The sequence below is a fragment of the Protopterus annectens genome, chromosome 8.part0 (assembly GCF_019279795.1).
Source record: "Protopterus annectens isolate FY-2018-M chromosome 8.part0, PAN1.0, whole genome shotgun sequence".
Taxonomy (NCBI): Eukaryota; Metazoa; Chordata; order Ceratodontiformes; family Protopteridae; genus Protopterus; species Protopterus annectens.
Genome location: NC_056741.1, coordinates 1,211,443,057 through 1,212,019,772, shown reverse-complemented (window position 1 = coordinate 1,212,019,772; position 576,716 = coordinate 1,211,443,057).

Genomic DNA, 576,716 nt, shown 5'->3' with positions numbered 1-576,716 from the left:
CATTGACAAAGGATTTCCATAATGTCCCCAAAAACGACATCCTCTGGGGGGTGACTGGGGGGAGCTATCCCCTTCCTCCAAGTTGGTATCGTCAGTGAGGGACTCCAGCAGGGGGTCTATGTGCCTCCTCTTGCATGTATGCTTCCAAGGGAGCTCCTCAGGGGGAACTCCGGGTAGGACTCAGAAGCTTCGGGGAGTTCCTGGATCGGAACCTCCGAGGGCAAACTGGCAGTAGGCTGTCCCTGAGGGGGCAGAAAGGAAAACTCTGGCCCAGAAAGAGAGGAAACCAGGGCAGAATCTGAGGATGAAAGTGTCAAGGCTCTCGAAGGAGCTGAGAGGACCCTTACCACCACTTCGAACACCGAAGGTGAGCAGACCCCCCGAAGGTGGAACAGCCGGGGCTGAGGCCAGATCCACCACCCACGGCTCCAAGGGGAAAGTTATAGCCGAGCCTCCTGGTGCCGAAGCCCCAAGGGCAAGGGATGACCCCGAAAGTCGCAAAGTCAATGCCATCGCCTCGAATCAGACACCGAGCCTGTAGCTCCGAGAGTCGGTCTGCTCCACAAATGTTGGAGCCAAACTGCTCAAGGCAATGGTCGGGGTCAAGGTACCAGAGACCATCGGTGCCAACCCTTCAACACCCCGGAACCTCGGACCCAAGGACTCTAAAATCGAAGGTCAGATCAGAGAAGGAGAGATAGGGAGGAAGGCGGACTGCATGCTCCCTGCCCCAGCAGGATATGGAGCAAGCAAGACTCCAAGCTGAATCTGGGCCCAAAGGAATTTCAACATCATCCCATCCACCTCGGCTTTGGATAGACTCTGAGTGGACTAGACTGAAAAGTCTACCGACCCTGGCCAGGAATGATGCCGAGGACAGGTAGAGACTGGGGACAGAGCCCGATAGGTCTCCAGCTCCAGGGAGAAGCATGGAGACCGAAGCCAAGGAAAAAAACAGCTCGGATCCGGTCAGGACTTAGATGGATGCTCAGCCGAGGTAGAGTGCTCAGGAGACCTCTTCCTCGGCCAATCCTGCTCTTTGTACGTGCCTTCTCTCCTTCCTTGGTTGAGTCTCAGGAGCCAGGGTGGAGAAAAAAGATGCCTCTGCAGGAGGTGGGAAAAGACCCTTTAGAATAAGCTTGTTCCTCCTCTCGATCAAAGCATGGGGGTTGAATCCAGCGCAGATTGAACAGGAGGAAACCAAATGGTGGACCCCCAAACAAAATGCACAGAGTGTGGTCACTGGAGGGTGGAAGCTTATGCCCACACTCTGCACACTTCTTAAACCCTGCCTTAGGAGTGTCAGCCATGGTAAGGAAGGCCCAAAACATACACACACACTAGGATAGGAAAGAAAAAAAGAAGTTATGTACTCACCATAACATTCTATATACATACTATAGCTCTAGAGCTTTTTACTGGCTCGAGGCTAGCCCCTATCCCAACTTGCCTAGCAGTAGTTACCCAGATCTTGTTTATGATCTCCTTGTTTTCCCGCCTTACTGAACTAGAATAGTCCAGTCTTCAGATTTTGCTGATCTCTGGGCTTTGTCTTAGTTCCTGTGCTATCCATATACTTATTTGGATAAGAGGAAGCTTCTTTGTTCACCAGTGGGAGTGGGGAGCACTGAGCAACCTACTTGTCCCTAGGGGAGTAGTTCCAGCCCAGCAACTTGTAGTTTATTGGCCATTTTGGGTCAATTCCTGGCTCTTTTCAACCCCCTGCTATAAAGCCCGTTTTTGTGTGCTTTTTCGCTTGTATACGACTCAGCACAGTTCCTCGTGGTGTCCTGCAGAGTTCTACAAGCAGCAGAGAGTGAAAGAGTGACTTTCCTTGATTTTTAAGTATTTTGACTGGCTTTCGCTTTAATTACTGTATCTCAACTGCATTTCGCCTAAAAAAAAACAGCTCTGCATATTGTTTATACTGTACCTGTGTTGATTCTAAACTGCTTGCACTTTAAAAAGTTATTTTTGTTTAATTTAACTGTTAGGCTAACACACTCAAGTGCGCTAGCTGTTTTATAGCATTTACTGTTTGCTACTGTATCTTTTTCTTCTGTCTCTGTAAAAAAAAAAAAATCCTTGTTTTCCCGCCTTACTGAACTAGAATAGTCCAGTCTTCAGATTTTGCTGATCTCTGGGCTTTGTCTTAGTTCCTGTGCTATCCATATCCTTATTTGGATAAGAGGAAGCTTCTTTGTTCACCAGTGGGAGTGGGGAGCACTGAGCAACCTACTTGTCCCTAGGGGAGTGGTTCCAGCCCAGCAACTTGTAGTTTATTGGCCATTTTGGGTCAATTCCTGGCTCTTTTCAACCCCCTGCTATAAAGCCCGTTTTGCGCACTTTTGCGCGAATTTGCATGAAGTTGCTCAGAGCAGCATCGGGCAGCACCGGTTAATCAAGTTTAAACTATTTCTGGCTCCGTAAAGTCTGCTCTTCAATTTTTCCCTTAGAACTGCTCTACTTGCAATCTAAACAGCCTATTCTCTGAAAAGCTCAGCACTTGCTCCTAAAGCATTTTTTATACAGGTAAAGCACTCTTAAACAAAAGAAAGTACTTAATTCACCTAAATTCCCTTGAGTACCCATTTCCCTATAGGTCCTTTCTGGCTCAGTTACACAGCAATCTTTCTTCACTATTCTAGCATGTCGAAAGGTCAGTTGCTGGCGTCCTCTCCTGTTCAGCTGGTGAATCTGGGAATCTTGAGGCAATGTTACAATTGCCTCATGTACACAGACAACCCTCTCCTCCTCCCAACAAATACAAATATATGCGAGAGATGCAACCATATAGCCAAACTGGAGGCTGAGCTCTCTCAACTCAGTACTGGCAAGACCAGTCAGGAGGAGAAGGTAACCACGCACACCACAAACCCAGTCTCACATAGAACTATCACAACTGCAAACCAAACACATAAACACACAAAAACATACTCAGAGGCACTGATTAAAAATCTACCAAAACAACAGAGGCCTCCAAATCAGACACCCAAGCAACCGCCACCTCAAGACATAGCACATGCAACACATAGTTCACAAAGTCAGTGTGCTAAACAGTCACAGCCCTTAAGGCCAAACAACATGCCAGACACACTTGTAATAGGTGACTCCATAGTCAGACACACTGATGTCCCGCTCACCAGACTGAACAAGGAAAAGGTCACAGTAAGCTGCCTGTCGGGCGCTAGAATCTGCCACATAACACATGCACTCAGGTCACTCCACAGCAAGTACAAATATGACTCAGTCATTGTCCATGCCGGTGTGAACGACCTGAGACGTACCTCCCTGGACTACATGAAAAGAGATATAGAGGAGCTCTCTGATTATGTAGCCCAGGCCGGCATGACCCTGACCCTGAGCAGCATCTTACCCTCACCAAGAATGATACCACAGTAGAAAGACAAAATGATCAGTTTTAACAATTGGCTTAATTACTGGTGTCATTCTGAGGGGATCCAATGTCTGTCTGCTTGGGATAACATGCTTCGCAAGGGATGGCTTGCACCTGTCACCCCTGGGCTTCCGGATATTGGCCAAGGCTCTTGCCACCCCCATAGTGCCTTTTTTAGGCAAGGCTCAAATGACAAACCTACCTCAAGATGCACGCTCTCGAAGCCCTCCTCAGTATGGAGAACATCAATGTCTGTGCAGTGACTGAAACCTGGTTCAATGCTCCTGAGAGCACCCCAGCACTATCAGGTTTTACCTCATATCATGCTTTCCGGCCCCAAAACTTGGACCGAACCACAAAAGGAGGGGGAGTATCCATATTCATCAAAGATACCCAAACCTCCAGGTTAGTGGCAATGCACGCAGCATTGGAGACCATCCAGGTGCAACTAACCATAGGCAAAACTCCCCTACAGTTTGTAGCATGCTACAGACCACCCTCTCAAACTCAGGAACCCCACACAGCCTTCCTGAAGACACTGGAGAGTATGAATGTCTCTCCAAATACCATCATATTGGGAGACTTCAACTACCCAAACATAGACTGGGAACATTACTCAAGCCCCAACACCCTAGCCCAAAGGTTCCTAGAATTCATAAACTCAAATGCGATGGAACAACTAGTCACCATTCCCACAAGAGGAGATAATATACTAGACCTGATCATCATAAACATGGGGACAAAATGCTCCACACCGGAAGTATATCCCTCATTGGTGAGATCAGACCATAAATTAATCTCACTGGATATCCACATCCCGCCCCCACCCCCTGCACAAAAGACCACAGTGAAGAACTTCTCAAAAGCCAACATCACACTTCTTAAGACTGAAGTGGTATCCTTCAAGGCCCCTGGGCCAGTGGAAACCACAAACCACACTGCTGAATCCTTTACAAATACCTTCTATGGGCACCTTCAAGAATGCATGGATCATGCAATCCCAAATAAAACCAAGACCAATTCCCCCAAAGGCAGGCGCCCGGTCTGGTGGACCCCAGCCATAAACAAACTTTACAACAGGAGGAGGAAGCTACTACATGACAGAGCAAAATCCCTAAAAGGGAAGGCATCTCTGATCAGTACTAGCAAAAAACTACGATCACTCATAAAATCATCCAAGGCCAACTTTGAGAGAAAAATCGCAAAAGACACAAAAGACAATCACAAGGCCTTCTTTAGCTATGTTAGAAACCTGGGTGGAAACTCCCAGATATGCTCAGAGTTAGTCCAAAATGACACAAAATACACTGAAGCCACAGACATTGCCAACATTCTGGCAGACAGGTTCAGTGCAAATTTCTCCTCCCCCTCCCCCCAAAAAAGAGAACTATCTATCCCAGCAGAGTGTAGCCTCCTTAACATCTCAGATGCCCAGGTGAGAGCCGCCCTCTCTAAAGCTAAAAACACAGCATCAATGGGACCGGACGGTGTCCCGGGCTGTGTGCTACATGAACTCCAAGAGGAACTAAACCCACACATAAGGCTGCTGTTTAATCTTAGCCTTACTACAGGATACGTACCCAAAGAGTGGCGTACGGCAACAGTGGTCCCACTCCACAAAGGCGGTGCTTCTATGGACCCTGGAAATTACCGCCCCATAAGCTTGACGAGCCTGGTCCGCAAAGCTATGGAGAGGATCATTATGGAACTCATAAACAAAGACATTGGGGACCTACAGACATTGGATCCTACCCAATTTGCTTTTGTCAAGGGCAGATCCTGCCTTTTGAACTTGGTCGACTTTTTTGAAACAGTCACTAAGGCCATTGATGAGGGTAAGGCAGTTCACACAGCCTACCTTGACCTTGCAAAAGCCTTCAACACAATACCCCACTCAGGCATCATAGACAAACTCACCAGCTTAAATGTAAACCCATATGTCACAAGATGGGTTGCAAACTGGCTCAAGGACAGAACCCACAGGGTCAGAGTTGCTGGAGCCATGTCAGACTCTAAGCCGGTCACAAGCGATGTCCCACAGGGCTCAGTCCTGGGACCCCTCTTGTTCGGCATTTATTTTTCCGAGGTGCAGGCAAACATAGGAGGATTGTGGCTGACAAAGTTCGCAGATGACTACAAACTGGGTGCCATAATCGATACTCCAGCGGACACAAGCATCCTTCAGAGAGGCCTCATAGAAACGGATAATTGGTGCCAGAGCCATGGCCTTAAGCTGAACGCCAAAAAATGTATAGTCATACCCTTTGGGAAAAACAAGGTACCCACAAATTACCACATAGGTGGTAATCCATTAAGTACGGAAGAGGTAATCAGGGACCTGGGGACCCAAGTTGACAGTAACCTCTCATTTGACACTCACATTGCCAAAGTGGTAAGGAAGACCTTCTATATTGCCCACTTTATCATGAAGGGATTCACATCTAGATCAAGAGAGGTCATTGTGCCCCTGTACTCTTCTCTTATCAGGCCAATGATTAAGTACAATGCCCCATTTGGGATGTATCTTACCCGACACCTGCAGCAGTTGGAAAGACCCCAAAAGTTCCTCACCAAGAGGATAAATGGTCTCAAACATATGTCATATGCTGCCCGGCTGAAGAAACTCCAGCTCTATTCAGTCGCATACCGCCTACTCAGAGGTGATCTGTGCCTGACGTACAAGGCCATGTCCAATCCAGAATTAATGGACATGCTCCACCTCAGAAAATCCAAATCCATCACAGCCACAAGAGCAAGAGACTTGAACCTCAACACAGAGATAAATAGGACGTGCTGGAGGGACAGATTCATAACCCACAGGCTCCCTACACTCTGGAACAGAATCCCAGTCCATGTTAGGCAGAGCCCCTCACTAACTCTATTCAAGAGAAATCTTGACGAGTGGATGGGAGATCGTAGGTTTACCCCGGGGGTCATCTCTGTGTCACTACTAGACAGAGGCACAGTAAACTAAACCCTAAATGGGCGTAGTATTCTCATCCTAAGGGGTGGTGAAAGCCACACACACTCTGGCTAGGCTTATAAATGCCCTAGGGCAGATAGCCTAGTACGAACCTATGAACCTATAACCGACCAGACTAAATAGTCAAAATTTTACTAAACTTACTTATGAGAAAAACACCTGCATATGAGTGTGTGATCATCAGCAAAAAAAAAAGGAAGGAAAGACTAGGTCTAACCAACTGTAAGCAAAAGGGAACTCAGCCAGTGTAGCCAAAAAAAGAGTAGAATAACTTCTCTCGATCCTCCAGGAGAGGGAAGGAGGGTGGGACGCAAGAAGGAAGGCGAGATGAAGTACATAACTTCTTTATGTTATGTTGCCCCATCTCACCTCCGTTCTTTCTAGTTGGGCAGCATCCCCAGCATCTGTATCATGGGTGGCTCAGTGGAAAAGACTCTTCAGAACCGTGGAACCAAAGGATGCCCTGTTCTGGGAGGCCACATCTACTTTGTAATGAGAGATACAGGTATAAGGAGTACATTATGTAGCTGCCGCACATATTGAATCTAGTTTGGCTTGAAAAGCAATAGAAGTAGCCAAGGCCCTAGTTGAGGGTCCTTTAATTTTTCCTGGAAGTGCTTTGTTCCACAAAGCGTACACGTGGATGATAGTGTCTGAAAGCCACTTTGATAAGGCCACTTTAGAGACTGGACAACCTTTATTGTTGTCTGCAAAGGATATAAACAATCGGTCAGATTTTCTGACATCCTTAGTCCTGTGTAAATAAAAACGTAACTCTCTATGAATGTCCAACTGATGCAGCTTATACTCTGCCTTGTTGCCATAATTGGGGAAGAATACAGGAAGCTCTATGGATTGATTTAAATTGTGCTCTGAACACACCTTGGGTAAGAAGGAGGGACTGGTTCTGAGAGAAACTCTATCTTTGTAATAAATCAAATATAGGGGTCAAATAGATAAGGCCTGTAACTCTGAAACCCTCCTAGCTGAAGTAATGGCAGTTAAGACAAAGGTCTTCCATGTCAAAAATTTAAATGGACAAGAAGCAGCTGGCTCAAAGGGGGGGGGTGAGAGTTTCTAAAACTAGACTTAAATTCTGTGGGACAGGTTCTCTTATTGGAGGTCTTAAGAGGGTAGTACCTCTTAGGAATGCTCTACATAGCCTGTGGGACATGATGTTAGATTCCATATCTCCTACATGAAAATTAGAAATGGCAACTAGTTGAACCCGGATAGTAGCTGCCGCTGCCCCTCGTTCAAATGTTTCAGCAAGGAATTCCAGAATCTTAAAAATGGGGGCAGTAAAAGGATCAATGTCACTCTTTTTTGCCCAGCAAGAGAACCTCTTCCATTTACTAGCGTAAAGTTTTCTTGTAGTGGGTTTATGGGATGAAATCAAAATGCATTAAACTGCTGGAGAAACATCTGTCAGCCAGGCTAAGACCAGAAGTGGAGAAACTAAGCCGTCAGCTTGAGCGTATGGATGGAAGAGTGGACAGCACCCGACTGATGCGTCAGAAGATCTGTAACTGGGTCCAGTATCCAAGGATCCCCTGGCAGATGAAGCCAAAGGAATGGGAACCAAATCTGTCGAGGTCAGTAAGGAGCAATGAGGATTAACTTGCAACCCAATGACTGTGCTTTCTGAAGAACCTTGGGGATCAGGGGGAATGGTGGGAAGGCATAAAGCAGTCCCGAGGGCCAGTCGTGAACCAGTGCATCCAGGGGTGACTCTCCCGGTGGTGGGACTAGGGCAAAGTTGCTGCTGCATTTGTTGTTGAGTGGAGTGGCAAAAAGATCGCAGCATGGCTAGCCCCATTTGCGAAATATTACCTCTGCAACTTTCTGTTTCAGGGACCACTCATGAGGCATCAGAATAGCCCTGCTGAGCTTGTCCGCTATCACATTAGATTTCCCCGGAATGTGCGTTGCGACCTGAAACCTGGTTCAAGGCTCCTGAGAGCACCCCGGCACTATTAGGTTTTACCTCATATCATGCGTTCCGGCCCCAAAACCCGGACCACTCCACAAAAGGAGGGGGTGTATCCATATTCATAAAGGATACTCACACCTCCAGGTTGGTGGCAACACATGAAGCTTCGGAAACCATCCAGGTGCAACTAACCATAGGCAAAACTGCTCTACAAATTGTAGCATGCTACAGGCCACCCTCTCAAACTCAGGAACCCCACACAGCCTTCCTGAAGACACTGGAGGGTATAAATGTATCTCCAAACACCATCATATTGGGTGACTTCAACTACCCGAATATAGACTGGGAACATTACTCAAGCCCTAACATTCTAGCCCAACGGTTCCTGGAGTTCATAAATTCAAATGCCATGGAACAGCTAGTTACTGTTCCCACGAGAGGACAAAATATACTAGATCTCATTGTCACAAACATGGGGACAAAATGCTCCACACCGGAAGTATATCCCTCATTGGTGAGATCTGATCATAAACTAATCTCACTGGAAATCCACATCCCGCCCCCACCCCAAACAAAAAAGACCATAGTGAAGAACTTCTCTAAAGCAAACTTCACACTACTCAAGACTGGTGTGGTATCCTTCAAGGCCCCTGAGTCAGAGGAAACCACAACCCAAGCTGCGGAAGCCCTTACAAATGCCTTCTATGAACACCTCCAGGACTGCATGGATCAGGCAATCCCAAATAAAACCAAGACTCTTTCCACAAAGGGCAAATGTCCAGTCTGGTGGACCTCAGCCATTAACAAACTTTACAATAAGAGGAGAAAGCTATTACATGATAGAACAAAATCCATAAAAGGGAAGTCACCCGTGATCATTATTAGTAAAAATATACGAGCACTCATAAAATCAACTAAGGCCAATTTTGAGAGAAAAATTGCCATGGATTCAAAGGACAATCATAAGGCCTTTTTCAGCTATGTTAGGAACCTGGGTGGAAACTCACAGATATGCTCAGAATTAGTCCAAAATGATACAAAAATCACTGAACCCACAGACATTGCCAACATACTGGCAGACAGGTTCAGTGCAAACTTCAGCCCCCTCCCCCGGTAAAGGAGAGATAACTATCCCAGCCGAGTGTAGCCTCCCGGACATCTCAAATGCGCAGGTGAAAGCTGCTCTCTCTAAAGCTAAAAACACAGCATCAATGGGACCGGATGGTGTGCACGGCTGTGTGCTACACGAGCTAAATGAGGAATTAAACCCGCACATAAGGCAGCTGTTTAATCTCAGCCTTACCACAGGATACGTGCCCAAGGAGTGGCGTGACGGCAACTGTGGTCCCACTCCACAAAGGTGGCGCCTCACGGACCCTGGTAATTACCGCCCATAAGCTTAACAAGTCTAGTCTGCAAAGCTATGGAGAGGATCATAATGGAGCTCATAAACAAAGATATAGGGGACTTGCAGACATTGGACCCGACCCAGTTTGGCTTTGTCAAGGGAAGATCATGCCTTTTGAACTTGGTCGACTTCTTCAAAATAGTCACCAAGGCCATTGATGAGGAAAGGCAGTCCATACAGCCTACCTTGACCTTGCAAAGGCTTTGACACAATACCCCACTCGGGTATTGTAGAAAAACTTACCAGCTTAAATGTAAACCCATATGTCACAAGATGGGTTGCAAACTGGCTTAAGGACAGAACCCACAGGGTTAGAGTTGCTGGCGCTGTGTCAGACTCCAAGCCGGTCACAAGTGGTGTCCCACAGGGCTCGGTCCTTGGCCCCCTATTGTTTGGCATCTACTTCTCAGAAGTACAGGCCAACATGGGAGGACTTTGGCTGACAAAGTTTGCAGATGACTGCAAACTGGGCCATAGTGGAAAGTGCATCGGACACGGATATCCTTCAGAAGGGACTCACGGAAACAGATAGCTGGTGCCAGAGCCATGGCCTGAAGTTAAACGCCAAAAAATGTATAGTCATACCCTTCGGGAAAAACAAGGTAACCCCAAGCTACCATATAGGTGGAAATCCACTAAGCACAGAAGAGGTCATCAGGGACCTGGGGACCCAGGTTGACAGTGGCCTTTCTTTTGACACTCACATTGCTCAAGTGGTTAGAAAGACCTTCTACATTGCCCACCTGATCATGAAGGGATTCACATCCAGATCTAGTGAGGTCATTGTTCCCCTGTACTCTTCACTTATCAGACCAATGATCGAGTACAATGCCCCATTCGGGATGTATCTCACCCGACATCTGCAGCAATTGGAGAGACCCCAAAAGTTCCTCACCAAAAGGATAAAGGGACTCCAAAATCTGTCATATGCTGCCAGATTGAAGAAACTCCAGCTCTATTCAGTCGCATACCGTCTGCTCAGAGGTGACATGTGCCTGACATACAAGGCCATGTCCAACCCGGAATTAATGGACATGCTCCACCTCAAAAATCCAAATCCACCAAAACCACTAGAGCAAGCGACTTAAACCTTAGCACGGATATAAATAGGACGTGCTGGAGGGATAGATTTATCACTCAGAGACTCCCTATGCTGTGGAATAAAATCCCGGTCCATGTGAGGCAGAGCACCTCGCTGACTCTGTTCAAGAGAAATCTAGACCTGTGGATGGGAGATCGTAGGTTTACCCCGGGAATCATCTCTGGGTCACTGCTGGACAGAGGCACAACAAACTAATGGGCACAGTATTTTTTCATATAAGGGGTGGCGTAAGCCACAATAATTTGGGCTAGGCTTATAAATGCCTTAGGGCAGATAGCCTAGTATAAACCTATGAACCTATGACCAGAAAGCGTTGGGAAGACATTGCCCATTGCCATACTCATAGAGCCTCTCGGTACAAGGGATAAGACCTGGTTCCGCGCTGTTTGTTGATGTACCATACTACTGACATATTGTCTGTCTGAATTGCTATAGTCCCTGTAGGTAGAAAGTCTTGAAGTGCTTACAAAGCCAGAAGCACCACTCTCATCTATAGGACATTGATGTGCAAGTGGTACTCGTGTTCTTGCCAAGTCCCTTGAACAGTCTGTCCCAAATAATGCCCCCCACTCTATCAGGGAAGCATCCGTGGTCACTGTGGCTATGGGTTGTGAGGGTAGAAACGGTCTGCCCATTAATACCGGAGGGGAGTGAAGCCACCATGCTAAATTCTTCTTGCATGACTCCGTGATCCAAATCTGATGTGACAGTGGTAAATCCTGGAATGACCATTGAGCCAACAGGAGCCACTGCAGAATTCTCATGTGGAAGCATGCCATAGGGACCAAGGTAATCGCTGCAGCAATCAAACCCAAAACCTTGAGGATGAATCTTGCCTGGATTCTTTTTCTTTTCATGAGGAATAAAACTTGACGAATGGTTAACACTCTTTCGTGAGGCAGTTTTGCTATCATGGCCCTTGTTTCTAAATCTGCCCCTATAAATGTAATATACTGACAAGACGACAAGGCAGACTTTTCGTAGTTTATGGTGATGCCTAGTTGTGTACCGGTGTGAATAGTGGAGTCCAGTCCCTGGATCAATTGATGCTTGGTGGTGGCAGTGAGGAGCCAGTCGTTTAGATATGGAAACACCCAGAATCCTAGACGCCTCAGATGAGCCATGACTACTGCCATGCATTTGGTCAACATCCTTGGGGCTGTGGTGAGACCAAAGGGCAGAGCTCTGAACTGGTAATAACTGGCTCCCAGCCAGAACCGTAGGTTCCTCCTGGACCGCCTGTCCATTTTTATATGGTAGAACACATCCTGGAGATCGATGGAGCACATCCAATTGTTTTGACCCAAAAAGGGAAGCACGGACTGCAATATTACCATCTGGAACTTTGTTTTCTTGACTGATTTGTTGAGTTTGCTGAGGTCCAAAATGGGCCTCCAGTCCCCTGTCTTTTTCAGAACTAAAGAGAACATTGAGTAAGTGCCGGATTCGATTTGGTCTATGGGGACTTCTTGGATGGCTCTTTTTTCTAGCAGCCTTTTAACTTCTAGATTTCCTTGATCCCATAGACTGGGTGGAACATCTGGGATTAAGTGCTAATTTGTTGTACGGGGTGGTTGGGAGAAATGAATTTTGTAACCCCTGGATACTATCGACAGTACCCATGTATCTTCCCTGATTGTTTGCCAGGTTTTTGGGTACTGGAATAATCTGCCCCCGACTGCTTCCAGAGGCGGACAATCGGGCCTCCTTTCAGGAGCGCTGGAAAGGCCTACCAGAGAAGGTATCTCTGTCAGCCTGATTCTGCGAATCCCCTCTGCCGCAGGATCGGCGTCTCCTGTTATTATTTCCCCCTCTGCCCCTGGGAGAAAAAATCTCCACATATGTCAGGCAAAATTCCCTGGGATTTTCTGAACCACATTTTCCCGCTCTTCTGACCCTTAGGGTAAGGTCTAGAGGGAGCGGAAAAACGTACTCCCATGGCAGAGAGAGTTTTGCCATCCAGTTCATACCTGGTAAGTCTCTTTTATTTGTAGACCGAACAGAGACGAGCCGTCAAAGGGGGTGTTGATAAAGGAGGACTTGAAGGGCTCCACAAATTGACAAAGGAGTACCCAGGATTGTCGATGTAAAATGACTCCTGTTCCTGCTGCCCTCCTCGCTCCATCTGCTGAGTAAGAGATCAGCTGCTTGGAGGAGTTAACTACAGATGTCAAGGTCACAAGCTGTGAAGCTGCCTTGCTCACAGCTCCTTCAGCTGTAAGATCCTGTAGGGTATCTCCAAGTTCCTTTAGAAGACTTCTAAAGTGGGAGAAATAATTCAGCGACCTGACAGTAAAGGCCACTGAAGCAAACATATGCTTCACATACTTGTCTATCGTACGAGACTCTCTGGTTTGGTGGATGGACAGGAGAAGAAGTCTCCGCTAATGCTTTCTTGGTGGCTGCCGCCACCACCATAGTATCAACAGGCACACCCTTAGATAGAAAATACCTATCCTTTGGAGCAGTTATGAATTTATTAGGCGTCCACAGAACAGGTTCCATAGTCTCTGGGGAGCTCTACGCCTTCCGACTCACTAAGGCTAGCAGAGGGTCAAAAGGTGGAGACACCCAAGAGGTGGAGGGGCGGGAATCAAATACATCCAAGTACACAGACTCATCCTCAGAAGGGGCAAGGGATTTCCAGCCACCCCTCTGTCTAAGGATTTCCAGGATGTCTGAAAAAGAGACATCCTCAGAGGGGTCCATGGGGACCCTTCTGAGTCCTCCAAGACTGTGTCTGAAGTGAGAGACTCAGGGGAGTCCAAATGCTTCTTCTTGCATTTTCTCTTCCAAGGGACCTCCTCCGAGGGGTGCTCAGGAGAGGTTTTGGAAGAGGAGGGGTCATGCAATGGGGAGTCCTGGAGCATGGATTCCATATGTTTGGGGGGGGGGGATCTGAGGCAGACTCAGGCACCGAAAGTGTAGCAGCCAGTGGAGCCGAGGGCGGAGCAGTCTCAGAGGACAGCATGCTCCTCATCACCTCGAAGGCACCGCGGTCCTGGTCCGAAAGAGTCCCCAGCTCGGAAGAGCCCGGAGATCTCCTCCGAGCTGAGGGCGATGGCTCCGAAGCCGATGTAGGAGCCAAGCTTACCTGCGCCGAAGCCCCAAGAGGGGTCGGACAAGGGTCCAATGCCACTCCCCCCTCGGAGCTGACGAGAGACCATCGGCTCCCAGATCCCTTGACAGACTGAGACAACGAAGAGATTGGAGCGGTAGTCAGAACTGATAGACCAGTGATAATCGGAGCCGATGGTTCCATCACAATAACTTCCATGCACTTCAGCTCCGAACTCAAAGGAGTCGGAGAAGGAATCAATAACGGTGCAGGTTGGGCTTGCGGGCTGGGCTCGATACTAATTTAGCTAATGTCTGTGTCTTGACAAGCCTCTTCACCACCCTCTCCACATCATGATCCGAAAGACTCCTGGACGATCGAGAGGAATGAGAGGAAGACCGATGACTGCCTGCCACAGACTGCAACAGCGGGGACTGTGGAACAGACCACACCAGCTCCAGAGAGGGAGACCTGGTTCTCTTGAGAGTCCTGACTGGCTCCAAAACCACTGATGGAGCTGCCAAAGAAAGAGCTTAGTTGGAACCGACATTCGGATCTGACAAACTCGCAGGTTTGTTCTTAGATTTAGATGGCTCAGAAGTCGGAGTCGATGAAGATGATGGCTTAGGGGACTTTTCCTGTTTTTTTACTGGCTGAAAACCCTCAGTAGAAAAATTAAAGGGGCTCTCTAATAAGCCTCACAAAATCAACATATTTCTTTCTCTCCTGCAGGACCCGAGAACTAAAAGCATGACATATAGAACACGAGTCCTGCAGGTGTACAGCCCCTAAGCAATAGACACAGCTTGTGTGCCTGTCCGTAAGGGACATCTTCTGGCAGCACGAGTCACACTTTTTAAAACCTGAAGGTTTTGACTGTTTAGGATCCTTGGACATGCTAGCAATAACCACAACAGTAACAAAGAGAAAAACCAACAGCAACAACACTAAAATAGACTTTTAACTTTTTTTTTTCTAAACAGGAAAATAGAAAGGAGGGAAGTTGAAGAGCCTCTAAGTTAAATGGCAATTCCCCCAACCCAGGAGAGCCTCTAACTTAAACAGCTGCTCCTATAAGGAAAACGAGAAAGAGAAATGAAGGAAAAAAAGCCCTTAAACTAAGATGGGGCTGAAAGAAAGGGAACAGGGAATCCTCTAAGTCAAACTGGTTCAAGGGAACAAGGTAGGTCTAAATGAAAACGACGGCCACAACAACAACAAAAGGCAGAAGTGGAAAGGTCAAAAAAGTGCTAGCCTAAGATGAAACACACTCTAAAACTAAACAGAATTTAGCTATCTGAATCAAAAAAATTATTGGAAATATATCAAGAAGAAGAAAATACTTAGTCTGAGCCAGTATGAGCAATCTTGACACTGCAAGCAGCAAATGAGATCTGGGTAACTACCACTAGGCATGTTGGGACAGGGGCTAGCCTCGAGCCAGTAAAAAGCTCTCGAGCTATAGTATACGGCCAAGTCGGAGCCAAGGATCATCTCCAAACCCAACCAGCAAGAACGGAGGTGAGATGGGGACAACACAACATCATTTGTTTTTTTTTGTTTTTTTTTAACAAAGACCGACACTGACATTTGGGTAAAAGAAGGTAGGGGTAGAAAGATAGATAACTAGAAAAAAGAGAAGGTCAAAGACCAACTTGCGCACTAAGGAGCTTGGAGCAGTAAAAAACCCATTCTGTTCAAACTGAGCGGCAAATGAGATCTGAGGGGTGGAGGGATAGTGGGGCATTATGGGTAGGGGAGGAGCTTGGACTTTGGATCCAATGCTGGAGTATACGGCCAAGCCAGATCTGTGCCGGATCTGAGTCCCTCAAGTTGAAGATCAAATGAAAACAACTTCAAATCAAATTTTTCCAGGTAGGGGGACAAATGGGAGGGAAGATAAATCAGAACAAGAATGGATAATACAGATGCCAAGTTATGGGAAGTACATAACTTAAAAATCTGATGTTGTCATTTTTCTGATTCACTTATGAGTCAGAGTCCCCAGCTACATTCACTCTTGGGTGGCCTCAAGGAAGGATATGCCGGAGCACTGTCAAGCAAAAAGAAGCTCTGTTTCTACTGACCATCCCAATTTGTAATGACTCACAAATGTATGGGATTTAGACCAAGTGGTTGCTCCACAGATATTGAGATTCTGGATGAAAAGGCAAAGGATGCAGCTACAGATCTAGTTGAACGGGTTTTACGGGGAGTAGATAGCTTCAAATTTTTATCATGATATGTTAAAGAAATGCAATTAGTAATCCACTTTGCAAAAGTTACTTTCATTACTTTATGCCCCAGGCAATAAGGTGAAAAGAACATAAATTGATTGGATTTCCTAAACTTTTTAGTCCTGTGAAGACAGAAATGTAGTTGCCTATGAACGTCCAGTAAATGCAACATGACCGTTCCTTTATTAACTGGGGAAGAAAACTGGTACTTGTATGGTCTGATTAATGTTTGACTCATTAGCCACTTTAGGCATAAAGACAGATTAGTATGGAGGGAAACTGTCTTTGTGGAAAATAATGCAATGTGGTTTAGAAGAAACGGTCTGTAATTCAGAAATTCTTAATGCGGAAATGGCAACTACAAAAATACTTTTCCCAGACAAAAATTTTATGTCACAATCACTGGTTGGTTCGAAAGTTTTTTGAGTCAGCCCTTGGAGAATCAAGGGGAGATCCCAAGGGGGAGTGGGGTCCTTGAAAGGGGGTCTGAGAAGGAAAGCCCCCTTCATAAAATCCCTACATAACCTCTAAGAAGCTACAGATCCTGAAGACAGGCCAGAGCGGAAATTCGATATGTCCGTCAGTTGAAGCTTTATCACAGCAAAGCTGGATCATTTTTTGAACAGGGAAGCAAGAAAAGAGAGGATGGTAAAAATAGAAGCTGAATAAGGATCAATGTTCTCTTTAGCGGCCCAAATAGAAAATCTGATCCACTTGTTTCTGTATACTTTTTGGTGGAAGTCTTCTGAGAAGCTAATATACTCCTGACTGGAGATGAAACCCGGACCTTTTAACAATCATTGTAACTGAAGAAACTATGCGGTTAGCTTGAAAGTGGTCAGAACTTGATGGAGTCCTAGCCATGGATGGGTTAGGAGATCCTGGTTGGGCTCCAGTATCCAAGGAGGATACTTCCGATGAGACCAGAGGAAGGGAAACCAAATATGATGAGGCCAACAAGAGGCAATGAGGATTACAGTGCTCTTCAACCATTGGGCTTTCCGAAGGAATTTTGGGATCAACGACAGGGGAGGATGAGCATAAAAGAGACCAGAAGACCAATTGTGGACTAGAGCATCCCTCAGGGTCTTCCCTGTGTGGGGGCATCACTGCGAACTACTTGCTACACTTGTAGTTGCATGATGGCCCAACAGCAGAAAGTCTCACGGCTATTACATCACTGTGGATAAATTTTCAAATATTTTGTTCACTGTTATTTGAACTGTAATTCTGTATTAGAGATTCCTCTCATTGTTATCTGCAGGTTTACTACTGCGGCTATATTTGAAGTTGCTTTTCTGTATTCTGATATTTCCCATGCTGCTTTTATCCTACTTAGTATTGTGTCTGTATTAGAACTTATTATTTCTAATCCTGTATCTTCAGAAATGTGTCTTACATTGTTACTTGTGGAGCTTTTCTCCCCGGGTCTCCGCTGAAAACGGGCTCCTAGACCAGTCGGACATCATCCTGTTAACAAATGCAATAAATAAATAAAATAAATATATCTGATTGACTACTGCTTGGTCCAGGGCCACTCATGGGGCATCAGGATGGACCTACTGAGTCTGCCCATCAGCATGTTGGGATTTCCCCATTATGTGAGTTACAATGAGAAAGCTGTATGAAGAGATCACCCATTTCCAAACTCTCATGGTGTCCCTGCAAAGGGGGTAAGAACAGGTTATTCCTTGTTTGTTGATGTACTAGACTAATGACATATTGTCTGTGTGAACTGCAATAGTCTCCAGAGGGAGAACATCCTGAAAGCCTTGCCATGAGAGAAGGACTGCTCTTATATCTAGGACACTGATATGCAATCTGGTCTTTACAGTCGCCCACGTGCTTTGGACCATCTTCCCCTTGAAGTAATCCCCCACCCCCACTCCAGTTGGGAAATGTCTGTAGTCACTCCACCTGTGGGTGAGGGAAGAAGGAATGGTCTGCCAACTGACAGGTCAGAATGAATCCTCCATTCTAGGTGGGGTCTGCAAATTTTTATCAACTAGATAAGAACAGATAGAGACTGGTGAAGTGTAGACCACTACACATCCAAGGTCCACTAGAGAACACACATATAGAACCTTGCCAGAGGTACTAATGTTATGGCAGCTTCAATACATTCAGGAGCTCAAAGAACATGTCTGGCAGAAGTAGAAGGAAGAACTAGTAAAGTCTGGACTTCGTTCCTCAAGGTGACTATCCAATGTAAGGGCAACAATACTATTTGGGTAACTGTGTTCAGCTGTGTCCCAATAAACTCCAAGGATTGAAATGGTATTGGTTGTGACTTGTCCTGATTTACTGTGATGCCTAAGAGATCTGGTATCTGACCCAGGTAATCTCGGGCAAGAGATAGTTGACACCTGGTTGGGGCAATCAAGAACCAATCGTCTAGATAGAGGAACACCCGAAAACCTCGCAGTCTGAAATGAGCTGCAACCACTGCCATGCATTTAGCAAACACACTGGGGGCTGTGGCAAGTCCAAAGGGCAGGGTTCTGAACTGGTAGTGACTGGCTCCTACACTGAAGTGCAAATGACTCCTGGAGTACCTGTCTATTTTTATTTGACAGTATGCCTTCCTTAAGTCCTTCCTTAACAACGGAAGAATAGACTCTCCAGTAACCATCCAAAAAAGAAGTTACGTACTCACCATAACATTCCATCTGAGTTGTTGTTCTTCATTTGTCTTCAACCTGTGGGAACTTGGATCCAACTTGGCCACTTTTCCAGCATCTGATCAGAGCTCCAAGCTCCACCCCTACCCATATGTCTCCCTCCTCCTTTCAGATCAAGTGTGCTGCCCATCCCAGCATCCTAAGCTTATCTAAATTCTCATCTCATGAGAAGGACCTCTCTAATCAAGCAAAAAAGACCAAAGGCATACTGATATGGTGACCATTCCTCATCTGACCAGACCATCACACAGCCTATACAAGGCAGGGGGAAAGAGGGACGGATGGTTGAAGACAAATGAAGAGCAACAACTCAGATGGAACATTATGATGAGCACACAACTTCTTTATCTGAAGTTGTCTTCATTTGCTCTTCAACCTGTAGGACAGAGTCCCCAGCTCAAATACATGGGAGGCCCTCATGCAAGGATATTCTGGAGCACAGCGTAGCCAAAGGATGCCCTAATCCTGGATAAAATGTCCAACTTGTAATGCAAGATGAAAGTGTGTGAAGAAGCCCAAGTAGCCGCCGAATGAATACCATCTAGAGAAACTCTAGTCCAAAAGGCAGCTGAAGTAGCCATAGATCTGCTGGAATGCGCCTTAACCTGACCTGGCAGAGTTAAACCTCTAGCTGAGTACACCAGGGAAATGCACTGGGAAATCTAGCGGGCAATGGTAACCTTCGATACTGGTTTCCTTAAAAAGTGCTTAGAATAGGAGATAAAACGTTGTTAAGACTTACGAAATGACTTTGTCCTATGCAGGTAAAAACGTAGTTGTCTGTGCACATCTAACAAGTGGAGTTGATACACTCCCCTATTTTGAACATTTGGAAGAAAAACTGGAAGATTAATCACTTGATTAATGTTGCTTTCTAAAGCTACTTTAGGAAGAAAGGATGAATTAGTACACAGTGACACCCTGTCTTTATGAAATACCAAATGGGGGGGGGGCTTCACTGATAATGCTTGAAGTTCCGAGACCTTTTTGGCAGATGTAATAGCAACCAAGAAAGTCGTCTTCCAGGACAACAACTGTAAGTCCACTGTGGCTGCAGGATCAAAGGGAGGAAAAGACCAAGGCTTGCAGACCTACCGTGAAATACCAAGGGGGCGTTGGGTCCTTAACTGGTGGCCAAAGTAAAAAGGTGCCATTCCAAAAGGCTTTACAAAGTTTAGAAGAAGCTAGGGAAGCCATGTTGTCGCCAACACGAAAAGTAGATATAGCTGCCACTTGGATCTTGATTGTAGAAGAACTGGCACCTTGCTGCAAATACTTGGCAAAAAATTTTAAACTAGCTGAACCGGAAGAGTGAATGGGTCCAGGTCATGTTCAGAGGCTCAGAGAGAAAAACATTTCCACTTACTGGAACAAACCTTCCTAGTAGATTTGTGAGCCCCCACCAAAATTCTTTGACTGGTGAGGATAACCCAGGAGTCCTGCCTATCATGAGAAGTGGAGCAGCCAAGCAGTGAGCTTCAGAACTGGATGGGGAATCCCTGAGGGATGGGAGATGAGATCTGGAATGGGATCTAACGTCCAGGGTGGACACACAACCTGAGGCCACAGAGAGGGGAACCATACTTGCCAAGGCCAGAATGGGGAAATGAGGATGACAAAGCTCTCCAGTCTGTGAGCTTTCTGAAGAAATTTCAGAATGAGGGGCAGAAGAGGATATGCATACAGAAGACTGGAGGGCCAAACATAAACCAGAGCATCTCTGGAGGCTTCTCCAGGTGGGAGGTTCAGAGTGAAAAACTCGCTGCACTTCTCATTGGAACGAGAGGCGAAGAGATTGCAGCAAGGCTGGCCCCACTTGAGAAAGATCTGTTTCACTACCGGAGGATTCAGAGACCACTCATAAGGCATCAGCATAGACCTGCTGAGCCTATCGGCTAGAATGTTGAACCTCCTTGGAATGTGTGTTGCCACAAGAAAACAGCCGGTGGAGATCGCCCACTCCCACACTCTCATGGCCTATCGAGGAAGGGGATAAGATCTGGTTCCCCCCTGCTTGTAGATGTATCAGACTACAGACATGTTGTCTGTCTGGAAAACAATCATCCCCAGCAGAAGATGGACATGGAGAGCTTGCAATGTTAGGAGCACCGCCCTCATCTGCAGTATGTTGATATGCAACTGGATCTCGTAGGGGGACCATGTACCTTAGACTATCCTTCCCAAGCTGTGCCCTCCCACCCCAGCAGGGAGGCGTCTGTGTTAACCGTGACCAAGGGAGGAGGAGGAAGAAAGGGATGACCCTGGCGGAGATCGGGGGAATGGATCCACCACAAGAGAATCCCTGCACACCCGAGATATTCAAATGGGGTGAGATAATCGAAGTTCTAGGCTGGACCACTGAACCGCCATGGCTCATTGAAGAACCTGCATTCATAGTTTAGCCCACGGTAAAAGAATGATCGTGACCGCCATGGATCCCAATGCCTGTAATACCAATTTTGCTGTCGGCAATTGAGCTTGAAGGATACAGTGGACATTTAGTTTTAGAGACTGGATTCTCCCTGAGGTTAGGAAGACCTTGGTTTGAATCATGTCTAACCGGGCTCCGATGAAATCTAGCACTTGAACCAGAATGAGTAGGGATTTGTTGAGAGTGATGGTTATGCCCAACTGACAGGCTGAGTGTAGTAGGGCATCCCTCGCTTGGCAGACTTGATGCCTGGTTGGGGCAGCAAGAAACCAGTCATCCAGGTAGGGGAAGACCTGAAATCCCTGTAGTCTCAGATGAGGTGCTACCACTGCCATCACTTTGGTAAACAACCTGGGGGCTGTGGTGAGACCAAAGGGGAGTGGTCTGAACTGATAATGACTGCCCCCTAGCTGGAAGCAGAGAAACCTTCAATTGCACCTGTCCATCTTGATGTGGTAGTATGCATCCTAAAGGTTGATCAAGCACATCCAATAGTTCTCCTGTAGAAAGGCCAGGATCGATTGAAGAGTGACCACCTGGAATTTTGTCTTGGCAACTGACAGTTTAAGAGTGGAAAGATCCAGAATGGGTCTTAAGTCCCCCATCTTCTTTGGCACCAAAAAGAATATGGAATAAATGCCTAATCTGGTCTTGTGGGATGGGTTGGATGACTCGCTTTTCACAGGTTCATAGGTTGGTACTAAATTACCTGGATATTTTTTCAAAGAATATTTACTTCCCTGAACCCCTGTCTAGCAGGGCAACTGACGTGATCCCTGGGGTAAGCATCCTATCTCCCATCCAATCGTCAAGGTTCCTTTTGAAGAGGGCCAAAGAGGCACTCTGCTTGACATGTATGGGCAGTCCATTCCAGAGTATGGGGAGTCTCTGGGTCAGGAACCTATCCCTCCAGCATGTTTTGTTCATTGTGATGACAAGGTCTAGATCCCTGGAGCATGTGGCTCTGAGGGATTGGGATTTTTTTAAATGGAGCATGCCAACAGCTCAGGGTTTGACATGGCCTTGTATGTTAAGCAGAGATTGCCTCTGAGTAGACGATATGCCACAGAGTATAGCTGGAGTTTTTTTAGACAGTCAGCATAGAGTATCTAATTTAGGCATGTGATTCTTTTACTGAGGTATTTCTGCGGCCTTTCCAGCTGTTGCAGATGTCTTGTGAGGTACATACCAAATGGGACGTTGTACTCTATAATGGGTCTAATGAGGGATATGTACAATGGGACAATGACCTCCTTTTTTCTGGATGAAAAGCCCTTAGTGATGAGGTGTGCCACATAGATGGATTTCCTGACTGTTGTGGCGATGTGGTTATCGAAGGTGAGACCACTGTCCACCTGTGTCCATAAGTCTCTCATCACACTTTCGGTGTTTAGTGTACTGCCACCTATGTGGTAATTCACGGGTACATGCTTTTTCCCAAAGGGGATAACTATACATTTCTTGGCATTAAGCTTGAGCTCATGGCTCTGGCACCAAGCATCTGTTTCTGTAAGGCCCTTTTGTAGAATATCCACATCATCTGGGGATTCAATAATGGCTCCCAGTTTGCAGTCATCTACAAACTTTGTTAACCAAAGTCCATTTGTGTTGACATGTACTTCAGAGAAGTAGATGCCAAACAAGAGCAGTCCCAGGACTGAACCCTGAGGTACTCCACTTGTCACTTGTCTGGAGCTGGATTTGGAGTCTGCTACTTTTACAATCTGGGTTCTGTCAGTAAGCCAGTTGGCAACCAATTGAGTGATGTAGGGATTTATGCCCAGCTTAGTAAGTTTATCTATGATTCCAGGGTGGGGGAAGGTGTCAAAGGTCTTGACGAGGTCCAGATAGGCTGTGTGGACTGCCTTTCCCTCGTCCACAGCTCTGGAGACTGATTTGAAGAAGTCAATCAGGTTCAGGAGACAAGATCAACCCTTCACGAACCCAAACTGGGTGGGCTCCAGTGTTTGAAGGTCACCAATGTCTTTGTTTATAAGTTGCATGATAATGCATTACATGCCCTTGCAGATCAGACTTGTCAGACTGATGGGACGGACGGTAGTACCCAGGGTCAAAGGTGGATCCTCCCTTGTGGAGTAGGATAACTGTAGTTGTGCACCACTCAGTGAGCACGAAGCCTGAGGTGAGGCTATGGTTAAATATGACACTTAGGTGAGGTGCCAGTTCATTTTGTAGTTCATATAGTACACAGTCTGGGATGTCATCTGGTCCCATGGATGCTGTATTCTTAGCTTGGAGTGTGCGGTTTCTACCTGTGTGGCCGTGATTACCAGAATTTGGCAATCTTTTGGTATTGAGATGGGCCCTTTAGGGGGTGAGAGGGGGGGGGTGAAGTTGGCACTAAATCGATCTGCCAGGATATTGGCAATATCCTCGGGATCAGTGTATTTAATACCATTATGTTGTAGCTCAGACCATATCTGAGCATTGCCATTTAGATTCTTGACATAACAATAGAATGCCTTGTGGTTGTCTTTGGAATCTTTGGCAATTTTATTTTCATAACTAGCTTTGGAGGATTTTATGAGGGGATTTCAGCTTCTTACTGAGGCTGGTAAGGGAGTTTTTTGCATCCCGGGATTTTCCTCTTTTCTGCAACAGTTTTTTCCTTCTGTTGTATAGTTTGTTTATGGCAGGGGACCACCAGATGGGCTTTCTTTTTTTGGAGGAGAGCGTCTTGGTTCTGTTGGGGATGGCATGATTCATGCACAGATGGATGTGCTCGTACAGTGCCTTAGTGTAGGATTCAGCAGACGAACTTTCAGCTCCCATCTGCATGGGTGTCATGAAGTTTGTCACTTCAGACTTGAGTAGCATGAAGTTGGCTTTGGAAAAGTTTTTTACGGAGGATTCCTTACTGGGGGGTGGGGGGTGGGATGTGGATGTCAAGGGTAATTTGCTTATGGTCAGACCTGACCAATGAGGGGGTGACCACTGGTGTGGAGCATCTATCTCCCATGTTGGTAGTGACCAGGTCAAGGATACTGGAGCCTCTGGTGGGGCAATGGATTAGTTGATCCAGGGTGTTGGAATTTATGAATTCCAAGAACCGTTGGGAAAGGGTTTTGGTACACGAGTAGTTTTCCCAGTTAATGGCAGAGTAGTTGAAAGCATCCAGTATTAGGTTGTTTGGTTGTATCTTAATATTTTCCAGTATGTTTAGAAAAGTGTAGTGAGAATCTTGGGGCATGGCGGGGGATCTGTAGTAAGTTATAATTTTGATTGCAGTCTTACAGTAGTTAGTTGCACCTGGAGAATGTCAGATGCATTGTGTTGGGCAACTAGCCTGGAGGTGTGAATATCCTTGGTGAATATGGAGAGTCCTCCACCTTTAGTGTTTCGGTCTTGGTTTGGTGGCCGAAAAGTGTGGTAAGAGTTGTAGCCTGGTATTGCCAGGGTGCTCTCTGGAGCCTTGAACCAGGTCTCAGTTACTGCACAGATATCGATGTTCTCTATTTTTAGGAGTGCCTCAAGAGAGTGCATTTTGAGGTTTAGACTTCTAGCATTGAGTAGCATTACCGTCAGTTTTTGCTCTGACTGGAGTAGACTGCCCAAGCAAGTAGTGCTCCTCTTTAACCACTGCAGGCTTCACGATAGTTAGTTCAAAGGCTGTGTCTCTCTTAGCAGTGTACTGTTTCCCATCTACTAAGATAGGATATAAGATAAGATATAACCTCTTGTGGTAGTTTGGTACCCTTGTTGTCTCCAGACAACTTACCACTGGCATTCTGTCATTCCCACTTGCTGGCTCCCCCACCTTTTTTCCCCACCTTGCCTCCATGGACATTTATATGTACATGGCCCCACTGGATACATTTAAAACATTTAACCCTTGATCCCGGCCATGTGCCTGAACTAGTGGCTTCACCTGTTACTAGCAGACTCTGTTGGGGTAGTGTAGGCTGCCCACCATGGGTTCCTTTAGACCCATGTGCAGCACTGGGTATCCCCTCTTTGTGCAGTGATGCTTTGCTTGCTAGGTATAGGTCTCCTTTTTTCACCAATTCATCTGAGGTGTTGCATTCTCTATCTGCCAACCAAATTTTCATGTCCTCGGGCAGAGAGCTAAGGGCTTGTTACCTCATCAAAAGGTCTGCCAGCACTTCAAAAGCGGTGACTTGACACCCACTCATCCACCTATGATAAAAAGTGCTTAACTCAGCAATCTCAAAATGCACTCACTCGAGGCACTCCTTAAAATGGAGAACATCGATATCTGTGCAGTGACTGAGACCTGGTTCAAGGCTCCAGACAGCACCCCTGCACTACCAGGCTATAACTCATACCACAATTTTTGGGCATGTAACCTGGACCGAAACACCAAAGGCGGAGATGTGTCCATATTCATTAAGGATATCCACACCTCCAGGCTAGTTGCTCAGCATAATGCATCCGAGGTTATCCAAGTGCAAATAACTCAGGGCAAAACTGCAATCCAAATCGTAGCTTGCTACAGATCCCCCACAATACCCCAGGATTCCCACTCCTCTTTTCTTGATGTACTGGAAAACATTAGGGTTCAACCAAACACCCTAATAATGGGCAACTTCAACTACTCCACCATTAACTGGGAAAACTACTCGTGTACCAACTCCTTAGCCCAACGCTTTCTGGAATTCATAAACTCCAATGCCCTGGATCAACTTATCCACACATCCACCAGGGGCAACAATACCCTAGACTTAGTCATTACCAACATGAGTGACAGGTGTTCCACAACTTAAGTCAACTCCTCGTTGGTCCGATCTGACCACAAGCTAATCACCCTTGATATCCACATCCCGCCCCCACCGCCCATTAAGGAAACCAGGGTAAAAAATTTCTCCAAATACAACTTCATGCTTCGTAAGACAGAAGTGGTGAACTTCATGACACCCATGCAGATGGACAATACAGTTACAACTGCTGAATCCAACACAAATGCACTCTATAAGCACTTACACGAGTGCATGGATCGTGCTATCCCAAACAGAACCAAGACGCTATCCTACAAAAAAAGGAAGCCAATCTGGTGGTCCCCTGCCATAAACAAACTGTACAACAGAAGGAAGAAACTGTTGCAAAAGAGAGTAAAATCCCATGAGTGGAGGAGCTCCCTGGTCAGCCTCAGTAAGAAGCTGAGATCCCTTATAAGATCCTTCAAAGCTAGCTATGACAACAAAATTGCCACTAATTCTAAGGACAACCACAAAGCATTCTATAGCTATGTCAATAATTTCAATGGCAACACCCAGATCTGCTCTGAGTTACAGCACAACGGCATGAAAATTACAGAACCAACTGATATTGCCAACATCCTGGCAGACAGGTTCAGTGCTAACTTTACCCCCCTCACCCCCTGAGGTGCCCATATCTATACAGGAAGAATACAGAGTCCTTGTAATCACAACTACGCAGGTAAAAGCTGCACTCTCTAAAGCCAAAAACACAGCATCCATGGGACCAGACAACATCCCAGGCTGCGTTTTAAACAAACTTCAGAACGAACTGTCTCCCCACTTAAGCACCATGTTCAATAATAGCCTTGCATCAGGCTTTGTGCCCACTGAATGGCGCACAGCAACAGTTATCCCACTCCACAAAGGGGGAGCCACCACTGATCTCGGGAACTATCGCCCTATTAGCCTGATGAGCCTGGTCTGCAAGGCCATGGAACGTATCATCATGGAACTCATAAACAAAGACATTGGTAACCTCCAAACTCTGGATCCCACCCAGTTCGGGTTTGTGAAAGGCAGATCATGCCTCCTGAAACTAATCAACTTCTTTGAGGCAGTCACCAAAGCTGTAGATGAGGGTAAGGTGGTTCACATAACCTATCTTGACCTCACCAAGGCTTTCAACACCATCCCCCATTCTGGAATTATAGCTAAACTCACTAAACTAGGTATAAATCCCTATGTCACAAGATGGGTTGCCAACTGGCTCACTGACAGAACCCACACTGTAAAAGTTGCAGACTCCAAATCTGACCTCAAAGCAGTGACAAGTGGAGTACCACAGGGTTCTGTCCTGGGACCTCTCCTGTTTGGTATCTACTTCTCTGAAGTACAGACTAACACAGAAGGCCTCTGGCTAATGAAGTTCGCAGATGACTGCAAACTAAGAGCCATAGTCAAGTCCCCAAATGATGTGGACATCCTACAGAAGGGCCTCATTGAGACAAGATTGTATATGAGAAAACTAATAGCTATGGATGTGAATACATTATATGAATGAAGCAACATTCAAGTAAACTTGCTAATCATATTCCTTCTATTCTTAACTGCAGGTTTTAATGGCACAATAGTATTCAAGCATGGTGATCTGTTCGCTCTTAAATTAATTATCCAGCATGTTTCCCTTAACTCTGTGCGATTATGAACATCGCCTCCTCTTGTGGTCTGACAGACTGCCTCTATGGCCTTAAATACAAAATAATGAGAAGGATACTTTGCTACATGGGCTGCTAAGGCATTATTAGGAGCTTTCTGTTTCATGTCCCTTAAATGTCTAAGGATACGTTCCTTAAGACGGTGATTCATTTTGCCAATATAGAAAGCACTACATTGGCAGCAAGTTGCTAAGTTTATAATGTGGGAACTAGTACAATCAGCATAGACATTAAAATTGTACTGTTGCCAGAAGTATGGATGTACAAAAGTATTGGAGCTGTCAATGGAGTTGCAGGCTTTGCATCTTAAGAATTTGAAAGTGCCCTTTCTGTTAGAATTGGGCCTATTTCTTTCAAATCCATCTTTGTTACAAATCAGGCATTTCAAATTTGTCTTATTCTTATATAGGAATCTGGGCTGTTCACCTACAATGTCTCTTATTTTGTAATCAGTTGTCAATATAGGCCAAAACTTCCTAATAACTTTACATACTTGCTTATTGTCAGCAGTGTATGTTAACAGACATTTAAGTTGCTGTGATTGAGTTTTAGAATCCAGACTCTCATGATGACTCGATGTAGGTTCAGAGAAGTAGGGACGTCCCTTTCCTCTCCTTAATTCCTGTGGATCATGCCTCAATCTTAAATTCTTTCTTTTGTAAGATCTTTTGCTTAAATGTGTCTCAATATTTCTCTGTTCTGCTACAAAGTCTTCATCTTGTAGTAAAGAGAAGCACTGCACCTTTAATTACAATGAAGGAAATTATACCTCTCTGCTAGCTGGCCTCCTTTTGGTTTGCAACAAGGGTGTGTCACAGAATTAAGTGATGAATGGCTGTGATGCCTTATAAATACAAAAGCTGAACAGACCTTTTTATACGATTTGAGGAAGGCTTATTTGCCGAAAGCGCTTATCGGAAGATTGAGGACCGCTTGTTTTATGTTAGATTCTTTTTCTTTTTATTAAAGTTTTGATTTTACTATTAAGTTTTACTGCCGTGGTGGACATCAGGAATTTTTAGTAGTGTTTGCATTTTCTTTTCCTCGTTGGTGTCCTTTACAGTGTAAGAAAGTTTCTAACTCATTCTCTGGAAGATTGACCTGAAGTTGTGACTGTTTTTTCAGTAGGTCTTATACAAGTGGTATTTTCAGTTAAGGCTTGTTAAAAAAACTGTATAGCCAGTGATCAGTGGATGGGGGCAGTTTACTTCATTGTTATTCAGTTTCTGTCTTATACAAGTGGTACAGTGAATTATTTTCTGTTTAAACTGTGAGCTTTGGCCAGCTAAGACCTGCATACAATCAACTGAACGCATAAGTGGAGTTAAGTAAATTTTTATCTGCACTTTTATCAAATAATACACGATTTAAAGTAATTTGTTTGTGTTGCATTGAGCACTATCTAGCTGGAAGTTGTGACTGTTTTTTCAGTAGGTTCCCCCCTACCCTTCCTGTTTTTGTCTTGGTGTTAATCTTGGTGGCTTTGAAACTGCCCGCCCCGCTTGTAAATTTGCACTTCGATACTCCTCCTGGGCCCATCTCATTTGCTCACTCAAAAAAAAAATGTATCTGCTTTTACCGTATTTGTGTTTCTTCCTACTTTATTTTGCTTTTGCGTCATCTTAAAAGTACTCAATTGTATTTATTACTGCCTGGTGTAACTCATTCTAATCCTTTAAGTTTAAGCACTTGGGCTTCAGACCACTCGTTTTACATTAGGAAGGTTTATGGCCTGCACGGTGGTGGCAGGACAGGTAGCTTACATCCTTCTAAGTTGGGAACTGCTGATTGGGGGCTCAATGTCTATTATTCTAAAAGTGTATTAATCCTGGTTTAAGCACTTGGGCTTCAGGCCAGTTATTTTACATTAAGAGGGTTCGTGGTCTGCACTCTTGTGGGAGGAGAGGCTGGACTCTGCCCTTCTGAGCTGGGAATTTCTGGTTAAAGGCTTATAGTGCCTGCATATTTGAAGTGCTTCCTACTGAAATTGGTACACCTTGTTTGCTGTAGCATAGACTAGATCCAGGCCTGCTGAATCAAGCTTTGTTTGTTTAACTTGAGCACTAATCCAGGCATTCTTTAAAGTATTCAATTGTATTTATTACTGCTTGGTAGTAACTTGATTAAAGTGTAGCTATCATTCTAAGTCTTTTGAATTAAGCACTTGGGCTTCAGACTAGTTGTTTTACATTAGGAAGGTTTGTGGCCTGCACTGTGGTGGCAGGACAGGTAGCTTACATCCTTCTAAGTTGGGAAATGCTGATTGAGGGCCTAGTGTCTGTTATTCCAAATGTGTATTAGTTCGGGTTTAAGCACTTGGGCTTCAGGCCAGTTATTTTACATTAAGAAGGTTAGTGGTCTTCACTCTTGTGGGAGGAGAGGCTGGATTCTGACCTTCTGAGCTGGGAATTTTTGGTTAAAGGCTTATAGTGCCTGCATATTTGAACTGTTTCTTACTGAAATTGGTACACCTTGTTTCCTGTAGCATAGACTAGATCCAGGCCTGCTGAATCTAATTTTGTTTGTATGCTTGTTTGCTTGTTATTTCCCTGAAACTCTAATTCCACCTAAAACGCAGCTTTTCAGCGCTTCTGTGGATCACTAATGATATCTGCATTGCTTACTGTACTTATTTTCTTGTTTCACTTGAAAGTTACTGTTTGTCATTTTTGCATTTAAGTTACCTGTAACACATTGTATTTAAGTTACCTGGCACTTGCTCACTAAAGCAATTATATAAGTCAGCACTAAAAAAATTAAAAGCACTACACCCTCACAAACTCCTCTTGAGTACCTTGTTCCCCATTGGCCCTTTTTTTACAATTATAAAGGAATTCCCAATACTATTCTAGCATGTCCAAAGGTCAGTTGTCAATCTCCTCTCCGGTCCAGCTGGTGAATCTGGGAATCTTGAGGCAATGTTACAACTGCCTCATGTACACAGACAACCCTCTCCTCATCCCAACAAATTTCAACACATGTGAGAGATGCAACCATATAGCCAAACTGGAGGCTAAGCTCTCTCAACTCAGTACTGGCGTAACCAGTCAGGAGGAGAAGGAAACCACACTCACAACAATTCCAGTCTCACATAGACCTACCACGACAGCAAACCAAACACATAAACACACAAAAACATACCTGGAGGCTCTAAATAAAAATCTGCCTAAGCAGCAGAGACCTCTGAAGCAGACACCCAAGCAACCGCTACCCCAAAACAAAACACGTGCAACACATAGCTCAGAAAGCCAGTGTGCCGAACAGTCACAGCCCTTAAGGCTAAACAAAACACCTGATACACTTGTAATAGGTGACTCTATCGTCAGGCACACTGACGTCCCTCTCACCAGGCTGAACAAGGAGAAAGTCACGGTGAGCTGCCTGTCGGGTGCTAGGATCCGCCACATAACACATGCACTCAGGTCACTCCAAGGCAAGTACAAATATGACTCAGTCATTGTCCATGCTGGTGTGAATGACCTGAGATGTACCTCCCTGGACTACATGAAAAGAGCCATAGAGGAGCTCCCTGAGCATGTAGCCCAGGCTGGTATGACCCTGACCTTGAGTAGCATCTTACCCTCACCAAGAATGGTGTCACAATATGAAGACAAGATGATCAATTTCAACAATTGGCTTAAGTATTGGTGTCATTCAAAGGGGATCCAATGCCTGTCAGCCTGGGATGACATCCTCGACAAGCCACGATGCTTCGCTAGGGACGGCTTGCACCTATCACCCCTGGGCTTTCGGATATTGGCAAAGGCTCTTGCTACCCCCATAGTGCCCTTTTTAGGCAAGGCTCAAAAGACAACCCCACCTCCATAGGTCTCACAAGGGATAAAAAACTAAGAGTAGTGCTACTCAATGCCGACAACTGAAACCAGCGTTTTGTACCACTAATAAGACAAAATTGCAAGCAAAACGCTAGCAAACACTCGTATGAATCTGGAACCAATAAAGCTGATAGGCACTTCAAAGCTTCAAGAAATAAGTATCCCAATTGTGGTCATGTGAATCTGCTACCACAATAAATCGCCACTCACGAGACTGTAATAAAATCTGTAATTCACATAAACGTTAAGCGCTTTCACTCGTATACACGAGCTTCATCAGAACACTCTCAATGCCAGAAGTCTAAACCTCAAGATGCACGCACTCGAAACTCTCCTTAGCATGGAGAACATCGATATCTGTGCAGTAACAGAAACCTGGTTCAAGGCTCCCGAGAGCACCCCAGCTCTACCACGTTATAACTCATACCATGCTTTTCGGCCCCAAAACTTGGACCGAACCACAAAAGGAGGGGGAGTATCAATATTCGTCAAAGATACCCACACCTCCAGGTTGGTGGCACAGCACGAAGCATCAGAGACTATCCATGTGCAACTAACAGTGGGTAAAACTGCCTTCCAGTTTATAGCCTGCTACAGACCACCCTTCCAAACCCAGGAACCCCACTCGGCCTTCCTGAGAACACTGGAAAATATGAAGGTCTCTCCAAACACCATTATATTGGGCGACTTCAACTACCCAAACATAGACTGGGAGCATTACTCTAGCTCCAATACCCTAGCCCAAAGGTTCCTAGAATTTATAAACTCAAATGCTATGGAACAACTTGTTACCACTCCCACAAGAGGGGAAAACATACTGGACCTGATCATCACCAACATGGGGACTCTATGCTCCAGACCAGAAGTGTATCCCTCACTGGTAAGATCAGACCATAAACTAATCTCACTGGATATTCACATCCCGACCCCACCCCATGCCTAGAAAACCACAGTGAAAAACTTCTCTAAAGTATATTTCACACTCCTCAAAACCGAGGTGGAATCCTTCAAAGCCCCCGGGCCTGTGAAAAATACAGCCCAGACCGCAGAGTCCTTTATAAGCGCATTCTATGAACACCTTTAGGAATGCATGGATCATGCAATCCCAAATAAAACCAAGACCCAATCCTCCAAAGGCAGACATCCTGTCTGGTGGACCCCAGCCATAAACAAACTATACAAAAGAAGGAGCATGATAGAGCAAAATCCCAAAAAGGGAAGGCATCTCTGATCAGTATTAGCAAAAAACTACGGGCACTCATAAAATCGTCTAAGGCCAGCTTCGAGAGAAAAATTGCAAAGGACACTAAGGATAATCACAAGGCTTTCTTTAGTTATGTTAGGAACCTGGATGGGAATTCCCAGAATTAGTCCAAAATGACAAAAAATACACCGAACCCACAGACATTGCCAACATCCTAGCTGACAGGTTCAGCACAAACTCCCCACCAAAGGGCAAATATCTATCCCAGCAGAGTGCTGCCCCCCTGACATCTCAGATGCTCAGGTAAGAGCCGCCCTCTCCAAAGCAAAAACCACAGCATCAATGGGACCAGACTGTGTCCCGGGCTGCGTCCTACATGAACTCCAAGAAGAGCTAAACCCAAATATAAAACTACTGTTCAATCTCAGCCTTACTACAGGTTATGTACCAAAAGAGTGGCGTACAGCAACAGGGGTCCCTCTCCACAAAGGTGGTGCCTCAACAGATCCTGGAAACTATCGCCCCATAAGCCTGACTAGCTTTGTCTGCAAAGCTATGGAAAGGATCATCATGGACCTCATAAATAAAGATATTGGGGACCTACAGACACTGGATCCTACCCAGTTCGGCTTTGTTAAGGGCAGATCCTGCCTCTTAAACCTGGTTGATTTCTTTGAAACAGTCACCAAGGCCATTGACGAGGGGAAGGTGGTCCACACAACCTACCTGGACCTCGCAAAAGCCTTCGATACAATACCCCACTCGGGCATTATAGATAAGATCACCAGCTTAAATATAAACCCCTATGTCACTAGATGGGTTGCAAACTGGCTCAAGGACAGAACCCACATGGTTAGAATTGCTGGAGCCATGTCAGACTCCAAACCAGTTACAAGTGGCATCCCACAGGGCTCAGTCCTGGGACCTCTCTTGTTCGGTATATATTTCTTGGAGGTACAGGCCAACACGGAAGGACTGTGGCTGACCAAGTTCGCAGATGACTGCAAACTAAGCGCCATAATCAACTCTCCAGCCGACACAAGCATCCTCCAAAAGGGCCTCATAGAAACAAACAACTGGTGCCAGATCCATGGCCTTAAGCTAAATGCCAAAAAGTGTATAGTCATCCCCTTTGGCAAAAACAAAGTGCCCACAAATTACCACATAGGTGGTAATCCATTAAGTACGGAAGAAGTAATTAGGGACCTGGGGACCCAAGTTGATAGCAATCTCTCATTTGACAACCATGTGGCCAAAGTGGTTAGAAAAACATTTTATATAGCCCACCTAATCATGAAGGGATTCACATCTAGATCAGGGGAGGTCATCGTGCCTCTTTACTCATCCCTTATCAGGCCCATAATTGAGTACAATGCCCCTTTTGGGATGTACCTTACCAGACACCTGCAGCAACTGGAAAGACCCCAAAAGTACCTCACCAAGAGGATCAAAGGGCTCAAACAGATGCCATATGCTGCCCGGTTAAAGAAACTCCAGCGCTACTCAGTGGCATACCGCCTGCTCATTGGCGTTCTGTGCCTGACGTATAAAGCCATGTCCAACCCGGAATTAATGGACATGCTGCACCTCAGAAAATCCAAATCCCATCGAGCTACGTGCTCGAGAGACTTGAACCTCAGCACTGAAATAAATAGGACATGCTGGAGGGACGGATTCATAACCCAGAGGCTCCCTTCACTCTGGAATAAAATCCCAATCCAGGTTAGGCAGAGTCCCTCATTGACTCTCTTCAAGAGGAATCTTGATGAGTGGATGGGGGATCGTAGGTTTACCCCGGGTATCACTTCTGTGTCACTGTTAGACAGAGGCACAGTATACTAACCTCGAAAAAGGGCATAGCAAAATGAATTTAAAATGGGTGGCGAAAGCCAAACACACTCTGGCTAGGCTTATAAATGCCCTAGGGCAGATAGCCTAGTATGAACCTATGAACCCGAAAAGGGATATTTAGAGCTAAAGGGGGTAAAGAGGTTGCATTGTGCTGATTAGCCTGCATCGCTGTTGAATTCATTGACGCTGGTGCCTGGTCAACATGATCGGCATTTAGTTCACTATCCTCACTGAGAGCGTGATTATGTAACTCAGTGAAATAGGAGGTGTGTTCATCCAATCATTTCAATGACTTAATACATCCGCCTTGTTGCAGAGCTAAGATAGGAGCATTTCCTTTACTTTTTTGCTGCTGTACAGAACTCGAGGTTTGAGTGGCCGTAGCAGCTGCCAGTTGTGTAGCTGTGTTTACTTCATTCACAGTAAACATATCTAATTGATACAGTGATCCTCCGCTGACTGAGAGAATTTATTCTGTCTCTCAGTCTTGGGCCAAGAAAATATGTGGCCCTTTTTATAGTCATCAATGTCCCTTAATAGTTTATGTTTTTTACTTCCTTCCAGCAATTGCAACCTATCTAACATAGACTGGTAGATGCTTGCAATACTCCCAAATGAAGGTACAATAGTGATCTCAGTTTCAGTGTTACTTACATCTTCCATCATGCTGGACTCAATGTGCACAAAAAAGTCATTCATCAATAACATATAATCTGCACTAAATTTCAGGTTTAATTGTTGCAACTTTTGTAGTAGTTCCAGATACGTATTTGCATAAGAGGGCATCTTTAGAATTCTTAGCCCCCGGGGTGCAATGCCAAGCTCCAGATAAGCATTAAATGGGTTGGATGACTCACTTTTCACAGGTTCATAGGTTGGTACTAAATTACCTGGATATTTTTTCCCAGAATATTTACTTCCCTGAACCCCTGTCTAGCAGGGCAACTGACGTGATCCCTGGGGTAAGCATCCTATCTCCCATCCAATCGTCAAGGTTCCTTTTGAAGAGGGCCAAAGAGGCACTCTGCTTGACATGTTTGGGCAGTCCATTCCAGAGTATGGGGAGTCTCTGGGTCAGGAACCTATCCCTCCAGCATGTTTTGTTCATTGTGATGACAAGGTCTAGATCCCTGGAGCATGTGGCTCTGAGGGATTGGGATTTTTTAAATGGCAAAATGAATAGTGGAAGAATGCAGATGCTTGAAATCAAAAAGGCAGAGCACGGATTGTTTATTTAGTAAGCGCTTTCGGTAGGGAAGTTTTCCCCACCTTCCTCAGACTAAAATACATTAAACGAACACTTCCCCTTCATTTAAGTATTGAGCAATTAGCTACCATCAATTATTCAATAAAATCAATGCTAAATATTTAAATATTTAAACACACAGTTAAATGATACATTTCCTTATATTTCCTATGTTATTTATGTTAAAATACAACCACTAGATAAGCCTAAAAATTCTTAAATCTATGACATTCATATGCAGAACTCTTAAAGTATTTTTGTATATATATACTATAACTATGCTTTATATATAACTAAAACAAAACATCAAAATGCATACACCCTGCATTTTATCACAATTCCCAACCCAACTAAAAAATGTTTTTACACATACATATAGATCCACAGTACATTAACTGCCCAAACTTTTGAGACCAATGTTCTACTATGTTCTACTATATTGATAGATGTTACCTCCTAAGGGCTTTAAGTTTTAATATGCATTTAATAGATACAATTTAGTTTGGGATGCGAGCTAGTGAAAAACAAATAAGTATTGGAAAACGTTGGCTTTCTAAAAATAGTTGAGTTAAACTTATTCAATTCATTATCTTTGCTAATTTTAACATCCAAGAAAGTGATTTCATTAAGTCCTGTGGAGTACGTGAACTCCAAGAATTGGGTCATCTTGGATATGCTCTCAATAAAGGACGGTATAACATCAAATGAGCCATTCCATAAGAAGAACATGTCATCCTGGTACCTAGTGTACCAGGTGACGTGTTCCTGATAGAGGGCATTTTTGAACAAAAATTCAAATTCCCAATGGGCTAATACGCTGCTAGCAAAAGTACACCCACATGGCGAACCCATAGCTATGCCAGTTGTTTGGAGAAAAAATTGATTCTTAAACACCAGGAAATTATTTTTTAAGATAACTTCCAATAAAGTTTCCACCAACCGTATTTGGTCATTTGGTGCCCCCTTGCGGAGCTTGAAATCAACTGTCCACATTACCCCTGTTTCATGTGGGATAACTGCATACAGATCTTTTATATCAACCACTAAAAAAACTAAGGTTGGCTCGTACGAAATTTTACTAATGTTCTGGAGAAAGCTCCATGAATCCCTGCATATCTGGATCTCTTGTTCTAACAATGGTTTTAATATACTATCCACCACCTTGGCACAGGCATAAGTTATAGACCCCCTCCCATCCACTATTGGTCTGAAAGGGGGATTCACAAGATCTTTATGGATTTTAGGTGTGCCAAATAAGGTGGGGATTTTTGGAGCTGGCATACATAAATAAAGGAATAAATCATAATCAATACTTCCTTCCACAAGTAGATCTTCCAAAATATTCTTAATTCCATTATAAGCCAAATTAATCTCATTGATGCTGGAAGGTATATAAGTATCTGAATCTAAATATTCTAGCATTTTGCTTTCATAAAGTTACTCATCCATAAAAATTAGCCCCCAACCCTTGTCAGGCGCCATGACCCTGACTTTGCATTCATTTAACAATTTAATGAAGGCCAATTCATCGTTCCTGACATTTCGAGCCATGTGATTTGACCCCCTAATAGGAAGGTTGTTGTTAGAGACCATTGCCCTCAAGTCCAATTCACATAATTTTTCGAAAATGTGTAAATTTGGATTTAAAGGGGGATTAAACACACTAGAAACCCTATGTGTGTTCACTAAGGAGGGCATGTTACCCAACATGCATGCTAAATTTAACTTGCGGACAAATAGTTTCAAATCTATGATAGTTTTCACAAGATTACATTTTCTATCTGGAAAAAGAAGTTATGTCCTTACCATAACGTTCCATGTGGAGTGTTCATCTCGCCTTGGTTATTACACATGGGGTTCGGAGCCGAACCTCGGCTCCGTGCCGGCCGCATGCAAACTCTGCATCGAGAAGAAGCTCGAGATCACCTAATACCCACAATCCCCCTCTGCCTTTACCTCAGATCTAGTTTGCAAGCAAACCAGTCATAGAGAGCACACACACATACCAAAATTATCTAATGATAGAAATATCTATATACATATATATATATATATATGGTTCTACCTGACATAATCGAAACCACACAACACCGACAACCACATCACCGACACCACATATTCGACAGTCCATAAACACGAAACCACACATAACGAAATAACCGACGGTACACAAACACGAAACCCCATACACTGCACACACCACAATAACAATTAAAAACAAAACACATCCCCATTCCACAAAACACACACACAACACAAGCACACCAAAATCCTTACAAGCCCACACTAAAGCTTACCTAACCCTAAGGTCCGTCACTATCGCACACTTACCTACCTCCCTAACCCTAACTCGCCCCCCTTATCGCCTCCCTAACCCTAACTCACTTAACCCCCTAACCCTAACTCACTTAACCCACCCCTAACCCTAACTCACTTCCCTAACCCTAACTCACTTAACCCACCCCTATCCCCACAGACCGTCAATCTCCACACTTACCTGCCTCGCACCCTAACGTCCGTCACTACCGCATACTCACACAGCCTTTCCCCATGTCGGCATCCTCGGCGTTGGTGTTGTCATCCGTCGTGTCGGTCTTCTGCATTGTCGATGTTCTGCCACTCGCGTCGGTCTTCTTAGTTTTCGATCTTCTGGAGCTCGGTCTTCTGCGCTGTCGACGAAGTCAGGTAGAACCATATATATATATATATATATACATACATGCACAAGTGTATCATAAATACAACTAATGCAACTGCAGAAGGAGAATACTCCAGACCAGGCACCAAATCGAACGTTCTTCCTAAGGGTGGGAAGGGTGGGAGTGTAATAACCAAGGCGAGATGAACACTCCACATGGAACGTTATGGTAAGGACATAACTTCTTTATGTGAGAGTGTTCAATCTCGCCTTTGTTCTTACACATGGGTAGCGTCCCTAGCTCCATGATCCTGAGGAACTCAAGGGAGAACGTTCTTGAGCACAGTGGAACCAAAGATTGCCCTATCCCTAGAAACCCTGTCCACTTTGTAATGAGAGATAAATGTATGTGGTTTAGCCCAAGTAGCAGCCGCACAGATCGTATCTAATGGTAAGCGAGCTGCATGAGCTAAGGATGTAGACACTGATCTGGTAGAATGTCCTTTGGGTTTGACTGACAATGTTTGATTAGAAGTCTCATAAACGTATGTGATACAATCAGTTAGCCATTTGGAAAGAGTTCGTTTCGTGACTGCTGTACCTTTCGTGCTGTCAGCAAAAGCTACAAATAGTTGATCAGATTTCCTGTGATCTTTTGTTCTATCCAAATAAAATCTGAGTTGTCTATGGACATCCAGTTTGTGCAACATATACTCCAATTTATTAGAGTGGTTTTTGAAGAAAGTGGGTAATTCAATGGACTGATTAATATTATCAGTAGAGAAAACTTTAGGGAGAAAGGATGGATTAGTGCGAAGGGATACTCTGTCAGAGTGAAAAATTAAATAAGGGTGTTTAATAGAAAGGGCTTGAAGCTCAGACACTCGCCTAGCGGATGTAATGGCCACTAGGAAAAGAGTTTTCCATGACAAAAATTTCAATGAGCAACTTGAGGCTGGTTCAAAGGGGGGCAACATTAATTTAGAAAGCAAAAGATTCAAATTCCACGGTGATGCAGGACTTCTGACTGGTGGTCTGATATGAAAGGATCCTTTTAAAAAGGCTTTACACAGTCTGTGAGCCATAATAGGCGCACCACATTCTTCAACATGATAGTTAGAAATGGCAGCTAACTGTACTTTTAAAGTAGCAGGAGAAGCTCCTTCATGAAACAATTCTGTCAAGAACTCTAATATCTTGTTCAACGGAGCTACAACAGGATCCAAATGATGTGAATCAGCCCAGAAAACGAAGCGTTTCCATTTACTGGTGTAGGTCTTTGTAGTGGAAACTTTATGAGAAGCCACTAAAATATTTTGAACCGCCGGAGTAAGGGATACAGACCTGGCTAAAAAGGGAAGCGGAGCAGCCAAGCTGCTAGATGGAGCGATTCGAGAGATGGGTGAGGGACTCCTGACGAGTGGGTCAGTAGATCTGGCTCTGGGTCCAGCATCCAAGGTCCCCGAATGCGGTGATGTAATAGAAAGGGAAACCAAATTTGACGAGGCCAGAATGGGGCAATGAGGATTATAGTCCTCTGAAGGTTGCTGGCTTTCTGTAGAAACTTTGCAATTAGGGGAAATGGAGGAAAAGCATAAAGGAGACCCGGGGGCCAATCGTGTACCAGCGAGTCCCTGGGGACTTCCCCTGGAGGGGGTAATAGGGCAAAGTAGCTCCTGCATTTGGCGTTCATTGGAGACGCAAACAGGTCGCAGGAAGGCTGGCCCCACTTGCGAAAAATCATGCTCGCAATTGACTGTTTCAGAGACCACTCGTGAGGCAACAATATTGCTCTGCTCAGCCTGTCGGCTATGACGTTGGATGACCCCGGGATGTGCGTTGCGATCAGAAAGCGACCCGTGGACTCCGCCCATTGCCAAATTCTCATGGCCTCTCTGCATAGTTGATAAGACCTGGTTCCCCCTTGCTTGTTTATGTACCAGACTACAGACATATTGTCTGTCTGAACTGCAATAGTCCCTAGAGGAAGAAGGGGAGCAAAGTGTTGCAACGCTAAAAACACTGCCCTCAACTCCAGAACATTGATGTGCAGATTGTACTCCAGATTGGTCCATTCGCCTTGGACTGTCTGTCCCTGAAAGATGCCCCCCCACCCTATCAGGGAAGCGTCCGTGGTTATCGTCGCTGACGGTGCGGGTAGCACAAATGGTCTTCCGCTGGACAGGTTGCAAGTCTGTAACCACCACGTTAGGTGTGATTTGCATGTTTTCGTTATCAAAATTTCGTGAGTCAGAGGAAGTTGTTGGAATGACCATTGTGCAAACAGGAGCCATTGTAGAACTCTCATGTGCAGTCTTCCCAATGGTATCGCAATGAGAGAAGCTGCCATGAGACCCAAGACCTTCAGAACAAGCTTTGCCGGGGACTTTTTGGACGACAGCAGGAGAGAAATGTTGTTTTGAAGTGCTACTATCCTTTCTGTAGGAAGCCTTAGAACCAAATGATGCGTATCTAATTCCGCTCCTATGAATAAGATATGCTGTGATGGCTGTAGCAAAGATTTTTCGAAATTTACTGAAATTCCGAGGTGTGTACAAAGTTGTAGGGTGTAATCCCTGGCCTGTATCAGTTGACGCCTGGTGGTGGCAGACAGGAGCCAGTCGTCCAGATATGGAAACACCTGGAATCCTAGGCGTCTCAGATGAGACGCTACCACTGCCATGCATTTGGTGAAAACCCTGGGGGCTGTGGTCAGACCAAAGGGCAGGGCTCGAAACTGATAGTGACTGGCTCCCAGCCGGAAGCGCAAATGATCCCTGGATGCCCTGGCCATTTTGATGTGGTAGTATGCGTCCTTCAGATCTATTGAGCACATCCAGTCGTCCTTCTGTAAGAATGGAAGGATCGATTGAAGCGTGACCATTCGGAACTTTTCCTTCTTGACAAAGGTGTTGAGGTTGCTTAGGTCCAGAATCGGCCTCCAGTCCCCTGTCTTCTTTGGAACTAAAAAGAACCTTGAGTAAGTTCCGAATCCTATTTGGTCCGCTGGGACTGGTTGGATGACTCTTTTTTCTAGCAGCTTTGAAATTTCCGTAGCTGCTGGCTCTCGCAGATGGGGTGGTACATCTGGGAGTTTTCTCTTTGGAATGGGGGCGGATAGAAATGGAATTTTGTAACCTCTGGTAACAACGCTTTTTACCCAGTTGTCTGTAGTAATGTTTTGCCAGGCCTGAGGGTATAAAGCTAAGCGACCCCCGACTGCCTCCAGAGCAGGACAGTCGGGCCTCCTCTCAGGAGTGCTGAAAAGGTTTCCCAGGGGGGGTATCCCTGTCACCTTGGTTTTGCGGACCCCCTCTGCCGCCCGGGCGGCGTCTTCCACCTCTGCCCCCTCCTCTGCCTCTAGAGGGGGCATCACCCTGTGTGTTTGGGAAAGATCCTTGGGGTTTTCGAAACCACATTTTCCCACCACGTTGCCCTTTGGGGTACGGTCTGGAAGGGGTGGAAAAACGGACTCCGACAGCAGACAGAGTCTTTCCCTCCTGTTCACACCGGGTAAGGGTCTCCTTTACTTTAGGGCCAAAAAGTGTGGCTCCATCAAATGGGGCGTTAGTAAAGGAAGACTTGAAGGCTTCCGCAAACGAACATAAGCGCATCCAGGATTGTCTACGAAGAGCAATCGCTGAAGCCGCTGCCCTACTCGATCCCTCGGCTGCGTATGATATCAGCCTCATGGACGAGTTTACAATGGACGTAAGGGTATTGAGATGTGCTGTAACTTTCTCTGAAACAGCAGCATCTGTAGTACCCTGGAGGGTATCTCCCAACTCTTTGACTAGATCCCTCTGTAAGCGTGTAAAATGAGTCAAATAGTTCAGGGAACGCATAGAGAAAGCCGCTGAACTAAAAATGCGCTTCCCGTATCTGTCCGTAGTCCTAGAATCTCTGTTAGGCGGATGGACAGATGAGGAAGACTCCGACATCTCCTTTTTCGTGGCCGCTGCCACCACCATGGCGTCTACTGGAACTCCTTTAGTGAGGTAAGCCTTGTCCTGGGGTGCCGTGATATACTTATTAGGCTTCCTAGGGACTGGTTCCACCGTGTCAGGTGTCTCCCATGCCCTTCGAGCAATTAGCTCCATTAACTCATTGAAGGGCGGAGTGACCCAGGAGGAGGAAGGGCGAGCACCAAATGCCTTCAGCAAGACTGACTCATCCTCAGAAGGGGGGAGGGATTGCCAGTCACCTCTCTGTTTTAGGATCTCCAAGATGTCAGAAAAGGAGACATCTTCTGAAGGTGACTTAGGGGACCCTTCTGACTCATCCAAGTCAGTATCGGATGTCAAAGATTCTTGTGGAGAATCTAAGTGTCTCCTCTTACACAATCTTTTCCTAGGAACTTCTTCGTGGGGAGCATCCGAAGAAGCCTCCGAGGAAGAGGGGGCACCCTCCAGGGGTGGCTGAGACACCGGTGCTCGACGCTTGGATGTAGCCGTGGGTGCAGAGGAGGATAACGGTCCTTTATGGGGAGGAGAAGCTGTCCCTGCTGATGTGGTTGTCTGGGTAGACAACACCTTCCTCATGAGGTCGAAGGCCCCCGGGTCCCGAGTCGAGGTATCTCCCGGTTCCGAAGAAATGGGAAGAATCCCCGAAACAGGAACCGAAGGCACCGACCCCGAGGACGGAACCGAGTCGGTCCACGCCGAGGCCCCGAGAGGGAGTGTCGGAACCGAAAAATCGGTCCGACTCTCGGTCCCGGAACCAAGGATGGATCTGCGGCTCCGAGTCTCCGGTACCGGATCGGACGAAGTCGAGGTGAACGGCGCCGACCGAGAAAAGGACGGTTCTGGCACCGAGGGCTCCACAATCAGCAGTTCAGCTTCTTCCGGCTCCGAAGACTGGACAGGTCTCGGAGGAGGAACAGATGGAGATAGTGGAAGGCCTTCAAGTCTCGACACCAATTGAGAGGAGACCGAGATGAGCTTGGATAAGGCCGTATTCTCCATCAATTTCTGCACCACACGGTCCACATCGGTGTCGGAGAGGGGCCTGGAAGAACGAGTCGAAGGGATCGAAGACGGAGCCGACCTCAACAGAGTCGGTGGAGGGAGCTCCGTCACCGGTTCCAAGACTTGGGGCTCAGAAACTGCCAACAGTTGAACACTCGGCCCCGAAGTCTGTGGAACCGGTGATACAACTTTACTTGAAGAGCTCGGAGCCGATGACTTGGGCTCCGACGTCTTCGACTCCTTCGATGACTTGGATGCCTGGTCAGAAGCATCCAAAGCCTCCTGAAAGGAAGGTTTTAACAAACCCCTGTCCATTAATTTCCTGCGTCTATCTGTCATGACCCTCCCACTGAAAGAATGACAAATAGAACAGTCTTCTTGCAAGTGGAGAGGGCCAAGACAGTAGACACAGGAAACATGGTTGTCAGTTACTGACATTTTTTGCCCACACTGGCAACGCTTAAAACCTGATTTGGTCTTTTCAGACATGTCAAGGCAATTAGTACTACAGTCAAATCCAGTAAAAAAGACAGTCAAGTCTAAATAGTCAATCCAACAGTCGAATCCAAGAGTGGAGTAGGCCCGAAAGAGAAACCTGACTAAGTTTTAAAACTTAATGGAACCGAGATTTCCCTATACTTAACCACACTCACACAAAAACAGTAATAAACAGTTTTTAACACTAAAGAACCTGAGAAAAGTAAGAATAAAATTCTAATTCTTATCTGAGGTGCTCGAGCTCGACCCAGTGATGCGAACGCTGCAGCGGCAAACTAGATCTGAGGTAAAGGCAGAGGGGGATTGTGGGTATTAGGTGATCTCGAGCTTCTTCTCGATGCAGAGCTTGCATGCAGCCGGCACGGAGCCGAGGTTCGGCTCCGAACCCCATGTTTAAGAACAAAGGTGAGATTGAACACTCTCACATTAAAGGATAAGCCCTTGGCAAAAAAATCAACAAGATCAGACTCTATAGTCAATATTGTGTAATTATAGAATTTAAAATCCCCTGTGTCATTGTACAAAATGCTGGGCCCCTTCTCGGAAGATGAAGCATCCAAACTGACATTAGTTAGATGATGATCTAACGTCTCCGTTGGTTGCCCCTCTTCCTCCTCTGATTGCGCCCCCGGTTGTTTTACCCGTTGTTCGACGTGGTGTTCCTCACTGTCGAGGGCCTGTGAAAACCCTGCGCATTCTCTACATTATTTCCATTATTAGTGCGCTCATCTGAGCGAAAAAAGTTGTCATTTGTGTTAATATTGCTTCCCCCATTAGGGTTGTTGTTAACGTTAGTGTAATTTCTTATGCGTTCACTTCTCCGGACAGTTGGAGTTTCACCCTCACTCTCATTGAGCTGAAAATCCTGAACAGTCAAAGGATTATCATTCGTTTGGGGACTCTCCAAGCAGCAATCTGTCCCGAAGGGGGAGGGGGGTATACTTTAGAATTCTTGTAGTCCGAAACGTTTCTCTCAATTTTGCGTTTCTTATTTAATAAGATTTTAGCAATAGAAGCTTCAATGCTAGAAAAAATTCTAAGATAATCGTACCGGTATCTTAGAAAATCAGCATGTTGTTGAAGTGAAGCTTCCAACTTAATGAGTTCATCTTGTAGCATGTTGATTTCAATTACATAAAAATTAATTAGGGACTCCATGAATTCAATTCCCTGCCTATCAAACAGGGCTAAAAGTTCTTTATGAAACACAGAATTAATAATCAGCCCTGCGGGGTAACGCCACTGACGTAACCCCTTGGGTACTAGTCCCTTTGAAATACATTCACGGAGGTATGACACCTCCAGTTGCAGTTTCCTGCATCGGAAAAGTTTAGTATCAAAAGCATTCAAACTATCCGGAAAAGCACTCACCCGCTCTTCCTGTGTATCCACTGTTGAGACACTAGCATTGATGAAAAAATCCTTTTTCGCAAACACCGCCGACAAGCTAGGAATAGTTGAGGGAGTTGATGTTGTATCACCAGGAGAGTTATTAGTTCCAATACCCCCGCTAGCTCCACTTCCGACATGCTGTTGTCTTTGCTCAGATAGTGAGGCATTATGTTCAACAGGCGCAGGCACGTTGCAACTTCCTGCGCTGGTGTTCCTCAGTCCCGTATTAAGCCCTGACATAGGAGGAATACGCAAATGTGTATCGTTTGGCAGAGAGTCTTGAAACCTTTGTGATAAATTGTCCACTTTAGCCATGAGTAAATTAACTAATACTGTTAAATCACTCGGTGAGTTGGAAACTGTTTGACCTGCTTGCTGCTGATTCCCCTCCAATATCTCCAGGGAATCATTTTGTGTGAACAACACTTGAGAAGCATTCCGATTATGCTCACTGCCTTGTTCCTTGCCTCCGCTCCCACTCGACATTACCAACTTGCGAAATATGAAAAACCACAACGACCAAACACCATAATGAATAGTGGAAGAATGCAGATGCTTGAAATCAAAAAGGCAGAGCACAGATTGTTTATTTAGTAAGCGCTTTCGGTAGGGAAGTTTTCCCCACCTTCCTCAGACTAAAATACATTAAACAAACACTTCCCCTTCATTTAAGTATTGAGCAATTAGCTACCATCAATTATTCAATAAAATCAATGCTAAATATTTAAATATTTAAACACACAGTTAAATGATACATTTCCTTATATTTCCTATGTTATTTATGTTAAAATACAACCACTAGATAAGCCTAAAAATTCTTAAATCTATGACATTCATATGCAGAACTCTTAAAGTATTTTTGTATATATATACTATAACTATGCTTTATATATAACTAAAACAAAACATCAAAATGCATACACCCTGCATTTTATCACAATTCCCAACCCAACTAAAACATTTTTTTACACATACATATAGATCCACAGTACATTAACTGCCCAAACTTTTGAGACCAATGTTCTACTACGTTCTACTATATTGATATATGTTACCTCCTAAGGGCTTTAAGTTTTAATATGCATTTAATAGATACAATTTTGTTTAATCCTGGAGGTATATAAGACGATGTACGAATCTGCCAAACAACTTCTTGTTCCTCTAGTTGTAATTGCCATGGGCCCCATCTAATATGTGGTTGTACCTGATGTAAAATTGAAAACCCAAAGGTATGATCGGGGTTATGGCAGATGTGTTTTGCCAATGCATTATTTAAATCTCCATTATTTATAGCATATACATGTTCATACACCCTCTTCTTGAGTGGTCTATCGGTCTTGCCAATGTAAAAAGCAGGGCACTGCTTGCACAGAGCCACATAGACCACTCCTTTAGAGTTACAATTATATTTTCCTTTAATCAAATAATCGATCCCTGTTATTTTGATAGATGTTCCAATTAGAATATATCTACAATAGGAACACATCCCACACTTGGACATTCCTAGAGGGCATCTTTAGAATTCTTAGCCCCCGGGGTGCAATGCCAAGCTCCAGATAAGCATTAAATGGGTTGGATGACTCGCTTTTCACAGGTTCATAGGTTGGTACTAAATTACCTGGATATTTTTTCCCAGAATATTTACTTCCCTGAACCCCTGTCTAGCAGGGCAACTGACGTGATCCCTGGGGTAAGCATCCTATCTCCCATCCAATCGTCAAGGTTCCTTTTGAAGAGGGCCAAAGAGGCACTCTGCTTGACATGTATGGGCAGTCCATTCCAGAGTATGGGGAGTCTCTCGGTCAGGAACCTATCCCTCCAGCATGTTTTGTTCATTGTGATGACAAGGTCTAGATCCCTGGAGCATGTGGCTCTGAGGGATTGGGATTTTTTTAAATGGAGCATGCCAACAGCTCAGGGTTTGACATGGCCTTGTATGTTAAGCAGAGATTGCCTCTGAGTAGACGATATGCCACAGAGTATAGCTGGAGTTTTTTTAGACAGTCAGCATAGAATATCTAATTTAGGCCTGTGATTCTTTTACTGAGGTATTTCTGCGGCCTTTCCAGCTGTTGCAGATGTCTTGTGAGGTACATACCAAATGGGGCGTTGTACTCTATAATGGGTCTAATGAGGGATATGTACAATGGGACAATGACCTCCGTTTTTCTGGATGAAAAGCCCTTAGTGATGAGGTGTGCCACATAGAAGGATTTCCTGACTATTGTGGCGATGTGGTTATCGAAGGTGAGACCACTGTCCACCTGTGTCCATAAGTCTCTCATCACACTTTCGGTGTTTAGTGTACTGCCACCTATGTGGTAATTCACGGGTACATGTTTTTTCCCAAAGGGGATAACTATACATTTCTTGGCATTAAGCTTGAGCCCATGGCTCTGGCACCAAGCATCTGTTTCTGTAAGGCCCTTCTGTAGAATATCCACATCATTTGGGGATTCAATAATGGCTCCCAGTTTGCAGTCATCTACAAACTTTGTTAACCAAAGTCCCTTTGTGTTGACCTGTACTTCAGAGAAGTAGATGCCAAACAAGAGTGGTCCCAGGACTGAACCCTGAGGTACTCCACTTGTCACTTGTCTGGAGCTGGATTTGGAGTCTGCTACTTTTACAATCTGGGTTCTGTCAGTAAGCCAGTTGGCAACCAATTGAGTGATGTAGGGATTTATGCCCAGCTTAGTAAGTTTATCTATGATTCCAGGGTGGGGGAAGGTGTCAAAGGCCTTGACGAGGTCCAGATAGGCTGTGTGGACTGCCTTTCCCTCGTCCACAGCTCTGGAGACTGATTTGAAGAAGTCAGTCAGGTTCAGGAGACAAGATCAACCCTTCACGAACCCAAACTGGGTGGGCGCAAGTGTTTGAAGGTCACCAATGTCTTTGTTTATAAGTTGCATGATAATGCATTACATGCCCTTGCAGATCAGACTTGTCAGACTGATGGGACGGACGGTAGTACCCAGGATCAAAGGTGGAGCCTCCCTTGTGGAGTAGGATAACTGTAGCTGTGCACCACTCAGTGAACATGAAGCCTGAGGTGAGGCTATGATTAAATATGACACTTAGGTGAGGTGCCAGTTCATTTTGTAGTTCATATAGTACACAGTCTGGGATGTCATCTGGTCCCATGGATGCTGTATTCTTAGCTTGGAGAGTGCGGTTTCTACCTGTGTGGCCGTGATTACCAGAATTTGGCAATCCTTTGGTATTGAGATGGGCCCCTTAGGGGGTGAGAGGGGGGTGAAGTTGGCACTAAATCGATCTGCCAGGATATTGGCAATATCCTCGGGATCAGTGTATTTAATGCCATTATGTTGTAGCTCAGACCATATCTGAGCATTGCCATTTAGATTCTTGACATAACAATAGAATGCCTTGTGGTTGTCTTTGGAATCTTTGGCAATTTTATTTTCATAACTAGCTTTGGAGGATTTTATGAGGGGATTTCAGCTTCTTACTGAGGCTGGTAAGGGAGTTTTTTGTATCCCGGGATTTTCCTCTTTTCTGCAACAGTTTTTTCCTTCTGTTGTATAGTTTGTTTATGGCAGGGGACCAACAGATTGGCTTTCTTTTTTTGGAGGAGAGCATCTTGGTTCTGTTGGGGATGGCATGATTCATGCACAGATGGATGTGCTCGTACAGTGCCTTAGTGTAGGATTCAGCAGTTGAACTTTCAGCTCCCATCTGCATGGGTGTCATGAAGTTTGTCACTTCAGACTTGAGTAGCATGAAGATGGCTTTGGAAAAGTTTTTTACGGAGGTTTCCTTACTAGGGGGTGGGGGGTGGGATGTGGATGTCAAGGGTAATTTGCTTATGGTCAGACCTAACCAATGAGGGGGTGACCACTGGTGTGGAGCATCTATCTCCCATGTTGGTAGTGACCAGGTCAAGGATACTGGAGCCCCTGGTGGGGCAATGGATTAGTTGATCCAGGGTGTTGGAATTTATGAATTCCAAGAACCGTTGGGAAAGGGTTTTGGTACACAAGTAGTTTTCCCAGTTAATGGCAGGGTAGTTGAAATCATCCAGTATTAGGTTGTTTGGTTGTATCTTAATATTTTCCAGTATGTTTAGAAAAGTGTAGTGAGAATCTTGGGGCATGGCGGGGGATCTGTAGTAAGTTACAATTTTGATTGCAGTCTTACCTAGTGTTAGTTGCACCTGGAGAATGTCAGATGCATTGTGTTGGGCAACTAGCCTGGAGGTGTGAATATCCTTGGTGAATATGGAGAGTCCTCCACCTTTAGTGTTTCGGTCTTGGTTTGGTGGCCGAAAAGTGTGGTAAGAGTTGTAGCCTGGTATTGCCAGGGTGCTCTCTGGAGCCTTGAACCAGGTCTCAGTTACTGCACAGATATCGATGTTCTCTATTTTTAGGAGTGCCTCGAGAGAGTGCATTTTGAGGTTTAGACTTCTAGCATTGAGTAGCATTACCCTCAGTTTTTGCTCTGACTGGAGTAGACTGCCCAAGCAAGTAGTGCTCCTCTTTAACCACTGCAGGCTTCACGATGGTTAGTTCAAAGGCTGTGTCTCTCTTAGCAGTGTACTGTTTCCCATCTACTAAGATAGGATATAAGATAAGATATAACCTCTTGTGGTAGTTTGGTACCCTTGTTGTCTCCAGACAACTTACCACTGGCATTCTGTCATTCCCACTTGCTGGCTCCCCCACCATTTTTCCCCACCTTGCCTCCATGGACATTTATATGTACATGGCCCCACTGGATACATTTAAAACATTTAACCCTTGATCCCGGCCATGTGCCTGAACTAGTGGCTTCACCTGTTACTAGCAGACTCTGTTGGGGTAGTGTAGGCTGCCCACCATGGGTTCCTTTAGACCCATGTGCAGCACTGGGTATCCCCTCTTTGTGCAGTGATGCTTTGCTTGCTAGGTATAGGTCTCCTTTTTTCAACAACTCATCTGAGGTGTTGCATTCTCTATCTGCCAACCAAATTTTCATGTCCTCGGGCAGAGAGCTAAGGGCTTGTTACCTCACCAAAAGGTCTGCCAGCACTTCAAAAGCGGTGACTTGACACCCACTCACCCACCTATGATAAAAAGTGCTTAACTCAGCAATCTCAAAATGCACTCACTCGAGGCACTCCTTAAAATGGAGAACATTGATATCTGTGCAGTGACTGAGACCTGGTTCAAGGCTCCAGACAGCACCCCTGCACTACCAGGCTATAACTCATACCACAATTTTCGGGCATGTAACCTGGACCGAAACACCAAAGGCGGAGATGTGTCCATATTCATTAAGGATATCCACACCTCCAGGCTAGTTGCTCAGCATAATGCATCCGAGGTTATCCAAGTGCAAATAACTCAGGGCAAAACTGCAATCCAAATTGTAGCTTGCTACAGATCCCCCACAATACCCCAGGATTCCCACTCCTCTTTTCTTGATGTACTGGAAAACATTAGGGTTCAACCAAACACCCTAATAATGGGCAACTTCAACTACTCCACCATTAACTGGGAAAACTACTCGTGTACCAACTCCTTAGCCCAACGCTTTCTGGAATTCATAAACTCCAATGCCCTGGATCAACTTATCCACACCTCCACCAGGGGCAACAATACCCTAGACTTAGTCATTACCAACATGAGTGACAGGTGTTCCACAACTTAAGTCAACTCCTCGTTGGTCCGATCTGACCACAAGCTAATCACCCTTGATATCCACATCCCGCCCCCACCGCCCATTAAGGAAACCAGGGTAAAAAATTTCTCCAAAGCCAACTTCATGCTTCGTAAGACAGAAGTGGTGAACTTCATGACACCCATGCAGATGGACAATACAGTTACAACTGCTGAATCCAACACAAATGCACTCTATAAGCACTTACACGAGTGCATGGATCGTGCTATCCCAAACAGAACCAAGACGCTATCCTACAAAAAAAGGAAGCCAATCTGGTGGTCCCCTGCCATAAACAAACTGTACAACAGAAGGAAGAAACTGTTGCAAAAGAGAGTAAAATCCCATGAGTGGAGGAGCTCCCTGGTCAGCCTCAGTAAGAAGCTGAGATCCCTTATAAGATCCTTCAAAGCTAGCTATGACAACAAAATTGCCACTAATTCTAAGGACAACCACAAAGCATTCTATAGCTATGTCAATAATTTCAATGGCAACACCCAGATCTGCTCTGAGTTACAGCACAACGGCATGAAAATTACAGAACCAACTGATATTGCCAACATCCTGGCAGATAGGTTCAGTGCTAACTTTACCCCCCTCACCCCCTGAGGTGCCCATATCTATACAGGAAGAATACAGAGTCCTTGTAATCACAACTACGCAGGTAAAAGCTGCACTCTCTAAAGCCAAAAACACAGCATCCATGGGACCAGACAACATCCCAGGCTGCGTTTTAAACAAACTTCAGAACGAACTGTCTCCCCACTTAAGCACCATGTTCAATAATAGCCTTGCATCAGGCTTTGTGCCCACTGAATGGCGCACAGCAACAGTTATCCCACTCCACAAAGGGGGAGCTACCACTGATCTCGGGAACTATCGCCCTATTAGCCTGATGAGCCTGGTCTGCAAGGCCATGGAACGTATCATCATGGAACTCATAAACAAAGACATTGGTAACCTCCAAACTCTGGATCCCACCCAGTTCGGGTTTGTGAAAGGCAGATCATGCCTCCTGAAACTAATCGACTTCTTTGAGGCAGTCACCAAAGCTGTAGATGAGGGTAAGGTGGTTCACATAGCCTATCTTGACCTCACCAAGGCTTTCAACACCATCCCCCATTCTGGAATTATAGCTAAACTCACTAAACTAGGTATAAATCCCTATGTCACAAGATGGGTTGCCAACTGGCTCACTGACAGAGCCCACACTGTAAAAGTTGCAGACTCCAAATCTGACCTCAAAGCAGTGACAAGTGGAGTACCACAGGGTTCTGTCCTGGGACCTCTCCTGTTTGGTATCTACTTCTCTGAAGTACAGACTAACACAGAAGGCCTCTGGCTAATGAAGTTCGCAGATGACTGCAAACTAGGAGCCATAGTCAAGTCCCCAAATGATGTGGACATCCTACAGAAGGGCCTCATTGAGACAAGATTGTATATGAGAAAACTAATAGCTATGGATGTGAATACATTATATGAATGAAGCAACATTCAAGTAAACTTGCTAATCATATTCCTTATATTCTTAACTGCAGGTTTTAATGGCACAATAGTATTCAAGCATGGTGATCTGTTCGCTCTTAAATTAATTATCCAGCATGTTTCCCTTAACTCTGTGCGATTATGAACATCGCCTCCTCTTGTGGTCTGACAGACTGCCTCTATGGCCTTAAATACAAAACAATGAGAAGGATACTGGGCTACATGGGCTGCTAAGGCATTATTAGGAGCTTTCTGTTTCATGTCCCTTAAATGTCTAAGGATACGTTCCTTAAGACGTTGATTCATTTTGCCAATATAGAAAGCACTACATTGGCAGCAAGTCGCTAAGTTTATAATGTGGGAACTAGTACAATCAGCATAGACATTAAAATTGTACTGTTGCCTGGAGTATGGATGTACAAAAGTATTGGAGCTGTCAATGGAGTTGCAGGCTTTGCATCTTAAGAATTTGAAAGTGCCCGTTCTGTTAGAATTGGGCCTATTTCTTTCAAATCCATCTTTGTTACAAATGAGGCATTTCAAATTTGTCTTATTCTTATATAGGAATCTGGGCTGTTCACCTACAACGTCTCTTATTTTGTAATCAGTTGTCAATACAGGCCAAAACTTCCTAATAACTTTACATACTTGCTTATTGTCAGCAGTGTATGTTAACAGACATTTAAGTTGCTGTGATTGAGTTTTAGAATCCAGACTCTCATGATGACTCGATGTAGGTTCAGAGAAGTAGGGACGTCCCTTTCCTCTCCTTAATTCCTGTGGATCATGCCTCAATCTTAAATTCTTTCTTTTGTAAGATCGTTTGCTTAAATGCGTCTCAATATTTCTCTGTTCTGCTACAAAGTCTTCATCTTGTAGTAAAGAGAAGCACTGCACCTTTAATTACAATGAAGGAAATTATACCTCTCTGCTAGCTGGCCTCCTTTTGGTTTGCAACAAGGGCGTGTCACAGAATTAAGTGATGAATGGCTGTGATGCCTTATAAATGCAAAAGCTGAACAGTCCTTTTTATACGATTTGAGGAAGGCTTATTTGCCGAAAGCGCTTATCGGAATGATTGAGGACTGCTTGTTTTATGTTAGATTCTTTTTCTTTTTATTAAAGTTTTGATTTTACTATTAAGTTTTACTGCCGTGGTGGACATCAGGAATTTTTAGTAGTGTTTGCCTTTTCTTTTCCTCGTTGGTGTCCTTTACAGTGTAAGAAAGTTTCTAACTTATTCTCTGGAAGATTGACCTCAAGTTGTGACTGTTTTTTCAGTAGGTCTTATACAAGTGGTATTTTCAGTTAAGGCTTGTTAAAAAACCTGTATAGCCAGTGATCAGTGGGTGGGGGCAGTTTACTTCATTGTTATTCAGTTTCTGTCTTCTACAAGTGGTACAGTGAATTATTTTCTGTTTAAACTGTGAGCTTTGGCCAGCTAAGACCTGCATACAATCAATTGAATGCAAAAGTGGAGTTAAGTAAATTTTTATCTGCACTTTTATCAAATAATACACGATTTAAAGTAATTTGTTTGTGTTGCACTGAGCTGAGCAATATCTAGCTGGAAGTTGTGACTGTTTTTTCAGTAGGTTCCCACCTACCCTTCCTGTTTTTGTCTTGGTGTTAATCTTGGTGGCTTTGAAACTGCCCGCCCCGCTTGTAAATTTGCACTTCGATACTCCTCCTGGGCCCATCTCATTTGCTCACTCAAAAAAAAAAAAAATTTTATCTGCTTTTACTGTATTTGTGTTTCTTCCTACTTTATTTTGCTTTTGCGTCATCTTAAAAGTACTCAATTGTATTTATTACTGCCTGGTGTAACTCATTCTAAGCCTTTAAGTTTAAGCACTTGGGCTTCAGACCACTCGTTTTACATTAGGAAGGTTTATGGCCTGCACTGTGGTGGCAGGACAGGTAGCTTACATCCTTCTAAGTTGGGAACTGCTGATTGGGGGCTCAGTGTCTGTTATTCTAAAAGTGTATTAATCCTGGTTTAAGCACTTGGGCTTCAGAACAGTTATTTTACATTAAGAGGGTTCGTGGTCTGCACTCTTGTGGGAGGAGAGGCTGGACTCTGCCCTTCTGAGCTGGGAATTTCTGGTTAAAGGCTTATAGTGCCTGCATATTTGAACTGTTTCTTACTGAAATTGGTACACCTTGTTTCCTGTAGCATAGACTAGATCCAGGCCTGCTGAATCTAGTTTTGTTTGTATGATTGTTTGCTTGTTATTTCCCTGAAACTCTAATTCCACCTAAAACACAGCTTTTCAGCGCTTCTGTGGATCCCTAGTGATATCTGCATTGCTTACTGTACTTATTTCCTTGTTTCACTTGAAAGTTACTGTTTGTTATTTTTGCATTTAAGTTACCTGTAACACATTGTATTTAAGTTACCTGGCACTTGCTCACTAAAGCAATTATTTAAGTCAGCACTAAAAAATTAAAAGCACTACACCCTCACAAACTCCTCTTGAGTACCTTGTTCCCCATTGGCCCTTTTTTACAATTATAAAGGAATTCACAATACTATTCTAGCATGTCCAAAGGTCAGTTGTCAATCTCCTCTCCGGTCCAGCTGGTGAATCTGGGAATCTTGAGGCAATGTTACAACTGCCTCATGTACACAGACAACCCTCTCCTCCTCCCAACAAATTCCAATACATGTGAGAGATGCAACCATATAGCCAAACTGGAGGCTAAGCTCTCTCAACTCAGTACTGGCGTAACCAGTCAGGAGGAGAAGGAAACCACACTCACTACAATTCCAGTCTCACATAGACCTACCACAACAGCAAACCAAACACATAAACACACAAAAACATACTTGGAGGCTCTAAATAAAAATCTGCCTAAGCAGCAGAGACCTCTGAAGCAGACACCCAAGCAACCGCTACCCCAAAACAAAACACGTGCAACACATAGCTCAGAAAGCCAGTGTGCCGAACAGTCACAGCCCTTAAGGCTAAACAACACACCTGATACACTTGTAATAGGTGACTCTATCGTCAGGCACACTGACGTCCCTCTCACCAGGCTGAACAAGGAGAAAGTCACGGTGAGCTGCCTGTCGGGTGCTAGGATCCGCCACATAACACATGCACTCAGGTCACTCCAAGGTAAGTACAAATATGACTCAGTCATTGTCCATGCTGGTGTGAATGACCTGAGATGTACCTCCCTGGACTACATGAAAAGAGACATAGAGGAGCTCCCTGAGCATGTAGCCCAGGCTGGTATGACCCTGACCTTGAGTAGCATCTTACCCTCACCAAGAATGGTGTCACAATATGAAGACAAGATGATCAATTTCAACAATTGGCTAAGTATTGGTGTCATTCAAAGGGGATCCAATGCCTGTCAGCCTGGGATGACATCCTTGACAAGCCACGATGCTTCGCTAGGGACGGCTTGCACCTATCACCCCTGGGCTTTCGGATATTGGCAAAGGCTCTTGCTACCCCCATAGTGCCCTTTTTAGGCAAGGCTCAAAAGACAAACCCACCTCCATAGGTCTCACAAGGGATAAAAAACTAAGAGTAGTGCTACTCAATGCCGACAATTAGAAGTTCTGTACCTACCATAACGTTCTATGTTAGTTGTCTTCTCTCGCCTTCTTTCTTGCTGGATGGGTTCGCAGCCGATCCTCGGCTCCGAATCAGCACTTGCTAAGCTTGAGAACTCCTTTTACCAGCTCGAGGCAACCCTATATCCCATGATGCAAGGCGTGACTACCTCAGATCTCGTTTGGTAGCTATAATACCCTGCTAAATAATACTATTCCCAAAGGAAGAGCAAAGACTAACCTAGTAGAACTAGGCAAAAAAAGTTCTTAAAATAGACTCTTTCTACTGAAGACTCAGGAGAGTGAAACCTGAGAAAGAGAAGCCCTTCAAGATCTGTCCAGGCCAGGGGGAAGGAGGGAGGGACGCAAGAAAGAAGGCGAGAGAAGACAACTAACATGGAACGTTATGGTAGGTACATAACTTCTAAATGTTAAGTTGTCAATCTCGCCTTCATTCTTGCTGGATGGGACCACGTCCCTAGCACCTGTATCCCAGGTGGCTCAATGGAACAGACTCTTGAGTACTGTGGAACCAAAACTGGCTCTGTCCCTGGAGGCCAAATCTAATTTATAATGAGAGACAAAGGTATGAGGAGTGGCCCAAGTAGCTGCTGCACAAATGGTATCAATGGGAAGCCTATCCTGAAAAGCTGTAGATGTGGACAGGCTCCTGGTTGAATGTGCTTTCGGTTTTGAGGGTAGTTGCTTGCCTCTGAGCGAATACACATAAGAAATGGTAGAAGACAACCATCTGGATAAGGTCACTTTTGAAACTGGGAGACCTTTCCTGTTTTCTGCATAGGAAACAAATAATTGATCAGATTTTCTGAATTGTTTAGTTCTATGCAGATAATATCTGAGTTGACGATGGACATCCAAAAAATGAAGTTTTTGTTCAGCTCTGTCGGAATAATTTGGGAAAAAAACTGGTAGATCGATGGATTGATTAATATTAGTCTGAGAAACAACTTTGGGCAGAAAAGAAGGATTAGTTCTCAAGGATACCCTGTCCTTGTGAAAAACTAAGTATGGGGAACGGATGCAGAGAGCTTGAAGTTCAGATACCATCCTTGCTGAAGTGACAGCCACTAAGAATATTGTTTTCCAGGTCAGCAACTTTAAGGAGCATGAAGCAGACGGTTCGAATGGGGGTAAAATCAAGGATGATAACATCAAATTCAGATCACATTGTGGAGGAGGATGTTTTACTGGAGGCTTTAGGAGAAAAACACCTCTCAGAAAAGCTTTGCATAGTCTATGCGACATTATGTTATGATCTTGCAAGCCAACATGATATTTAGAAATTGCTGCCAGTTGAACTTTAACTGTCGATGAAGAAGATCCTGACTGAAAAACTTCAGCCAGAAAATCTAAAATTGAATGCACCGGTGCAGTAAAGGGATCAATGCGCCTGGAGTTTGCCCATAGGGAAAAACGTTGCCACTTGCTAGCATAAATCGTTCTGGTGGACGACTTTAAGGAAGCTATTAAGATATCTCTGACAGGATCAGAGATCATAGGAAGCCTGGCTAGGGAAGGAAGTGGAGCAACCAAGCAGTGAGGTCGAGAGAACGAATGGCCCGGTGCTGTTGACCCGTTTGGTGGATCAGAAGATCCGGAACTGGGTCCAGATGCCAAGGCTGCACCAGGAGATGACGATGTAGGGATGGAAACCAAATTTGTCGAGGCCAGTAAGTGGCAATGAGAATCAACTTGGCTCTCAAAACGGTAGCTTTCTGAATGACCTGTGGAATTAAGGGGAATGGGAGAAAAGCGTACAGAAGTCCCCAGGGCCAATCCTGGGTTAGAGAGTCTCTCAGGGGATGGCCTGGTAGGGGAAAGAGGGTGAAGAAGTCCGGGCATTTGCTGTTTTGGGGTGTAGCAAAAAGGTCGCAACAAGGGGTGCCCCACTTCTGAAAAATCTCGTCCAATACCGATTGTTTGAGAGACCACTCGTGAGGCATGAGAATAGCTCTGCTCAGTCTGTCCGCTAAGAGGTTGGACCTGCCGGGGATGTGCGTTGCTATCAGAAACCGATGAGAGGAGATTGCCCATTGCCAAAGTCTGACAGCTTATCGACATAAAGGATATGACCTGGTCCCGCCCTGTTTGTTGATGTACCAGACTACAGACATGTTGTCCGTTTGAACTGCAATAGTCCCCGAGGGAAGAAAGTCGTTGAGGGCTTGCAACGTTAAAAGCACCGCTCTCATCTCCAGGACATTTATGTGCAGATGGTATTCTGTGGGTTGCCAAGTCCCGTGGACCATCCTGCCCTGATAATGCCCCCCCCCACCCGATCAGAGAGGCATCCGAAGTGACTGTGGCAACCGCAGTTGGGGGAACAAATGGTCGGCCCTGATGGAGCAGAGAGGAAGATATCCACCAGGTTAGATGAGTCCTGCACGATTGTGTAACCAAAATTTCATGCCTCATGGGTAGGTTCTGGAACGACCACTGAGTGAATAACATCCACTGCAGAAGACGCATGTGGAAGCGAGCTAATGGTAGAAGTACAATGGCCGCAGCCATAAGACCTAGAACCTTCAGAACCAATCTGGCTCTGACTTTGTTGCTAAGTAATATGATCCGAACGTATTTTTGGATGTCCAGAATTCTCTGATCTGTTAGTCTGGCTAACATACTGACAGTGTTTAGTTCTGCGCCTATAAAGGTGATAGACTGGCAAGGCAGCAGAGAAGATTTTTCGAAATTCACTGAGATTCCCAACTTTTTGCAAATCTGCAGAGTGTAGTCTCTGCTTTGAAGAAGCTGATGCTTGGTGGTGGCGGAGAGGAGCCAGTCGTCCAAATAAGGAAACACATGGAATCCTTGACGCCTCAGATGAGCCGTAACCACTGCCATGCATTTGGTAAACACTCTGGGGGCTGAAGTGAGGCCAAAGGGCAGGGCTCTGAATTGATAATGACTGGTCCCTAGCCGAAAGCGGAGAAACCTCCTGGAGCGTCTGTGTATCTTTATGTGATAGTACGCGTCCTGAAGGTCTATCGAGCACATCCAGTTGTCCTTGCCCAAAAAGGGCAGAATGGACTGAAGCGTGACCATCCGGAATCTTGCCTTTTTGACAAATCTGTTTAGATTGCTGAGGTCTAAAATTGGTCTCCAATCTCCCGTCCTTTTGGGGACCAAAAAGAATCTTGAGTAGATGCCGGATCCTACTTGGTCTGCTGGAACAGTTTGGACAGCTCTTTTTTCTAGGAGCTTTGAGACCTCCTGTTTTGCCAAATCCCTTTGACCGGGTGAGATGTCTGGAAGGGATTGGTGAGGTACGAGATACCTTTCGAAGGGGATTTTGTAACCCTCAGATATGATTGACTGTACCCAAATGTCTTGTGAGAGGGAACGCCAGGCTACTGGGTACAGCGATATCCTTCCCCCGACTACCTCCAAGGGTGGACAGTCGGGCAACACCTCAGGGATGCTGAAAGGGTTTGTCAGGAAGAGGCTCCCTGCTACCCTGATTCTGGGGACCCCCCCTGCCTCTAGGGCGGCGTCTATTATTGTTACCCCCTCTGCCTCTGGGGGTAAACTGACCACGTGTGTCCGGCGTAACTCCTTGGGCTTTACGGAACCACATCTTTCCTCCTTTCTGACCTTTGGGATAGGGTCTTGAAGGAGTGGAAAACTGGACTCCTACGGCAGAAAGGGTTTTGCCATCTTGTTCACACCTGGTTAAGGTTTCCTTCACCTGAGGTCCGAACAAAGCCGAACCATCAAAGGGGGTATTGGTGAAGGACGCCTTAAAGGGGTCTGCGAAATTACAAAGCCGCATCCAGGCCTGACGCCTAAGTGCCACTCCTGTGCCTGCGGCTCTGCTCGCTCCATCGGCCGCATAGGATATGAGCCGCATGGAGGAGTTGGTTAAAGAATTTAAGATTGCTAGCTGTGAGGCAATCTTGTCTTGAGCCCCAGCAGCTGAAGGATCCTGAACCACTTCACCTAATTCCTTGAGAATATCTCTCTGAAGTCTGGTGAAATGACAAAGGTAGTTCAGCGAACGCACAGCAAAGTTCGCTGAAGAAAACATCCGCTTGCCATACCTATCCATGGTCCTAGAGTCTTTGTTAGGAGGATGGACAGGCATGGAAGGATCCGCAAGTTCCTTCTTGGTGGCCGCCGCCACCACCATAGCATCCACAGAGACGCCCTTAGAAAGAAACTGCTTGTCTGAAGGGGCCGTAATAAATTTGGATGGCCTCCTGGGGACAGGTTCCACAGAATCCGGAGCTGTCCACGCCTTCCGAGCCACTACCTGCATGAGTGGGTCGAAGGGTGGAGACACCCAGGAGGTGAAGGGTCGGGATCCAAAAGTCTCCAGGTATACCGACTCATCCTCGGAGGGGTCAATGGAAGGCCAGTTCCCCCTCTGTTTGAGGAGTTCCAGGATGTCTGAAAAGGAGACATCCTCAGAGGGGGACCGGGGGGAAGCCTCCGACTCATCTAAGTCGGTATCTGATGTTGTAGACTCAGGGGAGTCTGTGTGTTTCCTCTTACACGTCCTCTTGCACGGGGGTTCTCCTGCGGGATCAGGAGAAACCTCGGAAGAGGAAGTTATTCCCAATGGGGAATCCTGGGGCGATGGATCCCTGGGCCTGGGAGCAAGAGGCTGGCAAGAGAAATCAACAGGCATCGAAGAGGGAGGAGCTAAAGGAATGAACCGTTGACCGGGCTCAGGTGCCAGGACACTCCTAATCACCTCAAAGGCTCCTCTCCCAGGGAGACCAGAAAACTCCTGTTCCGAAGAGACAGGAATTCCCGGCCCCACCGAGACAGAAGGCTCCGAGGCCGATGTCGGTGCCGAGCTCACCAAAGCCGAAGCCCCGAGAGGGAGAGCGGGGTCGGACAAGGGTCTGATGCCACTAGCCCCCTCGGAGCCGACAAGGGAAACTCGACGACCGGATCCCTCCAAGGAAGGTCTCATGGAGGAGATCGGAGCCGAAGACCACAGAGCCGAAAGGGGATGTATCGGCTCCGGCGCCGACACGGTCACTGTCCCGAAAAGCTCCGGCTCCGAACTCTGGAGGAGAGTCGGAGGAGGAAGTTCAAGGGGAAGAGCAATAGCCGAAGTCTGTTGAGACGGGCTATGGAGCATTTGGGCTAGTGCCTGTGACTTCAACAGCCTGCTTACCACCCTCTCTAAATCGTGGTCTGACAGCCTGGAAGATCTCGAAGATCGGCTCCGATGACTCCGTTCCGATAAAAGAGGAGACCTTGGAGCCGAGTGAATCGACTCCAGAGAAGGGGACCGAGATCTCTTCTTGGACGAAGCCATCGGAGCCGACGTCCTCTCGGTTCCAGATGGAGCCGAAGACTTTTCGGCTCCGATACTGGATAACACCTCGGCACCAGCCGGTGCCGACAAAGCAATTGGAGACTGTGTGTCGGAGCCGGAAGGAACCGACACTACCATCTAAGTGGAAGAAAGATCGGCCCCAGCCGGAGCCGATCTCGACTCCGAAGGAGTCGGAGCCACCGGGGAAGGATTAACAACTGTAGCCTGAACCTTAGGTGGCTTGGAAGGCTTACCCGACCCAGTCTTTGTCGGTGAACCTTCTGGCTTTAATAAGCCACGGAGGATCAATTTGTTCCTCCTCTCCTGCAGGACTCTCTGGCTAAAAGAGTGGCACATAGCACAGGAGTCCTGCAGGTGTAAAGGCCCCAGGCAATACACACAAGAAGTGTGACTGTCTGTCAGAGACATCTTCTGACAGCACGAGTCACACTTCTTGAAGCCTGAGACCTTTCCTTCCCTAGACATAGTCTAAGAAAAAACAATAAAACACACACTTAACAATTCACACAATTAACCCCAAAACACACACAAACTGACATGGATTAAAGAACTGGAAGGCTTAGGCCTAACTGAGAAATCTAACTTTTACCCAAAAGGAGGAATATAGGGTGGGCACTAGTATAGTTATAGACACTATGAAATAAACTAACAAAAAATAAGAAAAAAGGGGGGGAAAACCCTTGAAAACTCTGTTGAATTAGAAAACTCACCTGAGCTGGCAAAAAAAAGAGACCTCTTCGCGAAGTGGCAAACGAGATCTGGGGTAGTCTCGCCTTGCATCATGGGATATAGGGTTGCCTTGAGCTGGTAAAAGGAGTTCTCAAGCTTAGCAAGTGCCGAGTCGGAGCCGAGGATCGGCTCCGAACCCATCCAGCAAGAATGAAGGCAAGATTGACAACTTAACATCTGAAACCAGCGTTATGTACCACTAATAAGACAAAATCGCAAGCAAAACGCTAGCAAACACTCGTATGAATCTGGAACCAATAAAGCTGATAGGCACTTCAAAGCTTCAAGAAATAAGTATCCCAATTGTGGTCATGTGAATCTGCTACCACAATAAATCACCACTCACGAGACTGTAATAAAATCTTTAATTCACATAAACGTTAAGCGCTTTCACTCGTATACACGAGCTTCATCAGAACACTCTCAATGCCAGAAGTCTAAACCTCAAGATGCACGCACAAGAAACTCTCCTTAGAATGAAGAACATCGATATCTGTGCAGTAACAGAAACCTGGTTCAAGGCTCCCGAGAGCACCCCAGCTCTACCAGGGTATATCTCATACCATGCTTTTCGGCCCCAAAACTTGGACCGAACCACAAAAAAAGGGGGAGTATCAATATTCGTCAAAGATACCCACACCTCCAGGTTGGTGGCACAGCACGAAGCATCAGAGACTATGCATGTGTAACTAACAGTGGGTAAAACTGCCTTCCAGTTTATAGCCTGCTACAGACCACCCTTCCAAACCCAGGAACCCCACTCGGCCTTCCTGAGAACACTGGAAAATATGAAGGTCTCTCCAAACACCATTATATTGGGCGACTTCAACTACCCAAACATAGACTGGGAGCATTACTCTAGCTCCAATACCCTAGCCCAAAGGTTCCTAGAATTTATAAACTCAAATGCTATGGAACAACTTGTTACCACTCCCACAAGAGGGGAAAACATACTGGACCTGATCATCACCAACATGGGGACTCTATGCCCCAGACCAGAAGTGTATCCCTCACTGGTAAGATCAGACCATAAACTAATCTCACTGGATATTCACATCCCGACCCCACCCCCTGCCCAGAAAACCACAGTGAAAAACTTCTCTAAAGTATATTTCACACTCCTCAAAACCGAGGTGGAATCCTTCAAAGCCCCGGGCCTGTGAAAAATACAGCCCAGACCGCAGAGTCCTTTATAAGCATATTCTATGAACACTTTCAGGAATGCATGGATCATGCAATCCCAAATAAAACCAAGACCCAATCCTCCAAAGGCAGACGTCCTGTCTGGTGGACCCCAGCCATAAACAAACTATACAATAGAAGGAGCATGATAGAGCAAAATCCCAAAAAGGGAAGGCATCTCTGATCAGTATTAGCAAAAAACTATGGGCACTCATAAAATCGTCTAAGGCCAGCTTCGAGAGAAAAATTGCACAGGACACTAAGGATAATCTCAAGGCTTTCTTTAGTTATGTTAGGAACCTGGATGGGAATTCCCAGAATTAGTCCAAAATGACAAAAAATACACCAAACCCACAGACATTGCCAACATCTTAGCTGACAGGTTCAGCACAAACTCCCCCCCACCCCACCAAAAGGGCAAATATCTATCCCAGCAGAGTGCTGCCCCCCTGACATCTCAGATGCTCAGGTAAGAGCCGCCCTCTCCAAAGCAAAAACCACAGCATCAATGGGACCAGACTGTGTCCCGGGCTGCGTCCTACATGAACTCCAAGAAGAGCTAAACCCAAACATAAAACTACTGTTCAATCTCAGCCTTACTACAGGTTATGTACCCAAAGAGTGGCGTACAGCAACAGTGGTCCCTCTCCACAAAGGTGGTGCCTCAACAGATCCTGGAAACTATCACCCCATAAGCCTGACTAGCTTTGTCTGCAAAGCTATGGAAAGGATCATCATGGACCTCATAAATAAAGATATTGGGGACCTACAGACACTGGATCCTACCCAGTTCGGCTTTGTTAAGGGCAGATCCTGCCTCTTAAACCTGGTTGATTTCTTTGAAACAGTCACCAAAGCCATTGACGAGGGGAAGGTGGTCCACACAACCTACCTGGACCTCGCAAAAGCCTTCCATACAATACCCCACTCGGGCATTATAGATAAGCTCACCAGCTTAAATATAAACCCCTATGTCACTAGATGGGTTGCAAACTGGCTCAAGGACAGAACCCACATGGTTAGAATTGCTGGAGCCATGTCAGACTCCAAACCAGTTACAAGTGGCATCCCACAAGGCTCAGTCCTGGGACCTCTCTTGTTCGGTATATATTTCTCGGAGGTACAGGCCAACACGGAAGAACTGTGGCTGACCAAGTTCGCAGATGACTGCAAACTAAGCGCCATAATCAACTCTCCAGCCGACACAAGCATCCTCCAAAAGGGCCTCATAGAAACAAACAACTGGTGCCAGAGCCATGGCCTTAAGCTAAATGCCAAAAAGTGTATAGTCATCCCCTTTGGCAAAAACAAAGTGCCCACAAATTACCACATAGGTGGTAATCCATTAATCTGGAAGAAGTAATTAGGGACCTGGGGACCCAAGTTGATAGCAATCTCTCATTTGACAACCATGTGGCCAAAGTGGTTAGAAAAACATTTTATATAGCCCACTTAATCATGAAGGGATTCACATCTAGATCAGGGGAGGTCATCGTGCCTCTTTACTCATCCCTCATCAGGCCCATAATTGAGTACAATGCCCCTTTTGGGATGTACCTTACCAGACACCTGCAGCAACTTGAAAGACCCCAAAAGTACCTCACCAAGAGGATCAAAGGGCTCAAACAGATGCCATATGCTGCCCGGTTAAAGAAACTCCAGCGCTACTCAGTGGCATACCGCCTGCTCATTGGCGTTCTGTGCCTGACGTATAAAGCCATGTACAACCCGGAATTAATGGACATGCTGCACCTCAGAAAATCCAAATCCCATCGAGCTACGTGCTCGAGAGACTTGAACCTCAGCACTGAAATAAATAGGACATGCTGGAGGGACAGATTCATAACCCAGAGGCTCCCTTCACTCTGGAATAAAATCCCAATCCAGGTTAGGCAGAGTCCCCCATTGACTCTCTTCAAGAGGAATCTTGATGAGTGGATGGGAGATCATAGCTTTACCCCGGGTATCACTTCTGTGTCACTGTTAGACAGAGGCACAGTATACTAACCTCGAAAAAGGGCATAGCAAAATGAATTTAAAATGGGTGGCGAAAGCCAAACACACTCTGGCTAGGCTTATAAATGCCCTAGAGCAGATAGCCTAGTATGAACCTATGAACCCGAAAAGGGATATTTAGAGCTAAAGGGGGTAAAGAGGTTGCATTGTGCTGATTAGCCTGCATCGCTGTTGAATTCATTGACGCTGGTGCCTGGTCAACATGATCAGCATTTAGTTCACTATCCTTACTGAGAGCGTGATTATGTAACTCAGTGAAATAGGAGGTGTGTTCATCCAATCATTTCAGTGACTTAATACATCCGCCTTGTTGCAGAGCTAAGATAGGAGCATTTCCTTTACTTTTTTGCTGCTGTACAAAATTAGAAGTTATGTACTCACCATAACGTTCCATCTGAGTAGGTGTATTCATTTGTCTGCAACCTGTGGGTTATGGATCCGATATCGGATCCGAACCGGCATGGTTTACCAGCTATGGATCCAAGCTCTCAGCTCCTCCCCTCACCCATAATGCCCTGCTCTACCCTCATGACCTCAGATCGAGTTTGCCAACAGCAAAAACACCCTGAAAAGGGTAACAGATAATATGCAGGAAAATGAAAGGCCAGGGGGATAGGAGGGCGGGATGGTTGCAGACAAATGAATACACCTACTCAGATGGAACGTTATGGTGAGTACATAACTTCTAAATCTGAAGTAGGAGATTCATTTGTCTGCAACCTGTGGGACAGAGTCCCCAGCTACCTGAATCTTGGGCGGCCATCATGGAAGGATATTCCGGAGCACCGCGGAGCCAAATGATGCTCTACCCCTAGATGCAAGATCCAACTTATAGTGGGAAATAAAAGTATGAGATGAAGCCCACGTGGCTGCTGCACAAATATCATCTAGAGGAATCCTAGCCTTGAAGGCTGCCGAGGTAGATACTGACCGGGTTGAATGGGCATGTACACCCTCCGGTGCGGGCTTTCCTGAAGCTTGATAAGCCAATAAGATGCACTGTGAAATCCAGCGAGACAGAGAAACTTTAGAAATTGGCTTGCCCAAATTAAATTTAGCAAAGGAAATAAACAACTGGTCGGATTGCCTATGACCAGCCGTTCTGTTTAGATAAAATCTAAGTTGCCTGTGAACATCTAATGAGTGAAGCTTGTATTCACCTTTGTTTTCATATTTAGGGAAGAAAACAGGGAGGTTAATGGACTGATTAATGTTTGCTTCAGAAGCAACTTTAGGAAGAAAGGACGGGTTGGTCCTGAGGTAAACACGGTCCGGATGAAATACCAAGTAAGGAGGTTTAGCTGATAATGCTTGAAGCTCTGAAACTCTCTTGGCCGATGTAATGGCTACCAAAAGGCTGTCTTGTAAGACAAGAATTTGAGATCCACCGTAGCCGCTGGTTCGAAGGGGCGGTCAAGGCCTGGAGAACCAAAGAGAGGTCCCAAGGAGGAACCGCTTGTTTTACAGGGGCCTGAGAAGAAAAGTACCTTTAAGGAAAATTTTACACAACTTGGCTGACATAAGAGGATTAGAGTCATGGCCAATGTGATAATGAGAAATTGCCAGTTGTACTTTGACTGTGGAACTGCTGGCACCATCGTTAAAAGAGTGGTTAGAAAGTCAAGCACTAAGGGGAGAGGAACCGTGAAGGGATTCAGGCCTTGCCGCTCCGCCCACAAAGAAAACCGTTTCCACTTGCTGCGGTAGACTTTCCTAGTGGACGGTTTATGAGCTGCCACCAGTATTGCCTTAACAGGTGACGAAATACCGGGAGTCCTGATCAAGAGTGGAACTGGAGCAGCCAAGCGGTCAGCTTCAGGTTGTCCAGGTTCGGAGGAGGTATGCAGGATGGATGGGATATCAGATCCGGAATGGGATCTAGAATCCAAGGAGGATTCACCGAGTGAGACCTTAGAAAGGGGAACCAGATCTGTCGAGGCCAAAACGGAGCAATGAGAATCATTCTGCAACCCACCCGAGAGGCTTTCTAAAGAACTTGGAGCATCAGAGGCAAGGGTGGATAAGCGTAAAGAAGACCGGGTGACCAAGCATGCACCAGAGCGTCTCTTGGAGAACCTCCTGGAGGGGGTATCAGAGCGAAAAAACTGTCGCACTTGGTGTTTGAGGGAGAGGCAAAAAGATCGCATGAAGGAGTTCCCCACCGTGCGAATATGCGTTCCGCTACTTGAAAATTGAGAGACCACTCGTAAGGGGTCAGAATGGTGCGACTGAGCTTGTCCGCCAGGATGTTGGACCGACCCAGAATGTGCGTTGCTATTAGAAAGCGGTTGGTGGAGATTGCCCATTCCCAAACTCTCATGGCTTCTCGACAAAGGGGGTAAGACCTTGTTCTCCCTTGCTTGTTGATGTACCAGACCACAGACATGTTGTCCGATTGAATCGCAATTGTTCCCAAGGGAAGAAAGTCCTGAAGTGCTAGCAACGCTAAGAGCACTGCTCTCATCTCTAGAACGTTGATATGCAGTAAGGTCTCTGTATCGTTCCACGTGCCTTGGACGGTCCGGCCCGCAAAATGCCCCCACCCGAGGCGGGAGGCGTCCGTGGTCACCGTGGCGAGGGGGGGAGAAGCACAAAATGGGCTGCCTCCGTGGAGATCTGGAGAGTGAAGCCACCACAGGAGGGACCGCTTGCAAGCCTTGCTGATCGCAATGGGATGATGCATAGGGAGCAAGGTATGACCACTGTACTAAGAGAGTCCACTGGAGGATGCGCATATTGAGCCTGGCAAGAGGGAGAAGTGCTATAGCAGACGCCATGGACCCTAGAGCCCTCAGGACCAACTCCGCCGGAACAGAACTTGAGTGGAGAATGGCCCGCACCTGGAGCTGCAGATTTTGAACTCTGTCCGCAGTGAGGAAGGCTCGTAAACTCCTTGTGTCTAGCCTGGCCCCTATAAAATCTAAGAGCTGTGTGGGCGCCAGGTTGTATTTCTTTGTATTTATTGTAATGCCCAGAAAGGGAGCAAGATGGAGAAAGGAGTCTCGCCAATAATAGTAGATGCCTTGTTGGGGCGTAAGAAGCCAGTCGTCCAGGTAAGGAAAGACCTGCACCCCCTGAAGCCTCAGGTGGGCCGCTACCACTGCTAATACTTTGGTGAACACCCTGGGGGCTGTGGTGAGACCAAAGGGAAGGACCCGGAACTGGTAGTGACTGGCTCCCAGCCGAAGCGGAGGAACCTCCTGGAGCCTGTCCATCAGGATGTGGTAGTACGCATCTTTGAGGTCTATAGAGCACATCCAGTGATTTTCTCCCAGAAGGGGAGAATAGATTGCAGAGTGACCATTCGAATTTTTCCTTGGGGACTGCCAGATTCAAGAGAGAAAGGTCTAGAATTGGTCTTAGTTCCCCGTCTTCTTTGGCACTAAAAGAATCTGGAGTAGAACCCTGATCCGATCTGGTCTGGGGGGACGGGCTGGATGGCTCTTTTCTTTAGCAGATGGCCAATTTCTGCCAAAGCGGCCTCCCATTGACCGGGTGGAACGTCTGGGAGGGACTTCAACTTTGGAAAGTGAAGAAAAGGGATGCGGTATCCTCTGGATATGATTTGGAGAACCCAGCGGTCTGATGTTATGGACTCCCATGCCGCTAGGTGCCCCGAAAAACGTCCCCGACTGCCTCCAGAGTGGAGCAGCCGGGCAACCCCTCAGGGTTGCTGCGCGGGCCGTTCAGAGAAAGGTTCTCTGGACCCAAAATTTCTGGGAGCCCCTCTGCCTCTAGGGCGGCGTCCTCCCTGTCCTCCTCTGCCACGGAAGGACTGGTTGTCCGGAGCAGGCTGGGACTGCTGCGACTTCCGGAACCACATCTTCTTCTGACCCTTTTGGTTCCTAGAGTAGGGCCTCTGGGGTGCAGAGAAGCGGATTCCGACGGCAGACAGCGTCTTCCCGTCCTTCTCGCTCTGGGTCAAGGTTTCGCGAACGGTTTTGCCAAAGAGGGCAGAACCATCAAAGGGGGCGTTTGCAAACGACGCTTTTAAGGGCTCAGAAAAATCGCAGTGACGGAGCCAGGCCTGATGTCTAGTGACTAGGCCTGCCCCTGCGGCTCTAGCGGCGCCTTCCGTAGCGTGGGAGAGTAGCCGCATAGAGGTATTAGTAACTGATCTAAGAGTGGCCATGCGGGTGGAGTGCAGCACCCTGTCCTCCTCCGACATGGACTCTGGGGGAGATGCAGCGTATTCTTTAATGAGATCTCGCTGCATCCTAATGACGTGTGCCAGGTAGTTCAGCGCCCTTACCGAGAAGGTCGCTGAACTAAACATCCGCTTCCCAAGCGGTCCATCATCCGAGACTCCTTGCTCGGGGGATGGACTGAGGGACTCTCCTGAGCAAGTTCCCTCTTGGTGGCTGCCGCCGTCAACATGGCATCTACCGGAGGCCCCTTACTCCAATGGGCACGGTCGGACGGTGGGCTGAGGATCCTATCGGGCCTCTTAGGAATTGGCTCCACGGTGTCCGGTTCCTTCCACGCCCTGGTGGTAATGAGGTCCACCAGGGGGTCGGCAGGAGGGGACACCCAAGAGGTAGACAGGCCCGCTTCAAATGCCTCCAAGAACACGGACTCGTCCGAGGAAGACTTGGGGGCAGACCACCCCCCCTTATACGGAGCATTTCCATGATGTCCCCAAATGAGACATCCTCGGGGGTGACCGTGGGGAGCCTTCCCCTTCCTCCAAGTCCGTGTCTTCCGTGAGAGACTCGGGGGAGTCAATGTGCCTCCTTTTGCACGTATGCTTGCGAGGAACATCCTCTGGGGGGCTGTCAGAGGACTCCTCGCAAGCAGCAACCTGTTCCATTGGAGCAGCTTGGGGCACAGAAGCGGGCTGTCCCAAGGGCCGGATGATGGAAGCCTGGCCCAGTGCAGAGGGAGCGCGGGACGGAGCCGAAACAAGTGCCGAGGGTCCGGAGACCCTCAAAAGGGCCCTCTCCACTACATCAAACGCCGAAGGGGAGCCGACCTCGACCAAAGGATCCGACAATTGGCTCCCCCTCGGATCCGAAGAGTGGATCGGAGCCGGCGCGGCGCCGGATCCGGCGGGACAGTGCGCTCCGACACAGACGGGCGCCGGGAGCACTGATCCCCCCGGATCCGAGGCTCGGATCCAGGCTCCGAGGTCGGATCCGATGCACTCGAGGGCAGGGTCGGATCCGAAGTACAAAGTACTATCGGCGCTGACCCACCCCCGGCTCCGAAGCTGCTCGACTCCAGCTGCTCCGAACCCGGATAGCGGGTCGGAGAAGGAGCAATCGGTTTGAAAAAGGGTGTTGAGCTCCCCCCCAGAGGGGGGGGAGGCAAGAGCACTCCCATCTGCATCTGGGCCTGGATGAACCTTCTCATCACCCGGTCCAGATCAGCATCGAGCTATCGTGGATCTCGACGAGGCTACCGAGGTAGGCCTGGAGTGCCTCCTCGATAGCCTCGACGGAGATCGGGTCTCCTCCTCCTCAGGTCCCGGTGAAAAACACACTGGAGACCGGAGCCGAGAAGGAGGAGACCGAGCCGACAATGGAGCCGACAACGGAGCCGGGGGAGAAGCCCGCTTGGTAGGCGGGGCCGAAACAGAGGTCTCGGCCCGCCGCTTATGGTGCTTCTCCCTCCGGTCCCTTTTCTTAGCATCCCTCTCCTCCGAACCAGAAACGGGAGGTTGAGTCCCAGGAGGAGGAGGGGGTGCCGCAGAAGGAATGACTGTAGGTATGGTTACTCCCGAAGGAGCGGAGGTCGGAGCCGAGTCCGGCGGTAAAAGGCCCGCCAAAACAAGCTTGGACCTCCGCTCCTTCAATGCCCTGGGGTTGAACCCTGCACAAATGGAACATCCAGATGTGAGGTGTTCAACCCCCAGGCATCTAACACACCGAGTGTGGCCATCAGCTGGGGAAAGCTTATGGCCACACTCGGAGCATTTAGAAAAGATAGATTTGGGTTGCTCTGCCATCCCAATCTAACACAGTAGTTACTAAAACTAAAAGTAACTAAACAACAAAAAATACACTCACAGGCCCAACACACACACACTACACTAACAGCGAGGGGAGGGATATAACTTTTAGATTAACTCTAAAAAAGTAAATATATCAAAGGGGAAACCTACACTTTCACACAAAAAATCAATAAAAACTTTTAAATTTTGAAATTTAACACTTAAAACTAGCACTTAGCTTGAGAAACAAATCCAGTCACCATGCGCGGCAAACGAGATCTGAGGTCATGAGGGTAGAGCAGGGCATTATGGGTGAGGGGAGGAGCTGAGAGCTTGGATCCATAGCTGGTAAACCATGCCGGTTCGGATCCGATATCGGATCCATAACCCACAGGTTGCAGACAAATGAATCTCCTACTTCAGATCTCGAGGTTTGAGTGGTCGTAGCAGCTGCCAGTTGTGTAGCTGTGTTCACTTCATTCACAGTAAACATATCTAATTGATACAGTGATCCCTCCGCTGACTGGGAGAATTTATTCTGTCTCTCAGTCTTGGGCCAAGAAAATATGTGGCCCTTTTTATAGTCATCAATGTCCCTTAATAGTTTATGTTTTTTACTTCCTTCCAGCAATTGCAACCTATCTAACATAGACTGGTAGATGCTTGCAATACTCCCAAATGAAGGTACAATAGTGATCTCAGTTTCAGTGTTACTTACATCTTCCATCATGTTGGACTCAATGTGCACAAAAAAGTCATTCATCAATAACATATAATCTGCACTAAGTTTCAGGTTTAATTGTTGCAACTTTTGTAGTAGTTCCAGATACGTATTTGCGTAAGAGGGCATCTTTAGAATTCTTAGCCCCCGGGGTGCAATGCCAAGCTCCAGATAAGCATTAAAGATTAGCTCCTGCCACTAGAACCTTTTAAACGCTTGCACTTTCCTTTCCAAAATATTTATTTTATAGGTTCATAGGTAGATACTAGGCTATCCACCCGAGGGCATTTATAAGCCTAGCCAGAGTGTGTCGGCTTTCACCACCCCATTGATTAATTAACTGATCCTCTGTCAAGCAGAGTCAATGAAGTGATCCCAGGGGTGTATTTTCTGTTACTCATCCACTCGTCAAGGTTTCTCTTGAAGAGTGTAAGTGACGGGCTCTGCCTGATGTAATTTGGAATTTTGTTCCAAAGCATGGGGAGTCTCTGTGACAGGAATCTATCCCTCCAGCATGTTCTATTTATTGTTGTGGCGAGGTTTAGCTCACTAGACCACGTGGCTCGCAGTGACTTGGATTTCTTTAGGTGGAGTATGTCCATTAATTCTGAGTTGGACATGGCTTTGTAAGTCAGAAAGAGATCACCTCTGAGTAAGCGATATGCCACTGAGTACAGCCGGAGTTTTTTCAGTTGGGCTGCATAGGAACTATGTTTGAGGCCAGTAATCCTCTTAGTGAGGTACTTTTGTGGTCTTTCCAGTTGCTGGAAGTGTCTTGTGAGGTACATCCCAAATGGGGCATTGTACTCTATGATGGGTCTAATGAGTGACGAGTAGACAGGCACTATAACCTCTTTATTTCTAGATGCGAACCCTTTAGTAATTAGATGGGCCACATAGAAGGATTTCTAACTACTTTGGCAATATGATGTCGGATATGATTGTACCTGGGCCCCCAGATCTCTTATTACCTCTTCTGTATTAAGGGGGCTGCCACCTATGTGGTAATTCATGAGTGTTTTGTTTTTCCCAAACGGGATGACTATGCATTTTTTGGAATTTAGCTTGAGGCCATGACTGTGACACCAGGTGTCCGTCTCAGTAAGGCCCTTTTGGAGGATGTTCATGTCAGCCAGAGAGTCAATTCTGGCTCCCAGTTTGCAGTCATTAGTGAACTTGGTTAGCCATAGTCCTCCTGTGTTTGCCTGTACTTCTGAGAAGTAAATGCCAAACAGTAGGGGTCCCAGGACCGAGCCTTGCGGGACACCACTTGTGAGTGGTTTAGAGTTGGAACTGGAGTCCGCTATTCTTACTGTGTGAGTTCTGTCTGTAAGCCAGTTGGCAACCCATCTCGTGACGTAGGGGTTTATGTTCAGGCTGGTAAGTTTTTCCTGTAATACATGAGTGGGGAATGGTGTCGAAAGCCTTGGCGAGATCAAGCTAGGCTGTGTGAACCACCTTTCCCTCGTCTATGGCCTTGGTGACTGTCTCAAAGAAGTCAACCAGGTTTAGTAGGCATGATCTGGGTCGGGTCAAGTGTTTAGAGGTTCCCAATGTCTTTGTTAATGAGTTCCATGATGATGCGCTCCATAGCCTTGCAGACCAGGCTAGTCAGGCTTATGGGGCAATAGTTAGCAGGGTCAGTTGTGGCCCCTCCTTTGTGAAGAGGAATAACCATTGTTGTGCTCCATTCTATGGGCACGTAGCCTGTGGAAAGGCTGAGGTTGAACAGCATGTTTAAAAGGGGGGGGGGTTAGTTCATTCTGTAGTTCGTGCAAGACGCAGCCTGGGACACCATCATTGTTTCTGACTTTTGAAAGGGCTGTTTTCACCTGTGCGTCTGTGATTTTTGGGACACTACACTTTTCCGGTATTGTTTTGGAGGTGAGAGGGGGGTGGAGTTTGCACTGAATCTATCTGCCAGGATGTTGGCAATATCAGTAGGTTCAGTATATTTTGTGCTATTTTGCACTAGTTCAGTGCATATCTGCGAGATGCCACTTAGATTCTTAACATAGCTAAAGAAGGCTTTATGGTTATCTTTTGAATCCTTGGCTATTTTTCTTTCGAAGTTAGCCTTGGATGATTTCATGAGGGACCTTAGTTTCTTATTGATACTGATCAGGGATGTCTTTCCTTCTTGGGATTTGCTTTTTTTCTGAACTAGTTTCCTCCTTCTATTGTATAGCCTGTTTATTGCAGGGGTCCACCAAACTGGTCTTCTCTTAGAGGAGTGAGTCTTGGCTTTCCTAGGAATGGCATGATCCATGCATCCTTGTAGGTGCTAATAGAGTGCATTTGTAAAGGTTTCTGCATCTTGGGCAGCATTATCCTTTACCGTGGGGGCTGTGAAACTTACCACCTCTGTCTTAAGTAAGGTGACGTTTGCTTTAGAAAAGTTTTTTACTGTGGTTTCCTTAGTTGGGGGTGGTGGTGGGGTGTGGACATCCAGAGTGATTAGTTTATGGTCTGATCTAACCAGTGACGGGTTGACCTCCGGTGTGGAACACCTGTCGCGCATGTTGGTGATGACCAGGTCCAATATGTTTTCACCTCTGGTAGGGGAGTTTACCAGCTGATCCAGGGCATTTGAGTTGATGAATTCCAGGAAGCGATGGGCCTGGGAATTTGTATTTGAGTAGTGTCACCCATGTTGGTGATGACCAGGTCCACCATGTTTTCACCTCTGGTAGGGCAGTTTACCAGCTGATCTAGGACGTTTGAGTTTATGAATTCCAGGAAGCCGTGGGCCTGGGAATTTGTACTCATGTAGCTTTCCCAGTGAATGATAGGGTAATTGAAATCACCCAATATCAGGGTGTTCGGTAGGACCTTCATGTTTTCCAGTGTCTCCAGAAAGGTGGAGTGGTGGTCCGGGGTCATGGAGGGTGATCTGTAGCAGGCCACAATTTGCATTGCAGATTTGCCCAATGTTAGATGCACATGCATGATCTCAGAGGTATCATGCTGTGCCACTAACCTGGAGGTGTAGGTATCCTTGAATATGGATACACCCCCTCCTTTTGTGTTTCGGTCTGTGTTCTGTGGCCAAAACGTGTGGTATGAGTTGTAGCCCGGTAGTGCTGGGTTGCTCGCTGGAGCCTTGAACCAGGTTTCAGTTACTGCACAGATGCAGATGTCGACGTTCTCCATACTGAGGAGTGCTTCGAGCGCATACATTCTGAGATTTAAACTCCTGTCGCTGAGTAGCATAACCCTCAGTTTTTTAATTGTGCTGTTTACAGAGGTGGGTTTGACTTTTGAGCCTTGCCTAAAAAAGGCACTATGGGGGCAGGAAGAGCCTTGGCCAGTATTCGAAAGCCTAGGAGTGACAGGTGCAAGCCGTCTCTTGCGAAGCAATGCAGCTTGTCGAGCATGTTGTCCCAGGCTGACAGACACTGGATCCCCTTTGAATGACACCAGAAGCTTAGCCATTTGCTGAAATTGATCATTTTTTCTTTATACTGAGGTATCATTCTTTGTGAGGGCAGGATGCTATTCAGGGTCAGGGTCATACCAGCCTGGGCTACATGATCAGAGAGCTCTTCCATGTCTCTTTTCATGTAGTCCAGGGAGGTATGTCTCAGGTCATTCACACCAACATGAACAACAACAAAGTCATATTTGTACTTTTTCTGGAGTGACCTGAGTGCTTGTGTTATGTGGCGGATTCTGGCTCCCGACAGGCAGCTAACAGTAACCTTCTGCTTGTCCAGTCTAGTAAGTGGGACGTTAGTGTGCCTGACTATAGAGTCACCTATTACTAGTGTGTTAGGTATGTTATTTCGCCTAAGGGCTGTGATTGTGTGGCACACTGATTTTGTGTTTTATGTGTTGTCTGGTTTGTGACAGGAAGTGCAGGTTGTTTGGGTGTCTGCTCTGGAGGTCTCTGATGCTTTTGCAGGTTTTTATTTAGAGCCGCCGAGTATGATTTTGTGTATTTATGTGTATTTTTTGCCAGTGCTGTTTTAGTAGGTCTGTGTGTGACTGGAGTTGTGGTTCAAGTGTTTACCTTCTCCTCTTGACTGTCCGTTCCAGTCTTGGGTGGAGACAGCTTAGCTTCCAGTTTGGCTGTATAATTGCATCTCTCGCATATGTTAGTGTTTTCTGGTAGGAGGAGAGGGTTGTCTGTGTATATGAGGCAGTTGTAACATTGCCTCAGGATACCCAGATTCACCAGCTGGACTGGAGAGTGCACCTGAAGTTGCCCTTTGGTCATGCCTGAATAGCAGGGTAAGCTGCTTAGTCGCTTGGTTGGTGAGAGGTGAATAAAGAGACTTGCCCTGCTGGGCAATCAGTGTCAGGGTATATTAGTGCTTGCTATTAGGTCTGAGCAAGTGCTGGGCTGTAATATGCTTTTTGAATGCTTAGGTTGAGAGTTAGACTAGTTTCAAGAGAAAAACTGAAGAGGAGACTTAGTGGAGTCGGGAATAATTTAATTGTAGCAAACCGACACTGCCCGGTGCGCAAAACCGTAAAAGCGCGGTTTTTACAGTAGGGAAATGAAAGAGATAGAAATTAGCCCAAAATGGCCAATAAACTACTAACTACTGAGCTGAAACCACTCCTCCAGGGACAGATATGTTGCTGAAAGCTCCCCTCTTTCACAAGTGAACAGAGAAACTTCCTTCTATCCAAGTAAGTTATGGGCAACTCAGAAACTAGTATCACAGCCCTGAATTCAGCACTCGCCTGAAAACTGGACAATACTAGCTTAGAAAGGTGGGAAACAAGGATTTTTTTGTTTGTTTTTTTTTTGTTTTTTTGAAAAGATAAGGAAAAACAGTAAAAAAAAAATACACTTAAAACAGCTTTAAACGACTACAAACAATCAGAAACAGCTATAGCACTTTAGTGTGTAGCCTACAACAGTTAAACAAATTATTTAAACAAAAAATAACTTTTTAAAAGTGCAAGCAGTCAAATAAGTACAATATGTGAAAAAAACAAGCTTTTAAATCACAATAAATGCTGGAAAATCTGCGTTTAAGCGGAAAACAGTTAAGTACAGCAAGAAAGTACAGTAAATTGGTACTTAAATCACTCCAAAGTCTCTCTTCTAAGCTAGAAGGCTTGTATCAATTTAAGGTTTTCTAATGCTACCCAGTAGGTTAGTTACAGGAAAGAAGGGAAACAAGCGTAGATGTGGTCTTTTAAACCAGAAAGTTGAAAGAGACGGATAAACTGTCCAAATGATCAATAAACTGCAATTTCTGGGCCAAGAAACTCTCCTCACGTGGTACCACTCCCTTTGATAAGCTAGAAGGCTTTCCTCCAACACAGAAAGGCTTGCGGGGCTCAGAAGCTTACCAACAGTCCTGGATACAGCAACTCTGTATCTGGACTAGGCTAGTTACAGGAAAGGTGGGAAACAAGCGCAAGTGTGGCCTTTAAACCAGAACGTTCAAAGAGATTAAAAAAAACTGCCCAAACGGCCAATAGCTACAATTTCTGGGCCATGAATCATTCCTCTTGTGGTAGATAGGCTACCTAATGCTTACCACTCCCACTGATAAGCTAGAAGGCTTCCCTCCAATACAGAAAGGCTTGGGGGGCTCAGAAGCTTACAAAAAGTCCTGGATACAGCAAATCTGTACCTGGACTAGACTAGTGACAGGAAAGCGGGGAACAAGTACAAACAGGCTTTTAAGCCAGCAAACTGAAAAAGATGGAAAACTGCCCAAATGGCCAAATAAACTACAATTTCTGGGCCAAAACTCACACTCCCCATGGAGGATGGGCTACCTAGTGCTTACCTCTCCCATTGATAAGCTAGAAGGCTTCCCTCCAACACAGAATGGCTGGGGGGCTCAGAAGCTTACTAACAATTCTGGATTCAGCAACTCTGTAACCGGACTAGGCTAGTTATAGGAAAGGCAGGAAACAGGCACAAGTGCGGCTTTCAAACCAGAAAGTTGAAAGAGATGGGAAAAAACTACTCAAACAGCCAATAGCTACAAATTCTGGGCCAGGGACCACTCCTCTTGTGGTAGATAGGCTACTTAGAAGTTATGTACTTACCATAACGTTCCATCTGAGTAGGTGGATTCATTTGTCTGCAACCTGTGGGTATGGATCCGATATCGGATCCGAACCGGCATGGTTTATCCAGCTATGGATCCGAGCTCCTAGCTCCTCCCCTCACCCATAATGCCCTGCTCTCCCTACATGACCTCAGATCGAGTTTGCCCTGCACCAACTACCCTAACCAAAGGGTAACACATCCTATGCAGGAAACTGACAAGGCCAGGGGGATAGGAGGGCGGGATGGTTGCAGACAAATGAATCCACCTACTCAGATGGAACGTTATGGTAAGTACATAACTTCTAAATCTGAAGTAGGAGAATTCATTTGTCAGCAACCTGTGGGACAGAGTCCCCAGCTACCTGAATCTTGGGCGGCCATCATGGAAGGATATTCCGGAGCACCGCGGAGCCAAAGGATGCTCTACCTCTAGACGTGATGTCCAGCTTGTAATGAGAAATAAAGGTATGAGATGAAGCCCAAGTGGATGCTGAACAAATGTCATCCAGAAGAACCCTAGACTTAAAGGCCGCTGAGGTAGAAACAGACCGGGTCGAATAAGCATGGACTCCCTCCGGTGTGGACCTCCCAGAAGCTTGGTAAGCTAACAGAATACACTGGGAAATCCAGCGTGACAAGGAAACTTTGGAAATTGGCTTACCCAGATTGAATTTGGCAAAGGAAATGAACAATTGGTCGGATTGCCTATGACCAGCTGTCCTGTTAAGATAAAAACAAAGCTGCCTGTGAACATCCAAGGAATGCAGCTTGTATTCACCTTTGTTCTGATACTTAGGAAAAAAAACAGGGAGGTTGATGGACTGATTAATGTTCGCTTCCGAAGCTACCTTAGGAAGAAAGGAGGGATTGATCCTGAGGCACACCCGGTCCGGATGGAAGACCAAATAAGGCGGTTTCATGGACAGGGCTTGAAGTTCAGAAACTCTCTTAGCTGATGTAATGGCTACTAAAAATGCAGTCTTAAGAGACAAGAATTTTAGATCTACTGTGGCCGCAGGCTCGAAGGGGGGAGCGGTCAAGGCCTGAAGAACCAAAGAAAGATCCCACGGGGGAACCGCCTCTTTGACAGGGGGTCTAAGCAGAAAGGTACCTTTTAGGAAGATTTTACATAACTTGGCAGACATAAGAGGCCCAGAGTCATGACCAACATGGTAATGAGAAATGGCCGCTAGCTGAACTTTGACCGTAGAACTACTGGCGCCATCATTAAAGAGAGTAGTAAGGAAGTCAAGAACCAAAGGAAGGGAAACCGTGAAGGGATCTAGACCTTGCCGCTCCGCCCAAATGGAGAAACGCTTCCATTTACTGCGGTAAATTTTTCTGGTAGAGGGTTTATGTGCCGCTACCAGAATGGCCTTAACTGGGGATGAGATACCGGGAGTCCTGATTAGGAGTGGAACTGGAGCAGCCAAGCAGTCAGCTTCAGGTTGTCCAGGTTCGGAGTTGGTAGGTTCGATGGGTGTGATATCAGATCCAGAATGGGATCTAGAATCCAAGGTGCATTCACTGAGTGAGACCTTAGGTAAGGGAACCAGATCTGTCGAGGCCAGAATGGGGCTGTGAGGATCATTCTGCACCCCAACCGAGAGACTTTCTGAAGCACCTGGAGCATCAGAGGCAGAGGGGGGTATGCGTAAAGAAGACCGGGAGGCCAAGCATGCACCAGAGCGTCTCTCGGGGAATCCCCTGGAGGTGGGATTAGAGTGAAAAAACTGTCGCACTTGGTGTTTAAGGGAGAAGCAAAGAGATCGCAACAGGGAGTCCCCCACTGTGCGAAGATACGTTCCGCTACTTGAGCACTGAGAGACCACTTGTACGGGGAGACAATGGTGTGACTCAGCTTGTCCGCAAGGATGTTGGACCGACCCGGAATATGCATTGCGATGAGAAAGCGGTTGGTGGAGATCGCCCATTCCCACACTCTCATGGCTTCTCGACATAAACGGTAAGACCTGGTTCCCCCCTGTTTGTTGATGTACCAGACCACCGACATGTTGTCTGACTGAATCGCAATTGTTCCCAGGGGAAGGAAGGCTTGAAGTGCTTGCAACGCCAAGAGCACCGCCCTCATCTCCAGAACATTGATATGCAGGGAGGTCTCTGAGTCTTTCCACGTGCCTTGGGCCGTCCGGCCCGCAAAATGCCCCCCCCCCACCCGAGGCGGGAAGCGTCCGTGGTCACTGTGGCGAGAGGGGGAGATGCACAAAAAGGGCGGCCTCTGTGGAGATCCGGGGAATGGAGCCACCACAAGAGAGACCGCTTGCAAGCCTTGCTGATTGCAATGGGGTGATGCATGGGGAGAGAGAGAAATGACCATTGCACCTGAAGTGTCCACTGAAGTACCCGCATGTTCAAGCGGGCGAGTGGAAGAAGAGAAATCGCTGCCGCCATAGACCCTACTGCCCTCAGGACCAATTCCGCAGGAACCGAGCTGGAGTGGAGGATGGCCCGCACCTGGAGTCGCAGATTCCGAACTCTGTCGGTTGTGAGAAAGGCCCTTAACTTCCTCGTGTCTAACCTGGCTCCTATGAATTCTATTAACTGAGTAGGGACCAGGTTGGACTTTCCTACGTTTACCGTGATGCCTATCCAGGGAGCTAGGCGAAGAAAGGAGTCTCTTGCCAAGGATAGTAGATGCCTTGTTGGGGCGGTGAGAAGCCAGTTGTCCAGGTACGGAAAGACCTGCACCCCCTGAAGCCTCAGGTGGGCCGCAACCACTGCTAATACTTTGGTGAACATGATGGGGGCTGTGGTGAGATCAAAGGGAAGGACCCTGAACTGGTAGTGACTGGCTCCCAGCCGGAAGCGAAGAAACCTCCTGGACCGTCTGTCCATTAGTATGTGGTAGTACGCATCCTTGAGGTCTATAGAGCACATCCAGTGATTTTCTCCTACAAGGGGGAGGATGGATTGTAGAGTGACCATCCGGAACTTCTCCTTGGGAACTGCCAGGTTTAATAGGGACAGGTCCAGAATGGGTCTTAGGTCCCCCGTCTTCTTGGGCACTAAAAAGAACCTGGAGTAGAACCCTGATCCGATCTGGTCTGGGGGGACGGGCTGGATGGCTCTTTTTCTCAGCAGATGGCCAATTTCTGCTGAAGCGGCCTCCCTCTGATCGGGTGGAATGTCGGGGAGGGATTTTAATTTTGGGACGTGAAGAAATGGGATTTTGTAGCCTCTAGATATAATCTGGAGAACCCAGCGGTCTGATGTTATGGACTCCCATGCCGCTAGGTGCTCCGAAAAACGTCCCCCGACTGCCTCCAGAGTGGAGCAGTCGGGCAACCCCTCAGGGATGCTGCGTGGGCCGTTCAGAGAAAGGTTCTCTGGACCCAAAATTCCTGGGAGCCCCTCTGCCCCTGGGGCGGCGTCCTCCCTGTCCTCCTCTGCCGCGGAAGGACTGGTTGTCCGGAGCGGGTTGGGATTGCTGCGACTTCCAGAACCACATCTTCTTCTGGCCCTTTTGGTTCCTAGAGTAGGACCTCTGGGGCACAGAGAAGCGGACTCCGACGGCAGACAGCGTCTTCCCGTCCTTCTCGCTCTGGACCAAGGTGTTGCGAACCGTCTTGCCAAAAAGGGCAGAACCGTCAAAGGGGGCGTTCGCGAATGACGCCTTGAAGGGCTCCGTGAAATCGCAATGGCGGAGTCAGGCCTGGCGTCTTGTGACTAGGCCCACTCCTGCAGCTCTAGCGGCTCCCTCGGTAGCATGGGAAAGTAACCGCATAGAGGTATTGGTCACGGAACGAAGAGTGGCCATACAGGTGGAGTGCAAAAGTTTGTCCTCCTCCGACATGGACTCTGGGGGGATGCAGCGTATTCTTTGATAAGATCGCGCTGCATCCTAATGACATGTGCCAGATAGTTGAGCGCCCTCACTGAGAAGGTCGCTGAACTAAACATTCGCTTCCCCAAGCGGTCCATCATCCGAGACTCCTTGCTCAGGGGATGGACTGAGGGACTCTCCTGAGCGAGTTCCCTCTTAGTGGCTGCTGTCGACAACATGGCATCTACCGGGGGTCCCTTGCTCCAGTGGGCACGGTCAGCAGGGGGGCTAAGAATCCTGTCCAGCCACTTGGGGATTGGCTCCACGGTGTCCGGTTCCTTCCACGCCCTGGTGGTAATAAGGTCCACCAGGGGGTCGGCAGGAGGGGACACCCAAGAGGTAGACGGGCCCGCTTCAAATGCCTCCAAGAACACGGACTCGTCCGAGGAAGACTTTGGGGCAGACCACCCACCTCTTATACGTAACATCTCCATGATGTCTCCAAAGGAGACATCCTCAGGGGGTGATCTTGGGGAGCCTTCCCCTTCCTCCAAGTCTGTGTCTTCAGTTAAAGACTCAGGGGAGTCTATGTGCCTCCTCTTACACGTGTGCTTGCGAGGTGCTTCCTCGGGGGGGCTGTCCGAGGAGCCCTCGCCAGCGGTGTCTAGTTCCAAAGGAACTGCTTGGGGCAATGAAACGGGCTGTCCCAGTGGCCGGGTGACGGAAGCCTGACCCAGAGCAGATGGAGTGCGGGAAGGAGCCGAAGCAAGGGCCAGGGGTCCGGATGCCCTCAACAGAGCCCTCTCCACTACATCGAAAGCTGAGGGGGAGCCAGCCTCGACCAAAGGATCCGAAAGTCGGCTCCCACTCGGATCCGAGGAGTGGATCGGAGCCGGTGCCGAGCCCCTCGGATCCGAGGGACCAGTGCGCTCCGACACGGACGGCGCCGAAGGCACACTGAGTCCCTCGGATCCGAAGCTCGGGCCAAGGCTCCGAGAGGTCGGATCCGACACACTTGAGGGCAGGGTCGGATCCGAAGTACCTAGTACTGTCGGTGCCGACCCACCCCCGGCTCCGAAGCTGCCCGGCTCCGAGCCCAGGTAGCGGGTCGGAGAAGGAGCTGTGGGCTTGAAAAATGGGGTGGGAGGCAGGAGCACTCCCATCTGCATCTGGGCCTGGATGAACCTTCGCATCATCTGGTCCAGATCAGCGTCGGAGAGGCTGTAGGTAGACCTCGATGAGGCTACCGAGGTAGGTCTTGAGTGCCGCCTCGACAGCCTCGAAGGAGGTCGGGTCTCCTCCTCCTCAGGCCCCAGTGAAAAACATGGGGACCGGAGCCGAGGAGGAGGAGAGCCAGCAGCCAGAGAGTCCGGAGGAGAAGCCCGCTTAGCCGGCGGGGCCGAGACGGAGGTCTCGGCCCGCCGCTTGTGGTGCTTCTCTCTCCGGTCCTTCTTCCTGGCTTCCCTCTCCTCCGAACCCGTAGAGGGAGTTTGAATCCCGGGAGGAGGAGGGGGAGCAGGCAAGGTAGTAACCGCCGAAGCAGTCACTACCAACAGGGTGGGGGCCAAAGCCGAGTCCGGGGGTAAGAGACCCGCCAAGACCAGCTTCGACCTCCGCTCCTTCAATGCCCTAGGGTTGAACCCTGCACAGATTGAACACCCAGAAGTGAGGTGTTCAACCCCAAGGCATCGAATGCACTGAGTGTGGCCATCAGCAGGAGCTAGCTTATGGCCACACTCGGAGCATTTTGAGAATATTGCCTTTCGGGCCTCAGACATACTAACTTTTTTTTTTTTTTTTTTTTTTTTAAAGAAAAAAGTTAAACGAACACACACACCAAAGGCCCCAAAGAAAAACACACACTCACACTAGCTACGCGCCAGAGAGGGGAGGGTACACAAAATAAAGTTAACTTAACCCAAAAATAGTATAAATAGGAAGGGAACCTAACACTTTCATGCAGTTAAAGTATTTTTAAGAAGAAATAACCCTTATAAAATACCAAAAAACCACTTAGCTTATGGAGCTCGAAATCTAGGCTGTCACCATAAACGCGGCAAACTAGATCTGAGGTCATGTAGGGAGAGCAGGGCATTATGGGTGAGGGGAGGAGCTAGGAGCTCGGATCCATAGCTGGATAAACCAACTATAATTTCTGGGCCAGAAACCACTCCTCCTGTGGTAAATAGGTTACCTGCTGCTTACCACTCCCATTGATAAGCTAGAAGGCTTCTCTCCAACACTGAAGGGCTTGGGGGGGCTCAGAAGCTTACCAACAGTCCTGGATACAGCAAGTCTGTATCTGGACTTGACTAGTTACAGGAAAGGCAGTAAACAAGCTTAGAATCTTTTTTTTGTTACAGAAAAGCAGCTAAAACAGCATTAAATAAAATTCAAATTGTATGCAGGCCAGCACACCCGAGTGTGTAGCAACACTACGGCAAATACAGTTCAAATAAATGCAATTAAATTAACAAATGACTAAAAACAAGTGCAGAAGGCAGTAAATTAAAAGGCTACGAACAAGCAGTAATAAGTGCAGCGTAAGAGCGACTGAACAGATAGCACGCAGAAGAGCAACTAAGACAGTTACAGTAAGGGCAGCTGAATAAAAAATATATATATATATATATATATATATATATATATATATATATATATACACACACACACACAAATTTTATTTTTTATTTAGTTATTTATTTATTGAGGGAGGGAACAGAGTAGGATTAAGAGGCTACAGGGGTTATCCTTCCCAAATGCTCTATTTGTACACAGCAGAAGTGCCTGAAATCAAAATATGATCTCACTGCACTTAGTTGAGTGAGCAAATAAGATGGGCCCAGAAGGAGTATCCAAATACAAATCTACAAGAGGGGTAGGCAATTTCAAAGCCACCAACATTAACACCAAAACAAGAACAGGGAGGGTGGATAGGGAACTAACTGTAGAGAGACAGCCACAACTTCAGTTGAGTTAATATTCAGTGAAAAACACAAATAAATAAATTAAATACAGTACTACATGCAAAAGAGCAGATAAAAGTGTATTTAAATTCACTTATACGTCCAGTTGATTTCAGGTAGATGTTAGCCGGCCAAAGCTCTGATATTAAGCAGAGATAACTCAAAATGTACCACTTATATAAGGCAAGACAGAATGTCAGTGATGAGCTGAAACTAACCCCCACTGCTATCAATGGCTACACAGAAATTCTAAAAAGTACTCTGTAGAGAGACAGCCACAACTTCAGTTGAGTTAACATTCAGTGAAAACACAAATAAATTAAATACAGTACTATATGCAAAAGAGCAGATAAAAGTGTACTTAAATTCACTTATATGTCCAGCTGATTTCAGGTAGATGTTAGCTGGCCAAAGCTCTGATATTAAGCAGAGATAACTCAAAATGTACGACTTGAATAAGGCAAGACAGAATGTCAGTGATGAGCTGAAACTGCCCCCGACTGCTATCAATGGCTACACAGATATTCTAAAAAGTACTCTGTAGAGAGACAGCCACTTCAATTGAGTTAATGTTTGTCTTTTCGGCTTTTCCCAGTTAGGGGTCGCCACAGCGGAACTCCGGTCCGCTAATGATTGGCAGTCGATTTTTATGGTGCCGACTTGCCAGCCCAGCACCTAACCTTCAGCAAAGGCATGCCCATTCACGCATGTCTTTCAGAGGCCACTCAACCGCGGGGAGGACATGCAGACTCCACACAGAAGGCACTCCAGCCGAGAATCGAACAGGAGAACCTCTTGCTGTGAAGCAACAACGTTACCGCTGTACCATCGCGGCTTTAACTTCAGTGAAAAACACAAATAAATAAATTAAATACAGTACTATATGCAAAAGAGCAGATAAAAGTGTACTTAAATTCACTTGCACGTCCAGCTGATTTCAGGTAGATGTTAGCCAGCCAAAGCTCTGATATTAAGCAGAGATTTTCTTCTCTAGTTCATCTGAATGCAGAGCAGTGACTCCCTCAGACAAAGCATTAGTTGACAGACAAAAGTGAATTACCTTCATAATTCAATAATAGTGACAAAGAGTTATTTTTCAGAACATATGCAGAATCATTACTTGTTTCTTCCATATTGCTGACTGTGAAAATAGTAATGCAAATAACGTTGTTCAAAGCTTTCACAGCACAACCAGATAAGTCAAGACCAATAAAAAGCTGATGCAGTGACAAACAAGAAGACAGGAAGATCCAAAACTAGAAAAAGAACAAACTCCAAGACTGCTCAAAACATACAAAAGACTTCTTTCATTACAAGCAAAGCTTTCGGGTATCACCCTTCCACAGTGCTACTCCAATGTAAAACAATTAACTCCATATAAAAAGTTTAAAAAAGACACAAGATAACAGTTAGCCTATAAACAACATGGACGGAGACTTAATGCACAGAACCTAAAGTTTCGGGACACTCTTGGCAGAAGTAATGGCTACTAAAATGGTCATCTTTCAGGAAAGAAATTTAAGATCTCATGAACTAACTGTCTCAAAATATTTGCATTAGGGACTGCAGCACTAAAGTCAAATCCCATGGTGGGGACGGATCCTTAGTAGGAGGTCTAAAAAAAACTCCTTTCCGAAAGGCTTTCCACAATCTGGAAGAAAAGGGAAGCTCATTATTGCATTGAAAATTAGAGATGGCAGCCAACTGGACTTTAATGGTAGAAAACCCATCCCATCCTGAAAAAGGGAAGAGAAGAAAAGCACAATATCAGTAATAGGGGCTGAAAAGTGATCTAGACTGCACTGTCTAGCCCAAATGGAAACCTTTTTCCACTTACTAGAATACACCTTGTTTATAGATGGCTTTGGAGAAGCCAAAATAATGTCCCTCACAGGAGAAGGAAGCCTGGACTGTGAAAGGATTACTGGAACTGGAAAAATCATGCAGTTAGATGAAGGGTCCGTATCTTGGGAAGTGGAAGCCCCGAGGATGGGAAATGAGATCCGGAATGGGATCTAGTATCCAAGATGGACAGTGCAGATGAGACCTTAGGAAGAAGAACCACGCCTGACGAGGCCAGAAAGGGAAAATGAGGATGAGAAAGGTCTTCAGGCTATGAGCTTTCTGTTTAGTTATTAGGAGAATAGGAGAATAATCATAGAGGAGACTCAGAGTCGCTGGGTGACTCCCCTGATTGGGGGATCAGGGCAAAATATTTCTGCATTTGTGGTTGATTGGGTAAGCAAAGAGGTCACAGCATGTTTGACCCCAATGGTCGAAGACTTGCCTTCCACCTGACAGATTCAGGGACCACTCATGAGGACTCAAGATGGGCCTGCTGAGTTTGTTGGCCAACACAGTGGAACTCCCGAAATATAAGTTGCAAGGAGAAAGCGCCTGGAAGACATTGCCCATTCTCACACTCTCATGGCCTCTCTGCACATAGGATAAGACCGTGTTCCCCCCTCCCTGTTGATATACCAGACATTCACCATGTTGTCCATCTGAATTGTAGTCCCCAGAGGGAGGCATTCCTGAAAGGCTTCCAACATCAGAAGGACTGCTCTCATCTTCAGGGCGTTTATGTGCAATTTGGTCTCCATGAAAGACCATGTGCCTTGAACTGTCCTGCCCTGAAAATCCCCCCACCCCCACCCCAGCAGTGAGATGTCCGTGGTCACTGTGGTCTTCAGGGGCGGAAGACAAAAATGGCCTGCCTAGAAATAGAACCTGAGACTGAAGCCACCAAGCAAGATGATTCCTGCATACTTGAGTCAACATCAACGTGGGCTGTGACAGAATGGACCACTGGACTGTTGAGGTCCATTGCAGAACTCACATGTGATACCTGGTGAGAAAAAACAGCTGAATGGCAGCCGAAATAGAACCTACAGTTTTGAGAATCAAATGAACAGGCAGGTGTGCTAGATCTAACAAAAGAAAGACTTGATTCTGAATGAGCTGGACCCAGTAGGGATACCATGTCCAGTAGGACTCTGATGAACTCCAGATTTTGGTTTGGAACTAGATATGACTTGGGTAGATTCACTGTGATACCCAGATGCTGGAACAGGCTGAGGACATATCTGGTCACCAGAGATAGTTGATGCCTCGTGGAAGCTATAAGAAGCCAATTGTCCAGGTACGGAAAAATCTGGAAACCTTCCAGCAGGAAATGAGCTGCCACCACCACCATCATACATTTGGTAAACGCCTGGGGGGGGTTTGTGGTGAGTCAAAAGGGCAGGGCTCCGAACAGATGATGACTGGCACCTAACAGAAAGTGTGTCTCCTGGAACGTCTATCAATTGTTATATGATAGTATGCATCCTTGAGATCCACTGAGCATATCCAGTCGTCCTTGCGCAAGAGAGGCAGAATGGACTGTACACTGCCATCTGGAACTTGGACTTCTTGACAGAAAGGTTACCTCACTGAGCTCCAGAATTGGATGCAGGTCTGCCAGTCTTTTTTGGCACCATGATGAAGTGAAAGTAAGTTCTGGACGCTCGTCATGTCAGGACCTCTTGAATGGCTTTTTTTATGAAGGAGGTCTTGCACCTCAAGATAAGCCAACTCCCTCTGGCGGGGTTGTACTTATGGTAGAAGGTTTCGAATTGGAGGGAGCTGAGAGAAGGCAATGGAGCAACCCCTGCAAATAATGTTTAGCACCCACTGATAATAGCTGAGACTTGCCCAGGCTGGTGGGTGAAGGGAGAGATGGCACCTGACTGCCTCCAGGGCAGGACTTTCAGGCAGCACCTCAGGAGCACAGGAAGGGCTTCCCCAAGAAGGCTTCTTGGGATGCCTGGTTTTGCAGACCCCCCCCTGCTTCTAGGGTGGCATTTACCATTGAATCCCATGCCCCGACCTGCAGAAGAGGATTCTTGAGGAGTGTCCTGAAAGGAAGACTGAGTCTTCTGGAACCAAAGTTTCTTACTGCCCCTCTAGATCTTCGAAAAGGACCTCTGGGGAATAGAAAACTTGATCCCTACCATGGAAGGAGTCTTGCCTTCCTGCTCACTATGGGTTAAGGTTTCCTTAACAAAAGATCCAAACAAAGTGGAACCATCAAAGGGGGCATTAGTGAAAGATGCCACAAAAAGGTTCCAGAAACCCGCAAAGCCATGCAAGCTGTCGGATAGCAATGTCAGTACCTGCCACCCAAAAGGTGGCCTCCACAGTACTGGAGATCGGCCTCATCAAAGCATTAGCTAAAAGATGTAAGAGTAGACAGCCTAAGAGAGAGTAACTTTAGGCTCTCTGGAGGCAATAACTCTGACAGGGAAGTGCTAAGCTCCGAAACCAAATCCCTTTGAAGCTGGTAAAGTGGGCCAAGTAATTAGTCACTCTCAGACCAAAAGTAGCTGAGGCAAACACACACTTTCTAAAATGGTCAGTCACCCAGGACTCCCTGTTTGGGGGATGGACCGAGGAAGTTTGCTCAGTTAGATACTTCTTAGTAGCAACAGCCATCATGATGGCATAGACAGGGACCCCTTTGGTCAAAAAAGACCTAGCAGTCTGGCTCCTTCCAAGCCCTGCTGGCAATAAGGTCCACAAGCTCGTCAGCAGGGGGAGGGGGGAGCCAGGTAGAAGATGAGCCCATCTTGAACGCATTCAGAAATATGGACGCCTGTGAAAACAGGGTTGGGAAAGACCATCCATCTCTCTGTTTAAGAACCTCCATGATGTCCCTGAAGGACACTTCCTCAGGAAGAAGTCTGGGGGACTGTCGCCCTCCTCCAAATCTGTGTCCTTCGTGAGGGACTCTCTAGGGAAGTCCAAATGCCTCCTCTTACAAGTTCTCTTCCAAGGGGGCTCCTCCGTGGTGGGCTCAGGGGAGGATGCAGAAGAGATGGGTACCCCAAGCGGGGCAGTACATGTCTGAAGCCACTCGCAGGAGGGCTGACTCTGAATGGATGATGGGGTCTCAGCACCCAAACCTGAGAAAAGCTGGAGAGGACTTTGAGAGGGAGAAATAACTGCCAAGTTGGAGAAGGTCCTCTCTACCACCCGGAAGGCTGATGGACTGGACGAGGCCCTTCTCCCATCCTCAGTGGCGGGGGCCACTTGGAAAGGGAGAAAGAACCTTAATGCAGCACCGACTCCCCCAGATGATATCAGCCCAAGCTGCCCAGCACCAAAGCCCCCAAGGGAAGGGAGCAGTCCAAAAAATCCAGACCCAAACCTAACACAAGGGAACTCGCACCAACCCCTCGGAGAAGAGGCCCACTCTGGTCCGAGGGCTGTGGAACAGAACCGGCCAGGGATCCTGACAGTGTCGAGAAGGGGGGATACCAAACACCATCGGCCTCTCACAGGAATCTCCCGGTCCTGATATTCCAAATCCTGCTGTACTGGAAGAGGAGAGTGGAGTCCTGTAGATGAAGAGGGTCTCCTAGCCACTTGGGCAGGGGACAGCAGCAAGCTCAACTCGATTTGGGCCTTGAGAAAGCTCCTCATCATCCTATCCACATCTGAGGGAAGGAGATTTCTGGAGGACCTGAACAAGGCTGAAGAGTGGCCCGATACTGCTAAAGATTAGAGCTTGGATCCCCAAGTCCTATGCCCTCATGAAGGAAATTGGCTCTGATGACTCGGATCCGACCTCCTGGAAGTCTCAGAAGGGGAACCCTCAATAAAAGGATCAGTCATAGCTGTTGGGTACGACAAGCTGATAGGATCCGAAGGCTTGGAAGCCATTCTAGATAGATCCGACAAACTGGTTCAGTCTGGGCACAGCTTGCTTCTACGTGGATCTGAAGGCCTACGATCAGCCAAAGCCTTGGATCCGAGACTCTGATCTGAAGTTCTCAGAGCAACAGATGGCGGATCCGAAGCCGAAGAGGCTGGGCTCGGATCCAGGGATCTGTGATCTGAGAGCCTTGGCTTTTTCAAATGAGAGGAAGAAGAGAAGAGGGCCCCCCAAAAAGAGAATGAGATCTATTCTTAGGTCCTGTGAGGGTTTGCACAGGGAGTCCGAAGGCAAAGGACCACCCTGCGCCAAACCCTTGAGCAAAAGTTTGTTCCGGTGCTCTACTAGGACCCTGGGGTTGAATGCAGCACAAATGTCGCATTCAACCTCCAGGTGCATCGATCCCAAACAGTAGAGACACTACTCGTGCGAAGTGGAGCACAGGATCTTCCAACCGCACGAGGATCACCTTTTGAAAACTGGAAAGGAAAAGAGATTTTCATCTAAACACAGAAAAAAAAACAAGCTGAAAGAAAAAAGCACGAGTGCCACACACTAGGAGGGGGGCAAGGAGAACCTATTTATACCCAAAAAATAGAAGTTATGTCCTTACCATAATGTTCCATGTGGAGTGTTCATCTCACCTTTGTTCTTACACATGGGTTCGGAGCCGATCCTCGGCTCCCAGTCGTCCGCTTGGCAAAGCTCTGCATCGAGAAGAAGCTCGAGACCAACCTGTCTCCCACAATTCCCTCTGCCTTTACCTCAGATCTAGTTTGCAAACTATACCAGATCCCAACGGGGGTGAAACATACAAACATACATAGTAAGGCGTAGCTGAAACAGCAGTAACAGCTGAGAGAATCAGAAGCGGTAGAACCAAACCAGACATCTAAACTGGACATTCTTCCTGACCTGAGGGTGGGAGGGTGGGAATGTAAGAACAAAGGCGAGATGAACACTCCACATGGAACGTTATGGTAAGGACGTAACTTCTATATGTGAGAGTGTTCAATCTCGCCGTTTGTTCTTACACATGGGTAGCGTTCCTAGCTCCGTGACCCTGAGAGACTCACGGAAGAACGTTCCTGAGCACAGTGGACCCAAAGGTTGCCCTGTCCCTGGAAACCCTATCCACTTTGTAATGAGTGATGAACGTATGTGGTTTAGACCAAGTGGCGGCCGCACAAATAGTGTCCAAAAGTAGGTGGGCCGCATGAGCCAGGGATGTAGATATTGATCTAGTAGAATGTCCTTTCGGCTTGACGGGTAAACTCTGCTCAGTAGCAGTATAAACAAAAGTAATACAATCAGATAGCCATTTGGAAAGGGTACGCTTCGTCACTGCCATGCCCTTTCTGCTGTCCGCAAAGGCTATAAAGATTTGATCTGCTTTTCTGTGATCCTTTGTTCTATCCAAGTAGAATCTGAGTTGTCTACGAACATCCAACTTGTGTAACATATATTCCAGCTTATTGGAATGGTTCTTGAAAAATGTGGGGAGCTCAGTGGACTGATTAATGCTATTGACTGAACAAACCTTGGGAAGAAAGGACTGGTTGGTGCGAAGGGATACCCTATCAGGGTGAAAGATCAAATATGGGTGTTTAATGGAAAGAGCTTGAAGTTCTGATACTCGTCTGGCTGAAGTGATAGCTACTAGAAAGAGAGTTTTCCATGACAAGAACTTCAAAGAACAGGAAGAGGCTGGTTCAAAGGGAGGTAGCATTAGTTGTGATAACAGGAGGTTCAGATTCCATGGTGCTGTAGGAAACCTGACTGGTGGCCTAATATGAAAAGACCCTTTTAGAAAAGCCTTACAAAGCCTATGAGCCATAATAGGGACTCCATTTTCTCCTACATGAAAGTTTGAAATAGCAGCCAATTGAACCCTCAAGGTGGCAGGAGAAGCTCCTTGGTGAAATAGCACAGATAGAAACTCTAAGACTCTGTTTAGTGGGGCTATTAAGGGATCCAAATGTTGCGTAGTTGCCCAGTATACAAAACGCTTCCACTTACTAGTGTAAATCTTTGTGGTGGAAGCTTTATGAGAAGCTACTAGAATATTTTGAACCGCAGGAGAAAGAAGATCAGACCTGGCTAAGAAGGGAAGCGGAGCAGCCAAGCTGCTAGTCTGAGGGACAGGACCGACGGGTGGGGAGCCCCTGACGAGTGGGTCAGTAGATCCGGCTCCAGGTCCAGGATCCAGGGTTCCCATATTTGGTGTGCTGGAAGAAAGGGAAACCAAATTTGACGAGGCCAGAATGGGGCAATGAGAATTAAAGTCCTCTCCAGGTTCTTGGCTTTCTGCAGAAATCTTGGAATCAGAGGTATAGGAGGGAAGGCGTACAGGAGACCCGGGGGCCAATTGTGAATCACAGCGTCCCTGGGGACTTCCCCTGGCGGGGGCAATAGGGCGAAGTAGCTTCTGCATTTGGCGTTCATTGGAGACGCAAACAGATCGCAGCAAGGCTGGCCCCACTTGCGGAATATCATGTCCGCTATTGTTTGTTAGAGGGACCACTCGTGAGGTAACAGGATGGCTCTGCTCAACCTGTCCGCTATGACGTTGGATAACCCCGGGATGTGCGTTGCTATCAGAAAGTGACCCGTGGACTCTGCCCATTGCCAAATTCTCATGGCCTCTCTGCACAACTGGTAAGATTTGGTTCCTCCTTGCTTGTTTATGTACTAGACTATGGACATGTTGTCTGTTTGAACTGCAATGGTCCCTAGAGGTAGAAGGGGAGAAAAGTGTTGCAATGCCAGAAACACTGCCCTCATCTCCAGAACATTGATGTGCAGATTGTACTCTAGATTGGTCCATTCGCCTTGGACTGTCTGTCCCTGAAAGATGCCCCCCCACCCTATCAGGGAAGCGTCCGTGGTCACCGTAGCTGTCGGAGTGGGTAGCACAAACGGTCGGCCGCCGGAGAGATTGCAATTCTGTAGCCACCAAGAATGGTGCGATTTGCAGATGTTTGTGATGTGAATTTCGTGTGTCAGCGGTAACTGTTGGAACGACCATTGTGCGAATAGCAGTCATTGAAGAACTCTCATGTGCAGTCTTCCCAAAGGTATCGCAATGAGGGAAGCCGCCATGAGACCCAAAACTTTCAGAACCAGTTTGGCCGGGGATTTCTTGGACAACAGGAGAAGAGATATGTGATTTTGTAGAGAGGCTATTCTTTCTGAGGGAAGCCTTAGAATCAAGCAACAGGTATCCAAATCTGCTCCTATGAATGAGATATGCCGTGATGGCTGTAATGCAGATTTTTCGAAATTTATGGAAATTCCAAGATGAACACAAAGTTCGAGTGTGTAATCCCTGGCCTGAATCAGTCGACGCTCGGTGGTGGCAGTAAGGAGCCAGTCGTCCAGATATGCCGTGATGGCTGTAATGCAGATTTTTCGAAATTTATGGAAATTCCGAGATGAACACAAAGTTCGAGTGTGTAATCCCTGGCCTGAATCAGTCGACGCTCGGTGGTGGCAGTAAGGAGCCAGTCGTCCAGATATGGAAACACCTGGAATCCTAGGCGTCTCAAGTGAGACGCTACCACTGCCATGCATTTGGTGAAAACCCTGGAGGCTGAGGTTAGACCAAAGGGCAGGGCCCGAAACTGAAAGTGACTGGCTCCCAGCCGGAAGCGCAAGTGATCCCTGGATGCTCTGGCCATTTTGATGTGGTAGTACGCGTCCTTGAGATCTATTGAGCACATCCAGTCGTCCTTCTGTAAGAATGGAAGGATCGATTGAAGCGTGACCATCCGGAACTTTTCTTTCTTGACGAAGGTATTGAGCTTGCTTAGGTCCAGAATTGGCCTCCAGTCCCCTGTCTTTTTTGGAACTAAAAAGAACCTTGAGTAAGTTCTGAATCCTCTTTGGTCCGCCGGGACTGGTTGGATGACTCTTTTTTTCTAGCAGCTTTGAAATTTCTATAGCTGCAGGATCTCGCAGATGGGGCGGTACATCTGGGAGTCTTTTTTGCGGTAATGGGGGAAATAGAAATGGAATTCTGTAACCTCTGGTAATAATGCTTTTTAGCCATTTGTCTGAGGTAAGACTTTGCCAGGCCTGAGGGTATAAAGCAAAGCGACCCCCGACTGCCTCCAGAGCAGGACAGTCGGGCCTCCTCTCAGGAGTGCTGGAAAGGCTTCGCAGGGAGCGTATCCCTGTCACCTTGGTTTTGCGGACCCCCTCTGCCGCCAGAGTGACGTCTTCCACTTCTGCCCCCCCCCCTCTGCCTCTGGAGGGGGCATCACCCTGTGTGCCTGGGAAAGAGCCTTGGGGTTTTCAAAACCACATTTTTCCACCTCGTTGCCCTTTGGGGTACGGTCTGGATGGGGTGGAAAAACGGACTCCGACAGCAAGACAGAGTCTTTGCCTCTTGCTCACACCGGGTAAGGGTCTCCTTTACTTTGGGGCCAAAGAGAGTGGCACCATCAAATGGGGCATTAGTAAAGGAAGACTTGAAGGCTTCCGCAAAGGAACATAAGCGCATCCAGGATTGTCTACGAAGAGCAATCGCTGAAGCCGCAGCCCTACTCGATCCTTCAGCTGCATACGAGATGAGCCTCATGGACGAGTTCACCATTGATGTAAGGGTATTGAGCTGTGCTGTAACTTTTTCCGCGACAGCAGCATCTGTAGTACCCTGGAGGGTATCTCCCAACTCTTTGACTAGATTCCTCTGTAAACGTGTAAAATGTGTCAAATAGTTCAGCGATCGCATGGAAAAAGCCACTGAACTAAAAATGCGCTTCCCATACCTGTCCATAGTCCTGGAATCTCTGTTAGGCGGATGGACAGATGAGGAAGAATCAGACATCTCCTTTTTAGTGGCAGCTGCCACCACCATAGCGTCCACTGGAACTCCCTTTGTGAGATATGCCTTGTCTTGTGGGGCCGTAATATATTTATTAGGCTTTCTAGGGACTGGCTCCACTGTGTCAGGTGTCTCCCACGCCCTTCGAGCAATCAAATCCATCAACTCATCGAAGGGCGGAGTGACCCAGGAGGAAGAAGGGTGAGCACCGAATGCCTTCAGCAAGACTGACTCATCCTCAGAAGGGGGTAGGGCTTGCCAATCACCTCTCTGTTTCAGGATCTCCAGGATGTCAGAAAAGGAGACATCCTCCGAGGGTGATTTTGGGGACCCTTCTGACTCATCCAAGTCAGTGTCCGATGTTAAGGATTCTTGTGGAGAATCCAAGTGTCTCCTCTTACACAATCTTTTCCTCAGAACTTCCTCGGGGGGGCATCTGATGAAGCCTCCGAGGAAGAAGGGGCTCCCTCTGGGAGCGGCTGAGACACTGGTGCTCAACGCTTTGGAGTAGCCGTGGGTGCAGAGGAGGATAACGGGCCTTTATGGGAAGGAGAGGCTGTCTCTGCTGAAGTGGTTGTCTGAGTCGACATCACCTTCCTCATAAGGTCGAAGGCCCCCGGGTCCCGAGTCGAGGAATCCCCCGGTTCCGAAGAAGGCGGAGGGATCCCCGAGACGGGGACCGAGGGCATCGACCCCGAGGACGGAGCCGAATCGATCCGTGCCGAGGCACCGAGAGGGAGAGTCGGAATCGAAACATCGGTTCAACTCTCGGTGCCGGAACCAAGGATAGATCGTCGGCTCCGCGATTCCGGTAATGGATCCGTCTGAGTCGAGGTGAACTGTGCCGACCGAGAGAAAGACGGCTCCAGCACCGAGGGCTCCACGATCATCAGATCAGCCTCTCCCGGCTCCGAAGGCTGAATAAGCCTCGGAGGAGGAACAGAAGGAGATAAGGGAAGGCCTTCGAGTCTCGACACCAACTGGGAGGAGACTGAGATGAGTTTGGACAAGGCCATATTTTCCATTAACTTCTGCACCACATAATCTACGTCGGAGTCAGAGAGGGGTCTGGAAGAATGGGTCGAAGGAATCGAAGACGGAGCCGACCTCAAAAGCACAGGAGGTGGAAGCTCCGTCACCGGTTCCAAGACTCGAGGCTCGGTGACAGACAGAAGTTCGACACTCGGCCCCGAAGTCTGTGGAACCGGTGAACGAACTTTAAACGAAGAGCTCAGAGCCGATGACATGGGCTCCGACGTCTTCGACTCCTTCGAGGATTTAGATGCCTGGTCTGATTTATCAAGAGCCTCTTGAAAGGCAGGCTTCAAAAGGCCTCTGTCCATGAGCTTCCTGCGCCTATCTGTCATGACCCTTCCACTGAAAGAATGACAAATGGAACAGTCTTCTTGCAGATGGAGAGGGCCAAGACAGTAGACGCAGGAGCTATGGTTATCTGTGACAGACATTTTCTGTCCACATTGACACCTTTTGAACCCTGACTTTGCTTTTTCAGACATTATCAAGGATAAAACAGTCAAATCTAGTCATGTTATATATATATATATATATATATATATATATATATATATATATATATATATATATATATATATATAAATAAATATATATATCTACACAGTCCTGTTAAAAGACAGTCACAGCCAAAAACACTAAGGATGGTACCACAAGTATAATAGTGTTTTAGTCAAATCCAGTAGCAAAATCACGAAGTTAGTGGGTGGGGTAGGCCCCGAGGGAAATTAACTAACTCTATATACTAATATATATATATATATATATATATATATATATATATATATATATATATATATATATATATTTAAGGTTAAGAAACCCTCGACTCACACACACACACACACACACACACACACACACACACACTAAAAAGGTCTCAAATTGAAAATAGAAAGAATTTTCTAAGTAATCCTAGAAAAAAAAGGATATCTTATCTGCCAGTTGGTTTGAGCTCATCGAAAATGATGCGAATGTTGCAGCGGCAAACTAGATCTGAGGTAAAGGCAAAGGGAATTGTGGGAGAGAGGTTGGTCTCGAGCTTCTTCTCGATGCAGAGCTTTGCCAAGCGGGCCGACTCGGAGCCGAGGATTGGCTCCGAACCCATGTGTAAGAACAAACGGCGAGATTGAACACTCTCACATCTAAGTTTTAACAGGGAGGGGAGGTATTAAGCTTAACTAAGACTTGCAAGAGGCAGAAACACTTAAAAGGTAAAGGAGTAGAAAAGAAGCCATGAAAAAAGTCACTGATCTCTCTCTGTCCTACGCTTGAGTCTGGGACCATGCCTGAGCGATACAGCGGCAAATGATATCTGAGGGTTAGAAGGTAGCATAGGATTATGCGAAGGGGAGGAGCTTGATCACTGGATCTGTCTGAGAAGTTGTCATCTAGGATCCGAAGTGGGATCCTACACCCATGTGAGATGAATAATCAGACGGATAGCATCAGATCCAATATTTTTATTAAAAAAAATAAAAACAAGGAAAATAACTCCAGAATTGTGCTGTGCTTCTCAGTCATTTATAGCTGTGATGTCAGTATGGGTCCTGCCTCAGTCTGGGTAGGACTTTGCTTAGCAGGCAGAAGAACAAAGGCATTCCACAAATTTCTAGCTAGGTTAGTGCTGCTACTGCTGCTGCTATCAAGAGCTAATTAATGGGCAGTCAGTGTTAGGGTTTATACAGAGAAAATAATTTATAAATAAGGTAATGTAGTACTTTATTTTTAGTTTGCATTGCAGTGCAGACAATGGACAAATGTTGTGAATCTCACTGTGTGATCAAAGCACATGAATCTGTATGCACTTATGTGATTAAAGAGATAATGCTTGTCTTCAACTATTCCTGCATTCATTATTGCTTTTCTCTTATATTAGGTGTAGGGTATATTATGAAATGTAACATGTAAATGAATGTATGGATGCATATTTATACAGCACTGGGAAAAAAAAGCGTGTTTCATATGACAGTGGTGGGAAAGCAGTGCTTTACTATGTGTAGCACAGCATGCTTTTCATTTGATACGTTGGAGCTTTTTAGAATTTCTGTTACATGATGAGAATGCATTCCTTTTTCCATCACATTATCCTTTGCTCTTCTGTTTGTTGTTTTGGTAGTGGTTTAATTTTTCATTTTGCTATATCTGTCACTGAAGTGAATTTAATACCAAGGTATTCATTAGTAACTTATTATACTGTTATAAATAAGAAGTTATGTACTCACCATAACGTTCCATCTGAGTAAGTGGCTTCATTTGTCTGCAACCTGTGGGTCTTGGATCCGATATCGGATCCGAGCCAGCAACTTGTAGCATAGCTATGGATCCGAGCTCCTAGCTCCTCCCCTCACCCATAATCCCCTGCCAACCACCTATGACCTCAGATCAAGTTTGCCCCTCTATGGATACCTGAAAAAGTGTTCCAATAAGCAAAAAGCTAGAAAAATATAACAGGACCAAGTTCTGAAGGCCAGGGGGAAGGGGGGGGGGATGGTTGCAGACAAATTAAGCCACCTACTCAGATGGAACGTTATGGAGAGTACATAACTTCTTAATCTGGAGTAGGGACTTCATTTGTCAGCAACCTGTGGGACAGAGTCCCCAGCTACCTGAATCTTGGGCGGCCATCATGGAAGGATGTTCCGGAGCACTGCGGAGCCAAAGGATGCTCTCCCTCTAGAAATTATGTCCAGTTTGTAGTGGTTAATAAAGGTATGAGATGAGTCCCAAGTAGCTGCTGAACAAATATCGTCCAATGGCACTCTAGATTTAAAAGCAGCAGAAGTAGAGATGGAGCGAGTGGAATGTGCACGTACTCCCTCAGGTACGGGCCTCCCGGAAGCTTGGTAGGCCAGAAGAATACATTGAGAAATCCAACGTGACAAAATGAGAAGTTATGTACCTACCATAACGTTCCATGTTAGTTGTCTTCTCTCGCCTTCTTTCTTGCTTGATGGGTTCGGCTCCGACTCGGCACTTGCTAAGCTCGAGAGTCACTTTTACCAGCTCGAGGCAGCCCCATATCCCATGATGCAAGGCGGTAAGTACCCAGATCTCGTTTGATAACAAAGGGCAATAGCACCTAGCATAAACACTTCCCAAAGGAAGAAAGAAAAACTTGCAGGATGGAAGAAGGACCAGCTCTGTATGGTCTTCAGCATCATAACTCCTTGTAGAGAAAGGTCTGTCCAGGCCTGGGGGAAGGAGGGAGGGTCGCAAGAAAGAAGGCGAGAGAAGACAACTAACATGGAACGTTATGGTAGGTACATAACTTCTCAATGTTAAGTTGTCAATCTCGCCTTCATTCTTGCTTGATGGGACCGGCCCTAGCACCTCTATCCTGGGTGGCTCAATGGAACAGACTCTTGAGGACTGTAGAGCCAAAACTGGCTCTGTCCCTGGAGGCCAAGTCCAATTTGTAATGGGAAACAAAAGTATTAGGAGTGGCCCAAGTGGCCGCTGCACAAATAGTGTCTAAAGGAAGTCTAGCTTGAAAGGCTGTAGAAGTAGCTAAGCTTCTGGTTGAATGTGCTTTAGGTTTTGAGCACAGCTGTTTTCCCCTGAGCCGATAAATTTCAGAGATGACAGAAGAAAGCCATCTAGATAAGGTCACTTTTGAGACAGGAAGGCCTTTCTTGTTATCAGCATAGGAAACAAAGAGTTGATCGGATTTCCTAAATTGTTTAGTTATGTCCAAATAATATCTGAGTTGTCGATGGACATCAAGATAATGTAGTTTTTGTTCCGATCTGTTAGAATAATTTGGAAAAAATACAGGAAGATCAATGGATTGATTTAAATTAGTCTTTGAGGCGACCTTAGGCAAAAAGGTCGGATTAGTTCTCAATGACACTCTGTCTTTGTGAAAGACCAAATAGGGGGGGCGAACAGAAAGAGCATGAAGTTCAGACACCCTCCTGGCCGATGTAATAGCTACCAGGAATAAGGTTTTCCATGAAAGAAATTTCAGGGAGCAAGAAACAGCTGGCTCGAAGGGGGGAAGAATCAAGGATGTCAGCACTAAATTTAGATCCCATTGAGGAGGAGGACTCCTGACTGGAGGCTTCAGGAGGAAAATTCCTTTCAAGAAGGCTCTACAAAGCCTGTGGGACATAATGTTGTGATCTGCGAACCCGACATGAAAGTTCGAGATAGCAGCCAATTGAACTCTAACTGTAGAAGAAGAGGAGCCTGCATGAAAAACCTCCGCTAAGAAATCCAAAACTGCCTGAACTGGAGCAGTGAAGGGATCAATATTCTTGGCTTTAGCCCAATAAGAGAAACGCTTCCATTTGCTTGTATAAATCCTTCTGGTAGAGGATTTTAAGGAAGCTACTAGAATGTCTCTAACGGGTTTAGAGATCAAAGGAAGCCTGGCTAAGGAAGGAAGTGGAGCAACCATGCTGTGAGGTTGAGAGAAGGGATAGACCGGTGCAGCTGACCGGATTGGTGAATCAGAAGATCTGGCACTGGGTCCAGATGCCACGGCTGCACCAAAAGATGACGATGGAGGAACGGAAACCAAATTTGTCGAGGATAAAAAGGAGCAATGAGAATCATTTTGGCTCTCAAAACGGTTGCTTTCTGGATAACTTGAGGGATCAGAGGAAAAGGAGGAAAGGCATAAAGAAGTCCCTGGGGCCAATCCTGGGTCAGAGCGTCTCTGGGGGGATGGCCTGGCAGAGGGAAGAGAGAGAAGAAGTCTGGGCATTTGCTGTTTTGGGGAGTAGCAAAAAGATCGCAACATGGGCGACCCCATTCCAGAAAAATCTCTTTCACTATAGATTGCTTGAGAGACCACTCGTGAGGCATGAGAATAGCTCTGCTCAATCTGTCCGCTAAAATGTTGGTTTTCCCAGGGATATGCGTTGCTACCAGAAACCGATGAGAGGAGATCGCCCATTGCCAGAGTCTGAGCACTTCTCGACACAAGGGGTAGGACTTGGTTCTGCCCTGTTTGTTGATATACCAAACTACAGACATGTTGTCTGTGTGGACTGCAATTGTCCCTACGGGAAGAAAGTCGTTGAGGGCATGCAACGTTAAAAGCACTGCTCTCATCTCTAGGACATTTATGTGCAGGTGGTATTCGAACGGTTGCCACGTCCCATGAACCATCCTGCCCTGATAATGACCCCCCCCACCCGATCAGGGAGGCATCCGTGGTGACAGTGGCTACCGGGGATGGGGGTACAAAGTGTCTGCCTTGGTGAATCTGGGGAGAAGTGATCCACCAAGCAAGATGATTCTTGCAAATCTGTGTCACCAGTATTTGGTGACGCATTGGAAGTTGTTGGTAAGACCACTGAGTGAACAACATCCACTGAAGAAGGCGCATGTAGAAGTGAGCCAGGGGAAGAAGAGTAATGGCTGCAGCCATGAGGCCTAATACCTTTAGAACCATTCTGGCCTGTACTTTCTTGTTGGCCAGAATGATCCTGACATGACTTTGAATGTCTAAAACTCTTTGATCTGTAAGGGTAGCTGACATCCGAACAGTGTTTAAGTTTGCGCCTATGAAAGTAATAGATTGGCAGGGCAACAAGGATGACTTTTCGAAGTTGATCGAGATGCCCAAATGAGAACAAAGATTTATTGTGTAATCCCTGGCTTGAACAAGCTGATGCCTGGTGGTGGCTGAAAGGAGCCAGTCGTCGAGATACGGAAACACCTGGAATCCTTGACGTCTCAGGTGAGCCGTGACCACTGCCATGCATTTGGTGAACACTCTGGGGGCTGTAGTGAGACCAAAGGGCAGGGCTCTGAACTGGAAATGACTGGACCCCAGCCGAAAGCGGAGAAATCTCCTGGAGCGTCTGTGAATTTTTATGTGATAGTACGCATCCTGAAGATCTATTGAGCACATCTAGTTGTCCTTCTGTAAGAAGGGCAGTATTGACTGAAGAGTGACCATTCGGAATCTTGTCTTCCTCACAGACTTGTTGAGTCTGCTGAGATCAATATTGGTCTCCAGTCTCCCGTCTTTTGGGGACCAAAAGAACCTTGAGTAGATTCCGGGCTCTGAATGATCTGTTGTAACTGGCTGAATGGCTCTTTTTTGCAGTAGTTTTAAGACTTCTAACTCTGCAATTTCCCTTAGACCGGGTGGTACATCTGGAAGGGAATTTGAGGGATAGAAAGGACTTTCCTCGAAAGGAATTTTGTAACCCTCGGATATGATCAACTGTACCCATCTGTCTTGAGTGAGGGAACGCCAGGCTTCTGGGTACAGCGATAGTCTTCCCCCGACTGCCTCCAAGGAGGGACAGCCGGGCAACATCTCAGGGATGCTGAAGGGGCTTATCAGAGAGAGACTCTCTGTTTCCCTGGTTTTGAGGACGCCCTCTGCCTCTAGAGCGGCGCCTGTTGTTGTTACCCCCTCTGCCTCTAGGGGTAAACTGACCACGTGAATCCGGCGTGACTCCTTGGGATTTGCGGAACCACATTTTGCCACCCTTCTGTCCTTTGGGGTAAGGTCTAGAAGGGGTGGAAAAACGGACTCCTACGGCAGAAAGAGTTTTGCCGTCCTGCTCACACCTGGTCAATGTTTCCTTCACTTGAGGGCCAAACAAAGCTGACCCATCAAAGGGAGAGTTTGTGAAGGACGCCTTAAAGGGATCTGCAAAATTACATAGCCGCATCCAGGCTTGGCGTCTAAGAGCCACACCTGTACCTGCGGCCCTACTCGCTCCATCAGCAGCATATGATATCAGCCGCATGGAGGAGTTTGCAATGGAGTTAAGGGTTCCTAGCTGCGAAGCAATTTTTTCTTGAGCCCCTGCAGCTGTAGGATCCTGTACTACTTCACCTAGCTCCTTAAGGATATCCCTCTGGAGTCTGGTGAAGTGACATAGGTAGTTCAGCGACGCATAGCAAAGGTCGCTGAAGAAAACATCCGCTTACCATATCTATCCATGGTCCTAGAGTCCTTATTAGGAGGATGGACAGGTACGGAAGGATCTGCAAGTTCCTTCTTAGTGGCGGCCGCCACCACCATGGCATCAGCGGGGACACCTTTTGTGAGGAATTGCTTGTCCGACGGGGCAGTAATAAATTTAGAAGGCCTCCTAGGGACTGGCTCTACAGAGTCAGGAGCAGTCCACGCCTTTCGAGCAATAACCTGCATAAGGGGGACGAAAGGCGGAGACACCCAGGAGGTGGAGGGCCGAGATCCAAACGCCTCCAGGTATACTGACTCATCCTCAGAGGGATTATTTGTGGGCCAGTTTCCCCTCTGTCTAAGGAGTTCTAGGATGTCCGAGAAGGAGACATCCTCAGAGGGGGATCTTGGGGATCCCTCTGACTCATCTAAGTCAGTATCCGAAGTGATAGACTCGGGGGAGTCTACGTGTTTCCTCTTACAGGTCCTCTTCCGCGGAGGATCTCCCGACAAATCAGGAGAATCCTCGGAAGAGGGGGATATTCCCAGTGGGGAAACCTGAGGCGGAGGATCTCTGGGTCCGGGAGCAAGAGAAGTGGCAGAGATGTCAACAGGCACTATAGAGGGAGGAGCTAAGGGAACAGACTGCTGGCTGAGTCCAGTGGCCAGCACACTCTTCATCACCTCGAAGGCTCCCTCACAGGAGGTCCGAGAGAACCCGCTCAAGAGCTAGGAACTCCAGGACCCACCGAAAAGGAAGGCTCGAGGCAGATGTCGGAGCCGAGCTCACCAAGGCCGAGGCTCCAAGGGGAAGAGCGGGTCGGACAAGGGTCCGATCCCAGCCACCCCCTCGGAGGAGACTAGGGAAGCCCGCGCACCGAATCCCTCTAAGGAAGGTCTCGAAGAGGAGATAAGAGTAGAGGCTGAAGGAGCAGAAGGGGGTATCTGTCCCTCAGCCGTAGTAGAAACCATTCCCGAAGACTCCAACTCCAAACTCTGGGGTAGAGTCGAAGGAGGAACTGCAATGGGGTGTGGACTAATAGTCGTCTGCTGAGACGGACTATGTAGCATTTGGGCCAGTGCCTGTGATTTTAGTAATCTACTGACCACTCTCTCTAAATCATGATCAGAAAGCCTGGATGACCTTGAAGATCGGCTCCGATGGCTCCGCTCCGAGAGGAGAGGCGAAGCCGGAGCCGAGAGTATTGGCTCCAAGGAAGGGGACCTAGACCTCTTCCTCGAAGGAACCATTGGAGCCGATGAAACCACAGAAAGTGTCGGAGCCGACAACTTATCGGCACCGACAGGTAGCTTCGATGCATCGGCTCCAGCCGGAGCCGATACAGCCATAAAAGTAAGGGTGTCGGAGCCGATCGGAGCCGACACCGATGCCTGAGCCACATGGTGGTTGGAACCGATTGGAGCCGACACCGAAGTGGTCGAACCAGAATCGGCACCGATAGCCATCGGTGCCGAAGGTTTTAGTAAACCAGAATCGGCTCCAGCCGATCTCGACTCTGAACGAGTCGGAGCCGAGGCCACAGGCTTGGACACAGAAGCCTGGGCCTTGGAAGACTTTGAAGTCTTAGATGGAGCCGACTTAGCCGGAGAGCCCTCCGGCTTAAGAAGGCCCCTCAAAATCAATTTATTTCTTCTTTCCTGCAGGACTCTCTGGCTAAAGGAGTGACATATAGCACAGGAGTCCTGCAGGTGAAGAGGCCCCAGGCAGTAAAGGCAAGAAGTGTGACCGTCTGTCAGAGACATCTTCTGACAGCACGAGTCACACTTCTTAAAGCCTGAGACCCTTTCCTTAGACATGGTGAATAATACACACACACAACACCAGTCCAAGAAATTAAATTGTATATATCCCAAAAAACTATCAATAACACACACACACACCCTAACAAGGGGGGGGGGGATGGAATGGGAGAAGTCTGACTAAAAGTTTTAAAGAGACAAGGAATTTCTAGTCAGAAAGGGACTATAACTGTGTTAAAACTATAAATTTTAAAGTTTTAGAAGAAAAGGGGCAAAAAATAGTAATGTAAAAATCACTTACCAGGAGCTGGTAAAAGGAGGACCTCATCAGCGAAGCGGCAAACGAGATCTGGGTACTTACCGCCTTGCATCATGGGATATGGGGCTGCCTCGAGCTGGTAAAAGTGACTCTCGAGCTTAGCAAGTGCCGAGTCGGAGCCGAGGATCGGCTCCGAACCATCATACAAGAAAGAAGGCGAGATTGACAACTTAACATTGACCTTTGAAACGGTTTTACCTAAATTGAATTTAGCAAAGGAGACAAACAGCTGATCAGATTGTCTGTGACCAGCTGTCCTATGAATATAAAAACGCAGCTGTCTGTGTACATCTAATGAATGCAGCTTGTACTATCTTTTATTTTGATACTTAGGGAAGAAAACCGGTAAGTTGATGGACTGATTGATATTTATTTCCGATGCCACCTTGGGCAGGAAGGAGGGATTGGTCCTGAGGTACACTCTGTCTGGATGGAAGACCAAGTAAGGAGGCTTTACGGAGAGGGCTTGGAGTTCCGAAACTCTCTTGGCTGAAGTGATGGCTACCAGGAATGCTGTTTTCCAGGACAAATATTTGAGATCGACCGATGCGGCTGGTTCAAAGGGAGAAGCGGTCAAGGCTTGAAGGACTAAAGAAAGATCCCAAGGGGGTACGGCTTCTTTGACAGGGGGCCTGAGTAGAAATGTGCCCTTGAGAAAAGTTTTGCACAATTTAGCTGACATCAAAGGACCTGTCTCATGACCCACATGGCAATGGGAGATGGCTGCCAACTGTACCTTGACTGTCGAACAACTAGCTCCTTGCTGAAAGAGTCCGGTTAAAAAATCCAGTACGGACGGTAGTGGGGCAGTGAAGGGATCCAGATTATGATGATCCGCCCAGACAGAAAAGCGTCTCCATTTACTGCGGTATATTTTCCTGGTGGAAGGCTTATGTGCTGCCACCAGGATGGCTTTGACTGGTGAAGAGATACCGGGAGTCCAGACTAAGAGTGGAACTGGAGCAACCAAGCTGTGAGCTTCAGGTTGACCAAATTCGGGGTCTTTAATTCCGATGGATGGGAGATTAGATCCGGAGTGGGATCCAGAATTCAAGGAGGATTCACTAGATGAGACCACAGGTAAGGGGACCAAGTTTGCCGAGGCCAGAATGGGGCAATGAGGATCATTCTGCTCCCCAACTGCGAGGCTTTCTGTAAGAGCTTCAGCATCAGGGGTAGAGGAGGGTATGCATAAAGTAGACCGGGCGGCCAAGCATGCACCAGAGCGTCTCTGGGGACTTCCCCTAGTGGGGGAATCAGAGCGAAGAAGCTGTCGCATTTCGTATTTAAGGGAGAGGCAAAGAGATCGCAGCAGGGTTGTCCTAATTTTGCAAATATCTGTTTCGCTACTAGTGAGTTGAGAGACCACTCGTAGGGGGAAAGAATGGTGCGGTTGAGTTTGTCCGCCAGAATGTTGGCCCGCCCCAGAATGTGCGTTGCGATCAGAAAGCGGTTGGTGGAAATCGCCCATTCCCACACTCTCATAGCTTCTCGGCATAAGGGGTAGGATCTGGTTCCCCCGTTTGTTGATGTACCAAACAACAGACATGTTGTCTGACTGAACTGCAATCGTTTCTACGGGGAGGAGATTCTGAAGTGCCTGCAACGCCAACAGCACTGCTCTCATCTCCAGAACGTTGATATGCAAGGAGGTCTCTGTATCATTCCACGTGCCTTGGACTGTCCTGCCCTTGTAATGACCCTCCACCCGAGGTGAGAGGCATCCGTGGTCACCGTGGCGAGAGGGGTGCAGAAGGGTCGGCCTATATGGAGGTCCGGTGATTGAAGCCACCATAACAGGGCCCTCCTGCAAACCTTGCTGATAGAGATAGGGTGGCAGAGAGGAAGAGATTGGAAGGACCATTGCACTTGGAGGGTCCACTGCAGTACCCTCATATTTAGGCGAGCACATGTAAAAAGCGTTATTGCAGCCGCCATGGAGCCCAGCGCCCTCAGGGCCAATTCCGCCGGTGGAGCTTCCGATTGTAGGATGGCCCGCACATGCAATCTCAGATTCTGTAGTCGCTCCGAAGTCAGGAAGACTCGTACATCCCTGGTATCTAATCTGGCCCCTATAAACTCTAATACTTGTGTCGGAGCAAGGGAAGATTTGTCCGCATTGATTGTGATGCCTAACCGGGGGGCTAGGCGGAGAAAGTAATCTCTGGCTGAGCAGAATAGATGCCTTGTTGGGGCGGTTAGAAGCCAGTCATCCAGGTACGGAAAGACCTGCATTCCCTGGAGTCTCAGGTGGGCCGCTATCACTGCTAAAACTTTGGTGAACACCCTGGGGGCTGTGGTGAGGCCAAAGGGAAGGACTCTGAACTGATAATGACTGGCTCCCAGCCGGAAGCGGAGAAACCTCCTGGATCATCTGTCCATTAGGATATGGTAGTATGCATCCTTGAGGTTTATAGAGCACATCCAATCGCTCTCCTGTAAGAGGGGGGAGAATGGATTGAAGAGTGACCATTCGGAATTTTTCCTTGGTTACCGACAGGTTCAAGAGGGAAAGATCTAGAATTGGTCTCAAGTCCCCCGTCTTTTTTGGCACCAGAAAGAACCTGGAGTAAAACCCTAATCCGAGCTGGTCTTGGGGGATGGGTTGCATGGCTCTTTTTTCTAACAGCCGCTGGATTTCTGCGGCTGCAGTCTCCCTCTGATCGGGTGGAACATCGGGGAGGCTCCTGAGTTTGGTGGCATGATACATTGGAATTTTGTAGCCTCTGGATATGATACGAAGCACCCAGCGGTCTGATGTGATGGACTCCCATGCCGCCAGATGCCTCGAGAAACGCCCCGCGACTGCTTCCAGAGCAGAGCAGTCAGGCAACCCATCAAGGCTGCTGCGTGGGCCGGTCAGAGAATGATTCTCTGGACCCAAAGTTCTGCGGGGCCCCTCTGCCCCTAGGGTGGCGTCCTCCCTGTCCTCCTCTGCCACGGAAGGACTGGTTGTCCAAAGCAGGTTGGGAATGTTGAGATTTCCGGAAATACATCTTCTTCTGTCCCTTTTGGTTCTTCGAGAAGGACCTCTGGGGAGCAGAGAAGCGGACTCCGACGGCAGACAGCGTCTTCCCGTCCTTCTCGCTCTGGACTAGTGTTTCGCGAACGGTCTTGCCAAACAAGGCAGAACCATCAAAAGGGGCGTTCGCAAAGGACGCTTTAAAGGGTTCTGTGAAGTCACAATGCCAGAGCCAGGCCTGACGTCTCATGACTAGGCCCACTTCGCTAGCTCTAGTGGCTCCCTCAGTAGCATGGGACAAAAGCCGCATAGAGGTATTGGAGATAGACCTTAGAGTGGCCATTTGAGTGGAGTACAACTGCTTGTCTTCCGCCGACATGGACTCGGGGGGGGGGGGGGCAGCGTATTCTTTGATAAGATCCCACTGCATCCTGATGACGTGCCATGTACTTCAGAGACCTTATCGAGAAGGTCGCTGAACTAAAAACCCGCTTCCCAAGGCGATCCATCGAGCGGGACTCCTTGCTCGGTGGATGGACCGAGGGGATCTCCTGAGCTAACTCCCTCTTCATGGCTGCCACCGTCAACATGGCATCTACGGGGGGACCCTTGCTCCAGTGGGACCCGTCTGCGGGGGGGGCTCAGTATCCTATCCGGGCATTTAGGGACTGGCTCCACAGTGTCCGGCTCCTTCCACGCCCTGGTGGTAATAAGGTCCACCAGGGGGTCAGCCGGAGGGGGCACCCAAGAGGTAGACGGGCCCGCTTCGAATGCCTCCAGAAACACGGACTCGTCAGAGGAAGCCTTGGGGGCAGACCACCCACCTCTGATCCTAAGCATTTCCATGATGTCTCCAAAGGAGACATCCTCCGGGGGTGACCTTGGGGAGCCTTCCCCTTCATCCAAGTCCGTGTCTTCTGTTAAGGACTTGGGGGAGTCCACGTGCCTCCTCTTACACTTGTGCTTGCGAGGCACTTCCTTGGGGGGGGGCTGTCAGAGGAAGTCTCGCCAGCAATATCTTGTTCCAATGGAGCAACCTGGGACATCGAAGCAGGCTGTCCCTGTGGCCGGGTGATGGAAGTCTGACCCAGCAGAGAGGGAGTGCAGGGTGGAGCCGAGGCAAGGGCCTGGGGGCCTGGACGCTCTCGACAGAGCCCTCTCCACTGCATCGAAGGCCGAGGGGGAACCACTCTCCCTGGGCTCCGAAAGTCGACTCCCACTCGGATCCGATGAAGGGATCGGAGCCGGCGCCGAGACCATCGGATCCGAGGGACCAGTGTGCTCCGACCTGGATGGAGCCGAAGGCACACTGAAACCCTCGGATCCGAAGCTCAGCCCACAGCTCCGAGAGGTCAGATCTGACGATGGAACCGATAAACTTGAGGGCAGGGTCAGATCCGAAGTACCCAGTACTGTCGGCGCTGACCCACCCCCGGCTCCGATGCTGCCCAGCTCCGAACACTCCGAACCCGGAAAGCGGGTCAGAGAAGGAGCAATCGGAGCAAAGAAAGGGGTCGAGCTCCCCCCCGAAGGGGGGGGGGGAGGCAAGAGCACTCCCATCTGCAGCTGGGCCTGGATGAACCTTCGCATCATCCGGTCCAAGTCTGCATCTGACAGGCTGTATGTAGATCTCGAAAAGGCCACCGAGGCAGGCCTGGAGTGCCGCCTCGATGACCTCGATGGAGATCGGGTCTCCTCCTCCTCGGGTCCCAGGGAGAAGCAAGGAGATCGGAGCCGAGGAGGTAGAGACCTGGAAGCCGTGGAGGGAGAAGCCCGCTTAGCCAGGGGGGGGGGGGGGGGGGAGGTGTGAAGCGGAGGCCTCGGCCCGCCGCTTGTGGTGCTTCTCCCACTGTTTCTCCCTCCTGGCCTCCCTGTCCTCCAGGGCTTTAGTGGGAGTTTGAATCCCGGCCAGGGGAAGGGGGGCAGGAGTGGCTACCACCACAGGCTGAGGAGGTGCCACGGAAGGAGCGGAGGCCGAAGCCGAATCCGGAGGCAAAAGACCCGCCAGGACAAGCTTCGACCTCCGCTCTTTCAGTGCCCTGGGGTTAAACGCTGCACAAATTGTACATCCTGACGAGAGGTGTTCAACCCCAAGGCACCGAACACACCGAGTGTGGCCATCAGCCGGAGATAGATTATGGCCACACTCGGTGCATTTAGAAAAAATGGGTTTCGGGGCCTCTGCCATACCCAAAACTAAAGTACGCTACACAAGCACACAGGCCCCAAACACAAACACACAGACACACTCTAACGACCAGCGAGGGGAGGGTGGAAACCAAAAAAAAATTAAAGTAGAGAGGAACCTACACACTCACACAAATTACAAATACAACTTTAACAAGAAAAATTGAAAAAATTCACTTATCTGTCGATAAGACGCTAGGAGCTCTAAAATCTAGCTACACACTCAAGCGCGGCAATCTAGATCTGGGGTTATAGGTGGTTGGCAGGGGATTATGGGTGAGGGGAGGAGCTAGGAGCTCAGATCCATAGCTATGCTACAAGTTGCCGGCTCAGATCCGATATCGGATCCAAGACCCACAGGTTGCTGACAAATGAAGTCCCTACTCCAGATCGTGCATTTCATACCTGCATTGCTCTTAGTTAATATATTTTTGAGAGTTGGTTTGGAGGGAATTTATGAAGGTATGTAATTTTTATTATCGTGTTCTATAAATAAGAATGTCTTGCTGTTATATATCAGTGATGATATTTATTTCCCAGTTTTAAACTGTATTTTACTTTTGGACTTAATACCATGCTGGTAACACGAAACTTGAGGAAAAGCAGTGGAGTGTTAGTTATGACATTTTATTATTTGCATTGCTTTATATAGTTTTCAAAGATCTGGCTACTTTAAGTAATGTATATTTTTTGTGGGGTGTGGCTTTGGAGGGAAAATGATGTTGCGTGTTAATGTGATGCAGTCCATGAGCGATTTTTGTATTATTTTAAGTTGTAATTCATGCTGGCTTTGTAAGTGATGTCTTTTTAATAGGTAATGTTCTACGGTGTATTAGTTAACTTCCCATTAAGAATAATAACACTTTAATAATGTTCTTCGTATTTTTCCTTTTCCGTGGCAGTGTTTGGAGGAAAAAATGAAAATTGCTTCATGTATGAAATAATTCATGGCACAGGTTCAGAGGGAAAGTAGGGATGTGTAGAGTTAAGTGTGTGTGTCTGTGCATTACAGAGTGCTTCAACTGCTAATGTCCCTTTTTATTGTGAATCTCATTTTGTAAGGAAAGCAACTACTTAAAAGATTTTAACACAGTTTGTTGAGAAGTAGGGTTTTGGAGGGAAAATTAGGAGTTATGTACCTAGCATAACTTAGTATCTGTGTTGTCCATTTTCTTCTTTCCTCACTGATGGGTTACAGAGCTGATCCTCGGATTCGACTCGGCCACATTTTCCGAACTTCAGATCCTAGTCTCGAGCTCCTCCCTCTTCCCACAATACACTATGCTATCTCTAACTTCTCAAATCGAGTTTGCTGCCCATTTCTATAGACTTATAGAGACAGGACATATAGAAAACAAACTACAACTCAAAATATTGGAAGAATTCATGTAACCTTCAACATCCTTCTAGAAGGATAAGCACAGGGGGTATGGCTGGGAGGGAAGGTGAGAAAGAAAGAAAACAGATAACACAGATACCAAGTTATGCTAAGTACATAATTCCTAAATCTGTTGTTATCCTTTTCTTTCTTCCTCACTCATGGGTTAGATTCCACAGCTATGTAATTCGTGGGAGGCCCTTAAAGAAGAATATGCCCTTGCACTTTCAGACCAAAGGAAGGTCTATTTATGAAAGCAATGCAGATAATGCAATGCGTCAAAAGGGTATGACTTGTAAAAGAAGTGATCAAATTAAAGAGATCATCAAGAGAATCTCTAGGAGAAAGGCTGAAGAGGCAGTCATAAACTTGGTAGCATGGCTGTAGGATGACAAGGCCATTCTAAACCACGTTGGCAATAAATTAGTGACAGAAAAAGGGAAACAGTCAGTAATTTATTGGGCCAGGATATAATAGGGGACTGCCTAACTTACGTGGTTAGAGGAGATATAATGCTGGTTAGATTTTCTGTACAGTTTGGTTCCACAAATTTACCTATGAACAGCAAGAAGGTGAAACATGCACTGGCCATAATCAGAAAAATTATGAACCATAATTGGCAATATAGAAAGAATAGTCAATTTTGGTTTCTCTGTCTACTTGGTTATAAAAAGGGGATTGGTCCAGAGGAACACCCTATCTTAAGGATAAAAAATAAGGATGTCTAGCAACAAGGCCTGAAGCTCTGAAAAAAAAGTTATGTACTTACTATAACATTCCATTTGAGTTGTTCCCTTTCATTTGTCTTCATCTTGTGGGACCTGGAGCTGACTCGGCCGCTTATTTCAGCATCAGATCCAAGCTCCAAGCTCCTCCCCTACCCATAATGCCCCTGTCTCCCTCCTTCCCTCAGACTGAGTTTGTTATACAACACCAGCACCCCAACCTAAACCATATGCCTATAAACCTGGCATTACCCACAAAGCTTATCAAGCAAAAGACTAGCCAGAATAAAGAGGCTATGACTCTGAAATCCGGTCACTACACAACTCACATGAGGCAGGGGGAAAAAGGGAGGGATGCTTGAAGACAAATGAAAAGCAACAACTCAGATGGAACGTTATGGTAAGTACATAACTTTTATCTGAAGTTGTTGTTTTCATTTGATCTTCAACCTGTGGGAAAGAGTCCCCAGCTACTGAAAACCCTCAAGGAAGGATGGTCCGGAGCACGGCTGAGCCAAAGGATGCCCTGGCCCCTGGAAAGAAGGTCCAATTTATAATAAAAAATAAATGTGTCTCATGATGCCCAGGTAGCTGCACAGCCGATATCATCTAAAGAAACCCTGGAACAAAAGGAAGCAGAAGTAACTACAGATCTGGTGGAATGTGCACGGATATGCCCTGTTGGAGATAACCCTTTGGTTTGATAGGCCAACAAAATGCATTCAGAAATCCATTGAGCAATAGTTACTTTAGAGACAGGCTTTCCCAAGAAGGGTTTAAAAAAAGGAAACAAAAAGTTGATCAGTTACAAAAGGATTTTGTTGTAAGCAAATAGAAACACAGTTGTCTGTGAACATCAAGCAAGTGCAATTTGTACTCTCCTTTATTCTGGAAATCTGGAAAGAAAACTGGCAGACTGATGACCTGGTTAGTATTAGACTCTGATGTCACTTTTGGAAGAATGGATGGATTAGTCCGTAGGGATACCCTATCTTTATGAAACACCATGTAAGGAAGCTTGACAGATAAGGCTTAGATCTCGGAAACTCTCTTGGCTGACGTAGTTACAACCAAAAAGGTCGTCTTCCAAGACAGAAACTGCAACTCACCCATGGTCGTTGTTTCAAAGGGGGGACAAACCAAAGCCTGCAGCACCAAGGTGAGGTCCCAAGGGGGGCGCTGGATCCTTAACTCAAGGCCTTACAAAACTTAGACAAAGCCAAAGAAGCTAAAATCTCGCTTATGTGAAAATTAGAGATCGCTGAGAATTGTACCTTTAACATAGAGAAGCTAGCGCCATGATTAAAAATACCCACCAAAAACTCCAAAATGGCCAGAACTGGTGCAGTGAAAGGATCCAGATTACGCTGAGAAGCCCAGATCGAGAAACACTTCTATTTACTCAAATAAACTTTCCTGGCAGAAGATTTGTCAGCCCCTACCAAAATCTTCTTAATGGAAGAAGTCAGCCCAGGTGTCCTAACTATCAAGGGAACTGGAGCAGTCAAGCCATGAGCTTCAGGCTAACTAGGTCTGGGTGAGGGATCCCTGAGAGATGCGTAATCAGATCCGGAACTGGATCTAGCATCCAAGGTGGACACACTGCATGAGATCACAGAGATGGAAAACAAACTTTGTGAGGCTAGAAAGGGGCAATGAGGATCACTAAGCTCCCCAGCCGCCAAGCTTTCTGAATGAACTTGGATATCAGAGGCAGCGGAGGGTAAGCATATAGTAGACAGGAGGGCCAAGCATGAACTAGAGCGTCTCTGGGGGCTCCACCAGATGGGGGTTCAGAGTGAAATACTCACTGCACTTTGCGTTGGAAGGAGACGCTAAGAGAATGCAGCAAGGCTGACCCCACTTTAGAAAGATCTGCTCCGCTATTGACGGATTCAGAGATCACTCGTAAGGCATCAGAACAGATCTGCTAAACCTGTCCGCCAGTATATTGGACCTCCCCTGAATGTGCACTGCCACCAGAAAACAGCTGGGGGTGATCGCCCACTCCCACAACCTCATGATTTTGCGACAAAGGGGATAAGATCTGGTCCCCCCGTGTTTGTTAATGTACCAGACTACTGACATATTTTCCATCTGAATGGCAATAGTCCCCTGAGTAAGACAGGCATGTACAGCTTGCAATGCCAAAACCACTGACCTCATCTCTAGCCTTGAACTGTCCTTCCCATGCAGTGCATCCCCCACCCGAGCAGGAAGGGGCCATGGTCACGGTGATCCCAGGGGAGGGAAGAACAAATGGCTGACCCAGAAGAAGGACTGGGGATTGAAGCCACCAAATAAGAGAATCCTTGCAAACCCGAGGCAATCACACCGGGTATGATAAGGGAAGGTCTAGCAAGGACCACTGATCTACCAGAGTCCATTGAAGGACTCTCCTATGAAGGCATGCCATTGATAATAGAATGATCATGGCCACCATGGACCCCTGCCCACAAAGAACTAAATCCACTGGGGGACGTTTGGCTCGAAAGATGTAAGAGACATGATGTCGAAGGGACAGCAGTCTGTCCGGAGGCAGAAACACCTTGCCTTGGATAGTATCTTTACGAGCCCCAATGAAATCGAGAACCTGCACTGGTGCCAGATGGGATTTGTTGAGATTTATGGTTATGCCCAGATAATGAGTGCTTTTGAGAAGAAGGTCCCTGGTATGACACAGTCAATGCCTGGAGAGAGCAGAAAGGAGCCAATCATCCAGGTAAGGGAAGGCCTAAAACCTCTGAAGCTGCAGGTGAGCCGCCACTACTGCCATCACTTTGGTGAACACCCGGAGACGGTGGTGAGCCAAAGTGGAGTGCTCTGAACTGAAAATGACTGGCTCCCAGCCAGAAGGGGAGAAACCTTTGATAGCGCCTGTTCATCTTGATGTGATAGTACATGTCTTGGAGGTCCACTGAGCACATCCAGTCATTTATCTGCAGGAAGGGTAGAATGGACTGAAGGGTGACCAGCTGGAATTTTGTCTTGGCAACTGACAGGTTCAGAGTTGAAAAATCCAGGATGGGTCTTAAATCCCCCATTGTCTTTGGCACTAAAAAGAACCTGGAATACATGCCTGATCTGGATTGGTCTGGGGGGACAGGCTGGATGACTCACTTTTCGAGCAGCCTGGAAAGTTTTACAGCTGCCTGCTCCTGTTGTGCGGGTGGGACATCGAGTAGGTCTTTGGGAGGTACTGGGGTTGAAGAAAGGGGATCAAGTATCCTCCGGATATTATTTGCAAAACCTAACAATCGTCGGTGATGGACTCCCAGGCTTTCGGGGGCAGAGATAGACATCCCCAGAATGCCTGCAGAGATGAGCAGTCAGGCAACACTTCAAGGCTGCAACGAGGATCTGTCCAGGAATGGATCCAGAGACCCTTGGCTTCTCAGGCCCCTTCTGCCACGAGGGTGGCATCTATCATATCCCCCTCTGCCTCCGGGGGAAGGCAAATCCTGAGCGTCGTGGGAAGAACGTTGAGATTTCCGGAACCTCATCTTCTTTACCCCAGACTGATTCCTAAAAAGGATTGTTGCTGGTTGGAGAAGCAGATCCCAACGGCAAACAAGGTCTTCCCATCCTTCTCACTCTGGACTAAGGTGTCTCGAACAGTCTTACCAAAGCGAATGGAACCGTCATTGGGGGCATTCATAAATGACACCTTGAAGGGCTCCGAGAAAGCACAAACCAAGAGCCAGGCATGATGCCTGATGGCTACACCTGTCCTGGCAATGTGATAGGAGCCTCATGGAAGTATTCGATATTGAGGTAATAGTGGCCATACGGGAGAAGAATACATTTTTTGTCCTCTGCCAACATGGACTCTGGGGCAGATTCAGTGACCTCTTTAACCAGGTCCCGCTGCAGTCAGATCCGTGTCAGATCCAGGTCCCACAAGTTAAAGACAAATGAAAAGGAGCAACTCAGATGGAATGTTATAGTACATAATAAGAAGTTATGTACTCACCATAACGGTCCATCTGAGTAGGTAAACTTCATTTGTCTGCAACCTGTGGGATACGGATCCGATCTCGGATCCGAGCCAACAACTTTACAAAGCTTAGATCCGAGCTCCTAGCTCCTCCCCTTACCCATAATCCCCTGCCAACCCTGAATGACCTCAGATCAAGTTTGCCCGTAACTACTATAGCAGGCAGTTAATTACCCTCTCAAAAGGGTAATAATAACATGTCCTAAACATCTGTGAAGGTCAGGGGGACAGAGGGGGGGAATGGTTGCCGACAAATGAAGTTTACCTACTCAGATGGAACGTTATGGTGAGTACATAACTTCTTAATCTGAAGTAGTTAACTTCATTTGGTCTGCAACCTGTGGGACAGAGTCCCCAGCTACCTAAACCTTGGGCAGCCTTCATGGAAGGATATTCCGGAGCCCTGCGGAGCCAAAAGAAGTTCTCCCTCTGGAGATAATGTCCAGCTTATAATGATTTATGAAGGTATGAGGTGAAGCCCAAGTGGCTGCTGAACAGATATCATCCAAGGAAACTCTGGATTTGAAGGCGGCAGATCTAGCCATAGACCGAGTTGAGTGGGCACGAACTCCTTGAGGTGCGGGTCTGCCGGAATTCTGATAAGACGTGATGATGCACTGCGAAATCCATTTCGACAAAGTAACTTTTGAGACTGGATTACCTAGATTAAATTTAGCAAAGGAGACGAACAACTGGTCGGATCATCTGTGACCAGATGTCCTATGAATGTAAAACCTGAGTTGTCTATGCACGTCCAAGGAATGTAATTTGTACTCTCCTTTATTCTGGTAGTTAGGAAAGAAGACCGGCAAGTTGATAGACTGATTGATATTCGTCACAGAAACTACCTTCGGAAGGAAGGAGGGATTGGTCCTGAGATAAACCCTATCCTTGTGAAAGGCTAAGTATGGAGGTTTGACAGAAAGAGCCTGTAATTCAGATACTCTCCTAGCTGAAGTAATAGCCACCAGAAAGGCTGTTTTCCACGACAGATATTTGAGGTCTACTGACGCCACAGGTTCGAAGGGAGGGGCCGTCAAGGCCTGCAAAACCAAAGTCAAATCCCATGGAGGTACACCTTCCTTTATGGGAGGTCTAAGTAGGAAAGTGCCCTTTAGGAATGTCTTGCACAATTTTGAAGTAATCAAAGGACCCATATCGCTGCCTACGTGATAATGAGAGATAGCTGCTAATTGCACCTTCAGCGTGGAACAGCTAGCTCCCTCATTAAAGAGGCCTGAAAGAAAATCCAGCACCGTCGGTAAGGGGGCTGTGAAGGGATCCAAATTATGGCGTTCTGCCCAGATAGAAAAACGCTTCCATTTACTACTACAGACCTTCCTAGTAGAGGGCTTGTGCGCTGCTACTAGGATAGCTTTAACCGGGGATGAGATACCAGGAGTCCTCTCTAGGAGTGGAACTGGAGCAGCCAAGCCATAAGCTTGAGGTTGACCAGATCGGGGACTGGGAGTCCCTGTGGGTGGGAAATCAGATCCGTGAGGGGATCTAGAATCCAGGGCGGATTCACTTGATGAGACCAGAGGTACGGAAACCAAGTTTGGCGAGGCCAGAATGGGGTAATGAGGATCATTCTGCTCTCCAACTGACTGGCTTTGTGAAGAAGTTTCAGCATCAGGGGAAGAGGAGGGTAGGCATAGAGAAGACCGGGTGGCCAAGCATGCACCTAAGCGTCCCTCGGGGCTTCCCCGGGAGGGGGAATGAGAGCGAAGTAATTGTTGCATTTCGTAAATAGTAAATGTCGACCACAGCGTTCAAATGAAATGGCAATAAGGCAGCAACCAAGAACCCATAACAGTGCAGGTACAAACCCACAACACACTGTGAGTAAAATAATAGAAATAGATTTATTCACACCAGCAACAAGGAAAGCAGTTCAACCGCTTTCAGAGTCCTAGGACTCTGAAGAAGCCGGTTGAACTGGTGAAAGCGCTTAGTCCAAGTGTTTTTTACTGCTTTCCTTGTCGCTGTTTTGTGGTGGAATAAATCTATTTCTATTATTTTACTCACAGTGTGTTGTGGGGTTTGTACCTGCACTGTTATGGGTTCTTGGTTGCTGCCTTATTGCCATTTCATTTGAACGCTGTGGTCGACATTTACTATTTATCCTGTGGATTCCTGTGTTGGAGTCGGAATTTTCTTGTGACTGTAATTGTTGCATTTCGTGTTTGAGGGAGATGCGAAGAGATCGCAACAGGGCTGCCCCCAGGCAGCAAAAATATGACTCGCTACTTGGGGATTGAGGGTCCACTTGTAAGGCGAAAGGATGGTTCGACTCAGTCTGTCTGCCAGGATGTTGGTCCATCCCGGAATGTGCGTTGCAATGAGAAAGCGGTTGGTGGAGATCGCCCATTCCCACACTCTCATGGCTTCTCGACAGAGTGGGTAAGACTTGGTTCCCCCCTGCTTGTTGATATACCAAACCACAGACATACTGTCTGACTGGACTGCAATCGTTCCTACAGGCAGAAGGCTCTGAAGTGCTTGCAACGACAACAGCACTGCCCTCATCTCTAGAACGTTTATGTGCAATAAGGTCTCTGAATTGTTCCACATGCCTTGGACAGTCCTGCCCGAATAATGCCCCCCCACCCAAGACGAGAGGCGTCCGTGGTCACTGTGGCGAGAGGGGAGGTCGTGGCAAAGGGGCGCCCCGTCTGGAGGTACGGTGATTGAAGCCACCAAACGAGAGCTCCCTTGCAGACCCTACTGAGGGAAATGGGGTGATCCAAGGGGCACTGGAGAAGGGACCATTGAACCTGTAGAGTCCACTGCAATATCCGCATGTTGAGATGCGCCATGGGAAGGAGGTTGATTGCGGCTGCCATAGACCCTAGAGCCCTCAGAACCAATCCCGCCGGAGGTTTCGAAGATTGAAAAATGGCCCGCACGTGTGCTTTCGAGTGTGCAACCGGTCGGGAGTTAGGAAGGGGAGCTGCTTGTTGGTGTCCAGTCTGGCCCCGATAAAATCTATCACCTGAGTCGGGGTGAGAGATGACTTGCCTGCATTTATAGTGATCCCTAGTTGTGGAGCAAGGCTGAGAAAATAATCCCTGGCTAAGAATAGTAGATGCCTTGTCAGGGCGGTGAGGAGCCAGTCGTCCAGGTACGGAAAAACCTGTATTCCCTGGAGTCTCAGGTGGGCCGCTATCACTGCTAATACCTTGGTGAACACCCTGGGGGCTGAGGTGAGACCAAAGGGAAGGACCCTGAATTGATAATGACTGGCTCCCAGCCAGAAGCGGAGAAACCTCCTGGAGCGTTCGTCCATCAAAATGTGGTAGTATGAGTCCTTGAGGTCTATGGAGCACATCCAGCCGTTCTCCCGCAAGAGGGGGAGAATAGATTGAAGAGTGACCATCCGGAACTTTTCTTTGGTTACTGACAGATTCAGTAGGGAAAGATCGAGGAAGGGCCTTAGTTCCCCCATCTTTTTTAGCACTAAAAAGAACCTGGAGTAGTAACCCGATCCGGATTGGCCTGGGGGGACGTGCTGGATGGCCCCTTTTCCTAAGAGCAGCCGGATTTCCGCGGCTGCCGCCTCCCACTGATTGGGTGGAACATCGAGGAGGTGACTGGGGGTGTCTGGAACGTGGGAAAATGGAATTTTGTATCCTCTGGATATGATACGAAGCACCCAGCGGTCTGTTGTAATGGATTCCCAAGCTGCCAGGTGCTTCGAGAAACGCCCCCAGACTGCCTCCAGAGTGGAGCAGTCAGGCAAGCCCTCAGGACTGCTGTGTGGGTCGATCAGAGAAGGCTTCTCTGGACCCAAAGTTCTTCGGGGCCCCTTTGCCTCTAGGGAGGCGTCCACCCTGTCCTCCTCTGCCGTGGAAGGACTGGGAGTCAGGAGCGGACTGGGATTGTTGCGACTTTCGTAACCACATCTTCTTCTGACCCTTTTGGTTCTTGGAGAAGGACCTCTGGGGAGCAGAGAAGCGGACTCCGACAGCAGACAACGTCTTCCCGTCCTTTTTGCTCTGGACCAAAGTTTTGCGAACTGTCTTGCCAAAGACGGCAGAACCATCGAAGGAGGCATTCGCAAAGGAGGCCTTGAGGGGTTCTGCGAAGTCACAATGTCGGAGCCAGGCCTGGCGCCTCATAACTAGGCCTGCTCTGCTGGCTCTAGCAGCTCACTCTGTCGCATGGGATAAGAGCCGCATAGAGGTGTTAGAGATAGACCTAAGAGTGGCCATGCCAGTGGAGTACAACTGTTTGTCCTCTCCTGACATGGACTCCGGGGGCGATGCAGCGTACTCTTTAATAAGGTCCCGCTGCAGCCGAATCACGTGTGCCATGTAGTTCAGGGACCTTACAGAGAAGGTTGCTGAACTAAAGACCCGCTTCCCGAGACGGTCCATCGAGCGAGACTCCTTGCTCGGGGGATGGACCGAGGGACTCTCCTGGGCTAACTCCCTCTTGGTGGCTGCCGCCACCAACATGGCATCTACGGGGGGTCCCTTGCTCCAATGGGACCTCTCAGTCAGGAGGCTCAAGATCCTGTCGGGATGTTTGGGAACTGGCTCCACAGTGTCCGGCTCCTTCCACGCCCTAGTGGTAATAAGATCCACTAAGGGGTCGGCCGGAGGGGACACCCAAGAGGTAGATGGGCCTGCTTCGAACGCCTCAAGGAACACGGATTCATCAGAGGAAGCCTTGGGGGCAGACCACCCCCTGATCCTAAGCATTTCCATGATGTCTCCGAAGGAGACATCCTCGGGGGGTGACCTTGGGGAGCCTTCCCCCCTCATCCAAATCCGTGTCTTCTGTCAAGGACTAGGGGGAGTCCACGTGCCTCCTCTTACACTTCCGCTTGTGAGGAACATCCTCGGGGGACTGTCCAAGGATGACTCACCAGCAACGTCCTGTTCCAGTGGAACGACCTGAGACGTCAAAGCAGGCTGTCCCTCTGGCCGGGCGACGGAAGCCTGACCCAAACGAGAGGGAGTGCGGGATGGAGCCGTAGCAGGGAGCGGGGACCTGGATGCACTCAACAGAGCCCTCTCCTCCACATCGAAAGCCAAGGGAGAGCCACTCTCTCTGGGATCCGAGAGCCGACCCTCGCTCGAATCCAATGGATGGATCGGAGCCGGCGCCGAGACCATCGGATCCGAAGGGCCAGTGGCTCCAACCTGAACGGAGCCGAAGGCACACTAAACTCCTCGGATCCGAAGCTCAGAGCACGGCTCCGAGAGCTAGGATCTGACAAGGATGGATCCGGCAAGCTGGAGGGAAGAGTCGGAGCCGAAGTACCTGATATTGTTGGTGCCGACCCACCCCCGGCTCCAATGCTACCCGGCTCCAAGCACTCCGAACCCGGGAAGCGGGTCGGAGAAGGAGCTATCGGGGCAAAAAAAGGTGTTGAGCTCCCCCCCGGAGGGGGGGAGAGGCAGGAGCACTCCCATCTGCATTTGGGCCTGGATGAACCTTCGCATCACCCAGTCAAAATCAGCTTCAGACAGGCTACATGTCGATCTCGAAGAGGCCACCGAGGCTGGCCGGGAGTGCCGCCTCGATGACCTCGATGGAGATTGGGTCTCCTCCTCCTTGGGTCCCGGTGAGAAGCATGGAGACCGGAGCCGAGAAGGAGGAGACCTAGACCTGGAAGACCTGGAGGAAGAAGCCCGCTTAGCCGGGGGGGGCTGAAGCGGAGGCCTCGGCCCGCCGCTTGTGGTGCTTCTCCCTCTTCTTTTCCTTCCTGGCCTCCCCCTCCTCTGGCGCAGAAACGGGAGTTTGAGTCCCGGCCGGGGGGAGAGAGGCAGGAGTGGCCGCCACCGAAGCCTTGGAGGAGGCCACAGAAGTACCGGAGGCCGAAGCCAAATCCAGGGGCAAGAGTCCCGCTAGGATCAGCTTCGACCTCTGGTCCTTCAGTGCCCTGGGGTTGAACGCTGCACAAATCGCGCACCCAGAGGAGAGGTGTTCAACCCCAAGGCACCAGACACACCGAGTGTGGCCATCCACCGGGGAGAACTTATGGCCACACTCGGTGCACTTCGAAAATACTAACTTTGGGGCCTCAGACATGATTACACTAAAAAAGAGAAACTCACTCACACAGTAGGCCCCAAACTCTCAAACAACACACACACACAGCTACAATACCCACAAAGGGTGGGGAGGAGAAAATTTTTTTTTTTTTTTTTTAACTCAAAAACACTAATAAAAGGGTTAAGGAACCTAACCAAACACACACTCACAAGTTTTAGAAGATTAGCAAAAAGAGATAAACTTATCTGACTAGGAGCTCGTAACCTAGCTGCTGTACCTAAGCGCGGCAAACTAGATCTGGGGTCAATCAAGGTTGACAGGGGATTATGGGTAAGGGGAGGAGCTAGGAGCTCGGATCTAAGCTTTGTAAAGTTGCTGGCTCGGATCTGAGATCGGATCCGTATCCCACAGGTTGCAGACCAAATGAAGTTAACTACTTCAGATCTTTTTTTTTTTTTCAGAGCTTTAGGCTTTGCTGCTAGACATCCTTATTTTTTATCCTTAAGATAGGGTGTTCCTCTGGACCAATCCACGTAAGGCAAACGTAGCTGAAGCATAAGCCGGCTTCTCAAAATGGCCCACAGTCTGAGACTCCCAGTCTGGAGGATGGACCATAGTGCGCTCCTAAGTGAGCTTTTTCTTAGTGGCCGCCGCAACCCCTATGGCATCGACCGGGGATCCCTTCGACCAATGCTGCTTACTCCATGCAGCGCTGAGTATTTTGTCTGTGAGCTTGGGAATAGGCTCAACCGTATCCGGTTCCTTCCAAGCTCTGGAAGAAATTAAATCCACAAGGGTATCCATGGGAGGGGACACCAAGAAGGTAGAGGGTCCTGTGCCAAATGCCTCGAGGAACACTCACTCATCTGGATTGGGCTTTTGGGTAGACCACCCTCCACACTGGCGCAGGATTTCCATGATGCCTCCAAAAGAGACATCCTCCAGGGGTGATTGGGGAGAACCCTCCCCTTCCTCCAAGTTGGTACGTTCTGAGAGGGATTCTGGTGGGAAGTCCAAGTGCCATCTCTTGCACTTGTGTTTCCAACGGAGCTCCACAAGGGGGATTTATAGGGAGGGCTTGCAAGTTCCCAGGGGGGAACCTCCTGGGTCGCAGTGGCAACAGGCTGTCCTTGAGGGGACATGATGGCAGACTCTGGCTCAGAAAAAGAGGAAGGTAAAACGGACTCAGAGGATGACAGTGTCAAGGGTCTAATAGCAGCCGAGAGGACCATCTCCACCACAGCGAAAGCAGAGGGCAAACGAACCCCAGAAGCAGGGATGACTAAGACCGGATCCGCCACCCTCTGCGCTGAGGGGGGAGCCAGAGCCGAACCTCTGGGTGCTGAATCCGATAGGAAGGGCCGACTCAGAAAACCTCAAAGTTGATGCCATCCCATTGGACCCGACACCGAGGCTAAGACTTCTAGAGTTGGTTGACTCCAAAAATGTCAGAGCTAAACCACTCAAGGCAATGGTCAGCGACATTGAAATCGAGAAACCTTGGACCCAATGACTCCAAAACCAGAGGTCGGATCAGAGAAAGAGCAATGGGAAGGAAAATGGACTGCATGCTCCCAGCCTCAGAGGGGGAAGGAGCAGGCAAGACTCTCAAATGAATTTCGGCCCGAATAAACTTCTGCATCATCCTGTCCACCTCATTCTTCAGAAAGGCTCCAAGAGGACCAGATGGAAGAATCTACTGACCCGGGCCTGAAATGGTGACAGGGGGAGGCAGAGGGGGGGACCAAGTCCAGGTAGTCTCCGGCTCAGGTGAGAAGCAAGGAGACTGGAGTTGAGGAGAACCCCAGGTCGGATCTGGCCATGATTTGGCCAGGGCCTTGACCGAGGAAGAGAGGTCAGGGGGCCGCTTTCTAAGCTGGTCCCTTCCTTTGAACGGGTCTTTTTCTCATCCCCTGACTTCTTGGTGGGAGAGTGAGCCCTAAAAGTCAGGGTGGAGGAAAAAGAAGCCTCCGAAAGGAAGAGGCCCTTAAGAATCAGCTTATTCATCCTGTCAATCAAGGTGCAGGGGATGAAGTCCACACAGATTGAGCAGGAGGAATCTAGGTGCTCAACAGCCAGGCAAACAATGCACAGAGTGTGGCCATTAGAAGGGGGAAGCTTATGGCCACACTCTGTACATTTACTGAAACCTGGCATGGGTGGTTCGGCCATGGCCGCAGGAATTCAAGCATACTACACTCACTCGCACAAGACAGAGAGAGATTTTTTTTTTTGAAAACTGATGTGAAGTGCAAAGGGATAGGGTAGGGTAAAGTGAATAAGAGAGGCAAGACACCCTAAAAGAGATAGAAAAGCATTGAAAAGTTTATTCCTTACTTTAAAAATGAGCCAGGAGCTTTGAACCATGCTGCTTTCTCTAACAAGCGGCAAACGAGATCTGGGGGGAGGAGGGAGAAAGGGACATCATGAGTAGGGAGGGAGCTTGGAGCTTGGATCCGATGCTGGAGTATGCAGCCGAGTTGGATCTGTGCCAGAGCTGGGTCCCACAGGTTGAAGACCAAATGAAAACAACAACTTCAGATTTGAGGTTAAGGAGCATCTGCAAAGTGAAGGATTCAGTGTAGAAAATCTAATGCAGAAAGTACCACAACAGGATAGAGCAATGGATATCCAAATTAAGGTGAAACTAGTGCAACAGGAAGCAATTGGTCAGGTGCCATATCAAGATATTTTGGAGCCTTCCACAAGAAGCCAGTATAAACGTTCACTTGAAGCTACACAGCAAAGGAAGGAACAGGAAACTGTGGAAACTCTGATGCAGTCAATACTGAGGGGTGACAGGCCAGTGAGTTCCCATATGACAGAGCACCGGATGGCACAGGACGAAATTGAAGAGAAGGTGCCACAGGAAGATGCTATAGAACTTTCTATAGAGTGCCAAGGAAAATGGAAAACAAGGCATGTGCCCTCAGTTTGGAAGAAAATGAGCTAAGAGAAGAGTTGCTTGATTTAATAGACATTGATAGATATATTAAGATCAACGAAAGAAATAGACTGCAGAAGTTCAATAAAACTCCAAAAATCAGAAGTCTGATAAAACAAATGAACACACTAATTAGGACTGTCCAAACAGATCCATGTGATATAACAGAAGTAAATAGGATATATTACTGAGCAGCTAAATTAATAACTGATTAAGTTCTACCACAAGAACACAGGGTAGTGAGGGAAAGAAAGGGGAGAAATCAAACACCATCATCGAAGTATTGAATAGAGAATATAAAGCAATTAAGACAATAAGTCACTGTTAGAATACTATAGAAGAGGGAAAAGAATAACAAAAAATACTAAGAAAGATAGATGTGATAAAACCAATGTGCAGTATTAGAACAGACCAGAATCTATCATGCACAATCGCAAAAAAACTAAAAATTTCAACACAGGTAGAAAAACGTAGAAGATACACAGATAAATATACAGGAAAAATACAAAATAAGCAATTTATTGATGACCTAAAAAAGTTTTATACAAAACTGGGAAACAAGGTAAAAGGAATTCAAAGGCCACCAAAAAAAAAAAAGAAGAAGAAATAGATACATTTTGGAGAAATATCTACGAAGATCCTGTGGAACATAACAAAGATGCTAAATGGATAGAAGAAGTAAAAGAAAGAATAAGAAGTCTAAATGTACAGGATATGAAATGGGATGAAGTAACACCCAGGGTGATTAAAACAAGGTTAAGAAAAGCCTCTAATTGGAAAACTCCAGGCCCAGATGCAGTCCCTAACTTTTGGTTAAAAGTATTAACATCTTTGCACCCCAAACAGACACCAATCTGGCTAACAGGAAAAACAATGCTCCTACTTAAGAGTGAACCTGCAAGCTATCCTCAAAATTATAGACTAACAACTTCCCTTCCGATGACTTATAAATTATATACAGGAATTGACGCTGACAGACTTTATAGTCATTTAGAAAAAAACTCAATTATGGCAGTAGAACAAAAGGACAGTAAAAGAAAGTCGTATGGAACAAAGGATCATTGTTGTTAAATAAAGTCATAGTAGAAAACTGTAAAAAGGGGAAGAATCTCAGTATGGCATGGATTGACTACAAAAAAGCACTTGACAGTATCCCACATTCATAGATAAAAATGTATAAAATACACCCTACACTGATAAAATACATTGTGGCAACCAGCTAAACCTCATCACAACAATAAATAGAACATGCTGGAGGGATAGATTCCTGTCACAGAGCCTCTCCATGCTTTGGAACAAAATTCCAAACTACATTAGGCAGAGCCCCTCATTAACACTCTGCAAGAGAAACCTTGACGAGTGGATGGGTAACATTGGCTCTTCTTGACAGAGGATCAGTTAATTTATCAATGGGGTGGCGAAAGCCGACACACTCTGGCTAGGCTTATAAATGCCCTCGGGCAGATAGTCTAGTACCTACCTATGAACCTATGAAACAGTGGCAAACAGCGTTGGAGTTAAGCCATGATAAAGGACAAATTATTATTCCAGGGATAAAAATTCAAAGCGGGATATTCCAGGGTGACTCTCTGTCACCACTGCTCTTTTGCCTTGCTCTTAAATCATTAAGCTGTCTGGTTAACAGATTAGGTCATGGCTATAATCTGGCTCCCAGAAGGCAACAAAGTGTAAAGACTTCTCATCTTCTCTTTATCGATTTAAAACTGTATAACTCATCGGATGAGGAACTGAAAGCACAACTACAAGTAGTCAAAACGTTTTCAGATGACATAAAAATGTCATTTGGTCTTGATAAATGTGCAAAAGCAACTTTTAAAGAAGGAAAGCTGCAGCACCAAGAAAAAAAGAAGTTGTGTACTCACCATAATGTTCCATCTGAGTAGTTGTACTTCATTTGTCTTCAACCTGTGTGGTTATGGATCCGTATCGGATCTGAGCCGGCAACTTGCACTAGCATCAGCTCTGAGCTCCAAACTCCTCCCCTTACCTATAATACACCTTCACTGTCTTCCATCCCCAGATCAAGTTTGCTGAACCTTATACTGATAACCCGACCTGAACAAAATCTACTTGTGACCTATACTGCAGCCCGAAGGCTGATCATATGCCAAGGTCTGGGGGAAGGAGGGAGGGACTGTTGAAGACAAATGAAGTACAACTACTCAGATGGAACGTTATGGTGAGTACATAACTTCTTTATCTGAAGTAGTTTACTTCATTTGGTCTTCAAGCTGTGGGACACAGTCCCCAGCTACTAAACTCCTGGCAGGCCCTCATGGAAGGATATTCCGGAGCACCGCAGAACCAAAGGATGCTCTCCTTCGGGAAGTCAAATCCAATTTGTAATGAGAAATAAACGTATCAGATGAGGACCAAGTAGCTGCAGAACAAATATCATCCAAAGACACTATAGACCAAAAGGCCGCAGACGTACCCATGGACCTAGTGGAATGAGTTTTCACCTGACCTGGAGGAGACATGACTCTCTGTCCTTATAGACCTGCAGGATGCATAAAGAAATCCATCTAGCTATAGTGCCCTTAGAGATAGGTTTCCCCAAAAAGGATTTATAGAAGGATACAAACAATTGATCAGATTTACGGAAATTTTTTGTCTTGTGTAAACAGAATTGTAACTGTCTATAAACATCCAACATGTGGAGTTTTATTCCATCTTGTTAGTAAAATTAGGAAAAAAACACAGGCAAATTACTGGTCTGATTGATATTGACTGGTAATGCCACCTTAGGAAGAAATGATGGATTGGTTCGAAGGGAAACCCTATCTTTGTGAAAAATCAAGTAAGGAATCTTGATGGACAAGGCCTGTAATTCTGAAACCTTTTTTGCAGAGGTAATAGCCACCAGAAAAGCTGTTTTCCAAGATAAAAATTTTAGATCTGCAGTTGCAGCAGGCTTGAAAGGCGGAGCGACCAACGCTTGAGGAACCATAGAAAGGTCCCAAGGGGGAACAAGATCTTTGACTGGGGGGGGGGGGAGTGTAACAAAAAGATACCTTTGATAAAGGCTTTACACAGTGTGGAAGAGGCTAAAAGAGGCAGAATTCCCACCCACATGAAAAGGAGAGATGGCAGCCAACTGAACTTTGACAGTAAAAGAACTAGTTGAAAAATATCAGCTAGAAAATCAAGAATGACGGAAATAGGAGCAGTGAAATGGTATAATCTCCTTTGAGAGGCCCAAAAGGAAAAATGTTTCCACTTGCTGTGATAAACCTTCCTGGTCGAAGACTTATGAGCAGCCACCAGAATAGATCTAACTGAGGAGGATAGTCCAGAAGTCCCAGCAATCATGGGAACTGCAGCAGCCAAGCTGTGAGCTTCAGGCTGTCCAGATTCGAATGAGGCACCTCTGAAGGATGTGAAATTAGATCCTGAATGGGATCTAGGATCCATGGCAGAGACGGAAGATGAGACCAAAGGAAGGGAAACCATACCTGGCGAGGCCAGAATGGGGCAATTGCTCCCCAAGCCGACGAGCTTTCTGTAGAAACCTCGGAATGAGAGGTACTGGCGGGTATGCATACAAAAGACCAGGAGGCCAAGCATGAACTAGAGCATCTCTGGGGGACTCCACAGGCAGGGGGTTCAGAGCGAAAAACTTGCTGCACTTTGCATTGGAAGGAGATGCAAAGAGATCGCAGTAAGGTTGACCCCACTCGCTGAAGATCTGTTCCGCTACTGACAGATTCAGAGATGACCTATAAGGCATCAGAATGGTCCGTCTTAGCCTGTCCGCTAGAATGTTGGACCATCCTGAAATGTGCGGTGGGATGAGAAATAACCGGTGGAGATTGCCCATTCTCACACTCTCATGGCCTCTCAACAAAGGGAGTAAGATCTGGTCCCTCCCTGTTTGTTGATATACCAGACCACTGATATGTTGTCTGACTGAGTAGCAATCGTTCTCAGAGGAAGAAAGGCACGAAGGGCCTGCAATGCCAGAAGGACCGCCCTCATCTGTAGGACATTTATGTGCAAGTTGGTCTCTATGGGGGACCACAGGCCTTGGACTGTCCTGCCCAAACAATGCCCCCCCACCCGAGTTGGGAGGCATCCATGGTCACTGTGGTTTGGGCCGGGGGTGGAACAAAAGGTCGTCTCTCCAAAATGTCCAGAGAGCACATCCACCATATGAGGGACGACCGACAGACTCAACTGAGCTGAATTGGATAGGTCAATGGCAGTTCAAACAGGGACCATTGTACAGCTTGAGTCCACTGTAGAATTCTCATGTGTAACCGGGCACACGGGAGAAGAGTTATGGTCACTACCATCAAGCCTAAGGTCCTCAACACCGATTCCGCCATTGGGAGATGAGAGTGGTAGATCAGGGAAACATGCATCCTCAGGTTTTGAACTCTCTCCGAGGTCAGAAATATTTTGCATTGAAGAGTATCTATCCTGGCACCAATGTAGTCTATCAGCTGTACAGGATCTAGAAGGGATTTGGATGCATTGATTGTGATCCCCAAACGCAGGGCAAGTGTCAAGAAATAATCCCCTGTTTGGGACAGTAGATGCCTGGTGAGAGCAGTGAGGAGCCAATCATCCGGGTACGGATAGACCTGAATCCCCTGAAGCCTCAGGTAAGCGGCTACCACCGCCATCACTTTGATAAACACCCTTGGGGCTGTGGTGAGGGCAAAGGGCAGGGCTCGAAATTGGTGATGTGACTCCTAGCCAGACACAGAGCAACCTCCTGGGGCTTCTGTGCATTTGTATGTGATAGTAAGCATCCTGAAGGTCTAACGAGTAATCCAGTCACTCTCCTGCAGGTACAGCATGATGGACAGTAATGTGACCATCTGAAACTTCTCTTTGGCAACTGACAAGTTCAGGGTAGGGAGGTCCAGAATGGGCCTTAAGTCCCTCGTTTTCTTTGGCATAAAAAAAAAAACCTGGAGTAGAAGCCTGATCTGGACTAATCTGGGGGGACGGTTTTGATGGCTCGTTTCTCTAGCAGCTTGGAAATTTCATGTGTTGCTGCCTCCCTTTGCGTGGGTGGTACATCCGGGAGGTGTCTGGGAGATTTAGGGGAACCCACGAGGGGGATAGAGTATCCTCTGGATATGATTTGAAGCACCAAGCAGTCCATTGTTATGGACTCCCATGCCTCTAGGTGCAAGGACAATCGTCCCCTGACTGCCTCCAGAGTAGAGCAGTCGGGAAACCCCTCAGGGTTGCTGCCTGGGTCTGTCTGAGAAAGGTTCTCGAGACCCAGAGTTCCTCGGACCCCCTCTGCCTCTGGGCCGGTGTCCATTCTGTCTCCCTCTGCCTCTGGGGGAAGAAGAGCCCCGAGTGTCCAGGGAATGCTGTGACTTCCGGAACAACATCTTCTTTTGCACTCTCTGGTTCCGGGAAAAGGACATTTGAGGGTTAGAGAAGTGGATCCTGATGGCAGACAGTGTCTTCCCGTCTTTTTCACTCTGGACTAATGTCTCTTTGACGGTCTTACCAGAGAGTGTAGTGCCAACATATGGGGCATTGGCAAAAGACGCTTTAAAGGGTTCAGAAAATTGACAACCTGAGCCAGGCATTGCGCCTCATGGACATGCCGGACCCAGATGCCCTAGCTGCTCCTTCCGTAGCATGTGAGAGGAGTCGCATGGACATGTTAGATACTGCTTTTAAAGTGGCCATCCTCGTTGAGAACAAAGCCTTGTCCTCCTGTGACATGGACTTGGGGGGAGACTCCTCCAGCTCCTCCCTAATCGAAAAGGTAGCTGAAGGTAGCTGAAGCATACACCCACTTCCTTAGGTGGTCCATCATCCACGACTCTCGGTCAGGAGGGTGGACCGAGGAACTCTCCCGAGCAAGTTCCTTCTTAGTGGCTGCTGCTACCACCATGGCGTCTACTGGGGAGCCCTTATTCCAAGCTGGTCTGTCTATGGGGGGGGGGGGGGCTTAGGAACTTATCAGGTCTTTTTGGGATAGGTTCCATGGTGTCCGGTTCCTTCCATGCCCACAAGGTGACTAGATCCACCAAAGGATCCGTGGGAGGGGACACCCAGGAAGGAGATGGGCCCGTGCCGAAAGCCTCCAGAACACAGACTCATCAGAAGGTTTGGGGGGCAGGCCAACCTCCCTGTTGGTGCAGGATCTCCATGATGTCGCTAAAGGAGACCATCCTTGGGAGGTGACCTAGGGGAACCTCCTCCATCATCTAAGTCTGTGTCCTCGGTAAGGGACTCGGGGGGAGTCCAAGTGCCTCCTCTGGTACGTATGCTTGTGAGGTACCTCTCCAGTGGTGCTCTCCAGGGGGAGCTTGCAAGCTACTTGTTCCCGGGGGAAACCGTCTAGGTCTCTTCGAGCATAGGTTGTCCCTCTGGTAAAATGATGGGGAACGTAAACGGAGCCGTGGGGGTCTTGGAGGAGTCCAAGGGGGCGGTCAGAGTGTCTCAATCCGGCGGAGAGAACACTTTCTACCATGAACGCCGAAGGATAGCAAACCTCCTGAGAAACCAATAAGGAGGCCAGTCTCCCTGGGTCTGACAAGAGAATTGGAGCCGGGCCCGAGGTTGACGGAGCTCCAAGAGAAGGAACCTGGACCAACAAAGTCGTAGCCGATGAAAAAGGTTCCACTCCCTCGGATCTGACACCCAAGCTCTGGCTCCAAGAGCGGCTGGGATCCGAGCTGGTCAGATCCAAAGCGCTTCAGGCAGCTGTCGGCATCAAGGAAGCAGGTACCATCTGCGCTGACCCCCTGACCAAAGCCAACCTCAGATCCGAGTACTCTGAACCCTTAGGTCAGATTGGAGAAGGAGATATAGGTTAGAAAAAGGGAAGCGAGCTCCCCCCTCCTGGGGGGGGGGGGGGGGCTGGCAAGACCCGCATCTGGATCTGTGTACGGATAAATCGCCTCATCGTTTTATCCAGATCCATGTCAGACAAGGACCGGGTGGACCACGACGAGGCCACGGACTCTGACCCAGCAGGTCGGGGCACAGAGGCCCGAGAAGCTGGACGTGTCTCCTCCAGCTCCAGGGAGAACCTCAGAGATCAGAGCCAAGGGGAGTCAAGGATCCGTGGTGTCTTAGTAGGAGACATGAGGTTCAGAGACCTCTTTCTCTTTTCCCTCGCATTCAATTCTCTCTCCCTCTCTCTACCTCTTTTCTGCTCCGCTACCACAGGATTTGGTACAGGAGGTTGAGTCCCAGCCTGGAAGGAAGGAGAAGCCAGAGGAAGACCGGAGGGAGAGGCAGCCACAGCAACCGCTGTGACCGAAGCCAGAGACGAGCAAACAGAGTCTGAAGGCAGAAGAAGGCCTTTGAAGGCCAACTTGGCCTTTCTATGTTTTATGGCGTGGGGGTTAAAGCCGGCACATATGTTGCAGTCCACACTCAGATGGGCCACGCTCAAGCAAAAAACACAGAGTGTGACCATCCACAGGGGATAACTTATGGCCCGACTCTGTGCAATGCTTGAAAACAAGATTTCAGCCATACTGATACAGTAGAAAGATACCTTAAAAACAGGCAGTTTCTTTCTAATTGACACACACAAATCCACTCAGCACACTCGTACACAGAGGAAACACTGGGGGGGGGGGGGCTATAATCTACACAACTATACAAACTACTCTAACCATCTGAAAACACTAAAACTCGACGCACCAAGTGAGGGGAGGAGAAAGGGGACCTACACTAACACTAACTGACAAAATTCTTTTTAGAAAAAGGCTACTCACAAAGGTTTTACCCACTTGACTAGCTGGAGCTCAAGAGACACGATGCTAAAGCAATTTGTGGCAAACGAGATCTGGGGGTGTAATGCAGTGGAGGTGCATTATGGGTAAGGGGAGGAGTCTGCAGCTTGGGCTGATGCTAGTAGAAGTTGTCAGCTACATCCGTAACCCCACAGGTTGAAGACCAAATGAAGTAAACTACTTCAGATCATCAGTTTGGGACAAGAATGTGTTATAAAAGAACTTGAGCAAGAGGGAGTCCATAAATACTTTGGAACTGATGAAGGATCAACAATAAAACAAGAAGACGTGAATAAAACATAGTAAGGAATATTTTGGAAGACTTAAATTAACCCAGAAAATGGCGTTGACATCTAGGAACAAAATTCAAGTTATAGACCAATTTGCTCTTCCTGTCCTTATAGTTTTGGAGTGACTGATTTGCCCAAAAACGTGTTGGACAGATTAAAGTGGAAAACAAGAAGGATGCTTCATGATCATCAAAGGATTTATAAAAATCAGTGCATACCGAGATTATATACTCCCTTTTCCGACGGAGGAATGGGCCTCCTTGAAATTGATTACATGTATAGATCTGCAGTCGTGGGACTGCATACAAATCTGCTGACCTCACAAGACACAAATATAGTGAAAGTTTTGAAACATGAGAAGACTAAATCTAAGATGACTTCCCATCTTAGTCTAGCAGAAGCATATCGGCATCAAGTGGGAAATCAAAAAATAAGTAGAAAAAAATTAGGCAGCGACTGAATGTGCAAAAAAAAAAAAAAAAAAAAAAATATAAGGTGAAGGATCAGATAAGAAGGCAAGAAATGTGGAAAATACATAAATATAGCTGCAAGTATAGAATACTCCTGGAAGAACTCATGTTGATCATGATCAAACACAGGAATGATAAAGAGATACAAATTCAAACCAAAAGATGAAAGGTTAATATTGGCGGCCCAAGATAGTGGGCTACGTACATGTAAACATGTGGGAGAAACAGACAAATGTAGGTTTTGTAAAACAAAATTGGTAACAGTCGCACACCTTGTTGCTGGTTGTGATATAATAATGGTAGAAGGACTGTATACTGAAAGGCATAATGTGGCAAGACTGTTGCATTGGGGCTTATGCAAGCATCATAATATTGAAGTAGCTGAAAAACACTAGAAACATGAGCCACAAAGCATCATAGAAAATGATGAAGTCTACATCACATGGGATCAACCATTACTAACAGTTCAAAAGATAGGTGCAAGAAAACCAAATATAGTGGTCCATAAAAAAATGACAAAAGTAGCACTGATCATTGAAATCACTACACCCAGTGACTACCTTGTGTACAGATAGACATAGTTATATATCGGTATCTGAAGAAAGATCCGGCGGTTCCAATAGTAGTAGGAGCAATGGGTCTTATAAAAAAGAATCTACAATCATATTTAGATATGTTACCAATACATGTAGCTCAGAGCTCTTCTGGCTGACAAAGATTGAAACAATACTAATTTCATGAACTTTAATTGTACTTTGACTAAGGAATGGGGTTCATTCCCGTCATGGTATTATAAACCCGAAAGATTTGGAGAAATTAAAAAAGATTCTATAGGAATGGGAAGTACACTAATTGGTTCTCTGAGAGACCAGCTAATGCATGGAATAGACTACCAAATTACATTAAAGCAAGCATTAGTATAGATATTTTTAAAAATAGCTACGACACTTATTATGGAAATAAGAAGTTATGTACTCACCATAACGTTCCATCTGAGTAGGTGACTTCATTTGGATGCAACCTGTGGGTTCGGATCCGACATCGGATCCGAGCCGGCAATTCATAAGCTTTAGGATCCGAGCTCCTAGCTCCTCCCTTTACCCATAATCCCCCGCTAAGCCCTGACTGACCTCAGATTGAGTTTGCCCTTTGAATACCAGTATAACAGAATCCTGGGAAACAGGACTAATAACGTCATGAAAGGTCAGGGGGGTGGAGGGGGGGATGGTTGCATCCAAATGAAGTCACCTACTCAGATGGAACGTTATGGTGAGTACATAACTTCTTAATCTGAAGTAGGAAGACTTCATTTGTCTGCAACCTGTGGGACAGAGTCCCCAGCTACCTGGATCTTGGGCGGCCGTCATGGAAAGATGTTCCGGAGCACCGCAGAGCCAAAGGATGCTCTCCCTCTGGAAACAACGTCCACTTTGTAATGTGAAATGAAAGTATGAGATGAGGACCAAGTGGCTGCTGCGCAGATATCATCTAATGGTACTCTAGATTTAAAGGCAGCAGAAGTAGATACTGCTCCTGTAGAATGTGCTGTAATTCTCTGAGGAGCTGGCCTTCCTGAGGTGTCATAAGCCTGCAAGATACAATTAGAAATCCACTTTGACAAAGTGACCTTAGAGACTGCCTTACCCAGTGCGAATTTTGCAAAGGAGACGAACAGTTGATCGGATTGCCTATGACCAGCTGTTCTGTGAATGTAGAAACGCAGTTGTCTATGAACATCTAAGGAATGCAGTTTATATTCTCCTTTGTTTTTATATTTGGGAAAGAAAACTGGCAAATTAATAGATTGGTTAATATTGGATTCAGAAGCAATTTTTGGAAGAAAGGAAGGATTGGTCCTGAGGGAAACCCTATCAGGAAAAAAGGAGAGATAAGGTGGTTTGACGCATAGAGCTTGGAGTTCTGAAACTCTTCTAGCTGACATAATGGCCACTAAGAAAGCAGTTTTCCAGGAAAGATACTTCAAGTCTACAGAGGCTGCAGGTTCAAAAGGAGGAGCGGTTAGGGCCTGCAGCACCAGAGACAAGTCCCAAGGTGGTACGGCTTCCTTAACAGGAGGTCTTAAGAGGAAAGCACCCTTAAGAAAGGTTTTACAAATTTTTGCAGCCATGAGAGGTGTCGAGTCATGACCCACATGGTAGTGAGAAATGGCTGCCATCTGTACCTTTACCGTCGAAGAGCTTGCTCCTTGTTGGAAAAGGTCTGTCAAAAAGTCTAGTACCGCAGAGAGTGGCGCGGAAAAGGGATCAAGATTTTTATGTTCCGCCCAAATAGAGAACCGCTTCCATTTGCTTCGATAGACCTTCCTAGTAGAAGGTTTATGGGCAGCCACTATGATGGCTTTCACTGGTGAAGAGATACCAGGAGTCCTTATTAGGGATGGAACTGGAGCAGCCAAGCTGTCAATTTCAGCGTGTGAAGGTTCGGGATTGGAAGCCCCTGAGGGTGGGAAATGAGATCCGGAATTGGATCTAGAATCCAGGGCGGATTCACTCTGTGAGACCATACTAAAGGGAACCATGGTTGACGAGGCCAGAATGGGGCAATGAGAATCATTTTGCTCCCCAAACTGCTAGCTTTCTGTAATAGTTTTTGCATTAGAGGAAGAGGAGGATAAGCGTATAGGAGACCGGGAGGCCAAGCATGCACCAGGGCGTCTCTCGGGGATTCCCCGAATGGGGGAAGTAGAGCGAAGAAGTTGTCGCATTTGGCATTTGAGGGAGAAGCAAAAAGATTGCAACAGGGTTGCCCCCAGGCGGCAAAAATCTGCTTTGCTACTAGAGAATTGAGAGACCATTGGTGAGGGGAAAGAATGGTGCGACTGAGCTTGTCCGCTAGAATGTTGGACCTTCCCAGAATGTGCATTGCCACAAGAAAGCGATTGGTGGAGATTGCCCATTCCCATACTCTCATGGCCTCTCGACAAAGGGGGTAGGACCTGGTTCCCCCCTGTTTGTTGATGTACCAGACTACCGACATGTTGTCTGTCTGGATAGCAATAGTTCCTACAGGAAGAAGGCTGTGTAGTGCTTGCAACGCTAATAGCACTGCCCTCATCTCCAGAACATTTATATGCAGGGAGGTCTCTGAACTGTTCCACGTGCCTTGGAAAATCCTGCCCGCTGAATGCCCCCCCTCACCCGAGGCGAGAAGCGTCCGTGGTCACCGTGGCTAGGGGGAATGCAGTACAGAAGGGTCTCCCTGTTAGGAGGTCCATCGACTGGAGCCACCAGAACAGGGAGCTCTTGCATGCTCTGCTGATGGCTATCGGGCTGTTGAGAGGAAGGTAAAGCGGGGACCATTGGATCTGGAGGGTCCATTGAAGAATTCGCATGTGTAGCCGAGCGTGAAGGAGGAGTGGAATGGCTGCCGCCATTGAACCTAGGGCCCTCAGGACCATAGCTGCAGTCGGAGCCGGTTCTAAGATGGCCGTGATATGACATCTCAGGTTGGACAGTCGATCTGGAGTGAGGAATGCCCGCATGTTTCTTGTGTCCAATCTTCCTCCTATAAAATCTATAAGCTGTGTGGGGGCCAAGGACGATTTTTCTCGGTTTATGGTGATGCCCAGCCGAGGGGCTATGTGAAGGAAATAGTCCCTGGCCGAGCACAGTAGATGCCTTGATGACGCTGTAAGGAGCCAGTCGTCCAGGTATGGAAACACCTGAATTCCCTGGAGTCTCAGGTGGGCCGCTACCACTGCAAGTACCTTGGTAAACACCCTGGGGGCAGAGGCGAGACCAAAGGGAAGGACCCTGAACTGGTAGTGATTGGCTCCCAGCCGGAAGCGAAGGAACCTCCTGGACCGTCTGTCCATCAGAATGTGGTAGTACGCGTCCTTGAGGTCTATAGAGCACATCCAATCGTTCTCCCGCAAAAGGGGGAGGATAGATTGTAAGGTGACCATCCGGAATTTTTGCTTGGTTACAGACAGGTTCAGTTGTGACAGGTCTAGGATCGGTCTTAAGTCCCCCGTCTTTTTTGGAACCAAGAAGAACCAGGAGTAAAACCCTGATCCGGTCTGATCTCGGGGGACGCGTTGGATGGCTCTTTTTGTTAGCAGCTGTGCGATTTCCACAGTTGCTACCTCCCATTGATCGGGTGGTACATCGGGGAGGTTTTTGGATCTGGGAATACTGTGAAGGGGGATTGAATAGCCTCTGGATATCACTCGAAGCACCCAGTGGTCTGACGTGATTGACTCCCATGATGTCAGGTGCCTCGAAAAACGCCCCCCGACTGCCTCTAGAGAGGAGCAGCCGGGTAACCCATCAGGGTTGCTGCGTGGATCTGTCAGAGAAGGGTTCTCTGGACCCAAAATTCCTAGGAGCCCCTCTGCCTCTAGGACGGCGACCTCCCTGTCCTCCTCTGCCACGGAAGGACTGGTTGTCCGGAGCAGGTTGGAATTTCTGCGATTTCCGGAACCACATCTTCTTCTGTCCCTTTTGGTTCTTCGAGAAGGACCTCTGGGGAGCTGAGAAGCGGACTCCGACAGCAGACAGCGTCTTCCCATCCTTTTCGCTCTGGACAAGCGTTTCGCGAACCGTTTTGCCAAAAAGGGCAGAACCATCGAAGGGGGCATTCACAAAGGTCGCTTTGAAGGGCTCCGCAAAGTCGCAGTGGCGGAGCCAGGCCTGGCGTCTCATAACAAGGCCCGATCCGCTAGCTCTAGCGGCTCCCTCTGTTGCATGAGATAAAAGCCGCATAGAAGTATTAGACACCGCTCTGAGAGTGGCCATACGGGTGGAGTACACTTGTTTGACCTCCGCCGAAATGGACTCTGGGGGAGATGCAGCGTATTCCTTAATTAGGTCTCGCTGCATCCTGATCACGTGTGCCATATAGTTCAGCGCCCTCAGGGAGAAGGTTGTTGAACTAAAGACTCGCTTCCCAGTGCGATCCATCGAGCGGGATTCCTTGCTCGGGGGATGCATAGAGGGACTCTCCTGAGCTAATTCCCTCTTCGTGGCTGCAGCCATCAGCATGGCATCTACTGGGGGTCCCTTACTCCAATGTGTGCGGTCCGATGGAGGACTAAGAATGCGGTCCGGATGTTTGGGAATAGGCTCTACGGTGTCCGGTTCCTTCCACGCCCTGGTGGCAATAAGGTCCACCAGAGGGTCGGCAGGAGGGGACACCCAAGAGGTAGACGGGCCCGCTTCAAATGCCTCCAAGAACACAGACTCGTCCGAGGAGGCCTTGGGGGCAGACCACCACCCCCGATCCTTAACATTTCCATAACGTCTCCAAAGGAGATATCTTCTGGGGGTGATCTTGGGGAGCCCTCCCCTTCCTCCAAGTCCGTGTCTTCAGTAATAGACTCGGGGGAGTCCACGTGCCTCCTCTTACACTTATGCTTGCGAGGCACTTCCTCGGGGGGACTGTCCGAGGAGTCCTCGCCAGCAACCAGTTGTTCCAAAGGAACCACTTGGGACATTGAGGCGGGCTGTCCTTGAGACCGGCTAATGGGAGCCTGGCCCAGCTGCGAGGGAGTGCGGGATGGAGCCGAGACAGGGACCGGGGGTCCGGATGTCCTCGACAGAACCCTCTCCACAACGTCGAAGGCCGAGGGGGAGCCGACTTCTCTAAGCCCCGAGAGCCGACCCCCACTCGGATCCGATGAATGGATCAGAACCGGAGCCGAGACCGTCGGATCCGAGAGACCGGTGCGCTCCGACCTAGACGGGGTCGAAGAGACACCGGCTCCCTCGGATCCGAGGCTAGGCCCCCGGCTCCAAGAGGTCGGGTCCAAAGTACCCGAAGCACTCAAGGGAGGGATCGGATCCGAGGTGCGCCGACCAGTCGGATCCGACCCACCCCCGGGTCCAATGCTGCCCTGCTCCGAAAGCTCCGAACCCGGGAGTCGGGTCGGAGAAGGAGCTATGGGGGTGAAAAAACGGGTCGAGGCCCCGCCCGGGTGGGGGGTGGGGCAGGAGCACTCCCATCTGCATCTGGGCCTGGATGAATCGCCTCATCATCTGGTCCATATCAGCGTCCGACATAGAAAAGGTCGACCTCGACGAGGCCACCGAGGCGGACCTAGAGTGTCGCCTCGATGACCTCGACGAAGGTCTAGTCTCCACCTCCTCGGGTCCGGGAGAGAACCGAGGGGATCGGAGCCGGTGAGGAGGAGATTTAGAAGCCAGCGGAGAGGCACGCTTAGGCGGGGGGGCCGAGACAGAGTCCTCGGCCTGCCGCTTATGGTGCCCCTCCCTGTGCCTCTCCTTTTCCCTCCTGGTCTCTCTATCCTCCGGTTTCTTGGCGGGAGATTGAGTCCCTGCCGGAGGAAGGGAGACCGAAGTAGCCACTGGTGTAGCAGGGGCCGAGGCCGAAGCCGATTTAGGAGGGAGAAGTCCCGCCAGAACCAACTTCGACCTCCGCTCCCTTAAAGCCCGGGGGTTGAACCCCGCACAAATGGTACAACCAGATGAAAGGTGTTCAACCCCCAGGCATTTAACGCACCGAGTGTGGCCATCAGCCGGGGAAAGCTTATGGCCACACTCGGTACACTTAGAAAATATAGCCTTGGGGGCTTCCGACATGGCTACACCCTAACAGGCCCTAAACAAAAAATACACACACAACTAACACACACTAACGAACACCCGAGAAAGGTTATCTAAAAGAAGGGAGGTAAGCCTAAACACACACACACTAATTTCTGTTAAAGAATAAAAGGAAATTTAGTCAAAAATATTTCACCAAAATCTCTAGCTATGGAGCTCGAAAAATCCCGTCAGCTACAGAACGCGGCAAACAAAATCTGAGGTCAGTCAGGGCTTAGCAGGGGATTATGGGTAAAGGGAGGAGCTAGGAGCTCGGATCCTAAAGCTTATGAATTGCCGGCTCGGATCCGATGTCGGATCCGAACCCACAGGTTGCAGACAAATGAAGTCTTCCTACTTCAGATACAATGTTTGCTATATTAACAGGCAAGAAGGGCATTAATACCTGTGATTAAAATATTTGTATGCATGTAGGTATACAGTTGTTGGAGGACAGCAGAGATTTGTATAGTTGCCTTGTTGTAAGCGAAGAAATACCTTGAAACAGGACTGGCCTTAGGTAAACTGACACCCTAACTAAAAAGGCTTTCCCCTCCAGCCATCTTGGCCTACTCACTATCCAAATTATTTTTTTTTCTTTTTTTTTCTCAAAGTTTGCCTTACTCTCTCTCTTTTTTTGTGTGTGCGGTTATTCACTCATTCAGCATGATCTAAGCAAGACCGCAGTCTGACAATTGTAGAGGAAGAAACTGCACTAAGTCAGGGGTTTGAGGACAGCAAGGCCCACCAAAGTCATTGGAGTTCTAGATGCTCTGAGATGCTTTTTGGAATTTTTTAAAGTAATCTTTTCATCCAGTGATTGCCTGAACAAGAGCAATGTACTTACCATAATGTTTCATCTGTGTTGTCCATTTTCATTCTTTCTCAACTAATGGGTTACTATAGCTCATGGTAACGTGAAAGCTCTCGAGCTCCTTCTCGCCCATAATGCACCAACTCCTAACATACGTCAGGATCTTGTTTGCTATATGACATGAAATAAGAAATATTAACGTGATATCCCTGACAGAAAAAGCTATTAACTGGAGCTCAAATTAAAGCACACTGGTGCCCTTAAGAAGTCTCATTCTACCAGGAATCTATTATGATAAAGGATGGGAGTTGATGGATGGGGAGTGAAGAATGAAAATGGACAACACAGATGGAACGTTATGGTAAGTATAACTTTATCTGTTATTGTCAATTTTCATTCCACAGCCAATGGGACAGAGTCCTCAGCTACCTAAAATCCCAGGTGGACTATAAAGAAGGATATTCCTGAGCACTGTTGAGCCAAATGATTCTCTTCTCCACAAAACCAGATCTAGTTTGTAAGGAGTAACAAAGGTGCAAGGACTAGCCAAAGCTGCAGCTGCACACATATTGTCCATGTAATGCCTAGATAAAAATACTGATAAAGTTGCCACGGATGTACTTGAGTGGGCTATTACAGGTTTTGGTAATGAGATACCCAATTTATTGCAGACAAAGGATACAGTTGGTAAGCCATCGTACCAAGGTTACTTTTGTTAAGTCATTCACCAGTTTTGGATTCCACAAAGGAAATAAACAGTTGATTAGATTTTTCTAACTTCTTTTGTTCTATTTAAGTAGAAAAGCAATTGTCGATGAAAATCTAACAAATGCAACATGTACTCCTTTGTCTTCAGATTTTGGAAAGAAGACAGGCAAATGAATGTACTAGTTGATGCTGGAGTCTGACACCACCTAAGGAAGGAAGGAAGCAAGGGTTGGTTCAGATAGACACACTATCCTTATGAAAAATCAAGCAAGGAGGTTTAGAGGATAAAGTTCAGAAATTCTTCTAGCTGAGTTAATGGCCACTAGAATGATTGTTTTCCAGGTCAGGAATGTAAGATCACATTTTTGCTGCTGGTTCAAAGGGGAATGAATTAGAATCTGCAGAACTAAATTCAAGTCCCATTGTGGAGTAGGGTCTTTAAGGAGGACTCAACAGAAGAGTGCCTCTTAAGAAGGCCTTACAAACTTTTGATGAAACAAGAGAATAATTCTCAAATCCAATATGAAAGTTAGAGATTGCTGCCAACTGAATTTTAATGGTCGATGAGCTTGCCCCTTCATTGAAAGTTGATGCTAAAAACTCAAGGACACTTTGTAAGGCTGAAAAGGGATCAGTATGTTTTGATGGGCCCAAATAGCAAATCTCTTCTATTTACTTCTGTAAAGTTTAGTAGAAGGTTTACGTGAAGACAGAAGTATATGAATGACAGGGAAGGGGAGCATAGGTTGTCTGGGTATTAACGGAAGTGGTGTAACCATGCTGTTAGCTTTAGGTTTGAGATATCCGGGTGAAGCATGCCTGTTAGATGAGACAGGAGGACCTGTCAGAGAAATAATCTCTGAACCCTTGATTTTGCACGCCACTTTTGATGTATGGAAGGCGTCTCCCATTCGACCCCCCCCCCCCCGACTCTGGGGTAACCTTCTCCACGTGGATCTTAGAAAGGACCCTGGGATTTTCTAAACCACATTTTTCGTCCTCCTCATTAGTTCCTACAGAAGGTCTTTAAGGGGTCGAAAAATGGATTCCTACAGAAGAGAGGTTCTTTCTATTGTTCTCCCACAGAGAGAGAGTCCTTGACTTTGGGGCTGAATAAGAAAGTTCTGTCAAAGGGAGGCAATGACGAAAGAAGACTTGAAGGGCTTTGCAAAGTCACACAAGTGTAACCAAGCATGTCTCCTAATGAAAATGCCTGAAACCACTACCTTTGAGGTACCCACAGCTGCATGAGAAATAAGCTTCATACACAAATTTGAAATGGATTCTAGGGAAGCCAACTGTGAGGTTACAGAAGCTTGAGCCTCAGCAGTAGTGGCCCCTGCAAGAGATAGTTTCTTTATCAAACCTCTTTGCAATCTAGTAAAATGTGCCAGATGGTTCAGTGACCTGATAGCAGAGGTTGCTGAAGTATAGACATGTTTCCCAAATCTGTCCAAAGCCCTAGATTCCCTTTTAGGGGGATGGAGTGTGGAACTCTGTTTCGCAAGTTCCTTCCTGGTGACTGCAGCTATGAAGCATCCACAGGTAATCCCTTACTCCAATATTCTCTTCCTTTGGGAGGTGCCAAAATCCTATCTGGTCTCTAAGGGATGGGTTCAACCATGTTAGGCGCCTTACACACACGTTTAGAGATCAGGTAAATTGAGCTCGTCAGTGGGCAGAGTGACCCAGGAGGTGGACAGGCCAGACCCAAACATCTGCAGGAATACCGATTTCTCCAGAGAAGGATTGTGGAAGGACCATCCATCTCTTTAAGGATCTCTAGGATGTCTCTAAAGAGTTTGAGTTGGCTGTTCCTGTGGAGTTGAATGTGGAGGCTCAAGGTGCAAGGACAAATGAGATCCTGAGGGTTGATCCGAGGGGGGAGAGACACTCAGTCCTGCTGAAGCATAGAAAACTCTTTCCACCACTTCAAAGGCAGAATGTCCTGTAGAAGAGTTAGCCAATGGGGCTGAGAAGCTGAACTTCCACCACATCACCTCCATCTGCCCCAAAGGCATTCCACCCGAGGTGGAGGTCAGAGCCAAGCTGTCCAGTGCCGTGGCTCCAAGGGGAAGAGACAGCCCCAACATCCTCGGAGTTGACTGCAACCTCTTGGACTTGGTGGAGATGCTATGGCTCCAAAACTCATCTGGCTCGGAACTTGGAGCCAGTGCTCTCAGAGAAACCCTTGGAGCAGAAGACAATAAATATCCTCGGCTCCAATGTTCACATTCTCAGTGAACACAAATCCAATAGCTCTCAAATGGCCAGCGAGATTGGAGACAGAGCTGGCAGTGGAGGGGTAGAACAGGCTAAGGCTTCCTGACCCAAACTGGTAGGAGCTGGGAGAACACCCATCTCAATTTGAGCCGACAGAAATTTCCTCATCATCCAATCCACATCTCTTTCTGTGAGACTCCTGGAGGAACGACAGGAGGCTAACAAAGGGGATTTGGAGTGCCTTCTTTCCATAAATGCAGATGGAACCCCGGACGCCACTTTGTCAATAGCAGGAGAGTAACAAGTCCTTGGAACAGTCCTCGCTATGACATACACGGATCTGAAGAAGTTTTCAGTGATTCCAACCTCGGCTGTGAAGCAGAAGCCTTCGGATGTAATTTTGGTTTCTACATAGGAGGTTCTGAAGATGGCGTAGTGGGTCCAGATGGTCTAGGGAACTTTTTAGCAGTCTCCTTATGCTTGGATTTGGTGGACTGAACCCCATAACCCCAGTAAATGCCTCAAACAAATGCAGAAAGTAATAACCCTTTTAAAATTAGTTTGTTTTTCCAATCCATTACTGCTTGCGGATTAAAGTTTCTCCATATTGAACAGTCTACATTTAAGTGGTCAGGGCCTAGACATATACACATAAATTCTGTCCGTCTGACAGGAGGAGTTATAACCACATTTAAAATACTTCTTAAAGTCTGAAAGCCCTATCTCTGACATTTTCATAAGAGAAATACCAAAGACACAAAATGATACGAAAGATTTTTTTTTTTTTTTTTGGAAAAGGGAGGTAAACAAAGCACCAACAATGGTACAAGATTACATGAAGTAGTGTAAGAAGTTCTACAAGAAACAAAAGAGATTTAAAAGGATTTAAAGATAGCAAATACCAACAATGGTAATATATACCAAAACAAACTAGGTGTAAAAAAGGGAAACATAGAAGATTTATGAAGAAATTAAATACACTTATCTGACTTTCACTCAAGAGCTTTGATAACCACGTGTACTTCATGAAAGTGGCAAACATGATCTGGGATATGTTGGGGGGGGGTTGGTAAATTTATATATATATATATATATACATATATATATATATATATATATATATATATATTTTTTTTTTTTTTTTTTTTTTTTTAAAGAGTTCCTTCTAAGGTTATTTATTGAACTCTCATGCATATAAGTACATAGGTATTTTTAGTGTGTATTTTTAAGGCTTAAATTGGTAGCTGTTTTGATGGTTTCACTTCATAATCTCAGAATGCTGAAATACCGAATTTCAGCATTCCGAGACAATGAAGCCGAACCATTCACAATACCAAAACCCACAATCACAAATCACAGAATCATGAACATACATACACCATACACCACATAACACACACACCATTCCATCCACATCACACAAACCACACAATCCTACACTACATATAAGCAAGGGAGGGCAAGTCCCCCTGCAACCCCCATGTAGGGGGCTGTGCCCCCCTCTTGCTTATATATATCAACTCCGAGATCGCACATAAATAAACAAAAAAAACCTCACGCCATGGCATTCTCCACTCGCTCGCACACAAACAGACATCACACATGCACAAACCCCAACAAATCCAACACTCACACTAATACTTACACCTCCCTACCCTTACCCACACATACAACGTACAAAAACACACACAAACACTCACTCACCTGCAATTTCAAACACCATACCAGCCAAACACTACATGCAATGTACTGGAAATGCATAAGCGCAGATTCCAGATATTCTAATTCGCTCTTGTGCACTTGCGGCATTCTGAATTTTCAACTTCATGGTCTCAGAATGCTGAAATTCGGTATTTCAGCATTTTAAGATTATGAAGTGAAACCGTTTTGATTTATTATGTTAATTAGATAATTGTGTGGTTCTGTTTTATGATTGGATAGTTTGTTGTATTTAAGTATGGAAGTTCTAATATCTGTTGTTGATCTAATGAAGTAATTTTGTGAAAGCGCTTACCTCGGTAATAAAAGCTTTTATATGTTTTACAACAATAAGTGACAGATTATTTTAACCTTGATTGTGCCATCCTGGATTGTGCTTTGGTCCTGCCCCACCTTGGACTGTGTTGGATTACAAGCAGAAATGAGAAGTTATGTACCTACCATAACGTTCCATGTTAGTTGTCTTCTCTCGCCTTCTTTCTTGCTTGATGGGTTCGGAGCCGATCCTCGGCTCCGACTCGGCACTTTGCTAAGCTCGAGAGTCACTTTTACCAGCTCGAGGCAGCCCCATATCCCATGATGCAAGGCGGTAAGTACCCAGATCTCGTTTGTTGTCTATAGGCAATAACACCTAGCATAAAAAACTTCCCAAAAGGAAGAAAGAAGGCAGAGAAAAAGCCTGAAGGATGGGTTAGAAAGACCAGAACTGTACGGTCTTAAGAAGCATACTTCATGTAGGGAGAAAAAGGTCTGTCCAGGCCAGGGGGAAGGAGGGAGGGTCGCAAGAAAGAAGGCGAGAGAAGACAACTAACATGGAATGTTATGGTAGGTACATAACTTCTCAATGTTAAGTTGTCAATCTCGCCTTCATTCTTGCTTGATGGGACCGCGTCCCTAGCACCTCTATCCTGGGTGGCTCAATGGAACAGACTCTTAAGAACCGTAGAGCCAAAACTGGCTCTGTCCCTGGAGGCCAAATCCAATTTGTAATGAGAAACAAAGGTATGAGGAGTGGCCCAAGTGGCTGCTGCACAAATAATGTCTAATGGAAGTCTAGCCTGAAAGGCTGTGGAAGTGGCTAAGCTTCTGGTTGAATGCGCTTTAGGTTTCGAGCACAGCTGTTTTCCCCTGAGCTGATAGATTTCAGAGATGACAGAAGAAAGCCATCTAGATAAGGTCACTTTTGAGACAGGAAGGCCTTTTTTGTTATCAGCATAAGAAATAAAGAGCTGATCGGATTTCCTGAATTGTTTTGTTCTGTCCAAATAATATCTGAGTTGGCGGTGAACATCAAGATAATGTAATTTTTGTTCCGATCTGTTTGAGTAATTTGGGAAAAATACAGGAAGGTCAATAGACTGATTCAAATTACTCTTTGAGGCGACCTTAGGCAAAAAGGTCGGATTAGTTCTCAAGGATACCCTGTCTTTGTGGAAGACTAAATAAGGGGGACGAACAGAGAGAGCATGAAGTTCAGACATTCTCCTAGCCGACGTAATAGCAACCAGGAAGAGAGTTTTCCATGAAAGAAATTTCAGGGAACATGAAACAGCTGGCTCGAAGGGAGGAAGAATCAAGGATGTCAGCACTAAATTTAGGTCCCATTGAGGAGGAGGACTCCTGACTGGAGGTTTCAGGAGAAAAAATCCTTTTAAAAAGGCTCTACAAAGCCTGTGGGACATAATGTTGTGATCTGCAAACCCGACATGAAAGTTCGAGATAGCAGCAACTGAACTTTGACCGTGGAAGAAGAAGAGCCCGCATGAAAAATTTTTGCTAAGAAATCCAAAACTGCTTGAACTGGAGCAGTAAAGGGATCAATATTTTTAGCTTTTGCCCAACAAGAAAAGCGTTTCCATTTGCTGGTATAAATCCTTCTAGTAGAGGATTTTAGGGAAGCTACTATGATGTCCCTAACAGGATTAGAGATCATAGGAAGCCTGGCTAAGGAAGGAAGTGGAGCAACCAAGCTGTGAGGTTGAGAGAAGGAATAGACCGATGCAGCTGACCCGATTGGTGAATCAGAAGGTCTGGTACTGGGTCCAGATGCCACGGCTGCACCAAAAGGTGACGATGGAGGAACGGAAACCAAATTTGTCGAGGCCAATAGGGAGCAATGAGAATCATTTTGGCTCTCAAAACGGTGGCTTTCTGGAGAACTTGAGGAATCAGTGGAAAGGGAGGAAAGGCATAAAGAAGTCCCTGGGGCCAATCCTGGGTAAGAGCGTCTCTGGGGGGATGGCCTGGCAGTGGGAAGAGAGAAAAGAAGTCTGGGCATTTGCTGTTTTGGGGAGTAGCAAAAAGATCGCAACATGGGCCCCATTCTAGAAAAATCTCTTCCACTATAGATTGTTTGAGAGACCACTCGTGAGGCATGAGAATAGCTCTGCTCAATCTGTCCGCTAGAATGTTGGTTTTCCCAGGGATATGCGTTGCTACCAGAAACCGATGAGAGGAGATCGCCCATTGCCAAAGTCTGAGAGTTTCTCGACACAAGGGGTAGGACTTGGTTCCGCCCTGTTTGTTGATAGACCATACTACAGACATGTTGTCTGTGTGAACTGCAATTGTTCCCAAGGGAAGAAAGTCGTTGAGGGCTTGCAACGTTAAAAGCACTGCTCTCATCTCTAGGACATTTATGTGCAGGTGGTATTCGAACGGTTGCCACGTCCCATGAACCATCCTGCCCTGATAATGACCCCCCCACCCGATCAGGGAGGCGTCCGTAGTGACAGTGGCTACCGGGGCCGGGGATACAAAGGGTCTGCCTTGGTGAATTTGGGGAGAAGTAATCCACCATGAAAGATGATTCTTGCAAATTTGTGTCACCAGGATTTGGTGACGCATTGGAAGTTGTTGGTAAGACCACTGAGTGAACAACATCCACTGAAGCAGACGCATGTAGAAGCGGGCCAGGGGAAGAAGGGTAATGGCCGCAGCCATGAGGCCCAACACCTTCAGAACCATTCTGGCTTGTACCTTTTTGCTGGCAAGGATGATCCTCACGTGACTTTGAATATCTGAGATCCTTTGGTCTGTGAGGGTTGCTGACATCCGAACAGTGTTTAAGTTTGCGCCTATGAAAGTAATAGACTGGCAGGGCAATAAGGAGGATTTTTCGTAGTTGATCGAAATTCCCAATTGAGTGCAGAGATTTAGTGTGTAATCCCTGGCTTGAAGAAGTTGATGCCTGGTGGTGGCTGAAAGGAGCCAGTTGTCGAGATACGGAAACACCTGGAATCCTTGACGTCTCAGGTGAGCCGTGACCACTGCCATGCATTTGGTGAACACTCTGGGGGCTGTAGTGAGACCAAAGGGCAGGGCTCTGAATTGAAAATGACTGGACCCCAGCCGAAAGCGGAGAAACCTTCTGGAGCGTCTGTGAATTTTTATGTGATAGTACGCGTCCTGAAGATCTATTGAGCACATCCAGTTGTCCTTCTCTAGGAAGGGCAAAATTGACTGAAGTGTCACCATTCGAAATCTTGTCTTTCTCACAGACTTGTTGAGTCTGCTGAGATCCAATATTGATCTCCAGTCTCCCGTCTTTTTGGTGACCAAAAAGAATCTTGAGTAGATTCTGGGCTCTGAATGGTCTGTTGTAACTGGCTGAATGGCTCTTTTTTGTAGAAGCTTTAATACTTCTAACTCTGCAACTTCCCTTAGACCGGGTGGTACATCTGGAAGGGAACTTGTGTGAGAGAAGGGACTTTCCTCGAAAGGAATTTTGTAACCCTCGGATATAATCGACTGTACCCATCTGTCTTGAGTGAGGGAACGCCAGGCTTCTGGGTACAGTGATAGTCTTCCCCCGACTGCCTCCAAGGATGGACAGTCGGGCAACATCTCAGGGATGCTGGAAGGGCTTGTCAGAGAGAGGCTCTCTTCTTCCCTGGTTCTGTGGACCCCCTCTGCCTCTAGAGCGGCGTCTGTTATTATTACCCCCTCTGCCTCTAGGGGTAAACTGACCACGTGTATCCGGCGTGACTCCTTGGGATTTGTGGAACCACATCTTTCCACCCTTCTGTCCTTTAGGGTAAGGTCTAGAAGGGGTGGAAAAACGGACCCCTACGGCAGAAAGAGTCTTGCCGTCCTGCTCACACCTGGTCAATGTATCCTTCACTTGAGGGCCAAACAAAGCTGACCCATCAAAGGGAGAGTTTGTGAAGGACGCCTTAAAGGGATCTGCAAAATTACAGAGCCGCATCCAGGATTGACGTCTAAGAGCCACCCCTGTACCTGCGGCTCTACTCGCTCCATCTGCTGCATATGATATCAGTCGCATGGAGGAGTTAGCTATAGAATTAAGGATTCCTAGCTGAGAAGCAATTTTCTCTTGAGCCCCTGCAGCTGTAGGATCCTGTACTACTTCACCTAGTTCCTTAAGGATGTCCCTTTGGAGTCTGGTGAAGTGACATAAGTAGTTCAGCGAGCGCATAGCAAAGGTCGCTGAAGAGAACATCCGCTTACCATACCTATCCATAGTCCTAGAATCCTTGTTAGGAGGATGGACAGGTACGGAAGGATCTGCAAGTTCCTTCTTAGTGGCAGCCGCCACCACCATGGCATCAACAGGGACACCTTTCGTGAGGAATTGCTTGTCCGCAGGGGCAGTAATAAATTTAGAAGGCCACCTAGGAACTGGCTCTACAGAGTCAGGAGCAGCCCAAGCCTTTCGAGCAATAACCTCCATAAGGGGGTCGAAAGGCGGAGACACCCAGGAGGTGGAGGGCTGAGATCCAAACGCCTCTAGGTATACCGACTCATCCTCAGAGGGATTTGTGGAGGGCCAGTTTCCCCTCTGTTTTAGGAGTTCTAGGATGTCTGAAAAGGAGACATCCTCAGAGGGGGATCTTGGGGATCCCTCCGACTCATCTAAGTCGGTATCTGAAGTGATAGACTCAGGGGAGTCTAGGTGTTTCCTCTTACAAGTCCTCTTGCGCGGAGGATCTCCTGACTGATCAGGAGAATCCTCGGAAGAGGGGGCTATTCCCAGTGGGGAAACCTGAGGCGGAGGATCTCTGGGTCCGGGAGCAAGAGAGATGGCAGAGATATTGACAGGCACTGTAGAGGGAGGAGCTAAGGGAATAGACTGCTGGCTGAGCCCAGTGGCCAGCACACTCTTCATCACCTCAAAGGCCCCCCTCCCAGGGAGGTCCAAGAGAACCCGTTCCAAAGAAACCGGGACTCCAGGGCCCACTGAAAGGGAAGGCTCCAAGGCAGATGTCGGAGCCGAGCTCACCAAGGACGAGGCTCTAAGGGGAAGAGTGGGGTCGGACAAGGGTCCAATGCCACTCACCCCCTCGGAGGAGACCAGGGAAGCCCGACCACCGAATCCCTCTAAGGAAGTTCTCGAAGAGGAGATAAGAGTAGATGCCAAGGGTGCAGAAGGGGGGGGGGGTATCCGCCCCTCAGCCATAGCAGAAACTATCCCCGAAGACTCCAGCTCCAAACTCTGAGGTAGAGTCAAAGGAGGAACTTCAAGAGGGTGTGGACTAATAGTCGTCTGTTGAGACGGACTATGCAGTATCTGGGCCAGTGCCTGTGATTTCAATAATCTACTGACCACCCTCTCTAAATCATGGTCTGAAAGCCTGGATGACCTAGATGATCGGCTCCGATGGCTCCGTTCCGAGAGGAGAGGTGAGGCCGGAGCCGAGAGTATCGGTTCCAAGGAAGGGGACCTGGACCTCTTCCTCGAAGGAACCATCGGAGCCGAAGAAACCATAGATGCAGACGGAGCCGAGGACTTTTCGGCTCCGAAAGAAAGTCTCGATGCATCGGCTCCAGCCGATACAGACAACAGTAACGGTGTCGGAGCCGGTCGGCACCGACACCGAAGCCTGAGCCACATGGTGGTCGGAGCCAGTCGGAGCCGACACCGATGTGACCTTAACAGTATCGGCACCGATAGCCATCGGTGCCAAAGATTTTTGCAAAACAGGATCGGCTCCAGCCGGAGCCGATCTCGACTCCGAAGGAGTCGGAACCGAGGCCACAGACTTAGACACAGAAGCCTGGGCCTTGGAAGACTTTGAAGTCTTGCTCGGAGCCGATTTGGCCGGAGAGCCCTCCGGTTTAAGGAGACCCCTTAAAATCAACTTATTTCTCCTCTCCTGCAGGACTCTCTGGCTGAAGGAATGACAAATCGCACAGGAGTCCTGCAGGTGGAGAGGTCCCAGGCAATATAAACAAGAAGTGTGACCGTCTGTCAGAGACATCTTCTGACAGCACGAGTCACACTTCTTAAAGCCTGAGACCCTTTCTTTGGACATAGTTGCACAAACAGAACACCACAACACAGTCCCAATCAGACAACTAAAGTTATCTAAAAAGTATTGTAAAAGTATTGCAATTAACCTCTCACATACACACACCCTAACAGGGGTGGGGGGGTGGGAGGGAATGAAGGCCCGACTAAAGAAGGGAAGGAAAAATAATTTTAGTCAGAAAAGGGCTTACAATTAAGTAAAAAGGAAGGTATTTTAAAGAAATGTGAAAAATATTAAATTTTAGGGGCAAAAAGCAGTTAAAAGCTAAAACTTACCAGGAGCTGTCAAAAGGAGGACCTCATAAGCGAAGCGGCAAACGAGATCTGGGTACTTACCGCCTTGCATCATGGGATATGGGGCTGCCTCGAGCTGGTAAAAGTGACTCTCGAGCTTAGCAAAGTGCCGAGTCGGAGCCGAGGATCGGCTCCGAACCCATCAAGCAAGAATGAAGGCGAGATTGACAACTTAACATCAAAAGTTATATACTTAATAATGTTAGATCCATGTTGTCTGATTTTCATCTGCTTCAACTATGGGTTATCGGATCCAACCTTGGCACCGATCTTGAAGCTTTTTGGCTCTAGGGTTCTGACTCCTCCCCTACCCCTAAGTCTCTGGACCCCACCCTCCTACCTTAAATCGAGGTTTGCTCCCTGATGAATAATGTATGTCAAAGCACAAGCAAGAACCTTATGCTAATGTAAAAAGGGTCTTATTCTGGCTAATTTCTAGATGATATAAAATATGCCAAGACAAGGTTATAGAGCACTGACAGGGAATGCTAAGGTCAACCAGTCTTCGGAGTCTCATTAATGACAATTAGGCAGAGGGCAGATGGGAGGGATGTTGAAACAGACAAAAATCAGACATGGATCTATCGTTATGGTAAGTACATATAACGTTTGTATCCAATGTCTTCTATTTTTGTTTGATTTAACTGTGGGGCAGATTCTCAAGCATATAGTCCCAAGTACTATCAAGGAGAGACATTCCTAAGAATGGTGGAGTCAAAGGATGAACAAGATCTTGATTGTTAATCCAGCTTATAATGGGACAAAAACTTATGAATTGTTGACCAAGTAGCAGCTGCACAGATATCAATATGAAGTCTGCTGGCAAAGGCTGTAGATGCTTGTACCATAGCCTTTGTGGAATGATGTTTAAGTTTAGACTGTAAGGATAAACTATTTATCGTACACAAAAGTAATACAATCAGATAACCATTTAGACAAAGTAACTTCAGTGACCACTTTACACAATTTTTGTTTGGAGATTCCACAAAAAAATTGATCAGACTTAGTTCTGTGAAGATAGAACCTAAGTTGGTGACTGTCCAGCAAACGAAGCATGTATTCACCTTTGTCACGAAACAAGATACTGCCAGCCCAGCTATCTGGAATTTTGTAAATAATCATATGTCATTTCTGAATATCAATATGATTCATATGCTTGTGTTATAAATGCATTAGAACTGTATGTTATGTGTATATCAAACTGCTGGTACAGAAGTGTGTGTTAAAAGGGTTTGTACAGGACTGAGCTTTAGAGGTGTGACCACAGTGTACCCTGCTGGATTAGAACAGAACTGTATATGCGCGCGTGTGTGTGTGTGTGTGTGTGTGTGTGTGTGTGTGTGTGTGTGTGTGTGTGTGTGTGTGTGTGAGCTACTTTGGCAGGTTCACAAAGCATGGGTTGGACAGAGAGGGTGCTGGAGATCTTGGCGTGACCACTCAGCTGGAATTTCAACTCTAGAGTTATGCCAGTAGGGACTCTTTTATTGTGGATCTGGAGAAAGAGAGAGAAACTAGCCCCAGACTGACTGTGGTCTCTGTGTGCTCTTAAGGAAAGTTGTACTTGATGCAGAGAGCTGCATCTGCAAACACTGTGTGTTGTACTTGTCATCCACTCAATGTACGTCCCCCACTGGTGCTAGTGGTGAGGATTGAGGCTCCTCGATTACTGGGCCAGTGGTGGGGTATCACAACTTTTACTAGAAAATCGTAAAAAAAAAAAAAAAAAGACTGGTAAATTTATAGCCTGATTAAAGTCCTTGTTCTTCTTTGGAAACAAAAAGAATCTCAAGTAAAATCTTGACCATCTCTGGATAGGTGAGATATCCTAGATGGCATGTTTTGGCCACTTTTAACTTGTAGAGTGGCAAGTTCAGATGTAGACAAGTGACATTTAGGGACATTAAAAAAAGAGAATCAAACAGCCTCCTGCTATTATCCCTCACATAAAAAAAAAACCATTTGATTACTGTAGATCAGAGTGTGTGATATATCTTTAAGAAGCATTCCAGTCAGTGGACACATGCATATAAGTACTGACATGCGCAAGCAAGAGTCCCGTTTTGAGTGAGCAGCCAGAGTGAAAGCATGCATGTATGTATGTAGATTTAGTCAGTTTAAGTTCAATGTTTCTGCCATACATCCTGATGTGTTTGTATGCAATAAATTACTTAAACGAACACCCAAGCCTCATTGTCTTCTTAGTATGTACAAGACAAGTGGCATGGTGTCAGAATGGGATCCAGAATTACAGCCATGAGTCAACCAGTTAGAAGTGGAGGAATGTACATGAGTGTATCATCCCAACTGCTTAAACAACTAGCAAACAGGTCAGAAACAAATTCCAGGTACTAAAACTTGCTTAAATAATTTCCTTTGCTACAAATATAGAACAAAGCACTCAGAACACTCAAAATGAATTTCTTATTAAACAAAATGTCCAAAACTGCAATTGATAGAAAGATTCAAAATAATTACAAAAACGTTAGAAACAATATCCAAATCGCATAAAATGTATAAAAACGTGAAAAACTACCATATTTTTTCACTATGTGCTACTTTTTCGCATTAGGTACAGCTATTCAAAATATCTGCAGTGTGCAAAGTGTTAGCAAGTGTGTGCAGTATTGCAGTACATTTATTTTGCCAACTACAGCCATTTCAAAGAATATTTTGCAAAGTACAGTCTTTTGAAGAGTTTACTTGAAGACTGTACGGGCACATCCTCTCATGCATGAATCGTGCCATCCCAAATAGAAACAAGATGCGCTCCTCAAAAAAAAAGGTGGTCCCCTGCCATAAACAAACTTTACAACAAAAGGAAGAAACTGTTGCAGAAAAGAGGAAAATCCTAGGATGCAAAAAACTCCCTTACCAGCCTCAGTAAAAACCTGAGATCCCTCATAAAAGCCTCCAAAGTTAGTTATGAAAATAAAATTGCCAAAGATTCCAAAGACAGCCACAAGGCATTCTATAACTATGTCAAGAATCTAAATGGCAATGCTCAGATCTGCTCTGAGCTACAACAGAATGGCATTAAATATACTGATCCCAAAGATACTGCCAATATCCTGGCAGATCAATTCAGTGCCAACTTCGCCTTCCTCTCTCCCCCTAAACTGCCCATCTCAATACTGGAAGATTGTGAAATTCTGGTAATCACGGCCACACAGGTAAGAAATGCACTCTCCAAAGCTAAGCATACAGCATCCATGGGACCAGATGAAATCTCGGGCTGTGTATTACATGAACTACAAAATGAACTGGCACTTCACCTAAGTGTCATGTTTAATCATAGTCTCACCTCGGGCTTCATGTCCACTGAGTGGCACACAGCTACAGTTATCCCACTCCACAAAGTGGGATCCACCTTGGATCCCGGGAACTACCGCCCCATCAGTCTGACGAGCCTGATCTGCAAGGCCATGGAACTTACAAACAAAGACATTGGCAACCTTCAAACACTGGACCTCACCCAGTTTGGGTTAGTGAAGGGCCGATCTTGTCTCCTGAACCTGACTAACTTCTTCGAATCAGTCTCCAGAGCTGTGGACAAGGGTAAGGCAGTCCACACAGCCTATCTAGACCCCGCCAAGGCCATTGACACCATCCCCCACTCTGGAATCATAGACAGACTTACTACGCTGGGCATAAATCCCTACATCACTCGATTGGTTGCCAACTGGCTTACTGACAGAACCCAGACTGTAAAAGTAGCCGACTCCAAATCCAGCTCCAGACAAGTGACAGGTGGAGTACCTCAGGGTTCAGTCCTGGGACCGCTCTTGTTTGGCATCTACTTCTCTGAAGTACAGGCCAACACTAAGGGACTCTGGCCAACAAAGTTCGCAGATGAATGCAAACTGGGAGCCATTATTGAATCCCCAAATGATGTGGATACTCTACAAAAGGGCCTTAAAGAAACAGATGCTTGGTGCCAGAGCCATGGGCTCAAGCTCAGTGCCAAGAAATGTATAGTTATCCCCTTTGGGAAAAAACATGTACCCGTGAATTACCACATAGGTGGCAGTACACTAAACACCGAAAGTGTGATAAGAGACTTACGGACACAGGTGGACAGTGGTCTCACCTTTGATAACCACATCGCCACAACAGTCAGGAAATCCTTCTATGTGGCACACCTCATCACTAAGGGATTTTCATCCAGAAAAAAGGAGGTCATTGTCCCACTGTACTCATCCCTCATTAGACCCATTATAGAATACAATGCCCCATTTGGTATGTACCTCTCAAAACATCTGCAACAACTGGAAAGGCCACAGAAAACCCCCACTAAAAGAATCACAGGCCTAAAGCAGATGCCCTACGCTGACCGCCTTAAAAAACTCCAGCTGTACTCTGTCGCATATCATCTACTCAGAGGTGATCTCTGCTTAACATACGAGGCCATGTCAAACCCACAGCTGTTGGACTTGCTTCACTTAAAGAAATCCCAATCCCTCAGAGCCACATGCTCCAGAGATCTAAACCTTGCCATCACAATAAACAAAATATGCTAGAGGGATAGGTTCCTGACCCAGAGACTCCCCAGACTCTGGAATAGACGGCCTATACATGTCAAGCAGAGCGCATCTTTGGCCCTCTTCAAAAGGAACCTTGACGATTGCATGGGAGAAAGGAAATTCACCCCGGGGATCATGTCAGTCGTCCTGCTAGACAGGGGTCCAGGGAAGTAAATAGTGTGGGTAGAAATAGCCAGGGAATTGTTATGGCTAGGCTTGTATAGGCCCTAGGTCCGATAGCCTAGTACCAGCCTATGAACCTATGAACCTGTGTTGTGCATTTGACTATTATTACAAGTACCTGATGTGTGTGCATGTTCGTACATAATTACAAAGGCCAAGACTGCATTGTATTTTACTATAATTTGGGGGCATGGCAGAAGGATTTCACAGACCTGCGCCACTTATGTTTGATAACAAAACTGGAGAGTGTTTGAGCAGGAAGACATTTTCTTACAGGTTACTTTTTCTGACAAAGATGCACATACAAAGGCATTCATTATGCTTAATGTAGCTGGTTCAGAAGCCATTGAAAGCATTAATTTGTGTATGCACCTGCTGTGTTTGCAGGTGAGGGGGGAAACCATCATATTGCGGTACAGGCTAAAATGCAGGAGGACCCTGAACGCTTAAAATAAGAAGTTATGTACTCACCATAACGTTCCATCTGAGTAGGTAAACTTCATTTGTCAGCAACCTATGGGGATCGGATCTGACTTCGGATACAAGCTGGCAGTTTTCAACAGCTTAGATCCGAGCTCCAAGCTCCTACCCCTACCCATAATCCCTTGCCAACCCTGACTGACCTCAGATCGAGCAGATACTGCTTGAAGATAATTACTCTCAAATATAAAATAGGTAACACACCGTGTAAACCTGAGTATGAAAAAACATCCGAAAGTGAGAGGGCAGGAGGGAGGGACGGTTGCTGACAAATGAAGTTTACCTACTCAGATGGAACGTTATGGTGAGTACATAACTTCTTAATCTGAAGTAGTTAACTTCATTTGTGCAGCAACTTTTGGGACAGAGTCCCCAGCTACCTGAACTTTGGGCGGCCTTCATGGAAGGATGTTCCGGAGCACTGCAGAGCCAAAGGATTCTCTCCCTCTGGAGATAATGTCCAATTTATAGTGATTGATAAAGGTATGAGATGAGGCCCACGTGGCTGCCGAGCAAATATCATCCAAAGAAACTCTAGCTCTAAAGGCCGCAGAGGTAGACATAGATCGAGTAGAGTGGGCATGGACTCCCTGAGGTGCGTGCCTGCCAGAACTTTCATATGCTAAAAGGATACACTGTGAAATCCAACTAGACAGCGTGACTTTAGACACAGATTTACCCAAGTTTAATTTGGCAAAGGAGACGAACAACTGGTCAGATTGCCTATGACCAGATGTCCTGTGGATGTAGAAGCGAAGTTGTCTATGCACATCCAGTGAGTGTAATTTGTATTCCCCTTTGTTTAGGTAATTAGGAAAAAAGACTGGTAGGTTAATGGACTGATTAATATTCGACTCAGATGCAATCTTGGGAAAAAAAGAGGGATTGGTCCTGAGGTAAACTCTATCCTTGTGAAAAGTCAAGTATGGGGGTTTTACACAGAGAGCTTATAGTTCAGAGACCCTTCGAGCCGAGGTGATAGCGACAAGAAAGGCCGTTTTCCATGACAAGAATTTAAGATCTACTGAAGCTGCAGGCTCAAATGGGGGAGCTGTTAAGGCCTGAAGCACCAGCGTTAAATCCCAAGGAGGGACTACATCCTTCACTGGAGGTCTGAGCAGAAAGGTGCCCTTCGGAAGGTCTTACACAATTTCGTGGTGATCAAAGGGCCCAGTTCATTTCCCACGTGATAATGAGAGATAGCTGCTAGTTGAACCTTGACTGTGGAGGAGCTAGCCCCCTGATGAAACAGCCCTGACAGGAAGTCTAATACAGCGGGCAAAGGAGCTGTGAAAGGATCCAAATTTCGACGTTCCACCCAAATGGAGAAAAGCTTCCATTTGCTACTATAGATCTTTCTAGTAGAAGGTTTGTGCGCTGCTACTAGGATAGCTTTAACAGGGAAAGAGATACCGGGAGTCCTAACTACGAGTGGAACTGGAGCAGCCAAGCTGTGAGCTTGAGATTGTCCAGGTTCGGGACTGGGAGATCTAGGGGGTGGGATATTAGATCCGGAAGGGGATCCAGAATCCAAGGAGGATTCACCAGATGAGACCAAAGGTAAGGGAACCAGGCTTGACAAGGCCAGAATGGGGCAATGAGGATTATCTTGCTCCCCAACCAACTGGCTTTCTGCAGAAACTTTAGCATCAGATGAAGAGGAGGGTACGCATAAAGTAGACCGGGAGGCCAAGCATGCACCAGAGCATCTCTCGGAGATTCCCGGGGGGGGGGGGGGTGAAGTAGTTGTAACATTTTATCGACGGAGAGGCAAAGAGATCGCAACAAAGTTGACCTCATTCGGTGAAAATCCGATTCGTTACCTCGAGATTCAGAGATCACTCGTATGGTAACAGGATGGTGCGACTTAGTCTGTCCCCTAGGATGTTGGGCCGCCCCGGAATGTGCGTTGCTATGAGAAAACGGTTGGTGGAGATTGCCCATTCCCACACCCTCATGGCCTCTTGACAGAGTGGGTAAGACCTGGTTCCACCTTGTTTGTTGATGTACTAGACAACAGACATGTTGTCCATCTGAATTGCAATCATTCCTAGAGGAAGAAGGTCCTGAAGTGCTTGCAACGCCAACAGCACTGCCCTCATCTCTAGGACATTGATATGCAATGAAGTCTTTGTGAGGTCTCACGTGCCTTGGACTGTCCTGCCCGAACAATGCCCCCACCACCCGAGGCGGGAGGCGTCCGTGGTCACCGTGGCTAGGGGAGGAGGCCATAGAAAAGGGGCATCCTTCCTGGAGGTCCGGAGATTGGAGCCACCATAAGAGGGCCCTCTTGCAAGCCCTGCTGAGGGGAATGGGATGGCTGAGAGGATATTGAAGAAAGGACCACTGGACTTGGAGGGTCCACTGTAAGACCCTCATGTTCAAACATGCCGTTGGCAATAGATTGATTGCCGCTGCCATTGAAACTAGAGCCCTCAGGACCAATTCCGCTGGAGGAGCTGGGGATTGTATAATGGCCCGCACATGTAACCTCAGGATTCGTAGCCGGTCCGTGGTCAAAAAGGCTACGAGCTTGTTTGTGTTTAATCTGGCCCCTATGAAGTCTATTGTCTGAGACAGGGCAAGAGACGACTTCTCTATGTTGATAGTGATCCCCAACCGGGGAGCTAGACGAAGAAAGTAGTTTCTGGCTGCGCAGAGTAGATGCCTTGTCGGGGCGGTCAGGAGCCAGTCGTCCAGGTATGGGAAAACCTGAATTCCCTGGAGCCTCGGGTGGGCCGCTATCACCGCTAACACTTTGGTGAACACCCTGGGGGCTGTGGTGAGACCAAAGGGGAGGACTCTGAACTGGTAATGACTGGATCCTAGCCGGAAGTGGAGGAACCTTCTGGATCTCCTGTCCATCAGAATGTGTTAGTACGCATCCTTGAGGTCTATAGAGCACATCCAGTCGTTCTCCTGCAAGAGGGGGGAATGGATTGAAGGGTGACCGTGCAAAATTTCTCTTTGTTTACTGACAGGTTCAGGGGGGAGAGGTCGAGGATTGATCTTAAGTCCCCCATCTTTTTTGGCACCAAGAAGAACCTGGAGTAAAAACCCAACCCGCACTGGTCTGGGGGGACGTGATGGATGGCTCTTTTTTCCAGCAACTGTTGGATTTCCGTTGCTGCGGCCTCCTTCTGATCGGGTGGGACATCAGGGAGGTATCTGGGGCTGCGTGGGTAAAGAGAGAAAGGGATCTGATATCCTCTGGATATGATGCGAAGCATCCAGTGGTCTGTCGTGATGGACTCCCAAGCTGCTAGGTGCTTCGAGAAATGCCCCCCCCCGACTGCCTCCAGAGTGGAGCAGTCGGGCAACCCCTCAGGGGTGTTGCGTGGGTTGGTCCGAGAAAGGTTCTCTGGATCCAAAGTTCCTCGGACCCCCCTCTGCCTCTAGGGCGGCTTCCACCCTGCCCTCCTCTGCCGCGGAAGGGCTGGGAGTCCGGAGCGGACGGGACTGTTGCGACTTTCGGAACCACATCTTCTTCTGTCCTTTTTGGTTCTTGGAGAAGGACCTCTGGGGAGCAGAGAAACGGACTCCGACGGCAGACGTCTTCCTGTCCTTCTCGTTCTGGACCAAAGTATCAGGAACGGTTTTGCCAAAGCCAGGCCTGACGCCTCATGACGAGGCCCGCTCCGCTGGCTCTAGCGGCTCCTTCCGTGGCATGGGACAGTAGCCGCATAGAGGTGTTTGATATAGATCGGAGAGTGGCCATCCGGGTGGAGTGCAACTGTTTGTCCTCTGTCGACATCGACTCGGGGGTGACGCAGCGTACTCTTTGATAAGGTCCCACTGCAGTCGAAGAACATGTGCCATGTAGTTCAGCGACCTCACAGAGAAGGTAGCCAAACTAAAAACCCGCTTCCCTAAACGGTCCATCGACCGAGACTCCTTGCTCGGGGGGTGGACCGAGGGACTCTCCTGAGCTAGTTCCCTCTTGGTGGCCGCCGCCACCAACATGGCATCTACAGGGGGACCCTTACTCCAATGGGACTTGTCAGAGGGGGGGCTAAGAATTTTATCCAGGCGCTTGGGGACTGGCTCCACAGTGTCCGGCTCCTTCCATGCCCTGGTAGTAATCAAATCTACCAGGGGGTCGGCCGGAGGGGACACCCAAGAGGTAGACGGGCCTGCTTTAAACGCCTCCAGGAACACAGATTCCTCCGAGGTAGGCTTTGGGGTAAACCCCCACCCTTATCCTGAGCATCTCCATGATGTCACCAAAAGAGACATCTTTGGGGGGGGTGATCTTGAGGAGCCTTCCCCTTCCTCCAAATCCGTGTCCTCAGTCAAGGACTGGGGGGAGTCCAGGTGCCTCCTCTTGCATTTTCGCTTGTGAGGAACCTCCTCGGGGGGGGGGGGGCTGTCCGAGGAGGTCTCACCAGCAATGTCTTGTTCCAAAGGAACGACCTGGGACGTCAAAGCAGGCTGTCCCTGGGGCCGGGTGATGGAAGTCAGGCCCAACAGAGAAGGAGTGCAGGGTGGAGCCGTGGCAAGGGCCGGGGTCCTGGAATTTCTCGACAGAGCCCTCTCCACCACATCGAACGCCAAGGGAGAGCTGCTCTCTCTAGGATCCGAAAGCAGACCCTCACTCAGATCCAACGGACGGATCGGGGCAGGTGCCGAAGCTATCAGATCCGAAGGACCAGCATGCTCCGACCTGGACGGAGCCGAAGGCATACTGATACCCCCGGATCCGAAGCTCAGCCCTCGGCTCCGAGAGCTCGGATCCAACGAAAATGGACCCGACAGACTCGAGGGAAGTGTTGGCGCCGAAGTACCCAAGACTATCGGCGCCGACACACCTCCGGCTCCAAGGCTGCCTGGCTCCGAAGACTCCGAGCCCGGGAAGCGGGACGGAGAAGGAGCTATCGGGGCAAAGAAGGGGGTCGAGCTCCCCCCGGAGGGGGGGGGGCAGGCAGGAGCACTCCCATCTGCAGTTGGGCCTGGAGGAATCTTTTTCTGATACAATGGAGAAAATTATAACAGGGTTGTGGCATGTTGTATGTGAAGATCTAACAGTTGGTCATCTTTTTCCAAAGCACATCACTTTCTCTTATAAAAGGTATCCAAATTTAAAGGAATTATTAAATAGAAAATTTGAACCTTTGGTTGACGGTAATGTTGGGATGCATAGTTGTGGCCGATGCTCAGTTTGTGATAAAATCAAAAACATGCATGGGGTTAAAATAAATGGAAAGAAATATATGGCATTTGAGAGATTTGATTGTATGTCTTTTGGTGTAGTATACATTTTGGGATGTGACTGTACCCCGCCTATGTGGTACATCGGTCAGACCACCAGGAAGGTTAAGGTTCGCATTTTGGAGCATTTGAGTGACATTAGAAGGGGTAACATGGAGAGTCCAGTAGCCACTCACTTTTGCAATACACATAAGGGTAATATTGAAGGTTTTAGATTCAGTGTACTTGCCAGACCTCATTTGTGCATGGAAAATTTTAAAACTGCCTTGAATAAGCTTGAACAGTGGATGACTATAGGGTATCACACATTATTTCCTGTTGGAATGAATTTAGAATAGGGATGAAAATCATTGGTGAAGTAATTTTGAATCTTACAATGTATTTATTTCATATTTAATTATGCATATTAATATGTAAGTTATATGTTACTATTTTCTTGAAATTTATAATGACATGAATTAGTTAAGTCAAATTAAAGTAAATTAAGTTGATGTAATATTTAAAATTGCATTTAAAATTGTTATAAAATAGAGAATATTTTCATGTTTATACATGCTGGATTTTAGTCACAGCGTGGATAGGGTTAAAAATGTTTGACTGCTGAATTGATTCATTCATTGATTTATTGTTTAATTGATGCATGTATAAAAAGAGTATGTGAAAGTGTCTAAATGTGTTCCACTGAAGGCGAATTGCCGAGGTACCAGGACAGAAATGATGGATTAAAAAGTACAGTTTTGTACCTACCATAAATGTAGATGTTCGAGGATCCACATTGCTGCAGTCCTAACCATTGGGTAGTCCGCTGTCCAGTCGGCCCGAATACCAAAGTATATGGCTGACGTCGGTCAAGGCGCATTAGACTGATGTCAGGACGTCAGGGTACTAATGCGCATGACCGACGTCATATCCTCAGTCTTTTCTTGCCCCAGATGTCAGAAGACCCTAAAAAGACAAGGCCCAAACCAAAAACACCAAAAACCCCTGCACCAAAAATATGTACAATATATACAAAATTACAAGAGTATAGCCCAACCCACACCACCACCCCTAAACACAGAGGGGAAGGAGGGAGGGTAAATTGGACTGCAGCAATGTGGATCCTCGAACATCTACATTTATGGTAGGTACAAAACTGTACTATGTTCTTCATTCCACATTGCTGTAGTCCTAACCATTGGGTAGAATCCCAAAGCAGAGGTAAGGGAGGCTGGCAAATCATAAGGAAGCAGGAGCTGTCAACATGCCTTGCAAAATAGCTGTGGCAAAACCAGCCCTAGATTTAGAGTAGAGAGGAAGGTGGTAATGCTTAGAGAAAGTATGCACTGAACTCCAAGTAGCTGCCTCCAAAATATCCTTAGTAGCCACCCCCCTTAGAAATGCTGTTGAAGTGGCAGTAGCCCTAGTGGAATGAGGCCTAATCCCAGCTGGAATCTCCTTGCCATGATGGGAATAACAAAATGTAATGCAAAACCCAATCCACTTAGAAATAGTTTGTTTAGACACAGGCTTGCCCTGAGAACTCAAAGCAAAAGAAACAAACAACTGCTGAGACTGCCTGAAATCCTTAGTCCTGCTTAAATAATAACGCAACTGCTTCTGCATCGGACCATGCGGCAAAAAAGACTGAGGATATGACGTCGGTCATGCGCATTAGTACCCTGACGTCCTGACATCAGTCTAATGTGCCTTGACCGACGTCAGCCATATACTTTGGTATTCGGGCCGACTGGACAGCGGACTACCCAATGGTTAGGACTGCAGCAATGTGGAATGAAGAACATCTGCTTTTGTTGTTCCACCCTCTGACTGCTTATTTCGTGGTGTATCTTTGGAAAATTGTTTTTTGTTGTTTTGAGTATCATGGAGAAACCTGGAGGAATCTTCTCATCATCCGGTCCAAATCTGCATCCGTGAGGCTTCGGGTCGATCTCGATGAGGCCACCAAGGCGGGACGGGAGTGCCGCCTCGATGACCTCGAGGGAGATCGGGTCTCCTCCTCCTCAGGACCCAGTGAAAAGCAAGGAGACCGGATCCGAGAAGGAGGAGACCCAGAAGTCCTGGAGGGAGAAGACCACTTAGCCGGGGGGGGGGGGGCTAAACGGAGGCCTTGGCCTGCCACTTGTGGTACTTCTCCCTCCTTTTCTCTTTCCTAGCCTCCCTCTCCTCCGGGCCTAAGGGGGAGGTTGAGTCCCGGCCTGGGGGAGGGAAGCATGAGTGGCAGCTCCCGCAGCGGGAGCCACGGAAGGACCGGAGGTAGAAGCCAAATCCGGGGGCAGAAGACCCACCAGAATCAGCTTAGACCTCCAGTCCTTAAGTGCCCTGGGGTTGAACACCGCACAAATGGAACAACCAGAAGAGAGGTGCTCAACCCCAAGGCACAGCACGCACCGAGTGTGGCCATCCGCCAGGGACAGCTTATGGCCACACTCGGTGCACTTAGAAAAAATAGGCTTTGGGGCCTCAGACATTTCAATTAAAGAAGGACAGCCACACACGTTAGGCCCCAAACACGCTCACACAACCGTAACGGAACCACGAGGGAAGGGGGAGGTTAATTACAAAAAATAACAAGTTATGTACCTACCATAACGTTCCATGTTAGTTGTCTTCTTCCCGCCTTCTTTCTTGCTGGATGGGTTCGGTGCCGATCCTCGGCTCCGACTCGGCCTATACTATAGCTTGAGAGCTATTTTTTACCAGCTCGAGGCAGTCCTATATCCCACAATACCATGCGCTAACTCCCCAGATCTCGTTTGGCAGCTAACACATAGCATAGAATTTTTTGTTACCAACAAAAAACCAATGTATGTATAAATATATATATATATATATATATGGATCACCTTCAGTTGACCGAAATGCCGATTCGCCGACACGCGGAAGAGGAACGCGAAAGGACCGACAACGCAGTTGACCGACATGCTGGAATCCCGACAGCTGAAAGACCGACAAGGGGAATGTGTAAGCGCGACTTGGTAAGTATGCGATAGTGAGGGATTTAGGATTAGGGAGCGGACAGGTAAGTGTGCAATAGTGAGGGATGTAGGCTTAGGGTGTGTGAAAGGTGAGTGTGCGGTAGTGTCGGAGTTAGGGTTTGGGTAATGTAAGTGTGTGTTAGTGACGGGTTTATGTTTTAGGGTGGGTTAAGTGAGTTAGGTTAGGGTGCAGGTAGGGTAAGTGTGCAGTGTCGGACCTTGGGGTTAGGGGTGGGTAAGTGAGTTAGGGTTAGGGTGCAGGTAGGTTAAGTGTGCGGTAGTGTCGGACATTGGGGTTAGGGGTGGGTAAGTGAGTTAGGGTTAGGGTGCAGGTAGGGTAAGTGTGCGGTAGTGTCGGACCTTAGGGTTAGGGTTTGGGTTAGGGCTAGTGGATATGTCATGTAGTGTACTGTGTTGTTTACGTGTAGTGTGTCGGTGTAATGGTGTTCGGTGTTTTGCGTTGTCGGTATTTTTTGTTGTCGGTCTTTTGGTGTTGGTGATTTGTGTTTCGGCGTTTTGGCGTTTCGGTAAACCGAAGGTGATCCATATATATCTATATATATATATATATATATATATATATATATATATATATATATATATATATATATAAACAGTCTCCCTGGCATTAGTAGTGATGATATGGGAACCCTGGAAAAGGGGGCAACATCATGAAATAGAAGGATCTCAGAACCTTCAAGTCTGTCTAGGCTAGGGGGCAGGAGGGAGGGACGCAAGAAAGAAGGCGAGAAGAAGACAGCTAACATGGAACGTTATGGTAGGTACATAACTTCTTAATGTTAAGTTGTCATTCTCGCCTTCATTCTTGCTGGATGGGACAGCGTCCCTAGCACCTTGGTCCTGGGTGGCTCAACGGAACAGACTCCTGAGTACAGTGGAACCAAAGTCTGCTCTATTTCTAGAGGCTATATCCAGTTTGTAATGGGTAATAAAGGTATGTTGAGAAGCCCAAGTAGATGCTGCACAAATGGCATCTAAAGGTAACCTTGCTTGAAAGGCTGTTGAAGTCGATAGCGCCCTGGTTGAATGAGCCTTAGGTTTTGAAGGAAGTTGTTTATGTCTCAACTCGTAGACAAAGGTAATGATGGAAGCTAACCATCTAGAAAGGGTTACCTTTGAAACTGGAAGTCCTTTCCTCCCGTCAGCATAAGAAAGGAAGAGTTGTTCTGACTTCCTGAATTGTTTTGTTCTGTCTAGATAATACCGCAATTGGCGATGAACATCCAAGGAATGTAGTTTCTTTTCAGCCCAGTTTGAATAATTTGGGAAGAAAACCGGCAAGTGAATAGTGTGATTCAGATTTGATTCAGAAGAAACTTTAGGTAGAAAGGAAGGGTTTGTTCTGAGAGCTACTCTGTCTTTATGAAAGACCAAATAAGGGGAACGGGTGGACAAGGCTTGAAGCTCCGACACTCTGCCGGCAGAAGTTATAGCCACTAGAAACAGAGTCCTCCAAGAGAGGAGCTTGAGAGAACAAGAAGCTGCAGGCTCAAAGGGAGGAAGAACTAGTGAAGATAACACTAAATTCTGGTCCCATTGTGGAGGAGGATCCCTAATGGGAGGTCTGAGTAAGAAAATGCCCTTGAGGAAGGCTTTGCAGAGTTTATGAGATATAATACTGGTTTCCGAAAGTCCTACATGGAAATTGACAATGGCCGCTAGTTGAACTCTGATAGTGGCTGCCGATGAACCTGCATGAAAAAGCTCTGCCAGAAAATCAAGAACTTTGTGAATTGGAGCATTAAAAGGGTCTAAGGGCCTAGCTTGTGCCCAAATGGAAAAATGCTTCCATTTGCTCGCATAAGTCTTCCTGGTATTAGACTTATGGGAGGCAAGAATAACGTCACGGACAGAAAGAGAAATTAGGGGAAGCCTGGCTATGGTTGGAAGTGGAGCAACCAAGCTGTGAGGTTGAGGGACTGAAGAGACTGGTGCAGCTTGCCCGTCAGATGGGTCAAAAGATCTGGAAATGGTTCCAGATGCCAGGGCTGTTCCAGAAGGTATCGGTGCAGGAACGGAAACCATACTTGTCGAGGCCAGTAAGGAGCAATGAGGATTATTTTGGATCTCAATGCGGTTGCTTTCTGAATTAACTTTGGAATCAATGGAAAAAGGGGAAAAGCGTATAGAAGACCCCAAGGCCAATCGTAGACTAGAGCGTCTCTGGGGGTGGGTGGCCTGGTAGGGGGAAGAGAGTGAAGAAGTTGAGGCACTTGCTGTTTTGAGGTGTTGCAAAAAGGTCGTAGCAAGGCTGGCCCCACTTCTGGAAAATTCTCTCTACTACCGCTAGATTTAGAGACCACTCGTGAGGCATGAGAATTGTTCTGCTCAATCTGTCCGCTATGACGTTGGATCTCCCGGGGATGTGCGTTGCTATCAGAAACCGTTGAGAGGACATCGCCCACTGCCAAAGTCTGAGTGCTTCTCGACATAGGGGGTAGGACTTTGTTCCGCCCTGCTTGTTTATGTACCACACTACGGACATATTGTCCGTTTGAACCGCTATAGTGCCCGTGGGAAGAGAGTCCTGAAGGGCTCGCAACGATAAAAGCACTGCTCTCATCTCTAGGACATTTATGTGCATGTGGCATTTTAATTGTTGCCACGTGCCCTGGACAGTCCTGCCCTGATAATGCCCCCCCACCCGATCAGGGAAGCATCCTTTGTCACCGTGGCAACTGGAGTGGGAATAGCAAAGGGTCTGCCCTGAAGAAGTTGAGGGGAGACTATCCACCAGGAGAGGTGTTTCTTGCAAGTCAGGGTTATCAATATGTTGTGTGTCATAGGAAGTTGTTGGTAGGACCACTGAGAGAAAAGCATCCACTGAAGAATTCTCATATGGAAGCGGGCTAAGGGAAGAATGGGAATCGCCGCTGCCATGAGACACAATGTTTTCAGTACTAACTTGGCTTGAACTTTGTTGGACTGAATCAGAAGGTGGACATTCTGCCGTATATCTATCACTCTCTGAGGTGTTAAAGTTGCAGACATTTCTGTGGTGTTTAACACGGAGCCTATGAAGTTTATACACTGACAAGGTGACAACAAGGATTTTGCAAAATTTATGGAAATACCTAACCTGTTGCAAATGTGAATGGTGTAATCCCTGGTTATAAGATGCTGCTTGGTGGTTGAGGTGATGAGCCAGTCGTCTAAATATGGAAACACCTAGAATCCTTTTTGTCTCAGGTGAGCCGTGACAACTGCCAAACATTTGGTGAACACCCGGGGGACTGTGGTGAGACCACAGGGTAGGGCTCTGAATTGGTAATGACTGGCTCCCAGCCGAAAGCGGAGAAACCTCCTGGAGCGCCTGTGTATCTTTATGTGATAGTCCTGTAGGTCTAACGAGCACATCCAGTTGTCTCTGCCCAAAAAGGGCAGAATGGACTGCAGCATTACCATCCGAAATTTTGTCTTCTGTACAGATTTGTTCAGTCTGCTGAGATCCAAAATGGTTCTCCAGTCTCCTGTCTTTTTTGGTACCAAAAAGAACCTGGAGTAAATTCCGGATCCTAGCTGGTCTGCTGAGACTGCCTGGATGACTCTTTTTTCTAACAGCTTTTCTATTTCCAGCTGTGCCTGACCCCTTTGTCCGGGTGGTACGTCTGGGAGGGGTCTTGGCAATTGGTTTGGAGGGGAAATGAAGGGGATTTTGTAACCCTCGGATATAATCAACTGTACCCAGTTGTCTTGAGAGAGGGATTGCCAGGCTTCCGGGTACAGAGATAATCTTCCCCCGACTGCCTCCGAAGGTGGACAGTCAGGCAGCTTCTCAGGGACGCTGAAAGGGTTGATCAGGGAAGGACTCTCTGGAACTTTTAGTTATGTACTCACCATAACTTCAGATGTTTGGGATCCATCTCGGCTACATTCTGACTGATGGGTTCGGAGCCGATCCCTCGGCTCCGACTCGGCACGCTTATGCTATAGAGCGAGGCCTCTAATTGGCTGAGCTATCTTTATCCCAGGATGCACCACCACTAATCCCCCAGATCTTGTTTGTCCGCATTCATGCGCACAATCACAACTTGTTTATATAACATTGTTAGATGTTTCAAGATGAAACAACAGGATTCGGACCTTCTGATATCCTCTGATCTTCAAGGAAGGGGGAAGGAGGGTGGGTTATTAGGAATGTAGGCGAGATGGATCCCAAACATCTGAAGTTATGGTGAGTACATAACTAAAAGATGTTATGTGATCCTATCTCGCCTACATTCTGACTGATGGGACAGCGTCCCTAGCACCTAAAGCCCGGGTGGCTCATTGGAAAACACTCCTGAGCACTGTGGAACCAAATGAAGCTCGTCCTCTAGATGCCACATCTAATTTGTAGTGGGAAATGAAGGTGTGCGGGGAAGACCATGTAGCCGCAGCACAAATGTCACCAATAGCAAGCTTAGAATTAAATGCTACCGAAGTAGCCATAGCCCTCGTAGAATGAGCCTTGACAGAGGTGGTAAGCTCTTTGTTAGAACAGATATAAGCTTGAGTAATGCAGTCCCTGATCCATTTGGCAATAGTGACCTTTGTGACAGCGTTGCCCAATTTGTTTTCTGCAAAGGATACAAACAACTGATCTGTTTTCCTTGATTGTTTGGTCCTATCTAAATAAAAACGTAACTGTCTGTGGACATCTAGTGTGTGGAATATAAACTCCGCTTTATTAGAGTATTTTGGGAAAAAAACTGGAAGCTCTAACGATTGTTGCAAGCATAAAGTAGAACAAACTTTAGGAACAAAAGAAGGATTTGGCCTGAGGGATACTCTGTCTGTATGAAAAACCAAGTACGGGGGTTTCACTGACAAAGCTTGAAGCTCTGAAATCCTTCTGGCTGAAGTAATCGCCACTAGAAAGGCTGTCTTCCATGATAGAAACTTTAGATCACAGGTAGCTGCCGGTTCAAAGGGAAACGAAGTCAAGGCACGCAACACTATATCGAGATCCCATGGAGGTGCAGGATGAGAAATCAGAGGTCTTAATAGAGCAGCACCTTTCAAGAAGGTCTTACACAATCTGTTGCTCATTAAAGGTGGGTCTATGGATTCATGAAAATTAGAAATTGCTGCCAATTGTACTTTGATGGTAGAAACTGAAGAGCCTTGATTGAAAAGAGAGGTCAGAAATTTTAGTACTTCTGCCACGGGAGTAGAAATGGGGCCCAGGCCCCGGAGTTGAGCCCAAATAGCAAACCTTTTCCATTTGCTAGAATACAGTTTCTTTGTAGCGGACTTGTGGGCTGAAGATATGTGCACAACATCTGGATCCAGTGTATGACTCCTGACTATCGTCGGAAGAGGAGGAGCCAGGCCGTCAATTTTAAGGTGTGGAGGGACTGGTGTAATAGTCCCGACTGATGAATCAGAAGGTCAAGGACCTGATCCAGGAACCACGGACCTTCCAGAGCATGTTTCCGAAGATAGGGAAACCACACTTGACGAGGCCAGTAAGGAGCAATTAAGATCATCCTGCTCCCTAAGAGAGATGCCTTTTGAATCACCCTGGGGAGGAGAGGAACTGGAGGGAAGGCATAAAGCAGGCCGGTGGGCCAAGGATGGACTAATGCGTCCATGGGGCTCTTCCCCGGAGCCGGGGTTAGGGAGAAAAATTCTTTGCACTTTGCATTCAGAGGAGTCGCGAAGAGGTCGCAACACGGAACTCCCCATTCGCTGAAAATCTGCCTTGCAACTGTCATATTCAGAGACCATTCGTGAGGAGAGAGGATGGTTCTGCTCAATCTGTCGGCTATGACATTGGCCTTGCCCGGTATGTGAGTAGCCACTAGGAAGCGTTTGGTCGAGACTGCCCATTCCCAAACTCTCATGGCTTCTCTGCAAAGAGGATAGGATCTGGTCCCTCCCTGTTTGTTCAGGTACCAGACCACTGACATGTCTGAGTGAACAGCAATTACGCCCTGAGGGAGATAATCGTGAAGGGCTTGAAGGGACAGGAGTACTGCCCTCATTTCTAAGATGTTGATGTGAAGGGGAGTCTCTTCCGGGTGCCATTTGCCTTGGACTGACCTGCCCAGGGAATGCCCCCCCCCACCCCATCTGGGAGGCGTCCGTGGTCAAAGTGGCCACTGGAGGAGGAAGAACAAAGGGTCGTCCCTGATCCAAATTGGAGGACACTAGCCACCAGCGAAGGTCCCGTTTGCAAGATTCTGTGATCCATATGAGATGATTGAGAGGGAGTTCCTGAAAGGACCACTGAGTTGAAAGAAGCCACTGGAGGATTCTCATGTGTAACCTTGCCAAGGGAACTAGCAGAACTGTGGCAGACATGGATCCCAATAGCTGTAGGACCATTCTGGCTGGGGCTTTGGACCTGGGGAGTAAGGCTCGAACTTGATTTTGAATGGTTTGAATTCTGTCTGCAGGTAGATAGACCCGCATCTGGTTTGAATCTATCTCTACCCCTATGAATCTTATTCTTTGAGATGGCCGCAACACAGACTTTGGCCAATTGAAGGTGATTCCAAGGGAATTGCCCAGTGATATAGTGGCTTGCAGGCTCTGCAGAAGTAGATGCTTGGAGGTGGCAGTTAGGAGCCAGTCGTCTAGGTACGGAAACACCTGGAATCCTAGACTTCTCAGGTGAGCAGTCACTACTGCCAAGCATTTGGTGAACACCCTGGGGGCTGTGGTGAGACCAAAGGGCAGCGCGGAACTGAAAATGACTGCCTCCTAGGCTGAAGCGCAGATGTCTCCTGGACGTTTGATGTATTCTGATATGATAATACGCGTCCTTGAGATCTATGGAGCACATCCAAACACCCTTCTCCAACAATGGGAGAATGGTTTGTAGAGTGACCATTCGGAACTTGGACTTCTTGACTGAACGGTTTAGGTTGCTTAGGTCCAAAATGGGCCTAAAGTCCCCGGTCTTTTTTGGCACCAAAAAGAATCTTGAGTAAGTCCCTAATCCGATCTGGTCTGCGGGGACCGGTTGGATGACTCCGTTTTGCAGCAGCTTTGAAATTTCTGAGGCTGCGGTATCCCGTTGACTGGGTGGCGGGTCCGGGATTTTTTTGGACTGAGGGGGGGGCGAGAGAATGGGATGGAGTAACCTCCGGCGATAATCCGAAGCACCCATCGGTCCTGAGTGATCCCTTCCCAGGCCTTCAGGTGCTTCGAAAAATGACCCCGACTGGCTCCGGAGCAGCACAGCCGGGCAATCCCTCAGGGACTATGAAAGGCTGAAGAGCCACGAAAGGACTCGCGGTCTCCAGTGTTGCGAGGGCCTCTGCCGCCTCTGGGACGGCGTCTTCTGAATGAATTTCCCCCTCCTCTGCCTCTGGAGGGGGAACCTTCCTGCTGAGAGGGGTAAGACTTCTGAGATCTACGGAACCACACTTTCCCTCCTCTCTTAGCCTTGGGATAAGGCCGAAGGGAGTGGAAAATCGTGCCCCACGACAGTCAGAGTCTTACCCTCCTGTTCACAGCGGGTAAGTGTGTCTTTACCTTGGGTCCAAACAGGGAGGACCCATCAAAGGCGTCGGCAAATGAAGACTTAAAGGCCTCCTTGAAATGACACAGGCGGAGCCAGGCTTGTCTCCGTAGAGCAATGCCTGTACTGGCTCTACTCGCCTTCGGCCGCATACGAAATGAGCCTCATGGACGAGTTCGAAATGGACGACACTGTAGCCAGCTGAGATCCAACCGTCTGGGCCAGCTCCTCAGGCAGGTTACCTAAGAGGGTATCGGATAGCTCCTTAATCAGATCCCTCTGAAATCTCGTAAAGTGCGTCAGGTAGTTCAAAGACCTCAGAGTAAAGGCCGCTGAACTAAGGGTGCGCTTACCGTACCGATCCATACTCCTAGACTCCTTATTAGCAGGATGGATGGACGTAGAAGCCTCTGCTACATCTTGCTGGGTAGCAGATGCCACCACCATAGCATCTACAGCCACACCTTTCGTAAGGAACTCTCTATCCGGGGGCGCCGAGAGAAATTTGTTCGGACGAGCGGGCACTGGTTCCACAGAGTCTGGGTGTTCACACGCCCTTCGACAGATCAAATCCAAGAGCTCGTCGAAGGGCGGAGACACCCAGGAGGCAGAGGGCTGAGCCCCGAAGGCCTTCAGGAACACCGACTCATCAGCAGAGGGAGGTTTGGACTGCCAGCCACCTCGTTGTTTTAGGGCTTCCAGGATGTCTGCAAAGGAGACATCATCCGAGGACGACTTGGGGGACCCCTCTGCATCATCGAGATCAGTGTCAGATGTCAAAGACTCGTCAGGGGAGTCAACGTGCTTCCTCTTGCACGTTTTCTTCCTGGGAGGTTCTTCCGAAGAGGCTTCAGAAGGACCTCCAGGAGGGGGAGAAACCCCAGCGGGGGTAACCTGAGGCCCAGTGGCTCCGCTGTCTACGGACAGGGGGACTGCCAACGACCCAGTCTGCAAATGTAGGGAAGGAGCTGGGGAAACTGTGGAGGTAGCCAAGGAAGATTTGGCTAAAGCACTCCTCATAGCCCTGAAGGCAGGACCACCAGAATCCTGGGAGGGTCCCCCCTCCGTGGCCACGACAGTGGACGGTACTATCGCCGCCGACGCACCAAGAGGGAGACTTGGGACCGAAAGCATCAATCCCGAAGCCTCCCCCCCAGGGCCGAAGGAAGAAGTCCGTGCACTGAACTCCGACCCAAGAGCCGGAGTCGGAGCAAGGGTCGGGCCCGACCCTAACACCTCCACTGGTTCCACCAGCACCTGCTCCAATGGTGCCGAAGCTGTTGGAGGAGGAAATACAGTAGGGGAGTGGACCATCGGCTCCGAAGCCAAATGGGCTGGAGCCGAAACCATCTTTTGGAACACCGGAGACTGGAAGAGTCGAAGGAGCACCCTGTCGATGTCCGAATCAGACATCTTGGATGATCTTGAGGATACCGATCGGGCCCGAACCGATTTCTCCATCGGCTCCGAAGGGCTCGGGGACCGTCTCCGAAATGACTCAACAATTATCGGCTCCGAGGAAACTTTCAAGGAAATTTTCCTCGGTGCCGATAAGGACTTCGGCTCCGAGGGGGAAGAGTCTGAGCCGATGACCCTTATCGGCTCCAATATCAGTGGAGCCGATGAGGGTGACCCGCCTCTCGATGCTCCAGACCTCGGCTCCGAAACCAGAGGGGTCGAGGCTGGAGGCATCGAGGCAGACCGTTCCGACCTCGGCTCCGAAGTCCGTGGAGCCGATGGAGAAGTCTGCTTAGTTTTCTTAGCAGTCGGTTCCGACTGACTGGTCGGAGACGACGCTTTCCTCTTTTTAGAAGGAGACGGAGAGGAAGATAAAGCCTCCTCGAAGGAAGGCTTGATTAATCCTTTGAGGATTAATTTGTTTTTCCTCTCCTGGAGGACTCTGGAGGAAAACGCATGGCATACACTGCACGATTCTTGCAGATGTTTAGCACCTAGACAATAGACGCACGAGGAGTGGTCGTCCGTTATGGACATTTTGAAGCCACACCTCGTGCACTTTTTAAACCCGGAGGGTTTATGCTCTTTAGACATAATCAGGCTAAAAAACCAGATAACCACACTAAACAATAAAGGGTTTGACACACAGGAACAAAAATATGTATGCCACTAACTTAGTGTAAATATTTAAACTAAAGAGCTTTTTTTTTTTTTTTTTTTTTTTTTTATACACACAAGATTTGTCAGAAAGAGAAAGGAGAAAAGGAGTGTCAAGACCCTCTAACTTAAACGGGTACTTCACCCACACACAACAACTAAAGTAGTAGTAACCGCAGGGGAAGGCCCCTCTAACTTAAACGGGAACCTTCTCTGACAGGAAAAAACACGAAAATTTTAACCAAATTCCAGAAAAACACTCGTACACAAAGAATAGCCATTAAAACAGCTTTTGGGTTTAAATGAAGCAAATACTGACAGGAAAAAAGCCTAATATATAGTACTTAGCCCAGCCAATGTTGAGACCACGTCCAAGCTCTGTAAGCGGCAAACGAGATCTGGGGGATTAGTGGTGGTGCATCCTGGGATAAAGATAGCTCAGCCAATTAGAGGCCTCGCTCTATAGCATAAGCGTGCCGAGTCGGAGCCGAGGGATCAGCTCCGAACCCATCAGTCAGAATGTAGGCGAGATAGGATCACATAACATCCCTGGTTCTGTGGACCCCCTCTGCCCCTGGGGTGGCGTCTATTGTTGTCCCCACCCTGCCTCTAGGAAGAATTTCACCACGTGTGGCGGGAGCGACTCCCTGTGGTTTACGGAACCACATCTTTCCACCCTTCTGACCTTTGGGGTATGGTCTAGATGGTGTGGGAAAATGGACTCCCACGGCAGAGAGAGTCTTACCGTCTTGCTCGCTGAGAAGCAAAAGTACAGAGTCGCATCCAGGCATGACATCCCAATGCAACACCTGTGCCTGCGGCCCTACTCGCTCCATCGGCTGCATAAGAGATAAGCCGCATGGAGGAATTGGCAATAGAATTCAGGGTAGCCAGCTGGGAGTTAATCTTGTCCTGATACCCCACAGCAGAAGGAACCTGTACAGTTTCACCCAGTTCTTTAAGCAAATCTCTCTGAAGGCGGGTGAAATGACATAAATAGTTCAGCGATCGCATAGCAAAGGTCGCTGAAGCAAATGTCCGCTTACTGTACCTGTCCATGGTCCTAGACTCTTTGTTAGGAGGATAAATAGGTACAGAAGGATCAGCTAATTCCTTCTTAGTGGCAGCTGCTACCACCATACCATCTACCGAGACACCTTTAGTGAGAAATGTCTTGTCCACCAGAGCAGAAAAAAATTTTGAAGGCCTCCTAGGGGTAGGTTCCATGGAGTCAGGAGCTGCCCACGCCTTTCTGGCCACTACTTCCATCAATGGATCGAAAGGGGGGGACACCCAGGAGGTGGAAGGGCGAGATCCAAAAGCATCAAGGTAAACCAACTCGTCCTCGGAGGGTTTGAGTGTGGACCAATTCCCCCTCTGTTTCAGGATCTCTAGTATGTCTGAAAAGGAGACGTCTTCAGAGGGGGATCTGGGGGAGCCCTCCGACTCATCCAAGTCGGTGTCCGTGGTTACAGACTCAGGGGAGTCTATGTGCTTCTTCTTGCACTTTCTTTTCCTAGGTGGCTCTCCTGAAGCTTCAAGAGAGGCCTCGGAGGAGGATGAGACACCCAAAGTGGGTACCCTATGCGTTGGATCTCTGCTATCAGTTGCAAGAGGATGGCCAGGGACCGTAATAGGCACTGTGAAGGGAGGAGCTGAAGAACCCAACCTTGGAGCGAACACTGGATCCAGCACGCTCCTCATCACCTCGAAAGCCCCCCTATCAGGCACCGAAGACAGTCCCGGCTCCGAAGACACCAGAACCGCCCCCGGCACCGACAGAGAAGGCTCCGAGAATGATGTTGGGGCCGAACTAACCAGAGCCGACGCTCCAAGTGGGAGAGCGGGGTTGGACAAGGGTCAGATGCCACTCGCCCCCTTGGAGCCGACAATGGAGTCTCGGCACCCGGACTTCTCCAAGGACGGTACCAATGAAGAAGTCGGAGCCAACGACGCAGGAGCCGAAGGTGGAAGTATCGGCTCCGACGTGGGCAAGGTTACGGTTCTGACAAACTCCGGCTCCGAACTCGACTGGTGAGTCGGAGGAGGAATCGAAGGCGGCACCGTGGGAGCCACAGTCTGGTGAGATGGGCTTTGGAGTATTTGGGCCAGTGCCTGAGATTTTATGAGTCTACTGACCACCCTCTCAATATTGTGGTCGGAAAGCCTAGACGACCTGGAGGAATGAGTCCTATGACTCCGCTCCGATAGAAGGGGTGATCTTGGAGCCGATCGGACGGACTCTAATGAAGGGGCTCTAGAGCGCTTACTTGCTCCTGTCGGCTCCGATACAGGTTTCGGAGCGGGTACGATCTTGCTCACATCGGCTCCAACTGGAGCCGATGTCGGAGCGATCTCAATTTCGCCAGCCCTCGACTCAGAAGCTGGAGCCGAGGGCTTGGCGGGCTTAGACGACTTCCCCGAGCCAGACTTGGACGGGGAGTCATCGGGCTTCAATAAGCCCCTAAAAATAAGTTTATTACGACGCTCCTGCAGGACTCTTGAACTAAATCCGTGGCAGACGGAACAAGAGTCCTGCAGGTGCAAAGGTCCTAAGCAGTAGACGCAAGAAGTGTGACCGCCTGTCAGAGACATTTTCTGACAGCACGAGTCACACTTCTTGAATCCCGAGACCTTAGCTTCTTTAGACATAGTTACCCTAAAAACAGTAACACAGTCAGCACAACCACTCACTCAACTTTCACACCAAGGGGAAGTTAAGGGGCTGACTAAAACAACAACTCACACACACAATAATGGGGGAGAGAAAAACAAAAACTAAGCCTGTAGGCCCGAATAGAAAGTTTAACTAAAGGGGTGGGTAGGGCTTAACGAAAAAATTACTAATAGGTAATTTAGTTAAAACTATATCAAAGGGAACTAATCTGACAAAAACTAACCTCAAGTTTAGAAGAATTTGCTAAAATTTTTTTTACTGATCTGAGCCGGCAAAAAAAGGCAACCTGGCAGCGAAGCGGCAAACGAGATCTGGGGAGTTAGTGCATGGTATTGTGGGATATAGGGCTGCCTCGAGCCGGTAAAAAATAGCTCTCGAGCTATAGTATAGGCCGAGTCGGAGCCGAGGATTGGCTCCGAACCCATCCAGCAAGAATGAAGGCGAGAATGACAACTTAACATTATAAAGTTAAGCTAGGGAGGATTTTAGTCAAAAAGGGACCTGAAAGCACTCACAACCAAGTAGGGTAGAAAAGAGAAAGAAAAAGTTACATTTTTCTCACAAAAAACCTCTAAACGCCTGGAACTCAAGATCGAGCTGCTGTTTGTTAAACTGCGGCAAACTAGATCTGAGGTCAGTCAGGATTGGCAGGGGATTATGGGTAGGGGGAGGAGCTTGGAGCTCAGATCTAAGCTGTTGAAAACTGTCGGATCCGATTCCAATAGGTTGTTGCACAAATGAAGTTAACTACTTCAGGTCATAAATTTAGTGGAATGTGTAACCCCCAAATGAATATTACAATGGAAAGGCACTTATTTTATATAAGATATCAAAACCCTGGTGAAACTTTTGCAGCATATATAACCGACTTAAGAAAAAAGGCTAAAATGTGCAGATTTGGTGATTTGAGAGATGAGGTGATAAAAGACAGGCTTGTGTGTGGTATTAATACTGACAAAGTGAGAACGATTTTGCATTGAGACAGTGATTTAACATTAAACAAGGCCATTAAAATTTGTCAGATATACGAGCTTACAGAAAGGCACGCAAGTATGCTTACAAAGAAGAAAGCAAGCTTTCCAGTACCTTCTGCAGCCAATGTACATAGTATGCAGCACCAGGTTAAAAGATACAGGCCCAAGAGTATGGCAACTTCACTAAAACCCAAAGCTACTTCAGTAAGGATTATGGTGCATACAGCAAAGCACAGGGGTGACTCAGCAAACCTCATAGTCAACTGTCATAATTGTTGTGGCAGTCATGAGCCCAAACAAGAAAAGTGCTTAGCTTTTGGTCAGCAGTGTCATTCTTGCAACAAGTGGAATAATTTCAAAAGGTTTTGTAAATCAAACAAGACACATTTTTTTATTAAAAAGGGCATACAGAGAGGCAAGCTGATTAATTAGAAAGCTAGGAACCTGTTTTTTATGTTGATGGTGTGTCTGTGCTTGGTGAACCAGTCAATGCAGTAGATTTGTGGGCAAAAAATGAAATCTTTTCTACTGTTCAGATTAATGGCAGTCCCACAGATCTCAAAGTAGATACTGGCTCAAAGTGCAATGTTATGTCAGCAAAAACGTTTGCTAGAGTACAAGCTGCAGAACAACTTGATTTGACAAAATGTGCGAAGTTTGTTGCTTATGGTGGTGAAGAGATTCAAACCAAAGTCTCAGTGGCGATTTCATGTTACTCTGCTGGGAAACAGCTATGACTTGCAGATTTACATAGTTAAAAAGACATGCAGTCATTATTAGGTCTCGGGGACAGTTTGAAAATGGGACTGTTTTCATTTAACAAAGAAGTCTACCATGTATGCCTGAATGACAGCAGCTCAAATTTCACCCAAACCATTTTTTCTGAGTATGCTGATATTTTTGCAGACAAACAAGGCAAACTACCTGTTATGTACTCCATGAACTTAGACCCAGAGGTCAACACGGTTGTCATACCAACACAGAAAGTTCCAGTAGCTAAGCAGAACACAGTCAAAGCTGAGCTAGGCAAAATGGTGCAGCAAGGTGTAATTTGTACAATAGAAAATCCATGGTAGTAGCTCATAAGTAAAGCTCAGATGATATCAGAACAGGTATTGATCCAAGACAGTTGAACAAAGCATTAAAAAGACCATATCATCCTATGCATACAGTCGAGGAGGTTGCTGCCCTCATGCCAAATGCCACTGTTTTTTTTTTTTGTTTTTTTTTTTTTTGTCTTAGATGCAAAAATTTCATTTTGGAAAATTTTGCTTAATCGAAAATCTTCATTGCTAACCACATTCAGTACACCATTCAGGAGGTACAGATTTCTGAGAATACCATTTGGAATAAATGCTGCTAGTGAAGTCTTTCCGTGTGCAATAGAGCAATTTTTTTCTGGCTATCCATGTGCTGCTATAGTAGATGATATCTACTAGGAGGCAATGGTGAAGTTGAACATGATAGAAACCTCAAGAAAGTTCTGGAAAGAGCATGTGAAGTGAATTTTAAGCTGAATCCTCAAAAGTGCATATTTAGGTTACGAGAAGTTACTTATGTTGGTCATTTGTTTACCGTTTCAGGTTTACAACCAAATCCTTCCAAGCAAACAGAAACTCTCAAAATGCCAGCTCCAGACAATCTACAAGCCCTACAACATTTTCTTGGCATGGTCAACTATCTAGGCAAGTTCATTCCAGACTTGTCAACTTTCAGTGCTGCTAACAATACTGACATGCAAAGATATAATTTGGTCATGGTCAGAACACCAACATAGAGTATTTGATATCCTGGAAGAGAAAATTGCTAGACCACTAACTCTATTCTACTGTGATGTTCACAAACCAGTTACTCTTTCTTGTGATGCTTCTAGGTTTGGTCTAGGTGCAGTTATTCTTCAAGAGGGTAGACCAATAGCCTATGCATCGAGAACTCTTATCCAAATCAAGATGCAATATGCCCAGATTGAGAAAGAGCTTTTTACAACTGTGTTTGCATGTTCAAAGTTTCATGATTATTTTTATAGCCATCATATCCAGATAGAAACTGACCACCAACTTCTAGTTACTATTTTGAAAAAGCCAATGCATACACAGCTCCTGCCAGATTGCAATGTATGATGCTCAGATTGCAAAAGAACAATTTCAGTCGTTTACACAAAAATCAAACTTCTTTATCTTGTTGATACCCTATCCAAATCACCCAGAAAAGCCACAGAATAACATGACAATGAGAAATTTGATTTCAAAGTCATGGAACTGAGAATGTTTTCTTCCAAACGTCTTGATGAGATACCTCCAAAGACTCTAAGTCAAACTGACAGAATCATGCCCCACCTGGGTCCAAAAATCTTGGAGTTGAGTGGGATGGAGTAGGTGCCTCTGGTATCAAGGTAGACTCCCAAGTCATAGTCAATGACGTATCAGCTCCAGTACTGACTGTTGAGACATGGACTATGTAAGGAGTGAAGACATGGCATGGAGGATCTATTTATTCTGCCGTAAGCATGCAGAGTAAGAGAGGAAACCCATTTTGATTTGTGACTTCCGGAATCTCATCATACAGTCCAGCATTATGTCCAAAGCCCTTTTGAAGGAATTAAAATACCTCACTGAGAAAACTGAACGTTGACTGAAAGATAAACAGGCCAACTTCCACTCTGGAAAACTCTGGTTTGCCAGATATTGCAGGTACTTGCTGCATATTAGTAGAAGCACCAAGGAAGTCAGATTCAATACAGACAGAATTAACTAACTTGGGTGGACACAGTTGCTTGGCCAGTTTTTGAGCCAAAGTCAAGACTCTCTCAATGGCTTTTCATTTTAGCGAATACTTTAGACTCATTTCACATTTCTCCTGTGGCTTAGACCTATCCCCTAACTTTTCAGTTTGTCTATTTCAGGATCAGAAGGCAGAAGCCCTTTAATAACAGATTGATTGCATCGATCTAATACAGCTCTCTGTACGAAACCTTCGCAAATGTTACACTCAGGTTTCAAGTGGTTTACCCCTAAACAGTAGTTGCAGACATTGTAACCAATTTTAGACAGGATTTTGTGGTTCTTCTTGAAGTTCTTTTTGAATGCCCAGAGTATGCTGAATCCTTTCTCCCTGATTCTTAGGATCTGGACAGAAGGCTGGGAGATTGATAGCTTGATTCAAATTAAAGTCTGATACCACTTTTTGCCAAGAATGAGGGTTTGTTATTAATGACCCTATCCCTGTGAAAAATCAGATACGGCTCACCACCACTACAGCTTGCGATTCATACTCTTCTTGCAGATGTCAGAGCAAAGAGAAGTAGAGTTTTCCATGTAATGAGCCTTAAATATACCTGTTGGGCAGGTTCAAATGAAGACGTGGTTAACTTTTCCAGCACAAAGTTAGGATACCAAGAAGAACCGACCTGTCTTCAAGGAGGTCTCAGTTATAAACCTCCCTTCAGAAACTGAAAGAGAAAAAAGAGGAGTATCCCCGAGCAGACATGATGAAAAAGTCATAAGATGTCCCACTATGGAGGAATAAGAGAAGCCAGAGGAGAATAAATAAAAAAAAGAAGTTATGCACTCACCATAATGTTCCATCTGTGTTATCTATTCTCATTCTTCCTCAACATGTGGCTGTGATCCGATCCTCAGATCCGACTCAGCTACTTTTTTACAGCTCATGGATATTATAAGCTATTGAGCTCCTCCCTTATCCATAATGCAGCAGTTTCCCTCTTTCCCCAGACCTTGTTTGCTGCCCTTTATTGTATAAAGCAATGGAATTAAAGCTTTTATATGGAAAGTCAATGTCTGTTTGTTTCCTATAAAAATTTCCCATTATTCCAGAAATCAAGAAAAAAGAGCAGGGGGCTGGAGAGAGGAGAGTCGAAGAATGAAAATGGACAACACTGATGGAACATTACGGTGAGTACATAACTTCTTTATCTGATGCTGTCAATTTTCATTCATTCCTCACCATGTGGAACAGAGTCCCCAGCTATGTGAAACTCAGGTAGACTCAAAGTAAGGATGCTTCTGAGTACTGCAGAACTCATGTCTGCTCTTCCTCTAGAGACCAGATCCAACTTGTAATGAGTAATAAAGGTATGAGGATTAGCCCACGTTGCAGCTGCACAAATATTTTCCAATGAAGACCCGGATAAAAGAGCTGATTAAGTTGCCATGGACCTCGTTGAATGGGCTCTTAAAGGCTTTGGCAAGGCCAAACCAAAAAGATGCAGTCAGTTACCCATTTTGATAAAGTTACTTTGGTAAATAGTTCTCCCAATTTTATTTATGAAAAGGATACAAATAATTGATTTGATTTTCTAAATTTCTCTGATCTGTGAAGATAGAAACGTTAACTGCCTGCGGACAGCAAATAAATGCAAAATGTATTTTCCTTTGTTTGAAAAATTTGGGAAAAAACACAGGGAAGTTAATAGATTAATTGTTAGATCCTGACACGACCTTAGGAAAAAAGGAAGAACTGGTTCTTAAGGACACCCTATCCTTATGACATATCAAGGAAGGAGACCTAGAGAATACAGCTTGAAGTCCTGCAACTCTCTTAGCTGATGTTATGGCTGTCAGGAATACAGTTTTCCAAGTCAAATATTTCAAACAACAGTTTGCAGCCAGTTCAAATGTTTTTTTCAGTCAGGGCCTGTACCAGTAAATTCAGATATCAGTGTGGAGTAGGATCATTAAAGGGTGGTTTGAATAGAAAGGTTCCCTTTATAAATGCCTTACAAAGACAAGAAGAAGCCAACATGGAATTATCAACTCCAATATGGAAACTGGAAATAGCAACTAGTTAAACTTTAACCATGGAGAGACCAGCCCCATCATTAAAGAACAAAGCCAAAAATTCAGGAATTTTAGGTACTAGTGCTGAAAAAAGATTGATATTTTGCTGCTGTGCCCAAAAAATAAGAGGTTATGTACTCACCATAACGTTCCATCTAAGTAGGAAACTTCATTTGTCTGCAACCTTTGGGCATCGGATCCAATCTCGGATCCGAGCCGGCAACTTGTTTCACAGCTATCAGATCTGAGCTCCTAGCTCCTCCCCTTACCCATAATCCCCTGCCAACCCTGACTGACCTCAGATCAAGTTTGCCCTCATACAAGCAGCTAAAAAGGTTAAGGGGACTAGAGGAAGGACATCCAGGGACTAAAACTTCTGAAGTTCAGGGGGAAGGAGGGGGGGATGGTTGCAGACAAATGAAGTTTCCTACTCAGATGGAATGTTATGGTGAGTACATAACTTCTTAATCTGAAGTAGGTACTTCATTTGTCAGCAACCTTTGGGATAGAGTCCCCAGCTACCTGGATCTTGGGTGGTCATCATGGAAGGATATTCTGGAGCACTGTGGAGCCAAAAGATGCTCTCCCTCTGGAGATAACGTCCAGCTTATAATGGTTGATAAAGGTATGAGATGAGGCCCAAGTGGCTGCGGAGCAAATATCATCTAAAGACACTCTAGACCTAAAGGCAGCGGAGGTAGATATAGCGCGAGTAGAGTGTGCACGAACTCCCTGAGGTGCGGGCCTCCCAGAACTTTCATAGGCCAATAGAATACCCTATGAGATCTATTGTTATAAAGTGACCTTAGAGACAGGTTTAATTTGGCAAAGGAGATGAACAACTGGTCGGATTGTCTATGACCAGCAGTTCTGTGAATGTAAAAGTGCATCTATGCACATCTAACGAATGCAGTTTGTATTCTCCTTTGTTCTGATACTTAGGAAATAAGACTGGCAGGTTAATGGATTGACTGATATTGGCCTCTGAAGCCACCTTGGGAAGAAACGAGGGGTTGGTCCTGAGGTACACTCTATCCTGGTGAAAAGCCAAGTATGGGGGTTTTACACAAAGGGCCTGAAGCTCAGAAACTCTTTTTGCTGAATTAATAGCGACAAGGAATGCCATTTTCCAAGATAGGTACTTAAGATCAACCGAAGCAGCAGGCTCAAAAGGGGTAGCTGTCAATGCCTGTAGGACTAGTGATAAATCCCAAGGGGGTATAACTTCCTTGACAGGAGGTCTGAGCAGGAAGGTACCCTTTGGAAAGGTTTTACACAATTTAGCCATAATCAAGGGACCTGACTCATGTCCCACATGATAATGAGAGATAGCTGCCAGTTGAACCTTGACCGTAGAGCAGCTAGCCCCCTGATGAAACAGACCTGTAAGGAAATCCAACACAGTCGGTAATGGCGCTGTGAAGGGATCTAAGTTATGATTCTCCGCCCAGATGGAGAAACGCTTCCACTTACTGCGATAGACCTTCCTAGTGGAAGGTTTATGTGCTGCTACAAGGATGGCTTTAACTGGGGAAGAGATTCCGGGAGTCCTGATTAGGAGTGGAACTGGAGCAGCCAAGCTGTCAACTTAAGGTTGTCCAGATTCGGGATTGCGAGATTCAGGGGATGAGATATTAGTAGGGGATCCAGAATCTAAGGAGGATTTACCAGGTGAGACCACAGGTAAGGGAACCACGCTTGATGAGACCAGAATGGGGCAATGAGGATCATTCTGCTCCCCAACCAACTGGCTTTCTGTATGAGTTTCAACATCAGGGGTAGAGGTGGGTAAGCATAAAGTAGACCGGGAGGCCAAGCATGCACCAGAGCGTCTCACGGGGATTCCCTGAAGGGGGGAATTAGAGCAAAGTAACTGTTACATTTCGTATTTGAGGGAGAAGCAAACAGATCGCAACAGGGTTGCCCCCATTCGGCAAAAATCTGCTTCGCTACTTGAGGAGTGAGAGACCACTCATAAGGGGAAAGGATAGTGCGGCTGAGCCTGTCCGCCAGAATGTTGGTCCATCCCGGAATGTGCGTCGCAATAAGAAAGCAGTTGGTGGAGGTCGCCCATTCCCACACTCTCATGGCCTCTCGACAAAGAGGCTAGGACCTGGTTCCCCCCTGTTTGTTGATGTACCAGACAACTGACATGTTGTCTGTCTGGATCACAATAGTTCCTACAGGAAGAAGGTTCTAAAGTGCTTACAATGCTAATAGCACCGCCCTCATCTCCAGGACATTGATATGCAAAGAGGTCTCTGTGTCGTTCCACGTGCCTTGGGCCGTCCTGCCTGAGCAATGCCCCCCACCCGAGGCGAGAGGCGTCCGTGGTCACCGTGGCGAGGGGAGGAGGTGTGGAGAAGGGACGTCCCGTATGGAGGTCCGGAGATTGGAGCCACCATAAGAGAGCCCTCCTGCAAGCCCTGCTGAGGGGAATAGGATGGCTTAGGGGGTAATGTAGAAAGGACCACTGTACTTGAAGGGTCCATTGCAGGACTCTCATATTTAGACGAGCCAATGGCAAAAGAGTGATTGCCGCCGACATGGAGCCTGGAGCCCTCAGGACCAACTCCGCCGATGGGGCTTCTAATTGGAGGATGGCCTGCACATGAAGCCTCCGGTTTTGTAGTCGTTCCGCAGTCAAGAATGCTAGAAGGTTTCTTGTATCCAACTTGGCCCCTATAAACTCTAACACCTGAGTCGGAGCAAGAGAAGATTTGTCCCTGTTGATGGTGATGCCCAGCTGGGGAGCAAGCCGGAGGAAGTAGTCCCTGGCTGAGCAAAGTAGATACCTTGTCGGGGCGGTCAGGAGCCAGTCGTCCAGGTATGGAAAAACCTGCATTCCCTGGAGTCTCAGGTGGGCCGCTACCACTGCTAATACTTTGGTAAACACCCTGGGGGCTGTGGTGAGGCCAAAGGGAAGGACCCTGAACTGGTAGTGACTGGCTCCCAGCCGGAAGCGGAGGAACCTCCTGGATCATCTGTCCATCAGAATGTGGTAGTATGCATCCTTGAGGTCTATTGAGCACATCCAGTCGTTCTCCCACAATCAGGGGAGGATGGATTGAAGAGTGACCATCCGGAATTTTTGTTTGGTTACTGACAGGTTCAAAAGGGAGAGGTCGAGAATTGGCCTTAAGTCCCCCGTCTTTTTTGGCACCAGAAAGAACCTGGAGTAAAAACCTAATCCACACTGGTCTGGGGGGACGGGTTGGATGGCTCTTTTTTCTAGGAGCTGCTGAATTTCTGCAGCTGCTACCTCCCTGTGATCGGGTGGTACATCGGGCAGGTTTCTGAGTTTGGGGACATGATACGGGGGAATTTGGTAACCTCTGGATATGATACGAAGCACCCAGCGATCTGATGTGATGGACTCCCAAGCTGCCAGGTGCCTCGGGAAACTCCCCCCGACTGCCTCCAGAGTGGAGCAGTCGGGCAATCCCTCAGGGTTGTTGCGTGGGCCGATCAGAGAAGGTTTCTCTGGACCCAAAATTCTTCGGGCCCCCTCTGCCTCGAGGGCGGCGTCCTCCCTGTCCTCCTCTGCCACGGAAGGACTGGTTGTCCGCAGCAGGCTGGGAATGTTGCAATTTCCAGAACCACATCTTTTTCTGTCTCATTTGGTTCTTCGAGAAGGACCTCTGGGGAGCAGAGAAGCGGACTCCAACGGCAGACAACGTCTTCCCGTCCTTTTCGCTCTGGACTAAAGTCTCGCGAACTGTCTTGCCAAATAAGGCAGAACCATCGAAAGGGGCATTCGCAAACGACGCCATTGAAGGGTTCCGCGAAGTCACAATGTCGGAGCCAGGCCTGGCGTCTCGTGACTAGGCCTGCTCTGCTGGCTCTAGCGGCTCCCTCTGTGGCATGGTACAAAAGCTGCATAGAGGTATTCGATATAGATCTTAGAGTGGCTATGCGAGTGGAGTACAATTGCTTGTCCTCCGCCAACATGGACTCCAGGGGGGAAGCAGAGTACTCTTTGATAAGGTCTCGCTGCATCCTAATAATCTGTGCCATGTAGTTCAGGGACCTTACTGAGAAGGTCGCTGAACTAAAAACCCGCTTCCCTAGGTGATCCATCGAGCGGGACTCTTTGCTCGGTGGATGGACCGAGGGGCTCTCCTGAGCTAACTCCCTCTTAGTGGCTGTTGCCACCAACATGGCATCTACGGGGGGACCCTTGCTCCAGTGGGACCTCTATGAAGGGGGGCTCAAAATCCTATTGGGGCATTTGGGAACTGGCACCACAGTGTCCGGCTCCTTCCATGCCCTGGTGGTAATAAGGTCCACCAGGGGGTCGGGCGGAAAGGACACCCAAGAGGTAGATGGGCCTGCTTCGAACGCCTCCAGGAACACGGACTCGTCGGAGGAAGCCTTGGGGGCAGACCCCCCCCCCCACTAATCCTGAGCATTTCCATGATGTCTCCGAAGGAGACATCCTCAGGGGGTGACCTTGGGGAGCCTTCCCCTTCATCCAAGTCCGTGTCTTCTGTTAAAGGACTCAGGGGAGTCCACATGCCTCCTCTTACACTTCCGTTTATGAGGAACATCCTCGGGGGGGGGGGGGGGCTGCACGAGGAAGTTTCACCAGCAACATCTTGTTCCAAAGGAACGACCTGAGACATCGAAGCAGGCTGTCCCTGTGGCCGGGTGATGGAAGCCAGATCCAGCTGAGAGGGAGTGCAGGATGGGGCCGAGGCAAGGGCCGGGGGTCCGGATACAAGCCCTCTCCACCACATCAAAGGCCGAGGGAGAGTCGCACTCTCTCGGATCCGAGAGCCAACTCCCACTCAGATCCGATCGGATCGGAACCGGAGCCGAGACCATCGGATCCGAAGGACCCGTGTGCTCCGACCTGGATGGAGTCAAAGGCACACTGAATCCCTCAGATCCGAAGCTCAGCCCACGGCTCCGAGAGCTCGGATCCGACAAGGACGGACCCGACAAACTCGAGGGAAAGGTCAGAGCCGAAGTACCAAGCACTATCGGCGCCGACCCACCCCCGTCTCCAACGCTGCCCGGCTCTGGGCGCTCCGAACCCGGGAAGCGGGTCGGAGTAGGAGCTATCGGGGCAAAAAAAGGGGGGGGTAGGAGCACTCCCATCTGCAGCTGGGCCTGGATGAACCTTTGCATCATCTGGTCCAAGTCTGCATCTGACAGGCTATAAATGGATCTCGACGAGGCCACCAAGGTGGGCCGGGAGTGCTGCCTCGATGACCTCGATGTGGATCAGGCCTACTCCTCCTCGGGTCCCGGTGAGAAGCATGGGGACCGGAGCCGAGGAGGAGAAGACTTGGAAGCCATGGAGGGAGAAGCCCGCTTAGCCGGGGGGGGGCGAAATGGAGGCCTCGGCCCACTGCTTGTGGCGCTTCTCCCTCTTTTTCTCCCTCCTGGCCTCCCTCTCCTCTGGCGCCGTAGCGGGAGTTTGAGTCCCGGCCGGGGGGAGAGAGGCAGGAGTGGCCGCCACCGAGGACTGGGGTGAGGCCACGGGAGCACCGGAGGCCGAAGCCGAATCCGGGGGCAAAAGTCCCGCCAGGATCAGCTTCAATCTCCGCTCTTTCAGTGCCATGGGTTGAACCCTGCGCAGATAGCACACCCAGAGGACAGGTGTTCAACCCCAAGGCACTGAACACACCGAGTGTGGCCATCCGCCGGTGAAAGTTTATGGCCACACTCGGTGCATTTAGAGAAGATCGGTTTTGGGGCCTCTGACATTATACTACAAAAAAAAAGCAAACTCACTCACACAAGGTCCCAAGCACACATCGACCCACACAAACACTACGCACCAGCAAGGGGAGGGGAGGAATTTATACTAACAAAAAAATACAAGATTCTAAGGCTAAAATAAAAGGGAACCTAACACACTCAAAATTTTTTACTAAAAATTTACAATAACAAGTACAAAAAGTTGAAAACTTATCTGTGATACTAGGAGCTCTGAATCTAGCTGCTTTCACTTAGCACGGTAAACTAGATCTGAAATCAGTCAGGGTTGGCAGAGGATTATGGGTAAGGGGAGGATCTAGGAGCTCGGATCTGATAGCTGTGAAACAAGTTGCCGGCTCGGATCCAAGATCGGATCCGATACCCAAAGGTTGCTGACAAATGAAGTACCTACTTCAGATCAAACCTTTTCCATTTGTTGTTGTAAATGTTTCTAGTGAGCTTGGGTTCTCTGGCTATCAATGGAATTGGAAAAACCATGCGGTCAACTTTAAGTCCAAAATGTCATGATGAATCATGTCTGTCAGATGAGACAGGAGATCTGGAATTGGATCCAGAATCCAAGGCAGGTAAACTAGATGAGACCAAAGGAAGGGAAACCAGTGTCGAAGCCAGAAAGGGGCAAGCAGGATGACTTTGCTGTTCAACAGGGATGCTTTCTGCAGAAATTTGGAGATTAAGGGAGTAAGGGGATAAGGATGAAGAGAGATCTGGGGTCAATCATGTAGGAGACCATGTCTTGGTGACTCCCCTGGCAGGGGAATTAGAGCAAAGGACCTGCTGCACATGCTCAGGAGAAAAGGAAACAGGTCACAACATGGTTGGCCCCACTGGCGGAAAATGATCTCCGCTGCTTCCTTGTTGAGAGACCATTCATGAGGTAGTAGTAGTATGGACCTGCTCAACTTGTCTGCTCTCACGCTGGATTTCCCCATTATGTGCGTTGCTACCAGAAACTGATTTGAAGAGATCTTCCACTGCCACACTCTCATAGCTTCTCAACATAATAGGTAAGATCTGGTTCCTCCTTGTTTTTTGATGTACCATATTACAAACATATTCTCCATTTGGATCACAATAGTTACTGAAGGAAAAGAGTCTTGGAAGCCCTGCAACACTAGGAATTCTGCCCCCATTTCCAGTACATTGATATGCATGTTGGCCTCCTCAGGGCACCAAGTGCCTTGGACAGTCTTTTCCAAGAAATGCCCCCCCCCTACCCGATCTGGGAAGTGTTTGTGGTCACTACGGCCTTGGGCTGAGGAATGATGAAAGGACTACCTTGTAGTATTTCATTTTCGTGAATCCACCACCAAAGGTACTTTTTGCATGCCTGAATTATACTGATCTTGGTGGACATAGGCTGATGTAGAATGGACCAATGTGTTACTAATGTCCACATTGATCCCAGTTGTTTGTAAAATCAGACAGGCTGACAGATGTGCTTTGAATTTTTTTCTTGACTAGGAAATGAAGAGTTTGTACCCTTGGCAAAGGGAGAGAAGTTGTCATTGATGTTGTGTTGAATAAGACCCTATAAATTCTAACATTTGAGACAGTTCTACTTGACATTTTTAGTCAGTGATTGTAATTCCTAGATTGGAAAAAATCTGGAGAACATAAGCTAAAGCTGTTATTAGAAGATGCTTAGTTGAAGCAGTTATGAGCCAGTCATCTAGACAGGGAAACACCTGAAATCCCTGTAGTCTCATGTGAGTTGCTACTACTGCTAGGCATTTGATGAACATCCTGGAGGCTGTGGTGAGACCAAAGGCAGAGCTCTGAATTTGAAATGATTGGCTCATAGCCAGAACTGTAGATATCTCCTGGACCATCTGTTCATTTTTATGTCATAGTGCGGATCCTGGAGATCTACTGAACACATCCAGTTGTCCTTTTGTAGGAAGGGTAATCTGAACTGAACTGTAACCGTCCAGAACTTGGCATGTTGCACCAATTTGTTCAGAATGCTGAGATCCAAAACTGGTCTCCAGTCCCCGGTTTTCTTTGCCACTACAAAGAATATTGAGTAAGTTCCGGATCCCTTCTGGTCTGGAGGGGACATCATATAGGACTCTAACAGCTTTTGTATTTCTAGAGCCACTGTTTTTTTCTGACTGGATGGAATATCGGGAATTTCGTTTAGTGATGGAGGTGGAAGGAAAAAAAGGAAATTATATAACCTCTGGAAATAATCCTCTGCACTCAAGTATCTTTTATAACGTCTAGCGAGGCTCTCTGGTGCAGGGATAAGCGACCCCCAACTGCCTCCAGAGGCAGGCAACCCAGCCTTTTTTCAGGGGCACTGATAGGATCTATCAGAGAATGAATCTCTCGACCCATAGTTCTGCGGGCCTCCTCTGTCACATGGACAGTTTCTTTTGTTAACATTTCTCCCTCTGTCTCTGGGGAAACTCTCTCCACATGGATCATGAAATGAGACCTGGAATTTCCTAAACCACATTTTTCGACTGCCTCATTGATTCCTCATAAAGGACCTCTAAGGAGTAGAAAAGCATATGCCCACTGCATACTGAGTCTTACCATCTTGCTCACACCTGTATAATGTGTCTTTAACATTAGGGCCAAATAAACTTCCACCAAAGGGAGCACTGATAAAGGATGACTTGAAGGGCTCCGCAAAATCACACAGGTGTATCCAGACATGTTTCCTGATGGAAATCTTTAACCCACCTCTCTTGTGGCTCCTTCAGCTGCAAGTGATATGAGCTTCATGGAGGACTTAGACATAGATTGCAGGGTCCCTAACTGTGAACCATTAGAAGTCTCTGCCTCAGAAGTACTGGTCCCAGAGAGTGATTATGAAAGTTCTTTGATCAAATCACTCTGTAATATGGTGAAGTGTGCCAAGTAATTCAGGGACCTGAGTGCGAAGGTCGCTGATGTGTAAACACATTTCCCAAATCTGCCCAGTGCCCTAGACTCCTTGTTTGGAGGATGAACAGAAGAACTCTATTCTGCAAGTTCTTTGTGGTCATCGCTACGACATTAGCATCCATTGGTACTACTTGTTCCACAACTGTCTTCCCTTCGGTGATGCCAGGATACTACCCAGTCTGTAGGGGATTGGCTCAACAGAATCAGGCTCCCTCCACGCCCACTGAGAGATCAAATCAATGAGCTAATCAGCAGGTGAAGTGACCCATGAAGTACATTGGCCAGTAAGAAATGCCTCCAGGGATACAGATTCCTCTTGAGCAGGGTTATCAGTAGGCCAACCACCCCTTAGTTTAAAGATCTCTAATATGTCTCCAAATGAGACTTCATCAAGTGGTGATCTTGGAGACCCTTCCCCTTAATCAAAATCAATATTTTCAGTGACTGACTCCTGAGGGGAGTACAAGTGCCTCCTCTTGCACTTTCTCTTCCTACGGATTTCTTCAGTAGGATGTTCAGAGAAGTATTGGAAAAAATAATTATGCCCTGCTGGGTATCCCGGGGACTTTGGCAGCCCAAACAGAAAATCTGCTCCACTTGCATCTATACAATTTTTTGGTAGATGCCTTCTGAGAAGCTAAAACAATACTGCTGACTGAGGATGAAATCATTACAATTGGAGAAACCATGTGGTTAGCTTAGAAGTGGCCAGCTCTTGATGGAGTCCTAGCGATGGATAGGTTAGAAGGTCCCGAATGGGCTGCCGTGTCCAAGGGTTGGCCACGGTGGTGCAGCAGTTAGCGTTATCACCTCACAGTAAGAGGTTCTCCGGTTGGATTCTCGGCTGGGGTGCCTTCTGTGCAGTGTCTGCATCTCCTTCCTGACCTCACGTGGATTTCCTCCAGGGGCTCTAGTTTCCTCTCACATTCCATAGACATGCAGTAGGTGGCTTGGACACTCTAAATTAGCTGTAGGTGAGAGTGTGTGTGTGAGTGAGGGGTACGAATGAACTATCATGACAGGGCTAGCCACCCGGCAGTGTAAACCTTGCCTCGAGATGATTGTAACTGTTGAAGTGACACCCCAACCCCATATGGAAAATGGGAATAAAGGGTTGAGGATGGAGGGATGGATCAATGGAGGATACTTCAGATAAAACCAAAGGAAGGGGAACCAGATCTGATGAGGCAAATAAGGGGCAATGAAGATTACTGTGCTCTTCAACCATTGGGCTTTTTGAAGGAATTTTGGGATCAATGGAAGGGGAGGATAAGCATAAAGGAGACCGGAGAGCCAATCGTGGCCTAGAACATCCCTTGGGGACTCCCCAGGGCTGGGGCAGGGAGAGTGATTTGGGAATCAGTGCAAAGTACTTGCTGCACTTGTAAGTGGATGCAAAAAGGTCACAACAAGGGTGGCCTCAATGGCCAGAAATCAGATTCACTACTGTTTGGCTGACACACAACTCGTGAGGCATCAGGATGGACCTGCTGAGCCTGTCCTTCAGGACGTTCCATTTCCCTGGTATGTGAGTTGCAATGAGAAAGTGGTGTGAAGAAATTGCTCATTCCCAAACTCTTGTGGCCTCTCTGCAAAGGAGGTTAGAATGGGCTCCTCCTTGTTTATTGATGTACCAGACTACTGACATATTGTCTGTGTGACCTGCAATAATCCCCAGAGGGAGAACGTCCTGAAAAGCTTGCAGAGAGAGAGAAGGACTGCTCTCATTTCTTGGACACTGATATGCAATCTAGTCTCTAAGGGCGTCCATGATCCATGGACCACCTTCCCCTGGAAATGCCCCCCCCAGCTGTGAAGCATCCGTGGTCACTGTGGCTCTTGGAGAGGGAAGGATGAATGGCCTGCCAACTAATGGGTCGGAATGAATCCACCATTCCAGGTGGGTTCTGCAATTTTTTTTTGTCAACTTCATAAGAGCAGACAGAGAATGGTGAAGTATAGACCAGTACACAGCCAAAGTACACTGGAGAACAAACATATAGAATCTTGCCAGAAGTACTGGTGTTATAGCAGCCACCACAGATCCAAAAGCTCAAAGAACAAGCCTAGCAGGAGTGGAAGGCTGAACTAGTAAAGTCTGGACTTAATTTCTCAAGGTAACTATCCGATGTAGGGGCAACAAACCTACTTGGGTAAATTTATTCCGCTGAACCCGAAAAACTCCAAAGATGGAATCGTCCTGGTTGTGACTTGTCCTTAATTATTGAGATGCTTAGGTGATCCAATATCTGGTAAAGGTAATCTCTTGCATGAGATAGTTAACTCCTGGTTGGGGCAATCAGAAGCCAGTCTTCTAGATACAGGAACACCCAAAAACCTTGCAGTCTGAGATGAGCTGCGATCACTGTCATGCATTTGGTAAATACACTGGGGGCTGTTGTGAGTCCAAAGAGCAGAGCTCTAAACTGGTACTGACTGACTCCCAGCCAGAAACCCAAGAGACACCTGGACTGCCTGTCAATTTTGATGTGATAGTACACGTCCTTTAAATCATCAAAGTACATCCAATTGTCTTTCCTTAACAATGGAAGGATAGACTGCACCATACCCATCTGAAACTTTGCTTTCTTTACGTAGAAGATCAGTTTGCTTAGGTCCAAGATTGGCCTTAGGTCCCCAGTATTCTTTGGCACTAAAAAAAGGCGGGAGCAAGTTTCAGATCCTCTATGTTCAGTTGGGACTTCTCGAATGGTCTTTCTTTCGCAGTAACTTTTGAATTTTTAATACTGCATACTACCTGTGACTAGATGGAACATTGGGGAGTGTCTTTTGTGTTCATAGGAATGTAAGGGAAAAGGGAAAGTTATAGCCTCTGGATATTATGCTTTGCACCCAAACATTTTGTGTTAACTGGGCCCAGGTGCTTAAGTGCAGAGAAAAATGACCATCAAATGCCTCCAGAGCAGAGCAGTCAGGCAACTCTTAAGGAGCACTGATAGGGCTTCTCAGAAAAGGATTCCCTGAAGCCCTCAATTTGAGGGTCCCCACTGCCCTTGGATTGGCATCTCCCATTGAAGCCCCCTGCTCTACCTCTGGAGGGGAACTCTCCATGTTGCTCAGGAAAAGACCCTTCAGGCTTATGGAAACAAATTTTCTTGGCCCCTCTCTGATACCTGGAGTAGGTCCGTTGAGGGGAGGAAAGCTTGATCCGTGCAGCAGACAAGGTCTTGCCCTGTTTGTCGCTGCAGGTCAGAGTGTCTTTAACTGATGGTCCAAATAAACAGGAACCATCAAAGGCAACACTGACAAACGACGCTTTAAAGGGCACTGCAAAGTCACAATGCCTTATCCAGGCATGTCTGCCCACAGCAATGCCAATGCCGGATGCCCAAGAGATACACTCTGCTGAGTGAGAAATGAGCCTCATGGACAAACTGACAAGGGAAGAAAGAGTGGGCAGCCTTTGGAGAAACTTCCCCGTAGTCCTCTGTCAGCATGGTCTCTGCCGAGTTAGAGAGTTTCTTGACCAAGTCTCTCTGCAGGCGAGTAAAATCTGCCAAGTAGTTGTGTGCTCTCATTGTGAAAGTGGCCAAAGTGTAAACATGCTTGCTGAACCTGTCCATCGCTGTAGATTCTGTTAGGCAGGTGACCAGTAGAGCTTTGTTCAGCTAGCTCTTTCTTAGTGGCAGCTGCCACCAACATGGTGTCAAATGGAATACCTTTGGATCAAAAAGAACAGTCTTTAGAGGGCAAAAGGATTTTGTCGGATCACTTAGGAATGGGTTCTATAGTGTCCAGCTCCTTCCACAGCCGGCAGGCCAACAGGTCTATGAGGGGGTCCACCAGAAAGATCACCAAAAATGTAGACATGTATGCACCAAAGGTTTTAGAAATACAGTCTCCTCAGAAGTAGGATCTTGGGACAACCAAACACCTATTTGTTTCCAAATTTCCAAAATGTCTTCACAGGAGATGCCCTCTGGTAGTGATCCTGGGGATCCTTCTCCCTCATTGAAGTCCATATCCTCAGCGAGGGACTCTATGGGTGAGTCTAAGTGCCTTTTTTTGCATGTCTTTCTCTAAGGCACCTCCTCTGTGGGATGTTCAGGGGAGGTATCGGAAGAGGTGGGGGCCACCACAGGTGGAAGATCCTGGATACACTTCAAGATGGGCTAAAACTGGACAGGAATGGAAGACCCAGTTCCCAGATCCAATGAGGAGTAACGGAGTAGACCAGTAGCAAAAGAGATCAGGCCTCTGTCTGCAGAAAAAGCCAATTCTATGACCTGGAAAGCCGAGGGACCCGGAGAACCCCTCCTCAACTCCGTCGAGGCCGAAGTCTTTGTAGAAGGAATGACAAGGGCCTCAGATCCATGGCTCCCAGACAGAATTGGACCTCTGCTGTTGATAGCTAAAGCACCAAGGGGAAAAGACAGCTTCGATAAAACCAGATCCAAAGCCCTACCCCCTGATATGGTCTCAACGCCCTGGAGCTGAGACCCACTCTGATCCGAAGACCTCAGAGCAGAGGTGGTCAAGACAACTGTCAGAGTCGAGGAAGAGAAGGTCCTTGAATCCAATACCGGGTCCCTCAGTTGGCTAAGGAACTGGGGCTCCAATTCCAAGAGATGTATCTGAGGAGAAGAAACTCCATTGGCTGTAATGCCTTCAGATCCACAAGGGGACAGAGCCAACAGCACCCCCATCCAGATCTGAGTCCTGACCTTCCACACCATCCTGTCCACATCACATTCAGAAAGGTTTCTGGAAGATGTAGACGAAGCTACTGATGAAGGGCTGGAATGCCTTGGAGTCAGTAAAAGTTTAGTGGGTACAGTGGGAGACAAAGATCAAATGGATGACCCTGGTGACCAGCTACTAACTCTTGGAACCGAAGTCCTACAGTCTGAGGTTAAGGAAGAGGATAGTGGAGACAGAATCTACTGATCCAACCTCCTCGGATCTAAGGGACAACTAGGATCCGGAAGAACCGCAGTAGTCTTGGATCTTGAAGAAGTCGGATCCGAGAAGGACTGAGGATCAGACACAAGAGGTAGATGCAGACAGATCCAAGACGGCGTTTGGCTCCAGTGGTGCAGAACCTGGTCTCACAGCCATAGAAGTCGAATCCAATGTTTTTAAAACTTTCACAGGAGGGTATGACAAAGCCCTGGGGTTTTCATGAGGATGCTTCTTTGACTCTGATGCAAAACCTGGTAAAGCCTGTGGTGGGTTTGAGCCCTTGGAGAAGAATGACTGGATGGAGGCAGAATCTCCTTCAAGATCAATTTGTTGCACCTATTGGCGATTGCTCTGGAGATCAACCCCTCACAAACAGCAAACTTGAACAGTATGCACATCTATCATGAGAATCAGAGTGCAGAATCTTGTGTCTGCACTCTGAATATCCTTTAAAACCTGCAGGCCTATCCAGCGTTTTCTGTCTTTCTATTCGCGCACACACACACACACACACACACATATATATATATATATATATATATATATATATATATATATATATATATATATATGAATATATAATATATTTTTATATATATATATATATATATATATATATATGTGTGTGTGTGTGTGTGTGTATACATATATATATATATATATATATATATATATATATATATATACATACACACACACACACACACGAACATACATACATACATACATATGTATATATATATATGTATCTATTATGCGTGTGTGTGTGTGTGTGTGTGTATGCACACACACACACACACACACACACACACACACACACACACACACACACACACACACACACACACACACACACACACATACAGTAAACTCTCAGTTAACTGGCACCCATGGGGATTGGTAGAGGCTAAAAAGAAAGTTATGTTTTATGATAGCATTCCATCTGTGTTGTTTATCTTCTTTCATTCATCACTGATAGGTTCGGTTCCGAGCACTTGGAACCGAGTCAGCCTATTACCAAGCTCGCGCTAGCCAAAAAAACTCTCTAGCTAAGTCTCTACCCAGTATGCCCTTCTCCCTGTTACCTCAGATCGAGTTTACTAAGAAAAGGAAGTAAAGCCAAAGCCACTTCTACACAAGTACCCTAAGGCACCATTTAGACCCAAAGCATCCCCCAGGAGCCTTTGGAGGGGGAAGGAGGGTGGGAAGTGATGCATGAAAGAAGATGAACAACACAGATGGAGCGTTATGGTAAAACATCATTTTTTTTATCTGATGTTGTTAATCTTCTTTCCATTCATCACTGATGGGACAGAATCCCAAGCTACCTTCAGGTCCATGGGTGGCCCTTATGGAAGAACATTCCCGAGTACCATTGAGCCGAAGGTAGCTCTCCCTCTGGAGACCAGGTCCAATTTGTAATGATTGATAAAGGTATAAGGCTTAGCCAAGTAGCTGCTGCGCAGGTGTCATCCATGGAAGCCCTGGAATGGAATGCTATAGATGTTGCCATAGATCTAGTAGAGTGGGCTTTAACTTTTGGCATGCATTCATTATGGAAGGAATAGGTGAAACATATGCAGTCCTTAGCCATGTTGATAATGTAACCGTGGAAACAGCCTCTCCCATTTTGGGTCCCGAAAAGGAAATGAAAAGCTGTTCAGATTTACAAATATGTCTGGTCCTGTCTAAGTAAAATCTCAATTGTCTATGTACATCTAAGGAGTGAAGGCAATATTCTCCTCTATTGGCAAAATTCGGACAGAACACTGGCAGATCAATGGACTGGTTAATAGAGAATTTAGAAACAAATCTGAAGTGACACTCTGTCTTTATGAAAGACCAGATAGGACCTCTTGATGCGCAATGCCTGCAGGTCTGAGACTCTTCTGGCAGAGGTAATGGCTACCAGGAACAAAGATTTCCAAGACAAAAACTTTAGGTCACACTTAGCAGCAGGCTCAAAGGGTTTTTGAATCAAAGACTAGAGGGCTAAAGTGAGGTTCCATGGTTCCATGGGCTGTCTGAGAGGAGGTCTGAGATGAGAGGTCCCCTTGAGGAAAGCCTTACAGAGGTGTAAAGAGATAAGAGGGGTGCCATCCATACTATGTGGAAATTGGAAATTGCCGTTAGATGCACTTGTACTGTAGAGGCAGAGGCTCCATTATCAAAAAACTTAGCCAAGTATTGAAGCACTGCAGTAACTGGAGCCGAATATGGGTCTAGCATGTTATCCTTGGACCAGATGGAGAACCTTTTCCATTTATCCTGATATAGTCTTCTGGTGGATGGTTTGTGAGAGGCCAGAATGATGTCTCGAACAGGCAAGGAGAGGTTAGCTTGCATGAAGACTAGTGGAAGTGGAGAAACCAAGCTGTCAGCTTGAGACTGGACAGATTTGCGTGACTCAACCCTTGGGGGTGAATAATCAGATCTGGTAGAGATTCCAGAATCCATGGCGGGTTCATTAGATGAGGCCGAAGAAAGGGGAACCAAACTTGTCAAGGCCAGAATGGGGTTATGAGGATCACCTTGCATCTCAACCAAAGAGCTTTCTTTAGAAATTGTGGGATCAGAGGAATGGGAGGATAAGCGTAGAGAAGTCCCATGGGCCAATCGTGGATCAGAGTGTCCCTCAGTGACTCCCCCACTGGGGGAAGTAGGGAGAAGTAGCTGCTGCACTTGGTGTTTGATGGGGAAGCAAAAAGATCGCTGCAAGGCTGGCCCCGGTGGCTGAAGATTACAGACACCACCTCGGGGTTGAGGGACCACTCGTGGGGCATGAGGATGTATCTGCTCAGTTTGTCCGCAATCACGTTGGAGCTCCCCGGGATGTGCGTTGCTATCAGAAAGTGGTTGGAAGCTATCGCCCGCTGCCAAATTCTCATGGCTTCTCGACAGAGGGGGTAGGACATGGTTCCTCCTTGCTTGCTGATGTACCAGACCACTGACATATTGTCTGATTGATAATTGTCCCGGAAGGGAGAGATGAATGGAAGGCCTGCAACGCTAACAGTACGACTCCCAGTTCCAGAACATTGATATGCAGGTGGGCCTCTGAGGTGGACCAAGTACCTTGGACAGTCTTTCCACCCGATCATGGAAGCATCCGTGGTCACAATGGCTGTAGGCTGGGAGGGTTGAAATGGGTGGCTCCAAAGATCTATGTCTGGCCTCATCCACCAAAGCAGGTCCAGTTTGCAGGAGGTGGTTATTGGAATCTTGTAATCCAGGGGATGACAGTTTGGGAACCATTGACAAAGAAGGAACCATTGCAGAATCCGCATGTGTAGCATTGCTAGAAGCACTATTGGAATTGATGCAGCCATAGAACCTAGGGTCTGAAGAACTTACCTTGCAGAGACTGTTGTTTGAGATAGAATCACCTGGAGTTGAAGCCTCAGTCGATGGAGTCTGTAAAAGAGGAGTGATACCAGACAGGACCGAGTACTGTACACTGCTCCAATGAACTCTATTTGTTGTGTAGGGATAAGGTTTGAGTTCTCCCAATGTATCGTTATTACCAACAATTTTGCCTGAGAGAGAGTATAGTGTAGCACTGTTACCAGAAGATGCTCTGTGGGGGCGGTAAGGAGCCAGTCGTCTAGATATGGAAACACCCGGAATCCTTTTAGTCTCAAGTGAGTTGATACCACTGTCATGCATTTTATGAACACTCTGGGGGCTGTAGAGAGACCAAATGGCAGGGCACGGAATTGGTAATAACTGACTCCTAGCCGGAAGCCAAGCAGACTACTGGAGCGTTTGGCCATCTTGATGTTGTAATATGCATCCCGGAGATCTATAGAGCACATCCAATTGCCTTCTCTCAAAAAGGGAAGGATGGGCTGAACCGTGACCATCTGGAATTTGGTTTGGGTGACAGACTTGTTTAAACTGCTAAGATCCAAAATGGGTCTCCAGTCCCCTGATTTTTTTGGCACCAAAAAGAATCTCTAGTAAAATCCAGATCCGCCCTGGTCTGGTGGGACTGGTTGGATGACTCTTTTTTGAGACACCTCTATAATCTCTGATGCTGCTTCTTCCTTTCACTGGTTGGAACGCCGGGAAGTTTTCTTGGAAATTTTGGCTGACAAAAGGGAATGGTGTAACCTCTGGTGATAATGTTTTGCACGAAACGATCGGTGGTAATAGATTGCCAGGCAGCTTGGTGCAGAGAGAAACGACCCCCGACTACTTCCAGAGGTAAGCAATCGGGCCGCCCCTCGGGAGCGCTGATAAGGCTGTCCAGAGAAGGAGTCCCTGGAGTCTTGGTTGCGAGGACCCTCTCTGCCTCTATGAGTATCATTACCACGTGCGGCATGGAAAGGACCCTGAGATTTCTTATTCCACATTTTCCCACACCTCTGATTCCTGGAGAAGGTACATTGAGGGTTGGAAAACTATAGGCCTAAGGAGGACAGGGTTTTTCCATCTTGCTCGCACCTGGCTAGCTTGTCCTTCACTTTGGAGCCAAAAAGGGATGAAGCTTCGATGGGAGCATTCAGAAAGAAAGACTTGAAAGGATCCACGACGTCTCAAATGCACATCCAGGCATGACGCCTCTTAACAATGCCCGAACCCACTGTTCTAGCCGCCCCTTTAGTCGTGTGTGAGAGCAACCTCATGGACGAGTTGGATATTGATTCCAGGGTTACAAGATGCGAGGCCACTTTGTCTCTGACCTCGTCAGACAACTGTCTTGCGAGCGTCCCAGAAAGTATGGAGATCAAGTCCATCTGGAGCCTTGTAAAATGTGCCAAATAATTCAGGGATCTTATAGCAAAGGTCCCTGATGCAAAAACACGCTTCCCAAGTCTGTCCAATGCCCGGGACTCCCTGCTGGGTGGGTGGACAGCGGGACTTTCCTCAGCCAAGTCCTTATTTCGTGGCCACTACCACCACCATAGCATCAACTGGTAACCCATTGGACCAGTACGGGTTCTCCTCGGGAGGAGAAAGAATTTCGTCTGGTCTCCAAGGAATCGGCTCAATGGAATCAGAGTTTTTCCGAGTGAGCTGCACGACGAGCTGGATGAGCTCGTCGTCAGGCGGGTTCACCCAAGAGGTAGAAGGCCAGGCACGAAAACTCTGCAGGAACACGGATTCCTCAGATGAAGGGTTGGAGGGCTTCCAGTCACCTCTCTGCTTTAACATCTCTAGGATGTCTCCGAAGGAGACATCATCAGGAGGTGACCGTGGGGACCCTCCACCATCATCGTAATCCGTGTCTTCCATTAAGGATTCCTCAAATGAGTCCATGTGCCTCCTCTTGCACGTTGTCTTTTGAGTGGGCTCTTAAGTGGGGGTCTCTGAGGAAGACACAGAAGAGTGGGTACCCTGAACAGGGGTGTCCTGCAGTTTCTCTGCCCGGTGTCCCATGGGAGGGGGGGGGTCTGTGACAGCTGTAGCTCAGGGGTGAAAACTGGGGTTCTGACATCAAAAGAGTGCTACCAGAAGCAAGAGCCCTCTCCATCACGCAGAAGAAAGGCCTGCCCGAAGAGGGATGGGAGCCCGGAACCAAGAAAGACAACTTCGGGACCGGGGTCACACCGCACTCCAACGGACCCAACCCCATGAATGGAGCCTCAAGTAGGATTGGCGCAGATGCAGCCATCGGCGCTGAGGAAGGAACCGAGGAGAAAGGCAGCACCGTACCCCGAGCCGACATGCCCATCCCCCAATCCCCAGATTGAGAAAGGAAAGACTGGTACGGCGGGAACCGAAGACCAAAGGGACAAACTTAGAGCTGGAGTGAGATGCACTGCAGTTGCCGAGGTGATGGGTTCCAAGAAGGATGTCAGAGCATAAGGCTTCAGAACTGAGATGGTTGAAGGAGGAGTGTAAGATGGAGTCTGTGGATAAGGCAACCCAAGTCCTGCAAGTGGATGGGTCTTATAAAGAGAGGGAATCCCCCTGACTAACAGCTGATCTACAAGACGCACCATGTTATGTACCGAAAGGCTCCTGGTGGATCTAGGGGATACTCTAGATGGAAAGTCAGGACATTCAAGGAATGGGCTATACACTTGGCCCAGAAACGGATCTATGGAGAGGGAGTATTGGCTCGGAGGTATAAGGTCTGCCGGCACCGAAGTCTCTAGTTTCAATACCGGAAGCAAGGGGTCAAATCCAGTGAGGTTGGTACAATGCTCGGTGCCGAACTGGCACTCGGAGCCCAAATGGTCAGTTCAAAAATGGAAACTAATGGCGTAGTCGAAGATGTGCGCTGAGCTGAAGTAGCTGCAGGTGCCGAAGTCGAAACAGGCACTGAAAGGTCTATGATCGGTGCCGGAGGCAGGACTAGTGCCAAAACAGGCATCAGTATCGAAGGTTTTGAGATGGTCGGAGCCGAAGAAGACGGAGCCAAAGAGACAGATTTATGCTCCCATGATAACTTAGGGACCTTAGATTTCCCAGGCTTGCTCAATGGTGAAGAAGGAACAGAATGGAATCTCTTTTTGTCCTTAGAAGGAGGGGGTGAGACCTCCATCACAGAAATGGCCTCTGAAAAGGGAGACTTGAGTAACCCCTTTAGAATGAGTTTACTTTTGCGCTCATTAAGAGTGCATTGGCTGAAGCTCTAACAAATATCACATGGAGGCTGCACCAAAAAGTGGGCCACTCCCAAACAGTATACACAGTCATCATGAGAATCCCTGTTAGGTAACTTGCCCATACAAGAAGTACAATGCTTAAAACCTGAAGTACCCTTCTTATCCGACATATTAGTAGACAAAATACCACAGCCAACTGTATAATCCAACCTTAATTAAGTCAACTCCGTTCAAAAAAATCACAAATATAACAATGCATTGTATGTAGAGAAGAAAAGGAAAACACCTGAATAAAGGTAAAAGCTAGCAGGTTAAACAGGAGAAACAATACCAACTATGGTACTGAAGAAATACCACAAGGAAAGGGAGAAAGGCCGTACCAACAATGGTACTTGAAAGTTTGCCAACGGTAACAACAGGTATAGAGGAAAGAACAAGGTTAGACAGAAGAAACGACACAAAAAATACTAATCGTTTAGTAAAATATGAAGATATCCAAAAATTTTTACACAAATATCAAAAAAGATTTCACTTAGCTGAGAGCTCGGCTGAAACGCGGCTTTACGGCTATGTGGCAAATGAGATCTGAGGAACAGGGAAAAGGGCATTCTGGGTACAGACTTAACTCAAAAGATATTTTGGCTAGTGTGAGCTTGGTAATAGGCTGAATTGGTTCCGAGGATTTGGAACCGAACCCATCAGTGATGAATGGAAAGAAGATTAACAACATCAGCTCTGTAGTTTCTGGTTGCTTGAGAGTTACTATTAAAAATAGTTCTGACAAATCTGTACCCTATATTATTTATTTGGTTTGACTTATTCTCAGGTTGGGGAGAGAGGACATTTATTCCTTTTTTCCTTTTAAAACTCTAAAAATGTAAGGTATGTTTCTGGGGGGGACAGAAAGTGTATTTCTTTGATTTTTTATTTTTTTTTGCCAGTTGCTTACTGTATATTTTATATATATATATATATATATATATATATATATATATATATATATATATATATATATATATGTGTGTGTGTGTGTGTGTGTGTGTGTGTGTGTGTGTGTGTGTGTGTGTGTGTGTATATATATATATATATATATATATATATATATATATATATATATATATATATATTTAATTGAAAGGAACAGAAGCATCCCCTAATGCCTGTAAAAAACTTAGGGGGTGGGAGGAGGACATAGAAAACACTATTCAATGAAAAAAAAATTGTACTCGAGTGGCGGAGAGCACATCCAACACGAATGACAGCAAACGAGGTCTGAGGAAGCTGTGATTAGTACAGAAGATTGTGGTTAGAGGGAGGAGCTCCAGCCCAGAAGCTGAAGTCTGTGGAAGGTGGAAAAGTCAGACCCGAGGATCGGATCCGTAACCCATACCTGAATCGAAAGAAGGACGACATCAAATTATCAAGGTTTAACAAGAAACTCACAAAGTAACTCATCTTGGAGCTCAAGAATGCCCAATTCCACCCGATCTTGATAAGTGGCAAATGAAATCTGAGTTAATAGAGTAATCAAGGGCATTATGGATAAGGGAGGAGCTTGAGAATCGGTCCTAGAATCTTTAGAAAGTGGCTGAGATGGATCCAAGGATCGGACCAGAACCCCATACATTGAGGAATGAATGAAAGTGACATTAGATCCAAGTTTTCTACTCGCATCCAAAAGATGTAATATATACTCCCCTTTGGAAAACTGGGAAAGAAAACTGGGAGATTGAGTACTTGGTTAATATTTGATGCAAAAGCTACCTTAGGCAAAAGGATGGATTTGTTTTCAATGACACACATGTCTTTGTGAAAATTAGGAAAGAAGACTTTGAAGATAGAGCCTGGAGTTCAGATACTCTTTCAGCAGATGTTAACAGCCAGTAAAAAATCGTTTGCCAAGATAAAAATTTTCGGTCAGCTTTGGCTAAAGGTTCAAAGGGAAGTTGAGTTAAGGCATGAAGCATTATATTTAAATCCCAAGAAGCAGTAGGATCTTTTAATGAAGGTTGAAGCAAAAAAGCTCCCTTGAGAATGACCTTGCATAGTCTAAAAAGAAGCTGAAGCAGAGTTATTTTTGCCCAAGTGGAAATTTGAAATGGCAGCGAATTGAACTCTAATAGCAGAGAAACTAGCTACTTCATTGAAGATAAAAAATTAAGGATAGCTGACACAGGTGCTGAGAAAGGGTCCAGATCTTTGCTAAGGGCCCTAAGACAAATCTCTTCCAGTTACTCTTGCAAATCTTTCTAGCAGAATCTTATGAGAAGACAACAAAATGAGATGAACCTGTAAAGGCAGCCTGGACTGTCTAGCAATCGGTGGAACAAGAGAAACCATGCAGTCACCTTGAGGCCTGTTATGTCCAGATGAGTAAAAATAAAAGTCTGAAGCTGGATCCAGAATCCAGGGTGGATGTTGAAGATGAGGCCAGAGGAATGGTAACCAAATCTGATGGAATTAAAAAAGGGCAACGAGGATAACTGTGCTCTTCAACCAGTCTACTTTCTGAAGAAACCCGGGAATTAGTCACAAGGGTGGAAATGCATAAATGAGACCAGAGGGCCAATCATGAACTACAGCATTTCTCGGTGACTCCCCCAATGGATGGATCAGAGCAAAGAACCTGCGGCACTTGTTGTTGAGGGACAGGGAACTAGATCACAGCATGAATTGCCCCTCTGATGGAAAACTCTCTCTGCCACATTGACGTTGAGTGACCACTCATGAGGCATCAGAATGGGAACTGCTTAGCTTGTCTGCAATCAGGGTGGATAGCCCCAAAATGTGCACTGCTATAGGAAAGCAACTGGAAGAGATCACCCTTTACCATACTCTCACAGTTTCTTGAAAGAGAGGTTAAGATCTAGTTCCCCCTTGTTTGCTGATGTACCAGACCACCAACATATTGTCCGTCTGTATTGCAATTGCCCAGATGGGATAATTTCTTGAAAGGCCTGCAATGCTTGGAGGACAACACTCATCTCCAAGACATTGATATCCATCTTGGCCTTTTCAGGGAACCATGTACCTTGGACTGCCCTTCACAAGTAGTGCCCCCAGGTATATGTTCACACATTGAAAAAACATTACAGCAAATGGCTACTAATGGAACATTAAACAGTGAAAGTTTAATGTTCCAAAAAAAGCGTATTAATGAAAAATAATTCATCGAATGTCCACAGTTGGTCAACATTGTGAACAAAACCAACCAAGGTGGAGGGCAAAGGAAAAAATGCAATATCTGCAAGTTTTCCTGTCAAAACTTCCAAATTAGGATTTTAATCAACAGCACAGGCCTTACTGTGTTAGTCAACGTAAAAACAGAAACGTATAAAAAATTTCAAATCTGAAAAAAAAAAAAACAGTCAAACCAGCAGAATACACTATCCAAGTACTGATAGAAAAAAGCAGTGGGAGGAAATAAAACCCAAAAGGGTTTCTTATCTGAGCTCAGTGGCTGAAAATCCAGATAAAGAAGTCTTCCCAGAAATCATTCTCTTACTTTTGCACTAGAAATCTGAAAGGGTCCTGTCGATATGGCTGAAAGACAGTCCCTTTACCCTTATGTGATTGGTCCATAACACCCAGAGACATGCAAGGGGAGGAGCTCTGACCTTAGGAAGACTGCCAGAGATAGGGTAGCAGGGCACTACTTCCAATATGCCAGTAAGGCAGTGTGTTCTATGAACATCTACTGTTACAAGTAGGACTTATGCAACTGTACTTTCTTGCTGAGTATTTATGGCTATAGCTCTCTCGGTCTGTAAGTCCAAACTTTTAATGAAGAGTCTTCTCACAGTCACTGAGGGAGAAATGACGACCACCGAATCCAGCTCCCCCCTATGGCCAGAATTTTGCAGAGAAAAGTAAAGGGAGACAAATCTAACGATGAGATCCCCTGACCTTTCTGGACCCTAGGCTCTGACACTGAAACTTTCAAAATATTTGGCTTGGACTCCTTCATCTTAACTTATTAGGATTCGGTCACCTTCTCCTCCTCTCTCTGATTCCCCATTCTCCAAGGGAGGTCCTTTCATCAGTCCTCTAGGCCTCCACTGCAGACTTCTTCCCCAAGATCTGTATGGTGTTTGAGAAGCCTGTCTGAGGCTGATGGAGACAGGATGATGAGGGCACTTTAAGGACCCAGATTCATTTCAGGGTACTCAATGCGCCTTCCTCTGTTAGTGGGCCCAGAACAGTCCCTTCCACCACTCTTTTAATTTCTTCTTCACCAATCTGAGCTTTGAGTCTCATGTCATTGGACCACAGTGTTCCATAGGTACTACCTGTGTCACAGCCAATACTGTGGACTTCGGCTTTGGATCTTGATAGGTCCCAGAGCCGAAAGGTCAGGGTGAGTCCCAGGGTTTAATTCTTTGGCTCTCAGATGCTTCCCCTTCTCTCGATGTTTTGGTCTAGGAGGCAAGCTGGATCAGATCTCTGGATGTGCCCTTCTTGGGATAACTTTGGGACGTTTTCTGACTTTATTTTTTGAGGCCTTTCAAAGAGTTCTCTCTAAATCCAGAGAAGAGGTATTCCTCCTTCTCTCAAAAACGTCCTTATCAATGCTGAAATCTGTGGCTCCTCATCCTTCTCCTCCTTGTTCCATCAGACTGCCAGCTTCCAGAGATTGTGACAGTTCATCTTGTGGACTCCTATCTCCTTCCACGTCTTTCCCCGAAATTCCTGCTACAGAAGAAAGTACAGTTGTGTAAAATCTTATCATAACAGTAGATGTTCTTTCCTTCAATGTTGCATTATTCTTTACACTTGGGATTCCCTCCCTTGGGTAGCCTGATGTCTAGCCAGTATACAAACGCCTACTGTTGCTTTAAGGTATGCCAAGCCTCATATGTATGCACCTTTCATAGAGTAGGGCATAAAGGTGACGTCCGGACAAACCATCCTCAGAACTGATTGCCCCAGTAGGAACACCAGTCCAAGGAAACCCAAGAGGTAACCAGTACATCCAGGAAGGAAATGGACTAGGGGGTAGGAGGGAGGGGGTGAATACTGCAACAGTGAAGGAAAGGCCATCTACTGTTATGGTAAGATTTTACAAAACTGTACTATGTCCTTCCATTCACTGGTTGCAGTATTCCTTACACTTGGGAGAGTGCTAAAGCACAAGAAACTTGTAAGGAGGAAGGACCAGTAGAGCCATCTAGGAAGCCATGAAGAATGGCCTTAGCCAAACCAGCTTTAGTTCTGGAAATTCCATCCAGCTTGTACTGCTTGGTAAAAGTATGCACAGAAGTTCAGGTAGCTGCTTCAAGAATATAATTAGTATCCAGCCCCTTGAAAAAAGCACCAAAATAAGCTACAGCTCTAGTAGAAAGAGCCTTTATAGAAGGAAGGCTCTTACCATGAAAAGTATAACAAAGAAGTAGCCTTTGAGATCCATGAAGAAATAATGTGCTTGGATCCAGCTAATCCCAGTGACCTAGAATGAAAAGAAACAATTGACCAGATTTTCTAATAGACTTAGTCTTATCCAAATAAAATCTGACTTGTCAAGGCACATCCAAAGTATGCAGCATTCTCTCACTGGCAGACTGGGGAGAGGGGAAAAAGTAGACAAATGAATAAACTGATTAAGTGACACTCATTAACCACCTTGGGCATAAAAGAAAGAATAGTACGGAAGGGCACCCTGTCCTTATGAAATACCAAAAAAGGAGGGCAAGCCATGAATGCTTGAAGCTCAGACACCCATCTGGCAGAAGAAAGGACCAACAAAAGAACAGTCTTCGAAGAACAATGTTGCAAGGAATCTGAAGCAGCAGGCTCAAAGTGAGCCTGAGTCACCTTAAACACACCAGTAGGGAGGAAGGTACCCCAAGGTAAAATCACCAATAAAACAAAAAGAAGCACCAAGAAGGGAAATGAAGATCAGAACCAAAGCAGAGGATATCATAGAAAGCACTTTATTATTCAAAGTATTAACACCTTAACGAATCACCGCGTTTTTGTCCCTTACCAGCCAAATTCATTAGATAACAGTATCCCCTCACAATTACCTTAATATATATATATATATATATATATATGGATCTATCTGAGAACGTTGACAGTTCAGAACGCCGACAACAAAAACACCGACACCACATAACCGACATTTCACAAACACGAAACCTCACATACCCGACACACCATAATCCCGACAAGCAACAAACAAAACAAATCCCCAGTCCAAGAAGCACACACACAACACAAGCACACCAAAATCCTTACAAACCAACACTAAACCTCACATACACAACTACCTACAACCTTAACCCAAACCCTAACCCTAAGGTCCGCCACTATCGCACACTCACCTAACCTGCGCCCTAACCCTAACTCACTTAACCCGCCCCTAACCCACAGACTATCACAGTCGCACACTTACCTAGCCCGCGCCCTAACCCTAACTCACTTAACCCGCCCCTAACCCACACACTATCACAGTCGCACACTTACCTAGCCCGCGCCCTAACCCTAACTCACTTAACCCGCCCCTAACCCACAGACTATCACAATCGCACACTTACCTTACTCGCACCCTAACGTCCGTCACTACCGCATACATACACAGCCTTTTCCCATGTCGATGTTCTCAGCGTCGGGGTTTTGATCCGTCGGTCTTCTCCGTTTTCGATCTTCTGGCGTCGGTGTTCTCGTTGTCGGCATTCTGACCTGTCGACGTTCTCAGATAGACCCATATATAGATATATATATATATGTCTATATATATATATATATATGTATATATATATATATATATATACATATATATATATATATATATATATATATATATATATATATACACACACACACACACACACACTCATATATATATATATATATATATATATATATATATATATATATATATATATATATCAATTATCCAATAAACAAATAAAAACAAATATAAGAAACTACACACAGTAAAAGTACATTCAAATAAATAAACAAATATACACCTATACAAATATATTCAATAACACAAAATATAAAATACACCTAACAGACTGACTACCCTAAAATCAGTTCACTTATGGAATAAAATAACTTTCCAATAATGAAAACTTTTAAATTAAAATTACAAAAAGTAGCACATTCCCTAGTGATTTCTGTGATATCCTCCATTTTGGTTATAGCCCGAGTCAACTTCTCCAAAACAAAATTAAGATCCCAAGGAGGAGGAACAGGCTTCCTGGGAGGTCTAATATGAAGACTGCCTTGAATGAATTGTTTAGCCTCAAATCTAGAGGCTAATGGAGGAGATAAAGGCAGACAAGCAGAAATAGCAGAAAAGTGGGCCCTAATAGAATAGGCCAAACCAGCACTGAGCAACTCACACAAATAAGAGAGAACCAAAGGAACATCCACAATAAGTGGGTCCAGGTTATGAAAGACACCAAACAGAAAACCTCTTCAATTTGGATAAGTATGATTTCCTACTAGTGGTCTTCCTGTCCTCCTGCAGTACCCTCAAGCACATCCTCAGAAAAAAAGATGCCTTTGAAATCAAAATCCTATCACTCACACCATCAGCTGAAGAGCGGACAGGTGGGGATGGATGAGAGATCCCTTGTCTTGTGCCAGTAGATCTACCCTATGAGGTAACTTGTCATGATTACTCTTGGCTAAATGCAGAAGAGGGAACCAATGCTGTCACAGCCAAAAGAGAGTCACCAACAAGATTTTGGAAGCATCCTGATGAATTTTCAACATGACAGGAAGGGGAGGGAATGCATGAAGAAACATCCCCTTCCAAGAAAAAGTGAGGGCGTCCACCTTCCACACCAAAGGACCTGGAACTCTAGCACCAAATAGAGGAAGTTGTCTGTTCAGAGGGGAGGTAAATAGATCTAAAGGAGTACCCCACTGGTGGACAATGTCCAGAAACAAATCCCTGTGAAGCATCCACTTGTGGGATTCAGTTAAGGACCTGCTTAGATTCTCTGCCACAATGTTTTCACCTGAAGGTATGCAAACTGCCTTAAGAGTCACTTCATACTGGACAGCAAAATCCCATACCAGGCGTGCCAACCAGCAAAGAAGTTAAGATCTTGTTCCTCCCTGTTTGCTTATATGCATTACTGTGGTATTGTCTGTGAATATCTTGAGAGGCCCTGGAGAGAAAAGAGGATGAAAATATTGAAGAGCCAGCAGAAGAGCTCTCATCTCAGACAAAGCTATGCTCCTTCTGCTGAAAAGGCAACCACACTCCCTGTACCTTCAGGGAGCCAAATGCTGCTCCCCGTGAAGCATCTGCGAACAGTTTCTGAGAGGGAAAAGGAAGATGAAAACTGAATTAGAGACAACTGCTAGATCCACCAGTGAAGTTCCTTCTTGAGACAAGGAAGAAGAGGAACTACAAAGTTTAGAGGATGTGCATGTTGAAGCTACACTGACTTCAGAAACTACTGAAACTTTCTCATGTGGAGTTTGGCCAGGGGAAGCATAGGAATGGTGGGTGCCATGAAACCCAGAGCTCTCATAAACTCTGTGAGGTCACAAGAAAAAGAGTTTGAAAAAGGGAAATGAGAGTTAAGGCCTTTGGAGGAGGCAGGGATGCCAGCAGAGGCACCGTCTGAATCCTGCAACCCAGAAAGACATGATCCTGTGAAGGAGCCAGAGAAGAAGTTTTTTAGTTTATTATGAACCCCAGGCTCAGAAGAAGGGAAATGGCAAAATGAAGATTTTGCAAAAAGATCTATGGAGAGGATGCCTGAATCAGCAGATTGTCCAAGTAAGAAAATATTTGGATCCCCTGATGACTGCAAAAAAGCAACCACAGGAGCAAGGCATTTCATGCACACCCTTGGGGCAATACCAAGGCTAAAGGGCAAAGCAGAGAACTGAAAATGCCATGAAGCAACAGAGAAATACAAAAGCTTCCAGAAAAGAGGATGGATCAGAATATGGAGATAAGCATACTTGAGATCCAGAGACAACCTATAGGTCTGAGGGAGAAAAAAGGGAAATAGAGTCTGAAGGGACAACATTTGAAAAGTGGGCACCTTCAGAAAAGTGTTTAAATGAGAGAGAGATCTAGAATTAGTCTCCAACTACCCTCTTTTCTGGGCACTAGAAGCATTCTGGAGTTAAACCCCCTCCCCCTTTGGGACACAGGTACCTCCTGAATAGTACCCTGAGTCAAAAAGGTCTCGAAGAACCTCTGGGGAAAAAAAAGTTGTTCCTGAGGAGGTTGAGGAAGTTACATAAAAGGGGGACAAGAGTTCCACACCATGAAAAAATCCTGCCGAATAACAGACAGAACCCAAGAATCTTGAGTAATCTGAAGCCAAACATGAAGAGAAAGGTGAAGAAAAGCGGAATGTGGCTGTGAAGAAATGGATAGTCATACATCACCTGGTTTATCAGGAAAGGAAGACTTCTGAATCCCTGAAGTTTGAGTAGCCTTAGCAGGAGGAGTTGCTTGCCACTCTTTTTGCCCTTAGCAGGAAGGCAAGACTGGCTTATTGAGGTACTTTCTCTGAAATTTAGGCACATAAGAGACAAACACATGTTTGAGTTCCTGTAAGGCCTTCCCTTATCCTGAAGGGACTTACATAAACCAGCAGCTGCTTTCAGAAAGAAATGTTTATTTTCAAGAGGGGCATCCATCAACTTAGTCTTGATATCATCAGGTAAAGGTTGAAGACTAAGCCAAGAATACCTCCTCATCAGTGAACCTAAAGCAGCAGCCCTACAGGAAGCATGTGCTGCATCATAACTACATTTGATAGAATGATGAACCACTTAAGAGGAAGTCCCTAACAAGGAAAGAGGAGAAGTTTTACCCTCAGGGTCTAGAAGATTAGAAATAAGCTGACAAGCCTGAGAAAGGAAAACCAACACATACCTGGACATATGGGTATGATAATTAATAGCCCTAAAGCCAGGGTAGCAAAGATGTAAACCTTTCCTTGGTTCTGATGTCTTTGTCAAAAGGCAGTAATTTGGGCAAAGGAAACAACTGAGAGAGCTTGTTAGAGGCTACAGACACCACTGAAGGCTCAGCAGCAGGATATCTGTACAAAAAGTTACAATCCTCAGACACCCTATAAAACCCCTCAGGCTTCTTGGGAGCAGGGGCAGAGAATTTGGAGCTTTAGATGCATTGGAAAAAGCATCCAGCAAAGCAGCCAAAACAGGAGAAAAAGCAGAAAGTTTCCAAGATTCCATCTCCAACAGTGCTACTACCACTTATGGATTTCAGAGACCTGAGCACAGTCCCACTTAAAAAGTCCATCATCCTGGAGGTTTTGTCCCCAAAGGAAATTTCTTCAAAGGGAGTATCAGGACTATTAGATTCCTCTTCCTCTGATCCATAGTCCAAAGCAGAAGGAATATGGGAAGAAAAAGCAAGGTATTCCTCATCAGAATCCAACTCCTCCTCAGTGGAATCCAGTTCCATAGCCCTTTTAAAGGGAGTAGAGGACCAGGGGTGCACTGGAACAGAACCCCCTCAGGAGGTTTTAATGCCATCAAAGCATTAAACAAACCCTAAGTAAAGGCCTGCCACTCACTCTATGGATCCCTAGGAGCAGGAGAAACATGTTTAGTTTTTTGTTTCTTCTTTAAAGGAACATCCACCCTATAAAACTTGAAAGGATCTGACCCACAAAGTTATTCAATAACAGTAATAGGAACTTCTTCCCTAAATAACATCTGCAGAATACCCCAAGGCACTTCAAAAATAATCAACCGTGGTTCCCCCTGAGTGTTCAAAACGGACACCTGCAAAGCCTCATCGGACGTGCTGCAAGGTAGATTCTTGCTGCCCTCCAACCTGATCGCTGGAGAGGAATCAGACACCAAAGCCAGGTGAGACTCTGGGTTCTCACTGACCTAAAAAGAAATGCCCGTTGGAGGCTGGATAGCAGAAGATTCCGGTCTTAGTTTCTTAACCTTCTCCCCTAAGGACTGACCTTTGGGGCAGAAAGGTCTTTCCATGGTATCCTTAGGGAGAAGCTTAAGGCACTGAAGCTCAAGATAGAAACCAAGGGAAGAACGTCTACTATGCATGGTCTTCGGTACGAAAGCCTGATAAATAGAAAAAGAACAGGGCGTATGGTCATGAGAGGCTCCTAGGCAAATCATGGCGGTCTTCATGGTGAATCTGTCTCCTGCACTGGCATTTACCCTTCCTGAATGACATTAACCCCTAGAAGCAACAAAAACCCCAAGAAAAAACAAAACACCAATGGGGTACTTATTTCCAATGGCTCAGTACCAGCAAACAAGACACAGGCATTCAATCCATTAAGCAAAAGATGTGTTTGAACTGGCAGTAAAGACACAGGCATTCAGACAGGTGATCAAGAGACGAGGTCAGACTGTCAGCAAATAAGTTCTGACAATGGTATGTCCGGATGATACCTTTCTGCCCTATGCCACGCAAGGAGCATACATATCATGCTTAGCATACCGGGTCTATATTAGAACACCGAACATTCAAAATGTCGAGTGTTCTAATATTGAACCCTAGCAATCGAAAAAAAAAAAACATCGAACATTCGGAACAGCAAATTTTTTCCTAGGGATAAAATTTGCTGTTCCAAAACACATACACACAACACAAGCACACCAAACAAACAGCGATCCACACACATACACCTAAACTCTAACACCTAACCCTACACTAAACTATACAAACACCACTAACTATCCACTTACCTTCACCCAAACCCTAACCCTAAGGTCCGTCACTATCGCACAGTCACCTCACCCACGCCCTAACTCTAACTCACCTAACCCCGCCCAAAACCACACATCCACACAATCGCACACTTACCTGAACCCGACCCATAACTTTCCACCAGAGCGCTGAAAATACAAAAGCAACAGAAACGGACAACTGAATTCTTTCCCTAGGAAAGAAGTTGGTTTCCTGTTACTTCGATATTTTCAGCGGGTCGATATTAGAACACCCGACATTTCAAATGTTCGGTATTCTAATACAGACCCGGCATATCTTAAAGCAACAATAGGCTTTTGTATACTGGCCAGACGTTGGGCTACCCAAGACAGGGACTCCCAAGTGTACGGAATACTGCAAACAGTAAAAGGAGGGACATCACAAGACGTATACTTGCAAAAGGAGTCATTTGGACTCTCCTCAGAAGTCCATCACTGAGGATTCTGATTTTGAGGAAGGAGAGGATTGCTGTAGATGTCCCTGGAAGATATCTTCTTTGGAGATATTCTACACTTGTTGAGACAGCGGGGAGGTGTGGAGAGGATGGAGAGGAAGGGTCCTCTGATGCCCCCTTCAAGGAGGTATTGGTATTTCTTCTGGTCTTCAGAGCTGGCCCATCTGTTTCCTGGTGGTCTGGTGATTCCTTCTGCTGATGACCTCTTTCATATTGTCTTTCAGTTGGCTTGGAAGAAGCCAGACATGGTGAAGCCAATCCCCTGAATACAGGGCAAGATTTTGATCTCCCTTAAAGACAGGCTATACTGGAGTAAGAGTCCTGCAGTAGATTCCATTGTGGTAGCAGTGACCATGAAGAGAGTTTTCTGAGGAGAGCTCTACAGTCCATACACCTAACAGGGAGACAAGGAAGTTGGGTAGGTTTGGAAAGTAGATTTATGGTTCAGTGGCATCTACATTACAGGCGTTCCATTACTTAGCCCACTTAAAGTGCTTGCAGAGGGTCTTGACTAAAGAACTCTTCAGGTCCCTTTCAGGATTATTAAGTGCAGAGTTCAATAAAACTGAGGACACACAACTGACAACCTTAAAATCCTTTTCTAACATGTGCATGCACTTATTATCCAGTACAGTGGATTACACCTCTAGAGCAGTGGGCATGGGCACTTCTATTCGATTCCATGCCTTGATGCATTTCTGTGATTTTGTGGAGCATTTTTAGAAGTCCTTTGTAAATGCTCCTTATGATGTGTCCACTTGCTTTGGATCCAAGGTGCTAGAAGTGCTTTCTAGAAGTGAGCAGAATGTCAAGACCATATCTTCTGTATCTGTCTGCTTATCCACTCCCCAAAATGACTTTCTTCAGGAACGGAAACAATAAGAGGCTTTGGTTTCATAAATCACACGGTTTCATGCACAACATTTCTGACATCACACACTCCCCAAGACACAAAAGGGTGAAATAACAATGGATATGGCCTTTATAGCAGAGTTGGTCCACAGAGCCTAGGGTTTCAACAAACCCTCATTCCTGATGGGTTGCCCAACTGCTGAATTCTGGAGGCAGTTGGGAGAGGGTAGGCACCAAGTCTTTCAGACCCACAGACAGGACCATTTCACATTTCTAGAGTCCAGAAGGAGGTGAAGGTAAAAATGCAAGCTTGCGAACACCTACTGTTTCAAACCAAAACACAGATACACACACCACAAAAAAAGGCCGCTGAGTATGATTCAACAGCAACTCCAACACCAAACTATGTACATCCAAAAAAGGGGGTGGTGAGTGGGTACTGCCTGTAAGGAACTGTGTTCTATGAACATCCAATGTTACAGGCAAGTAGGACTTCAGCAACAGTACTATGTTCAAACACTGCTTTACTGGCATATCAGTAGATTCCCAAAGTTTACCCAACCTGGGAGGAGGAAGGATAATGATCAAGGAGCCCCTAATGAAATGGACTAGCAAAGCCTGCTCTGGATTTAGAAAAGGCATCCTGTGAAGGGTGAATTGTACAGAGAAGGGAAAATATTTGTGAGTACATTTCATTTCTAATATGCTGTCATAAACACACTGAAATCTTGAATGTTCTTCAGTATGTATCTGTTGATTTGCTTCCTGCTAATATTCTGTCATGAAATTTGGAACTAATGCCTAATATGGAATGTCAAACAAGCAGACAGGAGAGCTTAATTAGCAAAATTAATGCCTCAGTGTTCAATTCTAATTGGTCAGTAGCTGTTCTATCCTTTTTACAATAATATTACTTCTAATGAAAAAAGGTATAAAGAATGATCATTCCTTTGGTTCAGGGAACAGGAACTGGATTTCCTAGCCTACCACAAATGTATTTCTGTAAAATAAAGGAGGTTGTTATTCTCTGCAGAATTATCGCATGTGAATGTTATATGGTAGCTTAACAGTTTGGTGCCGTGATTACTCCGAGTTCCAAGCTATCTGTGTGTTGCTGCATTACAAATTGCCTCTGAGCCCAAAACAGAGGCAGGTTTTCTGTCAGGTAGCTTTTTTCTGTCAGGTAGCTTCCAGTGTATTAATACACAATTACAAACAATCTCAAGAGTTTAAAGTCTCAACAGGTAAGCATTATTAAAACTTTCTTCACTAGTTCTGACTGCAAACGAGTGGGTAAACTGTATGCATCAAGAAAAATGGTTGACTGTGTGATCACCTACACTAACAGCTTTAGGTATAACATCGGGTCTAATCAGTATATACAAGGACAACATATCATTGTGACAAGGACTGAGTTTCCTCATCAGAAAGCATAGTAACACTCTCAGGAGTGAGAGTGCATTTTAATCAAACAGGCAGAAAAGGAATAGAGGGTATCCTTACGTTCACTGCTGCAGTATTCTTAACAGATGGGATTCTCTACCATGGAGGATAACATCTGGCCAGTCTACCAAACATTACTTGTTGCTTTTAAAAGGTATGCCAAACGTCACTGGAATGCTCCTTGCCATAGGGCATAAAGGTGACATACAGGCCTACCATAATCAGAACTTCTCTGCCACCAGTCTAAAATGTATTTTTTACTGGTCTGTTTACCACCGTCCATTTTCTGCAGTTTAACACATTTCCATTCTACACTGACTACCTACACCTGTTGCTAACGTCTACTGCAGGTGCAGATAAGTGCCACGTTGAGGATTTTGTCTTTTCCTACTTTTTTGTGCTCTTTGGGGTTAATGTCATCCAGGAAGGGTAAGTACTAGTGTGGGATACAGAGTCCCCATAAAGACTGTCACAATATATGTCATTTTTGTCTAGGAACGTATGACTATACTTCTTGTCTATTTGTCACTCGTTCTTTCTGAAAACACCTCCCAGTAGACTTTTTGCCTTTCCTTGTATCTTGAGAACAAGTGTCTTAAGCTTCTTGCTAAGGATGCAATGGAAGGAATCTCCCACACCAAGGGTCAGATGTCAGGGAAGAAGGTCAAAAAGGTATGACCGGAATCTTCCACTCTCCAACCTCAGCCAGGTGTATCTCCCAAGGTTGTTACCAACTGGGAGGCTCGCCCGACTGTGTTGCCGTATTTCTCTGCCGCAACCAGAGGCTGGTAAGGGTCTAGCTCTCAGCATGTCTGAATAGGCTTTGCAGGCATCTGTCTTGGACATTAAGGGGGAACCAAGGCTGATTATTCCCAAGAGGCCTAGGGGAGTTCCTCAGTTTTTAGTTGGGGGACAAGTTCCCACTACAGTTCGACTGCTGTCCTGTGTCTGAGCCTTCTCATTTTTTTTGAGGGGATATTCCCTTAAAAAAGAAACAAAAAATTTAAACATGTTTCTTCTGGTCCTAGGAATCCACAAAGTGAGTGGAAGGGCTTCACGCAGGGGCTATTTACTGCTTCAATGTCCTTAAAACCTCTTCAAGGGGTTTCGGCTCCTGCTCCACCTTGGTCCTCTACTTCCCTTAAAAGGCATAGAGAACAGGTTCTGCTGAGGATGAGTTAGATTCGGATAATGACTCCCTGACTTATTTTACTCAGATTCCTTCTCCTTTAGACAATGGGCCAGAGGAGAAGGAATCCATTAGTCCAGATGTTCCTTTTGAGGAAATTTCCTTTGGGGACACACTCTCTAGAATGATGGATTTTTTTAAGTGGGATTGTGCTCAGGTCTATCCATAAGAGGTAGTATCAACTGCTGTAGTTGGAATCCCCTAAACTTGCAGCTATTCCTCTTGTTTTGGCTGCTTTGTCGGATACTTTATCCAATGCCTCCCATGTGCCTGACTCTATGCCCTCTGCTCCAAAGAAACTTATTAGGTTTTATAGGGTGCCTGAAGACTGTTCTTTCCTATATAAATGCCCTGGTGCTGACCCCTCTGTTGTGTCTGTAGTTTCTGATAAGCTGTCTCAATTGCTTCCTTCACCCAAGTTACTGCCTTCTGACAAGGATAGCAGAACTATTGAAATGTTGGGTAAGAGATTTATACTTCTGCTACTCTAGCTTTTAGGGCTATTAATTATCAGACCTATACCTCAAGGTTTCTGTTGGCTCTTCTTTCTTAGACCTGTCAACTTATTTCTGATTTTGGCACAAAGAAAACCAAGTAAAAACACGCCAAGTGAAAAACCAATAAAAGAATGAACTATCCAGATGAAAGATGAGACGCACGATAATAATAGCGTAGTCAGTAGTTTAATACCCGCTTTCGTAAAAACTTCATCAGAATAAAAAGTAACCACAATTCAATGCACTTAAATAACCAAATAATTGACAAACAATTACTTAATTAAAGTCAATCAAACATTTCTTAAAAAGACATTCACTTTAAAAAAAACTCAAATGAATCAACTCCCTAATTCTTCAGCGGACGAAACTTAGAAAGGACATTTGACCAGTTCAATATTATCAACCTGACCGAACATTGTTTTTCAGAATGTGAGATTAATGTCTTGAAGCATGGCTTAAATTTTATTCCTACCTCAAGGGCAAATGTCACTGACACTATTATTGATATCAAAAAGTTTTCCAGGAAACTTAATGTACAATACATGTTGCATTTTTTAACGAAAAAGGGACAGACTAACAAGTCTTTGGTGAAACCCTCTACTTTCACGCCTCATTTGCACAATACAATTAGAGTATTTGAGGAACAATGTATCGCCGATATTAACAAAATTTTGAATAATAATAGGTACATTGTGGATAACCTCACTAAAAATGAAAGGGAGGCTCTCAGGAACCTGAAGACATTATGTCAACGCTTCAGGTTCATGAAAAGCGATAAAGGGGGCAACATTGTGATTATGGACCAGAATGTGTATCAAACTAAAATGTTAGAAATCATAAACAATTCGGAGGAATATGAAAGTATTACTCTTTTTGAATACAAACGCAGAGTGCGTTTGATACAGTCTGAATTGTATGGTTTATTCATGACAGGAGACATTACAGGTGAAGTTTATGATTTTTGTGCTGTGGCAGAGCCACGCATTGGGGTGATTTTTGGGATACCGAAAATGCACAAGGATATTAATAATCCTCCACTTAGACCGATAGTCTCCTGTCCACATTCAATAACTGAAGGTATTTCTTTGGTGATTGATTTGGTTTTGGGTCCCATTTTAGCCGACGAACCATCTTATGTTAAAGATTCTTGGCATTTTTTGAGTAGATTTGGTGTTTTTTTACAGGAAGATGTTTTTGATCCTTTAAAGCACATTATTTTCACTGTTGATGTCATTTCTTTATACATCTGCATTCCTCACCTGGAAGGAATTGATGCAGTTTGTTAAATTTTAGTCAAAATGGGTGGGAGGTTTACAGCAGGAGCTATTTCAACCATTAGGTTATTTTTAGAATTGATCTTGGAAAATAATGTTTTTCTTTTTGATAACAGTTATTACAGACAGAAGAAGGGGGTTGCGATGGGGTCTCCAGCGGCTCCCGCTTTTGCAAATTTGGTCATGTCCCGCTGGGAGTCTGAGGCGTTACCCATTTTAAAACAAAAATTTAACATCAAGTTTTTTTGTCGTTACATTGATGATTTATTTTTTATCATTGAAGGTGACATCACTGCAGTTAATGAATTTTTTATAGATATGAATTCTATTTCTGATTATTTGAAATTCACTTTGGGAAATGTGGGAACTATCGTGAATTTTTTAGACGTCTCATTATATTGGGACAAAGAGGAAGGACGTTTACATAGCAGGATTCACCGTAAGGAGACATTTACTAACGGGTATTTGCATCACTCCAGTAACCACCCTAGACATGTCATCAGGAACATCCCTCGAGGGCAGTTCATACGAGCAAGTCGGATGACATCTAAACAGCATGACTTGATTGAGGAATTTAATATTGTTTTTTCTTTGTTTGCAGATAGGGGGTATGATGTCCAGAAATTAATATCAACTAGTGAGGAAGTATTAGGGAAACGTCACAGTATTTTTAAACCCATTATTGATTTTCCTAGTTTAACCAACAATGGCCTGAACAGGAAGGAACACGGTAATGTTTATAACATCAATACCTTGTGCTCCCTTGAGACCAGTTCTGACGGCCCTTTGATCAGACAAATAATTGTTGACAACTGGAAAATCATTAATGGCAATGAAGAGATTAGAAGGACATTGGGTGAAGGTCCTAAATTTGTCTTCAGGAACCGTCACAATTTAAAGGGAATTCTGAAAAATAATACGTTGGCTGTATCAACTATTAATACTAACAAGATTGGAATGCATGCTTGCCATAGCTGCAACATGTGTCGTTTCATCTCAGAGGGACCTTACATTAAAATAGATACCATTGACAACACCTTTAAAGTACCTGGTTATGCTGATTGTAAAACTAAAGGGGTGGTTTATATCAGTCAATGTTCAGGTTGTTCTGCATACTATGTTGGCATGACCACTCGTTGTTTAAATACTAGAATCAGAGAGCATCTTTATAGTATTAAAACGAATGATGAGAATAATGCCCTTTATAAACATACTAAAACTTGTAACAGATATAAAAAATTTTTGTTTTCAGTATTAGAAGTTGTCCATTCTGATCTCAGAGCTGGAGATTATAAGAATTTTTTAGAACAGCGCGAGACCATGTGGCAGATAAAACTCAAAGTGGACAAGTTCCCGGGCCTTAATGATTATATTAATATTAAATGTTTTTTAAAACATAGGAAATTACAAGTGAATAAGGGAGTTGATTCATTTGAGTTTTTTTTAAAGTGAATGTCTTTTTAAGAAATGTTTGATTGACTTTAATTAAGTAATTGTTTGTTAATTATTTGGTTATTTAAGTGCATTGAATTGTGGTTACTTTTTATTCTGATGAAGTTTTTACGAAAGCGGGTATTAAACTACTGACTACGCTATTATTATCGTGCGTCTCATCTTTCATCTGGACAGTTCATTCTTTTATTTCTGATTTTCCCAACTAAAAAGGGTAAAACTTCTGATCTTTCCATGCTAGTAACTTCCTCTCAAGTCATTTGTCATTCTATTAAATGTAATTATGATGCAGCAGATGCCTCTTCTAGGGCTACTGTTTTTGGTTCAGTGATGGGGATATATTCTTGGCTTAGGGTTCAACCTCAACCTGAAAATATTAAACCTAAGTTGATGGATGTTCCTCTGGATTCTAAACCTTTTTTTGGGGAGGCTGCAGCTAGTTTAAGTCCCTTCAAGATAAGGGTAAGGCCTTACAAAACCTTAAACATGTGTTTGTTCCTCCTGTGCCTAAATTTCAGAGAAACTACCCCGCTAAGCCTCCTTTCTACAAATGGTAGGAATAGTGGCAAACGGGCCCTCCTGCTAAGGCTACTCAATTTTCAGGGACTCCAAAGCTTTCCTTTCTGGAAAGACCAGTTACTGTATGACTCTCTCTCGCTACCCAGCCACATTCATCTTTCTCTTCGTCTTTCTCTCTCTTCCTGTTTGGCTTCAGATCACTCAGGATTCTTGGGTTCCATCGATTACTCTCAGGGGTGCTTCATGGTGTGGAAATCTTGTCTTCATTTTATGAGCATTCTTTGGCCTCCTCAGGAACAACTTCCTTTTTTTCTCAGAGGTTCTTCAAAATCTCTTGACTCATGGTACTATTCAAGCAGTATCTGTGTCCCAAAGGGGGAAAGGGCTCTACTCCACACTGTTTCGGTTGCACAGAAAAGAGGGCATTTGGAGAGCTATTCTAGACCTCTCTCATCTAAACACTTTTCTAAAAGTGCCTTACTTTCAGATGACTGTCCCTTCAGATTCCATTTCCTATCCTGCTCCCTCAGGCCTAAATGGTGTCTCTGGATCTCAGGGATGCTTATCTCCATATTCTGATCCATCCCCTTTTCAGGAAGATTTTGCATTTCTCTGTTGCTTCCTCGCATTTTCAATTCTCTGTTTTACTCTTTGGTCTCTCTACTGCCCCACGAGTGCTCACCAAATGTCTTGCTCCTAAGATTGTTTTTTTGCAGGCTTCGAGGGATCCAAGTATTTCCTTACTTAGACACCCTGTTGACTGAGGCGTCCTCTCCACAGACCCTTTTGTAAAATCTTCATGTTGCCGTTTCTCTTCTTCAGAGTCTGGGGTTCACTGTAAATTTCAAAAAGCCTTCTCTGACTCCTCCTCAGGATCATGTCCTTCTGGGTTGCAGGATTCAGACAGTGCCAATTTTTACATACCTGCACCCTCAAAAGGCCTTAACTCTCATCTTTTTCTTTTAAACTCTTCTTCCTTTGGCTTCCATTACCGCCAGGAAGTTCCTGAAAGCTCTGAGTTTCATGCATCTGTAACACCCCACCACTGGCAACAGTAATCAAGGAGCCAGAATCCACACCACTAGCATCAGTGGGGGACATACATTAATAGGTTGACAAGTACACACATACAGTATTTCCAGATGCAGCTCTCTGCATCAAGTGCAATTTCCCTTAAGAGCACACAGAGACCACATTCAGTCATGGGCTGGGTTCTCCCTCTTTTTCCAGATCCCCAGTAAGACTCCCCACTGGCACAGCTATAGAGTTTACATCTCAGCTGAGTGACCAAGCCAAGGCATCCAGCACCCTCTCTGTCCAACCAGTGCTTCCTGTCCCTGTCCCAAGTAGCTGACACATACACTATTTGAGGTCTGATTTATACACATGCACACTCTTGGGAAAGGATGGCACAGGTTTACTAGCTATGTCCCCTTCTGCCCAGACTATCAGGTAGTTTCCTCTTCCACCAGCCACATCCTTATCAGCTACTTTAAGGCCATTAACAAAGGGAGTCCAATCTTACTGTGTAATGTTACTGTTAATACAAATGGTAGTATGACCAAGGGCAAGACTATTAGGAGTGGCCTACACAGTGTCACCAAATAAGTATGCAAGTACTCTCAGAACTGTCACATCCTTATCAGCTACTTTAAGGCCCTTAACAAAGGGTGTCCAATCTTACTGTGTAATTTTACTGTTAATACAAATGGTAGTTTCACCAAGAGCAAGGCTATTAGGAGTGGCCTACACAATGTCACCAAATAAGTATGCAAGTACTCTCAGAACTTAAATATGTCTCACAGATATCAGCCAAAATGAAAGGTTTAAATATATTTAATAATAAATAATAAAAGAGCAAGAACATTTCATACATTCATACTAAGCTAACTGCCCTTGCGAGCTATTTTAAGCCTAGACAATTATCCCTTGTGAGACTCAAACCCTGCACCTTGTGTTTGTAAGGCAAGCACCTTAATCATTAGGCCACCCTCCCAACCCTTGATGCTCTTCCCCTGGAGACCATATTCAATTTGTAATCACAGTTACATCAGGGTTCAAAATCACAGGAAATATTTAAAACAACATTGCAGGACAGTCTCAAGTAAATAAAGAAAAAACATCTAAATGAAGCTTTACTATACTCCTGACTGCATCTAAAAGAATTATACTGTTCCCTATACTTACTTACTCAGAGCAAGCAAGGCAGATATGGTGAATGGAGCTTCTTGTCGGGTCATATACAGAATGCTCAGTCTCTCAGCGACTTCCCAAATTAATATCTCAATTACTGCTGGGATACTTGCAGAATGACATCATTTCTAGTCATCTGACTTCAGTTCCCAGGCAACAACCATTGATGCCAGCTGGTAGCATTTAGCATCTACCTGTAAAAATACATAAATAAGGGGCTTTCTTAGATCTAAGGCAGATCCTGAAGTCATAAAACAATAAACACTTTCAAGGCAATGCAAAAAACGTCCAGTTCTAGACACTGTGTCTGTTATTGTATTGAAACTGAAATATAAAAGGAAATTATGTCCTTGCCATAATGTTCCAACTCTGTTGTCAATCGTCATTCATTCTTGACGAATTGTACTCGAATTCGACACCTCAGAACCGGCTCAGCCATTATACAGCTCGCACCAGCCAAAAACACTCAAGCCAAGGCTCTACCCACAATGCCCCTCTCTCCATTACCTCAGGTCGAGGTTGCAGCCAAAGTATAGGAAAACAGAGATCCTGTCTTAGGCTAACCCTACAAACCTCCCAGAACAAAGGTCCAATCCTCCAGAAGTCCTTTGGAAGAGGCAGGAGGGTGGGATGCCAAGAATGAATGAAGATCAAAAACACAGATGGAATGTTATGGTAAGGACATAACTTCTTTATCAGACGTTGTCAATCTTCATTCATCTGTGATGAATGCAGCAGAGTCCCCAGCTACTTTAGATCCTGGGTGGCCCTAAGGAAGGGTATTCTGAGCACCATACAGCCAAAGAATGCTCTTCCAATTTGTAATGAGTGATAAAGGTAAGGGGGGGGGGTGGCCCACATTGTGGCTGCACATATTTCTTCCATAGAGACCTTGGAATGGAAAACAGCCAAAGTGGATACAGATCTGGTAGAATGCGCTCTAACTGGCTCAGGTAGCTAGAGTTTCTTATGATTGTTGATAAAGGTAACACAATCCCTAAGCCATCTTGACAAGGTAACGTCAGAGACTAGTTTACCCAATGTGGGACCTGAGAAGAATACGAATAATTGATCTGATTTTCTAGATAGTTTGGTTCTGTCCAGGTAGAAATGCAACTCTCTGTGAACATCCAGCAGATGCAAGCAGTATTCACCTTTATTTGAAAAGTGTGGAAAGAAGACAGGCAAGTATATAGTCTGGTTAATATTAGATTCTGAGACCACTTTAGGAAGAAAAAAGAAGTTATGTACTTACCATAACATTCCATGTGAGTTATCTCGCCTTTATTCTCATTGATGGGTTCGGAGCCGATCCTCGGCTCCGAATCGGCCAATAGCAAAGCTCAAGGTTTGCCAGTAGCTCAAGACCAAGCCCCTTATCCCTCAATTGCAAATATATCTATATCTATGTGTGTGTGTGTGTGTGTGTATATCTATATATATATATATATATATATATATATATATATATATATATATATATATATATATATATATATATATATGTGTGTGTGTGTATATATACATACATATACCTATACCCTACTCTAAAAGGGGAACACTTTCCAAAGGAAAGAAGTACTGAGGAGCCAGGATAGTACTAGCCTCTAAGTCTACTGTCAGCCAGGAAGGGGAAGGAGGGAGGGATGTGAGAATAAAGGCGAGATAAACAACTCACATGGAACGTTATGGTAAGTACATAACTTCTTTATGTGAAATTGCTAAATCTCGCCATTTATTCTCACTGATGGGTAGCGTCCCTAGCACCCTCAATCTTGGGCGGCTCATGGAAGTACATTTTTCAGTACCATGGAACCAAAGGAAGACCTGTCCCTGGAAGTCTTATCTACTTTGTAATGTGTGATAAAGGTATGAGGCTTAGACCACGTGGCTGCAGCACAAATATTGTCAAGGGGCAATTTAGCTTGAAAGGAAGACGACGCAGAAACGGCTCTGGTAGAATAAGCCTTAGATTTGTGTGTCAATGGCATGCTAGCATTCGCATAAACAAAGGATATACAATCTGATAACCATTTAGATAAAGTTGTTTTAGCCACTGGATTACCTTTTCTGGCTTCTGAAAAGGATACAAAAAGTTGATCTGATTTTCTAATATCCTTAGTTCTGTCAAGATAAAATCTGAGCTGTCTGCGTACGTCAAGTTTGTGCAGCATGCATTCCAATTTGTTAGAGTGGTTGGGAAAAAAGACTGGCAACTCAATGACCTGATTGATATTTGATTCAGAATAGACTTTAGGCAAAAATTAGGGGGTTGTTCTGAGAGATACTCTACCAGCATGGAAAATCATGTAAGGTGGTCTGACAGATAATGCTTGGAGTTCTGACACTCTGCGGGAAGAAGTAATGGCCACTAGAAAAATAGTTTTCCAGGATAAATATTTGAGATCACAAGAAGATGCCGGTTCAAAAGGGGGGAGAATAATTTGAGACAGCATAAAGTTCAAATTCCAGGCAGAATAAGGAATTTTGACAGGAGGTCTCATGTGAAGAACACCTTTAAGAAAAGTCTTAGATAACTTATGGCCCATAACATTTGAGCAATCGAATCCAAGGTGGAAATTTTAGATGGCAGCTAACTGGACTCTAACTGTAGCAGCTGCTGCCCCTTCCTTAAAAATCTTTGTCAAAAAATCCTAAAATGGATGATAGCGGAGCTCGGAAATGGTCAATTTTCTGTGTGTTGGCCCAAATTGAGAACCTTTTCCACTTACTGCAGTATAACTTCCTGGTGGATGGCTTGTGAGAAGACAAGAGAATCTGTCTTGTATCTTCTGAAATTGAATGAAGCCTGGCAATTAGGGGAAGTGGATTAGTCAAGCAGTCAGTTTCAAGGACTGCAGGGAAGGATGGAGGTCCCCTGACGGGTGCGTCAGAAGGTCCGGAACTGGGCCCAGGATCCATGGATCTTCCAACAGATGATGGTGGAGAAACGGAACCAAATCTGTCGAGGCCAGTAGGGGGCTATGAGGATAATAGTCATTCCCAGCAATTTTGCTTTCTGTAAAAAATCTGGGTATCAATGGAAAGGGTGGGAATGCATAAAGGAGAGCCGGGGGCCAATCGTGTAAAAATGCATCTCTCGGGGGATGTGCCAGAGGTGGTATTAAGGCAAAGTAGCTTCTGCATTTTGAATTGATGTGGCTGGCAAAAAGGTCGCAGCAAGGCTGGCCCCATCTGTGGAAAATCAACTCCGCAACCTGTTGTTTGAGAGACTACTCATGAGGGAGCAATATCGCCCTGCTTAGCTTGTCTGCTATCATGTTGGATTTCCCCAGGATGTGTGTTGCTAACAGAAAACGCAGGGATGACAACCCATTGCCAGACCCTGAGGGCTTCTCGACAAAGGGGGTAAGACTTGGTTCCACCTTGCTTGTTCAAGTACCAGACTACTGACATGTTGTCCGTCTGAATTGCAATAGTTCCTAGAGGAAGAGAGCCCTGAAAGTACTGCAATGCCAGAAATACCGCTCTCAACTCCAGAACATTGATATGCAGATGTGACTCTTGATCCGTCCATGTGCATTGGGAAGTCTTTCCTCAAAAATGCCCCCCCCCCACCCTATGAGGGAAGCGCCCGTGGTCACAGTGGCTACTGGGGGGGGGGGGGCAAAGGGCCTTCCGATTGTGATATGAAGAGACATCAACCACCACCGAAGGTCTCTCTTGCAGGTATCTGTGATGAGAATTATGTGGTGCATGGGCAGTTTCTGGTAAGACCAGTGAGCAAAGAGGAGCCATTGAAGGATTCGCATATGCATCCTTGCAAGTGGTACGGCCAGGACTGCAGCTGCCATCAAACCTAGCACCTTCAAGACCTCTGCTGCTGTAGCTTTGTTCTTTGATACCGGTGAGTTGATGTGTTGGCAGAGAAGTGAGACTCTTTCGATTGGAAGACATAGAGTGGTGGTTGAAGTATCTAACTCTGCTCCTATAAAAACAGTATGCTGTGATGGCGATAAGGCAGAGTTTTCGAAGTTGACTGTAATGCCTAATTAATGGCAGAGTGTCAGAGTGTATTGTGTTGCCTGAGTCGATTCATGCGTGGTGGTAGTGGTGAGGAGCCAATCTTCTAGGTATGGAAACACCTGGAATCCTGGATGCCTCAGGTGAGCCGTGACCACTGCCATGCATTTGGTGAACATTCTGGGGGCTGTAGTGAGACCAAAGGGCAGGGCTCAAAAGTGGTAATGACTGGCTCCCAGCCAGAAACGCAGGTGATCCCTGGAGCGTCTGTTCATCTTTATGTGATAGTACACGTCCTTGAGATCTATGGAGCACATCCAATCGCCTTTCCCTAGGAAGGGAAAAAATGGACTGAAGCGTGACCATTCCAAACTTCTCTTTCTTTATGAACTGATTGAGTCTGCTGAGGTCCAAGATAGCTCTCCAGTCCCCTGTTTTCTTTGGAACCAAAAAGAATCTTGAGTAAGTTCTGAATCCAACTTGGTCTACTGGGACTGGTTGGATGACTCTTTTTTCTAGCAATTTGTTGACCTCTATGATTGCTTGTTCCCTGAGACTGGGTGGAACGTCTGGGATTCTGTATACAGGAGTGGGAGGAGTAGAGAACGGTACGAAATATCCTCTGGAAATGATGCTTTGTACCCAGGTATTTGACGTTATATTTAGCCAGGCTTCTGGGTACAAAGATAAGCGACCCCCGACTGCCTCCAGAGCTGGACAGCCGGGCCTCCCTTCAGGGGCGCTGGTAGGGCTGACCAGAGAACTGTCACCCTCTTGCTGTGGACCCCCTCTGCCACGGGGGCGTCGTCTTCCATTATAACCCCCTCCTCTGCCTCTAAGGGGGTTTCTCCACGTGTGTCCTGGAAGGTTCCGTGTGCTTTCCGGAACCACATTTTTCCGCCCTTAGGACCCTTGGGATAGGGCCGAGTAGGGGTAGAAAAATGGACTCCAACGGCAGATAGGGTCTTGCCTTCCTGCTCACACCTGGTAAATGTTTCCTTTACTTTAGGCCCAAACAGCGATGAGCCGTCATATGGGGTGTTAATAAAGGAAGACTTAAAAGGCTCCGCAAAGGAAGAGAGACGCATCCAGGCTTGTCTCCGCAGAGCAATGCCTGAATTAGCGGCTCTACTCGAACCATCAGCTGCATATGATATGAGACGCATGGATGAGTTCACAACGGAATTTAGGGTAGCAAGCTGTGTGTTGACTCTGACGGCCACCCCTGCAGCTACCGTACACTGAAGAGTATCTCCTAGCTCTTTCAGGACATCTCTTTGGAGTCTCGTGAAATGTGTTAAATAGTTTAGCGATCGAAGAGAAAAGGTCGCTGAACTAAACATGCGTTTCCCATATCTATCCATGATCCTAGACTCTCTGCTGGGAGGATGGATAGATGTGGATGTTTCAGACACTTCCTTTTTGGTGGCTGCAGCTACCACCATAGCATCAACAGGTACTCCCTTGGTCAAAAAGGCTTTGTCCACGGTCCACTGGGGCAGAGACAAACTTGTTCGGCTTCCGAGGGACAGGTTCCATGGCGTCTGGCGACTCCCACGCCTTACGAGAGATCAGTTCCATGAGTTCATCGTAAAGCGGAGACACCCAAGAAGTGGAAGGTTGAGACCCAAAAGCCTTTAAGAGCACTGACACGTCCTCAGTAGGGGCTTTGGACTGCCAACCGCCCCTCTGATTCAGGATCTCTAATATCTCTGCAAAGGAGATATCCTCAAAGGGGGATCATGGGGCCCTTCTGACTCATCCAGATCAGTGTCAGATGTCAAAGACTCCTGTGGGGAGTCCAAGTGCCTCCTCTTGCACAATCTCTTCCTGGGTACATCCTCAGTGGGGGGATATGGGGAGGACTCAGAAGAGCAGGGGACGCCCTGTGGGGGTACTTGAGGCTCAGGGTCTCTACGTTTCGCAGGGGGACCGGTAGATGAAGACGCGGACACAGGAACTTGAGGGGAGAGGGAAGGCCGAACCGATGCTGACGATGTCTTAGGAGACATGACTCTCCTCATGGCGTCGAAAGCATCATGGCTGCGATGAGAAGGGGTAGATGGACCCGAATGGACCGTCTGATCCTCCCGCACCAAAACCATAGGCGCCAAGCCTGAGGTCGGAGCTGAGCTCATCTGAGCCGAAGCCCCAAGAGGAAGAGTCGACACCAACATATCGGTCCGACTATACTCCCCAGACCCATCAAGAGAGCGTCAGCTCCTAGCGTCCTCGGTCGGCGCCGAGGACATCCGAGCAGATGGAACAGATAACACTGGTGCGGGTCTCGGTTCCAAGGGTTCGACAATCATCGGTTCTGGCTCCTTTGGCTCCGAGGGCCCAGTATGGTTCGGAGTAGGAGTAGTCAAATCCGGTTCAATGGTCTTCGGCTCCGACTAAGTGGTCGGTGCCGACAACAATTTAGCAAGTCCTGGTGCCCTTAAAAGCTTCTGCACTAGCCGATCCATATCCAAATCAGAGAGGCTGACTGAAGACTTAGAGGAATGCACAGAAGGTGCTGACTGGAGCAGAGGAGATGAGGGGACCTCGGAGACTGGCTCCAAGACTGGGAGCTGGCTCCGAACCAAAGGGACACTCGGTTCCGAGAGCTGTGGAGCCGATGACCCTGTACCCTCTGATCTCTTTGCCCTCTTGGTTTGTTTGGAATCAGAAGACTTCGAAGATTTTGACAAAGTGCTGGCACTTTCCTGGCTACCCAACACTTCAGAAAAAGAACGCTGCAGTAACCCCCTATCTATTACTTTTCTCCTCCTTTCTAAGAGAACCCTAGATGAAAAGGAATGGCATATACTGCAGGAGTCTTGGAGGTGTTTAGCCGCCAGACAATAGAAACATTGGACATATCCATTTGTAATGGACATTTTCTGTACACAATCTGGACACTTTTTAAACCCCGATTTGGGGTGAGATTTCTCTCTCTCATCCGACATTCTTTTAACAGAACAGCACAAAAAAATACCTGTAAAGGCTAAATACAGGGCTAACTAAGCCCACACTAAGAAAACTAATGACAATTACAGATAGTAAGACTAAATAGGGCCAAGAAAGGGCCTAACACCAAGAAAACAAAAACTACATACAGGGTAGATCTCTACAAAAACTAACCTACTTAACTATATTATTTTAAACTAGAAAAACAATGAACACTAACAATCACCCAAAAAACTAGAAAAATATATTTTTTTAACTTGCGATTTGTCAAAATGGTTCGAGCTAACTGGATCACCGAGATCTCTCTTGCTGCGGCAAACTAGATCTGAGGTAATTCCAGCAGTGCATTGTGGGATAAGGGGCTTGGTCTCGAGCTACTGGCAAACCTTGAGCTTTGCTATCGGCCGTGTCAGAGCCGAGGATTGGCTCCAAACCCATCAGTGAGAATAAATAGCGAGATTTAACTACTTCACATGGATGGATTTGTTCTTAACGACACCCTATCCTTGTGAAAAATCATATAAGAGTGTTTCACACATAAAGCCTCTAATTCAGAAACTCTCCTGGCAGAAGTGATGGCCACCAGAAAAAGAAGTTTCCATGACAGGAATTTGAGCTCGCAAGTAGCTGCTGGCTCAAAGGGCGGTAGGACTAAAGACTGTTGTACTAAGGTCAAATCCCATGGAACTATAGGATCCTTGAATGGGTTTTTTATATGTAAAGTGCCCTTCAGAAATGTTTTGCATAAACGGTGAAAAATCAAGAGTCTTCTTCTACTTCTTTCGGCTGCTCCTGTTAGGGGCAACCACAGCAGATCAACTGTTTCCATTTCTTCCTGTCCTCTGTATCCTGCTCTGTCACACCAGCCACCTGCATGTCCTCTCTCTCCACATCCATGAACCTTATCTTAGGCCTTCCGCTTTTCCTGTTACCTGGCAGCTCCATCCTTAGCATATTTTCCCAATATACTCTGCATCCCTCCTCAGCACATGTCCAAACCAACGTAATCTTGCCTCTCTGGCTTTGTCTCCAAACCTTCCAACCTGGGCTGACCCTCTAATATACTTACTCCTAATCCTGTCCATCCTCGTCGCACCCAGTGCAAATCTTAACATCTTCAACTCTGCCCCGTCAAGCTCTGATTCCTGTCTTTTTGTCAATGCCACTGTCTCCAACCCATATAACATAGCTGGTCTCACTACCCTCTTGTAGACCTTCCCTTTCACTCTTACTGGTACTCGTCTGTCACAAATCACTCCTGACACTCTTCTCCACCCACTCCATTCTGCCTGTACTCTCTTCTTCACCTCTCTTCCACATTCACCATTACTCTGAACCATTGATCCCAAGTATTGAAACTCATCCACCTTCACCACCTCTACTCCCTGCATCCTCACCATTCCTCTATCCTACCTCTCATTAACACACATATATTCTGTCTTAGTCCTGCTGACCTTCATTCCTCTTCTCTCTAGAGCATATCTCCACTTCTCCAGGGTCTCCTCCACCTGTTCCCTACTCTCACTACAGATCACAATTTCATCTGCAAACATCATGGTCCACGGGGACTCCTGTCTGATCTCATCTGTCAACCTGTCTATCACCATTGCAAATAAGAAAGGGCTCAGAGCTGATCCTTGATGTAATCCCACCTCCACCTTAAACGCATCCGTCACTCTCACCGTGGACCTCACCGCTGTCACACTACCCTCGTACATATCCTGTACCATTCTTACATACTTCTCTGACACTCCCGACTTCCTCATACAATACCACAACTATTCTCTAGGCACCCTGTCATGTGCTTTCTCTAAATCCACAAAGACACAATGCAACTCCTTCTGACCTTCTCTGTACTTCTCCATCAACACTCTGAGCAAACATCGCATCTGCAGTGCTCTTTCCTGGCATGAAACCATACTGCTGATCACTAATCATCACCTCCCTTCTTAACCTAGCTTCCACTACTCTTTTCCATAACTTCATGCTGTGACTAATCAGTTGAATCCCTCTGTAGTTACTACAGCTCTGCACATCACTTTTATTCTTAAAAATCGGTACCAAAATACTTTCTCCATTCCTCAGGCATCCTGTCACTTTCCAAGATTTCATTCAAAAATCTAGTTAAAAACTCCACTGCCAATTCACCTAAACACCTCCATGCTTCCACACGTCTGGACCAACAGCCTTTCCGTTCTTCATCCTCTTCATAGCTATCCTTACTTCCTCCTTGCTAATCCACTGCACTTCATGATTCACTATCCGCAAGTCATCCAACCTTCTCTCCCTCTCATTCTCTTCATTCATCAGCCCCTCAAAGTACTCTTTCCATCTGCTCAACACACTCTCCTCACTTGTGAGTACGTTTCCCTCATTATCCTTTATCACCCTTACCTGCTGCACATCTTTACTAGCTCGATCTCTTTGTCTAGCCAGTCGGTACAGGTCCTTTTCTCCCTCCTTAATGTACAACCTTTTATACAACTCTTCATACGCCTTATCCTTAGCCTTCACTACCTCTCTATTTGCCATGTACCTCATCTTCTTATAGTCTTGTCTATTTTCTTCATCTCTCTGACAATCCCACTTCTTCTTCTTCACCAACCTCTTTCTCTGTATACTCTCCTGTACTTCTTCATTCCACCACCAGGTCTCACTTACCCCCTTCCTCTTTCCAGATGTCACACAAAGCACCTTTTTAGCCATCTCTCTTACTAGCTCTGCTGTAGTTACCCAGCTATTTGGTAACTCTTCACTACTACCCAGTGCCTGTCTTAACTCTTCCCTGAACATCACCTCACAATTAGCCTTATCAATGGTGAGAAATCAGAGTAAGGTCATCAAAACCACAGTGAAAATTCGAGATGGCTGCTAATTGGACTTTGATGGTGAAAGTAGAAGCACCCAGTTTAAAATGTGAAGCCAGGAATTCCAAGACCTTGTCAACCAGTGCTGAAAAGGCATCTATATTATTCAAATGGGCCCAGACTGAGAATCTCTTCCATTTGCAAAAACAAAGTTTCCTAGTGGAGGGTTTATGAGAAGCCAGAATGATTTTTTGTACAGAAGAAGGCAATTTATTCTACCTGGCAATTAATGGAATTGGAGATACCAAGCCATCAGCTTGAGACTGTGGAGACTGGGATGCACCAATCCTTGCGGGTGAGACAGCAGGTCTGGAACCGGGTCCAGAATCCAAGGGCGGTGAACCAGGTGAGGCCAAAGGAAAGTGAACCACATTTGACAGGGCCAATAGGGTGCAATGGGAATCGCTTTCCTTCTCAACCATTGGGCTTTCCTCAAAAATGGGGGGATCAGCGGAATAGCAGGAAAGGCATAAAAGTAGTCCCAGGGGCCAATCATGGAGAAGTGCATCTCTCGGGAATGCCCCTTTGGCAGAATAAGGTCAAAATCGCTGCTGCATTTGTTATTCATTGGGGAGACAAAAAGATCACAGCAAGGCTGGCCCCAGCAATGAAAGATTTTCATTGCTATATTGTGATTGAGAGACCACTTGTCTAAGTATGGAAACACTCAGAATTCGTGTAGCCTCAGTGAGCTGTGTCAACTGCCATGCATTTGGTGAACACCTTGGGGGGGGAGCTGTGGTTGGACCAAAGGGCAGTACTCTGAACTGGAAAGGACTGGCTCTCAGCTGAAGGTGGAGTAACCTTCTGGAGCATTTGTCCATCTTTATGTGGTAATACGCATCCTGAAGATCTACCAAGCACATCCAATCATTCTTCTCCAGAAAGGGAAGGATAGGCTGAACCATGACCGTCCAGAATTTTGTCTGTTGAACAAACTTGTTCAGAAGGCTTTGCTCTAATAATGGTCTCCAGTCCCGTCTTTTTTGGCACTAAAAAAAACCTTGAGTAAAATCCGGATCCTTTTTGGTCTGGTGGGACTTCTTGGATAACTCTTTTTTTGGAGCAGCTTTTGAATTTCTACTGCTGCCTGATCCCTCTGATAGGGTAGCACATCGGGGATCTGTTTTTGGGACTTTGGTAAGAGACTGAAGGAAATTTTGCAACCTCTGGTGATAATTCTCTGCATCCACATATAAAGACGTTATGTAGTTACCATAACGTTCCATGAGTTGTTCATCTCACCTTCATTCTTACAGATGGGTTCGGAGCCGATCCTCGGCTCTGAGTTGGCCTACTACAAAGCTAGAGGTTTTCAGACAGCTCGAGGCCAAGTCCCTATCCCATGATGCACCTAGAGTTACTTCAGATCTTGTTTGCTGCATATAATAATACCATTTGTCATTCTATCACTCCATAAGAAAAAGCTATAGAAGGGTTGAGCAACCAAGAAGAATCCAGCATCTCGGCTTTAAAAGCCCAGGAGGGGGTAGTAGGGTGGGAAGTAAGAATGAAGGAGAGATGAACAACTCACATGGAATGCTATGGTAAGTACATAACTTCTTTATGTGAAGTTGTTCTATCTCGCTGTTCATTCTTACAGATGGGTAGCGTCCCAAGCACCATCTATCTCAGGCGGTTCATGGGAGTATCGTTTTCAGGACAGTGGATCCAAAGGAGGCTCTGTCCCTGGAGGCCCTGTCAATTTTGTAATGAGTGATAAAGGTATGAGGTCTTGACCAAGTGGCTGCCACACAAATGTTATCAATAGGAAGTCTGGCAGAAAAGGCAGTGGATGTAGACACTGCTCTGGTGGAGTGAGCTTTAATTTAAGTTGTAAGGGCATATTAGCAGCTGAATAAGCAAAAGTGATACAATCAGATAACCACTTGGACAGAGTTGTTTTGGCTACTGGCATGCCTTGTTGGAGTCTGAAATGGAGACGAAAAGCTGTTCAGATTTCCTAAAAACTTTTGTCCTATCCAAGTAAAATCTGAGCTGTCTATGAACATCAAGTTTGTGCAGCATATATTCTAAATTGTTGGAGTGATTGGGGAAGAAACCTGGCAAATCAATAACTTGATTAAGATTAGCTTCAGTGCAAACTTTAGGCAAAAAAGAGGGGTTAGTTTGAAGTGAAACTCTGTCAGCATGGAAAATCAAATAAGGAGGCTTAATGGACAAGGCCTGAAGCTCTGACACTCTGCGGGCAGAAGTGATAGCTACTAAAAAGATAGTCTTCTATGACAAAAATGTGAGGTCACATGAGGAGGCTGGTTCAAATGGAGGAAGAATAATGTGGGAAAGCATAATATTTAGATTCCATGGGGTATAGGCAGATTTTATAGGTGGTCTGAGATGAAGGGTCCCTTTAAGAAAGGCTTTGGATAGTTTGTGTGACATAATGTTCAATCCTTCAAATCCAAGGTGAAAATTAGAAATGGCAGCAAGTTGAACACAAACTGTTGCTGCAGCTCCTTTGTTAAAAATCATAGTCAAGAACTCTAAAATAAAGGCCATAGGAGCTTGATAGGGATCACTGTTGTTTTGAGAGGCCCATATAGAAAATGTTTTCCATTTTCCAAGGTATAGCTTCCTCGTAGAGGATTTATGAGAGGATAAGAGAATTTGCTTTGTCTCATTAGAAAGCTTATGGAACCTGGCTATGATGGGAATTGGAGCAGCCAAGCTGTCAGCTTCAGGGACTGAAGAGAGGGATGAAGTTCCCCCGACGAGTACGTCAGAAGATCTGGAATTGTGTCCAGAATAAAAGGGTCCTCCAGAAGATGAAGTCGAAGGAAGAGGAACCAAATCTGATGAGGCCAATGAGAGGCTAATAGAGTTATGGTCCTTCCCAAGGCTTTTGCTTTCTGTAGTACCTTGGGTATCAATGGGATTGGTGGGAATGCATAGAGGAGACCCGGAGGCCAATCGTGAACGAGTGTGTCCCTTGGGGCTTCCATCAGATGGGGAATGAGGGCAAAGTAGCTTCTGCATTTCGTGTTCATGTGACTGGCAAAAAGGTCGCAGCAAGGCTGGCCCCACCTGCGGAATATTCTGTCTGCTATTTCTTTCTTGAGGGACCACTCATGGGACAAAAAAATCGCTCTGCTCAGCTTGTCTGCTATCACATTGGATTTCCCCGGGATATGCATTGCTAACAGAAAGGGCTGGGTGGATATAGCCCACTGCCATATTCTTAGGGCCTCGCGACAAAGGGGATAGGACCTGGTTCCTCCTTGTTTGTTCAAGTACCAAACCACTGCATGTTGTCTGTCTGAATCGCAATTGTACCCAGAGGAAGAGAGTCCTGAAAGTACTGCAACGATAAAAGTACTGCTCTCATCTCTAGGACATTGACATGCAGGTGTGTCTCTTGATCGGTCCATGTGCCTTGGGCTGTCCTTCCCTGAAAATGCCCCCCCACACCTTATCAGGGAAGCATCCATGGTCACTGTGGCCGCTGGAGAGGGTAGAACAAAAGGACGACCTATCATGACATGAAGAGAGGTCAACCACCACTGAATATACTTTTTGCAAGAGTTCGTGATCATTATAAGGTGAGACATGGGGAGCTCTTGGTATGACCATTGAGTGAACAACGGCCACTGCAGAATCCGCATGTGCATGCGACCCAGCGGTATGACCAAAACTGCAGCTGCCATCATGCCTAACAATTTTAGTACTTCTGATGCTGGAGCCTTGTTTTTCGATATCAGATTGCAGACCTGCTGACGGAGTAGTAAGACACTTTCTATTGAAAGTCTCAGCGTGGTGGTGTCCAATTCTGCTCCAATAAAAATGGTATATTGCGATGGCAACAAGACAAATTTTTCTGAGTTTATTGTAATGCCTAGCTGGCTGCAAAGTGAAAGAGTGGTATGCCTGGCTTGAATGAGTTGATGCCTGGTGGTGGCGGTGAGGAGCCAATCATCTAGGTACGGAAACATCTGGAACCCTAAACGTCTCAGGTAAGCCGTGACCACTGCCATACATTTGATGAACACTCTGGGGGCTGTAGTGAGACCAAAGAGCAGGGCTCGAGACTGGTAATGACTGGCTCCCAGCCGGAAGCACAGATGATCCCTGGATGGTCTGGCCATTTTTATATGGTAGTACGCATCCTGGAGATCTATCGAGCACATCCAATTGTCTTTCCCTAAGAAGGGAAGTATCAACTGAAGCGTGACCATCCAAAACTTCTCTTTCTTGGCAGATTTATTTAGACTGCTGAAGTCCAATATAGGTCTCCAGTCCTATCTTTTTTGGAACTAAAAAAAATCTTGAGTAAGTTTCAGATCCTTCAACACCACCACAAATGAAGAAACGAATGAAGAATAAAACCACCGACTATATTGTCTAAATCATACCCTGATAAATTTACAATATAGTTATCACAGTCATTTGTAAACGGTATTGGACCATTTACCTTTCTTAGAAAATTGTTGAAATTGTCCATCCCTTGTCCATTCATAATGAGTTTCTCTTGGACATTTTCCCCCTTGTGGACCTCCTGTTGGGCCATATTGGTGTCCCCGAAATGTCCGCTCAAATTTCCCTTGTTGTTATGTATGGGATAAATGTGGAAAGTCCTCATCGACATCATATTGAACTTCTCCTGACGAACTGGCATCTTCTAAGGTGGACATTGATGCATTTGATTGATAACAATTGTGTTGTTCACTATCCTGAAAGTGAAACCGTCAGGAAAGCTCTAACCCTATCATAGTCACGCAGGTCACGCAACAATTTGTCTTTCTTTTTCTCTATAACATCCTGTTCATAAGACTTAAGTTTATTATTAATGTCACATAAGAATTTGTTCATATTATCTGAACTCAAACTTGAAGTTCAAGGGAGAGACAGGTTTTCTTAATTTGCTCACTTAGTTCTTGTTGTTTCAACCTGTCCCTTTCTACTAATATACTGATCCATTCCATGGTGCACTTATGGGTGGCACCCACCCACCGTTGATGAAAAACTTTATCCACTGTATTTTCCAAATCAAACGGTAATGAAGGATCTTTGTAAGCTCGCAAACCACGAGTAGACACATCCAATTCCACATATCTTTTAAGACTTTGAATATTTAAAAAAACATGTTTTTTTAAATAAAGGTTTCTCTAGCTTATCACACAATAATTTATGTTCATTATATAGTGCAGAGGTAAACTTACGACCAACCGATGAAAAAGAATTAATGCATTTTTTGCTACGATTTTCTTCCAATTTTTCCACACAGTAGATTCATTTAATGTATTAGTAGAGCTAGTTGCTACAGTTTATCCATTAGGTATACCAGGAATATTACCAGATACATTTTGCCGTTCCCCTAGCTGAAAAAAGCTGTCCAAAGATGTTTGAGCTCCCTCTCCATTGCACTCATGAAATAAACGCGGCAGGTCTGTGTTCGGATCACTAGCCATAACCCAGAATATTCCAACAACACCACAAATGAAGAAACGAATGAAGAATAAAACCACCGACTGATGATCCAACACTGTAGTTTAATAAAAAGCACACTCTGACGTCTCAGCTATAACAAGCCTTCAAGGAGTATAACATTTGTACAATACAATCTGCCTAAATACACCCTTCAATTAAACAATTACATTTAAAAATGCAATAAAACAATCAATTAATCAAGTTAAATAAGATGTATCCAATTAATTTCATTATTTAACCCATAAGGAGTTAAAGTATCACATTTTAAAATATATGTTGATTCCTTTGCCAGCAACTGATTTTTCAAATCATGTTCATCATTATATGTATTAATTTTTTCTAAAATAGTACCCTTAAGATCCCCACTAGGGCCAGTTCTGGATCCTGTCTGGTCTGCTGAGACTGGTTGGATGACTCTTTTTATTAGCAACAATCGGACCTCTATTGTTGCCTGTTCCCTCTAGTGGGTGGAACGTCAGGATTTTCCTTGTAAGTGGAGGGGGTGTGGCGAAAGGAATGAAGTATCTTCTGGAAATGGTACTTTGTACCCAGTTGTCGTTTGTTATTTTGAGCCAGGCATCTGGATACAAAGATAAGCGACCCTCGACTGCCTCCAGAGTAGGACAGTCAGGCCTCCTTTCAAGAGCGCTAGTAGGGCTTCCCAAATAAGTTATCTCTGTCTCCCTGGTTTTGCAGACCCCCTCTGCTGCAAAGGTGGCATCTTCCATTATTGCCCCCTGCTCTGCCCCTGGAGGGGGATTCACCACGTGTGTCCTGAAAGGCTCCTTGGGCTTTTCAGAACCACATCTTTCCTCCCCTTTGACCCTTGGCGTAGGGTCTGGTAGGGATGGAAAAATGGACTCCAGCAGCAGACAGAGTCTTTCCTTCCTGCTTACACCTGGTCAAAGTTTCCTTAACTTTGGGCCCAAAAAGGGACGAGCTATCAAAAGGGGTATTTACAAAGGATGACTTGAAGGGCTTTGCGAAGGAACTGAAGCGCATCCAGTTGAGTCTCCGAAGAGCAATTCCTGTACTTGCTGCCCTGCTCATTCCATCAGCTTCATACAAAATGAGGCACATGGATGAGTTAACTATGGAGTTTAGGGTAGCAAGCTAGGAAACAACTTTATTTGAAACTCCTACAGCTACTGTACCCTGAAAAGTATGTCCCAGCTCTTTAAGGAAATCTCTTTGTTGTCTGGTAAAATGGGTTAGATAGTTGAGCAAATGCAGTGCAAAAGTCGCTGAACTGAAAGTGCGCTTCCCATATCTATCCATGATCCTAGAATCGCTGTTAGGAAGATGGATAGAAGAGGAAGTTTCTGAAATTTCCTTTTTGGTAGCTGCCGCCACCACCATGGCATCAACTGGCACACCCTTGGTCAGAAAAGATTTGTCCTGGGGAGCAAAGATAAATTTATTAGGCCTCCTTGGGACAGGCTCCATGGTGTCCGGAGACTCCCACCTCCTTTGTGAGACCAGCTGCATAAGCTTATCGAAGGGCGGAGACACCCAAGAGGTGGACGGCTGAGACCCGAAAGCCTTCAGGAGAACGGTCTCATCTTCAGTAGGGTTGGTGGAGTGCCAGTCACCCCTCTGCCTAAGGATTTCTAGTATCTCAGCAAATGAGATATCCTCAGAGGGGGGGGGTGCCGTGGGGACCCTTCTGATTCATCCAAATCGGTATCAGATGTCAAGGACTCCTGTGGGAAGTCTAGATGCTTCCTCTTACAGACTCTCTTTCTGGGAACCTCATCAGTGGGGGCTTCTGGTGAGGTCTCGGAAGAGCATGGGGCCACCCAATGGGGCTTCTTGAGGCTCTGGGTCTCGACGCTTGGCAAGGATCTGTGAAGCAGAAGCAGACACAGGCAATTTAGGGGAGGAGGAAGCCAGACCTGAGGTCAAGGATGTCTTAGGGGACATAACTCTCCCCATGGCTTCGGAAGGAACCTCTGCTCCAATGCGAAGGGACCGATGGATCTGTGGAAACTGTCGAGACCCCCGGCACTGGGACAGTGGGCTCTGAGCCAGAGGTAGGAGCCGAGCTCATCCAAGCCGAAGCTCCAACAGGCAGAGTCGGAACCAACAAGTTGGTCTGACTATCCTCCCTGGACCCGACCAGAGAGTGTCGGCTCCTAGAATCCTCGATCGGTGCCGAGGACATCAGAGTAAATGGAACCGAAGACACTGGAGCAGGTGTCGGCTCCGAAGGCTCCATGAACAACAAGTCCGACTCCTTCGGCTCCATAGGACCGGTATGGCTCAGAGGAGGAAGAATAGTAGCTGGTCGAAGGGTCTTCAGCTCCAAAGCCGCTTGGGTCGGAGCTGATACAATTTTTGCAAAAAACAGTGCCTGTAAAAGCGTCTGCACCACACAATCCACATCCAAATCGGAAAGGCTAATTGAAGACTGAGATGAATGGATCGAAGGTGGTACCAACTGTAAAAGTGGAGATTTAGGTATTTCGGATACCGGTTCCAAAACCGGGGACCGGCTCCAAAAAGATAAGACAGTCGACTCCAAGGTCTGTGGAGCCAATGTCGAACACTTTTTTGATTTTTTTGATTCCGATGTAGAAGTCTTGGAAGACTTTGAGGACTTACTATATCCATCTTGGTCGCTCAAAGCCTCCTGGAAAGAAGGTTTCAGTAAACCCCTGTCAATCAGTTTCCTCTTTCTCTCCTGGAGAACCCTGGAAGAGAAGGAATGACATATGGAGCAGCTTTCTCGGAGAGGTAATGCTCCTAAACAATAAGTACAGTTAACATGACTGTCAGTGACAGACATTTTCTGTCCACATTTAGGGCATTTTTAAACCCTGACTTAGGGTGTTTGTCCTTATCATTAGCCATTTCAACAAGCAAAATGTTATTAAGGTGCTGTAAAAAATAGACACACCCAACAACAATTAAACAATAACAACAAGCCTTCCTAAAAATACAGGGTTAATATAAATGTCAAGCACGCACACACACACACACACACACACACACACACACACACACACACACAACAATTTGCTTAAATGGCAAAGAGTATAAACTAGTTGTGACAGAAGTCACTATATAATTTATTTTATTTTTATTAATTTTACATTTGTTGACCGGGAGAGTCCAACTGGATACAAGTCCATTTTCAGTGGAGGCCCGGGGAGAAAAGCTCCAAGAGTACAATTTATTACAGACAAAAATGTAAAGACAAGACTTTGATATACATACAATATTTCTTAGAAGATAGAATACATTCATTTGTTACTATATAATATTAACTTCTGAAGATATTACAAAGCATGACATTCCTGGAACAGTTTACTTTCAAAGGGAAGAAAAAAGAGAAGAAAAGATCCATGAGAGCAATTGTTTCAGGATATAGATGTGAAGGACATCAATATGATATAGAATTTGTTTTAAAAGTTAGGATGCGTATGCCTGGTACTATAAGGTATTAACTTTAGGAGATAGTGGAAAGCAAAACATTCCTGGGATAGTTTACAATAACCACTAGAGAGTCAGAATGTGCAATTGTTTAACAGTCTTAAGTGGGTACAGAGTTCTGAACTGGTTGGTTTGGCAGTCTTAATTAAATAAGGTGAAATTTCAGAAATGAGATATTAGCCAGGGCATATGCAGGAGCATGGTCTGCTATTCATGAAGTGAGTTTTGACTAGTTTCTTGAACTGGGTTGGGGATTTGCTTTCAGTTATATGGGCAGGTTTTTGATATGTAGTGGCTGTAGACAGACAGACAAATGCATACAACTATAAAACAGCTACTAATGAACACATCTTATCTAAATTCTAAAGAGAAAAATTCAAAGTTGTGACAGAAAGGTCACTTATTTAATTCTAAAGACTAATCTAAAGCTAACAGCATGCAAGAAACGTAAATTCTAAACAAGGCCTAAATAAAAGAGGCCAAAGAGCTAAATACAAGGTAAAAAGCACCAAGGGAAGGGAACAACACAAAGCTATAAGAGCTTTATCTAAATTACTAAATATCTAATATATAAAGAGAAACTATTTATCAAATTTTTATCAAGTAGTTGTAATAAAGAAAGGTTTTACTGCCCCGAGCTAGCGAGAACCTCTGAGCTATTGCAGCGGCAAACTAGATCTAAGGCAACTCTAGGTGCATCATGGGATAGGGACCTGGCCTCGAGCTATCTGAAGACCTCGAGCTTTGTAGTAGGCCGACTTGGAGCCGAGGATCGGCTCCGAACCCATCTGTAAGAATGAACGGCGAGACAGAACAACTTCACATCTGAAGTTATCATAAGTCAGGCTGTATGGTGCAGTGAAAATCTTCCCACGACTGCTTCCAGAGGTAAGCAATTGGGTATCTGTTCAGGAGCGCTGGTGGGGCTGTCCAGAGAAGGAATGTCTGCAGCCCTGATTACGTGGACCTCCTTTGCCATGGAAAGGACGTCTTCTATTAGAACTTCCCCTCCACCCCGAGGGGAGTATTCACAACATGCATCCTGGAAAGGCCCTTGGGATTTTTTAAACCACATTTTTCCACTCCTCTGATTCCTAGACTATAATCATTGAGGAGTAGAAAAACTGACACCTTATGGCAACACCTGTACCTGCTGCTCTAGTCATTCCTTCGGCTGTATGAGAGATGAGTCACATGGACGAGTTCGATATAGACACCAGGGTGGCAAGCTAAGAGGCAACCTTATCCCTTACCTCATCAGACACGGCTCCAGCTAGGGTATCAAAGAGATCCTTTATCAGATCCCTTTGGAGTCTAGCAAAGAGTCCCATGAAATTCAAGGACCTAAGAGTGAAGGTCAATGATGCAAAGACCTGCTTCTCAAACATGTCCATCGTCCGAGTCTCTCGGTTAGGAGGGTGGACAGCGGAACTCTCCTCGGCAAGTTACTTCTTGGTGGCCGCCGCCACCACCATGGCATCTACTGCTAAACCCTTTCCCAATGTGGTAGATCTTCAGGAGCTGTCAAAATTTTATCTGGCCTCCGGTGAATTGGCTCTATGGAATCAGGAGCCGTCCACGCCCGCTGCATGGTAATTTTAATAAGGTCGGCAGTGGGGAGGGGTCACCCAGGAAGTAGATGGGCAAGCACCAAAAGCCTGCAAGAACAAGGATTCCACAGAGGATGGGTTGGTGGGCTTGCAATCACCCCTCTGCTTCAGGATTTATAGGATGTCTCCAAAGAAGACATCTTCAGGTGGTGACCAGGGGAACCCTCCCCTTCATCATCTCTGTGTCTTCCGTGACAGATTCTTCTGGAGAATCTAGATGCCTCCTCTTGCAAGTCTTCTTACAGGATGACTTCTTAGTGGAAATCTCTAAGGCAGACTCCTAAGAAGAGGGACCTTGAACCAGGATGTCTTACAGCTATGGTGCCTGCTGTCCCGACGTGAAAGATTGTGGCAGCTGCAAACCAGAGGGTGCAAAAAAGTGACACTCCAATGTAGATGGAGCCAGCAGAGAGCTCATTGAGGCTAAAGCTCTCTCCATGATCTGGAAGGCAGGCCCACCTGAAGAGGGATGGAAGCCCTGAGCAGAGAAAGACAACCTCTGAACAGGGGTCACACCCTGTTCTGATGAGCACCCCTCCAAAGCAGGAGCCAGAGGAAGGTTTGAAACTGTCAGGGCCCTGAGAGTTAAAGACAGCACTGTGCAAACAACCTGTACCATACTGTAGCCCCTGGTGTCAATAGCCAAGCCATGGTCCTAGGTGTCCATCGGGTCCAATGGAGCCGAAGACATCAGAAACGAACGCAGTACAGACCAAAGGGCTACTGTCAGCACAGATACAGATGGAGCCAGGATAGTCGAAGTGGTGGGCTCCCAACTATTAGAGGAGGGCAGAGGAGGATAATCCAGAGGAGTCCTGGGAGAATATGCCCCGGCACCAAAAGGGAGGAGTTCTGTTTGCGTGCGGGAAGACCCCTGGCCGCCAAAAGCTGGTCCACCAATCTAACTACGTCCACTTCAGAAAAACGTCTGGATGAACAGATTAACATTCCCAAGGGAAACTCTGGCCTATCCATGAAAGGACTGGGGAGTTGACCAAAATATGGGTCTACAGAAGAGTAATATCTTGTTCTGGGAGGCAGAAAAGGTTCTAACTTTGGCATCATAGGCCGCGGAGCTGATGGTGTATTCAGGACCGAATGGGAGGTTAATGAAGCTAGTGCCAATGAAAGTGTCGGAGCCGGGTTAACAGTAGTCGGTGCTGAGTTAGCCAAGATCGGTGCAGAGACCACTGGTACCGATGGGGACCTAACTGTTGGCGCCGAAGGCTGCTTTTCAGTCATTTTTGCAATTTTAGTCCTCTGTTCTGAAGACACAGATGGAACCGACGAAATGAGATTTAGATTCTGTAGTCGAAGGTGAGGTCGGCACTGAATGGCTTCTCTTTTTGACTCAGGTTTGGACAATTTAGACGACTCTGGCTTAGAGAGGGGCTTCTTCAAAAGAGGATTTCATCAATCTTTTTTAAAATAAACTTATTTCTGCATTCTGCCAGAGTCCGGGCACTGAATCCCTGGCAGATCTTACACCCAGTATCTAAGTGAGGCACACCCAAACAATACACACAGGAAAGATGCCCATCAGAATTGGGCATCTTTCTACCACAATTCTGACATCGTTTAAATCCTGACGTGCCCTTTTGCTTTTCCGCAATGTTTAAACACCAGACACACACACACACACAGAATGAAGCCAGAAATTCTGCCAACAATGGTAGGAAGAAATATCTAAAATAGGTAAAGGAAGAAAGGGATGCCAATGATGGTAGCAAGAGAATACCAAAATGCTACAAGGAAGAACAGGGGAGCAAGGAATACCATTAAGTAAAGTGGGTAGAGAAAAGTCAAATACATGCACTAAAGGGTACAAAGTAGAAGAATAATTCTCTATTATTTAAAAGTATAGAGGGTTTGACAGAGTATATAGGAATAAAATACAATAAAAGGCACTTAGCTGGAGAGTATCAACTGACGTGTCTTGATTTCAGAGCAGCAAACAAGATCTGAGGTAATGGGGAGAGAGGTATTGTGGGTAGAGCCTTAGCTCGAGAGGTTTTGGCTGGTGCGAGCTGTATAACGGCAGATCCAGTTCTGAGAAGTCGAAACCAATCCCCATTCATCAAGAATGAAGACTGACATCAGATCATCCTTTTATTACGTGGTCATATAGTAATTTAAATTTTCAGCTATTTTTCTGAAATTAACCACCTGTGTTCCAGTTTTCATTGTTAAAATATATACATCTCAACAGTTACAATAGTATATATAGATTTCTGTTCTAATCCAGCATGGTACACTGTGGTAACACCTCTAAGCTCAGTACTTTACAAAATATCTCTTCAGCACACGTCTGTACAAACCATCTTATGACATACAGTTCTAATACATTTGTAACACAAGCATATGAATCATGCTGATATTCATGAGTGACATATAATTATTTACAAAATTCCAGATAGATGGGCTGGCAATACCACCTTTTGTGACAGCATCCACCATTCCGATGCTCCTGCTAGCCAAACTTCACATGAGAAAGTTTCAGTGGTTTCTGAAGTAAGTGTGGCTTCAACATGCACATCTTCTGGCCTTTGCATTTCCTCTTCTTCCTTGTCTCAGACAGGAACTTTACTGGTGGATTCAGCAGTTGTTTCTGAATCCAGGGATCCCTTTCATCCCCCCCTTCTCTCTCAGGAATTGCCCACAGACGCTTCAGACATGGGATTGGGCAACATTTGCCTCCCTAAAAGTACAGGGGGTGTAGTAGCCTCGTCAGCAGAAGGAGCACATCAGTGTCAAAGAGCTGACATTTCTTCTGCTTGCTTTTCAGGCTTTTCATCTTCTTTTCTCTCCAGGGCCTCTCAAGGTGTTCACAGACAATACCACCATGATGTGGTACATCAACAAACAAGGAGGAACAAGATCTTATATTATCTTCTTTGCTGGTTGGCACTTCTGGTATGGGATCTTTCTGTAAAGTATCAAGTAACTCTCAGTTTATATCCTTCCCAGTCAAAACATTGCGGCAGATGCTCTAAGCAGATTCTTAACTCAATCCCACAAATGGATGGATGCTTCACAAGGATGTGTTTCTGGACATCTAACAGTGGGGCACTCCTCAAATAGATCTTTTTGCCACCCCTCTGAACATACAACATTCTCTGTTTTGTGCCAGAGTCCCATCTCCTCTAGTGTGGAAGGTGGATGTCCTCTCATTTTCTTGGAAGGGAATGTTTCTTTATGCTTTCTCTCCCCTTCCTCACATTCCGAGAGTTCTGTTCAAGATTCAACAGTATGCTCCCACAATATGGTTGGTGACTCCCTTTTGACCACAAAAGCACTGGTTTCCTCTACTTCTGCATCTAGCTAGGGACAATCATCACAAGTTACCTCACACAGTGAACTAATCACACAAGACCAGGGATCGCTCATCCATCCGCACCTGCCCAAGCTGACACTGTGGGTGATAGGATTTTGATTTCTCACCGACACCTTTTTTTCCTGAGGACATGCTGCAAGTCCTGCAGGAGATCAGGAAACCTACTACTAGGGAATCTTACTTATCCAAATGGAAGAGGTTTTCTATTTGATGTCTCTCTCGTAACCCGGACCCACTTACTGTGGATGTTCCTTTGGTTGTCTTTTATTTGTGTCAGTTGCACAATGCTGATTTGGCCTACTCTTCTACTGAGGCCTACTTATCAGCTATTTCTGCTTGTCTGCCATTTTCTCCTCATTTAGCTTCAAGATTTGAGGTGAAACAATTTCTTAAAGGCATCTTTTATATTAGACCTCCCAGGAAGCCTCTTCTTCCTCCCTGGGATTTTAATTTGGTTTTGGATAAGTTGACTTGGGCTCCTTTTGAGCCTGTTGCTTCAGATTCCTTGCTACATTATTCCTGGAAGACTGTTCTGCCAGATGGGTGTCTGAGTCGCAGGCCCTTATGGCTTGTCCTACTTTTTTGGTCTTTCATGAGGACAGGGTGTCCCTGCGCACTAACCCTTCTTTTATGCCTAAGGTGGTTAATGGGTTATCAATGAATCAGTCTATTAATCTGCCTGCATTTTTTCCCTGTCTGCAATCTGCCAGTGAGCGGGTGCTGCATAGTTTGGACATGCATAGACAACTCAGGGTTTATTTGGATGAGACTAAGGCTATCAGAAAAGCTGATCAGTTATTTGTTTCTTTTCATCCTAGATCTTTGGAACTTGCTACATCCAAGCAAACTATTTCTTCTTGGAGTTCTAAGGCTGTTTCCTTTTGTTACACTTTTCATGCCAAAAGCTTTCCTTCTTCAGTTCAAGCTCATTCTACAACACCTATGGATTCTTTGTGTGCCTTTTTGAAGGGCTTAGATAGTAACCCTATTCTTGAGGCAGCTACCTGGACTTCTGTACATACCTTTACCAAGCACAACTTAAATGGTATCTCTAGAGCTATGGCTGGTTTGCTAATGCTGTTCTTCATGGCTTTTTAGAGGGTCTCATCTGAGCCTCCCCTCTCCCAAGTTTCCTCTTGAGCTTTGGCACTCTCTCATCTCTTAAGAATACTGCAGCAGTGAATGTAAGTTCATAGCACAGTTGCCATAACTGTCCATGACCTTGCCTCCACTGCTGCAGTATTCGCTCCCTCCCTCCATCACCCTAGTTTTTTGCCTTCCTGGATGTACAGGTTACTTACTGGATTTCTTGGTCTGTGTTCCTACTGGGGCATTAAGTTCTGATTATGGTAGGCCTGAATGTCACCTTTATGCCGTACACTACTCAAGAAGCATTTGGGTGACATTTGAAATACGTTTTAAAAGCAACAAGTAGTCTTTGGTGGACTGTCCGGATGTTCGGGCTTCCTAGGCAAAGAATCCCATCTGTTAAGAATACTACAGCAGTGAGGGCTTTATGGTAAGATTTTACACAACTCTACTATTTCTTCAATAGGAATGTGAGCAACCCTAATTATAGTTTCAGATTTGTACCTTTCGTATAAGAGTGGATTTTTATAATAGATGCCAGTCTTCTTCTCCTTCTTTTGGCTGTTCCCATTAGGGGTCGCCACAACAGATAATATGTTTCCATTTCTTCCTGCCCTCTGCATTCTGCTCTGTCACACCAGCCACCTGCATGTCCTCTATCACTGCATCCATAAATCTTATCTTAGGCTTTCCTCTTTTCCTCTCACGTGGCAGCTCCATCATTAGCATCCTTCTCCCAATAAACCCAGCATCCCTCCTCAGCACATGTCCAAACCAACGCAATCTTGCCTCTCTGGCTTTGTCTCCAAACTGTCCAACCTGAGGTGACCCTCCAATATACTGATTCCTAATTCTGTCCATCATCGTCACACCCATTGCAAATCTTACCTTATTTAACTCTGCCACCTCCTGCTCTGACTCCTGTCTTTTTGTCATTGCCACCATCTCCAACCCATATAACATAGTTGGGCTCACTATCCTCTTGTAGACCTTCACTTTCACTCTTACTGGTACCAGTCTGTCACAAATCATTCCTGATACTTTTCTCCACCCACTCCACCCTGCCTCTGCTCTCTTCTTCACCTCTCTTCCACATTCACCATTACTCTGAACTGCTGATCCCAAGTATTTCAACCCATCCACCTTCACCAACTCTACTCCCTGCATCCTCACCATTTCTCTATCCTCCCTTACATTCACACACAAATATATTCTGTCTAAGTCCTGCTGACCTTCATTCCTTTCCTCTCTAGAGCATATCTCCACCTCTCCAGGGTCTCCTCAACCTGTTCTCTACTCTCACTACAGACCTCAATGTCATCCACAAACATCACAGTCCACGGGGACTCCTGTCTGATCGCGTCTGTCAACCTGTCCATTACCACTGCAAATAAGAAAGGGCTCAGAGCTGATCCTTGATGTAATCCCACCTCCACCTTGCGCGCATCCACCACTCCTACTGCAGACCTCACTACTGTCACACTGCCCTTGTACATATCCTGTACCACCCTTACATACTTCTCTGCCACTGACAACTTCCTCAAACAATATCACAACTCGTCTCTAGGCACCCTATCATATACTTTCTCTAAGTCCACAAAGACACAGTGTCACTCTTTCTGACCTTCTCTCTACTTCTCCATCAACAACCTCAGAGCAAACATCACATCTGTAGTGCTCCTTCCCAGCATGAAACCATACTGCTGCTCATTAATGATCACCTCCCTTCTTAACATAGCTTCCACTACTGTTTCCCATAACTTCATGCTGTGACTGATCAGTTTTATCCCTCTGTAGTTACTACAGCTCTGCACATCACCCTTATTCTTACAAATCGGTACCAAAACGCTTCTCCACTCCTCAGGCATCCCCTCACCTTCCAAGATTTCATTAAACAATCTGGTTAAAAATTCCATTGCCATCTCTCCAAAACAACTCCATGCTTCCACTTGTAGGTCATCTGGACCAGCAGTCTTTCCATTCTTCATCCTCTTCATAGCTGCCCTTACTTCCTCCTTGCTAATCAGTTGCACTTCCTGATTCACTATCCCCACATCATCCAACCTTCTCTCTCTCTCATTCTCTTCATTCATCAGCCCCTTAATGTACTCTTTCCATCTGCTCAACACACTCTCCTTACTTGTTAGTATGTTTCCCTCATTATCCTTTATTACTCTTACCTGCTGCACATCTTTCCCAGCTCAGTTCTTCTGTCCAGCCAATCGGTACAGGTAATTTTCTCCCTCCTTAGTGTCCAGCCTTTCATACAACTCTCCATACGCCTTATCCTTACCCTTCACCACCTCTCTCTTCACCATACACCTCATCTCCTTATACTTCTGTCAACTTTCTTCATCTCTCTGACAATCCCACTTCTTCGCCAACTTCTTCCTCTATATACTCTCCTGTACTTCCTTAATCCACCATTTGGTCTCCTTGTCTTCCTTCCTCTGTTCAGATGTCACACCAAGCACCTTTCCTAGCTGTACCCTTAACAGCTCTGCTGTAGTCACCACAGCTATTCGGTAGCTCTTCACTGCCACCCAATCCCCATGTCAGTAAAAGTGGTTTACAAGAGCCAGAGTATGGGACTCCAGGTAGGAGTATGGTACAGACAGCTGTAATTACTTGGTATAATGGTTTAAGCTCACAATAAAGATAGTACCTTACAGTTTAAATGTAGAAAACCTAAAAAAAATACTCAAAGGGGTAATAAGGTACCAGCTTCAAATTTATCAGCTTTTAATGACTAGAAAGAAGAATCTAAAAAAAAATAAGGAAAAGGAATTTCTAGTTAAAAGCATAAAATATTACTCAGCTAGATTAAAGTCATAGCTGCAAGAGACTAACAGCACACTAAATACAAATATGTACAGATGAGAAGTCCCATTACTGGGGTATCTATTAGGACCAACAGAGAATTTCAGTCATGCAGTCAGACTCATCTGTTGATGACTCCCCACCATTACCTTCTGCACCCCCTGGACATTATGACGCACTACTGCCTCACAAAGGTGATAATTCTCTCTATCAGAGACAGCAGTTGGAGATAAGTTTTGCAGAAACACTTCCCCAAATCAGCCCAAGTTACTTTCAGCATTTAAAGTCACCCCTCTAGGTTGGGTTATAACACTAGGCTACATTAACAATGTCATTCAGTCCCCACTGTAATACCTTTAGACTAAATTGTAATGCATGTAGCTAATAACGAAAAACCAAGTGCATCATAGACATAAATATGGAATAAATGCTAAATGTGGGAAAATTAAAAAATATTTACTAATAAAGTTTTGTCAGCAAAAACTAGCACTTTGAGTAAAATTAAGCACACTACTACCCAATCCTACAAATGCAAACATGGAAGGAGTCCCAAACGCAAATTTAACTACTTTTGTTCTTATTTTCAATGGAACTTCAGAGTTAAAACCAAGTACACAATCCGAGTTTAAAAGAAGTATCACATGAATCACATGATCATCACTAGTCTAGCTCTGTCCCCTTGTTTCTTCTTAAAGTTACAGTGTATTTTAAAACATGTTCAAGAAATATAACCAAGTACTAACCAACCAGAAATGTTACTCTTTATCTGAAATGATATAGTGTTGCTGACAACCTGCACTTCATAATACTATTCAAGTCTTCCACGATATATGCAAGGAAGACTTAAGAAGGAAGCTAGGTAACAGACCAAAAATTAGAAGTTATGTACTCACCATAACGTTCCATCTGAGTAGGTGTATTCATTTGTCTGCAACCTGTGGGTTATGGATCCGATATCGGATCTGAACCGGCATGGTTTACCAGCTATGGATCCAAGCTCTCAGCTCCTCCCCTCACCCATAATGCCCTGCTCTACCCTCATGACCTCAGATCGAGTTTGCCAACAGCAAGAACACCCCGAAAGTGGTAACACAACATATGCAGGAAACTGAAAGGCCAGGGGGATAGGAGGGCGGGATGGTTGCAGACAAATGAATACACCTACTCAGATGGAACGTTATGGTGAGTACATAACTTCTAAATCTGAAGTAGGAGATTCATTTGTCTGCAACCTGTGGGACAGAGTCCCCAGCTACCTGAATCTTGGGCGGCCATCATGGAAGGATATTCCGAGCACCATGGAGCCAAAGGATGCTCTACCCTAGATGCAAGATCCAACTTGTAGTGGGAAATAAAAGTATGAGATGAAGCCCACGTGGCTGCTGCACAAATATCATCTAGAGGAATCCTAGCCTTAAAGGCTGCCGAGGTAGAGACTGACCGGGTTGAATGGGCATGTACACCCTTGATGCGGGCCTTCCGAAGCTTGATAAGCCAATAAAATACATTGTGAAATCCAGCGAGATAATGAGACTTTAGAAATTGGTTTGCCCAAATTAAATTTAGCAAAGGAAATGAACAACTGGTCGGATTGCCTATGACCAGCCGTCCTATTTAGATAAAATCTAAGTTGTCTGTGAACATCTAAGGAGTGAAGCTTGTATTCACCTTTGTTTTCATATTTAGGAAAGAATACAGGGAGGTTAATGGATTGATTAATGTTTGCTTCAGAAGCTACCTTAGGAAGAAAGGACGGGTTGGTCCTGAGGTAAACACGGGCCGGATGAAAGACCAAGTAAGGAGGTTTAGCTGATAATGCTTAAAGCTCTGAAACTCTCTTGGCCGAAGTAATGGCTACTAAGAAGGCGGTCTTGAAAGATAAGAATTTCAGATCTACCGTAGCCGCCGGTTCGAAGGGGGGGGGGGCGGTCAAGGCCTGGAGAACTAAGGAAAGGTCCCAAGGAGGAACCGCTTGCTTTACAGGGGGCCTGAGAAGAAAAGTACCTTTAAGGAAAATCTTACACAACTTGGCCGACATTAGTGGATGGGAGTCATGACCAATGTGATAATGGGAAATTGCCGCAAGTTGTACTTTGACCGTGGAACTGCTGGCACCATCATTAAAAAGAGTGGTTAAGAAATCAAGCACCAAAGGGAGAGGAACTGTGAAGGGGTTTAGGCCTTGCTGCTCCGCCCACAACGAGGACCGTTTCCACTTGCTGCGGTAGACTTTCCTAGTGGATGGCTTATGAGCTGCCACCAGGATGGCCTTAACAGGGGACGAAATACCAGGAGTCCTGATCAAGAGTGGAACTGGAGCAGCCAAGCGGTCAGCTTCAGGTTGTCCAGGTTCGGAGGAGATAAGTGGGATGGATGAGATATCAGATCCGGAATGGGATCTAGAATCCAAGGAGGATTCACAGAGTGAGACCTTAGGAAGGGGAACCAGATCTGTCGAGGCCAAAGCGGGCAATGAGAATCATTCTGCACCCCAACCGAGAGGCTTTCTGAAGAACTTGGAGCATCAGAGGCAAGGGGATAAGCATAAAGAAGACCGGGTGGCCAAGCATGCACCAGGCGTCTCTTGGGAACCTCCGGGAGGAGGTATCAGAGCGAAAAAACTGTCGCACTTGGTGTTTGAGGGAGAGGCAAAAAGATCGCAACAAGGAGTTCCCCACCGTGCGAATATGCGTTCCGCTACCTGAGTATTGAGAGACCACTCGTAAGGGGTGAGAATGGTGCGACTGAGTTTGTCCACCAGGATGTTGGACCGACCCGGAATATGCGTTGCTATGAGAAAGCGGTTGGTGGCGATTGCCCATTCCCAAACTCTCATGGCTTCTCGACAAAGAGGGTAAGACCTGGTTCCTCCTTGCTTGTTGATATACCAGACAACCGACATGTTGTCCGATTGAATCGAAATTGTTCCCAAGGGAAGAAAGGCCTGAAGTGCTAGCAACGCTAAGAGCACTGCTCTCATCTCTAGAACGTTGATATGCAGTAAGGTCTCTGAATCGTTCCACGTGCCTTGGACGGTCCGGCCTGCAAAATGCCCCCCCACCCGAGGCGGGAGGCGTCCGTGGTCACCGTGGCGAGAGGGGGAGAAGCACAAAATGGGCAGCCTCCGTGGAGATCTGGAGAGTGAAGCCACCACAGGAGGGACCGCTTGCAAGCCTTGCTGATCGCAATGGGATGATGCATAGGAAGAGCAAGATATGACCACTGGACTAGGAGTGTCCATTGGAGGATGCGCATGTTGAACCTGGTGAGAGGAAGAAGCGCTATAGCAGACGCCATGGACCCTAGAGCCCTCAGGACCAACTCCGCCGGAACTGAGCTTGAGTGGAGAATGGCCCGCACCTGTAGTTGCAGATTTTGAACTCTGTCCGCAGTGAGGAAGGCTTTTAATCTCCTTGTGTCTAACCTGGCACCTATAAAATCTATGAACTGCGTGGGTGCTAGGTTGGATTTTTTTGTGTTTATAGTGATGCCCAGACGGGGAGCAAGATGGAGAAAGGAGTCTCGCGCCAATAGTAGTAGATGCCTTGTTGGGGCGGTGAGGAGCCAGTCGTCCAGGTAGGGAAAGACCTGTACCCCCTGAAGCCTCAGGTGGGCCGCTACCACTGCTAATACTTTGGTGAACACCCTGGGGGCTGTGGTGAGACCAAAGGGAAAAACCCTGAATTGGTAGTGACTGGCTTCCAGCCGGAAGCGGAGAAACCTCCTGGAGCGCCTGTCCATTAGTATGTGGTAGTACGCATCCTTGAGGTCTATGGAGCACATCCAGTGATTTTCTCCCAGAAGGGGGAGAATAGACTACAGCGTGACCATTCGGAACTTCTCCTTGGGAACTGCCAGGTTCAAGAGTGAAAGGTCTAAAATTGGTCTTAGATCCCCCGTCTTTTTTGGCATTAAAAAGAACCTGGAGTAGAACCCTGATCCGATCTGGTCTGGGGGGACGGGCTGGATGGCTCTTTTCTTTAGCAGATGGCCAATTTCTGCCAAAGCGGCCTCCCGCTGACCGGGTGGGACGTCAGGGAGGGACTTCAATTTTGGCAAGTGGAGAAGAGGTATACGGTATCCTCTGGATATGATCTGGAGGACCCAGCGGTCTGATGTTATGGACTCCCATGCCGCTAGGTGCTCCGAAAAACATCCCCCGACTGCCTCCAGAGTGGAGCAGCTGGGCAACCCCTCAGGGCTGCTGCACGGGCCGTTCAGAGAAGGGTTCTCTGGACCCGAAGTTCCTGGGAGACCCTCTGCCCCTAGGGCGGCGTCCTCCCTGTCCTCCTCTGCCACGGAAGGACTGGTTGTCCGGAGCAGGCTGAGATTGCTGCGACTTCCGTAACCACATCTTCTTCTGTCCCTTTTGGTTCCTAGAATAGGGCCTCTGGGGAGCAGAGAAGCGGATTCCGACGGCAGACAGCGTCTTCCCATCCTTCTCGCTCTGGGTCAAAGTGTTGCGAACAGTTTTGCCAAAGAGGGCAGAACCATCGAAGGGGGCGTTCGCAAATGACGCCTTGAAGGGCTCTGAGAAATCACAATGACGGAGCCAGGCCTGACGTCTAGTAACTAGCGGCACCTTCCGTAGCATGGGACAGTAGCCGCATAGAGGTATTGGTGACGGACCTGAGAGTGGCCATGCGGGTGGAGTGCAGCACTTTGTCCTCCTCCGACATGGACTCTGGGGGGAATGCAGCGTATTCTTTAATAAGATCGCGCTGCATCCTAATCACGTGTGCCAGATAGTTCAGCGCCCTCACTGAGAAGGTCGCTGAACTAAACATCCGCTTCCCCAAGCGGTCCATCATCCGAGACTCCTTGCTCGGGGGATGGACTGAGGGACTCTCCTGAGCAAGTTCCCTCTTGGTGGCCGCCGCCGTCAACATGGCATCTACCGGAGGCCCCTTACTCCAATGGGCACGGTCAGCCGGGGGACTGAGAATACGGTCGGGCCTTTTAGGGATTGGCTCCACGGTGTCCGGATCCTTCCACGCCCTGGTGGTAATGAGGTCCACCAGGGGGTCGGCAGGAGGGGACACCCAAGAGGTAGACGGGCCCGCTTCAAATGCCTCCAAGAACACGGACTCGTCCGAGGAAGACTTGGAGGCAGACCACCCCCCCCTTATGCGGAGCATTTCCATGATGTCTCCAAATGAGACATCCTCGGGGGGTGACCGTGGGGAGCCTTCCCCTTCCTCCAAATCTGTGTCTTCTGTGAGAGACTCGGGGGAGTCAATGTGCCTCCTTTTGCACGTATGTTTGCGGGGAACATCCTCCGGGGGGCTGTCAGAGGACTCCTCGCAAACAGTAACCTGTTCCAGGGGAACAGCTTGGGGCACAGAAGCGGGCTGTCCCAAGGGCCGAATGGTGGAAGCCTGGCCCAGTGCAGAGGGAGCGCGGGACGGAGCCGAAGCAAGTGCCGGGGGTCCGGAGACCCTCAACAGGGCCCTCTCCACTACATCAAAAGCCGAAGGGGAGCCGACCTCGACCAAAGGATCCGACAATCGGCTCCCCCTCGGATCCATGGAGTGGATCGGAGCCGGCGCCGAAGCGCTCGGATCCGAAGGGACAGTGCGCTCCGACACAGACGGCGCCGAAGGAGCACTGATCCCTCTGGATCCGAAGCTCGGATCCAGGCTCCGAGAGGTCGGATCCGAAGCACTCGAGGGCAGGGTCGGATCCGAAGTACCAAATACTATCGGCGCCGACCCCCCCCCGGCTCCGAAGCTGCTCGGCTCCAACTGCTCCGGACCCGGGTAGCGGGTCGGAGAAGGAGCAATTGGCTTGAAAAAAGGGGTCGAGCTCCCCCCCAGAGGGGAGGCAAACACTCCCATCTGCATCTGGGCCTGGATGAACCTTCTCATCATCCGGTCCAGATCAGCGTCTGACAGGCTATAAGTTGATCTCGAAGAGGCTACCGAGGTAGGCCTGGAGTGCCTCCTCGATAGCCTCGATGGAGATCGGGTCTCCTCCTCCTCAGGTCCCGGTGAAAAACATACTGGAGACCGGAGCCGAGAAGGGGGAGAGCCAGCAGACAAGGAGGCCGGAGGAGAAGCCCGCTTGGCTGGCGGGGCCGAAACAGAGGTCTCGGCCCGCCACTTATGGTGCTTCTCCCTCCGGTCCTTCTTTCTAGCTTCCCTCTCCTCCAAACCACTACAGGGAGGTTGAGTCCCAGGAGGAGGAGGAGGGGGAGCCGGAGAGGAGATAACCGTAGAAACGGTTACCCCCGAAGGAGCGGAGGCCGGAGCCGAGTCCGGTGGTAAAAGACCCGCCAAGACAAGCTTGGACCTCCGCTCCTTCAGTGCCCTGGGGTTGAACCCTGCACAAATGGAACATCCAGAAGTGAGGTGTTCAACCCCAAGGCATCTAACACACCGAGTGTGGCCATCAGCCGGGGAAAGCTTATGGCCACACTCGGAGCACTTGGAGAACACAGCTTTGGGCTGTTCAGACATCCCAAAAGCAAAAAAGGTTACTTAAGCTAGAGTTAAAGTAAAGTAACAAAACCACTCAACAGGCCCAAACACACACTACGCTACCAGCGAGGGGAGGGATAAGTAAAATAAAATTTTAAAACACTAAAAGTTTAATAAAATAATAGGGAAACCTACACTTCCACACAACTTTCACACAAAACTTTAAAACTTAGCACTTTAAGACTAATAAAACTGCACTTAGCTGAAGAGCTTTAGAAACACAATCTTGTCACCAGCGCGGCAAACGAGATCTGAGGTCATGAGGGTAGAGCAGGGCATTATGGTTGAGGGGAGGAGCTGAGAGCTTGGATCCATAGCTGGTAAACCATGCCGGTTCGGATCCAATATCGGATCCATAACCCACAGGTTGCAGACAAATGAATCTCCTACTTCAGATCATATAATTTATCTTTGGTTCATAAGTGTGTACTAGGCTAATGGCCCTGGAGCCTTTACAAGCCTAGCCCATAGGATTACCCTGGTATTATGCCACCCGATCTTAGTTCCCAGTGCCTCTGTCGAGTAAAGCCGCTGGAGTGATCCCTGGGGTGAATTTTCTATTTCCCATCCACTCATCAATATTTCTCTTGAAAACGGCCAGTGAGGTGCTCTGCTTGACATGTATGGGAAGTCCATTCCATAGCATGGGCAGTCTCTGGGTTATAAATCTGTCCCTCCAGCATGTTCTGTTGATTGTGGTAATGAGGTTGAAAGCTCCTTTAAGGTAAATTTTGGAAGAAAAATTTGCCTTAAAGGAACTTTCAACCAACAAAGAAATACAGGTCATGAGAGTTGACAAAGGGAGTATGACAGTAATTATGACCAATGACTACAACATGGTCATTAGAACCCTCCTAGCAGATTTAGATTGTTACAAGGAAATCACAGTCAAAAACATAAACAGGAGTTTTACAAACATGGACACAATTTTGTTTGACCTGTTGTGCCAAGGAAACTTAGACCATGAGGTATACACATTTCTGAGATGTGATTAGCCCAAAATGGCTAGCCTCCTTGGTATATAATCTAAAATAAACAAAGACAGGCTCAATCATCTGTTTAGACCAATAGTTGCGGCTGATCAGTACAAGACAAAGGCAGTATCAGTCTTTTTTGACCACCTTCTAAATCCGATTGTCCAAAAGTCAGAATTCTACCTGAAAGATTCATGGCACTTGTTGGAGCTACTAAGTGCCATTGGGAACATCCACAATTATTGCGTCTTTGTTTCATTTGTTGTAGTCTCCTTATACACTTGCATTCAGCCGGACACAGGCATTGACTTTGTTAGAAATTATTTTACAAAGTTTTCTGACTTTGACAACAGCATGATAAACACTATTTGCGTCTTGTTGGAAGTGAAATTAGAAAACTTTTTCAAGTTTCAAGGGAAATACCATAAACAAAAATACAGGAGTTGCTATGGAAGCAAGACTAACCCCCGTATTTGCTAACCTGGTAATGGCTTGGTGGGAGCAGATATACCAGAAACCTTATCCAGTGTTTGGAAAGGTAGTCTTTTACAGGAGATTTATAGATGATCTCATTTTTCTTTGGAAAGGAACCAAAGTAGAACTACATCAATTGTTTAACTTCATTAATTCCAGTACTCCATTTCTATGGTTCACTACGAGTGGCATAAGAAAGGCCATCAATTACTTGGACATCACAATTTCCCCTACAGAAAGGAGGAACAGCTTTGACAGCTAGGAACAAAATTCAAGTTATAAACCAATTTGCACTTTCTTTACTAACTTACAGTTTTGGAGTGCCTGAATGGCCCCAAAACGTGCTGGATAGATTAGATAGGAAAACAAGGATGTTTCATGCTCACCAAATGATTTATAAAAATCACTGCACACCAAGATTATATATTCCCCATTCCAAAGGAGGGATGGGCCTCTTTGAAACTGACTATATGCACTCGTGGGACTCCACAAATATCTGCTGACCTCAGTGCATACGAAGATTATATATTCCCCATTCCGAAGGAGGGATGGGCCTCCTTGAAATTGATTACATGTACAGATTTGCAATTGTGGGACTTCACACATATCTGCTGACCTCAAGAGACCCAAATTTAGTGAAAGTTTTGAACATGAGGAGAATACAGCTAAGATGACTTCTATGCTTAACTTAGCAGAAGCATATCACTGTCAAGCAGGAATAGAAATCAAACCAGAAGTAGATAAAAATCAGACAGCAACTGAATGTGCCAAAAAAAAGAAAGAATATAAGGTGAAGAACCAGATGAAAACGTTTCTCCACTCCTCAGGCATCCCCTCACCTTCCAAGATTTCATTAAACAATCTGGTTAAAAATTCCATTGCCATCTCTCCTAAACAACTTCATGCTTCCACATGTAGATCATCTGGACCAACAGTCTTTCCATTCTTCATCCTCTTCATAGCTGCCCTTACTTCCTCCTTGCTGATCTGTTGCACTTAAATATAGTGGCAAGTATAGAAAACTTCTGGAAGAAACTCATGTTGATCAGGAACAAACGCAGGAATGTTTAAGGAGAGGTGAATTTAAACCAAAAGATGAAAGGTTAATATTGGCAGCCCAAGATAGTGGTCTATGCACATGCTGGTTTACAAAGTCCATTGAACATGTGGGAGAAATGGGTTCCTATTTTTCTAAGCATTCAATGATTTAATATAGACCCGGGAGAAACAGATAAATGTAGGTTTTGTAAAACTGAACTGGAAACAGCCGCACACCTTGTTGTTGGTTGTGACATACTAACGGCAGAGGGCTGGTACACTGAAAGGCATAATAGTGTGGCGAGACTGTTGCACTGGGGATTGTGCAAACATTATGGTTTTGAAGTGGCTAAGAAGCACTGGAAACATAAGCAACAAAGCATCATAGAAGATTATCAAGTCTACATCACATGGGATCATCCATTACCAAAAGTTCAAAAGATAGAGGCTAGAAAACCGGATATAATAGTCCAAGTAAAGAAGACAAGAGCAGCACTGATCATTGAAATTGCCACACCTAGTGATTACAGTGTTCTGTGTACAGAGAGACACAAAGCTATAAAATATCAGGATCTGCAAGCAGAAACCAAAGCAATGTGGAAGTAGGATACCCAGATAGCTCCAATTGTAGCAGGAGCAACGGGTCTTATCAAAAAGAATCTATCATCTTATTTAAATATGCTACCAATACACGTAACTCCATATGAATTACAGAAGGAGTCCTTACTGGGCACATTGCGGGTGCTGTGAAGAGTACATTTGGCTGACATCACAGAGTGAAACAATACCAATTTCATGAACTTTAATCATACGTTGACTTAGGAATGGGGTCCATTCCCGTCACTGTATTAGAAACCCAAAAAGATTTGGAAAAATTAAAAAAAAGAAGAAGGTTCTCAGTTTCCAAGTAAAATTTTCAGAAAAGAGATCTTTGTTAATCAATACCTGCATAGGAAAAGGCAACATCTCTTTCATATGAAGAAAGGGGTGATAAAAGGACAATTCATCAGACTTAGTAAGCTCACCCTTAAACAAACTATTTCTGAGGAGGAAGCAGAATATTTAAAATTGCTTCTCCTCCAAAAAGACTACGACATTGACTGGCTTACGAATATCATCACAGAAGTATTTCTGCTCAGATCAAACAAAGCCAAACCTATTCTGTTGAAAAATCAGCCAGAGACTATGGCAAACAGGGACGATGAGTTGACTTCCAGAAATACTTTATTGATTAAATACACTAGGGCTTTTCCACTTCATATTTTCAGTGACATGCATCTTATAAGAGACATACTCAGAGACAACTGAAAGATTATTTTAGGAAATGAAGAATTATTGGTGACAGCCCTTCATTTACGTACAAAAGAATTCATAACCTGAAATCCATGTTAGAACACCATCAACTTACACCACCAGAAACAAATACATGTGGTACTTACAAATGTAGCAGGTGTACGCAGTGACGATTTATTAGCAACACTTCTAATATTCACATCAAGGCGCTGAATTTAAACCTTTGGGCGAGAAACAGATATAATTGTGATTCACAAGTTGTTTACTTGGCATTTTGTGATTCCTGCCCAGAGTTCTGTGTTGGAAAAACTGTGAGAAAGTTGTTGAGAAGAATTTATGAACACAATTTGGCTATAAAGAAAAAAGACGCTAATAATTCTTTAGCCAAACACTCACTAATGTGCACTAATTTAAAAAAAAAAGTTATGTACTTACCATAACGTTCCATCTTTGTTCTCCATTTTCATTTATCCTTGACATACGGCATCTGTTCCGATACTGGAACTGACTCGGACATTACTACAACTTGTGGAGGCCAAAAAACTCTCAAGCTTCATCCGTACTCACAATTCTTCTCTCCCAGTTACCTCAGATTAAGTTTGTAGATCATATATAAATGTTATAGATAAGGAGGCCTTAGTGGAAACCATATCTTCTATGTTCAACTGCTTGCAGTAAGTTTTAAAGACATAGTCCATTCCACCAAATAGTTTTCAAAGGCCAGGGGAAGGAAAGAGGGTACTCAAAGATAAATGAAAATGGACAACACAGATGGAACATTATGGTAAGTACACAACGTTTTTATCTGATGTTGCTAATTTTCATTTTATCCTTGACATATGTGGCAGAGTCCACATCCACCTTAGACCCTGGGGGATTCAAAGAAGAACATTTCTGAGCACCACTGAACCAAATGATGCTCTTTCCCTAGAGACCAAATCCAATTTGTAATGTATAACAAAGGTATAGGGAGAAGCCCATGTTGCTGCTGCACATATATCATCCATTGAAGCTCTTGACTGGAAAATTGCTGAAGTGGCTACAGATCTTGTAGAATGTGCCTTAACAGGCCCAGGGAAATTAATTTTCTTATTATTATACATGAAGGATATATAATCCTTGAGCCATCTGGCTAAAGTCACCTTACTGACTGGTTTACCAAACCTTGCACTTGAAAAAGGAGACAAATAGTTGGTCAGATTTTCGTATGTCTTTTGTTCTGTGAGGATAAAAGTGTAATTGTCTTTGAACATCTAACAAATGCAAACAGTATTCACCTTTGTTCGAAAAGGTGGGAAGGAATACTGGAAAATGATTAGTCTGATTAATATTAGACTCTGACACTACCTTAGGTAGAACAGTGGAATTTGTCTGTAAGGAAATTCTGTCTTTGTGAAAAATCAGATAAGGTGATCTACATAAGGCTTGAATTTCTGAAATCTTTCTAGCAGAGGTTATTGCCATCAAAATAAGAAGTTATGTACCTACCATAACGTTCCATGTTAGTTGTCTTCTTCTCGCCTTCTTTCTTGCTGGATGGGTTCGGAGCCGATCCTCGGCTCCGACTCGGCCAATACTAAAGCTCGAGAGCTAATTCCACCGGCTCGAGGCTCCCCTATATCCCACAATGCTAGGCAGTAACTACTCAAATCTCGTTTGACAGCTAGACCAAGCAATTCTGGTCTCCATAGTATAGAGAAAGGTAACCCACCTCTATATAAACCTGAGTGTAAGGTATCCCAGACCTAACAAAAGGGGAAATCGAGGTGGTAGAACATGTGGGAATGAAAACTTCCAGAGGAAGATCACAAAATGAATTCCTATCGGTCTGTCCAGGCTTGGGGGAAGGAGGGTGGGACGCAAAAAAAGAAGGCGAGAAGAAGACAACTAACATGGAACGTTATGGTAGGTACATAACTTCTTAATGTTAAGTTGTCTATCTCGCCTTCATTCTTGCTGGATGGGACCGCGTCCCTAGCACCTTATCCCGGGTGGCCTATCGGAACAAACTCTTGAGAACAGTGGAACCAAAGTTGGCACGGTTTCTGGAGGCCATGTCCAATTTGTAATGTGAAATGAAGGTATGAGGAGAAGCCCAAGTGGCTGCTGCACAAATGGAATCTATTGGCAGCCTATCCTGAAAAGATACGGATGTAGCTAATGCCTTAGTTGAATGAGCTCTAGGTCTTGAAGGTAGTTTTTGATGTCTGATCTCATAGATGAAGGTAATTGTAGAGGTGAGCCATCTTGAAAGGGATACTTTAGTAACTGGAAGGCCCAATTTCCCTTCCGCATACGATAGAAAAAGCTGATCAGATTTCCTGAATTGCTTAGTCCTGTCTAAATAATATCTAAGTTGGCGGTGAACATCCAGAAAATGTAGCTTTTGTTACGACCTGTTGGAATAGTTAGGGAAAAAGACGGGGAGATCAATCATTTCGTTTAGGTTTGTTAGAGAGGAAACCTTAGGTAAAAAGGATGGATTAGTACGGAGGGATACCCTATCTTTGTGAAACACTAAGTAAGGAGGACAACTGCAAAGAGCATGGAGTTCAGATACCCTTCTCGCTGAAGTTATGGCTACCAGAAAAAGTGTCTTCCATGAAAGCAACTTCAGAGAACATGAAGCCGCTGGTTCGAAAGGGGGAAGGATTAAGGATGCGAGAACCAAGTTCAGGTCCCATTGAGGCGGGGGATCTTTGATTGGAGGTTTGAGAAGAAAAACGCCCCTTAAAAAGGCTTTGCAGAGCTTGTGAGCCATGATGCTAGACTCTGAGACACCTACATGATAATTAGATATAGCAGCCAGTTGAACTCTAATGGTAGATGAAGAAGAGCCTAAATGAAAGAGTTCTGCTAGAAAGTCTAGAATAGACGGGATAGGTGCAGTGTAGGGATCTATATTTTTTGATGTTGCCCAAAAGGAGAAGCGTTTCCATTTGCTATTATAAATCTTCCGGGTAGAAGATTTATGAGAGGCTATCAAGATATCTCGGACCGAGCAAGATATTAAGGGAAGCCTGGCTAAGGTCGGAATCGGAGAAACCACGCTGTGAGGTTGACAGAATGAAGAGATTGGTGCAGCTGGCCCGATTGGTGGGTCAACAGATCTGGCACCGGGTCCAGATGCCAAGGCTGCTCCAAAAGGTAACGATGAAGGAACGGAAACCATATCTGTCGAGGCCAGTAAGGGGCAATGAGGATCATTGTCACTCTCAAAGCGATGGCTTTCTGAATTAGTTGAGTTATCAGTGGAAAAGCATACAGAAGTCCCCGGGGCCAATCGTGGACTAGAGCGTCTCTGGTGGGATGGCCTGGTAACGGGAAGAGAGTGAAGAAGTCGTGACACTTGCTGTTTTGGGGAGTAGCAAAAAGATCACAGCAAGGCTGGCCCCATCATTGGAACACTTCTTCCAGTACTGATTTCTTCAGAGACCACTCGTGGGGCATGAGAATTGCCCTGCTCAACTTGTCTGCAATCACATTGGACTTCCCGGGAATGTGCATTGCTACCAGAAAACGCTGAGAAGAGATCGCTCATTGCCAAAGTCTGAGTGCCTCTCGACATAAGGGGTATGATCTGGTTCCGCCTTGTTTGTTGATGTACCACACTACAGACATGTTGTCCGTCTGAATTGCAATAGTCCTTGTGGGAAGAGAGTCGTGAAGGGTTTGCAACGCTAAAAGCACTGCTCTCATCTCTAAGACATTTATGTGCAAGTGGCACTCGAAAGGTTGCCACGTGCCCTGGACTGTCCTGCCCTGATAATGCCCACCCCACCAGATCAGAGAGGCGTCTGTTCTCAACGTGGCGGCTGGGGGGGATGAGTGAAGGGCCTTCCTTGCAGAACCTGAGGTGATGTGATCCACCAAGACAGCTGATTCTTGCATGATTGAGTTATCAATATGGTGTGGGACATCGGGAGCTGTTGGAAGGACCATTGAGTAAACAGCATCCATTGGAGGATCCTCATGTGGAAGCGAGCTAAGGGAAGAAGGGAGATAGCTGCTGCCATGAGTCCTAATACCTTCAAAACTAGTCTGGCTTTGACTTTGTTGCATTGTAAGAGAAGGTAAACTTGCTTGTGGATGTCTGACACTCTTTGCTCTTTAAGTCTGGCTGAAAGATTGAGTGTGTCTAAGGTGGCGCCTACAAAGGTAATAGATGGACAAGGCAACAAGGCAGATTTTTCGAAATTTATTGAAATGCCTAGAGCTTGGCAAGTTTGGATAGTGAAGTCTCTGGATAGAAGTAGTTGATGTCTGGTGGTGGCAGTAAGGAGCCAGTCGTCTAAATATGGAAACACCTGGAATCCCTAACGTCTCAAGTGAGCCGCGACCACTGCCATGCATTTGGTAAACACTCGGGGGGGGGGGGCTGTAGTGAGACCAAAGGGCAGGGCTCTGAACTGGTAGTGACTGGCTCCCAGCCTGTAGTGGAGAAATTTCCTGGAGCGTCTGTTCATCTTGATATGGTAGTACGCGTCCTGAAGATCTATCGAGCACATCCAATTGTCCTGACCCAAGAAGTGTAGAATGGACTGTAGCGTGACCATCCGGAATTTTGTTTTTCTGACATACTTGTTTAAGTTGCTGAGATCCAGTATGGGTCTCCAGTCCCCTGTTTTTTTTGGTACCAAAAAGAATTTGGAGTAGATTCCGGATCCTTGTTGGTCTGCTGGGACTGATTGGATAGCTCTTTTTCATAGCAGCTTTGAAATTTCTAGTGCTGCTTGTTCTCTTAGACTGGGTGGAACGTCTGGAAGGGATACTTTGGGTTGGGATGGAATGTGAATAAAGGGAATTTTGTAACCCTCGGATATGATCGACTGTACCCATTTGTCTTGTGTAAGGGAAAGCCAGGCGTTTGGGTACAGGGATAATCTTCACCAGACTGCCTCCGAAGGTGGACAGCCGGGCAGCTCCTCAGGGATGCTGAAAGGGTTTATCAGAGAAAGTTTCTCTGCTACCCTGGTTTTGCGGACCTCCTCTGCCTCTAGGGCGTCTATTGTTATTCCCCCCTCTGCCTCTAGAGGGGAATCGACCTTGTGCGTCAGATGAGACTCCCTGGGTTTGTTTGTGGAACCACGTTTTCCCTCCCCTCTGACCTTTGGGATAAGGCCTAGAAGGGGTAGAAAAACGGACTCCCACGGCAGAGAGAGTCTTACCTTCCACCTCGCACCTAGTCAATGTATCCTTCACCTGAGGACCAAACAAGGATGATCCATCAAAGGGGGAATTGGTGAAGGATGCCTTGAAAGGGTCCGCAAAGTTGCACAGCCGCATCCAGGTGTGACGTCGTAAGGCAACGCCTGTGCCTGCGGCTCTACTCGCCCCATCCACAGCATATGAGATGAGCCGCATGGAGGAGTTAACGATGGAGTTCAGGGTTGCCAACTGGGAGTCCATTCTGTCTTGGAACTCCTCAGCTGTTGGATCCTTTATCGCTTCACCCATATCCTTGAGTAAATCACTCTGGAGATGAGTGAAGTGACATAAGTAGTTCAGCGACCGCATCGAAAAGGTCGCTGATGAGAACATCCGCTTACCGTACCTGTCCATGGTCCTAGATTCCTTATTAGGAGGATGGACAGGTACCGAAGGATCGGCTAACTCCTTCTTAGTGGCCGCGGCCACCACCATGGCATCGACTGGGACACCTTTAGATAAAAAGTCTTTATCTTTAGGGACAGTAATAAACTTTGACGGCCTCCTCGGGGTGGGTTCCACTGAATCAGGGGCCGTCCAGGCCTTCCTTGCCACCATTTCCATAAGGGGGTCAAAGGGAGGGGACACACAGGAGGTGGAAGGGCGAGAGCCGAACGCCTCAAGGTACACTGACTCATCTACTGAAGGGTTAAGGGCTGGCCAATTCCCCCTCTGTTTCAGGATCTCAAGGATGTCAGCAAAGGAGACATCCTCAGAGGGGGATCGAAAGGAACCTTCAGATTCCTCTAAGTCAGTGTCAGAGGTGATAGACTCAGGGGAGTCAATGTGCTTCCTCTTACACTGCCTCTTCCTAGGGGGTCCTCATACCGGGTCAAGAGAAGCCTCGGAAGAGGAGGAAATTCCCAATGGGGAAACTTGAGGAGATGGCTCTCTGCGGTCTGATGCAAGGGGGTGGGTAGAAATCACCGCAGGCACTGAAGATGGAGGGGCTGATGGAGCCGACTGTGGGGCAGACACTGGTTCTAGCATGCTCCGCATGACCTCAAAGGCACCCCTATCGAGCAAGGCCGGGGGTCCCCGCTCTGAAGAGATAAGGACCCCCCAGCACCGACAGGGACGGCTCCGAGGCCGATGTCGGAGCCGAACTCACCAGCGCCAAAGCCCCGAGAGGGAGAGCGGGGTCGGACAAGGGTCCGATGCCACTCGCCCCCTCGGAGCCGACGAGGGAAGCTCAACGCCGAGATCCCTCCAAAGAGGAGATCGGAGCAGACGACGGAGCCGAAAAGGAAGGTATCGGTTCCGACACACCGACAGTCATGGCTCTGATGAGCCCTGGCTCCGAGCTCAAAGGAGTCGGAGGAGGAACACATTGAGGGACGGAAATAGCCGCTGACTGTTGAGTCGGGCTAAGCAGCATTTGGGCCAGTACCTCGGACTTGAGAAGTCTACTCACTACCCTTTGTAAATCGTGGTCAGATGGCCTGGAAGACCGTGAGGAATGCGATCTATGGCTCCGTTCCGAAAGAAGAGGGGATCCTGGTACCAAGTGAACGGAGCCGAAGGAGGGGGACCTAGACCTCCTCCTCGAAGGTTGCTCCGATAAGAGTATCGGAGCCAACTGAGTCTTATCAGCCTCGGCTCCGGCTGGAGCCGAGGTAACAGTATGAGGCTTGGAAACATCGGCTCCAGCCGGAGCAGATGTCGAAGCAGTTTTGATGCTTCCAGAGGACGGCTCTGAAGCCGGAGCCGACTGTCTGGAAGTCTTAGAAGGCTTCCCCGACACATACTGGGTCGGGGAGCCTTCAGGCTTTAACAAGCCACGCAAAATCAATTTATTTTTGCGTTCCTGCAGGACTCTAGGGCTGAAACCATGGCACACAGCACATGAGTCCTGCAGGTGCAAAGGTCCCAGGCAATACACACAAGAAGTGTGACCATCTGTCAGAGACATTTTCTGACAGCACGAGTCACACTTCTTGAAGCCTGAGACCTTGGAGTCCTTAGACATACTAAAGGCCTAAGTAAGAAACACTCACACACACACACAGGCCTTTAAGAAAAAAGAAAGAAAGAAAAAATATATATATTAATTTCCAGTCACACTAAAGGACTAGGAGAAGGAGGGGAAGGGGCCCAAGGCCTAAAGTTAAAGGGGAATAAAGGAAGGGATTATGGGCAAAAGAGGGTCGATCTAATGAAATAGAGAATTAAAATGAGAAGTTATGTACCTACCATAACGTTCCATGTTAGTTGTCTTCTCTCGCCTTCTTTCTTGCTTGATGGGTTCGGAGCCGATCCTCGGCTCCGACTCGGCACTTTGCTAAGCTCGAGAGTCACTTTTACCAGCTCGAGGCAGCCCCATATCCCATGATGCAAGGCGGTAAGTACCCAGATCTCATTTGGTACCTATAGGCAATAACACCTAGCACAAAAAACTTCCCAGAAGGAAAGAAAGGCAAAAAGCCTAAAGGATGGGCTATAAGGAAGACCAGACAACTAGCTGGTCTTAAGAAGCAATCTTCCATATAGGGAGAACAAGGTCTGTCCAGGCCAGGGGGCAGGAGGGAGGGTCGCAAGAAAGAAGGCGAGAAGACAACTAACATGGAACGTTATGGTAGGTACATACCTTCTCAATGTTAAGTTGTCAATCTCGCCTTCATTCTTGCTTGATGGGACCGCGTCCCTAGCACCTCTATCCTGGGTGGCTCAATGGAACAGACTCTTGAGAACTGTAGAGCCAAAACTGGCTCTATCCCTGGAGGCCAAATCCAATTTGTAATGAGAAACAAAGGTATGAGGAGTGGCCCAAGTGGCTGCTGCACAAATAGTGTCTAATGGAAGTCTAGCCTGAAAAGCAGTGGAAGTGGCTAAGCTTCTGGTTGAATGCACTTTTGGTTTTGAGCACAGCTGTTTTCCCCTGAGCTGATAGATTTCGGAGATGGTGGAAGAAAGTCATCTAGATAAGGTCACTTTGGAGACAGGAAGGCCTTTCTTATTTTCAGCATAAGAAAGAAAGAGCTGATCGGATTTCCTGAATTGTTTTGTTCTGTCCAAATAATATCTGAGTTGGCGATGAACATCAAGATAATGTAATTTTTGTTCCGATCTGTTTGAGTAATTAGGGAAAAATACAGGGAGGTCAATAGATTGGTTCAAATTATTTTTCGAAGCCACCTTAGGCAAAAAGGTTGGATTAGTTCTCAAGGATACCCTGTCTTTGTGGAAGACCAAATAAGGGGAACGAACAGAGAGAGCATGAAGTTCTGACACTCTCCTGGCCGAGGTAATAGCAACAAGGAAGAGTGTTTTCCATGAAAGAAATTTCAGGGAACATGAAACAGCTGGCTCGAAGGGAGGAAGAATTAAGGATGTCAGCACTAGATTTAGGTCCCATTGAGGAGGAGGACTCCTGACTGGAGGTTTAAGGAGAAAAATTCCTTTTAGAAAGGCTCTACAAAGCCTGTGGGACATAATATTGTGATCTGCAAACCCGACATGAAAGTTCGAGATAGCAGCCAACTGAACTTTGACCGTGGAAGATGAAGAGCCTGAGTGAAAGATTTCCGCTAAGAAATCCAAAACTGCATGAACAGGGGCAGTAAAGGGATCTATATTTTTAGCTTTTGCCCAACAAGAGAAGCGTTTCCACTTGCTGGTATAAATCCTTCTAGTAGAGGATTTAAGGGAAGCCACTATGATATCCCTAACAGGATTAGAGATCATAGGAAGCCTGGCTAAGGAAGGAAGTGGAGCAACCAAGCTGTGAGGTTGAGAGAAGGAATAGACCGATGCAGCTGACCCGATTGGTGAATCAGAAGGTCTGGCACTGGGTCCAGATGCCACGGCTGCACCAATAGGTGACGATGGTGGAACGGAAACCAAATTTGTCGAGGCCAATAGGGAGCAATGAGAATAATTTTGGCTCTCAAAACGGTGGCTTTCTGGATTACTTGTGGAATCAAAGGAAAGGGAGGAAAGGCATAAAGAAGTCCCTGGGGCCAATCCTGGGTAAGAGCGTCTCTGGGGGGATGGCCTGGCAGTGGGAAGAGAGAAAAGAAGTCTGGGCATTTGCTGTTTTGGGGAGTAGCAAAAAGATCGCAACATGGGCGGCCCCATTCTAGAAAAATCTCCTCCACTATAGATTGTTTGAGAGACCACTCGTGAGGCATGAGAATAGCTCTGCTCAATCTATCCGCTAGAATGTTGGTTTTCCCAGGGATATGCGTTGCTACCAGAAACCGATGAGAGGAGATCGCCCATTGCCAAAGTCTGAGAGCTTCTCGACACAAGGGGTAGGACTTGGTTCCGCCCTGTTTGTTGATATACCATACTACAGACATGTTGCCTGTGTGAACTGCAATTGTTCCCAAGGGAAGAAAGTCGTTGAGGGCTTGCAACGTTAAAAGCACTGCTCTCATCTCTAGGACATTTATGTGCAGGTGGTATTCGAACGGTTGCCACGTCACATGAACCATCCTGCCCTGATAATGACCCCCCCAACCGATCAGGGAGGTGTCCGTAGTGACTGTGGCTACCGGGGCTGGGGATACAAAGGGTCTGCCTTGATGAATCTGGGAAGAAGAAATCCACCATGATAGATGATTCTTGCAAATTTGTGTTACCAGGATTTGGTGACGCATGGGAAGTTGTTGGTAAGACCACTGGGTGAACAACATCCACTGAAGAAGACGCATGTAGAAGCGGGCCAAGGGAAGAAGGGTAATGGCCGCAGCCATGAGGCCTAACACCTTCAGAACCATTCTGGCTTGCACCTTTTTGCTGGCAAGGATGATCCGCACGTGACTTTGGATATCTGAGATTCTTTGGTCTGTGGGGGATGCTGACATCCGAACAGTGTTTAAGTTTGCGCCTATGAAAGTAATAGACTGGCAGGGCAATAAGGAGGATTTTTCATAGTTGATCGAAATTCCTAACTGAGTGCAGAGATTTAGGGTGTAATCCCTGGCTTGGAGAAGTTGATGCCTGGTGGTGGCTGAAAGGAGCCAGTCATCGAGATACGGAAACACCTGGAATCCTTGACGTCTCAGGTGAGCCGTGACCACTGCCATACATTTGGTGAACACTCTGGGGGCTGTAGTGAGACCAAAGGGCAGGGCTCTGAATTGAAAATGACTGGACCCCAGCCGAAAGCGGAGAAACCTTCTGGAGCGTCTGTGAATTTTTATGTGATAATACGCATCCTGAAGGTCTATTGAGCACATCCAGTTGTCCTTGTCTAGGAAGGGCAAAATTGATTGAAGTGTGACCATTCGAAATCTTGTCTTTCTCACAGACTTGTTGAGTCTGCTGAGATCCAATATTGGTCTCCAGTCTCCCGTCTTTTTGGGGACCAAAAAGAATCTTGAGTAGATTCCGGGCTCTGAATGGTCTGTTGTAACTGGCTGAATGGCCCTTTTTTGTAGAAGCTTTGATACTTCTAACTTTGCAATTTCCCTTAGACCGGGTGGCACATCTGGAAGGGAATTTTTGTGAGTGAAAGGACTTTCCTCGAAAGGAATCTTGTAACCCTCGGATATGATCGACTGTACCCATCTGTCTTGAGAGAGGGAACGCCAGGCTTCTGGGTACAGCGATAGTCTTCCCCCGACTGCCTCCAAGGATGGACAGCTGGGGCAACATCTCAGGGATGCTGGAAGGGCTTGTCAGAGAGAGGCTCTCTGCTTCCCTGGTTTTGTGGACCCCCTCTGCCTCTAGAGCGGCGTCTGTTATTATTACCCCCTCTGCCTCTAGGGGTAAACTGACCACGTGCGTCTGGCGTGACTCCCTGGGATTTACGGAACCACATTTTTCCGCCCTTCTGACCTTTGGGGTAAGGTCTAGAGGGGGTAGAAAAACAGACCCCTACGGCAGAAAGAGTCTTGCCGTCCTGCTCACACCTGGTCAATGTATCCTTCACTTGAGGGCCAAACAATGCTGACCCATCAAAGGGAGAATTCATGAAGGATGCCTTAAAGGGATCTGCAAAATTACAGAGCCGCATCCAGGATTGACATCTAAGAGCCACTCCTGTACCCGCGGCTCTACTCGCTCCATCTGCTGCATACGAGATCAGTCGCATGGAGGAGTTAGCTATAGAATTAAGGATTCCTAGCTGAAAAGCAATCTTTTCTTGAGCCCCTGCAGCCGTAGGATCCTGCACTACTTCACCTAGTTCTTTAAGGGTGTCCCTTTGGAGTCTGGTGAAGTGACATAAATAGTTCAGCGAACACATGGCAATGGTCGCTGAGGAGAACATCCGCTTACCATACCTATCCATGGTCCTAGAATCCTTATTAGGAGGATGGACTGGTACGGAAGGATCTGCAAGTTCCTTCTTAGTGGCGGCCGCCACCACCATGGCATCAACAGGGACACCTTTTGTAAGGAATTGCTTTTCAGAAGGGGCTGTAATAAATTTAGACGGCCTCCTAGGAACTGGCTCTACAGAGTCAGGAGCAGCCCAAGCCTTTCGAGCAATAACTTCCATAAGGGGGTCGAAAGGTGGAGACACCCAGGAGGTGGAGGGTCGACATCCAAATGCCTCTAGGTATACCGACTCATCCTCTGAGGGATTTATGGAGGGCCAGTTTCCCCTCTGTTTTAGGAGTTCTAGGATGTCTGAAAAGAAGACATCCTCAGAGGGGGATCTTGGGGATCCCTCCGACTCATCTAAGTCGGTATCTGAAGTGGAAGATCAGGGGAGTCCAGGTGTTTCCTCTTACAAGTCCTCTGGCGCGGAGGATCTCCTGACTGGTCAGGAGAATCCTCGAAAGAGGGGGTTATCCTGAGGCGGTGGATCTCTAGGTCCGGGAGCAAGAGAGATGGAAGAGATATCGACAGGCACTGTAGAGGGAGGAGCTAAGGGAATAGACTGCTGACTGAGCCCAGTGGCCAGCACATTCTTCATCACCTCGAAGGCCCCCTTCCCAGGGAGATCCGAGAGAACCCGTTCCGTAGAAACTGGGACTCCTGGGCCCACCAAAAGGGAAGGCTCCGAGGCAGATGTCGGAGCCGAGCTCACCAAGGCCGAAGCTCCAAGGGGAAGAGTGGGGTCGGACAAGGGTCCGATGCCACTCACCCCCTCGGAGGAGACCAGGGAAGCCCGACCACCGAATCCCTCCAAGGAAGGTCTCGAGGAGGAGATAAGAGTAGATGCTGAAGGTGCAGAAGGAGGGGTATCTGCCCCTCAGCCATAGCCGTAACTATTCCCGTAGACTCCAGCTCCAAACTCTGTTGTAGAGTCGAAGGAGGAACTTGAAGGGGGTGTGGACTAATAGTCGTCTGTTGAGACGGACTATGAAGCATCTGGGCCAGTGCCTGTGATTTTAATAATCTGCTTACCACCCTCTCTAAATCATGGTCAGATAACCTGGAAGACCTAGATGATCGGCTCCGATGGCTCCGTTCCGAAAGAAGAGATGAGGCTGGAGCCGACAGAATCGGTTCCAAAGAGGGGGACCTGGACCTCTTCCTCGAAGGAACCATCGGAGCCGACAAACCCACTGATCCAGTCGGAGCCGATAACTTTTCGGCTCCGAGAGAAGATCTAGATGCATCGGCTCCAGCCGGAGCCGATGCAGGCATCGAAATAGCGGTGTCGGAGCCGACACCGAAGCCTGGGCCACATGGTGGTCGGAGCCAGTACTCGGAACCGACACCAAAGTGACCATAGAAGTATCGGCACCGATAGCCATCGGTGCCGAAGATTTAGCCAAGGTCGGATCGGCTCCAGCCGGAGCCGATCTCGACTCCGACAAAGTCGGAGCCAAGGCCGAAGGCTTTGGTACAGAAGCCTGGGCCTTAGTCTTGTAAGGCTTTCCCGGAGCCGATTTGGCCTTGGAGCCCTCCGGTTTAAGGAGTCCCCTTAAAATGAGCTTGTTTCTCCTTTCCTGCAGGACTCTCTGGCTAAAAGAGTGACATATTGCACAGGAGTCCTGCAGGTGGAGAGGTCCCAGGCAGTATAAACAAGAAGTGTGACCGTCTGTCAGAGACATCTTCTGACAGCACGAGTCACACTTCTTAAAGCCTGAGACCCTCTGCTGTTTGGACATAGTGAATACAGAAAAAAGTACACACACAGTCCCAATCAAACAATTAAAGTATAACCAGTAAAAACCTCACACACACACACACCCTGACCGGGGGGGGGGGAGGCCTGACTAAAAAAATTAAGGAGGAAGAATAAATTTAGTCAAAAAGGGGCTTACAATTAACTAAATATGAAAGATTTCTAAGAAAAAATACTTTTTATCTGAAAAGGGGCTAATAGCAGTTTAAATTTAAACACTTACCAGGGGCTGGTAAAAGGAGGACCTCATCAGCGAAGCGGCAAACGAGATCTGGGTACTTACCGCCTTGCATCATGGGATATGGGGCTGCCTCGAGTTGGTAAAAGTGACTCTCGAGCTTAGCAAAGTGCCGAGTCAGAGCAGAGGATCGGCTCCGAACCCATCAAGCAAGAATGAAGGCGAGATTGACAACTTAACATCTAAAAGTTATACTAAGGTAAATAATAGGAGTCTAAAGATTTGTGAAAATTTAAAATATTTTCCACTAACCTGCCAGAGCCGGTAGAAAAGCACCTCGTCAGCTAAGCGGCAAACGAGATCTGAGTAGTTAACTCCTAGCATTGTGGGATATAGGGGAGCCTCGAGCCGGTGGAATTAGCTCTCGAGCTTTAATATTGGCCGAGTCGGAGCCGAGGATCGGCTCCGAACCCATCCAGCAAGAATGAAGGCGAGATAGACAACTTAACATTAAGGTTTTCCATGACAAATGCTTTAGCTCACAGTCTGAAGATGATTCGAAGGGAGAATGTACAATGGTTTGTAACACTAGGTTCAGATCCCAAGGTGGAGTAGGATATTTAAAAGGAGATTTCAACAAGTGTCCCTTTTAAAAATGACTTACAAAGTTTATGAGAAGCCAAGGAATGTTCTTCCAAACTATGATGGAAATCTGAAATTGCTGCTAACTGTATTCTCATGGTAGATGGGGAATCTCCTGGATTGAAAAGAAAGGCTAAGAAATATAAATTATCAATGGATGCAGATCAATCTCCCTTTCATGAGCCCAAATGGTAAATCTCTTCCATTTACTAGTATATAGTTTATGGGTGGAAGGCTTATGGGAAGCTAGAAGAATTTGGCATACCAGGCAAGGAAGGTTGACTCACCTGGCAATTAATGGAACTCGAGGAACTATGCTTTCAGCTTAAGGTTCAGAATGTCTACATGAACTAATTCATCTGGATGGGACAGAAGATCTAGAGCTGGGTCCAGAGTCCAAGGCCGTTGAATCAGACAAGGCCAAAGAAAGGGGAACCATATCTGTCAAGGCCAAAAAGGTGCAATGAGGATTACTTTGCTCTTCAGTCTGAGTGCTTTCTGTAAGAATTTTGAAATTAGAGGTATCAGAGGAAAGGCATATGAGAGTCGAGGAGGAGTGGGCAAGTGTGGAGAACAGCATTTCTTGGTAACTTTCCTGGAGGGGGAAATCAAGGCAAAGTTAATTGCTGCATTTGTTGTTTAGAGGAGAGGCAAACAGGTCACAATAAGGTTGGCCCCCATTAACAAAAAATCCTCTCCATCACTTTGGATTGAGGGACCACTCATGAGGCTGTAGAATACATCTGCTCAGTTTCTCCACTATTACACTGGAACTCCCCAGAATGTGCTGCTATCAGAAAACAGTCAGAAGAGATCGCACACTGCCACAGTCTTAGTGCTTCTCGACAAAGGGGATACAGTTTCATTCCTCCCTGCTGGTTGAGGAACCAAACCACTGACATATTGTCTGTTTGAACTGCAATTGTTCCCAAAGGAAGAGCAGCTTGAAAGGCTTGCAACGCTAAAAGCACTGCTCTCAGTTCCAGAACATTGATATGCAAGTTGGCCTCTAAAGAGGACCAAGTGCCTTGGACAGTCTTGCCCAGAAAATGCCCCCCCCCCACCCAATCTGGGAGGAGTCTGTGATCACTATGGCCTTGGGTTCTGGGAGGATGAAGTTGTGGCCCATGAGAATTTCTTTGGAATGTACTCACCAAGCTAGATCTTTCCTGCTACAACTGGTGATCAGAAATAGTCCAACATAGACTGGTATAGCATAGACCATTCAGATGCCAGCAGCCACTGTAGAATTCTCATGTGATATTTTGCTAGGAGAACTAGAATTATTGTCGCCGCCATGGAACCTAGAGCCTGTAAGATTAGAAGAGTGGGCACTTTCTTGCTGTGGATTATTTTATGAACCTGTGTTTTGATTTTTAGAAGCCTGTTGGGGGGAAGAGATACTAACTACTGTTGCTGTCATATTTAGTACTGCCCCTATAAACTCTAAACTCTGAGTTGGAGTCGGTTGAGATTTTTTGTGATTTACATTTATTCCTAAATACACACAGGTCTGAAGAACATAATCCCTTGCCTCTATCAATCGATGCCTAGTCAGAGCGGTAATGACCCAGTCATCCAAGTATGGAAGCACCCAGAATCCTTGCAGTCTCAAGTGAGCTGATACTACTGCTACACATTTGGTGAACACCCTGGTGGCTATACTGAGACCAAAGGGCAGCTCCCTGAATTGGTAATGACTGGCTCCCTACCAGAAGTGGAGGAACTATCTGGAGCGCTTGTCAATTTTTATGCAGTAATATGCATCCTGAAGATTTGTCAAGTACATCCAATCACCCTTTTCCAAAAACAAAAGAAAGGACTGTACCATGATCACCCAGAATTTTGTTTGCCTAACTCATTTGTTCGGCACACTGAGATCCAAAAATGGTTTCTAGTCCCATCTTTTTTTGGCACTAAAACAAACCTTGAGTAAATTCTGGATCCTCTTTGGTCTGGTGGGACTTCTTGGATGACACTTTTTTACAGCAGTTTTTGAATTTCTAGGACTGCTGGTTCCCTCAGATTGGGTGGAGCATCAGGGATTTTTTTTGCATACAGAGGGGGTGAAGGGAAAAGTGCATAGTATAACTTCTGGAAATAATGTGTTGCACCCAAGAATCTGTTATATTTTGCCAGGCGTTTTGGTGCAAGGATAAGCATCCCCCAACTGCCCCAAGAGGATGACAACTGGGCCTCCTTTAAGAAGTGCTGAAAGGGCTTACCCGGGAAGGAGTCCCTGAAGCCCTGGTTCTGCAGACCATGTCTGCTGTGGGGACAATGTCTTTCACTATAGTCCTCCCTCTGCCCTGGGGGAACTGACTCCATGTGTGTCCTTGGGACTTTTTGAACCACATCTTTCCACCACTCTTTTGATTCCTGGAAAAGGATCTTTGGGGAGTGAAACAACATACACCCATGGCAGAAAGGGTTTTACTATCCTTCTCAGACCTGGATAATGTCTCTCTAACTTTTGCGCCAAATAGAGACGATCCATCAAAGGGAGTATTGACGAATGAAGACTTAAATGGAACCATAAAATCGCATAAGGGCATCCAGGCATGTCTTCTTATGGCTACACCTGAACATGCCACTCTGGTGGTCCCTATGGCTGCATGCGCAATCAGCTTCTTGGACGAGTTTGACACAGACTCCAGGGTGGCCAACTGGGAAGCAACTTTTTATTGGACTCCCTCAGGAAACAGCTCCTGCCAGGGTATCCGACAGTTCCTTGATCAGATCCCTTTGAAGTCTGGTAAAATGTGCTTGGAAATTCAAAGACCTTAGAGTGAAGGTCGATGAAGTGCAAACTCACTTCCCAGATCTATCCATCATCCAAGACTCTGTTGGGAGGATGGATAGATGAACTCTCCTCAGCAAGTTTCTTTTTGCTGGCAGCTGCTACGAATAAGGCATCTATCGCTAATCCTGTAGCCCAGAACTGTTTATCCTAAGGGGCAGATAAATTTTGTTTGGTCTCTTGGGGGTGAGTTCAATGGTGTTTGGTGTCTTCCACTCCCACCGAGAGATCAACTGAATGAGCTCATCAGTGGGCGGAATCACTGAAGAGGTAGACAAGCAAGGACTGAAAGCCTGCAAGTTTACTGGTTTTCCAAGGAAGAGTTTGGGAATTCCAGTCATCTCTCTGTTTCAAAATTTCTAGGATTTCTCCAAAGGAGACATCGTTACGAGGTGACCTTGGGGACCCCTCCCTTTCATCAAAATTAGTGCCTCCTGTGACCAATTCCTGACGGGAATCTATGTGCTTCCTCTTGCACTTTTTCTGAGGAACCTCTTCAGACGGATAGTCTAGTGAGGTATCAGAAGATGACAAACTCTGTATCTCAGTTTCCTGAGGATTCGGTACTCACTGCTCCAGCGTAGACACAGGTCGAATAACTGAGCGAAAGGAAGGTATTTGCTCCAAAAAGGAAGGGGCCGACTGAAGAACTGCAATAGACAAAGCCCTCTCCATTGCCTTGAAGGCTGCCCCCCCAAAAGAGGGAAGGGAGCCCAGAACCGAGATAGACTGCCTCAGAACCATGATCACTCCCCGCTCTGACAAGACAGCCCCAGAGACAAATGCCGGAGCCGAGCTGAACTGTACCAATGCTTCAAGCTGCAGGGATGGCTCCAAAAAAGTTGGAATCGACTCCTGCCCCTTAGAGCTGATAGATTAGATATGGCCCTGGGAGGATCAGAAAGAACAGAAGAAATCAGGGCAATCACCGGTTCCGATGGGAGAAAGATCTCCAGAACTGATATAATTGGCATCGGACAACTTGAAGCTGGAAACTGATACCTTGGAGGAGGTCAAAAAAGCAGTAGTTAAAGGGGTGAAAGAAGGTTTGGCACCTAAACCCATAGGGGTCACGGGCCAAAGAACGTCCTGTAAATCCTCTCGCCCATGGGATTTTATTCACCAGTCTTTCCACATCATGTTCTTTAAGGCTTATGGTGGAATGGACTGACATAAGAGAGGGTGATTTAGGCTTTTGTAAAAAAAAGTTCAGTTAATTCACCCACAAAAGCATCAATTGAAGGGGAGTAAGTTGTCCTAGCTAAGATAACTTTCTCTACTGTATCAGTACTCTGCGCCGATGTAGTCAGGGTCATGGAAGAGCCAGGAAGTAATATTTCTTGGTTCAAAGAGTGTATTTGCTGGAGATCCAAAGACTTCGGTGTTCAAGCTTTAGAGTCAGAAATAGTTGTCAGTGCCGAAGATTTTTTCAGTACTAAAGGCTAAGATAAAGAATCCATCAGATCTGAAGAACTTTTAGGAACTGAGGATCTAGGTTTCTTTGCTGTCAGCAGCAAAGGAGATGCTGATACCGATAAACTCCTCTTTTTAGCCATCTTCAAAGTCGGCGAGGAGGAAGGCGAAGAAATATTGGTTTTACTCTTGTTTTGAGCAGATATGGCCTCTCCAAAGGTGGAAGGAATCAAACCTTTCAGAATCAATTTGTTTTTTCTTTCAACCAGTGCCCTATGACTGAAGCCATGGCAAATACTACAATCTTCCTGTAAGTGGACAGGACCCAAACAATAAACGCACAACAAGTGCAAACCATGTGGCTGCACTTCTGGCATTTTTTGAAGCCAGAGGAGCCCTTCGTTTTTTCAGCCATAACAACAAAAAGGAGGCTGGATAAAGGCACACACGACACTTACACCAAAGGAGAACAGAAAAAGCACTCAAACAAGAATATTAGATAGGAAAACTGTGTTTTGTTTTTTTTTTGTGAGGGGAAGAGAAAGAATAAAAGAAACTATCAACAATGACAGTTAAAGGTACACAGAAGTATACAGAAAGGGGCCCTCAACGATGATAGCTGGAGGTACACAGAAGTGTATGGAAAAGGGAAACAATTAACACCAGAAGAGTAGAGAAAATGCAAAAAAGGAAGATATAAGTATAAAAAGGTAAAATTAGTAGAAATATAAAGAAAAGTGAAGAAGATTATCAGAAAATTATTAGAAATTCTGCTTAGCGTAAGAGCTATGGAACACATCTGTCTGGAAACATGGAAAATGAGATCTCAGGTAACTGGGAGAGAAGGAGTCCGGGTAGGGATCAAGTTTCAGAGTTTTTTGGCCTGTGTGAGCTGTAGTAACTGTAGAGTCTGTTCCGATATTGCACCCAAACCCATGTCAAGGATAAAATGAAAATTGACATCAGATTTCCAGTTTATCGTAGTAGAGGCCGTCAGTATGGATGAATTTGTAGGTAATTATAATGTCTTACATGAATGCCGTAAATCCTGGTGGCAAATAAGATTGTGAAGAAACATTTCCCGGTCTTAATGAAGCAGTAAACATTAAATGTTTTCTGACAGCACAAAGACTTTAAATGTTAAATACTGTTGCTCCTCTTAGTCATGATTTTCTTATTTACAGAAGTATGTTTTCATTTTAGAAAAAAATATGTTAGAAATTTTGCCAGCAACACTATACCATTTCATATAGACAGTAAAATTTCTGATTGGTTAGTACTTGGTTGTATTTCTTGAACATGTTTTAAAATACATTAACTTTATGAAGAAAAGACAGAACAGAGAAAAGTATTTTATTGGTTAGGGATGATCATGTGATTCATTTGATACTTCTTTTAAATTTGAATTGTTTTTTTTTATTCTATTCTGATTTCTGTTGTTCACATTATTACCCAATTTCTAATTCTCATAGATGGGAAGGAATATCAGGGCATCCCCAAAAAGTCAACCTGCAAGAAAACAAATAGATTCTAAACCTTCCATTGATTCTGATATACCTTCTACACAACTAAATCCCTTGCAAGAAGTACCAAACCTCGCAGCAGCAAGAAACGGTGAGGCTGAACCTACTATAAAAGTAGCATGGCCATGGACTGCATGGATTTTCAAACCATTGTAGATTCTCCCCTTTTACTTGAACATACTTAGCAAACTATGCAAAACTCATAGGACATGTTGTGTTACAAAACCCAGCCAATGAAGACCTGACAGCCTTACTAAAAGTCTCCACACCTCCCAATATTTTTAGGAAAATACGTAACAAATCTATCACAGGGGACCATATTCGAGACCAAATACGTAACAAATCTATCACAGGGGACCACATTCCAGACCATATAAATGGATTTCTAGCTACTAGAAATAACCTCTTAAAAACTATTGCCACAGTATGCCACCCTGCTTTTAATTGCACAAGAAAAAAAAGCTATTGCACAAAGAGAATGAATCCACTGATGTGCATTTGCAATGCATGTTAAATGCATTTGAAGCTTTCTCTGGACATTCAGAGCCACAAAAGGTGCAGTAGCCAGCAGGTTGTCAGCAGCTTTTGTAGAGTGTTTGTTACCATCCATACAAGTACAGATTAAAAAAAATTGTTTGAAATAGACAAGCTTAGGCATTCAAGAAATTGTAAATCAGCCACAATGTGTAGCAAATAATATACTTAAGAAAAGAACAAAAGAAAAAGTTAGTAGATATTCAACTTCAACACTTCAGTACTGACTCCCTACGGTGGGGATGGAGAAGAACAAATCATAGGGAAGAGGGAGAGTACAATTCTTTCAGAAACCCCCAGGATAGTACCAGCAAAACTATTATCCTCCTGATTCATCACCGCCACCACAACGTGCACCATGTTTAAATGTTTGTTTTAATTCTGGTCAAACTGGCCATGGTGAAATGAATGTGCATAAGTTGAACAGCAAACAAATTCACCAAATGCTCAAATACCACAGCAACCCTCCTGTATGGAACACTGCTTGGCAGTCACTGGTATGGCAACAAACTCATAGGACCGCTAAGAAGAGGAAGTACAGTTATTTCCCTTGGTACAGACTGATTAACATGGTCCCTTTGTCAATGTTACAATGCAAAATACATCTATTCCATTTCTTACAAATGCAGCAGCTAATACATCTATGATTCCTTTGGCAAACAAACACCTTCCACATTCTAAACACGCACTTTGGGGGTGTAGGTGTGCCCAGAGTTCCATTAGATTATCAAAAAACTAAACATGTTCCTCTTTAAATTGGTCCACTAAAACAATGACATGTTTTTATTGCTGGAAATTCATCACCTTTAAACCTATTAGGTAGAAATTTACTATGTAAACTTATATGTACTGTTTATTGCACACCTAATGGTTTATTTTTTGATATTCCTAATGAATCATTCGGATTATATTTAAATACTATCTGTTCAGATGAAGCTGCTCTTTTTGCTTTTATAACAGCATAGCAGAAAGCAGAAAATACTGGTACAGGGGAATTAAATGTTATCCCTTCTTGTCTCTGGACTACCCATGACAACAAGGTTGGGCTCATAAAAGACACAGAATATGTGGGTATAATATTAAAACCTTGTGAGCACCTGCTTGTGGTAATTCAGTATCCTTTGCTGGGAAAGAAGAATCAAAATTGTTATTTCACCCTTATATCACCGTCCTGACAAAGCAGAACATGTGGATATAATATTAAAACCTTGTGAGTGCCTGCTTATGGTAATTCAATATCATTTGCTGTCGAAGAGAAAGGAAACAAATTTATTTCATCATTATAACAAGATGCTACTGTCCTGTCTCGCAGTCCCCGTAATATTCCTATTTTACCAGTTAAGAAACTGGGAAAAAGTACATATAGTTTTACACAAGATTTATATTCAGTGAACACTGTAGTAGAGCCAATATTTCCAGTTATTCCCAACTCTGCAACAATACTGAGTTCTATCACTTCGGATGTCAAGACTTTCTCAGTGATAGATATTTTGCTTGCCTTCTTTTCTATCTCTATACCTCCAGATATCCAACACCTGTTTGCTTTTACTTAGATTACCACGAGAGTATGTAGAACTTCCACCCATTTCTCTAGCGAAATGAACAATTAGAAAAGATTAAGTTTCCCTGTGGGTCTACTTTAATTCAATATGCAGATAATTTGCTTTTAGTTTCAAGAACTGTACATGATTGTAAACGAGATACTATTTTTCGTTCAACTCAGGAGAATTAGGATTTAAGGTTATTAAGGACAAACTGCAGTTGTGGAAACTGAAGGTTTAACACTTGGGACATCTTATTTCACAGGGCACCAGACAAATTTTCCCTTCACGTATTGCTGTAATCCAAACTACACCACACCCTACTACATTAGAACAGCTGCAAGCTTTTCTGGGACTAACAGGGTACTCTTAACAATGGATTTCCAGCTATGCATAACTGGTAAAACCTTTCTTAGAATATTAAGGAAATATATCCCTGCCAAGATAAATGTTTAGGATTATAATGAACAAGGTTTTATACAATTGAAAACATTGTATTTAAAATCTTCCTGCACTTGGGTTACTAGATAATACTAAAATATTTTTTCTGCTCTATACTGAAAGAAATAAAGTAGCATTATGATTGTTATCACAACATAGAAATGAGTTTTAAACCTGTAGCTTATTTCAATACAAATCCTGATCCTGTAGCTGCAGCACTTCCCCACTGCCTTAGGGTGGTGGTTGCAACAGCAAGCAGAGTAAACACAGCAGCTGCATTAACTCTCAGGCACAAGACTTATGTGGCAATTCTGCATTCTGTAGAAGCTCTAAAGATTAAAATGCAATATTAGCATGTAGAACAATTGTCTAAATATGAATTGTATTTACTTAATAGCCTTTTCCATTTGCATGCAAGACAGAATTTGAGTAACTCAGCAATTAAACTGAAATGTGTCTGCTCAAGAAGCACAACTTGTAGCTATAACTGAAGCCTGTAAAACTGGCAAAGATCAGCCAGTAACCATTTTCACTGATTCTCGTTATCCCTATAGTTCATGATTGTGGTACAATTTGGAAAGAGAGGGGTTATTTAACATCTGCAGAGACAGTTAGCAAAAATTAAATTTTTGTGAACTGAATTGTTAAGAGGATTTATTATTACCAAGGAAGGTCACTGTAGTAAAATATGCTACACATAAAACAGACAAATCTTTTGTTACCAAAGGTAAAACTTTTGCAGCTATGGCAGCAAGACAAGCTGCATTGTCTAATTCTGTTCAGGATACATTTTTCAGGAAGGAACTAAATGAAAATAATAACTTTACAGAAGATACTGGGCAGGATTCACGAAGCCTCCGTGTAAGAGTTATAACTCTTACACGGAGGCTGCAGTTAAATGGAGTGATGTCAGCATGCTCTGCATATTCATGAGAGCATGCTGAATCACACCTAAGGCTAACACAGTCCGTGTAAGAAAGTAGGGGGCGTGTCCGTAGGCCGAGCCCTGCAAGCGGACACGCCCCCAGAAGAGTAAAAGTGCTCAAAGTAAACACCCACGACAGAGTCCACGGAAATGTGAATAAACACAACACATGCCCCCACAGATTATGAACAGAAAATATATAAATAAACATGTTATATATTTTTTTTAAATTGTAAAGATGTTTGCCCGTGAGTGCGCTCGTTTGCGCGGGCGTGCCCGTAGCGCAGCTACAGTTAGCAGTCAGTGGGAAAGTATATAATAATTAAATATGCAAAGTAAGCCAGGAAGCAATAGCGTAGCGGTAGAGATGTCAGCTGAAGAGCAGGCATTCATGGTTCGAGCCCCCACACCACCAACTTTTATTTTTCAGCAAAATAAGCACGAAACAAGTCCCTGACAAACATGTACACATATAAAATCACATTTTATGTAAAATGTAATGAAATAGTCCATTTATTTTGAAGAAATGTGAGGTAACAAAACAATAAAAAAATGCCAGATGTGCCTATAGCTGAGCTACACTTTAACAAGGTGAGTGCATCTGCCCGTAGGTGAGCAGTGGTTTAACAGGTGCAAAATGAGTGCCCGTAGCTGAGCAGTGATTTAACACGCTCAAACTGTGTGCCCCTTGCTGAGTTGAGCGTACTATGCGTGCTGACAGCCAAATGAGGTGTAAGCCAGCGCACCCCGTTTGCGCGGAGCTGCGCACCACGCAGACAAGCTAACCGGCGGGCAACGTTGAGCAAGCTGTAACAAAACTGCCTTTACACAGACACACCCCCTAGCCTGTCTAGACAGTCATAAAATATAAAAAGCAGTGGCCAGGTTCGAACCCAGGATACCATGCACCATAGTCAAGGTACTGAACCACTAAGCTACGACAGCTGCACTCAGAAATGCAGTAATAGCAAATATACAGGAATGAATAGAAAGTGGAGCATGACAAAGCAGGTTTTGTGAAGTGGATACAATTCCAAAATGGTCAATCACAGATAAGTGCGGGAAAAACGGCATATATAAGCGCCATAGGCAGGAATACACAGCATAAACGATTGTAGAACTGACTTGCAGCCAGAATGTCAGGTGTAGGTGAGGTTAGTTGCTTTCGAGCACAGAGGTGGGGCGTTGAGGAGTCCAGATACATGGTCTGGCTCGTAGTCCACAATCATGAGGCCCAACTCATGCAGGGCCAGGTCCTGTGGGGAGCATATAGGGCTGAGGCATGGGACCGGATGGCTCATGATCTTACCAGTGCCACAGGGATTCCAAGGACTGGTGAGCAGGTCCGTCACCACCATGCGGACCTGAAGAGACGCAAGCAGGACCAATTGAACCTTTGGATCCAGGAGGCCCGGCAAATGCCCAACGCCCCACTACTGAGTAAGTTACATTTAATTATGTATGTAAGAAATTAAATTAGTTGATATTATGGAGATGTGTATTCCAATATTACTTCATTTATATTACAGCTGCAGGTGTCCGTTCTGCGAACCGATGAGCCTATGGCGATAGGCTGGTGCGGTTGCGCCACCAGGCAGGTCAGTAATCCACTCCCAGTAACTGTAAAGAAATATAAAAGTATGACAGTTAGCAAAAGAGTGCAGTGTAGTCACTAAGTAATAAAATGTGCAAGTAACAGTGTAAAAGTGTTTGCAAGTATTGCTTGATTACAAAAGTGTGTTGCAGTCTGAAATCCAAACAGAAAAATGAAAATGTCTGAAATAAATTCTGAAATAAAGATGCCCCACCTATAATATCATAGTGCACAACCTGCAGCAGGCTGAAAAGTACAGCTGCAGAAGATGAGCAACTCACATGTGTGAAATATATCCCTGTTGAAATACTGAAACATGACAGAAGTGAGACTGCTGGAAAGGATTGTAATAACTACAGGTAAAACATGTCAATAAAGCCTAGAAGTAAGTACCATCCTGAATAGTAAAATGAAAACAAGTGAGAGGGTGTGAGAAAGTTATGAATCTACCAATAAAGTAGTAATAACCCCTGTATAAAGTATACTGCAGTCAGTACAGAATGAAATGAATGTGACAAGTAGAACCAAACTGTGAAATGTGTCCAAAGTGTTGCTGCAGCTGGAATGTGTACCCCAAAATCTGGATATGTTGCTCTCAGTCTGCAATATGCAGATAGTATGATTGTCTGAAATATCAAACATCCACAGTTGTCTATAGCTATATAAAGCAAATGTAGCAGGATGATGTAGCTGAACAAAGCCAAATATGAACGTGTATGAATAACAATAAAATGTATATTGATGTAGCAGTAACAGTCCTATCACCAAATTGAAGTAGTTATCATATAGGAACCTGTAGTTAGAACAGTAGTGTGTATATATATCTGTAGCTATTATAAATGTACAGCATATGTATTGGTATTCAAAGGTGTTAATAATATTTTCTTCACCCCACCCTATAACCACATATAATCCATTCCATGTGAAAATGGTATGTGCAATCACAATTAACACCCCTGGACATTTGTCCTCATGGGTCATAAATATCTGCATGTCCGTTGATGCATCTGCCCTGTTCATACATCCAAACCTGATGGCCTGTTGCCATCAATCAACCCTGCATGTTGTTGGACTGTGTATTGCTGTTCAAATTATGCATGTGTTATGCTTGCTGTTCAATGGTGTGAATATCTGGGTGTTTGGTTAATGGGAATACTAATGCATGCTGTTACAACTAATTGCGAATGGTAATGTATGTTACTAACCCAAACTGTCATGACATAATGCAAAACATAGGACGACAGGGAAGGCGGGTCCAGCGGACCCACCTCTCCCACCTCAGCTGGCGAGTGCACCTGGCACTAGTGCCCAGTCTGGACCCTCCTCCGGTGGCCCTGTGCCACCTGCGGGTGGAAGCGCTGCAGGGGATGGGGCCCGTCCCCCCTCTGCAAGCGTGGCCGGAGGAGAACCACCACTCACCCTCCGTAGCATCCGGACTGTGGTGCGTAGGGAGATCCGGGACTCTGTTCTCAAGCCCCTACTCCAGCTTGAGGCACAGGTAGCACAACTTACGGGCATGCCTGTTGCCCGGCCTACACAGCACCCAGCACAGCCCCGTCCTGGGCAGTGAAGGAACAGTGGCAACTGCCCATGGGTGGGGATATCAGTTCCACTGTTGCCATCTGTGGGCTCATGGGCTCTGGATATCCAAACCTCCGTCCCCGTCAAATGTGTAACCCCCCCCACACGTGTCATACACCGCCCCTGTATGCGTCTTGTTTGACTTGTCTGTTGACCTACCCAACCTACCTCCCCAGCTATACCGACTTGCCTCACCTGACATACCACTCTCACCTGGAAAAAAAAAAAAGGGGGGCACTCTGTACCCACAAAATATTTACGCCCCATACATAGCTGCCCATTCCGCACATATGTCTACCAGACATGGAAACTATCAATTACAACTGGCTGTACAACAAGTATTGCTGTTGTCCTTACACCTCTCTCAGGGGTGGAAGGTATCAAATGTCACACCAAATTACAAACATATGCACAGCTGTTGATGATGAAGGAATGGGCAGCTATGGGCCTTACCTACATCCCTCCTGCAAAACCCAAGCTTGTTTCCCTACTGTCTTACCCCCTTTGTGACCCCTTTTTCACCACTTTCCTGTCTTCCCATTTTCATTTCTTTCAAAGAAAATAGCGCGGATGTGCGCAAGAGTAAGCGTGTTTAAGCGGTTGTAAGTGGGTGTGCGCTTGTGTGCATGGAGCTAAACGCCAGTGCGCATGCGTGAGCTCTGCGCAAACCAGAGCTAACCCGGTTACAACTGCTTAAAAGTGCCTTAGTCACTTTGATTGACAGGTCCTGTAGTCAGTTCAGAAGCAAAATAAAATCACATTAGCAGTCCCGAACCCAGGACCTTGGAAACAGTAGTCTGCATGACTTACCACTAAGCCATGACTCTTATACAAGAACATTGTGGTAAAATAAATATATCATGTAATAGTAGGAATGAATGTAAAGGGAATATAGGTTGTGTAGTACACAAAGCATGTCATTTAGAATTACTGTCAAAACTAGTGGATTTCCATAATAGTAGTGTGTGAACAGAAACAGCCATGCTAGTTGGTAGCTAGTAGGTAATAATGTCACTGTAGCACCTTGCAAGCCACACACATACTCACAGCAGGAAAATCACTGCCCATACCCCACAACCTCTTACAGGAACACATCCGGACCAAGTAATAAAATATGTGGAGCAAAGGCCCAAAACCAGGGACACATTACAAATAATGTTACAACAAACGCAGACAGTTCAGAGAGTAACAGGGTCTGCATTTTGTGGGATGTTTGGAAGGGTATGAAGTCTGAAACTTGAATGTTTGTCATTATATTCTGACTTGAGCCCAGAGTGATTTGCCAGAAAAAGCTGTGCATGAGATATTGACCAAAATATGAGGCAGAAATGTGGACAACCTGCAAATATTTGTACACATGAGAGGTCTGACACCACCATATTTGAATAGTTAAGAGCCTAGACATAGCAACAGTGAATGACTTACAGGGATGCCCCACAGACTCCATGTGAAATGTACAAACAGTAGGCAGAAAGGTGTAACAACACATGCAATGGTAACTATGGAGTCCTGAAAGTATTCACCACTTGCATGGCAGAATAAGTGTAGTAATACATATGCTCATGCTAACCCACAGTCACAACTGCAGCATACCAGACAATTTAATGGATGTACCTCACTGATATGTACCATTCCATGAGGCAGATAACAGATGAACCTGAGAGTCTCTGGGGCCTGCTCAGCAGCATACTCAAATACCCTAATAGTTGTCAAGGCTAGCACCGTGGCCAGACCACACTGCATGCTGTAACACCCTAGCAGATAAAGCAAGCATTCCAAGGTTGTGAATGTACATGGAAAATAGGAAAGCTACAGCAGCACACTACAGTCAGGACACCTAGCAGACATACATGTACTGACTGTAAAGGGCAAATATTGAAGCCTTAGCAACAAAGTGCAAGCAAAAGTGAAAGGAAATCACACACACACACACATTAACAGTAGTCGTAGTTGTAGGTGTCAGTGTGCATACACAGTTAGTACAGGAAACTGGATAAATGAATGGAGGAATGTTAATCTACAGCACAGCTGGAAATATGAGAGAGATACCAACCTTTACACTCACAGAACATTGTCCACAGCATACCAGCATGGTCCCTGCCCTTAAATTCTGAAAGGGCTACGCCTATCTCACATACCTTTTTATAGCACTGTTCTGAAATCACAGTGAGAACTGCAATCAGTACACAACTGGCTGCATGCAATTAGCAAATGCTAGCTAACAATTGGTGCAGAGGCCATCACATGGGCATATGCAGATACCTACAAAAGTATGCTGTACTCCCAGTCCACACATGCAATACTTTCATTGCACACTGAGGAGGACGTGAGGGACAGACAGACAGACAGACAGAGAGAGAGAGAGACAGAGACAGAGACAGAGAAAATTGAAATTAAGCAGACCCAAACAAAACTGTTCAGCAACAGCCACCTGAAAGCTGACAACTGGGAAGTGGAGCAGTAGGACAAAAAAACAGACGGCAACACAAGCAGCTGTGACAAACACAGGTAATGTAAAGTAATACTATAAAGGTCTACATACTGTGAACCCTCCATATGTGTCATTGGTCTGTATCCATATGTATATGAAGATGGGTAAAGGGCAGGGGACATACAGCAACTCTCAGTGAAGGCTGTACATACATTTGTATGTGAGAGCATCTATGTGCACATATCAATGTAGGTTGACTGTAGGTTGTAGTGCAATGTACAAAGTAAGTTTCACAGTTATGTATGTTTAGCAGTATGTTAGTGTGTGTATACAGTATGGTAGACAAACATGTTGATATACCTGTCTATCATATGGATACGTATGTATGTCAAAATATGTATGTATGTATAACATTCATTCCGAGTACAAAGGTGGATATCAGTGAGATTTTGATAGCTGTAAGGGCATTCACCAGGAATGTTGGTCTGAAACTTTTGTTCAAATCTGATAATTCCACCAATATACATTGATTTAGATGTAAAAGTCTTTACAATCCACAATTGACTTCCAGCTTGGACATTTTCACCAGAGGAGTTGAAAATCAGATTTATTATGGTCTGGATTATGTTTCATACTCAACAGATGAAAATTTGTCACAACCAGATAAGAATGCGTTAACGAACTTGAAAAGGAATGACAAAATTGTCATTAGACCCGCGGACAAGGGTGGCCGCATCGTACTGATGGATAGATCCTTCTATGTGAACAGCATGCTGGAGATGTTAAATTCATCATCTTATGAAAGTGTTAGTAGAGACTTTGTCCAAAGATGTTCTTTGAGTGTCTCGAATGCCTTGGAAGAATGTGTCAAACTTGGAGTGTTGACCAGAGAATTGTATGACTACTTTCGGGTAGACTCACCACTGCTACCTAGTATCAGTGGTCTTCCAAAGGTACATAAGAACTTATACAAACCTCCGTTAAGGCCCATCGTAGCGGGTGCAGGGTGGTTAACAGAGCCCATCTCTATATATTTGGACCACAAGCTTAAAGCAATACTGTCTAAATTTCCATATGTCTTAAGGGACACAGGTCGTTTCCTGGGAGATTTGTTTGAGTGCATTAACAAAATTGAAAATAGAACAGATCTAATAATGACTACTTTTGATGTAGTCTCACTCTTCACATGTATACCCAACCTTGGAGGTATACAGATGGTGAAAAATCTACTGGTGGATCATATGCCTCTGATTGAGTCTGATTTTATTTGTCTATTGTTGGACATAGTACTTGAGAACAACCTGTTTACCTTTAATGATGGTATATATAGACAAGTCACTGGCGTAGCCATGGGCACCAGTTGCGCAAACTCCTATGCCAACTTGGTGATGGCAGCTTGGGAAAGGGCAACGCTGATATTTAATAATAATATCGTATTCTACAGAAGATTCGTGGACGATCTTTTCATCATGTGGCGAGGCACAGCTGACTCATTGGTTACGTTTTTTGATCATCTTAATAGTTTACCTGGCTTTTTGAAATTCACGATGGAATATTCTAGCGATTCCATAAATTATTTGGATACGACCATCACCAAGGTAGGTGACTTGTATACCACAAAGGTATACAGGAAAACATGCTATGTACCATCGTATTTATCTAGTGACAGCATGCATGACTCTAGGATTTTCACCAACATAGTCAAAGGCCAAGCACTTAGACTTTCTCGTCTCTGTTCAAGTGATGTGAACTTTGAACAGGAACTGGATAAATTAAGAGACAGTTTTATTGTCCGAGGTTATGATCCAGAAGTTGTTAATAATCAATGCCTACAAGCATACAATTTAAGAAGTAGCCGGGATAGACCTTACTTCGGTGGTGGACATTTGGTCAGGACTGACAAGTCTGACATCAATAAGCAATTGCCTTTTGTTATGCCATTAGGAACAAACACACAGTTTGTACAACAGGTTATTAGTGACAACTGGAATTTATTGATGGTAGATCCGGAGACTAGAAACATTGTGGGCAATTGCCCGAAATATGTCTTTAAGAATTGTAACAACTTAAAATGAGAAGTTATGTACCTACCATAACGTTCCATGTTAGTTGTCTTCTCTCGCCTTCTTTCTTGCTTGATGGGTTCGGAGCCGATCCTTGGCTCCGACTCGGCACTTTGCTAAGCTCGAGAGTCACTTTTACCAGCTCGAGGCAGCCCCATATCCCATGATGCAAGGCGGTAAGTACCCAGATCTCGTTTGTTGTCTATAGGCAATAACACCTAGCATAAATAACTTCCAAAAGGAAGAAAGAAGGAGAGAAAAAACCTGAAGGATGGTTGGAGGACCAGCACTGCATGGTCTTCAGAAGCATGCTTCCATGTAGAGAGAAAGGTCTGTCCAGGCCAGCGGGAAGGAGGGAGGGTCGCAAGAAAGAAGGCGAGAGAAGACAACTAACATGGAGCGTTATGGTAGGTACATAACTTCTCAATGTTAAGTTGTCAATCTACTTCATTCTTGATGGGACCGCGTCCTAGCACCTCTATCCTGGGTGGCTCAATGGAACAGACTCTTGAGAACTGTAGAGCCAAAACTGGCTCTGTCCCTGGAGGCCAAATCCAATTTGTAATGGGAAACAAAGGTATGAGGAGTGGCCCAAGTGGCTGCTGCATAAATAGTGTCTAATGGAAGTCTAGCTTGAAAGGCTGTGGAAGTGGCTAAGCTTCTGGTTGAATGTGCTTTAGGTTTCGAGCACAGCTGCTTTCCCCTGAGCTGATAAATTTCAGAGATGACAGAAGAAAGCCATCTAGATAAGGTCACTTTTGAGACAGGAAGGCCTTTCTTGTTATCAGCATAGGAAACAAAGAGCTGATCGGATTTCCTGAATTGTTTTGTTCTGTCCAAATAATATCTGAGTTGGCGGTGAACATCAAGATAATGTAATTTTTGTTCCGATCTGTTTGAGTAGTTTGGGAAAAATACAGGAAGATCAATAGCCTGATTCAAATTAGTCTTTGAGGCGACCTTAGGTAAAAAGGTCGGATTAGTTCTCAATGATACTCTGTCTTTGTGGAAGACTAAATAGGGGGGGCGAACAGAGAAAGCATGAAGTTCGGATACCCTCCTAGCCGATGTAATAGCAACCAGGAATAAGGTTTTCCATGAAAGAAATTTCAGGGAACATGAAACAGCTGGCTCGAAGGGAGGAAGAATCAAGGATGTCAGCACTAAATTTAGGTCCCATTGAGGAGGAGGACTCCTGATTGGAGGCTTCAGGAGAAAAATTCTTTTAAGAAGGCTCTACAAAGCCTGTGGGACATAATGTTGTGGTCTGCGAACCCGACATGAAAGTTAGAGATAGCAGCCAACTGAACTTTGACCGTGGAAGAAGAGGAGCCCGCGTGAAAGATTTCCGCTAAGAAATCCAAAACCGCTTGTACTGGAGCAGTAAAGGGATCAATATTTTTAGCTTTTGCCCAACAAGAAAAGCGTTTCCATTTGCTAGTATAAATCCTCCTAGTGGAGGATTTTAGGGAAGCTACTATGATGTCTCTAACAGGATTAGAGATCATAGGAAGCCTGGCTAAGGAAGGAAGTGGAGCAACCATGCTGTGAGGTTGAGAGAAGGGATAGTACGGTGCAGCTGACCCGATTGGTGAATCAGAAGGTCTGGCAATGGGTCCAGATGCCACGGCTGCACCAAAAGGTGACGATGGAGGAACGGAAACCAAATTTGTCGAGGCCAATAAGGAGCAATGAGAATCATTTTGGCTCTCAAAACGGTGGCTTTCTGGATTACTTGTGGAATCAGCGGAAAGGGAGGAAAGGCATAAAGAAGTCCCTGGGGCCAATCCTGGGTCAGAGCGTCTCTGGGGGGATGGCCTGGTAGTGGGAAGAGAGAGACGAATTCTGGGCATTTGCTGTTTTGGGGAGTAGCAAAAAGATCGCAACATGGGCGGCCCCATTCTAGAAAAATCTCCTCCACTATAGATTGTTTGAGAGACCACTCGTGAGGCATGAGAATAGCTCTGCTCAATCTGTCCGCTAAAATGTTGGTTTTCCCAGGGATATGCGTTGCTACCAGAAACCGCTGAGAGGAGATCGCCCATTGCCAAAGTCTGAGCGCTTCTCGACACAAGGAGTAGGACTTGGTTCCGCCCTGTTTGTTGATATACCATACTACAGACATGTTGTCTGTGTGGACTGCAATTGTCCCCAAGGGAAGAAAGTCGTTGAGGGCTTGCAAAGTTAAAAGCACTGCTCTCATCTCTAGGACATTTATGTGTAGGTGGTATTCGAACGGTTGCCACATCCCATGAACCTCCCTGCCCTGATAATGACCCCCCCCACCCGATCAGGGAGGCGTCCGTAGTGACAGCGGCTACCGGGGCTGGGGGTACAAAGGGTCTGCCTTGGTGAATCTGAGGAGAAGTAATCCACCATGAAAGATGATTCTTGCAAATCTGTGTCACCAAAATTTGGTGACGCATCGGAAGTTGTTCGTAAGACCACTGAGTGAACAACATCCACTGAAGCAGGCACATATAGAAGCGGGCTAGGGGAAGAAGGGTAATGGCCACAGCCATGAGGCCCAACACCTTTAGAACCATTCTGGCCTGTACTTTCTTGCTGGCTAGAATGATCCTCACGTGACTTTGAATGTCTGAAATTCTTTGTTCTGTGAGGGTAGCTGACATCCGAACTATGAAAGTAATAGACTGGCAGGGCAATAAGGAGGATTTTTCGTAGTTGATCGAAATTCCCAATTGAGTGCAAAGATTTATTGTGTAATCCCTGGCTTGAAGAAGTTGATGCCTGGTGGTGGCTGACAGGAGCCAGTCGTCTAGATACGGAAACACCTGGAATCCTTGACGTCTCAGGTGAGCCGTGACCACTGCCATACATTTGGTGAACACTCTGGGGGCTGTAGTGAGACCAAAGGGCAGGGCTCTGAATTGGAAGTGACTGGACCCCAGCCGAAAGCGGAGAAACCTTCTGGAGCGCCTGTGAATTTTATGTGATAGTGCATCCTGAAGATCTATTGAGCACATCCAGTTGTCCTTCTCTAGGAAGGGCAGAATTGACTGAAGTGTGACCATTGAATCTTGTCTTTCTCACAGACTTGTTGAGTCTGCTGAGATCCAATATTGGTCTCCAGTCTCCCGTCTTTTGGGGACCAAAAGAACCTTGAGTAGATTCCGGGCTCTGAATGGTCTGTTGTAACTGGCTGAATGGCTCGTTTTTGTAGAAGTTTGAATACTTCTAACTCTGCAATTTCCCTTAGACCGGTGGTACATCTGGAAGGGAATTTGAGTGAGAAAAGGACTTTCCTCGAAAGGAATTTTGTAACCCTCGGATATGATCGACTGTACCCATCTGTCTTGAGTGAGGGAACGCCAGGCTTCTGGGTACAGCAATAGTCTTCCCCCGACTGCCTCCAAGGATGGACAGTCGGGCAACATCGCAGGGATGCTGAAAGGGCTTGTCAGAGAGAGGCTCTCTGCTTCCCTGGTTTTGTGGACCCCCTCTGCCTCTAGAGCGGCGTCTGTTATTGTTACCCCCTCTGCCTCTAGGGGTAAACTGACCACGTGTATCCGGTGTGCCTCCTTGGGATTTGCGGAACCACATTTTGCCAACCTTCTGTCCTTTAGGGTAAGGTCTAGAAGGGGTGGAAAAACGGACCCCTACGGCAGAAAGAGTCTTGCCGTCCTGTTCACACCTGGTCAATGTTTCCTTCACTTGAGGGCCAAACAAAGCTGACCCATCAAAGGGAGAGTTTGTGAAGGACGCCTTAAAGGGATCTGCAAAATTACAGAGCCGCATCCAGGCTTGGCGTCTAAGAGCCACACCTGTACCTGCGGCCCTACTCGCTCCATCTGCTGCATATGATATCAGTCGCATGGAGGAGTTAGCACTAGAATTAAGGGTTCCTAGCTGCGAAGCAATTTTTTCTTGAGCCCTGCAGCTGTGGGATCCTGTACTACTTCACCTAGCTCCTTAAGGATGTCCCTTTGGAGTCTGGTGAGGTGACATAAGTAGTTCAGCGAGCGCATAGCAAAGGTCGCTGAAGAAAACATCCGCTTACCATACCTGTCCATGGTCCTAGAGTCCTTATTAGGAGGATGGACAGGTACGGAAGGATCTGCAAGTTCCTTCTTAGTGGCAGCCGCCACCACCATGGCATCAGCAGGGACACCTTTCGTAAGAAATTGCTTGTCCAAAGGGGCAGTAATAAATTTAGAAGGCCTCCTAGGAACTGGCTCTACAGAGTCAGGAGCAGCCCACGCCTTTCGAGCAATAACCTGCATAAGGGGTCGAAGGCGGAGACACCCAGGAGGTGGAAGGCCGAGATCCAAACGCCTCCAGGTATACCGACTCATCCTCAGAGGGATTATTGGAGGGCCAGTTTCCCCTCTGTTTAAGGAGTTCTAGGATGTCTGAAAATGAGACATCCTCAGAGGGGGATCTTGGGGATCCCTCCGACTCATCTAAGTCGGTATCTGAAGTGATAGACTCGGGGGAGTCTACGTGTTTCCTCTTACAAGTCCTCTTGTGCGGAGGATCCCCTGACTGATCAGGAGAATCCTCGGAAGAGGGGGTTCTTCCCAGTGGGGAAACCTGCGGCGGAGGATCTCTGGGTCCGGGAGCAAGAGAGATGGCAGAGATATCGACAGGCACCGTAGAGGGAGGAGCTAAGGGAACAGACTGCTGGCTGAGTCCAGTGGCCAGCACACTCTTCATCACCTCGGCTCCCTCCCAGGGAGGTCCGAGAGAACCCGTTCCGAAGAAACCGGAACTCCAGGGCCCACTGAAAAGGAAGGCTCCGAGGCAGATGTCGGGGCCGAGCTCACCAAGGCCGAGGCTCCAAGGGGAAGAGTGGGGTCGGACAAGGGTCCGATGCCACTCACCCCCTCGGAGGAGACCAGGAAAGCCCGACCACCGAATCCCTCTAAGGAAGGTCTCGAAGAGGAGATAAGAGTAGAGGCTGAGGGAGCAGAAGGGGGTGGTATCTGTCCCTCAGCCATAGCAGAAACTATTCCCGAAGACTGAAGCTCCAAACTCTGAGGAGTCGAAGGAGGAACTGCAAGGGGGTGTGGACTAATAGTCGTCTGTTGAGACGGACTATGTAGCATCTGGGCCAGTGCCTGTGATTTTAGTAATCTACTGACCACCCTCTCTAAATCATGGTCAGAAAGCCTGGATGACCTAGATGATCGGCTCCGATGGCGCCGTTCCGAGAGGAGAGGTGAGGCCGGAGCCGAGAGTTTCGGCTCCAAGGAAAGGGACCTGGACCTCTTCCTCGAAGGAACCATCGGAGCCGACGAAACCATGGATGCAGTCGGAGCCGAAGACTTTTCGGCACCGACAGAAGGTCTCAATACATCGGCTCCGGCCGGAGCCGATACAGACTTAAAGGTAAGGGTGTCGGAGCCGGTCGGCGCCGACACCGAAGCCTGAGCCACATGGTGGTCGGAACCGATCGGAGCCGACACCGATGTGACCGCACCAGTATCGGCACCGATAGCCATCGGTGCCGAAGGTTTGTGCAAACCAGGATCGGCTCCAGCCGAAGCCGATCTCGACTCTGAAAAAGTCGGAACCGAGGCCGCAAGCTTAGACACAGAAGCCTGGGCCTTGGAAGACTTGGAAGTCTTACTCGGAGCCGACTTAGCCGGAGAGCCCTCCGGTTTAAGTAGGCCCCTCAAAATCAATTTGTTTCTCCTCTCCTGCAGGACTCTCTGGCTAAAGGAATGACAAATTGCACAGGAGTCCTGCAGGTGGAGATGTCCCAGGCAGTATAAGCAAGAAGTGTGACCGTCTGTCAGAGACATCTTCTGACAGCACGAGTCACACTTCTTAAAGCCTGAGACCCTTTCCTTGGACATGGTTGCAAAAACACACACACAACACAGTCCCAAGAACCAGTTATCCCAAAAATACTAAGATAACTAACCTCTCACACACACACACACACACACACACACACACACACACACACACACACACACACACACACACACACACACACACACACACCCTAACAAGGGGGGTGGATGGGAGGGGAGACGGCCTGACAAAAAAAATTAAGGAGTGAGGGAAATTCTAGTCAGAAAGGGACTTAATCTAAACTAAAAACGTTAAATATAAAGTTTTAAGGTAAAAAAGGGGACACAATAGTATTATTTTAAACACTTACCAGGAGCTGGCAAAAGGAGGACCTCATCAGCGAAGCGGCAAATGAGATCTGGGTACTTACCGCCTTGCATCATGGGATATGGGGCTGCCTCGAGCTGGTAAAAGTGACTCTCGAGCTTAGCAAAGTGCCGAGTCGGAGCCGAGGATCGGCTCCAAACCCATCAAGCAAGAATGAAGGCGAGATTGACAACTTAACATCAATTGTTATGCTTTCCAAGGTTGACCAATTTTGCACATGACACTGTTCAACCATGGCAATTAGGAACAAGCAGTTGTGGTTCCTGTGCACAGTGTGGCCACATTGACACTTCTAGATTCTTCAGATGCCCCAATGATGGTAAATTGTGGGAATTATGTAACAGCTCCGACTGTAACACCAGAAACGTAATATATGCAGCGCACTGTCAGATTTGTTTTTCATTTTATGTGGGAAAGACAAATAGATCATTGAGAGAGAGAATACGTGATCATCTCTATGCTTTTGCAAGGAACGAGACGTACAGTGCTATCTCTAAACATATGCTTACTTTTGGAGAACAACATAGGTTCTTGTTTCAAGTCCTACAAGTTGTATACCCAACAGTAAGCGGTGGAGATATTTCAAATTTAACTGAAGAACTAGAGTTGAAATGGATTTTTAGACTAGGTGCGCATAGGTGCCTAGGTTTAAATGAATCTTTATCCATAAAACCTATTCTTAAAGCTAGGCCTCTACATTAATAACTCTTCTTACTGACATGCAATGTTCCTTATTATTATTAATTTTTGATATATAATAAGTTGAGACAAGTCATTGATCAATTTTAACATATTTATTAGAATATTACTTTTAGGTATGGCGTATAGTGATATATATATATATTTATTAATTTATCACATCATGATAGTATTTATGTATAGGATGTTAGGAGTAATAAATAACCAATCTACACCTAATATCATTAGGTTATATGTCTATGGATACATTTTACTAGAACTTTTATGTTCATTTGTCTTTGTAGACCTGCAACACTTAGAATTACATTATTATATTATTCATTATTATCATATTCTTATATTATTTTAATTTTATTATAATGTCATAATTACTATAACGTTATTTAAGAACACAATACTTTACATCATATTAATGGTAGCATACAATTGATTGTAACATCATTCTCACGTATATGCATGAGGCTTTTAGGTTATGGTCTAAGTTGGAGAGAAATGACGTAACCTAACACATGTTTGAGTTACGAGCTATTCTGTCATCTATTGCATGATATGTTTCGCATCATTGGATATCTGTTTTTTCACACTTTAACTGAAGGTATCTTGAAGCTATTTATATATTAATTTACTTACAGCGTTTATTTCAATTTTTTAATTAATGACTTTAGATGTGACTTTGGAATTGTCTCATTTTACGGAGCAATGACTATATTCTATTGTACAATGTGTCTTAATTACGCAATGTTTCTTTGCAATACCTTAAGGGGGATAACCATAAGTAGCAAGTTGTTGATCACAGGAAATTTAGACTTTTGTTTTTTTAAGTTTTATGGTTAATCGGACAATTTGCGAATGGGTGATAAGATAGGTTGTTACATATTCCTATTATAAAGTGCACTAAAGGATGTGGATAATATATATTTTTAATATTTTTATATGTAGTGGAGCTATGAATTGACTGGTACAGGTTGTTTTAGATATATAATTAATTAATTTATTTCATCGGAAGTGACGTATATTGAAAGAGAAGGATATGATGTCTCCTATATATAAGATGCATGTAGATTTTGAAAATGGTTAACGTCTGATGAAGCGATTTGTATCGTGAAAGCGCTTACGTTCTATTAAAACAGTGTGTTTTTTACAAGTCACTTGTTCATTTTATTTAATATACGTTCGTGTGAGTTGTTTGACTCCTACAAGTATCCATCAATCAGCTTTGGGATTGGAACATTGTGTTTATCGTTTTGCTGGGCTTCTGTTTTTTGGATATGTATATATATATATATATATATATATATATATATATATATATATATATATATATATATATATATATGATATGCATATATGTATACATACATAGAGAGAGATGTAGGAATACATAGACAGATGTAGGTGGAATATGTACAAACATATATATGTAATGCACACATACAGATATAGATATATGTAGATACATATACATAGACAGACTGATCTGACTATCTACAGGTATGACTGTATATGACGACCTCAACACCCCTGTCCCCCCACTCTGTCACTCTCACCCCTCTGTGCCCCCACATCTATAGCAATATATGTACATCAATATATATATATATATATATATATATATATATATATATATATATATATACACATACATATAGATATATATATAGAGAGAGAGATAGAGAGATGTATATAAATTCTGAGTGAGGCACATGTGTACAGATGTACTGCAACAGGTGCCTGGTGACAAAGGCATGGAGTGAACACCAGTGTCAAAACCGGAGTACCATACCCCATTTCAAATCACCTACACCAGTAACCACCAGATATGTGATTGGCTGCCCACCACTGCATGTGTCAGGGGTGAACAGGGTCATAAATGTGTACAATACTGGCCCCAATGATATTCACAGTGGCACACTATTCCTGGAATACCTGCACATGGTATGTGTCAGCAGACATGGTGTGTCAGCTATGGACATGTAGGACGGTGTACCCCTCCACACCACATAATGGATGCCATGGTATGGACCTCACATGACAGCTACAGATATGGAGAAGGACACAGTGACATGTACAACACTGTGACAATGCACTCAAACACATTACCAATGCACAGTGACTGACAACACCACAGAGTACACACATACTACCCACATAGAGGTTACCACTCCCGGATTTACATACATAAGTCACACCCATGACAGATGTCCAACAACCATAGTAACACCTCACACCATCCACAACCTAAATGACTGCTGTGTGTCGTCCATGCCACTGCAATAGAGAGCACATGTGTAGGTAAAAGTTCCTACCCACAGATAAGACATACCCTGCAATAAACCACACAGTGTTAAGAAGCAAGACTCCCCATGAGTACATGTCACACATACCACTGCTGAATGTTAGTTAGATAGGTAATATGCCATATGAGTCACCCTGTGCAGGTACCATCACACCACATGTGTCACAATGGTCAGGGTAGCAGAACAGTATGCTGCTGTAGTCCCAGGGGCAATAGCATATTGTATAGTATTGTATTGTAATGTAATGTATTGTGTTGTATTGTATTGGTATGTTGAGGTGCCTCCTTCGTGCAGTGGAACCACTGCTGCTGTGCGCCAGTGTACAGGTACATATCCTGTAGTCAGGCTAGTGTTACATGGCACTTCTATATGTGTGTTTAGCTCCTGTCAGAGTTTATGCAGCATGCAACTGGGGATACCATCAGGTCCCAGTCATGTTGTGTATTCTGCTTTCATGAGGGTGGCTCTCACCTGGACATCTGTGGTGACAGGGAGGTTACAGTCAGCTGGGATAACTATGTCTTATTTTGGGGGTGAGGGCGGGGTGACACCTGCACTGAACCTGTCTGCCACAATGTTGTCAATATCTGTGGTTTCAGTGAAATATTTGTTGTTGTGTACTAACTATGGGCATAGAGGATGGATTCTGACCAGGTTGCTAACATAACTGAAGAAGGCCTTCTGGTTATCTGTAGTGTCCCTCTTGATTTCTCAAAGTTGCCCATGGATGTTTGTATGATGGAAAATAGATCCTTACTAGTACTGCTCAGACATGCCTTCCCTTTATGGAATTATGCTCTGTCTTGCAGTAGCTTCCATCTTCTGTAATACAATCTGTCTATGGCTGGGGCCCACCAGACAGGATGCTGTCCCTTTGTGGAGAGTGTCTTGGTCATATATGGGATTGCATGATCCAAGCATTCTCGGAGATGTCTGTAGAAAGCATTTGTGTAGGGGTCAGCATTGTGGGTTGTATCTGCCACTGGCCCAGTGGGCTAAAAGGATGCCATGTCACTGTTACAAAGTGTAAAGTTTGCATCTGCAATGTTATTCACTATAGTCGTTTGTGCTGGTGGTGGAGGTGGGATATGTATATCCAGGGCAATTAGTGTGTGGTCAGCTCACAGTAGTTGATGATGTAGGCCATACAGTACCTAGATACAAACCCCCAGAGTGAGGAGGTGCTCTTGACCTGAATCAGTGTTCTGACTGCTGGGGTTTGATAGTATGTCGTATGGAGTGTGCCAGGTACTGTTGCACAGTTGCTGGCTGAGCACTGATACCTGGCCATTTACATGTGTATCCACAAATAGACAGACAGATGCTATATATGTGAGATATGTTGTATCATAACAGTCGAGTAGCATGTGTAGTATGTGTGCCAAATTCTGCTGACATATATTGCTGATATCTGGTTATTTTCTTTTTCAGCTACATGGCTCACCCGCGGAATCCCACTTACTCCACAGCTGAGGATGAGGAGATACACCAGAGCCTGGTGCAGGATTATGCAATACTCTTTTCCCGCACCAGCCAGAATCAGCAGGAGAGGGCTGCATTGTGGCAAGACCTGGTCCGTCGGGTAAATGACATAGGCACGCATAATAGGACATATGAGCAGGTACGACATCACTGCAGTGATTTAATCAGAAATGTCCGTCAGCGTGCGTCGGATATCCACAGGCAACAGGTCACCACAGGTGGTGGGGTGGCTACACATCCCCCACTCACCAGACTGGAGGGACTACTCATGAGTGTAGTGGCTCCAGTCCGCCAGCAACAACAATTGCAGCAGACATGCATTATGATGGAGGCTGGAGCCACGCAGCAACAAGACAGTGAGCGTGCAGGTAATATGCCATATGTATAGTTGACTGTTGTATACACTGGTAGTTAATGCATGTGTGAGGTGTGTCCTTGGTTTGTAGATGTCACCATAGTATTTAATGTGCAAGTGTGATATCCTCAATATTAGCAGCTGACCTGTGAAAGGCGACTGTTGTATTACTGACCTGTATCATACTCAGTAACAATGGCACAGTTGTGCCCACTGACATTAGTTTCTTCACGTCTGCAGGTCCCTCCGGTGTAACAGCAATGCAGCCTATCCATGCTGGTGAGTGTGTATTAACAATACCTGTAATAGTCTAAATAGTAATAGTAATATTAGGCTCACTTAGTAGTGCTCTTTGTATGCATGTAGGTGTGTCTGTGTCTGTATGTTGATATCACGCATACTGAGTACTGTACAATTGTGTGAAACTGTGTGCATGTGTATGTGTGCATGTGTGCACCTGTGCATGTGTGCATCACTGGTAATGTGTAGACATTGTAAACTGTGTTTCCTGTTTCCCTCCCACAGGTTCTGGTGCTGCTCTGGTGTCATGTAGCAGGGAACCTGAATCAGGTGCCATGGGTACTGATAATGATGACATCTGTGTAATGGCACAGGAAGGTATGCCAGGGTCCGCCATTGGTTAGCCGATTGACAGTACACAGCTGTCGACCCCATCAATGCGCACAGTTATCCTGCCAATACACCCTTTGTCACCAATGTCCCTAGGGGATGGACAGCATACAGTGGGCATTGACCAGGGTAATGTGGTATCTGTGGCACATGCCTCCCCACACAGCAGCCATGAGCATGACCCAGAGATGGTACCACACAGACAGATGTCCAGGGGTTCTCGTGAGAGCATCCGTGGGCATACTGCCCCTGTCAGACGTGCCCACAGAGGTCTTACAACCTCAGCTATGCTTCGGGCTGTCATGCAGGCACAGTCACGTATGGAACGGTACACCAGACAGGGTCTGAGGGAGCTGACAGCATGTCGCACAGCCATGACTGACAGTATGCGTGCATTGAGGCTGCCATCCGTGATTTCACCGATGTCATAGACAGACATTGGGACATATTAGACCGGTTCCACAACTACATGTCCATGAGCCAGGGCGATGGTGGACGGTTGAGGTGTCGACGTGGCCGTATGCCAGCAACAGCAGCAGCTGCCAGTCGTCGCGGACGACAACAGGGCCGCGGCCGCCCCCGTAGTGCCAGCAGCAGCCCCAGCAATGCTGGGTCTGTGCTGTCATCAGACCAACCCAGGAGACCACGTGCACGTGGCTCTGGCCAGGCCCGACAGGGATCTGTGTCCATAGGTTCATACTAGGCTATCTGCCCTAGGGCATTTATAAGCCTAGCCAGAGTGTGTGTGGCTTTCACCACCCCTTAGGATGAGAATACTATACCCATTAGTTTGCTGTGCCTCTGTCCAGCAGTGACACAGAGATGATTCCCGGGGTAAACCTACGATCTCCCATCCACTCGTCAAGATTTCTCTTGAACAGAGTCAGTGAGGGGCTCTGCCTCACATGGACTGGGATTCTGTTCCATAGTGTAGGGAGTCTCTGGGTGATGAATCTGTCCCTCCAGCACGTTCTACTTATATCCGTGTTGAGGTTTAAGTCTCTTGCTCTCGTGGCTCTGGTGGATTTGGATTTTTTGAGGTGGAGCATGTCCATTAATTCCGGGTTGGACATGGCCTTGTATGTCAGGCACAGATCACCTCTGAGCAGACGGTATGCGACTGAATAGAGCTGGAGTTTCTTCAGTCGGGCAGCGTATGACATATGTTTGAGCCCCTTTATCCTTTTGGTGAGGAACTTTTGGGGTCTTTCCAACTGCTGCAGGTGTCGGGTAAGGTATATTCCGAATGGGGCGTTGTACTCAATCATTGGTCTGATAAGTGAAGAGTACAGGGGTACAATGACCTCTCCTGATCTGGATGTGAATCCCTTCATGATCAGGTGGGCAATGTAGAAGGTCTTCCTAACCACTTTGGCAATGTGAGTGTCAAAAGAGAGGTTACTGTCAACTTGGGTCCCCAGGTCCCTGATAACTTCTTCCATGTTTAATGGATTACCACCTATGTGGTAATTAGGGGTTGCCTTGTTTATCCCAAAGGGTATGACTATACATTGTTTGGCATTTAGTTTAAGGCCATGGCTCTGGCACCAGTTATCCATTTCTATGAGACCTCTCTGGAGGATGTCTGTGTCTGATGGAGTGTCAATTATGGTGCCCAGTTTGCAGTCATCTGCAAATTTTGTCAGCCACAATCCCCCTATGTTTGCCTGCACTTCAGAAAAATAAATGCCGAACAAGAGGGGGCCCAGGACTGAGCCCTGCGGGACACCACTCGTAACTGGCTTAGAGTCTGACATGGCACCAGCTACTCTAACCCTGTGGGTTCTGTCCTTGAGCCAGTTTGCAACCCATCTTGTGACATATGGGTTTACATCTAAGCTGGTGAGCTTTTCTATGATGCCCGAGTGGGGTATTGTGTCGAACGCTTTTGCTAGGTCAAGGTAGGCTGTGTGAACTGCCTTACCCTCATCAATGGCCTTAGTGACTGTTTCGAAAAAGTCGACCAAGTTCAAGAGGCCAGTCTGGGTTGGTACCGGATACGGTCCGTAGCACCCCTGCAAGGCACAGGTACCATGTCCGTGGCCAGAGACACTGATCTGTATGACCTGGCAGATACAGTCTGTGGCTGTCCACAAACACAAGTATATGGCAGCCATGAGGTGGAACTGTGTGCATCCATACACACATGCGAATTGAAAACACCTAGGGCTACCGCATACATGCACACACTGCATCAACATTGCCCCACCTTCTACTACTGTCGCTCACCAACACACATACACATACATGTCAATCGGTGGCTGACTCAGGCATACCAAGTTCACACCCTGTGCATATGATGAAACTGTGCCACCTCCTGCAATCTGTAACAACTGTGCAGGTACAGGTTAACATGTTGCTGATGCACAGGCTGACCACATAGACGTGTAGTAATAGTATCATGTTGTTAACAGTACTGTGTGCTGAATTAATTGTGGGTATATCAAAGCATGCCTGATGCAGTAAGGGCGTGATTGTCATGTACTGTTGTCAACAACCATGGTAAGTACCATAGTGTATCATCTGCACATGTTGGCATACTGGTGGTAATGATGTCAACAGAAAGCTACATACATAGGTAGCACAGGGGATAAGGTAATCAATGTAGTAATACGCAATGATGGACATGTAAACTGCAAATGGCATGTTGCCCACACTGGACTCTGCAATGCGGATGTTTGAAGATGTTGATATGTGTGCAGTACTACACGACTGGTACAGGACACACAGGAGCACCCTAGCACTGCAAGCTCACATTTCATACCATGCTAGACAGCCCCAACACACAAAACTAACTGTCACAGGAGGGAGAGTCCCCATATATGCCAGGGATACTGTGGTGGCAGGCCAGGTAGCACACATCCCACTAAGTACGGAACCACTGAGTGAAGACTCAGTGTCTGTTATTTGACATGTGTATTACTGCAGGTATGAGCACATGGGTTTCCATCCAGTTATTGTACATCCTGACAGTACATGGTCTGTACACTTGTGTGCGCTGAGACTGGACCCTAGCCATCTGACCCGTGTATTTCCATGTACATGTGCATAGTGCCTGCATATTTGCAGTGTTACCTACTGGAAGTGGTACAGCTTGTTTGTTGTACAATGGACTACATGCAACCCTGTTTACTGTAGCTTTGTTTGCATGCATGTTTGCTTGCAATTACCCTGGAATACTGATCCCACCTGCAATGCATAGTTATAGAGCTTCTGTGGACTCCTAGTGCCATCTGCATAGCTTAATATATGTATGTCCATGTCTCACTTGACAGAATGTCACTGTTTATCCTGTTCACATGTACGTTGCCTGTGACACATTGCATATGACTTACCTGGCATGTGTCCATGTGAGCAGTCATATATGCTACTGCTAACTAATCACAGGCACTACACCCTCACATATTCATCTCCTGTTGAACCACCTGCTTCACTAGGGACGGCCTGCACCTGTCACCCCTGGGCTTTCAGATATTGGCAAAGGCTCTTGCTACCCCCATAGTGCCTATGTTAGGCAAGGCTCAAATGACAAACCCACCTTCATAGGTATCACAAGGGATAAGAAACTAAGAGTAATGCTACCCAACGCCAGAATTCTATACCTCAAGATGCATGCACCCGAAACTCTCCTTGGCATGGAGAATATCGATATCTGTGCAATAACAGATGCCTGGTTCAAGGCTACTGACAGCACACGAGCACTACCAGGTTTAACCTCATACCATGCTTCTCAGCCCCAAAACTTGGAACGAACCACAAATGGAGGGGGGTATTGATATTCATCGAAGATACCCACACCTCCAGGTTGGTGGCAAAGCACCAAGCATCAGAGACTATCCATGTGCAACTAACAATGGGTGAAACTGCCTTCCAGGTTATACCCTGCTACAGACCACCCTCCCAAGCCCAAGAACTGCAATCGGCTGTCCTGTGAACAGTGGAAATATGAAGGTCTCTCCAAACACCATTATATTGGGCGACGTCAACTACCCAAACATGGACTGGGAGCATGACTCTAGCTCCAACACCCTAGGCCAAAGATTCCTAGAATATATGAGCTCAAATGCTATGGAACAACTTGTTACCACTCCCACAAGAAGGGGAAACATACTGTACCTGATCACCACCAACTTGGGGACTCTATGCTCCAGTTAATCCGCAAAACGAGGTCCTTGTCAGCAGAAAACCACACACCAAAATGAAGTCCTTAACGCGTTTTATTGTAATACCAAAGCGTTTTCGCCACAGCAATCCGTGGCTTCTTCAGAGGAGAATAAACAACTAGAACAACACACTCCATTCATATCAGGAAATTCAGGAAGTGACATCTTCCAATTTCCTGAAAGCAGCAATCACTTTTTAAAAGAATGTATATCATATGAAGTGTAAAACACTACAAAACATATTATTAATTAATACGACAGCCTATATATAGACTTTATGTAAAAACATAACCAAAATAAAACTTATAAAATACAGCTAAGTGTAGATAAAAATGACAATTAACCTGCATCTTTTATTTTAATTGATTGTTTGTTAAATTTGTTTACGGGACCAACTAACCTATTAAAAATGCCTGCAATGTGTATATATGTAACTACCATTGCAGGCTACTAGACTAACTTTTGTTACAACATAGTAATATCATAAAAAGGACCTGTCTTGAACCTAATTTGGGGACCTAATGGGGACTCTATGCTCCAGACCAGAAGTGTATCCCTCACTGGTAAGATCGGACCATAAACCTATCTCACTGGATATTCACATCCCGACCCCACCCCCTGCCCAGAACACCACAGTGAAAAGCTTTTCTAAAGCAAATTCACACTCCTCAAAACTGAGGTGGAAACCTTCAAATCCCCCGGGCCTGTGGAAACTACAGATCAGACCGCAGATTCCTCTATAAACGCATTCTATGGACACCTTCAGGAATGCATGGATCATGTGATCCCGAATAAAACCAAGACCCAATCCTCCAAAGGCAGACGTCCTGTCTGGTGGACCCCAGCCATAAAAAAACTACACAACAGAAGGAGGAAGCTACTAAGTGATACAGCAAATTCCCAAATAGGGAAGGCATCACTGATCAGTATTAGCAAATAACTACAGGCACTCATAAGATTGTCTAAGGCCAGCTTCGAGAGAAATTGCACAGGACACTAAGGATAATCACAAGGCTTTCTTTAGTTATGTTAGGAACCTGGGTGGTAATTCCCAGATATGCTCAGAGGTAGTCCAAAATGTCAATAGAAACACCAAACCCACAGACATTGCCAACATTCTAGCTGACAGGTTCAGTGCAAACTTCTCACCCCCCTCCACACTGAAAGGGCAAATATGTATCCCAGCAGAGTGCTGCCCCCCTGACATCTCAGATGCTCAGGTAAGAGCCGCCCTCTCCAAAGCAATACACACTGCATCAATGGGACGAGACAGTGTCCCGGGCTGAGTCCTACATGACCTCAGAGACGTGCTACTACCAAACATAAACCTACTGTTCAATCCCAGCCTAACTACAGGATATGTGTCCAAAGTGTGGCGTACAGCAACAGTGGTCCCTCTACAGAAAGGTGGTGCCTGAACGGATCCTGGACACTATCACCCCATAAGCCACACTAGCTTGGTCTGCAGAGCTATGGAAAGGATCATCATGGACCACATAAATATAGATATTGCGGACCTACAGACACTGGTTCATACCCAGTTTGGCTTTGTTAAGGGCAGATCCTGCCTCTCAAACCTGGTTGATTTCTTTGAAACAGTCACCAAGGCCATTGACGAGGGGAAGGTGGTTCACACAGCCTACCTGGACCTCGCAAAAGCCTTCAAAACAATACCCCACTCGGGCATTCTAGAGAAGCTCACCAGCTTAAATATAAGCCCCTATGTCACTAGATGGATTGCACACTGGCTCAAGGACAGAACCCACATGGTTAGAATTGCTGGAGCCATGCCAGACTCCAAACCAGTTACGAGTGGTGTCCCACAAGGCTCAGTCCTGGGACCTCTCTTGTTTGGTATATATTTATCGGGAGGTACAGGCCAACACGGAAGGACTGTGGCTGACCAAATATGCAGATGACTGCAAACTGACCTCCATAATCGACTCTCCAGCCGACACAAGCATCTTCCAAAGGGGCATCATAGAAACAGACAACTTGTGCCAAAGCCATGGCCTCCAGCTGAATGCAAAAGTGTGTATAGTCATCCCCTTTGGCAAAAACAAAGTGCCCACAAAGTACCACATAGGTGGTACTCCATTACGTACAGAAGAAGTAATTAGGGACCTGGGGACCCAAGTTGATAGCAATCTCTCATTTGACAACCACGTGGCCAAAGTGGTTAGAAAGACATTGTATATAGCCCACCCCATCATGAAGGGATTCACATCTACATCAGGGGAGGACATCGTGCCTCTTTACTCATACCTCATCAGGCCCATAATTGAGTACAATCCCCCTGTAGGGATGTACCTTACCAGACACCTGCAGCAACTGGAAAGACCCAACAAGTACCTCACCAAGAGGATCAAAGGGCTCAAACAGATGCCATATGCTGACCGGTTAAATAAACCCCAGCTCTACTCAGTGGCATACCGCCTGTTCAGAGGCGATCTGTGCCTAATGTATAACACCATGTCGAAACCGGAATTAATGGGCATGCTGCACCTGAGAATATACAAATCCCATCGGGATACACGCTTGAGAGACCTGAGCCTCAGCACTGAAATAAATAGGACATGCTGGAGGGACAGATTCATAACCCAGAGGCTCACTTCACTCTGGAATAAAATCCCAGTCCAGGTTAGGCAGAGTCCCTCATTGACTCTCTTCAAGAGGAATCTTGATGAGTGGATGGGACATTGTAGGTTTACCCCGGGTATCACTTCTGTGTCACTGTTAGACAGAGGCATAAGTATACTAACCTCGGAAAAGGGCATGGCAAGATATATTTACAATGGATGGTGACAGCCAAACACATTCTGGCTAGGTTCTTAAATGCCCTAGGGCAGATTGCCTAGTATGACGCTATGAACCTATGTACCTTGTTCCCCATTGGCCCTATGTGCTGTTAATCACCATGGCAATCACAATACTATGGTAGCATGTTCAAAGGTCAGTTGTCAGTCACCTCTATGCTACAGTTGTGGAATATGTGGGTCATGTGTCAATGTCACAGCTGCCACATGTACACAGTCAACCCTCTCCCCTACACATGGACGTACAACACATGTATGAGATGGAACCACATAGCCAAACTGCGGACTAAGCACTCTGAACCCAGTACTGGCATAACCTGTCAGGTGGCATGCAATACTACAGTGACTACAATACCAGTCTGATGTAGACCTACACTGACAGCAATACAAGCACGTGAACACACTGGGCCATTCGTGGAGCCTTAGAATAGCATCCTGCCTGAGCGGCACACACCTCTGCAGCTGGCACACAGGCATATGTTATGCCTGAACACATCACACATAACACATAGCACACAAATCCTGTGTGCCAGTCACAGCCTGTACGGCTAGACAACACACCTGCCACAGTTGTGTTAGCTACCTTTATTGTCCGGTACAGTATGGTCACGCTCACCAGGCTGGACAAGGTGAGGGTCACAGTGATATGCCTGTGGGGCACTATGGTCCACCACATAACACAAGCATACAAGTCAGTCAGAGGCATGGACACATATGACTCGGTCATTGTCCATGCCACATACCTTCTCCTGCTGTACTTGTAGGGTGCTGACATCATCAGTGTTTAGAAAGGGGAATGTGCATCCTGTAGTCTGTTCTCCTAGTTGCCAAAAGGGACATTTCCCCACACACACACACTAACCCCCCTCAGCCAAGCACACACACTTGCCATTTGCAGGATTCAAACCCCTACCTAACTATATTATGACACTCGAGACTGACAAATTAGCAGAGCGCACTATTCGCATTACTGGGTGGTTTCCTTCTCTTGCTGTACTTATAGGGTGCTGACATCATCAGTGCTTAGAAAGGGGAATGTGCATCCTGTAGTCTGTTCTCCTAGTTGCCAAAAGGGGCATTTCCCTCACACACAATTGCACACACACTAACCCCCCTCGGCCAAATACACAAACTTGCCATTTGCAGGATTCAAAACCCTACCTATCTTATGACACTTGAGATGGACACGTTAGCAGAGTGCGCTATTTGCATTACTTGGAAATTTCCCTTCTCCTGCTGTACTTATTGAGTGCTGACATCATCAGTGCTTAGAAAGGGGAATGTGCATCCTGTAGTGTGTTTCCCAGTTGCCAAAAGGGACATTTCCCTCCCACAGACTTGCACACACACCAACCCCACTCACACACACTGAGCATTATGCAGGATTCAAACCCCTACCTAACTATGTTATGGCACTTGAGACGGACGCATTAGTGGAGCGCGCTATTCGCATTACTGGGAGGTTTCTCTTCTCCTGCTGTACTTATAGGGTGCTGATATCATCGGTGTTTAGAAAGGGGAATGTGCATCCTGTGCGGAGGCAGACGCCAACCACACTCTGGCTAAGCTGTCATTCCCTAGGGCAAACAGCCTAGTGTTGACCTCTACACCCATATGTTTAATTGTCAAATGCACATTATTTGTTGCTGATAGACTGTTTGCACGTCTTTATTGCCATAGCATTCCCTGTTTGTATGAACAACTTGTGTATCTGTGGAAGATGTTTGCATATGGGAGGGATCCACTATATCACGTATGTCTCTGTAGTCATTTAACTGTGTGCACTGGGCAGATTGCTGTAATGTGGTTGGTTCCTGGAATAACACGTAAAAATACAAGATATGTGTGGCCAACTGCTAAACTGAGATTTGGCCTAAGTGTGTGAGCATGCCCAGTTCAGCCTTCCCATGGCATGTTGTCTGACATATGTTTCATTTATCAAAGTGTGTGAGCATGCCCAGTGTGAGCATTCCATATGTTGAACTCTGCAGCCCACCACATTTGTGGATGAGTGTGAATTTCAACAAATATCTCCCGTTTATGGTTGTGTGTTGTGTGTCATGTTGTGTAGTTACTGTACAACTGCTTTGTGTGTGAACATAACAGGATTATACTATGCCTGCAGGGTTTGCATGGGATACTTTGCATACAGTTGTCAACATCCTTTCACACTGACCTAACACTGTAGTACTGTATAGTGTACTGGTTCAGTACTTTGACTGTGGTGGACAGTATCCTGGGCTTTAGTCCTATCACTGCTTTACATTTCCATAGTGAGCACAACAGCCTGGTTAGGGGCCAGTTGTGCACATCTGACCATGTTGCATTATGTTCAGATATGAACTACTTAAACCAGGCTTGTCCAACATTGGTAGTGTATTCCACAACATAGGTGTACATTTGCAAACACTAGCGATGTGCCCTAGGCCATTTCTAATGCTAGTCGGAGAGTGTGTTTGTCCTTCGACACACATTGTAAGTGGAGTTTGCCATGACATATGTCATGGTTAGTATACTGTGCCTCTATCTACCTGTGACATGACAGTGATACCCAGGATAAAGCTACCATCTCCCATCCACTTATCAAGATTCCTCTTGAGGAGAATCGATAAGTGACTCTATGGGTAGCCTGTACTGGGAGTTTACTCATGGGTGGGGGTGGCTTCTGTGTTATGGATCATGCAGTACAGCTTGTCCTATGTAAGTCAGTGCTGGGGTTCAGGTCTCTCATGTGCATAGCTCACTGCCATTCAAATTGTGCAAGGTGCAGCATGTTTATTGATACCAGCTTGGACATGGCTTTATACATCAGGCACAGCTTGCCTCTGGGTGGGCAGTATGGCAGTGTGTGTAGCTGCAGTTTGTTTAATCAGGCAACACATGGCATCTGTGCAAGCTCTTTGATACTCCTGGTGAGGTACTGTTCGGGACTTTACAGTTGATGGAGGTGTCTGCTGAGGTACATCCCACAGGGGCTATTGTAGTCAATTGTAATGCTGATGAAGGATGACTGCAGAGCCACAATGACCTCCCCTTATCTAGATCTGACAACCTTCATGAGTAGGTGGATATATGGTATGTTTCCGTAAACACTACAGCACATGTTTGTCCAATGCAGGATATCTATCACCTTGTGTCCCCAGGTCTCTCATTACATGTTAAGTACGTAATGGGTTAGCACCTATGTGGCAATTGGTGGGCACTTACTGTATATCCACGGGGGTTGACAATACACTTTTCTGCAATTAGCTTACTGACATGGCTATGGCACCAGTTGTCTGTTTCTATGTGGCCCCTTTGTGGGATGCTTGTGTCAGCTGGTGGATCATATATGGTGAGCAGTTTGCAGTCCACTGCAAACATGTTCAGACACAGTCCTTCCATGTTGGCCTGTACCTATGGGACATATACACCAGACGAGGGAGATCCCAGGACCAAGCCTTGTGGGATACCAGTTATATCTGGTTTGTAGTCTGACATGGCTGCAGCATGTCTGACCATGTCTGTTCTGTCTTTGATCTGGTTTGCAACCCCTCTACTGACATAGGGGTTTATATTTAAGCTGGTGAGCATATCTACAATGAACACGTAGGGTATTGTATAGAAGCCTTTGCAAGGTCCAGCTACGCTGTGTGGACCACATTGCCCTCATCAATGACCTTAATGACTGTTTCAATTGAGTCAAACATGTTTAGGGGCAGGATCTGCGCTTAAGAAAGCCACACTGGGTAGGGTCCGGTGTCAGTAGGTCCCCAACATCTTTATGTCTGCGGTACATGCTGATCCTTTCCATAGCTGTGCAGACCGAGCTTCTCAGGATTCTGGGGTGGTAGTTTTCAGTATCCATTCAGGCAACACCTTTGTTGAGAAGGACCACTGTTGTTGTACACTGCTCTTTGGGTACATATCCTGTGGCAAGGCTGACATTGAGCAGTAGTGTGATTTGGCATTCCATTTGTCTTGGAGTCCATGTTGGACTCAGCCCAGGACACCATCTCATACCATTGCTGCTGTGTGTTTTGCTTTGTAGATGCTGGCTGTTACCTCAGCATCTACAATGTCAGGGGGCCAGCAGTCTGCTGGGATAGATATTTTGCATTCTGGGGGGGGGGGGGGGTTTGCACTGCACCTGTCAGGATGTATGTTGGCAATATGTGTGTGTGTTTGGTATGTTGTTTGTGATATTTGTGTGAGTCAGAGCATATCTGTGAATTCCCAACACGGTTCCTACCATCAGTTGTGAACGCCTTGGGATTATCCTTAGTGTCCTGTACAATTTGTATCTTCATAGGTTCATAGGTTCATACTAGGCTATCCACCCTAGGGCATTTGTTAGCCTAGCCAGAGTGTGTGTGGCTTTCACCACCCCTTGCTATGTGAATATTAGGGCCATTTATGATTTGCTTTGCTGTGCCTCTGTCTGGACATGACACAGTGAAGAACCCCAGTGTAACTCTACGATCATCCATCCACTTGGCAAGATTCCTGTTGAAGAGTGTCAGTGAGGGGCTCTGCCTAACATGGAGTGGGATTCTGGTCCAGGGTGTGGGGAGCCTCTGGATTATGTATCTGTCCCTCCAGCACATCCTATTTCATTATTTGTTGAGGTTGACATCTCTCACCTCACTCTCACAGCTCCGATGGCTTTGAGTTTTCTGGGGTGGAGCATGTCCATTACTCCTGTGTTGGGCATGGCCTTGTACAACAGGCATGCAATGCCTCTGTGTAGGCAGTATGTGACTGCATTCAGCTGGGGTGTCTACAGCCAGGCAGCATATGACATATATTTGAGACCCTTTATCCTCTTGGTAAGGTACCTTTGAGGTCTTTCTAACTCTTGCAGGTGTCAGGTAAGGTACATCCCATATGAGGCATTGTACTAGATTATGGGTGTGATAAGAGAACAGTATAGGGGCACAATGACCTCTGTTGACGTAGATGTGAATCCTTTCATGATACCGTGTCCAATGTAGACAGTCTTTCTAGCCACATTGGCAATGTGAGTGTCACATAACAGGTTACTGTCCACTTGTGTCCCTAGGTCCCTGATTACTCCTTCCATACATAATGGTTTACCACCTATGTGGTAATTTGTGGTACCTTGTTTGGCATTTGGTGGGACATTCATACTGTCCAGTGTCTTCAGGACGGCTGGGTGGAGTTCCTGTGTGTGAGAGTGTGGTTTGTAGCATGCTACAGACTGTACAGCAGTCTTGCCTACAGTTAGTTGCACATGGGTGGACTCCAATGCCTTGTGCATTGTCAGTTACCTGGACGTATGAGTGTCTGTGCTGAATATGGATACTCACCCTCCTTTTATGTTTTGTTCCAGGTTTTGGGGCCATGACGCATGATATGTGGTATAACCTGGTAGTGCTGGTGTGCTGTCAGGAGGCTTGCAGCAGGTTTCTGTCACTGCACAGACATCGATGTTCTCCATACTGGGGATGGCCTCGGGAGCATGCATATTGGGGTTTACACATCTGGCATTGGTCAGCATTACCCTTATGTTTCTTTCCACTTATGTCTTCTAGGGTGGTGGGTTAGTCTTTTCAGCCTTGCCTATGAAAGGATCTATGGAGGTGGCAAAAGCCTTATCCAATATCCAGACGCCCAGGAGTAACAGGTGCAAGCCATCCCAGGAACAGCTGCGTGGCTTGTCAAGCATGACATCCCAAGCAGACAGACATTGGATCCCCTTGGAATGACACCAGTAAGTGTGCCACTTGCTATAACTGATCATTCCGTGTTTGTACTGTGGCATCATTCTTGGTAAGGGTAGGATGCTGCAAACGGTGAGTGTCATACCGGCCTGGACTACATAATCAGAGAGCTCATCTATGTCTCTTTTCATGTAGTCTAGGGAGGTACATCTCAGGTCATTCACACCAGCATGGACTATGACTGCATCATATTTCTACTTGCTTTGGGGTGACCTGCATACTTGTGTTATGTGGCGTATTGTGGCAGCCTACAGGCAGCTTACTGTACCCTTTCCTTTGTTCAGTCTGGTGTCTTGGGACAGCAGTGTGTCTCGCTATGGAGTCACCTATTACAACTGTATCAGGCATGTTGTTTCTCCTTCTGGCCTGTGACTGTTTGGCACACCAGCTTTGTGTACTATGTGTTGCATGTGCTATGTTTGGAAGTTGTTTGATTGGGTGTCTGCTTTAGAGGCCTCTGTTGGTGTGCTGTGTTTGTAATTTGTGCCACCGGGAATGTTTATCTGTGTTTATGTCTTTGGTTTGCAGTTGTGATAGGTCTATGTGGGACTGTGTTTATGGTGTGTGTGTTTACCTTCTCTTCCTGACTAGTTTTGGGAGTACTGAGTTGAGGGAGCTCAGCCTCCAGTTTGGATAGATGGTTGCATCTCTCACATATATTTGTATTTCATGGGGGGAGTTGGGGGTTGTCTGTGTACTTGGGGCAGGTGTAACATTGCCTCAAGATTCACAGATTCAACTTTTTGTGGCTGGCCTTAGTGGATTGTATGTGTGGACATATTTCATAGTTTCATAGTATAGTACTAGGCTATCTGCCCTGGGGCATTTGTAAGCCTAGCCATAGTGATGTGGCTTTTGCCACCCCATGAAATGGTACAAAAATGTACAGAATAAATATAGAATACTGTGCCTCTGTCTAGTAATTGACACAATGAAGGTCCCCTTATATAATAGAATTAGTTTACTGTGCCCCTGTCTAGCAGTGACACAGATGTGACCCTGGGTAAACTTACGATCTCCCATCCACTCATCAAGATTTCTCTTGAAGAGAGTCAGTGAGGGCTCTGCATGTCTGAACTGGGATCCTGTTCCAAAGCATGGGAAGCCTCTGGGTTATGAATCTATCCCTCCAGCATGTCCTATTCATACTTGTGCGAGGTTTAAGTCTTTAGCTCTCGTGGTCCTGATGGATTTGGATTTTTTGAGGTGGAGCATGTCCATCAGATCCTGATTGCACATGGCCTTGTACGTCAGGCAGAGATCACCTCTGAGCAGGTGGTATGCTACTGAATAGAGCTGAAGTTTCTTTAGTCTGGCAGAATAAGACATATGTTGGAGACCCTTGATCTTTTTGGTGAGGTACTTTTGTGGTCTCTCCAGCTGTTGCAAATGCCGGGTGAGGTACATACCAAATGGGGCATTGTACTCAATCATGGGTCTGATGAGGGAGGAATAAAGGGGTACAATGACATCCTTGGATCTGGATATGACTCCCTTCATGATGAGGTGTGCAAGGTAGAATGTTTTTCTAACCACTTTGGCAATGTGGGTGTCAAATGAGAGGTCGCTGTCTGCTTGGGTCCCTAGGTCTCTGATTACTTTTTCCATACTCAGTCAGTTGCTGTCTATGTGATCATTTGTGGGTACTTTGTTTTTTCCAAAAGGGATGACTATACATTTTTTGGCATTTAGTTTAAGGTCGTGACTACGGCACCAGTTGTCCGTTTCAGTGAGGCCTTTTTGTAGGATGTGTGTGTCTGCTGGTGTATCGACTATGGCGCCTAGTTTGCAGTCATCTGCAAACTTTGTCAGCCACAGCCCTCCCATGTTTGCTTTAACATCTGAGAAATAAATGCCGAACAAGAGGGGTCCCAGGACAGATCCCTGTGGGACACCACTTGTGACTGGCTTTGAGTCTGACATTGCTCCAGCGATTTTAACTTTATGGGTTCTGTCCTTTAGCCAGTTTGCAACCCATCTATTGACATAAGGGTTTACTTTTAAGCTGTTTAGCTTATCTATGATGCCTGAGTGGGGTATTGTGTCGAAGGCCTTAGCCAAGTCCAGGTATGCTGTATGGACTGCTTTGCCCTCATGAATGGCTCTAGTGACTGTTTTGAAAAAGTCAACCAGGTTTAAAAGGCAGGATCTGCCCTTTACAAAGCCGAACTGGGTGGTGTCAAGTGTCTGTACGTCCCCTATGTCTCTGTTTATGAGTTCCATAATGATTCTTTCCATAGCTTTGCAGACCAGGCTAGTTAAGCTTATGGGGTGGTAGTTTCCAGGGTCTGTAGAGGCACCCCCCCTTGTGGAGTGGGACCACTGTTGCTGTACGCCAGTGTTCAGGTACATATCCCGAAGTAAGGCTAAGGTTAAATAGCATTTTTATGTGTGGGTTTAGCTCCTCTTGGAGTTCACGTAACACACACCCCGGGATACCGTCAGGACCCATTGATGCTGTGTTTTTTGCTTTGATTAGGGTGGTTCTCACTTGGACATCTGAGATGACAGGGAGATTACATTCAGCTGGGATAAGTATTTCTTCTTTTGAGGGTGAAGGAGGGGAAAAATTTGCACTGAACCTGTCAGCCAGAATGTTAGCAATATCTGTGGGTTCAGTGTATTTTTTGTTGTTAAGAACCAACTCTGAGCATATCTGAGGGTTTCTGCCCAGGTTTCTAACATAGCTGAAGAAGGCCTTGTGATTATCTTTAGTGTCCTTAACGATTTTTCTCTCAAAGTTTGCCTTGGATGTTTTTATGAGAGAACGTAGTCTTCTGCTAATGTTGATCAGAGATGTCTTCCCTTCATGGGATTTCGCTCTGACTTGCAGTAGCTTCCTCCTTTTGTTATACAATTTGTTTATGGCTGAGGTCCACCAGACAGGACGCTTACATTTGGTGGAGAGGGACTTGGATTTGTTTGGGATTGCATGATCCATGCATTCTTGGAGATGTCCATAGAAAGCATTAGTGAAGGATTCGGCATTGTGGGATGTGGTATCCACTGGCACAGTGGGCTTAAAGGATACCATCTCAGTCTTAAGAAGAGTGAAGTCTGCTTTTGAGAAGTTTTTCACTGTGGTCTTTTGTGCTGGGGTGGAGGTGGGATATGTATATCCAGGGTGATTAGTTTGTGGTCAGATCTCACTAGTGAGGGGTATACTTCCGGTGTGGAGCATTTTGTCCCCATGTTTGTGATGATCAGGTCTAGTATATTATCTCCCCTAGTGGGAGAGGTGACTAGTTGTTCCAGTGCATTTGAATTTATGAATTCCAGGAACCTTTGGGCTAGGGTATTAGGGCTAGAATAATGTACCCAATCTATGTTTGGGTAGTTGAAGTCTCCCAGTATGATGGTATTTTGTGATACATTCATATCCTCCAATGTCTTCAAGAAGGCTGAGTGGGGTTCTTGAGATTGGGAGGGTGGTCTGTAACATGCTACCAGTTGTATAGCAGTTTTGCCTATGGTTAGTTGCACCTGTATGGGCTCTGATGCTTCATGTGTTGCTACTAACCTGGAGGTGTGGGTGTCCTTTATGAATATGGACACTCCCCTCCTTTGTGGTTCGGCCCGGGTTTGGGGGCGGAAAGCATGATACGAGGTATAGCCTGGTAGCGCTGGGGTGCTCTCAGGGGCCTTGAACCAGGTTTCAGTTACTGCACAGACGTCGATGTTCTCCATGCTGAGGAGGGCATCAAGTGCCTGCATCTTGAGATTTAGACTTCTGGCGTTGAGCAGCATTACCCTAGTTTTTTCCATTTTGTTTTCTAAGGAGGTGGGTTTCTCTTTTGAGCCTTGCCTAAAAAGGCACTATGGGGTGGCAAGAGCCTTAGCCAATATCCGGAAGCCCAGTGGTGACAGGTGTAAGCCATCCCTTGCGAAGCAGCGTGGCTTGTCCAACATATCATCCCAGGCAGACAGACATTGGATCCCCTTAGAATGACACCAGTACTTGAGCCAGTTGTTAAAGCTGATCATCTTGTCTTTGTATTGTGGTATCATTCTTGGTGAGGGCAAGATGCTGCTATGGGTCAGGGTCATACCAGCCTGGGCTACATAATCGGAGAGCTCCTCTATGTCTCTTTTCATGTAGTCCAGGGAGGTACATCTCAGGTCATTCACACCAGCATGGACAATGACGGAGTCATATTTGTACTTGCTTTGGAGTGACCTGAGTGCGTGTGTTATGTGGCGGATCCTAGCTCCCAATAGACAGCTCATAGTCACCTTCTCCTTGTTCAGCCTGGTCAGTGGGACATCAGTGTGTCTGACTATGGAGTCACCTATTACTAGTTACTGTACAGACAAGGTGTTTGGCCTTAAGGGCTGCGATTGGTCGACACACTGATTTATTGAAGTATGTGTTGCATGTGTTTTGTTTTGAGGTGGTGGATTTTTGGATGTCTGCTTTGGGAGCCTCTGTTGTTTTGGTAAGTTTTTTATTAGAGCCTCCGAGTATGTCTTTGTGTTTTTATGTGTTTGGTTTGCAGTTGTGGTAGGTCTATGTGGGACTGGGATTGTTGTGTGTGTAGTTTCCATCTCCTCCTGTCTGGTCATGCCAGCCCTGAGTTGAGAGAGTTCAGCCTCCAGTTTGGCTATATAGTTGCATCTCTCACATGTATTTGTGTTTGTTGGGAGGAGGAGAGGGCTGTCTGTGTACATGAGACAATTGTAGCATTGTCTCAAGATACCCAGATTGACCAGCTGAACTGGAGACAACACCAGTAATCTACCACTCGACATGCTAGAAAAGTATAACGGAGTGGTATACCTTTAAGGGAAGTGGATAGTCACAGGGGTGGTAAGTAGATGTAGTGCTTTACTTAGTACGAGAGTGCTTACTTAGTAGAGAAGTATTGAGAACAAGTGCTAGGCTTATTTTATTGCCATACTACTGATCAGTGATTACTTCATTGTTTATGTTTGTTCTATCATGTAGTAGCTTCCTCATTCTCTTGCATGGTTTGGTTATGGCTAGTGTCCACCATGCCAGATGCCTGCGTGTATGGCATTGTGTCTTGTTTTCATTTAAGACTGCATAATCCAAGCATTCCTGGCAGTGTTCATGGAATGGCTATATTACAGGTTCTGAGGTGTGGCCCATATTTTGCAACTGCACAGGACCTTTAATGGATTCCACACCAGTTTGGAGGAGTGCAAATATTGCTTTAAACATGTTTTCCACTGTGGGTTTCTGGCCAGGGACTGTGGTCAGGATTTGTATATCCAGTGTGATTACTCTATGGTCTGGTTTTACCAGTGAGCAATACACTTCTCGTCTTGCCATCCAGTACCCATGTTGCTGATTATGACATCCGGTATGCTTACCCCTCTTGTGGGAGTGGTACGTTGTTCCTGGGCATTTTGGTTTATGGATTCTATGAACTTTTGTCCTACAGTGTTGGAGCTAGTATAATGCTCCCAGTCATATGTCTGGGTATTTTCAGTCACCCAATATAATGTGGTTTGGAGGACTTGATATATTCATGTATTCCAGCATAGGCCAGGTGCAGTTCCTGGTGTTGGGACGGTAGTCTGTAGCAGGCTAAAAACTGGGGGGCAGTTTTAGCCACTGTTACTTGACCATGGCTAGTCCATGCTGCTTCTTGTTGTGGTACCAACATGGGGGTGTGGTTATCCTTGACAATTATTGCTAGTCACCCTCCTTTTGAAGTTTGTTCCATGTTTTGAGGCTCTACAGCACAGTATGAGGTGTAACCTGGTAGTGTTAGGGTGCTGTTGTGAGCCTTGACCCAGTTTTCTGTTACAGCACAGATATCAGCATTCTCCATACTGGGTGAGTTTAGACTGCATGCATCTTGCTGTTTCGACTTATCCCTTAACTTATTCTTATCCCTTCTGATACCTATGGAGGTAGGTTTGTGTTTTGAGCCTTACCTATTCAGGGCACTCTGTGGGTAACAACAGCCTTTGCCAGTATCTATACGGCCTGCACTGATAGGTGCACGCCAGTCCTAGCAGGTGGAGCATCATGTCATGCTCAGCATGTCATCCCAGGCTGGCACACATTGGATCCCCTTTGACTAACTGCGATACTTCAGTCAATTATTGCACTTGATCATCTCATTGTCATATTGTGGCATGATGCTTGGTGAGGGGAGGATGTTAGTCAGGGTCCTCAGGTGTGCATATAGTACATGGTGTTACATTACTTAACACATGGCATTCATGCCTCAGGTGGTGCTGCAGGGCTGCCTCTGTCGGATGCGCATATTACACTTCCCTGTACATGTTTGTGAGCAGGTCATGTCATTTTAGGCATCCATGTTATTATTTGAGTGAGTCAGAGGGGGTATCATTCCCAGGGTTCCTACTGAGCCAGTGTATGTGCTATGCGTTGCCTCTTTCCAAGGCCAGGGCATACTGGGCATGCATCCTTCTGCCTACTGGGGCAGGCTCAGGTTGTTCCTCTTCCGAGTCACGCTCTGCCTGTGATGGCCTTGGCAATGGTGGGGGGCTGTTTGGCCCAGCCCTATGCTGGTCCTGCTGCAGCTGTTTTCGCAAGATCATATTATGTAGCATAGCACATACTATGACAATTTGGGTACATGTAGTTGGTGTGTACTGCAAGGCTCCACCAGATGTGTCCAGACACCGGAACCGTGACTTGAGGAGCCCAAACACACACTCTATTACATTACGTGTTTGTGCATGTGCCTCATTATGGCGTTCCTGTTCAGGTGTGTGTGTGTTTCTGATGGGTGTCATCAGCCATGGCTCCAGTGCATAACCTGCATCCCCCACTACGTGTCCGTGTGGGATGTCCCCATTGGCAAATGTCTGGTACAGCTGCATCAAATGCCAGATGTGGGAATCGTGGTAACTCCCAGGGCAGCCAGCACACACATTCATTATTATGCCCTGGGCATCACGCATGACCTGGCAGTTGATGGAGGGGAAGCCCTTGCGGTTAATGTAGGCCCTACCCTGCTCACCGGCTGGTGCTTTGATGCATATGTGCATGCAGTCTATTGCACCCACTACCTCAGGGTATTCCGCTATTTGCTGGAAGAGACGCATATTGCTGGCCAATACTTCACGGGCATTGGGGAAATATACATAATCACCGACATGTGCTGACATGGCATCCAGGAACTGGTGCAGTACCCTGGAGGCTGATGCCTGTGATATCCCCATCATATCACCAGTTGGTCTCTGGAGGGTACCCGTTGCTAGTATTCTTAGGCCAACACATACCTTGGTTTCCACTGGAATGGGTTCCCCTCTGTTGGTTCTGTGTGTGAGGCGTGGCCTGCAGAGCTCCACTATTTGCTGCAGGAAGTCTCTGTCCACTCTATAGCGCTCTACTACACCAGCTCATGTAACCCGTGGTAGGTGACCCTGGGCCTGTACACTCTTCTCCGTCTCCTCACTGTGGGTTGTCTGGCACCATCTGCATTGTCACCACCCTCAGCAAGTCGCCTATGTCTCATTATGACAGCTATGGCAGCCCCTAACATTTCTGCTCTGAGTTCAGCTTTTTCAGTTTTCACTTCTAATAGCTTACTCCTGGCTTGCAGTGTCTCTTGAGAGAAACATCTTGCACTGCTGTTTGCAGATTTTTAAGTGCTGGGCTGAGCTACTATTCTGCCTGTGTAATTGCCTGCTTCTAATTGTTTTCACCTGCTAGCTCCAGCAGTATTCTCTGGTAGCTTCCTACTAATTATGTTGCTTCCTTTTTCCTTTCTGTTTCCTCAGGGGGGAGCAGCGTGTATACCAGCAGAAACACGCTCACAGTGGCTTACACGCGCGCACACATGCTTACACGGTTCAGAACCTCCTTATTCGGGTTAAAACGCGCGCACACCCGCGCAAACAGTGTTACACATCTACCAACACGCTCCCACATGTTCAGTCTGCCTTACACGCGCGCACACTGTCTTAGTCGCGCTTCATGGTGTGCACACGTGCGCATGCACGCCCAGCAAGAAACTTTGGTGTAGGCAACAGTGTACACCTTCCATTTCTTGACTTTCCCATGCTTATGTTGTGGCACTCCTCTTTCCATGATATGTGTCTGACATCTGTCATGTAACTCTGACCTCCAATGAACTGCATTTCTTTCTGCCATTCCTCCCTGTGATGTCCTCTATCTCCTACTCTGTTCCTCCCCCTTCTGTAACTCTTACACTACTCAGAATGTGCTCATTTGCTATGTGACAGTGGAATTCAGTATCCTAACACTCATTTGCATCAGATTGCCTACTAATGTTTAGTTACATCTCTTAGACTCAGCTTCCCCCCTTAGCAACCACTACACGGTGGCCATGTTGTTTTTGGTCTGCTGGTCCCTGCATTGTAAATCCATGTATTGTATAAAACCCACATTTGTGGGTTTATAACCTTCGTTTTTATGTTTTATACAGCGCAGCCCGTTTGCACGGGGCTGCGCTGGGTTTAAACATTATATTTTTATTATTTTTGCATCGGATTACCTTGCCATTGGCCACATATTTGGCCATTGGCATGCTGCCTGAGACATATGCACCCTTTATTTTGAGCTGACATGGCTCCGTTGTGAAATTTGCAGAAACTGAGTACATTTCTGCAGCTAAAACGGCTCTTACACGGGCTGTTCTGGGCTTCCTGGATCGCTAATCATCCTCATTTGCATACTATTCGGCTGCAAATGAGGTGATTAGCTTATCCACGCCCACTCCGTGTAAGAGACGTTTTAGCTGGTCTCTTACACGGACTTTGGGCTGTTCCTGGATCGCGAAAGCTGCATGGAGTCTTACACTACTCTTAGACTCCGTGCAAGCCTTCGTGAATCCTGCCAATTGTCTTTTAAAATCAGACAGAGCACTCAGAGATGGTGGATAAGTGATGGCTGCAATCAGTTTATGGACCTTTAGGGGCACCATCCAGAAGGTTGACCAATAGCGCCACTAAATTGCCTAAACCAGCTGGTATAAACCTACCACCTGCCTTTTCATTTGGGCAAAAATACATTAATAAAACAAATTTCCACTGATTGGTATACTGCTCGGTTCTCAGAAGTTGCTCAGCATTTTGTAAACAAGTGTAATTTATTTAGAACATACTGTGTCTAAATCAGTATACGCACCCGTTCAGTCACTGAAAAAGCCTAGGGGAAACTTCTGTTTCTTGTAGTGGGATTTCACTGAACTTCCTCAGGTGCAGGAATTTTGATATATGTTGGTGAAAGCTGACATTTTTTTCAGGGTGAGTAAAACAATTCATACATGGTAGCAAATAAGCTACTATCTAACATTTTTCCAAGATCTGGTGTCCCCTGTAGCATCCAGTATAGTCAAGGCTCTCATTTAACTTGTCAAGTAAAACAGCAGCTTTGTAAAGTATTAAATGTTAAATTACACTTTCATTGTCCCTATAGATCGCAGGTTTTTGGGATTGTATAAAGATCTAATTAAGCAATCAAGCTTAGAATAGCTAACATCTGTGAAGACAGTTGTCTTAAATGGCAAAAAGCATTGCCTTTAGCTTTATTTGGTATTAGAAGTGCAGTTAGTGCCCCTAGAAAATTGCCCCCACATGAAATCTTTATGGGCAAACCTATGAAAATGCCTGCTACCCCCTTCTCTAAGAATTTAGAATTACAAGATATTGATGAAATCAGAAGTTATTTACATACCATAAAAGTTAGTTATGTACTCACCATAACATTCCATCTGCATTGTCCATTTTCATTCTTCCTCAACTAATGGTTTCAGAATCGATCTATTGGATCAGACTCAGCAGTTGCTAAAGATTGTGGCAACCAAAAACTCTCAAGCTTCTCCCCTATCCATAATGCACCAACCCCAATTACCTCAGATCTTGTTTGCTGATTTTTAGTAGAAAGAAATATTTGCAGTGCAGTTAAATAAGAAGACAGCAATATCTGGAACTCAGTATAAAGGACACGGATATCCTCTAACCACTTATTATTTCAGGAGTCTTCAAAGAATGGGGGTTGGTGGGTAGGGAGTTGAGGAAGAATGAAAATGGACTACACAGATGGAATGTTATGGTGACTATATAACTTCTTTATCTGGTTCAATTTTCATTCTATCCTCAACTAATGGAAAAGAGTCCCCAGCTGCCTAGGATTTTGGATGGACTCAAGGAAGGATATTCCTGAGCACCATTGAACCAAAAAAAAGAAGTTATGTCCTTACCATAACGTTCCATGTAGCGTGTTCATCTCGCCTTTGTTCTTACACACGGGGTTCGGCTGAATTGTAAAGCTCTGAATCTCAGAGAAGCTCGAGACCAGCCCATATCCCACAATCCTCCCTGCCATTACTCAGATCTAGTTTGCAAGCAAACCAGACGAAAGGATCCAACACCTGCGGTGCTAGAAGCATACACTCTCTTCAGCCATTCAGAGACACTCTTTCACCATAGCAATAACTAAAGGTCAAAGCATATATCCCATGACACATGGGACCATATACCCCGCAAAGGGTCAAGACACGTCGATCAGACTCTAATCCTACCAGTTCTTCCAAACACATGGGGGGGGGGGGGATGTAAGAACAAAGACGAGATGAACACTCTACATGGAACGTTATGGTAAGGACATAACTTCTTTATGTAAGAGTGTTCAATCTCGCAGTTTGTTCTTACACACGGGTAGCGTCCCTAGCTCCGTGATCCCGAGTGACTCATGGAAGAACGTTCCTAAGCACAGTGGAACCAAATGATGTCCTATCCTTGGAGACCTTGTCCACTCTATAATGAGTGATGAAAGTATGTGGTTTAGACCACGTGGCTGCTGCACAAATAGTGTCCAAAGGCAAGTGAGCCGCATGAGCTAAGGAGGTGGAAACAGATCTGGTAGAATGGGCCTTAGGTTTGTTTGGTAAGGATTGGTTTGATTTACAGTATACAAATGTTATACAGTCAGCAAGCCATTTAGATAGTGTACGTTTAGTAATTGCCATGCCCTTTTTATTGTCTGCAAAAGCGACGAAGAGTTGATCCGTTTTTCTGAAAGCTTTAGTCCTGTCTAAATAAAATCTTAGCTGCCTGTGGACATCCAACTTGTGCAACATATACTCCAGTTTGTTAGTATGGTTTTTGAAAAAGGTAGGGAATTCTATAGACTGGTTAATATTCGTAACTGAACATACTTTTGGAAGGAAGGATGGATTTGTACGCAAAGAAACCCTGTCTGGGTGGAATATCAGGTAAGGTGGTCTGACCGATAATGCCTGCAGCTCTGAGACTCTACGAGCTGAGGTCACGGCGACGAGAAACAGCGTCTTCCACGACAAGAACTTTAGGAGGCATGACGAAGCAGGTTCAAAAGGTGGCAACATGAGTTGCGACAGTAGCAAATTCAGGCTCCATGGAAAGAAAGGTTTTCTGACAGGCGGTCTAAGACGGAAGGTTCCTTTCAAAAAGGCTTTACAAAGCCTGTGAGACATAATGGAAGAACCTCCCTCACCAATATGGAAGTTTGATATAGCCGCCAACTGTACTCTTAGAGTGGAAGTAGAAGCTCCTTCGTGAAAAAGGATAGATAAGAATTCTAAAATTTTATGTAAAGGAGCTACCAAGGGATCTAAGTTTTGACTAGATGCCCAATATACAAAGCGTTTCCACTTACTCGTATAGAGCTTAGTAGTAGAGGCTTTATGAGAAGCAACTAGGATGTGTTGAACTGACGGAGGGAGTAGATGAGACCTGGCTAGGCAGGGAAGCGGAGCAGCCAAGCTGCTAGTTTGAGGGACTGTAGGGACGGGTGAGGAACTCCCGACGAGTGTGTCAGCAGGTCTGGCAATGGGTCCAGAATCCACGGTTCCTCTATTTGATGAGCTCGAAGAAAGGGAAACCATATTTGATGAGGCCAGAATGGGGCTATGAGTATTATAGTCCTTTCCAGGCTCCTGGCTTTCTGCAGAAATCTGGGAATCAATGGAGTAGGTGGGAATGCATATAGGAGACCCGGGGGCCAATCGTGTATCAGTGCGTCCCTGGGGACATCCCCCGGAGGGGGTAGAAGGGCAAAGTAGCTTCTGCATTTTGCATTCAATGGGGAAGCAAAAAGATCGCAGCAAGGCTGGCCCCATTTGCGGAAGATCTTTTCCGCCGTCTGTGAATTCAGGGACCACTCGTGAGGTAACAGGATGGCTCTACTCAACCTGTCCGCAATGACGTTGGATGACCCCGGGATGTGCGTTGCTATCAGAAAGCGACCCGTGGACTCTGCCCATTGCCAAATTCTCATGGCCTCTCTGCATAACGGGTAAGACCTGGTTCCCCCTTGCTTGTTTATGTACCAGACTACAGACATGTTGTCTGTCTGAACTGCTACTGTCCCTAGAGGTAAGAAGGCTTGGAAGTGTTGCAACGCTAGGAACACTGCCCTCAACTCCAGAACATTTATATGTAGAGTGTACTCCATGCTGGACCATTCTCCTTGGACTGTTCTTCCCCGAAAAAGACCCCCCCCCAACCTATCAGGGAAGCGTCCGTGGTTATTTTGGCTGTTGGAATGGGTAGAATGAACGGACGACCCACAGTGAGGTTCTGGTCGCGCACCCACCATGAGAGGTCCCGTCTGCAAGATTCTGTTATCCTGATCTCGTGCGTTAGGGGTAGGTGTTGGAACGACCACTGCGCAAAGAGCAGCCATTGAAGAATCCTCATGTGTAACCTTCCCACAGGGACTGCAATTAATGCGGCTGCCATCAGTCCCAACACTTTTAACACCAATTTGGCCGGGGCTTTCTTGCTGACTAGAAGAAGTAGGACCTGCTGTTTGAGCGTTGAAGCTCTTACTGGGGGGAGTTTTAGTAGTGTCGATCGTGTATTTAGATCTGCTCCGATGAAGGAAATACACTGTGAGGGCGATAAACAAGACTTTTCGAAGTTTATGGATATCCCTAAGTGGGAACAAAGGCCGATTGTGTAGTCTCTGGCTTGCAATAGTCAACGCTCGGTGGTGGCGGTGAGGAGCCAGTCGTCCAGATAGGGAAACACCCGGAATCCTTGTCGTCTCAAGTGAGCCGCAACTACTGCCATGCATTTGGTGAATACCCTGGGGGCTGAGGTGAGTCCAAAGGGCAGAGCTCGAAACTGAAAGTGACTGGCCCCCAGCTGGAAGCGCAGGTGATCTCTGGACGGTCTGGCCATTTTGATGTGGTAGTACGCGTCTTTGAGATCTATAGAGCGCATCCAATCGTCCTTCTGTAAGAATGGAAGGATCGATTGAAGCGTGACCATCCGGAACTTTTCCTTCTTCACGAAGTTGTTGAGATGGCTGAGATCTAAGATCGGTCTCCAGTCTTTTTTGGAACTAAAAAGAACCTTGAGTAAGTTCCGAATCCTCTTTGGTCCGCCGGGACTGGTTGGATGACTCTGTTTTCGAGCAGCTTTGAAATTTCTACAGCTGCTAGTTTTCACAGACGGGGTGGCACGTCTGGAAATTTTCTTTGTAGAGGTGGTGTTGAAAAGAAGGGGATTTTGTATCCTCTGGTTATAATGCTTTTTACCCAAGAATCTGAAGTAATGTTTAGCCAGGCCAGTGGGTATAAAGCTAAGCGACCCCCGACTGCCTCCAGAGCAGGACAGCCGGGCCTCCGTTCAGGAGTGCTGGAAAGGCTTCCCAGGGACGGAATCCCTGTTGCCTTGGTTATATGGACCCCCCCCCCCCTGCCGCCAGGGCGGTGTCTTCCATTTCTACCACCTCCTCTGCCTCTGGCAGGGGTATCACTCTGTGTGGTCTGGAAAGATCCCTGATTCTTACGGAACCACATTTTTCTGCCTCGTTGCCCTTTGGGGTACGGTCTAGTAGGAGCGGAAAAACGGACCCTGACAGCAGACAGGGTCTTTCCCTCTTGCTCGCACCGAGTGAGAGTCTCCTTAACCTTGGGTCCGAAAAGTGTGGCACCATCAAAAGGGGCATTGGCAAGGAAGACTTGAAGGCTTCCGCAAAGGAGCACAGCCGCATCCATGACTGTCTTCGAAGAGCAATCGCTGAAGCTGCAGCTCTACTCGATCCCCCGGCTGCATACGAGATGAGCCTCATGGCTGAGTTTACTATGGATGTGAGGGTGTTAAGTTGTGCTGTTACCTTATCTGAAACAGCAGCATCTGTGTTACCCTGGAGGGTATCTGTCAGCTCCTTGATGAGATCCCTCTGCAAACGTGTGAAATGGGTCAGGTAGTTTAGCGAACGCATGGAAAAAGTCGCTGAACTAAAAATGTGCTTCCCATATCTGTCCATAGTCCTAGAATCCTTATTAGGAGGATGAACAGATGAGGAAGACTCAGACATCTCCTTTTTCTTGGCTGCCACCACCACCATAGCGTCGACAGGGACTCCCTTGGTGAGATAAGATTTATCTTGGGGGGCAGTGATGAACTTGTTTGGTTTCCTAGGTACTGGTTCCACTGTGTCACGTGTCTCCCACGCCCTTCGAGCAATCAAATCCATTAATTCATCGAAGGGCGGGGTCACCCAGGAGGTAGAAGGTTGAGCCCCAAAAGCCTTCAGCAGCACGACTCGTCCTCAGAGGGGGCTAGGGATTGCCAGTCACCCCTCTGTTTCAAGATCTCCAGGATGTCTGCAAATGACACATCCTCCGAGGGTGATTTGGGGGACCCCTCTGCCTTATCCAAGACGGTGTCCGACGTTAGAGATTCCTGTGGGGAATCTATGTGCCTCCTCTTGCACAACTATTTCCTTGGGACCTCATCAGAGGGGGCTTCTGGTGAGGCCTCCAAGGAACAGGGGGAACCCTCTGTGGGTGGCTGAGGCAATTGGGCTCGACGCTTGGGATGGATCGTGGGAGCAGAAACAGAAAGTGTCCCTTTTGGGGAAGGAGAAGATTCCTTGATGGTGTGGTTGCCTGTGCAGACAATACCTTCCTCATAAGGTCAAAGGCCCCCGAACCCCTGGCTAAAGGCTCCCCCGGTTCTGAAGAACACGGAAGCATCCCAGAACCAGGTGCCGTGGGCTCCGACCCCGAGGACGGTGCCGAACCAGTCTGTGCCGAGGCCCCGAGAGGGAGAGTTGGCACCGACAGGTCAGTACGACTCTCGGTCCCGGAACCGAGCAAAGACCATCGGCTCCGCAACTCCCCTAACGGTTCCGAAGGAGTCGAAGTCAAAGGTGTCGATTGTGCAATGGACGGTTTCGGCACCGCGGGCTCCACTATCATCAGGTCATCTTCTCCCGGCTCCGAGATCTGGATGGGTCTCGAAGGAGGACCCGTTGGAGATATGGGGAGGCCTTCTAGTTTCGACACCAACTGGGAGGAAACTGCAATTAACTTGGAAAGGTCCGTGTTCTCCATGAGTTTCTGCACGACACGATCCACATCTGTGTCAGACAAGGGTCTGGAAGAACGGGTCGAAGGAGCCGAAGATGGCACCGACCGAAGAATGGACGGTGGTGGCAGTTCCGACACCGGTTCCAAGATCTGGGGCTCAATAAAAGATAAATGTTCGACGCTCGGCCCTGAGATCTGTGGAACCAGCGAACGAACCCGAGAAGATGAACTCGGAGCCGATGACATGGGCTCCGACATCTTCAACCCCTTCGAGGATTTAGAAGCCTGGTCCGACTTGTCCAAAGCCTCTTGAAAGGCCGGCTTCAACAATCCTCTGTCAATAAGCTTCCTGCGTCTATCTGTCATGACCCTCCCGCTAAAGGAATGACAAATAGAGCAATCCTCTTGGAGATGGAGAGGGCCAAGACAGTAGACACAGGAAGCATGATTGTCAGTAATGGACATTTTCTGCCCACACTGACATCTTTTAAAACCAGATTTGGCTTTTTCTGACATTGTACAGTAACAATGATAATAACTATAATAATAGGAAAAAAATTACTAATCCTAGCAATATATGTATACTAAACAGGTTATATATATATATAAAACTCTCACAAAAAAAAAACACACCCAAGAAAAAAAGGTTAGGCCACAAAGGTGCCTGAAGAAGAAAAAATGTGTGTGTGTGTATATATATATATATATATATATATATATATATATATATATATATATATATATATATATCACACACACACAGCACTTCTACAGTAACTACTAACTATAAGGAAGTATCAACAACAAAAAAATTGGAATTCTTATCTGAAGAAATCAACAACTCAAGTTTCTATCTGGTCCCAGCTCTCCTCGATCCGATCTGTTGCAGTGGCAAACTAGATCTGAGTAATGGAAGGGAGGATTGTGGGATATGGGCTGGTCTCAAGCTTCTCTGAGATTCAGAGCTTTGCAATTCGGCCGACTCGGAGCCGAGGATCGGCCCCGAACCCCGTGTGTAAGAACAAACGGCGAGATTGAACACTCTTACATTGATGCTCTACCTCTGCAGACCAGAATTTGTAAAAAGTATGAAATGTATTGGGAGTAGCCCAAGTTGCTGTAGCACATATATCATCCATGGATGTTATATATTGGAAAACTCAGGAAGCTGCCATGGATCTAGTTGAATAGCCCAGCAAAGGTTTGTGTAACTTAACAAATAATTTGCTATAAATAAATGAAATACAGTTAGTTATCAATTTGGCTAAAGTTACTTTGGCAAATGGTTTTCCCAGTTTCCCTTCTGCAAATGAAACAAATGGACAGTTTTTCTGATGTCGTTTGTTCTATGTAGGAAAAAGCATAATTGCCTGTGGACATCCAATAAGTGTAACATGTATTCACTTTCGTTAGTAAAGTTAGGAAAGAATACTGGTAAATTAATGGGCTTATTGGATTTTGAAGCCACCCCAGGAAGAAAGGATGCATAGGTTCACAGTGTAACTCTATCCTTGTGAAAAATCAAATATGGAAATTTTGAAGACAAGGCTTGAATCTCAATTTCATCTGGCAGAAGTAATGGCTACTAGAAATGTTGTCCTCCAAAAAAGATATTTAAGGTCACACTTAGCTTCTGGTTTGAAAGGGGAATGAATAAGTGCCTGCAGTACCAGATTTAGGTCACCAGGGGGGTAGGATCTTTAAAGGGAGGTCTTAAAAGAAGAGTGCCTTGCAAAAAGGCTTTGCAGAGCTTATGAGAGGCAACAAAGGAACCGTCAAATTCAATGAGAAAATTCAATATTACTGCTAACTGAACTGTTGAGGAACTAGCTCCTTCTTTAAAAAAATAGGGCCAAAAATTCAAGTATGTTATGTATTGGAGCCAAAGCCAGTCTTAGGCATAGGCCAACTAGGCAGCCGTCTAGGGCGCCGCTGTAGCAGGGGTGCTTTTCCAATAATATGGATGGTGTAGGTAGACCAGGATGGGGGCACCAGATGGTGTGGAGGGGATGCTGTGGAGCCCTTTTGCCTAGGGCACCAGTAGACCAAAGGTCGGTCCTGATTGGAGCTGAAAAGGGATCAACATTCTTTTGATGTGTCTAGTAAACAAACCTTTTTCCTTTACTGGAAAAAAGCTTATGTGTAGAAAGTTTATGGGAAAATAAAAGTGTATGCTGGGCAGGGGATGAGAGAATAGGTTGTCTGGCTATTAATGGAATTGGAGAAGCCAGGCCATCAGCCTGATGTTTGATATGTCTGGATGGCTCATGCCTGTTTGGCGAGATAGGAGGTCTGGAATTAGATCCAGAATCCAAGGTTGGTGAAGTAAATGAGGCCAAAAGAAGGGAAAACAAATTTGTCGAGGCCGGTAAGATGCAGTGAGGATGACTTTGCTCTTCAACATGGCAGCTTTCCCTGGACTTTTGGAATTAGATGGACTGGTGGGTAGATGTATAGTAGACTGGGGTGGGAGCAATCGTGAAGCATAGCATCCCTCGGTGATTCTCCGTATGGTGGGATTAGGGCAAAGTAGCTGCTGCATTTCTTGTTTAGAAAAGAAGAGTCTTATCATCAAAAACTTATTTCCATCACGTTCTTGTTGAGAGACCACTTGTGAGGGAGAAGAATACACCTGCTCAGTTTGCCTGCTATCATATTGAACTTGCCTGGAATGTGCATTGCTCTGAGAAATCAGCTGGATGAGACTGCCATTGCCAAACTCTGAACGCTTCTCAACACAAGGAGTAAGATCTGGTCCCTCCGTGCTTGCTGATGTACCAAACTACTGACATACTGTTCATTTCAAATGCAATCGTCCCAGAAGGGACAGCATCTTGGAAAGTCTGCAATGCTAAAAGCACTGCCCTTATCTCTAGGACACTGATATGCAAGTTGGCCTCTTCAGAGGGCCAAGTGCTTTGCACTGTTTTCCCCAGAAAAAGCCCTCCCAACCCCACCCCAACTGGGAAGCGTCTTTGGTCACTATGGCTTTGGGCTGAGGGGAAGTGATGGCCTTGTAAAACCTGATCTGACCGAATCTACCACCTGAGATATCTTCTGCATGTGTAAGTGATTTGTATTGGTAAAGTATCGACCACTGTGTTGCTAGCATCCATTGGAGAATCCTCATGTAAAATCTGGCTAAAGGTACTAGTGTTATCACCGCTGACACTGACCATAGAGTTTGAAGAACCAAGCGGGTTGAAATTTTGGTGCTGCAGGAAAATCTTTCTGACTTGTAATCTTATAGTTTGAACCCTTGAGGGAGGCAGTGAAGTTATCATTGAATCTGTGTTGAACAGTGTTCCTATGAATTCCAAGTTCTGAGTTGGTTCCAGTTGAGACTTGTTATAGTTTATGGTTATCCCAGATGAGAAAACATCTGGAGAACCTGATCTCTTGCCATTATCAATTAATGCCTGGTCGGGGTAGTAATCAGCCAGTCATCTAGATATGGAAACACTCGGAATCCTTGCAGCCTCAAGTGAGCTGATAATACTACCATACATCTAGGGAACACCCTGGGTGCTCTAGTGAGACCAAAGACCAAAACTCTGAACTGGTAATAACTGGCTCCCAGCCAGAAGCATAAATACCTTCTGGACTGTCTGTTCATCTTTATGTGATAGTACGCATCCTGAAGGTCTGTCAAGCACATTCAGTCGTCCTTACCCAAAAAAGGGAGAATAGATTGAACTGTGAGAAAACTAAACTTGGTACGTCAAACTGACTTGTTTAAGTTTCTGAGATCCAAAACTGGTCTCCAGTCCTCTTTTCTTTGGCGCTAAAAAGAATCTTGACTAAGTTCCAGATTCTATCTGGTCTGGTGGGACCTCTTAGATGACTCTTTTCTAGCACCTTTTGAACCTGAACTGGTGCTTGTTCCCTGTAACTGGGTGGAAAGTCAGGGATTTCTCTTGAAATTGGAGGACAAAGGGAAAAGGGTATTATGTAACCTCTGGAAATAATCCTGTGTACCCAAGTAACTGTCATTATTTCTAGCCAGGCTCTATGATGCAGGGATAGTCGACCCCCGATTGCCTCCAGAATAGGGAAATCGAGCTTCCTTTCAGGAACATTGGAAGGGTCTGTCTAAGAAATTATCTCTGGACACCTGGTTTTGTAGGCGACCTCTGCAGTAGGGACTTTACCTCTGGGGTAACTTCCTCCACGTGTGTCCTGGAAAGGTCCTTGGGATTTCTTGAATCTCATCTTCCAACCACCTCGTTGATTCCTACAAAAGGATCTTTGAGGGGTGGAAAAACATATGCCAACGGCAGATGGGGTGTTTCCGTCTTTTTCATATTTGGATAATGTATCTTTTACTTTGGGGCCAAACAAAAATGTGCCATCAAAAGGAGCACTGAAGAACGAAGACTTGAAGGGCTCCGCAAAATCATATAAGCACATCCAGGCATGCCTCCTAATAGAAATGTCTATACCACCTGCCCCTGAGGTTCCTCTGGCTATGTGCGAAATGAGCCTCATGGAAGAATTAGAAATAGATTGCAGGGTAGCTAACAGAAAAGTCACAGAAGATTGTACTTCTTCAGAAATGGATCCTGACAGGGTAATTGAGAGATCTCTAATCAAATCCATCTGCAATCTGGTGAAATGTGTCAAATAATTCAGTGACCTTAATGCAAAGGTTGCTGAAGCACAGACATGCTTGCCAAACCTGTCCATCACCACAGACTCCCTGTTGGGGGAATGAACAATGGAACTCCCCTTAGCAAGTTCTTTTTTAGTGGCTGCTGCCATGAGCATACCGGCAACAGGCACCACTTTTTCCCAAAACTGTTTGCCCACAGGTGGTGATTTTGTCTGGCCTCCAAGGTATAGGTTCAATAGCGTTGGGCTCCTTCACTGGCCACCGAGAGATCAACTCAATGACCTCAACAGCAGGCAGAGTTACCAAGGAGGTAGATGAGCCAGTACTGAAAGCCTCCAGGAATACAGACTCCTCAGATGAAGGACTACTGGGCATCCAACCACCTCACTGCTTAAGGATTGCAAAGATGTCTCCAAATTAAACATCATCAGGAGATCCAATCCAATAAGAAGGGAACCAAACCGATAAAGCAGGTATATCCACACAATAACCATGAAAAATAAAAAGAAGTTATGTACTCACCATAACGATCCATCTGAGTAGGTAACCTCATTTGTCTGCAACCTGTGGGTATCGGATCCGAGCCGGCAGCTTTCCAAGCTAATAGATCCGAGTTTCAAGCTCCTCCCCCTACCCAAAATGCCCTGCCATCTCCCCCTAACCCTCAGATAGAGTTTGCTAAAAAGGACAATAGGAAATTCTATAACCTAGAAGTGTTTCCAATACATTCCAGTGATGTCAACGAAATGAAGACATATCCTGATTCTTAGATAACGAACTAAGGGTCCGGGGGATGGAGGGCGGGTCGGTTGCAAACAAATGAAGTTACCTACTCAGATGGAACCTTATGGTGAGTACATAACTTCTTTATCTGAAGTAGTTAACTTCATTTGCTCAGCAACCTGTGGGACAGAGTCCCCAGCTCCCAGCAACTTGGGAGGCCCTTATGGAAGGATATTCCGGAGCACTGCTGAGCCAAACGATGCACGTCCCCTGGATATTAAATCCAATTTGTAGTGTGTAATAAAAGTATGAGAGGAAGCCCAAGTAGCTGCTGAGCAAATGTCATCCAAACAAACCTTTGACCAAAACGCAGCAGAAGTGGCCATGGATCGGGTAGAATGGGCTCGCACTCTTAGGGGGCTCAGGACGACCAGAACTTCTGTAAGCTAGGAGAATGCATTGGGAAATCCATCTTGCTAAGGTTACTTTAGTGACTGGCTTCCCCAGACAAGATTTTGCAAAGGAAACAAAAAGTTGATCAGATTTTCGAAGATCTGCTGTTCTGTTTAAGTAAAAACGTAACTGTCTGTGAACATCCAGACAATGAATTCTGTATTCCCCTTTATTTTGAAAATTTGGAAAGAAGACAGGTAGATTGATGGACTAGTTGATGTTGACTTCCAAAGCCACTTTGGGCAGAAAAGAGGGATTAGTCCTGAGGGAGACCCTGTCTTTATGAAAAATGATGTAGGGAGGTTTACTGCAAAGAACATGAAACTCCGATATTCTTCTAGCAGAAGTAATGGCAATCAGGAAGGCCGTTTTCCAGGATACATATTTTAAATCGACTGAAGCCGCGGGTTCAAAAGGAGGCCCAGTCAAAGCTTGAAGAACTAGGGTAAGATCCCATGGAGGGACTGGATTTTTAACAGGAGGTCTTAACAAAAAAGTTCCTTTCAAGAATGCCTTGCATATTTTGGAGGATGCTAGAGGCCCTGAACTGTTTCCAACATGGTAGTGGGAGATAACTGCCAAGTGAACTTTAATAGCAGGAGCACTGGCTCCTTGATCAAAGGTATGTGAAAGAAAGTCTAGGCCTGCTGGGATCGGAGCCATGAAGGGGTCTAAGTTCCTGTGCTCCGCCCAGACCGAGAAACGTTTCCATTTACTGTTGTATATTTTCCTGGTAGACGGTTTATGGGCGGCCACCAGGATGGCATTAACCAAAGATGATATACCGGGAGTCCTAGCCATTAAGGGAACTGGATCAAACAAGCTGAGAGTTTGAGGTAGTCCAGATTGGGGGTCTTCAATCCTAAAGGATGAGAGATCAGATCTGGATTGGGATCTAAAATCCAAGGAGGATGTACTAGATGAGACCGCAGGTAAGGGAACCAGGTTTGACGAGGCCAGAATGGGGCTATGAGGATAATTCTGCTCCCCAACCGACGAGCTTTCTGCAAGAATTTTGTCATCAATGGAAGAGAAGGATAAGCAGACAGAAGACCGGATGGCCAAGCATGAACTAGAGCATCTCTGGGGCCTTCCCCTGGTGAGGGAATCAGAGCGAAGAACTCGTTGCACTTTGTGTTTGAAGGCGAGGCGAAGACATCGCAGCAAACTTGACCCCATTGGAGGAAGATTTATTTCGCTACAGCAGGGTTCAGAGACCACTCGTAAGGTGAGAGGATCGTTCAACTCAACCTCTCCGCTAAGATGTTTGACCGACGCAGGATGTGTGTTGCTATGAGAAAGCAGTTGGTGGATATCGCCCATTCCCATACTCTCATTGCCTCCCTGCAAAGTGGATAAGATCTGGTTCCCCCCTGTTTGTTTATGTACTAGACTACCGCCATGTTGTCTGTTTGAAGTGCAATAGTACCTGGAGGGAGAAGGGGATGGAGAGCCTGCAATGCTAGAAGCACCGCCCTCATCTCCAGGACACTGAAATACAGTGACGTCTCTGTGAAAGTCCACGTGCCTTGGACGGATCTGCCCATGTAATGCCCCCCCCCCCCCCGAGGAGAGATGCGTCCGTGGTCACCGTGACTTGGGGAGGGGGTATAACAAAGGGGCAGCCTTCTCGAAGATCTCTGGAGTGGAGCCACCAAAGAAGCGACTCCCAGCAAATCCTGCTGAGAGGAATAGGTGTGGGGTTGACAGAGAATGGACCACTGCACTTGTAATGTCCATTGAAGGATCCTCATCTTGAGGTGAGCGAAGGGGGATAGACTGATGGCGGCTGCCATAGATCCCAGGGCCCTCAGGACTAGTTCTGCTGGTGGAGCTGACGATTGTAAGAGGTCTAGAATGCGAAGGCTTAGCTTGCGAAGCCTGTCCGCTGTCAGAAAGACTCTGGATTGAGTAGTGTCTATCCTGGCCCCTATGAATTCCAAAATTTGAGTAGGTTGAAGGGAGGATTTCTGGAAGTTTATCGTAATCCCTAGGTGGTGGGCTAAGTGTAAGAAGTAGTCCCTACCTGAGCAGAGTTGATGCCTGGTGGGGGCGGTTAGGAGCCAGTCGTCCAGGTACGGAAAGGCCTGTATGCCCTGAAGCCTCAGATGGGCCCCTACAACTGCCATGACCATGGTGAACACCCTGCGGGCTGTGGTGAGACCGAACGGTAGGACCCTGAACTGATAATGGCTGGCTCCCAGCCGAAAGCGGAGGAACCATCTGGATGGTCTGTCCATCAGAATGTGGTAGTACGCATCCTTGAAGTCTATTGAGCACATCCAGTCGTTCTCCTGCAGAAGTGGGAGAATGGATTGAATAGTGACCATCCGGAATTTTTCTTTGGCGACTGACAGGTTCAGTGTTGACAGATCGAAAATGGGTCGAAAGTCCCCCGTCTTTTTTGGCACCAAAAAAAACCTAGAGTAAAAGCCTGATCCGGATTGTTCGGGGGGGGGGGGGGGTGCTGGATGGCTCTTTTTCTTAGCAGCCCTTGAATTTCTGATGCTGCTGCCTCCCTCTCATCGGGTGGGATATCAGGGAGTTTTACTGATCGGGGAGGGTGAGACAGGAAAGGAATTGAATAACCTCTGGATATGATTCGGAGCACCCAGCGATCTGTTGTGATGGACTCCCATTTCGCTAGGTGTTCCGAGAAATGCCCCCCGACTGCCTCCAGAGAGGAGCAGTCGGGCAACCCCTCAGGGCTGCTGCATGGGTTGATCCGAAAAAGGTTCTCTCGACCCAAAATTCTTCGGACCTGCTCTGCCCCTGGGCCAGCGTCCACCCTGTCCTCCTCTGCTCTGAAGGACGAGGGATCAGGAGCGAAATGGGATTGTTGAGCTTTTCGGAACCACATCTTCTTTTGTCCTCTTTGGTTCCTGGAGTAGGACCTCTGAGGAGCCGAGAAGCGGATCCCGACGGCAGACAACATCTTCCCGTCTTTCTCGCTCTGGAGAAGCATATTGCGGACGGTTTTGCCGAAGAGCGTAGAACCGTCAAAAGGGGCATTCACGAAGGACGCCTTGAAGGGTTCCGCAAAGTCACAGAGACGGAGCCAGGCCTGTCTATGTAAGACAATGCCCGTTCCACTAGCTCTAGCCGCTCCCTCCGTAGCATGGGAGAGGAGCCACATAGATGTGCTGGTGATTGACTTGAGAGTGGCCATTCAAGCCGAGAAGCTCCGCTTGTCCTCGGCCGACATGGACTCTGGGGGTGACCCAGCGTACTCTTTAATCAGGTCCCGCTGCAGCCTAATCACATGTGCCATATAATTCAGTGACCTTACAGAGAAGGTCGCTGAAGAAAACATCCGCTTTCCCAAACGGTCCATCTTCCGAGAATCCTTTTCTGGAAGATGCACCGAGGAACTCTCCTGTGCCAATTCCTTTTTAGTGGCAGCCGCCACCACCATGGCATCCACTGGGGCACCCTTGCTCCAAACTGTCCTGTCCATGGGTGGGCTGAGGATCCTGTCCAGTCTCTTGGAAACTGGCTGCACAGTGTCCGGCTCCTTCTATGCCCTGGTAGTTAAGAGGTATAACAGGGGGTTGGCGGAAGGGGACACACAAGAGGTAGATGGGCCTGCGTCAAATGCCTCCAGAAACACAGACTCATCCGAGGAAGGTTTTTGGGCAGACCACGACACTCTAATGTGTAACATTTCCAGAATGTCTCCAAAGGAGACGTCTTCGGGGGGTGACCTTGGGGAACCTTCCCTCTCCTCTAAGTCTGTGTCCTCCATGAGGGACTCGGGTGAGTCCAAGTGCCTCCTCTTGCACTTCCGATTGTGAGGAACCTCCTCTGGGGGGCTGTCCGAACAGGCCTCACCAACAATGTCCTGTTCCTCTACGGAAACAATCTAGGACGAAGGCGCAGGCTGTCCCTGGGGGCGGATGATGGAGGACAGGCCCATCTGAGTGGGAATGGCGGGTGGATCTGAAGCAAGAGCCTGGCACCTCGAATCCCTCAAGAGGACCCTCTCCAAGACGTCAAATGCCGAGGGGGAACTGCTTTCCCTTGGATCCGAAAGCATTCCCCTCGGATTCGACATGAGGATCAGCGCCAAAGGTGACCCGACCGGATCCGAAAGGGTAGTGTGCCCCGACCTTGACGGAGCCGAAGGCCTGCTGACCCTTCCGGATCTGACATTCAGCTCACGGCCCCGAGAGCTCGGATCCGAAAATGGATCCGACAGACTCGGGGGTACAGTCGGCGTCGAAGTAGGAAACCTTGACGGCTCCGACCCTACCCCAGCTCCGAAGCTAGTCGGATCCGACCGCTCCGAACCCCGAAACCGGGTCGGAGAAGGAGCAATGGGGGGCAAAAAAAGGTGTCAAGCTCCCCCCAGCGGGGGGGGGGCTGCATCTGGGCCTGAAGAAATCGACGCATCATCCGGTCCATATCAGCGTCCGATAAACTTCTGGTGGATCTGGATGAGGCCACCAAAGCTGGCCGCGAAGGCCGCCTGGATGACCTCGAGGGTGACCAGGTCTCCACCTCCATCTCCAGGGAGAAGCGTGGAGAATGGAGTGGAGAGGGGGAAGGCCCGGAGACCTTAAGGGGAGAGGCAAGCTGTTTAGACAGCAGTGCCGAAGGGGTTGAGTCTGACTGCCTCTTATGACTACGGTGTCTTTCCTTCTCTCTGTCCCTATCTTTTCTATCTTTCTTACTGCTGTCCCTTTCCTCCTGGGCCAATGACGGAGGGTGAGTCCCAGCCAGGGGATCAGGAGCGACAGCTGGGGCAGCCGCAGCCAGCGCCACCAAGGAGGAAGAAGCAGAGTCTGGGGGCAAAAGGCCCGCCAGAATCAGCTTCAACCTCCTATCTTTCAAAGTCCTGGGGTTGAAGGATGCACAAATAGTACAGCCCGAAGAAAGGTGATCAACCCCCAGGCAAAGGACACACCGAGTGTGACCATCAGCTGGTGACAACTTATGGCCACACTCGGTGCATTTAGAGAAAATGGCTTTAGGGCCTTCAGCCATTGTAAAGGAAGAAAGGAAAAGTAGACCCACAAGCACACACCTTCACACACGCAGAAGGGGGAGGGGAATAAAACTAACTTAACTAAAAAATCAAAAGAACTACCCAAAGGAGACTATAAAGATAGGGGAAGTTCACACACACAAAGATATAGAGAAATCTGACAGAAATTCAAGTTTTAAAGTCTAAACTTACACCACTATGCTCGGAGCTCGTTCAGAGAAGCTTATGGAAGCCACGGCAAATGAGATCTGAGGGTTAGAGGGAGTTGGCAGGGCATTATGGGTAGGGGGAGGAGCTTGGAGCTCGGATCTATTAGCTTGGAAAGCTGCAGGCTCGGATTCGAATCGGATCCGATACCCACAGGTTGCTGAGCAAATGAAGTTAACTACTTCAGATAAATAATATACCAGTACCACAGATCAGACACCTTATAGGAGCAGTAAAAGAAGTTTAATCATAATCGCAAGTAAAATACAACTGAATGTATGTCTGAATGATATTTTTGCCTTGAAACCTAAATTAAAATATTTACATAGTTGTATTAAGTAGAACATATCTTTTTATACATACGTTATTTAGGTGAGGTATGTCAATTTGTTAATAGATTAAATGTTTTAATTAAAGAGATTACTATTTAAATGGCCTAATGGTAAATGCAATTGTTACAGCCTAATGAAGCAGCTTAACTGTGAAAGTTGTATTTTACTTGCAATTGTGAATAAAAAAGAAGTTATGTCTTACCATAACATTCCATCTGTATTGTTGATCCTCATTCAGTCATTACGGATGGGTATCGGTTCCAACCTCGGAACCGAGCCGGCCATTTTTCAAGCTCACAGCAGCTACAAACTCTCAAGCTAAACTCTTACTCATAATCCCCCTCTCCCTGTTACCTCAGATTGAGTTTGCTAGTCAAAAGAAGGTAGGGGCTACATCTGGGCAAATGACCTAAGAGAACCGGATGATGAGATCCACTGGAAGCCACAGGAGGGGGAAGGAAGGAGAGTCGTAATGACTGAACGAGGATCAACAATACAGATGGAACATTATGGTAAGACATAACTTCTTTATCTGATATTGTTAATCCTCGTTCATTCCTTACGTATGGGACAGAGTCCCCAGCTACCTCTATTCCTGGGATGCTCTCATTGAAGGACATTCCTGAGCACTATAGAACCAAAAGATGCTCTTCCCCTGGAGGCCAAATCCAATTTGTAATGATTAATGAAGGTATGACGCGTAGCCCAAGTTGCAGCTGCACAGATGTCATGTAAAGAAGCTCTGGCATGGAAGGCAGCAGAAGTTGCCACTGAAATTGTCGAATGAGTCTTCATGGTAGTAGGCAACGGAATATTACGTTGTGTATAAATGAAGGTTACACAGTCTTTCAACCATCTAGCTAATGTGACCTTAGCAACAGTAAATTCTAATCTAGGTCTAGAATAGGCCAAAAATAACTGGTCAGATTTCCCAGAGGACCTAGTCCTGTTTAAGTAAAAACAGATTTGCCTGTGAATATCTAAGGTATGTAGGCAATACTCTCCTTTGTTTGAATGATTGGGAAAGAAAACTGGCAATTCAATGGTTTGATTAATGGACATTTCAGATATCACTGGTGACATAAAAAAAAGTTATGTACTTACAATAACGTTCCATGTGAGTTGTTCATCTTGCCTTTATTCTCACTGATGGGTTCGGAGCCAATCCTCAGCTCAAGGTTTGCCCAGTAGCTCGAGACCAAGCCAATGCACTGCTGGAATTACCAAAGAAACACTTCCCGAAGGGGAAGAAGAAATATTGAATAACCAGGATGGTACTAGCCTCTAAGTCAACAGTCAGCCAGGAGGGGCAAAGGAGGGAGGGACGTGAGAATAAAGGCAAGATAAACAACTCACATGGAACATTATGGTAAGTATATAACTTCTTTATGTGAAGTTGTTAAATCTCGCCGTTTAATCTCACTGATGGGTAGCGTCCTTAGCAACCTCAATCTTGGATGGCTCATGGAAGTACGTTCTTCAGTACTGTGGAACCAAAGGAAGACCTGTCCCTGGAAGCCTTATCTACTTTGTAATATGTGATAAAGGTATGAGGCTTAGACCAAGTGGCTGCAGCACAAAGATTGTCAAGGGGCAATTTAGCTTGAAAAGCAGAAGACGTAGAAACGGCTCTGGTAGAATGAGCCTTAGGTTTGTGTGTCAATGGCATGCTCGCATTCTCATAAACAAAGGATATACAATCTGATAACAATTTAGATAACGTTGTTTTAGCCACTGGATTACCTATTCTGGCTTCTGAGAAGGATACAAAAAGTTGATCTGATTTTCTAATATCCTTAGTTCTATCAAGATAAAATCTGAGCTGTCTGTGTATATCACGTTTGTGCAGCATGTATTCTAATTTGTTAAAGTGGTTGGGAAAAAAGACTGGCAGCTCAATGACCTGATTAATATTGGATTCAGAACAGACTGTAGGTAAAAATGAGGGGTTTGTTCTAAGAGATACTCTATCAGCATGGAAAATCATGTAAGGTGGTCTGACAGATAATGCTTGAAGTTCTGACACTTTGCGGGCAGAAGTAATGGCCACTAGAAAAATAGTTTTCCAGGATAAATATTTGAGATCACAAGAAGATGCTGGTTCAAAAGGGGGAAGAATAATTTGAGACAGCATAAAGTTTAAATTCCATGGAGAACATGGAATATTGACAGGAGGTCTCATGTGAAGAACACCTTTGAGAAAAGTCTCAGATAATTTATGGCCCATAACATTTGAGCCACCAAACCCAAGGTGGAAATTTGAGATGGCAGCTAACTGGACTCAAACTGTAGCAGCTGCTGCCCCTTCCTTAAAAATCTTTGACAAGAATTCTAAAATGGACGATAGCAGAGCTCGCAAAGGGTCAGTTTTCTGTGTGTTGGCCCAAATTGAGAACCTTTTCCATTTACTGCCGTATAATTTCCTGGTAGATGGCTTGTGAGAAGACAAGAGAATTTGTCTTGTATCTTCTGAAAATGAATGAAGCCTGGCAATTAGGGGAAGTGGATTATCCACGCAGTCAGTTTCAGTCCGCAGTGAAGGATGGAGGTCCCCTGACGGATGCGTCAGAAGGTCCGGAACTGGGTCCAGGATCCGTGGATCTTCCAACAGATGATGGTGGAGAAACAGGAACCAAATCTGTTGAGGCCAGTAGGGGTCTATGAGGATAACAGTCCTTCCCAGCGATTTTGCTTTCTGTAAACATCTGGGTATCAAACGGGAAGGGTGGGAATGCATAAAGGAGACCTGGGGACCAATCGTGTAAAAGTGCATCTCTCGGGGGATGTCCCGGAGGTGGTATTAGGGCAAAGTAGCTTCTGCATTTCAAATTGATGTGGCTAGCAAAGAGGTCGCAGCAAGGCTAGCCCCATTTGAGGAAAATCAACTCTGCAACCTGTTGTTTGAGAGACCACACGTGAGGGAGCAATATAGCCCTGCTTAGCTTGTCCGCTATCACGTTGGATTTCCCCGGGATGTGCGTTGCTAACAGAAAATACTGGGACAACACAGCCCATTGCCACACCCTGAGGGCTTCTTGACAAAGGGGCTAAGACTTTTATTCCACCTTGCTTGTTCAAGTACCAGACTACTGACATGTTGTCCGTCTGAATTGCAATAGTTCCTAGAGGACGAGAGTCCAGAAAGTACTGCAACACCAGAAGTACAGCTTTCAAGTCTAGAACATTGATGTGCAGATGTGATTCTTGATCTGTCCATGTGCCTTGGGCAGTCTTTCCCTGAAAATGCCCCCCCCCCCACCCTATTAGGGAAGAGTCCGTGGTCACAGTGGCTACTGGGGGGGACAAAAAAGGGTCTTCCGATTGTGACATGAAGAGACGTCAACCACCACCGAAGGTCTCTCTTGCAAGAATCTGTGATGAGAATCATGTGGTGTGTCGGTAGTTTCTGGTAAGACCACTGAGCAAAGAGGAGCCACTGAAGAATTCGCATATGCATCCTCATGAGTGGCATAGCCAGGATTGCTGCCGCCATCAAACCTAGCACCTTCAAGACCTCTGCTGCTGTGGCTTTGTTCTTAGACACCAGTGAGCTGACGTGTTGGCGGAGAAGTGAGACTCTTTCGATTGGAAGACGTAGAGTGGTGGTTGAGGTATCTAACTCTGCTCCTATAAAAATGGTATGCTGCGATGGCGATAAGGCAGACTTTTCAAAGTTGATTGTAATGCCTAATTAATGGCAGAGTGTCAGAGTGTATTGTGTTGCCTGAGTCAATTGATGCCTGGTAGTAGCAGCAAGGAGCAAATCGTCTAGGTATGGAAACACCTGGAATCCTAGACGTCTCAGGTGAGCCGTGACCACTGCCATGCATTTGGTGAACACTCTAGGGGCTGTAGTGAGACCAAAGGGCAGGGCACGAAACTGGTAATGATTGGCTCCCAGCCGGAAACGCAGGTGATCTCTGGAGGGTCTGTTCATCTTTATGTGATAGTATGTGTCCTTGAGATCTATGGAGCACATCCAATCACCTTTCCCTAAGATGGGAAGAATGGACTGAAGCGTTACCATTCAGAACTTCTCTTTCTTTACGAACTGGTTGAGTCTGCTGAGGTCCAAGATAGGTCTCCAGTTCCCTGTTTTCTTTGGTACGAAAAAGAATCTTGAGAAAGCTCCAAATCCAACTTGGTCTGCTGGGACTGGTTGGATGACTCTTTTTTCTAGCAATCTGTGGACCTCTACAATTGCTTGTTCACTGAGACTGGGTGTAACATATGGGATTCTGTTTACAGGAATGGGAGGGGTAGAGAACGGTATGAAATATCCTCTGGAAATGATGCTTAGTACCCATGTATCTGATGTTATGTTTAGCCAGGCTTCTGGGTACAAAGACAAGCGACCCCCAACTGCTACCTGAGCCGAACAGCCGGGCCCCCTTTCAGGAGTGCTGGTAGGGTTGACCAGAGAACTGACCCCTGTCACCCTGTTGCTGCGGACCCCCTCTGCCGCAGGAGTGGCGTCTTCCGTTATAACCCCCTCCTCTGCCTCTACAGGGGGTTTCTCCACATGTGTCTTGAAAGGCTCCCTGTCCTTTTCGGAACCACATTTTTCGTCCCCTAGGGCCCTTGGTGTAGGGTTGAGTAGGGGTCAAAAAACGGACTACAATGGCAGATAAGGTCTTGCCTTCCTGCTCACACCTGGTTAAAGTTTCCTTTACTTTAGGCCCAAACAGTGATGAGCCATCAAATGGGGTGTTGATAAAGGAAGACTTAAAGGGTTCCGCAAAGGAACAGAGATGCATCCAGGCTTGTCTTAGGAGAGCAATGCCCGAACAAGCGGCTCTACTCGAACCATTAGCTGCATAAGATATGAGACGCATGGATGAGTTTACAACTGAGTTTAGGGTAGCGAGCTGTGCATTGACTTTGTCTGGCACCCCTGCAGCTACCTTACCCTGGAGAGTATCTCCTAGCTCTTTCAGGAGATCTCTTTGTAGTCTCGTAAAATGGGTTAAGTAGTTCAGTGATCCCAGAGAAAAAGTCGCTGAACTAAACATGCGTTTGCCATATCTATCCATGATCCTAGAATCTCTGTTAGGAAGATGGATAGATGCGGATGTTTCAGACACTTCCTTTTTGGTGGCTGCAGCTACCACCATGGCATCAACAGGCACTCCCTTGGTCGAAAATGGCTTGTCCACTGGGGCAGACATGAATTTATTTGGCTTGTGAGGGACAGGTTCCATGGCCTCCGGTGACTCCCATGCCTTACGAGAGATCAGTTCCATGAGCTCGTCGTTAAGGCGGAGACGCCCAAGAAGTGGAAGGTTGAGACCCAAAAGCCTTCAAGAGCATGGACTCATCCTCTGTAGGGGTCTTGGACTGCCAATCGCACCTCTGACTAAGGATCTCTAAAATCTCTGCAAAGGAGATATCCTCAGAGGGGGGTCGAGGGGACCCTTTTGACTCATCCAAGTCTGTGTCAGATGTCAAAGACTCCTGTGGGGAGTCTAAGTGCCTCCTCTTGCACAGTCTCTTCCTGGGCACCTCCTCAGTGGGGGATCTGGGGAGGTCTCAGAAGAGCAGGGGACGCCCTGTGGGGGTACTTAAGTCTCAGGGTCTCTATGCTTAGAGGGACCGGTAAATGAAGAAGCAGACATAGGAGCTTGAGGGGAAAGGGAAGGCCAAACTGATGCTGACATCTTGGGAGACAGGACTCTCCTCATAGCATCGAAGATGCCATGGTTCCGATGAGAAGGAGTAGACGGACCCGAAAGTACCATCCCATCCTCCCGGACCGAAACTATAGGCTCCAAGCCCGAGGTAGGAACCGAGCTCATCACAGCCGAAGCCCCGTGAGGAAGAGTCGGCACCAAGAAATTGGTCCGACTATCCTCCCCGGACCCGATGAGAGAGCAACGGCTCCTAGAATCCTCGGTCGGCGCCGAGGACATCTGAGTAGATGGAGCCGATAACACCGGTGCTGGTATCGGCTCCAAGGGTTCAACAATCATCGGTTCGGTATCCTTCGGCTCCAAGAGTCCAGGTGGAGGAGGAGTAGACAAATCCAGTTCCATGGTCTTCGGCACCAATGAGCTGATCAGGGCCGACAACAATTTAGCAAGTCCTGGTGCTTGTAAAAGCTTCTGCACTAGCCCATCCATGTCCAAATCCGAAAGGCAGACTGAGGACTTAGATGAATGCACCAAAGGTGCTGACTGGAGCAGAGGAGAAGAGGGAACCTCAGAGACCGGCTCTAATACTGAGAGCTGGCTCCGAATCAAAGGTACACTTGGTTCTGAGGTCTGTGGAGCCAATGACCCTCCCTCTGAAGTTTTTGCCTTTTTTGCCACTTTGGGGTCCAAAGGTTTTGTAGATTTGGAGGATTTGGAAAACATGCTAGTACCCTCATGGCTACTCAACACCTCAGAAAAGGAATGCTGTAGTAATCCCCTGTCTATTTGCTTCCTTCCGTCTCTCCAAAGGGACTCTTGAAGAAAAAGAATGGCAAATGCTGCAAGTGTCTTGGAGGTGTTTAGCCCCCAGACAGTAGACACATTGAATGTGTCTGTCAGTGACGGACATTTTCTGCCCACAATCTGGGCATTTCTTGAATCCCGATTTAGGATGGGACTTTTCCTTGTCATCCGACATAGTAAAGTAAAAAAAGAAACCAGTACACTGAAACTAATAAAGTGAAGTCCTCGCTTTCCTTGTAAAGACCCACAAGGCAACTAAGCCCAAACCGGGCACTATCTATAACAGTTAAACCATACTTTACAAATAGAGGGCTAAAGAGACCCAATGAGAAAAACCCTGACTATAATAAATAGAGATTAATAATTATAAATAGGGCTAAAAGGCCCACAAAAGACAACTAAGCCAACAAGGCACTAACTATCAGAAACTACAGATTCTATTATTAAAATTATTAACACTAACACACAAACTATCTATATGAAAATATCTAAGACAAAAAGTAATTTTTTTTGTCAAAACTTGTTGTTTTTTTCCCACAAATGGTCCGAGCTAGCTGGATCACCGAGATCTCTCTTGCCACAGCAAACTAGATCTGGGGTAATTCCAGCAGTGCAATGTGGGATAAGGGGCTTGGTCTCGAGCTACTGGCAAACCTTGAGCTTTGCTATCGGCCGTGTTGAGCCGAGGATCGGCTCCGAATCCATCAATGAGAATAAATGGCGAGATTTAACAACTTCACATCAAGGTTTTCCATAACAAATATTTGAGGTAAGCAAGAAGAACTGGTTTGAAGGGTGCCATTGTCAGAGCTTGCAGAACTAATGACAGATCCCATGGTTGAATAGGTTCTCTAAAAGGTGGCTTCAGATGATTCACACCTTTTATGAAGGTCTTGCACAATTTATGGGACATAAGAGAGGAGTCTTGGACACCCTCATGGAAATTAGATATTGCAGCCAAATGAACTCTAATGGTAGAGGCCGATAAACCCGATTGAAAAAGGTCGGCCAGATACTGTAGTATTATCAACACTGGTGCAGAGTAGGGATCTACTTGTTTATCTTTCAGCCAACAGGTAAATCTTTTCCACTTGCTTAGATAAGTAATTCTAGTGGAAGACTTACGAGATAAAATAAGAATGTCACATACTGGTAAAGAAAGATCATTCTGCCTGGCAATCAAGGGAATTGGAGTAGCCAAGCTGTGAGCTTCAGGCTGTCCAGGTTGGATGAATCAGGTTCTGCGGATGTGAGATCAACTCCGGGGTTGGATGGAGAATCCATGGTCGATCTAGTAGGTGAGGCCAAAGGATGGGGAACCAAATCTGAAGAGGTCAATATGGTGCTATGAGGATCACCTTGCTCTTCAACCAACGGGCTTTCTTCATAAACTGGGGAATGAGGAGAAAATGTGGGAATGCATAAAGACCCAAGGGCCAATCGTGGACTGGAGCGTCCCTGGGTGACTGTCCCGGATGGGGAATCAGGGCAAAGTAGTTGCTGCATTTGTAGTTGGTCGGGGAGGCAAAGAGGTCGCAGCAAGGATGGCCCCAGCGGTGGAAGATCTCTGCCGCTATCAAGGGATTCAGGGACCACTCGTGAGGTTGTAGAATGCACCTGCTGAGTCTGTCTGCTATCACAATGGAATTCCCGGGAATGTGCATTGCTAGAAGAAAACGGTTGGTAGCCATCGCCTATTGCCATATCCTCATGGCCTCTCGACAAAGGGGGTAAGATTTGGTTCCACCTTGTTTGTTGATGTACCAGACCACCGCCATGTTGTCTGATTGAATCGCAATCGTCCCAGACGGCAGCAGGGGATGGAATGCTTGCAATGCCAGAAGCACCGCCCTCAGCTCTATAACATTTATATGCAGATGGGCCTCCAATTCGGACCAAGTGCCTTGGACTGTCTGTCCCTGACATAGCCCCCCCCCACCCCATCAGGGAGGTATCCGTGGTCATTGTAGCCTTGGGTTGCTGGGGGGAGAAGGGGTGAGACCATTCTGACGGATTATGTGTGATCCACCAATTTAAATCCTGTTTGCACCTGTGGGTTACTCGAATCTTGGCTGAAAGAGGATGCTGAAAAGGATACCATTGGGTGAGCAGTAGCCATTGTAGAAGCCTCACATGAAACCTGGTCAGGGGGGATCAATGGTGATGGAGGCTGCCATGGAACCCAACAGCTGTAGGACAGAGTGAGCTGTGGATTTCTCCCTGGAAAGGATTGGGATCAGTTGTTGCTTTATCCTTAGAATACCATGCTCTGGAATGGCAGCTCTGCAGTTCTTTGTATCCAAGATAACCCCTATGAATTCTGTGGACTGAGATGGGATAAGATTGGATTTTTGCCAGTTTATGGTTATTCCTAGCCTTTGTGCGGAGAGGAGAGAGTATGCCAGGGCTTCTTCCAATAGATGTCTGGTGGGGGCGGAAATAAGAAGTTATGTACCTACCATAACGTTCCATGTTAGTTGTCTTCTCTCGCCTTCTTTCTTGCTTGATGGGTTCGGAGCCGATCCCTCGGCTCCGACTCGGCACTTGCTAAGCTCGAGAGTCACTTTTACCAGCTCGAGGCAGCCCCATATCCCATGATGCAAGGCGGTAAGTACCCAGATCTCATTTGATGACAAAGGGCAATAGCACCAAGCATAAAATACTTCCCAAAGGAAGAAAGAAAAAAAAAAACTTACAGATGGAAGAAGGACCAGGTCTGAATGGTCTTCAGAATAACAGTTTCTTATAACAAGGTCTGTCCAGGCCAGGGGGAAGGAGGGAGGGTCGCAAGAAAGAAGGCGAGAGAAGACAACTAACATGGAACGTTATGGTAGGTACATAACTTCTTAATGTTAAGTTGTCAATCTCGCCTTCATTCTTGCTTGATGGGACCGCGTCCCTAGCACCTCTATCCTGGGTGGCTCAATGGAACAAACTCTTGAGGACTGTAGAGCCAAAACTGGCTCTGTCCCTGGAGGCCAAGTCCAATTTGTAATGGGAAACAAAAGTGTGAGGAGTGGCCCAAGTGGCCGCTGCACAAATAGTGTCTAAAGGAAGTCTAGCTTGAAAAGCTGTAGAAGTAGCTAAGCTCCTAGTTGAATGTGCTTTAGGTTTTGAGCACAGCTGTTTTCCCCTGAGCAGATAAATTTCAGAGATGACCGAAGAAAGCCATCTAGACAAAGTCACTTTAGAAACAGGAAGGCCTTTTTTATTATCCGCATAGGAAACAAAAAGTTGATCAGATTTTCTAAATTTTTTTGTTCTATCCAAATAATATCTAAGTTGACGGTGGACATCAAGATAATGTAGCTTTTGCTCAGCTCTATCTGAATAGTTAGGGAAAAATACAGGAAGATCAATGGATTGATTCAAATTGTTCTTTGAAGCGACCTTAGGCAAAAAGGTTGGGTTAGTTCTCAAAGATACTCTGTCTTTGTGAAAAACCAAATAGGGGGGTCGAACCGAAAGAGCATGAAGTTCAGACACCCTCCTGGCCGATGTAATAGCCACTAGGAATAAAGTTTTCCAAGAAAGATATTTCAGGGAACAAGAAGCAGCTGGCTCGAAGGGGGGAAGAATCAAGGATGTCAGCACTAAATTTAGATCCCACTGAGGAGGAGGATTCCTGATTGGAGGTTTTAGTAGGAAAATTCCTTTCAAGAAGGCCCGGCAGAGCCTATGGGACATAATATTATGATCTGCTATCCCGACATGAAAATTGGAAATAGCAGCCAATTGAACTCTGACTGTGGAAGAAGAGGAGCCTGCATGAAAAATCTCTGCTAAGAAGTCCAGGACTGCCTGAACAGGGGCAGTAAAAGGATCGATATTCTTGGCCTTAGCCCAATAAGAGAAACGTTTCCATTTGCTTGTATAAATCCTCCTAGTAGAGGATTTTAGCGAAGCTACTATGATGTCTCTAACTGGGTTAGAGATCAAAGGAAGCCTGGCTAAGGAAGGAAGTGGAGCAACCATGCTGTGAGGTTGAGAGAAGGGATTGACCGGTGCAGCTGTCCCGATTGGTGTATCAGAAGATCTGGCACTGGGTCCAGATGCCACGGCTGCACCAAAAGGTGATGATGGAGGAACGGGAACCAAACCTGTCGAGGCCAGTAAGGGGCAATGAGAATCAATTTGGCTCTCAAAACGGTAGCTTTCTGGATAACCTGAGGGATCAGAGGAAATGGAGGGAAGGCATAAAGAAGTCCCTGGGGCCAATCCTGGCTCAGAGCGTCTCTGGGGGGATGGCCTGATAGAGGGAAGAGGCTGAAGAAGTCTGGACATTTGCTGTTTTGGGGAGTAGCAAAAAGATCGCAACATGGATGACCCCATTCCAGAAAAATCTCTTCCGCTATAGATTGCTTGAGAGACCACTCGTGAGGCATAAGAATAGCTCTGCTCAATCTGTCCGCTACAATGTTGGTTTTCCCAGGGATATGCGTTGCTACCAGAAACCGATGAGAGGAGATCGCCCATTGCCATAGTCTGAGCGCTTCGACACAAGGGGTAGGACTTGGTTCCGCCCTGTTTGTTGATATACCAAACTACAGACATGTTGTCTGTGTGGACTGCAATTGTCCCTACGGGAAGAAAGTCGTTGAGGGCTTGCAACGTTAAAAGCACTGCTCTCATCTCCAGGACATTTATGTGCAGATGGTACTCGAACGGCTGCCACGCCCCATGAACCATCCTGCCCTGATAATGACCCCCACCCGATCAGGGAGGCATCCGTGGTGACAGTGGCTATCGGGATGGGGTACAAAGTACCTGCCTTGGTGAACCTGAGGAGATGTGATCCACCAAGCAAGATGCTCTTTGCATGTCTGTGTCACCAGAATCTGGTGACGCATTGGAAGTTGCTGGTATGACCATTGTGTGAACAGCATCCACTGAAGAAGGCGCATGTAGAATCGAGCCAGGGGAAGAAGAGTAATGGCCGCAGCCATGAGACCTAATACCTTTAGAACCATTCTGGCCTGTACTTTCTTGTTGGCCAGAATGATCCTGACATGACTCTGAATGTCTGAAACTCTTTGATCTGTAAGGGTAGCTGACATCCGAACAGTGTTTAAGTTTGCGCCTATGAAGGTAATAGACTGGCAGGGCGATAGGGATGACTTTTCGAAGTTGATTGAGATGCCCAAATGAGAACAAAGGTTTATTGTGTAATCCCTGGCTTGTATAAGCTGATGCCCCGGTGGTGGCTGACAGGAGCCAGTCGTCGAGATACGGAAACACCTGGAATCCTTGACGTTTCAGGTGAGCCGTGACCACTGCCATGCATTTGGTGAACACTCTGGGGGCTGTAGTGAGACCAAAGGGCAGGGCTCTGAACTGGAAATGACTGGACCCCAGCCGAAAGCGGAGAAATCTCCTGGAGCGTCTGTGAATTTTGATGTGATAGTACGCATCCTGAAGATCTATTGAGCACATCCAGTTGTCCTTCTGTAAGAAGGGCAGAATTGACTGAAGAGTGACCATTCGGAATCTTGTCTTCCTGACAGACTTGTTGAGTCTGCTGAGATCCAATATTGGTCTCCAGTCTCCCGTCTTTTGGGGACCAAAAGAACCTTGAGTAGATTCCGGCTCTGAATGGTCTATTGTAACTGGCTGAATGGCTCTTTTTTGCAGTAGTTTTGAGACTTCTAACTCTGCAATTTCCCTTAGACCGGGTGGTACATCTAGAAGGGAATTTGAGGGGAAGGGACTTTCCTCGAAAGGAATTATGTAACCCTTGGATATGATCGACTGTACCCATGTGTCTTGAGTGAGGGAATGCCAGGCTTCTGGGTACAGTGATAATCTTCCCCCGACTGCCTCCAAGGAGGGACAGCCGGGCAACATCTCAGGGATGCTGAAAAGGCTTGTCAGAGAGAGGCTCTCTGTTTCCCTGTTTTTTCGGACCCCCTCTGCCTTTAGAGCGGCATCTGTTGTTGTTACCCCCTCTGCCTCTAGGGGTAAACTGACCACGTGAATCCGGCGTGACTCCTTGGGATTTACGGAACCACATTTTCCCACCCTTCTGTCCTTTGGGATAAGGTCTAGAAGGGGTGGAAAAACGGACTCCAACAGCAGAAAGAGTCTTGCCGTCCTGTTCGCACCTGGTCAAGGTTTCCTTCACCTGAGGGCCAAACAAAGCTGACCCATCAAAGGGAGAATTTGTGAAGGACGCCTTAAAGGGATCCGCAAAATCACATAGCCGCATCCAGGCTTGGCGTCTAAGAGCCACACCTGTACCTGCGGCTCTACATGCTCCATCCGCAGCATAAGATATTAGCCGCATGGAGGAGTTTGCAATGGAATTGAGGGTTCCTAGCTGCGAAGCAATTTTTCTTGAGCCCCTGCAGCTGTAGGATCCTGAACTACTTCACCCAGCTCCTTAAGGATATCCCTCTGGAGTCTGGTGAAGTGACATAGGTAATTCAGCGACGCATAGCAAAGGTCGCTGAGGAAAACATCCGCTTGCACCTATCCATGGTCCTAGAGTCCTTATTAGGAGGATGGACGGGCACGGAAGGATCTGCAAGTTCCTTTTGGTGGCCGCAGCCACCACCATGGCATCAGCGGGACACCCTTAGTGAGGAATTGCTTGTCACAGGGCAGTGATAAATTTTGAAGGCCTCCTAGGGACTGGCTCTACAGAGTCAGGAGCTGCCCACTTCGTGCAATAACCTGCATAAGGGGTCGAAGGCGGAGACACCCAGGAGGTGGAGGGCCGAGATCCAAACGCCTCTAGGTATACTGACTCATCCTCAGAGGGATTGTTGGTGGGCCAGTTTCCCTCTGTTTAAGGAGTTCTAGGATGTCTGAGAAGGAGACATCCTCAGAGGGGATCTAGGGGATCCCTCTGACTCATCAAAGTCAGTATCCGAAGTGACAGACTCGGGGGAGTCTACATGCTTCCTCTTACAAGTCCTCTTCCTAGGAGGATCTCCCGAAACATCAGGAGAATCCTCGGAAGAAGGGGAAATTCCCAATGGGGAAACCTGAGGCGGAGGATCTCTGGGTCCTGTAGCAAGAGAAGTGGCAGAGATGTCAACAGGTACTATAGAGGGAGGAGCTATGGGAACAGACTGCTGACTGATACCAGTGGCCAGCACACTCTTCATCACCTCGAATGCTCCCCTCCCAGGCAGGTCCGAGAGAACCCGTTCCGAAGAGCTAGGAACTCCAGGGACCACCGAAAGGGAAGTCTCCGAGGCAGATGTCGGAGCCGAGCTCACCAAGGCCGAGGCTCCAAGGGGAAGAGCGGGTTCGGACAAGGGTCCGATGCCACTCACCCCTCGGAGGAGACCATGGAAGCCCGACCACGAATCCCTCTAAGGAAGGTCTCAAGAGGAGATAAGAGTAGAGGCTGAAGGAACAGAAGGGGGTATCCGTCCTCCAGCCGTAGCAGTAACCGTTCGAAGACTCCAACTCCAAGCTCTGGGGTAGAGTTGAAGGAGGAATTGTAACGGGTGTGGACCAACAGTCGCCTGTTGAGACGGACTATGTAACATTTGGGCCAGTACCTGTGACTTAAGTAATCTACTGACCACTCTCTAGGTCATGATCTGACAGTCTGGATGACCTTGAAGATCGGCTCCGATGGCTCCGTTCGAAGAAGAGGTGAAGCCGAGCGAAAGTATCGGCTCCAAGGAAGGAGACCTCGACCTCTTCCTGGAATGAGCCATCGGAACCGATACTATAGATCCTGTCGAGCCGACTTCGGAGCCGACAGGAAGCTCGATGTATCGGCTCCAGCCGAGCCGATACAGCCACCAAAGTAACGGTGTCGGAGCCGATCGAGCCGACACCGATGCCTGTGCCACATGGGGGTCGGAACCGATCGGAGCCGACAATCGAAGTGGTCGATGCAGATTCGCACCGATAGCCATCGGTGCCGAAGGCTTTGTTAAGCCAGAATCGGCTCCAGCCGAGCCGATCTCGACTGAACGAGTCGAGCCGAGGCCGCAGGCTTAGACACAGAAGCCTGGGCCTTGGAAGATTTAGCTGATTTTGATGGAGCCGACTTAGCCGGAGAGCCCTCCGGCTTAAGAAGGCCCCTAAGTATCAGCTTGTTGCGTCTTTCCTGCAGGACTCTCTGGCTGAAGGAATGACAAATAGCACAGGAGTCCTGCAGGTGAAGAGGCCCCAGGCAATACAGGCAAGAAGTGTGACCGTCTGTCAGAGACATCTTCTGACAGCACGAGTCAGACTTCTTAAAACCTGAGACCCTCTCCTTTGACATGGTGCTTCACAAAACACACACACACACCAGTCAAAAATTTAAATTAAAGAAAATACCAAAAGGTATTCCTAAAACAAACACACACACACCCTAACAGGGAGGGGATGGGATGGGTAAAGTTTGACTAAAAAATATTAAAAGAGACAGGGATTTTCTGTCAGGAAATCTAAATAATTAACTTATAACTAACAATAAAAGGTTTTTAACAAAAAAGGGGCTTTAATATCAATAAAGTGAATCACTTACCAGGAGCTGGTAAAAGGAGGACCTCATAAGCGAAGCGGCAAACGAGATCTGGGTACTTACCGCCTTGCATCATGGGATATGGGGCTGCCTCGAGCTGGTAAAAGTGACTCTCGAGCTTAGCAAGTGCCGAGTCGGAGCCGAGGGATCGGCTCCGAACCCATCAAGCAAGAATGAAGGCGAGATTGACAACTTAACATTGAGCCAGTCGTCCAGGTATGGAAACACCTGGAATCTTTGTAGTCGCAAGTGAGCTGTGACGACTGCCATGCACTTTGTGAACACTCTGGGGGCTGTAGAGAGTCCGAAGGGCAGTACTCTGAACTTCTAGTGACTGGCTCCCACACGGAAGCGCAGAAATCTTCTTGATAGCCTGTCCACTTTTATGTGGTAGTATGCATCTTGAAGATCTATAGAGCACATCCAATCATCTTTTTCCAAAAGCGGGAGGATAGACTGTATTGTGACCATCCGGAATATTTGTACTCTCACAAACTTGTTCAATACACTGAGATCCAAAATTGGTCTCCAGTCCCTGGTTTTCTTTGGCACCAAAAATAGTCTTGAGTAGAATCCGGATCCTATCTGGTCTGGAGGGACTATTTGGATGACTCTCTTTCTTAGCAGCTTTTCTATCTCTAGTGCTGCTTCTTCCCTTTGACTGGGTGGAACGTCGGGAAGGTTTTTTGAAGGGACAGGACAAATATCGAAGGGGATATGATAACCTATGGTTATAATCCTTTGTACCCAAGAATCGGTGGTGATGGTTAGCCGGGCAGAAGGGTACAAGGAGAAAAAACACCCAACCACCTCCAGAGGAAAGGAGTTGGGCTGCTCTTCAGGAACGCTGGTAGGATTGGCCAAGGAAAGAGTCACTGGAACCCTGGTTATGCGGACCCCCTCTGTCCCGAAAGGTGTGTCTTCCCTGTGAGTTTCCCCCTTTGCCTCTGGGGGAAAACTCGACCTGTGTGTCAAGGAAAGGACTCCGAGATTTCTTGAACCATAATTCCCTCTCTTCTGGTTTCAGGAGAAAGCACATTGAGGGAAGAATAATGGACACCTACGGCAGAAAGGGTCTTACCGTCCTGTTCACATCTGGCCAGTGTGCTTTTAACTTTGGGTACAAACAACGAAAAGGCCTCAATGGCAGTGTTAAGAAAGGAAGCCTTAAAGGGTTCCGCAAAATTGCACAAGAGCATCCAGGCTTGTCATCTCAAGACCACAGCTGAACCTGCCACTCTAGCTGCTCCTTCTGATGCGTGAGATATCACTCACATAGAGGAGTTAGATATTGACTCAGTGGTGGCCAGCTGAGAGGCCACTTTGTCACGGACCTCATCAGACACAGCACCAGCCAAGGCTTCAGAAAGCTCGGAAATCAGATCCCTTTGAAGCCTGGTAAAGTGTGCCATATAATTCAGGGACCTGATAGTAAAGTTTGCTGATGCAAAGGTGCGCTTCCCTATCCTGTCCAGGGCCTGGGACTCTTTGCTAGGCGGATGGACAGTCTGCCTTTCTTCTTCCACCAAATCCTTTTTTGTTGTGGCCGCCACCACCAGAGCATCCACATGAAGACCTTTAGACCAATGGCAATCCGTAGCAGGAGGGGACAAAATCTTATCTGGCCTCTGGGAAATAGCCTTGACAATGTCAGGAGCCTTCTATGCACGCTGCATGATGAGCCAAACAAGTTCATCAGCAGGTGGAGTAACCCAGGAGGTAGGGGGCCGGGCACGAAAAGCCTGCAGGAACACAGACTCCTCAGAGATCGGATTAGAGAGCTGCCAGTCACCTCTCTGTTTAAGGATTTCAAGGATATCACCAAAGGATACCTCAGAGGGTGACGGAGGGGATCCTTCCCCCTCATCAAAGTCTGTGTCTTCAGTGAGGGACTCCTCTGTGGAGTCCATGTGCTTCCTCTTACACAAACTTTTCTGGTGGACTTCCCCAGAGGGAGAAGCTGGGGAAGACAGTGGAAAAGGGGTTTCTTGTGGGGACTTGTCCTGAGGCCCTTGCACCCGGTGTCCGCTAGATGTGACTTGTGAAAACAGTGTACCAGAGGAGGGTGGGGGGATAGACAGCACAATATGACCAGCAGAAGCCAGAGCCTTCTCCATCAGTTGAAAGGCTGGTCCACCTGAAGAGGGGTGAGTGTCACCCCTCCCCTAAGTAGCTCAGCCTGCCGACTCAAAGTTCCCGGATGGCTGTGGAACAGCAAATTACGCGTGTCACAACTGTCGTCCTGGGTCGCAGCAAAACTCTCCTGCCATGACGGCAACTGCAGTTCCTTAGTGAGATCCATAAAGGGAACCGCAGATGGGGAAGACTGCGCTATATCAATGGACTTCAAAGACAATGAAGGAGGAGAATAAGAAGGGGTCTTTGGAGATGGGTGATCACCTCCCAAGGAAGGATAGGTCCTGGGGGGCAGGATATATCTGGCCAGAAGCACTTGATCCACAAGACGCAACATGTCGTGTTCGGAAAGGCTTCTAGTGGACCTCACGGAGACTGAGGGACAAACAGGTCTGTCCACAGAAGAGACAAGCTCGGTGCCCACCTCACCAGTCTTCACCGAGAATAAGAAGTTATGTACCTACCATAACGTTCCATGTTAGTTGTCTTCTTCTCGCCTTCTTTCTTGCTGGATGGGTTTGGAGCTGATCCTCTGCTCCGACTCGGCCAATACTAAAGCTCAAGAGCTAATTCCACCAGCAAGAGGCTCCTCTATATCCCACAATGCTAGGCGGTAACTACTCAGATCTCGTTTGATAGCTAGACCAAGCAATTCTAGTCTCCATAGTATGGAGAAAGGTAACCCACCTCTATATAAACCTGAGTGTAAGGTATCCCAGACCTAACAAAAGGGGGAATAGAGGTGGTAGAACGTGTGGGAATGAAAACTTCCAGAGGAAGATCACAAAATGAATTCCTATCTGTCTGTCCAGGCTTGGGGGAAGGAGGGTGGGACTCAAGAAAGAAGGCGAGAAGAAGACAACTAACATGGAACGTTATGGTAGGTACATAACTTCTTAATGTTAAGTTGTCTATCTCGCCTTCATTCTTGCTGGATGGGACCGCGTCCCTAGCACCTTATCCCGGGTGGCCTATCGGAAAAGACTCTTGAGAACAGTGGAACCAAAGTTGGCACGGTTTCTGGAGGCCATGTCCAATTTGTAATGTGAAATGAAAGTATGAGGAGAAGCCCAAGTGGCTGCTGCACAAATGGAATCTATTGGCAGCCTATCCTGAAAAGATACGGATGTAGCTAATGCCCTAGTTGAATGAGCTCTAGGTCTTGAAGGTAGTTTTTGATGTCTGATCTCATAGATGAAGGTAATTGTAGAGGTGAGCCATCTTGAAAGGGATACTTTAGTAACTGGAAGGCCCAATTTCCCTTCCGCATACGATAGAAAAAGCTGATCAGATTTCCTGAATTGTTCAGTCCTGTCTAAATAATATCTAAGTTGGCGGCGAACATCCAGAAAATGTAGCTTTTGTTCTGACCTGTTGGAATAGTTAGGGAAAAAGACGGGGAGATAAATCATTTGGTTTAGGTATGTATGAGAAAAAAGCTTAGGTAAAAAGGATGGATTAGTACGGAGGGATACCCTATCTTTCTGAAACACTAAGTAAGGAGGACGACTGCACAAAGCATGGAGTTCACATACCCTTCTCGCTGAAGTTATGGCTACCAGAAAAAGTGTCTTCCATGAAAGCAACTTCAGAGAACATGAAGCCACTGGTTCGAAAGGGGGAAGGATTAAGAATGCCAGAACCAAGTTCAAGTCCCATTGAGGTGGGGGATCTTTGATTGGAGGTTTGAGAAGAGAAACGCCCCTTAAAAAGGCTTTGCAGAGCTTGTGAGCCATGATGCTAGACTCCGAGACACCTACATGATAATTAGATATAGCAGCCAGTTGAACTCTAATGGTAGATGAAGAAAAGCCTAAATGAAAGAGTTCTGCTAGAAAGTCTAGAATAGACTGGATAGGTGCAGTGAAAGGATCTATATTTTTTGATGTTGCCCAAAAGGAGAAGCGTTTCCATTTGCTATTATAAATCTTCTGGGTAGAAGATTTATGAGAGGCTATCAAGATATCTCGGACCGAGCGAGATATTAAGGGAAGCCTGGCTAAGGTTGGAATCGGAGAAACCACGCTGTGAGGTTGAGAAAATGAAGAGATTGGTGCAGCTGGCCCGATTGGTGGGTCAACAGATCTGGCACTGGGTCCAGATGCCAAGGCTGCTACAAAAGGTAACGATGAAGGAACGGAAACCATATCTGTCAAGGCCAGTAAGGGGCAATGAAGATCATTGTCACTCTCAAGGCGATGGCTTTCTGAATTAGTTGAGTTATCAGTGGAAAAGGGGGAAAGGCATACAGAAGTTCCCGGGGCCAATCGTGGACTAGAGCGTCTCTGGTGGGATGGCCTGGTAACGGGAAGAGAGTGAAGAAGTCGTGACACTTGCTGTTTTGGGGAGTAGCAAAAAGATTGCAGCAAGGCTGGCCCCATCTTTGGAACACTTCCTCCAGTACTGATTTCTTCAGAGACCACTCGTGGGGCATGAGAATTGCCCTGCTCAACTTGTCTGCAATCACATTGGACTTCCCGGGAATGTGCGTTACTACCAGAAAACACTGAGAAGAGATCGCCCATTGCCAAAGTCTGAGTGCCTCTCGACATAAGGGGTATGATCTGGTTCCGCCTTGTTTGTTGATGTACCACACTACGGACATGTTGTCCGTCTGAATTGCAATAGTCCCTGTGGGAAGAGAGTCGTGAAGGGCTTGCAACGCTAAAAGCACTGCTCTCATCTCTAAGACATTTATGTGCAAGTGGCACTCGAAAGGTTGCCACGTGCTCTGGACTGTCCTGCCCTGATAATGCCCCCCCCCACCCGATCAGGGAGGCGTCTGTTGTCAACATGGCGACTGGGGGGGGGGGTGAGTGAAGGGTCTTCCTTGGAGAACCTGAGGTGGTGTGATCCACCAAGACAGTTGATTCTTGCATGATTGAGTTATCAATATGGTGTGGGACATCGGGAGCTGTTGGAAGGAACATTGAGTAAACAGCATCCATTGGAGGATCCTCATGTGGAAGCAAGCTAAGGGGAGAATGGGGATAGCTGCTGCCATGAGTCCTAATACCTTCAAAACTAGTCTGGCTTTGACTTTGTTGCATTGTAAGAGAAGGTAAACTTGCTTGCGGATGTCTGACACTCTTTGCTCTTTAAGTCTGGCTGAAAGATTGAGTGTGTCTAAGGTGGCGCCTATAAAGGTAATAGACTGACAAGGCGACAAGGCAGATTTTTCAAAATTTATTGAAATGCCTAGAGCTTGGCAAGTTTGGATAGTGAAGTCTCTGGATGGAAGTACTTGATGTCTGGTGGTGGCAGTAAGGAGCCAGTCGTCTAAATATGGAAACACTTGGAATCCTTCACGTCTCAAGTGAGCCGCGACCACTGCCATGCATTTGGTAAACACTCGGGGGGCTGTAGTGAGACCAAAGGGCAGGGCTCTGAACTGGTAGTGACTGGTTCCCAGCCTGAAGCGGAGAAATCTCCTGGAGCGTCTGTTCATCCTGATATGGTAGTACGCGTCCTGAAGATCTATCAAGCACATCCAATTGTCCTGACCCAAGAATGGTAGAATGGACTGTAGCGTGACCATCCGGAATTTAGTTTTTCTGACATACTTGTTTAAGTTGCTGAAATCCAGTATGGGTCTCCAGTCCCCTGTTTATTTGGTACCAAAAAGAATTTGGAGTAGATTCCAGATCCTTGTTGGTCTGCTGGGACTGATTGGATAGCTCTTTTTCATAGCAGCTTTGAAATTTCTAGTGCTGCTTGTTTCCTTAGACTGGGTGGAACGTCTGGAAGGGATCCTTTGGGTTGGGATGGAATGTGAATAAAGGGAATTTTGTAACCCTCGGATATGATAGACTGTACCCATTTGTCTTGTGTAAGGGAAAGCCAGGCTTTTGGGTACAGGGATAATCTTCCCCCGACTGCCTCCGAAGGTGGACAGCCAGGCAGCTCCTCAGGGATGCTGAAAGGGTTTATCAGAGAAAGTTTCTCTGCTACCCTGGTTTTGTGGACCTCCTCTGCCTCTAGGGCGGCGTCTATTGTTATTCCCCCCTCTGCCTCTAGAGGGGAATCGACCTTGTGCGTCAGATGAGACTCCCTGGGTTTGTTTGCGGAACCACATTTTCCCTCCCCTCTGACCTTTGGGATAAGGCCTAGAAGGGGTAGAAAAATGGACTCCCACGGCAGAGAGAGTCTTACCTTCCACCTCGCACCTAGTCAATGTATCCTTCACCTGAGGACCAAACAAGGATGATCCATCAAAGGGGGAATTGGTGAAGGACGCCTTGAAAGGGTCCGCAGTTGCACAGCCGCATCCAGGCGTGACGTAAGGCAACACCTGTGCCTGTGGCTCTACTCGCCCCATCCGCAGCATATGAGATGAGCCGCATGGAGGAGTTAACGATGGAGTTCAGGGTTGCCAGCTGGGAGTTCATTCTGTCTTGGAACCCCTCAGCTGTTGGATCCTTTATCGCTTCACCCATATCCTTGAGTAAATCTCTCTGGAGACGAGTGAAGTGACATAAGTAGTTCAGCGACCGCATCGAAAAGGTCGCTGATGAGAACATCCGCTTACCGTACCTGTCCATGGTCCTAGATTCCTTATTAGGAGGATGGACAGGTACCGAAGGATCGGCTAACTCCTTCTTAGTGGCAGCGGCCACCACCATGGCATCGACGGGGACACCTTTAGATAAAAAGTCTTTATCTTTAGGGGCAGTAATAAACTTTGACGGCCTCCTCGGGGTGGGTTCCACTGAATCAGGGGCCATCCAGGCCTTCCTTGCCACCACTTCCATAAGGGGGTCAAAGGGAGGGGCCACCCAGGAGGTGGAATGGCGAGAGCCGAACGCCTCAAGGTACACTGACTCATCCTCTGAAGGGTTAAGGGCTGGCCAGTTCCCCCTCTTTTTCAGGATCTCAAGGATGTCAGCAAAGGAGACATCCTCAGAGGGGGATCGAGGGGAACCTTCAGATTCCTCTAAGTCAGTGTCAGAGGTGATAGACTCAGGGGAGTCAATGTGCTTCCTCTTGCACTGCCTCTTCCTAAGGGATCCTCCTACCCGATCAGGAGAGGCCTCGGAAGAGGAGGAAATTCCCAATGGGGAAACTTGAGGAGTTGGCTCTCTGCGGGCTGATGCAAGGGGGTAGGTAGAAATCACCGCAGGCACTGAAGATGGGGGGGCTGACAGAGCCGACTGTGGGGCAGACACTGGTTCTAGCACGCTCCGCATGACCTCAAAGGCACTCCTATCGGGCAAGGCCGGAGGTCCCCGCTCCGAAGAGACAAGCACCCCCCCACCTCCCGGCACAGACAGGGACGGCTCCAAGGCCGATGTCAGAGCCGAACTAACCAGCGTCAAAGCCCCGAGAGGGAGAGCAGGGTTGGACAAGGGTCCGATGCCACTCGCCCCCTCGGAGCCAATGAGGGAAGCTCAGCGCCGAGATCCCTCCAAAGAGGAGATCGGAGCAGACGACAGAGCCGAAGAGGAAGGTATCGGTTCCGACGCGCCGACAGTCATGGCTCCGATGAGCCCCGGCTCCCAGCTCAAAGGAGTCGGAGGAGGAACATATTGAGGGACGGAAATAGCCGCTGACTGTTGAGTCGGGCTATGCAGCATTTGGGCCAGTGCCTCGGACTTGAGATGTCTACTCACTACCCTTTGTAAATCGTGGTCAGATAGCCTGGAAGACCGTGAGGAATGCGATCTATGGCTCCGTTCCGAAAGAAGAGGGGACCCCAGTGCCAAGTGAACGGAGCCGATGGAGGGGGACCGAGACCTCTTCCTCGAAGGTTGCTCCGATAAGAGTATCGGAGCTAACTGAGTCTTATCAGTCTCGGCTCCGGCTGGAGCCGAGGTAACAGTATGAGGCTTGGAAACATCGGCTCCAGCCGGAGCCGATGTCGAAGCAGTTTTGATGCTTCCAGAGGACGGCTCTGAATCCGGAGCCAACTGTCTGGAAGTCTTAGAAGGCTTCCCCCACACAGACTGGGTCGTGGGGCCTTCAGGCTTTAACAAGCCACGCAAAATCAATTTATTTTTGCGTTCCTGCAGGACTCTAGGGCTGAAACCATGGCACACAGCACATGAGTCCTGCAGGTGCAAAGGTCCCAGGCAATACACAAAAGAAGTGTGACTGTCTGTCAGAGACATTTTCTGACAGCGCGAGTCACACTTCTTGAAGCCTGAGACCTTGGAGTCCTTAGACATACTAAAGGCCTAAGTAAGAAACACTCACTCACACACACAGGCCTTTAAGAAAAAATATTAATTTCCAGTCACACTAAAGGACTAGGAGAAGGAGGGGAAGGGGCCTAAGGCCTAAAGTTAAAGGGGAATAAAGGAAGGGATTATGGGCAAAAGAGGGTCGATCCAATGAAATAGAGAATTAAAACTTAAAGTTATACTAAGGGAAATAATAAGGGGTCTAAAGATTTGTGAAAATAGAAAAAATTTTCCACTAACCTGCCAGAGCCAGTAGAAAAGCACCTCGTCAGCTAAGCGGCAAACGAGATCTGGGTAGTTACCGCCTAGTATTCTGGGATATAGGGGATCCTCAAGCCGGTGGAATTGGCTCTTGAGCTTTAGTTTTGGCCGAGTCGGAGCCGAGGATCGACTCCGAACCCATCCAGCAAGAATGAAGGCGAGATAGACAACTTAACATCAATGGTTCTGAGAGAGACTGGACTATGGGTGTCTGCACCAAGGAAATCATTGGTGCCTAGGTCACCATCTGCACTGATCAGTCCCGAAGTGGTTGCCGGTACCAAAGTTGGAACTGACAAAAATTGGTGCCAATAACTGAGGCGTCGGTTCCGAATAAGATGTCGGAGCCAACGTGGTCACATTCTGCACCGACTAAACGGCCGGTGCCGATGTAATAGTCGTAATAGTCTGAGCCGAGGAGCCCCTTGGTGCCAAAATATTAAAGGCCACAGGAGAGGACAGAGCCAAGATCACTGAAGGTGCCGAAGGTCTAGGCACCGAAAGCACTGGGGCTGACTGAGTGAGCTCCAAAGCAGAAACTTTAGCCTTGTTAGGTCTTGGTTGGCAGAAGTCCCCAGCCGGGAATGAAGGCAAAGACTTGGCCTTAGTAGGATCATCCAAAATTTTCATATGGGCTCTAGGAGGGGTTGAAGCCTCCAACCCAGAAATAGCCTCTGAAAAGGGAAATTTGAGAAGTCCCTTCAGCAACAACTTATTTTTCCTTTCCAACAAGGTTCTGTTAGAAAAATTTTTACAAATAGCACAGGGCAGGTCAACAGATAAGTGGGACATACCCAAGCAATAAACGCACAAAGAGTGTGCATCTGATGTAGGTAATTTGTGTCCACAATCAGAACACCTTTTAAATCCCGGACTACCTTTCTTATCTGCCATGATAGAAAAAAGGGGCAGTAGAAAGGGTACCAGCAATGGTACAAAAGAATACCCGAAGGTATGAAGAAAAGGAAGAGATTACCAACGATGGTAAGGGAGAAATACCTCACGGTAAAAGATGTAGAGTGAAGAAAAGAAAACTCAAGAAAATGTGGTCGCTAAATGCGATAGGGAACAACAAAATAGAAACTTTTCTGACAGAAAAAGTTATATATATATATGACTAGTCTGAATCCAAATTTCTATACTTAGCTCAAGAGAAGCAGCTTGACAGGACCAAATGGCAACGTGGCAAACGAAATCTGAGGTAACAGGGAGAGGGGGGTTATGGGTAAGAGTTTAGCTCGAACGTTTGTAGCTGACGCGAGCTTGAAAAATGGCCGGCTCGGTTCCAAGGTCGGAACCGATACCCATACGTAAGGAATGAATGAGGATTAAAAATATCAGATCTTCTTTTACTGCTCCTATAAGGTGTTTGATCTGTGGTACTGGTATATTATTTTTATTTTCCATCGTTACATCATCAGGAGGTGACCGTGTGGACCCTTCACCTTCAAAGTCCGTATCTTCTGTGATAGACTCTTCTGGGGAATCCAAGTGCTTCCGCTTACACTTCTCCTTCTTCTTCTTAGGGACCTCCTCAGTGGGATGTTCTGGGGTGATATCAGAAGAAGTCAGGATACCCTGTTGGGATACCTGGGGATTTCATAGTGGCTGTCCTTGTGGAAAAGAGTGATAAGACTTTGAGCTCAGAGACATCAGAGTTATAGAATGTAGATCAGAGGATCCTTCTGTGTTGCTGAAGCAGACAATGATTTCTACATAGCCTCAAAGGTAGATCACCCCATACAGGAAGAAGACCTCGGATACAAAAAGGCAAACTTTTGGACCATTGCCCCTCCCTGCTCTCAAGGCAATCCCCCCCCCCCCCCCAAGGTAGAAGCTGGAGCTGAGCTAACCAACACCAAGGCTCTGAGGCATAGAGATAGCTCCGAAAACGTCAATGTTAACTCCAACACCTCGGATCCAACAGGAAAACTTCACCTCCGAGAACTCTCCAGATCCAAATGAACCAAAGTGCTCAGAGCAAACTTTGGATCAGAGCATAACGCTGCCCTCTGATCTGACTCAGATGGAGCATGACGGCTTGGATCCAAGGACTCAGACAGCAAAAGGAGTCAGAGGAGAAACTGCTAAAGGAGGTTTGAAAGAAAAATGGATCTCCTAACCCGAAGGGGTAGGAGCTGGTAGGGTACCCATCTGACTCTGTGTCAAAAGAATCTTTCAAACCATTCTTTTGACATCTTCTTCTGTTAGACTCCTTGAATAGCGAGTGGAAATTACAGAGGGGGATTGGGGTCTCCACAACAAAGGTAAGGGGATCCTGGAGGATATGGGGTCCACTGAAGGAGAATATCTGGTCCCTGGCAGGCAAGTAATGCTGGGAGAAGTGGTTGGCTCTGGTAACTTTTTCACTAGATCCAAAGCAGTCAGACCCAGCAAAGTTTTCTGCTTAGGATCCAATGTTAAAGTCATATTTAATATATTTTTTTTCTTGTTAGGCTGATGAGGTTGGATCTGATTGAGGTCTCTTTTACTGAATGGTCCGAGATCCTGGAAGTAGATGGACCCAGAGGAAGAGATTTTGAGTCTTTAGATTTTGGCAATTTAGCTCCAGATCAAGCCTCTCTGAATGCGGAAGGAAGCAAACCTTTTCATATTACTTTATTTTTTCTCTCAACAGGTGCCCTTGGGTTAAAACCATAACGGATCACACCATCTTCTTGTAAAGGTAGAGGACCAAGGGAATATACACATAAAGTGTGGGCATCCGATACAGAAATTTTATGCCCACATTTAAGACATTTCTTGAACCCAGCCGGACCTTTCTCTATCATAGTCAGAAGAGGCAAAATACGACATGCACTATCAACAAAAACAGTACTTAGAGACTAAACTTTTTTTTTTTTTTTTTTAATAGGAGGAAAGAAACAAAGAATAGAGAATTACCAACAATGATATTGAAAAATCTACACTAAGTGTAGCAACAAGGGAAAAGAATACTAGCAATAGTATTCAAGGTGCAAAATGTATGGAATTAAGAAAAATATTAAGTAGAGATAATGTTTATTAAAGCGAAAAATTAAGGGATAGTAAAGACCAGAGAAAAAAGTTTTAATTTACAAAAAAAATAAGTTATGTGCTTACCATAGGGTTCCATCTGAGTTGCTGCTTTTCATTTGTCTTCAACCTAAGGGACTTGGATCCGACTCGGCCGCATACTCCAGCATCGGATCCAAAATCCAGGCTCCTTCCCTACCCATAAATGTCCCTGCCTCCCCCCTCCCGATCGAGTTTGTTGCTAAGCAGCAGCATCCCAACCTAGACAATAATGCCAATAAGCTAGCACAACCCACAAAATCACTTATCAAACAGTGAGCAAGCTAGGGTAGTGGGCTATGCCTCTTCCATCTGGTCCACTACACAGCCCACACAAGGCAGGGGGAAGGAGGGAGGGACAGTTGAAGACAAATGAAAAGCAACAACTCAGATGAAATGTTATGGGAAGTACATAACTTATTTATCTGAAATTGTTGTTTTCATTTGATCTTCAACCTGAGGGATAGAGTCACCAGCTACCAATAAACCTTGGGAGATCCTCATGGAAGGATGTTCCAGAGCACGACTGAGCCAAATGATGCCCTGCCCCTGGAAAGAAGATTTATAATGAGAAACAAATGTGTGCGATGACGCCCAGGTAGTCGCAGAGCAGATATCATCTAAAGAAACCCTGGACCAAAAGGCCGCAGAGGTAGCAACACACCTGGTGGAATGTGCCAGGACACATCCTGGTGGAGATAACCCTTTGGCTGGATAGGCCAACGAAATGCATTCAGAAATTCATTGAGCAATAATAACTTTAGAAACAGGCTTTCCCAAAAAAGGTTTAGAAAAGGAGAAAAAAGTTGATCCAACTTACGAAAGGATTTTGTTCTATGCAAATAGAAATGCAGATGCTTGTGTACATCAAGCAAGTGCAATTTGTACTCTCCCTTATGTTGGAAATTTGGAAAGAAAACTGGTAAACTGATAACCTGGTTAATATTAGATTCTGATGGCACCTTTGGTAGGAAAGAAGGACTGGTCTGGATGGGGCACCCTATCTTTATGGAAGACCATATAAGGGGGCTCGACAGATAAGGCTTGGATTTCAGAAACCCTCTTGGCAGAGATCATTGTAACCAAAAAGGCCATCTTCCAAGACAGAAACTGCAAATTGACCGTGGTTGCTGGTTCAAAAAGAGGGGAAACCAAGGCCTGCAGCACAAAGGTAAGACCCCAATGGGGCGTTGGGTCCTTAACCGGAGGCCTAAAAAGAAAGGTACCTTTCAAAAATGCTTTACAAAGTTTGGAAGAAGCCAATGAAGCTGAATTTGTGCCTATGTGAAAGCTAGAAATTGCTGCTAATTGCACCTTAACTGTAGAAAAACTAACGCCATGATTAAAAATGTCCACTAAAAATTCCAAAATGGCCGAAACTGGCACAGTAAAATGTCATGGTCATACTGAGACGCCCAGATCGAGAAATGATTCTATTTACTTGTATAAACCTTCCTGGTAGAAGATTTTTGAGTTTGAGCCACTACCAAGATCTTAGCAGGAGAAGAAAGCTCGGGAGTCCTAGCTATCATGGGAAGTGGAGCAGCCAAGCCTTGAGCTTCAGTCTGACTAAATCTGTTTGAGGAATCCCTGAGGGATGTGTGATCAGATCCAGAATCAGATCTAGAGTCCAAGGAGGGCACCTTACATGAGACCACAGAGTGGAGAACCAAACTTGGCGAATCCAGAAAGGGGCAATGAGGATCACTGAGCTCCCCAGCCATCGTGCCTTCTGAATGAACTTGGGAATTAGAGGAAGAGGAGGGTGCGCATACAGTAGAACAGAGAGCCAAGCATGAACTGGAGCGTCTCTGGGGGACTCCCCTGGAAGGGGGTTCAGAGTGAAATACTCGCTGCACTTCGCATTGGAAGAAGAGGCAAAGAGATCACAGAAAGGCTGATCCCACTTTAGAAAGATCTTTTTCTGTTACTGAAGGATTCAGAGACCACTCATAAGGTATCAGAATAGACCTGCTGAGCCTGTCCGCCAAAATGTTAGACCTCCCTGGAATGTGCATTGCCACCAGAAAATGGCCAGTGGAGATCACCCACTCCCACAATCTCGTGGCTTCACGGCAAAGGGAATAAGATCTGGCTCCCCCCGTTTGTTGATGTACCAGACAACTGACATATTGTCTGTCTGTGGCAATAGTCCCCAGAGGAAGAAGGGCATGGAGAGCTTGCAATGCTAAAAGCACTGCCCTCAACTCCAGAACATTGTTATGCACATTGGTCTCCAGGGAGGACCACGTGCCTTGGACCATTCTTCACCCAAGCAGGGAAGCGTCCGTGGTCATCATAATGGCAGGGGAGGGAAGAACAAATGGCCGACCCAGAAAAATGTCTGGGGATCGAAGCCACCAAAGAAGGGAGTCCCTGCATACACAGGATAGTCTAACAGGATGTGACAAGGGAAGATCTAGACACTGAATGGCTAAGGTCCATTGTAGAACCCTCATATGAAGAAGTGAAGTCAGGACAAGAGTGATCATGGCTGCCATGGACCCCAATGCCAAAAGAACTGACCCCGCCAGGAGAAGATTGGCTTGGAGTATGTGCAGCACATGATGGCGGAGAGAAAACAATCTGTCCGGCGGTACAAACACCCTGCCCTGGGTAGTGTCTAGCCTTGCACCTATGAAATCCAGTACCCAGACAGGAGTCAGCTGAGACTTGTTGCGGGGGACGGGCTGGATGACTAATTTTGCGAGCAGCCTAGTAACTTCTGTGGCTGCCTCCTCCTGCAGACCGGATGGCACATCCAGGAAGTGTTTGGGGGGAATGGGGGTGGAGAAAGGGAATCAAGTAACCTCTGGATATGATCTGCAGAACCCAATGATCGTTTGTAATTAACTCCCAGGCTGTTGGGTGCAGAGATAGTCTTCTCCCAAATGCCTCCAGAGATGAGCAGTCGGGCAACCCTTCAGGGTTGTTGGAATGGTCTGTCTGAGAAAGTATGCAGAGACCCTTGGTTCTTTGGACCCCTTCTGCCATAAGGGCGGCATCTATCGTATCCCCCTCTGCCTCTGGAGGAAGGCGAATCCTGAGCATCTTGGGAAGAACCTTGAGACTTCCGAAACCACATCTTCTTGATCCCATGCTGATTCCTAGAAAAATATCATTGTGAGGCAGAGAAGCGGAACCCAATGGCAAATAAAGTTTTCCCGTCCTTCTCACTCTGGACTAATGTATCATGAGCCGCTTTTCCAAACAAGGTGGATCCATTGTATGGGGCATTCAAGAAAGATGTCTTAAAGGGCTCTGAAAAAGCACAGAGGTGGACCCAGGCATGCTGCCTAATGGCCACGCCTGTTCCAGCAGCCCTAGAGGCACCCTCTGTCACGTGTGATAACAGCCTCATGGATGTATTAGAGATGGAAGTGAGGGTGGCCATGCAGGAGGAGAAAAGCTTCTTCTCCTCTGCCAACATGGACCCTGGGCCAGACTCAGTGACCTCCTTGACCAGGTCCCACTGCAGTCTGATTAAATGTGCCAAATAATTCAGTGCAAGTAAGCAAAGGTGGCTGATGTGTAGGTCCGCTTTCCAAAATGATTCATCGCCCGAGATTCCCTGTCTGGAGGATGAACCAGAACTCTCCTGTGCAAGCTCATTTTTGGTGGCCACCGCAACCACCATGGCATTGACCAGGGACCCTTTGGACCAGTGCCATTTGTCTGCAAGAGCACTGAGTATCTTATCCGGGCGCCTGGGGATAGGCTCAACAGTATCCAGTTCCTTCCATGCCCTAGATGAGATCAGATCCATCAGGGGATCTGCAGGATGGACACCCAGGAGGTCGAGGCTCCTGTGCCAAACACCTCCAGGAATACCGACTTGTCCAGGTTAGGCTTATTGGTAGACCACCCACAACATTGTCAAAGGATCTCCATGATGTCTCCAAAGGAGACATCCTCAGGGGGTGATCAAGGGGTACCCTCCCTTTCTTTCAGGTTGGCATCAACTACGAGGGACACGGGGGGGTCTAAGTGCCTCCTCTTGCATACGCGCTTCCGAAGGTGTTCCACAGGGGGGGAGGGATGCCAAGGAGGACTCAGAAGCCTCAGGGAGTTCCCATGTGGGAACTTCTTGGAGCAAAGTGGGAACAGGCTGTCCCTGAGGAGGCAGGATGGCAGACTCTGGCACAAAAAAAGAGGGAGCCAGGACGGACTCAGAGGATGAAAGCGTCAAGGATCATGAAGGGTCAGAGAGGACCTTCTCCACCACCTAAAAGGCAGAAGGCGAGCGGATCCCTGAAGTCGGCGTGGCAGAGGTTGAATCCACCACTCCCTGTGTCGAGGGGAGAGCTGGAGCCAACCCTCCCAGCACCGAAGCTCCGACAGGAAGAGACGACCCCAAAAGTTTCAAAGTCAACACCATCCCCTCGAATCCAACGCCGAAGCCACAGCTCCAAGAGTCAGCTGGCTCAGAAAACATCAGAGCCAAGTCACTCAGGGCAATGGTCGGCATTGAGGTACCTGGAACCATTGGCACTGACTTCTCGCCACCAGGAAACCACAGACCCAAAGACTCAAAACCAGAAGTCGGATTGGAGAAGTAGTAATGAGGAGAAAGGTGGACTGCATGCTCCCAGCCCCACAGGGGGGTGGAGCAGGCAAGATTCCCAACTGTATCTGGGCCTAAACGAACTTTCACATCATTCTGTCCACATTGTCTTCGGACAGACTACTAGAGGACCGGATGGAAGACGCTGCTGACCCAAGTCTGGAGTAGCGCCAGGGGGAAGCAGAGCTTGGGGACCGAGCCTGGGAGACCTCTGGCGACAAACGAGAGGACTGGAGCTGAGGAGAGCTCCGGCTTGGATCCGGGTGGGGCTTGGACCATGGTTCGACCAAGGAAGAGCAGTCTGGGGACCACTTCCTCGTCCAATCCCACTTCTTGAATCGGCCCTTCTCTCCATTCTCGGACTTCTTGGCAGAAGTTTGAGTCCCAGAAGTGGGAGGGGGAGGAAGAAGAAGCAGAGGCCTCCATTGGAGGTGGAAGAAGGCCTTTCAAGATGAGTTTGTTCCTTTTCTCAATCAACGCGCGGGGGTTGAAGCCCACATAGATCAAGCAGGAGGAATCCAGATGGGGGACACCCAAGCAGACCACACACAGAGTGTGGGCATTAGACGGGGGAGGAGCTTATGCCCACACTCTCCACACTTCCTGAAGCCAGGTTTGGAGGTATCTGCCATTGCCAGGGAAAGAAGAAGACACACTCACACACCCTGAAGAAAGCAAGAAACAGAACAGAGAGAGGGTTTTTTTTATACTGATGCCTGAGCTCAAAGAGCTAGGGTAGGGTTAGAAGAGAAGAAAACTAGAGAGCCCAAACCCCCCCTCCCCCAAAAAGTGCAACTTACTACAAATGATAACACGCTGCTGATCAAACGAAATCTGAGGGAGGAAAGGGGCATTATGGGTAGGGGAGGAGCTTGGACTTTGGATCCGATGCTGAAGTATGTGGCTAAGTCGGATCTGTGCCGGATATACAAAACTGCTAATTTAAACACTATCTGAGAGTAATGGTCACCACATCTTTTACATAAAGCAGCAAACGATATCTGAGTTAATTGGGGTGGTGCATTATGGGTAAGGGGAAGCTTGAGAGTTTTTGGTTGCCATAAAGCTTTAGCAATGGCCAAGTCGGATCCGAACCCATTAGTTGAGAACAGAATGAAAACTGACAAAATCAGACCTTGGCATCTGTGTTGTCCATTGTCATTCTTCCTCACAAATGGGTCTAGGATCCAATCCTTGGATCTGACTCTGCCGCATACACAAGACTTTGGATCCAATTCTCCAGCTCCTCCTGCTATACATAATGATCCTACTCCACCCCTAACTCTTCAGATTTTATTTGCTGCCTAATTCCCACTTTATTATACAGACAGAAACAGATATAGGAAAAAGGTTGAGGCTCAAACCAGGACTTTAAAGATTCCAAAACCATCTGATAGATACTTCTAGGAGTAACAGGGCTAGGAGATGGAGGGAAGGGAAGGTGAGGAAGAATGAAAATAGACAACACAGATGCCAAGTTATGGTAAGTATGTAACGTCTAAATCTGATGTTGTCTTGTTCATTCTTCCTCACCAATTGGTCAGAGTCCCCATCTACATAGCTCTCAGGAGGCCCTCACGGAAGGACATGTCAGAGCACTGTCAAGCCAAAGGAAGCTCTGCTTCTGGAGACAATGTCTAGTTTGTAATGTTCAACAAAAGTATGAGTCTGACCAAGAGGCTGCAACACAAATATCAAACAAAGGTCTCGACAAAAAGGTAGATGAAGTAGCCATAGATCTAGTGGAATGAGCTCTAAGGGGTCATGGCAATTCTAATGCTTTTTGAGAATACATCAACAAAATGCAATCAGTAATCCATCTGGCCAGAGTAATCATCAACTGCCTAACCCAAGCAGTTAGGAGAAAAAGGATACAAACAGCTAATCACACTTCCTGAACTCTTTTGTTCTGTGAAGATAAAAATGTATACGTCTGTGCACGTCGAGAAGCTGAAGGATGTATTTGCCCTTATTTGTAAATTTTGGAAAGAAAACTGGTAATTTTATGGACTGGTTAATGTTAGTCTCTGTCACCACTTTAGGAATAAAGGAAGTGTTGGTCCATACAGACACACTGTCCTTATGAAAAGTAATGTAAGAAGGCTTAGCTGCTAAAGCCTGAAGCTCAGAAATTCTTTTTGCTGAAGTGATAGCCACTAAAAAGACCGTTTTCCAAGAAAGAAACTTCATGTCACATTTGTCTGTAGGTTCAAAGGGTTTCTGAGTTAAATCCTAAAGGTCTACAGTAAGATCCCAAGTAGAAGGATCCTTTATTGGGGGTCTGAGGAGAAATTCTCCCTTCATGAAGTCTTAATCTAATCTGGACAAAGCCAGAGAGGATTTATTTCCAGAGTGGAAACTGGAAATGACTGCCAACTGAAGCTTAAATACTAGAAGAGTTACCTCCATCCTTAAAAAGACTAGTTAAAAAAAGAATGGCCGAAGTAGGTGCTGAAGAGTGATCAATATTCTATTGGAAGCCCAAATAGAAAATCTTTTCCATTTGCTTCTGTAGACTTTCTCGGTGGAAGCCTTCTGGGAGGCTAAGATAATGTCACAAACTGAGGAAGTAAGCCTTGACTGTCTGACTATTATTGGAAGTGAAGAAACCAGACAGTTAGCTTGAGGGCATAGAGACTGGGATGTTGAATTCCTGATGGATGACACAGGAGAGCCTGAGTAGATTCCAGTATCCATGGGGATACTTCAAATGAGACCAGAGGAAGGGGAATCAGACCTGACGAGGCCAGAAGAAAGCAATGAGGATGATTGAGCTCTTAAGCCTCCGTGCTTTCTGTAAGAACATGACAGTCAGAGGAAGAAGAGGGTAAGCATAAAGGAGACCCAGGGGCCAATCAAGAATCAGAGCATCTCTCAGTGACTCCCTTGAAGGTGGATCACAGCAAAGTGCTTGCTGCATTTGTTGTTGAGGGGAAAAGGCAAATAGGTTGAGGCAAGGCTGACCCCAGTGACTGAAGATCACATTTGCTATTATTGAGAGACCACTTGTGGGGAATCAGAATGGACCTGCTGAGTCTCTCTGCTAGCGAGTTGGTTTTCCCTTATATATACAGTGCAATGAGAAAGAGGTCTGAAGTGATCACCCATTCCCAAACCCTCGCAGCCTCTCTGCACAGCGGTTAAGAACGGGTTCCGCCTTCTTTGTTGATGTACCAAACTACAGACATGTTGTCTGTGTGGATTGCAATAGTCCCCAGAGGGTGAACATCCTGAAAGGCTTGCAATGCTAGAAGGAATGCTTTCATCTCTAAGACGTTGATATGCAACTTGGTCTCCAAAGGGAGAACATGTACCCTAGTCACATTTCAGACTTACAGATCCAACTCTCAAGCTCCTCCCTCTACCCATAATGCCCTACTCAGGCTACACTATCTCAGAATGAGTTTGCTGCCTTATAAACTCTTAAGATATACTATGAGAAAGGAAATAACAGAAAGGATACTGCCCAAACCACATGGGGATGGATTAGGGTATTATAGGTAGAGGAAAAAGCTTGAGAGTTGGATTCAAAGTCTGTGGAATACGGCTAACTCAAATCCACAACCCATACATTGAGAAAGAATGAAAAGGACGTCAGATTCAAAGATTGCTCCCAATTAAATACATCCCTAAATCTAGCCAGCATTTGGGAAAAGAAAACATCTGTGAGTTTCTGAACCTGCTGGTCCTCGGAGGAAACTGACATCAGAAACCTCAGATTCAACATCCCCTTCAAAATCAGGATCCCTGACGGGTTGAACAAGAATACTAGCATTACTCATAACCTGGGTCTGTACCACGTAATCAGCTTCCTAAACAATGGATCTAGCCATAGCCACCATCTCAGATGGAAACATAGTCAAAGACTGCTGCCCTGCAAAATGGTGGGTCTTCTGTCTTTCTTGCATGCACTATACTAGTGGGAGAATTGCTGGGGAAGACATATCAACACTAGCAACAGATTCTGCACCTCTAACTTCGGCGCCTAAGACTTGGTTCTCCCATACCTAAACTAGGCAATGGTACAACCCCACAGGATGTGTTTGACCATCGTTTCAAGCACAGTTGTGGTACTAGTACCACACCAAGGGACCTGCAGGCAAAAGAATACAAGAGGTCCAACAGCCTGCCTAAGGCTACTGCAGTCACAAGCCATAGGCTAAGGCATATTTCTTGATTTACCTCTATGCTTTTCAGATGGACAAGGAGCAGATGGTAGTGGTGGTGGGGCATCTTATCTGAGTCCATACGTCAGGGGACAAAAAATATCCAGATCAATATCAAATACCGGCTGCATGGTCAGCTCAATGAAAAATGAAAACCCCACTCATCTCCCTCTAAATAGCAATCTGAAATCTATTTCTATAAAGATACTATTCTGAACACAACACTGAATAAAATGGAAGTAGTTTGAGTAACACAGCTACATGCATAAAATGTATGCACAAGAATCCCTTAATTTTGATAAAAAAAGCTATTTTCAGTCAAAATGAATGGACACAGCCTAAACAGCATTAGACAAGAAATAAATAAGAAATGTTTAACATACAAAATGGCACTGATATCACAGTTTAAATGAAAACATTGTTTAAAATCCTGTAATCCTACTCAATCACCTCAAATATTCATAACCTTAAAGAAAAAAAAAACTGCAATATCAGCAAGTTTTCTTGTCAAAACTTCCAAATGAAGCTGATTAACAGCATAGACCTTACTAAAGCGAAAACAGAAATAAATATAAATTTTCTAGTTAGAAAAGAAAAACACTCAAAGAAACATAATGCACTACTCAAGCACTGATGGAAAAAGCAGAGGGAGGAAATAAAAACCTGAAAGGATTTCTCATCTGAGCTCATCAGCTGAAGATATCCAGAGAAAAGGTAGTCTTTCAAGAGATCCTTCTCTTACTATGTTGTTGTTCTTCTTCTTTTGGCTTTTCCCATCTAGGGGTCGCCACAGCGGAAATCCGGTCCGCTAATGACTGGCAGTAGATTTTTACCGTGCCGAGGTGCCAGCCCGATGCCCATCCTTCAACGAAGGCACGCCCATTCACACATGTCTTTCAAAAGCCACTCGACCGCGGGGAGGACATGCAAACTCCACACAAAAGGCGCTCCAGACGAAAATCGAACAGGAGAATCTCTTGTTGTGAGGCGATAACGCTACTGATGCACCACCAGAAAAAATAAAGGGGGCTGTCTGTGGTTCTGAAAAGCAGCCTCTTTACTTCCAGGTGATTGGTCCACCACACCCACAGACAGGCAATGGGAGGAGCTCTGAGCTTTGGTAGACTACCAGAGACAGTAGCTAGGAACTACTACTCATATGCAAGTAAGGCAATGTGCTTGTTGAACATCTTGAAAAGCATAGTCTATATCTAGTTAGTGTTCCTCGCAGAAAAAAATCAGAATCTGAGAGAAAGAAACATATTTTTTTTCTCTGAAGAGAATGGCCAAACAGTAAAGACTGAAAGGCTTCAAAGAAAACTTTAGCAAAACCCAGCCAATCTTCCTTGTTGTCAGCCCCAAGTGACAGAAGAGAATACATATGTGTTTCTTTTTCTCTTTCCCGGTGACTCTCCAAGAAAACAGAACCCTAAATAGTGGTCCTTTCCCTGGGAAAGTCTCTCCTCAGAGCAACATCTGCTGCTAGAGAATACAACTGCAAACAGTAACCCAAAATCATAAAAAAACTTGTATACCACCTCAAAGCCTTGTCCCTCTTCTTGGGACTAGTACAGGCTACCGAGGACAAATGCTTACATGTTTCTTGGTCTCAATGAAATGAGTTCTGTTAAATGTCTCTTAAAATTGAAATCATTGAAAGGGCTATAAAAAATGTTATGCAATATGTTAACATGTAAATATGTTATTTTCCCTGTTGTGTCTTAATGAGTTAGTGTATTTAAAGTTGTGTTTATATGTGTACACACGGCTTGTGATATACACGTTGAAATTATTTGTACTTTTATTTATATACATTGTTTATTCTTTATATATTCATACATATTAAATTGACCATCACTTTTAAAAGTGTTTTTATGCATTTAGGTTGTTGTTGCTTTAAACACTAATTGATGAATTTATGATGTCATTCTAAGGGTGTATTTAAATCCCTTCATTCATTATTCATGTTGTCTGAAGAAGGTTGCATATGTTTGCGTCCAAAAGCACCCACAATAAATTTGTTTTCCTGGTTTACCCAACGTTTGTTCTTTTTTACCGAGGGACAATCTCTGCCTTGTATGCAAAGCCTCAACATACCCTATCCTGTCAGACCTGCAGTACATTTGCAAGTCCAATTGGAGTCACTCAAGAGATCTAAATCTCCTTTGCAACATAAATACAAGTTGGAGGGCTAGGTAAGCATCACAGAGAATAACACTTATTTGGAATAGTCCTCCTCTCCAGATAAAGCAAAGTACTTCTCTTCAGTTATTAAAATATAACCCTGGTGAATGGATGGGTAACAGCAAATTCACCTCTGGTTTAGCCCCCTTGTCCCTCATGCATAAGGGCAACATGTAAATGACCTACTCATGTCTAGGTCATTCATACTTAAAATGCAAGGGCTAAAAACTTCATAGGAGCATATGCCTCAGCTCCTAAAGATAAATAGCCAAGTAACACCCTATGAATTAAAATGAACTTATAAGAATCACTAGCTAACTGCCAGTCACTTGAAACCCACAAAGTGAATTATGACAGCAAGAAAGTTCTGACAGTTCGGTACCCTTATCACTGACTTTATACTGTTCTTGAGCTGTTCAGTAGTGAGAGCTCATTGAAGGTTCCCTTGAGCTTTGAATGCTGGGCAATTGTCATATCCTGAGCAGGATCTAATCTATATAGCATAGGCTACTGCAACTGCTGCAACAGTGATAGAATGATCAACATTTGAATATCGTTATTAGTCTCCAAGATAATGGCCTTCGGGTCTCGAGACTTTTCATTACAGGCTGGGAGAAAGAAGACCGCCTCTAAACTCTTCAACTCTAGAACGCGTGCACTTCATAATCATTAACCCTCTTTTCCCCCATTTTCTACATGGTGTTGGGATATCGTGTCAATTGTCAACTTTCTCGATTCAATGCCACCCTCTTACTTTCTTCACCACTCATGCTTGACTGTCACAGGTCTTCTTTCACACAATCCATCCACTTCTTTGTTAGAGGCCCTCATTTCCTCTTGCCCTCTTCCTGTCTATCCCAAATCTTCTTCACCAGATTGTCTTCTGCTTTTCTATACATGTGCCTGGACCATTGTAACCTGTGCTCTTTGACCTTGTCTGCAAGTGAAGCTACGATGACTTTTGCTTTGATATCCTCATTTTTTAATCTGTCCCATGGTGTACATCCTACTACGTATCTCAGGCACTTTATTCCATCACCTCTAGCTTTCTCAGGCGCTCTGCTTTTACTGTCCAGGTTTTTGTATCACACAGTAGTACTGGTCGCACCATTGTTTTGTACACCTTACTTTTCATCTTCTTTGGCATTCTTCTGTCATACATTATGTCTGACACTCTGTGCCAGTTAGCTGCAGCCCCTCTGATTCTAGCTTTGACCTTCTCATTCAGACTTCCCTTCTCCTCAACCACCCCTCCCAGATACTTAAAGCTGTTAATCTGGTCCACTTTTCGCTTTTATCTCAATTCACAGCTTTTTCTGATTTCCCCCATTTGCTGTTATTACAACAGTCTTATCTGTGCTGTTTCAACCATGTGCCTTCAGTTTTGCATTCCATTCATCTATTCTTTAAGTTCTTTCTCGGAATTTGCCTATAATGCCACATCATCTGCACACAGCAACTTTGTTGGCTTGTCCCCTCCGGCCTGTTTGCTAATGTAGGCCAGCACCAGTAAGAAGTGTAGTGGGCTAAGAGCTGAACCTGGATGCACACCCACTACCACTGGAAACCCCTGTGTGAGTCCAATCACTATTCATACTTGAGTCACTATGTCTTTGTACATAGCCTGCACCAATTCTATAAATGTTTCAAAATAAGAAACAATTAATAGAATTTGTACAAACGAAGAAATGAGGACGTCAAAGCAGAAGTCAAAGTAGTTCCACTTGCAGACAAGGTTAAAGAGAACAGATTTTGGTGCACTTCCCCACAATGTAAGCGGCAACAAGCATTTCAGTGGCAGGTCACAGAGGGCAGGACAACACCATGGCAATGCTGAGGAATGTGCCAAACACTAGTAGAGCAGGAATGTCACAGACATGCACTAGGTACAGTGGTAGCATCAGGCCATGACCTGTAAGTGTAAATTCTTGCTCATGAGTGAATAAGCCCGTCAGCTTTAAATAGCTGCCTTAACTGTATAGGTTCATAGATTAGTACTAAGCTAACTGCCCTTGCGAGCCATTTTAAGCCTAGCCAATTATCCCTTGTGAGACTCAAACCCTGCACCTTGTGTTTGTAAGGCAAACACCTTAACCATTAGGCCACCCTCCCAACCCTGGTATGTATGGTCTTAACAGTGGATTGTGGTGTTGCAAGAACAACTGGACATTCTTCAGCCTTCAAGTCTTACTGTACATAAGGGATAGCCTGAGGACATCAGTCCTCATCCTCAACAGCTGACAACACACTACTGTCAAGTGGCTCAAAGACCTGCAGGTTCCAGTGTGCTCAGTCCAACTATGAGGGTGATAGGTAGTGCCTTCATAAAAGAAGGAATTTCTCAAGTTCCAAACTACATTCATGTGACTGAAGGGGCTAAAGTTTCTGATGTGCTCTAGCTAGCCAACTGGGTAACAGGTGCTACCTACACTATTTGCAGCATTCCCCTAGCTGGGTGTCAGAGGTGCACATTCTCTGGGCTCCTTGTTAGTGGATGGGATGTGAACTCAAGCCCTCACTGTTCAAGGGCAAAGTTACCATATGCTGGAACCAGACGGGCTTCTCAACAAGGGCCTTACCTCCAAGAAGGTGTGACTGATATCTACCTTCCATTTCCTTTACTTTTTGGCTAAGCACTGAAAAAGGCTTAAGGATGCATGTGGGGCCTTCCTCCAGTCCAAAAGCTGAGTACTTCCCACCATCACCATAACCAAGGTAGCAAGCTAAGCAGGGAGCTTCTCCCTCCTGAATCTGGATGCCTTTAGAAAGTGACTGGCACTTGTGGCAGTACTTCACATTGTATTCCTTTCACAGGAAGTATGAGTAATGCTGCTGCTGGTCATGGTCCATTATTTGATAGAAACATGAGCACTTTGAAGGCTTTGCTGCCGTAAGCATTGAATATGAGAACTTTACCATCACTAAAGCAAAAATCAAGATTCAAGCTCTTTGAGTAGCAGAAAAGAACTAGTGAGCTCAGAAACTAGCCACACACTTCTAGAGAATTGAGTGGCATCTTAGCACCCACCGACATAAGGTGCCCAGCCCCTAATCACATGATCATCATGATGAAACAAGCTGAAATGAAAGAGATGATGAAGCCAGTAACAGTCCCAGACAGGAGGCTCCCTGATGTTAAAAAGATATAATTTCCTCTGGCGTACACTTTTACACTAAACAATGTATTCACAGTGAAAATGACTGCACTTCATTGACTAGAATACCTTTATGGTAGATGATCAGTAGTTTTATTAACCTGAAATCTATTAACAATTATAAATTATATCAGATATGCCTTATAATTAAAGCTTACAAGTTAAACTTTTGGGTTAAAAATGCAAATAAGTTACTGATTCAATGTAAGACAGCTATTAAAAGAATGGCTTTGAAGCACATTTACCTTGTTGACAGAATTCAGTTTCTGACTTGTCCATTTACCAGACTCAGACTTCAAAGAAGGCCTAGGATTAGAGGCTTAAAAATATATATTACTGTTACCATTTTGCAGATATGTACAATCTTATTTTATAACTGCATTTTGTATTCGTGAAAAATGCAGTACTACCAATAAAGAAGTCAGCTTGTGTTCACTGTTCTGCTATTCTCTCCTATTTAAAGTATAATATTTAGAAAGTACAAGTGTGTAAGAACTTACAATAAGAGTGTATGTCCTACTGATCACTGTTGCAGTATTCCAAATGGATAGGTTTTCACAGCTTTCTGTCCAGGGTACCAAAGCTTAAACTTTCCCAGGATCATATGTTGAACGTATGACCTCAGCTCACAAACGTAAGAGTATATATATATATGGACATATCAGCGTAATTCCTCAGTCTGTCTCAAAGCCAGCAGCCTGAAGGCACCTGAGAGTAAAGAATAGTCAGCTAGGAAGAGTATTACAGGAAACAAGATGGCTTCCTGAGTGCTAGGGTCTGCCAGATTGGGAGGGTAAAAAGGAGAAAAGAAAATGCAAGAATAAGGGAAAAGGAGTGTGGCAAGAAATACTGTACTAGAGATCAGTAGGACATCTACTATTATAGTTAAGCTCTTACACAACTGTACTACATCCTGATGGAAATCACTGTTATAGTATTCCAAACAGATGGGTGATTCATAAAGCTTAAGGAAACATGAGGGAGGACGGCTAGGATTGATGAGAATCACCCAAGAGCACAGACAGGATTGATCTTGTGAAGGCAGCTCTGAACCTTAAAAAAGCATCTGTTCTGTAGTGTTTAGTGAAAGTGGGCACACAGCTCCAGGTAGAAGCTTCCAGGATGGTACTGTAATCTACCCCTTTTTAGAAAGCCCCTGAGGAGGCTACAGCTCTAGTAGAATAAGCCCTTGGGAAGGAAGACAAGGATATTTTATTTTTATTTATTTTATTTTTAAGTTTGATGACCGTGGAAGTCACATAGGCCAAGAAGAGCCCGTTTTCAGTGCAGGCCCAGGGAACAAAGCTCCACAATAATTGCAAGTTACATTTCACATGTTACAAAAGGACATAGTTCATACAGGTAATTAAACATTTACAGATAAGGTCCATGATATTTGCAATTGGCTTGTCACAATGTTTACAAAAATGAAAAGACATAATTCAATACAGAAATGTCAACATTTACATAAAGTGAATATTTTTGTTATAAACTGAATTGTAGGTTTAACGTTTCAAAATATATAGCTACTAGCCATTAGTAGACATGAGATGGCATGACTAACAAAAGAAAACGGATTTAAAAATCCAACTGGCATTAGTTTGTTTTGACACTGTCTGACCCACGAAAGAGATGATTAATTGATCTGACTTACAAATAGTCTTATTCACAAAGAATCTTAGTCATCAGCACAAATCAGGGGAATGAAGAAGTCCTTCACCCATGTTCTGTAGATTGGGAAAGAAATTAGGCAAATTGATAGCCTGGATGAGTGAAAACTCAATGACTACTTTTGGCATAAAAATGAGGTTGACCCTCACAGACACCCTGTCCTTATGGGAAATTAAGAAAGGGTGTAACAGCCATGAATGCCTGTAGTTCTGAGACTCTCCTCACAGAAGTGACTGCCAGCAATAAAATAGTTTTCCAGATACATATGTTGAAAGTAGACGAAGCAGTTGGCTGAAAAGGGGGTACAGTGAGTTTTTCTAATGCAAATTTGAGATAAGAACAGGTACAGGTTTCGTAAGGGAGATTAAGTATAGCACACGTTTTAGAAATTGTTAGACCTCAAGCCTGGACAAAACAACCAGGGTGAGGGAGAGACAGGCAGAAATGGATGAAAAGTGGGTTTTAAATGCGGGAACAAACCAGACTTTTTTCATAAGCTCACACAAATAGGATAAGAGAAGTGTGACATCTTACTTTTGTAAAGTCTTAATTGTTTGCATGATACCATATAGAAAATTTCTTCCATTTGGCTTTGCAGGACTTTCATGTTCTTGGTTTCCTTGCCTCCTGAAGAACTTGACACACATCCTCAGAAAATTGGTGTCTGGAAAAGATCAGAATCCTATCATCCATAGCCTTAGATTGAGGGATGATAGGCTCATTACTTCATCCCAACCTTTCTATTGTGTGATCAGGCAGTCAGCAATATTATTATTGTTTTTTGCCTTTTGGATCTTTAGTAAACCTTTTGGCAGCAGAAGTGGAGGGAAGGCATAAAGAAACTTCCCAGTCCATTGGAAGGATAGCACATCTCAATGCAAAGGAGCAGAGAGTCTTAATGCACAATAGGAGCTGGTTATTGATATCCAAGGCAAGTAAGTCTATCTGTGGTGCTCACTACCTGTGGAATACTTCTAGGATGACTTGTTCAGGGTCTTCAATGGACTTGCTTAGGACATCTGTCTAGATGTTGTCCTGAGACAGAATGTACACTGCTTAAAGGGACATGCCCAACTGGGTGTCCAGGTCCCAAGCACAGCAGTTATGACTATGTACATCCTTGCTTGTTTATGTACCACATCACTTTTGTGTGGTCAGTGAATACTTGTAGAGGTACTGTATTCCAGTGGGTGAAAACTTGCAGGGTCTGAATTAGACCTCTCAAATCTTACAGGTTGAGGTGCTCTTTCTTGAGGCTGGACTGCCAAAGGCCTTGGACCTTGTGGGTGCCCGTCCATGTCTCCCATGCCTTGTCTGAGGCATCTGTGTATATTTCATATTTCTTGACTTGGGATTTGTGCCTTGAAAGGCAAGCCTAGATTGAGGATCACTGTGTCATTCACCTTAGGATCTTCTGAAGACCATTCATGAGTGAGACTTGGGTGTCCAGACAGCGAGTGTCAAGATCATACATTTTTCAGGTATCACTGACTTTTCCAAATATGCAGTCTGGCTAAAGAAAGCATTGATATGGTTTCTGCCATAAATCACAGTCCTCTTAGAATCTTGCTGGCTAAACAAACTCTGAGGTAGGTAAGGAAGAGGAAATAATTTGTAAGGCTATTTACCTTCTCCTGGGGCAAAAAGGCCCATGAATTCTTTGTGTCAACTCTGAAACCAAAGAAAATCAGGTCTTGAGTGGGCTGGAGGAAGGATATTTTGAAGCCAACAGTGAATCCCAGTTATTAGATGAAGTTTAGATTGAATTGAAGGTGCTGCAGGAGATCTGTGGTGAAGAAACCTGCATTAGAAGATCACCTAGGTAGGGAAATATTTGGATTCCTCGAGTCCCGAAAAAGACTATCACAAGAGCTAGGCACTTTGTGAATATTCTGGGAGTTGTAGAGAGATCAAAAGGCAAAGCAGTAAACTGAAAATGCGATGAGTAAAACTAGAATCTTAGGAATTTTCTGCGTGAAGTGCATATGGAGATGTGCATGTAGATTCCTTCAGATCCAAGGAAACCAGAAAGGTATGTGTATGGAGGAAGATAAGCAGGGTCTGGAGGGAAAGAATTTTGAAACTGGTAACCTTAAGGAAGAGATTGAGTGGAGAGAGATCCAGTATAGGTCTCCACTGCCCTCCTTTTCTTGGTACCAGAAATAGTCTGGAATAGAATTCTCATCCCACAAACTGAAGACTAGCAGGCTGTATGGTATCTTGGGACTGCAGATCCCCAAGGATGTGAGGAAGAAGATTTAACTGGTTGTGGGGTGGTGGTGGGATGCCTTTGAAGTGAGGAAGTTCTTTCCAGGACATAGCATAACCCTTTTTTTGTGATGGATAGTACCCATATATTTGTGGTAACCTTTTCTCAATATGAGATGGAGAGAGCGAGTCTTTTTGAAAAGAGTAGGGTGGGACTGAGGGTGAGGGGTTGTAAAGATAGTTACAGTGACTTATTGGAGAAGGGGGGGACTCACAGATCTGGGGTCCCTTTCATTTTTTCTGTACATTTTTTTCTGAGTGCCATCTTGTTTCTGATAAGGCCTATGATCCTTTCTGACAAAGGACGTGGTAATTTCTCTGGTATCTGGGCCCAGAGGTTAACAGGGATTTGTCTGTAGTCCTTCATAGTTTTGCCCTACTCCAGTAAGGCTTTAAAAAGGCTAATTATCTTTGGTCCTAACAAAAGTTATTTGTCCAGGGGAGAGTAAAGGAGTTTTACCTTGAAGTCCTCTGGCATGGGCTGGTTTCATTACCAAGTATATCTGCGAATGACCGCATTAGTAGCAACTGCTCTGGAACAAGCTCCAACCACATCATAGCTGCATTTTATATTATGCCTAGCCACTTGAGTGGCCTGAGTCTCAAAGGAGATGATATGCTGTTTTGATTCTGTGCCAGGTATGTCCATCATAGCATTATTTAAATTATTAAAGACAGAATAAAGGTATTTGATCATCTGGGTCTGAAGATCTGTTCTGATGCCAGTGTAGAAGATGGTGTAACCCCTTTTTTCTCCCAGTTATCCATATCCCTTACTGTCCTTATCTGAAGATGGGGCATTACCATTAGGCAAAAGATTAAAAGGTCTGTCCAAGAACAGGGAAACAGCTGAAAGGTCAGCTACAGGAGTCTTAAAAAAAACTTAAGGTCTCCAGGTACTTTGTAGAATTTGTCTGGCCTTTTGGGAATAGGGAGGATGTGAGTCAGTAGCAGAAGATGTAGATTCAAAAGCATCCAAAAAGGCCTCTAAGACTGAAAGGACAAGGGAAGGGGCTGATGTATTACGTTCTAACAGGCTGTAGTATCTCTTTTGGACACATGACATCTGCTTAGACCCCCATTCTAAATGTTTCATCATACTTAATATGGTCTCCCTGAAGGATGACTCTTTCACATGGAAGTCGGGTAAAGGGAATCCTCATCATGTGAGGGAATCTGACCAGGAGAGTGAATTTGACCGGTGCATGTTAATGAATGGTAATAATCTGAGGACTCCTCCTCAGAAGAGGAAGATTCCATAGTAATCTTTTCTGCAATCTATGGAGCGGCTGAAAGAGAGAGGTTTAAGTGTCTATAATGGCCTTGAACAGACCTTGAAAGAAATCTTTTTTTTTTCCCCTTTGGGGTGATGTCCACCTGAGCCAAGTGAGGAGGTTCCAGTCTCTGACATACATCAAGCGGTTTGCTGAGAATCTCTTCCTGAAATAAAATTTGCAGGATCTCTTTCAGTCCCTCTGAGATACTAATTTGCGATTCCCTCTTCTCGATTGCAGTAACAGTCTCTTCTGAAGTGCGGGGGTCTCTAACTCCATACCATCCTGCAGCAGGGTTGCGACAGAGGGCATCTGAGGTACAGTCAGACAAATTGTGGGTTCTGAAAGGGATATCGGAATCAGACTGGGCAGATGAAGTGTTAGGCCTAGTCCTACTAATTATTTTCTTATGGGTAGGAGATACATCAAGTGTAAATGGGTCCGACATTTTAAACTGGGCTAAACGCTTGATGCTGGGTCTCCAAGAAGGTGTTCAGTGAAGACAAATGGGAATATAATATCCTGAGAACAAAAGACTGCCAAATAGTACAAGCTTCTTAGTCGTACTCTGTGCTTAGGCAGAAAAGGCACTTGGTGTAAAAGCCTTTGTAGGGTATCTGCTTACCGCACTCACATTTACACCTCTTAGATGACATCTAACAAAATCACAGCGAAAGAGTAAAGATAAAAAAGGAAGGTTCACCAAAGGGGCAGTTATCAGAAAAGCTAACAATCGATCACACAAAAATTAGACTGATGGGGGTGAGACTTGCATTCGGGCTGGAGGTGAGTTAGTCTTAGGATTTACTCTCATACATCTGTATTTATACCCTTACACTTGCAAGCAGATATCACAAATCATAAGTATAGTCCTGGGAAGGTTTAAGTTTTAGTACCCTGTCTGGAAGTCAATGGTGAAAACCTATCTGTTGGAATATTGCAACAGTGATTTCAGTCAAGGCATCATTTACCTAACCACCAATACATTATGAAATTTTTTTCACCACAAATATTCTTCACTTATGCTAACATAATTATGGCACTTACTGCTCACTGTAGATTTTTGAGAAAACTCATTAAATGGATCATGTCTGGTGGGACAGCTCCTTTCTAATGTACAGCAATAAATGAAATTCCCAGCACCCAGTTTCTAAACCCACTACCAGTTGGTCTACGTAAGCTGATTTAAAATAAAATGTAAAATGATGATGAATGCTAAATGCAGATCTCTCCACTGCGAATGAGGGAAAAATAGAACTTAGCCAACTAAATTGGCAAGAAGCAAAAGATACAGATGTAAGAACAGGGTACAATTCATCACATATGCCAGTGAGCATTAAATAGGTGTCTAAAAGGCAAAATGGCAGTAGTGAGAAGTGTGACCCACCAAGTTTGCTGATAAAGGCAAGATGGGCATTCTTATTTATTCATCCACCGATGTTAAGCAGCTCAAGCAAGGGTTGGAATGTACACATAGCTGGGTACTGAAAAATGTTTAAAAATTGCAGCATAGTTTCATTCAGCAAAAAAAAAAAAAAAAAAAGTTCTCACCTTATATATTATGCATGGAACTCTTATTCAGAAAGGAACAGTCATCAGAGACATGGGTGCTAAAGTGGATAACTCTTTGTCAATCATCTGGTTTCCACCATAGTCAGGAAATTCTTCTGTACTGCCCAGTCAATTTCCAAGAGAAAAATCCAAGTAAGTCATCCTACCACACTACCCTCAACTAATAAAGCAATAATGCCCCCTTTGATGTGTAAACAACCCAAGCATACCATTCAAATGGAAAGGCTCTACAAATTCCTACGCAAGAAAGTTAAAAATCTTAAACCATTCAACTTTCCTGATGGATTAATAAAACTCTCCCTATACTGTGCAGCCTGTTGGCTTCTCTGAGGTAACGTGTCTTGTTTTTTGAGTTATGAAAAACACAATATTGTTTGACCTCCTCTTTCTTTGCAAAACCAGTAGCACTACAAACACTCAAAACTAGAGGCACAAATTAAGAAGTTATGTACCTACCATAACGTTCCATGTTAGTTGTCTTCTCTCGCCTTCTTTCTTGCTGGATGGGTTCGGAGCCGATCAACGGCTCCGACTCGGCACTTACTAAGCTCGAGAGCTAATTTTACCAGCTCGAGGCAACCCTATATCCCATGATGCAAGGCGGAGACTACCCAGATCTCGTTTGGTAGCTAAGGAAATTATGCAATATATTCTTCCAACTGGAGAGGAGGAAGAAAAAGTAACAATATTAAAAATGACAATCATAATCATCATAATCCTCTGAAAGGGATCAACCTAATCTAATGACACTAGAAGCGGATTAGCTAGAAAAAAGGATAAAACCTCTTAAGAGAAGAGGCATAATCTTCTCGGTCTGACCAGGCTAGGGGGATGGAGGGCGGGACGCAAGAAAGAAGGCGAGAGAAGACAACTAACATGGAACGTTATGGTAGGTACATAACTTCTTAATGTTAAGTTGTCAATCTCGTCTTCATTCTTGCTGGATGGGACCGCGTCCCTAGCACCTCTATCCTGGGTGGCTCAATGGAACAGACTCTTGAGAAAGGTGGAACCAAATTTCGCTCTGTCTCTGGAGGCCATGTCTAATTTGTAATGTGAAACAAAGGTATGAGGAGAGGCCCATGTGGCTGCTGCGCAAATAGTGTCTATTGGAAGTCTAGCCTGAAAAGCTGTAGATGTAGCTAGAGCTCTGGTAGAATGGGCTTTTGGCCTAGAAATCAACTCTTTGCCTCTGAGCTGATAAATGTAAGTAATCATAGAAGACAGCCATCTAGATAAAGTCACCTTGGAGACTGGAAGGCCTTTCCTGTTCTCTGCATAGGATAGAAACAGTTGATCAGATTTCCTAAAATGTTTAGTTTTGTCCAGATAATATCTGAGTTGGCGGTGAACATCAAGACAATGTAGTTTTTGTTCCGCTCTATCAGAATAATTTGGGGAAAAAACTGGAAGATCAATGGATTGATTTAAGTTCGTCTGCGATGCCACTTTGGGTAAGAAAGACGGATTAGTTCTTAGAGATACCCTGTCTTTGTGGAAGATTAAGTAGGGAGGACGAATGCAGAGAGCATGAAGCTCAGATACTCTCCTGGCAGAAGTAATGGCGACTAGAAAGAGTGTCTTCCAAGAAAGAAATTTCAATGAACAGGCAGCCGCAGGTTCGAAAGGGGGAAGAATTTAGATCCCACTGTGGTGGGGGTTTAAGTAAAAAGATACCTCTAAGGAATGCCTTGCAAAGTTTATGTGACATAATGTTGTGGTCCAAAAAGCCTATATGAAAATTCGAAATGGCTGCCAGCTGAACTTTTACTGTGGAGGAAGAAGATCCTGAATGAAAAATCTCAGCTAGGAAGTCCAAGACCGAATGAATTGGAGCAGTATAGGGGTCTATATTCCTAGCTTTTGCCCAGAAGGAGAAACATTGCCATTTACTATCCTTCTGCTGGAAGATTTAAGGGAAGCTACTATGATATCCCGGACGGGATTAGAAATCATAGGAAGCCTGGCTAAGGATGGAAGTGGAGCAACCAAGCAGTGAGGTTGAGAGAAGGTATGGATTGGTTCAGCTGCCCCGACTGGTGGGTCAGAAGATCTGGAACCAGGTCCAGATGCCATGGCTGTACCAAGAGATAACAATGTAGGAACGGAAACTATATCTGTCGAGGCCAATAAGGGGCAATGAGAATCAACTTGGCTCTCAAGGTGGTTGCTTTCTGAATTACTTGAGGTATCAGAGGAAAGGGGGGAAAGGCATAAAGAAGTCCCCGGGGCCAATCTTGGGTTAGAGCGTCTCTGGGGGGATGGCCTGGAAGGGGGAAGAGAGAGAAGAAGTCTGGGCATTTGCTGTTTTGAGGTGTAGCAAAAAGGTCGCAGCAAGGAAGGCCCCACTCCTGAAAAATCTCTTCCGTCACTGATTGTTTGAGAGACCACTTGTGAGGCATGAAAATAGCTCTGCTCAACCTGTCCGCTATGATGTTGGATTTCCCGGGGATATGCGTTGCTATCAGAAACCGCTGAGAAGAGATTGCCCACTGCCAAAGTCTGAGAGCCTCTCGACACAGTGGATAGGACTTGGTTCCGCCTTGTTTGTTGATATACCACACTACGGACATATTGTCCGTTTGGACTGCAATAGTTCCCAGGGGAAGAGAGTCGTTGAGGGCTTGCAACGTTAAAAGCACTGCTCTCATCTCTAGGACATTTATGTGCAGGTGGTATTCGAAAGGTTGCCAAGTGCCATGGACCATCCTGCCGTGATAATGCCCCCCCCACCCCGATCAGGGAGGCGTCCGATGTAACCGTGGCGACCGGGGCAGGAGGAACAAAGGGTCTGCCCTGATGGACTTGAGAGGACGATATCCACCAGGTCAGATGCCTTTTGCAAGTTGGCGTTATTATGATCCTGTGACGCATGGGAAGTTGTTGAAAGGACCATTGGGCGAATAGCATCCATTGTAGAAGACGCATGTAAAAGCGGGCAAAGGGAAGAAGTGTTATGGCAGCCGCCATAAGACCCAATACTTTAAGAGCAAATCTGGCCTGAATTTTGTTGCTGAGAAGAACCACCTGGACATGACTTTGAATGTCCAAGATCCTTTGGTCTGTTAACTTTGCTGAAAGTTGTACGGTATCCAATTTTGCGCCTATAAAAGTAATAGACTGACAAGGCGACAAGGCAGATTTTTCGAAATTTATAGAAATCCCTAGCCCTCTGCAAATGTGAATGGTGTAATCTCTGGCTTGGAGAAGTTGATGCCTGGTGGTGGCAGTGAGGAGCCACTCGTCTAGATATGGAAACACCTGGAATCCTTGACGTCTCAGGTGAGCCGTAACCGCTGCCATACATTTGGTGAACACTCTGGGGGCTGTAGTGAGTCCAAAAGGCAGGGCCCTGAATTGGAAGTGACTGGTCCCCAGCCGAAAGCGGAGATACCTTCTGGAGCGCCTGTGAATTATTATGTGATAGTACGCATCCTGAAGATCTACCGAGCACATCCAATTGTCCTTGCCCAGAAAGGGTCGAATGGACTGAAGCGTGACCATCCGGAATCTTGTTTTCTTTACAAACTTGTTTAGTTTGCTGAGATCTAATATTGGTCTCCAGTCCCCTGTCTTTTTTGGTACTAAAAAGAACCTTGAGTAGATTCCAGATCCTATTTGGTCTGCTGGGACTGGCTGGATGGCTATTTTTGCTAGCAGTTTTGATATCTCTGGTACTGCTAGATCCCTTAGACCGGGTGGAACGTCTGGAAGGGTTCACTTTTGCTGAATTGGCATTTGAATAATGGGAATTTTGTAACCCTCAGATATAATCGACTTTACCCATTTGTCTTGAGAAAGGGAAAGCCAGGCTATTGGGTACAGCGATAATCTTCCCCCGACTGCCTCCGAAGGTGGACAATCGGGCAACATCTCAGGGATGCTGGAAGGGTTTGTCAGAAAGAGGCTCTCTGCTACCCTGATTCTGCGGACCCCCTCTGCCCCTAGGGCGGCGTCTGTTGTTGTTACCCCCTCTGCCTCTGGGGGTAAACTGACCTTGTGCGTCAGGCGTGACTCCTTGAGATTTGCAGAACCACATTTTCCCTCCCTTCTGACCTTTTGGGTAAGGTCTTGAAGGGGTGGAAAAACGGACTCCTACGGCAGAAAGAGTCTTGCCATCTTGTTCGCATCTAGTCAAGGTGTCTTTCACTTGAGGTCTGAACAAGGTCGAACCATCAAAAGGGGAGTTTGTGAAGGACGCCTTGAAGGGATCTGCAAAATTACAAAGCCGCATCCAGGATTGACGCCTTAAAGCCACTCCTGTGCCTGCGGCCCTACTCGCTCCATCGGCTGCATAAGAAATGAGCCACATGGAGGAGTTAACAATGGAGTTTACGATTCCTAGCTGTGAGCTAATCTTATCCTGAGACCCAGCAGCTGACGGATCCTGTAAAACTTCTCCCAGCTCTTTAAGAACATCTCTTTGAAGGCGGGTGAAGTGACACAAGTAGTTCAGCGATCGCATGGCAAAGGTCGCTGAAGAAAAAATCAGCTTGCCGTACCTGTCCATAGTCCTAGAATCCTTGTTAGGAGGATGGACAGGTACTGAAGGATCAGCTAGTTCCTTTTTGGTGGCTGCAGCCACCATCATGGCATCAACCGGGACACCTTTTGTCAAATATTGTCTATCAGGTGGGGCCGTAATGAATTTAGAAGGCCTCCAAGGAATAGGTTCCACCGAATCCGGGGCCATCCACGCCTTCCGAGCCACCACGTCCATAAGAGGGTCGAAAGGCGGAGACACCCAGGAGGTGGAGGGTCGAGATCCGAACGCCTCCAGGTATACTGACTCGTCCTCGGAAGGATTAAGGGAGGGCCAGTTCCCCCTCTGCTTAAGGAGTTCAAGGATGTCTGAGAAAGAGACATCCTCAGAGGAGGACCTTGGGGATCCCTCCGACTCATCCAAGTCAGTATCAGATGTAATAGACTCGGGGGAGTCTAGATGTTTCCTCTTACATGTCCTCTTACGCGGAGGTTCACCTGACGGATCAGGAGAAGCCTCGGAAGAGGAAGATATTCCCAATGGGGAAACCTGAGGCGTTGGATCTCTGGGTCCGGGAGCAAGAGAGTGGGAAGAGACGTCAGCAGGCACTGTAGTGGGAGGAGCTGATGGAACTGACCGTTGACTACGCCCAGGGGCTAGTACACTCCTCATCACCTCGAAGGCTCCCCCGTCAGAGAGGTCAGAAGGTTCCCGCTCCGAAGAGATAGGAACTCCAGGCCTCACCGAGAGGGAAGGCTCCGAGGCAGATGTCGGGGCTGAGCTCACCAACGCCGAAGCCCCGAGAGGGAGAATGGGGTCGGACAAGGGTCCGATGCCACTCGCCCCCTCGGAGCCGACGAGAGAGATCAGATGCCCGGATCCCTCCAATGAAGGCCTCAAGGAGGAAATCGGAGCGGAGGACGACGGAGCCGAAAGGGGGGGGTGGTATCGGCTCCAAAGCTACAACAGACACGGCTCCGAGGAGCTCCAGCTCCGAGCTCTGTAAGAGAGTTAAAGGAGGAATGTTAGGTGGATGTGAGATAGCTACCGTCTGTTGAGACGGGCTATGGAGCATTTGGGCCAATGCCTGAGACTTTAATAGTCTACTCACCACTCTCTCGAGGTCGTGATCAGACAGCCTGGACGACCAAGAAGAATGGCTCCGATGGCTCCGCTCCGAGAGCAGGGGTGATCTCAGAGCCGAACGTATCGATTCCAATGAGGGGGATCGTGATCTCTTTTTAGAGATAGGTGGAGCCGAAGGAGCCGAGGATACGTCGGCTCCAGCCGGAGCCGAGGCCGGAGCCGATCTCGACACTGAAGAAGAAGAACCAGTAGCCGATGGCTTGGGACTTGAAGCCGAAGGCTTGACTGGTTTTGAGGGCTTCCCCGGAGCCGACTTAGTCGGGGAGCTCTCAGGCTTTAATAAGCCCCTCAATATTAATTTATTTCTGCGCTCCTGCAGGACTCTTGGGCTGAAGGTATGACAGATAGCACAAGAGTCCTGCAGGTGCAGAGGTCCCACGCAGTAAACACAAGAAGTGTGACCGTCTGTCAGAGACATCTTCTGACAGCACGAGTCACACTTCTTGAAGCCTGAGACCTTTGTGTCCTTCGACATAGCTGTGTTGAGGAAACACAAGTAACAAGGAAACACAGACACACACACAAATAACACCCAATCCAATAATCTAAAACTAAACAGGGATACAACACACTCAAACACACACAGAATCCCTGACAGGACAAATTAGGAAAGGGGAAGGTCTAAGGCCTAACCTAGGGAAGGGGATAAATAACCCGAAAAAAAGGGAACACTAACGGGAATAGGGTTAAATTAAACGTTAAGGTTCACAAAACAAATAAGGTTATTAAATTTAAAGAGATGAGGCTAAAAGTCTTAATTTGAAGAAAACTTACCTAGAGCTGGTAAAAGAGGCACCTCGTAAGCGAAGCGGCAAACGAGATCTGGGTAGTCTCCGCCTTGCATCATGGGATATAGGGTTGCCTCGAGCTGGTAAAATTAGCTCTCGAGCTTAGTAAGTGCCAAGTCCATCCAGCAAGAATGAAGGCGAGATTGACAACTTAACATCTATAGGTTCATAGGTAGGTACTAGGCTATTGGCCCAAGAGCCTACATAAGCCTACCCAACAAGGTTCCATGGCTTACACTACCCAAGAAAGTTATTTTCCTGTGCCACTGTCGAGCAGAGACACAGAAGTCATCCCCGGGATGTATTTCCTATTTCCCATCCACTCATCAACATTTTTCTTGAAGAGTACTAAAGAAGAACTTTGCTTGACATAGATGGGTAGCTTGTTCCAGAGTATAGGAAGTCTCTGAGACAGGGATCTATCCCTCCAGCTTGTCTTGTTTATTGTGGAGACAAGGTTTAGGTCTTTAGAGCGTGTAGCTCGGAGGGATTGGGATTTCTTTAGGTGTAGCATGTCCAACAGCTCTGGGTTTGACATAGCTTTATATGTTAGGCAGAGATCACCTCGGAGTAGGCGATATGCTACAGAGTAAAGCTAGAGTTTTTTTGAGGCGGTCAGTGTAGGGCATTTGTTTGAGGCCAGTAATCCTCTTTGTGAGGTACTTCTGTGGCCTTTCCAGCTGCTGCAGATGTCTTGTGAGGTACATTCCAAAAGGGGCGTTGTACTCTATAACGGGTCTAATGAGTTTCGAGTAGAGGGGAAAAATTACCTTTTTCCTGGATGAGAACCCTATTATGATGAGGTGTACCACGTAAAAGGACTTCCTGACTACTGTGGCGATGTGACTATCAAAGGAGAGACTACCAACAAATAAACAAGGCTTGCTGGAGAGCTAGGTTTCTGACTCCATATTCCCAGTCCATGGAATAAGTTACCACTACAGGTGGAACTCTGGCTATGTTTAAGGCTAGTCTTAATGACTGGATGGGTAAATACAAACTTACACCAGGGTTATCTTGTACAGTCTTACTCAGTTTGGAGGTATTAATTGGTTGTAAAGGGTGGCAATAACTTTAAATTTGTCTACATAAAGGTTTATATCACCAAGCAACCTAAGTTTCTTGTGATCATTTACCTAGTATTGTTTCTCTGTTTGTATAAAAAGTTATATTCTTACCATACCTTTCCATCTGTGTTGTCCAACTTCATTCCATTAACCTGTGGAAATACTGTTACGATGCTTGGAACCAACCGGCCACCTTCAAACAGCTCGAGGGTCCAAACTTCAGCTCCTCCTACCTACCCACAATGCTCCTCTCCCGGATAAACTTTGTAAACTCGAGATAGTGAACTGCAGACTTTCAGTATCTCGAGACCATAAACTCGCTAATCCACAGGATTGTAAACATCATCATTCAAAACAATGCATAATCAAAACATCGAAACAAAGAAGTTATGTCTTACCATAACGTTCCATCTGTGTTGTAGATCTTTATTCATTCATTACTGATAGAAATTTGGTTCCGTCCTCAGAACCGACACGGCCGTTTCCAAGCTCATGCCAGCCAAAAAACTCTCAGCTAAGACCTACCCACAATGCCCCTCTAATAGTTACTCCAGATCGAGTTTGCCTGCCTCTATATAATAGAGATAGTAAGAGAAAAACAGCAGGAGGCTCTGTCTGCGCAAATATCCTAACCAGGAGTTCCTAAAGTCCCCCAGGAGTCCAGGCAGGGGGAAGGAGGGCGGGAAGTAATGAATGAAGATCTACAACACAGATGGAACGTTATAGTAAGACATAACTTCTTTATCTGATGTTGTAAATCTTTATTCATTCCTTACTGATAGGACCAAGTCCTCAGCTACTTGAGTCCTGGGTGGCCCTGTGGAAGGATATTCTTGAGCACCACAGAACCAAAAGATGCTTGTCCCCTGGAGGCCAAGTCCAATTTGTAATGAGAGATAAAGGTATGAGGTCTTGCCCAAGTGGCTACTGCGCAGATATCATTCATAGAGGCTCTGGAATGAAAAGCTACAGAAGTAGCCATCGATCTAGTAGAATGAGCCTTTATTCTGGAAGGTAAGGATAGCTTATTCTGTTGATAGATAAAGGTAATAATGTTTTTAAGCCAGGAGGATAGAGTCAATTTGGAGATAGGTTTACCCAACCTGGGTCCTCAAAGGCCACAAACAATTGATCCGTTTTCCTGACAGATTTAGTCCTGTCCAAGTAACAACGAAGCTGCCAATGCATATCAAGGGTGTGCAAAAGGTACTCCCCTCTGTTTGAATGCTGAGGGAAGAAAACCAGCAGATCAATAGACTGGTTAATGGAAAATCCAGAAATGACCTTGGGCAACAAAGAAGGTCAGTATGAAGAGACACTGTACCCCTGTGGAATTTCAAGTAAGGTCTCTTGACACTCAAGGCCTGCAACTCAGATACTCTTCTCGCTGAGGTAAGTGCTACTAGAAGTAGAGTCTTCCATGACAAAAATTTTATGTCACAAGAATCAAAAGGCTCGAAAGGAGGGCCTGTTAGAGACTGGAGTACCAGGGTCAAGTCCCAGGGTTCTTTGGGGGGCTTGACAGGAGGTTTAACGTGTAATACTCCTTTCAAAAAGGTCTTGCACAGGCGATGTGACATAACAGAAGAATTATCAAATCCATTATGAAAATTTGCGATAGCTGCTAAATGTACAGTGATTGTCGATGCTGAGGCTTCTGCATGTAGAACAGTCAACGGGTATTGTAGGATTTTTTGACTAGGCATAGAGAAAGGATCTAAAATCTTATCTTTGGCCCAAATAGAGAACTTAGTCCATTTACTAGAATAAACTTTCTTTGTGGAAGATTTGTGTGAAGCCAGAAGAATTTCACAAACGGGAGATGAGATATCAGGCAGCCTGGCAATCACTGGAAGTGGAAAAACCATGCTGAGAGCTTGAGGCTGTGGAGATTGGAGTGAATCAGTCCCTGAGGATGAGATAGCAGACCTTGGGAATAATCCAGGATCCACGGGTTGTGAATCAGATCAGGCCATAGGAACGGGAACCAGACTTGACGGGGCCAATAAGGGGCAATGAGGATCACTTTGCTTCTCAACCTTTGAGTTTTCTGAAGGAATTTGGGGATGAGGTGAAATGGGGAAAAGGCATACAGTAGACCCCGGGGCTAATCGTGCATTAGAACATTCCTCGGGGGGGTCCCCCTGAGAGGGGATCAGGGCAAAGTAGCTTCTGCATTTGCTGTTTAAGGGGGAAGCAAACAGATCGAGCAAGGCTTGCCCCAGTGGCGAAAAATCTGGTCCGCTATTACAGGAGTGAGGTATCACTCATGAGGCATCAGGATATTCCTGCTCAGATTGTCCGCAATAAGGTTGGAAATCCTGGTAATGTGCGTTGCTGTAAGAAAGCGGTCGGAAGCTATCGCCCCGTGCCAAATCCTCATGGCTTCCCGAGACAGGGGGTAAGACCTGATTCCGCCTTGCTTGTTGATATACCAGACGACTGACATGTTGTCCGAATGAATTGCAATGGTCCCAGAAGGAGGGATGTATGGAAAGCTTGCAACGCTACGAGAACTGCCCTCAGTTCCAGGACATTTATGTGTAAACTGGCCTCCATGGGGGACCTTGGACTGACTTTCCCTGGAAATGCCCCACACCCTTACAGGGAAGCATCCGTGGTCACCATGACCATGGGCTGGGGAAGAAAGAACGGTCGACACCAAAGATTCGATTCTGACTTCAACCACCATAGCATTTCTTCCTTGCAAAGGTTTGTAAGACGTATCATGTGGTCGAGTGGGTGAAGAAAGGTGCCACTGTAGTATGCTCATGTGCAACCTCGCCAGTGGTACTAGAGTAATGGCAGTTGCCATGGAGCCTAAGAGTTGCAGTACAAGACCTGCTGGTACAAAGGTCTGTGGAAGAAGGGCTTGGATTCGGTGTCTTATTTTTGAAAGCCTGTGAGGTGGAAGGGAAGCTTGACAGGATGTTGTGCTGAAAACTGCTCCAATGAATTCCAGTGTTTTTGTTGGGGACATTTGAGATATGTCTATGTTGATTGTAATCCCCAAGCAGAGAGCGAGGCCTTGAGTGTAAGAGAGGCTGTGGATTAGAAGATTCCTGGTTGAGGCAGTAAGGAGCCAATTGTCTAGATACGGAAACTCCTGGAATCCTTGTAGTCGAAGATGAGCTACTACAACTGCCATACATTTGGTGAACACTCGGGGGGGGGGGGGGGGCTGTCAAGAGACCAAATGGCAGTGCCCTGAACTGGTAGTAATGGCTTCCAGCTGGAAGCATAGAAATCTCCGGGAGAGGTGGATCCAACTTTATGTGGTAATATGCGTCCTGCAGGTCTATAGACACATCTAGTTGTCCCTCCCTAGAAAGGGGAGAATGGACTGTACCATGACCATCCGGAATTTTTGAGGTTTGATAAATTTGTTCAACAGGTGAGATCCAGGAATTGTCTCCAGTCCCCTGTCTTTTTTGGCACTTTTGGTTGAGTGGCGCTTTTTCTTAGCAGCTTTTCTATTTCTAAGGCTGCCATCTCCCTCTAACTGGGTGGTACATTGGGGATTCATTTGACAGGTCTGGGATTTAAATCGAATGGTATCTGGTAGCCTCTGGATATTATTCTCTGCACCTAAACATAGGTAGTAATAAGTTGCCAGGCTGGTAGGTGCAGAGACAAACAACCCTCGACTGCTTCCAGAGGAAAGCAATCGGGCCGCTGCTCAGGAGCGCTGGTAGGGTCGGCTGGAAAAGGAATCTCTAGCTCACTGGTTACGCGGACCCCCTCAGCCCCGAAAGGGGTGTCTTCCTGATGAGTTGCCCCCTATGGCCCGGGGGATTACTCACCACGAGTGTCACGAAAAGATCCTTGAGATTTCTTAAACCACAATTTTCCTCTCCTCTGGTTCCTGGAGTAGGACTTCTGGGGGGGGGGGGGCGGAAAAACGTATGCCCACAGCAGACAAGGTCTTTCCGTCTTTCTCACTTCGTGCTAGTGTGCCTCATACTTTGCGACCAAAAAGTGCAGATTCTTCGACAGGTGTGATGGCAAAGGAAGATTTAAAGGGGTCTGCAAAATCACACAAACACATCCAAGCATGGCGTCTCATGACACTGCCTGATGTGGCAGCTCCAGCTGCCCCCTCGGTGGTGTGAGATATCAAATGCCTCAAGGAGCTTGAGATAGATTCAAGGGTAGCTAGCTGCGAGGCAACAGTGTCAAGCACCTCATCAGGTAGTACGCCCGCCAAAGATGAAGACATTTCAGAGATTATGTCTCTTTGGAGGTGAGTGAAGTGTGCCAGATAGTTCAGTGACCGAATGGCAAAGGTCACTGAAGCATAAGTCCCCTTCCCTAGTCTGTCCATGGTCCAAGACTCCCTGTTCGGAGGATAGACAGTGGAACTATCTTTTGCCAGTTCCCTCTTGGTGGCCGCCGCTACGACCATGGAATCAACCATCAACTGCTTGGACCAGTTGGGCTAGTCTTCAGGGGTGGATATAATTTTGTGCGGCCTCCAGGGGACAGGTTCTACATTGTCCGGGGCCTTCGAGGCATGCTGCACGATCAGCTTAATAAGCTCATCCACATGTGGGGTCACCCAGGAAGTAGATGGCCAAGTACGGAAGGTCTGCAAGAACACCGATTCCTAAGAAAAAGGGTTAGAGGACTTCCAGTCTCCCCACTGCTTGAGGATTTCAAGAATGTCTCCAAATAAGATGTTGTCTGGAGGAGACTGTGGGGACCCTTCCTCCTCATCGCAATCAATGTCCTTAGTGATATATTCCTCAGGGTAATCAAAGTGCTTCCTCTTGAACCGTTTCTTCCGGGGTGGCTCCCCAGTGGGATCTTCTGAAGAAGACTCCGGAGAAAGGATTCTCTTCAAAGGGAGGTCTTGCGGCTCCCTTGCCCAGGATCTTGAAGAAGGGGGTGGGGACAGCTGCATGCTAGAGGGGGGTTCTGGTGCCAATGTCATAGATGCTGACTGCAAGCCTGCGGAGGCAAGAACCCTCTCCATCACCTGGAAAGCAGGCCCTGCCCAAGGAGGGATGGGAGCCCGGAACTGAGAAGGACAACATCGGAACTGGGGTCACACCCCGCCCTGAAGAGCCCAATTCCGGGTGAGGAGCTCCAAGAGGACTGGAAGCTGTCAGAGCCATGGACATAGACGGCTCCAGTGAAAAAATAGGTGCCGGGCTAGGTACCAAGGTGCCAACAGTCCAAACACTGCTCCGAGAGTGCACTGGCTCCAACAGAGCCAATGCAGCTAGAGAGGTCGTTGCCGACAGGGGAAAATCCGCAGTCGGGGCCGAGACAGTATGTACCGAGGTGGACATCGGTACCGAGAGCTCCCGGGCCTGGGTAGAGGCTGGAGGAGGATAAACAGGAGAATATGCTGTGAAGGATTCCGAGCCAAAGTGGACGGAAGGTCAAGCTGGAGTGGGCAATCCCCTAGCTGCCAGAAGCTGGTCCACAACCCGCACTACATCTAGTTCAGAACGACTCCTGGTGGATCTAAAGGAGGCTGCTGAAGGAGAATTAGAAGTTATGTACCTACCATAATGTTCCATGTTAGTTGTCTTCTTCTCGCCTTCTTTCTTGCTGGATGGGTTCGGAGCCGATCCTCGGCTCCAACTCGGCCACTCTAAAAGCTCAAGAGCTAGTTCCACCGGCTCGAGGCTCCCCTATATCCCATAATGCTAGGCGGTAACTCCTCAGATCTCGTTTGAAAGCTAAGGCCAGCAATAAAATTCCATAAGGAACAAAGAAGAAAACTCTTCTAGGTCTGTCCTGGCTAGGGGGAAGGAGGGTGGGACGCAAGAAAGAAGGCGAGAAGACGACAACTAACATGGAACGTTATGGTAGGTACATAACTTCTAAATGTTAAGTTGTCAATCTCGCCTTCATTCTTGCTGGATGGGACCGCGTCCCTAGCACCTTGTCCCGGGTGGCCTATCGGAACAGACTCTTGAGTACAGTGGAACCAAAGTTGGCTTGGTCTCTAGAAGCCAAGTCCAACTTATAATGAGAAAGGAAGGTATGGGGAGAAGCCCAAGTAGCTGCAGAACAGATCGAATCAATAGGCAGCCTATCTTGGAAAGCTACAGAAGTGGCTAAAGCTCTAGTTGAATGAGCCCTGGGTTTAGATGGCAACCGTTGCTTTCTTATCTCATACACTAGGGTAATCAATGAAGTAAGCCATCTAGAGAGAGAGACTTTAGAGACTGGAAGGGCCATTCTACCTTCTGCATAAGAAACAAATAGTTGGTCAGATTTCCTGAATTGTTTGGTCCTGTCCAAATAGTACCTAAGTTGGCGATGAATATCTAAATAGTGTAACTTTTGTTCTGACCTATTAGAATAATTTGGGAAGAAAACAGGGAGCTCAATGGTTTGATTCAAATTTGCCAATGAAGCTACTTTGGGCAAAAAGGACGGGTTAGTACGCAAGGACACCCTGTCTTTATGAAATACTAGATAAGGGGGTCGACTACACAGAGCATGAAGTTCAGAGACTCTTCTAGCTGAGGTGATAGCTACTAAAAAGAGGGTCTTCCACGAAAGTAATTTTATAGAACATGAAGCCGCAGGTTCAAAGGGGGGAAGAATTAAGGATGCCAGAACCAAGCTGAGATCCCATTGGGGAGGAGGGTCTCTGATGGGTGGTTTGAGTAGAAAGACTCCCTTTAAAAAGGCCTTGCAGAGTTTGTGAGACATGATAGAGGACTCTGACACTCCAACATGAAAGTTCGAAATTGCAGCCAATTGAACTCTAACGGTAGATGGGGATGAACCTGCATGGAAAACTTCGGCTAGAAAGTCTAAAACTGTCTGACTAGAAGCAGTGAAAGGATCTATATTCTTTGACTGCGCCCAATAGGAAAAACGTTTCCACTTGCTATGATAAATCTTCCGAGTGGAAGATTTATGAGAGGCAATCAAGATATCTCTAACTGAGTGAGATATCAAAGGAAGCCTGGCTAAGGTCGGAATTGGAGGAACCAAGCTGTGAGGTTCAGAGAGGGAAGGGAGTGGTGCAACTGACCCGACTGATGGGTCAAAAGGTCTGGAACTGGGTCCAGATGCCAAGGTTGTTCCAACAGATAACTGTGGAGAAAGGGGAACCAAATTTGTCGAGGCCAGTATGGGGCAATGAGGATTATAGAAGCTTCCTGAGCGATGGCTTTCTGTATCAGCTGGGATATCAGTGGGAAGGGAGGAAAGGCATAGAGAAGTCCCCGGGGCCAAACGTGCACTAGAGCTTCTCTGCTGGGATGGCCTGGTTGGAGAAAGAGGGTGAAAAAATCGTCGCACTTGCTGTTTCGGGGAGTAGCGAAAAGGTCGCAGCAAGGCCTGCCCCACTTTCGAAAAACTTTCTCCAACACTGTGTTGTTCAGAGACCAGTCGTGAGGCATGAGAATAGCTCTGCTCAATTTGTCCGCAATCACATTGGACTTCCCGGGGATGTGCGTTGCTAACAGAAATCGCTGAGAAGAAATCACCCATTGCCATAGTCTGAGTGCCTCTCGATATAGGGGGTAAGACCTGGTTCCGCCTTGTTTGTTGATGTACCACACTACAGACATGTTGTCTGTTTGGACTGCTATACTTCCCTTGGGAAGAGAGTCTTGTAGGGCTTGCAATGCTAGAAGCACTGCTCTCATCTCTAGGACGTTTATGTGCAAGTGGCACTCGAACAGTTGCCACATGCCCTGGACTGTCCAGCCCTGGAAATGCCCCCCCCACCCGATCAGGGAGGCGTCCGTTGTCACTGTAGCAACCGGAGGGGGAGGGACAAAGGGTCTCCCTAGGAGGAGCTGAGGGGATGTGATCCACCAAGAGAGATGACTCTTGCACGATTGAGTTATCCAAATAGGATGGGACATTGGAAGGCTTTGGTAAGACCATTGTGTGAAGAGCATCCATTGCAAAATCCTCATGTGGAAGCGAGCTAATGGTAGGAGAGGGATGGCCGCCACCATAATCCGCAAGACTTTCAGGACCTGTCTGGCTTTGACTTTGTTTTTCTGTAAAAGAAGAAAGACCTGTTTGTGAATGTCTGCTATCCTCTGCTCTATGAGTCTGGCTGATATCTTGACTGTGTCTAGATTTGCACCTACGAAAGTAATAACACGACAAGGCGACAAGACAGACTTTTCGTAGTTTATTGAGATACCTAGTTCCTGACATGTGCGAAAGGTGTAGTCTCTGGCGAGGAGTAAAAGATGCCTGGTGGGGGCTGTAAGGAGCCAGTCGTCTAAATAAGGAAACACCTGGAATCCTTGACGTCTCAGATGAGAAGCTACCACTGCCATGCATTTGGTAAACACTCGGGGGGCTGTAGTGAGACCAAAGGGCAGGGCTCTGAATTGAAAATGACTGGTTCCCAGCCTGAAGCGGAGAAACCTCCTTGAGCGTCGATTCATCTTGATGTGATAGTACGCGTCCTGGAGATCTATAGAGCACATCCAGCTGTCCCGCTCCAAAAGGGGGAGAATGGACTGCAGCGTGACCATCCGGAACTTTGTTTTCTTGACAAACTTGTTCAAGTTGCTGAGATCCAAAATGGGTCTCCAGTCCCCTGTTTTCTTTGGAACCAAAAAGAATTTGGAGTAAGTTCCGGATCCTACTTGGTCTGCTGGCACTGGTTGAATGGCTCTTTTTACGAGCAGCTTTGAAATTTCTAATGCTGTTTGCTCCCTTTGACTGGGTGGAACGTCTGGAAGGGATTTTTTGGACAGCTTCGGAATGAAAAGAAAGGGAATTCTGTAGCCTTCGGAAATGATAGACTGTACCCACTTGTCTTGAGTTAGGGATAGCCAGGCTTTTGGGTACAGTGACAACCTTCCCCCGACTGCCTCCGAAGGTGGACAGTCGGGCAACACCTCAGGGATGCTGAAAGGGCTTGTCGGAAAAGGATTCTCGACTGCCCTGATTCTGTGGGCCCCCTCTGCCTCTGGGACGGTGTCTACCATTGTTGTTCCCCCCTCTGCCTCTAGAGGGGAAACGACTTTGTGCGTCAGGCAAGTCTCCTTGAGATTGTTTACGGAACCAAATCTTTCCCCCCTTCTGACCTTTGGGGTAAGGTCTAGAAGGAGTAGAAAAACGGACTCCGACGGCAGAAAGAGTTTTGCCATCAGTCTCGCACCTAGTCAAGGTTTCCTTCACTTGAGGACCAAAGAGGGATGATCCATCAAAGGGGGAATTAGCGAAGGACGCCTTAAAGGGGTCCGCAAAGTTACAAAGCCGCATCCAGGCGTGCCTACGCAAGGCTACACCTGTACCTGCCGCTCTACTTGCTCCATCAGCCGCATATGAAAGGAGGCACATGGAGGAGTTGGTTATAGAATTAAGGGTAGCCAGCTGAGAGTTCATCCTATCCTGAAAACCCGCAGCGGTTGGGTCCTTCAGCATTTCACTCGCTTCCTTGAGTAAGTCCCTCTGAAGTCGAGTAAAATGACATAGGTAATTCAGCGATCTCATTGTAAAGGTCGCTGACGAGAACATCCGCTTCCCGTACCTGTCCATCGACCTAGACTCCTTGTTAGGAGGATGAACAGGTACCGAAGGATCAGCTAACTCCTTCTTGGTAGCTGCAGCCACCACCATAGCATCAACAGAGATGCCTTTGGTCAGAAATTCTTTATCCCTGGGGGGCCGTGATGAACTTAGATGGTCTCCTGGGGGTGGGTTCCACTGAGTCAGGAGCTGCCCAAGCCTTCTTTGCCACCACTTGCATAAGGGGGTCAAAGGGAGGGGACACCCAGGAGGTGGAAGGGCGAGAGCCAAACGCCTCAAAGTACACTGATTCATCCTCTGAAGGGTTGAGGGCTGGCCAATTCCCCCTCTGTTTTAAGATTTCAAGGATGTCTGCAAAGGAGACATCTTCAGAGGGGGAACGAGGGGAACCTTCAGAATCCTCTAAATCAGTGTCAGAGGTGACAGACTCAGGGGAGTCAATGTGCTTCCTCTTACATTGCCTCTTCCTAGGGGGCTCTCCTGCAAGGTCAGGAGAGGCCTCGGAAGAAGAGGAGATCCCCACAGGGGAAACTTGAGGAGCTGGCTCTCTACGGTCGGGGACAAGAGAGTGAGTAGAAATCACCGGAGGCACCATGGAGGGAAGGGCAGAAGGAGCTGACTGTGGATTGGAACCTGGTTCCAACACGCTCCTCATGACCTCAAAGGCACCCCGGTCAGGCAGAGCCGGAGGTCTCCGTTCCGAAAAACTGAAAACCTCCCCCGGCACCGACAGTGATGGCTCCGAGGCCGATGTCGGAGCCGAACTCACCAGCGCCGAAGCACCGAGAGGGAGAGCAGGGTCGGAAAAGGGTCCGATGCCACTCGCCCCCTCGGAGCCGACGAGGGAAGTCCGGCGCCGAGATTCTTCCAAGGAAGACATCGGAGCCGACGACGGAACCGAAGACAGAGGTATCGGTTCCGACGCCACCACAGTCTTGGGTCCGAACCGCCCCGGCTCCGAACTCAAGAGAGTCAGAGGAGGAATATTTTGAGTGGCGGGGATAGTCTTCGACTGTTGAGTCGGACTTTGAAGCATCTGGGCTAGTGCCTCGGACTTAAGAAGTCGACTCACTACTCTCTGAAGGTCAAGGTCTGATAACCTGGAAGACCTAGAAGAGTGGGATCTATGGCTCCGTTCAGACAGCAAAGGTGATGCTGTAGCCGAATGAACGGAGCCGATAGATGGAGAACGGGACCTCTTCTTAGTTGTCGGCTCCAACAACTTCATCGGAGCCGACACAGTTATATCTTCCTCGGCTCCGGCCGGAGCCGAGGACATCGTAGGTACATGAATTCGAGATTCATCGGCTCCAGCCGGAGCCGATGTTGGAATGGACTTAGAGCCCCCAGAAGTCGGCACAGAGGCTGGAGCCGAAGGTCTGGAGGACTTCGAGGGTCTCCCCGATGACTGAGTGGAGGGACCCTCAAGCTTTAACAAGCCTCTTAGAATTAATGAGAAGTTATGTACCTACCATAACGTTCCATGTTAGTTGTCTTCTCTCGCCTTCTTTCTTGCTTGATGGGTTCGGAGCCGATCTTCGGCCCGACTGCACTTGCTAAGCTCGAGAGTCACTTTTACCAGCTCGAGGCAGCCCCATATCCCATGATGCAAGGCGGTAAGTACCCAGATCTCGTTTGATGACAAAAGGGCAATAGCACCTAGCATAAAAACTTCCCAAAGGAAGAAAGAAGAAGAGAAAACCTGCAGGATGGTAGAAGGACCAGCTCTGTATGGTCTTCAGAACTATCATTCTTTGTAGAGAAGGTCTGTCCAGGCCTGGGGGAAGGAGGGAAGGTCGCAAGAAAGAAGGCGAGAGAAGACAACTAACATGGAACGTTATGGTAGGTACATAACTTCTCAATGTTAAGTTGTCAATCTCGCCTTCATTCTTGCTTGATGGGACCGCGTCCCTAGCACCTCTATCCTGGGTGGCTCAATGGAACAGACTCTTGAGGACTGTAGAGCCAAAACTGGCTCTGTCCCTGGAGGCCAAATCCAATTTGTAATGGGAAACAAAAGTATGAGGAGTGGCCCAAGTGGCCGCTGCACTAATAGTGTCTAAAGGAAGTCTAGCTTGAAAGGCTGTAGAAGTAGCTAAGCTTCTGGTTGAATGTGCTTTAGGTGTTGAGCACAGCTGTTTTCCCCTGAGCCGATAAATTTCAGAGATGACAGAAGAAAGCCATCTAGATAAGGTCACCTTTGAGACAGGAAGGCCTTTCTTGTTATCAGCATAGGAAACAAAGAGTTGATCGGATTTCCTGAATTGTTTTGTTCTGTCCAAATAATATCTGAGTTGGCGGTGGACATCAAGATAATGTAGTTTTTGTTCCGATCTGTTTGAATAGTTTGGAAAAAATACAGGGAGATCAATGGCTTGATTCAAATTAGTCTTTGAGGCAACCTTAGGCAAAAAGGTCGGATTAGTTCTCAATGATACTCTGTCTTTGTGACAGACCAAATAGGGAGGGCGAACAGATAGAGCATGAAGTTCAGACACCCTCCTAGCCGATGTAATAGCTACCAGGAATAAAGTTTTCCATGAAAGAAATTTCAGGGAACAAGAAACAGCTGGCTCGAAGGGGGGAAGAATCAAGGATGTCAGCACTAAATTTAGGTCCCATTGAGGAGGAGGACTCCTGACTGGAGGCTTCAGGAGGAAAATTCCTTTCAAGAAGGCTCTACAAAGCCTGTGGGACATAATGTTGTGATCTGCGAACCCGACATGAAAGTTCGAGATAGCAGCCAACTGAACTCTAACTGTGGAAGAAGAGGAGGCCGCATGAAAAATCTCCGCTAAGAAATCCAAAACTGCTTGAACTGGAGCAGTGAAGGGATCAATATTCTTGGCTTTAGCCCAATAAGAGAAACATTTCCATTTGCTTGTATAAATCCTCCTGGTAGAGGATTTTAAGGAAGCTACTAGGATGTCTCTAACAGGGTTAGAGATCATAGGAAGCCTGGCTAAGGAAGGAAGTGGAGCAACCATGCTGTGAGGTTGAGAGAAGGGATAGACCGGTGCAGCTGACCGGATTGGTGAATCAGAAGATCTGGCACTGGGTCCAGATGCCACGGCTGCACCAAAAGGTGACGATGGAGGAACGGAAACCAAATTTGTCGAGGCCAATAAGGAACAATGAGAATCAATTTGGCTCTCAAAACGGTTGCTTTCTGGATAACTTGAGGGATCAGAGGAAAAGGAGGAAAGGCATAAAGAAGTCCCTGGGGCCAATCCTGGGTCAGAGCGTCTCTGGGGGGATGGCCTGGCAGTGGGAAGAGAGAAAAGAAGTCTGGGCATTTGCTGTTTTGGGGAGTAGCAAAAAGATTGCAACATGGGACCCCATTCCAGAAAAATCTCTTCCACTATAGATTGCTTGAGAGACCACTCGTGAGGCATGAGAATAGCTCTGCTCAATCTGTCCACTAAAATGTTGGTTTTCCCAGGGATGTGCGTTGCTACCAGAAACCGATGAGAGGAGATCGCCCATTGCCAAAGTCTGAGCGCTTCTCGACACAAGGGGTAGGACTTGGTTCCGCCCTGTTTGTTGATATACCAAACTACAGACATGTTGTCTGTGTGGACTGCAATTGTCCCTACGGGAAGAAAGTCGTTGAGGGCTTGCAACGTTAAAAGCACTGCTCTCATCTCTAGGACATTTATGTGCAGGTGGTATTCGAACGGTTGCCACGTCCCATGAACCATCCTGCCCTGATAATGACCCCCCCACCCGATCAGGGAGGCATCCGTGGTGACAGTGGCTACCGGGGATGGGGGTACAAAGTGTCTGCCTTGGTGAATCTGGGGAGAAGTGATCCACCAAGCAAGATGATTTTTGCAAATCTGTGTCACCAGTATTTGGTGACGCATTGGAAGTTGTTGGTAAGACCACTGAGTGAACAACATCCATTGAAGAAGGCGCATGTAGAAGCGAGCCAGGGGAAGAAGAGTAATGGCCGCAGCCATGAGGCCTAACACCTTTAGAACCATTCTGGCCTGTACCTTCTTGTTGGCTAGAATGATCCTGACGTGACTTTGAATGTCTGAAATTCTTTGATCTGTAAGGGTAGCTGACATCCGAACAGTGTTTAAGTTTGCGCCTATGAAAGTAATAGACTGGCAGGGCAATAAGGATGATTTTTCGGAGTTGATCGAGATGCCCAATTGAGAACAAGGATTTATTGTGTAATCCCTGGCTTGAACAAGCTGATGCCTGGTGGTGGCTGAAAAGAGCCAGTCGTCGAGATACGGAAACACCTGGAATCCTTGACGTCTCAGGTGAGCCGTGACCACTGCCATACATTTGGTGAACACTCTGGGGGCTGTAGTGAGACCAAAGGGCAGGGCTTTGAACTGGAAATGACTGGACCCCAGCCGAAAGCGGAGAAATCTCCTGGAGCGTCTGTGAATTTTTATGTGATAGTAAGCATCCTAAAGATCTATTGAGCACATCCAGTTGTCCTTCTGTAAGAAGGGCAGAATTGACTGAAGAGTGACCATTCGGAATCTTGTCTTCCTCACAGACTTGTTGAGTCTGCTGAGATCCAATATTGGTCTCCAGTCTCCCGTCTTTTTGGGGACCAAAAAGAACCTTGAGTAGATTCCGGGCTCTGAATGATCTGTTGTAACTGGCTGAATGGCTCTTTTTTGCAGCAGTTTTAAGACTTCTAACTCTGCAATTTCCCTTAGACCGGGTGGTACATCTGGAAGGGAATTTGAGTGATAGAAAGGACTTTCCTCGAAAGGAATTTTGTAACCCTCGGATATGATCGACTGTACCCATCTGTCTTGAGTGAGGGAACGCCAGGCTTCTGGGTACAGCGATAGTCTTCCCCCGACTGCCTCCAAGGAAGGACAGCCGGGCAACATCTCAGGGATGCTGAAAGGGCTTGTCAGAGAGAGGCTCTCTGCTTCCCTGGTTTTGTGGACCCCCTCTGTCTCTAGAGCGGCGTCTGTTGTTGTTACCCCCTCTGCCTCTAGGGGTAAACTGACCACGTGAATCCGGCGTGACTCCTTGGGATTTGCGGAACCACATTTTGCCACCCTTCTGCCCTTTGGGGTAGGGTCTAGAAGGGGTGGAAAAACGGACTACTACAGCAGAAAAAGTTTTGCCGTCCTGCTCACACCTGGTCAACGTTTCCTTCACTTGAGGGCCAAACAAAGCTGACCCATCAAAGGGAGAGTTTGTGAAGGACGCCTTAAAGGGATCTGCAAAATTACAGAGCCGCATCCAGGCTTGGCGTCTAAGAGCCACACCTGTACCTGCGGTCCTACTCGCTCCATCAGCAGCATATGATATCAGTCTCATGGAGGAGTTAGCAATAGAATTAAGGGTTCCTAGCTGCGAAGCAATTTTTTCTTGAGCCCCTGCAGCTGTAGGATCCTGTACTACTTCACCTAGCTCCTTAAGGATATCCCTCTGGAGTCTGGTGAAGTGACATAGGTAGTTCAGCGAACGCATAGCAAAGGTCGCTGACGAGAACATCCGCTTACCATATCTATCCATGGTCCTAGAGTCCTTATTAGGAGGATGGACAGGTACGGAAGGATCTGCAAGTTCCTTCTTAGTGGCGGCAGCCACCACCATGGCATCAGCAGGGACACCTTTTGTGAGGAATTGCTTGTTCGACGGGGCAGTAATAAATTTAGAAGGCCTCCTAGGGACTGGCTCTACAGAGTCAGGAGCAGCCCACGCCTTTCGAGCAATAACCTGCATAAGGGGGTCGAAAGGCGGAGACACCCAGGAGGTGGAGGGCCGAGATCCAAACGCCGCCAGGTATACTGACTCATCCTCAGAGGGATTATTGGTGGGCCAGTTTACCCTCTGTCTAAGGAGTTCTAGGATGTCTGAGAAGGAGACATCCTCAGAGGGGGATCTTGGGGATCCCTCTGACTCATCTAAGTCAGTATCTGAAGTGATAGACTCGGGGGAAGCTACATGTTTCCTCTTACAGGTCCTCTTCCGCGGAGGATCTCCTGACAAATCAGGAGAATCCTCGGAAGAGGGGGTTCTTCCCAGTGGGGAAACCTGAGGCGGAGGATCTCTGGGTCCGGGAGCAAGAGAAGTGGCAGAGATGTCTACAGGCACCATAGAGGGAGGAGCTAAGGGAACAGACTGCTGTCTGAGTCCAGTGGCCAGCACACTCTTCATCACCTCGAAGGCTCCCCTCCCAGGGAGGTCCGAGAGAACCCGTTCCGAAGAGCCAGGAACTCCAGGACCCACCGAAAGGGAAGGCTCCGAGGCAGATGTCGGAGCCGAGCTCACCAAGGCCGAGGCTCCAAGAGGAAGAGTGGGGTCGGACAAGGGTCCGATGCCACTCACCCCCTTGGAGGAGACCAGGGAAGCCCGACCACCGAATCCCTCTAAGGAAGGTCTCGAAGAGGAGATAAGAGTAGAGGCTGAAGGAGCAGAAGGGGGATCTGTCCCTCAGCCGTAGCAGAAACTATTCCCGAAGACTCCAACTCCAAACTCTGGGGTAGAGTCGAAGGAGGAACTGCAATGGGGTGTGGACTCATAGTCGTCTGTTGAGACGGACTATGTAGCATTTGGGCCAGTGCCTGTGACTTTAATAATCTACTGACCACTCTCTCTAAATCATGGTCAGAAAGCCTGGATGACCTGGAAGATCGGCTCCGATGGCTCCGTTCCGAGAGGAGAGGAGAAGCCGGAGCCGAGAGTATCAGCTCCAAGGAAGGGGACCTAGACCTCTTCCTCGAAGGAACCATCGGAGCCGATGAAACTATAGCTGTCGGAGCCGACAACTTCTCGGCACCGACAGATAGTTTCGATGCATCGGCTCCGGCCGGAGCCGATACAGACTTAAAGGTAAGTGTGTCGGAGCCGATCGGCGCCGACACCGAAGCCTGAGCCACATGGTGATCGGAACCGATCGGAGCCGACACCGAAGTGGTCGAACCAGAATCGGCACCGATAGCCATCGGTGCCGAAGGTTTGTGTAAACCAGAGTCGGCTCCAGCCGGAGCCGATCTCGACTCTGAAAGAGTCGGAGCCGAGGCCGCAGGCTTGGACACAGAAGCCTGGGCCTTGGAAGACTTAGAAGTCTTAGATGGAGCCGACTTAGCCGGAGAGCCCTCCGGCTTAAGAAGGCCCCTCAAAATGAGCTTATTTCTCCTTTCCTGCAGGACTCTCTGGCTAAAAGAATGACAAATCGCACAGGAGTCCTGCAGGTGGAGAGGTCCCAGGCAGTAAAGGCAAGAAGTGTGACCGTCTGTCAGAGACATTTTCTGACAGCACGAGTCACACTTCTTAAAGCCTGAGACCCTTTCCTTAGACATGTTGTAACACACTCATACAACACCTGTCCAAGAATTTATAATCCCAAAGGGAAAAAATAAAACTTTGTCTCACAAACACACACACATCCTAACAAGGGGGGGGGGATGGGATGGGAGAAGGCCTGACTAAAAAGTTATAGAAGAGAGGGAAATTTAGTCAGGAAAGGACTAAAACTAGTCCAAAAATATTAAATTTAACTACAACTATAAGTTTAAACTGAAAAAGGGGCAAAAGTATTAGTGTATGAATCACTTACCAGGAGCTGGTAAAAGGAGGACCTCATCAGCGAAGCGGCAAACGAGATCTGGGTACTTACCGCCTTGCATCATGGGATATGGGGCTGCCTCGAGCTGGTAAAAGTGACTCTCGAGCTTAGCAAGTGCTGAGTCGGAGCCGAAGATCGGCTCCGAACCCATCAAGCAAGAATGAAGGCGAGATTGACAACTTAACATTTTATTTTTTCGCTCCTGCAGGACTCTAGGGCTGAAGCCATGGCAAACAGCACATGAGTCTTGCAGGTGCAAAGGTCCCAGGCAGTAAACACAAGAAGTGTGACCGTCTGTCAGAGACATCTTCTGACAGCATGAGTCACACTTCTTGAAGCCTGAGACCTTTGATTCTTTGGACATGTCCAAAGAGAAGTAAAAGTGTAATCCCAAACACACACACACACACACACACACACACACACACACACACACACACACACACACACACACTGATTACACTTCTAAAAAGAAAATAAACTTTAAATTTAACTTACAAAGTTTTAAACAAAAAATTTCCCTACAAAAACACAGACACTCCAACTACCAAGGGAGGGAGGGAGTGGGCCTAAAGCCCAAGGGAAAGGTTCGATAATTTAGGATAGGTAAACTAGTGAAAAATAACTAAAAAGGGGATTAAAGGTATTTAACTATATAAAAGTTATAAAGGGGACTAACTTAAAGGGGGTCTGACTGACTAAAACTGTCAAAATATTCGACTAACCTGAGCCGGTTAAAAAAAGCACCTCGATCGTGTAGCGGCAAACGAGATCTGAGGAGTTACCGCCTAGCATTGTGGGATATAGGGGAGCCTCGAGCCGGTGGAACTAGCTCTCGAGCTTTTAGAGTGGCCGAGTCGGAGCCGAGGATCAGCTCCAAACCCATCCAGCAAGAATGAAGGCGAGATTGACAACTTAACATTCAGGTCTTTCAAGAAAGAGGCTAAATCAATGCCCCAAGAAAGGGTCATACGTTGGAGAGTATTGGGTTCTTGGGAGATATTTGACTTTAGGAACAAAGGTCATAGTCTGTGGAGCCGAAGATGCTATTGGCACCGTGGTCAGGGATGGTGCCGAAGCAGGTATGGTCGTGAAAGACAGTGTTGAAACCAAGATGGCACTGAAGCCGGTGGTGTCAAGCCTGAAACTGAAACAGGAGTCAACATCAGAGAGGACACCGAGGGAGAAGTCACAGGGCCTGGTTCCGAAGAGGTCTGTGCGGAGGGCACCGGAGAAGCACGGAGCTGACTCGGTTCCATAACTGACAGAGATGCAGGAAACAAGTGACTCCATTTTTCCTTATGTTTTTTGGTCTTAGGAGGCGGTGAGACCTCTGACCTAGATAGAGCCTCCAAAAAAAGCATTTTGATTAAACTTTTTCAAATTAGCTTGTTTTTACGCTCTACTAGAGTGTGACTGCTAAAACTAGAACAAATATCACAATCTGCATTTATATGGTCCACACCCAAACAGTAAACGCATCAAGCGTGGCCATCCAAGTTGGGCATCTTACGCCCACACTTGTCACACTGTTTAAACCCCAACTTAACTTTGTCTGGCATAGTACAGGCAACAAAGGGGGATCCTAAAGGGAACGACAACAACAAGGGAAAGTAAGGAGAGAATACCAACGATGGTATTTAAAAAAATACCACAAGTGGTAAAGGAAAGACCTACCAAAGGCAGGAGAGAGGGACAGTACCAACGATGGTAGAGATTTAATTACTAAAGGTAAAGGGTAGGAAATAGAAGCAGGTAATAAGCGATAGAAAGAAAAGGCTAAACTGATTAAAAAACGACAAAGTTTGAAGAGAAACTACACAAAAAAATCACAAATTTCCACTTAGCTATGAGACAGTTGGCTAGGCACATCTGACGAGGAACGTGGCAAACGAGATCTGGAGTAACTATGAGAGGGGCATTATGGGTAGGTCTTAGCTGAGAGTTTTTTTGCTGGCGCGAGCTTGGAAACAGCCGTGTCAGTTCCGAGGACGTAACCAAAGTCCTATCAGTAAAGAATGAATAAAGATTTACAACACCAGATTAACACTTTGGCTGCATTTATTTTTTTATTTTTTTGTTTCACGTGTATCCCATTACCAACAGAGTACCCATAGTGATTCAAAGTGCAACCATCCCAACCGACATTCTTCTCCACAACACACAAACAAAAGTGTAGTACTTCAGAAATTAACATCCAGTCATGAAGATATGATTTGTAAAGTTGTTCACATTTTCAACACTCTGGAGATAGCTCTAAGAAAGTCTAGACTGTTGTATGCACTCTTATTCTTTAGAATATGTTCAAACTGGCTATGTCTCCTAATAACTTGTCTCCATTTAGGCGATGGTGGGCACCAATTGGCCATATGAACTCTGAGCTCTTCCATCCTATCTTGTTCCCTAGAGAGAGTGGACATCAACACATATAAGTCAGTAGCTCTGACACCTAACAAACATTTCAGTCTATGGTGCCAAGCCTCCATGGAGTTCTGAGTGCGGGGCAGTAAGCTCATACACATTCCAGAAGCTTATAGGAAATAAAGGTGGAAATCTGCAATGCGCAGTGTCCGTGTGCTAAATTTCCTAAGCTTTCCTAGGGCATACTAGTCCAAAAAATATTTTATTAACTTAACTCCCTCCCTTCTGGAGGAGAAAGATTTCCGTAAAAGATTAAATGACTGTAATACCTCCTCCGCCTCAGGTAAGAAAGCAATAGCCACTAAAGACTTTACTGATATTTGAAACTCAGTGTTCGTGTTATACAGTGAAACTAATCCCAACTGTTGGACCTTCCGCTAGATGTTCTGGCCAAAGTGAAACATGCATCCCTTTGCTGTGACCCCATGAATGTTAGACATTATACTTTTAATAGACGCTATTTCAAAGTCAGCACATATTTTAAACTTGTTTCAAAGCTATGTTCCGCAAGTAGCTGAAAGAGACAATGCCATAAATAATTGTATGCTTTCAAAAATTTCTTGCTCATCAAACAATAAAGAAGGGGTAGAGATTTGCTGTAACCACTATATTTCACGAGGCCATGGATACTATATAATTGATGGCAGATGATACCTTTATAGAAGAATGTGCCGTCGATTAGCCAGATGCTAGCACTACTAAGATCATACAAGTTATTTACAGTTGTCAACACCATTACTATATTGTCGGTAACAACATCTACTATTCTCTTCTCTATGAATGCCCCAGTTTTTATGGGAAACAGGTTCACATTTATGTCTTATAACTGCATAGTGGAATTACTTCTGGATCTATTATCTTTTCACCGAACCCTGCCTACTTGTGTAATTAGAAGTTATGTACTTACCATAACGTTCCATGTGAGGTGTTCATCTCGCCTTTGTTCTTACACACGGGTTCGGAGCCGATCCTCGGCTCCGAGTCGGCCGCATCGCAAAGTTCTGCATCTTAGAGAAGCTCGAGACCAGACAATATCCCATAATCCTCCCTGCTATCCCTCAGATCTAGTTTGCAGAAAACCAGACCGCTAATAGTCAACTTGGTCTAAGACCTTCACATTCACACGGCTATCCAGGAACACCTTCTGACTATAATATCTAATGCCTTATGGGTGGTGAACTATATCCCACTGGGGACACAAAGCAATGAACCCAAGAAAAGGGAAAAATCCCGACCAGACTCTAATCTTACCCGTTCTTCCATAACGTGTGGAGAGGGAAAGGGTGGGAATGTAAGAACAAAGGCAAGATGAACACCTCACATGGAACGTTATGGTAAGTACATAACTTCTAAATGTGAAAGTGTTCAATCTCGCCGTTTGTTCTTACACACAGGTAGCGTCCCTAGCTCCCTCACCCTGGGGGACTCATGGAAGAACGTTACTGAGCACAGTGGAACCAAAGGATGTCCTGTCCTTGGAAGCCCTGTCCACTTTATAATGAGTGATAAATGTATGAGGTTTAGCCCACGTTGCTGCTGCACAAATCATGTCCAATGGTAAGCGAGCTGCATGAGCTAAGGAAGTGGAAACGGCCCTAGTAGAATGAACCGTAGGCTTGAAAGGTAGTGGCTGATTCGAAATAGAATACACAAACCCTATACAATCGGAAAGCCATTTAGATAAAGTATGTTTCGTGACTGCCATACCCTTTTTGTTGTCTGCAAACAAAACGAACAGCTGATCTGACTTTCTGTGATCTTTAGTCCTGTCCAAGTAAAATTTCAGTTGCCTATGTACATCCAACTTGTGCAACATATATTCCAATTTGTTTGAATGATTCTTGAAAAACGTGGGGAGCTCTATGGATTGGTTGATATTTAGGACAGAACATACCTTGGGGAGGAATGACGGGTTTGTGCACAAGGAAACTCTATCCGGGTGGAAGATCAAGTACGGTGGCCTGACTGATAATGCTTGTAACTTTGAGACTCTTCGAGCTGAAGTGACAGCAACAAGAAATAGTGTCTTCCACGACAAGAACTTTAGGAGGCAGGATGAAGCTGGTTCGAAGGGCGGTAAAAAGAAGTTATGTTCTTACCATAACGTTCCATGTGGAGTGTTCATCTCGCCTTTGTTCTTACACATGGGTGTCGGAGCCGATCCTCGGCTCCGAGTCGGCCACTTAGCAAAGCTTTGCATCCAGAAGAAACTCGAGACCAACCTACCTCCCACAATTCCCTCTGCCTTTACCTCAGATCTAGTTTGCAAAACAACACCAGATCCAGCAACAACAATGTAAATATCCAAGAATCCATACATATACACAAGGAGCGTAAGTAACTCAGGCCAGTAGTACAACAGAGAGACCACTAGTGGGAGACAAACAGACCAGACATCTAAACTGGACGTTCTTCCTGACCTGAGGGTGGGAGGGTGGGGATGTAAGAACAAAGGCGAGATGAACACTCCACATGGAACGTTATGGTAAGAACATAACTTCTTTATGTGAGAGTGTTCAATCTCGCCGTTTGTTCTTACACATGGGTAGCGTCCCTAGCTCCGTGACCCTGAGAGACTCACAGAAGAATGTTCCTGAGCACAGTGGAACCAAAAGTTGCTCTGCCCCTGGAAATCCTATCCACTTTATAATGAGTGATGAACGTATGTGGTTTAGACCAAGTGGTGGCCGCACAAATAGTGTCCAAAGGCAGGCGAGCCGCGTGAGCCAAAGATGTAGAAACTGATCTAGTAGAATGTCCTTTTGGTTTGGTGGGCAAAGTCTGACTAGAAGCAGCATAAACGAAGGTAATACAATCAGATAGCCATTTGGAGAGAGTACACTTCGTCACTGCCATGCCCTTTTTGTTGTCCGCAAAGGCTATAAAGAGTTGGTCTGCTTTCCTATGATCTTTAGTTCTATCTAGGTAGAATCTGAGTTGTCTATGAACATCCAACTTGTGCAACATATATTCCAGCTTGATGGAATGATTTTTGAAAAATGTGGGAAGCTCAATGGATTGATTAAAGTTGTTAACTGAACAAACCGCAGGGAGGAAAGAAGGGTTGGTGCGTAAAGATACCCTGTCCAGGTGAAAAATTAAATATGGCTGTTTAATGGAGAGAGCTTGAAATTCCGATACTCGTCTGGCTGAGGTGATGGCTACTAGGAAGAGAGTTTTCCAGGACAAGAACTTTAAGGAACAGGAAGAAGCTGGTTCAAAGGGTGGTAACATTAGTTGGGATAAGAGGAGGTTTAGATTCCAAGGAGCCGTAGGAAACCTAACCGGTGGTCTAAGATGAAAGGAGCCTTTCAAAAAGGCTTTACAAAGCCTGTGAGCCATAATGGGCGCTCCATTCTTTCCTACATGAAAGTTAGAAATAGCAGCCAACTGAACCCTCAAGGTGGCAGTAGAGGCTCCTTGGTGAAACAGCATGGATAGGAACTCTAAAACCTTGTTTAGCGGGGCTACTAAGGGATCCACATGTTGTGCAGTTGCCCAGTAGACGAAACGTTTCCACTTACTGGTGTAAATTTTTGTAGTGGAAGCCTTATGAGAGGCTACTAGAATGTCTTGAACCGCCGGAGAGAGAAGATCAGACCTGGCTAAGAAGGGAAGGGAAGCAGCCAAGCTGCTAACCTTAGGTACAGGAGCGACGGGTGGGGAGCTCCTGACGAATGAGTCAGTAGGTCTGGCACCGGGTCCAGAATCCAGGGCTCCCGTATTTGGTGTGCTTGAAGAAAGGGAAACCAAATCTGACGAGGCCAGAATGAAGCAATGAGAATTACAGTCCTTTCTAGATCCTTGGCTTTCTGGAGAAATCTCGGTATCAGAGGTATGGGGGAAAAGCGTACAGGAGACCCGGGGGCCAATCGTGAATCAGAGCGTCCCAGGGGACATCCCCTGGAGGGGGTAACAGGGCAAAGTAGCTTCTGCATTTGGTGTTCAATGGAGACGCAAACAGATCGCAGCAAGGCTGGCCCCACTTGCGGAATATCATTTCTGCTATTGTCTGGTTGAGGGACCACTCGTGAGGTAACAGGATGGCTCTGCTCAACCTGTCCGCTATAACGTTGGATAACCCCGGGATGTGCGTTGCTATCAGAAAGCGACCCGTGGACTCTGCCCATTGCCAAATTCTCATGGCCTCTCTGCACAACTGGTAAGACTTGGTTCCTCCTTGTTTGTTTATGTACCAAACTACGGACATGTTGTCCGTTTGAACTGCAATGGTCCCTAGAGGTAGAAGGGGGGAAAAGTGTTGCAACGCTAGAAACACTGCACTCATCTCCAGGACATTGATGTGCAGGTTGTACTCTAAACTGGTCCATTCGCCTTGGAATGTGTGTTCCTGAAAGATGCCCCCCCCCCGCCCTATCAGGGAAGCGTCCGTGGTCACTGTGGCTGTTGGTGTAGGTAACACAAACAGTCGGCCGCTGATGAAATTGTGATTCTGTAACCACCAAGACAGGTGTGCTTTGCAGGTGTTTGTAATGTGAATTTCGTGTGTCAGCGGTAACTGTTGGAACGACCATTGTGCGAACAGCAGCCATTGGAGAACTCTCATGTGTAGTCTTCCCATGGGAACTGCAATGAGGGAAGCTGACATGAGTCCCAAGACTTTCAGGACTAGTTTGGCTGGGGATTTCTTGGACAATAGAAGGAGAGATATGTGTTTTTGTAGGGAAGCTATTCTTGCGGAGGGAAGTCTTAGAAGCAAGGAACGGGTATCCAAATCTGCCCTATAAATGAAATATGCTGCAATGGCTGTAACGCAGATTTTTCGAAATTTATCGAAATCCCTAGCTGAACACAAAGGCTGAGTGTGTAGTCCCTGGCCTGTATCAGTCGACGCTCGGTGGTGGCAGTAAGGAGCCAGTCGTCCAGATACAGAAACACCCGGAATCCTAGGTGTCTCAAGTGAGACACTACCACTGCCATGCATTTGGTGAAAACCCTGGGGGCTGAGGTTAGACCAAAGGGCAGGGCCCGAAACTGAAAGTGGCTGGCTCCCAGCCGGAAACGCAGGTGATCTCTGGACGCTCTGGCCATTTTGATGTGGTAGTATGCGTCCTTGAGATCTATTGAGCACATCCAGTCGGAAGGATCGATTGAAGCATGACCATCCGGAACTTTTCTTTCTTCACATAGGTATTGAGATTGCTTAGGTCCAGAATTGGCATCCAGTCCCCTGTCTTTTTTGGAACTAAAAAGAACTTTGAGTAAGTTCCGGATCCTCTTTGGTCCGCCGGGACTGGTTGGATGACTCTTTTTTCTAGTAGCTTTGATATTTCCATAGCTGCAGGTTCTCGCAGATGGGGTGGTACATCTGGGAATCTTTTCTGTGGTAACGGGTGAAAAAGAAATGGGATTTTGTTTCCTCTGGTAATAATGCTTTTTACCCATTTGTCTGAAGTAAGGCTTTGCCAGGCCTGAGGGTACAAAGCTAAGTGACCCCCGACTGCCTCCAGAGCAGGACAGTCGGGCTTCCTTTCAGGAGTGCTGGAAAGGAATCCCAGGTATGGTATCCCTGTCGCCTTGGTTCTGCGGACCCCCTCTGCCGCCAGGGCAGCGTCTTCCACTTCTGCCCCCCCCGCCTCTGGAGGGGGCATCACCCTGTGTGCTTGGGAAAGAACCCTGGGGTTTACGAAAAACCGCATTTTCCCACCTCGTTGCCCTTTGGGGTACGGTCTGGATGGGGTGGAAAAACGGACTCCGACAGCAGACAGAGTCTTTCCCTGTTGCTCACACCGGGTCAGGGTCTCCTTTACTTTGGGGCCAAAGAGAGTGGCACCATCAAAGGGGGCGTTAGTAAAGGAAGACTTGAAGGCTTCCGCAAAGGAGCACAGGCGCATCCAGGATTGTCTACGAAGAGCAATCGCTGAATCCGCAGCCCTACTCGACCATTCGGCTGCATACAAGATGAGCCTCATGGACGAGTTTACAATAGATGTAAGGGTATTGAGCTGTGCTGTAACCTTATCCGAAACAGCAGCATCTGTAGTGCCCTGGAGGGTATCTCCCAACTCTTTGACTAGATCCCTCTGTAATCGTGTGAAATGTGTCAAATAGTTCAGCAATCGCATGGAGAAAGTCGTTGAACTGAAAATGCGCTTCCCATATCTGTCCATGGTCCTAGAATCTCTGTTAGGAGGATGGACAGACGAGGAAGATTCGGACATCTCCTTTTTCGTGGCAGCTGCCACCACCATAGCGTCCACTGGAACTCCCTTAGTGAGGTATGCCTTATCCTGAGGGGCCGTTATATATTTATTAGGCTTTCTGGGAACTGGTTCCACTGTGTCAGGTGTCTCCCACGCCCTTCGAGCAATTAAATCCATTAACTCGAAGGGCGGAGTGACCCAGGTGGAAGAAGGGCGAGCACCAAATGCCTTCAGCAAAACCGACTCATCCTCAGAAGGGGGTAGGGCTTGCCAATCACCTCTCTGTTTCAGGATCTCCAGGATGTCAGAAAAGGAGACATCCTCCGAGGGTGATTTTGGGGACCCTTCTGACTCATCTAAGTCAGTGTCTGATGTTAAGGACTCTTGTGGAGAATCCAAGTGCCTCCTCTTGCACAATCTTTTCCTCGGGACGTCATCGGGGGGGGGGGGCATCCGATGAAGCCTCCGAGGAAGAAGGGGCTCCCTCTGGAGGCGGCTGAGACACTGGTGCTCGAGGCTTTTGTGTAGTCGTGGGTGCAGAAGAGGACAACGGGCCTTTATGGGAGGGAGAAGTTGCTTCTGCTGAAGTAGTTGTCTGGGAAGACAATACCTTCCTCATAAGGTCGAAGGCCCCTGGACCCCGAGCCGAGGAATCCCCCAGTGCCGAAGAACGCGGAGGTATCTCCGACGCGGAAGCCAAGGGCACCGACCCCGAGGATGGAGCCGAGGTGATCCGTGCCGAGGCGCCGAGAGGGAGAGTCGGCACCAAAACATCGGTTCGACTCTCGGTCCCGGAACCAAGGATAGATTGATGGCTCCACGAGTCCGGTAGTGGTTCAGACGGAGTCGAGGTCAATGGTGCCGACCGAGAAAGAGACGGTTCCAGCACCAAGGGCTCCACTATCACCAGATCAACGTCTCCCGGCTCCGAGGGCTGAGTAAGGACCAGATGGAGATAAAGGAAGGCCTTCGAGTCTCGACACTAACTGAGAGGAGACTGCAATGAGTTTGGACACGGCCGTGTTCTCCATCAGCTTCTGCACCACACGATCTACATCGGTGTCGGAGAGAGGCCTGGAAGATCGCTTCGAAGGAATCGAGGACGGTGCCGACCTCAAAAGAGCAGGAGGTGGAAGCTCCGTCACCGGTTCCAAGACTCGAGGCTTGGTGACAGACAGTAGCTCGACACTCGGCCTCGAAGTCTGTGGAACCGGTGAACAAACTTTAAAAGAAGAACTTGGAGCCGATGACATGGGCTCCGAAGTCCTCGACTCCTTCGAAGATTTAGAAGTCTGGTCTGACTTGTCTAAAGCCTCTTGGAAGGCAGGCTTCAAAAGACCACTGTCCATAAGCTTCCTGCGCCTATCTGTCATGACTCTTCCACTAAAGGAATGACTTATGGAACAGTCTTCCTGAAGATGGAGAGGGCCAAGACAGTAGACACAGGAGCTATGGTTGTCGGTGACAGACATCTTCTGCCTGCACTGACATCTCTTAAAACCTGATTTAACCTTCTCTGACATTCTGTAAGAAAGGTAAGTAAAGTACTAAAGATTGTCAAAAAACACTATCAAATAGTGAAAAGTCAGAGCAGTAATATATCAAGTAATATCAAGTAATATCAAGTACCCAAATCCGAGTTTTTAGTAGGTGGGGTAGGCCTTAGGTAACCTAAACTAAATATAAATGTATAACTACACTATATATAGCCGAAGGGAAAACCAGACCATACACACACACACACACACACACACACACACACACACACACACACACACACTAAATAAAGTCTATAATCCTGAGAGTTTTCAAGAAAAAAATCTTTGAAAAACTTTAAACTTTATCTGTTCCAGTTGTCTCAGAGCTCTTCAGAACGATGCGATCGGTTGCAGCGGCAAACTAGATCTGAGGTAAAGGCAGAGGGAATTGTGGGAGGTAGGTTGGTCTCGAGCTTCTTCTGGATGCAAAGCTTTGCTAAGCAGCCGACTCGGAGCCAAGGATCGGCTCCGACACCCATGTGTAAGAACAAACGGCGAGATTGAACACTCTCACATCATCAGTTGCGACAAAAACAAGTTCAAATTCCATGGGAAAAAGGGCTCCCGAATGGGTGGACGAAGGTGGAAAGTTCCCTTCATAAAAGCCTTGCAAAGCCTGTGAGACATAATGGAAGAGCCCCCTTCACCAATATGAAAGTTAGATATGGCCGCCAACTGTACTCTTAAGGTGGAAGTAGAGGCCTCCTTCGTGAAAGAGTATTGGTAAGAATTCCAGAACTTTGTGAAGTGGAGCTACCAAGGGATCGATGTGTTGACCTGACGCCCAACATACAAAGCGTTTCCATTTGTTCCTGTAAAGCTTTCTGGTGGAGGCTTTATGAGAGGCAACCAGAATGTGCTGAACCGCAGGAGAGAGAAGGTCTGACCTGGCTAGACAGAGAAGTGGAGCAGCCAAGCTGTCAGTTTGAGGGATTGAAGGGATGGGTGAGGAACTCCCTACGAATGAGTCAATAGATCCGGCACTGGCTCCAGAATCCAAGGTTCTTCCCTTTGATGGGCTCGAAGAAAGGGGAACCATATCTGCCAAGGCCAGAATGGCGCTATGAGGATTATCGTCCTTTCCAGGTTCCTGGCTTTCTGTAGAAATGTGGGAATCAATGGGGCAGGAGGGAATGCATACAGGAGACCCAGGGGCCAATCGTGCACGAGAGCGTCCCTGGGAACACCCCCCGGAGGGGGTAGAAGGGCAAAGTAGCTTCTGCATTTGCATTCAACGGGGATGCAAACAGATCGCAGCAAAGCTGGCCCCATATGCGGAAGATCCTTTCCGCCACTTGCAGTTTGAGAGACCACTCATGAGGTAACAGGATGGCTCTGCTCAACCTGTCCGCAATGATGTTGGATGACCCCGGGATGTGCGTTGCCACTAGAAAGTGACCCGTGGACTCGGCCCATTGCCAAATTCTCATGGCCTCTCTGCATAATGGTTAAGACCCGGTTCCCCCTTGTTTGTTTATGTACCAGACCACAGACATGTTGTCCGTCTGAACTGCCACTGTTCCCAGAGGTAAGAGAGCTTGGAAGTGTTGCAACGCTAGGAACACCGCCCTCAACTCCAGAACATTGATGTGCAGGTTGTACTCCAGATTGGACCATTACCCTTGGACCGTTCTTCCCTGAAAAAGTCCCCCCCCCACCCTATCAGAGAAGCGTCCGTAGTTATTGTGGCCGTCAGGTTGGGTAGGACAAACGGGCGACCTATTGTGAGATCCTGACTGTTCACCCACCATGAAAGATCTCGTTTGCAAGAGTCTGTTATTAGTATCTCGTGTGATAAGGGTAGCTGCTGGAATGAACACTGCACGAAAAGCAGCCATTGGAGGACCCTCATGTGCAATCTGCCCATGGGAACTGCAATCAGAGACGCTGCCATCAGTCCCAGAACCTTTAACACTAGCTTGGCTGGGGCTTTCTGTTCTGAGGAAGAAGCAGAACCTGTTCTTTGAGGGATGACGCTCTTAGTGGAGAAAGTTTTAACAGTGTTAACCTTGTATCTAGATCTGCCCCGATAAATGAGATATGCTGTGAGGGCGATACGGCAGATTTTTCGAAATTGATTGAAATTCCTAAATGGGAACAAAGGTCGACTGTGTAGTCTCTGGCCTGTACAAGACGATGCTTGGTGGTGGCGGTGAGGAGCCAGTCGTCCAGATACGGAAACACTCGGAATCCTTGTCGTCTCAAGTGAGATGCCACTACTGCCATGCATTTGGTGAACACCCTGGGGGCTGAGGTGAGACCAAAGGGGAGAGCTCGAAACTGAAAATGACTGGCTCCCAGCCGGAAGCGCAAGTAATCCCTGGACGGCCTGGCCATTTTGATGTGGTAGTATGCGTCCTTGAGATCTATCGAGCACATCCAATCGTCCTTCTGTAAGAAGGTAAGGATCGACTGAAGCGTGACCATCCGGAACTTTTCCTTCCTTACGAAGGTGTTGAGTTTGGGGAGATCCAAAATCTGTCTCCAGTCCCCTGTCTTTTTTGGAACTAAAAAGAACCTTGAGTAAGTTCTGGATCCTCTTTGGTCCGCCGGGACTGGCTGGATGACTCTTTTTTTGAGCAGCTTTGAAATTTCTACAGCTGCTGGATCTCGCAGATGGGGTGGCACATCTGGAAATCTCTTTTGTTGAGGTGGGGTGGACGTAAAGGGAATTTTGTATCCTCTGGTTACTATGCTTTTTACCCAAAAATCCGAGGTAAGATTTAGCCAGGCCTGTGGGTATGAAGTCAAGCGACCCCCGACTGCCTCCAGAGCAGGACAGTCGGGCCTCCACTCAGGAGTGCTGGAAGGGCTTCCCAGGGACGGTATCCCTGTCGCCCTGATTTTGCGGGCCCCCTCTGCCGCCAGGGCGGCGTCTTCCATTTCTTCCGCCTCCTCTGCCTCTGGAGAGGGCATCACCCTGTGTGGCTTGGAAAGATCACTGAGTCTTACAGAACCACATTTTTCAGCTTCATTGCCCTTTGGGGAATGGTCTAGTTGGAGCGGAAAAACGGACCCCAACAGCAGACAGGGTCTTCCCCTCTTGCTCACACCGAGTTAGAGTCTCCTTTACTTTGGGCCCAAAGAGAGTGGCACCATCAAAGGGGGCATTGGCAAAGGAAGACTTGAAGGCTTCCGCAAAGGAGCACAGCCGCATCCAGGATTGTCTACGGAGAGCAATCGCTGAAGCTGCAGCTCTACTCGATCCTTCGGCCGCATATGAGATGAGCCTCATGGATGAGTTTGCTGTTGAAGTAAGGGTGTTAAGTTGTGCTGTCACCTTATCTGAGACAGCAGCATCTGTGTTACCCTGTAGGGTATCTCCCAGTTCCTTAATGAGATCCCCCTGCAGTCGTGTAAAATGTGTCAAGTAGTTTAGCGAACGCATGGAAAAAGTCGCTGAACTAAAAATGTGCTTCCATATCTGTCCATAGTCCTAGAATCCTTATTAGGAGGATGAACAGAAGAGGAAGACTCAGACATTTCCTTCTTCGTGGCCGCCGCCACCACCATAGCATCGACCGGAACTCCTTTAGTAAGATAGGCCTTATCTTGGGGGGGGGGGGGCCTGATAAATTTGTTCAGTTTACGGGGGACCGGTTCCACTGTGTCCGGTGTTTCCCACGCCCTTCGAGCAATTAAGTCCATCAATTCATCGAAGGTCGGGGTCACCCAGGAGGTAGAAGGTTGAGCCTCAAAAGCCTTCAGCAACACCGACTCGTCCTCAGTGGGGGCTAGAGACTGCCAATCACCCCTCTGTCTCAAGATCTCCAGGATGTCTGCAAATGACACATCCTCAGACGGGGACCGTGGGGACCCCTCTGCCTCATCCAAATCGGTGTCAGACATTAGAGATTCCTGCGAGGAATCAATGTGCCTCCTCTTGCACAATCTTTTCCTCGGTAACTCATCAGAGGGGGCTTCTGGTGAGGCCTCCAAAGAACAGGGAGCACCTTCTGGGGCTGGCTGAGGCAATGGGACTCTACGCTTAGGGTGGATCATGGGAGCAGAAATAGAAAGCGGCCCAGTGGGGGAAGGAGAAGACGCCTCCGATTAAGTAGTTGTCTGTGTAGACAATACCTTTCTCATAAGGTCAAAAGCTCCCGAGCCCCGGGCCGAGGACTCCTCCGGTTCCGAAGAACGCGGAAGACTCCCCGACACCGGAACAGTGGGCTCCGACCCCAAGGACGGAGCCGAATCTATCTGCACCGAGGCCCCGAGAGGGAGAGTCGGCACCGAAAAATCGGTACGACTCTCGGTCCCAGAACCAAGGAGAGATTGTCGGCTCGGCGACTCCCCTATGGGCTCCAAAGGAGTCGAAGTCAATGGCACCGATCGCGCAAAGGACGGATTCGGCACCGGGGGCTCCACTATCATCGGTTCGTCCTCTCCCGGCTCCGAATACTGGATGAGTCTCGAAGGAGGATTTGTTGGAGACACAGGGAGGCCTTCCAGTTTCGACACCAATTGGGACGAAACCGCAATCAGCTTGGACAGGGCCGTGTTTTCCATTAGTTTTTGTATGACATGATCCACATCAGTATCGGATAATGGTCTGGAAGACCGGGTCGAAGGGGGCCGAAGACAGCACCGACCAAAGAATCAACGGTGGAGGCAGCTCCGACACCGGTTCCAAGACCTGGGGCTCAGTGAAAGATAACCGTTTGATGCTCGGCCCCGAGGTCTGTGGAACCGGCAAACGAAACTTGGAAAATGAGCTCGGAGCCGATGACATGGGCTCCGACACCTTCGACCCCTTCGAAGACTTAGAAGCCTGGTTGGACTTCTCCAAGGCCTCCTGGAAGTCAGGCTTAAGTAAGCCCCTGTCAATCAGCTTCCTGCGCCTCTCTGTCGTGACCCTCCCACTAAAGGAATGACAGATGGAGCAGTCCTCCTGCAAATGGAGAGGGCCAAGGCAGTAGACGCAGGAAGCGTGATTGTCCTGACAGAAACAAGTAGGCCGTAGCCAAAAAAACCTATGTGTAGATATATATATATATATATATATATATATATATATATATATATATATATATATATCTCTAAGGGATATCTATCAAAACACACACACACACACACTATGTACTACTCTATCTAAGGTAGAGTGACAAAAATTTTTTTTACAAAATATTGCTTATCTGATCGATAAACTAAATTTCTCTCTCTGGCCCGAGCTCTCCTCGACCGATCTGTTGCAGCGGCAAACTAGATCTGAGGGATAGCAGGGAGGATTATGGGATATAGTCTGGTCTCGAGCTTCTCTAAGATGCAGAGCTTTGGGATGCGGCCAACTCGGAGCCAAGGATCGGCTCCGAACCCGTGTGTAAGAACAAACGGTGAGATTGAACACTTTCACATCAATACTTTCCAGGTAGGTAAACTGGGAATAACATCAACAGATGCAGCAGCTAAGGCATTGTCAACAAACAAACACGAGTATCCCATGAAACTTCCGTCCTATGCCTCAACTCACAACACAATTTATACTTAGTAATTTCACTTGGATCACCAGCATGATTATGCTGTACTAACTTTAACAATTCCTCCACAGTTGAACAAGTTGCCGTTACAGCCTTACCTTTGCATTGCTAGACCGATTTCCACTTACAACACCAATAGTTTTTATTTTTCAGTGATCGTTCAAGATTTAAGACATAACCTTCCAGTAATAACACAGGTTTTCCTTTTTGAGAGATGCTATTTTCATACATTCCGCCTTTACTTCCTGGTGCAGGATACTGCATGTCAGCCATAGTGACTATGGTACTTCTTACACTTAGAGAATGGCAACATGACGTGTTTATAGGAAAAACAATTGGGAAGCAGGCAATTCAGTATTATGTGCTGCGATGAAATGTAGTTTCGATCTTCTGGATTAGCGAGTTTATGGTCTCGCCATTTCAGTATCTCAAGCTTCCAAAGTAACCCCCCCCCCCACGTTACCTCAGATCGAGTTTGCCAACAAGAACATAGTGCTCCTAAAGCATTAACTATAAAACAAAGGTAATAAGATCAAAATACAAACAGATCTCACAGTAACAGAACATCAGGACCTCAACCAAAGAAATAAAATTCCTGGAAACTTCTACTAGGCTTCCCGAATAAACTTTTCGATAGGATGAAGGAGGGCGGCAAAGCTAATGTAAGTACACTGGACAAAACAGATGGAACATTATGGTAAGAATATAACTTCTTTATCTGATGTTGTCCACTTTATTCCATTAACCGTGGGACAGAGTCCCCAGCTACCATAATCCAGGGTGGCCATTAAGGAAGGATATTCTGGACTACAGCAGACCCAAAAGCACTTCTACTCTTGGATACAATGTCCAATTTATAATGAGCAACAAAAGTATGGCGATTTGACCAAGTAGCAGTAGCATTAATGCCCATGCCTGAGACGTGGCCATGGACCTTGTTGAGTGTGCTCTTACCGGACCTGGTAAGGAATACCTTTAGAAGAGTAAATAAGCATAATACAGTCTTTCAGCCATCTGTCCAAAGCAACTTTGGTCACTGCTTTACCTTTTTAGTGTTCGAAAAGGAAACAGTTGATCACACTTCCTGCAGGATTTAGTTTTATGGATGTAAAAACAAAGTTGTCTATGCACATCAAGCATATGTAAAGTGTACTCCCCTTTGTTCTGATACTGAGGAAAGAACACTGGAAGATTATCTGACTGATTAATGTTGGTCTCTTTAGCCACCTTGGGTAAAAAAAGAGGGATTTGTACTTAGGGCAAATCTACATGTATGGCAATCTTACGGAAACAGCCTGCAGCTCAGACATTTCTCCTGGACGAGGTAATTGTCACTAGAAAAAGAGTTTTCCAGGAGAGGTATTTTAGATCTACAATGGCCAAGGGTTCAAATGGGGATGAACCAAAGCTTGTAAAATCATAGTAAGATCCCAGGGAGGCGTAGGGTCCTTGACTGCAGGCTGTAGCAGAAAGGTGGCCTTAAGAAATGCCTTACATAACTATAAAGAGGCTAAAGACACTGAGTTAAAACCAAAGTCGAAGTTAGAAATGGCAGAAAGCTGAACCTTGATGGTGGAATAACTAGCAACACCTTTGAAAAGAGAAGCCAGAAAGTCTAGTACTACTGAAACTGGGGTTGTAAAAGGATTCTTCTGATTCAGTTCTGCCCAAAAGGAGAATCTTTTCCACTTACTTTTGTAAATCTTGCGAGTGCAAGCCCTATGTGATAAAATCAAAATTTCTCAGACTGGAGAAGACAGCCTGGGAAATCTAGCCATCATCGGAAGAGGATAAACCATGCGGTTAATTTCAGGGCCTGGATGTTGGGATCTGGATGCCCCGACGGATGAGAAAGTAGATCTGGACTCAGATCTAACCTCATTGGGGGCTAACTACGTGAGACCAAAGAAAGGTGAGCAAGGTTTTTTGAGGCCAAAAAGGAGCAAAGAGGATCACATCGCTTCGCAACCTGAGAGCTTTTTGCAGGAACTTGGGAATCAAGGGCAGAGCGGGAAAGGCATACAGTAGACCGGGGAGCCAAGCATAAACCAGAGTGTCCCTGGGGGACTGTACCTGAAAAGGGATCACAGCAAAATACTTGTTGTGTTTGTTGTTGACAGGGGAGGCAAAGAGGTCACAACAAGCATAACCCCATTTCTGGAAGACTGCATCTGCCATAGATAGAGACAGTGACCACTCATGAGGCATCAGTAACACTCTGCTGAGTCTGTCGGCTAGGATATTAAGATTTCTCACCCGGAATATGCATTGCTACCAGAAAGTGGTTGGAAGAATCACCCACTGCCAAACCCTCATAGCTTCTCAACAAAAGGGGGTAAGACCTGGTTCCTCAATGTTTGTTGATGTACCAAACCACTGACATATTGTCTGATTGGATAGCAATAGTTCCCCAGTGAAGAAAGCTGTGTAGTTCTTGCAATGGCAGAAAAAACGCTCTCATCTCGAGAACATGATATGCAACTCGGTCTTCTGGGGCATACATGTGCCTTGGACTGTCCAGCCCAGACAATGCCCCCTCACCCAAACAGGGAGGTGTCCCATGGTCAACATGGCGGTTGGGGAGGGGAGAATGAATGGTTGTCCTTGGGTAATTTCTGAAAAATGAAGTCACCAAAGGAGAGAATCCTTGCACACATGAGTGTTTGATGGGAAGGCTCAAGAGATTTCTCAGAAGAGACCACTGTACCGCTAGGGTCCACTGTAGAATACACATGTGAAAGCATGCCACTAGAAGAAGAGTTATGGTTGCTGCAATAGGGCCTAAAGCTCATAGAATTAGAGAGGCCAGGGTGTTCAGAACAGTCAGGATCTGGCTGGCATGGGATCTCAGATTTATCACCCTGTCTGATTCATGGTAAATGTGAGCCACATACTCCTATAAAATTAGAAGTTATGTACCTACCATAACATTCCATGTTAGTTGTCTTCTCTCGCCTTCTTTCTTGCTGGATGGGTTCGGAGCCGATCCTCGGCTCCGACTCGGCACTTGCTAAGCTCGAGAGTCACTTTTACCAGCTCGAGGCAGCCCAATATCCCATTATGCAAGGCGGTAATTACCCAGATCTCGTTTGGTATCTAGAGGAAAAACTGCCTATAAAACTTTCCACCAAGGAAAGAGGAACAACTAACCTAAAAAGGCTGTAAGGGGAAACCAGGTAATCAAGGTCAAGAACTAACTGGTGTCCAAGGAAGAAGAATCTTCCAGAGAAATAGGGAGATCAAGGTCTGTCCAGGCTAGGGGGACAGGAGGGAGGGACGCAAGAAAGAAGGTGAGAGAAGACAACTAACATGGAACGTTATGGTAGGTACATAACTTCTAAATGTTAAGTTGTCAATCTCGCCTTCATTCTTGCTGGATGGGACCGCGTCCCTAGCACCTCTATCCTGGGTGGCTCAATGGAACAGACTCTTGAGAACTGTGGAACCAAAGCTTGCCCTGTCCCTGGAGGCTAAATCCAATTTGTAATGAGAAACGAAGGTATGAGGAGTGGCCCAAGTGGCTGCTGCACAAATAGTATCTAAGGGTAGCCTAGCCTGAAAAGCTGTAGAAGTGGCTAGACCTCTTGTAGAATGTGCTTTAGGTTTTGAGCTCAGTTGTTTGCCCCTAAGCTGATAAATGTCAGAAATGGTGGAAGATAGCCATCTGGAAAAGGTCACTTTAGAAACAGGGAGACCTTTTTTATTTTCAGCATAAGAAAGGAAGAGCTGATCGGACTTCCTAAATTGCTTCGTTCTGTCCAAGTAATATCTGAGTTGGCGATGAACATCTAGGTAATGCAATTTTTGTTCCGCCTGTTGGAATAATTTGGAAAAATACAGGAAGATCAATGGATTGGTTTAAATTTGTCTTAGAAGCAACCTTGGGCAAAAAGGATGGATTGGTTCTTAAGGATACTCTGTCCTTGTGGAAGACCAAGTAAGGGGGACGAACACAGAGGGCATGAAGTTCAGACACTCTTCTAGCTGAGGTAATAGCGACTAGAAAAAGTGTCTTCCAAGAAAGAAACTTTAATGAACATGAAGCAGCCGGTTCGAAAGGGGGAAGTATCAAGGATGTCAGCACTAAATTTAGGTCCCACTGTGGTGGAGGATCCCTAACAGGGGGTTTAAGAAGGAACACCCCTTTCAGAAAGGCTTTACAAAGTTTGTGGGAAATAATGTTGTGGTCTGCAAATCCGACATGGAAATTCGAGATTGCTGCCAACTGAACTTTAACTGTGGAAGACGAAGAACCTGAGTGAAAAATTTCCGCTAGAAAATCCAAGACTGACTGAATAGGGGCAGTAAAGGGGTCTATGTTCTTAGATTTTGCCCAAAAGGAGAAGCGTTTCCACTTGCTAGAGTAAATCCTCCTGGTAGAGGACTTAAAAGAAGCTACTATGATATCTCTAACGGGGTTAGAGATCATAGGAAGCCTGGCTAAGGAAGGAAGTGGAGCAACCAAGCTGTGAGGTTGAGGGAAGGAACGGACCCGTGCAGTTGACCCGACTGGTGGGTCAGAAGATCTGGAGCTGGGTCCAGATGCCAAGGCTGCACCAAGAGATGGCGATGAAGGAACGGGAACCAAATTTGTCGAGGCCAGTAAGGACCAATGAGAATCATTTTGGCTCTCAAGACGGTAGCTTTCTGGAGTACTTGTGGTATCAATGGAAAGGGAGGAAAAGCATAAAGGAGTCCCCGGGGCCAATCTTGGGTAAGAGCGTCTCTGGGAGGATGGCCCGGAAGTGGAAAGAGAGAGAAGTCTGGGCATTTGTTGTTTTGAGGTGTAGCAAAAAGATCGCAGCATGGGCGGCCCCACTTCTGAAAAATCTCCTCCACTATGGATTGCTTGAGAGACCACTCGTGAGGCATGAGTATAGCTCTGCTCAATCTGTCCGCTATTATGTTGGTTTTCCCGGGGATATGCATTGCTACCAGAAACCGATGAGAGGAGATCGCCCATTGCCAAAGTCTGAGAGCTTCTCGACACAAGGGATAGGACTTGGTTCCGCCCTGCTTGTTGATGTACCACACCACGGACATGTTGTCCGTGTGAACTGCAATAGTTCCTAAGGGAAGAAAGTCGTTGAGGGCTTGCAACGTTAAAAGCACTGCTCTCATCTCTAGGACATTTATGTGCAGGTGGTATTCGAACGGCTGCCACATGCCATGAACCATCCTATCCTGATAATGCCCCCCTCCACCCGATCAGGGAGGCATCTGAAGTGACCGTGGCTACCGGGGCCGGGGGAACAAATGGTCTGCCCTGATGGACTAGAGGAGAGGAAATCCACCAGGATAGATGGTTCTTGCAGATTTGTGTCACCAGGATCTTGTGATGCATGGGAAGCTGCTGGAAGGACCATTGGGTGAACAACATCCATTGTAGGAGATGCATGTAAAAACGGGCCAGAGGAAGAAGTGTGATGGCAGCTGCCATGAGGCCCAACACTTTCAGGACCAACCTGGCTTGTACCCTTTTGCTGGATAGGATGATCCAAACATGGTTTTGGATATCTAGGATTCTCTGACTTGTTAGGTTTGCTGACATCCGAGTAGTGCCTAGATTTGCGCCTATAAAGGTAATAGATTGGCAGGGCGATAAGGAAGACTTTTCGAAGTTGACCGAAATTCCTAACTGACCGCAGAGACATAGATTGTAATCTCTGGCTTGGAGAAATTGATGCCTGGTGGTGGCTGAGAGGAGCCAGTCGTCGAGATACAGAAACTCCTGGAATCCTTGACGTCTCAGGTGAGCCGTGACCGCTGCCATGCATTTGGTGAACACTCTGGGGGCTGTAGTGAGACCAAAGTGCAGGGCTCTGAATTGAAAATGACTGGTCCCCAGCCGAAAGCGGAGAAACCTTCTGGAGCGTCTGTGGATTTTTATGTGATAGTACGCATCCTGAAGGTCTATGGAGCACATCCAGTTGTCTTTGCCCAGAAAGGGCAAAATCGATTGAAGTGTGACCATCCGAAATCTTGTCTTTTTGACAGACTTGTTGAGCCTGCTGAGGTCTAATATTGGTTTCCAGTCTCCCGTCTTTTTGGGAACCAAAAAGAACCTTGAGTAGATTCCGGACTCTAAATGATCTGTTGGAACTGGCTGGATGGCCCTTTTTTCTAGAAGCTTTGAAACCTCTAGCTTTGCAATTTCCCTTAGACCGGGTGGAACGTCTGGAAGGGAACCTTTTTGAGGGAAGAGGCTTTCCTCGAAAGGAATCTTGTAACCCTCGGATATGATCGACTGTACCCATTTGTCTTGAGAGAGGGAAAACCAGGCTTCTGGGTACAGCGACAACCTCCCCCCGACTGCCTCCAAGGGTGGACAGTCGGGCAACACCTCAGGGATGCTGGAAGGGCTTGTCAGAGAGAGGCTCTCTGCTGCCCTGGTTCTGCGGACCTCCTCTGCCCCTAGGGCGGCATCTATTGATGTGAGAGTGTTCAATCTCGCCGTTTGTTCTTACACCTGGGTTCGGAGCCGATCCTCGGCTCCGTGTCGGCCGCTTGGCAAAGCTCTGCATCGAGAAGAAGCTCGAGACCAACCTATCTCCCACAATCCCCCTCTGCCTTTACCTCAGATCTAGTTTGCCGCTGCAATGTTCGCATCATTTTTGATGAGCTCGGACCAACTCAAAGCTAAGATTGTTTTTATCTAATATTTTTTTTGGATAAAATTTCTCTTCTTCCTTACTTAAAGTTGTTGTGTGTGTGTGTGTGTAGTGAGTCGAGGGTTTCTCGAATACGTATATAAATTTTATATACTTATTTAAAGTTAGTTCCCTCGGGGCCTTTTAACTTTATACTCAGGATTTGACTTTAACAGGATTTGACTTTAACTACTGGATTTGACTTTTATTACTGGATTGGACATTATTACTGGCTATTACACTGTTTAACTTTTTGGATTTGACTGTACTGTTAACATGTCTGAAAAAGCTAAATCAGGCTTCAAACAGTGCCAATGTGGACAGAAAATGTCTGTCACAGATAATCATAGTTCCTGTGTCTACTGTCTTGGCCCTCTCCATCTGCAAGAAGACTGCTCCATCTGTCATTCTTTCAGTGGAAGGGTCATGACAGATAGGCGCAGGAAACTTATGGATAGAGGCCTTTTGAAGCCTGCATTCCAAGAGGCTCTGGATGCATCGGACCAGACATCTAAATCCTCGAAGGAATCGAAGACGTCGGAGCCCATGTCATCGGCTCCGAGCTCTTCATTTAAAGTTAGCTCACCGGTTCCACAGACCTCGGGGCCGAGTGTTGAACTTTTGTCAGTTACCGAGCCTCGAGTCTTGGAACCGGTGACGGAGCTTCCACCTCCTGTACTTTTGAGGTCGGCTCCGTCTTCGATTCCTTCGACGCGTTCTTCTAGGCCCCTCTCCGACACCGATGTAGACCGCGTGGTGCAGAAATTGATGGAGAATACGGCCTTGTCCAAACTCATCTCTGTCTCCTCCCAGTTGGTGTCGAGACTCGAAGGCCTTCCCTTATCTCCATCTGTTCCTCCTCCGAGGCCTATCCAGTCTTCGGAGCCGGGAGAGGCTGATCTGATGATTGTGGAGCCCTCGGTGCCAGAACCGTCTTTTTCTCGGTCGGCACCGTTCACCTCGACTCCGACGGACCCAGTACCGGAGTCGCGGAGCCGAAGATCCATCCTTGGATCGGGGACCGAGAGTCGGACCGATGTTTCGGTTCCGACTCTCCCTCTCGGAGCCTCGGCTCGGATCGACTCGGCTCCTTCCTCGGGGTCGATGCCATCGGTGCCTGTCTTGGGGATTCCTCAGTTTTCTTCGGAAGCGAGGGATACCTCGACTCGGGACCTGGGGGCCTTCGACCTCATGAGGAAGGTGTTGTCGACTCAGACAACCACTTCTGCAGAAACAGCTTCTCCTTCCCATAAGGGTCTGTTATCCTCCTCTGCACCCACGGCTACATCTAAGCGTCGAGCACCAGTGTCTCAGCCACCCCCAGAGGGTGCCCCCTCTTCCTCGGAGGCTTCATCGGATGCTCCCCCCGAAGAAGTTCCAAGGAAAAGATTGTGTAAGAGGAGACACTTGGATTCTCCACAAGAATCCTTGACATCGGACACTGACTTAGATGAGTCAGAAGGGTCCCCAAAATCACCCTCAGAGGATGTCTCCTTTTCTGACATCCTGGAGATCCTAAAACAGAGAGGTGATTGGCAAGCCCTACCCCCTTCTGAGGATGAGTCAGTCTTGCTGAAGGCATTCGGTGCTCGCCCTTCCTCCTCCTGGGTCACTCCGCCCTTCGATGAGTTGATGGAATTGATTGCTCGAAGGGCGTGGGAGACACCTGACACGGTGGAGCCAGTCCCTAGAAAGCCTAATAAATATATTACTGCCTCACAAGGCAAGGCTTATCTCACAAAGGGAGTTCCAGTGGACGCTATGGTGGTAGCAGCGGCCACGAAAAAGGAGATGTCTGAATCTTCCTCATCTGTCCATCCGCCTAACAGAGATTCTAGGACTATGGACAGGTATGGGAAGCACATTTTTAGTTCAGCGGCTTTTTCCATTCGATCCCTGAACTATTTGACCCATTTCACACGGTTACAGAGGGATCTAATCAAAGAGTTGGGAGATACCCTCCAGGGTACTACAGATGCTGCTGTCTCGGAGAAAGTTACAGCACAACTCAATACCCTTACATCTATTGTGAACTCGTCCATGAGGCTGATCTCATACGCAGCCGAAGGATCGAGTAGGGCTGCGGCTTCAGCGATTGCTCTTCGTAGACAATCCTGGATGTGCTTATGTTCCTTTGCGGAAGCCTTCAAGTCTTCCTTTACTAACGCCCCATTTGATGGTGCCACTCTCTTTGGCCCAAAAGTAAAGGAGACCCTTACCCGGTGTGAGCAAGAGGGAAAGACTCTGTCTGCTGTTGGAGTCCATTTTTCCACCCCATCCAGACCGTACCCCAAAGGGCAACGTGGTGGAAAAATGTGGTTTTGAAAACCCCAAGGCTCTTTCCCAGGCACACAGGGTGATGCCCCCTCTAGAGGCAGAGGAGGGGCAGAGGTGGAAGACGCCGCCTGGCGGCAGAGGGGTCCATAAAACCAAGGTGACAGGGATACACTCCCGGGAAACCTTTCCAGCACTCCTGAGAGGAGGCCCGACTGTCCTGCTCTGGAGGCAGTCGGGGGTCGCTTAGCTTTATACCCTCAGGCCTGGCAAAGTCTTACATCAGACAATTGGGTAAAAAGCATTGTTACCAGAGGTTACAGAATTCCTTTCCTATTGCCCCAATTCCGCAGAAAAGACTCCCAGATGTACCGCCCCATCTGCGAGGCCCTGCAGCTATAGAAATTTCAAAGCTGCTAGAAAAAGGAGTCATCCAACCAGTCCCAGCGGACCAAAGAGGATTCGGAACTTACTCAAGGTTCTTTTTAGTTCCAAAAAAGACAGGGGACTGGAGGCCAATTCTGGACCTAAGCAAACTCAATACCTTCATAAAGAAAGAAAAGTTCCGGATGGTCACGCTTCAATCGATCCTTCCATTCTTACAGAAGGACGACTGGATGTGCTCAATAGATCTAAAGGAGGCGTACTACCACATCAAAATGGCCAGGGCGTCCAGGGATCACTTGCGCTTCCGGCTGGGAGCCAGTCACTTTCAGTTTCGAGCCCTGCCCTTTGGTCTGACCTCAGCCCCCAGGGTTTTCACCAAATGTATGGCAGTGGTAGCGTCTCACTTGAGACGCCTGGGATTCCAGGTGTTTCCGTATCTGGACGACTGGCTCCTTTCTGCCACCACCGAGCGTCCACTGATTCAAGCCAGGGATTACACACTACAACTCTGTGTTCATCTCGGAATTTCCGTAAATTTCGAAAAATCTTTATTACAGCCATCACAGCATATCTCATTCATAGGAGCAGAATTGGATACGCGTTGCTTAATCCTAAGGCTTCCTCCAGAAAGAATAGCCTCCCTACAAAACCATATATCTCTTCTCCTATTATCCAAAAAATCCCCAGCAAAACTGGTTCTGAAGGTTTTGGGTCTCATGGCAGCTTCCCTCATTGCGATACCCTTGGGAAGACTGCACATGAGAGTTCTTCAATAGCTACTGTTTGCACAATGGTCGTTCCAACAGTTACCCCTGACACACGAAATTCACATCACGAACATCTGCAAATTGCACCTGTCTTGGTGGCTTCAGACTTGCAATCTCTCCAGCGGAAGACCATTTGTGCTACCAACGCCGACAGCTACGGTGACCACGGACGCTTCCCTGATAGGGTGGGGGGGCATCTTTCAGGGACAGACAGTCCAAGGCAAATGGACCAAAATAGAGTACAATCTGCACATCAATGTTCTAGAGATGAGGGCAGTGTTTCTAGCGTTGCAACACTTTTCTCCCCTTCTTCATCTAGGAACCATTGCAGTTCAGTCGGACAACATGTCCGTAGTCTGGTACATAAACAAACAAGGGGGAACCAAATCTTATCAACTATGCAGAGAGTCCATGAGAATCTGGCAATGGGCAGAGTCCACGGGTCGCTTTCTGATAGCAACGCACATCCCGGGGTTATCCAACGTCATAGCGGACAGGTTGAGCAGAGCCATCCTGTTACCTCATGAGTGGTCCCTCAAACAATCAATTGCGAAGGAAATTTTTTGCAAGTGGGGCCAGCCTTGCTGCGATCTGTTTGCCTCTCCAATGAACGCCAAATGCAGAAGCTATTTTGCCCAACGATTGGCCCCCGGGTCTCCTGTACGCTTTTCCTCCTATTCCCCTGATTGCAAAATTTCTACAGAAAGCCAACAACCTGCAAAGGACAATAATCCTCATTGCCCCATTCTGGCCTCGTCAAATTTGGTTTCCCTTTCTTCTAGCACACCGAATTCGGGAACCCTGGATCCTGGACCCGGAGCCGGATCTGCTGACCCAGTCGTTAGGGGCTCCCCACCCGTCGCTACTCTCCCTCAGACTAGCAGCTTGGCTGCTCCGCTTCCCTTTTTAGCCAGGTCTGATCTTCTTTCCCCCTGCAGTTCAAAATATTCTCGTGGCTTCTCATAAAGCTTCCACTACAAAGATTTACACTAGTAAATGGAAGCGTTTTGTACATTGGGCAACTACACAACAATTGGATCACGTAATAGCCCCTCTTAACAGAGTCTTGGAGTTTTTAGCCGAACTATTCCACCAAGGAGCTTCTCCTGCCACTTTGAGAGTACAATTGGCTGCCATTTCAAACTTTCATGTGGGAAAAATGGGGCTCCTATTATGGCTCATAGACTTTGTAAGGCCTTTCTAAAATGATCTTTCCATATTAGGCCACCAGTTAGAATTCCTACATCACCTTGGAATTTGAACCTTCTATTGTCACAGCTAATGCTACCACCCTTTAAACCAGCCTCTTCCTGTTCTTTGAAGTTTTTGTCATGGAAAACCCTTTTTCTGGTAGCTATCACATCGGCCAGACGGGTATCGGAACTTCAAGCTCTTTCCGTTAAACACCCATATTTGATCTTTCACCCTGATAGAGTATCTCTTCGCACTAATCCATCCTTTCTTCCCAAAGTTTGCTCCGTTAATAATATTAATCAGTCCATTGAGCTCCCCACTTTTTTCAAGAACCATTCCAATAAGTTGGAATATATGTTACACAAGTTAGATGTTCATAGACAACTCAGATTTTACTTGGATAGAAAAAAGGATCACAGAAAAACAGACCAGCTCTTTATAGCCTTTGCAGACAGCAGAAAGGGCATGGCAGTTACGAAACGAACCCTTTCCAAATGGCTTTCCGATTGTATTATTTTTGTTTATACTGCCTCTGAGCAGAATTTACCTGTCAAGCCCAAAGGGCATTCTACAAGATCAATATCTACATCCCTGGCTCATGCAGCCCGCCTACCGTTGGACATTATTTGTGCGGCTGCCACTTGGTCTAAACCACATACATTCATTACTCATTACAAAGTAGATAGGATTTCCAGGGACAGGGCAACCTTTGGTTCCACTGTGCTCAGGAACGTTCTCCCGTGAGTTCCTCAGGAACATGGAGCTAGGGACGCTACCCAGGTGTAAGAACAAACGGCAAGATTGAACACTCTCACATATAAAAGTTATGTCCTTACCATAACGTTCCATGTGGAGTGTTCATCTCGCCTTTGTTCTTACATTCCCACCCTCCCACCCTCAGGAAGAACGTCCAGTTTAGGTGTCTGGTTTGGTTCTCCCGCTTCTGCCTTTGTTCAGTTGTTGTGGCTGTGTTTCAGCTATGTTTTTGCATGAATGTGTTATATTCTCTTCCGTTGACTTCTGGTTTGCTTGCAAACTAGATCTGAGGTAAAGGCAGAGGGGGATTGTGGGAGATAGGTTGGTCTCGAGCTTCTTCTCGATGCAGAGCTTTGCCAAGCGGCCGACACGGAGCCGAGGATCGGCTCCGAACCCAGGTGTAAGAACAAAGGCGAGATGAACACTCCACATGGAACGTTATGGTAAGGACATAACTTCTATTTATTACCCCCTCTGCCTCTGGGGGTAAACTGACCACGTGCGTCAGGCATGACTCCCTGAGATTTTCGTAACCACATTTTCCCTCCCTTCTGACCTTTGGGGTAAGGTCGAGAAGGGGTGGAGAAATGGACTCCTACGGCAGAAAGAGTCTTGCCATCTTGCTCGCACCTGGTCAAAGTGTCCTTCTCCTGAGGGCCAAACAATGTTGTCCCATCAAAGGGAGAGTTCGTGAAGGATGCCTTAAAGGGGTCTGCAAAATTACAGAGCCGCATCCAGGACTGACGTCTGAGAGCCACTCCTGTGCCTGCAGCTCTACTCGCCCCATCGGCTGCATAAGAAATTAGCCGCACGGAGGAGTTGGTTATGGAATTAAGGATTCCCAGCTGAGAGGCAATCTTTTTCTGAGCCCCTGCCGCTGACGGATCCTGTACTACTTCACCCAATTCTTTGAGGATTTCTCTTTGAAGTCTGGTGAAGTGACATAAATAATTCAGCGAACGCATAGCAAAGGTCGCTGAGTAAAACATCCGCTTGCCATACCTGTCCATGGTCCTAGACTCCTTATTAGAAGGATGGACTGGCACGGAAGGATCTGCAAGTTCCTTTTTGGTGGCGGCTGCCACCACCATGGCATCAACCGGGACACCTTTAGTGAGAAACTGCTTTTCAGCGGGGGCCGTGATAAATTTTGAAGGTCTCCTGGGGACTGGTTCCACCGAATCAGGACATGCCCACACCTTTTGAGCTATGACCTCCATGAAGGGGTCGAAAGGCGGAGACACCCAGGAGGTGGAGGGTCGAGATCCAAAAGCCTCCAGGTATACCGATTCATCCTCGGAGGGATTAATGGAGGGCCAGTTCCCCCTCTGTTTCAGGAGTTCAAGGATGTCTGAAAATGAGACATCCTCAGATGGGGATGATGGGGATCTTGGGGACCCCTCTGACTCATCTAAATCGGTATCTGATGTTGTAGACTCAGGGGAGTCTAAGTGCTTCCTCTTGCAGGTCCTCTTACGCAGGGGTTCACCTGAAGGATCAGGAGAAACCTCGGAAGAGGAAGTTCTTCTCAATGGGGAAACCTGGGGCGATGGATCTCTGTGTCCGGGAGCAAGAGAGTGGGAAAAGGCATCTACAGGCACCATAGAGGGAGGAGCTAAAGGAACTGACTGCTGACTAAGCTCAGGGGCTAGCACACTCCTCATCACCTCGAAGGCTCCCCTCCCAGGGAGGGCCGAGAGATCCCGCTCCGAAGAAACAGGGATCCCTGGTCCCACCGAAAGGGAAGGCTCCGAAGCAGATGTCGGGGCCGAGCTCACCAAGGTCGAAGCTCCGAGAGGGAGAACGGGGTTGGACAAGGGTCCGATGCCACTCGCCCCCTCGGAACCGACCAGGGAAGCCCGACGCCCCCGATCCCTCCAAGGACGGTCTCAAGGAGGAGATAGGAATCGAGGACGACGGAGCCGAAAGGTGTGGTATCGGCTCTGAAGCAGCAACAGTCATGGTACCAATAATCTCTGGCTCCGAACTCTGTAGGAGAGTCGAAGGAGGAATTTCAGGAGGGTGTACAATAGCGGTCGTCTGTTGAGACGGGCTATGGAGCATCTGGGCTAGTGCCTGTGATTTTAATAGCCTACTCACCACTCTCTCTAAGTCATGGTCTGAGAGCCTGGAAGACCTTGATGATTGGCTCCGATGGCTCCGCTCTGAAAGCAAGGGGGAGGCTGGAGCCGAGTGTATAGACTCCAATGAAGAAGATCTAGACCTCTTTTTCGACTGAGCCATCGGACCCGAAGAACCTTCGGCTCCAGTCGGAGCCGACAACTTGTCGGCTCCGAGCGGAGACAAAGATATCTCGGCTCCAGCCGGAGCCAAGACATGCTTCGATGCTAGGGTGTCAGCTCCAGCTGGAGCAGACACAGGTGCCGAAGCCAGGGTATCGGCGCCGAATGGCGCCAGTACTGAAGCTTCCAACAAGGAAGGATCGGCTCCGGACGGAGCCGATGTCGACTCTGGCGGAGTCGGAACCAAGACCACAGACTTGGACACCGAAGTCTGGGTCTTGGGAGGCTTAGAGGGCTTACCGGAGCCGACCTTAGCTGGGGAGCTCTCAGGCTTAAGAAGACCCCTGAGGATCAACTTATTTCTACGTTCCTGCAGGACTCTCTGGCTGAAAAAATGACAGATAGCACAGGAGTCCTGCAGGTGTAAGGGTCCCAGGCAATAAATACAAGAAGTGTGACCGTCTGTCAGAGACATCTTCTGATAGCACGAGTCACACTTCTTGAAACCTGAGACCCTAGTATCTTCGGACATGTCTGAGTCCTAATACACACACACACACCAATCAGACCAAAAAAGACACTAATAAATAAAAATCAGAACAGTGAGACACAACACCCACACACCTAAGGAAAATCCTGACAGGAACTGTGAGGGAGGGTAAGGCCTAAGGCCCAAAACACAGAAACTTATGGATAAGGGAACTAAAGGGTAATGGGTATGGAGCTAAGTGAATAAGGTTCACTAAAAAAACTATAAAGAATAAAATTTTAGGGTACTGGGATATCTAATTCTTTCAAAAAGAGTAATGAAAAATCACTTACCAGGAGCTGGTAAAAAGGATGACCTCATTAGCGAAGCGGCAAATGAGATCTGGGTAATTACCGCCTTGCATCATGGGATATGGGGCTGCCTCGAGCTGGTAAAAGTGACTCTCGAGCTTAGCAAGTGCTGAGTCAGAGCCGAGGATCGGCTCCGAACCCATCCAGCAAGAATGAAGGCGAGATTGACAACTTAACATTCTACGATTTGAACTGGCTCCAGATGTGATTGCTGCCAGTTTATAGTTATGCCCAGTGTAGAAGCCAGGTTGAGGAAGTAATCCCTGGCCTGAAAGAGTAGATGCCTGGTTGGGACAGTCAGCAGCCAGTTGTCCAGATATGGAAATATCTGATAGGCTTGCAGATGGAGATGAGCTGACACTACCGCTAGACATTTGGTAAACACCCTGGGAGCTGTGGTGAGGACAAATCGAAGCCCGCAAAACTGGTAGTGTCTGGCTCCCAGCCTGAAACGTACAGAAGACCTAGACCACCTGTCCATTTTGATATGGTAGTATGCATACTTGATGTCTATAGAACACATCCAATCGCCCATCTTCAGACGAAGTAGGATGGATTAGAATGTGACCATCCTGAACTTTGTGTATTTCACTGACTTGCTCAGGTCAGTTAGATCTGAGATAAGCCACAGGTCCCCTGTCTTTCTGGGTACCAACAAGAATCTGGAGTAAACGCCTAATGCAACTTGATGAAGGGGAACCTCCTGGGTGACTCTTTTTTTACTTTCTTATTTTTGGGTGGCATCCTCCCTCTGACTGGGTGGAACATCGGGGTAGTGAAATTTTTCATTAGGAATGTCAGAAAAGGGAATGGAGTATCATGTGGATGCCATCCTTAGTACCCATTTGCCTTTTGTGATGGCCTCCCAGGCTTCTGGGTGCAAAGAGAAATGTCCCCCAACTGCTTTCAGAGGAAAGCAGTCAGGCAAACGTTCAGGATCAAACACAAAAGATTTGCCTCACACAGGCCAAAACCAACACAAAAGTAACACACTTAACAGAAAAATAAAAATAAAAAACAAGGAAATAACCGCACAGTGGTGTAGCGAAGTTCAATTCTTTAATGGTGACTGAGCACTTTCACCTCTCAATCTTAGGCTTCATCAGAGTCACAGAAAAAATGCATCACTTCCTATATATACACAAAAACATCTCATGATGTCACACTTGAGACTGAATCAGTTCATACATAAATAAATGTGTGAATAAGCATTTGAATTCATGTATTGTGTTATACATTCCATGAAAACATTGAATGTTAAAAACAATCAAACCAGTTAAAACAACAAAAATATAAACCAGCCACTGTACAAATGTATCTGTTTGTAGCTTTCAATTTTAAAAGAGGGGTAATAAATATATTATCTTTAGTACCAGGAAAAGGTTTTACTCTTAGTTGCCATTTGGTCTCTCTTAATTCCAGAGCAACTCGAATGTTGCCAACCCTATTATTTTTTTCTACTTTGTCAATAATGAAAAAAATAGAAGTTATGTACTTACCATAACGTTTCATGTGAGTTGTTTATCTCGCCTTTAATCTCACGGATGGATTCGGAGCCGATCCTTGGCTCCGACACGGCCGATAGCAAAGCTCAAGGTTTGCCAGTAGCTCGAGACCAAGCCCCTTATTCCACAATGCACTGCTGGAATTACCTAAGATCTTGTTTGCTGCGAGTAACAGTATATACACATTTATACAAATATATACATACCCTTTTATGTATTTCTACCAAGAACACTTCCCAAAGGGGAAGAAGAAATATTGAATAACCAGGATGGTACTAGCCTCTAAGTCAACAGTCAGCCAGGAGGGGGAAGGAGGGAGGGACATGAGAATAAAGGCGAGATAAACTCAAATGGAACATTATGGTAAGTACATAACGTCTGTATGTGAAGTTGTTAAATCTCGCCGTTTATTCTCACCTATGGGTAGCGTCCCTAGCACCCTCGCCCTGGGTGGCTCATGGGAGTATGTTCTTCAGTACCGTAGAACCAAAGGAAGACCTGTCCCTTGAAGCCTTATCCACTTTATAATGCGTGATAAAGGAATGAGGCTTAGACCAAGTGCCTGCAGTGCAAATATTGTCAAGGGGCAATTTAGCTTGAAAAACAGAAGACGTAGAGATGGCTCTGATAGAATGAGCCTTAGGTTTGTGTGTTAATGGCATACTCGCATTTTCATAAACAAAGGATATACAATCCGATAACCATTTATATAAAGTTGTTTTAGCCACTGGATTGCCTTTTCTTGCTTCTGAGAAGGACAGAAAAAGTTGGTCTGATTTTCTAATATCTTTAGTTCTGTCAAGATAAAATCTGAGCTGTCTATGAACATCAAGTTTGTGCAGCATGCATTCCAATTTGCTAGAGTGGTTGGGAAAAAAGACTGGCAGCTCAATGACCTGATTGATATTTGATTCAGAACAGACTTTAGGTAAAAATGAGGGGTTTGTTCTGAGAGATACTCCATCAGCATGGAAAATCATGTAGAGTGGTCTGATAGATAATGCTTGAAGTTCTGACACTCTGCGGGCAGAAGTAATGGCCACAAGAAATATTGTTTTCCAGGATAAAAATTTTAGATCACAAGAAGATGCTGGTTCAAAAGGAGGAAGAATAATTTGAGACAACATAAGGTTTAAATTCCAGGGAGAATAGGGAATTCTGATCTGAGGTCTCATATGAAGAACGCCTTTAAGGAAAGTCTTAGATAATTTATGGCCCATAACATTTGAGCTACCAAAACCAAGGCGAAAATTTGAGATGGCAGCTAACTGAACTCGAACTGTAGCAGCTGCTGCTCCTCCCTTAAAAAGTTTTGTCAAAAATTCTGAAATAGAAGATAGCGAAGCTCAGAAAGGGTCAATGTTCTGCGTGTTGGCCCAAATTGAGAACCTTTTCCATTTACTGCCATATAATTTCCTGGTAGATGGCTTGTGAGAAGACAAGAGAATTTGTCTTGTACCTTCTGAAATTGAATGAAGCCTGGCAATTAGGGGAAGTGGATTAGCCAAGCAGTCAGTTTCAGGGATTGCAGTGAAGGATGAAGGTCCCCTGATGGGTGCGTCAGAAGGTCCGGAACTGGGTCCAGGATCCATGGATCTTCCAACAGATGATGGTGGAGAAACGGAAACCAAATCTGTCGAGGCCAGTAGGGGGCTATGAGTATAACAGTCCTTCCCAGCGATTTTGCTTTCTGTAAAAATCTGGGTATTAATGGGAAGGGTGGAAATGCATAAAGGAGACCCGAGGACCAATCGTGTAAAAGTGCATCTCTCGGGGGATGACCGGGAAGTGGTATTAGGACAAAGTAGCGTCTGCATTTTGAATTGATGTGGCTGGCAAAAAGGTTGCAGCAAGGCTGGCCCCATTTGCGGAAAATCAATTCCGCAACCTGTTGTTTTAGAGACCACTCATGAGGGAGCAATATCGCCCTGCTTAGCTTGTCCGCTATCACGTTGGATTTCCCCAGGATGTGCGTTGCTAAAAGAAAATGTTGGGACGACACAGCCCATTGCCAGACCCAGAGGGCTTCTCGACAAAGGGAGTAAGATTTGGTTCCACCTTGTTTGTTCAAGTACCAGACTACTGACATTTTGCCCGTCTGAACTGCAATAGTTCCTAGAGGGAGAGAGTCCTGGAAGTACTGCAACGCCAGAAGTACCACTGTCAACTCTAGAACATTGATGTGCAGATGTGATTCTTGATCTGTCCATGTGCCTTGGGCAGTCTTTCCCTGAAAATGCCCCCCCCCACCCTATCAGGGAAGTGTCCGTGGTCACAGCGGCTACTGCGGGGGACAAAGGGTCTTCCGATTGTGACATGAAGAGACGTCAACCACCACTGAAGGTCTCTCCTGCAAGAATCTATGATGAGAATCATGTGGTGCATCGGTAGTTCCTGTAAGACCACTGAGCGAAGAGGAGCCATCACAGAATTCACATATGCATCTTTGTGAGAGGTATAGCCAGGATTGCTGCCGCCATCAAACCTAGTACCTTCAATACCTCCACTGCTGAAGCTTTGTTCTTTGACACCAGTGAGCTGATGTTGTGGCGGAGAAGAAAGACTCTTTCTATAGGGAGCTGTAGAGTGGTAGTTGAGGTGTCTTACCGGGGTGGGAAGACGTGGTTCAAAAAAATCACAGACGTTTTTTCCTGACGCACAAGGTGAGTCCCCCTCCAGAGGCAGAGGAGGGGGAGGTTATTCAGGGAGACGCCACACTAGAGGCAGAGGGGGCCCCCGCAATTCGGGAGACCATGATTCCTTTCGTGGCTCTCCCTATTCTCATTCCTGATGGAATGCCTGACTGTGCTTGTCCGGAGCCAGTCGGGGGGTCGAATATCGTTATACCCGGAAGCCTGGCAAAGCATCACCCAGGACCGATGGGTATTACGAATAATTTCCGGAGGTTACCTCATTCCCTTTACGTCAGACCCCCCCCTTCGGTCAGAAAAATCCTGGATGTTCCACCCAGTCAAAGGGATCAAGCAGCTTCAGAGGTTTCAAAGCTGCTAGGAAAGGGAACCATCCAGTGTGTCCCCTCAGACCAAGTCAGATTAGGGACTTACTCAAGATTCTTTTTGGTGCCGAAAAGAACAGGGGACCTGAGACCCATATTAGATCTCAGCCAACTGAACAACTATGTACAGAAGTCCAAGTTCCGTATGGTCACACTACAATCAATTCTCCCATTGTTGGGAGAAGAGGTATGGATGTGCTCCATCGACCTCAAGGATGCTTACTACCATGTCAAAATGGGCAGGGCATCCAGGAGTCACCTACGCTTCCTGCTGGGAGCCAGTCATTTCCAGTTTCAAGCCCTGCCCTTTGGTCTCACCACAGCCCCCAGGGTGTTCACCAAGTATATGGCAGTGTTGACTGCTCTCTTGAGACGTCAAGGATTCCAAGTGTTTCCGTATCTGGACGACTGTCGGCTTACCGCCCCCACCATGCATCTACTAATCCAAACCAGGGACGCTACCATCACTCTCTGTCAACAGTTGGGCATAACACTAAATTGGGAAAAATCTGCCTTGTTGCCCTCACAGTGTGTCACCTTTATAGGCGCAGAATTAGACACCGTTCGAATGTCAGCATTTTTACTGCAGGAAAGGATCAGAGTCTTACAGCAACAGGTACATGCCCTGATGCCGTTGAGGAAAGCGAAGGCAAGATGGGTTCTTCAACTCCTGGGGACCATGGCAGTAACAATTATGTTGGTCCCTCTAGCGAGATTGCACATGAGACTTCTTCAATGGCTCCTCTTTGCTCAATAGTCTCCCCAAAATTTTCCACTTTCTCACCCTATTTTGCTCACGGACAGATGCAAACAGGATCTCAGTTGGTGGCTTTGCACCAACAATCTGGACAGGGGAAAACCCTTTGTTCCACCCATCCCGGTTGCCACAGTGACCACGGACGCCTCCCAGATGGGGGGGGGGCATTATATCAGCAGGACAGTCCAAGGCACATGGCAAGATCACGAGATACATTTGCATATCAGCGTCCTAGAGATGAGAGCGGTGCTACTTGCGTTGCAGGCACTTCAGAGCTTTCTACCTCTAGGGATGCTTGCAATACACTCGGACAACATGTCAGTGGTGTGGTATCTGAACAAGCAGGGGGAAACCAGATCTTACCCCCTGTGCAGAGAGGCCATGCGAGTGTGGCAGTAGGCAGTATCTTCCCAACGGTTTCTGGTGGCAATGCACATTCTGGGGAAGTCCAACGTGATAGCAGACAGGCTAAGCAGAGCTATTCTGATGCCTTACGAGTGGTCCCTGAATCGTCTAGTTGCAGAACGAAGCTTCAGCAGATGGGGTCAGCCTTGCTGTGAACTTTTTGCCAGCCCCCTCAATGCCAAATGCAGCAGCTACTTCACGCTGATCTCCCCACAGGGGGAGTCACCCAGGGGCACTCTAGTTCACGATTGGCCCTCCGGTCTAGTTTATGCTTTCCCTGCGTTTCCCTTGCTATCAAAACTGATTCAGAAAGCGCCATCCTTGGGAAGCAGAATGATTCTGATTGCTCCACACTGGCCTCGTCAAGTCTGGTTTCCCTTTCTCCAACCCTACATTGTGGACACTCCTTGGATTCTGGACCCACAACCAGATTTACTGACACACATGTCGGGACAGTTCCACCCCTCTCTGATGACCCTCCGGTTGACAGCCGGGCTACTCCACTTCCATCGTTCGTTAGGCTTCATCACTTTTCACCGGAGGTAGTTCACATTTTATCTTCCTCTCATAAGCCCTCTACTAGGAAGATTTATTCTAGCAAGTGGAAGAGGTTTTCTATTTGGGCGCATACCCAAGGAATTGATCCTTACACAGCCCCGATTGCTTCAGTCTTGGAGTTTTTGTCTATGCTTTTCCATCAGGGTTCAGTGTCAGCTACCATAAAAGTTCAATTGGCAGCGATTTCTAACTTTCATGTTGCTAATGAGCCTAGTCTGATGGCTCACAGACTCTGTAAGACTTTCCTTAAGGGCACTCTATTACTCCGTCCTCCGGTCTCCGAACCTATCATGCCCTCGGATCTAAATTTTATTCTACAAACCCTTACTTCACCACCTTTCGAACCTGCAGCTACCTGTGATTTGAAATTCTTGACCTGGAAAACAACCTTTTTAATAGCAATCACTTCAGCCAGGCGAGTTTCAGAAATTCAAGCCCTTTCTATCAAACCTCCATACTTGATCTTCCATAAGGACAGGGTTTCTCTTAGACCAAACCCTTCTTTTCTTCCTAAAGTGGCGTCCGTATCTAATCTTAATCAGTCTATTGAGTTGCCTGTATTCTTTCCCCATTTTTCAAACAAGGCAGAATTTAAATTTCATCAATTGGATGTACACAGACAGTTACGTTTCTATCTGCACCGAACAAAAGATATCCGAAAGTCTGATCAACTATTTGTCTCCTTTTCGGAAAACAAAATTGGGTCCCCTGTCTCCAAAATCACCCTATCCAGATGGATATCCAGTTGTATCTCTTTCGCTTACTCCGCAGGAGGAAAAGACCTGCCGTTTCTGGTCAAGGCTCAATCTACTCGGGCTGTTTCTACATCTACAGCCTATCAAGCCAGATTGTCGATGGATGATATATGTACTGCAGCTACTTGGGCTTTTCCTCTCACATTTGTTACTCATTACAAATTGGACACGGTATCTAGGGGCAGGTCGTCCTTTGGTTCCACAGTACTCAGGAGTATTTTCCTATGAGCCACCCAGGATGTAGGTGCTAGGGACGCTGTCCCACAAATAAGAATGTAGGCGAGATTGGACTACATAACATCAAGAAGTTATGTACTCACCATAACGTTCGATGTATGTGGTCCATCTCGCCTCACTTTCTTATTTACCCTCCCACCTTCCTCCTTCCTGGAGGATCTGGAGGTTAGGTTTTTATTTACAGAGTTCCCTTCACCTTTAGCTTATTTTTCTTTACCTGGATGTTGTTATGCATGGGGTATGAATAAGTGTTCGCAGCAAACTAGATCTGGGGATATGGAGCACTGCAGCATGGGATACTGCTTAGCCCAGCCAATAGAAGACTTTGAGCTAGAAAAGTTTGGCCGAGTTGCTCCGAACCCAGGAAGGAGGAAGGTGGGAGGGTAAGTAAGAATGTGAGGCGAGATGGACCACATACATCGAATGTTATGGTGAGTACATAACTTTTAGTTATGTACTTACCATAACTTTGGATGTATGGGATCCATCTCGCCTACATTCATGACAGATGGGTTCGGAGCCGATCCATCGGCTCCGACTCGGCAACTTATATACTAGCACGAAGTCTCTCATTGGCTGGGCTATACCCTATCCCAGGATGCACTACACCTGCTTCCCCAGATCTTGTTTGTTCGCTTTCATACACCCATGTAAACACAGAGACACCATAAGTCACTATAACCAACTAAAGTTCTTCAAGAAAGAACGCCAAGAAAAAAGTGACTACAGCTCCTCTAAATCCAATGGCAGGGGAAGGAGGGTGGGTACTTATGAATGTAGGCGAGATGGATCCCATACATCCAAAGTTATGGTAAGTACATAACTAAAAGATGTAATGGGATCCTATCTCGCCTACATTCATGACAGATGGGACAGCGTCCCTAGCACCTACATCCCGGGTGGCTCATTGGAACACACTCCTGAGAACCGTGGAACCAAAGGAAGCTCTGCCTCGAGAAACCACATCCAATTTGTAATGAGAAATAAAAGTGTGCGGAGAAGTCCAGGTTGCCGCAGCACAAATATCATCAATGGATAACTTGGAGTGAAAAGCTATCGAAGTAGCCATAGCCCTGGTAGAATGAGCCTTGACTGGAAAGGGAAGGTCTTTTTTGGCCTGTGAATAAACAAAAGTGATACAATCTTTAATCCCTTTTTGATATGGAGGCTTTTGATACTGGTTGACCCAATTTGTTCGCTGCAAAAGAAACAAACAATTGATTTGATTTTCGCGTTTGAGCAGTTCTATCCAAATAAAAACGTAACTGTCTATGTACGTCCAATTGATGCAAAGTATATTCTGCGTTATTAGAGAATTCTGGGAAAAACACAGGGAGTTCTATGGTTTGTTGCAAACAGAAAGAAGAGGCCACCTTTGGAATAAATGCAGGGTTCAATTTCAATGAAACTCTATGTTTGTGAAAAATCAAATAGGGAGGATCAGAACAGAGAGCTTGAAGTTCTGAAACTCGTCTAGCAGATGTTATGGCTACTAAAAAGGCTGTTTTCCAAGACAGAAATTTTAAATCAGAGGTAGCAGCTGGTTCGAAAGGACGGGCAGTTAGGGCAGCAAGAACCATATTCAAATCCCAAGGAGGAACAGGATGAGATAAAAGAGGCCTAAGGAGCCAAGCCCCTTTAAGGAACGCCTTACAAAGTTTGTGAGACATCAATGAAGGTTCAAATGAAGCCTGAAAATTAGAGATTGCCGCTAGTTGAACCTTAATGGTAGAAACTGAAGATCCCGACTGAAACAGGAAGGCCAGAAAATTCAAAACCTCCGATACTGGAGCAGTGAGAGGATCAATACCTCGTTCTTGAGCCCAGAAGGCAAACCTTTTCCATTTACTGGAATAAAGTTTGATGGTGGAAGGTTTATGGGAAGAAGACAGAATGTGAACCACATCCGGCGAGAGAGCATTATCTCGGACTAAGGATGGAAGTGGAGTAACCATGCTGCCAACTTCAGGGACCTGAGAGACGGATGAAGCCGTCCTGACTGATGAGTCAACAGGTCTGGCACGGATCCAGAAACCATGGACCTTCTATCGCATGCCTCTGTAGGAAAGGGAACCAAACTTGACGAGGCCAGTGCGGGGCAATCAGAATCATCTCGCTCTCCATGAAAATGGCCTTCTGTATCACCCTCGGTAGGAGGGGGAACGGAGGGAAGGCGTAGAGAAGACCGGAGGGCCAACTGTGGGTCAGAGCGTCCCTGGGAATCTGTCCCTGGGAAGGGAACAGTGTGAAGAACTCTGTGCATTTCGCATTGTGGGGGCTGGCAAACAGATCGCAGCAAGGAAGACCCCATCTGTCGAAGATTTTCGCAGCTATACTCTGATTGAGGGACCACTCGTGGGGCAAGAGAATGGTCCTGCTTAGTCTGTCCGCAATCACATTGGACTTCCCCGGTATGTGCGTTGCCATTAGAAAGCGGTTGGTAGCTACCGCCCAGTGCCAAAGTCTCATGGCTTCTCTGCATAGTGGGTAAGACCTGGTAGCCCCTTGCTTGTTTATGTACCATACTACCGACATGTTGTCGGATAGGATCGCAATTGGGCCCTGTGGGAGAGCGTGATGGAGAGCTTGGAGTACCAATAGTACCGCTCTCATCTCCAGGATATTGATATGCAAATGTGTTTCCTGGATCTGCCATGTGCCTTGGACCGACCTGTCCAGGTAATGACCCCCCCACCCTACCTGGGAGGCGTCCGTGGTCACAGTGGCAACGGGACGTTGAGAAATAAATGATCGCCCTTGGTCGAGATTTGACTGTAGAAGCCACCAACGCAGATCTCGACGGCAACTTTCCGTTATTATGACTAAGTGGTTCAAGGGCAGTTCCTGATAAGACCATTGAACCGACAGTAGCCATTGTAGAATTCGCATGTGAAGTCTGGCCAAGGGAACTAGAAGTATAGTCGACGCCATCGAGCCCAACAGTTGTAGAATCCGATGGGCCGGGGCTCTTTGTAAGTGAAGGCAGGATTTGACTTGATCTTGTAAGATCTGAATTCTTGCTGCCGGCAAAAAGGCGCGCATTCTTTTTGTGTCTAAGTCTGCGCCTATGAAAGTAATACGCTGAGAAGGCTGTAGTACAGATTTTTGCAAATTGAATGTGATCCCCAAGAAGCGGCCCAAGGTGAATATGGCTCTGAGCGCTTGGAGAAGTAGATGCTCGGAGGTGGCTGTAAGGAGCCAGTCGTCTAGATAAGGAAACACCTGGAATCCCAGACTTCTCAGGTGAGCAGTTACCACTGCCAGACATTTGGTGAACACCCTGGGGGCTGTGGTGAGACCAAAGGGCAGTGCTCGGAATTGGAAATGACTGGCTCCGAGTGAAGCGTAAATGTCTCCTGGACTCTTGAGCTATGGGAATATGATAGTAAGCGTCCTGGAGATCTATTGAGCACATCTATGCATCTTTTTCCAGCAAAGGAAGAATGGATTGAAGAGTGACCATTCGGAATTTGGACTTCTTGACGAAACGATTCAATGAGCTGAGGTCCAATATGGGCCTGAAATCCCCTGTCTTTTTTGGTACCAAAAATAATTTTGAGTAAGTTCCTGATCCGATCTGGTCGGTGGGGACAGGCTGGATGGCTCTTTTTTCTAGCAGCTTTGAAATTTCTAATGCTGCCTGATCCCGCTGACTGGGTGGCACGTCCGGGATTTCCCTTATAGAAGGGGGGGGTTTGTTGAAAGGGATGATATATCCTCCGGTAATAATGCGGAGCACCCACTGATCGCTTGTTATGGATTCCCAAGCTTGTGGATGCGCCGCAAAGCGACCCCCGACTGGCTCCGGAGTTGCACAGTCGGGCAACCACTCAGGAACGCTGGTTGTATGAAGAACCACGAAAGGAATCGCGGTCTCCAGAGTTACGGGGGCCTCTGCCACCTCTGGGGCGGCGTCTTCCAAAATCCCCCCCCCCTGCCTCTGGAGGGGGAATCACTGGGTGGAGTAGAGAAAGACTTTTGGGATTTTTTAAACCACATCTTCCCTCCTCTCCCAGCCTTGGGATAAGGCCTGGAAGGAGCGGAATAACGGGCCCCAACGGCAGTCAAAGTCTTGCCCTCCTGCTCGCACCGAGTGAGTGTGTCCTTCACCTTGGGTCCAAACAACGATGACCCATCAAAGGGGGCGTCGGGCGAAGAAGACTTGAAGGCCTCCGTAAAACACAAGCGTAACCAGGCTTGTCTCCTAAGGGCAACGCCTGTTCCGCTGCTCTACTCGCCTCGGCGCATACGAGATGAGCCTCATGGACGAGTTGACAATAGAAGAAAGAGTAGTCATCTGTGCGCTAACAGTCGAGGCCAGCGCTTCAGGTAGATTACCAACAAGGGAGTCATTTAGCTCTTTGAGAAGATCCCTTTGGAGCCTCGTAAAATGACATAAATAATTCAGCGACCGTAAGGTAAAGGCCGCTGAGGACAGGGTACGCTTCCCGTACCTATCCATACTCCTAGAATCCTTATTAGGAGGATGGAATGACGTCGAAGCCTCTACCACGTCCTGCTGTGTGGCAGAAGCCACCACCAAAGCATCTACCGGTACACCCTTAGTGAGAAATTCTTTCTGGGGGGGAGCTGACAAGAATTTGTTAGGCCTCGCAGGCACCGGTTCCACGGAATCAGGGTGTTCCCACACCCTTCGAGAAACCACATCAAGGAGCTCATCGAAGGGCGGAGACACCCAGGAGGCGGAGGGCTGGGCCCCAAAGGCCTTGAGGAAGACTGACTCCTCAGTTGAAGGGGTTTTGGCTTGCCAGTCACCTCTCTGTCTCAGAATCTCCAAGATATCTGAGAAGGAGATATCATCCAAAGATGATTTGGGGGACCCTTCAGCGTCATCGAGGTCAGTATCCGATGTAATAGACTCATCTTGGGAGTCTACGTGCTTCCTCTTACACAATTTCTTCCGTGGAGGTTCGTCCGAAGCAGTTTCGGACGGACCACCCGGAAGAAGGGAACCCCCGATTGGGGTATCCTCAGGCCCTGGGGCCCCGCTGCCGGGGGGCTGCAACGCAACAGAGGCACCAGTCTCCAAATCTAGGGACGGTGAGGTAGATTCTAGTTGAACCGGCAAGGGCATGGCCAGCGCGCTCCTCATGGCCTCAAAGGCCGGACCTCCAGAATCCAAGGAAGTCACTGGTCTAGAGGCCACGATGGCACTGGGAATTCCAGCAGCCGATGCTCGAGGGAAGACTAGGCACGAAGCACCTAATCCCAAAGTATTCCCCGGCCCGGCCGTAGAGGTCGCAGTGCCAAACCCTGAACCGGAGGACAGGGTAGGAAGCATGGTCGGAGCCGAGAGGCCTGATAGGGGTCTCTGCTCCGACCGTATGGCTCCACATTGCTCCACCACCACCGGCTCCAACAACTCAGAGGAGGTTGGAGGAGGAATCAAAAGTGTCGGGGGGGGATCGGCTCCGAAGCAAACTGTGCTGGAGCCGAGACCATTTTAGCAAATACTGGAGATTGGAAGAGCCTCTGTAAAACCCTATCCAGGTCCGAATCTGATAGTCTCGAGGATTTAGAGGAGGTAGACACTCGAGAAGATTTTCCTCTCGGCTCCGAGGGAGAAGGGGACCGGCTCCGAAACGGCTCCAATACTGTCGGCGCCGACTCCACCAACTCATGGACCACCATCGGCGCCGAGGAAGCCTTCTTCAGAGCCGAGGGTGAAGAGTCTGAGCTGCACACTTTCACTGGCTCCGAAGCCATTGGAGCCGATGGAGGTGATTCACCTCTCGATACTTCAACTTGCGGCTCCGAAGACAATGGAGCCGAAGCAGGAGGTATCGAGGCAGACTCTTCGACACTCGGCCCCGAAGTCAGTGGAGCCGAGGAAGAAGAGGTCAACTTTTTCTTTTTAGAAGTCGGCTCCGACGGACTTGTCGGAGCCGACGATCTTTTCTTTTTGGAAGCAACAGGAGGATTTAAAGCTTCCTCAAAGGAGGGTTTAATAAGCCCTTTTAAAATGAGCTTGTTCTTACGCTCTTGAAGAACTCTAGCAGAAAAGGCATGACATACACTACAAGTCTCTTGTAAATGTTTCGGCCCCAAACAATAAACACAAATAGAGTGGCTGTCTGTTATGGACATTTTATAACTGCACCGAGTGCATTTTTTAAACCCTGACTTCTGTTCTTTAGACATAGTACAAGGTACCTAAAGAAATAGAGTTACCACAAATTAAGCACTATAAGAAAAATAGCGCCAACTGAAAAGCGCGAGACACAGTAGAATTTACCTCACAAACAACTGACAAAAATACCAAGGCCAAAGCCCTCTAATTTAAACGGGCTTGGCCCGTAGGTACAAGAAAAACACAAAGGAATTAAATTAATAGTAGAATAAAGCCTTTAAACTAAAACTACACTAGGATAGGGCAAAGGCCCTCTAACTAAAACGGGCCTTGCCCGACAAAAAAAAAGAACAAGTACCAGACAACACTTAGCACTCAAACTTTCACAAATAGGATAAAGAAGCTGTTAAAACAGCTGTTTGGTTAATATCTGACAAGAAACCCCAAGGTCAAAGACCAATAAAGGTAAAGATAAATCACTTAGCTCCAGCCAAGTCGAGACCACGTCCAGCTAGTAAAGCGGCAAACGAGATCTGGGGAAGCAGGTGTAGTGCATCCTGGGATAGGGTATAGCCCAGCCAATGAGAGACTTCGTGCTAGTATATAAGTTGCCGAGTCGGAGCCGATGGATCGGCTCCGAACCCATCTGTCATGAATGTAGGCGAGATAGGATCCCATTACATCTTTTAGTTATGTACTTACCATAACTTTAGATGTTTGGGATCCATCTCGCCTACATTCTGTACTGATGGGCTCGAGCGATCCTCGGCTCCGACTCAGCACGCTATGCTATAGAGCGAAGCCTCTTATTGGCTGAGCTATTTCTTATCCCAGGATGCACCACCACTAATCCCCCAGATCTTGTTTGTCCGCATTCATGCACACATGCACAACTTGTTTATATAACACTGCCAGATGTTTCAAGATGAAACAACAGAATTCGGACCTTCTGATATCCTCTGATCTCCAAGGAAGGGGGAAGGAGGGTGGGTTATTGGGAATGTAGGCGAGATGGATCCCAAACATCTAAAGTTATGGTAAGTACATAACTAAAAGATGTTATGTGATCCTATCTCGCCTACATTCTGTACTGATGGGACAGCGTCCCTAGCACCTAAATCCTGGGTGGCTCACTGGAAAACACTCCTGAGCACTGTGGAACCAAATGAAGCTCGTCCCCTAGATGCCACATCCAATTTGTAGTGAGAAATGAAAGTGTGCGGGGAGGACCATGTAGCCGCAGCACAAATGTCACTAATGGCAAGCTTAGAATGGAATGCTATTGAAGTAGCCATAGCTCTTGTAGAATGAGCTTTGACAGAGGTGGTAAGCTCTTTATTAGAAGAGGAATAAGCTTGAGTAATACATTCCCTGATCCATTTGGCAATAGTTACCTTTGTGACGGCTTTGCCCAATTTATTATCCGAAAAGGATACAAACAATTGATCTGTTTTCCTTGTTTGTTTGGTCCTATCTAAATAAAAGCATAATTGCCTGTGGACATCTAATGTGTGGAATATGTATTCCGCTTTGTTTGAATACTTCGGAAAGAAGACTGGAAGTTCTAATGACTGTTGTAGGCAAAAACTGGAACAAACCTTAGGGACAAAGGATGGATTTGGTCTGAGAGATACTCTATCTTTGTGAAAAACCAAGTACGGAGGTTTTACAGACAAAGCTTGAAGCTCTGAAACCCTTCTGGCAGAAGTAATCACAACCAGAAAGGCAGTTTTCCACGATAGAAATTTTAAATCACATGATGCTGCCGGTTCGAAGGGGGAGGAAGTTAAGGCACGTAACACCACATCGAGATCCCATGGAGGAGCAGGATGAGAAATTGGAGGTCGTAAAAGCGCAGCACCTTTCATGAAGGTCTTACACAATCTGTTGCTCATTAAAGGTGGGTTTATAGACTCGTGAAAATTGGAAATAGCTGCCAATTGAACCTTGATGGTAGAGACTGAAGAGCCTTGATTGAAAAGGGAAGTTAGAAATTTCAGGACTTCTGATACGGGAATAGTGATGGGATCCAGACCCCGGAGTTGAGCCCAAATAGCAAATCTCTTCCATTTGCTAGAATACAATTTCTTAGTAGCAGACTTGTGGGCCGAAGATAAGATGTGTACAACTTCCGGGTCTAAGGTATGATTCTTGACTATAGTCGGAAGAGGAGGAGCCAAGCCGTCAATTTTAAGGTGTGTAGGGACTGGTGGAGTAGTCCCGACTGATGAACCAATAGGTCTGGGATCTGATCCAGGAACCATGGACCTTCCAGTGCATATTTCCGAAGATAGGGGGAACCATACCTGACGAGGCCAGTAAGGAGCAACTAAGATCATTTTGCTCCCCAAGTGAGACGCCTTTTGGATCACTCTGGGAAGGAGGGGAAGTGGGGGAAAAGCATATAGCAAGCCGGTGGGCCACGGATGGGCTAGTGCATTCATAGGGCTCTCCCCCGGAGCTGGGGTGAGGGAGAAGAACTTTTTGCACTTTGCATTCAGCAGGGTTGCGAAGAGATCGCAACAAGGAATTCCCCATTTGCTGAAAATCTGATTTGCAACCGTAATGTTCAGAGACCACTCGTGTGGAGAGAGGATAGTTCTGCTCAGTCTGTCGGCTATCACATTGGACTTGCCAGGGATATGAGTCGCCACTAGAAAACGTTTGGTCGACACTGCCCATTCCCAAACTCTCATGGCCTCTCTGCAAAGAGGGAAGGATCTGGTCCCTCCCTGCTTGTTCAGGTACCAGACAACTGACATGTTGTCGGAGTGAACGGCAATTACGCCCTGAGGGAGGTAATCGTGAAGGGCTTGTAGGGACAGAAGCACCGCCATCATTTCTAAGATGTTGATATGAAGTAGGGTCTCTTCTGAATGCCATTTGCCTTGGACTGACCTGCCCAGGGAATGCCCCCCCACCCCATCTGGGAGGCGTCCGTAGTCAAAGTGGCCACAGGAGGAGGTGGAACAAAGGGTCGTCCCTGATCCAGACTGGAGGGCATCAGCCACCAGCGAAGGTCCCGTTTGCAGGTTTCCGTGATCCATATGAGGTGACTGAGAGGGAGATCCTGAAAGGACCACTGAGTTGAAAGAAGCCACTGGAGAATTCTCATGTGCAACCTTGCTAGGGGAACTAGAAGAACCGTGGCGGACATAGATCCCAATAGCTGCAGGACCATTCTGGCTGGGGCTTTTGATCTGGGAAGTAAGGCTCGAACTTGAGCCTGCATGGTTTGTATCCTTTCTGTAGGTAGACAGACCCACATTCGGTTTGAGTCTATCTCTACTCCGATGAATCTTATGCGTTGAGATGGCAGCAACACAGACTTTGGCCAATTGAAGGTGATTCCAAGGGAAGTGCCCAGTGATATCGTGGCTTGTAGGCTCCGCAATAGTAGATGCTTGGAGGTGGCAGTTAGGAGCCAGTCGTCTAGATACGGAAACACCTGGAATCCTAGACTTCTCAGGTGACCTGTCACAACCGCCAAACATTTGGTGAACACCCTGGGGGCTGTGGTGAGACCAAAGGGCAGCGAGCGGAACTGAAAATAACTGTCTCCTAGGCTGAAGCGCAGATGTCTCCTGGACGCTTGATGTACCATGATATGGTAATAAGCGTCCTTGAGATCTATGGAGCACATCCAAACACCTTTCTCCAGCAATGGGAGAATGTATTGTAGGGTGACCATTCGGAACTTGGACTTTTTCACTGAACGGTTTAGAATGCTGAGATCCAAAATTGGCCTCAAGTCCCCGGTCTTTTTTGGCACCAAAAAGAATCTTGAGTAAGTCCCTAATCCGATCTGGTCTGCGGGGACCGGTTGGATGACTCCTTTTTGAAGCAGCTTTGAAACTTCTGAGGCTGCAATTTCCCGTTGACTGGGTGGCGGGTCCGGGATTTTTTTGGACTGAGGTGGAGAGTGAGAAAATGGGATGGCGTAACCTCCGGCGATAATTCGAAGCACCCATCGGTCCTGAGTGATACCTTCCCAGGCTTTTAGGTGCCTCGAAAAACTACCCCCGACTGGCTCCGGAGCTGCACAGTCGGGCAATCCCTCAGGGACTGTGAAAGGCTGAAGAGCCACGAAAGGACTCGCGGTCTCCAGTGTTGCGGGGGCATCTGCCGCCTCTGGGACGGCATCTTCCAGAAGAATTTCCCCCTCCTCTGCCTCTAGAAGGGGGATCGTCCTGCTGTGAGGGATAAGACTTCTGAGATCTACGGAACCACATTTTCCCTCCTCTTTTAGCCTTGGGGTAAGGCCGAAAGGGAGTGGAAAATCGTGCCCCTACGGCAGTCTAAGTCTTACCTTCTTGCTCGCAGCAGGTCAATGTGTCCTTTACCTTGGGTCCAAACAAAGAGGACACATCAAAGGGGGCGTCGGCAAACGAAGATTTAAAGGCCTCCGCAAAATGACACAGGCGGAGCCAGGCTTGCCTCCGTAGAGCAATGCCTGTACCCGCCGCTCTACTCCCCTTCGGCCGCATAAGAAATGAGCCTCATGGACGAGTTCGATATGGATGACAGCGTAGCCAGCTGAGAGCCAACCGTCTGGGCCAGCTGCTCAGGCAGGTTACCCAAGAGGGTATCTGAAAGTTCCTTAATCAGATCCCTCTGAAATCTGGTAAAGTGCGTTAGATAGTTCAGGGACCTTAAAGTAAAGGCCGCTGAACATAGGGTGCGCTTACCGTACCGATCCATGCTCCTAGACTCCTTATTAGGAGGATGGACGGACGTCGAAGCCTCTGCTACATCTTGCTGGGTAGCAGATGCCACCACCAAGGCATCTACAGCCACACCTTTCGTCAAAAACTCCTTTTCTGGGGTGCTGACAGGAACTTATTTGGACGAGCAGGCACCGGTTCCACAGAGTCTGGGTGTTCCCAGCCCTTGACAGATCAAATCTAGGAGCTCGTCGAGGCGGAGACACCCAGGAGGCGGAGGGCTGAGCCCCGAAGGCCTTAAGGAACACCGACTCGTCAGCAGAAGGGGGTTTGGATTGCCAGCCGCCTCGTTGTTTAAGGGCTTCCAGGATGTCTGCAAAGGAGACATCATCTGAGGACGACTTAGGGGACCCCTCTGCATCATCAAGATCAGTGTCTGATGTGAGAGACTCATCGGGGGAGTCAACGTGCTTCCTCTTGCACGATCTTTTCCTGGGGGGGTTCCTCCGAAGAAGCTTCAGAGAGACCTCCAGGAGGGGGGGAACCCCCAGTGGGGGTAACCTCAGGCCCCGGGGCTCCACTGTCTAAGGACAGGGGGACTGCCAAAGACCCAGTCTCCGTATGCAGGGAAGGTGCTGGGGAGACCGTGGAGGTAGCCAAGGAAGATTTGGCTAATGCACTCCTCATGGCCCTGAAGACGGGACCACCAGAATCCTGGGAAGGTCCCACCTCCGTGGCCACAATGGTAGACGGTACCCCCGCAGCCGAAGCACCGAGAGGAAGGCTTGGGACCGAAAACATCAATCCCTAAGCGCCCCCCCCCCCCCGGGGCCGACGGAGGAGGTCCGCGTACCGAACTCTGACTCGAGAGCCGGGGTTGGAGTAAGGGTCGGGCCCGACCCGAAAACCTCCATCGGCTCCACCAGCACCGGCTCCAACGGTGCCGAGGCTGTTGGAAAAGGAACCATAACAACAGGGTGGACCATCGGCTCCGAAGCCGAATGGGCTGGAGCCGAAACTAACTTTTGGAAAACCGGAGACTGGAAAAGTCTTAGGAGCACCCTGTCGATGTCCGAATCAGACATCTTGGAGGATCTAGATGACACCGATCGGGTCCGAACTGACTTCTCCATCGGCTCCATAGGACTAGGGGACCGGCTCCGAATGGATTCGACTACTATCGGTTCCGAGGGAGACCTCAAAACAATTTCCCTCGGTGCCGAGGAGGGCTTCCGCGCCGAAGGAAGAGTCTGAGCCGGTAACCCTCATCGGCTCCAAAATCAGTGGAGCCGATGAAGGTGACCCGCCTCTCGATGCCCCAGTCCTCGGCTCCAAAACCAGAGGGGTCGAGACTGGAGGCATCGAGGCAGACCGTTCTGCCCTCGGCTCCGAAGTCCGTGGAGCCGATGGAGAGGCCTGCCTAGGTTTCTTGGCAGTCGGTTCCGACCGACTGGTCGGAGCTGATGCTTTTTTCTTCTTGGTAGGAGAGGAAGAGGAAGATAAGGCTTCCTCGAAGGAGGGTTTAATCAGCCCTTTTAATATTAATTTATTCTTCCTCTCTTGGAGGACTCTAGAAGAAAAGGCGTGACACACGCTACAGGACTCCTGTAGGTGCTTCGTGCCTAAACAATATACGCACGAGGAGTGGTCGTCAGTTATAGACATTTTGTAACCACACCTCGCGCACTTTTTAAACCCAGAGGGTCTATGTTCCTTAGACATGCTGACTAACAGGCACTAAAAAAAAAAAAGTTAAAGTAGCTGTTCAGTGATGTTTTACACAAGGAAAACTTTAAACCAAGTTTTTTTTTTTTCTTTTTTTTTTTTTTTATAACGAGACAATACACAATGTCAGAACAATACACAATATCAAGACAAAAAATACTGAAAAGGAGGGTCAAGACCGTCTAACTTAAGCAGGTACTTGACCTCCTGAAAAAAACAAAAGACACTAGATAAAGAATAGGGGAAGGCCCCTCTAACTTAAACGGGAAACCTTCCCTTAAACCAAAACACAACTTTTTCTCAACAAAAGTTATCAAAACACACTCGTACAACAACAATAGCTGTTAAAACAGCTTTTGGGGCAAGAATAGCAAAATTCCTGACAGGAAACTTTGAAGAAAAATAGAAGTTATGTTCTTACCATAACGTTCCATGTTAGTTGTCTTCTTCTCGCCTTCTTTCTTGCTGGATGGGTTCGGAGCCGACCTCGGCTCCGACTCGGCCACTCTAAAGCTCGAGAGTTGGTTCCACCGGCTCGAGGCTCCCCTTATATCCCACAATGCTAGGCGAGAATTACCTCAGATCTCGTTTGTGAGCTAGGCCCAGCTAATAATACAACCAGAAAAACTTGAAAAAGGAATCCACCTCTAAAAAACAAGGGGAAGAGGAAAGGTGACCTAAAGCCTGATCTAGGAAAATATGCACAGCAGAGCATATACCTATAGCAAAGAGGTGGTAGAAAGAGAGGTCACAATCAAACTCCTCTAGGTCTGTCCAGGCCAGGGGGAAGGAGGGTGGGACGCAAGAAAGAAGGCGAGAAGAAGACAACTAACATGGAACGTTATGGTAAGAACATAACTTCTATATGTTAAGTTGTCTATCTCGCCTTCATTCTTGCTGGATGGGACCGCGTCCCTAGCACCTTGTCCCGGGTGGCCTAACGGAACAGACTCCTGAGAACAGTGGAACCAAAGTTAGCTCTATGCCTAGAAGCTAAATCCAACTTATAATGAGAAATGAAAGTGTGAGGAGTAGCCCAAGTAGCCGCTGCACAAATGGTGTCAATAGGCAGTCTGTCTTGGAAGGCTATAGAAGTAGCCAAAGCTCTGGTGGAATGGGCCTTAGGTTTGCTAGGCAGCTTTTGGTGTCTAAATTCATAAACAAGGGAAATCAGAGATGTTAGCCATCTAGATAATGATACCTTTGAAACTGAAAGTCCCTTTCTGCCTTCTGCATAGGAGACAAACAGCTGGTCAGATTTTCTGAATTGTTTTGTTCTATCCAAATAGTACCTTAACTGACGATGAACATCTAACCAGTGTAATTTTTGTTCAGACCTATTGGAATATTCTGGAAAAAACACAGGGAGGTCAATGCTTTGATTTAGGTTAGACGTCGAGGCTATCTTAGGCAAAAAAGACGGGTTGGTTCGTAAAGATACCCTGTCCTTATGGAACAACAGATAAGGAGGTCGACAGCTGAGTGCATGAAGTTCTGAAACTCTTCTAGCTGAAGTAATAGCTACCAGAAAGAGAGTCTTCCATGATAGCAATTTTAAAGAACAGGAGGCTGCAGGTTCGAAAGGGGGAAGAATCAAAGAACCAAGAACTAAATTCAGGTCCCAAGGAGGAGGAGGATTTCTTATAGGAGGTCTGAGTAGAAAAACTCCTTTCAAAAAGGCTTTGCAAAGCTTGTGGGACATTATGGCAGACTCTGAAATACCCACATGAAAATTAGAAATAGCTGCCAATTGAACCTTAAGAGTAGAAGGAGATGAACCTGCATGGAAGAGTTCAGCTAGAAAATCAAGGACCATTTGGATGGAAGCAGTGAAAGGATCTATGTCCCTTCCTTGAGCCCAATAGGCGAAACGTTTCCACTTACTCAAATAAATCTTTCTAGTGGAAGATTTATGGGAAGCTATCAAAATATCTCGAACAGAGTGAGATATTTGAGGAAGCCTGGCTAAGGTTGGAATTGGAGGAACCAAGCAGTGAGGTTCAGAGAGGGAAGGGAGCGATGAAACTGACCCAACTGATGGATCAAAAGATCTGGAACAAGGTCCAGATGCCAAGGTCGCTCCAACAGAAAATGATGCAGAAAGGGGAACCAAACCTGTCGAGGCCAGTAAGGAGCAATGAGGATCAACGAGGCCTTCTGAGCGATAGCTTTCTGTATCACTTGAGAGATTAGTGGGAAGGGAGGAAATGCATACAGAAGTCCCCGGGGCCAAACTTGGACTAGAGCGTCTCTGCTGGGCTGGCCTGGTAAAGGAAATAGGGTGAAATAATCTCTGCACTTGCTGTTTTGGGGAGTAGCAAAAAGGTCGCAGCAAGGCTGACCCCACTTGAGAAAAATTTCTCTCACAACAGAGTCTTTCAGAGACCACTCGTGAGGCATGAGGATAGCTCTGCTCAACTTGTCCGCTATTTGATTGGACTTCCCGGGGATGTGCGTTGCTATAAGAAACCGCTGAGAAGAAATCGCCCATTGCCACAGTCTGAGTGCTTCTCGACACAGGGGGTAGGACCTGGTTCCGCCTTGTTTGTTGATATACCACACTACGGACATATTGTCCGTCTGGATTGCTATCGTTCCCAAGGGAAGAGAGTCTTGAAGGGCTTGCAACGCTAAAAGCACTGCTCTCATCTCTAGAACATTTATGTGCAAGTGGCATTCTTCTGGTTGCCATGTGCCCTGGACAGTTCTGCCCTGATAATGCCCCCACCCGATCAGGGAGCGTCCGTTGTAAGTGTAGCAACCGGAGGGAGGAACAAAGGTCTTCCCAATAAGAGCTGAGGGGAAGACATCCACCACAGAAGATGATTCCTGCATGTTTGCGTGATCATAATGGTGTGGGACATCGGAAGTTGCTGGTATGACCATTGTGTGAAGAGCATCCATTGAAGGATTCTCATGTGGAATCTGGCTAACGGAAGCAAAGGAATGGCAGCCGCCATAATCCCCAATACTTTCAGAACTAACCTGGCTTTGACTCTGTTGCTGCTGAAGATGAGCGAGACCAGTTTTTGTATGTCTGTTATTCTCTGATCTGTTAGCCTCGCAGACATGTTGACTGTGTCTAGAATTGCGCCTATGAAGGTAATAACACGACAAGGCGACAAAACAGACTTTTCGCAATTTATTGAAATGCCTAAATTTTGACAAATGCGAAAGGTGTAGTCCCTGGCCAATAGAAGAAGATGCTTGGTAGGAGCTGTGAGGAGCCAGTCGTCCAAATATGGAAACACCTGGAATCCTTGACGTCTCAGGTGAGAAGCTACCACTGCCATGCATTTGGTAAACACCCGGGGGGCAGTGGTGAGACCAAAGGGCAGGGCCCTGAATTGAAAATGACTGGTTCCCAGCCTGAAGCGGAGGAATCTTCTGGAGCGTCTGTTCATTTTTATGTGATAGTATGCATCCTGAAGGTCTATAGAGCACATCCAGTTTCCTTTTCCCAATAGGGGAAGGATGGACTGCAGCGTGACCATCCGAAATCTTGTTTTCTTGACTGACTTGTTCAAGATACTGAGATCCAAAATTGGTCTCCAGTCCCTGTTTTCTTTGGAACTAAAAAGAACCTTGAGTAGATTCCGGATCCTTGCTGGTCTGCTGGAACTGGCTGAATTGCTCTTTTTGCAAGCAGCTTTGAAATTTCCAAAGCCGCTAGATCCCTTTGAGCGGGTGGAACATCTGGAAGGGATTTTTTTGATTGGTTTGGAATGCGAACAAAGGGAATGGAATAGCCTTCGGAAATGATGGACTGTACCCATTTGTCTTGAGTCAGGGATAGCCAGGCTTCGGGGTACAGTGACAATCTCCCCCCGACTGCCCCGAAGGGGGGCAGCCGGGCAACACCTCAGGGATGCTGAAAGGGCTTATCAGAGAAGGCTTCTCGATTGCCCTGGTTCTGCGGAACCCCCTGCCTCTAGGGCGGCGTCTACCATTGTTGTTCCGCCTCTGCCTCTGGCGAGAACCGACTCTGTCGTCCGGCGAAGACCCTTGAGATTGTTTGCGGAACCACATTTTCCCACTTTTCTGACCTTTGGGGTAAGGCCTAGAAGGGGTAGAAAAACGGACTTCGACGGCAGAAAGAGTCTTGCCATCTGTCTCGCACCTAGTCAAGGTTTCTTTCACTTGAGGACCAAAGAGATGATCCATCGAATGGGGAATTAGTGAATGACGTTTTAAAGGGGTCCGCAAAGTTGCATAGCCGCATCCAGGCATGCCTACGTAAGGCCACACCTGTCCCTGCGGCCCTGCTCGCTCCATCAGCCGCATAAGAGAGGCGCATGGAGGAGTTGGCTATGGAGTTCAGGGTAGCCAGCTGAGTGTTCATCTTGTCTTGAAAACCCGCAGCCGTAGGATCCTTCAACATGTCATTCGCTTCTTTGATCAAGTCCCTTTGAAGACGAGTAAAATGGCATAGGTAGTTCAGCGAACGCATTGCAAATGTCGCTGACGAGAACATCCGCTTCCCGTACCTGTCCATGGACCTAGATTCCTTGTTAGGTGGATGGACAGGCACTGAAGGATCAGCTAGTTCCTTCTTAGTGGCAGCAGCAACCACTATAGCATCCACAGAAACTCCTTTTGTCAAAAACTGTTTATCTGCTGGTGCCGTTATGAATTTTGAGGGTCTCCTGGGAGTGGGGTCCACTGAATCAGGAGCCGTCCATGTCTTTTTTGCTACCACCTGCATGAGGGGGTCAAAGGGGAGAGACACCCAGGAGGTGGAAGGACGAGAGCCAAACGCCTCAAGGTACACAGATTCATCCTCCGAAGGGTTGAGGGCTGGCCAATTTCCCCTCTGCTTAAGGATTTCTAGAATGTCTGCAAAAGAGACATCTTCAGAAGGGACGGGGAACCCTCGGAATCCTCTAAATCTGTGTCAGAGGTGACGGACTCAGGTGAGTCTATGTGTTTCCTCTTACACTTTCTCATCCGAGGGGGCTCTTCTGCCAAATCAGGAGAGGCCTCGGAAGAGGATGAGATCCCCATAGGGGATTCCTGAGGAGCTGGCTCTCTGCGGTCCGGGATGAGGGAGTGAGTCGACTTGACCTGAGGCACCGAAGAGGGGGGGGGGGCGGACGGAGCCGACTGTGGGGTAGAACCAGGTTCTAACACACTCCGCATGACCTCGAACGCACCCCTGTCAGGCAGAGCCAGAGGTCCCCGCTCCGAAAAGCTAAAAACCTCCCTCGGCACCGACAGTGATGGCCCCGAGGCCGATGTCGGAGCAGAACTCACCAGCGCCGAAGCCCCGAGAGGGACAGCGGGGTCGGACAATGGTCCGATGCCACTCACCCCCTCGGAGCCGACGATGGAAGTCCGCCGAGATTCTTCTAAGGAAGAAATCGAAGCCGGCGATGGAGCCGAAGACAATTGTATCGGCTCGACGCTACCACAGTCTCGGTTCAGCGCCCGGCTCCGAGCTCAACGGAGTCGGAGGAGGAACATATTGAGGGACAGGGGCAGGCATCGACTGATGAGTCGGGCTCTGAAGCATTTGGGCCAGTGCCTCGGACTTAAGAAGTCGACTCACTACCCTCTGAAGGTCATGGTCCGACAGCCTCGATGACCTAGAGGAGTGAGATCTATGGCTCAGTTCAGACAGCAGAGGAGATGCTGGAGCCGAATGAACGGAGCCAAGGGATGGTGACCTAGACCTCTTCCTAGATGTCGGTTCGAAGATCTGGTCGGAGCCGACACGGAATTTCTAATACCGGCTCCAGCGGGCGAGAAACCACAGGAACTCTAGACTGAGACTCATCGGCTCCAGCGGAGCCGATGTAGACGGAGGTTTAGCCTTAGGTCTCGGCTCAGTAGCTGGAGCCGAGGACCTAGAAGCCTTGGAGGGCTTTCGAAGAGATAGTAAGGGAATCCTCAGGCTTGAGTAAACCTCTCAGAATCAGTTTGTTTTTCTTTCCTGCAGGACCCTGGGACTGAAGCCGTGGCATACAGCACAGGAGTCCTGCAGGTGCAAACCCAGGCAGTAGACACAAGAAGTGTGACCGTCTGTCAGAGACATTTTCTGACAGCACGTCACACTTCTTGAAGCCTGAACCTTTGAGTCTTTAGACATTTTAGAAAAGTGTAATCACACACACCCAGTCAAACACACTGATTACACCTATCCTATTTTAAACTCAAAAATAAAACAAACTAGCAAGGTTTTAAATTATGAGAAAAACACACACACACCACTAGGGGATGGAGGAAGAAGGCCTGAAGGCCCGAGGGAAGAACTTATAAGTTCTTGTGGAGAAGAAAAGGGATTTTAGAGAGAAAATGGGGAGAAATCCACTAAACTAAGGGAAACAAGTGTTAAAATTAAAAATAAAGGGGTTTAAGTATACTAACTTTAATTCAAAGTTACTCACCAAGAAGCCGGTAGAAAACCAACACCTCGATCGCTGTAGCGGCAAACGAGATCTGAGGTAATTCTCGCCTAGCATTGTGGGATATAAGGGGAGCCTCGAGCCGGTGGAACCAACTCTCGAGCTTTAGAGTGGCCGAGTCGGAGCCGAGGTCGGCTCCGAACCCATCCAGCAAGAATGAAGGCGAGATAGACAACTTAACATCAGTACTTAGCTCAGCCAAGTTTGAGACCACGTCCTAGCTTGTAAGCGGCAAACGAGATCTGGGGGATTAGTGGTGGTGCATCCTGGGATAAGAAATAGCTCAGCCAATAAGAGGCTTCGCTCTATAGCATAGCGTGCCGAGTCGGAGCCGAGGGATCGGCTCCGAGCCCATCAGTACAGAATGTAGGCGAGAAAGGATCACATAACATCTTCTTGTTATAGATAGTGCCCAGATTGGGCTTAGTTGTTTGTGGATCTTTACAAGTGTGTAAGGACTTTACTGTTTTTCTTCTTGCAGTTTACTGTTTGTTTTATTTAAATATGTCGGATGAAAAGGAGAAATCCCATCCTAAATCAGGATTCAAAAAATGCCCAGATTGTGGCCAGAAAATGTCCGTTACTGACGGACATATTCAATGTGTCTACTGTCTGGGGGTTAAACACCTCCAAGACACCTACAGCATTTGCCACTCTTTTTCTTCAAGAGTCCTCTTGGAGAGAAGGAGGAAACTTACAGACAGGGGATTGCTACAGCAATCTTTTTCTGAGGTGTTGAGTAGCCATGAGGGTACTAGTACGTCCTCCAAATCCCACAACCAAAAAGCAAATAAACACCTTCACAAACTGAAAACCACAAAACGAGCACCAGCAGCCAAATCCAAGGTAAGCGAAGTTTAATAGATAACGTAAGCACAAAAAACGCTTTCGGAGAGCTCAATGTCCCTCTTTCCTCAGACAAACTTTAAAGACAGCCTGCAATCATATTTATACCCTATAACATCAATTAAGTAATCAAACAGTTTTAGTTAATTACATTAAATCAATGACAAGCATATAAAATTTTTTGGACAGCTTCAGAATGAAAAGAAAGGGAATTCTGTAGCCTTCGGAAATGATAGACTGTACCCTCTTGTCTTGAGTTAGGGATAGCCAGGCTTTTGGGTACAGTGACAACCTTCCCCCGACTGCCTCCGAAGGTGGACAGTCGGGCAACACCTCAGGGATGCTGAAAGGGCTTGTCAGAAAAGGATTCTCGACTGCCCTGATTCTGCGGGCCCCCTCTGCCTCTGGGACGGCGTCTACCATTGTTGTTCCCCCCCCTCTGCCTCTAGAGGGGAATCGACTTTGTACGTCAGGCAAGTCTCCTTGAGATTGTTTACGGAACCACATCTTTCCCCCCTTCTGACCTTTGGGGTAAGGTCTAGAAGGAGTAGAAAAACGGACTCCGACAGCAGAAAGAGTTTTGCCATCAGTCTCGCACCTAGTCAAGGTCTCCTTCACTTGAGGACCAAAGAGGGATGATCCATCAAAGGGGGAATTAGTGAAGGACGCCTTAAAGGGGTCTGCAAAGTTACAAAGCCGCATCCAGGCGTGCCTACGCAAGGCTACACCTGTACCTGCCGCTCTACTTGCTCCATCAGCCGCATATGAAAGGAGGCGCATGGAGGAGTTGGTTATAGAATTAAGGGTAGCCAGCTGTGAGTTCATCCTATCCTGAAAACCCGCAGCTGTTGGGTCCTTCAGCATTTCACTCGCTTCCTTGAGTAAGTCCCTCTGAAGTCGAGTAAAATGACATAGGTAATTCAGCAATCTCATTGTAAAGGTCGCTGACGAGAATATCCACTTCCCGTACCTGTCCATCGACCTAGACTCCTTGTTAGGAGGATGAACAGGTACCGAAGGATCAGCTAACTCCTTCTTGGTAGCTGCAGCCACCACCATAGCATCAACAGAGACGCCTTTGGTCAGAAATTCTTTATCCCTGGGGGCCGTGATGAACTTAGATGGTCTCCTGGGGGTGGGTTCCACTGAGTCAGAAGCTGCCCAAGCCTTCTTTGCCACCACTTGCATAAGGGGGTCAAAGGGAGGGGACACCCAGGAGGTGGAAGGGCGAGAGCCAAACACCTCAAGGTACCCTGATTCATCCTCTGAAGGGGTGAGGGCTGGCCAATTCCCCCTCTGTTTTAAGATTTCAAGGATGTCTGCAAAGGAGACATCTTCAGAGGGGGAACGAGGGGAACCTTCAGAATCCTCTAAATCAGTGTCAGAGGTGACAGACACAGGGGAGTCAATGTGCTTCCTCTTACACTGCCTCTTCCTAGGGGGCTCTCCTGCAAGGTCAGGAGAGGCCTCGGAAGAGGAGGAGATCCCCACAGGGGAAACTTGAGGAGCTGGCTCTCTACGGTCGGGGACAAGAGAGTGAGTAGAAATTACCGGAGGCACCATGGAGGGAAGGGCAGAAGGAGCCGACTGTGGATTGGAACCTGGTTCCAACACGCTCCTCATGACCTCAAAGGCACCCCTGTCAGGCAGAACCGGAGGTCTCCGTTCCGAAAAACTGAAAACCTCCCCCGGCACCGACAGTGATGGCTCCGAGGCCGATGTCGGAGCCGAACTCACCAGCGCCAAGCACCGAGAGGAGGCGGGGTCGGACAAGGTTCGATGCCACTCGCCCCTCGGAGCCGACGAGAAGTCCGCGCCGAGATTCTTCCAAGGAAGACATCGAGCCAGCGGAACCGAAGACAGAGGTATCGGTTCCGATGCCACCACAGTCTCGGGTCCGAACCGCCCCGGCTCCGAACTCAAGAGAGTCAGAGGAGGAATATTTTGAGTGGCGGGGATAGTCTTCGACTGTTGAGTCGGACTTTGAAGCATCTGGGCTAGTGCCTCGGACTTAAGAAGTCGACTCACTACTCTCTGAAGGTCGTGGTCTGATAACCTGGAAGACCTAGAAGAGTGGGATCTATGGCTCCGTTCAGACAGCAAAGGTGATGCTGGAGCCGAATGAACGGAGCCGATAGATGGAGAACGGGACCTCTTCTTAGTTGTCAGCTCCAACAACTTCATCGGAGCCGACACAGTTATGTCTTCCTCAGCTCCGGCCGGAGCCGAGGACATCGTAGGTACATGAATTCGAGATTCATCGGCTCCAGCCGCAGCCGATGTTGGAATGGACTTAGAGACCCCAGAAGTCGGCTCAGAGGCTGGAGCCGAAGGTCTGGAGGACTTCGAGGGTCTCCCCGATGACTGAGTGGAGGGACCCTCAGGCTTTAATAAGCCTCTTAGAATTAATTTATTTTTTCACTCCTGCAGGACTCTAGGGCTGAAGCCATGGCAAACAGCACATGAGTCCTGCAGGTGCAAAGGTCCCAGGCAGTAAACACAAGAAGTGTGACCGTCTGTCAGAGACATCTTCTGACAGCACGAGTCACACTTCTTGAAGCCTGAGACCTTTGATTCTTTGGACATGTCCAAAGAGAAGTAAAAGTGTAATCCCAAACACACACACACCGATTACACTTCTAAAAAGAAAATAAACTTTAAATTTAACTTACAAAGTTTTAAACAAAAAATTTCCCTACAAAAACACAGACACTCCAACTACCAAGGGAGGGAGGGAGTGGGCCTAAAGCCCAAGGGAAAGGTTCGATAATTTAGGATAGGTAAACTAGTGAAAAATAACTAAAAAGGGGGTTAAAGGTATTTAACTATATAAAAGTTATAAAGGGGGCTAACTTAAAGGGGGTCTGACTGACTAAAACTGTCAAAATATTCAACTAACCTGAGCCGGTTGAAAAAAGCACCTTGATCGCGTAGCAGCAAACGAGATCTGAGGAGTTACTGCCTAGCATTGTGGGATATAGGGGAGCCTCGAGCCGGTGGAACTAGCTCTCGAGCTTTTAGAGTGGCCGAGTTGGAGCCGAGGATCAGCTCCGAACCCATCCAGCAAGAATGAAGGCGAGATTGACAACTTAACATCATCAATTAAGTAATCAAACAGTTTTAGTTAATTACATTAAATCAATGACAAGCATATAAAATTAACTTACTACCACAATAAATAAATACATCAATATTGCCACTCTCTGTTCCTCATTCTTGCCATAAAATATTGTGTGCATGTGAATGCATGTAAAATTGTGGGCGTCCACACACCAAACCACTCCTAATTCATTCTTAACATCAAGATATAAATGTATATAAATATAAATATAAAAATGTGTAAATATATGTAAATATATGTAAATACACCCCCACCCCCACCCACACACACACACACACACACACACACACACACACACACACACACACACACACCCATACACTCAAACTGAGATAAACTTTTAGTTATGTACTCACCATAACTTCAGATGTTTGGGATCCATCTCGCCTACATTCTGACTGATGGGTTCGGAGCCGATCCCTCGGCTCCGACGAGGCACGCTTATGCCAAAGAGCGAAGTCTCTTATTGGCTGAGCTTACTATATCCCAGGATGCACCACTACCAGTCCCCCAGATCTAGTTTGTCCGCATACATGCACACATGCACGCACTGATTATATAACATCGTCAGATGAAACAAGATAAAACAGTAGAACTCAAAACCGTTCAATCTCTTCTGATCTCCAAGGCCGGGGGAAGGAGGGTGGGTATTAGGAATGTAGGCGAGATGGATCCCAAACATCTGAAGTTATGGTGAGTACATAACTAAAAGATGTTATGTGATCCTATCTTGCCTACATTCTGACTGATGGGACAGCGTCCCTAGCACCTGAATCCTGGGTGGCTCACTGGAAAACACTCCTGAGTACCGTGGAACCAAATGATGCTCGCCCTTTAGATGCCACATCCAATTTATAGTGGGAAATAAAAGTGTGCGGATTGGACCAAGTAGCCGCAGCACAAATCTCAGAAATAGCGAGCTTGGAATGAAAGGCTATAGAGGTCGCCATAGCTCTGGTAGAGTGAGCTTTGATAGATGTTGTAAGTTGCTTATTCGAAGAGGAATAAGCCTGAGTTATACAATCTCTAATCCATTTGGAGATAGTAGCTTTTGTGATGGTTTTACCCAATTTATTGTCTGAGAAGGACACAAACAACTGGTCTGATTTACGAATTTGCTGAGTCCTGTCTAGATAGAAGCGCAATTGCCTGTGAACATCCAATTTATGGAGAGTGTATTCTGCTTCATTGGAGAATTTTGGGAAGAAAACTGGTAGCTCTAGAGATTGTTGGAGACAGAGATTAGAACAGACCTTTGGGACAAAAGATGGATTAGGCCTAAGTGATACTCTATCCTTGTGAAAAATCAAGTACGGTGGTTTGATAGATAGGGCTTGAAGCTCTGAAACTCTTCTTGCAGAGGTAATTGCAACTAAGAAGGCAGTTTTCCAAGACAGATATTTTAACTCACATGTAGCAGCCGGTTCGAAGGGGAAGATGTTAATGCACGAAGCACCAAATCAAGATCCCACGGAGGCAGGATGAAAAACTGGGGTCTTAACAGCCCCGCACCTTTAATGAAAGTTTTGCATAATCTGCTGCTCATCAACGGAGGATCCATGGATTCGTGAAATTTAGAGATAGCCGCTAGTTGGACTTTAATAGTAGAGACAGAAGATCCTTGATTAAACAGGGATGTTAAAAATTTCAAAACCTCTGGGATTGGAGCAGTGATAGGGTCTAAGCCCTTGAGTTGAGCCCAGATAGCAAACCTCTTCCACTTACTGAGGTACAATTTCTTAGTGGTGGGTTTGTGGGCTGAAGATAAAATGTGAATAACTTCCGGGTTTAAGGTGTGATTTCTGACTAAGGTCGGAAGTGGAGGAGCCAAGCTGTCAACTTCAAAGTGTGAAGGGACTGGTGTTGTCGTCCCGACTGATGAATTAGCAGATCCGGAGTTAGATCTAAAGTCCAAGGATCGTCCACCGCATGTTTCTTCAGGTAGGGAAACCATACCTGACGAGGCCAGTGCGGAGCAATTAATATCATTGTGGACCACAATTGAGAAGCTTTCTGAATGACTTTGGGGAGAAGTGGAATCGGAGGAAAAGCATAAAGTAGCCCTGTTGGCCAAGGTTGTGCTAGAGCATCCATAACTGCTTCCCCCTGATGTGGAATCAAGGAGAAGAACCTTTTGCACTTTGTGTTTTGTGGTGTTGCAAACAGGTCGCAGCACGGCGTCCCCCATCTTTTGAAAACCTGAGCTGCTACTGTTTCGTTCAGGGACCACTCGTGAGGAGAGAGAATTGTCCTGCTTAATCTGTCTGCCAATATATTTGATTTCCCCGGAATGTGGGTCGCTACCAAGAAACGGCTGGTAGCTACAGCCCATTCCCACACCCTCATGGCCTCTCTGCAAAGGGGGTAAGATCTGGTCCCTCCTTGTTTGTTTAGATACCAGACCACCGACATGTTGTCTGTGTGGATAGCGATAATGCCCTGAGGGAGAAACTTGTGTAAGGCCTGTAGGGACAGAAGTACAGCCCTCATCTCCAATACACTGATGTGGAGAAAAGTTTCGTCTGGAAGCCAGGAACCCTGAACTAACCTGCCCAGACAATGCCCCCCCCCCACCCTGTCTGGGAGGCATCCGTCGTCAGGGTGACCACTGGAGGGGGAATAACAAAGGGACTTCCCTGATTTAGATTGGATGTCTGAAGCCACCAGCGAAGGTCCCGTTTGCACGTTTCTGTAATCATAATGGGGTGATAAAGGGGAAGATCTTGAAAGGACCATTGAGTCGATAATAGCCACTGAAGAATCCTCATGTGCAATCTTGCCAGAGGAACTAGAAGAACCGTGGCAGACATCGAACCTAAAAGTTGCAGGACCATCCTGGCTGGGGCCTTGGATCTTGAAAGCAGGGCTTGAACTTGGTCTTGTAAAGTTTGGATCCTTTCGGTAGGAAGAAAAATTCGCATCAATTTTGAGTCTATCTCTGCTCCTATGAACCTTATGCGCTGAGAGGGCAGCAAGACAGACTTTGACCAATTGAATGTAATTCCCAGGGTAGCACCCAGGGAAAAAGTGGCTTTGAGGTTGTCCATTAGTAGATGACTGGTGATGGCAGTCAGGAGCCAGTCGTCCAGATAGGGAAACACTTGGAATCCAAGACTCCTCAGGTGAGCAGTTACTACTGCCAAACATTTGGTGAACACCCTGGGGGCTGTGGTGAGACCAAAGGGCAGAGCACAAAATTGGAAATGACTGTCTCCCAGGCTGAAGCTCAGATACTTCCTGGACGCCCGATGTATCGGTATGTGATAATAGGCGTCCTTGAGATCTATGGAGCACATCCAAACATCCTTCTCCAATAATGGGAGAATGGATTGTAACGTGACCATTCGGAATTTGGATTTCGTGACGGATTGGTTTAGTCTGCTGAGATCCAATATTGGTCTCAGGTCCCCTGTCTTTTTTGGCACTAAAAAGAACCTTGAGTAATTTCCGGATCCGATCTGGTCTGTGGGGACCGGTTGGATGACTCCTTTTTCTAGCAGCTTTAACGCTTCTGCGGCTGCAATTTCCCTTTGACTGGGTGGTGGGTCTGGGATTTTTTTGGACGGTGGGGGTGAGTGTGTGAAGGGAATGGTGTAACCTCCGGCAATAATCCGAAGCACCCATCTGTCCTGAGTGATTGACTCCCAGGCTTTTAGGTGCTTGGCAAAACGGCACCCGACTGGCTCCGGAGCAGCACAGCCGGGCAATCCCTCATGAAGTGTGGGAGGCTGAAGTGCCACGAAAGGACTCGCGGTCTCCAGAATTGCGGGGCCCTCTGCCGCCTCTGGGACGGCATCTCCCAGAAAAATTTCCCCGTCCTCTGCCTCTGGAAGGGGAATCTTCCTGCTGTTGATGGAAAACTTTACGTGATTTGCGGAACCACATCTTCCCTCCTCCTTTAGCCTTGGGATAAGGCCGAAAGGGAGTGGAATAACGTGCACCTACGGCAGATAAAGTTTTTCCTTCTTGCTCACAGCGGGTAAGAGTGTCTTTAACCTTAGGTCCAAACAAAGAGGACCCATCAAAGGGAGGCGTCGTGAAGGAAGACTTGAAGGCCTCCGCAAAATGACACAAACGGAGCCAGGCTTGTCTCCTTAGAGCCACGCCTGTGCCTGCCGCTCTACCCGCCCCCTCGGCCGCATATGAAATGAGCCTCATGGACGAGTTAGAAATTGAAGCAAGGATAGCCAACTGAGAGCTAACCGACTAGGCTAGCTGCTCAGGTAGGTTACCTGAGAGGGAATCTGACAGCTGCTTGACCAGATCCCTCTGAAGCCTGGTAAAATGTGCCAAATAATTCAGGGACCTTAAAGTAAAGGCCGCTGAAGTCAGGGTACGCTTCCCGTACCGGTCCATGCTCCTAGACTCCTTATTAGGAGGATGGACGGACGTTGAAGCCTCTGCCACGTCCTGTTGTGTAGCAGATGCCACCACCATGGCATCTACAGCCACGCCTTTAGTCAGGAACTCCTTCTCGGGTGGGGCAGACAAAAATTTGTTAGGACGAGAAGGGACTGGTTCCACGGTATCTGGATGTTCCCACGCCCTCCGACAAACTAAATCCAGGAGCTCGTCGAAGGGCGGAGACACCCGGGAGGCGGAGGGCTGAGCCCCAAAGGCCTTGAGGAGCACTGACTCATCAGCAGAGGGGGGTTTGGATATCCAGCCGCCTCGTTGTTTAAGGATCTCTAAGATGTCTGCAAATGAGACATCATCCGAGGACGACTTAGGGGACCCCTCCGCATCATCAAGATCAGTGTCCAATGTAATAGACTCGGGGGAGTCCACGTGCTTCCTCTTGCACGATCTCTTCCTTGGTGGCTCCTCTGAAGACAACTCCGAAGAGCCCTCAGGAGGAGGGGAACCCCCAGTGGGGGTAACCTCAGGCCCAGGGGATCCGCTGCCTAAGGACAGGGGAACTGCCAAAGACCCAGTCTCCACGCCCAGGGAAGGTGCCGGTAAAGCCGGAGAGATGGCCAAAGAAGACTTGGCCAAGGCACTCCTCATAGCTCTGAAAGCCGGACCCCCAGAATCCTGGGAGTGTCCGGTCCCCGGAGCCATGATAGCAGACGGAAGTCCCGCAGCCGAAGCACCGAGAGGGAGGCTCGGAACCGACAGCATAGGTCCCGAAACATCACCCCCAGGTCCAGCCGAAGAAGTCCGTGTGCCAAACTCGGACCCGAAGGCCGGGGTTGGAGTAAGGGTCGGAGCCGACCCTAAGACCTCCACCGGCTCCAACAGCACCTGCTCCGGCCGGAGCAGCGGTCGGAGGAGGAATGGCAATGACATGGGCATGGGCCGTCGGCTCCAAAGTCAACTGGGTCGGAACCGAAACAAATTTTTGAAAGACTGGGGACTGGAACAGTCTTTGGAGCACCCTGTCTATGTCCGAATCTGACATCCTCGATGACCTAGAGGATACTGAACGGGTTCGAGATGGCCTCTCCAACGGCCCCAAGGGGCTAGGGGACCGGCTCCGAGGCGACTCGATGACTATCGGCGCCGAAGGAATACCCACACTAGTTTCCATCGGTGCCGAGGAGGACTTCGGCGCTGAGGAGGAAGTGTCTGAGCGGGCAACCTTTGTCGGCTCCGAGACCAGTGGAGCCGACGAAGGTGACCCGCCTCTCGATGCCCCAGCCATCGGCTCCGAAGCCAGAGGAGTCGAGACTGGTGGCATCGAGGCAGACCGTTCCGCCCTCGGCTCCGAAGTCCTTGGAGCCGAAGGAGAAGCCTGCCTATGTCTTTTGGCGGTCGGATCCGACGGACTGGTCGGAGCCGATGCCTTTTTCTTTTTAGCAGGAGAAGGAGAGGATGCTAAAGCTTCTTCAAAGGAGGGTTTTATAAGACCTTTTAAAATGAACACAAGAATTTACCAAGTAAATTTCACCAAACTCACTCCAAACACAAGAATAGCTGTTAAAACAGCTTTTGTTGAAGAAAGAAGAAATTCCTGACAGAAAAACTGGTGAAATTAATCACTACTTAGCTCAGCCAGCTCGAGACCACGTCTTCACTTGTTAGCGGCAAACGAGATCTAGGGGACTGGTAGTGGTGCATCCTGGGATATAGTAAGCTCAGCCAATAAGAGACTTCGCTCTTTGGCATAAGCGTGCCGAGTCGGAGCCGAGGGATCGGCTCCGAACCCATCAGTCAGAATGTAGGCGAGATAGGATCACATAACATCCTTAAATGTTAAAATATATAAAATAAACAGTAGGGCATACTTGATAGCAGGAATAAATGCAGAAAAAACTTGCTTATAACAATACCATAAACTATGTTACACAAAAAAAACACATTAAATTAAGAAACCAACAGTAAAAGCAAGCGTATACATTAACATTGTACACATACAGCAACTAATTAAATTCCACACATAAAAGGGGGGCTACCTTTTCAAAGACAACAATTTCAAAACACAAGAGATGGAAGCATACTCGTTTAGACCTGGGTGCATATATGCCCCAGTACGGATCTGCCAGGCCAATTCATTATTGTCTAAATGGATTTGCCACGGACCACCGTTGTTGCCTACCTTCACTTTCCCCAAGATCGTAAACTTAAAATGGTGATCAGGGCATGCGCCAATATGTCTGGCAAGAGCATTGTTAGAATCGTGCCATGAGATAGCATAAATGTGTTCATAAATGCACTGCTTAAACTTCCTTTCAGTTTTCCCTATGTAGAAAGCAGCGCATTTCTGACATAAGGCCAGGTAAACCACCCCACTAGTTTCACAGCTATATTTCCCTGACACCTACAGCATTTGCCACTCTTTTTCTTCAAGAGTCCTCTTGGAGATAAGGAGGAAACTTATAGACAGGGGATTGCTACAGCAATCTTTTTCTGAGGTGTTGAGTAGCCATGAGGGTACTAGTACGTCCTCCAAATCCTCAAAATCCAAATCTTCAGACAAAGTAACAAAAAAGGCAAAAATTTCAGGAGGACGGTCCTCGGTTCCACAGACATCGGAACCGAGTGTACCTTTGATTCGGAGCCAGCTCTCAGTATTGGAGCCGGTCTCTGAAGTTCCTTCTTCCCCTCTGCTCCAGTCAGCACCTTCGGTGCGTTCAGCTAAGTCCTCAGTCAGCCTTTCAGATTTGGACATGGATTGGCTAGTGCAGAAGATTTTACAGGCACCAGGACTTGCCAAATTGTTGTCGGCCCCGACCAGCTCGTCGGTGCCGAAGACCATGGAACTGGATTTGTCTACTCCTCCTCTGAGCCGTATGGGACTCTTGGAGCCGAAGGAAATTGAACCGATGGTTGTCGAACCTTTGGAGCCGATACCCGCACTGGTATTATCGGCTCCATCTACTCGGATGTCCACGGTGCCGACCGAGGACTCTAGGAGCCGACAGTCTCCCTTCGAGTCCAGGGAAGATAGTCGAACCGATTTGTTAGTGCCAACTCTTCCTCTCGGGGCTCTGGCTCGGATGAGCTCGGCTCCTACTTGGGTTCGGAGCCCAGGGTTTCGGTGCGGGATGATCGGACAGTACTCTCGGGTCCGTCTACTCCTTCTCGTCGAAGCCATGGTGCCTTCGATGCTATGAGGAGAGTTTTGTCTCCAAAGACAACGTCAGCATCGGTTCAGCTTTCCCTCTCCCCTCAAGCTCCTGTGTCTGCTTCTTCATCTACCGGTCCCTCTAAGCGTAGAGACCCCGAGCCTCAAGTACCTCCACAGGGCGTCCCCTGCTCTTCTGAGACCTCCCCCATCCCCCCACTGAGGAGGTGCCCAGGAAGAGACTGTGCAAGAGGAGGCACTTAGACTCCCACAGGAGTCTTTGACATCTGACACGGACTTAGATGAGTCAGAAGGGTCCCCCCGATCCCCCACTGAGGATATCTCCTTTGCAGAGATACTAGAGATCCGTAGTCAGAGGGGCGATTGGCAGTCCAAGACCCCTACTGAGGATGAGTCCGTGCTCTTGAAGGCTTTTGGGTCTCACCCTTCCACTTCACCCTTCCACTTCTTGGGTGTCTCCGCCTTACGACGAGCTCATGGAACTGATTTCTCGTCAGGCGTGGGAGTCACCGGAGGCCATGGAACCTGTTACTCGCAAACCCAATAAATTCATGCTGCCCCAGTGGACAAGCCATTTTTGACAAAGGGAGTGCCTGTTGATGCCATGGTGGTAGCTGCAGCCACCAAAAAGGAAGTAGCTGAGACATCCACTTCTATCCATCCCCCTAACAGAGATTCTAGGATTATGGATAGATATGGGAAGCGCATGTTTAGTTCAGCGACTTTTTCTTTGCGATCACTGAGCTACTTAACCCACTTTACGGGACTACAGAGAAATCTCCTGAAAGAGCTAGGAGATACTCTCCAGGGTATGGTAGCTGCATGGGTGACCGACAAAGTCAACGCCCAGCTAGCTACCCTAAACTCAGTGGTAAACTCATCCATGCATCTCATATCCTATGCAGCTGATGGTTAGAGTAGAGCCGCTAGTTCGGGCATTGCTCTTCGAAAACAAGTCTGGATGCGTCTCTGTTCCTTTGCGGAACCCTTTAGGTCTTCCTTTATTAATACCCCATTCGATGGCTCATTACTGTTTGGGCCCAAAGTAAAGGAAACTTTAACCAGGTGTGAGCAGGAAGGCAAGACCTTATCTGCCATTGGAGTCCATTTTTTGACCCCTACTCGGCCCTACCCCAAGGGCCCTAGGGGACGAAAAATGTGGTTCCAAAAAGCTCAGGCAGCCTTTCAAGACGCACGTGGAGAAACCCCCTCTAGAGGCAGAGGAGGGGTTATAACGGAAGACGCCGCCCCTGCGGCAGAGGGGGTCTGCAGCAACAGGGTAACAGGGGTCAGTTCTCCGGTCAGCCCTACCAGCGCCCCTGAAAGGAGGCCCTACTGTTGGGCTCTGGAGGCAGTCGGGGGTCGCTTGTCTTTGTACCCAGAAGCCTGGCTAAACATAACATCAGATACTTGGGTAAAAAGCATCATTTCCAGAGGATATTTCATACCGTTCTCTTCCCCTCCCATTCTTGTAAAGAGAATCCCAGATGTTCTACCCAATCTCAGGGAACAAGCAATCGTAGAAGTCCACAGATTGCTAGAAAAAAGAGTCACAACCAGTCCCAGCAGACCAAGTTGGAGTTGGATTTGGAACTTACTCAAGATTATTTTTGGTACCAAAGAAAACAGGGGAATGGAGACCTATCTTGGACCTCAGCAGACTCAACCAGTTCGTAAAGAAAGAGAAGTTCCGAATGGTCATGCTTCAGTCCATTCTTCCCTTGTTATGGAAAGGTGATTGGATGTGCTCCATAGATCTCAAGGACGCGTACTATCACATGAAGATGAACAGATGCTCCAGGGATCATCTGCTCTTCCGGCTGGGAGCCAATCATTACCAGTTTCGAGCCCTGCTCTTTGGTCTCACTACAGCTCCCAGAGTGTTCACCAAATGCATGGCAGTGGTCACGGCTCACCTGAGACATCTAGGATTCCCGATGTTTCCATACCTAGATGATTGGCTCCTCACCGCTCCCACCAGGCATCAATTGAGTCAGGAAACACAATACACTCTGATACTCTGCCATCAATTAGGCATTACAATCAACTTCGAAAAGTCTGCCTTTTCGCCATCACAGCATACCATTTTTATAGGAGCAGAGTTAGACACCTCAACTACCACTCTATGTCTCCCTATCAAAAGAGTCTCTCTTCTCCGCCAAAACATCAGCTCACTGGTGTCAAAGAACAAAGCTACAGCAGCGGAGGTATTGAAGGTACTAGGTCTGATGGCAGCAGCAATCCTGACTATACCTCTCGCAAGGATGCATATGCGAATTTATCAATGGCTCCTCTTCGCTCAGTGGTCTTACAGGAACTACCGATGCACCACATGATTCTCATCACAGATTCTTGCAGGAGAGACCTTCAGTGGTGGTTGACGTCTCTTCGTGTCACAATCGGAAGACCCTTTGTCCCCTCCCCCCTCAATTTCCTATTTTTTGAAGATGAATACTATCGTCAAACTACAGGTTTTGTGATGGGCGCGAAATGCGCTCCAGTATTTGCAAATGTTGTTTTGCTTGAATGGGAGAAGGAAGTTGTGTTCAAATTCAGGTTTATGTCCAAAATTAATAAATATCTAAGATTTTTGGATGATATGATTTTGTGGACTGGACCTGAGGAAGAAATTGAAGAGTTTGTCTCCTTTTTGAACACTAGTACTGATTTTTTGTCTTTCACTCTTAGACATAGCAACAGTAAGATTGACTAGTTGGATATACTCTTGAAGGAAAGAGATGGCAAGTTGGTTTCCACTATTTTTCGGAAACCAGCTTATTCTAATTGTTTGTTACACTATGAAAGTTGCCATCCCCCACATCAAAAGCATGGAATTGTGAAGGGCCAAATGTGTAGGCTATCTAGGTTGATTAGCCAGGATGATGATTTTGCTAGGGAAAAGTACACACGTATAGGGATGTTCATGAACAGAAGCTACCCACTCAAATTGTTGCTCAAGACCAAGAAGGAGATCTGGATGGAAAGATCTACAGTTTATTGCCCAATTTTACGTTCAGTGACTGGTATGACTAATTCTAGGAAGACTCATGTATCAAACAACAAAATGATGGTGTTGAAGTACAATCATGATTTTCCCCGATTGGTGAACATTTTAAACGCTGCTTGGGACAAAATCTTTGACATGGAATTTAAACAGAGACTAGGGGACAAACCCATAGTTGTCTATAGTAGAGGAAGGAAAGTAAAAGAAGCCCTAGAAGTGAAAGAAAGGGATGTCTAAAGGTAGCAGGCATGTTTCTAGAATGTACAAGTGTGGTTCTTGTAACCACTGCAAATTTATTAACGATGGGCCATATGTGGTGGTGGATGGTTATCCCCGCACTTTGGAGTGCCCTGGTAGAGGAACTTGTACAACAATGAATGTGGTCTACATTGCAGCCTGTATTACATACTCGGCATTCTGTGTTAGTAAAACTATACGCAAATTGAGGGACAGAATTGCCGAGCATGAAAGAGATATTAAGAATGGGAAGACCAGTAGTGCCCTCTATCAGCATTTGGCTGTATGCCATAATTTTAAGAGATTTTTATTTTTCATTATTGACAAAGTAGAAAAAAATAATACGGGTGGCAACATTCGAGTTGCTCTGGAATTAAGAGAGACCAAATGGCAACTAAGACTAAATGCAAAACATTTTCCTGGTATTAATAATAATATATCTATTGCCCCTCTTTTAAAATTCAAAGCTATAAACATATAAATTTGTACAGTGGCTGCTTTACATTTTTACTATTTTAAGTGGTTTGATTGTTTTTAACTTTCAATGTTTTCATGGAATGTATAACACCATACATGAATTAAAATGCTTATTTACACATTTATTTATGTATGAACTGATTCAGTCTCATCAAGTGTGACGTCATGAGATTTTTTTGTGTGTGTGTGCGGTCATTTTCTTGTTTTTTATTTTTATTTTTCTGTTTAGTGTGTTAAACGTTCAGGATCATTGGAAAGGCTTGTCTGGAGCAGGTTCCCGTGACCCTTGATTTTGCGGGCCCCTTTGGCCACGTGGGCAGCATCTCCCATTCTGATCTTATCCCCCTCTGCGTCTGGTGGGAAATGTCGCCCTTAATGTCCTGGAAAGGACCCTGCAACTTCCAAAACCATGTTTACTTACTAACACACTAGTTCTTTGAGAAGGTCCATTGTGAAGTAGCAAAACGGATACTGATGGCAGACAGGGTCTTACCATCTTTCTCACTCTAGGTTGAAGTATTACATACCATGGGCCCAAACAAGGTGGAGCCATCAAAGGAGGCATTAATAAAGGACTGCTTAAAGGGCTCTGCAAAATCGCACAGCCTCATCCAGGCATGACACTGAAATGCAATGCCAGAAGCGGCTGCCCTAGAGGTATGCTCCTCAGTATGAGAGATAAGCCTCATAGACACATTGGCTAGGAAATGTAAGGTGCCCAGTCTAGAGGAAACAAACTTCTGTTCCTTGTTAGGCACAAACCCCAGGACCGAGCTAGAAAACTCCTTAACTAAGTCCCTTTGTAGCCAGGTAAAATAAGACAAGTAGTTCAATGCCTAAACAGCAAAGGTAGACGAAGAATAGACTTTCTTGCCAAATCTGTCCGGCGCCAGGGATTCTATATTCGGGGGGAGAACAGAGGAGCTTTCTTGAGCGGGCTCCTTCTTAGTAGCTGTTGCCACAACCAAGGCATCTACCGGAATCCGGTTGGTCCAAAAATGTTTATCAGCTGGAGTGCTTAGAATTTTATCAACACATTTAGAAATAGGTTCTACTATATCCAGTTCCTTCCAAGCCCACGATGACACCAGCTGGATCAGTGGGTCGGCTGAGGAGGGACACCCAGGTAGTAGATGGGACGGTCCTGAAAGCCTCCCACAATACTGATTCCTCCAGAGAAAGGGTTTGGAAAGACCATGCACCCTTCTGGCAAAGGATTTCAAGGATGTCTCTCTGAAGGAGACCTTGTCAGGTGGTAATCTGTTAGACCCTTTACCTTCCTCGAAATCAGTATCTGTGGTGAGGGATTCCATGGGGGAATCCACATGCCTCCTTTTACAAGGTCTCTTTTGAGGGACCTTCTCTGAGAGATGCTCCGGGGAGGTGTCAGAAGAAGCTTGGGGATTCACTGAGGGAACGGTGTGGAGGCTTTCCGGGACCGGCTGTACATGTGGAAGCTCACAGGTCTCAGGCACAGTTCCAGAATGAGACAGGGAAGTTCCATTGCAGTAACTGCTGAAGATCTCCTAGGAATGGAGAACCCTCTCCACAACCTCGAACACAGAAGGACTGCAAACTACTTGGAGCTGTATTGAAGAAGCCGAAGCCACTGGGGCAGACACATCCCAGACAGAATGTGCCTCCCGCTCAGAGGGGGCAGTCAGAGCTGAGCTGTCAAAGGCCGAGGCACCGAGGGGAAGAGACAGCTCCAAAACCTTCAATGTCAAAGTCAACCCCCCAGAACCAACCTCAACACTACAGCTCCAAGACTCACTTGAAAAAAAAGCAGTCGAAGCCAAACAAGTCAGGGAGAAAGTTGGAGGCGAAGAAGAAATCTCTATAGGCTCCGAAACCCCAGCACCAGTACTCAATGGAACCGACAACTCTGAAACCGGGGGACAAATTGGATAAGGAGCTACTGGTTGAAACAGCGAGAACCTCACAGATCCGGAAGCAGATAAGAGTGGACACAACCCCATCTGGATCTGCATCTCGAGGAACTGCCTCATGAGCTAAGACAAGCTTCGGGAAGACCTAGACAAAGGCGATGAAGAGGACAGGGGGATCTCCATGGGGAACAGGAAGGAGACCTCCTGGAAGGCACCGGCAAAGAAGTCCCTGGCGCCAACACAGCTACAGCCAACACTAGGGAATGCCACTCAGCCCCGTAGCCACAGAGGAGGAATGGAATGGGGCTGAGGAGAGGTAGAAGTAAGGGAGCTCTGAGCCAAACACGTTGGTTCCGAAGACTTAGATTTTTTTCCACAGAGGGTCCGAGGAGGACCGTGTGGGAGATCGCCTCCTGGACTCCCTGGAATCCTTGGGCTTCTTAGCTAGGGGTTGAGCCCCAAATGTGGAAGGAGTCCCCGAGGTGGGGGAAGGAGGAAGCAACCCCTTTAAAATGAGTTTGCTTCTCCTATCCACCACAACCCATGGGTGAAAAGCTCTGCATATATCACAAAGGGCATCCAGGTGGAGAGGCCCCAAACAATAAACTCACTCCCTGTGGGTGTCAGATAAGGGGATCTTCCGCCCACAGGAAGTGCACTTTTTAAACCCTAATGGCTTTTGATCAGCCAAAGAGAAAAACAATAATAATAAGAAAAAGCTTCTTTTTTTTCCCCTTGTTTTTTTAAGGAAGCCTAACAGATATTACTCAAATCTAGATAGGAAAGAAGGGCAAAGGATGAGAAAAGACAGGTAGGAAGCACAAAAAATGGAAAAAACTCACCCAAAAATGCTGAAGGCGAAGCTCACGCCGGAACTTGCTGCTAACACCAAGCGCATCAAACGGAATCTGAGGTAACGTGGGGGCACTGAGGAGCTCAAGTTTACAGTCTTGATGTGTAAGAAGGCGGCCAGTCAGTTCTGAGCATTGGAACCATATTCCCACAGGTTAATGGAATGAAGTGGACAACATCAGATTACTAATTAAATTTCACACTCTGAAGTGTGAGGAATCAAAGAGCTTCAAGCAGTGATGCCAGCAAATTAACCCCCACACTACAAGTACAGATTGAGACAACACCAAGGAATTATGTAGCAGCATGTGGCAGCAAGCTACACATGAATAGCACAATGGCAGGGCACGCAAGGAAAAAGTCAGGAGAGAGTGTGTTGTCTTGGAAATTGTTCTAACCTCTCACAACATAATGATGTATCCCAATGCTGAAAAGGGCAACAGAAGAAAAGTAAAAACTAACAGCTTTCTAAGCAGCAATGCAATATAATATGAAAAGAGAGTGAGTGATAAGCTGTAAAGTAAGTGGAACAATATGCTGTACAAATTAAAGCTAATAGGCTGTCAGATCGTAGGCAGCCTACAGGTTAGTTGCTTCGAAACTACAATATGGAACACCTGTCTGCACAGGACTGACAATGCTCAGCATCACATAATGTTTTCATCCACGATGGCAGTAGGACAGCACGGTCTCTAGTCATATCTAAACAATAACGAAAAGAAACAACCCAGCAAAACACAGCATACATTTGTATAGCATAAAATATACATGTAGCTCAGATGCAAGGTAACACTGCTGATGTGCACACATGCACAATGGTAGTACACAGTATGATGTCTTCTTTTGTGACAATTCCTGACTGAATAAAGCAATTTTATGAACAAAGATGTTGAGGGAAATTCCTCCTTCATGATGCAATGACCCCAGAGGTGATTATATTAAGTAAAGAGCTGCAGGGAGAATAGGGGCATGTAGGGGGTTTTGCCCCCCCCCCCCCATGTGATCAAATAATTTTTTTTTTTTTTTTTTTTTTTTTTTAAAGAACTCAAACTCCATTCCCGTCCTAATGTGCAGGACGCATGGACTGAGTACAGCCTCACACGATAGCATGCAGTGAGTGAGTACAGCCCGTACACTCTTTCCTATACTAGCTAGAACGGGGCAAGATAACAAGATACACTATGCAGTCACACAACAGCAAACATATCAACGGATACTTGACACATACCTTATAAATGTGTTTCCAACAACGGTCATTATGTAACAGCTCATTGTATTTTCTGAAGGACTGAGAAATCTCAGCATTCTCCCACTGAAAACTCTGGCAGATTCTGGAAACAGTCTCAGAGAAAGAGAACCCCCTCCCCACCACAAGAAGAATCAGAAACTGAGCTCTCCTCTGAATTCCTCTGTCCAGATTCAGAATCTTGAATCTCTTCAGGAAAAAAGGTATCTCTTTCTTTACCAGATATCACCTTATAAGAAGGATCAATAGCCTGAACTAAACCCTGAGATAGACCTAGTAAACTACTTCTGTCTTAAGTAAATATGAGAAGAAGTAGATATATGTTTAGTTTTCGGGGGGGGGGGGTTGACAGGAAAAATGGAACCAGCAGTGTTATTAATGGCAGCAGCAGTTTCCCCAGGAATGGAAAAAACACTGACCAAACAGGGAAGTTTCCCTGTTCCCTCTCCAGGACTGACAAGAGTGGTTCTCCCTTGCTTATAGAGGGGATCAAAACAGCTGCAGATGAAGTGGCTAACCCGCATTCTACAGTAGCTAGAGGGTGCTACACTAGAGGGATCCAGGGTAAAAGACGAGTGGTCTGAGGAACAAGGTATGGCCACAGCAGTGTTACCCACCTGAAAAAAGGCAAAGTGGTAGCCTGCTGTGGTGGCAAATGCTGTTTGATTAACTTTTTGTGGCAGGAAGAAGGACTGACTGTGGGACCCATAGTTTGTTCCATGGTCAAGACAAAAATGGTGCCTCTTTCCTGGGAAAAACAAGCAGCAAAAGCAAATAATTTAAAGTCTTTAATAGTCATTTTTCCCTACACAAAAACTTGAAAAAGCACTATAAAATACTTTGCCAGCCGCCAAAAGTAAAATTAGAAGTTATGTATTTACCATAACTTGGTATCTGTGTTGTCCATTCATTCTTCCTCATGACTAGGTTATGGATCTGAGCCTCTGATCTGACTCTGACACATTCTTACAGACTTAGGTTCCAGCCTTGAGCTCCTCCCACTACCCACAATGCTCTACAATGTACTCAACCTCCTCAGATCAAGTTTGCTGCTAGCATTTGCTTAAATGCTAAAGACATTTAATAAAAGATGAGGAAAGAAAAGAGGAAAGCTAGAGGCTCAAGCAAGGGAATTCAGTGTCCTTATAAAAAAATTCTACAGATCCTCTAGGAAACCTTTGGTTGGGGGATCGGATGGCAGGGAGCAAAGGTGAGGAAGAATGAATGGACCACGCAGATACCAAGTTATGGTAAGTACATAACTACCTCTGATGTTGTCTTTTTCATTCTTCCTCACGACTGGGTCAGAGTCCCCCAGCTATGTAACTCTTGGGTGGCCTCAAAGAAGGATATGCCAGAGCACTGTCAAACCAAAAGAAGCTCTGCTTCTGGAGACAATGCCCAATTTGTATCAAATTTGTAATGTGTCACAAATGTATGAAATTTTGACCAAGTGGCTGCTGCACAAATATCGATAGAAGCTCTACAGCAAAAAGCAGCTGAAGGAGCCCTAGATCTGGCAGAATGCGCTATTGGAGGACAATGCAATTTCAAGCTACATGTGGAATAAGTAAGAGGCCTGGATGGTTAGGTGAAAAGGACACAAACAACTGATCAGATTTTCTACATTGTTTTGTTCTGTGAAGATAGAAATGTAAATGCCTGTGAACATCAAGAAGATGTAGGAAATACTCACCCTTATTGGTGAAACTTGGAAAGAAGACTGGCAGTTGGATCGATTGATTAATGTTGACTCCGTAGCTACTTTACGCATGAAAGAAGGCTCAATATGAAGGGAAACCCTATCTTTGTGAAAAATCATATACGGTGGCTTGGATGAAAGGGTCTGAATCTCACAATCTTTTAGCTGATGTAACGGCCACCAAAAAGACAGTTTTCCAAGAAACAGATATTGACAAGGATTCAGAAGAGTCTCCAGCATGAAAATTAGTTATGGCTGCCAATTGAAGCTTGATTGTGGAAAAACTGGCCCTTTCATTGAAAAGGGAAGTAAGAAAAAGAAGGATGGCTGAAACTAAAGCTGAGAAAGGATCAATATTCTCTTTAGAGGCCCAAATGGCAAACCCTTTCCATTTGCTTTTGTATACCTTCTTAGCTGAAGCTTTCTGAGAAGCCAAAACTATATCACGGACAGGGGAAGACAGCCTGGACCTTTTAATAATCACTGGAATTGGAGAAACCAAGCGGTCAGTTTGAGTGGCTGAATTCTGAGTGGCTGAATTCTGATGTAGGCCTTCTAATGGATGAAAAAAGAGATCATATCTGGGTTCCAGTATCCATGGAGGATATTTCAAGATCAGCGGCTCATCCCTCGAGGACTCCCCCGGAGGGGGATCGGGCAAAGTACCTGCTGCACTTATTCTGCGGGAAAGCACACAGACCACAGATGGGGTAGCCCCATCGGCTGAAAATCAAATTCGCTACTGATGGATTGAGAGACCACTCATGCAGGGTCAAAATGAACCTGCTGAGTTTGTCTGCCAGAACCCTGAACTTCCCCGGTATGTAAGTTGCAATCAGAAATAAGCCTGAAAATATCATCCATTCCCAGACCCTCATGGCCTCTCTACACAGAGGAAATGATCAGGTTCCTCCTTGTTTGCTGATATACCAGACTACTGACATGTTTTCTGTGTGAATTGCAATAGTTCGTAAAGGGAGAATATCCTAAAAAGCTTGCAATGTTAGTAGGACCGCTCTTATCTCCAGATCATTCAAATGCAATCTGGTCTCTAGTGAAGTCCACGTGCTTTGGACCATCTTTCCCTTGAAATGCCCCCCCAACCTAGATGGGAAACATCTGTGATCATAGTGGCTGTGGTGAAGGGAAGTATAAACTGTCTGCCGAGGAGCAGTTTATTAAAAAGAATCCACCATAGTAAGTGCCAGTTGCAAATGGGTGTTAATTTGATAGGAACAGATAAAGGTTGATAAAGAACAGACCACTGAACAGCTAGTGCCCACTGGAGAACTCGCATAAAAAATTGGGCCAATGGAACAAGATGAATGGCAGCCGCCATAGAACCCAGAGCTTGAAGAATTAACTTTGACGGTAGTGAAGGGAGATCTAAAATAGTCTGAACATGGTATATCAAAATCTGAATGCGATGAGGGGACAAAGACGCTACTTCAGTAGTCAAATCTAGGAGAACCCCAATGAATTTCAGCTTTTGAACAGGGAATATAAAAGATTTTTCCAGATTTATAGTAATGCCCAGGGCGTCGGAAATCTGAAACAAATAATCTCTGGCCTGTACATGTTGATGCTTGGTTGGGGCAGTTAGAAACCAGTCGTTAAATTACAGAAACACTCGAAATCCTTGCAGTCTTGAGGTGAGCTGCAAATAGTGCAAGCATTTGGTAAACACCCTGAGGTTATGGTGAGTTCAAAGGACAGTACTCTGAATTAAAAGTGACTGACTCCCAGTAGAAAGCGCAGATGATTTCTGGAATGCCTGTCCATCCTGATGTGGAAGAATGCATCCTTAAAGTCTATCGAGCACATCCAATCATCCTTGTGCAGCAGTAGTACTATAGACTGAACCATGACCATCCAGAACTTCAACTTCTTCACGTACTGATTTAGATTGCCTAAATCCAGAACTGGTCTCAAGTCCCTGGTTTTCTTTGGCACTAAAAAAAAGCGAGAGTAAGTTCCGAATCCTCTTTGTCCGGACGGAACCTTTTGGATGACTGTTTCGCAGGAGGTTTTGTATTTCTCATACTACGTACTCCCTCTGACTGGGTGGAACATCAGGAAGTCTCCTCCATTTCTATGGAGGTTGAAGGGAAAAGGGAATATAATAACCCCTGGAGACTATGCTTAGCATTCATTTGTAGTTATTTCAGTCCAGGCATTTGGGTGTAGCGAAAAACGACCCCCGACTGCCTCCAGAGTTGAGCAGTCGGGCAGCGCTTCAGGAATGCTGGTAGGGCTTATAAAAGAAAGGTTCCCTGAAGCCCTGATTCTGTGCACCCCCTCTGCCTCTGCGGTGGCGTCTTCCGTTGAAACCTCCTGCTCTGCCCCTGGAGGAAGAATCCCCGCGTTGCTCTTGGAAACACCCATGGGATTTTCTAAACCAGGTTTTCTTACCCCCTCATTTTTTTTTTTTTGAGAAAGTCAGTTGAGGGGTGGAAAACCTGATCCCTTTAGCAGAAAGAATCTTTCCATCCTTCTCGCTGTCGGTCTGAGTATCTTTGACTGAAAACCTGAACAAATATGAGCTAAAGGGAGCAATGACAAAGGATGCTTTAAAAAGTTCAGCAAAGTTGCAAAGCCTCATCCAAGCATGCCTTCTTACAGCCGGCTGCCCATGAGGAAACGACCACTGAATGGGAGATGAGCTTCATGGAGGAGTCAGACAATGAGGAGATAGCGGCCAATTGGAGAGATACTTTCTTGAAGTCCTCCACCGACACAGTCTCTGATAGATGGTCAGACAGTTCCTGAACCAGATCTCTCTGCAATCTAGTAAAATTTGCCAAAAATTTAACACTGTCAACGAGAAAATAGCTGAGGCATAAACATGCTTACCAAACCTGTCCAACGCTCTGGACTTTCTGTTCGGCGGATGGACAGTGAAGTTCTGCTCGGCTATCTCTTTTTTGGTAGCTGTTGCCACAACCATATCATCTACAGGTATGTCATTGGTCCAATGAAGGCGGTCCTTGGGGGGGGGGGGGTAGAAACTTGCCTGGAAATTTTGGTATTGGTTCAATTGTGTCCAGCTCCTTCCAGGCCCGATGGAAGACCAAACCTATAAGATCATCTGCCTGGGGGGGTAACCCAAAATATAGATGGGCCTGTCCCGAAAGCCTCCAAAAACACTCTTCAGAAGTGGGATTTTGGGCTGACCAGCAACCTCTTTGCCCAAGGATTTCTAGTATTTCTCCAAAGGAGACGTCTTCCAGTGGTGATCGTGGGATCCCTCTTTCTTAAAGTCCGCGTCCTCAGTGAGATACTCCAGAGGGAAGTCTATGTGCCTCCTTTTGCACGTCTTCTTGCAAGGGACCTCCTCCATGAGATTATCGGGGGAAGTATTAGAAGAACAGGGGGATCCTTCTAGGGGCATGTCTTGGAGGCTTGCTGAGGCAGGCTGACCCTGGACAGGTATGACAGGCTCAGAGGTCAGATCCAGTGAGGGATGATAGGGAGGATCACAGATCAGCGAGTTCAGGGCTCTGTGGGAAGAGAAGACCCTTTCCACCCCCTGGAAGGCTGACGGACCCGGAGACACCCTCTCCAACCCCCTCGGAGCTGAAGAAGCCAAGGAGGAAAGAGGGGGGACACTTACGGATCCGAGGTCTCCATGGAGAATCGGACCCGAGCTGTCAAGCTCCAAAGTACCAAGAGGCAGGGACGGCTCCAATAAGGACTGAGCCAAACCCCTACCACCAGATCCAATGTCGACAGCAGGGATCCGAGACTCACTCTGATCTGAGAATCTCAGAGAAGAGCCAGTCAAGGTAACCATCGGAGTCAAAGAGACCAACTTCCTCGGATCCCAAGCCAACTCTCTCGGGTGTCTGCACTCCAGGGACTCTGAAATGGGAGGCTGAATCAGAGAAGGAGATATGGCTTGGGACACTGGAGCATTCACAGATCCGACACTGGATGAAGAAGGTAAAACCCACATCTGAATCTGGGCTCTGAGGAACCTCCACATCAACCTGTCCACATCTATCTCAAAGGGTTCCTGGAGAATCTGCAGAAAGCCACTGACTCTGGTCTTGACTGTCTGGTGGAAGTTTGCAAAATTTTTGGCAGTAAGGTTGGAGATACTGACCTAAAAGACACATCAGGAATTTGGCTCCGGACTTTCAGATCCAGAGAGCTAGGATCCCAGGAAGAAGCAGAAGGTGTTGGAGAAGTAACTGTAATAGTATTTCCTGTCAGCTCCATGGGATGTTGTCCCAGATCCACTGGAGCCAAAATAGGCCTTGGGTCCGACAACGTCAGATCCGAAGGTTTGGATACCTTTGCAGGTGGCGCCGAAGCAGCCCTCAAAGTCTTATAAGGGCATTTCTTTGGGTCAAAAGAGCCTTGAGACGATCTTGAGGGGGTCTGAGATGGGGGTGAAGAAGAGGAAGAAGAAGACAATGGCCCTAGAAGAATCAGCTTATTTCTGCGGTTGGCTATGGCCCTGGGGTTAAAGCTCTCACAGATGTCATAGACTGACTGCAGATGTTTAGCACCTAAACAATAAACACATTTGCTATACATGTCAGAATGTGGGATTTTGTGCCCACATTTCAAACAGCACTTAAAACCGGGTCTATATTAGTAGTTCGAATGCACAATTGTCTGAATGCTGTAACATCGAACTGGGAAGTTCAAAATGTCAAAATAGCGAAGCTGCAGAGCACCAAATTTTTTCCCAGGGAAAAAATTTGGTGGGCCATTTCCGTGGCTTTGCTATTTCCTCCACTGTGGTGCGATCTCAGAGTTGGTATGTTTAAGTAGGGGAGGGTGTGGGGGGCACAGCCCCCTTGCTGGGGGGTGTTCACCCCCACACACTAGGAACAGCTTGAAGTGTATGTGTGTGTTTTTTTTTTGGTTTTGTACCGGAACAGCAATTTTTTTCCCTGGGGAAAAAAATCACTGTTCTGTGTGTTCGAAATTATTGCATTTCGAACTTCCAGGTTCGACATTTCCATAGTCGGACTTATTGCAGTTCGACTATGAGATATAGACCCCTTAAAAACAGTAGGTCTGTCAGACATAATAACAATAATAATAGCAACCAGTTACAGCCAGGAAAAACAAGTTAACTGTCAGAAAGATAAAGACTCTACAAATTCAAACTACTTACACTACTTTTTTTTGTTAAGTCAGAAAAAGGAAAGGGAGTTTAACGGAGATATCCAAAAAGTACTAAGAAGGCAGAAGAAGGAAGAGCAGTTGAGGGGCTAAAAAATAAAGCCCTAACACCAGCAAAAACTAGTGGGAGGGGAGATACAAAGGTGAAAAGGTAGAATACAAAGAAGAAAGACAATAAATTCTACTTAACTGTCGCACAAAAGAAAAAACTCTAATAAACACTCAAGATTGGAGAGCCTCGTCTGTCAGCGATGTCGGTAAATGAGATCTGAAGAGGCGGCATAGCCGGTTTTAGACACCAGCGAACCCTGCGGCCACTGGGGGCCCCCTGTTCCCTGGGGGCCCCCAACCACAGCAAGTTATCTTATCATGATATTTTGTCACATGTCTGTAAAACCAACAAAAGCTAGTACAGAAGTCTTGTACACTTAATAAACCACAAGGGTAATAACTCTTATTTATATCTCCCTTAAAATTCAAAGATATTTCTGGTTGTAGTAACAGTGTTTTGTCAAGTAACAGGCATCAGAATTCCATTAAATATTTTACTACTGAGATAAGGCCCCGGCTTAGTTAAACCCTGCTTTTGGACATTTTCTCCACTAAAACTAACTACATAGCCAGCTTTAGGTCCCTGCAAAACCATGGCTGCAGGGGAGCCCTTAATCATCTCTGACTGTGTGGGGGCCCCACAAAAGCTGCTGCTGGATGGGGAAAATGAGAAAGAAAAATGTATTAATTTCCTAATTATGCTCTTTAACATGAATGGGGCTGTGATATAACCGTTAGGATGAAGCTGATAATGAACATGAACAATATAAGCACTAGAGGGTTCAGCAGCTCAGAGTGATTTTCCTCAGTACAAACTTTAGATTTTAAAAAGAGCTGATACTTCCGATCATCAGGGATAGTTTCTCTTTCAGGTAGATTTATAAATAATACCAGAACACCAGATACTATAACTATCAATTTATTTGCTTAAGAATTCAGTACAATCCCAAAAATAATATAATAAAGGCTCAGAATCAGGAATATGTTTAAATATTACTCTAATTCACTTAAAAAGTTAGTAGAATAACATGTTTTGCATCAGCGTGTATTTGTGGACAATAAGTATAAAACTCAGATGTCTGGATTGATTGACTGTTTGTAATCCTGAATGATTTACCAGCAAATCAGACTTTTTATGAAGAATAAGGCAAAAGTATGAACAAATCAGGGAAGGTCTGTGAATGTAGGGACAGTGACAGCTATGCATTACTCCTCAATGAGATAAATCTTACCTCTTCTGCTGTTTGATGACTGCTAAACAGCAGTGACTAATCTGGTGTGGCAGTACCAATGTTGCACAAGGCATTGCTGTTTGCTAAAATAAGTACATAACTAGTACTGCTGTGGCTTATGCAGCGTGTGTGTGTGTGTGTGTGTGTGTGTGTGTGTGTGTGTGTGTGTGTGTGTGTGTGTGTGTGTGTGTGTGTGTGTGTGTATGTCAAAAATATCACTGATTTTTATCTGCGCATGCACCCAATAATGCCAGGACACAGATAATATTCTTCTGTGTATTAGTAAAAAAAGTACCTAACAAGTAATTATATTTTTAAAGTAAGACATAACATAAACCACAGAACATTCAGACACTTACATATTCTTGGAGTCTGGTGGCCCCCACTCACCAGACTGTCTAAATGGATAATGGGGACTCCCTTAATCATCCTTGACTCTGTGTGCCCCCCCCCCCCCACCAAAGCTGTTGCTGGTTGGAGAAAAATGTACCAATTTTCTGAATATGCTGTTTAACCTGAATGGTGCTGAGATATGACCCTTTTAGGATAAAGCTAATAATAGCCTCTGTTTACAATGACACCCATTCTAAAACCAGCCCTGCTCAAATGTATGTGTACAGAAAGCTACTACAGGTTATGAGGGGCTGGAGATTGTGTGAATATTACATCTTTACTTTTCATCATAGTCAAACCTTAGAGGTGTGCACATGAAGTCATTATAGGCTGTGTTTGAGCTGAGGGCAGTGTTTCTCACAGACCTCAGAGGTGTACAAAGAAGGTTACTATAGCTTGTGTAAGAGAGGTGTACTGTCTAGGAGCAACAAATTTGAATATATTACTGAAATCATTCTCACAATCACGTATCAGGCACATATACATGTGGCTGCCTTTGAGGGCTAGGGGTGAAGAACATGCTATGTATATGTATATCAGCAGTCACTTGAAATGTATGACTAAGGCCATTTAAATCTCTGCTTTCATCCCAGTCTAACACCAGAGGGATGCATAGGCAATGACTGTCTTTTGTAGGGGGTTAGGGAGGTAGGCAATATTTCCAGATAAGACTTAAATATTCTCACAACTACTGACATGTTAGTTTACAGCAAGGTACAATTTTGTCAGCTTTGAAAATTAAGTCTTGGGCACAACTTATGTCTTCCTTGAAAGAAAAAAAATAAGACTGAAATTCTTCTTTTTTCATGATTTTTGTTTAGGCCACCATTGGAGTAAAATGTTCAGAAAATGGTCTAAAATGCTTCCCAGACCATCTGTAAACCTGTGGCTTTCTGGGCCCTGGTTTGAGTTATTTCATAAATGGTTATTACTGGGCTGTCTTGTTCTGTGAAGGTGTATTGAAAGGATGCAAGGAAAATTAAAGCTGAACCACAACAGTGAATTTCTTTCCTTAATCATAATTTCTGTTCAAGCCATTCTTGGATGAAAAGGTTGTGTAAAATGCACTTAAGAGCATATAGAAAGTTATAGCTTCTTGAAAAAGCTGAGAGTAAGACAAAATGTAAGAAAAGGAAGAAAAAAGTAATGTGCATGGTATGGGGAGCCCAAAAGGAGCAGGAATCAGAGGAGAGGACTGGAGGGTGTGTGTGTGTGTGTGTGTGTGTGTGTGTGTGTGTGTGTGTGTGTGTGTGTGTGTGTGTGTGTGTGTGTGTGTGTGTGTGTGTGTGTGTGTGTGTGGTGTATGTGTGTCTGTGGCATGTGAGTAATGTAGGCCCAGTCATCATTTCACTTTAAGTCCAGACCTCTACATAGACATGCTGCAATGTATCATTGTTGCAACTATGTGCCAGTAACTGTAACTGCCCCCTTTGTTAGACAGCTCAACATAGTGAATGGGTATACATGCATTTGAGTGAACGGCCAATGTCCGAATGAGAATATCTCGAAAGCAGAATCTGAAGATCGCAAAATGTCGAATCTGCAGATACTGAACTTGGAATTACCAAACGCCAGCCAGGCTACTATTGCCCCCTCTCGACCCATGGTAGTGCTTGTTGCGGCAGTTGTGCGATCAGGAATTTCAAATTTGATGTTGCATGCAACATTACGAGCATCTGCAATTATGAGTTTCAACATTATGGTTCGGAATTACGACAGATCGACCTTCGGTCGAGTGACCAAACGCATGTATTCCTAGTGAAAGTGTGGTACATATGCCTGTTGTAATGTAAGAGCTTGTAGCTGCAGGTCTGTCCGTGGATACTACTCCTAAAAGGTTACTTAGGATGGATGGCATTGATAGGATGATACTTATATGGGAAATGCCTAGGGGGCCCCCAACTTGACATTTGCTGGGGGCCCCCAAAATGCTAACACTGGCCCTGGGAGGCGGAGCATTGTGAGTAGTGGGAGGAGCTCGAGGCTGGAACCAAAATCTGTAAAAATGTGGCCAAGTCCGATCCAAGGTTGGGTCTGTAACCCAGTCTTGAAGAAGAATGAAAAGGACAACATAAGATTAAACCATTTCTCCACAGAAAAAAAAATGTTTTCAGGTATTTTATACAACTTTTAAACTGACAGGAAAAAAGTGCAATCCCATTTAAAAATAGAAGTTATGTTCTTACCATAACGTTCCATGTTAGTTGTCTTCTTCTCGCCTTCTTTCTTGCTGGATGGGTTCGGAGCCGACCTCGGCTCCGACTCGGCCACTCTAAAAGCTCGAGAGTTGGTTCCACCGGCTCGAGGCTCCCCTTATATCCCACAATGCTAGGCGGTATTACCTCAGATCTCGTTTGTAAGCTAGGCCCAGCCAATAATAAATCCAGAACTACTGGAAAAGAGAACACCACCTCTATAAAAGGAAAGGAAGAAGGTGATCTGAAACCTGATGAAGGGATATATGCAAAGTATAGCATATACATATATACAATAGAGGTGGAAGAAAGAGAGGTTCATAGGTTCATAGGTTTCATAGGTTAGTACTAGGCTATCAGCCCTAGGGCCTATACAAGCCTAGCCAAAACAATTCCCTGAATATTTCTTCCCACATTATTTACTTTCCTGCACGTCTGTCTAGCAGGGCAACTGACGTGATCCCTGGGGTGAATTTCCTTTCTCCCATCCAATCGTCAAGGTTCCTCTTGAAGAGGTCCAAAGAGGCACTCTGCTTGACATGTATGGGCAATCTATTCCAGAGTCTGGGGAGTCTCTGGGTCAGGAACCTATCCCTCCAACATGTTTTGTTTATTGTGATGACAAGGTTTAGGTCCCTGGAGCGTGTAGCTCTGAGGGATTGGGATTTCTTTAAGTGTAGCATGTCCAACAGCTCTGGGTTTGACATGGCCTTGTATGTTAAGCAGAGATCGCCTCTGAGTAGACGATATGCGACAGAGTATAGCTGGAGTTTTTAAGGCGGTCAGCATAGGGCATCTGCTTTAGGCCTGTGATTCTTTTAGTGAGGTATTTCTGAGGCCTTTCCAGTTGTTGCAGATGTCTTGAGAGGTACATACCAAATGGGGCATTGTATTCTATAATGGGTCTAATGAGGGATGAGTACAGTGGGACAATGACCTCCTTTTTTCTGGATGAAAAGCCCTTCGTGATGAGGTGTGCCACATAGAAGGATTTCCTGACTGTTGTGGCGATGTGGTTATCGAAGGTGAGACCACTGTCCACCTGTGTCCCTAAGTCTCTTATCACACTTTCTGTGTTTAGTGTACTGCCACCTATATGGTAATTCATGGATACATGTTTTTTTCCAAAGGGGATAATTAGAAGTTATGTACTCACCATAACGTTCCATCTGAGTAGGTGTATTCATTTGTCTGCAACCTGTGGGTTATGGATCCGACATCGGATCCGAACCGGCATGGTTTTCCAGCTATGGATCCAAGCTCTCAGCTCCTCCCCTCACCCATAATGCCCTGCTCTACCCTCATGACCTCAGATCGAGGTTGCCAAAGCAACAACACCCTGAAAAGGGTAACATAGAATAAGCAGGAAACTGAAAGGCCAGGGGGATAGGAGGGCGGGATGGTTGCAGACAAATGAACACACCTACTCAGATGGAACGTTATGGTGAGTACATAACTTCTAAATCTGAAGTAGGATATTCATTTGTCTGCAACCTGTGGGACAGAGTCCCCAGCTACCTGAATCTTGGGCGGCCATCATGGAAGGATATTCCGGAGCACCGCGGAGCCAAAGGATGCTCTACCCCTAGATGCAAGATCCAACTTATAGTGGGAAATAAAAGTATGAGATGAAGCCCACGTGGCTGCTGCACAAATATCATCTAGAGGAACCCTAGCCTTGAAGGCTGCCGAGGTAGATACTGACCGGGTTGAATGGGCATGAACCCCTTCCGGTGCGGGCCTTCCTGAAGCTTGATAAGCCAATAAGATACACTGTGAGATCCAGCGGGACAGAGAAACTTTAGAAATTGGCTTGCCCAAATTGAATTTTGCAAAGGAAATAAACAACTGGTCGGATTGCCTATGACCAGCCGTCCTGTTCAGATAAAATCTAAGTTGCCTGTGAACATCTAATGAATGGAGCTTATATTCACCTTTGTTTTCATATCTAGGGAAGAAAACAGGGAGGTTAATGGACTGATTGATGTTTGCTTCAGAAGCGACTTTAGGAAGAAAGGACGGGTTGGTCCTGAGGTAGACACGGTCCGGATGAAACACCAAGTAAGGAGGTTTAGCTGATAATGCTTGAAGCTCAGAAACTCTCTTGGCCGAAGTAATGGCTACCAAAAAGGCTGTCTTGTAGGACAAGAATTTGAGATCCACCGTAGCCGCTGGCTCGAAAGGGGGGGCGGTCAAGGCCTGTAGAACCAGAGAGAGGTCCCAAGGAGGAACCGCTTGTTTTATAGGGGGCCTGAGAAGAAAAGTACCTTTAAGAAAAATTTTACACAATTTGGCCGACATAAGAGGATTAGAGTCATGGCCAATGTGATAATGAGAAATTGCCGCCAGTTGTACTTTGACTGTGGAACTGCTGGCACCATCGTTAAAGAGACTGGTTAGAAATTCAAGCACTAATGGAATGGGAGCTGTGAAGGGATTCAGGCCTTGCCGCTCCGCCCACAAAGAAAAACGTTTCCACTTGCTGCGGTAAACCTTTCTAGTGGATGGTTTATGAGCTGCCACCAAAATTGCCTTAACAGGTGACGAAATACCGGGAGTCCTGATCAAGAGTGGAACTGGAGCAGCCAAGCGGTCAGCTTCAGGTTGTCCAGATTCGGAGGAGGAATGCAGGATGGATGGGATATCAGATCCGGGATGGGATCTAGAATCCAAGGAGGATTCACCGAGTGAGACCTTAGGAAGGGGAACCAGATCTGTCGAGGCCAAAGCGGAGCAATGAGAATCATTCTGCAACCCACCCGAGAGGCTTTCTGAAGAACTTGGAGCATCAGAGGCAAGGGTGGATAAGCATACAGAAGACCGGGTGGCCAAGCATGCACCAGAGCGTCTCTTGAGGAACCTCCGCGAGCAGGTATCAGAGCGAAAAAACTGTCGCACTTGGTGTTTGAGGGAGAGGCAAAAAGATCGCATGAAGGGGTTCCCCACCGTGCGAATATGCGTTCCGCTACTTGACAATTGAGAGACCACTCGTAAGGGGTCAGAATGGTGCGACTGAGCTTGTCCGCTAGGATGTTGGACCGACCCGGAATGTGCGTTGCTATTAGAAAGCGGTTGGTGGAGATTGCCCATTCCCAAACTCTCATGGCTTCTCGACAAAGAGGGTAAGACCTTGTTCCCCCTTGCTTGTTGATGTACCAGACCACAGACATGTTGTCCGATTGAATCGCAATTGTTCCCAAGGGAAGAAAGCCCTGAAGTGCTAGCAACGCTAAGAGCACTGCTCTCATCTCTAGAACATTGATATGCAGTAAGGTCTCTGAATCGTCCCAAGTGCCTTGGACGGTCCGGCCCGCAAAGTGCCCCCCCCACCCGAGGCGGGAGGCGTCCGTGGTCACCGTGGCGAGAGGGGGAGAAGCACAAAATGGGCGGCCTCTGTGGAGATCCGGGGAGTGAAGCCACCACAAGAGGGACCGCTTGCAAGCCTTGCTGATCGCAATGGGATGATGCATGGGGAGAGCAAGGTATGACCACTGTACTAAGAGCGTCCACTGTAGAATGCGCATATTGAGCCTGGCAAGAGGAAGAAGTGCTATAGCAGATGCCATGGACCCTAGAGCCCTCAGGACCAACTCCGCCGGAACAGAACTTGAGTGGAGAATGGCCCGCACCTGAAGCTGCAGATTTTGAATTCTGTCCGCAGTGAGGAAGGCTCGTAAACTCCTTGTGTCTAGCCTGGCCCCTATAAAATCTAAGAGCTGTGTGGGCGCCAGGTTGGATTTCTTTGTATTTATTGTGATGCCCAGAAGAGGAGCAAGATGGAGGAAGGAGTCTCGCGCCAATAAAAGTAGATGCCTTGTTGGGGCGGTAAGGAGCCAGTCGTCCAGGTAGGGAAACACCTGCACCCCCTGAAGCCTCAGGTGGGCCGCTACCACTGCTAATACTTTGGTGAACACCCTGGGGGCTGTGGTGAGACCAAAGGGAAGGACCCGGAACTGGTAGTGACTGGCTCCCAGCCGGAAGCGGAGGAACCTCCTGGAGCGTCTGTCCATCAGGATGTGGTAGTATGCGTCCTTGAGGTCTATCGAGCACATCCAGTGATTTTCTCCCAGAAGGGGGAGAATAGATTGCAGAGTGACCATTCGGAATTTTTCTTTGGGGACTGCCAGATTCAAGAGAGAGAGGTCTAGGATTGGTCTTAGTTCCCCCGTCTTCTTTGGCACTAAAAAGAACCTGGAGTAGAACCCTGATCCGACCTGGTCTGGGGGAACGGGCTGGATGGCTCTTTTCTTTAGCAGATGGCCAATTTCTGCCAAAGCGGCCTCCCGTTGACCGGGTGGGACGTCTGGGAGGGACTTCAACTTTGGAAGGTGAAGGAAAGGGATGCGATACCCTCTGGATATGATTTGGAGAACCCAGCGGTCTGATGTTATGGACTCCCATGCCGCTAGGTGCCCCGAAAAACGTCCCCCGACTGCCTCAAGAGTGGAGCAGTCGGGCAACCCCTCAGGGTTGCTGCGCGGGCCGTTCAGAGAAAGGTTCTCTGGACCCGAAGTTTCTGGGAGCCCCTCTGCCTCTAGGGCGGCGTCCTCCCTGTCCTCCTCTGCCACGGAAGGACTGGTTGTCCGGAGCAGGCTGGGACTGCTGCGACTTCCGGAACCACATCTTCTTCTGACCCTTTTGGTTCCTAGAGTAGGGCCTCTGGGGTGCAGAGAAGCGGATTCCGACGGCAGACAGCGTCTTCCCGTCCTTCTCGCTCTGGGTCAATGTCTCGCGAACGGTTTTGCCAAAGAGAGCAGAACCATCAAAGGGGGCGTTCGCAAAAGACGCCTTGAAGGGCTCAGAAAAATCGCAGTGACGAAGCCAGGCCTGACGTCTAGTGACTAGGCCTACCCCCGCAGCTCTAGCGGCGCCTTCCGTAGCGTGGGAGAGTAGCCGCATAGAGGTATTAGTAACTGACCTTACAGTGGCCATACGGGTGGAGTGCAGAACCCTGTCCTCCTCCGAAATGGACTCTGGGGGAGATGCAGCATAATCTTTAATCAGATCTCGCTGCATCCTAATGACATGTGCCAAGTAGTTCAGCGCCCTTACCGAGAAGGTCGCTGAACTAAACATCCGCTTCCCCAAGCGGTCCATCATCCGAGACTCCTTGCTCGGGGGATGGACTGAGGGACTCTCCTGAGCCAGTTCCCTCTTGGTGGCCGCCGCCATCAACATAGCATCTACCGGAGGCCCCTTACTCCAATGGGCACGGTCGGATGGTGGGCTAAGGATCCTATCGGGCCTCTTAGGAATTGGCTCCATGGCGTCCGGTTCCTTCCACGCCCTGGTGGTAATAAGGTCCACCAGGGGGTCGGCAGGAGGGGACACCCAAGAGGTAGACGGGCCCGCTTCAAATGCCTCCAAGAACACGGACTCGTCCGAGGAAGACTTGGGGGCAGACCACCCCCCCCTTATGCGGAGCATTTCCATGATGTCTCCAAATGAGACATCCTCGGGGGGTGACCGTGGGGAGCCTTCCCCTTCCTCCAAGTCCGTGTCTTCTGTGAGAGACTCGGGGGAGTCAATGTGCCTCCTTTTGCACGTATGCTTGCGAGGGACATCCTCTGGGGGGCTGTCAGAGGAGTCCTCGCAAGCAGCAACTTGTTCCATCGGAACAACTTGGGGCACAGAAGCGGGCTGTCCCAGGGGCCGGATGGTGGAAGCCTGGCCCAGTGCAGAGGGAGCGCGTATGGAGCCGGAACAAGTGCCGGGGGTCCGGAGACCCTCAACAGGGCCCTCTCCACTACATCAAACGCCGAAGGGGAGCCGACCTCGATCAAAGGATCCGACAATCGGCTCCCCCTCGGATCCGAAGAGTGGATCGGAGCCGGCGCCGAAGCGCTCGGATCCGAAGGGACAGTGCGCTCCGACACAGACGGCGCCGAAGGAGCACTGATCCCCCCGGATCCGAGGCTCGGATCCAGGCTCCGAGAGGTCGGATCCGATGCACTCGAGGGCAAGGTCGGATCCGAAGTAACAAGTACTATCGGATCCGACCTACCCCCGGCTCCGAAGCTGCTCGGCTCCAGCTGCTCCGAGCCCGGGTAGCGGGTCGGAGAAGGAGCAATAGGTTTGAAAAAGGGTGTTGAGCTCCCCCCCAGAGGGGGGGGAGGCAAGAGCACTCCCATCTGCATCTGGGCCTGGATGAATCTTCTCATCATCCGGTCCAGATCAGCATCGAGCTATAAGTAGATCTCGGCGAGGCTACCGAGGTAGGCCTGGAATGCCTCCTCGATAGCCTCGGCGAGATCGGTCTCCTCCTCCTCAGGACCCGGTGAGAAGCACACTGGGGACCGGGCCGAGAAGGAGGAGACCGAGCCGACGGAGCCGGGGAGAAGCCAGCTTGGCTGGCGGGGCGAAACAGAGGTCTCGGCCCGCCGCTTGTGGTGCTTCTCCCTCCGGTCCTTTTTTCTAGCATCCCTCTCCTCTCCAGAAACGGGAGGTTGAGTCCCAGGAGGAGGAGGGGGTGCCACGGAGGGAAGAACCGAAGCCACGGTTACTCCCGAAGGAGCGGAGGTCGGAGCCGAGTCCGGCGGTAAAAGGCCCGCCAAGACAAGCTTGGACCTCCGCTCCTTAAGTGCCCTGGGGTTGAACCCTGCACAAATGGAGCATCCAGATGTGAGGTGTTCAACCCCCAGGCACCTAACACACTGAGTGTGGCCATCAGCCGGTGAAAGCTTATTGCCACACTCGGTGCATTTAGAGAATATAGATTTGGGCTGATCAGCCATCTAAATCTATACAGCTACTAATTTAAAAGTAACTAAACAAATACAGACACACAGGCCCAACACACACACACTACGCCAACAGCAAGGGGAGGGAAAAATAATACTTAATTTAACTCTAAACAAAACTATCAAAGAGGATACCTAAACTTCCACACAAATATGCACAAAAAACTTCAAAAAGTCTGAATTAACAGATATAAAATCTAGCACTTAGCTGAGAGCTATAGATACCAATCCAGTCACCAGCGCGGCAAACGAGATCTGAGGTCATGAGGGTAGAGCAGGGCATTATGGGTGAGGGGAGGAGCTGAGAGCTTGGATCCATAGCTGGAAAACCATGCCGGTTCGGATCCGATGTCGGATCCATAACCCACAGGTTGCAGACAAATGAATATCCTACTTCAGATCAATACATTTCTTGGCATTGAGCTTGAGCCCATGGCTCTGGCACCAAGCATCTGTTTCTGTAAGGCCCTTTTGTAGAGTATCCACATCATTTGGGGATTCAATAATGGCTCCCAGTTTGCAGTCATCTGCAAACTTTGTTAGCCAGAGTCCCTTAGTGTTGACCTGTACTTCAGAGAAGTAGATGCCAAACAAGAGCGGCCCCAGGACTGAACCCTGAGGTACTCCACTTGTCACTTGTCTGGAGCTGGATTTGGAGTCGGCTACTTTTACCGTGTGGGTTCTATCAGTAAGCCATTTAGCAACCCATTGGGTGACATAGGGATTAATGCCCAACTTAGTAAGTTTATCTATGATTCCAGAGTGGGGGATGGTGTCAAAGGCCTTGGCAAGGTCTAGATAGGCTGTGTGGACCACCTTACCCTTGTCCATGGCTCTGGAGACTGATTCAAAGAAGTCAATCAGGTTCAGGAGACAAGATCGGCCCTTCACAAACCCAAACTGGGTGGGGTCCAGTGTTTGAAGGTTGCCAATGTCTTTGTTTATAAGTTCCATGATAATACGCTCCATGGCCTTGCAGATAAGGCTTGTCAGACTGATGGGATGGTAGTTTCCGGGATCCAAGGTGGATCCTCCCTTGTGGATTGGGATAACTATAGCTCTGCCACTCAGTGGGCACGAAACCTGAGGTGAGGCTATGATTAAACATGACACTTAGGTGAGGTGCCAGTTCATATTGTAGTTCATGTAGTACACAGCCTCGGATGTCATCTGGTCCCATGGATGCTGTATTCTTGGCTTTAGAGAGTGCGTTTTGTACCTGTGTGGCCGTTATTACTGGAATTTGGCAATCTTCCGGTATTGAGATGGGCCATTTAGGGGGTGAGAGTGGGGTGAAGTTGGCACTGAATCGATCTGCCAGGACATTGGCAATATCCTTCGGATCAGTATATTTAATGCCATTCTGTTTTAGCTCAGAGCAGATCTGAGCATTGCCATTTAGATTCTTGACATAATTATAGAATGCTTTGTGGTTGTCTTTGGAATCTTTGGCAATTTTATTTTCGTAACTAGCTTTGGAGGATTTTATGAGGCATCTCAGTTTCTTACTGAGGCTAGTAAGGGAGTTTTTGCATCCTGGGATTTTCCTCTTTTCTGCAAAAGTTTCTTCCTTTTGTTGTAAAGTTTGTTTATGGCAGGGGACCACCAGATTGGCTTCCTTTTTTGGATGAGAGCATTTTGGTTCTATTTGGGATGGCACGATTCATGCATGAGTGGATGTGCTCGTACAGTGCCGTAGTGTAGGATTCAGCAGTTGAACTTTCAGTTCCTGTCTGCATGGGTGTCATGAAGTTTGTCACTTCTGACTTGAGTAGCATGAAGTTGGCTTTAGAAGTTTTTATGGTGATTTCTTTACTGGGGGGTGGGGGTGGGATGTGGATGTTAAGGGTGATTAGCTTATGGTCAGACCTGACTAACGAGGGGGTGACCATAGGTATGGAGCATTGATTTCCCATGTTGGTAATGACCAGGTCTAGGATATTGGAGCCCCTGGTGGGACTATGGATTAGTTGATCCAGGGCGTTGGAATTTATGAATTCCAAGAACCGTTACGCAAAGGTGTTGGGACATGAGTAGTTTTCCCAGTTAATGGCAGGGTAGTTAAAATCACCCAGTATTAGGGTGTTTGGTTCTATCTTAATATTTTCCAGTATGTTTAGAAAGGTGTAGTGAGAATCTTGGGGTATGGTGGGGGATCTGTAGCAAGCTACAATTTGGATTGCAGTCTTACCTAGTGTTAGTTGCACTTGGAGAATTTCAGACACATTGTGTTGGCCAACTAGCCTGGTAGTGTGAATATCCTTGGTGAATATTGACACTCCTCCACCTTTAGTGTTTCGGTCCTGGTTTGGTGGCCGAAAAGTGTGGTAAGAGTTGTAGCCTGGTATTGCAGGGGTGCTCTCTGGAGCCTTGAACCAGGTCTCAGTTACTGCACAGATATCGATGTTCTCCATTTTTAGGAGTGCCTCGAGAGTGCATTTTGAGGTTTAGACTTCTAGCATTGAATAGCATTACCTTCAGATTTTGCATGCTTATAACTGTTATGGTGGTGGTTTTGTCCTTTGAAGTTTGCCTAAAAAAGGCACTATAGGGGTGGCAAGAACCTTAGCCAGTAACCTGAATCCCAGGGGCGACAGGTGCAGACCATCTCTGGCAAAGCATCGTGGTCTGTCAATCATGTCATCCCAGGCAGACAGATACTGGATCCCCTTTGAATGACACCATAAGCTTAGCCAATTGTTGAAGTCAATCATTTTATCCTTATATTCTGGTATCATTCTGGGCGAAGGCAGGATGCTACTCAGGGCTAGGGTCATACCTGCCTGGGCCACATGATCCGAGAGCTCTTCCATGTCTCTTTCATGTAGTCCAGGGAGGTGCGTCTCAAGTCATTCACTCCAACATGGACAATGACAGAGTCATATTTGTACTTGTTGTGGAGTGACTTGAGTGCATGCGTTATGTGGCGGATCCTGGCACCCGACAGGCAGCTGACTGTAACTTTCTCCTTATTCAACCTGGTGAGAGGGACATCAGTGTGCCGGACTATAGAGTCACCTATGACTAAAGTGTTAGGTACATTGTCTTGCCTTAGGGGCTGTTGCTGGGTGGCACACTGGTGTTGTGAACTATGTGACACATTGGTTGTGATTGGTGTTTGTTTGCGTTTCATCTTCAGAGGTCTTTGTTGCTTGGGCAGGTTACAGTTAAGGGCCTCTGCATATGTGGATTTAGTGTTGCTATATGTGGGTGTTGGTGGTGCGGGTTTAGAAGGGCTATGTATTGCTTGAGGTGTAGTGTGGGTGTTAACCTTCTCCTCTTGACTGTTTAGCACAATCTTGGGTGGAGATCTTTGCTTCCATTTTGGCTATATAAGTGCATCTCTCACAGGTTGTAGTGTTGGGTGGTAGGAGGAGAGGGTTGTCTGTGTACATGAGGCAATTGCTGCATTGCCCCAGTATGCCCAGATTCACCAGGTGGACAGGAGAAATCACTGGAAGCTGACCCTTGGACATGCCTGGTTTGGGGCTTTTTTTTCTTTGTAAAGTATAGGAGCTGTTTCCTTAGCAAGGTACTTTGCAATTATAGGCTGTTTAGTGCCTACTATTAATTTCTCCTTGTTAACAAGGAGAGTGCAGTGTTTGTATGAGTTTAAGGCTTCCTAGTGCTTTCCAGCAGGTATTAGAGAAAGTGCTAGTCACAGGGATGCTTAAATGTAAGATTGAAAAGAATGCACTCTGCAGTGTGCACTAGAGAAGTTAGATGTGAAAGTAGGTAACTTGAGTTTTACCTGTTTAAAAAGTTAAGGTTTAGTGGAGAGTTACTATTTTTAAAACAGCAAGATGGACTGAAAGGGGTGGTCACTTTTGTATTTTGGTACTATGAAATACTGTAGGATGGCCAATAAATTTAAATAATTGAAGGGGTGGGATTTCAAAAGTGATGGTTTTGTGATTACTCACATAAGCCAGTGAAAGTAGAGAGAAATGAGATATATGGTCAGATTAACATAAGAGGCGGGCAACTAGAAAGACAGTGGTATTTAACAAGACAACTTAAATGGGTGGGAGGGAGGGAAAAATTCTGCCTGACTCAGAACAGAGAAAGCTGTGGTCTCTTTTGAAGTTTTAATATGCTGTTAAAACAGAATGCAAGCAAAACACAAGGTAAAGAAAACAAACTACAGTATTCAAAATATAGAAAGGCAATACAGAAATACAAAAAATAACAGCAAACTAACCTTTCCTTCACAGCAAAGTGTAGCAGAGTCTGGATGAGCCTTTCTGGTAAAGGTCACAATCAAACTCCTCTAGGTCTGTCCAGGCTAGGGGGAAGGAGGGTGGGACGCAAGAAAGAAGGCGAGAAGAAGACAACTAACATGGAACGTTATGGTAAGAACATAACTTCTATATGTTAAGTTGTCTATCTCGCCTTCATTCTTGCTGGATGGGACCACGTCCCTAGCACCTTATCCCGGGTGGCCTATCGGAACAGACTCTTGAGAACAGCGGAACCAAAATTAGCTCTATGTCTAGAAGCTAGATCCAACTTATAATGAGAAATGAAAGTGTGAGGAGTAGCCCATGTAGCTGCTGCACAAATGGTATCAATAGGCAGCCTGTCTTGGAAAGCTAAAGAGGTAGCCAAAGCCCTAGTCGAATGAGCCTTAGGTTTGTTAGGCAACTTCTGGTGTCTAATTTCATACACAAAGGAAATCAGGGATGTTAGCCATCTGGAGAGTGATACCTTAGAAACTGCAAGGCCCTCTCTACCTTCTGCATAAGAAACAAACAACTGGTCAGTTTTTCTGATCTGTTTGGTCCTGTCCAAATAATATCTCAATTGACGATGAACATCTAGCCAATGCAATTTTTGTTCAGACCTGTTAGAAAAGTTAGGAAAAAACACAGGGAGGTCTATGTCTTAATTTAGATTTGCCACAGAGGCTACTTTAGGTAAGAAGGATGGATTGGTCCGTAAGGATACCCTATCCTTATGAAACAACAGATAGGGAGGTCGACTGCTGAGTGCATGAAGTTCTGAGACCCTTTTAGCTGAAGTAATGGCTACCAGAAAGAGAGTCTTCCAGGATTGCAATTTCATTGAACAAGAAGCTGCAGGTTCAAAAGGGGGAAGAATCAAAGATGTGAGAACTAAATTAAGGTCCAAAGAAGGAGGAGGAGTTCTTATCGGAGGCTTAAGGAGAAAAACTCCCTTCAAGAATGCTTTGCAAAGCTTGTGGGACATGATGGCCGAATCTGAGATGCCCACATGAAAGTTAGATATAGCTGCCAATTGAACTTTAAGAGTAGAAGGAGATGAACCTGCATGAAAAAGTTCAGCTAGAAAATCCAGAACTGTTTGGATGGGAGCAGTAAAAGGATCTAAGTCCCGTCCTTGAGCCCAATAGGCGAAACGTTTCCATTTACTCAGATAAATCTTCCGAGTGGAAGATTTATGGGAAGCTATCAAAATATCTCGAACAGAGTGAGATATTTGAGGAAGCCTGGCTAAGGTTGGAACTGGAGGAACCAAGCAGTGAGGTTCAGAGAGGGGAGGGAGCGATGTAACTGACCCGACTGATGGATCAAAAGATCTGGAACTAGGTCCAGATGCCAAGGTCGCTCCAACAGAAATTGATGTAGAAAGGGGAACCAAACCTGTCGAGGCCAGTAAGGAGCAATGAGGATCAATGAGGCCTTCTGAGCGATAGCTTTCTGTATCACTTGAGAGATTAGTGGGAAGGGAGGAAATGCATACAGAAGTCCCCGGGGCCAAACTTGGACTAGAGCGTCTCTGCTGGGCTGGCCTGGTATGGGAATAGGGTGAAATAATCTCTGCACTTGCTGTTTTGGGGAGTAGCAAAAAGGTCGCAGCAAGGCTGACCCCACTTGAGGAAAATTTTCTCCAAAATTGAATTTTTCAGAGACCACTCGTGAGGCATGAGGATAGCTCTGCTCAACTTGTCCGCGATAAGATTGGACTTCCCGGGGATGTGCGTTGCAATCAGAAACCGCTGAGAAGAAATCGCCCATTGCCACAGTCTGAGTGCTTCTCGACACAGGGGATAGGACCTGGTTCCGCCTTGTTTGTTGATATACCACACTACAGACATGTTGTCCGTCTGGATTGCTATCGTTCCCAAGGGAAGAGAGTCTTGAAGGGCTTGCAACGCTAAAAGCACTGCTCTCATCTCTAGAACATTTATATGCAAGTGGCGTTCGTCTGGTTGCCATATGCCCTGGACTGTTCTGCCCTGATAATGCCCCCCCACCCGATCAGGGAGGCGTCCGTTGTCAGAGTAGCAACCGGAGGGGGAGGAACAAAGGGTCTTCCCAGGAAGAGCTGGGGGGAAGAAATCCACCAAAGAAGATGATTCTTGCATGCTTGCGTAATCATAATGGTGTGGGACATCGGAAGTTGTTGGTACGACCATTGTGTGAAGAGCATCCATTGAAGGATTCTCATATGAAATCTGGCTAATAGAAGTAGAGGGATAGCAGCCGCCATAATCCCTAGTACTTTCAGAACTAATCTGACTTTGACTCTGTTGCTGTGGAAGAGAAGGGAGACCAGTTTGCGTATGTCTGCTATTCTTTGGTCTGTGAGCCTTGCAGACATGTTGACTGTGTCTAGATTTGTGCCTATGAAGGTAATAGCATGACAAGGCGACAAAACAGACTTTTCGCAATTTATTGAGATACCTAACTTTTGACAAATGCGAAAGGTGTAGTCTCTGGCTAATAGAAGGAGATGCTTGGTAGGAGCTGTGAGGAGCCAGTCGTCTAAGTATGGAAACACCTGGAATCCTTGACGTCTCAGGTGAGAAGCTACCACTGCCATGCATTTGGCAAACACCCAGGGGGCAGTGGTGAGTCCAAAGGGCAGGGCTCTGAATTGAAAGTGACTGGTTCCCAGCCTGAAGCGGAGGAATCTCCTGGAGCGTCTGTTAATTTTTATATGATAGTACGCATCCTGGAGGTCTATAGAGCACATCCAGTTTTCCTTTCCCAATAGGGGTAGGATGGATTGTAGCGTGACCATCCGAAATCTTGTTTTCTTGACCGACTTGTTCAAGATACTGAGATCCAAAATGGGTCTCCAGTCCCCTGTTTTCTTTGGAACCAAAAAGAACTTGGAGTAGATTCCGGATCCTTGCTGGACTGCTGGCACTGGCTGAATGGCTCTTTTTGCAAGCAACTTTGAAATTTCCAACGCTGCTTGATCCCTTTGAGCGGGTGGAACATCTGAAAGGGATTTTTTTGATTGATTTGGAATACGAAAGAACGGAATGGAATAGCCTTCGGAAATGATGGACTGTACCCACTTGTCTTGAGTTAGGGATCGCCAGGCTTCTGGGTACAGTGACAATCTTCCCCCGACTGCCTCCGAATGTGGACAGTCGGGCAACACCTCAGGGATGCTGGAAGGGCTTATCGGAAAAGGTTTCTCGATTGCCCTGGTTCTGCGGACCCCCTCTGCCCCTAGGGCGACGTCTACCATTGTTGTTCCCTCCTCTGCCTCTGGAGGGGAACCGACTCTGTGCGTCAGGCAAAGTCCCTTGAGATTGTTTGCGGAACCACATTTTTCCACTTTTCTGGCCTTTGGGGTAAGGCCTAGAAGGAGTAGAAAAAACGGACTCCGACGGCAGAAAGAGTTTTGCCATCCGTCTCGCACCTCGTCAAGGTTTCTTTCACTTGAGGACCAAAGAGGGATGATCCATCAAACGGGGAATTAGTGAAAGACGTTTTAAAGGGGTCCGCAAAATTGCATAGCCGCATCCAGGCATGCCGGCGTAAAGCCACACCTGTCCCTGCGGCTCTGCTCGCTCCATCCGCCGCATATGAGAGGAGGCGCATGGAGGAGTTAGCTATAGAATTTAGGGTAGCCAGCTGAGCGTTCATCTTATTCTGAAAACCCACAGCTGTAGGATCCTTTAACATCTCACTCGCTTCCTTGATCAAGTCTCTTTGAAGACGAGTGAAATGACAGAGGTAGTTCAGCGAACGCATGGCAAAGGTCGCTGACGAAAACATCCGCTTCCCGTACCTGTCCATAGACCTAGATTCCTTGTTAGGAGGATGGACAGGCACCGAAGGATCAGCTAGCTCCTTCTTAGTGGCGGCAGCTACCACCATAGCATCCAAAGAAACTCCCTTAGTCAGAAATTGCTTATCTGCTGGTGCTGTGATAAACTTTGAAGGTCTCCTGGGGGTGGGGTCCACAGAGTCAGGAGCCGTCCAAGCCTTTTTAGCTACCACCTGCATGAGGGGGTCAAAGGGGGGGACACCCAGGAGGTGGAAGGGCGAGAGCCAAACGCCTCAAGATACACAGATTCATCCTCCGAAGGGTTAAGGGCTGGCCAATTTCCCCTCTGTTTCAGGATCTCTAGTATGTCTGCAAAGGAGACATCTTCAGAAGGGGAACGGGGGGAACCCTCGGAATCCTCTAAATCTGTGTCAGGGGTGACAGACTCAGGTGAGTCTATGTGCTTCCTCTTGCACTTTCTCTTCCTAGGGGGCTCCCCTGCCAATTCAGGAGAGGCCTCGGAAGAGGATGAGATCCCCACAGGGGATTCTTGAGGAGCTGGCTCTCTGCAGTCTGGGATGAGGGAGTGAGCAGACATAACCTGAGGCACCGAAGAGGGAGGGACGGACGGAGCCGACTGTGGAGTTGAACCGGGTTCCAACACACTCCGCATGACCTCGAAGGCACCCCTGTCAGGCAGAGCCAAAGGTCCCCGCTCCGAAAAGCTGAAAACCTCCCTCGGCACCGACAGCGATGGCTCCGAGGCCGATGTCGGAGCCGAACTCACCAGCGCCGAGAGGGAGAGCGGGGTCGGACAAGGGTCCGATACCACTCACGAGGGAAGTCCGGCACCGAGATTCTTCCAAGGAAGAAATCGGAGCCGACGACGGAACCGAAGACAATTGTATCGGTTCCGACACTACCACAGTCTCGGTTCTGAAACGCCCCGGCTCCGAGCTCAAAGGAGTCGGAGGAGGAACATTTTGAGGGATAGGGTTAAGCATCGACTGATGAGTCGGGCTCTGAAGCATTTGGGCCAGTGCCTCGGACTTAAGAAGTCGACTCACTACCCTCTGAAGGTCATGATCCGAAAGCCTCGATGATCTAGAGGAGTGAGATCTATGGCTCCGTTCAGACAGCAAGGGAGATGCTGGAGCCGAATGAACGGAGCCAAGGGACGGTGACCTGGACCTCTTTCTAGATGTCGGTTCCGATGGTCTGATCGGAGCCGACTCAGAAATTTCCAATGCCTCGGCTCCAGCCGGAGCCGAGGGAACCGCAGAAGTAGCAGTTTGAGTCTCATCGGCTCCAGCCGGAGCCGATGTAGTAGTAGGTTTCGAAGCCTTAGGCGTCGACTCAGTAGCTGGAGTCGAGGACATAGGAGCCTTAGAGGGTTTACCCGAAGTAGCAGTAGGGGGACCCTCAGGCTTAAGCAAGCCCCTTAATATGAGCTTGTTCTTTCTTTCCTGCAGGACTCTAGGGCTGAAGCCATGGCATACAGCACAAGAGTCCTGCAGGTGTAAAGGTCCCAGGCAGTACACACAAGAAGTGTGACCGTCTGTCAGAGACATTTTCTGACAGCACGAGTCACACTTCTTGAAGCCTGAGACCTTCGAATCCTTGGACATATCAAGGAACAAGTGTAACCACACACAAACACAGACACACCGATTACACTATAAACCAAAAACAGAAACTTAAACTAAGAAATTAGCTGTTTACTGTTATAAGTCCCTACAGAAAAACACACACACTCCAAGGGATGGGAGGGCCCGAAGGCCTAAGGGAAGAACTATAAGTTCTTAAGGTAAAAAATTAAAGAAAACTAGACTAAAGGGATAAAAGACCTTTAAGGTAAGGGGAAACTGTATGGAAAACTAAATAAAGGAGTTTCTAATCAACTTTTTAAACTAGTTCCTACACTAACCTGAAGCCGGTGAAGCAACACGTCTCGATAGCTGTAGCGGCAAACGAGATCTGAGGTAATACCGCCTAGCATTGTGGGATATAAGGGGAGCCTCGAGCCGGTGGAACCAACTCTTGAGCTTTTAGAGTGGCCAAGTCGGAGCCGAGGTCGGCTCCGAACCCATCCAGCAAGAATGAAGGCGAGATAGACAACTTAACATGTACAGTTTAGTTTCATGACAGTCCATTAAAACAGAAACTAGTAGCTTAAAAATAATTTTCCTACACAGGAAAGTAAAATAAAACAATATTTTAATGTGGAAGATTTTTTCCTCAAAGGAAACTTATTTGCCCATCAAAGGAACAGCACAAGCAGACTATTGATCCCTGAAAGTCTGCAACAGATGGAAAGCTCTGGAGGGCTTGGTGCCCAAACCTGCTTTTTAGTCAACTCAGCTCAAGCTGACTGATAGTTTAATTGTATGGAAGGTGCACTAAAGCTCTGCAAGCTGGCCGGCTGTTATATCATTAGCGGGATTTAACCCATATAGCTAAGACTACTGTAGCAATGATCAGTATGATGAACATCCCCAGAAAGGTCTTTTGGAAGATTATTCCAGAGGATGGTATTGCCAAACAAAGCCCAGGACCTAAAATGTAGGTCCAACTTATAATGGGTTAACAAAAGTATGAACACTTGACCAAGTAGCCACAGCAAAAGTATCATCTATTGGCACTCTGGCAAAGAAAGCTGGAGACATTACAAGTGCTCTAGTATAGTGGACTTTAGGTTTGTGAGAGAGAAATAGTCCCTTCGTTTTGCACACAACGGCAATACAATCAGCCAGCCACCTGGATACTGCGACTTTGTAAACACCATCTCTCATGTTGGCCCTGGATAAGGAGATAAAAAGCTGATCAGTTTTCCTAAAACTTTTGTTGCCATGCAAACAAAATCTCAATTAGCAATGAATATCCAGCAAATGTAATGTATATTCTACTTTACTTTAAAAATTAGGAAAGAACACTGATACGTTAATGGTCTGATTCAGGCAGATTCCAAAGCTACTTTTGGAACTGGTTAGAAGAGAAACCCTATTTTTTATGGAAAATCAGATAGATGGTTTACATGATAAGGCTTGCACTTTTAAAATGCTTCTTGCTGAAGTAATGGCCAACAGAAAAATAAACTTGAATTCTGCTTAAACCATTGGTTCAAGGGAGCTCGATTTGAGGCGTGAAGCAAAATACCAATGTCCCTGGGAGGAGACGGGTCTTAACTGTGGTCTAAGACAAAACTCCCTCATAAAAAGGTCTTAGACAATTTCAATGAAGCAACAGCGGTCAGGTTTCATCCACATGAAAATAAGAAATGGCCTCTAGCTGGACATTGACAGTAGAAAAAATTGCACCCTGTTGGAACAAACCTGTCAAAAAATCCAAAATGGATGATAAATGAGTTGAGAAAGCATCTAGACCTTTAGAGAAGGCCCATATTACAAACGTCTTCTATTTACTTTTATAGAATTTTCTGGTGGTTGGTTTCTAGGAATAAGACAGGATATGAACCACAGGGGAAGGAAGTCTAGCATTTCTGGCCATCATTGGAATTGGAGAAACCAAGCAATTAGGTTCAGGGCTTTGATGTCTAGATGAGGCTAGCCTGACTGGTGAGAAAGAAGGTATGGGAAAGATTGTAAAAACTCAGGGAGCTTGTTTTAGATGAGGCCAAAGGAAAGGGAAGCATATCTGACAATGCCAAAAGGTGGCACTGGGGTCAATCTCACCTTGCACCAAACTGATTTCTGAAAGAACTCTGCTATGAGGAGAAAAGGTGGGAAGGCATATAGGAGATCCGGGAACCAAGTGTGGACCATAGCATCCCTCGGTGATTGTCCCTCCTGGTGAATCAGGGCAAAGTAGTTAGTGTATTTGGTACTGACAGGGGTTGCAAAATGGTTGCAACAAGGCTGACACAGTGGCTTAATATCTAAGCAGCCATTGACTAATTGAGAGACCATTCGTGAGGAAGAACTGGCCTGCTCAGTTTGACCATTAACACTAACACACTGGTTATCCACAGGATGTATTGCCACAAGAAAGAGGTGGAAAGACATCATCCATTGATACACTCTCGTGGCTTCTTGAAATAGCAGATAAGAATGGGTTACCCCTTACTTGCTGATGTACTAGACTACTGACATGTTGTCCTGCTGAACAGAAAACACATCAGTGGGAAGAGTCATTGAAGGCCTACAATGCTAGGTGCTCTGCCCTAGTCTCTAGCATGGTGATGTGAAGCTTGGCCTCTTAAGGCATCCATGTGCTTGGACCAACTTTCCCTTGAAATATCCCACCCCCACCCCAGTAGGGCAGCGTCCATGGTCACAGTGGCACTGGTTGCAGGGGGGGGTGATGGGTGGAAGGATGAAGGGACAATCTAGAACAATTATTGGGGAAGTTGTTCACCAATGAATATGTCTACATTTCCTCATTAGACAGATTCAAAACTGTATGGGTTGATATAGCATGGATCACTAGACCAACACAGTTCACTGCAACATCCTCATGTGGAATGTTGCATACGGGACCAGAGTTAATGAAGCTGACATTGATCCCAGTAAATGAAGAATCGACCTTGTCATTGGCTTTGAGTACAACAAAACTTCCGAAGCTTGATGACAGGAACTGGAATCGAATTCAGGACTTTGGCAATTTGAGCAGTAGTACAAAGTTGGTACCCAATGAATTTTATCATCTGTAATGGGGAAGCTGTGATTTCTCCATGTGGACTACGACTCCTAGTTGAGGACATAGATGGATCAAGGAGTCCATGGCCTGAACAAGCAGATCCCTCGCAAAAGTGGTAATGAACCAGTTGTCTAACTACTGGAAAACCCAGAACCCCTGCAGCCTTAGAAACGCTTTAACCACTGCCATGCATTTGATGAACTCCATGGGGACTGTGGTAAGACCAAAGAACAAGTGCCCTGAACTGAAAGTGACTGGCTCCCAGCTGAAAGTGGAGGAACCTCCTGGACTGTCTTGCTAGCCTTATGTAGTAATAGCAGACATCCTGCAGTTCCACTGAGCACAATCAGACATCCTTCCTCAGAGTTAAAATTGACTGAACTGTGACCATCTGGAATTTCATCTGTTTTACAAACTGGTTCAGATGACAAGAGTTTAAGAATAGAGTTGAGGTCCTCATTTTCTTCTGAACCAAAAAAAAAAAAAACCTTGAATAGACTCCAGACTCTTGTTGGTCTGTCAGGACTTCCTGGATGACTCGCTTTTCTAGCAGCTTTGAGGCTTCTAAGGCTGCTGCCTTCCCATTTTTGAAGGCCGAAATCGAGACCAGAAACAAAAAGGAGCCCCTGAGATCTAAAGAACCAAAAAGTACTTCTCAAAATTCAGTCTGATTTGGCTCTGAGGCAGACATTGGAGCCAGGCCACCCTGAGGTAACGTTCCTAAAGGAAAAAATTGATCTGATAGCTGTAGAGTCCAACCCAGATCCCCGAGCACCAACTGCTGTCTCTCAGCTCCAAGACCCCTCAAGATCCAACACTATCTGTGTCAAGTGGGTAAGGAACACAGTCATAGTCGAAACCAACCAAGTTACCAACTTCAGTGAGGGCATCCCTTGGGTATTCTCTATCCACCAGATCCAATGGTCAAACCAGAGAAACTATAGGAGGGGCTGTTTGGGCATGTTCCAGCACGCCCCAGAGCTGCAGATGCCAGGAGGACCTCCAGCTAGACTTGGGGGGGGGGGTCCTTCATAAACTTCAGCATCATCCTGCCAACACCCGCTTCAAAAAGGCTCCTCGATGACTGAATGGACCTGATAAAAGATGTCACCAAAGGGGGCCCAGAGGATCGACGAGATGACCTATCTTGTAAGATCGGAGAACAGATCCAGGGGCTAGCCTGCTTCTAAGAAAAACCTGAAGGAAGAATGGAAGATCGGACCTTTATCAGCTCTGCCAGAGTGACCAGATCTGACAGCCTTGGAACCAAGCCAGACCTAAAATTACCAAAGGCTCAGGACATCTTTTTATGGTTTATTCTTGTCCTTCTCTCTTTTCCTCTGCGTGTCTTTATCTTTAGCTTATCTCCAGATTTCCAACTGGAGGAGAAACCAGAAGCAGAAGACTCTCAGTCTTCAGCAGTGGCATGGAAAAGTCCCTTTAATACAAATTTGTTACATCAGTCAGAAATGACCTTAGCCCCAAAGGAAGAACAGTAGGGACAATCTACATTAACTTGGGCAACACCAAGGCATTAAAGACACTGAGAATGAGGATCCAGGGGAAAGATCTTTTGCACTTTTTAAACCCAGAAGTCTTGTCACTCATGTTGAAGTACCAAGAAAAAAGCACACCAATTATGACAAACATCTGGAGAAAAGTGGGAACTGGAAACAGACCTAAATACTAAGAACAGAACACATGAAATATAGACCACAATGAATGCCAGCAAACTATCTATGGAAACAAACACAAAACACTAGTATCTAAAACTGAACAGCTATCTACTAAAAACTCTTTTATAGAAGAAAGGAAAGTGGGAAAGAAATACCTGCAATGCACAGGGATATATAGTACTACATAAATAATATCTAGTAAAGTAAGTTATAACCAAAGATACTAAAATGGCAAAATGAGATTGTTTCTCAGACCTATGCTGGGCTTAAGCAATCAGATATAAGTCAGCTCTATGATGCTTGGTGAGGGATCCCACCAACTCAACTCAAGTCCTGTAAGTGAGTCAGCTTTTTTCAGGACATGGAAAAAGAGTCAGGGTGCTTCTAGACTGACAGAATTGCTTCCTGATTGGCTACCTACAGATATCCATTTAGACATTTCATGGAGAAGAAGAAATAAGAGTTAGAAGTCTGTCATAGGTTCATAGGCTCAAAGGTGAATTAGAAGTTATGTACTTACCATAACGTTCCATCTGAGTAGGTGTATTCATTTGTCTGCAACCTGTGGGTATGGATCCGATATCGGATCCGAACCGGCATGGTTTATCCAGCTATGGATCCGAGCGCCTAGCTCCTCCCCTCACCCATAATGCCCTGCTCTCCCTACATGACCTCAGATCGAGTTTGCCCTGCACCAACTACCCTAACTAAAGGGTAACACACCCTATGCAGGACCTAACAAGGCCAGGGGGATAGGAGGGTGGGATGGTTGCAGACAAATGAATACACCTACTCAGATGGAACGTTATGGTAAGTACATAACTTCTAAAATCTGAAGTAGGAGATTCATTTGTCAGCAACCTGTGGGACAGAGTCCCCAGCTACCAGAATCTTGGGTGGCCATCATGGAAGGATATTCCGGAGCACCGCTGAGCCAAAGGATGCTCTACCTCTAGACGTGACGTCCAGCTTATAATGAGTAATAAAGGTATGAGATGAAGCCCAAGTGGCTGCTGAACAAATGTCATCCAGAGGAACCCTAGACCTAAAGGCCGCTGAAGTAGAGACAGACCGAGTTGAATGGGCATGGACTCCCTCCGGTGCGGGCCTCCCAGAGGCTTGATACGCCAACAGAATACACTGAGAAATCCAGCGTGACAAAGAAACTTTGGAAATCGGTTTACCCAGATTGAATTTGGCAAAAGAAATGAACAACTGGTCTGATTGCCTATGACCAGCTGTTCTATGAAGGTAAAAACGAAGCTGCCTGTGAACATCCAAAGAATGCAGCCTGTATTCGCCTTTGTTTTGGTACTTAGGACAGAAAAAAGGGAGGTTGATGGACTGATTAATGTTAGCTTCCGAAGCTACTTTAGGAAGAAAGGAGGGATTGATCCTGAGGCACACCTGGTCCGGATGAAAGATCAAATAAGGCGGTTTCATGGACAGGGCCTGAAGTTCAGAAACTCTCTTAGCTGAAGTAATGGCTGCCAAAAAAGCAGTCTTAAGGGACAAGAATTTAAGATCGACTGTGGCCGCAGGTTCGAAGGGGGGAGCGGTCAAGGCCTGAAGTACCAAGGAAAGATCCCACGGGGGAACCGTTTCTTTGACAGGGGGTCTGAGCAAAAAGGTGCCTTTTAGGAATGTTTTGCATAACTTAGCTGACATAAGAGACCCTGAATCATGACCAACATGGTAATAAGATATGGCCGCCAGCTGAACTTTGACCGTGGAACTACTGGCGCCATCATTAAAAAGTGTAGTAAGGAAATCTAGAACCAAAGGAAAGGGAACCGTAAAAGGATCTAGGCCTTGCCGCTCTGCCCAAATGGAGAAACGCTTCCATTTACTGCGGTAAATTTTTCTGGTAGGGGGCTTGTGGGCCGCTACCAGAATGGCCTTAACTGGGGACGAGATACCGGGAGTCCTGATTAGGAGTAGAACTGGAGCAGCCAAGCAGTCAACTTCAGGTTGTCCAGGTTCGGAGTTGGTAGGTTCGATGGGTGTGATATCAGATCCGGAATGGGATCTAGAATCCAAGGTGGATTCACTGAATGAGACCTTAGGTAAGGGAACCAGATCTGTCGAGGCCAGAACGGGGCAATGAGGATCATTCTGCACCCCAGCCGGGAGGCTTTCTGAAGTACTTGAAGCATCAGAGGTAGAGGGGGGGGGTATGCGTAAAGAAGACCGGGAGGTCAAGCATGCACCAGAGCGTCTCTCGGAGAATCCCCTGGAGGGGGGATTAGAGTGAAAAAACTGTCGCACTTGGCGTTTAAGGGAGAAGCAAAGAGATCGCAACAGGGAGTCCCCCACTGTGCGAAGATACGTTTCGCTACTTGAGAATTGAGAGACCACTCGTACGGGGAGAGAATGGTGCGACTGAGCTTGTCCGCTAGGATGTTGGACCGACCTGGAATATGTGTTGCGATGAGAAAGCGGTTGGTGGAGATCGCCCATTCCCACACTCTCATGGCTTCTCGACATAAAGGGTAAGACCTGGTTCCCCTCTGTTTGTTGATGTACCAGACCACCGACATGTTGTCTGATTGAATCGCAATTGTTCCCAGGGGAAGGAGGGCTTGAAGTGCTTGCAACGCCAAGAGCACCGCCCTCATTTCCAGAACACTGATATGCAGGGAGGTCTCTGAATCGCTCCACGTGCCTTGGACCGTCCAGCCCGCAAAATGCCCCCCCCCCCCACCTGAGGCGGGAAGCGTCCGTGGTCACTGTAGCGAGAGGGGGAGATGCACAAAAAGGGCGGCCCCTGTGGAGGTCCGGGGAATGGAGCCACCACAAGAGAGACCGCTTGCAAGCCTTGCTGATTGCAATGGGATGATGCAGAGGGAGGGAGAGAAATTAGAAGTTATGTACCTACCATAACGTTCCATGTTAGTTGTCTTCTCTCGCCTTCTTTCTTGCTGGATGGGTTCGGAGCCGATCCTCGGCTCCGACTCGGCACTTTCTTAGCTCGAGAACTCCTTTTACCAGCTCGAGGCAACCCTATATCCCATGATGCAAGGCGGGACTACCTCAGATCTCGTTTGGCAGCTAACTGACCCTGCTAAAGACTTATCCTAACATAATAAGGAACCATGACTCCTAAAAGGAGTCCTCATAACAATGCTCCCGAGGAAGCAACCAAAAGGAACTCTGCAAGATCTGTCCAGGCCAGGGGGAAGGAGGGAGGGACGCAAGAAAGAAGGTGAGAGAAGACAACTAACATGGAACGTTATGGTAGGTACATAACTTCTAAATGTTAAGTTGTCAATCTCGCCTTCATTCTTGCTGGATGGGACCGCATCCCTAGCACCTGTATCCCGGGTGGCTCAATGGAACAGACTCTTGAGAACTGTGGAACCAAAACTGGCCCTATCTCTGGAGGCCAAATCCAACTTGTAATGAGACACAAAGGTATGAGGCGTGGCCCAAGTAGCTGCTGCACAAATAGTGTCAATGGGAAGTCTATCCTGAAAGGCTACCGAAGTGGATAGACTCCTGGTCGAATGTGCCTTTGGCTTAGAAGATAGTTGTTTGCCCCTTAGAGAGTACACATAGGAGATGGTGGAAGTCAACCATCTAGATAAAGTTACTTGAGACACAGGTAGACCTAACCTGTTTTCCGCATAGGAAACAAACAACTGGTCTGATTTTCTGATTTGTTTGGTCCTATGCAAGTAGTACCTGAGCTGACGATGAACATCCAGAAAATGAAGCTTCTGTTCAGCTCTGTCAGAATAGTTAGGAAAGAAAACTGGTAGATCAATAGATTGGTTAATATTGGCTTGAGATACAACCTTGGGAAGAAAGGAAGGGTTAGTTCTGAGCGAAACCCTATCCTTATGAAAAACCAGATAAGGTGAACGAATGCAAAGGGCCTGAATTTCAGAAACTCTTCTTGCCGAAGTAACAGCCAGCAAAAATATAGTTTTCCATGTCAATAGCTTTAAAGAACACGTAGCAGACGGTTCGAAAGGAGGCAGAATTAGGGATGCCAACATTAAGTTTAGATCCCATTGCGGAGGAGGATGTTTCACAGGCGGTTTTAGGAGGAAAACTCCTCTTAAAAAGGCTTTGCATAACCTATGAGACATGATGTTATTGTCATGCAAGCCAACATGATACTTAGAAATAGCAGCCAGTTGAACTCTAACTGTAGATGATGAAGATCCCGAATGAAAAACCTCCGCCAGGAAATCCAAAACAGAATGTACAGGAGCGGTGAAAGGATCAATATTTCTGGCGTTTGCCTAAATTGAAAAACGTCGCCACTTGCTAGCATAAACAGTTCTAGTGGACGACTTTAAAGAGGATACTAAAATGTCTCTGACTGAGTCAGAAATCATTGGTAGCCTGGCTAGGGAAGGAAGTGGAGCAACCAAGCAGTGAGGTTGAGAGAATGAATGGCCCGGTGCTGCTGACCCGACTGATGGATCAAAAGATCCGGAACTGGGTCCAGATGCCAGGGCTGCACCAGAAGATGATGATGTAGAGACGGAAACCAAATTTGTCGAGGCCAATATGGAGCAATGAGGATCAACTTGGCTCTCAAAACGGTGGCTTTCTGAATGACTTGTGGAATCAATGGAAAGGGAGGAAAAGCATAAAGAAGTCCCCGAGGCCAATCCTGGGTTAGAGAGTCTCTCAGAGGTTGGCCTGGAAGAGGAAAAAGTGTGAAGTAGTCTGGGCACTTGCTGTTTTGAGGGGTAGCGAAAAGATCGCAACAAGGGGTGCCCCACTTCAGAAAAATCTGATCCACTACAGATTGATTGAGAGACCACTCGTGAGGCATCAGAATAGATCTGCTTAGCCTGTCCGCCAATAGGTTGGACCTGCCGGGGAAGTGCGTTGCTATCAGAAACCGCTGAGAAGAGATCGCCCATTGCCAAAGTCTGAGAGCTTCTCGACATAAGGGATAGGACCTGGTTCCGCCCTGTTTGTTGATGTACCAGACCACGGACATGTTGTCCGTCTGTACTGCAATAGTCCCTGTGGGAAGAAAGTCGTCGAGGGCTTGCAACATTAAAAGCACTGCTCTCATCTCCAGGACATTTATGTGCAGGTGGTATTCTATGGGTTGCCACGTCCCGTGGACCATCCTGCCCTGATAATGCCCCCCCACCCGATCAGAGAGGCATCCGTGGTGACTGTGGCAACTGGAGGAGGGGGAACAAAGGGTCGGCCCTGATGAAGAAGAGGGGAAGATATCCACCATCGTAGATGAGCCCTGCAAGACTGTGTCACTAAAGTCTCGTGTCTCATGGGCAGATCGTGGTATGACCACTGCGTGAATAACATCCACTGCAGGAGACGCATGTGGAAGCGAGCCAGTGGAAGAAGAACAATGGCCGCAGCCATTAGGCCTAGAACTTTCAAGACAAACCTGGCTTTGATCTTGTTGCTTTGTAACAGAAGCTGAACAAATTTCTGGATGTCCAGAATCCTTTGATCTGTTAGCCTGGCTAACATTTTGACGGTATTTAGCTCTGCACCTATAAAGGTGATAGATTGGCAAGGCAGCAGAGAGGATTTTTCGAAATTTACCGAAATCCCTAGACTCTTGCAAAGCTGTAGGGTGTAGTCTCTGGACCGAAGAAGCTGATGCTTGGAGGTGGCGGAGAGGAGCCAGTCGTCCAAATAAGGAAACACCTGGAATCCTCGACGTCTCAGATGAGCTGTGACCACTGCCATGCATTTGGCACACTCTGGGGGCTGAAGTGAGGCCAAAGGGCAGTGCTCTGAATTGGTAATGACTGGCTCCCAGCCGAAAGCGGAGAAACCTTCTGGAGCGTCTGTGAATCTTTATGTGATAGTACGCATCTTGAAGGTCTATGGAGCACATCCAGTTGTCCTTGCCCAGAAAGGGCAGAATGGATTGCAGCGTGACCATCCGGAACCTTGCCTTTCTGACAGACTTGTTTAGTCTGCTTAGGTCTAGTATTGGTCTCCAATCTCCCGTCCTTTTGGGGACCAAAAAGAATCTTAAGTAGAAGCCGGATCCTACTTGGTCTGCCGGCACTGTTTGGATGGCTCTTTTTCCCAGGAGTTTTGAAACTTCCTGTCTTGCCAAATCCCTTTGACCGGGTGAGATGTCTGGAAGGGATTGTAGAGGTACGGGAAACCTTCAAGGGGATTTTGTAACCCTCGGATATAATCGACTGTACCCACTTCTCTTGTGATAGGGATTGCCAGGCTACTGGGTACAGCGAAATTCTTCCCCCGACTGCCTCCAAGGGTGGGCAGTCGGGCAACACCTCAGGGATGCTGAAAGGGCTTCTCAGGAAGAGACTCCCTGTTGCCCTGGTTCTGAGGACCCCCCCTGCCTCTAGGGCGGCGTCTATTATTGTTACCCCCCTGCCTCTCGGGGTAAACTGACCACGTGTGTCCGGTGTAGCTCCTTGGGCTTTACGGAACCACATCTTCCCCCCCTTCTGACCCTTGGGATATGGTCTAGAAGGAGTGGAAAACTGGACTCCAACGGCAGAAAGAATTTTACCGTCCTGCTCACATCTGGTCTAAGTATCCTTCACCTGAGGTCCGAACAAAGCCGAACCGTCAAAGGGGGTATTGGTGAAGGACGCCTTAAAGGGGTCCGCAAAATTACACAGCCGCATCCAGGCTTGGCGTCTAAGAGCCACACCTGTGCCTGCGGCCCTGCTCGCTCCATCGGCCGCATAAGATATGAGCCGCATGGAGGAGTTAGATATAGAATTCAGGATAGCAAGCTGAGAGGCAATCTTTTCCTGAGCCCCAGCAGCAGAAGGATCCTGGACTACTTCTCCCAGTTCCTTGAGAATATCTCGTTGAAGCCTGGTGAAGTGACAGAGGTAATTCAGCGAACGCATAGCAAAGGTCGCTGAAGAAAACATCCGCTTTCCATACCTGTCCATGGTCCTAGAATCCTTATTAGGAGGATGGACAGGTACTGAAGGATCCGCCAATTCCTTCTTAGTGGCCGCTACCACCATAGCATCCACAGAGACACCTTTGGACAGGAACTGTTTATCCGAAGGGGCCGTGATGAACTTGGATGGTCTCCTGGGGACAGGTTCCACAGAATCTGGAGCCACGCCTTCCGAGCCACTACCTGCATGAGTGGGTCGAAGGCGGAGACACCCAGGAGGTGGAGGGTCGGGATCCAAAGCCTCCAGGTATACCGACTCATCCTCGGAGGGGTCAATGGAGGGCCAACTCCCCTCTGTTTGAGGAGCTCAAGGATGTCTGAAAATGAGACATCCTCAGAGGGGACCGTGGGAACCCTCCGACTCATCTAAGTCGGTATCAGATGTAGTAGACTCAGGGAGTCTGTGTGTTTCCTCTTACCGTCCTCTTCCGAGGGGTTCCCTGCAGGGTCAGGAGAAACCTCGGAAGAGGAGGAAATTCCCAGTGGGGAAACCTGGGGCGATGGATCCCTGGGCCTGAGAGCAAGAGGCTGGCAAGAGGCATCTGCAGGCACTGATGAGGGAGGAGCTAGAGGGATAGACCGTTGACCAGGCTCAGAGGCCAGGACACTCCTCATCACCTCAAAGGCTCCTCTCCCCGGGAGACCTGAACACACCCGCTCCGAAGCAACAGGAATGGTCGGCTCCAAGGAGAGAGAAGGCTCCGAGGCAGATGTCGGCGCCGAGCTTACCAAAGCCGAAGCCCCGAGAGGGATAGAGGGGTCGGACAAGGGTCCGATGCCACTAGCCCCCTCGGAGCCGACAGTGGAAACCCGACGACCGGATCCCTCCAAGGAAGGTCTCAAGGAGGAGATCGGAGCCGAAGATGACGGAGCCGAAGGATGTATCGGCTCCGGCATCGAAACAGTCGCTGTCCCAAGAAGCTCCGGCTCCGAACTCTGGTGTGGAGTCGGAGGAGGAATTTCAAGAATCGGGGCTATAGCCGAAGTCTGTTGAGACTGGCTATGGAGCATTTGGGCCAGTGCCTGGGACTTCAACAGCCTGCTTACCACCCTCTCCAAATCGTGGTCAGACAGCCTGGAAGATCTCGAAGATCGGCTCCGATGGCTCCGCTCCGACAAAAGAGGAGATCCCGGAGCCGAGTGAATACTTTGTATCGAAGGGGACCGGGATCTCTTACGGGTCGAAGCCATCGGAGCCGAAGTCCCTAGAACCCCAGATGGAGCCGAGGATATCTCGGCTCCGATGCTGGATAAGGTGTCGGCTCCAGCCGGAGCCGACAAGACTACAGTAGTCAAGGTATCGGAGCCGGCCGGCACCGAACCAACTACTCTAACAGTAGTATCGACTCCAGCCGGAGCCGATATCGGCTCCGACGGAGCCGGAGCCACCGGAGGAGGCTTGGACACTGTAGCCTGAACCTTCGGTGGCTTAAGAGGTTTTCCTGCCCCTGACTTAGGAGGAGAACCTTCAGGTTTAAGTAAACCTCGGAGGATTAATTTGTTCCTCCTTTCCTGCAGGACTCTCTGGCTAAAAGCATGACACAACGCACAGGAGTCCTGCAGGTGCAAAGGCCCCAGGCAATACACACAAGAAGTGTGACCGTCTGTCAGGGACATTTTCTGACAGCACTGGTCACACTTCTTGAAGCCTGAGACCTTGCCTTCCTTAGACATACTAAAAAAGGAAAGACACAAACAGTCCCCACAAACACACAACTTAATCCCTACACAGACACACAGGAAGGGAATAACTCGGGGAACTAGGCCTGACTAAAACTTTAAACTTCAAACTAATATAAAAGTTTAAAAGGAAGGGAATAGGGTGGTTTGTAACTAAGTACAAGCTAATCTAACACTAAGGGGAAAAAATAAACCCCTAACTGAACTTTTTCTTCTTTAACAAGAAAAAACTTACCTCAGCTGGCAAAGGAGACCTCTTTCGCTAAGCGGCAAACGAGATCTGGGGTAGTCCCGCCTTGCATCATGGGATATAGGGTTGCCTCGAGCTGGTAAAAGGAGTTCTCGAGCTAAGAAAGTGCCGAGTCGGAGCCGAGGATCGGCTCCGAACCCATCCAGCAAGAATGAAGGCGAGATTGACAACTTAACATTGACCATTGCACCTGAAGTGTCCACTGAAGTACCCGCATGTTCAAGCGGACGAGCGGAAGAAGAGTAATCGCTGCCACCATAGACCCTAGCGCCCTCAGGATCAATTCCGCAGGTGTTGAGCTGGAGTGAAGGATGGCCCGCACCTGGAGTCGTAGATTCCGAACTCTGTCGGTCGTGAGAAAGGCTCTTAAATTTCTCGTGTCTAACCTGGCTCCTATAAATTCTATTATCTGAGTAGGGACCAGGTTGGACTTTTCTATGTTTACCGTGATGCCTAGCCAGGGAGCTAGACGAAGAAAGGAATCTCTTGCCAAGGAGAGTAGATGCCTTGTTGGGGCGGTGAGAAGCCATTCGTCTAGGTACGGAAAGACCTGCACCCCCTGAAGCCTCAGGTGGGCCGCAACCACTGCTAATACTTTGGTGAACACCCTGGGGGCTGTGTTGAGACCAAAGGGAAGGACCTTGAACTGGTAGTGACTGGCTCCCAGCCGGAAGCGAAGAAACCTCCTGGACCGTCTGTTTATTAGAATGTGGTAGTATGCATCCTTGAGGTCTATAGAGCACATCCAGTGATTCTCCCCTAGAAGGGGGAGGATGGATTGCAGAGTGACCATCCGGAACTTCTCTTTGGGAACTGCCAGGTTCAATAGGGACAGGTCCAGAATGGGTCTTAGGTCCCCCGTCTTTTTTGGCACTAAAAAGAACCTGGAGTAGAACCCTGATCCGATCTGGTCTGGGGGGACGGGCTGGATGGCTCTTTTTCCCAGCAGATGGCCAATTTCTGCTGAGGCGGCCTCCCTCTGATCGGGTGGAACATCGAGGAGGGTTTTTAATTTTGGGACATGAAGAAAAGGGATTTTTGTAACCTCTGGATATAATCTGGAGAACCCAGCGGTCCGATGTAATGGACTCCCATGCCGCTAGGTGCTCCGAAAAACGTCCCCCGACTGCCTCCAGAGTGGAGCAGTCGGGCAACCCCTCAGGGTTGCTGCATGGGCCGTTTAGAGAAAGGTTCCCTGGACCCAAAGTTCCTGGGAGCCCCTCTACCCCGAGGGCGGCGTCCTCCCTGTCCTCCTCTGCCACGGAAGGACTGGTTGTCCGGAGCGGGTTGGGATTGCTGCGACTTCCGGAACCACATCTTCTTCTGGCCCTTTTGGTTCCTAGAGTAGGACCTCTGGGGCACAGAGAAGCAGACTCCGACGGCAGACAGCGTCTTCCCATCCTTCTCGCTCTGAACCAAGGTGTCGCGAACCGTCTTGCCAAAAAGGGCAGAACCGTCAAAGGGGGCGTTCGCGAATGACGCCTTGAAGGGCTCCGTAAAATCGCAGTGGCGGAGCCAGGCCTGGCGTCTTGTGACTAGGCCCACTCCTGCAGCTCTAGCGGCTCCATCGGTAGCATGGGAAAGTAACCGCATAGAGGTGTTGGACACGGAACGAAGAGTGGCCATACGGGTGGAGTGCAAAAGTTTGTCCTCCTCCGACATGGACTCTGGGGGGGATGCAGCGTATTCCTTGATAAGATCGCGCTGCATCCTAATGACATGCGCCAAATAGTTGAGCACCCTCACTGAGAAGGTCGCTGAACTAAACATTTGCTTCCCCAAACGGTCCATCATCCGAGACTCCTTGCTTGGGGGATGGACTGAGGGACTCTCCTGGGCGAGTTCCCTCTTGGTGGCTGCTGCCGACAACATGGCATCTACCGGGGGTCCCTTACTCCAGTGGGCATGGTCAGCAGGGGGGCTAAGGATCCTGTCAGGCCTCTTGGGGATTGGCTCCACGGTGTCCGGTTCCTTCCACGCCCTGGTGGTAATAAGGTCCACCAGCGGGTCGGCAGGAGGGGACACCCAAGAGGTAGACGGGCCCGCTTCAAATGCCTCCAAGAACACGGACTCGTCCGAGGAAGACTTTGGGGCAGACCACCCACCTCTTATCCGTAACATTTCCATGATGTCTCCAAAGGAGACATCCTCAGGGGGTGATCTTGGGGAGCCTTCCCCTTCCTCCAAGTCAGTGTCTTCAGTTAAAGACTCGGGGGAGTCTATGTGCCTACTCTTACACGTATGCTTGCGAGGTGCTTCCTCGGGGGGGGGCTGTCCGAGGAGCCCTCGCCAGCAATGTCCAGATCCAAGGGAACTGCTTGGGGGCAGTGAAGCGGGCTGTCCCAGTGGCCGGGTGACGGAAGCCTGGCCCAGAGCAGATGGAGTGCGGGACGGAGCCGAAGCAAGGGCCGGGGGTCCGGATGCCCTCAACAGAGCCCTCTCCACTACATCAAAAGCCGAGGGGGAGCCAGCCTCGACAATAGGATCCGAAAGTCGGCTCCCCCTCGGATCAGACGGGTGGATAGGAGCCGGCACCGAGCCCCTCGGATCCGAGGGAACAGTGCGCTCCGACAGGGGCGGCGCCGAAGGCACACTGAGTCCCTCGGATCCGAAGCTCGGGCCAAGGCTCCGAGAGGTCGGATCTGATAAACCCGAGGGCAGGGTCGGATCCGAAGTACCCAGTACTGTTGGTGCCGACCCACCCCCGGCTCTGAGGCTTCCCGGCTCCGAGCGCTCCGAACCCGGGTAGCGGGTCGGAGAAGGAGCTATGGGCTTGAAAAATGGGGTCGAGCCCCCCCCCCAGAGGGGGGGGGGGGCAGGAGCACTCCCATCTGCATCTGGGCCTGGATGAACCTTCGCATCATCCGGTCCAGATCAGCATCGGAGAGGCTGTAGGTAGACCTCGACGAGGCTACCGAGGTAGGCCTTGAATGCCGCCTCGATAGCCTCGAAGGAGGTCGGGTCTCCTCATCCTCAGGCCCCGGTGAAAAACAAGGAGACCGGAGCAGAGGAGGAGGAGAGCCAGCAGCCAGAGAGGCCGGAGGAGAAGCCCGCTTAGCCGGCGGGGCCGAGACGGAGGACTCGGCCCGCCGCTTGTGGTGCTTCTCTCTCAGGTCCTTCTTCCTGGCTTCCCTCTCCTCCGAACCCGTAGAGGGAGTTTGAATCCCGGGAGGAGGAGGGGGAGCAGGCAAGGCAGGAACTGCCGGAGCAGTAACTACCAACGGGGCGGGGGCCAAAGCCGAGTCCAGGGGCAAGAGTCCCGCCAAGACCAGCTTCGACCTCCGCTCCTTCAATGCCCTGGGGTTGAACCCTGCACAGATTGAACACCCAGAAGTGAGGCGTTCAACCCCAAGGCATCGAACGCACCGAGTGTGGCCATCAGCAGGGGAAAGCTTATGGCCACACTCGGAGCATTTAGAGAAAATAGGCTTTGGGGCCTCAGACATACTTTTTTTTTTTTTTTTTTTTTTTTTTAAACAAACAAAAAAAAAAAGTAAAGTACTGAAAACTACACACTCACGCAAGGCCCCAAAGACAACTCACACACACTACTACGCACCAGCGAGGGGAGGGTAACAAAAGGTAAGTAAGTTAAACCCAAAAAAGATAAATTAGATAGAGAACCTAAAACTTTCACACAGTTTTTAAATTTAAACTATCAAAATCTAATTTTTAACCAGAAAAATATCACTTAGCTCAGGAGCTCAAGAAAATCCAGCTGTCACCATGCGCGGCAAACTAGATCTGAGGTCATGTAGGGAGAGCAGGGCATTATGGGTGAGGGGAGGAGCTAGGAGCTCGGATCCATAGCTGGATAAACCATGCCGGTTCGGATCCGATATCGGATCCATACCCACAGGTTGCTGACAAATGAATCTCCTACTTCAGATTATTAGGTTAACTGCCCTGAAGGGCTATTTTTAGTCTAGCCAATAACCCAAGGTCAGAGTCAAGTACTTCATGTTCCTTAAAGCTTCACCAAATGGTGAATAATGTAGGGGAAGTTAAAAGGAGGACAGGACTCACTCCCCTGTCTATCTCATAACCAATGGCTTTTGGGTTTTTATACAAGCCGACAAAAGAGCAAGAGCTGCATCTACCTTCAGCACTATAAGTGAGCATATTCATGGTCTTGCATACATATGAGCAAGCAAAGAATTGGGTGTCAGATAACATGAGTGCATGCCTAAAATGGCAGTGCATGATGGACGGATACTTGCACTGGGACTGGGGTGGTATTAGGTGATACTCCCTAAGGATGCACCACCACCCTATCTAAAAATAAAATAGATAAAGCCTGGATCCCTACACACTCAATATGCTTTATGAACTGAGTGTAAGGAAAAGTCAGGGCTACAAACACATTGCTGTGTGGGCTTTTCTAAGGCAATAGTCTGGCCAGTAACAGCCAGTAAAGCAAATTCTTAAAAAATAAAACTAAAGCTTAACATAAGATCTCAATCAGACATAACAAGGTGTACAATGAAAAGGAAAACAGCACAAAATTGCCAAACTGGGAAGAACCAGCTATATGGAGGTTTATTTGTATATGGGAAAGTAGGAATTATGTTTGTGGTGAGGAAAATGTACTCAGGAACTAGGAGAATTTGTCCTTAGAGTGCAGTATTCTTGAAAAAAAAGGACAATGGAATCTAATGAAATAGGTTCATACTAGGCTATCTGCCCTGGGGCAATTATAAGCCTAGCCCGATTTTGTTTTGCTTACGCCACCCCTTGATTTGAGTATACTGTGCCCTTTTTAAGGTTTAGTTTGCTGTGCCTCTGAAAATACCCTTGTCAGTCTCAAACCCCACACCTTGGACACCAGTCTGCATGATGTACCACTAAGCCACAGCAAATATAAATATACAAGAGATAAACAGAAAGAAACTCTTTAGTACAAAAACAAACCTCCCAGAAATTAAGATAGATGTGCACTTCTTAGTATGTTCTAATCAATGACACAAATAGCATTGCCATCTTCTGTGAAAGGTAAAACTTTAACTGAACATCTCATTTTACTTAAGCATTTTCTAGCAATGTACAGCGCGTGCCTCAAAGAACTGCAGTGCAGTATCATGTGAGATGCACTCCAAAAAGCTACAACTTTTGCAGCATTAATGCTTAGCTCACAATATTAATGCTCTTTTTATTAAAAATCACATTACTGAATGCTGAATGAATTAGAACAATGTTAAAGAATGAAAACATATTACAGCAGATACAAATGGAAAAGCTACTTTAAGCTGCATTTACAAGTCTTACACTTTTCTTTTGCTGGCTGACTTAGAATAGCCACACCAGTCAACCACTATTATGAAAGTGTGCACCTTGCATTTCAAAGCATTGGTGCTGGAAATGATTTAAAATATAATTAAATATACTCAAGCTTGTGAAGTCTGATGTTTGTTGAAAATGTACAATACGTGTACTTACAAGACACAGTGTACTGAATATCTGGGGTCCACTCTTCATCAGAATCACTAGGATCATCCACATGATGCAAGTCATGAAAGCGTCGAGACATAAATGCTGGCTTTGGAACAATTAGTCCTGCAATAGAAAAAAAATGTTACTTATGCTTTAAAAAAAGAAGTTATGTACTCACCATAACGTTCCATCTGTGTTGTCCATTTTCATTCTTCCTCAACCTATGGGTTCAGATCCAATCCCTCGGATCCAACTCAGCCATTACAATAGCTCATGGTAACCAAAAAATTATCGCGCTTCTCCCTTACCCATAACACACCTTTCCTAAGTACTTCAGATCTTGTTTGCTAATAGAAGTAAAAGAAAATGTCAAAAGTATCCAGACACATTATATCTAGAGATCAGTACAAGGTAAGTGCCCACCTAAGATTACACGTTCATTTAGGAGTTCAAAGATAGGATGCTGGTGGGCGGGAAGTTGTGGAGGAATGAAAATGAATAACACAAATGGAACTTTATGGTACTTAACTTCTTCATCTGATGTTGATCCTGAGTGGACTCAAGAATGTTCAACACCATTAAACCAAATGATGTGCTACCCCTGGAGACCAGATCCAATTTGTGATGAGTAACAAAGGTATAAGGAGTAGCCCAAGCTGGTGCTGCACAAATGTCATCCATTGAGGCACTAGTCTGGAAAACAGATGAAGTTGCCATTGCTCTACTAGAATGGGCTTGTAACAATTTTAGCAAGGCCATGCCCAAACAATCATAAATTAAAGTAATACAACTGGCAAGCCATCTGGACAAGGTTACTTTGGTGACTGCTTTACCCAGTTTAACATCTGAAACAATCAGGAAACTAATAATTAGTTAGATTTCCTGAAATCTTTGTTCTATGAAGGTAAAAGTTCAGTTGTCTGTGAACATCTAATAAATGTAACAAGTATTCACCTTTGTTCTCAAATTTTGGAAAAAATACTGGTAAATTGATGGAATGATTGATATTTGTCTGATACCACCTTTAGTAAAAAGGATGGATTAGTACAGAGAGATACTCTGTCCTTGTGAAAAACAAATATGGTGGTTTGGAAGGTAAGGCTTGAATTTCCCAAATTCTTCTTGCAGAAGTTATGGCTACCAAGAAGATAGTCTTCCAAGAAAGAAATTTGAGATCGCACTTAGCTGCTGGAGAAAGGGGGTGTATAATAGCCTGCAGCAGCAAATTTAGGTCCTAAGGGGGATTAGGGTCTTTATACATGACTTTAAAAGGAGAGTTCCTCTCAAAAATGCTTTGCAGAGTTTATGTGAAGCAACTGAAGAACCTAGGAAACCAATGTGAAAATTGGATATTGCTGCCAATTGTTGAAGAAGATGACCTTTCATTGAAAAAGTTGGGCTGTAAAAAAAACCAAGAATATCATGAATCAGAGCAGAGATGGGATAAATGCTATTTTGTAATGCCCAGTGAAAGAATCTTTTCCATTTACTGGAATATAGTTTACATGTACTTGGTTTATGAGCAGACAGGACTATGTGTCGACTGGAGAGAAGAGCATACGTTGTCTGGCTATTAATGCAATTGGAGAAGACAGGCAGTCAGCCTGAGATTAGGTATGCCTGGGTGAATCATGCCCATTGGGTGAGACAGGAGATCTATAGCTGGATCCAGAATCCATGGTTGGTGAAGTAAGTGAGGCCAGAGGAAGGGGAAACTAATCTGTCGAGGTCAATATGGTACAATAAGGATTACTTTGCTCTTCAAGCTGGTCATTTTCTGTAGAAAATTCAGGATTAATGGAGTTGGGGGAAAGGCATAAAGGAGACCAGGGGCCAATTGTGAAGAAGAGCATCCCTCAGTGACTCCCCACTTGGGGGGATCAGGACAAAGTAGCTGCTCTACTTGTTGTTTAGAGGGGAGAGCAAAAAGATCATAGCAAGGCTGACCCCATCAACGGAACATCCTTTCAGTCACATTCTGATTGAGGGACTATTTGTGGAGTAAAAGAATGCACCTGCACAGCTTGTCTACTATTACACTGGACTTCCCCAGAATACGCATTGCTCTGAGAAAAACAATTGTATGAGATTGCCCATGGCCACACTCTGAAAGCTTCTTGACAAAAGGGGCAGGATCTGGTTCCTCCTTGTTTGTTGATACAGCAAACTACTAACATGTCTGAATTGCGATTGTTCCTAAGGGAAGAGCATTCTGGAAAGTCTCACTGCTCTCATCTCTAGAACGTTGATATGCAACTTGGTCTCTGTGGGGGTTGTTCTGCCCAAAAAGTGTCCTCCTCCTGTCCTAGCTGTGAAGTGTCCATGTGACTGTAGCCTTGGGCTGTGGCAGAACAAACTGGTGACCTTGTAGTATCTCATCTGACTGAATCCACCATTTGAGATCTTTTTTGAAAATATTGGTGATCTTTGAGTTGACACTGGTTGTTGAAGGATAAACCACTGTGCTGATAACAGCCGTTGCAGAATTTGGTTTCCCATCAAAATGTTGACAGTCTCATCGTCGAATCCACTTATGTGACCTCCGAACTCCAACTTCTGAAAAGCTCAAACACATATATTCCGAACTGCAAAATCTCGCCCCCTTTTTTACCATTGTTAGCACTTGTTTTTAGGTGTGGAGTGGTGGGAAATGTCGCTGTTCGGTTTTATTATGGCAGTCTGAAATTTCACCAGTACAGATTTCACGAAATGTGTCAATGATGTGCATATTCGACTAAATGCAATCAACATTTTAAAGGTAAACGGCAGAATTCTCATATGAAATCTGGCCAGTGGAACTTGCATTATTGTTGCCCCGTAGATCCTAATGCCTGAAGAACTAGCCAACCTGAGATTTTGGTGCTGCATATTATTCTTCCGACCTGATAGTCTCTACCCATGAAGGAGGGAGTAAGGCTATTATCTCTTTTGTGCTGAGAATTGCTCCTATAAAGTGTAAACTTTGAGTGGGCTCTAGATAGGATTTCTCATAGTTTATAGTTATCCCTAGATGTAAACATGTCTGGAGAACATTGTCTCTTGCCTTTAATAGCTGATGCCTGGTTGGAGCAGAAATGAGCCGGTCGTCTAGATACAGAAACACCCAGAACTACAATCTCAAGTGAGCTGCCACTACTGCCATGCACTTGGTAAATACTCTGGGGGCTGTGATGAGACCATACAGCAGTACTCTGAATTGACAGTGACTGGCTCCCAGCCTCCTGGGAGGCCTGAAGAGGAAGTACCTCCTGAATTATTTGTTCATTTTTATGTGATAATATGCATCCTGAAGGTCTATCGAGCACATTCAGTAGTCTTTTTCCAGAAAAGGAAGAATGGACTGAACCGTGAACATCCAGAACTTGTTTCATCAAACTGATTTGTTCAAGTTGCTGAGATCCATGATTCATCTCCAATCCTGTTTTCTTTGGCAATAAAAAGAATCTTGAGTAAGTTTTGGATCCTTTCTGGTCTAGTGGGAACTCCCATAGACTTTCTTGGTAGCTGGTTTTTGGGAGGCTAAAATAATGTCTCAGATGGGGGAAGTAAGCCTGGCCCTTTGAACAATCACTGGAAGTGCAGAAACCAAGTGGTCAATTGGAAGGATATCAAATTGAGGTGAAAACCCTCAATTGAGTAACAAAGGAGTTCCTGTTGGGGTTCCAGAATCCATGGAGGATACTTCAGGTGACACCAGAGGAAGGGGAACCAAATCTGATGAGGCAAATAGGAGGCAATGAGGATTACCGAGGACTTCAGACGCTCTGCTTTCTGAAGAAACTTTGGGATCAAGGGTAGGTGGGGATAAGCGTAGGGGAGACAAGGGGGCCAATTTTGAGAACCACAGCATCCCTTGGTGACTTCCCCGGAGGTGGGATTAGAGTGAAATAGTTGCTGCATTTGCTGTTCTGGGGGGATGCAAATAGGTCGCAGCAAAGTTGGCCCGAATGGCTGAAGATCAAATCCGCTACTGATTCATTGAGGGGACCACTCATAAGGGAGTTAATATGGGCCTGTTGAGCTTGTCTGCCAGGACGTTGGATTTGCCTGGTATGTGAGTTGCAAGCACAAAATCGGTCCGAAGACATTGCCCATTCCCAAAACCTCATGGCCTCTCTGCACAGCAGATAAGAGCAGGTTCCTCTTTGTTTATTGATGTACCAAACTACTGACATGTCTGTGTGAGCCGCAATCGTTCCCAGAGAGAACATGTCCTAAAACGCTTGCAACGCGAGGACTGCTCATCTCCAGAACACTGATATGCAATCTGGTCTCAATGTGCAACCAAGTGTGTTGGACCATCTTTCCCTTGAAATGCCCCCCACCCCACCCCAACTGAGAAGCGCCTCTGGTCACTGTGGCTGCAGGGAAGGAAGGAGGGAAGGTCTGCCTATCGTCTTGTCATCTGACAGCAACCACAACTGAAGCTGCTCTCTGAAAACCAAAGTCAATTTGATAGGGACAGATACAGGCTGGTAGAGAATAGACCATTGAGCAGCCAGGGTTTATTGAAGTACTTGCATAAAATACATTGCTAGAGGGACTAAGGGAATGGTAGCCAACGTAGATCACATATCCTTGAAGCATCAGCCTTGCCAGTGGGGAAGACCTGTTTAAGACGACTAAAACATGATCTCTCAAAGTCTGAGCATGGGTAGAGCCACAATCTGATTCACTGTGTCCAAGGCAGCTTCGATAAATTCTAAACTCTGGGCCAGGGATGGGTTCAGTTTTGTCAGGTTTATGGTGATACCCAGATTGGCAAGACTGAAGTAATCCCTGGCTTGGAGTAGTTGATTCCTGGCTGGGGATAGTGAACAGCCAGTCATCCAGATATAGAAACACCAGGAATCCTTGCAGTTTCAGGCAAGCTTTGACTACTGCCATGCATTTGGTAAACACCATGGAGGCTGTAGCGAGTCCAAAGGGCAAAGCTTTGAATTGAAAATGACTGTCTCCCAGCCGGAAGTGCAGATGACTTCTGGAGCATCTGTCTATTTTGATGTGATAGTACACGTCCTTTAAGTCCACTGAGCCCATCCAATCTTCCTTCTGCAGCAGCAGCAGAATGGACCAAACCATCACCATTCGGAACTTCACCTTCGTTACAAGCAAATTTAATTTGCTTAGATCCAAAATGTATCGCAGATCCCTGGTTTTCTTTGGCACTAAAAAGAAGTGAGAGTAAGTTCTGAATCCTTTGTTAGGTCAGGAACTCTTGGATTACTTTTTTGCTGTAGATTTAGAATTTCTGATACTGCAAATTCCTCGACTAGGGGGAACATTGTGGAGTCTCTTTGACCACTCTCGATGAGAAAGGAGAAAGGGAATAAAATAACCTCTGGAAATATGCTTTAGCACCCATTTACTTTTGAGTTATATTAGTCCAGGCGGTAGGGTGCAGAGAAAAATGACCCCTGATTGCCTCCCAGAGATGAGCAGTTGGGCAGCACTTCAGGAGGGGGAAATAAAAATTTGTCCTGATGTTTGCGAATTGGTTAGACAGAAACCGGCTCCTTCCACACCTGGCTGGACACCAAATCCATGAGCTCATCCACCAGGGGTGGACCACCCAAGATTTAGATGGGCCCATCCTGAAAGCCTCCAAAAACACAGGCTCCTCCGAGGATAGAGGTTGAGCTACCCAACCACTTCTTTGCTTCAGGATCTCTAAAACGTTTCCAAAGGAGACGTTCTCCAGTGCTGATCTGGGGCATCCTTCTCCTTCATCAAAATCCATGTCCTTGGTCATGGACTCCAAGGGGGAGTCAATGTGCCTCCTTTTGCATGTCCTCTTCCAAGGGATCTCTTCTATGGGATGTTCAGGAGAGGTATCGGAAGAGAAGGGGGCTCCCTCTGGGTGAAGTGTTTGGAAGCTAGTCTGAACAAGCTGACTCTGCACAGGTATGACAGGTTCAAGTCTCTGATCCAAGGGAAGTCGACAGGGAGGCTCATAGTTCAAAGAGATCAGATTCCTATGGCAAGAGAAGGCCCTTTCTACAACTTGGCATGCAGAGGGGATGGTGAATCTCTCCCCCGTTCCACAGGAGTTGTAGCAACTGAAGAAGAGAGAGCAGGAATCCCTAAGCCCTGAGTTCCAAGTAAAATCAAACCGAAACTGTCCAGCACCGAAGCGCCAAGGGGAAGAGATGGCTCCAACATAGTCAGAGCCAAACCCTTCCCCCCAGATCTGATGGAGACATCTCAGATCCGAGACCCGCTGCGATCTGATGATAATGGAGCAGAGAAAGTCAGAGCAACACTCGGAGTGGAGGATGGAATGCTCCTCATACTCGACCCCAGCTTTCTCAGTTGACTAAGATCCTGAGACTCTGATACCGACAGATGAATCAGAGGAGGGCACTGAACTTGGAACGAAACACTGGCAGAACCCAGAGGGGACAGCGCAGAGAAGAACCTCGACTGGATCTGAGGCTTGAGGATATTCCTGATCATCCTGTCCATGTCGGCCTCAGAAAGACTCCTAGAAGACCTGGATGAAGCCACTAAAGGGGGCCTAGAGTGTTTAACAGGGGCCTACTGCAGTTTGAGAGAAGGAGCAGACTCGATGCCTATCACTGAAGGACCCCTAGTTGTTGGATCAGTGGTTTTAGGATCCAAGGTAGAGGAAGTAGTTTTGGGAGAACTGGAAATTAGGTAACTACCAGTCAGATCTGAAGAGTGCTTTGGATCCACTAGAGATGATGTGGGCTTAGGATCAGAGACTGTCTGATCTGAAGGTTTCTGAACTTTGGATGGTGGCTTCAAAGATGGTTAAGAACTTATGAGGGTGCATCTTGGCCGCAGAAGACCCTGCCACCCTCTTGGAGTGGGTTTGAGCCCCTGGGGAGGAACAAGAAGCAAGCAAGAGACCCTTTAGAATGAACTTATTTCTGTGGTCAGCAATAGCCCTGGGGTTAAAGCTCTTACTGATACAGCAAGCCAACCACAGATGTTCAGGGCCACGACAACAATACACACATAAGGAATGTGCATCAGAATACAGGATCTTATGGCCACATTCCAAGCACCATTTAAAATCTGAAGGTTTTTCTGACATGTTAGCAGGGTACAACTACACAAGCACTACAAACACTGCAGCCAAGGAAAAAAAAATAATAATAATTTCAATATATATATATATATATATATATATATATATATATAAATGTCTAGCACCTTTATTTATTTATTTATTTATTTATTTTAATATATCAACACCAACAACAACAGCCGGAGGGAGGAAGACCTAAAAACCAACTGTTACACAGAAAAGCACGGGCAAAAATAAACTGCAGCGCTAAAAGGAAAATAAAGAGTTCAAGATCTACACACAATGGAAGGGGAGGAAAATAAATCAAAAAGACCACTTATCTGAGGAAAACTCAGGTGAAGAAGGTAGAAACCCCAATGAAAAAACTTTCCCAATGCTTGAAACTCAGGAATCACATCTGACACTTCTGAGCAGCAAACAAGATTCGAGAGAGTTAGTTAGGGGATGGTGCTTTATGGGAAATGGGAGGACCTCAATACTTGGATCCTAGTCTGAAAAAAATGAGCCTGAGTCGGATCCGAGGGTTGGATCAGTAACCCATCCATGAGGAGGAATCATCAGATCTTGTTTCAAACTGATTTGTTCAAGTTGCTGAGCTCCATGATTGATCTCCAATCCCCCATTTTCTTTGGCACTAAAAAGAGAGTCTTAAGTTCTGGATCCTTTCTGGTCTGGTGGGATCTCGTCGATGACTCATTTTTCTACAGCTTTTGCACCTGAGTAGCTACTTGTTCCCTCTGACTGGGTGGAACATCAGGGATTTTTTTGCATTGGGGACGAGGAAGGGAAAAGGGTATAATATATCCTCTAGAAATGATCCTCTGCACCCAGGTATCCAATGTTATTTCCATTCAGGCTCTCCTGTGGAAGGACATTTACCACCAATTGCCCCCAGAGTAGGGCAAGTGGGCCTCTGTTCAAGAGTGCTGAAACAGCCTGCCAAAGAACCTCTGGACCCTTGGTTCTGTTGCCTCCTCTGCAGGGAGCACGGTCTCTACCATTGGAGTTCCCCCCTCTGTCCCTGGGGGAACTATTGCCATGTGTGCCTTGAAAAGACACTTGGGATTTTCTGAACCACAATTTCCCACTGCTTCGCTGACTCCTGGAGAAGGGTCTCTGCAGAGTGGAGAAACATACGCCCACTTCAGATGGGGTCTTCCCATCTTTCTCACACCTGGACAATGTGTCTCTAACTTTAAGGCTGAATAAAGATGTGCCGTCAAACACAGCACTGAAGAATGTAGACTTGAAAGGCTCTACAAAGTCACATGTGCATCCAGAAATGCCTACTGATAGCAGTGCCTGAACCTACTGCTCTACCCATTCCTTCGGCTACATGTGAAATGACCCTCATGAAAGAGTTAGAAGTTGATTGGAGGTAACCAACTGGGAAGTAAGTGAGGCCAGTCCTTCCTCAGATATGGATCATGAGAGAGTATCCGAAAGCTCTTCAATCAGATCCCTGTTTAACCTAGTGAAGTGTGCCAGGTAGTTCAGGGACCATAAGGAGAAGGTTGTTGAAGCATATACACACTTTCCAAATCTATCCAGCACCTGAGACTTCTTGTTTGGGAGCTGGACAAAGGACCTTTCTTCAGCTAGTTCCTTGTTTGTGGCCACCGCCACAACCAAGACATGCACAAGCACACCATTTGTCTAAAACTGTTTGCCCTCAGGAGCGGTAATAATTTTGTCTGGACTCAGAGGAATCAGCTCAATGGTGTGGGAGGCCATCCATGCCTGCAGAGAGATCAACTCAATAAGGCTGTCAACAGGCGGGGTCACCCACGAGATAGACTGGTGGGTAGCAGAAGCCTCCACATACACTGACTCCTCAGACGAAGGATTGCTCGGCTTCCAATCACCTCTGTTTTAGAATTTCCAGGATGTTTCCAAAGGAGACATCTTCAGGAGGTGACCTTGGGCACCCTTCACATTCATCGAATTCTGTGTCTTCGGTGACTGATTCCTCCAAGGAATGAGTGCTTCCTCTTAGACAACTTCTTCTTGGGGACCTCCTCAGTGGGATGCTCTGGGGAGGTATTAGAAGAAATGGGAATATCTTGCTGGGAAGATTGGGGTTTCCAAACTCACCTTCCCTGTGAAGAAAAAGGTTGAAACTCTGTACACATAGATGACAGGGTTGGGAGCTGAGGATCTGAGGAGGTAGGGAACTTCTGAGCTGCTGAAGCAGATATGGCTGTTTTCAAAACCTCAAAGGCTGACCTCTCCTGAGAGGGACATGACTCCAGATCTGAGAGAGTGAGCCTCTGGATCCTAGTCTGTCCCTGCTCCGAAGAAAATCTTCTCAAGGCAGAAGCTGGAGCCAAGCTCACCTGAGCTGAAGCCCCTAGGTACAAGAACAGCTTTGAAAACTTTTTATGAGAAAGTACAAAAGGGGGGATACCAATAATGGTAATAGTTAATCACTAAGTGTAAGGGGAAAGAATACAAGTGATAGCATTCAGAAGTACATTCATACCTAAAGCAAAATGAAGAGGGAAATAGAAAGAAAGTCTCTAGGTAAGGAATCTAAGATAATCTTTAAAGATAAACAGATAACACGCAGAAAAAAAAATATTTAAAGGAGAATGAAGTTTTAAATTCAATTAGACTAACTTATCTGCTCGAGAGCAACTGGTCACCAAGTCTAATGCAAATAGTGGCAAACGAGATCTGAGATACTTAGGGAGAAGCTCAAGAGTTTTTTGGTTACCATGAAATATTGTAATGGCCGAGTCTGATCCAAAAGATTGGATCCAAACCCATAGGTTGGTGATAGAATGAAAACTGACAACAGATCACATTCTAAACAATTGCATTTTTTTCAGTCTTACTTCCAAGTGTTGTGAGAAAAGTCTGCTAGACAAACAGTTTTCTGAGAAGAGAAAAAATGGATAGTATTAGCACACCGATTCACTGCAGATGGCTCTGTTTAGTCTTCCAAAGGGACTGGCAGATGCAACACTTTCTTTACAATCTGAATCAGAAATCTGAGGAAGAAACACACAATTTGTCCTTTTACAATCATTTTGTGGTTCAAAATCTTTAATCTCCTCAGGAAATGAAGAATCCCTTTTTCTCTTGCCAGATACAGCTGAAATGGGATTGTGATAACTGTTTAATAGAATATTAACAAACATTTGATTAAGTCCAGTTTTGTGGATGAAACCCACTGTAATTTTGCATGCTCAAAAAAAAGAAGTTATGTACTCACCATAACGTTCCATCTGAGTAGGTACTTCATTTGTCTGCAACCTGTGGGTATCGGATCCGACCTCGGATCCGAGCCGGCAGCTTTCCAAGCTCCAAGATCCGAGCTCCTAGCTCCTCCCCATCTACCCATAATCCCCTGCTACCAACCATATTACCTCAGATCGGTTTTTGCCTCACCAACCTGATAACAAAAAATCAACTCTAAAGGTGATCAGAAATTCCCGAAAGGTTCGGAGGATGGCAGGGGGGGTCGGTTGCAGACAAATGAAGTACCTACTCAGATGGAATGTTATGGTGAGTACATAACTTTTTTATCTGAAGTAGTTACTTCATTTGCTCTGCAACCTGTGGTACAGAGTCCCCAGCTACCTTATAAGAACCTGGGTGGTCCTTACGGAAGGATATTCTGAAGCACTGCGGAGCCAAAAGAAGCCCTACTTCTCGAAATCACATCTAGTTTGTAATGAGAAATGAACGTATGAGAAGAGGACCAAGTAGCTGCTAAACATATGTCGTCCACTGGAACCCTAGACCAAAAGGCTGTTGAGGTGGCTACAGACCTTGTAGAATGAGCTCGGATACAAACCGGGGCTGGCTTGCCAGACGATATGTATCCCCGAATAATACACTGACAGATCCAATTTGCTACAGTCACTTTGGAAATGGCTTTCCCCATGGATGATTTTGCATAAGAGACAAACAACTGGTCCGACTTGCAAAACTCTCTAGTCCTGTGCAACTAGAAACGCAGTTGTCTGTGCACATCCAATTTGTGCAACGTGTATTCTCCTTTGTTCTGAAATTTTGGAAAAAACACTGGTAAATTTATCGATTGATTGTTATTTGCTTCTGAAGCAACCTTAGGCAAGAAAGACGGGTTAGTCCTGAGGGACACTCTATCCTTGTGAAAGATAAGGTAAGGAGGTTTCATACACAAAGCTTGCAGTTCTGAAACCCTTTTGGCCAAAGTAATAGCCACCAAGAAGGCCATTTTCCATGACAAGAACTTCAACGGAACCGAGGCCGCAGGTTCGAAAGGTGGACTCATCAAGGCTTGCAAGACTAGAGTGAGATCCCATGGGGGAACCACAGACTTTACAGGTGGTTTTAAAAGACAAATGCCTCGTAAGAAAGTTTTGCACAACTTTGTAGATGCTAAGGAACCTATGCCGTCACCCACATGAAAATGGGAGATGGCCGCCAATTGCACCTTAACCGTAGAAGCACTTGCTCCCTGCCAAAAAATCAACGAGAGGAAGTCCAGAATGGTCGGAATAGGGACAGTAAATGGGTCCAAGCCCTTGTCTTTGGCCCAAATGGAAAAACGTTTCCATTTACTGTTGTAAAGTTTTCTGGTAGACGGCTTATGAGCCGCAACTAGAATGGCCTTAACGGGAGATGAGATACCGGGAGTCCTAGCCATTATTTGAACTGGATCAGCCAAGCTGCAAGCTTGAAGTTGACCAGGTTCGGGGTTGGGCAACCCGCGGGATGCGAGATCAGGTCTGGACTGGGATCCAGAATCCATGGAGGAGCCGTACTGTGAGACCGCAGAAAAGGGAACCTGATCTGTCGAGGCCAGAATGGGGCTATGAGGATAACTCTGCTCCCCAACCGACAGGCTTTCTGAATGAATTTCATCATGAGTGGGAGGGGGGGGAATAAGCATAAAGGAGCCCAGGAGGCCAAGCATGGACTAGAGCGTCTCTGGGGGGAATTATTGCGAAGTGCTCGCTGCATTTTGTGTTTAAAGGAGAAGCAAAAAGATCGCAGCGAGGCCGACCCCATTTGTGGAAGATCTGCTTCGCAACAGATGGATTCAGAGACCACTCGTACGGAGTGAGAAGCACTCGACTTAGTTTGTCCACTAATATGTTGGACCGTCCCGGAATGTGCATTGCTACTAGAAAGCGGTTGGTGGAGATCGCCCATTCCCAAACTCTCATGGCCTCTCGACACAGGGGATAATATCTGGTTCCTCCCTGTTTGTTTATATACCAGACTACTGACATGTTGTCTGCCTGGATTGCAATAGTCCCCAGGGGAAGAAGGTCGTGGAGAGCTTGCAATGCCAAAAGCACCGCCTTCATCTCTAGGACATTGATATGCAATGCGGTCTCTAGGGAAGTCCACGTGCCTTGAACGGATCTGCCTGAACAATGCCCCCCCACCCGAGGCGAGAAGCGTCCGTGGTCAACGTGGCTTCGACCGGGTGAATCACAAAAGGCCTCCCTTCTCTGAGTTCCCGCGCATGCAACCACCAAAGAAGGGAGTCCCTGCAAACTCTGCTCAGCGGTATCGGCGTGTTTGAGGGGTGGAACGAGGGGGACTATTGGACTTGAAGGGTCCATTGTAATATTCGCATTCGCAGATGGGCATGGAGGGAGAGACTGATCGCTGCTGACATAGACCCCAGTACCCTCAGGACTAACTCCGCTGGAGAAGCAGGACTCCAAAGAAGGGCTAACACCTGATACGACAAGCTGTTCAGTCTGACTGACGTTAGAGTAGCTTGGGAGATTTGAGTATCCAACCTGGCCCCTATGAATTCCAGGGCTTGAGTGGGGCACAGGCTGGACTTCTGCCGGTTCACTGAAATGCCTAGGTTGTGGGCTGCAGTCAGTGCGTAATCTCTCACCACACAGAGCTGATGCCTGTTGGTCGCGGTAAGGAGCCAGTCATCTAGGTACGGGAAGACCTGAATGCCCTGAAGTCTCAGGTGGGCTGCAACCACTGCCATAACCTTGGTGAACACTCTGGGGGCTGAGGTGAGGCCGAATGGAAGAACCCTGAATTGATAATGACTGGCTCCGAGCCGGAAGCGGAGGAACCTCCTGGATCGTCCGTCCATCAAGATGTGGTAGTACGCATCCTTGAGGTCTATGGAGCACATCCAGTCGTTCTCCCGCAGAAGGGGGAGAATTGATTGGAGAGTGACCATCCGGAACTTTTCCTTGGGTATGAACAGGTTCAGAGCGGAAAGGTCTAAGATGGGTCTGAGGTCCCCGGTTTTCTTTGGCACCAAAAAGAACCTTGAGTAATAACCCAATCCGGACTGATCTGGGGGGACGGGCTGGATGGCTCTTTTTCTTAGCAGCTCCAAAATCGCTGAAGCCGCTGCCTCCCTCTGACCGGGTGGGACATCGGGGAGGTGTCTGGTTTTGGGGGGAAGATTTATGAATGGAATGGAATAACCTCTGGATATGATACGCACACCCATCGATCCGTTGTAAGGGACTCCCAGTTTGACAGGTGCTCCGTCAACCGCCTCACGACTGCCTCCAGAGAGGGACAGTCGGGCAAGCCCTCAGGGCTATTGTGCGGGTCTGTCCGAGAAAGGTTCTCTAGACCCGAAATTATGCGGCCCCCCCCCTCTGCCTCTGGGCCGGCGTCCACCTTGTCCTCTGCCTCTAGAGGACGAGTGGTCCGCAGCTGGATGGAATTGCTGAGACGTGCGGAACCACAGCTTCTTTTGTCCCCTCTGATTCCTGGAGAAGGATCTTTGGGGATTAGAGAAGCAGACTCCGACGGCAGACAGCGTCTTCCCGTCCTTTTCGCTTTGGACCAGCGTATCGCGAATGGTCTTGCTGAAAAGGGCAGAACCGTCAAAGGGGGCATTCGCGAAGGACGCCTTGAAGGGATCCACAAAGTCACAAAGACGGAGCCAGGCGTGACGTCGTAATACGACCCCTGCTCCGCTAGCTCTAGCGGCTCCCTCCGATGCATGGGAGAGAAGCTGCATAGACGTATTAGAGATGGATTTCAGAGTGGCCATTCGCATCGCAAAAACATTCTTGTCTCCGACCGACATGGACGCCAGGGGGGCTGCAGCGTATTCCGTGATCAAGTCTCGCTGTAGCCTGATGGTATGTGCCATATAGTTCAGCGCCCTTATGGAAAAGTTCGCTGAAGCAAACATCCGCTTCCCAATCCGGTCCAACGCTCGAGATACCTTATCCGGCGGGTGGACCAAAGAACTCTCCTGAGCGAATTCTTTCTTGGTGGCCACCGCCACCAACATGGCATCAACAGGGGTTCCTTTGGCCCAAGACTGCCTATCTGTGGGGGGACTGAGGACTTTATCTGGGCGCCTAGGAATTGGCTCCACGGTGTCGGGCTCCTTCCACGCCCTGGTGGTAATTAAGTCCACCAGGGGGTCAGCTGGAGGGGACAACCAGGAGGTAGATGGGCCTGCCTCAAACGCCTCCAGGAACACGGATTCATCAAGGGAAGGTTTTTGGCCAGACCACCCCCCTCTAATACGCAACATTTCCATGATGTCTCCAAAGGAGATATCTTCAGGGGGAGACCTTGGGAAACCCCCCCCGATCATCTAAGTCCGTGTCGGTGGTAACGGACTCGGGGGAGTCCAGGTGCCTCCTTTTACACCGACGTTTCCGAGGAAACTCCTCGGTGAGGCTATCCAAAGAGGGCTCGTCCACGGGTTGTTGTTCCTCCACGGGAACTAGCTGGAGGGTTTGGGCAGACTGTCCCGATGGTCGGATGATGGAAGACAGACCCTCATACAGTGGGGGTACGGGTGGATCCGAAGCTCGAACCGGGGACCTGGAGGACCTCGACAGTACCCTCTCCACTACCTCAAAAGCCGAAGGAGAACCGCCCTAGCCAGCCTCTGAGAGCAATCTCCTCCGTTCCGAGGAAGGGATCGGATTCGGAGCCGATGCAGGCGGCGTCGAGAGAGAGGTGTGCTCCGAAGCCAACAGCTCCGAAGACACAACTCCCTCAGATCCGACGCTCAGCCCTCGGCCCCGAGAGCTCAGATCCGACAAGCTCGAGGGTATGGTCGGCGTCGAAGAGACCAGCGCTATCGGCGCCAACAAATCCCTGGGTCCGAAAGGGCTCAGATCCGATGACTCCGAGACCCGAAAATGTGTCGGAGAAGGAATGATCGGGGCAAACATGGGGGCCGTGCTTCCCCCCAGAGGGGGGGAGGCAAGAGCACCCCCATCTGCATTTGGGTCTGCAAGAACCGACGCATCATCCGATCCATATCTGCTTCAATGACCTCGAGGGAGACCGATCCTCCTCCTCCTCTGGCTCCGGCGAGAAACTAGGCGAACGGAGCCGAGAGGAGGAGGATCCGGAGACCCTCGAAGGAGACTTAGCTGCTTTAGCTGGCGGAGCCGAGGGTTGAGATTCAGCCCGCCTTTTATGGGACCTATGTCCCTCCTTATCCTTGTGCCTCTTCTCTCTAGAAGAAGAGGCACTAGTTTCCTCAGAGCTCAAACCCGAAGAGGGAGGTTGAGTCCCGGGTTGAGCTAAGGGAACAGAAGGCGCCGGGGCCGCCGAGGCAGCCGGAGCCCGAACGGGAGAGGAAGAAGAAGCCGACTCCTGGGGGAGCTTTCCCGCCAGGATCAGCTTGTTCTTCCTATCCCGAAGTGCCCGGGGGTTAAAGGCCGCACAGATCTGGCAGGCCTCTGATAGATGGGCTGCCCCCAGGCACAAAACGCACTGAGTGTGGCCATCAGCTGGGGAAAGCTTGTGGCCACACTCACTACATTTAGAAAAAACGGCCTTAGGCCGTTCCGACATCCTAGCACTCACACACACACCCAAATGCTAAGAGGGGAGGGGGAGAGAATGAAAGAAAAACTAACTACACAAAAAAAAAAACTAAACTAGCACAACAAGGTATAGAAAAAAGGGCTAAGACCACACACACAAAGATTAAAAACTCCAAAAAGGTTATAAACCACCAACGATCTCACCCAGCCAGGAGCTCTTTAAAAGGAAAGCTTCTTCAGCCGCGGCAAAAAACGATCTGAGGTAATATGGTTGGTAGCAGGGGATTATGGGTAGAGGGGAGGAGCTAGGAGCTCGGATCTTGGAGCCTGGAAGCTGCCGGCTCGGATCCGAGGTCGGATCCGATACCCACAGGTTGCAGAGCAAATGAAGTAATTACTTCAGATTGGTTGTTAAAGGACTTCTCTACATCCTTAACTTCCTCATTTGTTTCCCTTTATGACAAAAGACTCCAACCTCAGCAGTCCAAGCAACATCAGGATCTGCAGTGTTGTTTTGTCATTTATTTTTATAAGATAAGATTCCAAAATTCCAGACAGTCTTGACAAAAAAGGAATGAGTTACAGTTCACAATATCATAGTGAAAAAACTTGTGGGATGTTTGGGGGGAGAAGCTGAATGGTTCACCTTGGTTAGTTGGAACAGATTGACATTTATATTAAATTAATACTGAGGAGTTCTTTTCTACTCTTTGACAGGAGAATGGCTTAAGTCCCTGCAAGGAAGAAATCGTTAATCAATATGGATTTCACCCAAGCAATAAAGATACTGGTTGCACCCATTGGTTGAAGGGAAGTTTTGGTTACAGGGATAACTAAAGGAGCATTTCTGACGAGCTGGAAGGGAAGGAGAGTCTAGGTCCAAAGAAGAAGAGAAAAGAAAAAAGTTTAATAAGAAAACATTAAATACTCTGCAAGTATTAACAAAGGAATAGAAACTATCAAACCAATCAAAAATCAAAAACACAGCTCTAAAACGTTTTGGCAAGAAGCCATAAAATGTAGACAAGGACTACTTTGTCACCTTCTTACTGAAGTGTGGCAAAGATCTGGATATGCCTCTACCAGCAGCAATGAGGGGTTAAGCACTAACCATGTGCAGATGGCCCAAGTTCAGTTAGAGGCTCGGTGACTTGTCAACTCAAGCAAGGAGAACTGGGAATGACCACCCATAGAGGGGAGTCTTCTTGGAGTATTACATTCCCTGGATTTCCCTATGTCTTCTGTGAGTGGGTAAAACATCCTACAGATGTTAGATGGTACAGTGCTGAAGTATATCGTACATCCTAGTCACAAAATATTACAGGGCAGATTGGGAGGAGACTATGGCTGAATGGCAAGAAACCCAAACCAGACTGATGGCTCCTTTAATGATGGCTCCTCAGTCAACCTTCACCCCAGTGGTACAGAACGAATGGACAGAGTAGCCAACAGAGAGGTGATAGGAAACAGCGGGGACAAAATGTGCAAACAAAAATTCAGGAGAGACAGAGTACCCACTGTGCAAACTGTGACAAGGTAAGTGTTCTCAGTAGTTTGGGAAAGCTTCTTCTACTAAGCAGTTGCAATGTCTCTGATATTAATCCTTAGTGTTATGCAGGATATAACTAACCTTAACAGCCCTACATTTATATTTGACAAGAAGGAATTGTAAGTATAAGATTGACACTGTCTTGTTTCACCTTAAAGTTGTTTTTGTATCAAATGGAATTTAGGAAGTGCATGAAGTAAGGTCTGACTCCATACAAATGAGAATACATGTAGTTTTCGTGCAAACAATAAGGAGTTGAAGATTTGGGAATTGATTGTTAAGATGTGTGCCAAATGAAGTCCATTTCTAGCATGACATACTTTTAAACACCCCCCTGGGAAAAATCTGTGAAAGTAGCTACATTTTATGAGCTAGAGTTATTTGTCTGCTGAGGACGTCTGATAGTTGCTTCTTGAAACCTAGAACACATACTGTTTGAATTACAGACTATGTTTAACAACCCAATGCCAGAATAAAATGTCTCTTCAGAGAGCTGGAAAATCCTCATGGCCTCCGGCTTGCTGATTTGCTACACTGTTATGGTATTTGCATTACTTTGAAGGCGGCTCAAAATTACATTATTCTGGAAAATTCTTAAGGGTCTGAATGTTGCTGTTATTTCCTTTAAGTTGATGTGAACAGACTTTTCATTGTGAGGCCAGCTGCCCTGCACTCAGAAATCATTGAGGTGGGATCCCTATTGTAAGTCCAAAGAGTCTGAGGTCAGTAATGTATAAATTTACAATGAACCAGGCCATGCATGAGGACTGCACCTAGTGTGTATAGGTTGTGTAACTGATGCTAAATAAATCGTTGTTATTAAAAGAAAAGCCTGATATCAGCTGCTGAGACACTGCATCAGGAATCAACATGCCTTTGAACAGAATGGGTCCATCAACTATGAAAATAAAGAGGTTATGTACTCACCATAACATTCCATCTGTGTTGCCCATTTTCATTCTTTTTCAACAAGTGGGTTCAGATCCCACCCTCACATATGACTTTGCTGCTTTTTAAAGCTTGTGGATACTGAAAACTCTCGAGCTTCTTCCTTACCCATAATGCCCTAGTACCCCACCATACCACAGATCTTGTTTGCTGGCCGTTTTGCTTATTAGAAACTAAGGAAAAAGAAGTTATGTCTTACCATAACGTTCCATCTGTATTGTTGATCCTCGTTCAGTCATTACGCATGGGTATCGGTTCCGAGCTCGGAACTGAGCCGGCCATTTTCCAAGCTTGCATCAGCTTCAAACTCTCGAGCTAAACTGTTACCCACAATCCCCCTTTCCCTGTTACCTCAGATTGAGCTTGCAAGTCAAAGAAGGTAGAGGCTACCTCTGGTCAAATAACCTAAGAGAACCAGATGCTGAGATCCACTAGAAACCACAGGAGGGGGAATGAGGGAGGGTCGTAATGACTGAACGAGGATCAACAATACAGACGGAACTTTAGGGTAAGACATAACTTCTTTATCTGATATTGTTAATCCTCGTTCATTCCTTACGCATGGGACAGAGTCCCCAGCTACCTCTATTCCTGGGAGGCTCACGTGGAAGGACATTCCTGAGCACCACAGAACCGAAAGATGCTCTTCCCCTGGAGGCCAAATCCAATTTGTAATGATTGATGAAGGTATGAGGCGTAGCCCAAGTTGCGGCTGCACAGATGTCATGTAAAGTAGCTCTGGCATGGAAGGCAGCAGAAGTTGCCACCGACCTTGTTGAATGAGCTTTCATGATATTAGACAACGAGATATTACGATGTGAATAAATAAAGGTCACACAGTCCTTTAACCATCTAGCTAATGTGACTTTAGCAACAGCAGATCCTAATCTAGGTCCAGAAAAGGCCAAGAATAACTGGTCAGATTTACGAAAAGGTTTAGTCCTGTTGAGGTAAAAACGGATTTGCCTGTGTATATCAAGTGTATGTAGGCAATACTCTCCTCTTTTTGAATGGTTGAGAAAGAAAACTGGCAATTCAATGGATTGATTAATGGACATTTCAGAGATAACTTTAGGCAGAAATGACGGATTAGTTCTCAGAGACACTCTATCTCTATGAAAAATGAAGCATGGACTCTTGATACATAAAGCTTGAAGTTCAGAAATACGTCTAGCAGAAGTAATAGCAACAAGAAACAAGGTTTTCCATGACAAATACTTGAGGTCGCAAGAAGAGGCTGGTTCAAAAGCTGCCATTGTCAAAGCTTGTAGAACTAGTGATAAATCCCATGGTTGAACAGGTTTCTCTAAAAGGTGGCTTCAGATGATTCACACTTTTTATGAAGGTCTTGCACAATTTATGGGACATAAGAGAGGAATCTTGGACACCCTCATGAAAATTAGAAATTGCAGCCTAATGAACTCTAATGGTAGAGGCCAGACCCAGTTGAAACAGGTCAGCCAGATAGTCTAATATTATCGACACTGGTGCTAAAAAGGGGTCTACTTGTTTATCTTTCAGCCAACAGGTAAATCTTTTCCACTTGCTCAGACAAGTAATTCTAGTGGAGGACTTATGAGAAGCAATGAGAATATTACGTACTGGTAAAGAAAGATCATTCTGCCTGACAATCAAGGGAATTGGAGTAGCCAAGCCGTTAGCTTCAAGCTGTTCAGGTTGGGATGAATCAGGTTCTGTGGGTGTGAGATCAACTCCGGGATTGGATGGAGGATCCATCGTCGATCTAGTAGGTGAGGCCAAAGGAATGGGAACCAAATCTGTCATGGCCAATATGGTGCTATGAGGATTACCTTGCTCTTCACCCGCTGGGCTTTCTTCAGAAACTGGGGAATGAGAGGAAAGGGCAGAAATGCGTAGAGAAGACCCGAGGGCCAATCATGGATTAGAGCGTCCCTGAGAGACTGTCCCAGAGGGGGAATCAGGGCAAAGTAGTTGCTGCATTTGTAGTTGGCCGGGGATGCAAAGAGGTCGCAGCAAGGACGGCCCCAGTGGTGGAAGATCTCCGCCGCTATAAAGGGATTCAGGGACCAGTCGTGAGGTTGCAGAATGCACCTGCTGAGTCTATCTGCTATCACATTGGAACTCCCGGGAATGTGCGTTGCTAGAAGAAAACGGTTGGTAGCCATAGCCCATAGCCATATCCTCATGGCCTCTCGACAAAGGGGGTAAGATTTGGTTCCACCTTGCTTGTTGATGTACCAGACCACCGTCATGTTGTCTGATTGAATCCCAATTGTCCCAGATGGCAGCAAGGGATGGAAATGCCAGAAGCACCGCCCTCAGCTCTAGAACATTTATATGCAGATGGGCCCCAGTTCGAACCAAGTGCCTTGAACTGTCAGTCCCTGACATAGCCCCCCCACCCCATCAGGGAGGCGCCCGTGGTCACTGTGGCCTTGGTTGCTGGGGGGGGGGGGGGTGAGACCATTGAGAGAGATTGTGTGTCATCCACCAATTTAAATCCTGTTTGCACCTGTGGGTTACTCGAATCATGGCTGAAAGAGGATGCTGAAAAGGATACCATTGGGTGAGCAGTAGCCATTGTAAAAGCCTCATGTGAAACCTTGCCAGGTAACAATGGTGATGGAAGCTACCTTGGAACCCAACAGCTGTAGAACCGAGTGAGTCATGGATTTTTCCTTTGAAATGATTGGAATTAGTTGTTGCTTTATCCTTAAAATTCTGTCCTCTGGAATAGCAGCTCTGTAATTTTTTGTGTCCAAGATAACTGCTATGAATTCTGTTGACTGAGATGGGGTGAGATTGGATTTCTGCCAGTTTATGGTTATGCCTAGCCTTTCAGCAGCGAGGAGAGAGTATGCCAGGGCTTTTTCCAGTAGATGTCTGGTGGGGGCGGAAATGATCCAGTCGTCTAGGTACGGAAACACCTGGAATCCTTGAAGTCGCAAGTGAGTTGTGACAACTGCCATGCACTTTGTGAACACTCTGGGGGCTGTAGAGAGTCCGAAGGGCAGTACTCTGAACTGGTAGTGACTGGCTCCTGCACGGAAGCGCAGAAATCTTCATGATGGCCTGTCCACCTTTATGTGGTAGTACGCATCTTGAAGGTCTATAGAGCACATCCAGTCGTCTTTTTCCAAAATGAGGGAGGATAGACTGTATTGTGATCATCCAGAATTTTTGTACTCTCACAAACTTGTTCAATACACTGAGGTCCAAAATTAGTCTCCAGTCCCCGGTTTTCTTTCTCACCAAAAATAATCTTGAGTAGAATCTGGATCCTAACTGGTCTGGAGGGACTATTTGGATGACTCTTTTTCTTATCAGCTTTTCTATCTCTAGTGCTGCTTCTTCCCTTTGACTGGGTGGAACGTCTGGAAGATTTTTTGAAGGGACAGGACAAAGATTGAAGGGGATATGATAACCTCTGGTTATGATCCTTTGTACCCAAGTATCGGTGGTGATGGTTAGCCAGGCAGAAGGGTACAAGGAGAAACGTCCCCCAACCACCTCCAGAGGAAAGAAGTTGGGCCGCTCTTCAGGAGCGCTGGTAGGATTGACCAGGGAAAGAATCCCTGGAACCCTGGTTACGCGGTCCCCCTCTGCCCCGAAAGGGGCATCTTCCCTGTGAGTTTCCTCCTCTGTCTCTGGGGGAGAACTCGGCCTGTGTGTCACGGAAAGGACCCTGCGATTTCTTGAACCATATTTTCCCACTGTTTTGGTTTCGGGAGAAAGCACATTGAGGGGAATAATAACAGACACCTATGGTAGAAAGGGTCTTACCATCTTGTTCACATCTGGCCAGTGTGCTTTTAACTTTGGGCCCAAACAACGAGGAGAGTTCAATGGGGGCATTAAGGAAAGAAGACTTAAAGGGTTCCGCGAAGTTGCACAAGTGCATCCAGGCGTGTCGTCTCAAGACCGCAGCTGAACCCGCTGCTCCAGCTCCTCCTTCTGATGTGTGAGATATCAATCGCATAGAGGAGTTAGATATAGACTCAATAGTGGCCAGCTGAGAGGCCAGTTTGTCACGGACCTCATCAGACACTGCACCAGCCAAGGTTTCAGAGAGCTCAGAAACCAGATCCCTTCGAATCTTGGTAAAATGTGCCATATAATTCAGGGACCTGATAGCAAAGGTTGCTGAAGCAAAGGTGTGCTTCCCTATTCTGTCCAGGGCCAGGGACTCTCTGTTAGGTGGATGGACAGTCTGGCTTTCTTCTTCTGCCAGATCCTTTTTTGTTGCAGCCGCCACCACCAAAGCATCTACAGGAAGACCTTTGGACCAATGGGGGTCTGAAGCTTCAACAGTATCAGGGGTCTTCCAAGCACTCTGCACATTGAACTTAACAAGCTCATCGGCATGTGAAGTAACCCTGGAGGTAGGGGGCCGGGCGCGAAAAGCCTGCAGGAACACAGATTCCTCAGAGGTCAGATTAGTGGGCTACCAGACACCTCTCTGTTTCAGGATTTCAAGGATATCGCCAAAGGATACCTCAGAGGGTGACCGAGGGAATCCTTCCCCCTCATCGAAATCTGTGTCTTCGGTGAGAGACTTCTCTGTGGAGTCCATGTGTTTCCTCTTACACAAACTTTTCCGGTGTACCTCCTCAGCGGGAGAAGCTGGGGAAGACAATGGAAAAGGGGATTCCTGAGGGAATATGTCCTGAGGTCCTTGCACCCGGTGTCTGCTAGGTGCGACTTGTGAAACCAGTGTACCAGAGAAAGGCAGAGGTATACACAGTCCGGTATCACCAGTAACAGTGAAAGCCTTCTCCCTCAGCTGGAAGGCTGGTCCACACGGAGAGGAATGTATGTCAAGGACAGGGGGCACTCCACCCCTAAGTAGCTCAGCCTGCTGACTCGGAGTCCCTGGATGGCTGTGGAGCAGCAAGCTATGCATATCACAGCTGACATTCTGGGTCATAGCAAAACTTTCCTGCCATGACGGCAACTGCGGTTCCTTAGTGAGATCCATAAAAGGAACCGCAGAAGGGGAAGACTGTACTATGTCCATGGACTTCAAAGGCAATGAAGGAGGAGAATAAGAAGGTGCCTTTGGAGATGGGTGATCACCTCCCAAGGAAGGATAGTTCCTGGGGGGTGGAATACCTCTGGCCAAGAATGCCTGGTCCACAGGATGCAAAACATCATGTTCAGAAAGACTTCTAGTGGACCTCACAGAAATTGAGGGTGAAACAGGCCTGTCCACAAAGGAGGCAGACTCGGTGGCCATCTCATCTGATCGCACCGAGGACAACGGTGCCGAGAAAGACTGAACTACTGTAGTCTGCACCGACTAATTCATCGGTGCCTATGTGATTGTCTGCACCGACACAGGGATCGGTGCCGAACTGGTTGTCGGTGCCGAAACTGGAATCGACAAAACTGGAGTCATTAATAAAGGCCTCGGTTCCGAGGAAGATCTCGGAGCCGACACAGCCAAGGTCTGCACCGACTGAATGGACAGTGCCAATGCAATGGTAAAGGTCTGAACCGAGGAGCCCCTCCGTGCCAATGTGTAGAAGGCTGCAGGACAGGACGGAGCTGAAATAACTAGCGGAGCCGAAGGCCTCGGTGCCGAAGGCCTGGGCACTGAAAGCACTGGGGCTGACTGAATTTTAGCCTTTTTTGATTTTGGTTGGTGAGAGTCCCCAGCCGGGAACGAAGGCAAGGATTTAGCCTTAGTAGAAACATACATTTTCTTATGGGCTTTGGGAGGGGTTGAGACCTCTGGCCCAGAAATAGCCTCTGAAAAGGGAGATTTTAGAATTCCCTTCGGTAACAGTTTATTTTTCCTTTCTAACAAAGTTCTATTAGAAAAGTTTTCACATATATCACAAGGAGGTTCAACAGATAAATGGGAAGCTCCCAAACAATAAACACATAAAGAGTGTGCATCAGAAGTAGATAGTTTGTGTCCACAATCAGAACACTGTTTAAAACCAGGACTACCCTTTTTATCTGCCATATTAATAAAAAGAAGTACCAACAATGGTACAAGAGAGTACCCGAAGGTATGAAAGAGAAAGGGAAAGGGATTACCAAAGATGGTAATAGAAATTACATCACGGTAAAAAGGTTAAGTAAAAAAGAGATGAAATTATGAACGCTAGATGCGATAAGGCAAGAGACAGTAAAATATCAACTTTTCTGACAGAAAAGTAATTTGTAACGCAAATAAACAACAATTGACTGTACTTAGCTCAACAGAAGTAGCTTAACACGACCGGATGGCAACGCAGCAAATGAAATCTGAGGTAATAGGGAGAGGGGAATTGTGGGTTAAGAGTTTAGCTCAAGAGTTTGAAGCTGACGGGAACTTGGAAAATGGCCGGCTTGGTTCCGAGCTCGGAACCGATACCCATATGTAAGGAATGAACAAGGATTAACAATATCAGATCACTAGTTCCCTTAACATCTTCTTATTCTTCCAGAAGTCATAAACAATAAGTAGAACGTTGCATGGAGGGGAGTTGAGAAAGAATGAAAATGGATAACACAGATGGAAAGTTATGATGAGTACATAACTTCTTTATCTGATGTCAATTTTTATTAATTCCTAAACAAATGAGACACAGCCCCCAGGTACATGAATCTCGGGAGGGTTCTAAGGAAGGATATTCTTGAGCACTAGTGAGTCAAAGGCTGCTCATCCCCTAGAGACCAGATCCAGTTTCATTTGTAATGAGTAATAAAGGTATGAAGATTAACCCAAGTTGCAGCAGCACAAATATCGCCCACAGAAGATCTGAATAAAAATACTGATGAAGTTGCTATAGACATGGTTGAATGAGCTCTTAAAGGTTTTGGCAAAGACAAATCCAATTTTTTGTAGACAAAGGAAATTCAATCAGTTAGCTACTTGGCAAAAGTTACTTTGGTAACTGGTTTTCCTAATTGTGATTCCAAAAAGGAGTAAAATAATTGATCTGATTTTCTGAAATTTTCCATCCTAAGTAAATAGAAACATAACTGTCTGTGAATATCCAAGTGTAATATGTATTCCACTTTGTTCATGAATTTTGGAAAGGGAACTGGAAGATTGCTAGACTGACTGATGATGGATTCTGACACCACCTTACAAAGGCAGGATGGGTTGGTTCGTAACGATATGCTATCTTTATAAAAAATCAAATAAAAAGGCTTAGCAGATAGGGCTTGAAGATCTAAGACTCTGGCCTTGGCTACTAAAAAGATAGTTTTCCAAGGTAAAAGTTTTAGATCACACTTCGCTGATGGTTCAAATGGAGAATGAGTCAAAGCTTGTAAAACTAAATTCAAATCCCATGACAGAGTTAGATCTTTAAAAGGGGGTCTAAGAAGAAAGGTTCTCCTTATAAAGGCCTTACATTACAAAGTTTTGAAAAAGCTACGGTGGATTGTTTACTCCTATGTGAAAATTAGAAATGGCAGCTAGTTACACTTTAATAGTTGAGGAACTAGCCCCTTCATTAGAAACTGCAGCTAAAAACTCAAGGACTTTAGGTACTGGTGCAGAAAAAGGATCACTGTCTCTCAGTTGTGCCCAAAAACAAATCTCTTTCATTTACTTCTGTAAATCTTCCTAGTGGAAGCTTTATGAGAAGGCAAAATAATGTGATGGACAGGGGAAGACAGCCCAGGTTGTCTAGCTATGTGGAAGTGAAGAAACCATGCTATCAACTTTAGGCCTAAAATATCTGGGTGAATCATGTCTGTCAAGTGACACAAAAGTCCTGGAATTGGATCCAGAATCAACGGGGTGTGAATTACATGAGGCCAAAGAAAGGGAAAACAAATCTGCTAAGGTCAATAAGGAGCAATAAGGATGATTGTGCTCTTCAATCAAGATGCTTTCTGGCGAAACTTGGAAATTAGAGGAGTTGGAGGGGGTAAGCGTAAAGGAGTCTAGGGAGCCAGTTGTAGAGGACAGCATCTCTCAGTGATTCCCCCAGTGAGGGGATCAAGGCAAAGAACCTGCTGCACTTGTTCTTGAGGGGATATGCAAAGAGATCACAGCAAGGTTGGCCCCACTGACGGAATATCTTTTCCACAACTCTCTTTTTGAGAGACCACTTGTGAGGCAATAAAATGGACCTGCTCAACTAGTCTACTATCACACTGGATTTCCCAGAATATGCATTGCTATCAGAAATCGACTGGATGAGATCTCTCACTGCCACACTCTCAGAGCTTCTGGACACAGGGGATAAGATCAGGTTCCTCGTTTGTTGATGTACCAGACAACTAACATATTGTCTGTTGGAATTGTAATAGTTCCTGAAGGATGAGAGTGTAGGAAGTACTGCTCTCATTTCTAGGACACTGATATGCGTGTTGACCTCTTTGGGGAACCAGGTGCCTTAAGCTGTCCTTCCTACGAAGTGACCACCCCTCCCACCCAATTTGGGAAGTGTCCGTGGTCACTATGGCCTTGGGCTGAAGAAGAATGAAGAGGCGGCCCTGTAAAATCTAATTCGAGTAAATCCACCACAAGAGGTAATTTTTGCATGCCTGAGTTATTCTGATCCAGTTGGATAAAGGCTGGTGCAGAACAGACCACTGAGTCACTCGGGTCCATTGAAGAATTCTCATATGGTATCATACTAATGGAACTAGAACTATTGACGCAGACAATGACCCCCAAGGCTTGGAGAATCTATCGAGCTGATAAAAAAGAATTTTGGACTTGAAAATGAACAGTCTGTACCCTTGGTAAGGAAAGGGAAGGGAGGCTGTCACTGATACCATGTTGAACAAGGCCCCTATGAACTCTAATACTTGAGATGGTTTTAACTGAGATTTGTTGGGATTGATGGTAATTCTCAGGTGACAGAACAGCCGGAATATATAATCTCATTATTTTATCAGAAGATGCACGGTCGGAGCGGTCATGAGCAAATTGTCTAAGTAAGGAAACACCCAGAATCTCTGCAGTCTCACGTGTGCTGCTACTACTGCCATGCATTTGGTGAACACTATGGGGGCTGCAGTGAGACCAAAGGACAGAGCTCTAAACTGGTAATGAATGGCTCCAGCCAGAAGTGTAGGTATCTTCTGGATCATCTGTTAATGTTTATATGATAGTACACATCCTGAAGATCTAGTGAGCACATTCAGTCATCCTTGTGTAGGAAAAGCAAAACAGGCTGAACTGTGACCATCCAGAGCTTTGTGTACTCTACTGATTTGCTCAGATTGCTGATATCCAAAACTGGTCTCCAGTCCCCTGTTTTCTTTGACACTAAAAAGAATCTTGAGTGGGTTCTGGACTTTTTCTGGTCTGGGGGACATCCCAAATGACTTTTTCTAGCAGCTGTTTTATTTCTAGTGTTGCTGCTTTCCCCTGAATGGGTAGAACATCAAGAATTTTGTTTACTGTTAAAGGGGAGAGGGAAAAGGGTACTATATAACCCCTAGAAATAATCCTCGGTACCCATACAGCCTTTTTAATCTCTAGCCAGGCTCTACGCTATAATCATGGCATCTACTGGTAATCCTTTACTTCAGAATTCCTTACCTTTGGGTAGTGCCAGGATCCTGTATGGTTTCTCGGGGATCGGATCAACAGAATCAGGCTCCTTCTACACCCGCCAAGACATCAAATCGATGAGGTCATTGGCATGTGAAGTCACCCAAGAAGGAGATGGACCAGATCCAAAGGCTTCTAGGAATACTAATTCCTCTTGGGAAGGGTTGTCGGTAGAACAGCCACCCCTTTGCTTGAGAATCTCCAGGATGTCTCCAAAGGAGACATCATCAGGTTGAGATTTTGGGGACCCTTTCCCTTCATCAAAATTGGTATCTTTGGTGACCAACTCTTGAGGGAGTCTAAGTGCCTCAATTTGCACTTTCTCTTCTTAGGGACTTCTTCAGCAGGATGTTCCAGAGAATTATCAGAAGATATGAGTGTACCCTGATGGGTACCCTGGAGACTTTGGACTAGCTGTCCCTGTGGAGTAGAATGTTGAGCCTCAAGCTATAACTTCAGATGCGTTTGGGAATAAGGATCCAAGAGGAGAGGAAACTTCCTTCCTCTAGGAGCAAAGCAAACTCTCTCCACTACCTCAAAAGCAGAATGCCCTGGAGAGAAAGAGGCCAATGCTTCTAAGAGGACTTGCTTCTGGACTGTCGGCTCCTTCCAACCTGATGGCATACCACTCAAGGCAGTAGTCGGAGCCGAGCTTGCCATTGCCAAGGCAGCAACGGGCAGAGACAGCTCTGACAATGTCAGAGTGAACTCCAACACCTCGGATCCAGCAATGATTCTACAGCTCCAACACACTTGGAGCCAGTCCACTCAGAGATGGTATCAGAGTGGAAGATACAATGATCTTTGGATCTGACACGGGCGGCTCCGGGATTCTTGGACTCAAGTACTCTGAAACCAAAGTCAGATCGGAGAAGGAGCCAAAACAGGTGGAGTAGTACTGATAAAGATCTCCAGACCCGATGAGGTAGGAGCCGGGAGAGCCCCTATCTGAATTTGTGTCAAGAGAAATTTCCTCATCATCCTATCCACATCTGCTTCACTCAAATTTCTGGATGAACGAGAAGAAGAAGCAACTGATGAGGTCCTGGAATGGTGATGTCTCTCTAGGAAAGGAGATAGAAGGCGGGAGGGTATGGGATCCAGAGAAGAAGCATACCGGGTCTGAGGAAGCTTCTTTGGTTCCAAGTGAGTTGGATCCAACAACGTCAATTTCACATCAGAAGCTGTCGGATCCAAGGGTTTAGCCCTTGGATCTGCTGATGTCAGATCTGATAGTTTAAACAACTTAAGAGGTGGTTCTGCACTAGCAGCTGAGCACAGAGCAGAAGATCGGAAGGGTCCAAAGGATGCTTTTTGGCCTTTTTCTCCATCTTCTTGGGGGAAATTCTTACAATCCACCAGGGCCAGAGGATTAAAGACCTTACAAATTTCACAAGACACATTCAAATGGGAAAGGCCTAGACAGTAAATGCAGAAATCATGTCTGATAAAGGAATTTTGTGGCCACAGGCCTTACATTTCTTAAAACCTGATAGTTTTTCAGTCATTCTGGATAAGAAAGGAAATTTTTTCTTCTTTTTTTTTTTTTTTTTTTTTTTTGTTAAGAAAGAAAAGAAGTTAAAGTGAAAAATGACTAACGATGGTAACTGAAGGAGCTACAACAAGGGATAAGAAAAGTAAAGAAAATACCAACAATGGTATTAGTAACTTACACCAAGAAATGTAAAAAGGGTAAGAGAGGACTATAGAGTACGAAGGAAAAAGCTAGATATAAATCTACTTTTTACTCATGAACTACACCAAAGCTCAAGAGCTAACACCGACCACATCTGTATACGAAGGTGGCAAACTAGATCTGATGAATGGTGGGGGACTAGGGCATTATGGATAAGGGAGAAGCTCAAGAGCTTTCAGCTTCCATGAGCTGTAAAAAGTGTCCGAGTTGGATCTGAACACATTTGTTGAGGAACGAATGAAAACTGACACCATCAGATCTTTCTTTAGTGAATTGCAGGGAGGAATCTGTCTCATGGGCATATGAACACTGGTTCAAAAGATTCCCTCAAAGTCAAATGAATCCTTCTTATGCAAAGCCTTTCATAAGAAAACAGGAAAATGCCAGAAAACATGTACTCCAAAGCTTTTAGATATCACCTTGCTGTAATCATTTGCCATTGAAATAATCTGTCATCTCAATCTGAAATTCTAGTTGTTTTTATTCGGGTACAAAAAAAGGTCACGTCAGTTACATTGCAGGTTTTAGGAATGATGTCCTGTAATTTATAATTATCATAACACTTCATCAAACAGATTACTGATGTGCTGCAGTAGATGTTCTGTGAACTGAATCACTAACAGAAAACTTTCCAGGTACAGAAAGTTCGCAAAGTCAATTTTTTCGATATGTGCAAGCACTATATCTAAACACTTAATACATTTGGAGTTTTTATCAGCCAAAATGACAAAGCTGCAAACTGAATATTTGAGCTCTGTGGAATTCTGGATACTGCCTGTGAGATGGCCTTATTGGAATATACAAGTGTGGATCCTTCATGCCCAGTGTTTTCATGCAAGATCCATTTCTGTTAACAGAACTGCTTTTTTAATGTTACAATATGTGTCTTTAACTGTACAAATGTGTTTAAATCTGATGAATCTACTGCTGGTCTTAACAGTGCTGTCCTTTTTGGGTTTTTTTTTGGGGGGGGGGCAAGAAATATCCTGCAACAGAACCCCTATCCTCTGAGGATGTAAGGTACTTGCACACTGCCTCTTAGGAAAGACGACGATTCCTCAGTTGCCAAGCCAGTGATACTTAGTACGACGGAGTGTAAGAAATGTAATATGAGTTTTTGATAAAATTCTATTATGCAATCCTGAACTATTGTCTGTCAAACCATATGTTTACAGTTACAGTGGACCAGGGTGTGGGAGCAATGTACATCATAGTCACTTAGAGAATCCTTTCTGATAATTCCCCTTCTGATCTTCTGACACATGGAGACCATTTCTGTTTACTATCTCTGGCCAAGAGACTGTTACACATTCTTCCTGTCAAACTATGGGTGTAGTCTACAGTCACATAAGCAATATTCTTGATGATGTCTCCCTTCCCCTCCTTATCCTGTGGCAGATGTCAATCACTTCAGACAGACATAATTCTTTCTGTAAACCAATCATTTACTGGTAAGGTGATTTATTTGGAAACATGGAGCTGGAACACAATATATTTGAAAAAATAAGTTATGCCTTTCCATAACATTACATCTGTGTTGTTGATCTTCATCCATTCATCACTGATGGGTTATCGGTTCCGTCCCCGGAACCGAGTCAGCCTTATACCAAACTCGCACTAGCCAAAAACTCTCGAGCTATGCTTTTACCCATAACACTCTTCTCCCTGTTACCTCAGATCAAGTTTGCCCGAACTTTGTAAAGCAGAGGCTGTCTCTGAGCAAGAACCCTAATTCAGGAGTTGGACCCAAAGTATCCCCCAGAAGCCTCTAGGAGGGGGAAGGAGGGTGGAATGTGATAAATGGATGAAGATCAACAACACGTGCTTGCCATCCTGGATAACCATGCTCCCAAACGTACTATCAGAACCAATAATAAAGTAGCACCATGGCAGTCAAATGATACCAGACAAAAAATTATTTGCAGAAGCAAAGCGTGGGCCTCCTGGAAAACCACTAAATCCCCAAAAGACCACCTCATATATAAACAGCTAAGAAATGATACAAAGAAGTCCATTATGCTAGACAAAAAAAAAACACTACTGTAATCTGCAACAAAAACACCAAAATCATCCACAAAAATTTTGGTCAGGCATAAATAAACTTCTCCACCCAGGGCAATCATCTACCCCTACCCACTTGACTACCCTCCAAAAACCTCCTACAACTGTTGCTAACACCTTTAACACTTTCTTTACAGAAACCGTGCAATCTCTTGCCAACAAACTATATCCCAATACCCCAGGTTCCAACAATCCCGCACCCAATAATCACACCCCATTCAAGTTCAGCCCAGTACCAACATCTTTTATTAGGTCCCTACTTAAGAAATTGAAACCCACCAGCCTTTCAGCAGACCTGCTATCCGCAGAGTATCTCCAAAAAGCCGCTAATGAAATACCATACCCCATTTCAATATTAATCAATAGAACTATTCTAGAAGCTTATATCCCCTCCATCTGGAAAGTCTCCCACATTATTCCTCTCCATAAAGGGGGAAAATTCCACTGAACTCTGAAATTACAGGCCTATAGCCATCCTGTCACCACTGGCTAAAATAATGGAAAACTGTATCAATAAACACTTTCTAGCCTATCTTAATCAGAACAATCTCCTAGCCCCCTCCCAGCACAGATTTAGACCTTGCCATAGTACAACCTCAGCCCTACTCTCCTTCTCTCACACAATAAATCAAAACTGTAATAACAACAAGCTCTCTTCAGCCCTCTTCCTAGACCTATCCAAGTCATTTGACATGGTAAACCACCATATACTCTTAGAGACACTAAAATCACTCTCCATAGATAACTTAGCAATCATCTGGTTTAATTCTTTTCTAAGTGGCAGACAACAAGCTGTACTATGGAAAGAGAACCTATCTTCCCTTTTACCAATCACCCTTGGAGTCCCCAGAGATCTATATTAGGTTCCCTCCTATTCTGCATCTTCATTAATGATCGGCACAAAGTCATCCCAGATGCAACGTGTATTCATTATGCAGATGACTCCACCCTAATCTGCACTGCCACCTCCCCCAGAGACTTACAATCTTTATCCCAAATCACTTTCAACAAAGTAGAGAACTGGCTCACTGGTCACCGTCTACTATTAAACCCAAATAAAACCAAGCTGTTACTTTTCACCCCCACTCGCAAGGACCCCTTACCATCTCTCACCATAACATCTAACAAATGATACCATAATTTCCCCAGAACCTTGTACTAAACTACTAGGAGTAATCTTCGACAACAATCTTAAGTTTGATTCTCACGTCGACAAAACTATTAAAACAGTTAATAAGAAACAAAGCTCTTTATACAAGATTAAACAATTCCTAACCCCATCTGCTAGGACTGTGATTGCCCGTACACATTTGCTATCAACCCTTCTTTATGCCTCACCCATCTTCGTAAACCTAAGCAAATCAGACCTCAATAAATTTACTAGCTGCTATAATAATATTGCCAGATTTGCCACAGGATCAGCTTATAGAACTCATCACTGTCAAAACCTTAAGTCGCTAGACTGGCTAGAACTACCCTACCAAATTCAGTATAACCAACTTATAGTTGTTCGCACAATTCTCTACCAACCAGACAGTACACCTATACTGAAAAATATTATCACCCCCTACAGTAACCTAAAAGCTCTCCGCTCTTCCAATAGAATGCTAGTACAAACAGTTAAATCTAACAATTCAGCTGGTGAATCATTATTTTCCAACTGCTGTAAAATCTGGAACTTACTTCCTGCGGAACTTACTACAGTTCCCTCCTTAACCCAATTCAAAATATCTCTTAAAAACACCTAAAAATGCGCTGGCTTTGTCCCTGTACAAACCCTGACTAACCCCCACTCAAACATCAACTATAAATGAAAACCTTATTACAGGAAGAAACTCTGATTCTTTTAACTGTTTAGGAAACTGAGTATGTCTCTTACCTACTTAAAGTATTAAAGTAAGGATAATATATTGTCTCAACCATGTATGTGAACCACTATAAATGTATGTGATCTCCATTATCAGTTAGTAATCTCCAACTATTTCCTATCAGTTAATAATTTCCAACTATTTCCTGTGTGTATTTTAGAAAATCTTGAACATGTGTGTATAAATTGTTGAAAAAAATGTCCATATTGTAATAATTCACTGTATGTATAATTGTTATGCATGTCTGGAGCTTTTCTCCCTGGGCCTCCACTGAAAATGGACCTATAACCAGTCGGACTTTCCCGGTTAACAAATGTAAAATAAATAAATAAAATAAAACACAGATGGAACAGTATGGTAAGACATAACGTCTTTATCTGACGTTGTTAATCTTCATTCCATTCATCACTGATGGGACATAGTCCCCAGCTACCTTGTGTCACTTGGGCGGCCCTATGGAAGACTATTCCTGAGCACCATTGAGCCAAATTAAGTTCTTCCCCTGGAGACCAGATCCAATTTGTAATGAGTGATAAATGTATGAGAAGTAGCCCATGTAGTTGCTGCACAGATGTCGTCCATGGAAGCTCTAGAGTGGAACGTAACAGAAGCTGCCATTGATTTGGTGGAGTGAGCTCTGATGTTTTGTGGTGCAGACTTCATCTCTTGGCGATAAACGAAAATTATACAGTCTCTAAGCCATTTAAATAAAGTCACTTTAGAGACTGACTTTCCGATTTTTGGACCAGAGAAGGATATATATAACTGGTCTGATTTGCGGAATGTTTTTGTCCTGTTTAAGTAAAATCTCAGTTGTCTGTAGATGTCAAGTAAATGGAAACAATAGTCTCCTTTGTTCGAAAGAAGACTGGTAGGACAATAGTCTGATAAAGAAGTTATGTACTCACCATAACATTCCATCTGAGTAGGTACTTCATTTGTCTGCAACCTGTGGGTATCAGATCCGACCTCGGCTCCGAGCCGGCAGCTCTACTAGCTAAAAGATCCGAGCTCCTAGCTCCTCCCCTTTACCCATAATCCCCTGCTACGTGCTGCCTTTCCTCAGATCGAGTTTGCTTAATCTAACAACTAATACCCTCGACAGAGGACCAAATAATGCCTAAACACATGAAACAATCTCAATCATGATCAGGAACCACGATAATGGTTAGGGGGCATGTGGGGGGGGGGGGGTCGGTTGCAGACAAATGAAGTACCTACTCAGATGGAATGTTATGGTGAGTACATAACTTCTTTATCTGAAGTAGTTACTTCATTTGTTCTGCAACCTGTGGGACAGAGTCCCCAGCTACCTAAAACCTTGGGCGGCCCTTAAGGAAGGATATTCCGAAGCACCGCAGAGCCAAAGGAAGCACCACTCCTGGATATCATATCCGATTTATAATGAGAAATTAATGTATGGGAGAGGACCAAGTAGCTGCTGAACATATGTCGTCCAGAGGAACCCTGGACCAGAAGGCTGCTGATGTGGCTATGGATCGAGTTGAGTGGGCATGGACTCCGACAGGAGAAGGTTGAGGCTACATACGCATGAATGATGCACTGTGAAATCCAATTTGCTAAGGTAACTTTGGTAATAGCTCTACCCATAGCAGATTTGGCAAAGGACGCAAACAACTGATCAGCCTTGCGAGTATCCTTCATCCTGTGCAAGTAAAAATGTAGTTGTCTATGTACATCCAACTTGTGTAATTTGTATTCCCCTTTGTTCTGAAAGTTGGGAAAGAACACTGGTAAATTAATCGACTGATTAATATTTGACTCTGAAGCCACCTTTGGTAAGAAGGAACGGTTAGTCCTGAGAGACACTCTATCCCTATGAAAAATTAGATAAGGGGGTTTCATGCAAAGGGCTTGAAGTTCCGAAACCCTCCTGGCTGAAGTAATAGCGACTAGAAAGGCTGTTTTCCATGATAAGAACTTTAATGGAACTGAGGCGGCAGGCTCAAAAGGTGGGCTTGTCAATGCTTGTAAAACCAAAGTTAAGTCCCATGGTGGGACCGCAGTCTTAACTGGTGGTTTCAACAGAGAAATGTCTTTCAAGAAGGTTTGGCATATATTTGCAGAAGCTAAAGATCCCAGTCCATTCCCCACATGAAAATGGGAAATGGCTGCCAATTGTACTTTAACTGTAGATGCACTGGCTCCTTGATGAAAAATGTGTGACAGAAAATCAAGAACCGCCGGAATAGGGACAGTAAAGGGATCTAAGCCCTTGTCCTTAGCCCAGACAGAAAAACGCTTCCATTTACTACTGTAAATTTTTCTGGTAGCAGACTTGTGAGCCACTACCAGAATGGCCTTTACTGGGGATGAGATGCCGGGAGTCCTTGCCATCAGTGGAACTGGATCAACCAAGCTGCGAGCTTGAGGTTTACCAGGTTCGGGGGTTGCAATCCCACAGGATGCGAAATCAGATCCGGGATGGGATCTAAGATCCATGGAGGAACTACACTGTGAGACCGCAGACATGGGAACCAGATCTGGCGAGGCCAGAATGGGGCTATGAGGATAATTCTGCACCCCAACCGACGAGCTTTCTGAATGACCTTCATCATAAGAGGAAGGGGGGGATAAGCATAGAGGAGACCGGGTGGCCAAGCATGAACCAGAGCGTCTCTGGGGCTCTCCACTGGTGGGGGAAGTATCGCGAAAAACTCACTGCACTTTGTGTTTGACGGAGAAGTGAAAAGATCGCACCAAGGTAGACCCCATTTGAGGAAGATCTGTTTTGCAACTGATGGTTTGAGAGACCACTCGTACGGTGTGAGGATCACGCGACTCAGTTTGTCCGCCAGAATGTTGGACCGACCCGGAATGTGTGTTGCTACCGGAAAGCGGTTGGTGGATATCGCCCACTCCCAAACTCTCATAGCCTCCCGACAAAGGGGATAAGATCTGGTTCCTCCCTGTTTGTTTATGTACCAGACTATCGCCATGTTGTCTGTTTGAACCGCAACAGTCCCTAGAGGAAGAAGGTCATGGAGAGCTTGCAACGCCAGAAGCACCGCCCTCATCTCTAGGACATTGATATGCAAGGCGGTCTCTTAAGGGGGTCCACTTGCCTTGGACGGTTCTGCCCGAACAATGCCCCCCCCACCCAAGACGAGAAGCATCTGTGGTCAATGTGGCTTGGGGCGGAGGCATTACGAAGGGTCTCCCTTCCTGCAGCTCCCGTGAGCGAAGCCACCAGAGGAGGGAGTCCCTGCAAGCCCTGCTCAGGGGAATAGGGGTGTTCAATGGATGTAGCAACAGAGACCATTGGACTTGGAGGGTCCATTGCAGAATCCTCATTCGTAGACATGCGTGTAGACAAAGACTGATTGCCGCCACCATAGAACTTAGTGCTCTCTCAGGACTAACCCTGCTGAAGGAGCTGGGTTCTGAAGGAGGGCTATAACCTGACATGACAAACTGTTCACCCTGTCCGGAGTTAGTAGGGCCCGAGAGAGGTGAGCGTCCAATTTGGCCCCTATAAATTCCAGAACCTGCACAGGATGAAGACAGGACTTTTGAAGGTTTACCGAAATGCCCAAACTCTTGGCAAGAGTTAGAGCATAGTCCCTGGCAACACACAGTTGATGCCTGTTGGAGGCGGTGAGGAGCCAGTCGTCCAGGTATGGAAAGGCCTGAATGCCCTGGAGTCTCAGGTGGGCTGCAACCACTGCCATCACTTTGGTGAACACCCTGGGGGATGAGGTGAGGCCAAAAGGAAGAACCCTGAATTGATAATGACTGGCTCCCAGCCGGAAGCGGAGAGACCTCCTGGATTGTCTGTCCTTCAAAATGTGGTAGTACGCATCCTTGAGGTCTATGGAGCACATCCAGTCGTTCTCCCGAAGGAGAGGGAGAATTGATTGAAGAGTGACCATCTGGAATTTTTCTTTGGGAATGAACATGTTCAGGGAAGAGAGATCTAGAATCGGTCTTAAGTCCCTCGTCTTTCTTGGCACCAAAAAGAACCTGGAGTAATAGCCCAATCCGAACTGGTCTGGGGGGATGCACTGGATGGCTCTTTTTTGTAGCAGCTTCAAAATTTCTGAAGCTGCCACCTCCCTTTGATCGGGTGGGACATCGGGGAGACGCTTCATGGGGGGGGGTAGATTTAGGAAGGGAATGGAATAACCTCTGGATATGATTCGGAGCACTCATCGATCCTT